We start from the raw sequence: 452,906 nt of genomic DNA, 5'->3' as shown, positions 1-452,906 counted from the left end.
GGTGAAGTCAGCACAACTGGACTAAACCAAAAGCAAAGAAGCTTCCTGAATAAACTGAATGCTTTGAAGGCCAGCATAGCAGGGGCAGGGGTTTGGGGACCATGGTTTCAGGGGACATCTAAGTCAATTGGCATAATAAAATCTATTAAGAAAACATTCTGCATCCCATTTTGGAGAGTGGCATCTGGGGTCTTAAATGCTAGCAAGCCTCCATCTAAGATGCATCAATTGATTTCAACTCACCTGGAGCAAAGGAGAATGAAGAACACCAGAGACACAACATAATTATGAGCCCTAGAGACAGAAAGGGCCACATAAACCAGAGACTACATTAGCCTAAGAGCAGAAGAACTAGATGGTGCCCATCTACAACCGGTGACTGCCCTGACAGGGAACACACAGAGAATCCCTAAAGGATCAGGAGAGCAGTGGGATGCAGACCTCGAATTCTTGTAAAAAGACCAGACTTAATGGTCTGACTGAGACTAGAAGGACCCCGGAGGTCTTGGTCCCCCGACCTTTTGTTAGCCCAAGACAGTAACAATTCCCAAAGCCAACTCTTCAGACAGGGATTGGACTAGACTATGATAGAAAATGATATTGGTGAGGAGTGAGCTCCTCGGATCAAGTAGACATGTGAGACTATGTGGGCAGCTTCTGTCTAGAGGGGAAGCGAGAAGGCAGAGGGGGACAAAAGCTGTCTGAATGGACACGGAAATACAGAGTGGAGAGAAGGAGTGTGCTGTCTCGCTAGGGGGAGAGCAACTAGGAGTATATACCAAAAAACCAAACCTGCAGCTGTCGAGTTGATTCTGACTCACAGGGACCCTACAGGACAGAGTAGAACTGCCCGATACAGTTTCCAAGGAGCGCCTGGCAGATTTGAACAGCAGACCTCTTGGTTAGCAGCCGTAGCACTTAACCACTACGCTACCAGGGTTTCCAGGAGTATATAGCTAGGTGTATATAAATTTTTTATGAGGGACCGACTTGATTTATAAGCTTTCACTTAAAGCACAATAAAAATTAAAAAAAATTAAAAATACAGTGGTAATATTAAAACGTAATTGTTATTTTTTACCCTAGGGAGCTCAGGAATGTTGATTTCTTTGACATATCATTTAAAGTGCTTTTCATACAAAAAAAAAAAAAGAGTGATGATGAAACAAAACGAGGGCATAATCCTGCACTGTGTCAGAATCATGACCGTGAAGGGGCAGAACTGGACAAATACAGATCAAGAAAGAAGAACCAATGAAACTAGTTGCCATCAAGTTGATTCCAGCTCATGGCAGCCCCATGTGTTACAGGGTAGAACTATGTTTCAGGGAGTTTTCTGTGGCTGATTTTTTTGGAAGCAGATCATCAGGCCTTTCTTCCATGGTGCCTCAGTGTAGACTTGAACCTCCAACTTCTCAGATATTCACTGAGCTCTTTAAACGGTTGATACTACTCAGAGACTCCAAGGAAGAATTACAATCACAAAAAGCACCTGTTGGTAAATGCTATTTGGCTGTAAACCTCATTAGTTTGAGCATTTTCTGTACTTTTTATTTTAACTAATTTTTTATTGTATGTTAGATGAAGGTTTACAGAACAAACTAGCTTCTCATTAAACAGTACACACATTGTTCTATGACATTGGTTAACAACCCCACCACATGTCAACACTCTCCCTTCTCAACCTTGGGTTCCCTATCACCAGCTTTCCTGTCCCCTCCTGTGTTCTAGTCCCTGCACTTGGGCTGGTGTGCCCCTTTAGTCTCCTTTTGTTTTATGTGTCTGTCCAAACCTTGACTGAAGGGTGAACCTCAAGAGTGACTTCATAACTTAGCTGAAAGCGTGTCTGGGGACTATACCCTCAGGGTTTCTCCAGTCTCTGTTAGGCCAGCAAGTCTGGTCTTTCTTTTTGAGTTAGAATTTTGTTCTATATTTTTCTCCAGCTCTTTCAAGGACTCTCTGTTGTGATCCTTATAAGAGCCGTCAGTGGTGGTAACCATCTAGTTGTACTGTACTCAGTCTGGTGGAGGCCCTGGTAGGTGTGGTCCATTAGTACTTTGGATGAATCTTTCTCTTCTATCTTTAGTTTTCTCTATTCTTACTTGTTTCCGAAGGGGTGAGACCAGTGGAGTATCCCAGATGGCCACTCAGGCTTTTAAGACCCCATATGCTAGTCACCAAGTAGAATGTAGGACATTTTCTTTATAAACTATGTTACACCAATTGAGCTAGATGTTCCCTGAGACCATGATCCCCACAGCCCTGAGCCCAGCTGAGTGGGATTGCAGGATCATACGGTATTTCTTTTTCTAACTTTCTAAGGTAGCGCCGTATCGTTTTCCAAAATGGTTGTATCATTTTGCGTTCCCTCCAGCAGTGCTTAAGAGTTGCCCTCTCCCCACAGCCTCTCCAACATTTACTATTTGTTGTTCTTTGATTTGTGCCAGTGATGCTGGGGTGAGATGGTATGTCATTGTGGCTTTGATTTGCATTTCTCTAATGGATAGTGATTGTGACCATTTCCTCATGTGTCTGTTGGCCACTTGGATGTCTTTAGTGATGTGCCTGTTCATTTCCTTTGCCCAGTTTTTAATTGGATTATTTGTCTTTTTGTTGTAGAGGTATTGGATTTTCTTGTAGATTTTAGAGATTAGACCTTTGATTTGTGAAAGCCAAAAATTTTTTCCCAGTCTGTAGGCTCTCTTTTTATTCTTTTGGTGAAGTCTTTTGATGAGCATAAGTGTTTAATTTTTAGAAGATCCCAGTTATCTAGCTTATCTTCTGGAGTTTGTGTGTTGTTGGTTGTGGTTTGTATCCTGTTAATGCCATGTATTAGGGCCTCTAGTGTTGATCCTTTTCTTCTATGAACTTCATAGTTTTTGGCTTTATCTTTAGGTCTTTGATCCATTTTGATTAGCTTTTGTATATGGCATGACATATGGGTCCTGTTTAATTTTTTTGCAATTTGACATCCAATTTTGCCAGCATCGTTTGTTAAAAAGACTCTCTTTTCCCCATTTGATAGCCTTTGGGCCCTTGTCAAAGATCAGGTGACCACAGGTGGATGGATTTACATCTGGGTTCTCAGTTCTGTTCCATTGGTCAATGTATCTGTTGTTGTACCAGTACCAGGCTGTTTTGACTACTGTAGCTGTATAGTAGGCTCTGAGGTCAGGTAGTATGAGTGCCCTACTTTATTCTTCTTCTTCAGTAGTCCTTTATTTATCCAGGGCTTCTTCCCTTTCCATATAAAGTTAACGGTAAGTTTTTCCATCTCTTTAAAGAATGTTGTTGGTATTTGGATCAGGATTACATTGTATTTGTAAATAGCTTTGGGTAGAATTGTCACTTTCACAATGTTGAGTCTACCTATCCATGAGCATAGTACGTTTTTCCATTTATGCAGATCTCTTTTGGTTTCTTACAGTAGTGTTTCTTAGTTTTCTTTGTATAGGTCCTTTACATCCCAGGTTAGATTTATTCCTAAGTTTTTTTTTTTTTTTTTAAGGGTCTATTATAGATGGTATTGTTTTCGTCATTTCCTTTTCATCGTTCTCTTTATTGGTGTATAGGAATCCAATTGATTTTTGTATGTTTATCTTGTATCCTGCCATGCTGCTGACCCTATTAGTTCCAGTAGTTTTCTTGTGGAGTCTTTTGAGTTCTCTATGTATACTATCATATCATCTGCAAGTAGGGACAGCTTAACTTCTTCATTACCAATTTGAAGCCCTTTACTTCTTTTTCTTGCCTTATTGTTCTAGCTAGAATTTCCAGCACAATGTTGAATAGGAGTGGTGATAAAGGGCATCATTGTCTTGTTCCTGTTCTCACGGGGAATGTTTTCGGTCCCTCTCCTTTAAGAATGATGTTAGCCATTGGTTTTACACAGATGCCCTTTATTATGTTGAGAAATTTCCGCTCTATACCTATTTTATTGAGAGTTTTTATCAGGAATGGATGTTGAACTTTGTCAGATGCATTTTCCACATCGATTGAGATGATCATGTGATTCTTTTCTTTCCTTTTATTTATGTGGTAGATTACGTTGATTGATTTCTAATGTTGAACCATCCTTGCATACCTGGTATGAATCCTACTTGGTTGTGGTGTACTATTTTTTTGATATGATGCTGAATTCTATTGGCTAGAATTTTGTTGATAACTTTTGCATCTATATTCATGAGAGATATTGCTTTGTAATTTTTTTTTTTTTTTGGTGTTTTTTCCTGGTTTTGGTATCAGGTTTATGCTGGCTTCATAGAATGAATTCAGAAGTATCTCTTCCTTTTCTATGTTCTGAAGTAGTTTGAGTAGTACTGGCATAAGCTCTTCTCTGTTTGGTAGAATTCTCCAGTGAAGCCATCTGGGCCAGGGCTTTTTTTTTGGCGGTCGGGGGGAAGTTTTTTTAATACCTTTTCAATCACTTCTCTTGTTATGGGTCTGTTCAAATTTTCAACATCATTTTGTGTTAGTTTGGGTAGGGAGTGTGTCTCTAGAAATTTGTCTATTTCCTCTAGGTTTTCAAATTTGTTGGAGTGTAGTTTTTCATAATACTCTCTTATGATCCTTTTTATTTCATTTGGGTTGCATTTTCCAATTTTAATTAGTAGCTGGTATTTTCTAACATAAAGACATTTTAGAAAGATTTTACCACCGTGAGTTTTCCTTCTAGAGTTGTTTTTAACTTTATAATGAATTCCCCATATGAGGTGAAATGGTGTTGTTAGTTTTATAAACTAGGCTGGGCTTTCTCTGGCCTCCTTTCTGCTTTGCTAGCTGGGCTCTGCATGGCCAGGATGCCTGCAGTGGAGAGCGGAGCCCTGCTTCTCCAGCACAGGGTGCTTGCAAGGGAGAGTCTGGTCTAAGTGGGTCAGATGTCAGTGTTGATTGCTCTCTAGATCAAATCAAGATGACAGTTCTAGGGAGAGAGTTCTCCAAGGTAGGAGATGTACGGTGGTTTGAGATGAAACGATCCAGGAAGATGGTCTCTTGATGCCAGGTTTCAAAATCCTGACCAATTAAAAACGTTGTAAGGAACAAGCATTTGCCACAGAGGATAGTGACTGTCTCATCTCCACCTTTCCTGCCGTGTCTCGGGAGCTGTATGTACTGCCCTTCCCTATTTCAACCTCTTTTTCTCTTGGGGCAGGTTGAGATTAAGGATCTGGGGCTGAAAGTAAAGCCATAGATAGATCAAGTAGCAGGGACCTCGGACAGTCGATACTGCCAGGGCACTTTAGGGAGGGGGCTTTTTCATTATCACAGTGTGAAAGAGAAGCTGTCACTTAGGATTGTAAATAGGAGGTTCCAACAGAGGGACATGGAAAGTGTCAGTGCAGAGTGCTCCCCTGGGAAGAAAATAGCTACTACCACGTGGGAGACGTAGATTAAGTGGAAAACAATAGAGGGGGATATGAAGAAGAATGAAAGATGGCTCCAGCTCATGAAAAACTCAAGTTGCAAGAGGCAGCTTAGACTTGAAAAGGCTCTTGATCCAGGAGACAGAGCTGGGAAGTGGAAGGTGGGGAATAAAGAAGACTGTTCACAGTAGGGAAGTGTGTCCAGCCTGCACTGAGAAACTGGGCTGTGCTGATCAGAGGAGGCTGTGTCCTCACCTGGACCTTGGCAGCACAGCTGATCTGAGCACACTCTAGTGAGGACCTCATGAGCGAATGGACTCACAGACGGGAACCATGCACGCTTACTCAGGGTTCTCCAGAGAAACAGAGCCAGGAAGATGGATGGGTGGGTGGGTGGCTGGAGGGATGGATGGATGGATGGGTTTATTTTAAGGAATTGCCTCACAAAATTGTGGGGACCTGGCAAGTCCAAAATCCATAGGTCAGGTGACAGGCTAGAGATTCCTGTAATCTTGTGTCCCAAAATGATGTGAAAAGTGAAGAAGTTCTGGCAAGATGTCTGTTTATATTCTAGAAGCAGAATACACCCTAGGGAAACCCTTTTTGTTCTTAAGGCCACGTTATGCTTTACTTAAGGCCAACTGACTTACTTCATGTAACTGCTTCATAACAGCATATGGGCCAATGATTGACTCAACAGCTGGATACCATAGCCTGGCCATGTTGACACATAAAATTAACTGACACACACACCAAGTGTTTGCTTTCTTTTATGTTTGCCGTAAATGGGTGGTAAGGTCTCCGGGCAGTCTTCGATGACTGGTAAAGTTGCTTTTAGCAGCCCCAGAGCATGAAGGTGATTTTGTTTGGAATTTTTAAAGAAACCCATTCTCAGCATCAATCGCAACTTAGTACATATTTCTTGGGGACATTTTCCTGTGACAAATGAATACCTCTCTACATGTTCTTATCCATGGTTAGGAAAAATGATTTTCTGCCCACATCTTGTTAATAAGTGGAATCTTTTCTTCAGAACCTTGAGTGAAACATTTAAAATATAGTTTCTTTAGAAATAAAAATACAGAGCACTTTCAGTTACATTCTTGAGGCTTTCAGAATAAAATGGAAAAAACTTGTGTTTTCTTATAGGCTATGGAATCATGGCTATCAAACATCAAAAATAGGTTGTGGAGATAATACCTCGTTTTCTGTTTCATGTTATTAACCTGCCTCTCATTCTACCTTTTATTCTTTTGAACTGGAAAATTGTGAGCTTCTAGTCACTGCACAAATCTTAAGAGCCAACCACCAGAAGAATATCCCCTCCCATCTCAAGCTTGTCGCTTGCTTTACATTGTTAAGGATGTCTTGCCACCCTAGTTGTATTCATATATACAACTGACAACTGTCATCATTGCTAAAGTGCATTCTGGTTTCCAACTACCTGCCTCTCCCACTAATCTGCCTCGACAGACTCTCTCCTGGCTCTCTGAAATCACTCTAGCTCTGTCTCTGCAATAAGATACTAGCTTTTTTTTCTGGAGGCTGCCATATGGAACACCTTTAAAATGTTGCTCATTAACCCTGCATCTGCGGAAGTATTCATACTGCACAGTCTCTGTGCTTTTAGCATCTGCCTTCCCTGTGATCAGATTGCATAGTTCAGTTACAGAAACTTCAAATGTCTGTATCTATATGACAGCTAAGGTCTGTTTAAGAAAAATCTGAATGTAATTTTGACCTGGCCTGCAAAACGAGCTGACAAGAGCACCATCACGGTCCCAGAGCTGAGCAAGCACTCAGCACAGGGGGCACACACAGACGCCACGTGCGCTGCCCATCTTCTCGGTTGTAACTACGGATGGCTGCACTTCAGCTTTTGAGCCACCTGTGCAAACCTGCACAATGTCTACCCTGCTTTCCATAGAATATTCCTTTCCAGAACTATGAATTATGTCTTGGCTTTCATCAAATGGTTATAAGAAAAGACATACATGAAGCATCACTATTCTGCTGCTGCTCCTGCCAGTGCTACTGCTGCTGCTGCTGCCGTTGCTGTTGTTTTGCAAGCCACTCTTGGGAGGTTTGGGGGTGATAATTGTTACGTTTCTCTCCACAGCAAACCCAGAGCCAGTTAAGAAATGAGACATAGGCATGAGACAGATGAAAATCAAAATGTCAGTTTAAGGTTATGAAGTGGAATTGGAGAACGTGGCATGGGTCTGCAGCCACCATCAGGTGCTCCAACACCAGGTGTTCACCCACACGCAGTCGGGGTCCTGGGCAGCCCCCTGCAGGGAAGAAGGGGCCTCATCTATCTTGGGGGGAGGGTGCACTTACCTGAAACCCAGCCCCACAGCCACTGGCCCCATCGTGGGACAATGAGAGAAGGACCTCCAAGCCTGTCATAAGATGACCAGCCCAGGGCTTGTGCCCTTAGCACATCAAATTGGCTTTGCAGAAAGCCCCAGTCCTGTGGGGGAAGAAGGGATGGAGTTTCCATGCTCTATGTCTTCTCAGAAATTCCCCAATCCGATGTCACTCTTCCTCTTTCATGGAAGAGGGAGTAAGGGGGCAGAAAGGCAGCTCCCAAACCTTCCTTTCAGCAAACCTTGAAGCATCTCTGTATGCCATATTTCTTATGTAGCACAATGACTTTCTTAGTTACTAATGAGATACCACTGCTCAAATGTGCTGTCCTGGGACCTGGAAGCCTGTCACACACCAGTTCTTAAATTCCCCTTCAGCACTTGAGTCATCTATCCCCCTGAAACTGATGAAATCAGTGACTGCTCTTTGTTGTTCAGTCCATGAGCAGCTCTGAGACCCAGTCTGGTCCCCATGTCTGGAACAGTTCTATGGGAAAGAATGACACTTGCTTCATGTGGCCTCCTGGTGAGATTCCACATCTGTGAGAGACTGAGCACCCATATTTTGTTCAAATCAATCTGGCCGGTTTTTTGTTTTTTTTGAAGTATCTGTTAGTCATGACCACTAATTATAATTAGCTACATAACCAATGGTTTAAAGTGAAATGGGAAAACACACACAGTTGCCTTCAAGTCTATTCTAACTCCCGGTGACTCCATGTATGTGTCAGAGTAGAACTGTGCTTCATTGGATTGTCAGTGGCTGAAGTTTAAGAAGTAGATCACCAGGCCTTTTTTCCGAGGTGTTTCTGAGTAGACTCAAACCTCCAACTTTTTATTTGGCAGCCGAGTGCTTTAACCGTTCGCACCATTCAGGAAGTCCTAGTGAAATGGAGTCTTACCAAAACAAGAAAGTTGTGTTTAACAGAAAACTGTTTCACGCTACTTCAGTTTTTATGTTTTAATTTACATTAAACAAAATTTAAAATTCAGTTCCTCAGTCTTAGTGGCCACGTTTCAAGTGCTCAGTAGCCACATGTGGCCACCGGTGGCAGTATTGGACAGTACAGCCCTAGAAAAGATCTGTGAGGTAAGGTTTGGTTTGGCTTGCTCTTCTGTTCTTTACTGAAGGGCTTTTATTATCCTTCCTTTGTAAAACTGCCTACTGGGACCCGTCTCTTGTAAGAAAAGGATGTGAGTCTGTAGAAGGTTGGGAAGTAGCAGCTGAAGCAAACACCTCTGCAGGCAATCACTCTAACCTTTCTGGAGATTACCCCTCAAATGTGTGAATGGCTGGTTCTATCTTCCAGACATAAGATTCCAGAGCAGAAGTCAGTTGGTACTTGTCTTCCATTCTGGAAGCAGGAATGCATTCACACTTAACCCAGCAAGGAGCCTGCTGCTTCTGATAAAAATACTGCTGCTGGCAGCAGCCTCAGCTTCCTTCTACAGCCCTCAAGAAGTTCTGCTCTGATTTTGGGGATCCTGCTGGGAACATCCCTGTGTGGAATGCCAGCTGGTTCAGGAAGGTTGTTTTTATCAGAGCTGAGGGAGCAAGACAAAGAGACCTTTGGCATTTTTTTAGTTAGTTGGGTTTTTTTGTTTGTTTGATTTTTAAGGCAATTAGCATAAGATATAAGATGCTAAACCTCAGGAAAATGCAGTTAAAGCTATAATATGATACTACTTCACACCCATCAAATAGGCAAAAATGTATCTCTGTCAGTACCAAAGGCTGGCAAGGATGTGGAGTAAGAGGAACTCTCACCCAGAACTGGTGGGAGTATGAATTAGTTCAGGCACTTTGGAAAACAATTTGACGTTATCAAAGCTGAAGGCACTATTGAAGAAGAAGAATAAAGTGGGAAGACTTGCACTGCCTGGCCTCAGAACCTGCTATACAGCTATGGTAGTCAAAACACCCTGGTACTGGTACAAGGGCAGATACATTGACCAGTGGAACAAAATTGAGAACCCAGATGTAAACCCATTGACCTGTGGTCACCTGATCTTTGACAAGGGCCCAAAGTTCCATCAAATGGGAAAAAGACAGCCTTTAACAAATGGTGCTGGCAAAACTGGATGTCCATCTGCAAAAAAATGAAACAGGACCCATACCTCACACCATACACAAAAACTAATTCAAGATGAATCAAAGACCTAAATATAAAGCCAAAAACTATAAAGTTCATAGAGGAGAAAATAGGATCAAAACTAGAGACCTTAATACACAGCATTAACAGGATACAAACTATAACCAATAACACACAAACTCCAGATAATAAACTAGATAACTGGGATCTTCTAAAAATTAAACACATGCTCATCAAAAGACTTCACCAAAAGAGTAAAAAGAGAACCTACAGACTGGGAAAAAAATTTGGCTGCTACAAATCAGACAAAGGTCTGATCTCTAAAATCTACAGGAAAATCCAGCAGCTCTACAACAAAAAGACAAACCAGTTAAAAAATGGGCAAAAGAAATGAACAGACCCTTCACCAAAGAAGACATTCCAGCAGCTAACAGACACATGAGGAAATGCTCGCCATCACTAGCCATTCCAAAACCAAAAAAACCAAACCCAGTGCCGTCAAGTCGATTCCGACTCATAGCGACCCTATATTTAGAGAAATGCAAATCAAAACCACAATGAGCTACCATCTCACCCTGGCATTACTGGCACAAATAAAAAAAACAGGAAATAAAAAATGTTGGCAAGGCTTCCAGGAGATCTGGACTCTTATGCACTGCTGGTAGGAGTGCAAAATGGTACAACCATTTTGGAAAACGATATGGTGCTTCTTCAGAAAGCTAGAAATAAAATTACCATATGATCCAGCAATCCCACTCCTCAGAATATATTCTAGAGTAATAAGACTCATCACATGAATAGACATATGCACACCCATGTTCATTGCAGCATTGTTTACAATAGCAAAAAATAGAAACAACCTAGGTGCGCATCAACAGATGAATGGATAAACAAACTGTGGTACATACACACAATGGAGTACTACACAACCGTGAAGAACAATGATGAATCTTGAAAGCATCTCACAACATGGATGAATTTGGAGGGCATCATGCTGAGTGAAATAAGTCAATCACAAAGTGACAAATACTGTATGAGACCATTACTGTAAAAACTCATGAGAAGGCTTACACACAAAAAGAAAATCTTTGATGGTTATGAGGGAGGGGAGGGGTGAAGATGGAAAACCACTAAATAGACAAGTGGTGACTTTGGTGAAGAGTGAGACAGTACACAATTCTGGGGAAGCCAGCACAACTTGTACAAGTCAAGGTCATGGAAACTCCATAGACACATCCAAACTTCCTGAGGGACTGAATTTGCTGGACTGAGGGCTGTGCGGACCATGGGCTTGGGGAATATCTAGCTCAATTGGCATAACATAGTTTGTAAAGAAAATGTTCTATATTCTACTTTGGTGAGTAGCATCTGGAGTCTTAAAAGCCTGTGAGTGGCCATCTAAGATACTCCACTGGACTCACCCCTTCGGGAGCAAGAGAGAATGAAGAAAACTGAAGACACAAGACAAAGATTAGTCCAAAAGGCTAATGGACCACAACTACCACAGTGTCCACCAGACTGAGTCCAGTACAATGAGATGGTGCCCAGCTCCTACCACTGACTGTTCTGACAGGGATCACAATAGAGGGTCCCAGACAGAGCTGGAGAAAAATGTAGAACAAAACTCTAACTGACACACACACAGACAGACTTACAGACCTGACAAAGACTAGAGAAACCCTGAGAGTAAGGCCCCTGGACACCCTTTTAGCTTAGTGATAAAGTCACTCCCGAGGTTCACCCTTCAGCTAAAGATTAGATGCTTATAAAACAAAACGAGACTAAAGGGCACACCACCCAGGGACAAGGACTAGAAGGTAGGAGGGGACAGGAAAGCTGGTAATAGGGAACCCAAGGTCGAGAAGGGAGAGTTGACATGTTGTGGGGTTGTTAACCTATGTCATAAAACAATATATGTACTATTTAATAAGAAACTAGTTTGTTCTGCAAACCTTCATCTAATGTACAATTTTTTAAAAAGTTTAAAAAAATATATTGATAATAAAAGGCAATAATAATGAAAGCCAAAAAAAAAGTTTTCAGCTTACGTCAGAACTCACTAAGGAGTAGTTGTCTCAACGGAACCCCACCATAGGTCAGGGACTACCTGTACTGAAATAGTTAACACATTTAACATCCTTTTTTATGTGATAAGGAAGCACAAAAAAAAAGCTGAAGGTGCACATAGTAGTAATATAAACCTGAGATGAAGAGCAGTCACCGTAGGAATCTCCACAGGGCGTTGTCTGTAACAGCAAAGTATCTGGACAGCCCACATGTCTTCAGTACAAAATACAAGCAGGCCAGGAGTATACACACAATATGATTTTATTTATACAAAGGTCAAAAACAGGCAAAATTTAATGTGTCGTTTAAGAATACATTCGTATGAGGTACAACTATAAAGAAAAGCAAGGGTTAACTGAAGCTGAGAGTGGTTGTGTTTTGGGGAGTGGAAGAAGAGGTGAATGATGAAGGAGGGACCCCAGAGTTCTTTAAAGGTACAGCAGTGTTCTGTCTGAGGCCAGTGGTGGTTCAGTGGTAGAATTCTCACCTTCCACGTAGGAAACCCCACGTTCAGTTCCAGCCAGTGCACCCCATGTGCAGCTACCACCTGTCTGTCAGTGGAGGCTTGACTGCCACAGTGATGCTGGACAGGTTTCGGTGGAGCTTCCAGACTAAGACAGACTAGGAAGAAAGGCCTGTGGATTTGCTTCCACAAATCAGCCAGTGAAAACACTCTGGATCACAACAGTCAGACCCCATCATGCACGGAGCCGACCTGACAGCAGCTAACAACAACGTTGTTCTCTTTCTATAGCCAGGTTTTCAATCTCTGGCCATCGCTGGCATTCTTTATACCTTCCAACATACATAGTTGGAAATCTGAAATATTGAATGATAAAAATGGCACCTGGCTTAGATAAAAGAAATAATAGTAAATATAATTGTTCAATTAATTAGGCATCTAGAGTGCAAGGATTTGATGGATTAAAGAAAGATGTACGTTGTAAACAAAACACGGTCACTTGCCCTTCAAGATTTTGTAATCTAGTAGATTCAGAGAGCTTGCGCATCTGTTACACGATGTATTCTGACAACCACAGCTGGCCCCCACTCCGCCAACATGAAGTGTATTAGCTGAGCTGGCACAAAGGCGGTGAAGGATTAGCTAAGTGTTTTGGTGAGTGATTGGCAAGTGGTGTGGTGTGGGAGCGGGCCAGACCAATGGTAAATTGAAGACTAGAGGGAAGGCTGGGATTCCTAAATGGTAGGATTTCAAGTACTTACATGCTTCACCCAACATGCAGTTTCGCTGAAAATCAGCCCAAATCTTAGTTCTATAGCAAGTAAAAGGCAGACATCCTGTCCCCCTTTTGCCACTGGGAAAATTGAGACATTTTCATGCTTGGCCTGTTGAGAAATACTTTAAAAAAAAAAAAAAAAGGCATAGAAATATCCCAGAGGACTATCACTGAGTTTGCACTTCATTGTTGCTCTCTCCATGTGTACTGGTGTTTAACGAGCAGAGCCCGCGAAACCTCAGGACACACAGGGCTCCCTGGGTGCAGGGCATCCAGACTTGTGGGGTTTCATTTGGAGCTGACCCCATTATGTTGTTGGTAGTTTTTTCATCCAGCATTTGACTCCTCCAGCCTCTCCCTGATTCTGGCAGTAGTGGAGCTCTGATACATCTCTACAGATGTACTACTGCAAAGTCTCAAGGGCACAGCGATCTTGAAAAGGAAGTTAATCAGAGTAATCGAAGAATAAAACACCAATTCCCATGCTCAGCAAATGCAGTTTATAAAATTCCTACTAAGGTATCTGCTGTATGTACTGTTTATCAGTCTCAGTGGAACAACCAAAAGTCATCAGTTAATTGACATGATTTCTGTCCTCACTTGTTATTCTGTTGTTATTGTCACACAATATCATATTCATTAGAAAGGAGCTTTTGTGTCTAGTAATTTAAAGTGGATGCTGAATATCATCTTAACAACTCAACATGTTCTCCCAAACAGTCTTCAATTGTTCCTCTGAAAAATGTGGGAGCATTTGATTCCTAGCCCGTCCTCTCCGTTCCCGCAATAAGCCACAAGAACTATAACCCTGGTGCTGTTGAGTCGATTCCAACTCATAGCAACCCGATTGGACAGAGTAGAACTGCCCTATAGCGTTTCCAAGGAGTACCTGGTAGATTCCAAACACTGATATTTTGGTTAGCAGCCGTAGCACTTAACCACTGCACCACTAGGGTTTCCACAAGAACATTCCGACTCATAGTGACCCTACAGGACAGAGTAGAACTGCCCTATAGAGTTTCCAAGGAGTTCCTGGTGGATATGAACTGCTGACCTTCTGGTTAGCAGCTGTTGTGCTTAACTACTATGCCACCAGGGTTTCCACAAGAACCATAGGCAGGTATCAATGTTTCAGCTGATTCAATGGTGCCTTGCCAAAAGGAGATTTGTCCTGAGTATAATTTCTTGTGTGCTTTTCTAAAGGAGAATGGTCTTTCTTCAGGGCCACCCACAGGACCCCAATGACATTTTCTGTTCTTTTGGAGGAGAGTAACAGAGGAGCTATCTTTCTGCTGAAATCAAGAAATTGAGGTCCAGAGAGCCCTAAGCTGTCCATAACACGTGGCTGAGACAGCTGATGGCACCTGGTTAGCGTCTGGCATTTTCGCATCAGCCTGCTTAAAACAAGCCCACCAGACAGGATGATCCTGAGGTATAATCTGACCATCAGAATCAGTTCCACCAACGTAAGGGGTGTGTTCCCATCCTCTCTCCGAGTCAGCTCTCAGAGCTAGATTTTAGGGTAACAGACGGATTCCTCCTCCTTTCCTGGAGGTTCCTGTTTGGTAGGAGCTGGTGCTGTGGCCCAGAAAGCCCCCTGGCCCTGAAAGGTCAGAGGACACAGGGCTGTGGTCTCCAGTCCCTTTTGTTGTCTTGGTGCCCTGCTTCCCATCCTAATCCCGAACCTACCTCTGTGCTTTTGAAACATTTCCTTCTCATCAGACATGAGCTGTCTGTGAAAGAATGTCTGGCTGAGGTTCTCCTTCCCCAGGAGAAGCCTCTGCTGGCCGGCCCGCCTGCACACCCTGCCTGTCCTCATAGACACCGAGCATTGCTGGCAGCACAGATGGTAAGGTCTCTGACTAACCTCCTGACGTTGAAAACGGCTGCTGGAGGAGGCATTTTTGCTGAGAGAACGCGTTCAGTCATTCTCAGGGTGGTCAGCCCCAGTCCTTGCATAAATACTTCCCTTGGATGTGGTCACTGAAGGATAGACATATCCTGAAAGGAGGGCTACCTTTCCTTAGCTCCAGAAGACTTCTAACCTTTCGATGTTCTCTGTGCAGCCTTACCACCACCCATCTGTCAGTTTATCATACCGTGGTGGCTTGTGTGTTACTGTGATGCTGGAATTGTGCCGCCAGTATTTCAAATATCAACAGGGACATGTTTCAGCAGAGCTTCCAGACTAAGGCAGACTAGGAACAAAGGCCTGGTGGTCTGCTCTGAAAACGAACCAGTGGAAACCCTGTGGATCGCAGCAGGGTATCGTTCAGTATCGTGCAGGAAGAGGAACCCCCCAGGTTGGAAGGCAGTACACAGTAGCCACAACAGTGGACTCGAACAGACCAACAACCCCGAAGATGGCACAGGACCAGGCAGCATTTTGTGCTATTAAATATAAGGTCTGCATGAGTCATACCCAGCTCAACGGCAGCTAACAACAACAAATGCAGCTTAACCATAATGAAACAGCAAGCAATCTAATATTCCCCATCAGCAACAGGTAAAGAGCACTATAATTTGTTGAAGCATTTACCACCTTTGACTCTCAGAGACCACGTCTGTGTACCTGGACAGCAGTGGGGCCAGATAATATCATCCCAAGAGCCATCCCTCCACCCTTGCCTTCCTCTCACCCTTCCACACAGCACTCAGAGTTACCCTCATAAAGCATCACCTTGACCACTTGTTTTACATTACTAACTAGGGTGCTCAGTGCTAGCTGCTACATCAGAAAGAAAAAAAAATTCCCAATGGCTCAACAAAATAAAGCCTTCTTTCTTACTTGAGCAAAGCCCTGTGCGGGTCAGGCAGTTCTCATCCATCTTCTAACTGCACCATCTGGGCTGGGATCCTCCAGGGTCGTCGCACAGGGAGAGAGGGATGGACGAGGCCGCTGTCGTCCAGCTGACCATGTGCACTTAGCCTGTTGGCAAGATGCAGAGAGCCGTAACCTCTTCCAGGCTTAGGGAATGCTTTGCAAACTTTTCTCCCAGGTACAGTACCTTTAACTGCAGAGAAAAGTGAACAATTTACTCCCAGGAAGCCTGAGGGAGTAGCCCAAAGGGGCTGCCTGACAAGTGCGCACTTTCTTTAAAGTGTTAACAGTTCATACAGATGGTACATTCTGTGCCATGTGACATCCATGTTCCCTTTAATAGGAAAATCCCTACTGAGAAAAATACCACATGATCCATTGGATCAAGGGAAGATTCTGTGACATCGGTTATCAATTTCAGTAAATGGAGCTGGATTGTAGAAAGTGTTGACGGTCTACACAACCCAGCAGGTCCCTTATCCAGGCCATTTCCTTTCTCTGCTTGGAGTCATGGTATATTTTGAGACCCAAACTCAAATAGGTGGTTACAAATAGTAGGCTTTCTGTTAAATGATCTATTCCAAATTCATTGCTGAGAGAAACTGTATTCACTGAAGAGGTAGCAGTGTTACTTTTTTAGGCTTCTCCCAGAAGGCATCTCTGTAGGTGGATCTTATTGCTGAGACTGTCAGTCTCCTCTGTCACACGACTGAATGATTTAGTTTCTCATTATTTTAGGGAAATATTTGTTAAAATATATTTTTTGATAAAAAAGACTTTCCTAGATGCCTCATTCCTTGTAAATGAACTAAGCGTCTTAAGAAAACTCTTTATAGCCATTGGCATCCTTTCTTTATTGTGCAGTACATACAGTAAAAGGTGTATAGAAGACATATAAGGAGTCCCTGGGTGTGTGAATAGTTAACACCCTTGGCTGCCACTGGAAAGGCTGGAAGTTCAAGTCCGGCCAGAATTGCCTCAGAAGAAAGGCTGGGCAGTATACTTCCCAAACATCATCGAAAACCCCGTGGAGCATGATTCTACTCTGACATACATGGGCTCGCCATGAGTCAGAGTCAACTCAATAGCAACTGGTTTTTTTAAGACATATAAAGTAAAACCCCACAATAATGCACTGAATTATTACAAAAAATTCGGATACAACATAATTGCAATTGCCTTCCATCCTCCATCTAGGCTTTGTGGGAGAAAAGGAGACAGAGGGGAAGGCGAGGCCAGGTGGCAAAATGGCAGGCAACCCTGACTCAAGAAGCAGAGGCAGAAGGTGGGTCTCTGCCACCCGTGTTCTCCCTACCTGGTCCTTTCGAAGTTCCCCGTTGATACATAAGCCAGCATGAAGAACCTCCACGAGCTGGTGTCAGACTGCCGCTTGGCCCAGACGTGTGTGGGTCTCACACCCAGACTGCAGAACTTGAGGCCGGCAAGCCCAGCAGGCTGGCTGCAGTCACTTCACTTACCTCTCAGTCATGCTGCCCTACGTCTTATGCGATTGAAATTTTTAGTCCCCATTTACTGCATTTTAGTGGGATTGTGCTAGTAAATCTAACGTTTTTAGAAATAGTAAAATGAACAGTAATATGCCACCTTCCAGCGTGAAAAACCAACTCTCGCTAGTACCTTTTAAGCCCGTATGCTGCTCCCCAATTACATCCTCTCCCCTTCCCCACAGATGGAGCCACTGTCCCTTTCTTTTCTTCATAGGATCACTAAATATGTGCATATTCCTAAACAACTTGTTATTTAGAGTTGCCTAGTTTTGACCTCATACTGATTTTAGTATAAATAAAATCATACTGTTTATATGTCTCTGTGATATGTATCTTCCACTTAAGTTTACATCTATAATAACCATCTCTGCTAATATGTGTAATTGTAGTTCATTTATTTTCACTACTCTGTGGTATTCCATTGTGCAGATATACCACAGTGTGATTCTACTTTCCAATGTGAAGACATCAGGGTTTCCATGAAGGAATCTTATAAAGAATACTCCTGTGAATATTCTTGTTGATGTCTCCCGGTACACACGTGTGTCAAAGTTCCCCTAAAGCAGTGGTTCTCGAACTGGAATGTGCACCCAAATCCTTTGGAGGGCTTGTAAAAAACATGGACTGCTGGGCCCAGCCCAGAGTTTCTGATTCAGCAGGTCCGGGCAGCTGGAGAATTTACATTTCTAACAAGTTCCCAGGTGATACTGATGCTGCTGGCCTGGGGACCCCACTTTGAGAACCACTGCCCTAAAAAAGCACACATCCAGGAGCAGAGTTGCTGTATTGTGGGGTATATACTTGTTCAAACTTTACTAGCTAATATTGTTTTGCAAAGTTCTACCAATTTACACTCTTGCCAGCAGTAGATCAAAGTACCTGTTGCTCCGAATTTTTGTCAACACGAGTATCGTCTAACCCTAAAATGTTTGTCCATCTGGTATGTGTGGTGTCTCATTATGATTTTGATTTGCATTTTTCAAATTACTGATGAAGTTGAACATCTCATATGCTTTTTGCTCACTTCTATATTTCCTCCTCTATGATAGACCTGTTCATGTCATTCTTGCCTGTTTTGCTATTAGGTTTTTAGTCTCTTCTTACTAATTTGCGGGAGGGATCTTTTTTAATCTGTTCTGGACATTGATCATTGTTGGTTGTATATGTGCAAATTTCTTTTTCCAGTCTGTAGCTTCTCTCTTCACATTCTTCATGGCGTTTGTTGAACAAAAGTATAAGTGCAACGTAGTCAAATTTATCAGTCTTTTCCTTTATGGTTTTATTTAAGAAGTCCTCTCTACCTTGGGTTTTTGGGTTTTTCTCTACCTTGAAGGAAACTCTGGTGGCGTAGTGGTTAAGTGCTACAGCTGCTAACCAAAAGGTCAGCAGTTCGAATCCGCCAGGCGCTCCTTGGAAACTCTATGGGGCAGTTCTACTCTGTCCTATAGGGTCGCTATGAGTCAGAATCGACTCGATGGCACTGGATTTTGGTTTGCTCTACCGTGAAATTGTGAAGCTATTCTGCTACATGATATTCTAAACATTTTATGTCCCCCCCCCCGCCACCTTTTATATCAGTCGTTACTCTGTCAGGAGTTTATTTTTAAGTAGGGAGTAAGGTAGAATCCAATTTCATTTATTCCTCCATGTGGATAACCTCTTGTCCAAGGACTGTTTACTGAATATACCATCATTTCTCCACTCATCCACCTTGATGTCTCTGTTCAAAATCTTATGTGTATGGGTCTGTTTCTGAGCTCTCTGTCTGTTGTATGGGATGACTTTGAGCTGATACAATACTGTTTTAATGCTTATAGCATTAATAGTCTTCATGTGTCAGAAAAGGACCTTATTGTTGTTCTTTTTTCATGAATAGCTTTGAGTTGGTGACCTTCTCCTCCTAAATGCTACATTATATTCAGACGAGATCAGGCATGCTCAGAGTGGTATGGCCATAGACACTACATTATATTCAATGTATATCACTACATCACTAACCAACCCAACACATCAGATTCAACTATTCTGACTCCACTAACCAACCAACAAACCCTGTTGGGATTTTATTTGGAATTGCATAGGTCACATCTGATAGTCATAGACGTCCTCCACACAGAGGGCTAGGAGAACACCTGCACCCATGGACCACCTTACATGCAGGAGAACCTGGGAGTGGATGTAGACGGTTCCAGCTGTGTCTTAACAATGTTTCACAGAATTGTAAGGAGGAAATGAGCTAGTGTACTCTTTCCACCTGGGTTCCACAGATCTCTCCCCTGCTCAGGGGTCTGAGGATGGAGTCTTATGGGTCTTTGAGTTCTCTGATCCCTTTAAAGTTGTTTTTTCATTTCAGTGATAATCTGTAAAAAAATGAATATCAATTCTGGTTCACCTGAAGGACCACCTTAACGGCAGAGAGCTGCAGAGAGATTTCAGTACCCACATGTACAAAAGTGACCCAAACTCAAGAGTCTGCAAGAAGTTGTTCCTTTAAGACTCACCATGCATTATTCATGTTTGAGAAATTCTGAATGAACGTATTTAATTGTGGGAAAATTATATGCTCGAAGATCAGATATAATTTGGATGTTTGCCTAGGCCTCAGATGGTCGTTCCAGTGATATGTCTTGTTTCTCTCACAGGATTTGTTGGATTAAATTATTCCCATCATGACCTAGGAAGGTCCTTCCTAGACTCCACCCAGCAGCTTCTACAGGCCTAGAGGTTGGTCACACACCAATGTCCTTCAGAAGCAGTTTTTACTAGGATGCTCCTGGGGACTCGATAAACAATGTAGATGAAAAACCTAGTTCTCCAGCCAGATAGCAGGTCCTGAATACATGAGCCTTTTTGGACAGATCCGAGATACACATCCTTTTAGGACTGCACTGACTCAGCTCACTCCCATTTTGGAGAAGTTGGCCTTCTTACACCGTATCCAATTACAATACACAAGCCTCCTGATGGCAAGGAAGAGCTCTTCAACCTTATTGAAAGCAATTTTATTCCCTTGGTTTTGACCTCTCTACAGGGAAATCAGAGTCCCTGGGTGGCGCAAATGGATAAGTGTTCAACTACTAGCTGAAAGTTGGCAGTTTGAACCTACCCAGAGGCGCCTTGGAAGACAGGCTTGGAGATCTGCTTTCAAAAGGTCACAGCCTTGAAAACCCTATGAAGTAGTTCTAGGCACACATGGGGCCACCATGAGTCAGAATCGACTCAACAGCACCTAACAGCAACACGGGGAATTCAGGGGGGCAGTGGTGGTCCCATTGTAGACTTCTCGCCTTCCATTCGGAAGACCTGAGTTTGATTCCCAGCCAATACACTTCATGTGCAGTCACTATCCATTCCTCAGGGGAGGCTTCCATGCTGCTGTGATGCTGAACACGCTTCAGCAGAGCTTCCAGACTAAGACAGACTAGGAAGAGACTTGATCTACTTCTAAAAATCAGCCCATGAAAACCCTCTGGATCACAAGCTTCCAGTCAACACCTGATCATGGAAATGGCACAGGACCAGGCGGCATTTTGGTCTGTCATGCATGGGGTCACCATGAGTTGGGAACTGACTGCAGAGCAGCTAACAACACAGGGAATTCAGCCTGTCCCTTGAGAGCTTCAGAAGAGAAATTTCTTGCTTGGAGCTGTTTTTCCCAATGTATTGAACATCCTGAAACAAAAGGAGTAAGGAAAAGCAGTTAAGAGTATTTTCCTAGGCTAAAGAGTCAGCTGCTGAAAATGTAAACCCTCTGCAGAGAGGAGTCGCCTGCCATTTTGCTGGGCAGGATGGGGCAGACAGCAATGGGCCCAGCCCAGCTCCAGAGGGGGAATTGGGGGAGCCCATTGGATCAGGGTTCAGCTCAGCCAAAGAGGAGGAGGTCGGGTCCCTCTCCCCTCTATCACCTTCCCCCCATGACATTACCATTTCCGTCCCAGAATTGTTAAGAACGTTTGGGAAATTCACACTCTAAAAATACTTCCTTTTTCATGTAGGCACGATAACATGGGAGAGTGACAGTGGGTTACTAAGAATGCATCTCCCTTGTTATATAACTTGGACAAAAATAAAGAGTGCTCTGAGCCAGAAATAGGGCTGAAAAGGAAGAATGTGAATAAATAGCACTGACAAGTCATTATTTACTCAAACTATCAAATGGCTGAAGAACTTAAGAAAAGTTTTGATCCACGTCCCATAATGCATTACCCAGGTCTCGCTGGCCTCTGGAGGGAGCGGATGGTTGTCACTCCCCTGACAAATGTTTGCCATGAGCATGTAGGTTTGTAGAGGAAGCTGTCGAAGGAAAGGTAAACAGGGGCCACATTTGCTCTCCTTCCTGCTGTGGCCCCCTCTTCATTAGCACAGAAGGCTCCTGGATGCAGTATGTAATGGGTGTTTGCTACACAATATCATCCCACCGTGTGCCTGAGTCACTAGGACTGTAGACGTCAGAGCAGCCCTTGCTGGGGACCGTATGTGGGCAGGTGGCAATGCCAGGGCGGCTGGCCCCACAGGGTTCACACCTGGGCATTCCTGGCTCATCCTCATCCTCCCTGCTCCATCCTCCACCACATCCTGTCGCTGTTACTTCCTTCATCTCTCTCCCCATTGCCGCTGCACAGGCCAAGGCCACTGCCATTTCTCGCTGAGATCACTGAGGAGCCTTGCTTCTCCCTCTGAGAACCGTCCACAGCTTCTCCGCTTTCACCAGATAAGGCCCAGATTCGCGGGAGAGACTCTTTGTGAGCAGCCCCCACTGCCACTGCAGCCTTTTCTCTCTCTCCTCTGGCCTCCTCACTCCCGCCACACACAACAGGCGTCTCTCACAAATGAGACACTCGGTATGGAATGCTCCACTCGCCACAGCTTCCCACCCCCAGCCTCTGCTTCACCAAATCTTCAGAGAGTCCGGTTCAACTGAAAAGCAGCAGGGAGGAGTGTCTCAAGATGGCACCAGATCTCAGCTAAGGGCTGCGCGTGGCCCACATTGTTCATGCTGGCGTTGTGGAGTGGGACTGGGGTGTGCTCTGGCCTCCCCGGGTACATGCCCAAGCAGTGGTCTTCTTGCTCAGCAGCCTTCCTTGGCTGATAAGCTAACCCTGCAGGAAGTGAGACTGCTCATTTTGGGGGGATTTATCTATGACCACCTGTCAGACGATCACAACTGCCAGGGGGAAAACTGCTGGCAAGGAAGTTGTGCTAATATGACCTAGATTTTGCATTTCAAGAATTGGCCAAGTCCACTTTTCCCAGGCTGGTGCCAAGTCCAGCTTCTCAGAGCTCAAGAAAACTGTGGCAGCAGTCTTTCGGCTTTCAGGAGCAAATACTCTGAAATGTCCTGGTTTCCTGGTGCCCAGTGACCAAAAATTAAACAGGCTAGAAGATTCAGAAACAATAGTGGGGCCTCTTTTGCAGTAGTGAGACATTCATTCATTCATTTGACATCTGTTGAGTGTCCAGTCTTGTCCATTACCTTGGGTGCCCAGAAGATGGGGCTGGCAGGAAGACTAGAAGCAATAGAATGGCTACCTGGTGGTTTTAAGCAGATGGTGGCTCCATGTTTACTCCCTGCCTTAGTTGTCTAGTGCTGCTATAACAGAAATGCCACAAGTGGATGGCTTTAATAAAGAGAAATTTATTCTCAGTCTAGGAGGCTAGAAGACCAAATTCAGGGTGCCAGCTCCAGGGGAAGGCTTTCTGTCTCTGTCAGCTCTGGGGTGAGGTCCTTGTCATCAATCTTCCCTTGGTCTAGGAGCTTCTCAGCACAGGAACTCCGTTCCAAAAGGACAAGCTCTGCTCCCAGCACTGCTTTCTTGGTGGTATGAGGTCCCCATGTCTCTATTCTCACTTATCTCTTTTGTATCTCAAAAGAGATGGATTTAAGACACAACCTAGTCTTGTAGATTGAGTCCTGCCTCATTAACATAACTGCTGCTAATCCCACCTCATTAACATCACAAAGTAGGATTTACAGCACAGAGGAAAGTCACAGAAGATGACAAAATGGTGGACAATCACACAGTACTAGGAATCATGGCCTAGCCAAGTTGATGTGTATTTTGGGGGAATACAACTCAATCCATAACACTCCCTCTTCCATATCCTACCCTTCAGCTGCCCTCTCCCCCCACCCCCCACAACCTTTAGTGCTCCCCCTCAGGTTCCTGGCAAAGAATAGGGGCAGACATCTTAAGTGCACCCATCAGAGCTATTAAAGATCTATAGGTGATATAATCTTTGTCGTAGGCAGCCTCTTTATTCTTCTCCAGTAAGAATTTGAGTTTTTAGTGGATGAATGAATTTGTTAGTCTGCATACAGAAGTATGCAACAGTCCATTCTTGGTCCTCATCTTACTTGATGAGGCATTTAACGTAGTTGATCAACTCTGACCTTGCATACTTTTTCTCTCAGCTTCTAGAACATCACACTCCTGGTTTTCCTTCTACCCCCCACTCCTGGTTTTCCTTCTACCCCAGTAGCCACTCCCTAGTTTTCTCTGCTGGTCCTCCTCCTTTTCCTGGTCTCTTGCTCAATCCCCAGACTGCCTCTCTATGCTATGTACTCACTCCGTAGGTGATCTCATCCTGTCCCACAGCTTTAAGTAAATTCCTGAAGCCCCGACCTCTTCCTTAAACTCCAAATTTATATAACCACTTGAGTATGCACTAGTTATCTGTTGTTGCATAACATATTATCCCAAAACTTAGCATCTTAAAACATTTTCTCACACAGTTTCTGAGGGTGTGGCAGTGTCTGGGAATGTCTTAGCTGGGTAATTCTGTTCACAGTCCCTCATGAGGCAGCAGCCATCCAAAGGCTGGGGATGGTCCACTTCCAAGTTCGCTCACATGGCTGTTGACAGGAGCCCCCAATTCTCACCATGGGAGCCTTTCCTAGGGTTGCTCATGACAGGGCTGCAGCTTCCCCTAGTGAGTGACCCAAGAGAGAGAAGAGAAGGGACCAAAACAGAAGCTGCAATGTTTTTGTAACCTAATCTTAGAAGAGACGTGCCAGCACTTCTGCGGACCAACCCTGGTACAATGTGGAGGGAACTACACAGGGTGTAAATACCAGGAGGAAGGGATCATTGGAGGCTGGCTACACTAGGTAGCTAATAGATCTCAAAATTAACATGCCCTAAATCAACATCTTTATTCACACAACCCCCTAAAACTTGCTCTTCCCTTAGTCTTCCTTATCCAAGTAAACGGCAGCATCATTCAGTTACACAGACGCCAAACCAAAGTCATCCTTGATTCTGCTCTTTTCTCATACCCTTATTGAATCCATCAACAAATTCTGTGCATTCTGCCTTCAAATTATATACCAACTCTGATCACCTTTTACCCTCAGCACTGCTACTACCCCCACGACCCTAATCCAAACCACCATCACCTCTCGTAATGAGTTTTCCTGTTTCTACCCTTGCCTCTGTGGTATATTCTCCACATAGTAGCCAGAGAGACTTTAAAAGTGTCACTCCCCTGTTGAAAACTCTCCATTGGTTTCCCCTTTTTTTTTTTTTATTAACTTTTATTAAGCTTCAAGTGAACGTTTACAAATCCAATCAGTCTGTCACATATAAGTTTACATACATCTCACTCCCTACTCCCACTTACTCTCCCCGTCTTGAGTCAGCCCTTTCAGTCTCTCCTTTCGTGACAATTTTGCCAGCTTCTCTCTCTCCCTATCCTCCCATCCCCCCTCCAGACAAGAGTTGCCAACACAATCTCAAGTGTCCACCTGATATAATTAGCTCACTCTTCATCAGCGTCTCTCTCCCACCCGCTGACCAGTCCCTTTCATGTCTGATGAGTTGTCTTCAGGGATGGTTCCTGTCCTGTGCCAACAGAAGGTCTGGGGACCATGGCCGCCGGGATTCCTCTAGTCTCAGTCAGACCATTAAGTTTGGTCTTTTTATGAGAATTTGGGGTCAGTATCCCACTGATCTCCTGCTCCCTCAGGGGTCCCCTGCTGTGCTCCCTGTCAGGGCAGTCATCGATTGTGGCCGGGCACCAACTAGTTCTTCTGGTCTCAGGATGATGTAGGTCTCTGGTTCATGTGGCCCTTTCTGTCTCTTGGGCTCTTAGTTGTCGTGTGGCCTTGGTGTTCTTCATTTTCCTTTGCTCCAGGTGGGTTGAGACCAATTGATGCATCTTAGATGCCCGCTTGTTAGCATTTAAGACCCCAGATGCCACATTTCAAAGTGGGATGCAGGATGTTTTCATAATAGAATTATTTTGCCAATTGACTTAGAAGTCCCCGCAAACCATGTTCCCCAGACCCCCGCCCTTGCTCCGCTGACCTTTGAAGCATTCATTTTATCCCGGAAACTTCTTTGCTTTTGGTCCAGTCCAATTGACCTTCCATGTATTGAGTGTTGTCTTTCCCTTCACCTAAAGCATTTCTTATCTACTGATTAATCAATAAAAAACCCTCTCCCACCCTCCCTCCCTCCCTCGTAACCACAAAAGTATGTGTTCTTCTCAGGTTTACTATTACTCAAGATCTTATAATAGTGGTCTTATACAATATTTGTCCTTTTGCCTCTGACTAATTTCGCTCAGCATAATGCCTTCCAGGTTCCTCCATGTTATGAAATGTTTCACAGATTCGTCACTGTTCTTTATCGATGCGTAGTACTCCATTGTGTGAATATACCACAATTTATTTACCCATTCATCCATTGATGGACAGCTTGGTTGCTTGGTTTCCCTTTTGATTAAGAAAATAAATTCTAGCCCTTACCCATTTGTCCAACTTTGTTATTTCCTACCTCTCTTCCCTTCTTTTACTCTACTTTTGTTCCTCCAACATACCAAGTTTACTTCCCCATCAAGGCTTTACATTTGTTTGCTATTCTGTGTCTGGAGTCATCTTCCAGACATTCCCAGGGTTTGCACCCTCATTTTACTCAGGTCTCTGCTCAAATGTGACACCCACACAGCCTTTTCTGATCACTGATCTAAAAAGCACTCTCCCCAGGATTCTGGGAAGATGGCACCATAAACAGGCCATCACTCGAACCCTCCCCCACAAATACAACAAGGAAACTGCTTGGCTTTGAGGGACTCTGAATTGGGGAGCAGTGAAAAGCATCGGGAAACTGCAGACAGGCAGGAAATCAACAAGTTGCATCCAATAAGAAAATCATCCTGCCCCTCCCCCACCACACAGGCTGTTGGCTGCTGTGAACTGGGGAAGCGGCCCTAGTAGAAGAGTCAGCTTCCCTAACCACCACACTCCCTGCCTGTACAAAGAGGTAAGACCCCAAGCTTCTGCTCTAAAATCAACAAGGAAGACCTCCCCCCAGGGGTCCATTTGGAGTGTGCCAGCACCTCCTCCATATGGATACTGTCAACTACACACCTACTGTGAATTGCTACAGAAGGCCCTAGCAGCGGAGTCCACTCTCACCGACAACATGCTACCTGCCTCCCTGCGCAACCCATAGCTCAGGCCTTTGAAACCAACAGGACAGAACCCCCCAGGGAGTTCATTCTGGGCTGTATGCTCCCCCTTTTGGTCAGCGATGCAGACTGCTGACTGGAGCTGCCGTATGCCATTTGCCGAAGTAGGCATCTTGAGTGGAGGCTACACCCACAGCCAACATACTATAGGGGAGGCTCTGATAGCAACATGGCAGACCTCCCTGGGGGTCTGCTCAGAGCATGACAACCATTCCCCCACCAAGGCACTGTCAACTGCAAGCTGGCTGTGATTTGCTTCAGAAGATCCCTGAAGTGGAGTCTTCCATAGTCAGCACTCTACCTGTTTACCTGCCTCTGAAACCAACAAGAAAAATCTCCCTTGGTGTCAATTTAGGTTAGTCTGCCCCTACTTCCAGTTGGCACTCAGGATTGCTAACAGATGCTGCTATGTGCTAGGTAGCAAGTGTCTTGAGTGAAAGCTGCAATCACAGCCAACAATCTACAAGGGGGGCTCTGACAGCAACAAGGCAGACCTCCATGGGGATCTGACCAGAGTGTGACACTCCCCCACCTTGTAACTGTTGATTGCCAGGCTGTTGCAAACTGCTACAGAAGGCCCCTGCAGTGTAGTCTGCCTCCGTAGTCAACACTACCTGCCTCCCTGTGTGTCCCATAGCTCAGGCCTCTGAAACCAACAGCGACTCCCTGGGAGTCACTTTGGGTCTGTTTGCTCCCTGTTCTGGTCAGTGCAGAAGACTGCCGACTACTGCTGCTGTGTGCTGGGAAGCAGGCATCTTGAGTGGAAGCTATACGCACAGTCAGCATACTCAAGGACAGGCTCTGATAGCAACAAGACAGACCTCCCTGGGGGTCTGTTTGGACTGTAACAACCCCTCCCCCACCCAGGAACTGTCAGATGCTGGACTGACACAAAATCGTACAGAAGGTTCCCTGCACTGGAGCCAGGAGGAAGGTCACTAAGTGGTGACTGCTCCCCCCACCAACACAGGGCCATTGGGGCTCTAAAACAAGACAGATCTTTCAGAGGCCCTTCTGGGGAGTCCTAGCCCCTCCTCCTCCTGATACAGAGGAAATACTGCCTCTGCTTCCCCTAAATGACAGTTCAGATATAAGCAGGCCCAAGAGAGCAGAGAAGGAAGTCTCAGGAAAACATAAGGGCAACACCCTGCCCGGAAGGGGGCTTGCTGGGAGTGGGTTTTCTGACTGAACATATAGGTGCAGAAATAGAGAAGGGAGGGGATTAATAATCAGAGAGGATTGTGCCTCTGGATGGACAGATCGATTAGGGCATGATATCTTGCTTGAGTGGCAGTGTCCACTGGTGGACAGATTGACCACAGCATGTTCTTTGGTGTGTACGGGAGACATTGAAAGTTGAAAATCAAGATCTGGAACTTTCAAATCATAACTAAACCAAGAAGAAGGCGCTATCACAGAGAGAGGAAACAGTAAGCAAAAGTCAAAGGCTCTGCCTAACTAAAGGTTTTTTGCAAAGTAGTTCAGGCAAAAACACCAAATACTGGGGAGAACTGAGAAAATTAACACCCTTGAAAATTCCAATGACCCAACAAAAAAATCACAAGACACACAAAGAACATAGAAACAACAGTCCATCCAAATAAACATGACAAAGGGAGTGAAAGCACATCTAGGGATGAACAAATAATGAAAAAAAATGGACTATAATATTATAAAAAAAAATAAAAAAATAACAACATTAAACATAAAGAGTTAAAACATAGACAAAGATCTCCAAGAAATAAGGGAAGGAATGCTAGAACAAAATAAAAAAAAGAGATATTGCAACTGAAAATGACAATAAATGAAATCAGAAACACAACAGAAGGACTTACCAACAGATTTAGTGGGGAAGAAGAAAGAATCAGCAAATTAAAGGATAAGATAGTTAAAATTACTGAGGTTGAAGAGCAACAAGAATGGAGGCTCAAGAAAGCTGAGCACAGTTTAATGGAATTATGGGACAACAAGAGACCTAATACATGCATGGTGGGAATTCCAGAAGGAGATCAGAGAGAAAAAGGGTCAGAAAGAATATTTGAAAAAAAATAATGACAGAAAATTTCCCCAATCTAACCAAGGGTATGAATCTACAAATCCAAGAAGTACAAAAAATTCCATGCAGGATAAACCCAAAGACATCTACACCAAGACACATCATAGTTAGGCTCTCAAAAAGTAAAGAAAAAGAGAGAATCATGAAAGCAGTGAGAGAGAAGCATACAGTCACATTAAAAGGATCCCCAACAGAATTAAGTGCCAGTTTTTCCTCAGAAACATTGGTGGCCAGAAGGTGATGGAATGAAATATTTGAAGTGCTGGAATTAAAAAACTGTCAATCAATAATACTATATCTAGTGAAACTGTCCTTCCTAGACAAACAGATGCTGAGAGAGTTCATATCTGCCAGACCAGCCCTACAAAAAATACAAACGGGAGTTCTATAGATGGAAGAGAAAAGACATTAGAAAGTAATTCAAAGACATACAGAGAAAAGAGAAAGATCCCTAACAAACGGAATTGTATAGACAAGTATAAGGACCAGTAATAAGGTATTTGGAGCCCTGGTGGTGTATGGTTAAGAGCTCAGCTGCTAACAAAAAGTCAACAGCTTGAATTCACCAGTCGCTCTTTGGAAACCCTATGGGGCAGTTCTACTCTGTCCTATAGGGTCGCTATGAGTTGGAATCAACTCTATGGCAACGAGTTTTTTTTTTTTTAATAAAGTATTCATGCTTGATAATTCTAATTGTTTTGTCCTTCATGCTTTTTAATGACAAATGTATTAAAAAACAGGGATAAAATTATGTTATAGGGCACATGAAACATAAAGATGTAATTAGTGATAACAACAAAAGGCGGGAGGGGGCAAGAGGAATGATATAGGTAAACAATTTCTTATATGTTACTGAAGTTAAGTTGGTACCAGCTTACCCTAGGATATTATAAATACAACTGTTAAATGTAATATTCATGGTAACCACTAATATCTAAAAAACATACAAAAAAGGAAAGAAGGAAACCAAAATGGCTCACTACAATAAACCAACAAAACACAAAAGAAAGCAGTAGTTAAGGACAAAGACAAAAAAAGCTTAAGACACACAAAAAACAACAAAATGGCAGAAGTCTTCTTATCAGTAATTACAGTGACTGTAAATGGACTAACAATTCCAATCAAAAGGCTGAGAGTGGCAGAATGGATAAAAAACATTATTCAACTATATGCTGTTTCTAGGAGACACAGCTTAGACCCAATGGCACAAATAGGTAGAAAGCAAAAGGATAGAAAAAAACATTCCATGCAAATAATAACCAAAAGAGAGCTGGAGTGGCAATCTTAATATCAGACAAAGTAGACTTTAAGACCAAATATGTCCAAAGAGATAAAGATGGTCATTATACAGTAATAAAAGTATCAACTAATCAAGAAGATTTAACAATCATAAATCTACATGCACCCAACATCAGACCACCTAGATACATACATAAAGCAAACACTGATAGATTGAAGGAAGAAACAGACAGCACTACAATAATAGCTGGAGACATCAACATGCCACTTTCAATATTAGAACATCTAGAAAGCAGATCAACAAGAAAACAGAGGACTAGAATAACACTATAAATCAACTAGACTTAACAGACACATATAGAACATTCCACCCAACAAAAGCACAATATACATTCTACTCCAGTGCACACAGATCACTCTCCAGGATAGACCACAGGTTAGGTCACAAAGCAAATCTTGATAAAGATTGAAATCATACAAAGTATCTTCTCTGACCACAACAAAGTGAAGCTAGAAATCATAACAGGGAAAAAACTAGAAAATATACAAACATACGTAAATGAAACTATTAAGCTACAATTAAGCTACCAACGGGTCAAGGAAGAAATCACAAATTAGCTCAAGTCAAATGAAAATGAAAACACAACATACCAAAACTTATGGGATGCAGTGAAGGCAGTACTCAGAGGGAAACTTAAAGCAATAAATGCCTACATGAAAAAAGAAAGATCTCAAATCAACAGCCTAACTTGACAATTCTAGAAACTAGAATGAGCAAACTAAGCCTAAACCTACCAGAAGAAAGAAAATAACAAAGATCAGAGGAGAAATAAATAAAATTAAAAATAGAAAAACAGGAGAGAATCAATAAAACCAGAAGTTGGTCTTTTGAAAAGATCAATAAAATTGACAAACCTTTAGCTAGACTGACAAAGATGCAAATAACTAAAAAAATGAGAGGGGACATCACAACTGACCAGACAAAAATAAAGAGAATTATGACAGAATATTATGAACTGTATAGCAACCAACTAGATGAAATGGACCAATTCTTAGAAGCAACTTAGATGATATGGACAAATTCTCAGAAGCACATAACCACTCAAACTAACTCAAGAGAAAATAGAAAGTCCCAACAGACCCATAACAAGTGAAGAGATCCATGATCAAAAACCTCCAAACAGAGAAAAGTCCCAGATTACACTGCTTCATTGGGGAACTCTACCAAACATTTAGAGAAGAATTGACACCAATACTGTCTAAATTGTTCCAGATGATAGAGGAGTAAGGATTACTCCCTAATTCATTCCATGAAGCCTGATATCAAAACCAAAGACACCACAAGAAAACTACAGGCCAATATTTCTTATGAATATAAATGCAGAAATCCTCAACAAAATACTAGCAAACAGAATCCAACAGCATATCTAAAGAATGATACAACATGATCAAGTGGAATTTATCCCAGGAATGGAGGGATGGTTCAACATTAGAAAATCAATGTAACACACCACATCAATAGAACAAAGGAGAAGAACCATATGATCATCTCTATGGATGCGGTAAAAGCATTTGATAAAATCCAACACCCTTTCTTCATGAAAACCTAAAGAAGATTGGAATAGAAGGGAAATTCCTCCATATGATTCAGGACATACATGAAAAGCCAACAGCCAACATTATATTTGATAGAGAGCTTTCCACTTGAAATCGGGAACAAGACAAGGGTGCCCACTCTCACCACTTCTATTCAATATTGTATTAGTCCTAGCCAGAGCAATAAGAAAAAGAAATAGAAGGTATACAGATTGGAAAAGAAGTAAAATTATCTCTATTCACGCATGGTATGAGCCTACATATAGAAAATTCCAAATAGTTTGCAAGAAAACTTCTAGAGCTAGTAGAGGAATTGAGCAAAGTTTCAGGGTACAAGATCAACAAACAAGAATCAGTTGAATTTCTATACACCAAAAATGAGAAATCTGTAAGAAATTAGGATAACAATTCCATTTACAATAGTACTTAAGAGAATAAACTAGGAATAAACCTAACCAGGGACGTGAAGGACTTCTACAACGAAAATTATAAAACGCTGCTGAAAGAAATTAAAGAAGACTTAAACAAATTCAAAATGGATTAAGGACCTAAATGTGCAAACTAAAACCATAAAATTCTGAGAAGAAAATGCAGGGACAATGCTGTTGGGCCTAGCCTTTCACAATGGATTATCCAATACAGAAACAAAAGCACAAACAGCAAAGACAAAATAAATAAATGGAAACTCATAAATATTAAAAATTTTGTTCATCAAAAGATTTTACCAAAAACGTGAAAAGATAAGCTACCAATTGGGAGAATATCTTTAGAAACCATATATCTGATAAGAATCTAGTAACTGAAATATATAATATAAACTTTGACAACAACAAAAAGACAATCCAATCATAAAATGGGCAAAGGACTTGACATTTCACCAAAGAGGACATTCAGATGGCCACCAAACATGGAAATATGCTCAACACCATTAGCCATCAGAGAGATGCAAATCAAAACCACAATGAGATATTATTTCACTCTCGCTAGGATGGCAAAGATAAAAAAATAAAACAGAAAATAATAAATGCTGGTGAGGATGTGGAGAAAATGGAACCCTTATCCATTGCTGGTGGGAATGCAAAGTGGTACAGCCGTTGTGGAAAACAGTGTGGCGGTTCCTCAAAAAAACTAAAAATAGAACTACCATATGACCCAGCAATTCCACTCCTAGGTATATATCCAAAAGCCTTGAAAGTAGAGGATCAGAGACTTGGACACCAATTCTCACTGCATCACTATCCACAATAGCCAAAGGTGGAAGCAACCTAAATGCCCATTACCAGATGAAGGGATAAACAAAATGTGGTACATACGTGTCACGGGATACTCCTCAGCCAGTAGAAGAAACGCAATCTCCATACATGCTACAATACGAATGGAGCTTGAGGGCATTGTGCTGAGTAAAAAAACCACAAAAAGACAAATATTATATGACCCCATTTATATAAAAAGACAAGGAAAGGTAAAAGTGGAGACCAAACTTTATTAGTGGTTACCAGGGGTGGAAGGGAGACGGATTAACCGTGAAGGCAAAAATCGCATTGATTAAAGGTAGGGTTGCACAGCCGATTATTGTAATTGCTGTCAATAAGTTGTACACCTGTAAAAAGTTGAACACGTTGTGTGATAGATTTACAGCAACAACAATAAAAGAGTAGCTGCTGAGGCTGCTTATCTACAACCAAAAACCTCATGGGATCTGGTTTCTTAGTTTGGAGGTTTAGGGTCATGGTTTCATTGGACATCCCAGTTAACTGGCCTAAAGACGTGTTAGGGCTTCTATCTCCTAGTTAGATGCTTAGTGCCTGGGGTCTTAAAAGCTTGCAAGCAGCCATCCAAGGTACAGCAATTGGTCTCTATTCACCTAGAGCAACAGAGGAAGGAGAGACAGGAACAGGAGGATGTGGAATGTGTGGCTAATTGCCTCCATGAACAACTGTCTCCTTCGCTGTGAGATCAGAAGAACTGCCTGGTCCCTGGCTACCATTACTGAACATTTTGATCACAGATTTCATAGAAGAATCCTCATCAAAAGAGGGAAAAAGCAGAACAGAAATTCAAATACACAAGGACTCCAGACTTTCTGGGGCCATGGTGGCTGGATGAATCCCTGAAACTATTGCCCTGAGACAATCTTTAATATTTAAACCAAAAATATCCCCTGAAGTCTTCTTAAAACCAAACAATAGTTCAACTAGTGAAGAATGTCTGCCTTGAGCTCAAGTAGATACATGAGACTAAAGGGGCAGCTTCTGTCTGGAGGCGAGATGAGAAGGCTGAAAGGGACAGGAGCTGGTTGAACGGACACGGGAAATACAGGCGGAGAGGAGTATGCTGTCGCATTACAGGGAGAGCGATTAGGGTCACATAACAATGTGTGTATAAATTTTTGTATGAGAAACTAACTTGAACTGTAAACTTTCACTTAAATCACAATAAAAAATAATAAAGAAAAAAATGTCTGCCTCGAGCACTATACTCTTTTAACAACTATCAATACAGGATGAAACTGACAACAGCAACTCAAAAGATCAGACAGGAATCTTAGAGGCAGTGAGTTTATGTTAATGGGGGAGGAACAACTTAGAAAAGGAGGGTGAGAATGGTTGCACAACTTGAAGAATGTCATCAATGTCACTGAATCGTACATGTAGAAATGGTTGAATTGGCATAGGTTTTGCTGTATATATGCTCAACAAAATAAAATTTAAATAAAAATTTTAAAAAAGGGAAAGAAAAAGAAAAGCTCCTTCCAGCATGACCTTTGAGACACTCTCAGATCTTACGGCCTAAGGCTCTAAAACAGTCCCCTTTCCCCATCTTGCAATCCTTTTGTATAAGGTTTTTCCTATTAAAAACAAATAAATAAAATTAATAAAAAGTACTCTCCCTTCCCTTACATATGGGTTTACACTTGGTGTCCCTTAGTGCAATCTCCGTAAGGGCAAGGTCTTTTGTCTGTTCTGTTCATGGCTGTATCTCCAGTGCCCAGAACACAGTAAATCCTCAATAAATATTTGCTGGACTAATGAACGAGATACAAAAATAAATGCTTACGGTTTAAAAAATGCCAACCTGAAGAACAATCTGAATTATAATGGTAGGTAAGAATGGATAGGTGTGGGAAGAGCCCCAGAGGGAGGGCATTTTCATGCTGGTACCACAAACTTTTGTCACGCTCTTTGGATCACAGGGCAGAACACACAGGATGATAAAAAAAAACACTGAGGATATAATTGCTAGCTTCCAAGCTTACAATTTAGTACAGTATGAAGGACATGTATATACTTTCTTAGCCTCTCCAATCCATTTGCCCTACTCTAACATGCCCTTTCTACATCCCACCGTGTTACTCCCCTACTTAAAACCCTTTAAGAACTCACCACTGCCCTGAATATAGAGCCTGAAGCTCTTGCTATGGCTTACACAGAACTTCTTGATCTGCCTGAGTTTATTTCATCATTTCCTGCAGGTACCATATTCTAGCCAATTTGAAACACTGGGTATTCCCCAAATACATATATCTTTTCTTATTTCTGGGTTTTTGCTCATTGTTTCCTCTACCCATAATATTTTTCCTATCTTCTCCTGCATTAGTTAGCTTTTACTGTGTAACAAACCATCCAGCTCTCTCATCCTTCAGCAAGCTTCTTCACAGGCTAGTTTCAGGGTTCCCAGAAGGAAGAGACACCACACCCCAACGTACTTTTCAAATCTCTGCTCTTGTCACATTTGCTGATGTCCCACTGACCACAGACAGCCATGTCTAAGTCCAGATTCGAGGAGTGGAGAAATAAACTCTACTTCCTGATGGCAGCAGCTGCAGCCACAATGAATGGGACAAACAGGAATGGGAAGAATTTCTGGGGTTCTTCTTTACAAACAACCTACCCTACTTCTTCACCCCTTTGGCAGCTCCTACTCGTCTTCTGCTTTCGGTCTAAAAATTACCTCCTTTGGATGATTTTCCTGATCCCCAAAGCCTGAGTGAAAAACTTCTCCCATTAATACCTTACACCACCTATTACTACATTTATTATTCCCTCTTGTCAAGGAATGAATGAATGAGTTTATGTGATAAATGCTGGACCTCCAGTGCAGAGTACTGAGTTGGCTGTACTCCATTTTATGGCAAAGTCGTATCAGTCTTCCCTACTTGGCAGGGAGGTCAGTGAAAGGACGGTACGTATTTTAGTTTGTTTTATCTTCACGGCCTAGTGTAGTACCTGATACAAAGCAGACATTTAAAAACGTCCTTAAAAAAAACACGTAACTATAAGGAAAGTAAAAAAGGGTAACTGCCATTAAAAAGGCACAAACAGTATGTTCTTGAGACCTCAGCTTTGCAAGACTCAGCAAGCTGCAAACACTCAGGAAGAGCTGAGATAGCATACAATTAAGTGAAATAAGGCTGAAATGCGCATCAGAGGGGAGAAGAGAAAATTAGCCACAGAAAGCAATACTCTCCTTTTTATTAGATTTATGAAGCCATTTTAAAGTCCAATCTCTCCTTTGTATATTTTGTCTTTGTTATTAACTTTCTCATTAGAAAGCAGAGAAACTCTGTCCTTGAAAGATACGTCTTCTACTTGCTCTTCAATTTCTTTCAGCATTTGGTACAGCACTCAATTCTCAGGCCTGCGCCCATATATAGTTGACCAGTTGTAATAAAGGCCAGCATCTCAGAGAACAGCACTGTGAAGGCCAGGAGGTAATCAACCAGGGCCTCCCCGACTTCACACACACATACATATGTATATACATTTTTAATTTTACAAAAAATAATATAGTACAGATTTTACACAGCTCTATTAATTCTTTTAAGTTACACAGGCAAGATTTATGCTTCAGTATGACCACTTTTAAGTTTGGATTAAAGTGGGAATTTTACACCAAAAAAATCGATTTAAGATTACCGAACAGAGGCCATATAGCAACGTAGACTCAATAATAAATCTTGGTTCTCACATAACTAGAAATGTTACGGTTATCTTTATATTGGGTGCTACACGTCCCTCTGGATTTTAACTAAAATACAAAAGCAAAATAACCCTTCACTCACTACGCTAGCACACGTACCAAATGACAATAACGGCCTGATAATCTCTGTTGTACCAGGGCTGTGTTTTAGCATGTGCTCATCTCTGCTTCCTTAAATACAGGCATCCAGCCAGTAACAAGGAAGGAATGCATACTCTACAGCAAGAGAGGAACAGTTTGCAACTTGGTATCTTACACAGCAAGACAAAACAAATTAAGAGAAAATAAATCTTACAACATATATATAAAACTAATTTACAGTCACTTTTAATATACAGTTCTATCAGAGGAATACATTTAGGTCACAATTATGTGGAAAAACACAAACTATATGAAATTCTACACTTTCCCCTAGAATATTCAAAATGCTCATCAAAAGTTAATTAGTACAATAAAGATGACCACCAGGTGACTGAATAAACAGAATGTCACTTAGTATTTTAAAAACGAATTCTGAGAATAGAAGCTACCACCAAAATATCCAGAAATCTGAATTAACAGATACTCTACTTTGCATACTTGATAATAATAAATATAACCATTAAGTGTTTACACAGACTACAAATCCAAGGCAATAACCTAGAGGATAGTCAGGAAAAATAACGAACACTATGCCACCAGACTGCATAAAGAGACCTACTGTGGTTTTTTCCCCACCACATACAAGGGGCAGACATCTTTTGATAGCACAACCCACTCCCTCTGCCCTCATCAAAATATAACAGAGCCCAAGCTTGGCACTGGAAAGTCTCTCCGATGCTGGTATGATTCCCGCTCGTTGACTGGAAGGGGCCCTCTCCGTGACTCTCAGGTTCTGAGTGGCACACCCTCCCTCCCACAGAAGGGGGCGGCGCTGTCTCTGAAGCCACAAATGAGGGAACACTAAAAGCATTAGAAGAAGGAGGTATCTGATGAAAAGGCACCTGCCAGTCTAAAGTCCTCCTTGGTGAGAACACTGTACATCCGCTGGGGCAGAGCTTTGGAGTAAGGAGCAGGGCGGGGCACGGTGGTGCGCAAAATGAGTTCCCGGCCAGCAGGGGGTGGGAAGTCTGACGAGGAGTTCTGCCTTCTTTCTTCTGCGGAGTCCATTTTCTTCAATTCCACCTCTGGCGGAGCCACAATTGGGGCCTTGAAGAGAAAAAATGCTAAATTCAAAAGGGGGTCAAGTGAGAAACAGCTATTTTTGAAAGACAGATGAATAAACATGATGATATACATCACAAAATGTTCTACATTACTCAGTAATGCAGTCAGCTATGTTATGATTACTCAAAAGCACAACACAGAAAATGCAAGAAGCCTGAAACACTGCATGAACAGCCAGCGATTATAAATAAATAAATTGGTGGTAGAGACAAAAGGAATAAGGCCTGTCAGGCAATCTGCTTTGAAAAGCATATTCAGATAAACTGATGAAAAGGGGCAATATAATGGAACTCTGCTGGTTTCCATACTTTTTTCTAGCAATGATCCCAGCCCAAGTCTGATGCCTGCAGTCCAGTAAAGAGCTGTTTCTCTCCACAGTCTGGAAAGATGATTTTTACCTTGACTTTTAAAGATTCATTTGCCAGATTAAAACTGGGAAATTTGGTTTTGTTTGCTGGGCCACTAATGGGATCCAGAAGTGGTAAAAGTCCACATAGCAATGCTCACAAAACAGAGTTCATAACAGTAAACATACCTATTTCTTTAAAATTTCATAAAGTACATATTTAGTAAGACCCTTCATTTTAAACTCTGATCACCATATGTCTTTAAAAGAACGTCATCATCCATTTGGAAAAAAAAAAATGACCAACCAATCATTTTGGTAACAGAAACATGGAATCATGTTACACTAAACACCAGCAAGAAAGGTGTGCCAAATCCAGACTGTTAGAGGTGGTTAGTCTTAATGGCCTTATGAAGTTAGAGGGATGGGAAAGAACAAGGAACTATGAGGGACAAAGGCTACTGTTACCTCATCAGAAGATTCAGTCAGCTTGAGGAAGAGTGAGAAAAGAAAGAGTGATGAAAGGGAAACAAGCAAGATGGTTTAAAAAGGGCTAGACAAGAGATTTCAAGATTATTTCAGAGACAACATGCACTGCATTAAGGAACATGATCCTATCAAAAGAATATCAAGTCGCACAAAGTTCACTCACACACGGTACATCCAGCTGTCAGATACAGCAGACACACCCCACTAGTCATGCATCTGATGGGCCAACAGGTGAGGTACAAAGTGCCATTCGATGGGAAAACAGTACAACAAAAGCCTAGCTCTTCTAGTGAAAAATTAAGATGCTGAAAAACGTGCTCATGGCTTGAAAAACAGATAATCCAATGAATTTAAGAACAGGTGTCTAAGGCTGAAGTAAAATCCAGTAAGTCATTTCTTTGCTCAATGCCATTTAAATATCTACGGATTACAGAACCATACATATGATCAAGTTTATTAAGAATTTATACTTTTAAGAAAAAAATTTAAGTACATAAAATGACTATGCTATAAAAAATACTCAGCAAAATATCATAACTTTAAAAAAAGTTAAAACCTTGATTTATTAGCAAAATGCAAAGTATCAGTTAATTATGAAAAAAAAATTTCTTATAACTTTAGCAGTCTACTTTAGCCACACATTTAAGAGCCGAGTTTAAAAATGTACCAACCAGACTGCCTCTTACATGGGTTACATAGTCTAAAATTCCCTAAAAACTTCACACTACAAGGTGTGAAGTTTGGAATCTCTTGAAATTATAAAATTGTGTGATGCACGTACAATTTAAGTATCCATTAACAGGGAATTAGTTACTTATACAATGAAATGCAATGAGGAGATTAAAAAAGATGATATACTACTACATTTATTGACGTAGAAAGAACACAGTAAATTATATAATCCTATTTTTATAAAATATACATGTATTTATATATTAAATGTTGACAGTGATCATCAGTGGATAGTGTGATTATTTGATTAGTTTTTCCTTTAAAATTTTCTGTATTACCTAAATTTTTATAACAAACCGTTATTTATAGTCTGGTGGGCAAGGGGAAGCTATTTCCATTTTGGGGAAAATAATTTTGCTTACCCATCCAAACAAGTAACATTTTCAGTATTAAAAATATAAATACTTTAGATTTTAAATCCTTATATGATTTTTTAAAAATGATCAAACAGGCAGGTGTTTTTGCAATTTGAGGAAAAGTCACACTGGTGGTAACAAGGAAACATGCTTATAAGCTTCTGCCTAGTGAGTTGGCAAAGATATAACAGGATGTGAAAACAAACTGGGTTCTTGGTTTCATGCCAGAGACAAAAACGAAATAAATCAAAGTAAGCATCTACTGTTTGTTAGGACTCTAGCTTATAAGGAAATAAAATACTTGGTTTTTAACTTGAAATTCTTAAATTTAGGGAGTTTCCCCCAAAATAATCTCAATTTTTAGCTTTTGGTAAAAATTCATATCAGTATTTGTTGTTCTGAATATATTAAGCAGATGTATTCCAGATGGACTCCAAAGGGATTATTGTGTGTACACCTATGAAGATTATTTTTCTTATTTGATTCTGAGAATTATTCCCTCAAAGCTGCGTCAGTCTAGTGTCATCACGGTGCCAAGCAAGGGGCAATGAGGAGATGCTGCACGTCTTGCTGCTTTGATCAGAACCTCTGATATGAAGGAGCACCTAACCAAGAAATACGATCTTTGTAAACCATTAAGAGAGTATCAGTACAAAGTAGACCTACCTAATGTCACCTTCATAAAAATTCAAATCTTAATAGTTTTAGAATGTCAGAAGGGACTACATAAATTTTAAACTTTAACTAGTAGAGGTAAAGATGAATTAATTTTCCAAATTGAGCTTTCTTTCTGTGCTGAAGCTTCAGTTTCTGTAGTCCTAAAAATCTGAAATATTCCTCTTTCTTCCTAGGAGACCTCTAATGTTAGATCTCGTCACTATTACAAGAACAGTTATATTTACAATTCAAGCTAAGTTGTGAATCCACCTGCAGTACAGGCAGTCCCCAGGTTACGAATGTCCGACTTAAAGACAACTCGTACTTGAAAATGCACTGTAAAAGGCCTATTGTATTAAACATTTGAGTTAAATACATACAACTGTTCGTAATAATGCACACACACACTACTTGGTGATGCTTAAGAAAACACTGTGTGGTTTGGAACTGTTTCCTAAGTTTTATATATGCATAAAACCCACTGCCGTCGAGTCGATTCCGACTCATAGCGACCCTATAGGACAGAGCAGAACTGCCCCATAGAGTTTCCAAGGAGTGCCTGGCGGGTTCGAACTGCCAACCTCTTGGTTAGCAGCTGTAGCGCTTAACCACTACGCCATGGGGTTTCCTATATATGCACAGAAAGGTAAAACATATACTATATACTAAGATAAACACTTGGTTAACTGATGCTAAGTAAGAACCGTATGTACCTGTTGGACTTACCTACAAATCGGACTTAAAGACAGACTTAGGGGCAGATCTCGTCCGTAACCTGAGGACCGCCTGTACATGGGGTTTAAACACGGTAACAACTGAACTCTATTCTAATTTGAAAGTTGTGAACATTTTTTCCACAACACAGCACTGGCCAGTGCTGAGTACTTACCAACTTCTCTAATGATGAATTTGAGACCCTTCTAATTCCTGAAATTTAGGTCCTAAAATATACTTACCATTTTACTCAAACCAATGTAGAAAAGCAAATGAATTTCAAAGACTTAGAAGTCACAATAAGAGTCACTGCTCCTTTAGTGCTCAAATCCAATGCCAGATTTACAGTCAGCAGCTGTAAAATCAGCCACGTATAGAAGTCAAAGCTGCATCTTCCTGAGTAGCAGCAGTCTGGGGAGGTGATGACGCAGTAAATAAGGAATCTCACATACCCTCTGAGCATTCACAAACAGCTTGCGAATGATCCGGCCAGCATGTCCTCGTCCTGCACCTACGACTGACACTTCAGGCTGCTCCAAAAGGCAACTCACAAACCTAGGAGAGAAGTAATGGAAGGATGGAAAGCAAGCTGCTCAGTTCACATTTGTGTCAACCCTCCCAGATTAACTTTGTTGACAAACGGTCAAAATGATACTGGCTAAATCTACCAACACGGCAGTGAAAATTTTAGAACAGGATATACTGACATTTAGAATCACCATAAATTCTCTCTTCAATTGTTTTCAGAAAAAATTTGGAAACCCTATTTCTGTCAAAGTATATGGAAACAGTCAATCTTTTTGAGACTAGAAGCTTAAGAAATGCTACACTAAATACAAGATCAATTTTGGGGGGGACAATAGAAACCAAGCTTTATGTATCCAGCAAAGCAATAACCCATATTTCTAGTTCATGTTCTTTTAAGTGGGGTATGTGCGTGTATGTTTGTATATGCTTAAAATACATGTTTTGCTGGGCAAAGTCTCAATTGTAAACAGTGCCATTATGTGCTGGAACACTGTAATTCCAAGTATATCACAGATAACGTGTGGCGGAGCTAACAGAGTTGGAGGCTCAGAGCCACCATGCACGCACCACCTGCTCACTAATTCATACTGCTACTTTAGAAACGATTTCTTTTAAAAGGAAGAAATTTTCAGGAGCAAAGCAGGCTGGCAGAAAATTTCGCTCAACAAAAGACAAAATAAATTTCAAACAAGAACTTATTCAAAGCTATAGCAAATGCCTTGTCATGTAATACTAATTCCACACTTGTGGAATTTTAGGGCTGAAGACAAATTTTTAAAAAATGACGAATTTCAGCTGCTGAACATGCTAATTTGGAAACACATTCTTTGTTCTTTGAAGTACTATGGAGAAACAAGTAAGGACTCACATTGATAGGGCGCCACTGGCAATGGTGCCAAGTTTCATGAAGAGAAAAAGACTGACCCAATTATTTGTTTCATCTTGGAGGGGCCATCTGGTCACTCTTTCAAACCATATTGGGAAGATACACAGGATGTGCACCTTTGCTATCACAAATCTTTCTAAAAATAAACAACTAGGACTAATCAGCAGAAATACAGTTACAGAACCTCTCACACTGTGGCCAGGGGACAGTCAGAGCAGAAAGCAAAGTTCTGGCGCACTGAAAGTAACAGTTAGTAGCTCCTCCACAGGAAACTGCAGGCAGCACACTCTTCAAGAGCAAACAAGGAAATCCCGAGAAAAAGGGACTCTAGTAGTAGACTTTTCTAAAAGAAGAACACCTGGCAAATACTCAGAAATATAATAAAGGTCAAATCTTATGATAATTATATTTCTCCGTCTCTAAATCAAAACCAAACCCACTGCCTTTGAGTTGGTTCTGGCTCAAAGCAAGCCTTTAAGACAGAGTGGAACTGCCCCACAGGGTTTCCAAGGAACAGCTGGTGGATTCGAACTGCCGACCTTTTGGTTAGCAGCCAAGCTCTTAACCCCTGTGCCACCACAACTCCTAGTCAGTGCTTATTTCAAATAATATATGAGTACCAAAGTAGAATTTCAATATTCTATTAAAATTTCCCTGAAGAGAGTGGTAGTTTTTCCTTCTGTAGGGAATACTCTTAGCCGAGCAGCAATACCTTTCTAAATCTTCCTTTTCCTCCTCTTTTTCGCATTTCTCAGTTCCAAACTTGGCTTTCAGTGACCGGGCTCTAGCAATTGTAGCTTCCACATTAGTAATTTGAAGGATGATTTCCTAACAATGAAAAGGAGACACATATATTGGAAGATAACAAAAAGCAAAGCATTAAAAATATATTATATATATATATGTATGTATGTCTTTAATTATTTATTTTATTTAATTATTGCCAAGTGGGGAGAACACTTGGCAAGGTTCTGACACTACACTGAACTTACTTCCAACTTCTTGTCTTCTGGATTGGGGAAGTGCAGAACTTTACTGGAATGGGATATTATCTGCTTTATAATCTTCTTAACTGAGGAGATGTTTTCCAGACTTTCTATTTTTGAAAAGATCAGCCATCATTAAATAAGTTCAGCAAAATATAGCTTTATTTTGAAAATGAACTAATGACTAATCAAATAAGATATTTACCTTCTTCTTTTACCTTGAGAACAGCTGCATGAATCACACAAGGTAACAGGTGCCGAGCAAGGTCTGCAGGTTTCTGGATTGCCAGGTAGTGTAGCACCTGAAGGAGGTACAGTTACATAAAAGATCAGTGCAGTTGTCGAAGGATGAAGCAGCCATTTACCTGAGTACAAGATCCTCTGGACCAATGAACTTACATCCCTAACAAGTGAGCAGAAGAGCTCTCTTTTCTACTTAGCACCTACTGCTACTCATCCAAGTAAGTTGCTACTATTCTCAAAGGTAAGAATAATGTTACCGAAAGCAACGAAGAACTTCAATCACTAAAAAGGATGAATACCCACTGCCGTGGAGTCGATTCCGAATCATAGTGACCCTACATATAAAGGATGAATATTCTAATGTATTTCCTGCGTACATATGTAATGCATGTAAATTAGGAAAATATAAGAAAATAAAAGCCATCTGTAAATGACACCACCTAGTGATAATAATTGTTAACAGGGGTGCATTTTCATTCCAGGATTTTTCTAAGATATAGAATACACTTAATATGTTAAGTGTATGAATATCAAGTATGTAAAATGATGTTTTATAACCTGTTTTTCTCACTTAATATTTCTAAACATTGCTAATAACCTTCCATTAATTTTTTTGGTTTCTTTCAGTTACTGTTTATTGTTCTTTTTCCAAAATGGAACTTGTTTTATTATTTTTCTGAATATAAAAATATACAGAAGTATAATGCAAAAATTCTCCTGAAATCTTATTTTCCAAGGAATAATACTTTTTGAGTTTATCCTCTCAGACTTGCTTCTGTGCTCATTTAAACATGGAAATATAGACATATACGTAATTTCCTAACAAAAATTCACTATACATACTGTTTTATAACTTGCTTTGCTCACTTAGTGACTGTTCGTGGATTTTTATTTTTTGGCTTTGGAGGGTTTTGTGTGATTTAAAACTTTTAAAATTAGGAATTACACATAACACAGAATTTATAAATAATCTAAAGAAAACATGGATTACACACACCACAATATTTATAAGTAGTCTAACACATGAACACCCACCACCCAACTTCATCAACAGTACTTTTCAAGCCCCCGTGCTCTACAGGATCCAAGTCTCCCTCCCTCGCCCCCAAAGTAACGACTCATCATTCTTTTTTTCTTTATGGTTTTCTCACATAGGTATTAATTAGTTTTGCGTGGTTTTGACCCTTATAGAAATGTAATATTCCTGTTCATAGCCCTCAGTGACTTCTTTTCTCAATCCAGCACTATGTTTCTGACATTTACATATATTGACACATGCTATACATTATTTATTTTTACTGTTGTATTAAAATGCTCCTCCACTGTTGATGGACTTTTGTGCTTTTCTCTAGTTTTTGCTTATTACAAATAGTGCTCCTATTAACATTATTTGTGCATGTTTCTAAGGAGCCCTGGTTGCTCAGTGGTTAAGCACTCAGCTGCTAACCAAGAAGTCACCAGTTTAAACCCACCAGCTGCTCCTTGGAAGAAAGATGTGGCAGTCAGCTTCCGTAAAGATTTACAGCTTTGCAAACTCTCTGGAGCAGTCTACTCTATCCTATGGGTTACCATGAGTCAGAATTGACTCAATGTTAGTGGTTTTTTTCGGGGGGGGGGGGGCGCCACTGGGTGTATGTTTCCTGGCGCACATGTAGAAAATTTTCTCTAGGATATACCTAAAATGGAATTAGGAAATGTACATGTTAATGCTAAATTATTTTACAAAGTGTTTCAATGAATTTATTGTTCCAAAATTTTTTTTTAATTTATTTGGAAATAATTTCAAACTTACAGGAACAAGTTTGAAAGAATCATGCAAAATATCTGCACATCCTTTACCCAGATTCACTTATCTGCATATGTATACACACACACACATTTTTTTCTGCATAAGTTGAGTAAGCTGCGTATTCTGTGCTCCTTTATCCCCATATATCTGTGTGTACTGTCTAAAAGAAAGAATATGTTCTTACACTTTCTTAAAGTAAATTTAACACTGATAAAATAGTTTTAATCAAATCTGTCATTCTTATTACAATTTTGCATACTGACCTAATAAAAATGTCTTTTATTACCTTTTCCCCACACCAGAACAGGAGCCACAGGATCCAGTCAAGATTATGTGTATTCCCTTCAACTATCGTACTTCTATCATCTAAATTAACCTGGAATAGTTCCTCAGTCTGTCTTTTATATCCCTTCCCCAGCCCCCACCCACATTTTTTAAATTAAGTCCATACTCAGATTTCCTTAGTTTTTTAAAACTGAGATATAATTCACATACTCTAAAATTCACCGTTTGCAAGTACATTTCAGTGGTTTCTGGCCAATTTACCATCATCACTATGAAATTCCAGAGCATTTTCATCACCTCAAAAAGAAACTCATTAGCACTCATTACCCATCTCCCCTGGCTTCTCCAGTCCTAGGCTCCTCTGTTTATTTTTCCATACGAACTTTACTGTCAGCTTGTCGGGCTCCATAGTAAAGCGTGCTGTATTTTTATCAGGATTGCACTAGATCTGTAAGTCACGATGTTGAGCGTCCTAACCAAGAACAAGGGATAGTTTTCCATTTGTTCAACTGTTTTTGTGTTTTTCAGGAGTGCTTTGCTTTCTTCACTTAGATTTGAAACATTTCTTGGTAAGTTTATTCCTAAGCATTTCACCCCCACCCCTTTTTTTAACCCTTATAATGAAGAGAAAATGTCATTTACATTTTCTGACTCATTAGTGTATATGAATGCTACTGATTACTGTCTATTAATTTTATATCCTGCTACCTTGCTGAATTTTTTAGTTTGAGTTAGTTCCATCACTGATTCTTTAGGTTCTTCCAGGTATACTGTAACATCATCTGCAAACAGTTGTATTTCTTCTTTTCAATTCTGTTTTCTCTCGGCTAATTAATTATCGGTTAATACTTCCAGAATAACTTTAAAAGGCATTGGAGATAGCACGCATCCTAATTTTGCCTTTAAATAAGGTTGGCTTTAGGACTGAGGTCTGCATATTTGTTATCATGCTACAGAAGTGGCCACTCATTCCTATTTTCTCAAGAGTTTTTTTTTTAATTAGGAATGAGTGTTAAATTTTAACAAAGACTTTTTCACCATATATGGAGACAATTAGACTCATTAATTAGTGAATTACATCAACAGATTTCCAAATAATCATCCCTGAACTTGGTCATGGTGTATTATTTTCCTAAAGTGGTAGCAGGGTATTGCTGGTCTGTAATTTTGAAGGGTATACTATCTTTACCGGATTTAGGTACTAATGTTATACTTGCTTCAAAAAAAAAGAATTTGGAAATTTTCCTACAATTTCTATGCTTTGCAACAATTTTTGTAGCATTAGGACTATCTGGTCTTTTGACATTTAGTAGAGCTCTCCTGTGAAACCATCTAGGCCTGGTGTTTTATGGGGCATTTCCTTGATAACTTTCTCTATTTCTTCTATGAAAATTGGTCTGTTTACACTTTCTCTTTACTGGGATCAGTTTTCTTTTTTTTTTCTTTAACTCCTCATCTCCCTCTCCTCCCAGTCCACGGTAACCACTAATCTTTTGTCCTGGTGAATTTGTCTATTCTAGATATTTCATATAAGTAGGATCATACAGTATTTGTTCTTTTGTGTCTGACTTATTTCACACAGCGTAACAATTTTAAGGTTCATCCATGTGGTAGCACGTATAAGAGCTTCATTTCTCGTTACGACAGAATAATATTCCATTATGTGCATATACTGTTGTTGTTAGGTGCCACTGAGTTGGTTCTGACTCATAGAGACCCTGTGTACAACAGAACAAAACACTGCCCTATCCTCCGCCATCCTCATAATTGTTGCTAAGTTTGAGCCCATTGTTGCAGCCACTGTGTCAATCCATCTAGTTGAGGGTCTTCCTCTTTTTCACTGACCCTCTACTACTTTACCAAGCATGATACCCCTCTGCAGGGACTAGTCCCTCTTGATAACATGTCCAAAGTATGTGAGACAAAGTCTTACCATCTTCGCTTCTAAGGAGTATTCTGGCTGTACTTCTTTCAAGACAGATTTGTTCATTCTTCAGGCATATACTACATTTTGTTTATCCATTCAGCCACTGATGGGTAGGTGGTTTCCCTCTACCTTTTGTGAATAATGTTGCAGTGAACACTGGGGTACACCTATCTAAGGGAGTCACTGTTTTCAATTACTTTGGGTATATACCTAAGAGGGGAATCGGTGGGGGTCACCATAAGTCAGGGACTGTCTCAAAGGGAGCTAACAACAACAATGGTAATTTTATGTTTAACTTTCTGAGGAAATGCCAAACAGTTTTCCACAATGACTGCACCGTTTTATATTCTCAGCGGCAGTGTATGAGTGTTCTAATTTCCCCATAATCCTACCAACTGGGGTCAGTTTTGGTACACTGTATTTTCCTGAAAAACTATCCATTTCATCTTGGTTTTCAAATTTATTTGCATGGAAATGTAAAAAGTAGTTTAACATCTCCCTCGTAGCAATACTTACTTGCCTCTCATCATTTACTGTGTATATGCGTGCTTTTCCCTTTTTATTCTTGGTTAAAGGTCTAATGATTTATCTATTTTGTTGGGTTTAAAAAAAAAAAAAACAAATTTAATTGGCTATTTTAATCTATTTTTCTGTTCTGTACCTCATTTTCTACTTTTATTGTTATTATTTCCTTCCTTTTGATTCCCATTTTCTATCTAGGCTTATGAGTTGAGAATTTACTTCACTTATTTTCATTCTTTTGTTTTTACTGATACATGTGCTTAGGCTATAAATTTTCCTTTGATCACTTCTCTAAAAATGTCCTATAGGTTCTGTCATGTAGTGTCTGCATTATTACTGTTTTTCACCAGTTCCATCATTTCCTATTTCCCCTCTCACTCAAGAGTTAACAGAAGGTTTTTTTTTTTTCAATTTGCAAGCCTCTTTTGGTTTGTTTTGGTTTTTAGCTTCTAGTTTACTGCATATAGAGTACTGGTTGTAATACTTCAATTATGAAACCTACTTAAGCTTTCTTTGTGCCCCAATATATCAATTTCTGTGAATATTCCATATACATTTAAAAAGAAGGTACATTCTCTATTATCCAGGTGTACTTTTTTTTTAATGTTTGATATGTATCTAAAAGATTGACCTTAATAGTTATCTTGTTTATATCTTTCCTATTTTTTGCCCCTTTACTGTCCTTGTACTTAGAATAATGTATTAAGCGACCTGTTGTTAGCGTTTTGATCTATTTCTCCTTGCATCTGCCTCATATAGGTGGTTACTGCATGACCTAGTACACAGACATTCCTAACTCTTGTATTTTCATTGTGAACTACGAATTTTAGATTTTAAAGCATCTTTTTTCTCTCATTTAATGCCTTTTTGCTTTAATCCTACTTTGGTATTGGGAGTGCAAGCCCTGCTTTCTTATATTCCCATTTGCCTGGTAAATCTTTGTCCATCCTTTAATTTGTAGCCTTTCTGAATTACTGAATTTTACGTGTGTCTCTTGTTTATAGCAGAGACACTACTATTCCACTATTCTTCACACTATCAGATTTTTTTTTTTAATAGTTACGTAGAAGCCCACTGAATGGACGTACCATAATTTATTGAGCAAAGCCCCTATTTTTGTAAACTTTGGTTGTCTCTATTTTTTCACTACAGAACTTTGTTAAACATTCTTGTACATAGGTCTCTGCATACTTCTCATGATTTCCTTAATAAAATTTTGGTAGCAGAACTGCTAGGTCAAAGGACAATCCCATTTTTGAAGGCTTTTAACATATACTCTGAAAGAGTCCAGTGATGTAAGTATTCTAAATAAAATATGCATGTCAAATTCTTTGGTCTCTTTGCAACTACTCTTAAAGTATTAAACGTGAAAGGTAGATATATAAAAGGCTCACTGGATTTCGATGCTCTGCTTCTGCTTTTCAAGTATGTCCAAAGCTCTCACATCTATGACAGTGAGTTTTTAAAATGTCAAAATATTAACTATCATTCTAGTATTAGAGATCCAAACCCTGATTACCTTTTCTGCTTCCCGCGTATCATCAAAAAGTCTCCTCTGCCTTCTAGCAGGAATTGGCTTAGCTGTTTCCCAGGCCTCTACCCACATATTGCTTGGGATCTTCATCCGGGCACTCAGTTCTCCTTTCAGAACCATATTGCCCTTTTCATCCATCACCTCCTCTTCAATATAATCCCGGGGTGAGTACCACCTCACAAAATCTTCGAGGAAACAACCTGGGTTAGCTGCCTAGAAGGTAACCAAAAAAAAAAAAAAAAATCAGCAGAATCAAATAAAAATCAATGGTTACTGATAAACATATATTTGCAAAATCATGCTTTCACAGGTATGATTTCGTAAGTATCTAGTCTTTACAATCTAACATGTAAAATAAGTTTGGATGTCTCCTTTAAAACAAGTCAGACGCTGAAGTACCAAAAACATTTTATTTTTGCTATCTCAGTTACATAAGGAAAAAACAAAATCATTTTCGTGTGATGAATTTGGAAATAAAAACTCGATGTAAAGTGAAAATAAATTTTTAAACAGATTATGAAGTTACATAACTTAGTTTTAAAATTATACTGTAATAACTGCTCAACACTTAGAAAAGTGTCACATAAGCTCAAGTCAAGTAAATTAAATAATATACAGATCAGAATAACAACACGATGGAAACGTTCTGCTCTTTTTTTCCTCAATAAATCAATACTGGTACTGGAGTAAATATGGGCTAACTTCAAAAACGTTCTATTTAGCCATTCAATTCTCATGCTTTATGCAACAAATTTACCATCATATAAAGTTGTGTTTTGTGCTGTTAAGGAATTGGAACTCAAACTATTGTTTTCCAGAATTCTGAAAACCCAAGCAATTAGATAAAAGTTTTATTCAGTGATTAATTTTATATAATTAACAACGACGCAGTCCAAAAACTTTGTAATTTCAAGCCTGGAAAAATGAAGAGGCTTCACAGCATTAGTGCTAAGGCATGGAGGTCTTTTTTGCAAAAGTGTCTGATAATGTATTAAAACTGAATTGACTTGATTAACAACTACCAACAATGCATTAATTAATTAAAGGACACACACACACACACAAAATCATCCCCTTGAATACAAAGAATGATATGTGTACATATGTTAAATATATACACTTTTGATTATATTCTCTATCATGCAATCATATCATATTCTTCTTGCTTATGAGTATTATATTTAATTGCCTGTAACCGTAAGTGATATAAGCAATAACAAAACTGGACAAAATTGCCAATTTCTTCTCACTGGGCTCACTGGCTTAACTACCCCCACCAGCTTAGAAATCCTGGTGAGGGGATGAGGAACTCTCCTTAGACCTCTAATACCCAGTCATTCCTATACAAAAGGAAACGGCAACCATATCTGTTTTAGAGTGACTACATATTTCCTTAAATATATTATCTGATTCCCATATGGGGCAGATGGGGACATTGGCTATTTGAAATATAATCTATTTTCTTGTTGGCCACTGTCACTCCATTCCTTGAGTTCCCATGCTTTAAAACATTGGCAGCTTCTGGAAACTTCCCTCAAGGGAAAGAATACACTGACCATAGGCACAGATATTCTCCTTGGTGGTTATATTTCTCATGTCAAATTTAAGAAATAGGGTTATACACATCAGCCTCATTTGGTTGGTTCATGTTAAGTATACTCTTAGGGGCAAACTGTATTTTCCAAAGATGGTCACAACAATGTCCCTCATCCTATATGCTCTTTTACAATACGATCTTGTTGCTCTGGCAAGATTTAAGTGACAGTAAAAGGGAGGCTTTTTATTTCCTGCTTATTATTGTCCTCATCTCTATTAAAAGGAAAAGTCTTTAGAAAACCCCTTAAGGGCTACATATTTTCCCTAGAGACTAAAAAGATACAGAAAATCTGTGAATTCTTTTCTGTAGTAATTCTTTTCTGGGTGGGCTCATGAGTGCTATGACCAACAGATTACAGTAGACAGGCCACAATGTGACTTCTGAGGATAGCTCATAGAAGGCGGCACAGCCTAGACTCTACTTAAGAACTTTAATGACCCCCTAGGCCGCCATGTTGTGAAGAAGTCAAGGCATATGAAGAGGTCATGTCTAGGTGCTCAGTTGGCAGTCCTGGTCTTCCAGCCATCCACACCTAGGCCTCAGAATAAGCCTTCAGATTATTTCAGTCCCCGGTATTCAAGTTTTTCAGCGGAGGCCCCAGATATCATGGAACATAGACAACCCATCCCCACTGTGCCCTGTCTGAATCTAGGAGCTTAATAAGATGGCTGTTTTAACTTGCTTAAGCAAAAAACAGAAATATGATCTATTTTCTGATGAAACATTTGTGCCTAGATTAGTCTGAAAGAGCCTACTGAACCACAGTTTTGCTTAAGCAGTGTTAAAGGAATTCTACAGAACCTTACAATGAGGGCCAAATGTGTTTCTATGGGAAAATTTTGACGGTTCCAATTTGGAACTTCCTCCTGCGCACGCCTCTGCAAGGACACTGTGGCAGGACAGAAAGGGATGACTAGGAAAGCAGCTAGAGGTCAGGAGAAGAGCAGCTGCTGTGGAGGCTAGTACTTCCTGCTGTGCGCACATGCCCTAAGCCAATTCCCTCCTCTACCTTTTTGGTAGACAAAACATGCCCTAAGAGCCAACAGGCTTTTCTTTATTCACTGTCACCAACGATGTTTTTTTTTAAATAACACATTTCTCTCTTGTCTTACTGCAGAAGAGAATTCACTGAATTCATGTTTTCTACGAAAAACATGCAGCTCTTAAGAGGTTTTCTAAAGATTTTTCCTTTTAATAAAGATGTGGGAAATAAACATGGAATAAAAAGGCTCCCTTTTATTGTCACTTAAATTTTACTAGAAGGGAAGGATGCAAGTGCCACAGGTGTTCATGGGGCGCTTATGTTTAAAAAAAAAAAAAAAAGCACAAGTATTTCAGAGGAAAATCAAATTCAGGCTTGGCCAAAGAGCACAGAAGCAGAGCCGGGAGGGCTACAGACTGGGCAGACGGAGGCTGTCACAAGGCAGCAGCAGGATGAGAGAGACAGTCTAGGCCAGGGAGCAGTTTGGGGTATCAGCAATGGCAAAGGGAAGTCCTGTGGCCCACTGGGCTACCCACTTTTTTTTTTTTTTTTTTAATATACACAAGGTTTGACTCTGCTTTCAAGAATAAATAATTCAATCACAAAAGTCCTTTCTTCTTCCTTCATTTCTGGAATGAAGCCAAATGTCACCACCCCTTGAATCCTCGATACTTTTAGATACAGGTCTATATTTAAGCCTAGAATATTCTTCAGGTAGCAAATGCCTACTCATCCTAAATGACTCTTCTGATGAAACCTTTCATGATCTCCTCCCCACAACCTCACAAGCTGTAATTGAGGATAAACATTATTTCTTCCTCATCTAATCACAGTGCAAGGCACACAGTAGGCAGTCAAACATTTGTTGTACAAAGCCACCTACATTAAATCCTAAAAGTTTCCTAAAAGCCTTGCATTAAATTGGCTGATTATACAACGCACATATAGAAATGATTCAATTCCCAACTTTCAACTACTATTCAAAGATTGATTTTTTTTCTTTTTTTAAACTTAAGAAACAAGTTTGACTATGCCCTTTGGGAGGTGAGGGCAGAGTGTTGTAACTACTAATGAAATCAAAACACTTCACAAAAAAGACATTCAGGCCTTCATATCACTTTGTAGAGTGACTTTCACAGTTCCATCCCAGAATAGCTCAAAATAGAGCACAGAGCTCTGAAAGTGTGACCCACCTTAAAAGACTCCATATCTGAGAGCAAACAGGCACTCTGCATGCGCGCTCGGAGGTGAGCCCCTTCTGCCGATGTGCCTAATTTAGCTAAAACCTCAGACTGCTCTTCTAGCAGGTCTTCTGTCATAGGAGCTGGTTCCTGTGAAGCACAAAAGGACAAAGCTCACGAACAGACTTTTTTTAGACAAAGCAGAACTACAAAAATAGATGGAGACAACAATTATTTCAGCTCCAGAAGTCACAAGACGTGTGTTTAAAAGAATTCTGAGAAATGGAAGTTCTCCAGAACCTACATTAAAAGGTAACAAATTAAGAAGAAAGAATAAACATGACTTTCAGTTGCTCAGATGTGATTTCTATTTCCCTCTATGAGGACTGATAACTAAAAGACAGAGATTTGGGTCAGCTGAGCAACATTGTCTTGTCTGCTAATATTAAAGAAATGAAGTCTTAATATTATTATGTATGTCATCTAGGTGCAACTAGATTTTTATTATAAATAACAAGAAAATTAAAAAACATATATAAACACAAATGAATTGAACCCCAACTAAAAACCCCCAAATAAATGAGTTTTATGTCAGAGGATTTGTTTTGAGTTTAGGTTCCTAAGATGTTCTAATGATTCATTTCCCTAAGAAGCTGTTGGTTTTCTGTCTTTAGGCTCAGAGATATTATATATTTTAGTGGTTAACTCCAAATAAAAAGCAGATAAGGCAAACTTAAAGGAAGATTCATCTGTAGAATCATTAAGAGATGATTTCAGAACTGCTGAAAGGGGCTTAGGAAAGTTCTCTAAGAATTGATTTCATCAGATTTTAGATATGAAATATGAAAAACTCAAAAATCTAGAGGCCACCCAAAACAAAGCTTACCTGCTTGTTGCCAAAGCCGGAAAAACGTGAGCATTTCTATCCTTAGATAAGAATAAGGTTAAGAACTAGCTGAAGAAATAGGTTAAGTATCTAGAGCACCTTGTCAATAATTAGATTCCTTCTAGATTTCACGGGCTTACTCTAAAGCAGGGTTTTTTTTTTCTTGTGACTATACACAGCAGGACATACACCATCTCAACAATTTCTACATACACAATTCAAAGACATGGATTCTATCCTTCAAACTGTGTATCTGTTCTCATCCTCCTTTGCTAATATGTTCCTCCCTCATTAACATGAACTCACTGCCCCCTCAGGTTCCTAATTTTTCAGAGTCACTGTTGTCAATCTGACCCCATATAGATAGTTCTTAAAAGAGCACAATGCTCCTACTGTTTGGTTTTAAGAAGACATCAAGGTTTAAGTTTTAGAGACTTTGGTTTAAGGTTTAAAGATTACCTATCTCAGGATAATAGTTTGGGGGTTAAAGCAGGGTTTCTTAGCTAACACTTAGGCTGGATGGTCCTTTGCTGGGGTGGCTGTCCTGTGTTGTGCAGAATGTTTGCCAGTATCCCTGGTCTCTACCTGCTACTGCCTGTAGCAGCACTCCCACCTCACAGCAACCAAAAACGTTTCCAGACATTGTCCAGTATCCCCTGTAGGACAAACTCACTCCCAAGGTGAGAACCACTGCCATAAAGATAAGTAATTTTTCAAAAAAACCTGTCAGAAATAAAGTAGAAGCATGGTAAAGCTATGGCATTCAAAACATATAGCAACAAACAAAAGGAAGGAACTTTTCTCTTGTGTCATCCTCATGTTTGAGACAGACAAACCTAAAATAGGGCACTTTCAAAAACTGCAGAAGGGAATGAATATAAAGTAAGTGTATTAAGCCTTACTGGACAACAATCTGGCAATTAATATATGTCAAGCATTTATGATCACGCCCTCTAACCCAATGATTCCACTTCTAAAAATACCACCACAGCATTAGTTTTAACAGCATGTCAACTAGAAAGAATCCAAATTTTGACAGTACGGAAATGGTGCAATACAGAAAAAAATGCGATGGAACTGCTCTAACAGTGACTATCTCTGGGTTATGAAATTAGGTTTTTGTTTTCTTTTTCTCTAAAATGAACATGCATTACTTTTTTAAAAAAATTTTATTGTGCTTTAAGTGATAGTTTACAAATCAAGTCAGTCTCCCATACAAAAATTTATATACATCTTGCTATATACTCCTAATTGCTCTCCCCCTAATGAGGCAGCACACCCCTTCCCTCCACTCTCTTTTCGTGTCCATTCTGCCAGCTTCTGACCCCCTCTGCCCTCTCCTCTCCCCTCCAGATAGAAGATGCCAACATAGTCTCATGTGTCTACTTAATTCAAGAAACTCGTTCTTCACCAGCATCTTTTTCTATCCCATTGTCCAGTCCAATTCCTGTTTGAAGAGTTGGCTTTGGGAATGGTTCCTGTCTTGGGCTAACAGAAGGTATGGGGACCATGACCACCAGGGTCCTTCTAGTCTCAGACCGTTAAGTCTGGTCTTTTAGGAGAATTTGGGGTCTGCTTTCCACTGCTCTCCTGCTCCCTCCGGGGTTTTCTGTTGTGTTCCCTGTCAGAGCAGTCATCGGTTGTAGCCGGGCACTGTCTAGTTCTTCTGGTTTCATGATGATGTAGTGTCTGGTTTATGTGGACCTTTCTGTCTCTTGGGCTTATAATTACCTTGTGTCTTTGGTGTTCTTCATTCTCCTTTGCTCCAGGTGGGCTGAGACCAATTGATGCATCTTAGATGGCCACTTGCTAGCATTTAAGACCCCAGATACCACTCTCCAAAGTGGGATGCAGAATGTTTTCTTAATAGGTTTTATTATGCCAATTGACTTACATGTCCCCTGAACATGTATTACTTTTAAATACTCAACAAATACCAAGCAAAAATCTCACACTGAAAACTTAAGACTGGATCTTTGCTGACACTCAGGACTGAATAATAATCAGTAAGGCAGTATAACATCTTAATTAAGAGCTTGGGCTCCAAAGACAATTATGCCTGCATTTGAATCCCAGCTCTGTGACTTGGGGAATCCATCCCCGAACCTGTCGGTGACTGATTCCTCAAATGTAAACTGGGCATAAGAATGTAGGCTATGTACCTCATAGGGTTGTAAAAAATAAATCTAGCACATCCTCGAAAAACTTTACAATTAAAGACAAATTACTTAGGTTGTATCATAAGCTTCATATTCTGCTTTCTCTGTGTCTAAGAGAACGTGGTCTTATCTAAGTATCTCTGTCAAGTTCACAAATTATATGAAGCTCTGATGAAGCAGTACACTCAAGGGCAAAGGCCATCATTTTATTCAGAAGGAGCTACTTTTCATTGTCTTATAGCCCTGAAATCACAGGATGGAAGGGAAAAAAGGAGATGACGACAGGACTCTTGGCCAACTGTAAGTGAAGACAGACATGGCAATGAGGAGGAGAATAAGCAGCAAGTAGCATGAAGACCATACATTTTCATATATACCACTTCTGAACATGCCCAAAGCTTTCTCATATACATCGTCTCGTATGACCACTGAGAGGTGGCCTGGGCATTTTACAAGAGATGAAACTGAGGTACAGAAAGATAAAGTGCCTTTCCCAAGATCATGAAGTGGCAAAATCACCCAGTGGCAAACTGAATAGAGAATCCAGGACATCTATCTAATGCTAAATTGAGAACTACTAGTTTGGTCCTAATCCACTGGCTAAGGACTTCTCTAACAGATTCTCCACAGATCTCTCTTCTAGCCCTGGCTGTAGAATGTTGGGCGAAGTCTTTAAGCTTTATCTAGCCATAAAATTTAGGTAACCAAAGGTGACCTAAGTCTCTATGAAAGGGATACAGGAATATGTTTACATTCTTAGAAAGCAAGAACCTATATAAAGTCTTATTACTTTTTTTGATGAAGTAAGCAACTGATGTTAGCATTTTATGCTAACATCAAAGTTTGAAATTATATTGGTTTCAGTTAGGGTCCTTCTGAATTCTAACCATTTTAGATAAGCACATATATAATGGTTTAATTCAAATAAAATTAATTTTAAAGTAAGGCAGTGAAATGGATAAAAAAAAAAATTGTCCAGAATTACCTAATGGTCAGGTATAAAAATTAATTTCTAAACATACACAATGAAAGCTGAAAAGAAAGTAAATTTAAATTATTCCAGATTTGTGGTATAAATCTGAATGTGAAAATTTAAGCATCTGAAATAAATGAGGGAACATATCCTTTTGAAGAAAAATAAAGCATTCAATTAAAAAGTGTTATTTTTATTTCAAGAAAAAAAGTTTAAGTTTTCAGAAAAACGTTCTCAGACTCTTTAACAGCCCAGTTAAACTAGTACAACAAATATGCAAGTAGCTAACTAAAAACAAGAACTACTATTAATTAAAACGTGAAAAGAGACAGGATACAAAAAAAAAAAAAAAATCTTTTTTGAGAACTTACATGCCAAGTGCTTTTAAGGTGATTTAATCCTTTACAACCTAGAGTAGTACAAACTATTATTTTTTTTTTTAGTACTTATTATTTGTTTATTAGACAAATAAATAAGTAGAGTTTTAAAACTGGAACTAAGTTAGAAGACAGAAACAAATATTCTAATTTCTTTTCCTTGCCAAGCACTGATCAGAAGGCAAATTAACTTCTTTAACAGCTTTTTGGTGTATAACTGATAAAGAATAAAGAGTACAATTTGTTAAGTTCTGACATATATATACAAATGAAAACATCACCACAATCAAAATAATGAATAAATCCATCAACTGCAAAACTTTCCTCATGTCCACTTCTGGACTGTCCGTCAACAGGTGAATGGATAAACTGTGGTACAGCCATATGATGGAAAACTACTAAGCAATAAAAATGAATGAGCTATTGATATACACAACAATATGCATGAATCTCAAAATAATCATGCTGAAAGAACTCAGACAAAAAATCCCTGTAGGGTTTTTCTATGGAAACTAACAAGCTGATTCTCAACTATATATGAAGGGACCTAGAATAGCCAAAACAATCTTGAAAAACAACTACAAAGTTGAAAGATGTACACTACCAACTATAAAGACTTATTATAAAGCTACAATAAAGACACCACAGTATTGTCAAAAAAGTAGACAAAGACACTAAAGAAACAAAGAGTTCAGAAACAGACCCACACACATACAGCCACTTGATTTACAACAAACACATCGGAGATAAAACATATTTTTTCAAAAACGGTGTTGGAACAACTGGATATCCTTACAGAATTAATTTGAGGTCGATCACAAACATAACTGCAATAGGTAAAACAATAAAGCTTCTAGAAGAAAACATAAGAGATTACCTACAGTTGGTGAGTAGTATCTGGGGTCTTAAAAGCTTGTGAACAGCTATCTGAGGTATAACTATTGGTCTCTATTTGTTTGGAGCAAAAAAGAAGGGAAGAAACCAAAGGCTCAGAGAAGAAACTAGCCTACAGAACAGTCTATATGAACCAGGCCTCACCTACCCTGAGACCAGAAGAACTAGACGGTGCCTGACTACTACTACCTTCTGTGCTAATCAGGGCTTCAATAGATAGACCCTGATAAAATGAGACAAAAATGTGGAACAGAATCTCAAATTCCTTAAACAAAACAAAACAAAAAAGCAGACCTACTGGACTGGTTGAGAGTGGAGGACTCCCCGAGTACTGCCCTGAGATGCTGTTTTTTAAATTTTATTGTGCTTTGCTGAGTTAGGTGAAAAGTCTACGGCTCAAGGTAGTTTCTCATTCAAAAATTTATACACATACTGTTTTGTGACATTGGTTGCAATCCCCACGATGTTGACAGCGCTCTCCCCCTTTCCACCCTCGGTTCTCCATGTCCATCCATCTAGTCTTCCTGTCTCTTCCTGCCATTTTGTCTTGTTTTGGGGCAGGCGTTGTTCATCTGGTCTTGTATATTTGATTGAACTAAGAAGAACATTCCTCACATGTGTTACTGTTTGTTTTACAGGCCTGTCTAATCTTGTCTGAAAAGTGAGCTGTGTGAATGGCTTCAGCTCTGAGTTAACAGAGTGTCTGGGGGCCATTGTCTCAGAGGATCTTCTAGTCTCTACAAGACCAGTAAGTTTGGTCTTTTTCATGAACTTGAATTTTGTTCTACATTTTTCTCCCGCTTTGTCCAAGACTCTTTGTTTTGATCCCTATTAGAGTGATCCCTGGTGGTAGCCAGGCACCATTTCGTTTTTCTGGTTTCGGGCAGGTGAAGGCTTGGGTTTATGTGGTCCTTTAGTCCTCTGGGCTAATATTTTCTCTGTGTCTTTGATTTTCTTCATTCTCCTTTGTTCCAGATGGGATGGAACCAACAGATGTATCTTAGATGGCTGCTTGCAACCTTTTAAGACCCCAAACACTACTCACAAACTATTGAGATAGTCTTCAAATCTTGAACTGAAACTAACCCCTGAGGTCACCTTGTAGCTAAATAACAAATGGGCTCAAAAAAATAATGAATATCACCCATGAGTACTGTGTTCCTTAAAAAAAAAAAAGTTTCAGGGGACAACCAGGTCAAACAGCATAACAAAGTTTACTGAGAAAATGTTCTGCATCCCACTTTGTTGAGTGGTGTCTGGGGTCTTAAAAGCTTTTGAGTGGCCATCTAAGATGGATAAATTGGTCCCTTCCCACTTGAAGCAAAGGAGAATGAAGAACACCAAAGACACAAGGGAAATATTAGCCCAAAAGTCAAAAGAGCCACATAAGACTCCATCATCCTGAGACCAGAAGAACTAGACGGTACCTGGCTACCAACAATGACCACCCTGACAGGGAAAACAACAGAGAATCCTTGGCGGAGCAGGAGAAAAGCATGAAGCAGAACTCAAATTCACATAAAAAGACCAGACTTAATGGTCTGAGACGGGAGGAACCCCAAAGCCGTGGTCCCTGGAGGCTCTGTTAACCACTCTTCAGACAAAGATTAGACTGCACTATAAAACATATACTCATGAAGAGTGTGCTTCTTAGTTCAAGAAGATACACAAGACCAAATGGGTGGCTCCCATTCGGAAGCAGAATGAGAAGGCAGGAAGGGATAGGAACTGGTTAAATGGACGTAAGAAACCTGGGGTAGAAAGGGGTAGTGTGCTGTCACATTACAGGGATTGCAGCTAGGGTCACATAACCATATGTGTATAAATTTCTGTATGAGAAATTAACTTGAGCTGTACATTTTCACCTAAAGTACACATATACACACACACACACATACAAAAGCCACCTATATGAGACCTGGGGCTGTGGTGGTGCGGTGGTTAAGTGTTTGGCTGCTAACTGAAAGGTCGGCAGTTCAAATCCACCAGCTGCATCTGGAAACCCTATGAGGCAGTCCTACTCTGTCCTATAGGGTCGCTATAAAATCAGAATCAACTTGACAGCAACGAGTTTGGTTGATTTTGGTTTTATATGAGATCAAATGGTCACCAAATACTTTGAAACAAAGATGAGAATGTAAGGGGACAGGGAAACTAGATTAATAAAAACAGAACAACCAGAATGGAAATAAAGAGAATGTTCACCCACTGTGAAGAATGTAACCAATGTCACTAAACAACTTGTGTAGAAATTGTTGAATGGGAACCTAAACTGCTGTGTAAACCTTCACCAAAACTACAAAAAAAAAAAAAAAAAAAAAGATTACTTACAGGCAAAGATTTCTTAAATATGACACAAAAAGGACTATCCATATAAGAAAAACATTGGTAAATTGGTCTTTACTTAAATTAAGAACTCCTGCCTATCAAAAGACATCATAAAGACAGTGAATAGGCAAGCCACAGTCCAGGAGAAAATATCTGCAATACGTGTATTTGAAAAGGACTGATATTCACAATAAATTAAGAATTCCTACAAAACAGTAAGAAAAAAGACAACTAATATTAAAAAAAAAATAGGCAAAGGCCTTCTACAGGCACTTCAACAAAGATATTGAAATGGGCAATACGTGCTCAATATCATTATTCATCGGGGAAATGTAACTTAAAAACACAAGATACTACTATGTACCCACCAGAAAGGCAAAAATTAAAATGACTGACAATAGCAAGTGTGCAGAAAAGAGTTAATATAGCAAGCCTGAGACTGCTCTATCCTTAAGAAAGGCCTGCTTGCGAGGTTGACCCATGGCTGGCATCTAAAAACTTGATAAAAATGGCTCTCTGTACCTAAACTATGAGTCAGAATTGACTCAATTGCAATGGGTTTGGTTTGGTTTTGGGGTACCTAAACTGTGTGCAAACAATATGGTTTATACTGAATACCTGCTTTCCTTCTGGGAGTCTAAAGTTTTGGTATGTGCCTGACAGAAGGTCCACCACCTGTCTTTCAGTTTGTCATATTATGGTGGCTTCTGCGTTGCTATGATGCTGGAAGCTACACTATCGGTATTTCAAATACCAGTAGGGTCACCTGTGGTGTGCACGTTTCAGCAGAGTCTCCAGACTAAGAAAGGCTAGGAACAAAGACCTGACAATCTATTTCTGAAAATTAGCCAAGGGATAATCTCATGGATATAGAGAATACAGAACATTATTATCTTCAGAGAAAGTTCTATTGATGAACACTGTTCTAGGATGGTGCGAAATTTCTATACCTCGATCTGGGTTGTGGTTACATGGGTGTACACATATGAAAAAATTCACCAATTTGTATACTATTTGCACACATTACTGTATTCATTTATATCTTAAATACATACAAATAAATTTTTAAGTGACTAGGAAAACATATACAATAAATATAACATAGGATTCATTTCTAAAATATGAAGAACTCATATAAATTATTAAGAAAAGGATAGGAACAACGGCAAAAAAACAAAAAAAAAAAAGGTAGGCAATCCACAGGGAACGATGGACAATAAACACATTAAAAGATGCTTAGGTTAATTAAAAATCAGGGATACACTGTAAAACGCTGAGATAGTACTTTTTGTCCATCATACTAGCAAAAAAAGATACGATCGGTAATGTCAATTGCTGATAAGAAATTAAGTAGAATGTAAGTACCTCCTGTGCAGGAGCCTTTCTATCTACCTTGCTACTAAATTTCCAAGGCATAGAACAGTGCTCTGTATATATCAGGCACACAATATCTGTAGAAGGAAAGAAGGGACGAAGTAAAGTTCGAAGGGAATGGGTATTCCCTTACACACCATGGATGGGAGTGTGAAACAGGCGAAGCCTATTTGAAGGGCAATTTGGCAACTTGTATATTGGTATACCTAGCAATTCCATGTCCTGTTATTTGTGTTAGAGAAACACTCATGTGAACACACAACACACAGAAATAGTATCGTAGCACTGTCTGTAACAGCAAAAACTTGCAAATAACATGCATTGTGCATCAAGAGGAGAATGATTAAATAAATTACGGCTCTCCCATACCATGGGATATTATGCAGCAATTAAAAGGGAAATGAAGTTGTTTGATCTGTAAGTAATGACACAGAAAGATCCTGAAGGCATATTAAGTTAAAAATAAGTTGTGCATCAATGCACATTTTAAAAAAAGACATAAATCTACGTATCAATATGCATGTGTGTATGTATATAGATATACATACACACAAATACATTGATGTATAGGAACAGGTATAAGAAAATTAACTGCAAATTGATAAAAGTAGTTACTTCTACAGATGCAAGTTGGAGATGTAGGTGGTAGCTTTAAGTTTTTCTAGACTGAATTTTTCACAATAAAAATGTATTCAGATATTACTTATGCAAAAACAAACCACCAGCCTCTGGTGTTGAGTTGTTGCTATTCTACTTTTTTTTTATTATGCTTTAAGTGAAAAGTTTACAATTCAAGTCAGTTTCTCATACAAAATCTTATATACACATTGTTATGTGACCCTAGTTGCTCTCCCTACCATATACCAGCACACTCCTCTCCACCCTGTATTTCCCGTGTCCATTCAATCAGCTCCTGTCCCTCTCTGCCTTCTCATCTTGCCTCCAGACAGGAGCTGCCCACACAGCTTCATGTGTCTACTTGAGCACACTCCTTACCAATGTCATTTTATGTCTTATAGTCCAGTCTAATCCCTGCCTGAAAAGTTGGCTTTAGGAATGAGTTTTGAGCTAACGGAGAGTCCGGGGACCATAACCTCTGACGTCCCTCCAGGCTCAATCAGACCATTATAAGTCTGGTCTTTTTACTAGAATTTGAGGTCTGCATCCCACTTTTCTCCTGCTCCATCAGGGATTCTCTGTTGTGTTCCCTGTCAGGAGAGTCACTGGCAGTAGCCGGGCACCATCTAGTTCTTCCAGTCTCAGAGTGATGGAGTCTCTGGCTTTTGTGGCCCTTTTTGTCTCCTGGGCTCATATTTTCCTTGTGTCTTTGATGTTCTTCATTCTCCTTTGCTCCAGGTGGGTTGAGACCAACTGATGCATCTTAGATGGCTGCTTGCTAGCTTTTAAGTCCCCAGACGCCACTCACCAAAGTGGGATGCAGAAGCTATTCTACTTAATGGTAGAATTAATTTATCTGGGACAGATAAATTGTGTTTTTGAATAGATAAAAACTTAACCACATAATTAAAGGGTTTTTACTTTTGTTCATTCCCCTCCACATTTTTGGATTTTGTTTTATAACATCTGAGTACTCACCACTCAGTTTATAAAGTAGTAGATCACCTTTTACATGATGTGCTATCTACTTAAACTTCAAAACATTTCTCAGCTTCAGAAATAGCATGTACATCTAAAAGCCCCAATGTTTATTTAGATTTCAAATCTTAAATCTTTGGACACAGACTTTCTAAGGAATTGCCCCCTACCCAAAGCAATCATCTCCTACTAGAATGAAGTTATATAAACAAAATAAAAACTTAAATTTAGAAAGTCATGTCATGGCCTACCTGGGTCACTGGAATGTAGAGAGGCTCTCCGTTATGAAGCAGTGTGAGCTTCCCGTGCTGAAGGAGACGTCCTTCTGGCTTTAAATTTGCCATCTCCTTAGGTCCTCCTTTTTTGCCACTCTCTTGTCCATTTCCCTTAAGTTCTTCAGTATCACTTAGGCATTCAAAAAATTCTTCTTCACTGTCACTCCAGGAATCCCAAGATTTTCCCACCTCTCCCTTTTCCTTATCTGTATCTTTCAGATTATCTGACCCCAACTGGTCTCCCGTTCTTCCAGCATTCCCTGGATATGTGTTAGTCATGTTATCTGAGTTACTGGTCTTCTTCCCCTCATCACGTGCCTTCTTTCTTTGAATACAGCAATTTAACATCTTAAGAAAATAGAAATAACATTTATATCTCAATCAGTTACCATAAAAAAAAAAAAAAAAACTACCCATTCTTTGAAAATTTAATTCTTATTCTCCACCCCTTCTCAGGATTTTGTGAATAACAGTGACTATCGTAACCTATAGCAGCACAATGAGAACAGAGTTTGAGCTATTATATCTAGTATTTAAAATACTCTGATTAAATAAAGATCACATTTATACTGGCATTAAGTAATCTTTACCTGTAGTTTCTGATGCAGTAAACAGCATCTCAGATCTGGGGGTCCACTTGCTAATCTATCAAATAAAGCAGTAGGAAAAGAAATCTTAGTTTTAGTAAAATTGCTTCAGATACGCTTATTTTTCATACTGCCGTAAGTTTCAGCCATACTGATGAGATATTAAAACTAGATTTCTGTAAGTAAGGTAACAAAGTTTCAGAAACCAAAACCCAAACCCATTGCTGTTGAGTTGATTCTGACTCATAGCAACCCTACAGGACAGGGTGGAACTGCCCCACAGGGTTTCCAAGGAGTGGCTGGTGGATTCAAACTGTAGACCTTTTGCTTAGCAGCCGAAGCTCTTAACCACTGCACCACGAGGTCTCCTAAGTTTCAGAAAGGAAGAAACTATAAGACTAAAAGATAGAGTTATATATTCACTTCTGTTTTGTCCTCCTGGTCCAGAAATCACCAACAGCAAGGATAATACATACTTCAAGACATAATGGCAAACTAGTGATAGCTCTCACCTAGAAAAAACCACTGTTAAGAACTGGCTGCATTTCTTGCTAATCTTTTTTCTATACATATATTAGCATAATTTAAAGTACTCTGTATATGTGACACTATACTACAAACATTATGCACATTTTCTATGCTATTGCATGTTTTTGGAAAAAAGTTTCTAATAGCTCCATAATATTCCAGTATAGAAATATATAATTTAACTTTTTTTTTTTCTTATTGTTTCCATCTTTTTTATTCCTAGTATAAATCTGCTGCAGTGAACACCTCTGTACACAAATCATCTCCAAGCTTCTTACCACTATTTTAGGACAGATATTCTAGAAGGGGAGAATTAATGGCTCAAAGGTCATGCATCTGCTAAACAAACAAAAACGCTATTTAAAGAACTGGAAATTGAAATTATTACCCTGGAATCAGAAAGTTGTTTTCCCATCTGAAACGCATTTCAAGAACAAATTCCTGCCAGAGGTGTGCCACTCCTTTCAACCCTCCATGGTAGAAATTGATCATACAAAGACACAAAGCCAATTTGTATGTTAAACTGTCAGATGGTGCAGATTTGAACTGATTGTAGAGATTCTAAATTGAACAAAAAAGAAACAATAAAAAACTTGTTGATAGCCTATTGACATGTACAATCAATAAGTTGTATAGGGAGAGAGTTGACTACTAAAATTAACTTATCCTATCCAAGCTAGCTTTTATGAAATATATACTACACTGCTATCTAAATTGTTCCTAGGCAGTGCCATGTTTTCAAGATTCCTACTAGGGTTAAAAAATTGTACTTTAGTAGTTAAGTGAAGCTAAAGTTATAGCTTTCAATTTTGTCCTGTGAAATCTTTAAGATGTATTCCAAATTTCACATGTTGTTTTAAAAATCTCTTTTAATTACAAAAGGAATACAAGCTTGCTGTAAAACAAACAACCCCCCTCCCTAAACCAAAACAAAATCAGACCTTTACAAACTAAAAATATAAAAGCCTTTGCTTTTCCCCTCACTCAGTGAAACCTACTACCAACAATAACTACTGTAAATAGCTTGGGGTATCTCTACATGTTAAACTCTCATATCTCCATTTATATAAAATCTGGATAAGAGAACACGACAACTTCACATTTTAATTCATTATAGGGTTTTCCACTCACTTTCTAGTTTTGACATATAAAGAGGAATCACTGTCGCAAAACATCAATTTGATAATTTCACAAAACTCTAAAATGAGGGAAATCCTACAATTCTGTTTCCAAAAAAATTCTTGCTAACCAAAATAGCTATGCCAGTGTTATATAATAGGTCATTACTTGCGTAGAGGCCATGAAATCCACTCAGCTTTCTTAAGATACTCATGCTACCAAGTCAGAACTATTACAAGCTCCTAGAAATTCAATGCATTTTATGTAATTTAATACTGAAACTAAATCAACTTACATATTCTTCACTCTCTGATGGAGGATTATTGGTGTCTGTAGAAGTGGCTGCATCTAGTGGTTTCTCAGATGCAGCATCAGGAAATAAGAACTTAGGGGTAGAAAAAAAATTCATGTTTTAGACCAAATTTCCTATTTTGTTGATGTTTACAAGTCATATAGACATTATCTGACTTTTTACTGGTTTCACTGTTAAAAACAATGGAAACGTTCCTATTGTATTGGGTAGCTGGTTCTATACGATCTCAAATGTTTTCCATTTTCCTTCAGAAAATACACAGGGCTTCAATAACTAACCAATTTTAAATATCAGATTTTTCTTAAAAGAAAAGTAACCACCTGATACTGTGGTTGAACAGAATGCAAAATGAAACCTCTCTTCATGTTCACCCAAGGCCAGGAAAATTTCTTTAAAGTATTAATAGTATTAAAAAGCCAAAAAAATTTTTTCAATACCTATATACTCATGAGGCTCTGTGGAATTATAACATATGTGAAAGGCACAATATTCAAGACCCATAACTATATTTTATCAGATACTCCTTGAAAGTAGGAAGCAGTCTAAACCTATATGACCAGTGTACCTTTTCTATATGGATTCTGTATATACATGTTAATATATGTGTGTGTTGGGGTGGGGGTGGGGGGGTAGAGGGTTCTAATGACTTCTTGTCACTCTGCTCCCTTATTGTATACTTTGTATAATTTTTCAGTCATTCTAAGTAACTCAAAGTTTTAAATTGGTGCTATTATAGAAGCTTATGATGGCCATGGACCTGGGGAAAAATTCAGTATACATGATAACTGAATTATATAATTTGAATAAAATCTCTACGGATGCATTTTTACGAAAGAATCTTCTCTAATTTATTTTCAGTCCTTTTATCGCTCTTTCTCATAACTGTTTTCCAGTACTGCTAGCTAATAATTCCTTTTATTATGTATACTTTGCCACACATTATAAAACTTGCTCAAGAGATTTTTAAAACTTGAGAGGAACTACTGTATGTCAAGCCCCGGTACTAGGCACACTTATAAACATCTTATTCTCATACCACTGTGTGAGCTAACGTGTACGCACACACACCTTAGACATGTAGAAACTGAAAATACGGCTAGGAATCTTGTTCAGATAAATGGCAGGAATAAGATTAATATCAAGTTTCCAAGTCCAGCATTCTTTTCATCACAATACTTTTTAGTGTTTTCTCCAGGATTGTCTTAATGCACAAATTGCCAGATGTGTATGATCTTAACTACAATTATATTAAGAATAGTTATCGTTTACCAAAGGCCTGTTATATGCCAGGCTGTAACAGGAGTTCCTTTAACCCTCACAAAAATCTCATAACGTTTTATTAGATTTGCTCGTTTTACAGACGAGCAAAATGAAGTTAAATGACTCATTCAAAGTCATGCAGTAAGTCAAGATTAAACCCCAGTGTGTGTGGCTCCAAGGCTGGGCCCATTCCACCATGCTATACCCAGCTGCCACCCTAGACCTGTACCTCTATCCTCACTACAAAGCTTTCTCTATACTGTTGTCAAAGGAAGCTTTCAAAAAATACAATTCTAATCATGTCAACCTTCTGTTTAAAATATTAAACTGCATGATAAAATCCAGTGCTTACCTCTCCAGCCTCATCTCTGGACACTCCCTGGGAAGCACCCTACAACATACCAAACTGCTCAACATGCCCTCTCAGGCCTCTGCTATCCTTCTGCTTCTAACGCCTTCTTCTCTTCATGATTCGGCTCAAGTGTGCTCTTTATGAAGCCTCGCTGCCCAGACAGAGAGAGCTGCATCTCACAGCCCCTCTGCCAGACGTCTCACAGGCAACATCGTATTGTACTGGTTTACTTTCCTTCTTCCCACTACATTGGGAACTGAGTGTGGAGACTCTTATTTGCTCATTTTGTATTCCCAATTCAGTGCCTACCACATAAAAGGGATTTAATATGTAATGAATAAACGATTATACATACAGACATTAAAAAACACTACATTTACTTACCAAGAGAATGGTATTCAGGACATCATTATTCAGTGGTGACTCTTCTCCGCCTCTGTGTTTTTGTATTTTCTTTTTCGCAGTATGCACCATATTTGAAACTGATAATTTATGAATTGGAACAGGTGCTGGCTCTGTCAACTTTGACAAAGCATGAGTTATATCAGTAATCTCTATAAAAAGAATAGAAATGAATATGAATTATATCAGCTACATTAGCAGGTTAAAGTCATGAGTAAATTGATGATTATATAGAATATTTTAGTCACTCTAGTGTTACAAGGTCTCAGAATTATAAAATTTTAATACATGTATTCAGCTTTATATGCAAGTATGACTGACCAATGTTTCATACAAATTATTTCTCCCTAGGGGACTTCAAAGATATACCTCTAAACTCTGCTTTTTAAAACACTCTACAGTCTTAGTGGAAAGAATTTACTAAATATACTAATGTCTTAACAAGCTCAGGGTGTACCCTGGAGAGAAATGGTAGTTGTTTAGTCCATCAAAACTTGCTTCTCCAACTTAATTTAAAACGAGAAAATAGATGAAAAGTTGCTGGAAAATGTGCCAAAGAAAAAGGATGAGACATTTGAAAATGACTTAAAAAAAAAGGTAGGTCACCTCTCCCTTCTTCCTCAAATGTGGATCGTCCAAGAATCTCATCAGTTGACTCCTTTCGACGGCAAATTTTAAAAAATTCACTGACAAAATCACCTACATAGGAAAAAAGTTACATATTTTTCACACCTAACTTCAAAGAAATCAATCCTATAAATTACACATCTTTTCAAAAACACTATTAATTAAGATATGGTAGAAAAAGAAACCATGTAGTTTTTCCACCTGAGAAGCCAGAAATTAATCCTATTTTAAAGGCAGCCTTGTTCTGTCTTCCTTTTTCTCCATGTCCCAAGATATTAAAAACAACAACAGCAAAAACCCTTATAATTCCTTCCAGAATGTACCTAGTATATTAAGCACTCACTGTATGCCTCAATGAGACAAGTACTATCTATTGTCATGAAGATCCATAAGTAACAAGAACATTACTGTATGTATATAGTATGCTTCTTTCTCCAAGCACCACCATACTGTAACTCTGAATCCATTACAAAATAAAAATAAAAAGGAAGCATTAAGGTATGTTTCTACAGGACTCAGAAATCATACAGGCTGAAGGTATTTCAGCTTCAGTGGCCTATTAATGATACGCTCTGTGTCACTATTATAAGGGGAAAAGGATTCAGTATCTTCTAACAAGCTGCAATAAGGTCTGTTTACACAAAAAATTTTTGCTTAATAAGAATCACTGGTACTAAAATTATTATACAATACAAATTACTAAGTACATTTAAGTTTCAGAATTCACCAACTAGTTCAGAATAAACCTAGAGCATTTTTCTAGAAAAGTAGGAAAGTCCTATATTCTAGTCAAAGAGCCAAGGTGAGATCATAAAACAGTAACTTAAAATGAGAATACTTTTAATCCTAAAACACTTTGCAATTATCACAGAAATCAGTGGATGAGGAACAATAAGGATTTAGGAAAAGAAATTTAGTAAGTAATTTAATGACTGAATGGCTAAAACAACAGAAATAATTTACTGAGATAGGACACTGTGTAAAGTGTGATACACACATACATACATACAGGTACATAATCTCATTTGATCTGCCAAACAACCCTATGAAGTATCTACTATTATTATTTCTATTTTACTGGTGAAGACACTGAGGCTTGAAAAGATCAACTGCCCAAACCAGTGGATTTAGGCTTTGAACTGAGATCTGTCCAACTTTAAAGCTCTTGATACTGACCCTATCCTATCTCCCATAAACTCCAGACAAAGTCACCAAGGGTAGGAAGTTTACTTTATCCATCACTGTGTTCACTATTGTAATACACTTAAGCACAAATGGCAAGTGCTAATTAGCATGTGATGAATAGCATATGATGAATGGTAAAGAGCCCCCCAAAAATGATGCTTTAGAAAAATACATTGTTACTATCATCAATATTTAGTAATGCCATCCACTGAATGGTGATGTATGTGACATGGAGACAAGGTGATACAGATAAACACAGGAAATGGAGAAAATGTTTTCATGTGTACTAAATATGAGGGAGAAAAAGAAAGGCACACTGAGATAAATTTAGTAGATTTCATGAAAGAAATACACCAATAAAAATGGGAAGGGAAAGACAATTCCAGACATGGGGAAGAATAATACGCTCTGACTTGATCAGCATAACAGTTCATAAAGAAAATGTTCTACATCCTACTTTGGTGAGTAGCGTCTGGAGTCTTAACAGCTTGAGCATGGCCATCTAAGGTACTCCACTGGTCTCACTCCATCTGGAGCAAGACAGAATGAAGAAAACCAAAGACACATGGGAAAGACTAGTCCAAAGGACTAATGGACCATGACTACCACAGCCTCCACCAGACTGAGTCCAGCACAATTAGATGGTGCCCAGCTACCACCAAAACTGCTCTGACAAGGATCACAATATAGGGTCCAGGACAGAGCTGAAGAAAAATGTAAAACAAAATTCTAACTCACAAAAAAAAAAAAAAAAGACCAGACCTACTGGTCTGAAGGAGACTGGAGAAACCCTGAGAGTCTGGCCCTTGGCTCTCTTTTAACTCAGTAATGAAGTCACTCCTGAGGTTCGCCCTTCAGCCAAATATTAGACAGGCCCATTAAACAAAACGAGAATAACTGGGCACACCAGTCCAGGAGCAAGGACAAGTAGGCAGGAGGGGACAGGAAAGCTGGTAATGGGGAGAGAACCCAAGGTCGAGAAGGGGAGACTGTTGACATGTTGTGGGATTGGCAACCAATGTCACGAAACAATATGAGTATTAATTTTTTAATGAGAAACTAATTTGCTCTGTAAACTTCATCTAAAATACAATTAAAAAAAAATACTACTACTATCTGAATAGCAACTGATGTTTTTCAAAGTCTTTCCATTTATGTTATTTCACTTCATTCTTCAAATAATCCCGTGAGGTGTACAAGATTATTTATACTCCTTTCCCCTACATCAGTAAACAGGCCTGCAGAAACAATACAACTCTACAGAGAAGCTAATCCAGACTGGCAAAATCAGTGTTCTTCCCATCGTGTTCCACAGGGCCAGAGGAACAAGAAAAGGCAAAGAAGGTTCCACTAGCTGGAATGGACAGTGCAGACTATGCCACAGGAAGAAGGAAAGGGAACAACATAAAAATATCAGACAAATAAAACTCAGTGAGAAAATATTAAGAGAATTCTAAGGTGTAGATTGGTTAAAACTAAAAGAGAGTTTGAAGTTGAAATCCTGCTAGTGCTGTTCAAGAGTAACTAGAAGAACAATTCACTGCTGTTGGCAATGACTTAAAAAACAACAACAATTTTCACCAAGGAGGACACCAGTGTAAAAAACAATTTTGGATATGGGCAACAGAGCATAAAGCACACATTCAGTATTCCTTATTTGGAAGATGAGCAGATAAGCGAAATTTCAGGAAAGGAATATATCTTACCCAGCAAACACTGAGGATTATCAGCTTTTCGAACTCTAACAGACCAATGGGGAGCTTGAATAGGATCCAAATCACTAAAATGTAAAATGATAAAAATTCTAATCATGACGATTTGCAAATCTGTGGACTTACCAAACTAGAGTCTAATGAAAAAATTTCATAAAAGGACAAGAGGACCATTTTGCCTCTCTTAAACTTACTGTTTTCCAGGTATTTAAGGCCATTTTGATAAGTTTTAAAAAAAACTTTAAGAAATTGTATTTCTTACATGAAAAAAGCATAAAAGTAAAAACAAAATGATCAAAAAGTACACGCAAGAAGAAGTAATGTACACTGATAACCTAATGAGAGAATTAAGGAGCCCTGGTGGCTCGATGGTTAAGCACTCAGCTGGCTAACTGAAAGGTTGGTGGTTTGAACCCACCAGCCACTTCACAGGAGAAAAGACCTGGCAATCCGCTATTGTAAAGACTGTCGTTGTTCTTAGGTGCCATCAAGTCGATTCCTGACCCTACAGAACAGGGTAGAACTGCCCCATAGAGTTTCTAAGGACCAGTTGGTGGATTTGAACTGCCAACCTTTTGGTTAGTAGCCGAGCTCTTAACCAATAAACCACCAGGGCTCCTTTTAAAGTTTACAGCCTAGGAAACCCTATGAGGCAGTTCTACTCTGTCAATAGCATCACTATGAGTCGGAATCAACACCATAGCACGCAACAACGAGAGAATTATATTTTAAGAAAAAGAAATGAGAAATAGCAATTATGTTTAATTATCTTAAACAACTTATTTTTTATATATCACTATCAATAAAAAAAAAGGCTGCAAAATTTTACACAAGATCAAAATGCCCTATTTTACCAGTTAAATAGATTATGATGTATACACTTAACCTAACTATGTGCAGCCATTTTAAAAATGACAACAGAGACCTAAATTTATGGGCACAAAAGATGTAAAATGATATATTAACTGGCTATTTTTTATAGGCAGTCTTTGCTTTCTTCTACATACCTGTACGAATTCTCTAATTAAGCACACTCACGTTACTTTATTATCAATACCACAAATTTATTCTAACTATGAAATAAAGTGTGCTCTATTTCTCATTGTTCTGCATCAAACATCAGAAGTAATAACGTAAATTGCCTTCCTCTTTCCCCATATTCTTCCTACACAATTCTTGCTATAATTTCCAAGTTGTTTGCACCGCACAGGAGTATATGACGTGGATGTTTTATTATTTGCAACATTAAATGACCAAGTATCACTCTAGTACATTTTGATGACCATCATCTCTTCACGAACACTTCATGAAATGCTTCTGACCAGCTAAGAGGAGCTCAACGGAATTATGCACTGAACTCCAAACTGCTTAGAGGTACCTTCTTTCCTAAAGCCAACTAAGACTCGGATTGTTCATATCTCTGACTAATGATTCACCCCCAAAGTAAGCATCCTAAAATACATCTCTAATACATATTAATCTGTCTAGAAAGTGACCTTTAAAAATAAAAAAATCAATCTTTTCAGAAACTGATGTAAAAAAAGAAACTCCTAACAACTCGGCAGTTTACTTAACCAACTTTTTGGATCTTAATATATTACGCTTAACGTACTTACGAATAAACATCGTTATCCACAATTATCCCTTCAGTCAGGTGAGGCCACGTCGTTGCTAAATGAAGTTCACTAAGACACACAAAACATAAAACACATCCAAAAGCTTTAAAACTGCATATATCTTCTGACCAATAGTCACTTCTATAAGGAACAACCGATAAATGGTAATATCCACTTTTTATGTATTATTTTAAAACCTCTTATTTCTTAAATTACGGAGAAAAACACAGATGAACAGATTATTAGGTATAGGTCTCTACTTCCAGTACTATATTCATTCCAGCAGCCTATAAAGTATGACAAAGTATAGTAAAGACAATTATGAATGCAAATTTAAAGTAAAATGATCTCATAATTGAAGTAACAGAATGAAATTCTCACCTAATAGGATCTTCACAGGCACCAAATGGTAACTTGCCAAATTCCAGGCCTCCAACTTCTCCTCCTACAAGAGCATCTATATCTAAACAAAAGAAATATTTTTCCATTATTTGGCAGAAAATAGAGAAGTAAGAATCTAATCTATTAAGGTTAAGCCCTTTGGGAGATAACAGCTTTAAAAATGCCTAAAATAAGGGCACACATCAGGTCCTAAAGACCTCCTCTGAGAATAAAAGGGACACACTTTTCCCCTATTTGGCCAGTGTTTCATTCAAACTATGCATTCTATATTTTAACCGTCTGGAATACTCCTTAAGCATTACTCAAGACAGAATATTATTCCTGTAACTTTTATTTGCATTTAAAAAAAATGTGATTAATACCATCTAAATTAAGATTACTCAAGTATTAAAAATTTAATCTCCAACCTATGTATGTCAGTTTTGCTGTCAACAATTTATAAACAGCAAATTAGCAAATTTCTCATCATTAAAAAAATTATATTTTTGGTTGAGATACATGGAAATATTTAAAGTTCAGACAAGAATCTCCTCCATTATGAATGGTGTCTGAGATGAAACGAGCATTTAGAGGGTAATTCACCTCAGTTATGTCCCTCCTGAAGAAGTAATAAACACTTCAAAAAGACATCAAGAGGGTTTATTTCTCTTTGAAATAATACAGATGGTTGCTTGTAATTATTCATACTACACTGGAAATTCCTAATATTAAGTCTATTGCTGAGTTATAAACACTCCCCAGATCTGATATCATTTTTGACAATTATTTACACCCTAACTAAATTATTAAAGTCAGTCATTTAATACGGCTCAATTATTTGATTCAGTAAATTTTCTCAAGCCAATTAATTCCATTTTGCAAGTACAGAATGCTTACAATAATAAAGATCACAATGACTAGCTTTATTACTAGATGTGAATTTTTTAAGAGCTCCTAAATTTATAATAAGCACATTTTAGTACATTAGAAAGCAGTAATTCTAACCAGAATATAACTAAAGGAAGGTTTTAACTGAATTAAAAGCTGAGAAGCAACTTTATAGAATGAAAAGAACAATAGGATTTGTAGTCTGACTGACTGGTGTCTGAGTTCCAACTTTATATCACTTGGTTGCCATGTTACTTTGGGCCAATTACTTACGTTCTCTATAAAAGAAAGATAACATCTGTCACATAAGTACATGAGAATGAAGTGAAATAGTACATAAAAATGTCCAGCACAGTGTCTGGCCCATATTACATGTTCAGGGCCTTCCCCTTAATAAGAGTTTATATGGCCCTGAATCTACTAGGCGAGAAGGTTAATATTTTTATCCCTATTTTTAAAAAACTGGCAATAGAACATTAACAAAGACTTTACTGGCAATCAGAATTACAACGGTGATTCTGGCTCTTAGGCTTCTTAGGTCAACAGACCATAACACCTTGAGAAATCTTTAAAATTGCTCAGTAATAAATTAGCTTTGAAAAAAAGTAAAAAAAAAAAAAATTGAAACTTCTAACTTGAAGAGGACTACAAATTGTCTAAACAGTGCAGTTGTGTAGGAATTAAAACTACCAAAGCAGATATTGAAGCCTTTCTTCTAATATAAATCTCAGCTTAGCTTTGTTTCCCTCTGCTGTAGTTTATATGCAGTCCTTTTACTGTCCATTAGAGTTTCAATTATTCAGTGGGACATAAAATGAAACAACAGTACTGTAAACTGCTAAAAGCTAAGGATGTACTACATTAATTTTACCATTATCCCAAGCCTAATGATTTATTATTTTCAATCTTATAAATAACCAACTACTTGAAAGAAAAATAAACAATAAAGTTTATGTGTCTTTGGGGAAGTTAAGACTAAAAAATGTTTACAGGTTAGTAAAATCGTTCTAATTATTTACAAGTTTGCATTGTATTTTTTTAACAGATACGCTTGAATATGATTATAATTATATGTGAGAGAAATACCCAAGAACCAAAACCTCACTTAACCTAGAAAAACCTAGTGCCGTCGAGTCGATTCCGATTCATAGCAACCCTATAGGACAAAGTAGAACTGTCCCATACAGTTTCCAAGGAGCGCCTGGCGGATTTGAACTGCCGACCCTTTGGTTCGCGGCCGTAGCACTTAACCACTACCCCACCAGGGTTTCCAAACCTCACTTAGTTAGGCTAGATATATATATCTATATATAGATATAATTTTTTATATATATATATCTGTAAGACTGAGCTTCTCTAGAACTTAGGTAATGTTTGTATCTCTAGAACAACCTGGCTAACTACAGGCTAACAATTAATGATTGCTGAATGAATCAAGGTATCACTGACTAGCCAGGCAAACTGATTTTGATTACATTTTTATACAATGCAAATTAAAGTAAAATATTCTACAGCCCTACCCACAATGGGTGCATATTCTATATCCACATGCTTTTTTTTTCCTTTTCTGCTTATTTACCCCTCTTCTTCAAACTGTATTCTCTATTAAGCTCTCTGTATGTTTGCTCTCACTTATGAGGGTGGCTTCTCTTATTATGTCCTAATATCAGACAATTTAATCATTCACTACAGACTAATTTAAAGCACATGATGTTCCACAGCAGGGGGTGCGTTATACATAATATTAGCTTTCAAAGACACACTGCCAAATACAGAGTACTACCGTCTCTAGAACAAGCTACATAGCTTTTTATTAAGAGAAAAAAGAAATGATAAAGGTAATGAAATCATCAATATTATATCTAAAATGAATTATAAATATTTCTAACTTAAAACACTTGATACAAGCTGTTAAGCAATTTTAGTTTCTGAATATATTTTCTTTTCTATTTATACTCAATAAACTAAATAAAGCTCTAAATTATCTCACCCGGAGGTTGCTGAGGCCAAAAATACTGCTGCCAATCCTGAAGTACATAGGTCAATCGGATAGCAATACTAACTGGCGGCAACGGAGTCAAAGGGCATCCCTAGGAAATAAACATAAAGATAATACCATATAAATGCCGGTACTCTTGTTCTATGTAAATTCAACAGCAAAATTTCAAACTTACAGAATGGATAAAATACTACCTTTATGAAACCTGGGTTTTCATATTATGGTGTTAGACAATACCAGGCACTGGTAAGTGTGATATTCTAGCCACTAAAAAGGAAAAACAAGCCACTGAGGTCAGTAAAGTTAAACGTGCAGGATTTCAGGAATCATTTTTATGGGAGAAATTCTTACAGCCCCAAAGCTCAAGAGGTGAATCATGGAAGAGAGAAGATCCTACGAAAAGAGTAGTACCAGCAAGTATTAGACCTGAAGGAATCACTGTATATTTGTACATGCATGTATGTGTATAGGGGGTTCCCACAAGTTTTGTATACTGGGTCCACAAATGCTTTCGTTTGATGAAAAGTTTGCATCAATAAAAAGTTTCTTAAAACAATGCCAGAGAACTTTTACTTTATTTTAAAATGAAAGTTGCTAACACTAAAGGGATATTAAATTCTTATTAAACAAAATGGTCTTTCAAAATATGTCATGCAACTTTAATTAAACAAATACAATTTCTCAACAGTCACTTCAAATATACTTAACATGAAAAATGTGATTTACTTTTCAAATAAGGTAAAACTACTATAAAGTCTAAGACCAGGTTTGAGGAGATGATGTATTTTCTTTCTTTCAAGGGAAAATAAACACAAAGCAAGAATTCAACCAGAATTTTATATTACGACAAATAAATGATTACTCATGCAAAACAGATTATATTAATTAGTGGGTGAACAACAGAAAACTTAGATTTGTCTTTAAATTCATTAAACATCACAAAAATTAATACTATCATCCAAGCATCCTATAATCTCAGCTTCCCTTCAGATTGCTTCATCTCCACTAATAATGGACTAGGACTGGAATATATAGGAATCACCTAGGGATCTTGGGGAAATGCACATTGAGAAGTATTCTGCATATGAACAAGTTTCAATTTGTTGCTGATGATGCTGGTCAGCAGACCATACTTTGAGTAGCAAAGGAATAAAAGCCATTTAGCTTATTAGCAGCAGCATCTGCAAAAGTCACTACTAGCTTTACTGAAAATAAATTCAATCTGAAGTCACAATATAAAGCGACTGCCAAAAAAGGCTAATTCTTCAATTCTGGGCTGCTATATAAAGGACAAGCAAGGTGGTCAGGATATATGTATCAACTTTTTAGTCAGGTTTAGATATCAAATGAGAGTTCACCAATAATAAGATGCAAATGGTCTAGAAACCATAACAAGGTCACTTTGACATATAACCTCTGCTCCAATCACATAGTAATATAGATAAATACAGAAAGAGGTAACCAAAAAAGAAATAAGTGAGATCAAATATGACAGACACATCTTTGTTGACCCTAGAAAAGGTACAGAAAACTCAAAGTGATGAGTGGGACAAATACCTGCAGGGCTTTAGGTGTGGAAGAAGGAACTGAAGCCTAAAAGTACAGACTTTGTATTAGATGGAACCAAAAGTATTCTACCCAGAGTAAGGGCACTGCAAGGCTCTCTGTGTAACCAGACACTGGGGCAAGGCACCCTGCTTGGTACAAAGGCTTCACTGGAAGCTATGCGGCAGAGGAGTTACTGAATGGGGAGACAAAAACCCACTCATCTGCAAGCAATCCAATGATTCTAAGACCAGATGTGTAATACCCTCAACATCACCACAGTGCAAGAGGCTCAAACGCTATTTTAAGGCCTAGTTTTGAAGTATTCTAGTAGATGGGGAACAACCACAAAACTGCAAAATCACTACAGAGAATGGGAGAAGAAGCTTAAAGTTTAAAATAGAGAACCCTCATTCAAAATTAGCTTGCAAACAAAAATTCCTCAAAACATAAAGAAATGCAGTTCTAAAAGAGACAATCACCCACATCAACCATCAGAATATAAAGCCATGAATTATAAAGAACATCTGAAAGAACTAAGAATGCTTAACTGGAAAAGAAAAGAAAGACCGGGATATGAGAGAATTTTCAAATACTTAAAGGATTCTGGCAGAAGATTTAAATTTAAATTTTATGTGGTTCCAAAGGGTCCTTTTCTAATACTTAGATCTGTGTGAAAATGAAATAAACTGCCAGGGAAGACCGGGTGCCCCGGAGCTCTTCAAACAGATGTTAAAAAGTCATTTTTCTGAAGATAGATTAATAAAGCTGGTAAAGGAGACTCACATACTGCATAATTTTAACTACATGAAACCTCTAAAGTTACCCAAATCAGGTCTCAATAAGTTCAATTCCCACCAAATCAATTTTGACAGATGTTTCATATCTAGGAGAGTGGGTTTTGTGAATGTTATAAAAGATGACTTGATAAACCAACTAAGAATATAGTTTTTTAAACTATAACTAGCAAAAGGTCAAAATATAACTCTGAACCCACAGATCAGTTTCAGAAAAAAGAAGCTGAGCTACATACAGGAGTGACACAAAAAAATCCATGAAAATACATGGGACAACTCGGAAAACTGGCATAATATAATTCATTAAGTTTATGTTCTGCATCCTAGTTTAGTGAGTAGTATCTGGGGTCTTAAAAGCCTACTGGTGGCCATCTAAAATACAACTATTGGTCTCTACTCATCTGCAGTAAAAGAGAAAGAAAGAAACCAAAGACACAGAGAAGAAATTAGTCTACAGGACTAACAATCTACAGGAACCACAACCTCACCTACCCTGAGACCAGAAGAACTAGATGGTGCCCAGCTACCACTCTCGATTGTTCTAATCAGGTACACAATAGATGGATCCTGCTAAAATGGGAGAAAAATGTGGAACAAAACTCAAATTATTAAAAAGTTCAGGCTTACTGGACCAGTTGACACTGGAAGTCTCCCCAAGAGAATTGTTGTGAGGTACTCTTTAAACTTTGAACTGAGACTATTCCCTGAGGTCACCTTTTAGCTAAATAACAAATTGACTCATAAAATAAGTACCACCTGTAAGTACCATGTCCCTTTAAAATACTTTCGTAACTAATAGTACATAGAAGTACCATGTACATTTTGTGTCTCTGGAGGCTTATTGGCAGGCATTAGTACCACTTTAATATGTGCTGGTGTAGGGGCTGGGGCTTTTGTAACTATCTGAAAAATCAGGAGATCGACTAGTGCACATTTAAGTGTTGAGACATCTGTATGAGGTATGCATCCTGGAAGGGTGATTTTGTGAAACTTCTGTTCATTCTGGGCTTCTGTACCACAAGATAAGTTTTGTAAGTACACTCACTATTTCCCACGTGTTAGCAGGAAGGTATGGTTTCCATGATTTGGTACTCAAAACAGTATAAGTGCACATTCTAGATGTACTTCATTCCTAAAGGTACACACAAGTGCCATTTTCATTTTTTGCCTCTCAGCATTCTAAACAGAAAGATAAGGCTTGCAAGTTTACTTATTTTCTGTGCGCTGTTGGAAAGGTGCAGTTTCCAGGATGAGGCAATATTCAAGTGAGTAAGTTATTTTACGGCTCAAAGCGGTATAAGAGTGCATTCTTGACGTACTTCGTTCCCACAGTACAGATAAGTGCCATTTTTATTTTTCATCTCTCAGCATTGTAAACAGAAGGATAAGGTTTGTAAGTTTATTAATTATTTCTTGTGTATCGTTGGGAAGGTGTAGCTTCCAGGACGACTCAAGTGAAATAATTCACTATTCAAGTGGATTAGTCATTTTACGGCTCAAAGCAGTGTACGGGGGTAGGTGTCGCCAACTTCAGCACCACTCTCATTAGACAGTTTAGTGTGGCCCAGGAAACCAAAAGCAAAGGAAGACCCTCATATCTTGTCAGGAACAAGCAAAGGAGCAGTGAGGTGCCAGATAACGTCCAGCTTGTACAGGCTGGAAAGATTTACCTGCCAGGTCAACCAGAAGGTGGTGCGGAGAATGCAGCACTAAGAAGCAGCAGACTGGAACAACAGTCAGGCGCAGCCTTTATGTGTTACCCCATGTTTTCAGATTTTTCATTCAAAATATAAGTGATAAGAAAAAAACATTTTTTCCCTGCCTCATTTCAAAAAATCTACCACTAGAGTCCACAGGGACATACATGTTCCACATGATATTCATAAAAACCCTTAACACATAACAAAAAATTACCAATGCTCAATGATTCAGCATGCATTCAATTAGTGAAAAAGCATGACATCATCAAAAAATCACAAACATAAAATAATTCGGTGGTAAATGGTAAACATTTCCTCTAAAACAAAGATGAAAAGGCAAAGGGGCAGATTACTAGAAATGAAATAACCAGACAGAAATAAAGAGAATGTTGACAGACTAAAAAATGTAACCAATGACACTGAACAATTTGTTAAATGGTAATTTGCTGTATAAACTTCCACTGAAACCACACAAAATATTTTTTTAAATCCACAAAAATAATCTTTATTAACTTTTTTTAATAAGTAGTAGAGTATTTGCATCTGACCAAAAATTTGATGTAAGGTATTTAAATATTATTTAAGACTTCTGATTAGAGGAAAGGAAAATGAATACAGTAGAAATTAACACCTAATTGCCTTTCTCAAAAATTTCCCAAAACACCAAAGTAGAATTCTGCAGTATTTAAGTTATTTCAGAGTCTAGGAAGTTTTTTTTGTTTGTTTGTTTTAAATGTTACATATATACATGAAACGCTCTAAAATATATGTTTCTATGATTTTTTTTTTAACAATAGCTATTCTGAGGAAATAGACTGAAAGACAAAGGGAAGCTTTTATTTTACTTAAATCACCTATCCTGGTACATGCGTCACTTTTTTCTCTCTCTTTTTTAAATGTCAACCGCATTTATAATCCTGTCACTACACTATTTTAGGGCCTCAAAACTGAAAACACATTTTTATGAAATTAAGTTCCTCAAGAAGCTCATAGCCAAAGCCTCAAACAAGCAGTTACCTGAAGTCCTGGGGGCTGGGGAGGCTGGCAATACTTAGAGAACAAGGAGTAGAAAGACATACCATAGTAGATAAATACTAACAGAATGAACAAACAAAAATCAGTTTAATTATCTGTTTCTTTAACACTGTGCACTAAAAATCTAATTGGATATTTTGTTTCTTTAAACATACACTGTAGTTCATACAGTAAATTACATCTTATAAATTATTACATTATTGATATTACAGAGAAACATCTATATATAAGACTGAAAATACCAATGCAAACTTACAATCTTTGACTTGAAGATATCCAGCAGACCTGATAAGTGAGTGTACTGATTTGGCACTTTTCGAAGATGAACCATTTCAAAATCAGTTCGGACACCAGGGCCCTGACATTCTCCCACATACATTCTTCGCCATTTGTGATGTATTTGCACGAAGAGTGGCACCTGACTGCAGGACATGATAAAGTAAGAATATGCTTCAGGTTCATTCATTAAATAGTGAACAATTCCCAATTCTCAAAATTTCCCAGTGTTACACTATTTTATTGATAAATTTTTGAATCTCAAATATTTAAAAGTAGTAAACAAGAAATTATTCAAAAAAAACCAGATTTATATTTATAACATAGCTGCTCCTGGTTACTTTTCTCCTCACACTAATAAACTAAAGAAACTATCATCTAGTGACTTTGATTAGTCAGAAAAATCACCTGTTTAAAAATGGTTAAAAGTGATAAAACAGCAGAATTAAAAGTTTTCTTAAATAAAAGTGATCATATTTCATTAGTCTTTTCAAAATTTATAATAAAACCTGATTCACAGGATTAAATAATTCAAATAATACTTTTATTTTATAAATATACAATACTTTCCCCAAGCTAATAATGCTATATTAGTAACATTCTAAATCATTCCTTAAAGTAGAGCCCACATTATTCACTTGATAGACTATAAAGCACAAATTACACAAAATTTGTACAAAATTTATACAAAAACTGAAGTTATTATTTCCTCAGTAAGTTTACATGTAGTATCTCTCACTCTATTTTATATGCAAATGAAATATAAATCAAAATAGAATACTGATTAAACAAATTACATTTTCTTAAACAGTTCCCTTTTAGAATAGGAACTATCACACTAAATATCTGAAAATAGATTTTTAAACAGATTTATTGCAAATCATATCTGAAAGTGCGAAAATTTTAAAATTATATTTTACAACAAAATGTAGATAAACTATGCTTTCAAAAACAAAGCACAATAAGTGATACAATTTATTCTTCATCTCAAATATATACTGAACATTTTAATAAATTTTCCTTTAGAAATGCCTTCTGTAAAGGTCTTATCACTTTTATCCTTACATACAAAATTCCAATATAATAAAATATACACGTATATGTATTACAGTCCTAATAGTACTTTTTAAAAACTAACATTTATTAACTGTTTTTCATAAATTATTATTAAATATTTAACCTTATTGTTTATATTTTTCAAAATGTCTACCCACCAGCCAGTGTTTCCCAAAGCAATAGAAACAGAACTCAGAAGAAGATTGCACTTAGATTCGCTGAGAACAGCATCACTGTTTGCAGCAGGAGCAATCACCACAAATTCACGTAGTCCATACCTCAAAAAAAAAAAAAAAAAGAATTACCCCCATTAAACAGGGAAACACTTCAGAATACAAAACTTCATTATTTGAAAATCATGAAAAAATTTCCCCATAGGATATTTAAGAGGTCAGGTCTGAACTACAAAGTGTGTCTTTTTTTAGTGACAACTAAGCGAATACCAATGTTGAATTTCCTATTTAGAGAAACCACTTCTATCATTCACCTATCATCTCACCTCTATTCTTTACATATTAGACATAATTAGCTGAAATGATGAAAGAGAGAACATCAAATAATTTGCCTTAAAATTTAAGTTTCCAACAGATAAAAGTTGGACTTCATCAAAATTAAAATCTTTTGTACACCAAGGGACATTATCAAGAAAGTGAAATGACAACCTACAGAACGGGAGAAAATATTTGCGAACCATTTATCTGATATGGGTTTAATATCCAGAATATATAAAGAAATCCTACAACTCAACAACAAAAAGACCATCAACACAATTACAGAATCGGCAAAGGACGTGAATAGAAATTTCTCTAAAGAAAATATGCAAAATGGCCAATAAGCACATGAAAAGAAGTACAACATCATTAGTCACCGGGGAAATGTAAATCAAAACCACAATCAGAAACCACTTCACTCCCAGTGGAACAGCTATCATTATTAAAAAAAATAATAACAATAACAAGTGTTGCAGAGGGTATGAAGAAATTGGAACTCTTACTCATTGCTGGTAAAATAGTACAACTGCTATAGAAAACAGTTTGGCAGATCCTCAAAAAATTAAACATAGAATCACCATATATCTCAGCAATTTCACTCCTAGGTATATATACTCAAAAGAATTGGAAGCAGAGACTCAAACACAGACTTGTATGCCAATGTTCACAGCAGTATTACTCACAAAGAAAACCCAAAAACCAAACCCACTGCCGTCGAGTCGATTCCGACTCATAGCGACCCTATAGGACAGAGTAGAACTGCCCCAGAGAGTTTCCAAGGAGCACCTGGCGGATTTGAACTGCTGACCTCTTGGTTAGCAGCCTAGCACTTAACCACCATGCCACCAGGGTTTCCTACTCACAAAGAGATAAACAAAATGTGGTATATCCATACAATGGAATATTACTCTAATACATGCTGTCTGAGAAAAGTCAAATACTATATGATTCCACTTACATGAAATATCTAAAATAGGTAAGTATACACATAAAAACGGTTAAAATAGCAAATTTTGTTACATATATTTTACCACAATACTTTTTTTTTAAGTTAAATTTCCAAAATAAAAGAAAGGAAGCACTGAAATCTTGCTTTAATTAAACGACCGTGTTAAGTCAGCCATGTGGGAAGATAAATTCTACGATAGATTCCCCACATTACAGAAAAATATGAGCTAGGATGTTCTTATGCTGCGTAATAATGAGAACACTGTTTATTAGGTATCCTAACTAAGAAATTCTTATATTCTTCTACTCAATAACACATACTAGATAAAAGTCATAAAATTATCAGGAAAGAGCTTACTACTGATATAACTATCTTACAATAATGAAAACTTATTTCTCAAGGACTTTAAAGTCTCATATATGCACCAAATTTTACAAACATGTAAAGTTTGGCAACCCTGCCTACTGAAAATCCCTCTGCTATCTACTCCTCGATGTATTTTTATTTAATAATTTAAAAGATAATAAAATAACTTATGAAAGGTGTTACTTGTTTGCCTAATTTATTTTAATCTCTGGGTATGTAAATAGTTACAAATGCTTATTTTTATTCTCAAGAAATCTCCCAAATAGCAATAAATAAAGATTTTTAAAAAGTCTAATCAATGTTTATTGCTTAGATGGCAATTACTTCTCATTTCATCTCCTCCACCCTCCTATCCCTGAAATAAAAAGTGTTTATGTACAGGCAGCATTAAATACTGGAAAGAACCAAGAGCTGTAAATTTTAAGCTCTAAAGGTTTTTAAAAATAGTTTTTTTTTGGAATGTCCAAGGAAGAAACAACAAAAAACTGGTGAATGTACCCCCTGGCCATCCCCCACACGAGAATAAAACCACTGCCAACAGTTTCTTTGGTATTCTTCCAGAAATTTTCTATCTTTCCTTGTATCCACTATACCCCAAAATAAGATAACTATACTATATACCCAGATACCAAGGTTCTTCTCATTGTTTGCCATTCTCAACTCTTCTGCTATACTCCAGGCTTGAAAAATCACAGGCAGTTTTCAAGTTCATTTGGGAATCCTCATCTCTACTAATGCCATTCCTTACGCCTTGAACATCTTTTTACCTGACTTCGTCTAGCTTATATTCACTTGTCTTTCAGAATTCAGGTGAGGTATCACCTCTTTTGAAAACATTTTCCTGACCTAATTTGTTTTTTTGGTTAATTGGTCTACAGGAGGCCTGGATGCACAGTGGTTAAGCACTCGGCTGCTAACCGAAAGGTAAGCTGTTCAAACCTACCAGCTGCTGAATGGGAGAAATCTGTGGCAGTCTGCTTCCAAAAAGACTGCAGTATTGGAAACCCTATCCCCAAACCCCCACCCCAGTGCCTAGGGTAGTTCTATTCTGTCCTATAGGGTCGCTATAAGTCGCAATCGACTCAACAGCAATGGGTTAATCTGTTGACATCAGTTTACATCAAACCCTGTGCTGCCCTCTATAAGAACATTTATCCCATGGTGCGGAAACTGTCTGTAAAAGGCAGAAGTAAGAATCCAAATTGGCACTGAAGAAACCCAGGGAATTATCAGCTCTGGAGACAGGCCCTAACGGGTAAGGACTGGGGGCTGGGATTTTACAGGATAAGCCTTTTTAGCTGCTAAAAACCTGTTAGTGTGACTCATAGAGATGTCTGCAAAACTGACCCTTCTTCTAGTTCAGCATTATTAAGTTTAGGAATATACTTAGACCATGTCGTGACAAACTGGGGAGGCTAAGAATGATGGAAGAAAAGAAAAGGCTGTTTATGTCTGAGAATACCACATATTTTAGCATAGCAGTTATAATATGAATTATATCACTCTGAGAATGATGAGGTATACCTGGCCCAGGAGAGGTGGTCTCTGGCATGTATCCTGGCTAGTCTATGTTCGAGAATTCCAGAGTCTCATAAATATAAATATAGCGACACCTGGAAACTGCTTACAGAAGCATAATATCAGTCAAACACTATCATCTACAACTGTATACCTGCTTATGAAGCACTGGGCCTGGGAAGCTGTACGTCTTCTGGATAGTGTCACCAATCACTCTGCTACGTATCCTAAGTGAACCAGCTTCCTTCTGTATCCTTTAGATTTATTCAAGTATTATCTGTACATGAGTTTTGCATCAATCCAAATCAGTACAGAGGTTGTAATATTTTGAACGGCCACTCAGGGTTACAGGTGTGCATGAGGCAAGGAACTGGAACTGAGACTTCTGCTTAAAGCCTGGACCCTATAAAGGATTGCCACCCCAATAAAGAGAGAACAGAAGGCCCAGAGAGTTTCAATGGCAAATTCTAGCAAACATTTAATGAACACCAATGTTACACAATCTCTCCCAGAAAACAGGAGAAAACACAACCCAACTCACTTTATAAGACAAGTATTAGTCTGATACCAAAATCGAGAAGTATAAGAAAACTACAGGCCAATATCCCTAATGAACACAAATGCTAAAGTTCTCAACAAAGTATCACCATATGAAATCCAGCCGTGTGTGTGTATAAATTACATCATAAACAAGTAGGGACTGTCTTGGTTAAATATCCAAAAATCAGTCAATATAATCCACCATATTAAAACTCTAAAGAAAAAATACCAAACTATCTTATCAACTGAAGCAGAAAGGGCATTTGACGAAATTCAACAACCATTCATGATAAAAACTCTCAACAGAATTTAAAATGACAAAAATAGGTAAATGATTCCACTATAAAGTACACAAGAAAAAAAAAAAAAAAAAAACCTGCTGGTAATTGCTATGACATATCATATATAATTTTGAACCAACGGCAAAACAACCAAAAAGTACATGTGTGGGTGTCTTAGTTACGTAGTGCTGAAATAACAGAAATACCACGAGTGGATGGCTTTAGCAAACAGAAGTTTATTCTCTCACAGTTTAGGAGGCTAGAAGTCCAAGTTCAGGGTGCCAGCTCCAGAGCAAGGCTTTCTCTCTCTGCCAGCTCTGGGGGAAGGTCCTTATCATCAATCTTTCCCTAGGTCTAGGAGCTTATGCTCAGCACAGGGACCTCGAGTCTAGAGGATGTGCTCCACTCCTGGCTCTTCCTGCTTAGTGGTAATGAGGTCCCTTCCCTCTCTGCTCACTTCTCTCTTTTATATCTCAAAAGAGGTTGACGTAAGATACAACATAATCCTGTGGATTGTGTCCTGCGTTATTAACATAACTGCCCTCTAATTCTGCCTCATTAATATCAGAGAGGTTAGGATTTATAACACCTTAGGATTATCAGATCACAAAATGGAGGACAGCCACACAATACTGAGAATCATGGCTTAGCCAAGTACACACACATATTTGGAGGACACAATTCGATCCATGACAGTGGGTATATACATATGTATGAGGGCATATATGTGTATAGGTATGTATATGTGTGTACGTATAGGTGTATGTATATGTATATGCATCTATGTGACTGTACGCATATATTCATATATGTAATAAAGCACACAGGTGGCACAGTTACAGATACTTTTTAGACATAACCAAACACCTAATGGGATTGAATTTCTGGGTCTAAAGGACTAAAACCACAGTCTCATGGGACATCTTGGTCAGTTGGCATAATGTAGTTCATAAAGTTATATACCACATCCTAGTTTGGTAAGCAGTGTCTTAAAAGCTTGCAAGTGGTCATCTAAAATACAACTATTGGTCTCTACTCGTTTGGAGCAAAAGAGAAAGAAGGAAACCAAAGGCTCAAAGAAGAAACTAGTCTACAGGACAAACCGTCTATACAATCTACAGCCTCATCTACCTTGTGACCAGGACAAGATGGTGACTGGCTCCAATACTAACTGTTCTATAATCAGGGCCACAACAGACGGACCCTGACAGAAGGGGAGAAAAAAGTAGAACAAAACCTCAAATTCCTTTAAAAACAAACAAATTAACAAACAAATCTACTGGATTGGTTGAAACTGGAGGACTCTCTGAGACTACTGCCCTGAGATACTCTTCAAACCTTGAACTGAAACTAACCCCTGAGGTCGCCTTGTAGCTAAATAACAAATTTGTTCAAAAAATAACAAATATCACCCATAAGTATTGTACTCCTTTTAAAAAATCACCTATATGAGACCAAACAGTCAATAATTACTTTAAAACAAAGATGAGAATGCAAGGGGGTAGGAAAACTATAGATTAATGGAAACGGAATAACCAGAACAGAAATGAGAATGTTCACACATAATGAAAACTGTAACTGATGTTACTGAACAACCTGTAGAAATTATTGAATGGGAACCTAAACTGCTGTGTAAACCTTCCCTGAAAACACAAAATATTATTTTTTGAAAATGACAAAAATCAAAAAAAGATGAGAACTTTTTAATTTACTGTGCTTTAAGTGGAAGTTTACAAACGAAGCCAGTCTCTCTATACAAAAACTTATACACACCTTGCTATGTACTCCTAGCTGCTCTCTTCCTAATGGGACAGCACACTTCTCCTCTCCACCCTGTATTCCCCGTGTCCACTCAACCAGCTACTGTCCTCCTCTGGCTTCTGATGAGAGCTTTCTTAATCTACTAAGGGGCATCTAAAAAAACCGATAGCTAACGTCATACGTAATGGTAAGAGAGTAAATACTTTCTCTCTGAGATTGGGAACAAGGCAGACATCCACTCTCACCACCACTATTCAATATTTTATTGGAAGCCCTAGCCAGTGCAAAAGCATAAGGGGGGTGGGGAAAGGCAGAGATTGGAAAGGAAGAAATAAAATTCTATTTGTGGACAACATGATGGTTTACATAGAAAATCCCAAAGAAGCTACAAAAAACCTCATAGAACTAAAAATTCAATGTAGCGAACTCACAGGATACAAGCTCAATGTGCAAAAATCAATCATATTCTTACATACCAGCAACAATGTGAAATCAAAATTTAAAAAATAATACCATCATAATAGCTCCTCAAACAGAAAAGGAAGAAAGAAAAAGAAATACTTAGGTATAAATTTAATAAAACATATACAGGATCTGTGTGCTGAGAATTACAAAATGCTGATGAAAGAAATCAAAGACCTGAATAATTAGAGACACTGACCATGTTCATAAAAGGAAGACTCAGCATGGTAAAGATGTCAATTCTCCCCAAATTGATCTATAGACTTAAGGCAATTCTAAACAAAATCTCAGCAGGACTTTTTTGATGGGCAAAACAATCCTAAAAAGTGAACGGAATAGCAAAGGAACTAGAACAGTAAAAAAAAAAATTTGAAAAACAAAGCTGAAGGAATCATATCAACTTTGACTTATTTTAAGTATATACAAATTAAGACATTATGGTACCAAAGAAGGGAAGTGCACAGATCAAAACACAGGATGGAGTGCCTAGACAGGTGCTATCGAGTTGGCTCCTACTCACAGAGACCCCATGAACAACAGAACGAACGGCTGCCCAATCCTGGGCCATCCTCACAGTCATCGCTGTGTTTGAGGCTGTTGTTGCAGTCACTGTGCCAACCCTCTACCAAACATGATGTCCTTCTTCAGGGACTCGTCCCTCCTCATAACATGTCTAAAGTAACGTGAGACAAAGTCTTGCCATCCTTGCTTCTAAGGAGCATTCTGACTACAGTTCTTCCAAGACACATTTGTTCCTTCTTCTGGAGTCCACGGTATATTCAGTATCCTTTGCCAACACCATAATGCAAATGCATCAATTCGTTGGTTTTCCTTAATCACTGTCCAGCTTTCACATGCATAAGAGGCAAGTGAAAATACCATGGCTTGCGTTAGGCACACCTTAGTCCGCAAAGTGACATCTTTGCTTTTTAACACTTGTAAGAGGTCTTTTGCAGCAGATTTGCCCAATGAAATACTTTGTTTGATTTCTTGACTGCTACTTCCATGGGCATTAATTGTGGTTCCAAGTAAAATGAAATCCCTGACAGCTTCAATCTTTTCTCTGTTTATCGTGATGTTGCTTACTGGTGCAGTTGTGAGGATTTTTGTTTTCTTTATATTGAGGTGTAATCCAATATTGAAAGCTGTAGTCTTTGAACTTCATTAGTAAATGCTTCAAGTCCTATCCACTTTCAGCAGGAAAGGTTGTGTCATGTGCATATTGCAAGTTGTTAATGAGTGTTCCTCCAATCCTGATGCTGCATTCTTCTTCATATAGTCCATCTTCTCTGATTATTCGCTCAGCATACAGACTGAATTCATATGTGGGTCTACACACAGACCCACACATATATGGCTACAGTAGAAAGGCAGTTCAAAAGAGATAGGATACTCTTTTCAACAGTGTTGGAATAACTTGATATCCATATATTAAAAAAACAGTCTTGACTTAAGCCTCATACCTTAGACAAAAATTAACTTGAAATGGATAATATAAATGTAAAATCTAAGCATAAAACTTTTAGAATAAAGCACAGCAGAATTGCCTAGGTGATCAAGGTTAACAGTCCCACCCACTGCAGTCCTGTCAATTCTAACTTACAGTTACCCTACAGGACAGAGCAGAACTTTCCCATAGGGTTTTGAAGGCTGTAATCTTTATGGAAACCGACTGCCACATCTTTCTCCCACAGAGCAGCTGGTGCGTTTGAACAGTGATTGTTCAGTTAGCAGCTGAGTACTTAACCACTGCACCACCAGGGCACCTTATGGTTAACATCACCTGTGATAAATCATGTTAACAGCATGTACCCTCCGATATAATGTGACGAAAACAGCAATTCACCTCTGTGGTACTCTTCCCTGAAACTCCTAACCCCAGTCTAATCATGATAAAACACTTCTAACAAAAAGACTGAGGGACACTGTACAAAATACCTAACTAGTGCTCCTCAGAACTGTCAAGGTCATGAAAAACAAGGGAAGACAAAAATTTTCAGAGACCCGAGAAGACTAAGGAGACATGATGACAAAATGCAATATGGTATCCTGGCTGGGATTCTGGAATAGAAAATAGACATTACTGGAAAAAAACTTGTTCAGTCAAGTTTAGCTAATAACAACATACCAACGTTGGTTTCTCAGTTTTGACAAATGTATCATGGTAATATAAAATGTTAAAAATAGAGAAAATTAAGTGAGGCATATACTGAAACAGTCTGTACTATCTTTGCAACTTTTCTGCAAACCTAAAATTATTCCAAAATAAAAAGTTTGTTTAAAATAAGTAAGAGAAGGTTTTATAACCTGAAGGACATGACACCAAAACCACAATGCATAAAGTAAAAAATTGATAAACTGAACTTTATCAAATTTAAAAACTTTTGTTCTGGAAAAGACAATGCTAAGAGAGTGAAAAGATAAGCTACGGTCTGGAAGAAAACACTTGCAAATCACACATTTGAAAAAGGATTTGTATCCAGAATATATAAAGAATTTTCAAAACTCAACAATAACAAATGACTCAATCGAAAAATGGGCAAAAGACTTGAAAAGACACTTCACCATAAAGTATGTGCAAATAAGCACATACAAAGATGTTCATAATTAAAATTAAACTGAGATGCTGCTACACACCTATTAGAATGGCCAAAATAAAAAATAATCCCAATACCCAGTGCTGATGAGGAGGCAGAGCAACTGGGACTCTCATACACTGGTGGGAGCGCCACTCTGGAAATCAGTTTTGTAGTTTATAAACATATACTTACCATATGACTTAGCAATCCCACTCTAGGTATTTCCCAAGTGAATTGAAAACCTATTTTCACACAAGTCTGTACACGAACAATCCTAATATCTTTCAGAAGGTGAACGAATGAATAAATTGGTACAGCCTTACAATGAAATATTATTCAGTAAGCAATACTGCTATAACCACTTCAAAAGGATCTCAAATGTACTATGTAAGTGAAAGACGCCAATCTCAAATGGTTATATACTGTGTAAGTCCATTTATATAGGATTCTTAAAAATACAAGGCTATAGTGACAAAGAACACAGTGATTGCCAGAGGTTATAAGGATATGAGGAGGACGCTACTATAAATGGACTACATGACAGAGATTGTTTTTGTCATGGAGCTGTTCTATATCCTGTTTGAGGTAGTAGTTACAAAAATCTATATAATTCACAGAATTGTTCACAATAAAAGTCAATTCTACTGTATGTTAAAGAAAAATTATAAAAAGTGGGAAGGTTAAAAAAACTACAGACAAGTGATTTACATTAAAACATAGAAAGGTTTTATTTATTCATTCAACGAATTTTTTTAACCATGGACTATGTGCCAGACAGTACTGGAAAATACATATAAAAAACTGAACAGAAATTATATAACAGCATTCAGATTTTGATAAACCAACTCCGAACCATTACGTTATTTAATGCTTACAACTACCTTAAAAACATGTATATAATTTATTTTCTTGAATTTACCAATGTAGACGCAAACTGAGAGAAATTAAGTAACTTGCCCAGGTTGCAGAGATAGTACCTGAACTAGGAACTGAACGTATTGTTCTTCTATCTCAGTGCCTGGCCCAAGAGTAAGGTATTCGATTAATGTTGACTAAATAAGTGCATGCAAAGTTCCATGCTCTATGATACCACGCTGCCTTCCTGTACATTTAACCACGTTAAATGCATGTATTCTCATCTTAAAAGATCAGAAGAGAATCTAGAAGGATTTAAATAATTGATAATTTAATGTACTCAGTAAATTTTTTTTTAGTTTTTTACATTGTTAAAATTCATAGCTTTTAAAAGATCACACTAAAATAACAGGAATATTTATGAAACACCCAGTTTCTTTGTACTCACAAATAATTTTCCTCTTTTTTTTTTTTTAATGTGCCACGTAGTCTACTTGTTAAAGTAATCCCAGTGAAATCAAGAAAAAAAAAAACACAGATATTGGCATTTTCTCCTCCCTTACAGATTTTTCTTTAATAAACAATTCAAAAGCACCAACCCACACCAATCGAGTAATTTAAAACCAGTATGTAAACTGTCTTTAACGAGGTCTCCTTTCTGGACCAAATACTCACACTAGGGTCATTTTGGTGGTGGTGTTTTAATGCCTCTCCCTGCCCCTCCTCCCAACTAAAAAAGCTCAAACACACTTCGAATAATTGAAAAAGATGGAAGAGACCTTTTAAATATGATGCATCTCTTACGTTAATGTATCACCTTTACAGTTTGGACATGAGTGAGCTTTAATTTTATCATATAACCAGTTGCCATGGAGCCGATTCCAACATATGGTGACCCCACCTGCATCAGAGTAGAACTGTGCTCTATACGGTTTTCAGTGGCTCATTTTTCAGAACCAGATCACCAGGTCTTTCTTCCAAGGTAGCTCTGGGTAGACCGAAACTTCCAACTTTTCAGTCAGCAGCTGAGCATTTTAATCATTTGTACTACCCAGAGACTCCTATATGGTGTTCATTTTACTTCAATTTAGTTTTCAACAATAAGTATTAAGTGCTCTGTACCAGGCATTAGATTTATAGCTAGGCACCACCCTAGATTATGAAACACACTATGCAGAAAAGAGTTAACAGCAGAACACTACCCTGCTACTGCTACTCTTAGAAAGGCCTGCTTTCTAGGTTGATTGTTGGCTGGTGTCTGGGAATGTGGATTTCAGGAGGATTCCCACCGTTCACACCAATGATTTCTCATTCTGATAGAGTGCCTTAACTGTGCATAAAAAAATGATTTATGCTGAATATCTGCTTTCCTTCTGGGAGTCAGAAATTTTGGTGGTGCAAGTCAGAGTGTGCCCACATGACTCGCCTCCAATAATAACCCTGGAATAAAAGCCCTGATCCTCTAATAAGCTCCCCTGGCAGACATTTCACATGTATTGCCACAACTTGTTACTAGGGGAGTTAAGTGTGTCCCATGCAAGTCCACTGGGAAAGAACTCTTGGAAGCCTGCACTGGGTTCCTCTGGACTTCACACCATGCACCTTTTCCCTTTTGTTATTTTTGCTTTGTATCCTTTCACTGGAATAAATCTTAGCCATATAATGAGTCCTGTGAGGCCTCCTAGCAAAGCACTGAACCTGGGGTAGGGGAGGATGTGATCCTGGCCCGTGGCTGAAACACATACTAAAAAGATACCTGAGTAAAATGTATACATACCATCTTACCAGGCAATGCGCTCTTGGTGGAAAGTCATTATTCATGCATAGCAAATCTTGCATAGATTGTGGAATAACATCTATAAAAAACATTTGATAATGAAAGAGTTAGTATATTCGTTCTAAGGCAGAATTTTAAAATAAGCTTTGAGGAAACATATGTCTTGCTAGCTCATGTAGTTTTGCAATTGTTTAAAGATTTATATCTAGGGCTAACTTGAGATTTAAGGCAAGGGGGTCTCTCTCTCTCTTTTTCTTTAAAGAAAGCCAGTCTATGAAATAGACATACTATTACTTGTTGTTGTTAAGTGCCCTCGAATCGATTTCAACTCATAGCAATCTCATATGACAGAAGAGAACTGCGTCATAGGGTTTTCTAGGTTGTAACCTTTAGGCGAGCAGATCACCAGGTCTTTCTCCTGCAGACTGGCTGGGTAAGTTTGAACTGCCAAGCTTTTGGTTAGCAGCTAAGTGCTTAACCATTCTGCCACCAGAGCCTACATTTATAATATTTTTCTTTCTTCTTAATCATGACTCATACAATTCCTCATCCTTACTAGAAATTTTTTTTTTCTTTTTTAAATGTATTATTCTACTTAGAAGTCTGATAACTCATCTCCTGCCATGAGTAGCCTTTTCTGCCCCACTGAGTTCCCTAAATGTTCTTGTAAAACTTCTGCCCTGCTTCCCACTTCTAACCCACATAACTGACAGCATTTGAATTCACGTCCACCACAAGATCCTAACACCAGTGATTATTACGTATATTTAAAATGCATAATAAATTCAAACCATACTGGAACAGCAGTTCATAAAAATAGTTCCTTTTGCTCTATAGCTGTAACTGCTTAGGAAATTTATATTCTGTTAATTTGTTGAAAGAGTAAATGGGAGAACACTAATGACTTGACTCTCCACTTGACTAAAAACAATAAGCAACTTCAACTAAATAAAAGATCAGTGTGCAAACCTTCTGACCTCTGATGACGTTTTAACAAAACATGTACCCCCAAATTAACTCAGTTGATGATTTGCCTGTAACTTCCACCATTAGCTACAGCTTCAATCACAACAAAACTAAAACAAACAAAAAAATCCTTCACAGTACAAACACCCGTTCAACGATAATTCCTTACCTATCTTAAACTCACTGATCTTCTCTTATACCTCAGTCCCTTTCATCTGCTCATCTCAGAAATACACTGATTCTAAGCAGTATTCCCACTCTTATTTTAAAATCTTCTGACGAAAGAGCTTATTACTACAACAGCTTTTCCTTGATGCATGATCTTTCCTCAAATTAACAGCGCTGAAAATTTCTCTCTTGAACAGTTTCCTTCATTAACAAACAGAATGTCGAACCTGGAAATCTCAGGACTGTATCACATTTCCTATCAGTTGCATACATTTCCCTTTCCCCTTACTCCTAAGATACACATACTCACATTCTGGTTTAGTTATTTTATCTTTCTATATAATTATTTTAAACATATGTACACATGGTCAATGTTATCTATCCTAGTTTATGAATCTCCATGCACATGCTATCTAATTGTTTTGTTTGTGAGAATATATATACTAGAAAAGGTAATACAATTTTATTTCTATATAAGACACAAATATTTTTGTGTCTATGCTTATAAATTATAATGTTTTGACCAGAAAAAAATTAACACAGAATCTACATATTTATTTTCTGAGTGAACCAAGAAAGGTTTTGAGTGATAGGTCCAAAATATATTCAATACCGTACTCACTCACTGTTATACACTAGTATATCAAAAGACCAGACAATCTGACCTATTAACAACTATAAATACCTTTGAGTACCTACCACGGGCCATGTACTAGGATGGGGCATATGTACAATATCTCATTAAATCTTCACATTAGCCCTCCAAGTATTATTACTTCATTTTACAAATGAGAAAATTCAGGCTTAGGAAGGTCAAGTAGCTATCAAGTAGAAAAATCAGAATTTTAATCTTAGTTTGCCGCCAAAATCTGGGGTATATATAAAACACAACACGTGTTGCCTGATCAAGAGACAAATTATATATACATATTTTTTTATTCCTTCAAGGTCCAGCTCAGGTGCCTCACTCTCCACAACACCTCTGGACCTCCCAAAATTAAAAGTAACCTTTTCTCCTCTGAGCACCAACAGAGCTTTATCTCTACTTTGGGATACACTTATCACTTTCTACCTCCTATTTATGGAAACCCTGGTGGCGTAGTGGTTAAGTGCTACAGCTGCAAACCAAAGCCTTGGCAGTTCAAATCCACCAGGCGCTCCCTGGAAGCTCTATGGGGCAGTTCTACTCTGTCTTATAAGGTCGCTATGAGTCAAAATCGACTCAATAGCACTGGGTTCTGTTGGGTTATTACTGTTATTTAACTTATAGATCCTGTCTCCCCTACTAGAAGGTAAGTTTCTTAAATTATTTACTTAGAGGTTCAACAGGGCTTAGAAGAGTACTCAGCACATGCTTAAAAAAAACACAAAAACCCTGCTGTAGAGCCAATTCTAACTCACGGTGACCCCGTGTGTCAGAGTAGAACTGCGCTCCATGGTTTTCAATGCCTGTAATCTTACGGAAATAGATCACCAGGCCTTTCTTCCACAGTGCCACTGGGTGGATTTGAACTGCCAATCTTTCAATTAGTAGCTGAGAGCAAACTGTCTGCACCACCCAGGAACCTTTAGCTTGTGTTATGTACTCAATAAATATGTGCTGAGTTAATTAATCTTAAAGTGAGTATACTGTAACTCTTTGAAAAGATATACTCTACTTGAGATGTGGTGAAACAAGTCTGCACGTGTAAAACACTTCCAGAGGCTACTGCTGAATTAAGAGAATTAAATTCATGATTCCAAATTACAAACACCGTTAAAGAGTTAAAATTCACACAGTAAAAACTTACCTTCTAATAATTCATCCTTTCCTTCTTTATCGCTGGATTCTTGTACAAGATAATGATGAGTGACTGAAAACATGAAGTCAGCAAAGGCAATTTCATCTGATTTCTCTTCCCATGTGCCAGAAGTAAATATACCCTGAATTTAAAAATAAAATGCAAGAGCATCAACCTTAAAGTATTCAACAGTTACCATTACGTTTACTAACCACAGGAATTTTTCCCTTTTTCTGTCAATTAATCTGAAAGTTTTATCCTATAGCAGCTATCCTCCACATAATAAAGAAAAAATATATACATGTGAATAAAACCAAGAGGAATCTATTTAAAAAGTATGTATCACAGTATTCCTTTAAATAGGAAATTTCCCTAAAAAGGTAGCCATTAAGTGACTTACAAAATTATAGTTTCCAAATAATTTTTCTGTGAGATGAGTCTGTCCATAAAATCATGAAAACAAAATTAATTTCATGCCTCTCCACATGCAAATAAAACCTCTCTACCGACAGCAGAATCTCTGTTAGTTACTTTAACTGAAAATTACATTTAAACATAATATTTCATAATTACTCATTAAATTTTAAACATTTGAAAAAATACATTTTCATTATAAAAGTTTCAAATCTGATAACATCACTATATATTACAGCACACAGCACTGCTGATCAGTAACTGTTTCATAAGGAAGCAGTCTGTACAACCAATTTAAATGTAGTGATTATCTGTAGTACTTATTTAACAGGTTTCCTCAAGCTCTTATCAAGCTTTGGCATTCAAATCTTTTCATTTAAACAGAACTTCTTAAATAGAAAACATTTTAATTAAGACTTCCAAAGAACCCCTTACTTATATAAATAACTGTAAAGGAGGATTTTTTTCCCCAGGCCTCAAATCTCCCATAGTTACTCTTTCCAGTGGGAAGGTAAACACTCATGACAGCACAGTGCCACATGAAGTAGGAATACCAACCATACCACTTGCCAAGCACAGAGATAGTTCCAAACTAGGTAGAAAATATGTAAGCAATGATTCCATAAATTACTGAATTTTTAAAAAATATTTTCATGGATGTATATAATGCATAGCACTCAAATGTTTTATATGTGTTCCTGACAATTTATTTATAATTCTGAATTAAGTTAAATCATATTTTAAATGTTCTAAGGGCCCTGGTGGTGCAGTGGTTAAGAGCTCAGCTGCTAACCAAAAGGTGAGCAGTTCGAATCCACCAACCGCTCCTTGGAAACCCTATGGGACAGTACTACTCTGTTCTATAGGGTCTCTATGAGTGGGAATTGACTCGATAGCAACAGCAAGAGCCCTACGTGGCACAAACAATTTGCACTCGATTGTTAACATAAAGATTGGCAATTAAAATCCACCAACAGTACCACAGAAGAAAAGGCCTGGTAATCTGCTTCCATTAGGATTATAGCCAAGAAAACTCTATGGAGCGCTCCTACTCAGTAACACGAGGTCGCCATGTGTCGGAATCGACATGACGGCAACTAACAACACCAGGCATCTTATTATGTAACTACATCAAACATCAATTGTACTATTAGAAGAAAAGATGATATATCTTATGTTAAGATATATATCATAAACCATGATTCTTGTATGTGGGTTTTCCTTAAAGTGAGGTTAATGTGTTAAATTAAGGTATATGTGGCCCACATCCTACGTCTTAAGCGGCCCTAAGTAATTTATGGTATACATAAGAGCTTGATTTGCTAAGAGGAAAACACAATATAAAGCAAATATGGCTAAAATATGGAAAGGGGATGTCATGGATTGAATTATGCCCCCCCCCCAAAATGTATATATTAATTTGATTAGGCCATGATTCCCAGTATTCTGTGGTTTTCTCCATCTTGTGACTGTAATTTTATGTTAAAGAGGACTAGGGTGGGATTGTAACACCACCCTTACCCAGGTCACATCCCTGAGAGTTGGGGACCTTATACCAGCAAGAAAGCAGCACCAGGAGCAGAGTGTATCCTTTGGACACGGGGGCCATATGCCTGGAGGCTCTTCGACCAGGAGAAGATTGAGGACAAGGACCTTCCACCAGAGCCAACAGAGACAGAAAGCCTTCCCCTGGAGCTAATGCCCTGAATTTGGACATGTAACCTACTAGGCTGTGAGAAAATAAATTTCTCTCTGTTAAAGCCATCCACTTGTGGTATTTCTTTTATGGCACACTAGATGACTAAGACAGGAGAAAAGTCCAGAGAAGGAGACATAAGTCCCCTTCTCGAGCTTGCGGTACAGCTGAAATATTACTTTAATGATATACAGAGACACCGACTGACCCTAATCCTAGATTCTGGGTACTACTGTCAACCTTACCAACAGGTCTATCTCAAGGATTTGGTTGTCTTCAATAAAGAGAAAACATCCTGATTCTGTCTCCAAAACAGGCTTTTCAAGGTAATTTAGCTCAAATGAAAAACAACAGTCTAACCTCCCTCCTTCAGTTGTATTATGATATTGTCATCTACCATATAAACTAAATAAATACCAAATCTCAGTACAGTATACATTTACTATTAGAACCTGAAGTGAGAACTCTAGTTCATCAAAATTAAATCTAGTAATTATTTAAAAATAATCTCTAAGGGTCCCGGTCTGTGCAGTAATTAAAAAAAAAAACAGGCATACAGATTGGAAAAGAATTAAAACTCTCTGTAGTTGCAGTTGACCTGATTATGTATATAGAATACCCAAATGAATTTATGAACTACTAAAACTAACTGGTGAGGTTGTGGAATTGAAGGTCAATACATTAAAAACCATCTATATTTTTACAAATTAACAGCAAACAACTACAAAGTAAAATTTGCAAATTACTTAACATTAAAAAAATCAAATATCGGAGGCGGGGCCAAGATGGCAGAGTAGCCAGATGCTTCTGCTGATCCCTCTTACAACAATGACACGAAAAAACAAGTGAAACGATTATATTTATGACAACCTGGGAGCCCTGAAAATCAAAGAAAAGTTAGAAAACAGACTGAGCGGCAGGGAGGAGAGACAGTTCAGAAGCGGAAAGGAGTTGCCGGACCAGAATCTCTGGGATCTCCCAGGCACCATTCCTGGGAGTGCTTGGCCGCAGTTGCCTCAGGGTGAAACAGCCAGCCGCACAGCCTATTCACACCTGTGGAACCAGAGAAGGATGGCGCTCTTGGCAAAAGCTAAGTACTTGCATATATTTGACCACACTCCCGCCCCCGAGCCTAGTTGTTGGCTGTTGGCTTTGTATAAATGCCCTTTATTATTCTGAGAAATTTTCCTTCTATTCCTATTTTGCTGAGAGTTTTTATCATGAATGAGTGTTGAACTTTGTCAAATGCCTTTTCTGAGTCAATTGATAAAACCATGTGGTTCCTGTCCTTTGTTTTTATTTATATGATGGATTACATTGGTTTTCTAATGTTGAATCATCCCTCCATACCTGGAATGAATCCCACTTGGTCGTGGTGAATTATTTTTGTGATACGTTTTTGAATTCTATTGGCTAGAATTTTGTTGAGAATTTTTACATCTAAGTTCATGAGGATATAGCTTGTAATTTTCTTTTTTTGTGATGTCTTTACCTGGTTTTAGTATCAGAGATATGCTGGCTTCATAATGAGTTTGGGAGTATTCCATCCTTTTCTATGGTCTGAAATACCTTTAGCAGTAGTGGCGTTAACTCTTCTATGAAAGTTTGGTAGAACTCTGCAGTGAAGCCGTCTGGACCAGGACTTTTATTCTTGGGAATTTTCTGATCACCTTTTCAATCTCTTCTTTTGTTATAGATCTATTTAGTTGATCTACCTGTTTGTATTACTTTAGTAGTGTGTTTCTAGGAAATCATCCATTTCTTCTAGGTTTTCAAATTTGTTGGAGTACAATTTTTTATAGTAATCTGATATGATTCTTTTAATTTCAGTTGGGTCTGTTGTAATGTCGCCCATCTCATTTCTTATTTGGGTTATTTGCTTCCTCTCCTGTTTTTCTTTTGTCATTTTGGCCAATGGTTTATCAATTTTGTTAATTTTTTCAAAGAACCAGCTTTTGGTCTTGTTAACTCTTCCAATTGTTTTTCTGTTACCTATTTTATTTAATTCTGCTCTAATTTTTATTATTTGCTTTCTTATCGTGCCTCAGGGCTTCTTTTGTTGCTCTCTATTTGTTCAAGTTGTAGGGATAATTCTTTGATTTTTGGCCTTTTCTTCTTTTTGTATGTGTGCATTTATTAATATAAATTGGCCTCTGAGCACTGCTTTTGCTGTGTCCTAAAGGTTCTGATAGGAAGCACTTTCATTCATTCTTTTTGGATTCTATGAATTTCTTTATTCCATCCTTAATGTCTTCTATGATCCAGTCTTCGTTGAGCAGGGTATTGTTCAGTTTCCAAGTGTTTGATTTCTTTTCCCTGCTTTTTCTGTTATTGATTTCTACTTTTATGGCCTTATGGTCAGAGAAGATGCTTTGTAATATTTCAGTGCTTTGGATTCTGCAAAGGCTTGCTTTATGACCTAATATGTGGTCTATTCTACAGAATGTTCCATGTGAACTAGAAAAGAACACATGGCTGCTGTTCGGTGGAGTGTTCTGCATATGTCTATGAGGTCAAGTTGGTTGACTGTGGCATTTAGCTCTTCTGTGTCTTTATTGAGCTTCTTTCTGGATGTCCTGTCCTTCACCGAAAGTGGTTTGTTGAAGTCTCCTACTATAATTGTGGCACTATCTCGGTTTCAATGCTGTTAGAGTTTGTTTTATGTATCTTGAAGCCCTGTCATTGGGTGCATATATACTTAATATGGTTATATCCTCCTGGTACATTGTCCCTCTAACAATTATATAGTGTCCTTCCTCATCCTTTGTGGTGGATTTAACTTTAAAGTCTATTTTGTCAGAAATTAATACTGCCACTCCTGCTCTTTTTGGATACTTGTTTGCTTGATATATTTTTTTCCATCCTTTGAGTTTTAGTTTGTTTGTGTCTCTAAGTCTAAGGTGTGTCTCTTGTAGGCAGCATATAGATGGATCGTGTTTTTTTTATCCATTATGCCACTCTCTCTTTATTGGTACATTTAGTTCATTTATATTCAGCATAATTATAGATAGGTATTAAGTGTAGTGCTGTCATTTTGACGTCTTTTTTTGTGTTGTTGACAGTCTCTTTTTCCCACTTAATTTTTTGTGCTGAGTAGTTTATCTTTATATATTGTCTTTTCCTCTTATTCATTGTTGCTGATTTTGTTTCTGCTGAGTATTTTTTTCTTGTATTTTATTTTGATAAGTAGGATAGTCTCCTCTGTGGTTACCTTAATATTTACCCTTATTTTTCTAAGTTTAAACCTAACTTGTATTTCTTTATATCACCTTGTGTTCCTCTCCATATCAAAGATCTATGACTACATTTCTTACTCCTTCTTTATTGTTTTAATGTTGTCTTCTTTTACATAATAATGTCACTGTTTCCCTGTTTTGAGGGTTTTTTAATCTTGATTTATTTTTGTGATTTCCCTTTCTGGGTTGCCATCTGGTTGCTCTGTCCAGTGTTCTAGTCTTGGGTTGATACCCAATATTATTGATCTTCTAACCAAAGAACTCCCTTTAGCATTTCTTGTAGTTTTGGTTTGGTCTTCACGAATTCCCTAAACTTCTGTTTATCTGGAAATGTCCTAATTTCACCTTCATATCTGAGAGAGAGTTTTGCTGGATATATGATTCTTGCCTGGCACTTTTTTTCCTTCAGTGCTTTATGTAAATCATCCCATTGTCTTCTTGCCTGCATGGTTTCTACCAAGTAGTCCAAGCTTATTCTTATTGACTCTCCTTTGAAGGTGACTTTTCGTTTATCCCTAGCTGCTCTTAAAATTCTCTCTTTATCTTTGGTTTTGGCAAGTTTGATTATAATATGTCTTAGTGACTTTCTTTTAAAATCTACCTTATGTGGAGTTCGATGAACATCTTGGATAGATATCTTCTCATCTCTCACAGTATCAGGGAAGTTCTCTGCCAACAAATCTTCAACAATTCTCTCTGTATTTTCTATTATCCCTCCCTGTTCTGATACTCCAATCACTTGTAGGTTATTTCTCTTGATAGAGTCCCACATGATTCTTAAGGTTTCTTCATTTGTCTTAATTCTTTTATCTGATTTTTCTTCAAATATACTGGTGCCAAGTGCTTTACCTTGAAGTTCACCAATTCTGCCATCCACTTGCTCAATTTTGGTCCTCTGACTTTCTCCTGAGTTGTCTAATTCTGTAATTTTATTGTTAATCTTCTGAATTCCTGATTGGTGTCTCTCTATGGATTCTTGTAGCTTGTTAAATTTTTCATTATGTTCTTGAATAAACTTCTTAATTTCTTCAAGTACTTTATCTGTGTGTTCTTTGTCTTGTTCTGCGTATTGCCTGATTTCCTTCCTAATCTCATTCCTGATGTCTTGAAGAGTTCTGTATATTAATCTTTTGAATTCTGTATCCAGTAATTCCAGGAATTCACCTTCATCCAGAAATCCCTTGATTCTTTGTTTTGAGAACTTGTTGAGGCCATCATGGTCTGTTTCTTTATGTGACTTGATATTGACTGTTATCTCCGAGCCATCTTTAAGTTATTGTATTAGTTTATTCTATGTTTGCTTATTGCATCCTAGCTTCTTGCTTTGTTTTGTTTTGATATGCCCAAATGGGTTGCTTGAGTAAGCTAGCTTGGTTATGTTCACCTTTGAAGCTCCGACATCCTGTCACTAGATGGCTAGAGCTGTTATCAGGTATATCAGTCTAGGAGTCCATTCAGTCTTCTTGTATGAATTCAGCTCAGGTGTCCAGGTAGCTGATCATCAAATATGTGGTACAGGCTCTGCTCTACAGTCTGAGAGAGGCAGGGGTGATTGGTGTAGGTACCACTATCTGGTTGCAGCAGGGGTCACACTCTGAACAAGGCAGGGGCCTGACAACCATCCCCCGATTGTCTATGAGGAAAGCGTGTCCCAGTTCCCTACAGCATACGGGTGGGTGGGTTCTGCAGATGGGCCATGGGCACCCAATGCTTTTGGTTCTAAGGACTGGGAGGTACCAGTTATCCTTGGATGCATCACAGGTGGCTGGATGACCTGAGTGGAGCTACCAGTCCTTTGGCCCCTGATGTGGGTAGGTGAGGACCCTGTTTAATAGGCAAAGCGGTGTCAAATATCAAACACCCACCTCTTCACCACACGGCAGAAACTGTTGTAGTCTGCCATCAAGGGCCTATTCTCCTGAAATAGGCCCACGCAGGTCCAGGGCAGGGGGGAAACGTATTCAAAGTCCACGGACCATTTATGCCTGGACAGGAGCCGCTTCTGTCCTGAGCTCCACCAGTTAGTGGAACTAGCAAATTATCTCTTACCCCAGTTGTAAATTTATTCCTTCTCCAAGGCCGGGAGGAAGGCTGTGGGTGCTCAACAGGGCCTATCTCAGGCCCAGGGAAATCAACAGCCACTGGAGCTGGTTTGGGGGTGCAGTGAAATATACGCGAGTACTTAGCTTTTGCCGAGAGCGCTGTTCTTCTCTGGTTCCACGTGTAAGTAGGCTGCAAGGCTGGCACTTCTCCCTGGGGAAACTGCGGCCAAACGCTACTACCAGCCCGCCACCATCGCTCCTGGGAATGGTGCCTGAGGGATCCCAGTGATTGAGGTCTGGTGACTTCTCTCCGCTTCTGAACCGTCTCTCCCTTCCCCTGCTGCACAGTCCGTCTTCTAATTTTGCTTTTGATGTTCAGGGCTCCTACCTTGTCATAAGTATAATCATTTCATTGTTTTTTCAGGTCTTTGTTGTAAGAAGGATTGCAGGAAGCATCTGGCTCTTCTGCCATCTTGGCCCCACTTCCTCTGACATTTTTTAATGAGATGGACAAACAAATAACCAACTTCATATGGAAGGGAAAGAGGCCCCAAATAAGTAAAGCAATACTGAAGAAGAAGAACAAAGTGGGAGGCCTCACACTACCTGATTTTAGAACCTATTATACCGCCACAGTAGTCAAAACAGCCTGGTACTGGCACAACAACAGATACATAGACCAATGGAACAGAATTGAGAATCCAGACACAAATCTATCCATATACGAGCAGCTGGTATTTGAAAAAGGCTCAAAGTCAGTTAAATGGGAAAAAGACAGTCTCTTTAACAAACTGTGCTGGCATAACTTGGTATCCATCTGCAAAAAAATGAAACAAGACCCACACCTCATACCATGCACAAAAAGCAACTCAAAATGAATCAAAGACCTAAATATAAAATCTTAATAAAGATCATGGAAGGAAAAATAGGGACAATGCTAGGAGCCCTAATACATGGCATAAACATTATACAAAACATTACTAACAATGCTGAAAAGAAACTAGACAACTAGGAGCTCCTAAAAATTAAACATCTATGCTCATCCAAAGACTTCACCAACAGAGTAAAAAGATTACCTAAAGACTCAGAAAATGTTTTTAGCTATAACATTTCTGATCAACGTCTGATGTCTAAAATCTCCATGATGCTCCAAAAACTCAACTACAAAAAGACAAATAACCCAATTACAAAATGGGCAAAGGATATGAACAGACACTTTACTAAAGAAGACATTCAGGTAGCTAACAGATACGTGAGGAAATGCTCATGATCATTAGGCATTAGAGAAATGCAAATCAAAACAAAATGAGATTCCATCTCACTCCAACAAGGCTGGCATTAATCCAAAAAACACAAAATAATAAATGTTGGAGAGGTTGTGGAGAGACTAGAACATTTATACACAGCTGGTGGGAATGTAAAATGGTATAACCACTTTGGAAATAGATTTGGCGCGTCCTTAAACAATAAGAAGTACAACTACCATATGATCCAGCAATCCCACTCCTTGGAATATATCCTAGAGAAATAAGAGCCTTTACACAAACAGATATATGCACACCCACGTTCACTGCAGCACTGTTTACAACAGCAAAAAGATGGAAGCAACCAAGGTGCCCATCATTGGATGAATGGATAAAAAAATTATGGTATATTCATACAATGGAATACTATGCATCAATAAAGAACAATGACGAATCTGTGAAACATTTCATAACATGGAGGAATCTGGAAGGATTGTGCTGAGTGAAATTAGTCAGTTGCAGCAAAAGCACAAATATTGTAAAAGACTACTATTATAAGCACTTGAAAAATAATTTAAATAGAGAAGAAAATATTCTTTGATGGTTACGAGAGTGGGGAGAGAGGGAGGGAGGGAAGGAAACTGGTTTTCACTAATTAGACAGTAGATAAGAGCTATTTTAGGTGAACGGAAAGACAACACACAGTACAGGAGAGGTCAGCACAACTGGACTAAACCAAAAGCAAAGAAGTTCCCCGAATAAACTGAATGCTTTGAAGGCCAGCATAGCAGGGGCAGGGTTTGGGGACCATGGTTTCAGGGGACATCTAAGTCACCTGGCATAATTAAATCTACTAAGAAAACATTCTGCATCACACTTCGTAGAGTGGTGTCTGGGGTCTTAAATACTAGCATGTGACCATCTAAGATGCATCCATGGGTCTCAACCCACCTGGAGCAAAGGAGAATGAAGAACACCAAAGACACAAGGTAATTATGAGGCCAAGAGACAGGAAGGGCCACATAAACCAGAGACTACATTAACCTGAGACCAGAAGAGCTAGATAGTGCCTGGCTACAACTGATGACTGCTCTGACAGGGAACCAACAGAGAACCCCTAAGAGAGCAGGAGAGCAGTGAGATGCAGACCTCAAATTCTCATAAAAAACCACTTAATGGTCTGACTGAGACTAGAGGGATCCCAGAGGTCATGGTCCCCAGACCTTCTATTAGCCCAAGACAGGAACCATTCCCAAAATCAACTCTTCAAACATGGCTCGGACTGGACTATGGAATAGAAAACGATACTGGTCAAGAGTGAGCTTCTTGGATCAAGTAGACACGAGACTATGTGGGCAGCTTCTGTCTGGAGGAGAGATGAGAGGGCAGAGGGGTTCAGAAGCTTGCCGAATGGACACAAAAATAGAGAGTAGAAGGAAGGAGTGTGCTATCTCATTAGGGGGAGAGCAACTAGGAGTACATAGTTAAGATATACATAAATTTTTATATGACTGGCTTGATTTGTAAACTTTCACTTAAAGCACAATAAAAATTTTTTAAAAAATCAAATACCTAGGAATAAACTTAATGATAGATGAGTGAGAACTCTACCAAAGCAAACTTCAAAACTTCATTGCTGAAAGAAATAAAAGACATAACAGATACATCAGGTTCATGGATTGGAAGACATAAGACTATTAAGATGTCAATTTTCCCCAAACCGAAGTATAAATTCAATACAATCCCAATCAAAATCCCAGAAGTCATAGAAATTGACAAACTGATTCTAAAATTAATACGGTAATCCAAAGTCCTAAAATAGCTAAAAGAATTTTGATAAATAAATACCCTACCTGGTTTCAAGACTTACTATAAATCTGTAGTAATAAAGGCAGTGTAGGATTTGCATAACGAAAAATAGGTCAACGAAAAATAATAGAGAGTACAGAAATAGACTCACACTTGTGTGGTGACTTGATTTTACAGTAGAGGTACCAAAGCATTTCAGTGAAAGAAAGGATGTTCTTTTGAACAAATGGTCCTAGAACAATTAGAAAGTCACATGGAAGAAAACAAAAAGATTGTCTTTACAACCTTCAATAGGCTAAGATCTCTTAGACATGACACAAAAGAGAGTAACCATAAAATACTTAGGAATAAATCTAACCAAGGATGTAAAAGACCTATACAAAGAAATCTACAAAACACTACTGCAAGAAACCAAAAGAGATCTACATAAAGAGAAAAGCAAACATGCTCAGGAATAGGAAGATTCAACACTGTGAAAATGTCAATTCTACCCAAAGCAATCTAGAAATACAATGCAATCCTGATCCAAATACCAAAAATATTCTTTAATGAGATGGAAAAACTAATCATTAACTTCATATAGAAAGGAAAGAGGCCCTGGATAAGTAAAGCACTACTGAAGAAGAAGAATAAAGTAGGAGGACTCGCACTACCTGACCTCAGAACCTACTATACAGCCAAGGTAGTCAAAACAGCCTGGTACTGGTACTATGACAGACACACTAACCAATGGAATAGAATCAAGAACCCAGATGTAAATCTAAGCACCTATGGTCATGTGATCTTCGACAAAGGCCTAAAAGTGATCTTCGACAAAGGCCTAGAGTCCATTAAATGGGAAAAAGGCAGTCTTTTTAACAAATGGCTCTGGCAAAACTTAATGTCCATCTGTAAAAAAATGAAACAGGACCCATACCTCACACTATACACAAAAACTAATTCAAAATGGATCGAAGACCTAAATACAAAACAAAGAACAATAAAGATCATAGAAGAAAAAATAGGGTCAGCCCTAGAGGCCCTGATACATGCCATAAATAGAACACAAACTATAACAATACAGAAACACTACAAGATAAACTAGATAACTGAGATCTTTTAAAAATTAAACACATATGCTCATCAAAAGACTTCATCAAAGAGTAAAAAGACAGCCTACAGACTGGGGAAAAAAATTTGGCTATGACAAATTATATGTCAATCTAGGAGCCCTGAACATCAAAGCAAAGTTGAGGAATTGGACTGAGAGGCAGGGGGAGGGAGAGACAGTTCAGATGCAACAAGGAGTTGCTAGACCTGACCTGGTGGGAACCAGCACCCTCCAGGCTGGATTGGCTGGCACGTGCGGTGAGGCAAGCAGTAGCACTTGGGATGCGTTTTCCACATTGGGAGAGAACGAGGGGCAGAGAGTCTATTCAAGCCTCCAGAACCAGAAAGAAGTGGCATTTGATTGGCAAAAGATAAGTACATGTATTAACCTACGGCGCGGATCGAAAAATATCTCCTTTGGGAAGAACCTCTCTCCCATTTACCTACCACCTCCCCACTATGCACCAGGTCCCAGGCCAGCTTCAGCAACTGCTGCATCCCCTGGGCCGGAAGTAGGACCCATTGCGTGCCCTGAGCCATTCTTCCACCTTTGGAGAGGGAAATAATCAAACAGGAAAAAATAATCTGCCAGTTCCCCTAAACTGGGAACGCAGAGCAGGCACAGCCCCTTTGCCTAAGCACAGGCATAATGGGTCCATGGATTCTGAATGCCTTTCACCTTTGCACAGACCTGTGTGGGCCCATTTCAATAGCATAGGCCCTCAGTAGCACAGTACATCAGGATATATACCTGAAGCCTATTTTCAACTGGGATTAGCTATAAGGTGGAATGGCAAACTTCTGACATTTGACACAACCAGCCTATCTGGGCATATCAAAAACAAGAAGCTAGGACACAGTAAGCACACATAAATAAATACAATAACTTATTGATGGCTCAGAGACAACAGTCTATATCAAATCACATGAAGAGGCAGACCATGATGGCTTCAGCAAGCTCCTAAAACAAAAAATCAAGAAACCTCCTGGAGGAAGATAATTTCTTGGAATTACCGGAGGCAGAATTCAAAAGATTAATATACAGAGCTCCTCAAGAGATCAGGAAGGAGATCAGGCAAAACACAGAACAAGCCAAGGAATACAAAGACAAAGCAAGAGGAACTTAAAAAGGTTATACAAGAGCGTAATGACAAGTTTAACAGGCTGCAAGAATCCATAGAGAGACAGCAAGCAGAAATCCGAAAGATTAACAATGAAATTTCAGAATTAGATAACTCAGTAGAAAGTCATAGGGGCAGAATGGAGGCAACAGAAGTCAGAATTAGTGAAATTCAATACAAAGCACTTAGAATTAATTTATTTGAGGAAAAACCAGATAAAAGAATTTAAAAAGATGAAGAAACCCTAAGAATTATGTGGGAGTCTATCAAGAGGCATAACCTACAAGTGACTGGAGTACCAGAACGGGCAGATAACAAAAAATGCAGAGAATTGTTGAATATTTGTTAGCAGAAAACTTCCCTTAATATTGTGAAAGATGAGAAGAAATCTATCCAAGAAGCACATCAGGCCCCACACAAGGTAGATCCCAAAAGAAAACTCACCAAGACATATTATAAACAAACGTGCCAACACCAAAGATAAAGAGAGAATTTTAAGAGCAGCTAGGGGAAAATGAAAAGTCATCTACAAAGAAGAGTCAATACAACTAAGCCCAGCCTACTCAGCAGAAACCATGCAGGCAAGAAGGCAAAGGGGTCACATACATAAAGCCTTGAAGTAAAAAAAATTGCCAGCCAAGAATTATATATCCAGCAAACTTGTCTCTCAAATATGATGGCAAAATTAGGGCATTTCTAGATAAACAGAAGTCTAGGGAATTTGTAAAAACCAAACCAAAATTACAAGAAATACTAAAGAGAGTCATCCAGTTAGAAAATCCATTAACATCAGATAACAACCCAAGACTAGACCACAGGACAGAACAACCAGATATCAACCCAGATAGGGAAGTCACAAAATAAATTAAAGCTAAAACACTGAAAATAGGGAAACAGAGATGTCAATATGTAAAATATGACATTAAAACAAAAAAAGAGGGAATAAATAATGTAGTCATAGATCTTTCCTATGGAGAGAAAGTCAAGGTGATAAAAAGAAATTAAAGATTGGCTTTAACTCAGAAAAACAGAAGTAAATATTAAGGTAACCAAAACACCTGGCAAATACGAAATCAACAACAATGAAAAGAAAATACATAAAGAAAAACGACTCAGCACATAAAATTAAGTGGAAGAAATTGTCAACACACACAAAAAATACATAAAAATGACAGCACTGTACTCATAAAAAAAAAAAACCTATCAATAATTACACCAAATGTAAACAGACTAAATGCACCAATAAAGAGACAGAGAGAGTGGCAGAATGGATAAAAAGCTAGAAACAGGAATACCATATGACCCAATAATCTCACTACTAGGAACATATCCTGGAGAAATAAGAGCCAGCACATGACTAGACCTATGCACACCCATGTTCACTGCAGCATTATTCACAATAGCAAAAAGATAGAAACAACTAAGTGCCCATCATTAGATGAATGGATAAACAAACTATGGTACATACACACAATGGAATGCTAAGCAACAATAAGAACAATGATGAATCTGCAATGCATCTCACAACATGGAGGAATCTGGTGGGCATTATGCTGAACAAAATAAGTCAATCACAAAGGGCAAATACTGTATGAGAATACTATTTAAAAAACTCATGAAAAGGTTTACAAACAGAAAGAAACAATCTTTGATGGTTACTAAACCCATTGCCGTCAAGTCGATTCCAACTCACAGTGACCCTATAGGTCAGAGTAGAACTGCCCCATAGAGTTTCCAAGGAGCACCTGGTGGATTTGAACTGCCGACCTTTTGGTTAGCAGCTGTAGCACTTAACCACTGCGCCACCAGGGCGTTACTGGGGGTGGGGGGAGTGGGAAGGCAAAAACACTAACTAGACAATAGATAAGTAGTAACTGGTGAAAGGTAAGATAGTAGACAATACTGGGGAAGTCAACACACCTCAACCAAAGCAAGGTGCTGGAAGCTTCAGAGACACATTGAGATTCCCTGAGGGACCAAACTGCTGGGCTGCGGGCTGGAGATCATGGTCTCTGTGGACATCTAACTCAACTGGCACAAAACCATTTATAACAAAAATGTTCTACATCCTACTTTGGTGGGTAGCGTCTGGGGTCTTAAAAGCTACTATGCAGCCATCTAAGATATTCCACTGCTCCTACCCCATCTGAAGCAAGGGAGAATGAAGAAACCCAATGACACAAGGGAAAGATTAGTCCAGAGGACTAATGGACCACAACCACCACAGCCTCTACCAGACTGAGTCCAGCACAACTAGATGGTACCTGGCTACCACTACTGACTGCTCTGACAGGGATCACAATAGAGGGTCCCAGATAGAGCTGAAGAAAAACATAGAACAAAATTCTAACTCACAAAAAAAGACCAGACTTACTGGTCTGACAGACTGGAGAAACCCCAAGAGTACAGCCCCCGGACACCCTTTTAACTCAGTACTGAAGTTACTCCTGAGGTTCACCCTTCAGCCAAAGATTAGACAGGCCCATAAAACAAAACAAGGCTAAACAGGCATACCAGCTCAGGGGCAAGGATGGCAAGGCAGGAGGGGACAGGAAAGCTGGTAATGGGGAACCCAAGGTCAAGAAAGGGAGAGTGTTGACATGTCATCGGGTTGGCAACCAATATCATAAAACAATATGTGCATTAATTTTTTAATAAGGAACTAATTTGCTCTGTAAACCTTCATCTAAAGTACGTTAAAAAAAAAAAACTTCTGCATTTTGATTTGGATAGTAATAACATGGTACATAGATTTGTCAAATCAAACTGTACACTTTGAGTTCTGCACATTTTACTTCATGTAAATTATAACTCAATAAAGAAAAAAATCAGTAAAATAGCATTAAGGGGTGGGGGGGGATAAGGAAATAGGACCAAAAAATCAGAGAAAAATGAGGGGATGGCAAGAGAAAGTTATTCTTTTTCCAAAAGAAAAGCAAATAATGACAATTTCACAAGACCAATATTGTATTGAACATGATCATACTTTGGATGTAACAATTCTTTCTACTTTTCTCTCAACCTACTCAATAAACTTTAAGTATCTAATATATATACTGAACTAGAACACTGGAGGTTTCAAGGCCTCAGCAAGATGAAGATCACTGCCTTAGTGAAGCCCTTCACGGTATCTTTCCAGTGGTCTCCTTATCACTTATCTTCCTAAAATGCCTAACAGGTATCATTTTCTCCCTTCTTTAAAACCCTTCAGCAGCTTCCCTTAATCCATAACAGTGGTCCCTAGATGATTTTCGCCATGTATTCTATCAGTAAAAATTTGAGGTTACACCTCTATATATGTATATTTTCGTTCATAAAGTATGTATTACTGTCCTTGATATATTATGTATATTATGTTGTTGTCAGGTGCTGTCGAGTCGGTTCCGACTCATAGCAACCCTATGCACAACAGAACGAAACACTGCCCGGTCCTGCGCCATCCTGACAATCGTTGTTATGCTTGAGCTCATTGTTGCAGCCACCGTGTCAATCCACCTCATTGAGGGTCTTCATCTTTTCCGCTGACCCTGTACTCTGCCAAGCATGATGTTCTTCTCCAGGGACTCATCCCTCCTGACAAGATTTCCAAAGTATGTAAGACGCAGTCTCACCATCCTTGCCTCTAAGGAGCATTCTGGCCGTACTTCTTCCAAGACAGATTTGTTTGTTCTTTTGGCAGTCCATGGTATATTCAATATTCTTCTCCAACACCACAATTCAAAGGCATCAACTCTTTTTCGGTCTTCCTTATTCATTACCCAGCTTTCACATGCATATGATGCAACTGAAAATACCATGGCTTGGGTCAGACGCACCTTAGTCCTCAGGGTGACATCTTTGCTCTTCAACACTTTGAAGAGGTCCTTTGCAGCAGATTTGCCCAATGAAATGCGTCTTTTGATTTCTTGACTGCTGCTTCCATGGCTGTTGATTATGGATCCAAGTGAAATGAAATCCTTGATAACTTCAATCTTTTCTCCATTTATCATGATGTTGCTCACTGGTCCAATTGTGAGGATTTTTGTTTTCTTTCTGTTGAGGTGTAATCCATACTGAAGGCTGTGGTCTTTGATCTTCATTAGTAAGTGCTTCAAGTCCTCTTCACTTTCAGCAAGCAAGGTTCTGTCATCTGCATAACGCAGGGTGTTAATGAGTCTTCCTCCAATCCTGATGCCCCGTTCTTCTTCATATAGTCCAGCTTCTCAGATTATTTGTTCAGCATACAGATTAAATAGGTATGGTGAAAGAATACAACCCTGACGCACACCTTTCCTAACTTTAAACCAATCAGTATCCCCTTGTTCTGTCCGAATAACTCCCTCTTGATCCATGTAAAGGTTCCTCATGAGCACAATTAAGTGTTCTGGAATTCCCATTCTTCACAGTGTTACCCATAGTTTGTTATGATCCACACAGTCAAATGCCTTTGCAGAGTCAATAAAACACAGGTAAACATCCTTCTGGTATTCTCTGCTTTCAGCCAGGATCCATCTGACATCAGCAATGATATCCCTGGTTCCACGTCCTCTTCTGAAACCGGCCTGAATTTCTGGCAGTTCCCTGTCAATATACTGCTGCATCTGTTTTTGAATGATCTTCAGCAAAATTTTGCTTGCCTGTGATATTAATGATATTGTTGTATAATTTCCACATTTGGTTGGATCACCTTTCTTGGGAATAGGCATAAATATGGATCTCTTCCAGTCAGTTGGCCAGGAAGCTGTCTTCCATATTTCTTGGCATAGACAAGTGAGCACCTCCAGCGCTGCATCTGTTTGTTGAAACATCTCAATTGATATTCCATCAATTCCTGAAGCCTTGTTTTTCGCCAATGCCTTCAGAGCAGCTTGGACTTCTTCCTTCAGTATCATCGGTTCCTGATCATATGGCACCTCTTGAAATGGTTGAATATCGACTAATTCTTTTTGGTATAATGACTCTGTGTATTCCTTCCATCTTTTTTTGATGCTTTCTGCATCGTTTAATATTTTCACCATGGACTCCTTCACTATTGCAACTCGAGGCTTGAATTTTTTCTTCAGTTCTTTCAGCTTGAGAAACGCTGAGCATGTTCTTCCCTTTTGGTTTTCCATCTCCAGCTCTTTGCACATGTCATTGTAATACTTTATTTTGTCTTCTCGAGAGGCCCTTTGAAATCTTCTGTTCAGTTCTTTTACTTCATCAATTCTTCCTTTTGCTTTAGCTGCTTGGCGCTCAAGAGCAAGTTTCAGAGCCTCCTCTAAGATCCACCTTGGTCTTTTCTTTCTTTCCTGTCTTTTCAGTGATCTCTTGCTTTCTTCATGGATGATGTCCTTGATGTCATTCCACAACTCGTCTGGTCTTCGGTCACCAGTGTTCAATGTGCCAAATCTATTCTTGAGATAGTCTCTAAATTCAGGTGGGATATACTCAAGGTCATATTTTGGCTCTTGTGGACTTGCTCTGATTTTCTTCAGTTTCAGCTTGAACTTGCATATGAGCAATTGACTCGGCCCCTGGCCTTGTTCTGACTGATGATATTGAGCTTTTCCATCGTCTCTCTCCACAGATGTAGTCAATTTGATCTCTGTGTGTTCCATCTGGCAAGGTCCATGTGTATAGTCGCCGTTTATGTTGGTGAAAGAAGGTATTTGCAATGAACAAGTCGTTGGTCTTGCAAAATTCTATCATTCAATCTCCGGCATTGTTTCTATCACCAAGGCCATATTTTCCAACTACTGATCCTTCTTCTTTGTTTACAGCTTTTGCATTCCAATTGCCAGTAATTATCAATTATCCTAGGAAGAAGGACCCAGCAGTCTACTTCTGAAAAGCATAGGCCAGTGAAAACCTTATGAATAGCAGCAGAACGTACATTATACTTAAACAAAATTAAATTTTTAAAATGGATGTAAATGTAATATAATTAGAAGTTATAATACACAAAAGACTCATCACCAGCACCTCCAAGAGTGCCATGTACCCACTTTAGTAGAAATACAAAGCCCACAGATTTGGCCCCAATCCTTTCCAGCTTTACCACCCACAGCTATCTGTATTCCAATTATGCCTAACAACTTGTATTCTCCTAGATGTGTGCTTTCTCTTTCACACTTGTACAGAGGCTATTCATCCTGTTTTCCACTTTATTCTTTTAGCATACTTCTATTCATTCTTTAAGACTCAATCTAAATGTTAAAGCTATAGAAAATCTGTTTTGATTATCTCCAGGCAGTTAGCAATTCCTTCTTAGTATCTTATTCACATCACTACAATGGCATCTTATTTTATTAATTTACATGTTTCTTCCTTTATTAGATTGCGAAGTACAAAGGCTACGCTCTACTCATGTCTTTAGCTCAGTATTTAACAGTGCTTTTTTACATGCTTAATAAATATCTAAGGAATTGCCTTTTTCAGTATTCATAAGCCCCATATAGCCCAGAAGTGATGAAAAACAACCAGTATAGCATATTATCATATAACTGGATAACACCGTGATTTAGTCTAACAACCTGAAATAGTACACCACCCTATCCCAAAGATATTCCCTATGAGCTCTGTGTATACATCTGTCTCTACACTGAGTTCTTGGTGAAATGTATTTCCTCATTGCACAGGTAAGGTCAAATTGATAGATCCCAGTAAGCTCTTTGTCTTACTGGACAAAGATGTTTTCTGTAACATTCAAACACAACCATTTTTAGGATTTACTAGCTACAAATTTCACATCTTAGCATATACCATGTAAAAATATAATCTTCCATTTTTAAAAAGTTACTGTTTTATTCCAATTACAAAATGAACACATTATTGAAAAGGAGGAAACTATGGAAAAGCATACATAATAGTGGAACTTTTTTTCTTTTGAGCAGTTCTCTTTGAGTGGTAGTACAAAGCAGTAGTTCTCAACCTAACCACACGTTATCATCATCTAGGAGGCTTAAAAAATACTGATACGAGGTAACAACAAAGATCAGCTAAATGAGAATCTGCACGTGATTCTAATGTGCAGGCAGGGTATTGAACCACTGGTGTAAACCTAAATGAAAGTTTCCTTTTCCAATTCCATCTATTGCTAGAAGAAATCCTTTTGACTGTTTGCCTTATTGAAATATAAACGTGTATGAAAAAATACTCAATGTGTCATTAAAGGAGTTAAATAAAATAAATAACTTGCTGATTCTGACAGCAACCCTATAGGGCAGAGTAGAACTTCCCAATACTGTTTCCAAGGAGTACCTGGTGAATTTCTGAGCTCTTAACCACTGAAATGCCATTACACATCTATTAGAATGGCTAAAATCCAAAACACTCACAACATCAAATGCTGCCAAGGACGTGGATAACAAAAAATCTAGCTCACTGTTGGTGGGAATGCAAAATGTACAGTCACCTTGAAAGGCATTCTGACATTTTCTTAGAAAGCTAAACATAAGCATATCATGTGACCTAGCAATTACGCTGCTAAGTATTTACACAAATGAGTTAAAAATGTATGTCCCCACAAAAACTTTCACAGGACTGTTTACTGCAGCTTTAATCAGAACTGTCAAAAATTGTAAGCAACCAAGATGTTTGTCCTTCAATAGGTGAATGGATATAAACAAACTGTGATACATCCATACAACAGAGTATTTTTCAGCAGTAAAAAGAAATGAGCTATTAAGCTATAAACAGACATGGAGGAATCTTAGATGCATATTGCTAAGTGAAGGAAGCCAGTCTGAAAGAGCTACATACTATATGACATTCTGGAAAAGGCAAAACTATATAGAAAATAAAAAGATCAGTGGTTGAAAGGGGTGGGAGGGAATGAATATTTGGAACATGGGGAATTTTTAGAGCAGTGAAATTATTCTGTGATACAGAAATGGTGAACACACGACATTATGTGTATGTCAAAACCCACAGGACTGCACAATACAATGAATGAACCCTAATGTAAACTACAGACCAGTTAATAATAGTGTATCAACATTGACTCATCACATATAACAAATGTACCACATGAATGCAAGACGTCAATAACAGAAGTAACACTGTGCAGGTGGAAAAGGGTTATATGGAAACTCTCTGTACTTTCTGCAGAATTTTTCTACAAACCTAAAACTGCAAAGAGACACAGCCAACTGTAAGTGAGCTACACCAAATATAACAGGCTAATACTCAGGGAAGAGACCTAGCTAGGTAGATTCAAGAAGACATAAAATACATTGATTAAACAAATAATAAAAAAAAAAACCCAAACTCGCTGCCATCGAGTCGATTCTAACTCATGGTGACCCCATTACGGAGTAGAACTGCTCCATAGGGTTTTTGTGGCTGTAGTCTTTACAAAAGTAGACCACCAGGCCTTTTCTCTGCAGCACTGCTGGATGGGTTCACAATGCTGTTAGGTTAGTAGCAGAGCACAATTTGCACCACCCGTAAGTCTTCTTTAGAGGAAGAAGTAACCTTAGTGTCATGTAGGGCACTTAGCTCTAACTGGTACTTGTGCTTGCGTCATCAGTCAAAGCCTACATTCCTTTCTGAGCCAGCCTGGCTTACTATTTAAGTCCTAGTGTTTTATCTCTGATCTGACTTCTTCATCTGTATATATGTATATATGAATTTCTCATCTGGTTGGATACATATCACATTTATGTACATCTGCCAAGGATTTTTAACTAATTCATTTGCACACACCTGAAGTTCATTATAAACACTTTTAAAATGTAAAAGCAGACTGTACAGATTCACTCCTTGCCTTTTAGAATAGAAACTAACATTGACTGAGTGCCTACTAAGCCAAATAATTAATGCATAAGTATGTACATACGCATGGGAATATACACAATCTCATAAAACTGTGATATAATACCGTCCCTATTTTAGAGATGAGAAAAACGTTCAGAGATTAAAAAACTTGTCCAAGAAGAAAATATTCTTTGACAGTTACAAGAGTGGGGAGGGAGGGAGGGAGAGGGGTTTTCACTAAGTAGATGGTAGGTAAGAACTATTTTAGGTGAAGGGGAAGACAATACACAATACAGGAGAGGTCAGCACAACTGGACTAAACCAAAAGCAAAGAAGTTTCCTGAATAAACTGAATGCTTCGAAGGCCAGCGTAGCAGGGATGGGGGTTTGGGCACCATGGTCTCAGTGGACACCTAATTGGCATAATAAAATCTATGAAGAAAACTTTCTGCATCACACTTTGTAGAGTAGCATCTAAGGTCTTAAATGCTAGCAAGCAGCCATCTAAGACGCATCAACTGGTCTCAACCCACCTGGAACAAAGAAGAATGAAGAACACCAAAGACACAAGGTAATTATGAGCCCAAGAGACTGAAAGGGCCACATAAACCAGAGACTACATCAGCCTGAGACCAGAAGAACTAGACGGTGCCCAGCTACAACCAATGACTGCCCTGACAGGGAACACAACAGAGAACCCCGGAAGGAGCAGGAGAGCAGTGGGATGCAGACCTCAAATTCTTGTAAAAAGACCAGACTTAATGGTCTGACCGAGTCTAGATGGACCCCAGTGGTCATGGTCCCCAGACCTTCTGTTAGCCTAAGACAGGAACCATTCCCAAAGCCAACTCTTCAAACAGGGGTTGTACTGGACTATGGGACAGAATATGATACTGGTCAAGAGTGAGCTTCTTGGATCAAGTAGACCCATGAGACTATGTAGGCAGCTCTTGTCTGGAGGGGAGATGAGAGGGCAGAAGGGGTCAAAAGCTGGCCAAACGGACATGAAAACAGAGTAGAGGGAAATAGTGTGCTGTCTCATTAGGGGGAGAACAGCAGGAGTATATAGCAAGGTGTACATAAATTTTTGTATAAGAGACTGACTTGATTAGTAAATTTTCACTTAAAGCACAATAAAAATTAGGGAAAAAAAAAAAAACTTGTCCAAGGTTACCATATCAGTAAGCGGTAAAGCTAGAATTTGATCCAGTATGGCCCTTTTCTTTCCACTAGAGGCTAAGGGGGAAAAAATATATATATATATATATATATATATATACACTTTTTATTTCTCTCCATATATATATATTCCCCACCCCCTTAACCTCTAGTGGAAAGAATACAAGCAGTGAGAACAATCAATGAGTCAGAACTTCAGAAGATGGTTGGATAAGTGCCAGTTAAGTGAGTCAGAAATAGATTCATGCAGAATATTGGATCCCAGTTAGCTTTTAAAGGATACAGCAAGGAAGAACAAACAAGGCTCTGAGGCAGGAAACTGGATGGCATATTTAGGGAACAAATAGCCCAATTCAGTTGAAGTTTCCCGTAGACAGTGAAGAAAAATAAGAGATCTGACAACAGAGGCCTAGGAATATGACCCCTAAGAGTTTAGACTTCACTCTAGAGGCAACAGGGAGCCACTGAAGGCTTCTGTGCTGGCTGATGACATAATGGCAACATTTGCTTAGCAAGATTTCTCTGAATACACTGGAAAGGAGAGAGAGAGGAAATGGGAAGGAGAAGGTAGAGAGGGCAGCAGTAGGAGAAGGTGAGCAAAAAAGGCAGTCAGGAAGGACAGTACCCCAGTGATTATACAGGGAAGCCTCTAAAGGCAGATTTCTTGAGTGCACAGAAGCTCTGGTTTCTTCTTGCTACCACACAGACTTGTAGTCTCCATGATATACCATCCTGAAAGCTCGTGTTCAAGCAAGCTTCTGGGTATGTATTCCACCAAAACCAAACATATTAACTTTAGAAATAATAAATAAATGTATACAAAATAAAATGTAAAACAATAGCTTTTATTTAACTTTTCTTGGGTCAAGGGCTCCTTTGGGTATCTGATGAAAGCTATGCCTGAACTAAGAATTTGGGACTTGTCAGCCCCCACAATTTCGTGAGCCATTTCCTTGAAGTAAATACCTCTCCATCCATCCACCCTACCCACCCCCTCCACCCCACCCACCCCTCCCTCCCTCCCTCCCACTGGTTCTGTTTTTTAATGAACCTTAAAACTCTAATTCTAATAACATGCTAAAAACCTAACTTTCATTATAATTTTCTTATACAACTGAGTTCAGAAACCTGGCTGGGAATTAGCTTCCTGAACAGCTCCAAGTCACTGGTTACGCCTTTCATGGAGGGAGGAATAGAGAGAACACTGACAGCTGAGGGTTGAATAAAATGACTGTAGAGCAAAGGGGTAAAAGATTTAACAACTTGGAGGTGAGGGAAGGTAGGGGGGAAAGGTTGCTTTGGAAGTAGGGGAACAACTCCTGATACATATGGTAGGCACTCTACGAATGAATGAATGAATAAAACAAATGAACAAAAGGAAGTGGCTGAAAAAGACATAGCCCAGAAGTAGGGAGAAAAACTTAATAAAGCTTTTGTGTGCTACTCTGGAAACATAAATATTTTCCCCCTATGGAAAAATCCAATTGAAATTCTCTACCATTTTTACAAATGCATTTTTAAAAACATCATTCATAAAGCTTGCTGATTATAGTATATATAAAATTCAGTAAAACAATTATTAAATTGAAGGTGGAAAAAGAAAATACTTACTTTAAAATGTACCAGACAATCTGGAAAAAACTTTCTACCTTTAGTAAAATTATTTAAAGTTGCACCAATCACTTTTAACAAAAACCCCAGGCAATTAAATATGAGCTTGTACACAGTACAGTAAAACCTGCAAAAGCCAGGACCTGCATATGGTAGAAACCTGTGAGAGAAGGAAAACTCAAATATTTTCCACTAATGGAGAGCAACAGAAAAGTGGTAAGCCTGCACCCTGTCAGAGGTAGAAAGCTTGCGATACCCACAAAAACAAGGCAGGCCCATCAAGTTCAGGCTCTCACTGTATTTTATTTATGGAAAGATGGTAAACACAACAAATTCAAAGGGTTTATTCACACATTCTGGGAGTTAACCGATCAGCAAACATTTACTAAGCACATACAATGTATCAGGCAATGTGTTATGTGTATGTAATAAATGAATTAGCAAATGAACTACTACTAATGGTATTGGGCCATAACCTCTGTTTGTATTCTAGAAGGAAAAAAAGGTTAAAAGTCATAGTAATAGAGATTTAATTGGCAAAAATCCTCCTTAAATGACTATGGCTTTGTTAATTTATTTTTTGCTAAAAATATTTTTGTCACATTTGTTATAATAAAATATGATTTACAGCAAATTTAGTGTTAAGATATAAGTGAATGAAATGGAGTATTAATTTATAAATAGCTCACATAGCATATTTGTGGTATTCTTTAGAGTTACGTTGTAGAGAATTATATTGCATGAAATAGTGCCTAAAACAAGTGAATCAAGTCCTTGGGTGGCACAAATCGTTAAGGACTCAACTACTAGCTAAAAGGTTGGTGGTTCAAACTCACTCAGACGCACCTTGGAAGAAAGACCTGACAGTCTACCTCCAAAAGAACGCAGCCTTGAAAACCCTATGGAGGAATTCTACTCTGTGCATGTGGACTTACCATGAATTGGAAAAGACTCAACGGCAATTAAGAACAAGAATAAGTGAGTAAATGGCTTTGGCTAGCGCTTTTTGTTTGTTTAGAAATATTTTAATTCTACTTGCTTTAATGCTACGTGTCCTATAATAACTAAAGTTCAAAGTCAAATTTGTAATGACTACTGAAAATGTTACCTAGCACACTGAAAGAGTATTGTGTTGCAAGCAAAAAACTCTCTTAAAATATACAAAAGGAAGTAAGAACTAGGAGATGACAGAACTAAAAACATTTACAAATATCTCTCATGGATTCCAGATTAAACCTGAGCTAAAAAAGCCAGAACGCATTACATGAAGCTTTTTTTCCCTAACAGCCAGGTGCTCTCCAGAAACAATGAATTGTTTTCATCACAAAAATGTGTTAAGTAATTTTATTTAACATTCCACTCCACTTAAGCAAATATAATTTTGTGAATGATTTTATTAGAAAGAGGTAATTATAATTAAAATAATAACAAAAATGGCTAAAACTAGCTGAGACAGCCCAATGCCACAAAGCAAGTGAGCAGTAGAATTAGAATTCTAACACAAGCAATGGGACACTCCCGTTGCTGTTGAGTCGATTCCGACTCATAGCGATCCTATAGGACAGTGTAGAAAACTGCCCCATAGAGTTTCCAAGGACTGCCTGGCAAGTAGGACATTAGGACCCATATTTTTCACCACAAAAGAAGCCCTGGTGGCACAGTGGTTAAGCACACAGCTGCTAACTGAAAGGGCTGGCAGTTCAAACCCACCAGCTGCTCTACAGGAATAGATATGGCAGTCTGCTTCTGTAAACATCACAGTCTTGGAAACCCTATGGAGCAGTTCTACTCTGTCCTACAGGGTCGCTATGAGTCGGAAGTGACTTGCAGGCAACAGGTTGGTTCTACTCTTCACCACTATGCTATGCTACCTCTCAGTGATATCGCCTGTCATTTTACCTCACGATAATAAAAACTGTAACAACAAAAACTTCCAATTTGAAAGAATAGGGAATATAAGAATAGAGTCCTAGTCTTAAAAAAAAGATGTAGGCAGCTCATTGTTGCTTTTATTCAGTTCAGAAACACTGCATTTTCACCAATCTGTAGTATCTAAAAACTTCAACTTTAAAAAATCTCTACTTCCTCACCATAAGCCCACTGCCATACAGTTGATTCCAACTCTTAGTGACCCCACAGGACAGAACAGAACTGCCCCATAGGGTTTTCAAGGCTGTAATCTTTATGAAAGCAGACTGCCAAATCTTTCCCCAGCAGCATGGCTGGGGGTCCCTACTGCTGACTTTTTGGTTCACAGCCAAGCACTTAACCACTGCACCACCAGGGCTCTTCTCCTCACTGTAATATCCAGAAAACACTTCAATGGTCCATGAGAACATAAATAAAGTGACCTACATTGCTTATAATGCTAGTATCAACCCCAAGTTTTTCTTGTTATAATAACTTAGTTTAGGAATTGTTTCAAACTAATAAAAACCTATAATTCAAAGTTATTTTAAATTTGCCATATGAGCTTCAAGTAATAAAGTACCAGCAAATGTCATTCCAGTCTACTGAGTGGGTATGAAAAATCTGAACTCATTTCACTACTACTGTAGTTATTGTTTTTCTATTTGCATACTGAAGTTAACGATTCTTCATCTATAATTTTTCAGTGGGATAAGAGTCAGTAACACTGACCAAATAGTCTATTGCAAGATCATGACATATCTAAACTTAACATCTCATACAGTATTTATAATTCTTGCTAGTTACCAGAATCACATACAAGGTTAAAAGGAATTTAAAAGGTTAATTCCCCTGCCTTCAAGCACGATCATACCCATACTACCCTAGACTTTTATCTATTTTATTAAGCCCCGAGACAGTAAAATTCCAAAACATGCCTTAGCAATCTATTCTAATACTCTGAGTAAAACAGAAGTAACATGGGTTTTGAAGGCAAGCAAGATCTAGGTTTAATTCTGCTTACTCCACCTACTAGTAGAACAGTACTGGACAAATGACTAAAATTACCCAAAGCCTCATTTCTTGTCTACAAAACACAGGTAATATCTCATCACTGAAATCTGCCCAAAGATTAAATAGGTTAACAGACAGAGTCCCTATTACAGTGCATGGTACCACAGCTGATGCTCAGCAATTACCACTTCTTCCCCTCTTAAAATCATTTCCCAGCACTTCGAGTTTCTGGTAATGGTGAAGTAGCTTGGTCAGATTAATCCTCCCTCAAATAAAATGTATAAAATCCAGATGAAAACACAATTTTTCAAGGCTCTGGAAAGTGACCAAATGCAGAGAGAAACTAGAAAGGATGCCCATGAAAGAGAGGAAGTGTATCTGACGAGAATTACATTTGTAGCTTTTTGTCTAAGGCAAGAGTAATTAAGCTTTTTGGTCTCAGAACCCTTTTATACTCTTAAAAATTACTAAGGACTCCATATAAGAAATTAAAAAGGAATTCACTAAAATGATAATAAACTTGTCACATATTAAAATAAAGTTCTAATGATATTTTCTAAAACAAGGAAATTAGTAAGAGTAGAATTTTGTACATTCTTGCAACTCTCATGTTTGGTTAAAAGAAATACAACTAGATTACCATGTCTGCTTCTGCATTCAATCTTCTGATACACTGTTTTGATTGAAGTATATGAAGAAAATATGGCCTCACACAAATGTAGTTAGAATAGGGAGAGCCTTGATAACCCTTCTAAGGGCCTCAGGGACCCACCAAACCCATTAAACCAAACCTGTTGCCACTGAAGCAATTCTGACTCATACCGACCCTACATGACAGGGTAGAACTGCCCCACAGAGTTTCCAAGGAACACCTGGTGGATTCCAACTGCTGATCTTTTGGCCAGGGATCCACAGGGGCCCTCAAACCATATACTGAGAAATGGTGATGCAAGGGCAATCTCTAAGCTGTGCACAGCTCAGGGCAGCAAGAAGATGCAGCTTCAAGTGTCAGAGGACAGAGTTCAAGGCTGGCAAGACAGTTCTAAGGTTAAGGTGTAAATTCTAGAAGGGAAGAATACTACAGGGGGTAAGCCCCAAACTTTGCATATGAACTCTGCCCCAAACTTGGTTACCTACTGAATCATATATGTGCTGGCCATTCTCCTGGGTACCACTACAAAGCAGGGTCTGAAAGTAAAGACTTCAGGTGCTGCCCACCAATGAGAAGTAAGAGAATGGAGTTTTAATCCAGCCAAGTTAATTGCTTGCTAGAACAAAAATCAATACCCTTCAGAGGAACACAACAGAATCCTGTCTCTACATTTCATTCACAATGTAAACATAAAATTAAAAATCACTGGATACACACAGACATGCACACAAGCAAACAAACAAAAAAACCAGGAAAGGTATGTGACCTATACTCAAGAAAGAACACAGTCAACAGAAACCAACCCAAAAAAAGACTTAAGTGTTTCAATCTAAAGGCAAGACCTTTAGGCCAGCTATAATATGTTCAAGAGCAAAAAGAAAATATTCTCAAAACAAATTTAGGGATGAGGAATCTCAGAGAATAGGAAATTATAAAAAAGAGCCAAAAAAAAATTCTAGACCTAAAAATTATAACTGAACTGAAAAAATACACCAGGTACTTAACAGCAAATTGGAAACTGAAGAAAGAGTATCAGAGATGAATCAATAGAAATTATCCAACCTGAAGAACGAGAGAGAAAAAAAAGAGTAAGGAGAAAAGAACTTCAGAGATCTGTGAGACAGCATTAAGAGGTCTAAAGGTATAACTGAAGTCACAAAAAAAGGAGTGGAAAAAGTATTTAATAATGGCCCAAAATGCTCCCACCTTGGTGGAAAAAACAATAAACTATATATGTAAGATTAACAAACCCCAACCCCAAACCAAACCCATTGCTGTCGAGTCAATTCCGACTCATAGTGACCCTACAGGACAGAGCAGAACTGCCCCGTAGAGTTTCCAAGGAGCACCTGGTGGATCTGAACTGCTGACCTCTTGGTTAGCAGCCGTAGCACTTGACCACTATACCACCAGGGTTTCCTAACAAACCCCAAGCAGAAAAAATACAAAGAAAACACACCTACCTACATATCATAGTCAGATAACTTACATACAGAAAGAAAAAATCTTGAAAGTAGCTAGAGAGAATAAAGCAAAGTGGAGGAAAAAAAAAAAAAAAACATGAATGACATCTGACTTCTCCTTAGAAATTATAAAGAACAGACGACAATGGGACATCTTAAAAGAGTGGAAAGAAAAATAACTGTCAAGTCAGAGTTCTGCAGCAAAACTATCCCTCAAATACAAAGATAAAAATATTTTCAAGTACACAAATATGGACAATTTACAGCCAGCCAACCTGCACTACAAGAATTACTAAGGGAATTCCAGTTAAAAAGAAATGGCAACTCAGATCTACTGAAACAAATGAAGAGCACCAAGAATGATAAATACGTGGGTAAACAAATAAGACTATACACACATCTTTTCTTCTAGTCTCTTTATTTCTAAGAAATACATACAACCGTTTAAATAAAAAATTACAACTGTACTGTTGGGTTTAAGGATACAGAGTAAAAAAAAAGATAATGGCACCAAAGACAGGTAAGGCAGGATAATAAATGAAATACACTGTTGCAAAATTGATATATTTTACCTGAAGGAATTCAATGTTAAATCTAAGTTAAAGGTGTATATTGTAACTTGTAAGGTAATCATCAAAAATAAAGACTAAAAAATTTTTTTTAATATTTTAGCTAGAAAGGTAAGAGAGGAATTAAAACATAATGCTAACAATGTATTAAATTAGCACAAAAAAGGCAGGAAATAAAGCATAGAGAAACATGGAGACAAAAACAGATAAATAGAAAACAAATAGCAAAATGATACATCTTAATACTATCACATCAATAATTAAATTAAAAATCAATGTACTTAAAAACCAAACAAAATATCTCATGGGATGTGGTTTATTGGTTTGGAGGTTTAGGGTCATGGTCTCATGGGACATCCCAGTTAATTGGCTGTTTAGTGTTTCTGTTCTACCTCCTAGTTCACCACGTAGTGCCTGGGGTCTTAAAAGCTTGCAAGTGGCCACCCAAAGTACAACAATTGGTCTCTACTCATCTGGAACAACAGAGGAAAGAGTCAGGAATAGGAGAAGGAAATGGAATATGGGGATGACTGCCTCCATGAACAACTGCCTTCTTTATCATGAGACCAGAAGAAACTGATAGTGCCCAGATATCACTACTGAACGTTTTGATCAAAGACTTTGTAGAAGGCTCCGGCCCTCAGCCCAGGAAGTCAGTGCCATCTACAGCGCACAGGAACAGCTAATTTCGAGGCTTTCTGGAGAGATGCAAAGTCCCCTTCCTTTAGACAAATGAGCATCCCAAAAGGTATGGGCTACCTGACCATTATGGCACCAAGAAACCTCTTGTATATGAGAAGTAACTTTCTCCTTGGTTCAAGATTTTGGATGATCCAATTTTCAACAGAAATCTTCTTCAAATCAGTTTCATTTAGGCTTTTTGGCGTGAAGTGTAATAATGCAGACGGTGAGTCTTTAGAGAAGGATGAGCTCCTGAACAACTTACTTACTATGGGAGTAGATATTGACATGGTGAAGAAACAACAGCCTGGAGTTTTTAATAGGATGGTTATTAATGAGCAGTACCTGAAGATGTTCCTTTTGTCCAAAGGAGCTAGCAAAGAAGTGATTCCTAGCATCATATCAAGATATCCACGAGCCATAACTTGGACATCTGAAAGCCTTTCAAAATGATGGGATCTGTGGAGGAAGATTATGGCATCAGATCTTGAAATTGTAAATATTTTGGAGCGTTCTCCAGAATCCTTTTTTCAGTCCAATAACAATCTAAACTTAGAGAATAATATAAAGTTCCTCTACTCAGTTGGACTGACCCGTAAATGCCTTTGTCGATTGTTGACTAATGCTCCACGTACCTTCTCCAATAGTCTTGATTTGAATAACCAGATGGTTGAATTTTTACAAGCAGTCCGTTTGTCCTTGGGCCACAAAGATCCTGCAGATTTTGTCAGAAAGGTAATTTTAAAAAATCCTTTTATCTTAATTCAGAGCACCAAACGAGTGAAAACTAACATTGAGTTTTTACCATCACCTTCCAACTTGAACAATGAGAAGCTGTGGCTCTGATATGTGGCCCAGGAGCTGAAATTCTAGACCTTTCCAATGACTATGCCAAAAGAAACTACACAAATATCAAAGAGAAGCTGTGTTCTCATGGGTGTACCGAAGAAGAGGTGCAGAAGTTTGTCTTAAGCTATCCAGATATGATCTTCTTGGCCAAAGAAAAGTTTAATGACAAAATAGACTGCCTCATACAAGAAAAAATTAACATTTCACAAATAACTGAAAGTCCTCGGGTTCTGGATTCAAGCCTAAGTAGTTTAAAAACTAGAATCAAAGAATTGATAAATGCTGGCTATAACTTGAATACATTCAGTATCACTGCTCCGTCTTGGAGTCTAAAAAGATATAAAGCTAAATTGAAATAGTTAAATGGATAGAACAACGGGAATTAAAAAAAATCTTTTAGTGTAGTCATATCATTTCATGTTGAATTTGGGCCTTTCATCAAGGATAGATACATGGTCTGTGGCTAACGATCTAAGAATATGGCTTTCATGTGAAAAACCTGACTATAGGCTCCTTCCCTGTTAGACTGTAATGCCCCATACCTCACACCCAGAAGTATGGCCTAGTGGAGATCTAGGGGAAAATCTGTTGGTGGTAGAACCCTAGCCATAAACTTTGGTAATAGATGTTACACAGCCTGGAAAAGCCTGGCACAAGCAAGGTAGGACAGCTGGATTGCATTATTAGATTTTGAGGAGAGATCATAGCAGAAATCCAGTTGCCCAACATTAGAGAGGGACAGGATGAGCTGTGACTCTTCATTGGCCTCTAGGGATCATCTCTGGAGGGACTGGTTCCTGGGTCTGAACAGCCATCGAGTGACTTTTGAGACTGGCGTTCTTAACTGGCCAAGATTCCCTGGGCTTAGGCGTTCATTCATTCCTTAGTTTATTCCCCATTAACTCGGAAACTGGTGCAGGACTGAGCTATGGCATCAGTTCTGAGAACCTGAAGAAGACATTCACGGTGAATGTCATAATCAGGCCATCTCTATCTTAACTATTTTCCTTATTTTGGTACTCCCCAAAATGATGTTATTGCCTCTTCACTTTCTTCTGCTCTTTCCAAGATAACTGTTCTCCACCCCTTTGCTTTCACACCCCCGCCCAATTCACAGAGGTTGTTAGTGGAATAAAATAAATAAAACTAAAACGCAAAAAAAAAAAAAAGACTTTATAGAAGAATCCTGATCAAAAGGGAGGAAACATGAAACAGAATGTCAATTGTCATGGAGTCCAGACTTTTTGGAGCTAGTGAGGCTGGATGAACCCTGAGACTACTGCCCTGAGGTAATCTTTAACCTTGAAACCATGAACCAAAAATATCCCTCTCAAAGCCTTTTTTAAACCCAACAGGCGTATAGCTTAACTTGCAAAGAATTTCCACCATGAGCACTGTGCTCTTCTAAAAAACTAACTATATGGAATCAAATTGTTAACAGCAACTCAAAAGTCAGATAGGAAGCTTAGGGGGAAACAAGTTTATGTCAATAGGGAAGGAACATATTGGAAAGGGGGGGTGAGATTATGTAGTTAATGTCACTCACTGTATTGCACATGGAGAAACTGCTGAGTTGGTGTATGTTTTGCTGTGTATATTTTCAACAATAATTAAAACAAAAAAAATCAATGTACTTTTACAAAAAAGCACAGGAGTAAAAGCTCCATGACCTTGATTTGGTAATGGTTTCTTAGATATGACACCAAAAGCACAAGCAACAAAAAAAACTGGATAAACTAGACTTCATCAAAATTAAAAACCTTTGTGCTTCAAAGGGTGCCATCAAGAAAGTGAAAAAACAATTCACCGAATGTGAGAAAATATTTGCAAATCATGTATCTGACATGGAACCTGTACCTAGAATATATAAAGAACTCTTACAGTTCAATAATAAAAGGAAAATAACCCAATTAAAAGATTGACAAAGGATCCAAACAGACATTTCTTTAAACATATACAAACAGCTATTAAGCGCATAAAAAGATGTTCAATATCATTAGTCATCAGGAAAACGCAAATAAAAACCACAATGAGATACTATTTCATACCAACTAGAATGGCTACAATAAAAAAGACAGGTAGTAACAAGTTTTGATGTGGATATGGAGAAATTAAAACACTCATAAACTGCTGATGGAAATGTAAAATGGTGTAGCCATTTTGGGAAACAGTGTTAGTTCCTCAAAAGGTTAAACATACAGTTAAAATTTGGCCCAGCAATTCCACTCCTATACCCAAGAGAAATGAAACCATATGTCCACATAAAAAGTAGTACACATTCATAGCAGAATTATTCATAACAGCCAAAGAACAGAAACAACCTAAATATCCACCACCTGATAAATATATAAATAAAATGTGATATATCCATTCAACAGAGTATTACTTGGCAATAAAAAGGAATGATGTGCTGATACATACTACATGGATGGCCTTTGAAAACATTATGCTAAGTGAAAGAAGTCAGTTACAAAAGGTCACATATTATACAATTCCATTTAAACAAAATGTCCAGAATAGGTAAAACTACAGAGATAGAAAGTAGACTAGTGGTTGCCATGGGAAGGAGAGCAGAAAGGATAAGGGAGAGAGTCATTAAGGGGTTGGGTGAGTGCTAGCTAAAGGGTACGGGGTTTCTCTGTTTGGAGTGATGAGAATGCTCAAAAATAGGTTGTGATGATGGCGTTACAGCCCTGTCAATACACTAAAAACCACTGAATTGTACTCTTTAAATCAGTGAATGTTATGGTATATGAATTATATCTCAGTGAAGCTGGTACCTAAATAAATAAATTATACTTAACACTCCAAACAAAAGAGACTGTCAGACTAGATATAAAAGCAAGAACCATGCTATCTGTAAGACATGCACTATAAACACAAAAATACAAATAGGTTGGAAGTAAAAGGATGAATACAGATATGTTACCAATAGTAACCAAAAGAAACTGCAGTAGCTATATATACTACCAGACAATTAGACTTTGTCTTAGTTATCTAGTGCTGGTACAACAACCATACCACAAGTGGACAGCTTTATCAAATAGAAGTTTATTTTCTCACTGCCTAGAAGGCGAGAAGTCTGAATTCAGGGCACCACCTCCAGGGGAAGACTTTCTCTCTCTTTTGGTTCTGGAGGAAAGTCCTTGTCATCAATCTTCCTCTGGTCTAGGAGCTTCTCAGTGCAGGGATCCCGGGTACAAAGGGCACACTCTGCTCCCAGTGCTGCTTTCTTGGTGGTATGAGGTCTCCTGTCTCTGTTTGCTTCTCTCTTTTGAATTTCAAAAGAGGCTGACTTAAGATACAATCTAACCTTGTAGATTGAGTCCTGCCTCATTAACATAACTGCTGCTAATCCCATCTCATTAACATCATAGATACATGATTTACAACACATGGGAAAATTACATTAGGTGACAAAATGGTGGATAGTTACACAATACTGGGAATCATGGACTAGCCAAGCTGACAAATATTTTGGGGGGACACAATTCATCCATGACAGACTTCAAGACCAGAAATACTACAAAAGACAGAAAATGATACATCTATAATGATAAAAGAGTGAACACATCAGGAATACATAAAAATCATAAATGTATATGCACTTAACAGAGCCCCAAAATAGGAGATGTAAAAATTGACAGAACTGAATGAGAAATAAATAAATTCACAATTGGAGATTTTAACACACCTTCCTCAACTGATACAACTAGATAAAAAATCATAAAGATATAAAAAAATATAAATGACACAATCACCCTCTTTAGCCTCATCTACATTTATAAAACTCTACACCGAACATTAAGAGTGCATAGTTTTTTCAAGTGCAAACAGAATGTTCACCAAGATAAACCGTACCCTAGGGCATACAACAAGTTCCAATAAATTTCAAAAGATGAAAAATTTTTAGAGTATGTTCTCTAAACACAGCAAAATTAAATTATAATCAGTAATAGATTATCTGAAAAAGTTCCAAATACCTGGAAATTAAATAACATACTTCTACCCATGGGTCAATGAAGAAATCACAGAAGAAATGCTCAACATTCATGTAACGGAACAAAAGCAGGTCTCAGACATATTTATATATAGCTTTAAACGCTCACATTAGAAAATAATGGCTTAAAAAATGGGGACCTAACTTTCCACTAAAAAAAAATGAGCAAATTATCCCAGAGATATAGGGAAAGGAAAATTATAAACAACAGAAATCAATAAAAACAGATTTCAAAAGCCAAAAGTTTGTTTTTGAACAGATTAACGAAACTGATAAACTGCTAGCAAGATGGAAGAAGAAAAAAAAAAAGGCAAACACAAAGTACCAACATAATTATAGAATGAAAGAGGAATATCTCCTACACACTCAAGTAGACATCAAAAGAATAAGAAAATACATAAACAACTTTATGAAAATAAATGGCATTTAAATGAAATGGACAAATTCCTTGAAAAACAAAACAGAACTGATAAAGCAAAATACAAAATTGATAGTACTACAATCTACTGAAGAAATGGAATTTGTTATCAGAAACCTACCCACAAAGCAAATTCCAAGCCCAGGTGGCTTCACTATTGAATTCCAACATGCATTTGAGGAAAGATCCCAATTTTACATAATCTTTCAGAAAATGGGGGAGAAAGAAACACTGCCAAACTTATTTTGAGGCCACTGTAACCCTGACACCAAAACCTAACAAAGACATCACAAGAAAACTAGAGAACAATCTCTTTCATGAACAGGAGCGAAAATCTTTAACAAAATATTAGCAAATAGAATCCAGCCACGTATAAAAATCACAACACATCATTACCAAGTAGAATTTATCCCTGGAATACAAGGTTGGTTTAACATTTAAAAACCAACCAACATAACTCATCATATTCACAGAATAAAAATGAAAAAACATGATTTTCTCAATAGATGTAAAATAAGATTTGACAATTAAACACCCATTTACAATTAAAGAAAAAAAAAGCTTTCAGCAAACGAAGAATAGGAAAGAATTTCCTCAGTCTGATAAAGGGCATCTATAGAACACTGACAATTAATTCAATATTGAAATATTGAACATGTACCTCTCCCCACCGGCACCCCAAGACTGGAAAGCAAAGGCGTTTACTCTCAGCATGTCTATTCAAGAACCTGGTTAGTACAAGAATAAGAAATGAAAGAAAAATGGAAAAGAAAGTAAAACTGTTCCTATTTATAGATGTGATTATTAACATAGAAAATGCAAAAGTATCAACAAAAAAAGGCTATGAATAATGAGTAAATTTAGTAAGCTCTTAGGAGACAAATAAACAAAATTTTATTATATTTCTACACGCTAGCAGAGAACAATTAGAAATAAAATTTTAAAATAATTCCATTTACAATTATATCATACAATATAAAATACCTACTAGTAAATGTACAAAAGTTATACAAGACTTCTATACTAACAACTATAAAACATTGCTGAGAGAAATTAAAGATGACCTAAAGAAATGGAGAGGTGTACCATGTTCATGGTAGAAGTTTCAAGATTGTTAAAATGTCACTTCTCCCCAAAGTAATCTATAAATTCAGTACAATCGCAATTATAATCCCAGCATGATCATAATCTTTTTTATAGAAATTGATAGATTTATTCTAAAATTCATATGGAAACAAAGGACCTAGAGGAGGCAAAACAATCTTGGGCAAACAACAAAATCTACAGGATTTATACTCACTGACTTCAGGATTACTATAAAACTATATGGTGGCTCTCAATTTGGGGCAATTTTGTCTCCCAGGGAACATGTGCCAATGTCTGGAGACATTTTTTTGCTTATCACAACTAACTAAGAGGCTGCTGCTGGCATCTAGTAGGTAGAGAATAGAGATACTGCTAAATGTTTTACAATGTACAGGACAGCCACCTCTACAATAAATCCAGCCCAAATATCAATAGTTTCACAGTCAAGAAACCCTAAGCTAACCTTGTAATCAAGACAACGTGGTACTGACACAAGGATAGGCAAACAGATTAAAGAACAGGATACTGAATCCAGAAGTAGACTCCCTAGAGCAAATGTTTGACAAAGGCACCATAGCAATTCAATGGGGAAAGAATTGTTCTCAAGAAACAGTGCTACAACAAAATATCCCTATGCAAATAATGGAACCATGCACAAATTTTAGTTCAAGATGAATCACAGACCTAAATAAAAGGAAAATAAAGAAAACATAAAAAGGGCTTAAAAGAGAATAAAAAAACAAAACTACAACTCAATAAAAAGACAACCAAACTTTTAAAATGGGCAAAGAACCTGAACAGACGTTTCACAAAGGCAGACATACAAATGGCTAATAAGGATATAAAAAGTGTTCAAAATCAATATTCATTAGAAACATAAATTACAACCACAATGAGAAATACAAACTAAAACTACAAACTACATATTTATTAAAATTTACAAGACCAATAACAACCAATTGTTGATGAGAACGTAGAGCAACTCAAACCTCATATACTGCTGGTTGGTGCATAAAATGGTACAAATAGCTTCACACTTAATATAAAACCCAGTAATTCCACTCCTAAGTACTTATCTGAAAAAAATAAAAATATATGTCCACAAAAGCCTCACGGAATAATGTTCAGTATTACTCATAATAGACAATAACTGAATACATCCCTAATGTCTGCCGACAACTAAAACTGTGACAAATTCATACAACAGAATGTTACTCAGCAATAAAAAGAAATGAAACACTGATACAACAACCTAGAAGAATCTCAAGAACAGAAGGTGAGTAAAAGCCAGGCACAAAGAGTACATAATGTATGATTCCATATGTATGAAATCCTAGAGCAGGCAAAAGTCATCTATGCTTTGGAAAAAGAAAAAAAGGAACAGCAGGGTGCTGGGGGGAACTGGGGTAAGGAACACGAGGGATAACTAGAAAGGGTCACTAGGGACCTTTCCGGTGATGGAAATATCCTATATCTTGATAGGAGTGTGTTACATGGATATAGCCATTTCTCAAAATTAAGCTGTTTAGTTTTGTGCTCACAATGTATGTAAATTTTATTTTAAAAAACTGTAAAACAAAAATCTAGTGGGGGTAGGGAGTGGGGAGAGGTATCAATGAAACAAGAATCGTGTTGCCAGCGAGTTGATTCTGACTCATAGTGACCCTACTGGACAAAGGAGAACTGCCCCACAGGGAATGAGTGGGTTGGTGGATTTGAACTGCCGACCTTTTGGTTTGCACCCAAACTCTTAACCACTGTGCCACATGGGATAGCAAAATATTGTTTAAACCAGCTTATTGGTACATAGAAGTTTATTATTCTAATTTGTTCACTTTGTATATATTTGAAATTCTATTATTAAAGATTCTTTAAAGAAATCATTTCTCTTCATTTCCCCTCAGTGGAGGAGAGCAATTGATAATCACTGTCTTTCAAATGGAGTCCCTGGTGGTGTAAATGGTTAACACATTTGGCCGCTAACCAAACAGGTGGAAGTTCAAGTCCATTTGGAGGCACATGGGAAGAAAGAGCTGGCAAACTACTTCCCAAAAAACCCACCATTGAAAACCCTGTGGAGGACAGTTCTACTCTGACAGACATGAGTCAGAATCAACTCTATAGAAATGGGTTCAGGCCCTTAACGTAAGTTAAAATCTCTTAAGGCCTTCTCTAGACTTTGTTTTGTATGCTGAATAATCCCTGTCCTTTAAACTTTAATATTTTCATCATAGTCACGGCTAACCTTGAAATCTGTTGTTTTCCATATCTCTTCTATTCACCTTGGGTGGCACAAACAGTGAAGTGTTCCACTACTAGCTGAAAGGCCGGCATTCTGAACTCACCCAGATGTGTCTCAGAAGATAGGCCTGGCAATCTGCCTTCCAAAAGGGTGCATGCTTGAAAACCCTATGGAACAATTCTACTCTGCACACATGTGGAGGCCATGAGTAAGAAATGACTCAAGAGCAACTAATAACCAAAAACCAAAACCAAACCTGTGGCCGTCGAGTCAATTCCCACTCAGTGGCTGTATGGGACAGAGCAGAACTGCCCCATTGGGCTTCCAAGGCTGTAATCTTTACAGAAGCAGACTGCCACATCTTTCTCCTGAGGAGCAGCTAGCTAGTGAGTTTGAACTGCAGACCTTTTAGTTAGTAGCCAAGCACTTAACTACTGTGCCACCAAGGCTTCCTAACAACAGCAGTAGGGAGAAAAAAGTTAAAGGAAGCTAACACTTCTTTAGCCCCTACTACATGGGCAAGGGTTAAGCACTCGCCTGCTAACCAAAAGGTTGATAGTTGGAACCCAGGCCTGGCGATCTGCTCCTGTAAAGATCTCAGCCAAGAAAACCCTATGCAGCACAGTACTACTCTGTCACATCGACTCCATGACAACCAACACCACCACATGCCTGGCAGTATGCTACCTATTTTAAATACATTTTTGCTGTTGGCTGCTATTAAGTTGGCCCCCAACCCATGGCGACCCCATGTGTTACATTAAAAACTTAAATCCCAAAGTAGAATTTAGCATCTAAAATTTTAATCTCATTTGTTTACTTCTTTATTACTTCTCTCCTTCACTAGAATTTATATTCTATGGCAACAGGGATCTTATTTTGTTTGCCATTTCCTCACACGTGGCACACAGCAGATGGTACTTGGTACTTAGTAAATACTTTTAATAAAGGAATAGACTATCAGAGCTCACAAGTACCCTGTATCGCTCTCTTTTTGGTAGTGCAAATCAATTCCCACTCTAACTATATCCAGCTTATTTTGCTGGCATCCAAAGCAATTATTGCTATGGAATTGTCTCAAGAAGTGGAACAGAAGAATGTTTGAGAACTTTGCATTTTCTCTTTATTCAAAAATGTAAATATAAAAATATTTAAAAATGGTAAATCAATTTGCCTGTATATTTTAATAAATCTTTAAATCATGTGTGATTTCTATACATAGTGTTACTTTTTCTGATCATATTCTAATGCATAAAAAAGAAAAACCTAAAGCCTTTTGGATAGTCTCAAATTCTGTTAGCATCACCATAAAGCTGAAAAACCCTAAGAAGCAAATATTGAGAATGGAGAGTTCCTTACAGAGGGGTAAACTGCAGAACTAATAACAGACTCATAAAAAAAACAATGATCAATTTTACTTCAAAGAAATGTATCTAACAAACTAAGCATCTACATAAATTTAAGACCAAAATGTTATTTAGTTTTCTTCAGTGAAACACAGAAAGCCTAGGTTTGTTCTCAGAGAACATTCTTCATTAAACACTTGGGGTATAGTTTATGAATAAAACCATCAATATCATGGATTAGAACTAGAGTTCTACCTCAATTCTGAAGAACAAATTTTCCATTTTCAAATATTCTCAAATTCATTTAAGGATAAAAAAGGGGAACGGGACAAATATTACGTGTTATCATAAAATACAAAAACAGAGTAAAATAGCTGCTAACTACAGCAGGTCAATTTCTAAGACCAAGATATTTCCTTATTCCATTAAACCTATTCCTATTGAGTCAATTTGGAGTCATAGCAACCCTATGGGACCAAGTAGAACTGCACCATAGTTTCCAAGGAGCTCCTGGTTGATTTGAACTGCCGAACTTTTGGTTAGCAGCCGTAGCTGTTAACCACTACACCACCAGCGCTTCCTCATTACGTAAGCAAAATACCCAGCCCAAGAAGTTGGTAACTGCAATATTTTTCTGACAACTAAAAAACTGAAAAAAGATTTTCTAAGATTCTAAGGGAGAAGGCCAGAAAGAAGTGAACATTCAGAGAAGCAGGGAAATAAAATCACTCACAAAGAACGGTATTATATAAATTTTATTATTTAAAAAACATTTCACAAAAGTCTTACATATATTGTTTGCCACAGATTCAGGTCCAAGTACTTCCAGATACTACTGGGTAATATTTACAGATTATACATAACTTAAAAAACATTTAATTCAAATGTCCCAAATGCAGTAAAGGGCTTAAAAAGAGAGGTTTCAAAGTCAAAATTCATTTAGACACATCGGCAAATAGATCTGACCTTTTCAAGTGGCTTTCCCAAAGAGTTTCCAATCAGTTTCCAGTCATTCAAGACTTCTTCAACTTTTGAAATAAACCTAGGAAGGAGGAAAAAACTTTCTAATTATGTAACATAGCACATCTTTTCCTATTACTATACAATTTCTTATAAAAGGAATTTTTTTATTTAAACATTTTGATCAGAGAAGGTTTATTAAGTTTAGTATTGTTAGTCTAATTTACAGATGTGCAATAAAAGCAGAAAATAATCTTCTTTAGCCCAAGAATTCTTAGATTTTGACTTAAGTCTATCGCTTATCCAACATTCTGCCTTCTCTAAATATAAATTGAGAATAAATAAAATCTGTCTAAATGAGATTAAAATTAATATAACAAATTTGGCACAGAAGTAAAAACTGACAGTTTAAAAGGATACTATTAAAGATAACTACGAAACCGAAAAAACCTCCCACCTCAAAGTAACTGACTTACTCAAAGCAACTTTTATATTAAATGTATTTAGGAATTCCCTGATTTGCTCCCCCTGCCAAAAAAATAAATAAATAAAATTATTTGGGAACACTGCTCATTAAAATAAAACAAGCTTTAAGGGACAGCTGACAAATAGATCTGTCAACTATAAGGAACAATTAACAAACATTTAAGAACTATTCACTATCTAATCCCTAAATCTAACAATCAAGCTGACCTATTAAAAAAATAATTGAATTTTGACTAGTAACATGCTCAACATCAATAAAAGAGAACTGCCAAAATCTCAGTGGTAGTGGTCAATACATATTATAAAACGCTTTGAGAAGACTTGTTATTACTCTAAGAAGCTGACTTCTTCTAAGTTAACAAGTATGATGCAATCTAATAACAACATTCCTTTCCTAAAACACCTAGGCAGTATTGCCAGAATATTAGAAAATTATATTCAAAGGCATTAGATTTTTCCTTCAGTGACATAAATATTTACATTTCTGCTGTAAAATAGTAATGATGGTAATGATAAATTCGAGTTTATGATTCAACTGAACTTGCTAATTAATTCCTCATTAAAATTAAAGACAGTACTAATATACCAATTCACTTTTTGGGGGGTTCAATCAAATGACAATCATTAATGTTGAAAATGGGTGCTCAGGATTTGTACCAGGTATGCAAGGCTGGTTTAATATCAGAAAAGCCATTAATGTAATCCACCATATAAATAAAACAAAAGACAAAAACCACATGATCTTATCAATTGATGCAGAAAAGGCATCTGACAAAGTCCAACACCGATTCATGATAAAAACTCTCACCAAAATAGGAATTGAAGGAAAATTCCTCAACATAATAAAGGGCATCTTTTTATACAAAGCCAACAGCCAACATCACCCTAAATGGAGAAAGCCTGAAAGCATTTCCCTTGAGAACCGGAACCAGACAAGGATGCCCTTTATCACCGCTCTTATTCAACACTGTGCTAGAGGCCCTAGCTCTTATTCAACATTGTGCTAGAGGCCCTAGCCAGAACAATTCGGCTAGACAAAGAAATAAAGGGCATCCAGATTGGCAAGGAGGAAGTAAAATTATCTCTATTTGCAGATGACATGATCTTATACACAGAAAACCCTAAGGAATCCTCCAGAAAACTACTGAAACTAATGGAAGAGTTTGGCAGAGTCTCAGGTTATAAGATAAACATACAAAAATCACTTGGATTCCTCTACATCAACGAAAAGAACATGAAAGAGGAAATCACCAAATCAATACCATTCACAGTAGCCCCCAAGAAGATAAAATACTTAGGAATAAATCTTACCAGAGATGTAAAAGACCTACACAAAGAAAATTACAAAGTACTAGTGCAAGAAACTAAAAAGGACCTACATAAGTGGAAAAACATACCTTGCTCATGGATAGGAAGACTTAACATAGTAAAAATGTCTATTCTACCAAAAGCCATCTATATATACAATGCACTTCCGATCCAAATGCCAATGACATTTCTTAATGTAATGGAGAAACAAATCACCAACTTCATATGAAACAGAAAGAAGCCCCGGATAAGTAAAGCATTACTAAAAAAGAAGAAGAAAGTGGGAGGCCTCACTCTAACTAATTTTAGAACATATTATACAGCCACAGTAGTCAAAACAGCCTGGTACTGGTACAACAACAGGCACATAGACCAATGGAACAGAATTGAGAACCCAGATATAAATCCATCCACATATGAGCAGCTGATATTTGACAAAGGCCCAGTGTCAGTTAATTGGGGAAAAGATAGCCTTTTTAACAAATGGTGCTGGCATAACTGGATATCCATTTGCAAAAAAATGAAACAGGACCCATACCTCACACCATGCACAAAAACTAACTCCAAGTGGATCAAAGACCTAAACATAAAGACTAAAACGATAAAGATCGTGGAAGAAAAAATAGGGACAACGTTAGGAGCCCTAATAAAAGGCATAAACAGAATACAAAACATTACCAAAAATGACGAAGAGAAACCCGATAACTGGGAGCTCCTAAAAATCAAACACCTATGCTCATCTAAAGACTTCACCAAAAGAGTAAAAAGACCACCTACAGATTGGGAAAGAATTTTCAGCTATGACATCTCGGACCAGTGCCTGATCTCTAAAATCCGTATGATTCTGTTAAAATTCAACCACAAGAAGACAAACAACCCAATCAAAAAGTGGGCAAAGGATATGAACGTGCACTTCACTAAAGAAGATATTCGGGCAGCTAACAGATACATGAGAAAATGCTCTCGATCATTAGCCATTAGAGAAATGCAAATTAAAACTATGATGAGATCCCATCTCACTCCAACAAGGCTGGCATTAATCTAAAAAACACAAAATAATAAATGCTGGAGAGGCTGCGGAGAGATTGGAACTCTTATACACTGCTGGTGGGAATGTCAAATGGTACAACCACTTTGGAAATCTGGCGTTTTCTTAAAACGTTAGAAATACAACTACCATACAACCCAGAAATCCCACTCCTTGGAATATACCCTAGAGAGATAAGAGCCTTTACACGAACAGATATATGCACACCCATGTTTACTGCAGCTCTGTTTACAATAGCAAAAAGCTGGAAGCAAACAAGGTGTCCATCAACGGATGAATGGTTAAATAAATTATGGTATATTCACACAGTGGAATACTACACATTGATAAAGAACAGTGACGAATCTGTGAAACATTTCATAACATGGAGGAACCTGGAAGGCATTATGCTGAGTGAAATGAGTCAGAGGCAAAAGGGCAAATATTGTATAAGATCTTGAGAAATACTATAAACTGAGAAGGACACATACTTTTGTGGTTACAAGGGGGGGAGGGAGGGAGGGTGGGAGAGGGTTATTTACTGATTAATTAGTAGATAAGAACTACTTTAGGTGAAGGGAAGGACAATACTCAATACACAGGTCAGCTCAACTGGACTGGACCAAAAGCAAAGAAGTTTCCGGGATAAACTGAATGCTTCGAAGGTCAGTGGAGCAAGGGCCGGGGTTTGGGGACTATGGCTTAAGGGGACTTCTAAGTCAATTGGCAAAATAATTCTATTATGAAAACACTCTGCATCCCACTTTGAAGTGTGGCGTCTGGGGTCTTAAATGCTAACAAGCGGCCATCTAAGATGCATCAATTGGTCTCAACCCACCTGGAGCAAAGGAGAATGAAGATCACCAAGGTCACACGATAACTACGAGCCCAAGAGACAGAAAGGGCCACATGAACCAGAGACTTACATCATCCTCAGACCAGAAGAACTAGATGGTGCCCGGCCACAACCGATGACTGCCCTCACAAGGAACACAACAGAGAACCCCTGAGTGAGCAGGAGAACAGTGGGATGCAGACCCCAGATTCTCATAAAAAGACCAAACTTAATGGTCTGACTAAGACTAGAAGAATCCTGGCGGTCATGGTCCCCAAACCTTCTGTTGGCCCAGGACAGGAACCATTCCTGAAGACAACTCATCAGACATGGAAGGGACTGGACAATGGGTTGGAGAGAGATGCTGATGAAGAGTGAGCTACTTGTATCAGGTGGACACGAGACTGTGATGGCATCTCCTGTCTGGAGGGGAGATAGGAGGGTAGAGAGGGTTAGAAACTGGCAAAACCGTCACGAAAGGAGAGACTGGAAGGAGGGAGCGGGCTGACTCAGGGGGAGAGTAAGTGGGAGTATGGAGAAAGGTGTATATAAGCTTATATGTGACAGACTGACTTGAATTGTAAACTTCCACTTAAAGCACAATAAAAATTATTTAAAAAAAAAAAGAAAATGGGTGCTCTAGAAACAAGTCAACATGTTTACAAAAGAAAAATAAAAATTTAAAATATATCCATATGTGAGCAAAAATTTACCTGTGAAATGTACACTGCATTTATAGAGGTTAAAAAACTAGGAGCTACCTTAATTTTAGAACTGCAGCAAACAGTTGTAAATTAATGGTATATTCATTCAATGGATTAATATACACCCATTACAAACTGTATTTTGAACACTATTCTACCATGAGATACTACCACCGTAATAAAAATAACACAGCGTTCACATTAAAAGAATATCTTCAAGTATTTATTGTAGGAAATCTAACAGTACTACCTAAAAGAAAAAATTTGAACTCTATTCTGTACGTATTGAGATTTGATGAAAAATTTAGTAACTTTTCCCCTAAAAGCTCTCCAGATCTTAGCTGAACAGTCATTTTCTCTAACTCCTTATTCTGTATTAGATTCCTTTGTTATATGCTATTATAAGAAAAACCCAGTTTCTTTCCCTTCCAAGCTCTTATTTCAACTTGTAATTAGACTCATTTGTATCATTATTTCGTTCATGTCTGTCTCTTCCACTGGACTGTACTCATATGAGCAAGAACCATCTCTGTTTTCAGTAATCACTACATCTCTAGTGTCCTGATTGTGCCTGACACACAGGCATTCAATAAATTTTTCAGTGTGTAAATGATAAAGAGTTATGGACCTTAAACCAAAAATACCCCCTAAAGTCTTCTTTAAACCAAACAATAGTTCAGCTTAATTAGTAAAGAATGATTGCCTTGAGCAGTGGGCTCTTTTAAAGAACTATCTACATGGGATCAAACCAACAATAGCAACTCAAAAGTTTAGATAGGAACTTACAGGGCAGTGAGTGAGTTTACATTAATGGAGGAACAACAATCCAGAGAAAAGAGGGTAGTCAATATCACTGAATTGTACGGGTAGAAACTGTTGGACTGGTGTATGTTCTGCTGCGTATATTTTCAACAAAAAATAATATTATTTTTCAAATGTACCTTCTGGCTTTTATTAGTGAACCACCAGGCCTCAAGCAGGGCAGTCAGGCTAACTGACAGCCATGTCTTGCCAGGGGAACAGCCAAGATCATCATGAGCAGAAATGATAGAAATTAAGAATTCAGAAAATAGGGGGCAACAGTGTTTGGCCCAAAACACTGGCCCAACAAAAGATTTGAAAAGAGAAAATAGCTTTGAATTTGTTTGTGTAAGAGCTTCCCTAAATGTAAAAACTTTATTAAAGTACGTTGCACAACATGAAAAAAAAAAAGCTGTAGACTTCTACTTAGTTCTCTTAGTAGACTGTCATATGGCTCATGACATATTAACGAGAACTTTCATTCAAACATGAAGTTCAAGGTAAGAGACTCCAAAGTCTTAACATTTTTTCTCAAGAACTGTAAAACACTAGTTTTACTCTAGAAGAATATAAAAGCCAAAAAGCAGATTTCTGACTTTGAGACAATTCTGGTAACTGTGTAAACAAGAATTTCTGTACAAGGAACTAAAGGATTTAACATTCCACTTCAGGACAATCTAAATATTTAGCTAAGGGAAAGTAGCCATTTTCCATTAAATACCTTGATATTTCCTCCATTACCAACCTCCAAAACTCCGGTTACCTTTTTCTGACTACCTTCAAGACACTGAAATATTGTTTCAAACCTGACAGGTCTAAAACAAACTCTATTTGCCACTTACTTACCTTCATTCTTTCAGGCAAGAAACTGCAGCTCCATGTTTGAGTCTTCCCACTCTTCCATCCAGCTTATCTATCTAAATTTTCTTTGAAATGTCTTATAATCCTTTTACCCTCCCTTTCTCTCCAATCCCCAAATCACCATCCTAAATATGTGACAAGGTAAGTTACTTCCCTTCATGTTACATTATCTCCTGAAACAACTCTCATGATACTGCACTTAAAAAAGAAAAAAAAAAAACCAAACTATTGCAAACAGTAGATTCTGACTCATAGCGACTCTACCTACAGCAAAGGGTAGAACTGCCCCACAGGGTTTCCAAGGACCAGCTGGTGGATTCAAACTGTGGAACTTTTGGTTCCACACTATCACTTAGCCACTCTAAAATCTATCATGGGGCTCTCGATACATAGTAAAAGACTTCTATTTCTTCATGAAATCCCAAAGGTTCATTTTCATCTATGGGCTCTCTGCTTATGACAGTCCCTTCTCACATCTAACCAACCACTTGCCATTTTCAAGGCCTAGTTCATTTCCTATTTTTTCTATGCAAATATCTCTGACAACTGTAATTTATACAATCTCATCCTTATCTAAACTTCTACTATTTTTATAGTTAGTATCACTTGGCTTACAACTTATTTGCTGGTGGGTTTTTTCACTTTTAAACATATGGATCGAGTTGTGTTTTTCCCCCCTTAAAGTAGTTCTGGACACACAGTATGTGCTCAATAAAGCCTTGCCAGTGTGGTTATGTCTTATTGAGTTTTCTTTTTTGGTGCAAGTGGGGTACTAAGATCTTTTATATTTTCCTATGCGATCTAATGACATTAAGTCCAAAAATTTCCTCTCCCATATCAGGAAGATTATAAAATGTTTCCACAAGCTAATATAAACTTTCACACCCAGAAAACCAAAGGGTTTCCGTGACACCAAATAGGAAAGCTTCTCCATCTAAGCCTTCACTCCCCCACAAACCTGGCTTGCAACTAATTTCAGTGATACAAGTTTCACACAGACAGTTGTTTAATGGAGTTTGATAGGCACAAGAAGCCTGGGCACTTACCCAGTGAAATATAACAACTTGAAATAAAGCGTTCCAAAGCCATATGCAGCCTTTTTTTTTCTTTAATTAAAAATGTTATTTTAAAAGACAGGATGGAGATGGTGGGAGTGTGGCAGACGGACAATTATCAACACTCTGAAGAAAGAGCTTCTCCTAAAACGGTTATGCCAGTGTAAAGGGGGATAAAAAGCATCTGCGAAGTTCACTGCTTACGCTAAAGCTAACCGAGTAAATTTAAAAGGAAATGGAACAGGAAACTAGGAATAGCCTCGGAAATTGTTTTTGCGGGTGGACAACAAGGAGTCTCAAAAGTCTAGGAAATGGAGAAAACAGTCTGAGAATAGAGGAAATAAAACTTTTTCTGAGAGCCCGAGTCTCCGGGGTTTGTCAGACGGAGGCGGGCCGGGGCTTGTCAGACGCGAAGCGCGGAAGAGGCTTGAAGCTGGCTAGAGAAGGGAAGAAGCGGAGAACCAGGGGCTATAAGCGTCTTACTTTCCTCGCAGAAGTGGCACTGCATGGGGTGTATCTAGACTGGGGAAGAGGCTGGGGGACGCTGGGGCCCGGAGTGCTCGTGCCAGTGATGTGACTCACTCACCTTTCCCACTCCGAAGCAGTGGTGAAGTCCGTCATCTCAAATACCTCGCACTCGGGCTGCAGGAAGGGGAAAGAGAGAAAGAAAGAGATTGAACCCGGGGCGCTGATTCGGAGGAGACGAACATGGATAGAGGCAGAAGTAGCGAAAAGCAGGAAGCAAACACCTCACCTCACTGTCGGCCGCCATCTTGAGGAGCGCCGGGCGCACGCTAGGGCTGCCGGGAAGGAGAGCCGCAGGGAGAGGGGAGGAGGAGGGCGGGGAAAAGCTGGCTCGGAGGCGGGGCCTCCGCGGAGACCCGCCCGTTATTAAGTCGTGGTTGCGAAAGTTGTCTCAGGGGGAAGATACAAGGTTAAAAAAAAATGAGAATGCTCTTCGTTTTCCTAGGCAAGAAGAACTTCAGTCGGCCCTCAACTCTCTCTCCTCTAGCTGGTTTAATAACATTTGAAATTTTCCTGTAGAGAAATGAATTGGGACCGGGAATAGGTAGGACAAGACCCTAAACTCTTGTTGGCCAAGATTGTATTAAAAAACCCAAAGAGCTGTGGTTTGTTTCCATTCAACCCCTACTTATTGGTTGCAAGACAATGAACTAGGTGCCCTAATATCACTCCATCCACACTCATGCACAAAGAACTTACGCAGTTTGTTCTTGAAATAGAATGATAATACTTCCGTTTTTTTTTTAGTTACTGGGAAGAGCAAACACACGTCAATGAACGCTTCACTTTTTAAGCCCTTAATTATTTAAGCCAGGGGGTGGGTACATGGCTATTTATTATACGGAGCCCTGGTGATACAGTGGTTAAACGTTCAAATGTTAACCAAAAGATCGGCAGTTCGAAGCCACCAGCCCCTCCTTGGAAACTGTGTGGGGGTAGTTCCACTCTGTCCCATAGGGTCGCTGTGAATCAGAAAGGACCCCAAAGCAAGGGTTTGTTTGTTTGTTTGTTTTGTTTTGTTTTGTTAATTCTGCTTTTATTTGGGTTTAAAAATTTTCATAATTAAAAGTTTAAAATCAAATCTCATTTAATGAATTTTGCAACTCCGAGAGGGAATTTGGAGGTGGAGGACTAAGAAATGCAGTTTCGGCAATAAAAATACTTGATTTTAAAATAAGGGTAGAGATGTAAGAAATTTGTGATGTAGATAGAGCAGATGGGGAAACGAAAGATTAGACAGAAAATTTTGACCACAGATAGTTACCGTCAGTGTCAAGCATTCAATCCTTGGTCCTTGACGCCCCTTCCACTTTCAACCCACTACATTAGTGAGATACTGTGGGTTATTACTGCAGCAACCTTTCCTAAGAGAACTCAACTTGTACCTTCATTCATTCGTAAGCATTTATTAAACATCTATTATAAACCAGTTGGGTCCCTGGATGGTGCAACTTTCTAACCAAAAGTTTGGGAGAGACACCTCAGAAAAAAGGCCTGGTGATCTACTTCCAAAAAATCCCCCCCAAAAAACCCACTGCAGTCCAGTGGATTCCGACTCATAGCGACCCTAGAGGAGAGAGTAGAACTGCCCGATAGAGTTGCCAAGGAGCACCTGGCGGATTCGCACTGCCGACCTCTTGGTTAGCAGCCATAGCACTCAACCAGCACACCACCAGGGTTTCCTCCAAAAAAATCACCGATTGAAAATCCTATTGAATACAATTCTACTCGGACACGCAGAAGGTCATCAAGAGTCAGAATTGACTTGATGGCAACCGGTTAAGTCAATCACTATGGTAGGCTCTAGGGATTTGAATGTATATTGCAGAAACTGCCCCCGATGTCAAAGAACTTACATTCTAGTGAACAAACTGAAAATTTTCTACACTAACAGAAAGGAGGAAACCCTGGTGGCTAGTGGTTAAGAGCTACGACTGCTAACCAAAGGGTCGGCAGTTCGAATCCAACTGGCTCTCCTTGGAAACTCTACGGGGCAGTTCTACTCTGTCTCATAGGGTCGCTATGAGTCGGAATCAAGTCGATGGCAACAGGTTTGTTTTTTTGTTTTGTTTTAACACAAAGGAGAGGAGCTACATGTGTCAGTATCATTGTTATAATATCTTATGTTGACTTTAAATAAGAAACAAATGCAAAAGGATTATAATGCTGAGCCTTAATCTGAGAAAAACTCCGTTTATTCATTCATTCTACAAATACTTATCAACTGCCTTCTATGTGGCAGGCACTCCAAAAGGCAAGGGTTGTACAGAAAAGGACCTTCCCACCTTCAAGCTTACTGTAAGCCAATAAACAAGAAATCAAACAAGCAGGTAATTATAGGATGGGGATCGTCATGAAGCACAAGAACAGGTCAATGGTTGCAATAGAGAATAAAAAGGAGAGGGGGCCCTCTCTAAAGCAGGTGGACAGGGAAAAATTCTCTAAGAAGGAGAAATTTAGGCTAAGATTCAGTCACCCATTCAGCATACATTTTGTATTATTGATTAATTGGATCTATGGAGTTCCTACAACGTTCCACACACTAGTCTTAAAGAACAAACAAACAAAACTGCTGCCATTGAGTGAATTCCAACTCATAGTGATGCAATAGCACAGAGTAGAGCTGCCCAACAGGGTTTCTAAGGCTGTAAATCTTCTCCCACGGAGTGGCTGGTAGATTGAAACTACCAATCTTTCGGTTAGCAGCCAAGCTGCTTAACCCCTGTACCACCAGGGCTCCTTACACACTAGACTAGCACTAGGAATACCACAGTGAAAAAACAAAGTCACTGCCCTCACGGAGCTTACATTCTACTGATGTCTTAGGCTGGGTTCTCTAGAGAAGCAAAACCAGTACTGTTGTTGTGTTGTTAGGTGCCTTCGAGTCGGTTCCAACTCATAGCAACCCTATATACCACAGAACGAAACACTGCCTGGTCCTGTGCCACCCTCATGATTGTTGTTATGCTTGAACTCATTGTGGCAGCCACTGTGTCAATCCATCTCTTTGAGGGTCTTCACCTTTTTTCACTGACCCTGTACTTTAGCAAGCATGATGTGTCCTTCTCCAGGGACTGGTCCCTCCTGATAACATGTCCAAAGTAAGTGAGACGAAGTCTCACCATCTTCACTTCTAAGGAGCATTCTGGCTGTACTTCTTCCAAGACAGATTTGTTTGTACTTCTGGCAGTCCACCGTATATTCAGTATTCTTCACCAATACCGTAATTCAAAGGCATCAGTTCTTCTTCAGTCTTCCTTATTCGTCATTCAGCTTTGGCATGCATATGAGGCAATTGAAAACACCGTGGGTTGAGTCAGGCACATCTTAGTCCTCAAAGGGACATCTTTGCTTTTTTGCACTTTAAAGAGGTCTTTTGCAGCAGATTTGCCCAATGCAATGCATCATTTGATTTCCCGACTGATTTATATCAAGGAAATGGCTTGCACAGTTGTAGAGGCTGGAACTTCCCAAGTCCATGGATCAGGCTGGAGGCTTCCTCTGATTCATGTACCCACAGGGGCTGGCAAATCCAAGATCAGCAGGTCAGACAGTAGGACTTTTGCTCACAGGATGTGAAGATTGACAAATCCCAAGATTGGCAGGCAAGACAGCAGGTAAGCTGCTAGCTCAAGTCCCAAGAACTGGAGGTCAGATGAACAGGAACCAGATGCAGGAGCCAGAGCTAGCAAAAGTCCACAAGATTTGCCTGAGAGTCCACCTATATTTGACGCAGGCCACATCTCCAATAAACTCCCTTTCAACTGATTGGCTACTCCACAACAGATCCCATCATGGAGGTGATCACATTGTATCAAATTTCATCAGGGAAGTGATCACATCACATGGCGGCCAAACTACATCACAAGTAAACCTTTCACAATATCAGTTAATCTATTTTCCATCACAAGCTTTCTGGGAACAAACTGTGTACATAAACATCTTTTCTGGGAGCATTATTGTTATTCTCTTCCTGGAATATTCTTATCATTTGCTTAACCATAAACTACAACTTTATCATACATCAGTTATAAGTGTTCTTGCTGAGAAAAAACATTTTTATCATAGTAAGTATGATGTTATGGATTGAATTATGTCCCCCAAAAATGTGTGTCAACTTGGCTAGGCCATGATTCCCAGTATTGTGTGACCATCTATCATTTTGTCATTTGATGTGAATTTTATATGTTTTGTAAATCCTACCTCTATGATGTTAATGAGGCAGGATTACAGGCAGGTATGTTAATGACGTAGGACTCAATCTACAAGATTAGGTTGTGTTTTATGTCAATCTCTTCTGAGACATAAAAGAGAGAAGCGAGCAGACAGACAGGGGGACCTCGTACCACCAAGAAACAACAGCCAGGATAATAGCATGTCCTTCGGATTCCAAGTCCCTGCACTGAGATGCTCCTTGAGTGTGGAAGATTGATGACAAGGACCTTCTCCCAGAGCCGACAGAGAGAAAGCCTTCCCCTAGAGCTGGCACCCTGAATTTGAATTTATAGCCTCCTACTCGAGGGCACTGGGTTTTGGGTTTAGACTATGAGAGAGTAAACTTCTCTTTGTTAAAGCCATCTGCTTGTGGTATTTCTGTTATAGCAGCACTAGATAGCTATGACATACGACTACATACTTGTTAACTTAAGAGGGTATGTGCATATTCTGAAAGCAGAAGAAAAAAGAGAATATAGGGTAAAGGAAAGTTTGAAATCAAACCTGTGTCAGTTGCTTAGTCATGCCAGGGCTTCAGTTTTAAGGTGTTCTTTCACATCTCAAAGCTAGGAAGCTATCAAAACCAAACCAAACCCGTTGCCATCGAGTTGATTCTAACTCATTACAGCCCCATGTGGCAGAGTAGAATTGCTCCATAGTGTTTCCTTTGCTGTAATCTTTATGGAAGCAGGTCATCAGACCTTTTCTCAGTGGCACCTCTAGGTGAGCTCAAACCACCAACCTTTAAGTTAGTCAGACCCATTGCCGCTGAGTCAATTCCAACTCTTAGCAGGTTAGTAGTCAAGTGCAAAACTGCCACCCAGTACCTTTACAGTACTTTTAAATTGAGGGGTGATCTAATGTGACTTAATTTTTAAAAGGATTACCCTAGATGCTAAATTCAGAACAGATGGTAGGGGATAAGGCCAGAAGCAGTCAGGAATCTGCTACTATGCTCCAGTCTACAGATGACAGTGACTCATACCAGAGTGAATACAGCAGGAGTAATGAAAAGTAACCAGATATGGACATATTTTTTCTTTTTTTCATTTCTTTCTTTTTTATTTTGAAGCAATAATAAATCTAGAGAAAATCTGGAAGTACTATATGAAGAACACTTTTTTCCTGAAACAATTGAGAATAAATTATTGATCTAAAGCCCCATCACTCTGAATACATTAAAGAAATTTCCTAAAAGCAAGGGTGTTCCCTTTAATAATCATAATATAATCAACAAAATCAGGAAATTAACATCAGTACATTATGCTGCCATCTAATCCTCAGATTCCATTCAATTTTCTCCATGTCTTTTATAGCAAAAGGATCCAATTCAGAATCATGCATTGCGTTTACTTTACTGTGTCTCTTCAGTCTACTTAAGGCTTGAATAGTTCCTTAGCCTTTCCTTGACTCTGATGACCTTGTACTTTTGAAAATTATAGAAGGGTTGTTTTGTAGAAGAGCCCTGGTGGCGCAGTGGTTAAGAGCTCGGCAATTTGAATCCACCAGCCACTCCTTGGAAACCCTATGGGGCAGTTCTACTCTGTCCTGTAGGGTTGCTATGAGTTGAAATTGACTCAGTGGCAACAGCTTTGGGTGTTTTATAGAATGTCTCTCAATTTGTTTTTGATGCTTCTTCACGATTAGAGTAAGGTCACCATGAGTTGGAATCAACTCCCTGGCAACGGGTTTGGTTGTTTGTGCTTTTTTAAAATGCATACTTGGCAGCAATGTTACAGGACTGAGGCTGTGTTCTTCTCCTTGAATTCTGTTTGGAGATGCATGATATCAATTTGTTCCATTACTGATGCTATTCATTTTATCACTTGATTAAGGATACACACTTCTCCTCTGTAAATTTATTCTTTTCTGCTTTGTATTTAGTAGAGGAGAGTTATGTAAATATCTAGTTCCTTCTAAAGCTTTCAATTTATTATTTCTATCTGTATGAACTCATGGTTTCCTATTTTAGTAAATAATTATGACCCTTTACTATCATTATTTATTTAATGTTCAAATTATTCCTGATTTGGCCAGTGAGAGTCTCTTCAAGTTGTCTTCTGAGTCTTTTCATGTGTTCTCAAGATTCTGTGTATTCTGAAGGTAGAGCCAACAAAGTTTATTGATGTATTGGATTCAGGTTGACTCCAAGGTATTTTAGCCAGAGTAAATACTGGGATGGTGAAGAGGAAGGAGGAGTGACTTGTGGGAGGTTACAGAGGTTGGGGAATATCTGAGATTAATTTTTGGACATGGACCTTGAGTTGCCTAGTAGATACCCTGTTGGAAGCCTTTGCATTATAACTTTGGGGTATAAGGGAGAGGTCTAGACAGAGAAATAAATTTGGAAGATGTCACCCATAAAACCAGAAAAGGTCACTTGGAGAGTAAATGTAAACAGAGAAAGATTAGGGGAACCAACGTAGGAGACTTAAAGGAATGGCCCATGAGGTAGGAGGAAATCTATAGTGATGTTATAGAAGCAAGGTAAAGAAAATATTTCAAGGAGAAGGGAGAAATCACTTGTATTAAATACTGCTGAGAGCAGAAGATTGACTGTTGGGTTTAGCAATGTGGAGCTCAATGGTAGCCTTAACAAGAAGAATCTTGTCAAGAGAGCTGAAGGATATGATGAAAGCAGCAAGGTGGAGACTGGGAAAGAATTCTAAGCAAAGGTAACAGCATGTCCCAAGGCTCTAAGTTAGGAAAGCCTAGTCTTTTAATGAGCTGAAAGATGGTCTTGCACCTAAAGCATAGTGTTTGCAATGACGTTGAAGATGTTGGCATGGGCCAAACCACCTAGACCCTCGTAGGTGAGGGTTGGTCTTTATTTGAAGGGCAATGGAAGTCGCTAAAAAGTTTTAAGCAGGAGAGTGATGTGATTCAATTTATATTTTTCAGAAGATCACTCTGGATACTATAAAAAAAAAAAGAAAATTTTTTTATGAAGGGTAAATTGGAGGGGCAAAAGAAGTAGTGACAACTAAGAGACTATTAAAGCATCCAATGAAAGATGGTATGGAGGCTTTGACTAAGGTGGTAGCAGAAGAAGTAAATTGATATTTTAAATGTAATTTGGAGATAAGATATACAGAATTTACTGACAGATTGGGTAACGGGATAAAGGAAAGGAAGGAATCTGGCCTAAACAATTGTGTGAGGTTAGTGCCATTTCCTGAGATGGAGAAGACGGAAAGGAGCAGATCTGAAGACAGAAGAAATCAAGTTTAAGTTTGACAGGCTTGTGAGATACTGAAGGAGAGTTGTCAAAGAGAAAAGTAGATGCATGAATAGGGCTCAGAGGCAAGACCTGGAGTGAAGACATAAATTTAGGAATTGAGATGGTATTTAAAATTACAATAATAGATGAAATGATTTAAGAAGAGAATATAGAAAGAGAAGGAAAGGAATCTTATATAATGGCCTGAAGAAATTTTACATTTATAGATTGGATACAGGAAAAGTATCCAACAAAAGAGGCAGAAAAGTGACTACAGAAATAGGAGGGAAACAGAAAAAGTGATGGCACAAAACCTAAGGGAGGAGAGTATTTCAAGATGGTAAATATTGACCACTGCTGAAAAAGGAAGTAAGCTTTAGGTTAAAAAAAAAAAAGTCCATTTGATCTGGCAACAGGGAAGTCACTGGTGATCTTGACAAGAACAGTTTCAGAGAGTGGATCCAGATTAGAATAGCCTGAAGAGTGACAGACAGGTGAGCCATTGCAGACACTGCCCCCTAAATGGGGTGATCTCAGGAGGTGAATATAGAGGCAAGGGTGATTGGTTATTCTTTCTTGGGTTTTTTGTCTCTGGGGTAGAGGATAGTAGACATGTTTGTATGCTGATGGCAATAATCAGGAGATAGAGAGAGAGATGATGTAGGAAAGAGGGGAGAACTGAAAGATAGTCGTTGATAAGGTGAGAGAGGAGGAAATCCAATGATGTGATGGTCATGCAACTCAAGGGGGCAGCATTCACATTGTGTTTTGAAATAGTCCAACCACAGAAAATACCATGTGAGTGGTGCCCCCTGAAGTTGTGCAGTAAAGTGGTACCAGGAATCCAGAGCTCATGTAGCAGAAGGAAATGAAGCAGATGAAGTGAGGTCAGACTTTTTAAGAAGGGAAGGGAGGAAAGAAGATGGATACAGACACAGGGAGATTTGTAGAAATGGGAAATGAAGAAGATTAGATAGTACATACAAAAGAAAAATAATTATTTATTAACTTACCTTTTAAGATTCTCACCAAGTGAAATAAGTCAAAGGGTTTTAGAATCAGACAGAGCCAGGTTTAAAATTTTAGTTCAGCCATTTACCAACTAAATGATTTTGGGCAAATTAACTCCTCTAAACCTCAGTTTCCTCATTGGTAAAATGAGACTTAGGATACCCTACTAGTGCATATGATTATTGCTGTTAGGTGTTGTCGAGTTGGTTCCAATTCATAGTGACCCTATGTACAACAGAGCGAAACACTGCCTGGTCCTGCCCCAATCTCACAATCGTTGCTATGTTTGAGCCCTTTGTTGCAGCCACTGTATCAACCTGTCTTGTTGAGGGTCTTCCTTTTCCACTGACCCTCTACTTCACCAAGTACGATGTCCTTCTCCACAGACTGGTCCCTCCTGATAACATGTCAAAGTATACAAGACGAAGCCTTGCCAGCTTTGCTTCTAAGCAGCATTCTGGCTGTCCTTCTTCCAAGACAGATTTATTTGTTCTTCTGGCAGTCCGTGGTATATTCAATATTTTTTACCAACAAAGAAGGCATCAATTCTTCTTCCACCTTCCTTATTCATTGTCCAGCTTTCACATGCATCTGAGCTACTGAAAATACCATGACGTGGGCCAGGTATACCTTAGTCCCCAAAGTGAACTTGCTGCTTTTTAACACACTTTAAAGAGGTCTTTTGCAGCAGATTTGCCCAATGCAACATGTCTTTTGATTTCCTGGCTGCTGCTTCCATGGGTGTTGATTGTGGATCCAAGTAAAATGAAATCCTTGACAACTTCAGTTTTTTCTCCATTTATTATGATGTTGCTTATTGGTGCAGTTGTGAGGATTTTTGTTTTCTTTATATTGAGGTGTAATCCATACTGAAGGCTGTAGTCTTCGATCTTCATTAGTAAGTGCTTCAAGTCCTCTTCACTTTCAGCAAGCAAGTTTGTGTCATCTGCATGTTGAAGGTTGTTGATGAGTCTTCCTCCAATCCTGATGCCATGTTTTTCTTCATATAGTCCAGCTTCTTGGATTATTTGCTCAGCATACAGATTGAACAAGTACGGTGAAATGATACAATCCTGGCGCACACTTTTCCTGACTTTATACTACACAGTATTCCCTTGTTCTGTTTGAGCGACTACTTCTTGGTCTTTGTGCATGTTCCTCATGAGCACAATTAAGTGCTCTGGAATTCCCGTTCTTTGAAATGTTATTCATAATTTGTTATGATTCACACATCAAATGCCTTTGCATAGTCGATAAAACACAGGCAAACATCTTTTTGGTATTCTCTGCTTTCAGCCAGGATCCACCTGACATCAACCATGATGTCTTCTGAATCTGGTCTGAGCTTCTGGAAGTTTCCTGTCGAGGCACTGCTGCAGTTGCTTTTGCATGATCTTCAGCAAAACTTTCTTGTGTGTGATATGAATGATATTGTTCAATAATTTCCATATTCTGTTGGATCACCTTTCTTTGGAATTGGCACAAATAAGGATCTCTTCCAGTACGTTGGCCAGGAAACTCTCTTCCAAATTTCTTGACATAGAGGAGTGAACATCTCCATTTCTGCATCTGTTTGTTGAGACATCTCAACTGGTATTTTTTCAGTTCCTGGAGCCTTGTTTTTTGGCATTCCCTTCAGTTCTTGATCATATGCTACCTCCTCTAATGGCTGAATATCGACCAATTCTTTTTGGTACAGTGACTCTGTATATTCCTTCCATCTTCTTTTGATGCTTCCCTCATCATTCAAAATTTTCTCTGTAGAATCCTTCAGTACTGCAATTCAATGCTTGAATTTTTTCTTCAGTTCTTTCAGCTTGAGAAACGCTGAGCATGTTCTACCCGTTTGGTTTTCTAACTCCAGGTCTTTGCACATTTCATTATAATACTTTACTTAGTCTTCTCTAGCCGCCCTTTGAAATCTTCTGTTCAGATCTTTTACTTCATCATTTCTTCCATTTGCTTTAGCTACTCTACATACAAGAGCAAGTTTTCAGAGTCTCCCCTGACATCTATTTTGGTCTATTCTTTCTTTCCTATCTCTTTAGTGACTGTTTGCTTTTTCATGTATGATATGCTTGATGTCATGCTGCAACTCATCTGGTCTTCAGTCATTAGTGTTCAATGCATCGGATCTGTTCTTGAGATGGTCTCTAAATTTAGGTGGGATATACTCAAGGTCATACTTTGGCTCTCGTGGACTTGGTCTAATTTTCTTCAGCTTCAGCTTGAACTTGCACATGAACAATTGATGGTCTGTTCCACAGTTGGCCCCTGGCCTTGTTCTGACTGATGATACGGAGTTTCTCCATCGTCTCTTTCCACAGATGTAGTTTATTTGACTCCTGTGTATCCCATCCAGTGATGTTCATGTGTATAGTTAAGGTTTATGCTGTTGAAAAAAGGTATTTGCAATGAAGAAGTCATTGGTCTTGCCGCCTTCACTGGCTGCCCCTTTGTCTTGTCTCTTTCTGAAGCCAGTCCCACAGGGGGTTCTGGCCTCCACCCATGCCTCATCCAGGGCTGGGCTTCCTTCCCTCTCCAGCTGACCTTGGGTGCATACTTTGTGCCACTAACTTGAGTAACAACTTTGTTTGTCACTCAAGGGATTCAGTTTATCAATTTTCTTGTATGGAATATTAATGCAGTATTCCTGAAATTACTTTCTTGTTTCCTTTTACAACAGGTCAAAAGGACAATAAGAAAATAAAGCTGCTGAATTGCCAAAAAAAAAAAAAAAAGTCGTTGGTCTTGCAACTCTCTATCATGTGATCTCCAGCACCATTTCCATCACCAAGGCCACATTTTCCAACTACTGATCCTTCTTCTTTGTTTCCAACTTTCAAATTCCAATCACTAGTAATTATCAATGCATCTTGATTGCATGTTTGATTAACTTCAAACTGTAGAAGTTGATAAAACTCTTCAGTTTCTTCATCTTTGGCCTTAGTGGTTGGTGTATAAATTTGAATAATAGTCATATTAACTGGTCTTCCTTGAAAGTGAATGGATATTATCCTATCACTGACAGTGCTGTCTTTCAGGATATATCTTGGAGTGTTCTTTTTGACGATGAATGTGACATCATTCCTCTTCCATGTGTCTGTCAGTTTGTTGTACTGTGGTGGCTTGCATGTTGCTGTGATGCTAGAAGCTATGCCACTAGTATTTCAAATACCAGCAAAGTAGCCCATGTTGGACAGGTTTCAGTGGCGCTTACAGACTAAGACAGAGTAAGAAGAAGGACCTGGCTGTCTACTTAGGGGAAAAAAAAATTGGCTAGCAAAAACCTTAGGAATAGCAGCGGAACAGCGGTATAGTGCCAGAAGATGAGCCCCTCGGGTCGGAAGGCACTCAACATACGACTGGGGAAGAGCTGCCTCCTCAAAGTAGAGTCAATTTTAATGTCTTGGATGGAGTAAAACTTTCAGAACCTTCATTTGCTGGGGTGGCATGACTCAAAATGTGAAGAAACAGCTACAAACCTCCATTCATGTTCAGAACTTGGGAGGTACAAAGGATGAATGTAGGAAAATTGGAAGTTGTAAAAAATGAAATGGACTGCGTACAATTGTGACAAAGACTAAATTCTATATATACATGTAAAACACATAGCACAACGTCCTGGTATACGGTAGGTGATCAATTATGGTAACATTCAAAATGAATATGCTATGAAAACCGTGAAGTGCTACTCACATGGAAGGCTTTGCTCTTGTTTTCCCCTTGCTTGGCCATAAAGAAGTTTTAATATATGCCCAAATCAGAAAAAAGAGAAAAAATCACAAAGATTTTGCCACATGAGTTTAAAATGTATGAAACAGCCTTATAGGTTGTTAGGTAAAGTTTTCTTCCAAGATATTTTTGTCTCCATGTCTTCTCCCTGGAGAAATTTTTAAAATAAGTTATTTGTTAAAGCAATGTGTGAAGCCGGGATGCTAATGATGTGAAGTACCCAGGGGAGACACACTTTTATTAGATTTTCACTGGTTGGTGAAACAGAAAAGATTTTGTTTCTTCAGTATCAAGAGCTATTTTGCTACACAACAAAAGGCAAGGGTTTTTCCATGCAAGCGTGTTTCCTCTCTGGCATAATTCTCAGTTATTTCAAGGTGTTATCAATACAGCCATGGAGAGAATTTTGATACATAGAAAATTTAAGAGATTAGGAGCCTGAAAGATCCCCCTTGGTTTAGTCCTCAGAGGAATGTGGTGGCACAACAGTTTAATTAGGTCTTAGTGACAGAGCAAACATTGTTTGTGAAAGGAGCAGCAACAGTGGGACTACCCCATCCTCATCTACCTTGCTGGCTTTGAGCAAAGAGAAACTAAGAATTCTCTATGATGATGCCATGAGGACAATTACAATAGGAGGTACAACTGGAAGAGAAAGACATGCTAGGAGAACAAGAAACACTTCAGAGAAAAATCCTCTAAATCAGAATTATTGGGCAGTATTGATTCATTCGTGCAGTAATGTTTAATAAGCATCTCTTGTCATGACAGGAGTCCTTGGTTGCCACAAATGGTTAGGTGCTTGGCTACTAGCTGAAAGGTTGGCAGTTCGAGCCTACCCAGAGGAGCCTCGGAAGACAGGGCTGGCTGCCGTACCCCATTGGACCAGTGGCAGGAGTGGGTCTGAGAGGTACAGGTCAGATTCCAAAAAAAGAGGTGGAAAAAGCCGGATTGATCAGATCTTGCTTTTATTAGGGAACTTGCAGACAGAGGTCAGCTCCAAGATTCCCGCGGTGGAGAGTGATGTGCGGAACCACCTGGGTAGAGGTCAGTGCACAAAGTGTAGAGGTGGCTGTTTATATACCTAAGGCTTATATGCAAGGATACATACGTGCAGGGGAGCCAGGAGAAACACGTCTGCTTTGTGATGGATGGAAGTGTTGGTACTATTTAATGGATTCCAACTGATGTTGCCATAAAGTCAGGTGTTTTGGTGTGTTTCTTCCTGGCCCAGATCATTGCTCAGTAAGGTACTCTGGCTTTTTCCCAGAGCCTTTGAGGGGAAGATCCACCTTGTATTGTTCAGAGCCCTTTCACTGGCGATCTGCTTCTGGAAGGTCTTGGCCTTGAAGACCCTAGGAAGGCAGTTCTACTCTGCACACGTGGGGGTCTCCCTGAGTAGGAATCGACTTAATGGCAACTAATAACGACAACGTTGTCATGACACTGTGGTCCATCCTATGGAAGGATTCATAGAAGAATAACCCCTGAACCCTGCCTTTGAGGTTCTCGTGGTCTGAAATAAGACATTTGTTATTATCTGAGATCTAGTCAGCCCCCAACTCATGGTGACTCCATACACAATGGGATTGGACTCATAATCTATAAGGTTTTTGTTGGCTGATCTTCAGAAGTAGATCGTCAGGCCTTTCTTCCTAGTCTGTCTTAGTCTGAAGGCTCTATTGAAACCTGTTCAGCATCACGGCAACCAATCTTTCCTTGTTAGGGATAGTGAACTATTCTAGTTATGGGTGATTAATAAATGCAAAATCTTAGATCTAATCCTGACTTTTTTGTGTCATACTGTCCTAAGCAGCAAAATGGCTAAGAGCTTGGCTGCCAACCAAAAGGTGGGCAGCTCGAATCTACCATCCTGTCCTTGAAAATCTCATGTGGCAGTTCTGCTCTGCCTTATAGGGTCGCTAGGAGACAGAATTGACTTGAAGGCAACGCATTTTTTTTTTCGGTCCTAAGTTCCACTAACTAGTTCACAGTAACAGCATCTCCGAATGCTTGCTAACCTGCTCCTCAGATGCCGTTCAACATTCACGTCAATCTAGCTGCTAGTGTTTAAGGATTTCCATGTTAATTGCTTCTCCTATTTTACTGCAGTTAATCTTGTATCTTCTATTTATCTCTGCTGTTTGCATATGCCCGTTTATACATTGTGATACATAGCCAGGTAAACCAAAACCAAACCCATTGCCATGGAGTCAATTCAAACTCATAGCTGCCCTGTAAGACAGCGTAGAACCGCTTCATAGGGTTTCCAAGGCTGTAAATTTTTTACAGCAGCAGACTGTCTCATCTCTCTCTGCAGAATGGGCTAGTGGGTTCTAACTGCCAATCTTTCTATTACTAGCCAAGTGGTTAACCACTGTGCCACCGGAGCTCCTTATACTGCCAGGTAAAAAAAAAAAAACAAACTCATTGCCATCGAGTCGATTCTGACTCACAGTGACCCCATAGGACAGAGTAGAGCTGCCACATAGGGTTTTCAAGGAGCACCTGCTGGATTCAAACTGCCTACCTTTTTTTTGGTTAGCAACAGTAGCTCTTAACCACTACACCACCAGGGTTGCCAAGTAGGAGATACTAAATCACTATTTATCACCAAAAGTGAAGCCTGGGAATCTGTATTTTAACTTAAATTGTTTTAAATATTCCATAAGGCAGAGGAATGTCTTCTCATTGTAAAAGATTCACAGGATATGCATATGTCAAATGTCCTCCTTGACTGTCTTTTCAATCCCTCCCATACCCTCCAAGATCTAGTCACTGATACTAGTAAAGTATGAATCCTTTTAGACCCTTTCCTATGCCTTTACAAACATAATTGTACATACAGAAATATTTTACCTTCTTTTAAATCCATGTCTTTGCACAAATAATAATGCTCACATTTAGTATGTGCCAGGCATTCTTTTAAGTGCTTTAGTCGTATTAACTGATTTAATTTTACAATAATCTTATGATGTAGGTACTATGAATATTATAATCCCTAGTTTACAGATGAGGAAACTGAGGCAGAAAGAGCTTAAGTAACTTGTGCAAGTCAAACAGTAACCGAGAGGACTGTCATAAAAAGCAAGTGGTCTGGGTCCTAAGAGTGTGCTGTGAACCTCCTTACCATACCAGTATCGTATTACATGCATTATTCAGCAACGTGCTTTTTTCACCTGTTCTTGGGTGGCACAAATGGGTAAGCGCTCAGCTGCTAGCAGAAAGACTGTCAGTTCAAACCCACCCAAAAGCACCTTGGAAGACAGGCCAGGTGATCTGAAAGATCACAGCCTTGAAAACCCTGTGGAGCAGTTCTACTCCGCACACATGGGGTTGCCTTGAGTTGGAATCGAATTGACAGCAACCAACAACAACAATACGTCTTGGAGCATGTTTATGACACTTTTTAAAGCTCTTTACTCCTTTTTTAAACTGCTGCACAGCATTCTGAAAGTCAAAATATGGATATACCACATTTTATTTAGCAGTCCTGATGGCTTGACATGTATGTAGACCACTTACAATTTTTTGCTGTTAGTAACAGTGTTACATAGATGATGAGTACATGGGGGGTTATTATACTTACTATGTTTACTTTGTATATGTTTTAAATTTTCTATAATGAAAGTTTTTTTTTTAAATCCTAGAGTAAAAATTCATTATATCTGCATCTTTGTGGTTGTGTGTGAGATTGTGTGTGAGAATTACTTAGTATAAATACTAAGAAATGGAATTGCTGGGTTAGAGAGTACGTGCATTTTAAAAACGTAATAGGCACTACCGGACTGTAATATCCAAAATGAGCTTTACTAATTTATGTACCCACTAATAGTACATGTGGAGCACCGTATCCTCACAATACTTAATATTACCAATCTTTTAAATTTCCGTTAATGTTGAACAAAAAATTGTTTCGATATGCACTTCCCTAATCCTTGGTGAGGTTAAACAATTTTACATATGTCTGTTGGCCATTTGTATTCCTCACCCGTGAAGAGTGGTTTCAAATTCTTCACTTGTTTCTCTATGGGAAATCTGTGTTTCTATACAATCTCTCAGAGGAAGCTTATATTCAATTACTCTTGGGAGCCAGTGCTTTAAGGAATGTCATATTTGGCTCCATGTCATAGAGGCGAGGACTTCCCTGCTAATATTGTCCTTCTGAGTACCAAAACACCTTAGTTAATGAAACCAAACCAAAAGTAAACCCGTTGCTGTTTGGTTGATTCCAACGCACAGCTACCCTAGGCCGGAGTAGAACTGCCCCGCAGGGTTCCCAAGGCTGTAAATCTTCACAGAAGCAGGCTGCCACATCTTTCTCCCACAGAGTGGCTGGTGGGTTCAAAATGCTGACCTTTCAGTTAGCAGTTGAGCACTTTAACCATTGTACCACCATTGCTCCTGTGAATGAAACCAGCAGACCCGTTTAGTATCATGGAAAATCCAACTCTCTCTCAAATTTCTCTCAGCTGCTCTGACTCTTGGGTATCAGTGATGTCCTTTATCTCTCTTCTCGGCCAACTGAGATGCCCTGTTCCTCTTCCACTTTTCTTCCACCCCTACTCCCTCCACCATCTCATATGCTTCTAAGGGGAAAAGAAGAGAATTGGGTCAAAGTGTTGCTAGCAAGATTACGTTCTTTAAAAGCAACACCCGCCTTTATGATCTTTCTGAAAATGATTCCACCTTTTTCCACAAGCCTGCTTGCAAGGGACAAATCGGCATGCTTAACATGCTGAAGATACAGCTCACATTGAAACCACTGCTGACTCAGCAGAAAAGCTCTTTTCAGAGCTTTAATATTCTTTAATCCATTCTAGTCAACACACTGGAGTTGCCCAGGTGTCGCAAAATTATTTTTCTCTTCTGGTTAATGTTGGATTCAAAACTGTAACTGTCATCTCTTCCAGGTCCCTCCTTTCAAGCTTCTCATTTGGCACTATCATTTTCTGAAATTATTTCTCCTCCTCTTCATTTAGCCAGAAGTAATAAAAATAAAACTCAATTACCCAGATACCAATCCAGATTAAAAAAAAATTCCAAAAGCAAAATAAAGCTACAAAATTGAAAACAGGGAGCCAGAGATGTCAATTTGTAAATGACAACAAATCTAAAAACAAAAAAGGAATAAATGGTGTCTATCTTAAGCTGGGTTCTCTAGAGAAGCGAAATCATTGAAACGTATACACACACACACACATATATAGACAGAGAGAGAGATTTCTCTCAAGGAAATGACTCACGTGGTTGTAGAGACTGGCAAGTCCCAGGTCCATGGGTCAGGTGTCAGTCAGAGGCTTCTCCTGACTCACGTAGCTTCAGGGGCTGATGAACTCAAGATTGGCAGGTCAGATGGCAGGCTGCTGGCTCACAGGCTGTGGAGGCTGACAAATCCCAAGACTGGCAGGTAAGCTGCTAGCTCAAGTTCCAAGAACCAGAGGTCAGATGGTGAAAAGCTGCCTGCAGGATCCATAGCGAGAACTTTGCTGGGACATCCATTTGTATACTACAGGCAGGCCACACCCCCAAAAAAACTCTCTTTCAGCTGATTGGCTGCTCATAGCAGATCTTATCGATTACATCATTACATAACGGCCAAACCACTGAGAATCATGATCCAGCCAAGCTGACACACAACCTTAACCATCACAATGTAGTTATAGAACTTCCGTATGGAGAGGAAGTCAAGGCAATATCAAGAAATAACAGACTGTTTTAAACTTAGATAAAGGTAAATTTCAGAGTAACTACGAAGAAAATTAACAAACTTACTCACCAAAATAAAAACGAAGAAAATTATAAAGACACACCACTACACACTCATTGCCATTGAGTCAATTCTGACCCATGGCAACCCTAAAGGACAGAGTAGAACTGCCCCATAAGGTTTCCATGGAACAGCTGGTGAATTTGAACTGCCCACTTTTTGGTTAGCAGCCTGAGCTCTTAACCACTGTGTCACAATTAGAGGGGAGTACATTGGGTTGGGGGTGGCAATGGCAGTTAAGTGGTAGAATTTTTCCCTTCCATGCCTTTTATTCCCTGCTGATACACCCCATGTACAGCCACTACCCATCAGTCAGTGGAGGTTTGCATGTTGCTATGATGCTAAACAGGTTTCAACAGAGCTTCCAGACTAAGACAGACTAGGAAGAAAGGCCTGGGGATCTACTGCTGAAAATCAGCAATGAAAACCCAATTGGATCACAACTATCTAATCTGCAATGAATCATGGAGATGGCGCAGGACCGGGCAGTGTTTCCTTCTGTTGTGCATAGGGTCGCCATGAGTTGGGTGACCTGATGGCAGCAAAAAACACCATATTGGATCAGAGCGGCTACAGGAGGTTGAAAGGTACAAAAGTTCTCAGTACAGCTGGATGAGGGTAGGCTTTTGAACATTCTGGCCACCAGAGGGAGAACTTGACCATTGTCTTATTTCTCATTTTCTTCGTTTTTCAGGTATAAAGAAATTGTTTTTTTGTACTGTTTTGGAATCCTAGGTTTTTACAACGAGAGGGGATTTTTGAAATCCTCTTATACAACATTTTCATCTTGTAAATGGAAAAACTAAGACCAGGTGACACAGCTAGGATGAAAGCTCAGTAATCCTAACTCCTATTCTAGGACTCCTTCACCAAAAAACAAAACAACAACAAAACATAGTCTTCATTGTCTCTATTATTTTAACTTCTTTGCTGAAATATCAGTATCTGGTATCACCTTTTAGGAGGTAACTCAAAAGCATGTTTCAAAGACAATTGCACTCGTTAGACAAATGTGTATGTGTGTGCACACAAGCCTGTGTTAACACAAAAGGTCACGTTGTCAAATCAGATTCACACAAATCAAAGATCTTACCTAGTATCAAGCTTTACTAATAATTTTAAGAATACGATTGACCCAGGGGGAAAAAAAAAAAAAAAGAGGCACAGGCAAATTAGGGAGAGGTCTGAGACATTGACACCTGCTCCCCAGGTCCTTTCTTCCCACATAAGTTTGTCATATTAACTATATAAGGAAACGTCTCCATTTTACAGTCATATAACACATCTGCTAGGTCTTTGGAAACCTTGGTGGCATAGTGGTTAAGAGCTCAGCTGCTAACCAAAAGTTCAGCAGTTTAAATCCACTAGGCGCTCCTTGGAAACCCTATGGGGCAGTTCTACTCTGTCTATAGGGTAGCTATGAGTCGGAATGGAATTGACTCAACGGCAACGGGTTTTGTTTGCTAGGTCTTTTGCTGTTGTCACTCAGACTGCTAATCCCACCCCCCCGCCCCCGCAATTGTGGGGTTTATTAGGGAAGTAACAGTTACAATTCAGCCACAAGAACACTCAGGGTAGAGTCCTTCCATTAGGGTAGCCTCTCCCCAACTGTGCTCTCAGGCACACTTCTCCCTGGCTCTCAGTCTCTGCCCAAAGACACTCAGCTTTCTTCTCTCTATGTGGGCCGGGAAGCCCATCGCTCTGTCTCCTGCTGCCGGGTCTCTCTTGCTGCCGGGTCTCTCCTTAGGATGTTAATATTTTTTGTCATTTTTATCTTTAATCTTCAAATAGGATCATTTCTATCTTCAAATTCTCTGACACTTTTGCTGTCATCTCCAATCTGCTGTTAAACCTATCCAGGAAATTTTAAATTTTGTATAGTGAATTTTCAGTTCTAGAATTTCCGTTTGGTTGTTATATATATATCTATACCTGAGTTATCATATTTGTCCCTGTATTATCAGCATCTTTTTCTGTCATTTAGAATAGTTATTACAGTTGTTTTAAAATTTTTCTCTCCTAATTTCAGCATCTAGCTCACCTTGGGATCTGTCTCCACCGATTGTCTTCTTTCTTTACATTTTCCTGTTTCTTCATTTTGGCCTGTATCCTGACATCGTAGAGACACTGGATGCTGTTATGTTTCTCTGAAGTGCATTGATTTTTGTGCTAGCAGGCTGTCAACTTTGCTATATTCAAGTGCCAGACTGTCTCAGTTACGATTGGTGGCAGCCGCAATCCTTGTTCAGTCTTTCTGTGTTACCTGAAGTCTTCCTCACGTGTATGTATCTCAGGAGTCAGACAGAGATTTAGGTAGAGTTTTTATGCAGAATTTGCTGCTTCCACTCTGTGGTTCTCTCCAAGATTCCCCTTCCTCCTCACTGTCCTGTCACCGTTGTTGCTTCAACTCTGTTCTCTTATTCCACAACCGGTAAGACAGCAGGTTTCTACTTAAATTTTAATAACCCCATGCAAAACAAACTAGGCCTTCCTTCAGGCTAAATGCTATTAAAAATGGTAAACTCACCCAGTTCTGTTTCCTCCTACCTAGTGGTGGCTTCTCTGCAGTTTCTGCTTCATTTTGGTTACTCTCCAATACATTCAAGTAATTGTTTAAAAATTTTTTCCCAGAAGGATTTGTCTAACTGGAGCTACTTGGCCGTTACTGAAAGTGGAACCATCCTTCAGTTCATTTTCCATACAGCAACCAGGACGATATTTTAAATAAAGGAAATAAGGCCATGCCAATTTACTGGTTAAAACCTATCAATGGCTTCACATTACCCTTGAAATAAAATTCAAACTTCTCACTGTTGCCTGAATAATCTAGCTTTTTTCTTCTGTACAAACCTCATTAAAAACCAAAAAACCAAACCCATCGCCTTTGAGTTGATCCTGACTCATAGCGACCCCCTAGGACAGAGTAGAACTGCTCTATAGGGTTTCCAAGGTGCCGCTGGTGGATTTGAAATGCCGACCTTTTGGTTAGCAGCCAAACGCTTAACTGCTGTGCCACGAGGACTCCACAAGCCTCATTAGCTACCACTTTCTCCCTCAATCAATGTGCTTAAACCATATTCTTTGCTTTTATTCTTTGAATAAAGCTCTAAGTTCTTCCCTTTCCAAGGGACTTTGCACTGATGATACTGTCTGTCAGGAATACTCTTCCAAGCTCTCCGTAAGATCTGCTCATTTTCATCCGCCAGGTCTCAGCTCATGCATCTCCTCTGCAACAGTAAAAAAACTAAAGAAAGTGAGTTTTTTCCTATTCCAGAAAAAAAAACATGGAAATACCATCCAGGTAAAGAAATAGTAAAAGGCCTGCATTTATGTGCCCCCTCCCCAGTTATTGTCCCTTCTTCACCACAGAGATAAACATGATCCTGACTATTGTGGTAATCATTTCCTTGCTATTTTGTATAGTTTTACCATCTATAATAAAATTCTGTCTATAAACAATATAGCTTAGTGTTGCTCGCCTTAAGTGGTATCATTGTATAATTTTTTTGGTGTGATTTCTTTTATTCAGCATTGCTTTTATGAGATTCATCCTTGTTACTGTGTGCAGTAGCAATTTATTTATTTTATTGCTTTATGGTATTCCATCAGATGAGTAGATCACAATTTATTTATGTATTCAATTACTGATGGGTATTTGGATTGTTTTCAGTTTTGGGTTATTATGAATAATGCTGCTGTAAATATTCCTATACTTGTGTCCTTTGTAAGAGATACCTGCAAGTGGATTTACCATATCATTGGATATGAGTATCATAAATCTTACTGGATAGAGCTAGTTTTCCAAAGTGGATTACCAGTTATCCTCCCACCTACAGTTTATGAGAGTCCCTGCTGCTCTATATCTGAACTAGCACTGGAATTGTCAGATTTAACAAATGTTTGCCATTCCAGTGGGTGTATGGAGTTTCTCACCGTGATTTTAATTTGCATTTCCCTGGTTGCTAAAGAGGTAAAGCACTTTTTCATTTATTCATTGACCATTTGTATATCTTCTTTTCGAAGCTTATGAGCAGCCAACTAAGATAGCCCGCTGGTCTCACCCCATCGGGAGCAAGGGAGAATGAAAAAAACCAAAAACACAAGGGAAAGATTAGTCCAAAGGACTAAACCACAGCTACCACAGCCTCCACCAGACTAAGCCCAGCACAGCTAGATGGTGACCAGCTACCACCACCAACTGCTCTGACAGGGATCACAGTAGAGGGCCCCAGACAGAGCAGGAGAAAAAGTTGAACAAAATTCTAACTCACAGAAAAAAGACCAGACTTACTGGCCTGACAGAGGCTACAGAGCCCTGAAAGTATGGCCCCCAGACACCCTTTTAGCTCAGTAATGAAGTCATTCCTGAGGTTTACCCTTTGGTCAAAGATTAGATAGGCCCACAAAACAGAATGAAGCTAAAGGGGCACACCAGCCCAGATACAAGGACTAGAATGCAGGAGGGGACAGAAAAGCTGGTGGGTGATTGGGAACCCAAGGTCGAGAAGGGAGAGGGTTGACGTGTCATGGGTTTGGCAATCAATTAATACACAAAACAATGTGTGTATTAATTGTTTAATAAGAAGCTAGTTTGTTCTGTAAACCTTCATTTAAAGTACAATTAAAAAAAAAAGCCAAAAAAATCTTACTTTTGAGAAGTAAGTTTTAAACTTATTTATTATTACATTTATTATTTTAATGTAGTTTTAAAAATTATTTTTCTATAAGGCTGTATGTCTTCATTTTATTGATATATAAGTTATTCATATAGTCTGCATATTAGCCTTATATTGTTTATAAACATATCAAATATCTTCTCCTACTCCGTGGCTTGTGTTTTTACTTTCTATTGCAGTTGGTGTGCTGAAAAGCAGACACTGAGTTGGAGTTAGAAGTGTAAATAGATTATTGAGGCGAACACATGTGAAAGGAAAAGGGAGGAAGCAGGGTTGGGCAGGGATTGTGAGCAGAACACAATTCCGACGTGACAAAGTCTCTGCCTACCCAATGGGGATCTCCAGGATAAAAATTACCCACTAAAAGGGTCCTCCATTGGGCTAGTCCCTTGTACCAGTGCCTTGCACAGTTGGTCACTGGCTGGGACCTCTCGGAGAAGAGAGTAAACTTGACTGTAACTGTTTGCTCAGTGTTTGATTTTGGGACCACCCAAATAATAGCATGACTTTAGCACCACAACTGAGGTGAAGTGAACCTGATGAAGTTGACATTTGAAGGCTGTCATCTAACCACTCTCCTCGCAGCGGAGCAGCGAGTCCTTTCTTGAAAGGGTTTCTGAGTAGCACATCTCTGTGTCTGCCATATTCCCTTAATGGTATCTTTTTATGAACAAAAGTTCTTAATTTTAATGTAGGCAAAATTTCAGTCTCTGACTTTATCGTAGTATGTTTTGTGTCTTTTTTAAGAAATCTTCCCCTAGGCTTAGCTCATGAATATATTCTCTTATATTTGCCCCTGAACGTTTTATCATTTTGCCTTCCACATTTAGGTCTCGAAGCCGTGGAATTAATTTTTGTTCCCCATTAGGATACCCAACTGGCCTTACATTACCGAAAAGACCACCCTTCCTCTACTAACTTGCAATGCCAAGTGTCCATGTATTTTAGGGGCTGTCTCTGCTGTTCATTCTATCTAGCAGGAAAAGTCCTCTCATCTTATTCTTCTTTATGAGTACCTTGGCTCTTTTCGGCCCTTTAAATTTTCATACAAATTTTAAAATCAGTTTGTCAATGCCACCAAAAGAAAAAAAAACTTATGATTTTGATTGAGACAATTTGGAAGAATTTACAGCATGTTCTAATCCATGAACATGCTATATCTACTCTTTCACATAGGGTCGCTATGAGTTGGAATCAACTCTATGGCAACAGGTTTGGGTTAATCTTTAACTTGTTTCTTTTTACCTTAATATGCTGGCTAAAATCTCCAGCACGATGTTGAAAAGAAGTGGTGGTAGCAGACATCCTTGGAATCTCTAGTTTTGACTTAGATTTTGGCCTGGTTTTTTTTTTTTTTTTTTACTATCTTGTTAGTTCTTTACTATTTTTAAGAAAATTTAAAAATATTTCATCCTGGGTATTTAGCTGTTCTCAGTAGAAGGACTGATCCAAATAACCTAAGTGACCACATTTCTGGAAAACCTGAAATGTGTTTTATTTAATCTTGATCCCTGCTGTCGTTCACTTAGGCTGGGTCACCTTCATTTTTTCCTAAACCACTGTAATAATTGTCTAACATTTCTACCTGCCTCTCTCCTCCAGTTAATTTTCAATCCTGCTGCCAGGATGATCTTCCTAAAATACAGATTTAACCATGTCTCTCTGAGTGAAACACTTTAGTTTCTCTCTCAATTAGTTGGAAACAACCTCCCTTTCCCCCTTTTTCCCTATGTATTCTATATTCCAATCACACTGAGAATATTCCTTGTTCAGTTTGTGACAGGCTACTAGCCTAAAGGTTGGTGTGGAAGAGAGACCTGGTGGTCTGTTTTTGTAAAGATTACAGCCAAGAGGACCGGCTGAGATTAGAGGACTCCCTGGGACTATCGCCCTGAGATACTCTTTAAGCCTTAAACCAAAATTATCCCTCACAGTCACATTTTAGCTAAATGACAGATCGGCTCATAAAATAAAGAGTATCACCTGTGAGTAATGAGCTCCTTTAAAAAATCATCTACATGAGACCAAATGGTCAAAAGTTCCTCTAAAAAAAAAAAAGAGAACGGCAAGAGGGCAGGGAAACTAGAGTACTGCATGGAAACAGTACAACTAGAATGGAATAAATGAGAATGATCACACATTGTAAAATAACATAACCAATATCACTGAATAATTTGTGCAGAAATTGCTAAATGGAAACCTAATTTGTTGCGGAAAGTTTCACCTTAAACACATTGAAATATTATTTAAAAAACAAAACAAACGAAACCCTGTGGAGCAGTTCTGTTCTGTAACATATGAGATCTTCATGAGTTGGAATTGACCCAACAGCAACAGGTTTGGTTTTTTTTTCCTCTGGATATACTGTTGGTCTTTCTACCTGAAATACCCTTTGGCCTATAGTTTGCCTGGTGAACTATTTGTCCTTCGTGTCTCAACTCAAATATTCCCCAAGTCTACCCGTCGCCAACCCAGAGATTCAGGCACTCGCCTCCTGCACGTCCTTAGAGTGTGTAGTAGTAGTAGTAGTCTTGTCTCTGTAGTAGTCTTGTCACCTAACACTGTCCTGCTTTGTGTGCCTGTCTATCCATTAAACTGTGAGTTTCTTTAAAAACACGTGATGTGAATGAATGAATATTTCTCAAAGAGAGATACAGAAGGAGGATTACCTTTTGTGAAGCCAATTGAAAGATTCAGGGATTGCAGACTAGCCTGAATCCAAGGGTTGTTGTTGTGTTGTTGTTAGATGTCATTGAGTAGATTTCAACTCATAGTGACCCCATATAATAGAGTGGAATTGCCCCATGGGGTTTTCTTGGCTAAAATCTTTTCAAAAGCAGAACACCAGGTCTTTCTCCCATGGAATGGCTGGCTGAGTTTGAACTGCCAACCTTTTGGTTAGCAGCCAATTGTGCCACCAGGGCTCATTGAAACCACGGGTAACCCTGCAGAAATCCCCAAACTGAAAAAAGTACAGTACTTATAACTTCTTCTTGACATAAAAGCTAAGAAAGAATACAATTTCTGCTGGGAGTAGAAACAAGATAGGGTGTAGGAAGTAGAACGGAAAATAACAGCTTGTATGTGTCTGAATTAGCATCAGGCTGCTTCAGAGTACATTGGGTGATGAAAGAGTGTGCATAAACCTAGCAATCTTTGACCGGTTTTTACCCTGAAACTTTCATTCACTGGAGTTACATGTGTGTTCATGTACTTGGGAAACCCTGGTGGTGTAGTGGTTAAGTGCTACCGCTGCTAACCAAAGGGTCAGCAGTACGAATCCGCCAGGTGGTCCTTGGAAACTCTATGGGGCAGTTCTACTCTGTCCTATGGGGTCGCTATGAGTTAGAATCGACTCAATGGCACTGGGTTTGGTCTTTGGTTTTTTGGTCATGTACATGCGTGTGTGTGCATGTGTGCACATATGTGTATGTTAGTAGCATGGTAAAAAAAAAAATAGTTGCCTTCTCACTCATGGCATCATGGATTGAGTTATGTCCCCCCAAAGATGTGTGTATCAATTGGGCTGGGCCATGATTGCCAGTATTGTGTGATTTTCCTATGTGTTGTAAATCCTGCCTCTATGATGTTAATGAGGGAGGATGGGCTGCAGTTGCGTTAGTGAGGCAGGACTCAAACTACAAGATTGGATTGTGTCTTGAGAGAATCTCTTGAGATATAAGAGAGAAGTGAGCAGAGAGTTAGGGGAACCTTATACCACCAAGAAAGCAGTGCCGGGAGCAGAACATGTCCTTTGTACCTGGGGTCCCTGAGGAGAGAAGCTCCTAGTCTGGGGGAAGATTGATGAGAAGGCTGACAGAGAGAGAAAACCTTCCCCTGGAGCTGACACCCTGAATTTGGACTTTTAGCCTACCTTACCACGTGAAAATAAACTTCTCTTTGTTAAAGCCACCGACTTGTGGTATTCCTGTTATAGCAGCACTAGATGACTAAGATACACGGGAACGCCTTGTGCGTCAGAGTAGAACTGTGCTCTGTAGGGTTTTCAATGGTTGATTTTACAGAAGTAGATCACCAGGCCTTTCTTTTGTGGTGCCTGTGGGTGGACTCCAACCTCCAACTTTTTAGTTTGCAGCTAAGGGCATTAATCGTACTACTCAGGAACTCCAGCATGGTAATGCCCCATTGCCATTGAATCGATTCCAACTCATTGCGACCCTGTAGGACAGAGTAAAATTTCCCTATAGGGTTTCCAAGGAGCAGCTGGTGGATTTGAATTGTTGACCTGCTGGTTAGCAGCCGAGTTCATAGGACAAGCTCTTTATCGTTGCACCACCAGGGCTCCAGCATGGTAGTAGTGGTGAGTGTTTCAGCATAGTGATCAGGCTGCTTAGGTTCACTCCCTGGCTCCACCATTTGTTAGTTTAACTTTTAAGCCTCAGTGTCTTCATCTGTAACATAGGAATAATTATACTACTTACTCCATATAGGTTTTATGAGGATTAAATGACATCACTCATGTAAAAGACTGTCGTAGTAAGTATTCCATAAATGTTAGCTGTTGGTATTATGATAAAATACCTGTACTCTATTCAGGTGAGGATATATAATGTTAAGTACATCTTTAGAACAGAAATTCCTGTGTGCTTCAGTCAAAACTTTTTTTTTTTTTTTCAGTAAGTGGCCAAAAAAAATCTAGCAACATAAGAATACCAGGTGACCTTGTGTTTTGGAGTGCCCTAGGTCTACTTCCTCATGAGCATGTTCTTATAGTCCACAGTTTGAAGTCTCTTTCAGTGGAGCTTATTGCCATTTATGACTCAGATAAAAATGCAGTCCACTTGCTGAAGATTTGCTTTGGGATACCACAAACCTGTCTAGACAAGAAATATGTTCTAATGTAAGAATTTGCATTCCCTGATGATTTCTCTTTTTTGGATTTTCACTGTATTTGTGACCTGTACTTAGATTTGGAAAGGAGCCCTTCTGACTACAAAGATACGGCTTTCCTGGAGAAAATCTCAGAGGTAAGGCGATAGTGGTGATCATGCCAATCGCAGAAGTGCAACAGGGTCCAACTCTTCGAAGCACTTAAACAGTAGGTTTGAAGGGTGTGCACTTGTTTTCCTTCCTGGACGAGGCTATTCCTGCTTTCAATTCTCCAAGCTAGATGCACAGTGGATGGTTGCCAGGGTGACAGGCGTAAACTAAGCAGTCTCTTTGCAGCTAACTGAAGTACTTTGGGCTGTACAACATTGGAAAATAATCAAAGAAAAAAGTCTAAATCGATGGTGCTTTTAAATGGACCCCTTGTTGAAGTGTGGCTTGATAACGATCCCAGAAATCAATGCATCAATAAATTAGGATGATGTTGATTGCTCTTTGGCTTGGTGTTTCTTCTACTGTGTACCAACTCCTTCAGCAAAACATACCGTAGGTAAGCCAAATCCCTACTTTTCATCTAGTTTTAAAGAATACTGTATGTTGCAACTTTTTTTTTTCCTCCCCGAAGGATCTCCCAGAGGGGAAACATCAGGTAATGTGATAGAGGAAAGTGTGCCTTAGTCTCAAATAATTATATCCTTAGAGTTGTTGTAATAAGCTCATTTTGACTTTTCAAATATTTTGACAATCTCTTCTAATACTTTACGGAAACACCTCCAGGTCATAGGCTAACCTAGTAATGACAAAAAAGTTATAATAAAAACACTTGCTTCTGTTGAATGATATCAAGGGACATTCTTTGATTTTAGTTTATTTACCAAAATGTGTGTTAACTCTACCTGTCATAAGCCTTCTTATACCCTCTTCGGTATTGTATACATGTGTTCTTAGCTATGTTTTCTCAGCATAACAGGGATTCCAGTTGCTTCGAGCTTTAATTACATAAGATTCCAAATTAAGTGTTGAGCATGATAAAAAGATTTTGTTTTACAAGTAAATAAATGATGCATAAAATCATGAAATTTTAAACTGGGCTTCAATAGATGCTAAAACAGATTTTCCTGTGGAATGATACATTATTGCTTAAAATCATTGAGCAAAACAATGCTAAATGAAAACTGAGAAATGTTTTCTTATCAAAAAACAAAATGGAAAGGTGCAGATGGAAGGTCAGACCTGGAGCTCATTAATAATAAAGCAATGAGGGTCTGTCCATGTTGATTCAAGAGTGGCCTGTAGACAGGGGTACTGCTATATGTCGGTTCAATCTTCATTGTCCTACTCCAGCCGCTGCTGAGAGTGTGAGACAATGGATGACCAAATAATGACCACATCGCCCAGGTCTGATTTTGGGATTGCAGCTTGGCTTAAATCTTAATTTTTATTTTAGATTGTAGCTACCATTTTTTTAAAAAGTTGAAATTGAGTTGATTCCAACTCACCCCAATGTATATCAGAGTAGGACTGGGCTCCATAGGGTTTCCAACGGCTGATTTTTCAGAAGCAGGTCACCAGACCTTTCTTCCAAGGCACCTCTGGGTGAATTCCAACCTCCAACCTTTCCATTAGCAGTTGAGTGTATTAATTGCATACGTGACCCAGGGAGTCCACAGATACCATACTTCTTGTGAAATGCTACAGTATACATTAAAGAGGTAAATTAAAAAAATCCATTACTTACATAAGTTGTTTCATTGCTAGGTAATAATTTTCTTGGAATAAATCCCTCTGAGGTTTTATTTCTGCTTTATGAATACGCTCGTGATATAAAAATGTGTTTCTTGCCTGGTTGTTATTTGAATAGCTGATTTTCAGCTTTATTGAAGGATAGGTTTTAATGACCCCTTGTTTCTGAAGCATTTCTTTTACCTGAAATGATATTGCAAATGCTATTGCATTAAAAAAAAAAAAAAAACCCGTGTACATAAATCCAAACTGCAAAGCAATTTGCTGGGACAGACATGTGCACAGGTTTTTAAATTTTCTGTGGCCTGATCTCAAGTGTATCATCTGCTCCTGCAGCCCTCAGTAAAGTTCCAAGCACACTGCTTAATAAATGTTAATGGGTGGGATAATGATGATTAAGTAACAGCAATCAACCAAATGTCTGCCTCTCTTAGAAGAGCTTAAAGAAAACAGTCATGCACTGCTGGTGGGGGTGCAAATTGGTATGGCTGTTCTGGAGAACAATCAGCAGTATTTAGTGAAATTAAATACACTCAGCCCCATTTGCCCAGAGAAACTCTTGCACAGCGTATAACAAGGCCATAGTGTTATTTGTGGAAAAGGAATTCGGAGGCAACTAAGGGAGTTATAAGTTCGCACTGAGTCAACTCCAACCCATAGTGCCCCATGTGTGTCAGAGTAGAACTGTGCTCCACGGATTTTTCAGTAGCTGCTTTTTTTGAAAGTAGATCACCAGGCCTTTCTTCCAAGGTACCTCTGGAGGCACCCTAACTTCCAACTTTTCGGTTATTAGCCGAATGTGTTAACCGTCTGCGCCAAACAGTAACTCCAACCAAGGGAAGGGATAATAAAATATAGTGGGTACATACTATTCAGCTATTAGAAGCAAAAAAGTCAGAGGTACAGAAGTAAACGGATCTGCATAAATTTAGAATGCATACATAACAACATCATAGACCTTATAAAGATATATTCATATCAGAGGAAAACTCTCAGACACATTAGACTGAGTTCCTGTGAGATAGAGGGGATCTAAGCTGAAGGAGAAAAAAATAAACAATAGGGAATCCCGACATGGCCCAGTGCCGCCAGTGTGCTGTGAATAAGGAGAATTATTCACCCAATCCCCTCCACCTAACGTTCAAAAGAGGGAAGATACAAACTGGCCTGTTTTCTACACAGCTTTTTGGGTACCAACACTCACACCTCTGCAATGTGAGACCCAATGTTGCCCATGTGAGATGGGCCTCTCCACCACTTACTAGCTGTGTGATGCTGGGCAAATTATTTAACCTGTCTCTGCCTCATTTTCCTCACCTGTAAAATGGAGATAATACTACTACAGTTCTGGTGGTGTTGATTGTAATTAAGTAGATATAATATGCGTAAAGCATTTAGAACAGTGTATGGCACATCATAAGCATTTAATAAATATTGGCTATTGTTATTTTGTAACCCCGGTGATGCAGTAGTTAAGATCTTGGCTGCTAACCAAAGGTCGGCCGTTTGAATCCACCAGGCGCTCCTTGGAAACCCTATGGGGCAGTTCTACTCTGTCCTATAGGGTCGCTATGAGTCACAATTTTATTGTTGCTGTTATCTAGATATTACATCACTTTAAACAAAGATAGGGAAAGACTTGAGGAATTTATTTTCTATTTCAATTTATCTCTATTAGAAATTCGAAGGGAAAACTAGTACCTATCCTAGAAGTTTAAATCAAAAGGAATGGCAAGTGGTAAATGCAAAGACCACAGCCTTCAGCTTGGATTACAGCTCAACATAAAGAAAACAAAAATCCTCACAACCAGATCAATAAGTAACATCTTAAAAAACAGAGAAAAGATTGAAGTTGTCAAGGATTTCATTTTACTTGGATCCACAATCAAAGCCCATGGAAGCTGCAGTCAAGAAATAAAATGATGTATTTTGTTGTGCAAATCTGCTGCAAAAGACCTCTTTGAAGTGTTAAAAAGCAAAGATTTCACTTTGAGGGTTAAGGTGCACCTGACCCAAGCCATGGTATTTTCAATCATCTCATATGCATGTAAAACCTGGACAATGAATAAGGAAGCCTGAAGAAGAATTGATGTCTTTGAATTATGGTGTTGGTGAAGAATATTGATATAGCGTGGACTGCTAGAAGAATGAACAAATCTGTCTTGGAAGAAGTACAGTCAGAATGTTCCTTAGAAGGGAGGGTAGTGAGACTTCATCTCACGTATTTTGGATGTGTTGTCAGGAGGGACCAGTCCCCGGAGAAGGACATCACGTTTGGTAGAGGATCAGTGAAAAAGAATAAGAGCCTCAGCAGGGTGGATTGACACAGTGGCTTCAACAATGGGCTAAAGCATAACAGTGATTGTGAGGATGGCGCAGGACTGTGCGGTGTTTTGTTCTGTTGTACATGAGTTGGAATTGACTCAACAGTCACTATGAGTTGGAATTGACTCAACAGTACCCAACAACAACAGCAATGATAAATGTCAATTCGGGAATAAAGTGGATTAAAAGAAAAGCCATGGATTGAATTCAAATCACTAAATCAGTGTTTCCAGAAGTTGCTTGATGACAGGAATCACCTGAGTGTGCTTGATTTAAAAAAGAGAGAGCCACCCCCCCCCCGCCACCGTCTCGTCCAAGACCTACTACATCAGAAGGAACGTAGAATCTTCATTTAAACCAGTTGATTTTTATGCTCAAGCAAGATGAAGAAATTGCTCTAAACTAAGGCCTCCATTTCTCTGAAAGCCAAGGAGACAACATGATCTGTTTGCATGCTGGCTTTGTTGCTGACCTCCCCTACTATCATTCTGTAAATGGAAATGCCTGTCTCCTTGGAGCTGAGTTCTCCCCAGCTCCCTGCCCCCATCCTCTTGGAGCAGCCTTTTATTTTGTATGGTCAGTTAGTCACAAATCCTGTTGACCTTTCCTTGAAATTTTTGTTTCTGCCTTTCTATTCTCCATCATAATAATCTTTCCAAAACACTCATGTTTAAAAGGCGTTGCGCAAACCTCTACATGGGCTTAACATCTGTTCAGGAATAAGGCTCATTTCTGATCTGGTTCCACTCTCCTTCTTGGCCCTGGGTGTAGGCCTTTGTTCACGCCCTTCCGCAGTCTGAACTGCACTTTCTTCTTCCCTCTTACTCTCCAAATTCTATGGGTCCCTCTGTCTTCCAAGAAGTGTTCCAGCCCACATTGCCATCACATGCTTCTGGCATTTATAAGACTCATTCTGTTTTTTGCTTTGACGCTTAATCGTGTATTTTCCCTCTTGTGCGTTGTGTTAACTGCTTTATGCTAAATGGTTCCGAAGTATCTTCAGGATACTTATCCTATAGTATCTTTCTAAAGGAATGGATGAATTTATCAAATTGTACTACTTCTGGGGTGAAATAAATATTCTCTTTTGGAAAGAGGGCTCTTTAGAGTCTGGCCCATGAAGACTGAAAGCGTTTATGTGTTTAGAACATTGAAGACCAATTCTAGACTTTTGCTTGGTGATTTTCCTGTGAAGTTGTACTATAAAATGAGACTTTTGTCTTTTGCTTTCAACCAAATGGCAGACCATTGCATGTAAATTGTCCGTTCAATGAAATGGCATCTGCCTGCCTACAGTGACTATGGTTTCAGAAGCAGGAGTTGGACTGTGTAGTCTGACAAAGGATTTTGTGCTGTTTCCAAAAACAAGAGGCTCCCTGGGGGAGGTTGGTGGCCCCAAAATTTCTATTTAAGATATATTTAAATGATTTGGGAAAATGGGACAGGATATTTAAAATTAGGCAATCTATCATCCGTGCCTACCGTATTCTTAAATACACTGTGCTAGAATTATGGAAAATACAAAACTATAAGGCATGGAATGTCCCTACTATTGAGGATTTTACACTATGGGAAAATAGGACTTCCATAAAGGAAATCATTATAAGGAGGCAAGTAACACTAAAGAAAATTAAATCCTACAAGAATTCTCTCCTATAGAATATGCCAACACTTTATGTATGACATTTCAGATCCTCACCAACCTTTTGAAGAAGGCACAATCATTTCCATTTTTGAAATGAGAGAATGAAGCTCAGAGAAGCTGAGGAACATGCCCGAGGGCGCACAGCTGGTAAGCTGTGGAGAAGGGATTTGAACCCAGTTTCTGTCAGGCTCTAAAGCCTGTGTTCTTTCCATTCCGCTGTTGACTCATCCTTTCTTCTCCTACACCAGAGCAGATCTTCCAACACGATGTAAAATTATTATTGTTCCTAATTTAAATATGTTTTTAGTGGGATGCAAAGACAAAGACTAACGGAATGAGGAGATTCCCCCCCTTCCCCACAATTGTCTTTAAAATTGTTATCATGTTTTTGTACATCAAAGGAAACAGCTGATAGTAAAGGCAGAAAACGTTACATTTGAATCACTCACTGCTTTTTGGCTCTCATGTAATTAAATTCTTTGTTATTTCCCTTGAAGGCAATTATATGGAACTAGAAAGATGAATAAAAATAAACTGATTCATGATTTCCTGGAGGTAGTTTCAAGAGGTGATGTGGGACTCATCTGTGATCATATTACAAAAGTCCATTCCATCCTTGGCAACCTTGACTTTCAGCACCCGAAGACTGGAAATACGCCTCTCATTACTGCAGCAGAAGAAAATCTAACAGAGGTAATGTGTGGTACCTGGGACGTGAAAATAAAAAGTCTTCTAGGCTAAGGATTCTGAGAATGAGATGTTTGGGAATAGCGTAATCACCCACTGCCAGGCAAGAAAGTTAAAAGGCACAAAGCAGGGAGGAGGGTGACAACTGGAAGACTCTAAATAATCTAGATGGGTTCCGTTTTTTTTTTTTTTAATCTTTTTTTTTTTTTATTGTGCTGTAAGTGAAAGTTTACAATTCATGTCAGTTTCTCCTACAAAAATTTATACACACATTGTTATGTGACCCTAGTTGCTCTCTCTATAATGTGACAGCACTCTCCTCCTCTCCACCCTGTATTTCCCATGTCCATTCAGCCAGCTCCTGTCCCCCTCTACCTTCTCATCTCACCTCCAGACAGGAGCTGCCAACGTAGTCTCCTGTGTTTACTTGAGCTAAGAAGCACACTCCTCACCAGTATCATTTTATGTTTTATAATCCAGTCTAATGTTTGTCTGAAGAGTTGGCTTCTGGAATGGTTTTAGTTTTGGGCTAATAGAGAGTCCGGGGACCACGTCCTTTGGGGTCCCTCCAGTCTCAGTCAGACCATTAAGTCTGGTCTTTTTAATGGGGCTCATTTTTATTAATTCCATTGCTCAGTTAACAAATATTCTTGCTATACCTATGGTAGCATAATAGACTTCATGGCGGATACAGAAGTGAATCACGTACAGACACCTTCCTTGAGGAACTTATGGCCTGATGAAGGTCTTCCTTCCAGATTTCTCCTCCCACATCAGCACCTGGAAATTTATCCTCTGCTTTAACAAACGCACATAACACTGGAAGTAGGGAAATAGGAGTAAAAAGAAGTAAATAAATGAATAATAAGACCTAAAATGGCAGCGGACTTTGTCGTCTTCTTTTTTTTTTTTTAACAGTACTAACATATATCGAGTACTTACCATGTTCCAAGGTCTTTGGGTGGTGCAAACAATTTGTGCCCAACTACTAATCTAAAGGTTGGCAGTTCAAAGCCACCCATCATTGCCATGGAAGAAAGTCCTGGCAATTTGCTTTCATAAAGATTATAGCGCCCCAAACCTAGAGTATTTCTATTCTGTAACTCATAGGGTTGCCATGAGTTGGAATCAAGTCAACAGCAATGGGTTTGGTTTTTTTGGTGCCATGTTCCAGGAAGTATTCTAAGTCTTTTGCATAAATTAACTCATTTATTCTATGATGTTAGTACTATTAGCACCCTGGGTGGTACAAATGGTTTGCACTTGACTATCAACCTAAAGGTCTGAGGTTCAAACCCACCCAACAGCACTGTGGAAGAAAGACCTGGTGATCTGCTTCCATAAAAATTATAGCCTAAAAAAATCCAATGGAGCAGTTCTACTCTGTAACACATGGGGTTTCCCTGAATTGGAATCAACCCAATGGCGATGAGTTTGGTGTTTGGTTTTGGTACTCTTATTATACCATCTTATAGATGAAGAAATTGAGACAAACAAAAATTAAGAAGCTTTCCCAAGGTCGCCCAGGTAGTAAGTAGAAGAGCCATGGTACAGGTTGTCTGGCCCCAGAGCCACCACTCTTAAACCTCATGCTAACTGTTCTTCATTTTTCTTTGATTGGTCTAAATATCTACTTTGATTCCCATTCCATCAGGTGGGAGAAACTTGATCTAAACAATTCAGGATTTCTTTCCTGTCCCCCACAACTACCTCTAGCCCTTCTTTCCCTAAACCAAAAAAAAAACAAAAAACCTGTTGCTGTCAAGTTGATTCCAACTCATAGTGACACTGTAGGACAGAGTGGAACTTCCCCATAGGGTTTCCAAGGAGCACCTGGTAGATTTGACCTGTCTGACCTTTTGGTTAGCAGCCATAGCTCTTAACCAGTAAGCCACCAGAGTTTCCTCTTTCCCTAAAGTTATAGCTAAGTTCCAGGAAATTTAACAAGTACAAGGTCTGGTGGGGTAAGGGGTACTTTGTCCTCTTTGTTCTAGCTGTACCCCCAGCTATAAGCAGAGTGCCTGACAAGTCTAGTTATTTAGAAAATACCTATTAAATGGATAAACAAATGAATAAATAACCCATTTGGGTCTTATTGGTTATTTATGCTATAATATGGAACTTATACTTTTTTTACTAATGTATTTTTTATCATGGTGAGTATATATATAATTTCCCATTTCAACATTTTTTACGTGTATAATTTGGTGACATCAATTACTTTCATCATGCTGTGTGACCATCACCACTATCCATTTCCAAATTTTTCCATCACCCTTAACAGAAGCTTGGTGCCCTTTAAAGCAATGGCTCCTTGTTTCTCCCTCCTTTCCATGCCTGGTAACCACTGGTAACCTTTGGTTTCTATACATTTACCTATGATAGTTATTTCATATAAGTGGGATTATACAACATTTGTCCCTTAGTGACTGATTTATTTCACTCAGCATAATGTTTTCAAGGTTCACCCAAGTAGTATATATATTAGAACTTCATTTTCCTTACAGCATAGTAATACTTCATGGTATGTATTGTACCACATCTGGTTCATCCATTCACGCAAGACCCTTTTAAAGAACGCAGGTGAAAGGGGTAACAACATGAGCACTTGGATTAGGAAAGGGCAGCAAAAAGAAAAAAGGGACTGAGAAAGGAAAAACTAGGGTGAAAAAGACAAATTTCACTTAACTGCACTGGTTGGAAGGAGCCCTGGTGGCACAATGGTTAAAAGTGTCCGGCTGCTAACCAAAGGGTAGGCAGTTCAAACCTACCCAGTGGCTCCACGGGAGAAAGATGTGGCAGTCTGCTTCCGTAAAGATTTACAGCCTTGGAAACCCTATGGGGAAGGTCAACTCTGTCCTATAGGGTTGCTGTGAGTTGGAATTGACTCAACGGCAATGGATTTGGTTGGTTTTGGTAGTACAGGTTGGTGCATCCACAAGTGCTTAGGACTTTAAATGCAAGGGGCCCCTCCACCCTGCCTGCCACCTTTGCTGCCTCAGTTAGCCTCTGTCTTGGCTATATTCCTAGCTCTTTTTCTCTTCTGACTCCTTTCCACTAACTTTTTAAAATTGTGCTTTAGGTGAAAGTTTACAGCTCAGGTTAATTTCTCATACAAAATTTTAGACACATATTGTTATGTGAGACTAGTTGGAATCCCTATAATGTGACAGCACACTTCCCCTTTCAGTCCCAGGTTTCCTGTGTCCATCCAACCAGCTCCTGTTTCTTTCTGCCTTCTCATCTCACCTCTGGACAGGAGCCACCCATTTAGTCTCGTGTATTTGCTTGAACCAAGAAGCATGCTCTTCACGAGTATTATTTTATGATTTATAGTCCAGTCTAACCTTCATCTGAAGAGTTGGCTTCAGGAATGGTTTTAGTTCTGGGTTAACAGACAGTCCAGTGGCCAGGTCTTCGAGGATTCCTCTAGTCTCAGTCAGACCATTAAGTCTGGTCTTTTTACGTGAAGTTGAGCTCTGCGCCCCACTCTTCTCCTCTGTTGTGTTCCCTGTCAGGGTGATCATTGGTGGCAGGCAGGCACCATCTGGTTCTGGTCTCAGGCTGATGGAGTTTCTGGTTTATGTGGCCCTTTTTGTTTCTTGGGCTAATGTTTTCCTTCTGTCTTGGTGTTCTTCATTCTGCTTTGTGCCAGGTGGGTTGGGACCAATTGATGCATCTTAGATGGCTGCTCACAAGCTTCTAAGACCCCAGACACCAAGTTGGATACAGAACATTTTCTTAATCAACTGTTACGCCAAATGACTTAGATGTTCCCCAAAACCATGATCCCCAGACCCCACCCCTTGTTACTCTGTCCTTCAAAGTGTTTGATGTGCTGAATTCCCTGGTATCATGTGTTGCCCTTCTCTTCTCCTGAGATAATTCTTGTCTACATTTTATCTAGCTAGTGAATTCCCCTCTCCCTCCCTCCCTGCTCTTGTAACCATCAAAGAATGTTCTCTTCTGTGTTTAAGCCTTTTCTTGAGTTCTTGTAACACGGATCTCATACGATATTTGTCCTTTTGAAACTGACTAATTTCACTCAGCCTTTCAGATTCATCCATGTTGTGAGATGTTTTGTGGATTCATTATTGTCCTTTATCATTGTGTGTATGTACCATAATTTATTTGCTCATCTGTTGATGGGTACCTAAGTTGTTTCCATCTTTTTGCTATTGTGAGTAGTGAGTGCTACAATGAACATGGGTATGCATATTCATGTGAGGGCTCTTATTTCTCTAGGATATATTCCAAGGAGTGGGATTGCTGGATCATATGGTACATCTATTCCTAGCTTTTTAAGTAAGTACCAAATCGATTTCCAAGTGGTTGTACCATTTTACATTCCCACCAGCAGTGTTTAAGTGTTCCAATCTCTCCACAACCTCTCCAACATTTATTAACTTGTGTTTTTTGGATTAGTGCTAGCCTTGTTGGGGTGAGATTGTATCTTGCTGTAGTTTTGATTTGCATTTCTCTAATGGCTAATGATCGTGAGCATTTCCTCATGTATCTGTTAGCTGCCTGAATGTCTTCTTTGGTGAAGTGCCTGTTCATATTCTTTGCCCATCTTTTAATTGGGCTATTTGTTTTTTTGTTGTTGAGGTTTTGCAGTATCTTGTAGATTTTAGACATTAAACCCTGATTGGATATGTCATAGCCAAACATTTTTTCACATTCTGTAGGTTGTCTTTTTACTCTTTTGATGAAGTCTTTGGATGAGCATAAGTGTTTGATTTTTAGGAGCTTCCAGTTATCTGTTTCTCTTTTCTGTTTGTGCTTTATCAGTTATGGTTTGTATTCTGTTTAAGCCATGTATTACGGCTCCTAGCATTGTCCCTATTTTTTCTTCCATGATCTTTATCATTTTAGGTTTATATTAGGTCTTCGATGTATTTTGAGTTAGTTTGTACACATGGTGTGAGGTATGGGTCTTGTTTCATTTTTTTTTTTTGCTAATAGATATTCAGTTATACCAGCACCATTTGTTAAAAAGACTGTCTTTTCCCCATTTAACAGACTTTGGGCCTTTGTCAAATATCAGCTGCTCATATGCTGTAGATGGATTTATGTCTGGACTCTCAAATCTGTTCCATTTGTCTGTGTATCTGCTGTTGAACCAGTACCAAGCTATTTTGACTACTGCGGTGGTATAATAGATTCTAAAATCAGGCAGTGTGGGGCCTCCCACTTTGTTCTTCTTCTTCAGTAATGCTTTACTTATCTGGGGCCTCTTCTCTTTCCATGTGAAGTTGGTGATTTGTTTCTGCATCTAGTTAAAAAATGTCATTGGGATTTGGATCAGGATTACATTGTATCTGTAGATCACTTTGGGTAGAATTGACATTTTTACAATGTTGAGTCTTCCTATCCATGAGCAAGGTGTATTTTTCCACTTACGTAGGTCTCTTTTGGTTTCTTGCAGTTTTTTTGTGTGTGTGTTTGCGTGTAAATCTTTTACATTTCTGGCTAGATTTATTCCTAAGTATCTTATCTTCTTGGGGGCTGTCGTAAATGGTTTTGATTTGGTGATTTCCTCGTCAAAGTTCTCATTGTTGGTATAGAGGAATCCAACTGATTTTTGTATGTTTATCTTGTATCCTGATACTTTGCTGAAATCTTCTATTAGTTCCAATAGTTTTCTTGTGAATTCTTTGGTATTTTCAGGGTATAAGATCATATCATCTGCAAATAGGGGTACATTTACTTCTTCCTTAACGATTTGGACACCCTTTATTTCTTTTTCTTGCCTTATTGCTCTGGCTAGGACCTCCAGCGCAATGTTGAATGAGAGTGGTGATAAAGGTCATCCTTGTCTGGTTCCTGTTCTCAAGGGGAATGCTTTCAGACTCTCTCCATTTTGGATGATTTTGGCTGTTGGCTTTGTATAAGTGCCCTTTATTATGTTGAGGGATTTCCCTTCTATTCCTATTTTGCTGAGAGTTTTTATCATGAATGGGTGTTGGACTTTGTCAAATGCCTTTTCTGCATCAATTAGTAAGATCATGTTGTTCTTGTCTTTTGTTTTATTTATGTGATGGATTACATCGTTTTTCTAATGTTGAACCATCCGTGCATAGCTGGTATGAATCCCACTTGGTGGTGATGAATTATTTTTTTGATATGTTGTTGCATTCTATTGGCTAGAATTTTGCTGAGAATTTTTGCATCTTCCACTAACACTTTTTAAAATGATAAAATACAGTACAAACCCACGGCCGTTGAGTCAATTCCAACTCACCGTGGCCCTACAGGACAGAGTAGGACTGCCCCATAGGGTTTTCAAGGATAGGCTGGTGGATTTCAACTGTTGGCCTTTTGGTTAGCAGCCAAATACATAACCACTGCACCACTAGGGCCCCCCAAGATATAGTATATATGCTAAAAAATAATTTATGAAAACATGTGTATATAACTTAAAGAAAAATGATGAAATAAACACCTCTGTACCCACCACTGGAAACCCTGGTGGCATAGTGGTTAAGTGCTATGGCTACTAACCAAGGGGTTGACAGTTCAAATCCGCCAGGCGCTCCTTGGAAACTCTATGGGGCAGTTCTACTCTGACCTATAGGGTCGCTATGAGTCGGAATCGACTCGATGGCACTGGGTTTGGGTTTTTGGTTTTGTTTGTACCCACCATTTGAGCCAAAATGTAGAAGATGCCTCAAAAAACATCTTTGTGGCACAAGATGAGGTAACTTGGAGAAATAGTTAGCGATCAAATCATGCAGGGCCATCAAGGCATGCAAAGGCATTTGGAAATGGAGATACCCATTCGAAGCTGTTGCAGTAATTCTGGCAGGAGATCATGGTGGCCTGGTCTGCAGTGGCAGCAGAGAAGATAGAGAAAGTGGGTTGATGTCAGAAATCTGGAAGTTACCCTTGATTTCTGGCTCACCATCAGCCCCCATAGCTAATAATGACCAATCTATGTCAATTTTTGATTACCCACTCAGTCATTCTATTTCCACTGCCACTTCCCTTGTTCAGTCACCACCATCTCTCCATGAGGCTACTGCAGCAGTCCCTTACCTGTCTCCCCATTTGTGCTCTACCCAAAAGCAATCTATTTCAGCAACCACAATGATTTTCTAAAATGCTGATCTGATCACATTGTTTCCCTGTTTAAAACCTTTTAATGCCCTCTTCCCTCCCCACTTTCCCTAAAGATAGAGCCCTAACTCTTCATAGGGATTTGTGGGAACTTCTCTAGGTGAATTTCCTCCCATCCTGAGCTCCAGCCATACCTAACTCCTCCTAGAGCTTTAAATGTTACTTGCCCTCCTGAACCCAATAATTTGTTCGTACTCTATCCTTTGCGTGGGACAATTCTTTCCCCAGTTTTTGCCTAGTTAACTGGGCCTGGTCCCCCCTTAGGCATCAACTTGGACATCACTTTCCCCAAGGAACCTTCCCTGACCCTCCAAGACAGGTTAATAAGTTTCTTTCTTTTTTTTTTTTTAGAGGTGTGAGTGTGTGTGTGTATGCTTTAGGTGAAAGTTTACAGAGCAAATTAGTTTCTCATTAAAAAATTAGTACACGTATTGTTTTGTGAAATTGGTTGCCAACACAACAACGTGTCAACACTCTTCCCTTCTTGACCTTGGGTTTCGCATTTCCATTCCTCCAGCTTTCCTGTTCCCTCCTGCCTTCTTATCCTTACCCCTGGGCTAGTGTGCCCAGTTAGTCTCGTATACATGGCTGAACTATGTGTGTTATTGTTTGTTTTATAGGCCTGTCTAATTTTTTGGCTGAAGGGAGAACCTCAGGAATGACTTCAGTAGTGAGTTAAAGGGTGTCCAGGGGCCATACTCCTGGAGTTTCTTCAGTTTCTGTAAGACCAGTAAGCCTGGTCTTTTGTGTGTGTGTGTGATTTTGAATTTTGTTCTACATCTTTCTCTCGATCTCTCTGGGACCCCCTATTGTGATACCTGTTAGAGCAGCTGGTGGTGGTAGCCAGGCACCATCTAGTTGTGCTGGACTCTGTCTGGTGGAGGCTGTGATAGTTGTGGTCCATTAGTCCTTTGGACTAATCTTTCCCTTTTGTCTTTGGTTTTTTCCATTCTCCCTTGCTCTGGACAGGGTGCTCACAAGCTTTTAAGACCCCAGATGCTGCTCACCAAAGCAGGATGTAGAACATTTTCTTTATAAACTGTGCTATGCCAATTGAGCTAGATGTCCCTAAAAGTTTTCTTCTAAGTGTCCTTTGGCCTCCTGTGTTCAGTTCTAACATTGTGTTTATCACACTCTGTTGCAATTGCCTTTTTTATCTCTCTGTGCATCTCACTAGACTGTAAACTGCTTGAAGGCTGATCCCCTGTCTTGTTTATCGTTTGAATCCCAGCACCAAAGACAATTTCTGCTGCATTCCAAGCACCCAACCCATATATGTTGAATAAGTTATGCCTTTACTATTTTGGGAGTCCTTGTGTGGTACAAATGGTTAATGTGATTGGCTACTAACCAAAAGATTGGAGGTTTGAGTTCACCCAGAGGCTCCTTGGAAGAAAGGCCTGGTGAGTTACTTCTGAAAAAGCCTATGGGGCACAGTTCTGACACATGTAGAGTTACCATAGGTCAGAATCAGCTCAACAGCGACTGGTTAACTTCTTCGGAATTTCGAATACTTGCAGTATTCAGGAGCCTATATGCCTGGAATCTTTGGGTTTTTACACTTTATAATCTAAATCCTAATAGGACTTCAATGTCTTATGTGGGTTTAACATAAACGTTTCAGATATTAAAAAAATAGCTACTGAAAATTATCTATGTCTTGTTAAATTGTTTTTACCAAATTTAAAAAGGCAGATAGCAGTAACCGGCATCCAGACCAATTCTTCATTGTTATTCACATCTCATTCTCCTTTCCTATACCACAGATCAAAGCCACATCTAAGTTAGTTTTATACCCAGCTCTGAAGACACTCTTGGACCTCAAATAAGCTAAATAAAAATGTTATGGTGTTGCAGGTTGTTGGATTTCTTCTGGAAAAGGGAGCAGATATCACCCTTTGCAATTACAGCAATCAAACTGCAGTCCATGTAGCAAATTGCAATGTCCAAAGACAGCTTCTCTTGGCCACCCATGGAACTCAGGCTCCTCAAATGCAACTTCTACAAAACGCGTGGCAAGGTGATCTCGAACGACTTGAACACTTGCTGGTTAGTTAAATTGTTGTTTGCTTCTGCTTTTGGATGGGTGATAAGAAGTTCATAAATTTTATATGATGCCTTTAAAAGAATAAGTTCTTCGTAAGTGCAGCTTCAGAAAGTTTCAGACAGAGAATATGAGAAAGAAATAGGATCAAAAGGGACACTGGGGTGGAAAACAAGATAAAGAAGGCAGCAGCAGCCTATTTCCACTTTCCTTCATCTGAATGCTAGAAGAAGTCACGCGGCACCACTGGGAAATGATGTGATCCCAGGAAGTCCTCAGAGGACAGCTGTCAACTTGCTCAAAGGGGTTCCCTTGACGTTATTGCCATTTGTACAGTTGCTGTTTAGCTCCCTTTGGGCCAATTGCAGTTATTATCTTTATCCTGAAAATGGAATCAGAGAGCCTATGTGCCTTGCACAATATTTAGCTGTGACTAAAACAGTCAAGAGGAAATGTTTTTAAAGTGCTGTCTTCTTAGGGTATTGGTCTTCTTGTTTAGATTTTCTGCCTGTAGGTACTTTTTCCCAAAGCAATTTACAAAACCGTATGCATGAACAAGGGCATTAATTATTGGTGATCGGTAAATGCATACTCTTGGTATTTACCTGCAAAGATACTGTCAGACCACATGACCTTACAATGGGGAAAAAAAATCAATTGTTGCTAGGAAACAGTTTCTTCCATTCCCTTATGGTAAAGACACAAACAGATTTAAAAAAGTGAAAGATATTCTAATCACCCTATAGTTCAAGGTGGCGGGGACGGGGGTGGGAAACAAAGCAAAACCAGTTGCCATCAAGCTTATTCCGGCTCATTGCAACCCCATGAGTTGCAGAGTAGAACTGTGCTTCAATGGCTGCGATCTTTCAGAAGTAGATCACCAGGTCGTTCTTCCAAGGTGCCTCCAGGTGGATTCGAACCACTAATTTTTCAGTTAGTAGCCAAGGGCTTAACCATTTACACCACCCAGGGATTCCATGGGTAGATGCAACAAAATCTAAGGGACTCTTTAAATGCTTTTGTTGTACTAAATGATAGTCTAAAATTGTGAAACATCATGATCTGAGGCTTAGAATTTTTTTTTTAAACATTGCACATTTAATGGTATTTGTGACAGCTGTGATTGCATTGTAACCCAGTGTCTGCTTTCATAACCACGTTTTTTAAACCTAAGGATTACTAGCTGTGTTTTAAGAAACTCGTCCCATAACTGGATCCAGAGCTTAGTCAACAGATGCTGAATTGACGTGCTCTGGCAAGACTATTCTCAGCTTAAAACCTTCATGTTGGGTCCAACTAATAACAAACATTGATAGAAGAGGTGACTTCTTTCCAGGGACTGAAAAAAAAAAAATTAACTAATTAATTCCCACAGCTCCCCTCTGAGGTAATATTATTATCTTTGTTTTGTCCCTGGAGAAATTGAGGTGGAAACACTTTGACTATACTGAAATGACAGAAAGAGAAAAAGAAATGGAAATTAGTGAGTTACTTTGGTTTATAAGATAAATAGTTTGGATAATCTAGCCTTAAAGTGGCTTTTTTTGTTCTGAATTATCCAAATTAAATTTCACCTTCAATGAAACAAACGACTTGTAGGCATCTACCTCAGTTTGCCTGTATAAAGATAGTTAAGTGAGCTGCTTTATTATTGTGAACCATTCATTCATTCTACAAATACTTACTGAGCACCTATGATGTATCAGATACTCTACTAAATGCTTTTCATAGTTTACCTTTAACCATTAAAACAGGGGCCCCTGAGTGGTGCAAACAATTAAACACTCAACTACTAGCCAAAAGTTTGGTGGTTCAAACTCACCCAGAGGAACCTTAGATGACAGGCCTGGTGATCGGCTTCTGAAAGGTCACAGGCTTGAAAACCCTCTGAATCGGTTCTACTCTGCACACATGGGGTTGCCATGAATTGGAATTGACTTGACAGCAACTAACAACAACAACAACCATTAAAACAACCCAGCAAGGAAGACACTATTAATTCTCCTTTGCAGTTGAGGGCTCTGAACATCAGTGAACAGGGTTGCTGGATTCAGTTAAAAAAAAAAAAAAAAAAAGACACCAATTGAATTTGGATTTTAGATAAACAAATAATTTTTTTAGTGTTAGTATGTTCCAATGAGAATCACTCATCGTTTAACTGGGTGTCCCTTATTTTGCCCGGCAACCCTATCAGGGAGGTTAAACAACCAGGTTAAGGAGGCAAGATTCAGACTCAAGCCTGTGTTCTTCAACCTCATCAGCTTCCTCTCAGGATGGATAATCGAGAGTGAATATATTGAAGATACAATGAGAAATTGGTCGAGCAATGAAAATGCAAAGATTCGTATAAATAACAAAACAATAAAAACATAACAGAAATAAACTTTCATGTTTTTAAAGGCATCTGAGAAGTTCCTGGATATAAATTTCCCAAACCAACATGGCTTGACGGCTCTGATGCTGACTGTGAGAGATGTGGATCTGTTTGAGAGTCTTGACATGCTAACAGTCTACAGACCTGCGGAAGTTCTGTCCGAGCTCCTCAGACATCACGCGTGAGTATGCGTGGTCAGTCCACATGAGCTGTAGGGCAACTATGCCATTGTTATTTGGGGAAATAATCTGTAAACTTAGACATACAGATTGTTTTTGTTGTACATGTAAAATGCATATGCATGTTCACAAAGGGACTTCACAATTGCAAAGTGGTGTACAGATGTTACATATTAGTACATTACTATTTATTATTCTTATGATATCCACCTCTTTGTTTTACTTGTTCAAATAATTACTGCTTCAGTAGTTAATGGGAATGTCAAATAATTCTTAAGGGTGTATCTCTCTCCCCTCCAGGATGTTACTAATTTTTTCAGAAAGCATTGTGTCACTCTATCAAAGCCCATTTATAATAGGGATTTCCATTTATCTAAAAATTACCATATGTCAACATGCCATTTTAGAAGAAGGGAGGTAAACGACTTTAAAAAAAAAAAATACGGGGTTTATAAACAGCCTGTCTTGTTAGAATTGCATTTTCTTAAGCTGGTATCAGGATATTTTGCCATCAAACAAGAACACATGCCCTTTCTCACCATTTCATATGAATTTTGTTCTGGGGAAAAAAGGAGAAGGAAACATCAAGAACAAAAGTGTAGTCAAGACCACAAGATCTTGTAGAAAACAAAAACCAAACCAGTTGCCGTTGAGTCAATTCCAACTCATGGCAAACCCATGTGTTTTCAGAATAGAGCTGTGTGGCATAAGGTTTTCAATGGCTGAAGTTTTGCAAGCTGACCTACAGGACTTTCTTTGCAGGCACCTCTGGGTGAATTTGAACTGACAACCTTTTGGCTAATAGCTGAGCGCTTAACGCTTTGTACCACCCAGGGACTCCTGATCTTATAAAAGGCTCAGTTAATGAATATGAAATTCTGAAGGTAGTTTAGACTTTAGCGTTAAGAAACATCTGAGGATATTGTTGGAAATGAAGATTCCTGGATACTACCCTAGAGATGGTGTCCAGTAGGTCTGGAGTGGGATCCAGAATACAGGAGATCAAAGGACGCCACTGAGAAAAACACTAATCTGGGCAGATGAGCAAACTGAGGGCCCAGTGAGTTAAACAACTTGCTTAAGGCCACGCAATAGTCAGTCCTCAATTCCTAGTCTGGGCTGTTTCCTTTGGACCATGACATTTGGTAGAGAAAAGGCTGTAAGAGAATATTGTTGTGGATCACAACATATTACTGTTTGGTTTTAGGTTGGAGACCATGATCCTTGCTCCTTGTACCAGCGTGTGACAAGTGAATCAAGTTTTATCATTGTTTCACTCACCATAATCTGTGAATAGGATTTTCATCATTTACTTTAGATCTCTCTGAGCCAGTGACTAATCCTAGGGTTCAGTACAGTACAGAGAAGATAACAGGTTATTTGTGCTGTTGCAAAGAGCCCTAAAATCAGCCAGTTGGGCAGAAGTACCATAGGGCAAGGCAAAGGAGAAATGGAAAGTTCAGGTCAAGAGGAAAACTCTGGATTTTATGACAAGATCCCTCTACTCAGCCAAGAGCCTGTGAAATAAGCATATTAGTTTAAGTTTAAAGACGGAGTTTATGCTATTCTGCATGTTTGATGGTAAAGGGAGCTATCAAGAAAGCAAGCAGTTTAGCTAAATCATTAGAAAGAAAATAAGGGCCACATGAACCAGAGACTCCATCAGCCTGAGACCAGAAGAACTAGATGGTGCCTGGCTGCCACAAATGACTGCCCTGACAGGGAATACAACAGAGAATCCCTGAGGGAGCAGAGAAAACTCTGGTGCAGAGCTCAAATTCCTGTAAAAAGACCAGACTTAAGGGTCTGACTGAGACTGGAGAAACCCCCGAAGTCATGGCCCCTAGACACTCTATTAACCCAGAACTGTAGCCATTCCCAAAGCCCACTCTTCAGACAAAGATTAGACTAGACTATAAAACATAAAATAATCCTTGTGAAGAGTGTGCTTCTTAGTTCAAGCAGATGCATGAGACCACATGAGCAGCTCCTGTCCAGAGGCAGGATGAGAAGGCAGGAAGGGACAGGAGCTGGTTGGATGGACACGGGAAACTTGGGGTGGAAAGGGGGAGTGCATTGTCACATTATAGGGACTGCAACTAGTGTCACGTATCAATATGTGTATAATTTTTTATATAAGAAATTAACTTGAGCTATAAACTTTTACCTAAAGCACAATAAAAAAAGAAAGAAAATGAAACAATCAAAAAAGCTATTTTGGACAATAAGACAATAATTCCTCAAGACATTTTCATTTTTACTTGATTTAAACATCCTTAAAAAGTTATGAAAATTTTTGCCCAAAGTTGGAAAATTTCTGCAAATATTAGAATTTTTTTAGAATAGGGTGGGAATAAGATATAAAGCATAATATTATCATTTAAATCTTGAAAAATATCATCCTGTATCACACACATTTTGAAATCCTTGTTATTATATCCAAACTTCATAAAATTGCCTTTGCTTACGTGATGTCAATGTTTTCTTTCTCTTAAGATGCTGATTTTATTTTTCAACAGATTTAACTAAATAATCTTTGTTGATTATCTTCTTTATAGAGATCCTAAACTCTGTGACTTTAGTGGGAAATCAGCAATACATTATGTGTCACAAATAAAGAGTTTGAGGAAACAACATTTACTGGACATTCTAATGAATTCTATGCCAAAACCAGGCAAGTATTTCTACTGCATGTACACAATTCCTTGTCTATAAAATCCCTAGTAGAAAGATTTCTTTCTCTCTATAGAAGAATCCTGATCAAAAGAGGGAAAATGCAGAACAGGATTTCAAATTCTTATAGAATCCAGACTTTCTGGATCCATGGAGGCTGGACGAACCCCTAAAGCTATTGCTCTGAGATAATCTTTAAACTTTAACCAAAAATATCCCCTGAAATCTTCTTAAAACCAAACAATAGTTTAGCTTAACTAGTAAAGAATGTTTGCCTTGAGCATTGTGCTCTTTTAAGATTTATTTGTATGAGATCAAATTGACAACAGCAACTGGAAAGATTAGATAGAAACTTAGGGGGCAGTGAGTTTATGTTAATAGAGGAGGAACAACTCAGAAAGAAGGGTGAGAATGGTTGCATCACTGGAAGAAAGGAATCAGTGCCACTGAACTGTAAAAGTAGAAATTGTCGAACTGGTATACGTTGCACTGTGTATATTCTCAAAAACGACAACAATCAATTATAAACTATAAAATTAAAAAAGAAAGCTTTCTTTCTCTACATCTATTTGATGAATCCATTTTAAGAAATCAAACCAGCAAGTATTTATTGAGCAGTTGACTCTGTACAAGAGCCATGACTAGGTGCTCTAGGGATGCAAAGAAATCTAAGAAGCGGTCCAGACTTTCCCAAGTGTACAGTGTGGTTGGAGACACAACAGCTAATTCAGGAGAAAGGGGTTGCTGTAGACTTGGAAGGGGAAGAGGGACGTACAGTGGTTCTTGAAGGCTGGAATGATATAGAAGGAAGTGAAAAAGAAGAGGGCATTTGATATAAACGGGGAAAACAGTCTAACTTGAAGGCTTACTACTCCTTTCCACTGGGCTGCTAAACCCCAAACGAGAATGAAAGCATGAGTTTTATCAACGGGCCAGGCAAGTAAGTGACCAGGAAACAGTGGCATGCTGGTAAATGTTTAACAGCAGTCGCTTACAGAGGACTGGGAGTCACGCTTTGCAGCATCTGCTCATTCTATGGTGTAAATACCCCCACCAGAGCCAATTACAAGCTACCAACTTGATGTCTCTAAATGCAGCATTGGGAGGATGTACGCAGAGCACAGCGTGATACGGTGTTCCCGCCATGCAGGATGTAGAACTTAGCGGATAGCAAAGTGTTGTAAACAATTTAGAAGTGATGGGTTTTGAGTATATATTAGCTTTTTCTTTACTATAGTTTGCTTAATTGTAAGCTTACATACTTTATTTTTATTATTATGTGTGAATCTGCATGCACTGAACACTCACAAATTCAGCAATTCTACTCTCCGTATTGTACAACCATTATTACTATCCTTTTCTGAACTATTCCACCAATCTTAACATAAACTCAATGTCCCCTCAGCAAAAGTTCCCTCTTTCCCCTTTCCTCCCACTCCTAGTAACCACGATGTATTTATTTTCTATATATTTGGGTACCTCATATAAATTTTTAGGTATTTTTCATATAAGTGTGATCATGCAGTGTTTGCCTTTTTAACTTATTTCACTCAATGGAATGTTGTCAGTAATTTAGTTTTTAATAAAGAACCCTTGGTGGTGCAGTGGTTAAGTGCTCGGCTGCTAACTGAAAGGTCAGTGGTTCAAAGCCACCAGCCACTCCATGGGAGAAAGATGTGGCAATCTGCTTCCATAAAGATTCACAGCCTTGGAAACCCTATAGGGCAGATCTACCGTGTCCTGTAGGGTCACTATGAGTTGAAATCCACTTGACAGCAACGGGTTTTTCAGTTTTTATTAATAGCTGTGTTTAACAACTAGCTTGCAAAATTCGCCAAAATTTAACAATTGGTTCTCATGAACTGACTACCTCCAGAACTTCACTGATAGATCCACTTGCTGTGTTGGGTTCTGTGATCGTGGTATGAGTGTGGGGTGTGCTGGAGTCTCCCAGCTCCCACCCTAAATTGATCAGAGCTGAGAAGTGTCCTACCCTCCCCCTCTTCTCCTCCCCACAGCATGGTGAGGGCCTGCCCACAGGCGTTCACTGCGTGGACACCAGAAATGCAAGGAAAGCCCTGTGCCGGGAAACCAGGGGTCCAAGGCAGCAAGATGTGGTGCCTTAGCACAGTGACCCCACCATGGGTAGTGTAGGTGAGGGTCTCATTGATCCACCAATTAAGTTAGTCATTTCTCCCATGGGGAGGAGCGTGTACCAGACTAAGGGAGGGACAGAACATGTACTCTGCTATTTGGAGAATTTAGCACTATTCTCATGCTTCATGAAAATACTGGGTGGGGAGAATAAGGTCATACATGTGTCAGAAAGTAAGGGACCGCTGGGCTGCACATGAATATAAACTGGCAAGTGGAAAACAGAAGAAACTAAGAAAGTAATTCTTTCCATCTCTGTCTAGGGCCACCTGATCTTTGGCTTCTGCTTCACTTCTGTTCTCCTTTCTCACAGACCAGCTTCCTCTGCTTACGTAGCTTCCACATAGCCCCCCAAATGCCTGCCTTAGCCCTGGGGCCACATCCTGAGCTCTCAGTAGCAGTAACTCAGTTTTCCAATTCTATATTCCCAAAGAGGAGTCTGATTGATAGAGCCTGTGTTTTGGGGCTGAGACACAATCACAAGTCCCTAGCAAAGCTGTAAATTGGCTGCTTTGGGTAAGGTGACTCCAACTTCAATCCACTGTGACCAAAATGTGTCATGTGGTTTGCTGAGAGTCTAGTGACGAGGATTTTTCCTGGGAGAAGTATGGTTGTGTCAGGTAATGATTGACCAGTAACCAGTTGCCGCCAAGTCGATTCTGACTCATGGTGACCTTATGTGTGTCAGAGTAGAACTGTACTCCACAGGATTTTCAATGCCTGATAACCCCATCCTGCTGAAGTAAATTGCCAGGCTTTTCTTCTGAGGTGCCTCTGGATGGACTGGACCCTCCAACCTTTTAGTTAGTAGCTGAACATGTTAACTGTTTGCACTGCCCAGGGACTGACTAGCCTTTCTACCATGGGAAGATTTCATGGAAGAGATGAGACTCAATCTGATCCTTGAAAACAGTGTGAGATTTGATTGTGTGAAGCAGAGGCACCATGCGATAAGCATGGCTTATTCAGGGGAAAAGAGGAGACTGGAAAAGAAAGTTCATGTTAGAGAAAAGGAAAACATATGACCAGGTACCAAAGAAACTGGGTCCATTTAGGGGAGAGCCTTAAACGTCAGGCTGATGGACTTATTTTTTTTTTTTAATAAAACAGACTCATTAAGGAATATTAAGCAAGGGACTCAGGAAACAGACTTATGGTAGAGAGCTCTACTAAGAAACTATGCTGTTGTTGTTCGGTGCCTTTGAGTGGGTTCTGACTCATAGTGGTCCTGTGTACAACAGAACTAAACACTGCCCAGTCCTGCACCTATGCTTGAGCCCATGGTTGCAGCCACTCTGTCAATCCATCTAGTTGAGGGTCTTCCTCTCTTTCTCTGACCCTGTACTTTACCAAGAATGATGTCCTTCTCCAGGGACTGGTTCCTTCTGATAACATGAGGTACATGAGATGAAGTCTCCTATTCTCACTTTTAAGGAAGCATTCTGGCTGTACTTCTTCTAGGACAAATTTGTTTGTTCTTCTGGCAGGCCATAGTATATTCATTGTTCTTCACCAGCACCATAATTCAAATGCAGAAGTTCTTCTCAGGTCTTCTTTATTCATTGTACAGCTTTTGCATGCATGTGAGGCAATTGGAAATACCATGGCTTGGGTCAGGCACGCCTTAGTCATCAAAGCAACATCTTTACTTTTTAACATTTGAAAGAGGTCTTTTGTAGCAGATTTGCCCAGTGCAATGAGTCATTTGATTTCTTGACTGCTGCTTCCATGACTGTTGATTGAGGATCCAAGTAAAATGAAATCCTGGAGAATTTCAATATTTTCTCCACTTATCATGATGTTGCTTATTGGTCCAGTTGTGAAAATATTTGTTTTCTTTATGTTGAGGAGTAATCCATACTGAAGTCTGTCAGCTACCACTCTTCCGTCAGTTTGTTGTACTGTGGTGGTTTGCCTGTTGCTGTGATGCTAGAAGCTACGCTACTGGTATTTCAAATGCCAGCAGGGTCACTCATGGTGGACAGGTTTCAGCGGAGCTTCCAAGCCAAGACAGGCTGGGAAGAAGTTGCAGGCCATCTACCTCTGAAAAAATTGGCCAGTGAAAACCTTATGGATAGCAGTAGAACATAAGAAACTATAGAAGTGCCCATGTATGCGGTGATAAGATCCAGGAAAAGAATCCTTGGGTGGGGTGGTAGTGGGCCTGAGAGGTGTTGGGTATGGTGAGTCTGAGAGATGTTGTGGAAGAAAAAGTTTCAGAACTTAATGATGTAAAGTGGATAGAGGGGACAGAGAGACAAATTTGAGACTTGAGTCAAAGATTATTCAAAGTTTCAGGCCTAGGACAAGAGGAGATAGGAAGACAACCAATAAAATGGGGAATATTCTGATTTGGTGAGAATACTGGGCAGGAGGGACCTTATGAGTCAGAATCAACTCAACGGCAACAGGGTCAGGGTAATGAGTTTAAAAATACTGAATTTGATGGAACCTTGGATCTCTCAAGTAGCAATTTTCTGTAGGACTAGACTTGTGGGAGAGATGGGCTGATATGTTTGATTGGGAGTTATCTACAGAAAGAATATTGTGAGGACCTGTGAGTGGATGAGATTGTTAAAGGATTGATGATGGTGGGAAAAGTGTAGGGGATGGAGTCAAGGGATGCACCCACAGTTAGATAGTGGTGGGTACATAGGGAGTAGGGAGTGATAATGGTAGGAGGGGAATCAGGAAAGAGTTACCAGAAGGAAGGTGTGGAACAATATCACATTGGAAAAGAAAGTAGAAAACAGATGTGTTAAGGAAGTGAGACATTTCAGTGACAGGAAGGAGACAAAGGATAGATTGTAGAGGTTAAAGGAAAATATAGTGAAAAAATGGAAGTTCTGAGTTATATCGCCTGTTCAGTTTTGTTTCAGTTACAAGATAAACGGAAGAGCCATTGAAAGAGGAGAAAGTTTTCATTGAAGAGTCCATACTTATATGAAGTAGTCAGGATGACAAGAGGGTGATACACATGAGAGCAATGTCCCCCAGGAACTAAATGAGAGTCACTGTTTAGTGTTCAGAATTCTGTCCATTGCATTGACTTCCAAGTACGACACAGGAAAAACCAGTGTGCTTAGAGTAGCTGAGCACCTTTTTCTTTGGAAGCTATAGAGCAGATGCAACTTCCAGCTCATTATTGGAGGTTTCATGTAGGAAATTTGCCTGAAGCGAATCAGTTAATCCTAAACTTTTGAAGTGATCACAGTTGACCACTATTTTATTTCATGATATCTTTTATTCTGTTCACTAAGGAAAAAAAGTAATCTAAAATTTTTTTTTTAATTAGTGGGTGGTCTGTTGGACTCTGATTTCAGTTGTTAGCTGCATTGTGTTGAGATCAGTCCTACTCCCCTTGAAATGACTGTAGATGCTCCAGAGTAGCATGGAGGTTCAGAGAAGGAAGATCCAGTGGCAACCCATCCAGCACCGGCCTTCTCTACCCTGGACTGCATGGAAGCACTAGGGCTTAGTTGGAAGCGTTCTAGAGCTTTTTTCTCCAACCCTCTACCAGTGGAAGTCCATGATGAGGGTCGTCTTCCAGAAACATTAGGGACAGATGTCCTTTCTTTATGTATGGACCTTTGATGAGGAGGACTTCCCTAATCTGCATTAGCTGTTGACAGTTTTAATAATTAAAACATTATTGCTCACGTCCCAGCACCCAGGAGAAGGTGTTCCAAGAAGAAAGTAGACATTAAGTATGAGGTGATTGGACTGATGTCAAACCAAATCTGACTCTTGGTAACTTCTGTTTCTCATAGAGCCTACGATATGTTAGATACTCAGATGTCAATTTCATCCTAGCTCTCTTAAAAATGTTTCCTGTGCTCAAAATTCCAAGCTACTTGTTTATTTTTCTCCTTCAATAATAGCGGTTACCACCAAAGCCTGTTGTTGTTGTTGTTTTTCCTCAATCATTCTGTCTCCCTGTGAAAATCGTCACCAGAGCTGCCTCAGCATCCCAGACCACTATTTCAGGCAAGTTTTTGACAAAATGGAGCTGATTTTAAAACCTAGAGGCATTCTTCTAGATCTTCCTGTGAAATTGCTGGAGTTAAAGCTTATCAAAACACATTATGATGTTTCTTTTGGCAGAAAGACATGCTGAATCATTGCTTGACATTTGTCATGATACAAACTCTTCTCCAACTGATACGATAACAGTTACCAAAAATCAAAACATAACCTTGCAAAGCCTCAGCAGCAGTGAGGTAAGATACTTCCTTTAAAGAAAAAGAAAAAACCAAACTACTTAACAAAAGATCAATAACCTTCTCCATATACTTCATTTGTGTTGCTTGAATATTTTATAACAACTATATGTTATTATGGAACCCTGGTGGCGCAGTGGTTAAGAGCTATGGCTGCTAACCTAAAGATTGGCAGTTCGAATCCACCAGCGCTCCCTGGAAACCCTATGGGGCAGTTCTACTCTGTCCTGTAGGGTCACTATGAGTCAGAATTGACTCAAAGGCAACGAGTTTGGGTGTTTTCTTATTTTTTGGGGGGGGGGCTTACATATTATTATTATATTTTTTAAAAGCGTAATAAAAAAATCTAAAGCACAATTGGTAAGACAGCGTTCTAAGAGTTTAATCTCAGAGCAGGGATTAGCTAGGCAACTCTGAGTCTCATGCATGGTGTGTGTGTGTTTATATAATAACATGGAAGATTATGGAAGCTGAGTCCGTATTAAATAATAAAATGTAGTTTGTCTCTATGTATGTTGGTACTGAAAAGGGAAAGATCATTCATCTGACCGTGTCAAATCCGTTACAAGTTTCCACAGAGGTGATGCCTTCTCCTGGCTGCTTACTAGCCCTGCCTGTGAGCCCCCTACTGTACGGTGACAGTACAAATAATAAAAATCGTGACCCATAGAAACCTGTGGAATGATACCTAAGATGCACAGCAAACTGTTAACAGTGGTTGCCTACGGGGAAGAAACTGATGATTTATTTTGCTCTGTGTACTTGTTTGTACCTTTTGAATTTTATATAAGAAATAAACATAGCCCAAAGAGTTAAAAAAATTCTTTCTACTCTATATTTTATTGTTAACAAAAATATGGTCACAGAGTGGTTTATTTTTTTAAAAAGTTAATGAGGTATGGACTATATTATCTAAGAATGAAAGTAAAGTGGTTTTTAAGACAGTGGAATAAAGACCTTTTGCTTCTTTTTTTCTTCCAAAATTCATCCCAAAACAACAAAGAAAAAACTAATTTTTAAAACTTTTTATTTTGAAATATAGACTCAAGAACTTGCAAAAATAGTACAGAGAAGTCCCATGTACCTTTCATTCAGTTTCCCCCAATAGAGACTATTACCATAATTATAGTACTGTACATTATAGGGAGCCCTGGTGGCTCAGTGATTAAGAGCTACGGCTGCTAACCAAAAGATCAGCAGTTCGAATCCATCAGCTGCTCCTTGGAAATCCTATAGGGCAGTTCTACTGTGTCCTATAGGGCTGCTGTGAGTTGGAATTGACTCGACGGCAATGGATTTTTTTTTTTTGTTTTGGTTTTGGTTTTGGTACATAATAAAAACAGGGACATTGACACTTTATTTTGTTTGTGTGTTTGTCTCTCTCTCTCTCTCTCTCTGTGTAGTTCTATGACATTATAGTCCCCGAATCACCACAATCAAGATATGGAAACGGTCTGTCACCACAAAGGAATTCCCTCATGCTATCCTTTTATAGTCACACCCGGTGCCCTTCCCTAAACTCTGGTAACTACTGATCTGTTCTCTATCTCTATGATTTTGTCATTTCCAGAATGTCATCCAAGTGGAATTATACATGCCATCTTTTGAGATTAGCTTTTCCTGCTCAGCATACTGCTCTTTGTTGCATGTATCAGTAGTTTGTTCCTTTCTATTGCTGAGTAGTATTCCACCGTATGGATGTGTTTCACCATCTGTGTAGCCATTCACTTGTTGAAGGATGTTTCGGTTGTTTCAGTTGTTTCCAGTTTGTGGCTCTTACAAATAAAGCTGCTATGCACATTCATGCACAGATTTTTTGTGTGAACATAAATTTTCATTTCTCTCGGACACATGTCCAGAAGTCCAAATGTTGGGTCATATGGTAAGTTTATGCTTAACTTTCAAAGAAACTGCCAAACTCTTCCAGAGTGGCTGTACTATTTTACATCTCCACTAGCAACGGAAGAGAGATCCAATTTCTCCATACCCTCACCAGTATCTGGTACTACCAATGTGTTTCATTTTAACTATTCTAACTTGTATTTAGTGGCATCTCATTCTGGTCTTAATTTGCACTTGCCTAATGGCTGATGTTGAACATTTTTTCATTTGTTTATTTGCCATTCATACATCTTCTTTGGTAAATTATCTGTTCAAGTCTTTTGCCCATTTTCTAATTGTATTATTTATTTCTTACTGTTGTGTTTAGAGAATTCTTTATATATTCTACATATGTGATTTGCAAATATTTTCTTTCAGTCAGTGAGAAAATTTTGGCTGTTTTTTCATCATTTTAACAGATGTTTTGCTGAATGGATTGTTTTAATTTTGACGAAGACCAATTTATCTAGTTTTTCTTTTATGAATCATGTTTTTGGTGTTTGTCTACGAAAGCTTCACTCAACCCTAGATCACAATTTTATCCTATGTTCTCTTCTAAAAGATTTATAGTTTTACGATTTACATTTAGGTCTGTGATCCATCTTGAGTTAATTTTTTATAAAATGTCAAGTTTAGGTTCAGTTTTTGCCTTTTGATGTCCAGTTATTCCAGTATCATTTGTTGAAAAGACTATCCTTCCTCCACTGAATTACTTTCACACTTTTGTAAACAGTCAATTTGTCTTTCTTCTTCCGTCTAGCTGCTATCAATTCTAAGATGCGTATTTTGTGTTTTAACAGCTTTGAAATCAGATGGCTTACAAATGTCATAGTTGAATTATCAGTGCTTTATTTTTTAAAATAAAATAATGATGTATCATACAATCAGTGGGATGTGGTGGGATACCTCTCTAACAACACAACAAAATAAAATAAATTGTATTAAAAAATGCTAGCCCCAAAAGAATATTTGATTAAATGGACTATACTAAAATTAAGTACTTCTGTTCATCCAAAGACACCATTAAGATAATAAAAAAGCAACTCACAAAGTGAAAGAATATATTTATACTATATAATTTGACAAAGGACTTGTATCCAGAAAAAATCAAAAAAAAAAAAAAACACCCACAAATCAATGATAGATAGCCTACTGGAAAAGTAGGCAAAAGCCTTGATTAGGCACTTTTCAAAAGAGGATACCCAAATGGCCAATAAAATATATGAAAAATGCTCGGCTTATTAGTCATTAAACCGAATGTAAATTAGAACCACAGTCTAATAACACTGCAGAGCCACCAGAATGGCTAAAATTTAAATTGAAAAACTTCCAAAGATTGGCAAGGTATAGCACAATCATGTATTTATGAATTGTTATAATTTTGGAAAGCTGTTTGGCTGTATCTATTAAAGCTGAATATATAGAAAGACAAAGGACCAGTTGCCATCAAGTTGATTCTGCCACATGGTGACCCCATGTGTGTCACACAGTAGAGCTGTGTTTCATAGGGTTTTCAGTGTTCTACTTTTTTGGAAGTAGATTCCCAGGCCTTTCTTCCAAGGTACCTCTGGGTGGATTCAAACCACCAACCTTTTGGTTAGCAGTAAGTGTGGTAACAATTCCACTCCTAGGTATATGCCCAACAGAAATGCATACACATGTTTATGAAAAGACATGTAGTAGCAGAAATAGTCGTAATATCCCCAAATGGCCTATAAACGATAGAAAGGATAGACAAATAAATTGTAGTATGTCCACATAGTGGAAAAGTATACATAAATGAGAATGAAAATGAATGATCTACAACTACACACAATAATAGAGACAAATCTCACAAAGATAATGCTGAGCATAAGAAGCCAGAAACAACAGAGTAAATACTGTATGATTCACTTAAATGAAGTTCAGAAGGAAGCATAACAAACCTACAGTGTTAGAATGCAGGGTGCTGGCTGCACAAGCGTGTCTTTTGGGGGTACTGGTGATATATTATTTTACTTGATCTGAGTCTTGGTTACCTGAATGTGTTATGTTTATAAAAATTCACATATGATATGTAAACTTTTCTGAATGTATACTATACTTAAAAGCAATAGAAAAGCGGGACAGATACCTTCGAATATCTGAGAAAAACAATACTTTTCAACCTAGGATTCTATAACCAGACAAACTGTCTACCAACTATTAGAGCTTCAGACACACAAAAGCTCAAACATTTTATTTCTCATACATCTGTTTTAGGAAGCTGCTATGTGCTCTATTAAATTAAGGAAGTAAATGACGATAGAGGAAACAATAGGATCTATGATTCAGGGGATTTGGGATCTAACACATCAGAGGGAGGAAATCCCTGGTATAATGGAGAAGGCAAGTCCCAGGACTTCAGGCCTGTAGCAGGCATAGAGAACAAAGAACTCATTGGAGCAAGAAAATGGAGTTTTCCAGGGAGGAAATGGAAATGATATATTGTCTGATGTATTTACCGAAGTGGAGAGTTGTATTAGGAGGCCACTGGAGGTTGGGAAGACTTACGCATTAAAAAAAAAAAGAAGAAGAAGAAAATAAATAAAACAATTAGAAAAGAAACTGGAGTTTTATTCAGGAAAAAAATGTATATGAGAAGGAAAGCATCATTATATGACACTACCATTGACACAGGGCTGCAACAATGGGCTCAAACACAGCATTGGTTGTGAAGACGGCCCAGGACTGGGCAGTGTTTTGCTTTGTTTTATGTAGGGTCTGTATGAGTCCTGACAACAACCATCGTACTAAGTCCCCGGTTGGCTCAAGTGGTTTGTGATCGACTACCAACCAAAAGGTTGGTGGTTTGAACCCACTTAGTGGCACCACAGAAGAAAGACCTGGTGATCCGCTTCCTCAAGGACTGCAGCCAAGAAGATCCTATCGAGTTCAGTTCTACTCTGTAATTTACGGGGCCGCCAGAGTCAGAATTGATTTGATTTTTTTGGTTTACCATTGTACTAATACATACTGCAATACCCACATAATCATAATTTGAATTTTGAATATTATTTTAACAAACCCAAAAAAGAGACAGTGGGTGAATTTTCGGGGAGGATGGGAGAGAAAGGTAGAAGAAAATTAAATTGCCATCTACCAAAATAAGAAGTCAGTAGATAATGTCTAAGTTCAATGACTCAAGAGATAGCAGGATAAATATATTATCTCTCTTAGCATTATGGAGAAGAAAGTACTAAAATGTTGGAAGTGGTTGCTTTTAAGGGAAAAGGTGGGGAAGGAGACATAACTTTTTAATGTCTTTTCCCATTATTTGGTTTTAAGAAAATGTACGTGCTGGATTTTAATAAAAATTTAAATTAATTAAATATTTAAAATACAAAAATGGTTAAATCAGGACTCTTCTGGGTCATGGGGTGGGGTGAGGTACGATGGAAATCTTTTATATATTTTTATATATTTAAATATTTGTGCATTTATAACTTTTTTAAATAGGTCAGTCTGTGAAGGATAGAATAGTAGCAATTATTAATAGGCTTTTCCAAAGATGCTTACTATGGTAGTTCTCAACAGGAGGCAATTTTGCCCCCAGGGGGTTTTTGGCAACTGTGGATACATTTTTGGTTGTCACAATGAAGGAGGAGGTGCTACTGTCATCTAGTGGACAGAGGCCAAGAATGCTGCCAAGCAACCTGCAATGCATAGGACAGGCCCCATGACAAAGAATTAGCCAGCCCCAAATGGCAGTAGTGCTAAGGCTGAGAAACCCTGCTATCCAGTAGATTTGTCACAATATTGCAGATTGTGTTGTTTTTGGTTACTAATGTTACATAGTAATATAAACAAAATATCTAGGGGCCAATATTTAAAGTTACTGTCTGGTGTTAGAAATTGATAAAAAACAAACACATTTACTTTTCATTTTTATGATATATTTAAGCAATTTTACTTTTCAAAGGATTAAAAACCTCTTCATCTTAGAACATTTTTTTTCGTGTATTTATCGTGCTTTAGGGGAAAGTTTACAAATCAAGTCAGTCTCTCATACAAAAAGCCATATACCGCCCCCTACCCCCTGTGCACTCCCAGCTGCTCTCCCTGTAATAAGACAGCACATTTTTCCTCTCCACCCTGCAGCCCCCATAACTGGAAAACTGTTTTTGAACTTCTACTATATTTTTTTCTTATTCTGGTTGAAATAATCTTAGAACTTATTTTTGAGGGAAAAATTAATTTTTTTACTATTTCCTTTGTTTTTTCTTCTCTAGTGTTTAAACTGAAAAACCCAAGGCCATTCTCCACTTCTTTCGTTTGAATGAAAGCTCACTTTTCTTTATGGCTGTCTGCAATAGATTTTTATAGTTTACAAATACAAGCAGCTGTCTTGCTTATAGGGCTGCTCCTCAGAGGCTCTTTATGGATTCTCCCAAACTTTTTTTCATCTGAGGAACATTTTTCCAAATTTACTTACATATGATTTCTCTGCAGTTTTTCTCTTCTGCGTGTTTGGTACCTCACTGTTTGCAGGTTAGAACGCTATAATCCATTTCTTTGTCATCTCTTGCGTTACTGTCAGTCTGTGTTTGGGATTTGCTATTCTGGTGTTTTCTCTCCTTCATTCACTATGGCTGATGTTTGTTGCTCTTGAGTTGACTCATGGCGACCTCACATAAAACAGAATAAAATGTTGCCCGGTCCTGTACCATCTTCACAATTGTTGATATGCTTGAGTCCATTGTTGTTGCTATCACGTATTTTGAGTGCCTCCCAACCTAGGAGGCTAATCTGTCAGCATGATATCAGACAACACTCCATTGTGATCCATAGGGTCTTCACTAGGTAATTTTCAGAAATAAAACACCAGGCCTCTCTTCCTTGTCTGTCTTAGTGTGGAAGCTCTACTGAAATCTGTCCACCATGAAACCTGTGACCCTTCTGGTATTTGAAATACTGGCGGCATAGTTTCTAGCATCATAGCAGCAACACACAAGCCACCACAGTATATGACAAACTGACCAAACCCAAAACCAAACCCAGTGCCTTCAAGTCGATTCCGACCCATAGCGACCCCATAGGACAGAATAGAACTGTCCCACAGAGTTTCCAAGGAGCACCTGGTGGATTCGAACTGCGGACCCTTGGGTTAGCAGCCGTAGCATTTAATCACTACGCCACCAGGGCTTCCGACAAACTGACAGACAGATGCGATTACTGGGTTCCATTATTTCAATTCTCCTCTTTGTGGCACCGAAGCACATCATAAACCTTTCATATTTGGCGTTCTAAAAAGAAAATTCTGAGCTGTTTCTGTTATAGAATCTTCATTTCCATTATCACCTTCAAAGTAAGATATTACTTCCTATTCTTTTTATTTGTGATGTTATTGTTTTCCAGTGTATTCCATGGGAGAAATTTTTGTCAGGCACTTCACCTGTAGGTATCACACACTTTTTTTTTTTCTGTGTAAAACATGTAAGGTAGGTTTGAGTATCTTTTCTCTTCATTTTGCTCATTGTGTTTGATTCTTTTCTTTCTGGTTCTTGCTAGAATTCTTTGTTTCAAACTTTTCATGGTGACGATATGGCAGAGTGGTTAAGAGCTCTGGAGCCAAACCTTAGAACCTGGGTGTGAATTCTGGCTCTCCCGCTGGCTAGTTACGTGACCTTGAGTAAGTTACTTAAAATCTCTGGGTCTCTTGTATAAAAGGGGGGAGATAGTTCCTATCTTTAGAGTTGTCATGAGGATTACATGAGTTAATATATATAAGGTGCATAGGACAGTGCCTGACACTATGGATAAAAATGCTAGTCATCGTTATAGGTAGGCGTGCCCACACTCTGCTGTCTTCAAACTTTTCCTAAAGAATCAACTGATAAATAAATTGAGCAGTTGAGACTGACCACAGTCCATTAATCAAAGTAGAAGTTTAGCAGGGAAAGCAGTACAATTGTGAATTTAACACTTCTAAATGCAGACTACTGTTTTCTAACATTCAGCATAAAAATTCCATTGAATCACTGTAACTATACAAAATGGTAACGATATGGTTTGAAGTCTTATAGAGTGCTCTAGATTAAGGGTCTGAACAAAAACAGTACGTACTAAAAGGAAAAAATTCAAATGGTCCACAGGCATCTGAAACTATTTCCAATTTTTCTATTAATCAAAAAATGGCAATTCAAACCACAATAAGATGACCAGTTGCAGCTATTTATATGAATAAAAATGAAAAGTGATTGGAACTGCCAAAGGAGAAGAAGGAGTCAGCATAGCTGGACTAAACCAAAAGCAAAGAAATGTCCTGAATACAGCCAAATACTTCCAGGGACAGAGTAGCAGGGGCGGGGGGTCTGGGGATCGTGGTTTCAGGGGACATCTAGGTCAATTGGCATAACAAAGTTTTTAAAGAAAGTGTTCTGCATCCCACTTTGGTGAATGGAGCCTGGCGTCTTAAAAGCTTGCAAGCAGCCATCTAAGATGCATCAATTGGTCACAAACTTCCTAGAGCAAAGGAGAATGAAGAACACCAAAGACACAAGGAAAATATTAGCCCAAGAGAAAAAAGGGCCTCATAAACCACAGACTTTATATCAACCTGAGACCAGAAGAACTAGACGGTACTCAGCTGCTACCAGTGATCGCCCTGACAGGCGACACAACAGAGTCCCTGACGGAGCAGGAGAAAAGTGTGGTGCAGAACTCAAAATCACATAAAAGACTAGACAATAGTCTGACTGAGACTAGAGGAACCCCAGAAGACATGGTCCCCAGACTCTCTGTTAACCCAGGACTGAGACCATTTCTGAAGCCGACACTTCAGACAAAGATTAGACTGGACTAGAAAACATAAAATAATACCCATGAGAAGTGTGCTTCTTAGTTCAAGTAGATACACAAGACTAAATGGGCAGCTCCTTTCCAGCAGCATGATGGCAGAAAGGGATAGAATCTGGTCGAATGGGTACGGAAAACCCAGGTGGAAAGGGGGAGCATGCTGTCACATTGTGGGGATTGCAACTAGGGTCACGTAACAATATGGGTATAAATTCTTGTATGAGAAATTAACTTTAGCTGTGAACTTACATCTAACGCGCGCGCACACACACACACACACACAAAAGATCATCTGTTCGAATCCACCAGCCACTCCTTGGAAACCCTATAGGACAGTTCTACTCTGTCCTATAGGGTCCCTATGAGTCAGAATAGACTTGATGGCAATGGGTTCTGGGTTTTTTATTGTAAGAATCATGAAATCTATTAAATAAATAATGGCATGGCCCTCTGATAGATATTTGTTAAGGGAAAGGCGTTTTAAATGCTATTAAAATGATGTTTACTTAGTAAATTGCTTAACTCGCTGCTATGGAATTGATTCCTACTCATAGCACCCTATAGGACAGAGTAGAACTGCCCCACAGGGTTTCCAAGTAGCAGCTGGTGGATTCGAACTGCCAACATTTTGGTTAGCAGCTGAGCTCTAATTGCTTATGCAATTTATATTTATCAAACTGAAAAAGCCAGATAAATTTTTTTTAAAAACTTGGAGAAAAGGTAAAGGAAGTATGATTTGTATATTAGCCAAAAAAAAAAAAAAAAAAACCCGTTGCTATCAAGTCGATTCCAACTCATAGGGACCCTATAAAACAGAGTAGAACTGTCCCATCGGGTTTCCATTGGAAACCCTGGTGGCCTTAGTGGTTAAGTGCTACCGCTGCTAACCAAAAGGTTGGCAGTTGGAATCCACCAGGTGCTCCTTAGAAACCCTATGGGGCAGTTCTACTCTGCCCTATAGTGTCACTATAAGTTGGAATCGACTCGAAGACAACGGGTTTTTTTGTTTTTGTATAGGGTTTCCAAGGAATGACAGGCAGATTTGAACTGCCAACCTTTTGGTTATCAGCCGTAGCTCTTAACCACTGTACTTATTAACAATGTTTGCTTTTTAGTTGGTAGATTATGGGTAATTTTTTTTCTCCCGCTTTTTCAAATAATACTTTTCTCTATTTTTATATATTCTAGAAACAGTAAACCCTACTTGTAACTGGTTGGGAGGGAGAAGGAATTTGCTAGACAGAGGTGTTGTTGGGTGCTATCGAGTCAGTTCTGGCTCATAGTGACCTGCGTACAACAGAACAAAACACTGCCTGGTCCTGCACCACCATCACGGTTGATGTTATGCTTGAGCCCATTGTTGCAGCCACTGTGTCAATCCATCTCGCTGGTGGTGGAACTTTTGAAATGCAGAGAAGAGTAAGCAGTGAAATTAACAGTCTAGGAGAAGGGTGAACCAGTCCAGTTCTCCCATCTGCCACTGCTCGCCAGGGTGGCCTAAGTTAGGCACCTAACCTTTGCCAGAAGGTAGACAGTGCTTTAAAAGTATGAAGTGCTACATAAAAGTGATGTATGACAACTAAGTTTTATGATTGAGTACCTAACATATCTTTACGGCAGTATTTTATTATTTTCTGTGACAACTTAAGTGAACAGAGCAAATGAAGAAAAGATTTTTGAGCTCTTTGGGGAATTAGTGAATGAAACATCAGAGCCTTTGTGACTAAGACTGGCCGTTTGTCTGAACTGTCAGATGACAGGCACCTGCATTTAAGGCAAAGACTGCAAAATTCCTCTCAAATACACGGTTCACCCAGACCATAGAAGTCAGAGAGCTAATTGCATTATCTGGATTGTGATGGTGTTGCTTTAACTACCTGAATCTACCACGGTTTCAGAAATTTTACAAAGTGCAGAATCAGTAGTAACAGCTCCTAATGAAGGAACCGAAGAACAACAACAGATTCTCATAAGAAAACATTCTCTCTTTGGAGAGCTCAAAGTACTTTTTATAAACCAGGTTGGATTTCCACCTTGTGTTTTAGCATAATGATTATTTTCTAGAGCGGAAAGAGGAGTTTTGAGAGGCTAAGCACCACAATTCAGTCAGAAAGCCGTCATAGTGAAAACTTTAATCAGCTTTGCTAACTCCTTTTAGTCTAGGGTTATATCTGTAGCTTCCACAAGGCGCAGGGATTTTCATCGTCATCATTTATAAATGGTGTCCCTGGAAGGCAATATGGAAAATATCATGTCCCTTTGGGGTTGCTCACCGTGACTGTGGCAAAAGGATTGTTTCCAGTTACCTACCCTGATGGAATTTGTGCAAGATTAGTAGCCTGGATGCTGACATGATAAACTATAAAATATTGAATTTTTACATGTCTAAGTGATTTTAGCTTTGATCTTTGTTTTTGATTATGCAATTAATCACATCCACGTTTGTCTGAGCCTGGTGCTCTAGGGGCAGATATTTTCCCATTATTTTAGTCCTAAATACTTTATCCAATTTAAAAGGAATTCACACTGTGAAACTTTAGCCTAGAAAAATCACCATTCACTTTGCCAACAGAGTAGCGCATTGAATAATTGAGTTTCTGTCTTATGATATTTTAGGAGTTTGACCAAGATGACGACTGTAGTCATTCCATATTGGTTCGTGAAGGAGATTCAAGTGGTGATACACAAGGCTGGCCACCCAGGACAGAAGGTACTGGACTTCTATTGTTGATATGTTAACAAAAAAAACATTGATTTTGGGGGATCCCCCCAACTCCAACTTCAAAAGTGCTCAGTATAGAACCTTGAAAACAGAGAAGAACACAAAGAAAAATAAAAACCACTCACAGTCCTACTCCTTGGCCGATATCAGTGAGTCAGTGAGTCTTGGCAACTTTTTCTGTCCTTGCTCCTTCCCAAACGGGCACCCCTCTTCTGGCTTTTTATTCCACCTCACTCCAGCTCAGCCAGCCATTCTTTGTCCCTTTCCCTCTTGTATGACAAACCCCCCACCCGCCCCCATCTTTCGTCTCAGAATCAGCTCCAGGCATCTCTTCCCTTCCACGGCCAAAGATTTCTCCATCAGCTATTGTCTCTCACCTCCTCCCTTGAAGGGGACCTGAGGTTTAGGGGTAGTGAACTAGAATCTCAAGTCTCAGTCTTTTATTTTAAGGGCCATAAGTCCAGAATTTTCTGGAACAACACTCATTTAAAATTTGTTATCCTGTAATACCCATAAATGCCCTTGTTTTTAACAGATCACAAGATATTTACAGTTCTGCTTCAGAAAATAGTCATCACAGCTATCACATTTGTCTATCACCTGTTTGCTTGTAAACTTTTAAAATTAAATGTCTATTGGAAGTGCTCCAATTTTTCTCTGGCAGTCTTCTGACTTCCATTTCTAACACTCCAGGAAGCTGCTCTCTTAGATGCCTTTGTTTTTCTCATTGCGTTGAACCTTGGGTGCTGCAGCCATTTCCTGTCTTCAGCCCTTTGCGCGATGCTGCCCCCTCCTGGGCAGCCTCTTGCCTCTCTCAAACTCACTCGGAAGGAATCTCCCTCCCCCCAGGCTGAGGGCAGAGAATAGTTGGATAACATTTAAGTTTATTAACAGTATTAACCCTGAAAGGAGCTAATTAAAAGAGACAAATCCTGGTCTTTGTGGTCTGCCTTTGACTTTCACGTCTTCAAACCTGGCTTCTCAGAAGTCTCTTTGTTCCTTGTGGCTGAAGCACCTCCTGAGAGGTTAAGTGTTTATTCAGCTCCACTTGGAGGTGATTTTTGTTTGAATTACTTAAAAGGTAATTCTTTTTTTTTTTTTTTTTTTTAACTGTTCTTTAGGTGAAGGTTTACGGAACAAACTAGTTTCTCATTAAACAGTACACATATTGTTTTCTAACATTGGTTAACAACCTCACGACATGTCAACACTCTCCCTTCTCAATCTTGGGTTCCCTATTACCAGGTTTCGTGTTCCCTCCTGCCTTCTAGTCTTGTCCCTGGGCTGGTGTGCACCTTTAGTCTTGCTATGGGTCTGTTCAATCTTTGGCTGAAAGGTGAACCTCAGGAGTGACTTCATTACTGACCTGAAAATGTGTCCAGGGGCCATACCAGGGTTTCTCCAGTCTCTGTCAGGCCAGCAAGTCTGGTCTTCCTTTTTGAGTTAGAATTTTGTTTTACATTTTTTTTCAGTTCTGTCCAAGACCCTCTATTGTGATCCCTGTCAGAGCAGTCAGTGGTGGTAGCTGGGCACCATCTGTACTGGACTCAGTCTGGTGGAGGCTGTGGTAGTTGTGGTCCATTAGTCCTTTGGACTGATCTTTCCCTTGTGTCTTTAGTTTTCTTCATTCTTCCTTGCTCCCAAAGGGGTGAGACCAGTGGAATATCCTAGATGGCCTCTCACAGGCTTTCAAGACCCCAGACGCTACTCACCAAAGTAGAATGTGGAACATTTTCTTTATAAACTATGTTATGAAAAGGTAATTCTTTTTAAGATGATTCATAACATTTTGGGTTTTCATATAGGAACCATAACAATCATACAGCATTTCTACTAAGTTCTTTGCAGTATTGAGCCTTGAAAGCTTGGGTTACAAATTTGTAAGGAACAATTATCTTTCCGATGAATTTTCTTCTCACAGTTGACAGAGACTTCAACTGAGCTAATGTTGCTTTCAGTCATGAAGTCTGAAATAAGAATGTTTTGGGCATCATTGTGCATTGTATTGATCTTAGATATCAACCCAAAAACCAAAACCAAACCCAGTGCCATCGAGTTGATTCCGACTCATAGTCGACCCTACAGGACAGAGTAGAACTGCTCCATAGAGTTTCCAAGGAGCGCCTGGCAGATTTGAACTGCCGACCCTTTGGTTGGCAGTCGTAGCACTTAACCACTACACCACCAGGGTTTCCTAGATATGAATAACTCTCCTTAAATCCCATTGACATCTTGTTTCTAACGTACCCTAAGTTATTAGTGTTTGAAGTACTTACAACACCTTATGGTGTAGACAGCATGTTCTGTGTTGTAGCATACACATTTAATCTTTAATTTGTATCTATTTGTCCCTCATATAATTCTATTAAAAAGGAGCATCACTAAGTAAAAATACATAAACTCCACAGTGTTTGGACCCCCCACAGGCCCTGAGATTCTTTATGGAGAACCTAAGTATTCCTGCAGCATGCGTTTCCTTTGTTATGGGCTTTGCAAATAAAAATGGGTAAAATACAATTTGTAGACCCCAAAAAACTCCTTATTCTTTTTCTTAGTGCAAAAAATCTTGCATTCCTCAATCAGCTATTTTCCCAGAACATAACAGAAGCAAACCTCACAGGCTGGGAATAGGGCATGCAAAATTACTCTTTTCAGGGGTAAATGAGAACGTATTTCCTGAAATGATTGGGCTCTAAATTGTTTTTTTAGTAACAGTATATAAGCGTTGGGGTTCTTAGTAGCAGATAACAGAATTTACTCTATCTGGGTTAAAAAGCAAGCCATTTTAAAAGCGCTATTAAAGTTTATAGGCTGATGAAAAACCACAGGGGAGGAAGAGACTCTAGGCTGGATTTTCAGGGAGAATTCCCATAACTACATTTCAAAGCTGATTGCGCTGACCCCCAGCTCATGCTCCTTCTGCCACACAGGGAGCTGCCCTCACGATTAACCTTAGAACACCTCCCTCGTCCGACACCCACTCCCGCAAAAAGGATACCCGCACTCTGTTTTCACCTGCGCTCTACCTGTTTTCACCTGCACTCTGTCTGTTTTCATGTTATTCACACAAATCAGTCTCTCAGGGTAGCTATCTGTACTGTAATGGAGGTTGGAAAACGTCATTTAAAAAAATTCTACATCAGGAAGGTGACATTTGCAAATTAGGAAACTATCAAAATGTGGAGCACATATCAAAGTATTGAGAACCTCGACGCCAAAACCTAGGGAAATATACCCATCGGTTTAAACAGAACAAGGAGAAAATGGGAGAAAGCAAGACTCTTCTGAAGAAAATAGTTTTTCTTCATTGAATGTGAGGATAAAAAAAAGCCGCATTTAAATTTTTCATTTTAATGATGGCTTTAACATTAACCGCAAACTAATGATCATTTTCCAACTTTTTGTGAATGTCATTTTTACCTCTGCTGTGAAGAAAATATGTTTCTGACTATGTTTAAATGTTGCCTTTTATTTCCATTTTCTGGAAGGATTACATCCGTACTTTCTTATGTGGAAAAAGGCATTCAGACAGGAGCAAGTGTTTAACTTTTACAGGAGATAATACGTCATCTTTCCTTGCCTTGGCCCTGGGTAGCTCAGATGCCTCACTCACCGCTTCACTGCCACTCACAGTATTCACGGGACAGAACGAAGCGAACATTTGTATGTTCCCAACTGATTTCATAATCAGTATATCCTGTACTCTTCTTTTGCCATTTAGGACCAACAGTTAGGATGGCAGCCGTTAACGATTACCAATTTCTAAAAAACATATACATATTTTTAATATTTGCTCATTGCATCTTTGTTCCTTGGTTTTGAAAACTACTAAATTAACAGACCTTTGAAAACATAAAGTTCACTTGCAAACATTCTGGGTTTATTAATTCTCAATAATTGTAAAAGTGTGGTCATTCATAAGAATGTGCTTATATGAATATACCTTACTCAGAGTCTTAGGGTTCTCCAGAGAAATAGAACCAGTGACATATTTACACATACACAGAGAAAGACAGAGACAGAGAGAGAGAAGCAGAGATTTACTTCAAAGAATTGGCTCACATGATTGTAGGGGGCTGACAAGTCCCAAATCTGTAGGTGAGACGACAGGTTTGGAGACTCCTGCAGGCTTGCGTCCCAAAATCTGTAGGTCAGGTGATGGGAAGAGTGAAGACTGAGGGAGTTCTGGGAAAACGTCTATATTTTAGAGGCAGAACACACCCTAGGGACACTCCCTTTTCACTCTTAAGGCTTTCACCTGACTGGTTGAAGCCTAGCCACATGAGGAAGGCAATCTGCTGATTTAATCATATGTTAATTATAACAGCAACTAGACTAGTGTTTTCCCAAACAACTTAGCACCACAGCCTTGCCAACTTAACACATAAAATGAACCATCACACTCAGTTTCTAACTTCCTAGTCTTTGTACTAAAGCATTCTTTTCCCTGACAGATCAGTTGTCAGGGATGTGTGTTACATGTTTTCCTTACTCAAACATGTCAGCTAGGCATTTACGCTCAAGGATGACTAAAAAAAGTTATGAAAGGACATCCGTTTCCCTTTTAAACACAAGAATGACCTTGAGCTTGTCACACAAACTCACAGGTATCACTGTCTTCATCTCTATAGTGAAGAGCTTGGATCAGATGACCTCTAAGTTCCTTTCAGCTCTTTAATTCCAAACCTCTCATTTTGTGCTATTTTTTTTTTTTTTTAGTGTAGTGACAGGATCCTTGAAAAGTAAAAAAAAAAAAAAAATGACCATTTCAAGGGAACTTCAATTTTTTTTTAGATAAGCTTTCCTTGCTATTGTGTAATATTAAAAAGCATGCATTCAAGTTGTCTTATTTGAAAAACATCAAGCGAACCAGAACTAGACACATTTTCACAGTACCACAAAATAGAATATTGGATGACCAAGACAGTAAATGCTATTATTATTTACCTTATTGTAAACAAAGAGTTTTCCTTTTGCAAATGCTCATTTTTTTTTTTAATGTACTACTCTCATAAATGACACAGGTATGACAAGTGAATAATAAAAATGTTTTCACTATGGTGGTTCCTATATATTTGACAAAATATCCAAAGCCCTTTAAAAATAATAAAAACCTAGTCATTGAGATAGTGATGAGAGCTGCTATTAAGCAACTTTTCTAGGCTTACCCAGGAAGTGGCAGAGGAGGGATTTAGACCCAAATCTGTCTGGCTCATGACCCTACCCTTGTCCTCTCTGCTCTGCTTTCTTAACATTCAATCAGTGGAGCTTATTAAAACCATTGCTCCTTCTGGTATGTGTGGACTGAATAAATGGCTCTGACAAATACGTGGGTTGGAACAAAAACCAGGACAAGCATGGTGTCCTCCTGGAAGGAGACTTCTCTGTGTTCCCACAACACCATTTGCACACTTGTCACAATGGTCAACTCGCTGGACTGTTTGTTTTCTTATTTATCTTCTCTACTTAGGCCCACAGGGGGCAGTGCTGGTTCAGTGATAGAATTCTCACCTTCCATGCAGGAGACCTGGATTGGATTTCTGGCCAATGCACCTCAAGCTCAGCCACCACCCCTCTGTCACTGGAGGCTTGCATGTTGCTATGATGCTGAACAGGTTTCAGCGGAGTGTCCAGACTAAGACAGAATAGGAAGAAAGGCCTGGCAACCTACTTCCAAAAATCAGCCAATGAAAACTCTGTGGATCACAGAGGTCCAACCCATAACCAATCATAAGGATGGTGCAATACCGAGATGTGTTTTGTTCCATTGTGCATGGGGTCACCATGAGTCAGGGGCTGACTTGATGGCAGCTAAAAACATTAGGGCCACAGCTGCATCTTGTTTATTTCTTCTTCAGCACAAAGCACTGGGATTGGGAGATGCTTAATAAAAATTTGTTGAACGGGAAAAAAAATGAATGGGTGAACAAACCGTAAAGGACAGGCAATTTTAGGATGGTTCATAGTGTTTTATATAAATTTGTTTCAATGTGTTATGTGATACACAGAAGCAAACATCAATTCCGTAAGTTGGAACTTTCTGTATTAAGGGTTATATTGGGAATCGTTCTAAAGAATCAGACAGGAGATGACCAAAATGACAAGTACGAGCAAGTTCCCATGGACTACACAAATTGTCTCATTTCATCTTCAAATAGTCCCGGGAGGTGGGTGTCATCTGTACCTCCTTACAGAACTAAACCTTGTTTTCTCCATCAGGAGACAACACTGCTAATCCTAGGACTTTATCTTAAATCTGCCAAGATTTATTATACAGATTATTTGCTCTTTAAACAACCATTTATTTATTAACATATATGCTGGATAGGAAAGATACAAAGATTTCTAAATCTCAGTCCCTGGTTAATGTCTCTTCCTTAACAGTTAAGAACAGATTAGCCAAACAGTTGAAAACAAAGAGCTTTTCCTTATTATCATTGAACTCATTACTTGCTTCTTCCTTCTGCTATTGTTGTGTGCTTCTATAGGTGTTGAGATTATTGTTACTTTTCCAAGAGATGCCGTTCATTCCCAAGAAAAGAGCCAAGAAGAGTCAAAAGAAAACAAGTAAGGAATATTCTTTGAAATGTTAGGTAGAAATGTAAGTATCAATGATGATACTTGTACGGCAACCTACATTTTTAGCAATTCAGCCCCAAATAATCCCCAAGGGTAGGGGTGACAATAAATCTTATTGTGGCAGGAGCCAGATAGTAAGTATTTTAGGCTTTGTGGGCTGGATGATCTCTGTTGCAATGATTCCACTCTGCCATGGTAGCACAAACATGGCCATGAATGTTATCCAAACAAATGAGTGGAACTGTGTTCCAATAAAACTTTATCTTCAAAAACAGGCCGCAGCCCAGATTTGGCCAAGGGGTGATAGTTTGCCAATCTGTGTTCTAGAGCAGTCCTACCCAAAATTTGGTTTCGTGGTCCTTCTGGGACCAGTCCCTAATGAGATCTGTTCAGAACTTGAGGGTAATCATTTTGAAAAATTGACGTATTTGACCATTTGACAAAGTAGTTTTATGTTCATTGATCTGATAATAAAAAATTGGGGCTTATTTTTTATACATTCCCATTTCTTGTTTCATTTTTGTAGTATTTGTGTTTACTATATTTTACAAAAGTAGCCATCCACAATGGATTGGGAAATTTAAAAACTGGTTTTTCATTGAGATAGTTTGAGAAGCACTTTGGAGAAGTAAAGGGTGCCTCCCTGTGCTTTCTCTTTGCACCTCTGTTTTCTCTGCTCAAGGAAGTAGACCTAGGCCTCATCCATTCAGGCAACTGTACTGAGAGTAGTGGAGGGCAGCCAAGGGTGGGGAGCAACTAAGGAGGGTGAAGAGGTCTTGTTGCCTAAGAAATCCAGACATTCCGTTCAGCAGTGCCATTTGGAAGTAATTCTCTGAACTTTTTAGTGCCATCAGGCTCTACTGAGAACTGGAGACCCAGAAAGCCTGGGGAGTGAATTTTAAATCAAACTGTTCCCCCTCCCCACTTCTTTTAGTCAGACAACCTCAGCAAATCAAAAATGGACAAGAGCACAGTCTGCTTCTCTCCCAAATGAAATCGAGATGGCGGACCTGAGGACACAGACGCTGGCCATGCAGCCTTTCCTCCGGGAAAAAGAGGAAAGTTCCAAGGAGGTCTGCGATGTGAACTTGGACTTTTTGTTGCCAAGAGCTTGCTTAGAACCAAGCAGCTCCAAGTCTGTAACCAGAGAAGATGTTCTTCACTTTCTAAAAGGGCAGCAAAGAAAATCTGAAGGTAAGCTGAACAGTGATTCTTTGATTCTTTCAGTCTATAAATAATTTTTATTGAATGCTTACTATGCTCCAGACACTTTTCTAAATGCTGAAGATACAGAAGCGAGCAAGGCAAAAACTGTTTGGAGTTTTTTCCATAACAGGTTAGTTTTGCCTGTTTTAGAATTTCAAATAAATGAAATGGTACAGCGTATAAGGAAGCCCTGGTGGCGTAGTGGTTTTGTGCTACAGCTGCTAACCAAAGGGTCGGCAGTTGGCATCCACCATGTGCTCCTTGGAAACTCTATGGGGCAGCTCTACTCTGTCCTATAGGGTTGCTATGAGTCGGAATCGACTGGAGGGCACTGGGTTTGGTTTGGTTTACAGCATATAATGTATCTTTACACAAATAACGCACTTGTTATACATTTTTTTGGCCAACCGTGCAATCCCCCTGTTATTTTTGTAAGCACACTAAGCCAATTTTTTTTTTTTTTTTTTACTTGCTGCAAGCATTCAACTAAGATGACTTATGATCATTGGTCAAAGACATTGACACTAAGAAGACATAATCAAACTACGAAATAAGCAGACTTAACGTCGTAGCCTAATGGTTTTACTCAAGACTGTGTGATAAGGTTTTCCAATTCAGCTGTTGAGCTAATGCGCTATAATTATCAACTTAGTAGAAATAAATACACAGTTTTGATTGTTTGTTTACTGGGTGTCTTAGTTATCTAGTGCTGCTGTGATAGAAATACCACAAGTGGGTGGCTTTAACAAACAGAAATTAATTTTTTTACAGTTTAGGAGGCTACAAGTCTGCATTCAGTGCGTTGGGTCTAGGGGAAGGCTTTCTCTCTCTGTCGCTCTGGAGGAAGGCTCTGTCTCTTCTGAGCTTCTCCTCCTGGGTGATCTTCATGTGGCTTGGCATCTCTCTCTCCCCATCTCTGCTTGCTAGCTTGGGTTTAATCTCTTGTATATCAAAAGAGATTGACTCAAGATACACCCTACACTAATCCTGCCTCATAGACATAACAAAGATAACACATTCCCAATGGGATTATAACCACAGGCATAGAGGTTAGGATTTACAACACATATTTGGGGGGGGGGGCACAATTCAATCCATAACACTAGGGGACTACCAAACTCAATCCATGACTTCTTGACCATGGCTTTTGCCTTTACTATACAATTATGATCAAAAGTAATATATTGGACTCTTGTACACATAAGCAGGAGATTAAAGAGAATGGACAGAACGATATGATTTACCAGTAATATAGAAGGACGGGTGAATGAGGCTGAAATTCACTTCTAGAAATGTCATAAAACATGCGTGGTATATGTCAGCACTTAATCTCATCATTTCCTTGCGTTATATGTGTGGACGAGTTATTTGCAAAAAATATGGTACTGCTTTGTATAAGGCTTTTTCACTTAGTATGTTTTTCAGATTTATCAATATTGTTATGTATATCAATAGTTCATTCCTTTTTTTATAACTGGATAATATTTCATTGTATGAGTATTCCATACTTCATTCAGTCTTCTATTGATGATCATCTGAGCTGTTTCCAGTTTTTTACTACTATAAGCAAAGCAGCTGTGATTATTCTTGTACATTCCTAAGATAAGAATTACTGGATCATAGGGTAGGTGCATGCTTAGTTTTTGGGAAACGATCAGAGATTTTCCCAAAGGGATTGTACCATCTTACATTTCTATCGGCAATGTATAAGCTCTGTTGCTTCACAGTCTCATAAACATTTGGTATTGTTGGTCTTTCTAATTCTAGCCATTCTGGTGAGTAGGGAGTGTATCTCATTATAGTAGTAGTTGTATATGGTTGTGATCCATCCTTTTTTTTTTTTAATTTAGTTTTTATTTCAGCAATTATATTTTATTTCTACAAGTTTTATTTGTTCTTCAGATACGCTTTGTTCATTATTGAGAATGTCTTCTGTTTTGATTTTTTTAAATTTCTTTAAGCATTTAATACATTGCGGTCTTATATTCTAATACATGAAATCTCTGGGGGTCCAAATATGTAGATTCTTGTTTCTGCTTACTTGCACTGATGGTGGCTCTTTTTCTTGAGTGTTTGAAGATCTTTTATTGTGAGCTCATGTTTGGTCGATGTTAATTTGTGGGAATCGTGGCGGCCTAATCTTCTCACATATATATTGCTCTTTGGTTGTCTATTTGTATTTAAGTGGAAGCTGCTCCAAGGTGCTGCGTGCTTGAGTGAGCCTCAAAAGAGCTGAATGGGCAGAGATCTGGATGGTTGGTTGAGGAATTCCCTAACTGTTGGCTCTTCTCTTGGCCAGTTTTCCCTAGAGAGGAATGAGCCAAGCAGCTGCCTGTAGGTATAGCTGGAAGCCAATGGTCTTGGCATCGAGGAGCTTCACATTTCAGTGTGCAGACGTTCACTTAAAAAAACAGTTGCCATTAAGTGTATTCCAACTCATGGGGGCCCCATGTATGTCAGACTAGAACTGCTCTCCACAGGGTTTTCAATGGCTGGTTTTTCAGAGTAGATCATCAGGCCTTCCTTCTAAGGTGCCTCTGGGTGGATTCAATCTCCAGCCTTTGAAAGGTTAGCAGCTGAGTACATTAACCTTTTGCACCACCCAGGGACCCCAACTTTCACTTAATCCTCTTATTTTCAGTCCAACACCCCATTTCTGCTCTGAGCTGTACCTAGCTCCTTAGCATTTTTGTTTCAAGCTCTTGAGAGAATAAACTGCCAGTCATCTACCAGGAATGGAGAAGAGCAACTCTGGAATCTACTTCATGTACAGATTTCAAAGCAGCCCTCCAGTTTAAGCCTTGTCTACATCCCCACCTTCAGAGGCACCTGGTATCTTCAATTCCTGCGCCTTTCTGGGGTTCTTTTTTCTTCTTGAGATCTCTTCCTGCAGGCTCTGAGCAGAATAGAGAAAACTGACAAGAAGAAAATAAGTTATTACCCACTGTCATGGATTGAATTGTGTCCCCCAAAAATATGTGTCAACTTGCTTAGGCCATGATGCCCAGTATTGCATATTTGTCTACCATTTTGTCATTTGATGAGATTTTCCTACATGTTGTAAATCCTGGTGCTATGATGTTAATAAGATGTATTAGCAGCAGTTATACTGATGAGCTGTACAGGATTAGATAGTGTCTTAAGCTAATCTCTTTTGAGATATAAAAGAGAGAAGCAAGCAGAGAGATGTGGGGACCTCCTATCACCAAAAAAGCAGTGCCCCGAGCAGAGTGCATCTTTGGACCCAGGACTCCTGCACAGAGAAGCTCCTAGTCCAGGGGAAGATTGATGAGAAGGGTCTTCCTCCAGAGCCAACAGGAAGAGAAAGCCTTCGCCTGGAGCTTATGCCCTGAATTGGGACTTTTAGCCTACTAAAGAAAAAAAAAAAAAAAAAAACAAACCCACTGCCATCGTTTAGCCTACTAGACTGTGAGAAAATAAATTTCTCTTTGTTAAAGCCATCCACTTGTGGTATTTCTGTTACAGCGGCACTAGATGACTAAGACACCCACCTATACAGTTTTCACTGTCCAAAATTTTGTTGACATCACTCATCTGCTGTTTTATGCTCTGATTTTCTTTGTCTTTATTTACACTTTTTAATTTTTTATGATCATTTTTGTGAGGTCGTAGAGAGAGTGGAGAAAAAGATAGACATTCAATCTGCCATGTTTAACTGGAATTCTACACACATGTTACAAGTCTTTTGACATGAGTCACCGAATTACCCATCAGAAAGATTTTACCTCTTTACATTCTTACCAGAAATTTTTAAGAGTGCCTTTCCATCCTAACTCACACTGGATAATATCTGTCCAAATATTTATAAAAATATCTGAAAGTTGTTTTTCTTTTTTTTTAAGCTCAGGTTGTTAGATATATGTATCCAACTATAAATTATATTCAGTTGTATTTCTGGTATTAACTTCTAATATTGCTTCAACAGAAAATCTCCTGCTCTAGACTGTACCTCTATGAGGGCAAGGATTTTCGTCTTTCTTGTTTATGACGATATTGCCGTCTTCTGGGACAGTGGCCATTCTTTAGACACTCGATAAATATTTGTGCATGTAGGGTGGGGGGAGGATCTTGGCCAGCTTGGCCAGCCTGTACTGCTTCTATTGGGAACCTCTTCTTAGGTGGCCATTTTTCACCTGAGGATGGCTTCTTGAGTTGCATTACCTCTCAGAGAATTCTGTTTCTCTCTGAAGTGAGGTTTCAAATAGCAGCCTACAACTGAAATTGACCCACAGATGTAATTTGTTTGATCTCCACAGCATTTAAAGGAAAAAAAAAAAGAGGGGGGATTTCACATAAAATCACCAGCTCTCTGGCTTCTTTTGACAATTGAAAGATCTGCCAGTGCTGGGCCATCCATCTAGAATGGACACCATGAGTTAGAGTAAGATAATGGATGTCTTGTTAGTTGGGGCAAATGATCTCAGTTCACTTCTGTCCCCACCTGTCCCGCTTTATCCATTTATGCGACTCGCTTTGACTCCAATGAAGACATTAGAGCTTTGGGCCTCAACTCTAAGCTGTGGTGGATGGGTGGGGCTTTGGAGGGCCATTCTGACTTTTTAGTAAGAAGGGAGCAGTCCCTGGGTGGTGCAAATGGTTAACACACTTGGCTGCTAACGACAAGGTAGGAGGCCTGAGTCCACCCAAAGGCGCCTCTGAAGAATGGCCTGGTGATTCACTTCTGGAAAACTAGCCACTGAAAACCGTATGGAGTACAGTTCTACTCTAACACACATGGGGTCACCATGAGTCAAAATCCACAACTGGTTAAAAAAGAAATGAACATCTTCTAGGTTTTATAAAAAAAAAAAAAAAAAATTTATACTACCTAGTAAATCCCATCTCTCCCTTCCTCTTCCCACTCCTTGGGTGTGCTGTACAGAATCTATGATCTATGCCGTGTATGATTTCAAACAACAGTTGGGACACAATTGTCCATGGATATTTTTACATGTCTGCACAGTCCAGGCTTTCTGAACAAAAAGTACCAGGAAACTAAGTTTAAGGATGATCGAAAGGCAAACCTGCCTTGGAAGTTAGAGATAGTATATTGCTCCAAAGAGATTTAGAGACTTCTGTCCCCAGGAGATGTTTGCTTACAACCTAGGATAATAAAACCTAGAAACACATTTCCCCTTTCATCTGGAGACATTTGCTTACATTTCATAGTAAAGGTCTCTTTTTCTCTGGAGGGTAAAATGGACGGAAGGACAAGCCACCCTGTATATAAGCTCCAAGTCTCATAATTTCAGGCTTCCCTTTTGTGATGCAACCTCACTATATGTGTGGGTAAAAGTCTGGCTTTCATCGTCTAGCCCTGTGAGGGATTGGGGTGTAGGAAACTGGTGTTAAGAAGCCCTGTGAGTAATAGATGGTTTGTTCTCTGATCCAGAGATCTCATGTTTCCTGTCAGAACGTAAGTATTTAGGCGTGTGTGTATGTCTGAGAGAGACAGAGAACAATCCTCCCTCCCAGTGGCAGTAGCCTGCAGTTTTGTGTACTCATTCCATATCCACCTCCACATAGATTACACAGGGGAAAAAATTCTTAATTTTTCAAATTTCTGTAACTTTTCCTCAGACCTTACCATCAAGATCACTGCACCCCCAAACTCTGACCTAAGTCTGACTGCGTTCACTCTACTACTAAGAATACCCAATTATTATTGTTTTTTCTTGTTATAGAGATTTCTACCTCTGTTATGCAGCACAGTAGCAGAAGAATAGAGGTAAGATTACTCTATTTTAGTGTTTCTGACTAGAGGATTAAAATCGAAGAACTTTTTATTATTAGAGATAAACTCTATCAAAGAACTCAAATCAAAATCTTCAGCAATCACATCTTGGAAAAATAATAACTCATATAGTTTACAGAGTAGCAAATAATTTCTGGGAAAATTATGCCATGTTATTATGTTCATTTCTTTTTGGGGGGTCTTTCCCATTATTTCTGCATAAGGATATATAAAGAAGTAGCCTGTCTTAGACATATTTTAATTTGTCTTATTTTAACACATCTAGAAATTACATAAGGTGACCTGGTGGCTCGGTGGTTAAAGGGCTCAGCTGCTAACCGGAAAGGTTGGTGGTTTGAATCCACCAGCTGCCCCATGGGAGAAAGATGTGGCAGTCTGCTTCCATAAAGATTACAGCCTTGGAAACAGTAAGGGGCAGTTCTACTCTGTCCTTCCTGTGAGTAGGAATTTGACTCACAGGAATTTGACTCTACAACAGTGGTTTTTTGTTTTGTTTTGTTTTAATTATAAGTGAGGAGTCCCTGGGTGGTGCAAACAGTTAACGTGGCCAACTGCTAACTAAAAGATTGGCAGTTTAAGTCTACCCAGAGGCACCTTGGAAGAAAGGCCTGGAGATCTATTTCTAAAAAAAGCAGTTGTTGAAAACCCTATGGAGCACAGTTCTACTCTGACACATATAGGGTTGCCATCGGTCGGAATTGACTCAACGACAACTTTATTTATTTATTTTTAACAAGTAAATCATTTTTGAAAAAATTCGAGTAAAGCATTTGGACAGACCTTTGCAATTCTTTAGCGCTCTCAACTATGTTTGTCTTCTGTATCCTATAAGCCTCTGAGAACATACTTATGCGTAGCTGTTGTTTGTTGTTGTTGGTTGCCATTGAAGTGATTCTGGCTCATGGTGACCCCATGTGTTACAGAGTAGGACGGCTTCATAGGGTTTTCTTGGCTGTTGTCTTAGGGAAGCAGATCCCTGGGCCTTTTATTCCACAGTACCACCGGGTGGGTTCGAACCACCAACCTTTTAAGTGAACAGTTGAGTGCAAAATGTTTGTACCACCTAGGGACCTTGGCCACTGCTTAGTGTTATAAAAAGAAGTTTAATGACCTAAAAAGGTTTAATGAATGCTACTAGGGAGATGACTAAGCACGGGGAGAATTTGCCTTTATTTCTTAAATTACTTTTGAGAATCGTAAGAAAATTATATTACCAGTAAAGCTGGAGGATTGCATAGCATCTCACTGTTTCTAACACCTAAGTTCCCAGCATCGGTTTCCTTTTCCTTCCTTCTTACACATGGGTGTCAAGAGAATGTAGTTGAATATAAAGCTTTCAATTACGACTCATGATCCATGTTTATTAAAATGCCAATATAATTAGTATTGAACCTGCATACATAGGGAAAGGCCACAGTGAAGTGTAAAGTTAAATACGAAATACTTAGAAAGTGAGTTTATCACTTAATGACCACAAAGCTGAATGTTATGCTTTGGGTTACACTGACCTCTAGAGGTTGATAAATAAAAACTGGCTGAGTTTGAAAATGGAGGGCAAAGGAGAAATTAAAAGCCATCCAGGATTGCTAACTTTCAAGTGTAAAGCATGGCACATTTATATGCTACTTTCAGTAAAACAGTCCAGCAAAACAATTCAGAACAGTTATGTCCTGCATAAAAATTCTGAGTTAGTAACTTAATGATCATTGTTAAAGTGCATGTGAACAATGATTTTAAACTGTTCTAAGAGGGAATTTCAAAATTAAGTGGGGATTTCAAAAATGTTAGATCAATCTTATGGAAAATAAATAAAAAGACAAGACAAATAAAATGTCTCTTACCTTCAAATCATAGGGCCTTCATTTTTAAATATATAACCATCAATCTTTACATTTATTATAATCTTGGCTTTTATAAGTATCATTTTGTCTTGGTTTAAAAAAAAAAAAAACTGGGAATGAGATTTTAGTTTTAAAAACTATGATCTCCAGAATAGCTTTGTCCGTTAAAGGCCTTCCTAAAGAGAATCTTAAAATCTCTTCAGGTTACCTTAAACCAGTTTACAACTACTTATGCATGCATCAGCATTCATTAGTTTTTTCTCTCTTTCCTTTTAGTTCCCTCTGCCACCATTGTCACTCTTGCCCAGGAGACCTGGTCTCCTTACTATCCCACAAGATCACAAGGCTCATAAAGAGAGAAAAAAACACATTCCAAGCCTCCTATCCTTTGTACCTAAGATCTTAGAGCCCACTAGTCAATCTGATGAGTTTAGACCATCAAACAAGCAACAGGAAGCCCTGTGTAAGGTGTTTTCGGATCAGACTCTCAGATCGTCTGATAGCTCCATTTGGTCCAGAAACATGTGCTCTTTTCAGAAAGCTCACCTTCACAGAGAAAACCTAGAAGTGGAGAAGAATTGGAAACTCAAGGAAACAGAAAGATGTAACAAAGTTGAAAGCTCTCGCTTTGAAAAAGGGCAGTCTTTGGTGTGCTTTGAGAATTATGAGGAAGACAGTATTCTCATTGATATGAAAGAGGATACTGGCTACCATGGAAGTGAAGTGAGAAAAGTAGGAGAAGACTCTCAATATCTTTCATCAAGAAATAAAAAGTGTTTAATACTCAGAAACTATGAACAAGAACCAGAAATTGCCTGTACCATCCCAAGCAAGCTCCAAGAAACCCAGTATTTAGAGGTAACTCAGGGCCAGGATGAAGAGGCTAGAAATGGTAAAATCGACTCAAAACATGCTTCAGTGCATAAAAGTGAAGCAACTGAGCAAAATCATGAAGAATTAGATGAGTATCCTGTGCTTAAAAGCTTTTCCAATATAGTCTCCGGTGACCCCACTGAAAAGCTCCCAGGAGGTCATAGCGGCATGGAGACAAACATAAAAATATCAGTAGCAGAAGCAACCAAACCAGAAATGAATGAAATGGTGCCTCTTATCTGCATTACTTTCCCTGGAGATGGAGACCCCAAGGAACCAGCAATAGCCAAACCAAGCCTCCAAAAAAGAAAGGGTACTCTTCATACCAACAACAATAGCTTCAATATACTTGCACACCAAGAAAATGACAAACATAAGATGAAACCCTATAGAAATAAGTTGGATTCAAAGACCAAGATAAGTAACAGGATACCTCAGAGTTTCATGAGCTCCACTGAAGGGTCCGTTAAGCCTACCATGCATAAAACCAGCATAAAAACCCAAGTTTTCCCTGCTTTAGGGCTTATTGACCCCAGGCCTCAGCAATCACCCAAGTTTCAAAGGAGAATACCACAGATAGAAAAGAAGCAATCAACTTACAGCGCTCTAAAGCCAAAACGGCCATCGTTCCCTTGCATCTGTAAAAATCCGGTAATAAAAAAATCTTCGGTTCCTTTTTCTGTTCAGCCAACAGAACCGAACCTAAATTACCTAGATCTTAAGTATAGTGACATGTTCAAAGAAATCAATTCGACTGGCAATGGACCTGGAATCTATGAAATGTTTGGGACCCCTATTTATTGTCATGTAAGAGAGGCTGGACGACATGAAAACAAATATTACCATGAGATATCCTCAGCTCCATCTGGCAGATGTATCACCAACAAGTGTCGATCCTCACACGGTGAGAGAAGCAGCAATGGCAGAACCAGACATTTTCAGAAAAGACCACATAGTAAACCCCCAAAGACTTCTCTTGGCATTAAACAAAAGCACAAAAGTTTACATTCTAAAGAAAAGAGTTGCAAGCCAGTAGCTAGGAATCTAGAAGGCAGTGAAAATGATGATGGTATTGCAGAACCAGACTGGCAGGGAAAGTCTTCCGGAAATGACTTTCTATCTTTCAAAAATGACGTTTCGCCCATGAAATTGGCTCAGTATCCTGAGCAGTTGATTGAACAGAAGGAATTCCTTCCTGTTTCAGATTTGTCCATTGTAGAAGAGGTCTCTCTGGAACAGTCTACCAATGAAGGAGGTGATTCTAACAATCAACTGCTTGCCACCAGCCTCAGAGATCTGCATGAACTTGAAGAGCTACATCACCAGATTCCATCAGAAAACAGCCGGGCAATGCCCAGTGAGAAGAATTCCAACAAACATGTATTGCAAGAAAAGCAGAATGAAGCATCTCTCAGCAATTTAAAGGCCAACCAAATTCTAACGGACGATCTAGAATTTGGTGGTGTTTCAGATAAGCCTAAAACACTCACAAGCGTCTCTTTCCATGAGAAACAAGAAAGTGCAACTTCCCAAAGGTATAAAAATTGGGCATATTCTTTGGATGATGATAGTTTATCAGATACATCAATTACATGTCAAATGCTTGGGAAAGCTTTAAATGATGAAAATTCAATTTCCCAGGAAATTCTGAACTCTGTAAAGAATGAAGAATTGACAGATGAACTCTTATGTTGTCTAGCTGCGGAACTATTAGCTCTTGATGAAAAAGACAACTCTTGCCAAATAATGGCAGACGAAACAGATCCTGAAAGTCTAAATCTTGACTTTAGTAGGAGAGTAAGTACGACACAAGAATTGGGCAGAGAGGCAACGAATGTCAAAACACAGGTTGGTATAGTTAGAATCAGAGATTCATTTGGTGTTGGAAGGGGCCTTAGGGACAATTTGGTTCAGACCCTTTATTTTCAAATCATAAACCCTAAAGAATTAAATCATTTCTTCAAGGCCACAGTGTTCATACCAGAGCCAGGTTGGAATCCCACTGGTGTTCATCAGCTAACTGAAAGGTCAGCTGTTGGAACCCACCAACCATTCTGCTGGAGAAAGATGTGGCAGTCTGCTTCCATAAAGATTTACAGCCTTGGAAACCCTATGGGGGCAGTTCTAATCTATTGTATACGGTTGCTATGAGTCTGAGTCAACTCGATGGCAGCAGGTTTGGGTTTGACCCCAGGCTAAGATGTTTTTTATTATGTTGCCTTACTTCTGGAATTTAACTAGCCTGACACTGCAATGGAATCATTTAGATAAATTAATAGAGTAAAATTATTTAAGTAGGGCAATGTTTTCTTCAGTGATGACCTTTTCAATCAAATATCAGCAGAGAAATAATTATGGGTAAAGCTTTGCCCCAGGTGGTCTGTGAGATAGGAAGAAGTGAACAGCGCCCCTGAAGTGGTTCATCATCTTCTTCCAAAATCATGTGAATATGTGAAATGTATATTTCGCAAAGATCCCCCCGCAGCTGAGCGTCTGCTCTCAGATGGTTGACTACTTCGGAAAACAATGAAAATATTATTGACATCTACTGTGTTTCTGGCACAGGGCTAAAATCCAGGGACAGGGTAGTACACAAGACTCAGCCCTTGGCCTCAAGGATGCATAGGCAGACCATCCTGGAATGTTTATTTTTTGGCATGAGAGTAGGGGTGTGGGAGAAGAATAGCCACAGAGAGTTGGGTTTTGTTCATGAGGTACACGAACCTCAGAGTGTACAGTAATTCTAAAGACAGAAGTAGTATGTTAGGCTGAAATATTACTTATTGAACACTAACTCAGGTAGTATCACACTGTACCAGGCTCGAGAATAATTATTTTACATAGATGATTAGAAGAATACACAGGTAAGTAATTATACTATTAAAAAAAAAACAAACCTCTTGCCATCAAGTTGATTCTCACACAGTGACCCTATATACAAAAAAAAAACAAAAACCAAACCCCTTACCGTCCAGTCACTTAGGACTCATAGCGACCCTATAGGACAGAATAGAACTGCCCCATAGATTTTCCAAGGAGCACCTGGTGGATTCAAACTGCTGACCTTTTGGTTAGGAGCTGTAGCTCTTAACCACTATGCACCAAGGTTTCCAGCTAGATTTATTGAGATTTTTAAGAAGCCCTGGTGGCACTATGAGTCGGAATCGACTGGATGGCAACGGGTTTGGTTTTCTGTTTTGGTGGCACAGTGGTTGAGCACTGATAGGCAGTTCTACTCTGTCCTATAGGCTAGCTATGAATTGGAATCGATTCGATGGCAACGTGTATTGGGAATTTACATGAATGGGTGAGATGCATCAAGTTCATTATATCATTTATATTTCATAATAGGTCTATGAGATAGGTACTAGAGGTTCTAACATGTTCCCATTTTGCAGATGAGCAACTTGAGGCTTTGAAGTCATGGTGCTATTGAGTGGTGGGGCCAGGCATTCTGATTCCAGCGCCACCTTTAATCACTACACAGTGAGAATGCTCCTTGTCCTAAAAGGCCAGCTCTGCCCTCATGGGAACTTGGTCTCTGCTGGGAGGTGGCAGTGATTCAGAGATGCCTGTAGGCTGGGTTGGGAGGTGGGTTGCACGCCTGCATGTTTATGAGATGAGCCCACAGCTCTGCAATTTCAAATTGAAGGAGAGCTAGCATGCCAGTAAATACAATCACCCTAAAGCCCCACTCTGCAATCAAGGAGTAAAAATGGACCTTTTGTAACCTTTTCCCTTCCAAGTAGTCCTTAAATTTCAGTTTGGATAGAAACATGAGTGGATGGTGAGGAAGAACCCAGATGGCCCTGAGAGGCGCGTGGACCTTCAGGAGAAAGGAAACCATGCGGGATTTGCTGGGAAGCTACAAAGTGCCACCACCATGCCTTTGCTGCATCATTGCTGCTATTTGTCCTTAAGATTACTAGAACGGGAGATCAAAAAGAAGCACGTTTGGTCCTGACCAACCAATTGGAAAACATGGACTAAGTTCTACAAAGATGTATATATTTCCTGACTTCTAGGGAAGTGACTCTCAAAGTTTACTGTGACTGAGAAGCTCTTGGGGATCATGTTAAGATGCAGATGTTGAGTCGGTATGTCTGGGGCCTGAGACTCTGCATGTCTAATGAGCTCCCAGATGATGCTGATGCAGCTGGTCGGCAGATTATCTTTTGAGTAGCAAGGGTTTAGGGGACTATCACTCTTCAGTCTATTAATGCTGGTCTTGACCACCAAAATTCCTTTTACTACCGTGTGCGTGTGCATGTGTGTGTGTATGTACCTGGATGGGTGTTTGTGTGTGCTTGTGTATGTATGTATGTATGTATATAAGTGTATATGTTTATGTATGTATGTGTTTTAGTGTATGTGCATAGATGCATATGTGTCTGTGTGATGCATATTTATGCATGTGTATTTATGAATTGTATATTTTGTATTTGTGTGTATGCACATTTGTGCAAATGCATATATAAATATGTGTGTGTGAGTATATGCATCTTTGTGTGAATTTGTGTATGACTACGTGTATGTTTCTCTGTCCCAACTTGACTGCGTTTTATGGGCAAGTTGACCAGAATAATGGAAATTCTGAAGACAGACTTGAGGGGGTGGGTTGCTGAGGAGTGTACATATGTTAGCATGCACTAACACGTATGTCCGTTCTGATTATCGGAACTTTGAGAGCACTCACTCTCAAGAGACAGTGGTAAGTAGCCTGCAGGTCCATGTAGGTCCAAAGTCAAGCAGGCCCAAGACCTACCTCTATAAAATATACAGGCAAAATGTGACTTAGAAATGTTTATCGAGGATGAGGTACAAAATGAAGATATCCTGTTTGGCCATGTTTTGGGAACTCTACGTATCCAGATGTTACCATGAACAATAAGAATGGCCCAAGACAAGTGCATTTGAAAGGAAGGCTCTACTGCACACCCACTCCTTACCCCACCCCCACGTCTCAAAGTTTAATGGTGACCTTTCTATTTGTCTCATTGTTCTAGAAGTACAGTAATGGGTTCAGGATTTATGACAGGGAGGAGAAATTTCTCAACTCAAATGAAAAGAAGACATTTTCTGAAAATAGTTTAAAGTATGGAGAGCCTATCCTGTGGACCAAGGGTGAGATCCTTGGGAAGGGAGCCTACGGCACAGTAAGTCAAACTGGAAACACAATAAAACTAGAAATCCTCAGCCCTCCTTGACCTATCCCTCTTCTCTAGCTCCAACACACACTCTCTCACTTAGAAGACTTTCAGTTGGTAGTAACAGAAAACCCAACCTAAAGTGGCTTGAGGAAAACGATGTGTATTGCTTTATTGTAACTGAACATTCTGGAGCAAGTTTGGCTTCAGGCAATCCTGCCTTCAGGGGTCAAACAATGTCATCAGGATCTGGTCTGTGTATCTGTCAGTATGACTCTCATTCACAAGCTCCATGTGGTGACACAATGGCCATAGCAGCAGCAGACTCTCACTCTCCCAGGTCCAAGGCCCTCAACAGCTCAGGATACATTACCAGCAGTTGGAAGAATCATCGCAGGTGGCAAAAACAGAAGATGCACCTTAAGGTTTCGAATTGCATAAAGACCATCCAAAGCCTTAGCATTTTAGGTAGCATTTACATATATGAGTAAAGAAAAGACTGGTCCCCAGATAGGACCTGTTTCAGCTCTAGTTGGGGGCATTTCTGGAATCAGTGAGAAGGTAGAAAGACATAAAGCCGCTGAAATCACAGAGATTTAGAGCTTTTCACAGTCCTTCCTATTCGGGGACTTGCCTGGGTCACAACACCATTACATGGCAGGGCTGGATGTAAATCCCAACACTCCAGAGGTTAGAACCAAATCCATGGTTTACATAGATGGGGACTTTTGTGGTGCTTTTCAAATGTTTCTCACATGGGAGTTTTCTTCAATAACATTCTTGAAACTTAAGAATTTCTTGTTTTCTTGTTTTAGACATCAGATGGAAGTTGGATACATGAGATTTTTCTACTTAAATCTCAAAGAAAAACATTTTTTAAATTAACATTCATTGGGTGAGGCATTTTCCCAAACCACCATCTCATGTAGTCAACCTAGAAATCTGAGGCAAATGTTGTTACTTCAGTTCTACAGATGAGAAGAACTGAAGGTCAGAAGTCTGTAGACTTTCCCAAAATTCCACAGCTGGAAATGGTGAAGTCAGGATTCTAACCAATTCCATTCATATTGCTGTTCATTTCCATCTTAGCTCCATTGAAATATTGAATCTGTTTATTTTAAATACTTTGCATTTAGGTGAGGATGTATCAATTTAGAGAAAGGGCAAGGGTTTGGGGGAAGAAGGTAAAGGCAAATGTCACATGAGGCATTCTGTGGACAAGTTATGTCAATTGTATTTAATAAGGTATTGGTTTGTTTCTAGGTATACTGCGGTCTTACTAGCCAGGGCCAGCTAATAGCTGTAAAACAGGTGGCTTTGGATACCTCTGATAAATTAGCTACTGAAAAAGAATACCGAAAACTGCAGGAAGAAGTAGATTTGCTCAAAGTACTGAAACATGTCAACATTGTGGCCTATTTGGGGACATGTTTAGAAGAGAACATAGTAAGCATTTTCATGGAGTTTGTTCCCGGCGGTTCAATCTCTAGTATTATAAATCGTTTTGGGCCATTGCCTGAGATGGTGTTCTGTAAATATACAAAACAAATCCTGCAGGGGGTTGCTTATCTCCATGAGAACTGTGTGGTGCATCGAGATATCAAAGGAAATAATGTCATGCTCATGCCAACTGGAATAATAAAGCTGATTGACTTTGGCTGTGCCAAGCGTTTGGCCTGGGCCGGCTTAAATGGCACTCACAGTGACATGCTCAAGTCCATGCATGGGACTCCATATTGGATGGCCCCGGAAGTCATCAGCGAGTCTGGCTATGGAAGGAAGTCAGACATCTGGAGCATTGGCTGCACCGTGTTTGAGATGGCCACAGGGAAGCCTCCGCTGGCCTCCATGGACAGGATGGCGGCCATGTTTTACATCGGAGCGCACCGAGGGCTAATGCCGCCTCTGCCAGACCACTTCTCAGAGCACGCTGCAGACTTCGTGCGTGTGTGCCTCACCAGGTAAGAAACGGAAATCTCCGGATTCCAAAGCTGCCAGAAATAACAAGCAGCTGTCATTTCTCCTGAAACTTATGGCCCCTTAAAAGCTCTGCTTCTCTTATGAAAGCAAGTAGGGAGTGATTTTTGTGCTGGAAGTAGTCGTGATTAACCATATTGGGTGATTATGTTCATTTCTGTATCAGAGTATGTGGGGCAATGCTTCAAGTAGAAAGTCCCTCAGTGAAATGCTTTATCAGGTCCCCATAATACTTCCCCAAACCAATGGGTTTGCAAAAATTGCTAAATATCTACTTACTTACCAATGTGACATCTCCCAGGGATGTCCATGGTGAAAATGGCATCACCCTTTCCTAACCTCCCTTCCATCTCAGGGAGCCAGTGTTCTGGTTTCCTTCCTACCAAAACCAGCTCTCAGCAAAGTGTGTGAGAAACTCATTCATATTAGGTGGTTGATGAAAGGCTAGGTTAGTGTATTGGTTTCCTCAGAAATACTTGCATTTAAAGTGAGAAGAAACATTTTGAGCCAGAGGAACAAATCTCTAATTGGAGCAGTTCAAGCATTAAATGGAGAATATTTGGGGAAGCAGAAAAGCCCCGGAAAGTTGCCTATTTCCCACGTGTTCTGATCCCTTTTCCTACCTATCAAATAAAATTCTAGGTAAAATATTACAGCTGTAAGGGATTTAAAGATTACTGGTCTTATGGTTTTCAAACTTTTCATAGACAGGAGCCCTTTGCTTATATGGAATCTTAATCCAAAGAATAACACATATAAAAGTAGAGAGATGGCTTTTGTTAAAATGTGTGTGGGGGGGGGGGGAGGGAGAGGTAGTTAGAGAGTAGGGGTGGGGGTGCTGGAGCTCACCGCTGCCCTCCAGGATGATACAGAGCAGCCTAATCTACCCAGCCTAGTGAGGGCTAAAATGCCCTCCAGGATGATACAGAGCAGCCTAATCTACCCAGCCTAGTGAGGGTTAAAATCTAGTTGCATGTGCAGGATGAGGAATCTTGAGACTCAAAGATTTCCTGTCTTTCAATGAAGTGTTCTTTCCTTCACCCTTATGTCTTTGCTTTCTTATTCCTAGATGAAAAACTCAAGTGCTCCAGCTTTCAGCAAGTACATATGGCAGCCCCCAACTCCCAGGGGTTCATTTTGCATTTCTTAATGAAGCCCAGAGCCCACAGGTCTCTCTGTCTGCCTGCTATACCTCTCTCTTTCACTCTGTTTCCCTTCCCCAACACATGTGTGCATCGGCCTGTCCTGGATAATTTGAGGGGAATCACTTGGGTGAGGGCAGGAACACATACTCCAGGGGTGTAGTTCTGTGCGTCCCTAGATGCAAAGACACCATGAGTGTCCCTGTCCCCACATGGATATGCTGGACAGAGCCCCAGGCACAGTGCCACTGCCCCTGTCCCCCTGCCACCTCCCCCCAAAAAAACAACATGCAAAAGAGCCAAAAAGGTGTTGGGTATATCATATGGACCAGTACTAGTTTTGGAGACTATTAAAACAAGTACTAGTTGCTTTATTCCAAATTTAACAATTGTTTATTATTGGCTCATAGCTAAAAAATACTTGCTATATTCTCTATTTTCTTTTGCCATTATTCGTACACACACAAAAAGATCTTTAAAGAGAAAGGGTAGAATCTTCCATTTTATGGAAGTCAGGGCAGTTTCTACCCAACACTTCAACTCTTCTTCAAAGGAGTATGAGGGAACCAACTGAGAATATGCTTTACAGTGATGCCCTTAATGCTTACCACCTGAAGATTCCATTTCATGAGTTTTGGCTTTACTCCCTGGCTTCTGCTTGGGCTCAGTTCCTTTGGAGAAGACTATAGGGTGATCTTGCTAAATAGAACTGGGATCCTTTAAACATACATATGTCAAATCTCTTCCACTCTCTGTTGAAAACAATTCCATCTCACTCAGAATAAAATCCACAGTCCCTGCCCTGACTTTATTAGGCCCTTCCTGACCAGTACTGCGGTGCCTCTCCAAGCTTATTTTCTACCACTTTTTTCCCTGATTGCTCTGCTTCAGGCATACTGGTCTCCTTCCTGGGTCTCCCACTTGCCAAACCTACTCTTGTCTCAGGGCTGCTTAGGCTGTCCTCACTACCTGGGACGGCATACCCTCAGACGGCCTCATGTCTGGCTCCCTTCTTTCATTCAGGTCTCTGCTCAAAAGTCTCCTTCTCAGAGGACCTTCCTTCCTGACTGGCTAAAATAGTGCCCCATGTCCCTCTTGCCCCCTTACCCTGCCCCACTTTTCATTGCACTTGTCACCATCTGACCTGTAATATCTTTGTTGCCTGTCTCTTCCCACTAAAACATAAGCTTCACGGGAGCAGGGACTTGGTGTGTTTTGTTCACTGTTCAGCCACCAGTACCTGGAAGAGCAGTTTCTAGACGCTCAAATATTTACTGAATAAATTATTGAATGAATACCAAGAGTCTAAAATAGTAGAGAGTTATGGAGTAAATTCACGATTTAAAAAAATGCTAACTCTCCTAAAGAACAAGCTTCAAGTGATTGTCTTAATACAGTGACAAAAACTAAAAACAATCCTGCGGCTTTTCAAATGTGAACCCACTCTAAGCAAAGCCTTTTTCATTTGGAAATTGTAAGGCTCTACTTTGCAACCATTTGTTCATCAACAAAACAATTCACACCCCAATCATAAATTAATAGGTTTCTTGTGAAGGATAAATGAAATGGCGTGTGTAAATTGCTTAGCAGAGTATGGGATACATAATTAGGTCTCCATAGCTAATAACCATTAGGGAGAATACTAATATACCTTACCCAATTAGTGTCATATAGAAGGTAGCATATAATTATCTTCTGAAATTCTATGGCAAGGACCCTAAGGACCCAGAATGTGGACAAATATTCCTTGGAGGCAGGTGTGGATAGAAAGATTCAGAAGTAGAGGTGATCAGGCATAGATTGGGAATAAGGCCTGAAGAGAACAGAGATGAATTTTGGGGAGCAAGGAGAAGTAAGTGTGGGTGGGGATTCAGCTATGAGAAGGCTGAAGCTCTGGGAAGTCAGGCTGAGGAGTTTAGCTTTGTTGCAGCAGGCAGTGAGAGCTGTGGCTCTGAAGAAGGATGGTTTAGGGTAGAGAAAATATTATGAATTAAATGTCTTTGGGAAGGCAGGTCAAGTGGCTGCCTACATACTGAAGGGCCTTGAATGCAGGCTGCTTGAGACTAGAAAGCCATGCAGAAATTCAGACCTTGATGGTGGCGGAAGGAGTGGGAATGTAAAGAGAAAAATTACAGAACATTTCAGAGGAAGATGACTGATTAGATAAAAGGACTGACAGAGAAATATGATAGATTTCATGGTCTGGGGTCTAGATAATGAAAGCAATTATGATAGGGAGTTGTGAGAGAGGAAAGGGGAGGAAGTTGACGAGGACTCCCCCATCATCCAACGAGGCATTTCAAAATATGGAACTGAAGCTCAGGGAAGTGATAAGGCTGGAGGTACGTATTTGAAAGTTGTTGTAAGGGTGATAATTATCAAAACGAAACCCATTGCTGTTGAGTCAATTCAGACTCATAGCGACCATATAGGACATAACTGCCCCATTGGGTTTCCAAAGAGTGGCTCCTGGATTTGAACTGCCAACTTTTTGGTTAGCAGCTGAACTCTTAACCACTGTGCCACGAGGGCTCCACTGATAGTTATAGTCATGAAAAAAAAAAAAAAAAAATTAGAGGGCTGAGGAAAATGTTTTTGAAAATGCTCGTGGAAGGGGGGAAATTACAGAATATGCGTAGTATCAAGTCTAGCACATAACTGGAAGGGAGGGAGGAAGAGAGGGAAGGAAAAAAGGCAGTTGCCCCAAGGTGGCAGAAGAACTTAGAGAACAGTTTTCCATAAATATAAGTAGAAATAGTTTTAGGAAGGAGTGGGTAGTGAATATTTCAAATGCTACAGAGATGACAAGGAGGATGAGCTCGTTAAAATTTGGTAATGAGGTCATGGTTAATTTCAAGAGGGCAATTTCTATGGAGTAGTGGGCCAAATGGTTGGGGTTTCAGGAGATAATGAGTACTGGGGGGAAAAAACACTGGGCTTGGCCATTTTAGAGAAATTTGGCAAGAATAGAAATGTTAACTGGAAGTGGTAACCAGACCAAGGAAAGGATTTTTGAGGAGAGGAGAGATTTCAGCATATTTTGAAGGCAGGAGAGAGCGCCTCCAGTATGTGAGAAGTTATAATTTTGAAATGAAAGTATGGTCACTTTCTTTTAAAAGTACTTTATTTCCATTTTCAACTTGGCCATTTCTGGGGGGTCATTTTGGTTTCAAAATTATAAAAGAATAACACATTTAATGAAAAGAATGTTGCTGTAATAGGCCGTTGCAGCTAACTGTTGACTGGTTCATTAGTTCATTGAGTGATTGATACATTTCCAAAACCTTTACTTGAGGGGGGCAAAAAAAAATCCACAACAGTACTAACTGAGCATCTCTCTCCCTTTATGCTCACTTGAGTGCCCAAAATGAAATTTCAGTTAATTACCAAAGCATATTTAAATGTCTACTTTTAAAAGTCTTTTCAATTCTGGACTCTAGTACCTCTAAATTTTAAAAGTAAAAATTTAATAATTAAAAGTGCAATAGACTGTATGCCTTGAAATGTGGATTTTACTTTGTGTAAACCATACCCCAAATTGAACAAAAAGTACAATGGAAAAGTGGGGCCTACTTTTTAATAATTCCTTTTGACCATATTTTTAATTCTTACTGCGTGCCACACACTGTTTAAAAGTTCATTATTTCACTTAATTCTCCCAACAAGTTAGTTATCCCCATTTACAGATGAGGTAAGAATTTGAGTCATTTGTCCAAGATCACACAGCTGAAAACTGGAGTCCAGACTTAGGTCTGTTTGACTGCCGGAGGTTGTACTTCCGTCTTTGAAATCTGCATTTTGAGTCAAGTAGATCTCAGTTGGCAGCATATCATTTTGGGTGTTTTTCCCTTCTTAGGGACCAGCGTGAGCGGCCTTCTGCTCTCCAGCTCCTGAAGCACTCCTTCTTGAAGAGAAGTCACTGAACAAGCATCAATACTTTCTTCCCTGTTCCGCTATAGGTACTCCGTTACTGTTTAATTGTGGGGAATGATGGTTAAGGGACCTGTTTTCCTACTGGAAATTCAGTCTAACCTTATTTAGCCTGATCCTCTAAATGTCACTAACAGAAAGTTTTGATTACATATTAGTCTCCTCAAACTTCAGCAAGATTACCTATGTATGTGAGAATTTTCTTTAAAAAAAAATTATTAGTGTTTACAATTTTGACTGTCCAGAAAACACAATCTCTTGCTTTATGATAATTTCCTTTTATTTTTGGCCTGTCAACTTTAAAGTCATTCGTTTAAATAAAATGTAAAAACAACTTGTATTTCGATTTGTAAGCAAAGATTCAATTCTTGCAAAGGAGACTAGAGAAAGGAAGAGGATAAGTTAAAAGGGGTAGAGAGAAGACAGTTTACTTTTGTAGCAATCTTAAGTTCATAGATTCTAGGAGCCTCAAGATCTAATAGGAGCAACTAAGGGTTATGACATTTCATAATCAGAGGATTCCTGAATGCCTCAGATGCCTCCACCTACAAGTCAAGCTATTCAAGGTGGTTCCATAAACCTCAAGGTGCTCTCCCTGTAATTTACTTGCAGTGATTTAAGGTTTTCACCTATTTGCTGAGTGAAATTAGATCATTACCACATTCAGAATTAAAAAAAAATTTTTTTTTTTTTTTATATGGGAGACTCAGGTTTGATTCATGGGGATGCCTCAGGAATGGGCAGTTTTTCATTCCACTGTGCATGGAGTCACCACGAATTGGGGCTGACTAGACAGCAGCTAACCACAACAAAACCAGCTGGTGGGACAAAGGCTAGATCTGTTAAGAGGAACTCTAATGAGGATACAAGCTTTTTACAGAGAACTTTGCTCATTTCACTTGAATGGATATCCCAGCTGAAGTCACTCTTCACTTTATTTCCAGAGCATTGGTAAACACCGTAATAGTGAAAATGGGTAGTTAAGAATTATTACAAGCTGTTTTAAGTTGATGGATTAAGCAGTTCTGATAAGGTTTCTATTGCTGTAGACCTCATTCATCTACTCAATTTCACTGACACCCAATGGTTTAAGCTACAACCAGGTTTTTTTTAAATTGGTCACCATTGTTTTAAAAGGGCACAACAAACAATGAATTATAAGGTGCGTTCTAACAGTAGTGTCAGGCTTTGTCAAAATCTATCTGCTTCTTTTAAGTTTTTGAGAAATAAGTGTGAAATGCAGCCCAGATTTGATAAACAGATTTTACTTTGGCCATCATGTTACTTTAGACAGGTTGGTGTGGGTGTATCTTACTTCCTTCTCTCAAATTTATTCTCATATTTGAAAATAATAAAAGGGATGAACACATCCTTCATGTATCAACATGACCTGAAACACGTCATTTTGTAAAGGTAGACCTTATTATTTTCCATTTTAGGAGAGATCTTCAGCATTCTTACAAATCTGAATGGTTGTACCTGATTTTGAAGCAATTTATACACTCAAGCCTGTTAAACCATATAGGAAAAGGGCAGGGAGTAAGACACATTTCCACCAGGTATAGAGACATCACAGTAATAGATATATGCAGTTAACACATTGACCCATCTATTGATAAATAATAAAATACTGAATACAGTATTAAACAGAACCTTCAAAATTCTTAAGTTTTGTATAGGCAAGCCTTGACCCTAAGGGCTTTCTGTTGTTTTTGCCACTCAGTTTTTGATACCCAATTGTTTGGAATTATGGTCTTTATTATCATCACCCGTATGTGTTCCCTCATTATATCTTCATTTAGGAGGAAGAGGGTCTGAAAGGAGGCTGGGAGATAGCTGGGGGCTGTTAGGGCTAGTATTCATTGAGCTCTCACAGGAAAATAGGACTTTGTACCAGTTTGAACTGGTTCAGTCATGGTCAATGACGCAGAACTGGAACAGATCTGAGTTTTTACAATTTGGGTGATCTGAGTGGCTACGGGAATGGGTTGAACCCCTGGGAGACTCACAAGAGGCAGGGTTTGAACCCCTGGGAGACTCACAAGAGGCAGGCGTCGTGAACCCTTTCAGGAGCCTGATTTGCATGAGATTGGATTATTGCCAGGACTGTAGAGAGCAACACATCCCAAGCAGTGTGGTCAGCTGCCATCTTTGAGACATGAAATCTGATGACAAGAGATTTGGTTGCTATGCAACACCCCCGCTGCCCTTGTTTTAATGGAGATTAAGTTTCTAGCAGGGCTTCTACCTGTAATTTGTCCCCTTCTGGTTTATCCAACTTCTAAAAACTCAGGTCTGATTCAATGTCACTTCCTCAGCCATGACTGAACTAAGAACTGGTTTGAAGCTGTTAGAAAGAGGCATATTATCATTTAATTCTGGCTGCTGTTTGAGTTGGTAATATCATCTTCATTTTAATCAATGAAGAATAAGGCTCAGGGCTAAGAAACTTTCTGGTAGGTGGGAGTTGGGACTGCCACCCGGATTTGATCTGACTTTAAAAAGCCCTTTCCCTGCTGCCTCCTACAGAACCAGCTTATGATCAGTTACATCCTGAAGTTTCACTCTTAAAAAACCTCCACTGAGATGCTGATAAACAAATTCACTAGTTCAGTTAGTCCTTTGGATTATTTAAATGGTGTGAAAAGCTTTTCATTTTCACTTATCAACAATACTGCCTTCCCCCCCATGAGGACTTCTTTTTTCACCAAGTGCAACATCTCCTAGTTTTCAAATGACATTCAAAAATGTTTCATTAACCAAAAAACCTAGTGCCGTCGATTCCGACTCATAGCGACCCTAGAGGACAGAGTAGAACTGCCCCATAGAGTTTCCAAGGAGCACCTGGTGGATTCGAACTGCCGACCATTTGGTTAGCAGCCGTAGCACTTAAACAATACGCCACCAGGGTTTCCAAATGTTTCATTATGTATTGAATTTTCCTTATGCTCTGGGTCCAAGCTCAACCAAAGGAATTTAAACTCCCAAGTTCTAAAAGTAGTCAACTCTATACAATCTCCCTAACTTCGACCTACTTTAATCCCACATGCCGGACTTTGAGAGTTGCCGTGATGTGAACAGCGAACTCTGGAGTACGTGCTTAGGGGGATTCATGTCTGCTTTATCCAGTCCCTTCTGCATGAACGCTACAGCACTCCTGGCCTTCCAGAGTGTGATGAGTACATCCAAGGTAACAGCCCACTTAATCCACCCATTTAGCAGCAAGAAACGCCATCACCTACCAGTACCAGTCTTTACTTGCTGCACTTACAAGTATTCGTTTAAAGCAGCGATTTAAATACAGAAACTTGCATTAAAAGCTTTCCAGGTGATTCTGCCAACTTTAAAGTACCACATGTAATGTAGTCTCTATCATCACTGGTAATCCGCAATTAAAGTTAACAAGGAAAAGAGACAGCATTATTTGTGTATGTCCCAGTAAAGCCGAAATAGCGAACAGTCCTGGAGAAATAGTGCTTTTTTCTATTGCTGTGGGTGCTCGAACCTGTGGAAAAACCATGGCTGAATTCATCCCTAGAGCAGTTGTTTCTACGGATTATGACTTCAAAGACTAAGGAAAACTGATTTTGGGCATATACCTAAATATCTGTAGACTCTAAATAAGCCTCTTAATTCCATGGCAATCTGATCAAACCCCTCGTTAGTGATGCCCTACTTTCTTCTGGATGATGTTGGGAAGAGAGAAAAGGCAGATCATACACTAGAGCTAAAACAAAAACATACACCATTTTTTTCATCGTATTGAAAACAACACTGGAAAAAAGAAAGGGAAAGAACGATGGCCTTGGGTGTATTTGGTTAAGTGCAATTACTGACTTTGTAAAGCTCTTAAATAAGAGCCATCTAACTTATTACACGCTGGTAAAGGAGTAAACTCTTACTGGTCTTATCAACATAAGATGAGGAATATGATTTAAGGATAATTCTGGACATAGTAGTCACTAAGTGTTTAACACACTCAAGTTTTGAAGCACCGGGATTGGCCTTCACCATTGCCCTAATATCCAAATTCTACTCTTGAATTAAGATTCTCTTTAATGCCATCTTTTCTATTTACCCTTCCCTTACCACATACGCCTGAAATCACATAGCATTATGAATAGGTACTATCTTTGACATGTCGTAGGTAAGGACATTAAGGCACAAAAAAGTCAAGTGATTCACCCAAGGTCAGCTACTTAGTGGCAGGGCTGAGATTGGAAGGTTGACAGTCTGATCCCAGAGTCCACGCTTTCTGATATCCAAAGTTACTTGGACCGAAAGAGTCAATTTTATTACAGACCTTAATTCCCACCAACTGTTATTTCTGATTCGCACTGATATGTTAGAGCCTTGGATTTATGTTGTCAACAAACAAATTTTATTAATTCCTTGTATGGATACCGAGAAGCTGAAATATACATAGACATATACTCCAATTTTAGATTTTCTTTCAGCAAACATCTTATTTAATTGTCCTTGGGGCTTCTGAGTACATTCAGAAAACCAAATCACAATCACTAGTGACAACAAATGAGTACATGTTAAGTTTTTCAAACCAAGTGAAGCTGCTTGAAAAACAAATGTACCTTAAAATATAAAAATGTACTCATTTAACAAAGAAAATAGGCAAATTTAACCAACTTAAGTGCCAATACTCAGGTTTTAAGTGAGGATTCCTTCCAACACTTGGAAATAAATAAAACTAGATAACTTTCGGAATTTACTTTTGAGATTAATGAATCACAATGAACAGGTTAAGTCACCTTTATGAGAATTACTTCTAGCCATATAAACCTTCAATTTATCTTGTCAACTCATCACCTGAAGAACCTGTCAGGCAGAAAAACCAAACCCAGTGCTACTGAGTCGATTCTGACTCATTGCGATCCCATAAGGTTTCCAAGGCAGTAAATCTTTACCGAAGCAGGTTGCCACATCTTTCTCCCGTGGTGCAGCTGGTGGGTTTGAACCCCTGTCCTTTTGGTTAGCAGCCCAGTACTTTAACCACTGCACCCTCAAGGTTCCTTGTCAAGCAGAATAGATACTGGTAAATAATAGAATAGAAAAAGGGGAGTCACAGAGGCAAAAGCTGGCTGGGCCCAAATCAACACCGTGGAGAAGAGTTGGACGCATAGTATCAGACCCAAAACACGAAGCGCTCTAGTCCCACTGGCAAGATCATCCCTACTGTAAAGACGTGTGTTTCAAACTTTTCTCACAAAACAAGCAAACTTCTGATCACTTGGCTTACACACAGGCGGGCATACGACAATCAAACTGCTCACTGATTTCAGATATTAATGTAGCTCTGAATTCTCCAATTAACACATCAGTATAACCCGGCGTCCCAGGAGAGGGCATAACGTGCTGCTTTTCCAATGCGAGAATTCCTGTTTAAACTAGCCTACGATAAACAAGTGGGCACATGACATCAGCACATTTCATCTTGTGAGCTCAGTTAACCTCGAGAGTGGGATTTGTTGATCTTTCAGCAGGGTAAATGCAGTAAAATATTCCCTCCCAAGTAAGCCTCTGGGGGTAGACGCCGCCAGCTTTCCTGATTTCCAGAAATACCCAATGAGTCTTCATAACAAGAGCTCTCAAATTTTTCTCCAACAAGATACTAAAAATCACCAAGCAATTTAAGCACTGTAGTAGGCAAGAAACATTGCTTTTCATTTAGATATTTCCGAAAGGTAAGATATCTTGAGAATAAAGCTGTCTTCTTTTATAGATCTCACCTCTTTCCATATTAAACACAAAACCCGGAAACATCTAATCAACTCAGGGTACGTACAGAGTACACGATATTCATGCATATATAAGCAGTGGTTTATTTCAAAGGTTGGTTAAGAAATAAAAATCATCAATTTAAATTCTCAAATACAAAAAAAATGTACTTGAAATGCTTTTAAAGCAAGGAATCTGGTAACTAAGAAAAACATTCTAAATTTGGTTTTCTGAAGTAGACCTTTGCTAGTCATTTCTTTAGTTCAAAGAGGAGAAAAAACCAAAACCAAACCTGTTGCCATTGAGTAAATTCCGACTCATAGCAACCCTACAGAACAGAGTAGAACTGCACCATAGAATTTCCATGGAGCACCCCGGTGGACTTGAACTGCCAACCTTTTGGTTAGCAGCCGTAGCTCTTAACCACTACACCACCAGGGTTTCCTCAAAGAGGATAAGAAAGGTCAAAAAATGTACCAGTTCCCTATGCAATTACAACCCATTGGGACAAAGTAATGCAGTAAGTCCCTCATGACATTCCACATGAAAACCATGTATCATGGCCGAAACTTTCTTTAAATGACTCTGAATACAAAAAATTTAACCAGAATGAATCTGCATACATACAGAAGATCAAGATGAACATGCAACTGCTTTCAAAGACAAACCTAGGGATAATCACATGACTTTTCAGGATTTAAACACTTCCAACAAGAAATGGATCTCAGGTTAAACAAGAAAAAGGAACCAGGAAAGTATGCAAAGTCTTACCACTGAAGGATACCACCACCAGTTTTGTAAAATTAGGCTTTTGAGAATGTTTCTGTGAATAAACACCTTTTATTTGGTTCTAGAGAACTTGATATTTTAAAGTATGCTTGGTAAAGCAAGAGGGTCAGCAAACACTGAGGGGGACCCTCAAGATGGACTGACAGTGGAGGCCAACAATGGGCTCAAACACAGGACGACTGTGAGGATGGCGCAGGAGCGGGCAGTGTTTTGATCTATTGTACACAGGGCTGCTATGAGTCGGAACCGACTTGATGACACCCAACAACAACAACAAGGCAAGTAATTAGGGACACAGCTCACTGTTGGCGAATAAGGTGAAAGAGGCAGAAGTAAAGCCTTTCTCTGCAATATGCTTCTGCATAAAGATAACAAGCCTGTGATCTGGGGAAAACGCAACTTAAAAATGAATCACTCTCTTATAGAATGTTTAAAGATAATGCTTTTTAATATTTCAAATATTTTTGCAAATCTCATCAAAATGTATCACCTTAACAGTACTTAGCACATGTGGAATTTCATACCTAAATTTGATGATACTATTTTGGTTTATTTATGGCTACTTACAAGAAGACTCAGTAATAACGTCCATTCACCGGAGTCTTTTCTTTGGTTGAGCCTATTGGGACCAGGCTGATGACTATTTTATGCAAATGAGATGGTTAAATCAAATTCATGGTAATATGAATTATAAGTTTTCATGTAATGGAAATGAACCTTAAAAGGATTTTCCATATTTATCCCCACTGTAGTTCTGAAAGCTTAATACCCTGTTCAGAGGTTAATGAGTCTGAATAGCTCACACAATCCTGTAAAAATTACAACTGGCTGCCCTTTAATAAATAAAGTTATTGTAAAGAATTACATTTACAGAGTGAAAAGTGAATACATAGCATTTCAGATTCAATTTTGGAAGTACTAATAGTAAGTACTGACCCATAACAATATACACTAGCTACCTTTTTTAACTGTCCATCATTAGCACCAATATAGATTCAACAAAATTACCTTTATTCCCACATTGCAAAACAATTCTGCAAATTCTTAGTGAAGTTTTAGTCACAGACCTTAAATATTCACATTGTTTTCTATGTCATACTGAAAATAAGTTCACTACTTTTCAAATAGCTTTACAAAATCTTATTAAAATTCCTGGTATTATCATTCCCAATTATACAGTAGAACAATAACCCTATCTCGATTCACATGATAGCTTCTTAGAGGTTTCACATCTAAAGTTTTAACCAAGAACAAAACCCTTCCCTCCCTCATCTTGAACTCAGCTTTATTCTACACTAGTCCTTGGATTATGTACCACTGTAAAAGTATAACTGTTATCAAAATTATGTTTATGGATACAATATTATGCCATACAAAGCAACAAAGTTACATGTAATGACAAAGATTAGTAAAGTTATGCAAGACAAGAAAACAAATGTTAGGACATGCTAGCTAGGCAAAGTCCCTAGAAATAGGCTCCTATTCTCCTAAATTGAAATAAAATTGACGAAAGAAGGAACAATTACCTTAAAAAAATTATATAACTACTGGTAAATTACATAACTGCTAAATAAAACACGGGATTAAACTCTAGTATTTACAACTGGAACACGCTTGAGTAAAATTACAATTGTGCACATATCAGTGGCTTTGTAACAAAAATAATTCATATACATAGAGGAAAAACGAAGATAGGTTTCAGTTCAGTAGAAGTTGAATTCAGCCCAGCTCAAAGACACTCAACAGCTTGAAGATGTACCACAGAATAAATTCAAGATTAGCTGACAAACCAGAGCCATATACTGGCATCTAACAGAAACTTTAAACAAGTTAGTCTGTCATTTGTTCAGAAGTCAGATGACTGTGCAAACCTCAACAGGAGTATATTGAGATGTACAAATGTAAAACCTCCACTAGTGGTTAAGTTGGAGGCTGAGTTTCCTGATAACAACCAGAAGTTACAAATACAGGTATAATGCACAGTGATCTTTTTATTTATTCTCAGAATATATAAAAGAATTGAGAGAGCAATAGGTTTTATTTCATTTTTATAAGGAAGACTGCATTCGCCTGAAAAAGAAATACGGCATCACACACAAACACACTTCAGGGAAGGAGTATGTTTAAGAATATGGTGTCGTTCTGAATGCTAAAGAAAAGCAATCCATTTACTGTTACAACATGTAGTGTTAAAGTTCCTTGTTTAAGAAAAAAAGAAGTACTAATGCTTCACTGTGTAAGTTTTCGTGAATTCAGTTTCCAAATCATAATAACCTACATAACCATTATTAACAGCTCTGTTTATAGCACTGCAACAAGCCAACAAACATTTAAATGCACTTCACATCAAGAGAATGTAAACTTTATTTTCTCCTCTTCAAGCCTTCAGAAAACTAGGGGCTATTTCAGCAGCCAATCTGGTCAGAACCTCTGAGGGCAAAAGTTCAGTGCCTCAGTATGAACGACCGTCCGTGGCACTGCATACCCATCCGGTACTGAAGTGACCCCCTTCAGTGGCTTCCAGTAAGGCCTAGAGTTTAAGGTTAACATGAAAAAGTGCCACCTTGCTTTAGATTAGTGATGGACTCCAACACAAGATAAAATAAAGTTATTCTGTATATTGTTATACTTACAAGCAGCTCCAATCCTGAGTATTTACGGTAATATCTAAACATACAAAAATGTATGTACATTTTTCTCCACTTTCTTGTAAACAGTTGTCAGTATACTGTTTTATCCCTTTATCATCGAAACATGCAAGTCATACATACAAGTATAAATACACAAAAGAAAACAATTTACACTCATTCAAAAGCCAAGCAACAAAAAACTTGCTACAGTATTCAAATTATAAATAACGAATGCTTGAGGCATCTCATATTCCTAGAAGCAGCCAGCCATTCATCCTAATGTTCTTAGCTGCAATTGTGGAAATACTGAGTTTTGCACCTTCCATGCTTGTACAGTATTTATAACACTATCATATGTGGAGATAAAGATTTGTTTACTACAATCTCTCTTCTTTTCAGAATGAAGAATAAAGCAGCACTTACAAACACTGAAGCAGTGGCCGCAACGGCAGCTGTTGCCACTGCTAGGTCAGGAGGAAGTTCTCCATTCTAATAACTTTTAAATTAAAAAAGTAAAGGAAAAATTGACCTAAACAAATGATTACATGTTCATTCCTTGGGCACTTAACAGCGAGTCCAGCATGTCGAATGTGTCTTTGTAGTCCATATGCTGGCTGTTTGTACTGTACTCGTGATTGGCATCAGGACCGTTGGTCTCCACTGGCTTCTTGTCCAGTTTCACGAGGGTGCTGAGATGTCCGTAGCCCACCTGGTATGTGACAGGGGGAGGAGGGGGTAAGGGATGGTTAAAAACAGAGTTGTGAGAGGATATATACTGCTTAACAGAGGAGGAAGAACTAGATGAACTACCTGAACTTTTGGAACTTTTGCTCATTTTGGAGTGGTGGTTGTGAGGTGCGTCATTGACATGCAGCTTCTTCCTTGAAGAGCTGGAACTAGAGGAAATGCCATCACTGCTCAGGCCCATCGGACTCCTCAGGATAGTGGGTGGTATTCCGTCAGCACTGTGCTTACTGCCACCACTGCTGCTGCCACTGTGTGAGTGGGCGTGCTTGTGACTACTGGTGTGGTGGCGGTTGGAGGGGTGCTCCTTGTGCTTGTCCTTGTGGTCTCTGGTAATATGTGGGCTTGAATGCTTACTCTTCCCACTGCCTTCATCAGAAGAGCTGTGTCTTTCTGAGGACGAAACTTTTATCTTCATTTTCAGTTCTTCTTTACTGGCATTTTTATCAGTGGGTGGTATTGGGATCCGTAATTTCAGTGAGCCGCTCTTTTCCTTTTTATCGGCCATGTATTTTTCAGGCTTTTCAGGGTTTGTGATGGGAATTTTCATTTTAATGGGAGAAGTTACGGAGCTGCTGCTGGCTGCCTGTGGCTGCACGTGTTTGTGCTGCTGTTCTACCTGGGCAGCTATATAGTGATCCCTTACGTCCAGGTCAAGAGTTTCTAGTTTACGTTTTTCTCTGTATTTATCTAAAGACATTTTCTGAGGAATTATTCCAGGTGCAGCAGAAATTGGCCCGTGGTGTTTACTGCTCCCTGCTTTATGAGTATATTCTTGCTTAATAGAAGAATGATCAGAAATTTTTTCAGATCTGTGATGTAATCCTGAATGCAGTGATATAGAAGGTCCCTGCTGGAAGTTGATGTTGTACTGGCTACCAGACAAAGATGTCTCCTGTTTCTGGGAATATATCTGTTCTGTCCTTGCTGACTCTTGATCTTGAGGCCATCCTTGGTGTGATGACAGACTGTATGAAGTGCCCGGCATTCCTGTTGCTAGCAATGACAAATTATCAGATGTATGGCTGTCCTGAACAGAAATATTTCCTGAATTTAGAGGTACTGGTGCAGGGAATGCTGACGTAGATGGTTTCTGAAAGCCTGGGTTTGTAGGCACACCAGTGACACTATCTACTAAAATGGAATTCTGGACCAACGATGAGCCAAGAAGCGGTGTCTCTGATACTTGTCCATCTACTTTTGGCTTCTTAGCTGCCTGATTAGCCTATTTGAATAAAACACAAAAGAAGCAATGACAGCAAAGGAATTTAATACAGATTTCTTTGCTTATAAAAACTCGATATTAAATATATGGAAATAAACACTTGGGGTTCAAGGTTTTATGTTGTCAGTAAAAAAGTGTCTTATTAGAGGCACAATAGAAAGCTATAAAAAGTTGAAAGCACTCGTTTTAGAATCAGATTCAGGTTAAATCTTACTTCAGCATTCGAGAAAATAATTTAACTTCTCCATGCATTAGTTTCCCCATTTGTAAAATGAAGATAATACTTCCATCATAATTTATCAGAATTAAATAGGAAAATGTATAAAATACAAAGTCCACCTGACAGGGTTACTATTAAGATGAATAAACTAAGTGTATAAAACTTATGAGTCTAATATACTATAGTTATTTAGGAACACTGGGAAAGAAGAATATTTAACTCAAAATTTCAAAATTTGGTTAGCAATATAACTGTTAGATCAGTGACAAACTGGTATTCTGTTAAACCCTACCAATTCTCTTACCCTCCAGTTTCGAATCCTCTTCAACCTACTAGGCGTTTTCTCCAATATTTGTAGAAACTCATGTGTTAGCTCTAAAAATAAAATTTAAATTTAAAACTTAGAAGGTGTCTTATGTATTTCTTGCCAGTGGGCAATATTAAAAAAGAATTTCATGATTTCATCTACTTCATTGTTACCTCCTATTCAGAAGTAGACACAGCTCTGAACTGGTTGTTTTCAAAGCTGAAATCCTTTAAAAAAAAAATTACCCCCCTACCCCCCGATATTATGTTAATTTATAGTCTCTAGAAAACTTATGAGCATTAAAAATAAAATCCTCCCCAAATAGAAAATCTCCATTAGGCTATCAACACAGTACTAACTGCTGTAGACAACAGCCATCAGCGGATTCTTTAAAATTAGTGGGCAAACGTTTGAAGAAAAACAGGGAATTTGTATAATTTCAACATCATCTCTCCCAAGATATTTATTAGTTATAATGAGAAAAAATAGCAATTTTACAGTGGAGAAATCCGGCAAACACACTGGGGAAATCTGAGTAAAATCTGTAGTTTAATTAATGGTATTGAAATAATGTTAATTTCTTAGTTTTGATAATGATATTGTTATGTAACATTAGCAGAAGTTGGATTAAGAAACTCTGAACTGTTTTGCATTTTAATTTTAAAATTCATAATTAAATGTTAAAAAAATGAAAAAAAAATCCTAGCAATAAACACTATCAACGTATTAATATTCTACCCCGGTCATATTTTTACATCAATCTCTTCTTAAAGTTAGGACTACAATGAGATGACCCACCTTTCCAAAGTGGTATATAGTTCTACACCCCAAAATAGTATTAATAAAGTTATCGGCTACTCTCAAGACAAATGTTAATATTAGTTAAATGATCTGAATATCACTTAGTATTAACCAAATGCCAATTTGACCCCAATACTGGGCGGTGGGGAGGTGCAGGGTGGATCTTCAGCAGAGACTATACACATTCATTTATTGTTTTTTCAGTAGAGACAACGGTAATAAGCTTGTTAATACTGGTCAGGAAAAATACCCAAAGAAAACTACCCTAGGCAAATGTGAAGACTGACAATTAATACAGTATAGAATTTCTCTCAAAAAAGCAGTGACCATACATAATTTGACACCGTTTTAAGTTCACAAGCTGTGATAACTCTCCAAAAACTAACCTGTGAAAAGGCGTGCTAATACTTACTCCATGAACAGAAACCTAGCCACTGATTTCTCAAGATGCAATTTCTATGACAATTTCACAGATGTTCTCTACTAAAGTCTTATGAGCTTTTTGATCTAGTTTGGAAGAAAACCTAATGCTTGGACTTCCGGTTCTTCATCTGAAAAAAAGACCATGTTTCTACTCTGACCCTAGTAAATCTAGCAGATTCATGATACTTTTGGGTCCAAAATGTAATTATTTTGACTCAATTTCTTTAACAGATGAGTTGTCAAAAAATGCACGTAAAGTTCCTGGGCCACAACTTGGTACACAGCCAGCACAAATGTAAGCTTTGTTTTTCTTAAGTTTCCTACTCTATTAAAACTTATAGCAGAGGAGAAAAAGGATCTGTCAAATAATCACTGTTAACATAAGTAATTAGCTACATGCACAAAAATCAAGAAGGTGGTGCTTAAAACAAGAGGTCCCTCTCACCCAGAATTAATATACAGAAAAATCCAAAACACAAAGAAATATATAAGGGGTTTATTATTAATCATTATAACAATAGCACTAGCAGCAACAACAACAAAACCTTACAGCTAGGTCAAGTTTCCTAAGCCAGTCTCATTTTTGGAACACTTAGTAAGTTATTTCAGTAAACACTGATGCTTCAGACCCAAAAAACCAAAACCCGGTGCCATCGAGTTGATTCCGACTCATAGCAACCCTATAGGACAGAGAACTGCCCCACAGAGCTTCCAAGGAGCGCCTGGTGGATTCCAACTGCCAATCCTTTGGTTAGCAGCCGTAGCACTTAACCACTACATCGCCAGGGTTTCCATGCTTCAGACACCAGACTAAAATTCTGATACATCTTAACTCATTGCTGTGGAGTCAATTCTGACTCAGAGTGACCCTACAGGACAGAGTACAGCTGCCCCACAGGGTTTCCAAGGAGCAACTGGTGGATTGGAACTGCTGACCTTCTGGTTAGCAGCCAAGCTCTTAACCACTGTGCCACCAGGGCTCCGAAACATTTTAATATCTTAAATTTTAAGTTATTTTTTCAGTGCTCAAAGCAGAAAAGGCGACTACATGACATAATATGGTAAAATTCTCAATGTGTTAAGTTTCCAAGATTCCTATTTAATTGCTCCCCAAATGAATAATGGACCTAGCCACCTGTTTTTGTGTACCCCATACCCATTCATTTAGAAATTATCTATAGCAGCTCTTCAGCTACAATGGCAGAGCTGTCCAGTTGCAATGGACCAATTGCAACTGAGACTTATGGCTCATAAAACCCTTAAATAGTATCTGCCCCTTCACAGAAAAAGTTTGCTGACCCCTATTTTAAAAAAACATCAAAGATTTTATTGGAAGATCACATTTCAAAGCTACAGGAGTCTCTCACTTTATGTAACAGAGACGTCCTCAGAAGCAACAGATGTAAATTGTTTTCCCATTAACTTCGTTTTGTAAAAGAAATTGGGAAAAGCCCCCTCTCCCAAAAAGCTAAAAACCTGACATACCAGTTTAGGTCAGTTAGATAGCTTATTTCTTTCCAAAATCTACAGTATTGGTTAAAATGTTCTAATACCCCCCAAAATCTCCCATCTCTGGCCAGCTTCTCTTATTTCTCAGCTAGAGAAATTACTTTCTTATCAGGACACCCCCAAATTCCATGTTCATAATTTACAGAACTTGTATCCCCAATTTTTCCTTGTCTCTTCATATTTAACGCAAGGCAACAATATACATTTTGTCGTCAGTGGCACTACCAAGCAAAGAATTATGGCACCCTGAAAATCCCTTTAGCTCACTGCTTCACATTTTATATTAATATGAAGAGTTAACACCCAACTTTGACTCTACACATTTTAAACTCAACAAAATTAGTACATTTTAAAGTAGGTATACTTGCACTACCAACCTACAGCATTATTGACCATATTTCTGTGAAAAGTACTGAAAGGGCTTTGGATACTCAGTGGCAGTTAATATACCTTCAACTTTTTTTTTTCTTTAGGCTAAGGAATTCTTATCTTCACTCTATTCATTTGTTTATATAATTATAGTTATGCTTTAAAGAGTCTTTTGAAATACAAGCTGAAATATTAACAGATGAAACGACATCTGGGATTTAGCATCAAATTAGGGGCAGGGCTGAACTGGGCAGAATCAACGGGACAATGGGTGCAAAGGGATTTACTATTTTTCAAACCTATACAGAAGTAGAGAATTTTTCCATAATAAAAAGCTTAAGAAATATTTTTAATGTAAAAAAATTGTTTCTCTAAAAGCCTTGATTCTACTTAAAAAACCAAACCTGCTGCCGTTGAGTCAATTTTGACTCATGGCGACCCTATAGGACAGAGTAGAACAGCCCCATAGGGTTTCCAAGGAGCGCCTGGTGGATTCGAACTGCCGACCTCTTGGTTAGCAGCCTTAGCTCTTAACCACTATGCCACCAGGGTTTCCTGATTCTACTTACCATCTAGTAATTCTAGAGTAACTGTAGGATCCACATATTCCCACCAATGCTTTCCATCAGTTGACACAGGAATCTCCCAATTGGACCATTTGCAAGCCAAATGAATGCATACACATGCTATCACTGTTGGTTTGTACTGAAGACAGAAGGTTGTAAGATGTAGACTGTTGTAGAGCAGGTTTGCAAATGAACAGCCATAGAAATTCATACATGTAAAACAAAGAAAAATATTTACCAGTAAGATCAGAGCAAAAACAAAATGGTAAGTTTTCTTCTTTAAGTCGAGTACAAAGCCTTATTTTATTAAATTAAAAGCTAACACTGTAAGTTATATAAAAATTCTGTACTGAAATACCTATACAGATTATGAAGTACCCCAGCCCTTACTCTCCAGGTTATTATTACTATATATAATATTTTATCAATACTACTAGTACATCAATATTCCTAAAAATTTGTTTTTGGACCAAAATTCAAAGTATTTGTCTTTATTTATAAAAATCAGGCAAGTTAGTGTATATTTTCAATAATCACAATTTAGTAACATATATAAGCACAACACTTTTTGAATTCTTCTGTAGTATTTTTGTTTCTTTTGTAATTTCATGGCGAAATGTAAAGAAAAAGAAACAGAAGACTATATAAAACTGACAAAGTAATTTTAATGTCACATCATGATCAGGGGTTATACCATCTGGTGTGGCTTAACCAGCATTCTTATGACCAACAAAATTCTCAAGTAAGTCAAAGAGAATTTAACACCTATCTATGTAAACCCCGTTTTCTTTTCGGCAAACCACAAAGAAAACTTACCTTTTGCTGAACAGCTTCCAGGCCCAATGTTGCTAAATATTAAAAAAATACTACTTTTCTCTCTACTATATGCCAAAAATGACACGTCACAGCTGGCCTTTTCTAACCAAATTTTTAATTTGTCTTTTTTTTTTGTTCAGAATTACAAAGAATAGAGGTTAAATCTCAAAAGCATGTATCTAAGAAAACAGATTCGTATTTGCCAATCTAAAATTTTTAATAAAACTTCTTAATGTCAAAAGAAATTAGGGACGATACAAAGCTGGTTTGGTTCCCTCTTCCCCGAAGACCCATTTAAAAAACAAACTTAAATCATTAATATAATCAATCTAGAACAGAATAATATATATTAAAGCCTCTTTAAAACTAATTTTCAAGTTCAGTTTCAGAATTGATGAATATGTTTAATGGTCAACCACAAAGCCATCACACTTTGCTTTATGTAAACTGAAAAGGAAGTTTTTGAAAGTAAAATTGTACTTCTGCAAGTCCATGTAATGATAGGACTTGACTACTTCTAGTTTACTACTAGTGGATATTTAACAGGGAAAAAAAAACAAAAAACAAAAAACCCCAAGTTATGTAAATTTTATTTAAAAAAACTTAAATGACTATTTTAAGGTTAGGGTTGGATCAAGGTGAAATTTTTAAAAACTGTCATTTAACTATAATTGTAAACTAGAAATAGCTTTATACTTACCAAGTGGCTCGAATTTCTACGTTAAGTTTAGCTCTTTGTAATCTTTAGCTGCTATTCAGGCTACCAATTTTAGACTTATGCACTCACAAATCGAGAATATGTCATCAGAAAGCACCACTACACTTCACATTGTGCATTTAACCCCTCTGTGCCAAAAGTCCCTTGTACAATACACCGCAAAGCAAACAGGAAGGTACCACCACAGTAGATGGTCCAGTCTCCTGTTGCAACAAGGGTAAGAGACACATTGAGGGGGCCCTGCATTAAAGGAAGCTATAGTGTGCTACAACAGTGCAACAAAGAGGGTCAGGATAACAACCTGTTGGTAGCCATGAAATAGGATGTCTGTGCCAAATCCTTGCTTGCTGTAAGAAAAGAGAAAAAAAAAAACGAAAACGATACTATCAGCTTTAACATGCTACCATCAAAAAAGCTCTCAACACAACAAAAACTTCAAAGATTTGTACACAAAAAAATAAATTTTACTTACTACTTACAAATATCACAAGAGCGCCATCATTTTCTATACTACTGAAAATCTTCAACAACATTCACTCAAATGTTTCTTGCTATCCCCCAAAGATCTGAGAAACAAGCCGATTTGCTTTTAGCTAGCCAGTTACAAGGGCTAAACTTGTTACTAAGTTAAGCACCTAGTCAGCTAAAAGGTGCAATAAAGCATTCTCCTGGATTTAAAAAAAAAAAAAAAAAAAGAAGAAGAAGAAGAGAAGATTTTGAAGTCTAATACAAAATACAAAGAGTTGCCTGCCAGACTTAATCCTCAGTCATCATATTTAAGTTGGCTTAAGTACTTCCATCAAAGAAAACAAAATAAAACAAACCCCCACCCCCCAAAACTCAGAACTGCTGTTTTTCACCATGCTACTAAACATCAACAGAAAATAAACAACCTAGAAACATCTTAAAAGTGTAGATACATGAAGCTCCACTGTATTATTTAAAAACAATAATTATTTGCAGAATCCAATTAAAGACAATGTTTATAAAAGATACTTTAGGGGGGAATAAGGATGCTTTAACAGTGGTCCCCAGCAGAAAAGCAGTTTTTAACAACTAGCTTCTTTAGACACTGAAAACGGTTTTGTTCCCCACCCCCCTTCTGCTGTCTCTTATTGTTCTTCCCAAGAGGGATGATACCCTTGCTTTAATACCCCTTTTGTTCAATTACATTCATAATCACTGACATACCTTTCCCCTCTGCTCACCTAGGATCAGTTCACCTCACCTCCACCCTTTTTCTAATAGGCCTCAAATTCCTTTCCAACTCCTATTTTTTATCCTTGGCACCTGTAATCCCTGCTACCCCTGTGGATCACCAAAACAAAGGTTTTACAAAAGGGATTTGGGCTTAGCAGAGTTGTGCTAAGGAAGAGGGTCAAAGTATCAGATGTCTTGTAGGCAGTGACTTAAGTATGGCATTCTTTCCTGGTGGGGAGGGAAGGAGAAATCACAGAAGTGAAAGGTCCCTGTAAAATGACATCAGCCAATTCTACAGTGAAGTAGCATAATACCAATCTTTTCATCTCCGAAGGAGGGAAAAAGGACTTTACAGAAACCAAATTTATGTTCTCCACACCCAAACACTAAAATTTGTAGAGAAGGAAGGAAAAATAATTTTAAATTGCTGTAGGAGTTTTCACCTAGGAGTGTATCTAAATTCAAAGACCTCTGAACAGTCACTGTACAACAGAGGAATAACGCAGAGGAAAACGTTCTTTGTTAGCTGGAAGTTGTAATAAAGGAAAAAAAAAGAGACACCAAACATGAAAGAATGCTTTTTAAATGGAGTGAGATGTAAAACAGTTTTCTGAAATGTTAGTGAGACAAAATGAAGTTCAACATATATATGGTTTACACTCTTAAGAATTGGTCACATTTTAAACATTAACAACAACAAAAAAAAAACAGATTTAAATATTTTGTTTTGGTTGATGAAATGACCTCATGCCTCTAGATTCATTAGATATAGGAGAACATTTACAGGAAGTATTAAACTTTTATAAAGAATTTCAAAGAAGGGGACTCAAATTTCACAATTAAAAAAAAAAAAAAAACAACCCAAAAAACAACCTATTGCTGTCCAGTCAATTCTGACTCACAGCAACCCTCTAGGACAGAGGTTTCAAGGCTACAGTCTTTACGGAAGCAGACTGCCACCTCTTTCTCCCTTGGAGCGGATGGTGGGTTCAAACCGTTAATCTTTTGATTTGCAGCTGAGTGCTTTAACCACTGTGCCACCAGGGCTCTTTCAAGCAAGAATACTAAGCTGAAAACCCAGTTTCATTTCCTAAGTTAAAAATATATAAATAATATACATATTAACCAATATCAATAGCTTCCTTCAACAGGCGCTCAATTTGAAGCAAATCATATGGCTGTTACTCTGACCAAGCTTAACTACGCTAAGCTTTTTTCCTTAACTCAACATTTACACTTAGCTATCTATATAATTCTATACTATACTGTGATACTGGGGATAAAAATGTGCTATGAAATACATTTATATAACCATAAGGGCTGGAAACCATAATTAAATGTTACACCTTACAAATCACAGCATGTGCTTTTAAGATAAAAAAAAAAAAGACACCAAATACGTAAGTGGAATTTTAGAGGTCCAGTTCTTAACAGCTTTTTTTTGTTTTTGAATGCAGTCATTAATATAATAAAATCCTACCTGGGCATAAAATGAATTCAGTTTAGAATGAATAAAATGTGAGAATATTTAGGTAAAGACAAAAAACAAAACAAAAAGATCTTCAAATGTCTTACCCATTTTAATTAGGATAAACCTAAAGAAGTCTGGTGGTAAAAGAATGAAACTGCAAAATTTCATCTTCAAAAAGAAAGTAACAGAAAAAGGCACGCTACAGGTCCCAAGTGGTTGCTATTAGTGCATACACTTCAAACAGGAAACAGGAAAGCAGAAGTAAGAAGCATAACAACATGCGACTGTGTAGGAAGTATTTGTAGGGATGCGACAACAGATACACAGGATTCATTAACAGGAGGGACAGATGTTCCACAGGCTTTACAAGCAGTCAACTACTGCAAAAACTTCTACTGTTTATAAAAGGTCTAACAGGCACACCACAAACTATGTATCATGCTGTATTTATTTTCTCACTATATATAAAAAGGAAACCATTTTTTAGTAATGCTAAAGAATGTTAAAAATGTATTAATTCTGTTCAAATGAATATGGGCAAAACATTTCCAAAAATGACTAATCTAACAAGCACAATTTTCATCTGAAACATTTATAGTTGTCCTCAAAATTCTTAAAACTGGTATTCTTCAAGAAGTCAATGAAAATTCAGCATAAACCAGAAATTAATATTATTTTTTGCACCTATGTATTACTGGCCCACAATTTAAAAGTTAACTGAAATAGGACTAGCACAGCCCGGTGGGGGTTGGGAGGAGTCCTAAGATTTGGAAACCCTCAATTTTTTAACGAAATGAGACTCTCATCTAAGATTAAAGAAGGCTAACTCACCAGGCAGAAGAACCACAACAGAACTAGAGGAATAGGCAGATGCAGAAAAGTAAACAATTATACTTTAAAATAACACTTCCCCTCATTTTAATAAAGCTTAACAAAACTCTATAAGCACAAAAGAGCATATAAATCAATTACAGGTAACTTAAAAGCACTAACACATCTTAAAAGCTTCAGGGACTACTTACCTCTTACTAACTGGGTACATTTCACCACATCTGTGTGTGGGTGTTCAATGGTGATCTCAAAACCTGAAACGAAAAGCACTTTTTTTCCCCAATTGCTTATCACTGCAATACTTGCCTGAGAAATGCCATCCATCACACAACCACAGATGATTACTATATTCTTCATTATTAAAAAACCAAAGACAAAGTTAAAGCTTTTCATTAGTTCCATACACTCATTATACCTCCAATGACAAGAAATTATCTCCTCTCAAAAACACTGTCCCAATTATGAAAATAGGTATCAAAGTTAGCTGAAGAACAAGGGTAATATTTATTTAAAATTAAGTTGTAATGAAAGTGGGACTGTCCTCAAGTTAAAAACAAACTAAAATCATGGCAAATATTAAGCTTGACCCACCATTTTAATTTCCCTCAGAGAATTCAACCACGTTTCCCAACCTTTTTTTTTTAGAAGATGTGAAAGGAAAAATTTTCATAAAAATAACCTTTGGACTCCAGTGGTAGAAATGGCGCTTTTAAAATGACATAGTCTTCTAAATTTTCTTACTATGATGAACTTAAAAGTGCCAGTGATCGTGAGGATGTCATAAAACCTGGTTACATTTTGTTCTATTGTACACGGGTCACCATGAGTTGTAACTGACTCAACAGGAGCTATCTATTTATTATGCCTTAGATCAAAGAGTCTCAACCAGATTGCTTACAACTACATTTCATTAATAATTAAAATCATTAAAGCAAGTGAACCATTTAGGTCTCAAGATTCATTAAATCACTGTTGCTAAAACCAAAGATGAAATGTTGAAAAGCTTTCAGTATCCAATAAACCCTTGAGGGGGACTGACTTTCTCTCTCTCATTTTAAAGTAAAGACCAATCTAGAACCTTCACTTTAGTAAATGAATAAAATCCTAACAAATAAGCATTCTGGGTTTATCATGTTATTGTGTGGTCTGTTTCTACTGTAATTAAACCTGCAAAATAATAATTTAAAAGGCGGCCATACAGGTATATCCTCTAAATTCTAATGTATCCCTTAAAATAATAGTATTCATTCTCCCTGCTTAAGAATCTTTCATAAATAATATAGATGTAATATAAAGATTTTACATAATGAAATAACTTTATAATAGCAGTTTATAATTATTTTTAATTTCATCACTCAAATGTCTAACTTTCCCATTATACACATAAATTTATATATTTTATATAATAAAACAATAACTTAATGTGAAATCATTAGACTTGGAGGGAATTAAGTGGAAGATTCTCGCTTTTATTTTTTATATCCTTTATATTATAAAAACTTCAAACAAGCTACTTTTGTAATGAAAAGACTGTCATGATGAAAAGCTGTGCTGACGATCACACTTCCATTCAACACTTGGGTATTGAATAATAAATAAAAGTAACTACCATAATTAATAATGACTGCTTATGACACACCTGGAGCCCCGATGGTGCAGTGGTTAAGTGCTTGGCTGCTAACCAAAAGGTCAGCAGTTCAAATCCACCAGCTGCTCCTTGGAAACCTTATGGGGCAGTTCTACTCTGTCCTATAGGTCACTATGAGTCAGAATCAGCGATGGAAACAGGTTTGTTTTTTTTTTTTTAATGACACATCTACTATGTGGCAAACTTTTTTATACATTGTCTTTCATTTTCAAATTCAACCAGGGAAGGCAGTATTACTATTTCACCTCACATAAACAGAACAGAGGTAAAACAGGTAAAGAAACTGCCTAAGCTTACAAAGGAAGTCACAGACCCACAAATTTAAACCCAGATCTTCCCAAAGCCCATTATTCTTCCCACCATAACCTGCTCAATTTTCCAGAAGTAAACATGGGAGGAGTGCCCAGTTTTTTATAAGAATATCTGAACATGGTAACTCTGCCACTATTTAACTACATCACTTTAGACAAGTCATAACCTTCTTAGGCTTCAATTTTCTCATCAGTAAAGTGATGTGCTCTTGTTGTTAGGTACCATCAACTCATAGTGACCCCATGCACAACAGAATGAAACACTGCCCGTTCCTGCGCCATCCTCACATTGCTATGCTTGAGCCCACACTGCAGCCACTGTGTTAATCCATCTCGTTAAGGGTCTTCCCCTTTTTCACTGACCCTCTACTTTATCAAGGATGATGTCCTTCTCCAGAAATCATCTTTAGAGATCACTTAAGTTGCAAGAACCTTGCATATGAAGATGTAACTTTTAGAAAAGGATGGTCAACATTTAAATAATTATTGTCACATTGAAGACTGTGTGCCATATTCATTAAATACTAACTGTAAGCTCTAGGAGAGTAAGCAGTGCTGTGTATGTTTATACATATTACAATCATAAGCAACAGTTCTAAAGAACCATTTTATTCTCCAGTGCACATCAGAGCCAACCAGTACCTGGGCTGAGTGAATCCAAAAATGTAGTTATGGTGGGTGACCCAACTATCTAGAAACCTAAGTAATCACAGGGAAGGCTATGTTTACCCTTCAATTCTGAACTTTAATTCTAAACTTTAGAATTGAACTTAAACTTTAGAAAAATGATTTCCTAATAACCAGACAATACTATTCTAACCCCAAAACTTGTTTTAAAACAACTTTCTTCAATAATGAAATCATTCCAGAAATATTCATTTATTTGGAGTACTGCACCAAACAACACATGCAAAAAAAAAAATATTAGTACTTACCTAGGGTTTGTAGCATTATGGTTTCAAGTATAACCAGTTCTTGAGTCTGCTGAAGGTAAGCCTGTCATGTAAAAATAATAATATTAAAATGCTTCAGATAAACACAGCACTATTACTAATCTATGGGACTGCTAAATCCCACAAGAATTACAGATTTATTACAAGGAACCACAATAGTTTGAAAATATGAGGGAAATACACTGAGACTGATAGAGAAAACCTATTTTCTGTAACAGGTTCAAACTGAATTACTTTCTAATACATAGGAAATATAAACAAAGCAAAAACAAAAACCTAAAGACAATATGAAAGGTGGTAGGTTAATTTTTAGAAAAGCACAGCAGCTAGTTGGTTTGAATTGCCACTTTTCAGTTAGCAGCTGGGCACTTTTTAACTACTTTGTCATCAGGGCTCCAATACAAATGCCAAAATAAGGTATCACACACCCATGGGAACGTAAACAGCAGAGGACCTTTCCCCTCAGTTTCAAACTTAAATTGTTCCCCTACTGCAATCACTCTGGGAAGAAAGGGCATGAAAAACTTCAGCCATCCCATTTTTAGATCAGGGCAATTAACTAAGGTGGTGAGAAAATTATATATCATACACAAATGTTCATTTATATAAGGACACAGTGCTAAACCAGAGACTGAAAGCATGTTTCGATTTACTGACGCTCCCCTTTGGAAAGGTAACTGAGCTGTTATTTAAAACATATTTTTATTATTTTCACAATACCCTAAAGTATTCACTAGAAATAATTCTGAATTTGTAACATTAACAGGAACTATGAGAACCACCTTTGAATAATCGCAAATTCCATATTTATTCAATGGTTACACTAATATTTTACTCTGTTAAAGCCAACATCTAGGATAAAACATGCCAGTAATAAAATCAGACATACTTCTGCCAAAGTGTAAATTAATCTGAACCTTAAATTTGTCCCAAATCAAACTGAATGAATATAATCTGGTAGTTAGACTTAGTCCTAAGTAACCCACTTATAATAATTATGCCAAAAAATTATTTTAAAGGCACAGAATTCCAGCCTAGATTTTAAGAAAATATAAGAAAATTTTTAAATGGTGCTTTCAAATATAGCCTGCTGATAACAAATTGTTTGGAAACTAACATTACCCTTTAGGAAAATTAAAATACTAATGAAATGCTGTTCATTCATGTATGGTAAAATGCATCTTCATTTATCAGAAACAGCGTGTATGTATTAATAAAGGAACGACTCTTTAAAAAGACTTATTACTGGTCTAGAGGTAAATTCAGAGGTTTTCTATTCCTATATCGGCCGGCAATTTAATCTGAAATGATTATTTACCCTCTGGTCTCATATACACCTGAACAATGTAGGTGATATGACTTACCTTCTAAATATATCACAGGCTTGCTGTGAAGATCAATGGGAAAATGAGAAACACTTAAAAGTACCTTTGAATCAAAGTACCTCGAATCAAAGCCCTATATGATTCAGAATGGCATTCAAGTTCATGAACATACATAAAACATGATTCCGCCAGATTGCTTCCTGGTATTACGTTTCTAAAGTGGTAATAAAAATAAGCAGCATTTGGATGGTTAACATTAACTGCTTTACATTTTTATTTGGCCCAAATTATGAAATAGTTTCAAATTTCAGAGAAAAACAAAAAAAAAACATGACTTTACATACATCACATTTGGTATCCAGCAGTGGCTCTAGGGGATGAAGACACGCATGTGCTACTTTGATAACATGTTCAAGTTTTCGAGCCTGTTCTTCCACTTTTGCAGCCAAAAATAATGCAGTGGGTGATATTATCTGCAGAAAAGATAAAATTTGGTCACTTAAACAAATTTTGGAAAAACCCTCTACTTTCTAAGGGAGGGGTGTGCAAGGAAAGGAATGTAATATTAATAATATGAACTGCAAGTTGGGCTATGACAAGATTCATAAAAGAATTTTAATTAAGCTATTCATTAAACAGAACTAATAACCCCACGCTATAAAATCTATTTTGCTTGTTTTACAAGCAAAATACCAAAGGGGAAAAGGGAAAAGATGCTAGTTAAATAAGTTTAAATATTAATTTGCACATTGAGAAGGAAAGAGAAAAAGAACTCAAGCAAACTAATGAAGCCACAGCTTAAAAACAAGATGAAAAGTAGGTAAAGCAGCCTCACTCTGCTCCCTTTCTGGGCATGGAGTCGCCACTTTCCAGGGCTCTTTTAAATTGAGCCAAGATTCATTTTGTGGCTAAGAGCTAGGCAATCTTGGTTTCAGGGACAGAAAAAGGGATCTACAGAGCAAAATAAGAGGATTCTGACCATGAAAATGTTATCTAATATTTCTATTACTTCACTACAGCAGGTAAAAAAATGGGAGTAAAAACCTGTAAGACAAATCACCAGAGTAAAAACTTTGGCAAGTGGAGATCAAGATTATGTTCTTAGGACAAAAGTACAAGAATATAGCACTAAAAAGATACTGACTAAAAGAAACATCAATTTAGAGTAAATATTTACCCCAACAGTCAGTAATAAAACAAATAATTGCTGACATGGTAAAGGTATACTTTAAACTCAAGTAACATTCTAAGATTACATATAATAAATGTCTCATGAAATGGTATTTCTAAATATCAAGATTCAGGGATATAATTTTTAAGAGATGAATTATCAGCATCTCACTGTATCTTGGGGGTTCATCAGTCACTATACAGAAATAATGCCGAAAAAGAGAGAAACAGAGAAACAAAGATGGGGCGGCTGGGAGGAGGCAAGCATAAATGATGCCAAAACATAATCTGGGTAGGTAATATAAGGAGAAAATTTCTGGTATAGGGAAGATGGATCCTTTCCTCTGAGAGTTTTTAAAACAATCACCTTGTAGGAATCATTGCAGAATTTAATCACTGGCTTTTGTATCTAAACGGGGCCTTCTCTGATCCAACTGCACTTGCAGATGATTAAATGGAGTAAAAATCACTTTGAGTCTCTACCTGCTATATAAATATTTAAAACATCTAAAATCATGTGTGTTTGTCTCCCAACAACCAGAACTAATGTACTCTGAAAGAGCTGGATAATTTCAATGTAGGCTTTTAACTTATTTCCACCTTTTAAAATTAAAAATTACAAGGGAAAGACTGAAAAAAAAATTGAGAATGTGCAATAAAAGCAACTTAGTTTTCACAGATTTAGAATAAACCACTATTATTCCTTACAAGAGATTTAATCAGGCAACATCAATATTACTTAGTATCCTTGAAATACCAGTTAAATAGCTGTCTCTAGGGTGGGAGACAGACTGAGAAGTAGAAAATAGAAGTTAACTGAGAGCAGACAATTATTCCCTATCTCAGTTATTTTTTCACATACTTAAAACTCCCTATCATTACCATTTACTCTCTCTGTTTGATTAATTCCTTTTCTATTTAAAGGCTTAACTCAAAGATTACCTCTTCCCAAGGGAAAGTTCCTGAGTCCTTTACTCAAAAGGAACTTATATATGCCTCTATCATTGGCCTTTACACTGTATTCTAACTGCTGGTTTATTAATTTTATCTGCCCTTCCAATCTAGAAGTGGCTTGAACACAGAGAATGAGTTATTCATTTGTGTTCTCATTACTCAGCATTGTGTAGTTGTCCCTCGATGTTCACTGAAAGAATGAGATGTGGATAATCCATATGTAAACATAAAAAGGCACCAATATTAATTTCAAATTATTCCAAATGCCACAATAAAAATCTAAGAGCCAACATCAATGTAAGAAATGTGAGGAACACATTCAATGAAATGAAGATATTCTCAGTTTCCCACAATCTCTCATTTATTATCTCATTCAAGAGGCAGATGGCTAAACCTTGACCTTTTCTCCCAGCCTTTGAATGCTAGAACAATATATCAAAAAGAGAATTAATACTCAAGTCAAAAGCTAAATCAGACCAAATTTGATAGTTAAATTTCCTCAACTGCCAGATGGTCCAAAAGTTTTCTTACTTGCCTAAAAGGCACTTATGAAAGTCTCCAATGAGCTTTTTTCTGGGTCAAACCTTACAGAATTCCCAAAGCTCTATTCTCTTCAAACTTTTAGGAGTAGTGGTGGTGGTAAATGTAAGCCTCAATATCAAGAAATACTTTCAAACTACACAATTTTTCCATTTCTCGATGGAAACAAAGTATGTGTACTATTGAATGATTCTAAAATTCTACAAATAATTTAAAAATCAAGTATTCAGGGAGCCAAGCAGTGATCTTCAGAGTAGATTCCTGGTTTATTTACCCACACTCCTCACAGAAGTCTTTCTGTTCCCTCTAAACAGGGCTCAATTCTCATCCTCCTCCAGTGCAACACTAATACCCAACACTCTTCCAAAGTTCCTGGTGAAATCCACTAACTCCATTCACATTTCCTCCTCTACAGCCTGCAAACATTTTACTCCATCAGGGCTGTAAAAACAAAACAAAACAAAACACCTTTTTAGATAAATACTTTGTGAATATCCACATGAGGTTTTAACTTTAAGGAAGGTCATCAAACTAGGTATTACTGCTTTTTGAATGGAAAGCTGATTTGGCTGTGTGGCTTATTAAAAGAAAAGAATTTCACAAGTTTTGGGTAATGGCAATATCACTAGTTGGTCTATGGCTTTTAGAGGTGAGCATCATCTTTTGAAGGCAACAAACATCCACTGGCACGTGTATGAACTTGGTTCAAAGCCAAAGAATTCACACCAGTATTGTTGGCGAAGGAGTAGAGACACTCGGTTCAGTTTGAGTGAACAAACAATTACATAGTGAGATTCAGTTCACTGGGGGCAGTCACCATGCATTACCTATCTTTGTGTGCTGGTACCCAGAGTTTAATAAACTTTGTAAAGTAATAATAACTAAAGGGACGTTAACTTTTAAATAGTGTCCACAGTTTGTCACTCTAGCAGTTGTACAACCATTTCAAGGGGATTTTTACATTCTCAAAACAAGACAAATTTCTACAGAAATACACCATACGTACATTGGAGTATAGTCAGACTGCCTCACTGAAACCCTGGCTCTGATATCTGACTAGTCTAGGCAAATGATTCTCTTTTTGCCTTGGTTTTTGCACCTGTGAAATAAGAGTAACAGTAACTGCTTATAAAGCTGTGATGAGTATTAAATGAATTAGCATATGTAAAGCACTTCAAACAGTGCCCAGTAATATTTGAGCAATATGACTCAAATATTACTATTAGTATGTTGAAAAAGTAAACATCAATTTTGTATTGTCAGTGTTGGTCTTAACTAAAAAGTGATTTAACAAACTTATTTTTTTTCTAATTCCCTTCTTTCCTGTTCACATTCTTCTGTCCATGGTTAAATGCAACTCTTTAAAGGTTGTGTTGGAGTTCTAGCTCAGCAGATTCAAACACTGGAATCATGATACTTGACATTACTTCAATGGTTTACATCTGTATTACTCTTGCTCCTTCTTGCTCCAGTTGTTTTTACCCCCTTCTCCTTTTTTATTCCTCTGTTTCCATTCCTACCTGTTGGTCTGACTCCCTTTCTTTTCCTGCCCATTCCTGGGTGCTGTCTCCCTTCTCTGCTCATGATGCCCCCACTGCTGACATTCTACACTCTCCTCTCCATTGCTGGCTTCAACTTTGATAACTGGAGACAAGGTCAGTTTGAATTAACAGGTTGGGTATTTTCTAAGTCACTGAAGATGGCTGTTTATCAGTCAGTTCCAGTTACTCTGTATACTATGTCCTTTTGCTGGGGCCCTCATTATTTTAATAATTAATTTTGTGCATACACTTTGTGTGTACATTTGTATTTAAGAACTAGTCATAGCTGTATTATTACTCTCCAACTTTACTCATTCAGAAAAGCCCTAATGGAAGCAAAAAAAAAGGCTTTCAAGTCTACTTTCTATTTGCTAATACATCGATTGCCAAGGAGCCCATTCTTATCTGTTGTTGTGTTTCACCTTTAGGTCCTATAGGCTGGTGAAGCCATTTCTCCCCTGCTCCTTAACTACCCCCAAAACACACGGCTGCCCAGCTAAGACTAGGGTAACTACTTCCTGTGCTTTCAACGGGCTTCATTAATAAATATCCATCTAGTTGGAGGTATCACAACTCAAAATTTAGAAATCACCTGCATAAGACTATAGAGTCTTATAAACTTTCAGGCTATAGTTTAGGAGAAGTAGTAGTAGACGGCACTGGGTTTTCTGGGTGGTAGTAGTATAACCTTAGCAAAGGCTCACAAAAAGAAGGTCCTAGGCTCACAGAAATAGTAGAAACTCACATATAATGAAAGACAAGGGAATCATGGCTCTCCTCCAAAGAAGAAAGTGAAATAGGTCAAAATGCCCATTTATTGATAGGAAAGATCACCAAGCTTGAGTCCATAGACCCAAAATTCCAGTACTACCTGAAAAAGTAGCTTAAATCCTCAATTTTGCTGCACTGAAAACATCAGCATTACAGAAAATATATGCTACACCTGACATTTTATTATTTTCTTACCTATCCAAATATGTGTGAATATAATATTGTCACATAAGAAAATTTATGTTGAGAATTTCAGAAACCTTTTACAGGCCTGATATTACTTGGGCCATCTAATCACATTTAAAAGGAAGCTGGCTTAATAAAGGCTCAAAAATACTAGTATTCAGTATTGCTGAAAAGCAGTACTGCTTCAGAGAACAAGTCTTGACTTCCAGAGTAGTTAAACAATACATACTGAACATGCTTAATTCAACATGGCAGTTTTGAATTTATTTTTGGGGGAGTATTTCCACATTACAAGTATGCTTCTAAAAAAAAAAAAAACCCGCTTATAAAGTACACTTAGAATTTCACAGGTAGGCCTCTATTCTCCCTTATGCAGACTCAGCTCCTACCAGCCCACAATAAAAATTCCACCAAATATAATACCCTCATATAGTATTGAGAAGGACAGTTAACACTGCATAGGTCATTCAAATACTCTACATAAATCTTACAAAAGGACATTTTCTTTCAGACCACTGAACAAATAAGAACTAGCATTACACATAAGACTTAATATTGTAAAGATGGCAGTATTCCTCAAACTGATCTACAGATTTCAATGCAATTCCCATCAAAATCCCATCTTCTTAATATTCACACAGAAATCCAAGGGACCAGAATAGCCAAAACAATCTTGAAACGAAGAACAAAGTTGGAGGATTTATACTTTCCAATTTCAAAACTTACATTCAAAGCTGTAATCAAGACCGTGGTACCAGTATAAGGGAGGACATGTAGATCATGGAACAGAGTTGAGGAATAAAACCTTAAATTCACTATGTTCAACTAATTTTCAACAAGAGCACTAAGACAATTCAAGAAAGAACAGTCTTTCCCACAAATGGTGCTGAGACAACTGATACTCAGACAAAAAAAAATAAAGCTGTAGGCTGTTTGTAGATCTATATACAAAAATTAAAAACAGGAATAAACCCTCATGACTTTGGATTAGGTGATGGTTTCTTAGATATGATATCAAAACCACAAATGATGAAAATTTTTAATAAACTGGACATATGTATTTCGAAGGACACTATCAAGAAAGTGAAATGACAACCTACAGAATGGGAAAACATATTTGCAAATTGTGTATTTGATAAGTTACGGGCATCCAGAATATTAAAAGTAACTCTAACAACTCAATAATAAAAGACAAAGTAGCAATTAAAAAATGAGAACAATATCTGCATTTCTCCGAAGAAGATATATAAATGGCCAATGGTGGCGGTGGTGTTAGGTGCTGTCGAGTCGCTTCCAACTCACTGCGACCCTACATACAACAGAATAAAACACTGCCTGGTCCTGTGCCACCCTTATCACCATTGTGCTTAAGCCCACTGTCACAGTCACTGTGTCAATCCATCTCATGGAGGGTCTTCCTCTTTTTCGCTGACCCTCTTCTTTACCAATCATGATGTCTTTCTTTCTCGAGGGACTGATCTCTCCTAATAACACAGCCAAAGTACGTGAGACTTGGTCACACCACCCTTGCTTCTAAGGAGCATTCGGGCTGTATTTCTGCCAAGACAGATTTGTTTGTTCTTTTGGCAGGCCATGGTATATTCAATATTCTTTGCCAACAGCATAATTCAAAGGTATCAATTCTTCTTCCGTCTTTCCTTATTCGCTGTCCAGCTTTCACATGCATATGAGGCAACTGAAAACACCATGGCTTGGGTGAGGCGCACCTTAGTCTTCAAAGTGACATCTCTGCTTTTTAACACTTTAAACAGGTCTTTTGCAGCAGATTTGTCCAATGCAATGCACTCTTTGATTTCTTGACTGTTGCCTCCATAGGCATTGATTGTGGATCCAAGCAAAACGAAATCCTTGACAGATTCAACCTTTTCTTCTTTCATCACGAAGTTGCTCGTTGGTCCAGTTGTGAGGATTTTTGTTTTATTTCCGTTGAGGTGCAATCCATACTGAAGGCTGTAGTCTTTGATCCTCATCAGTAAGTGTTTCAAGTCCTCTTCACTTTGAGCAAGCAAGGTTGTGTTATCTGCATAATGCAGGTTGTTAATGAGTCTTCTTCCAATCCTGATGCCCCGTTCTTCATCATATAGTCCAGCCTCTGATTTGCTCATCATACAGACTGAATCCTGTTGTTGTAAAGTCAATTCTGACTCATAGTGACCCTATAGGACAGAAAAGAACTGCCCCATGGGATTTCCAAGGATCAGCTGGTGGATTCAAACTGCTTACCTTTTGGTTAGCAGCTGAACTCTTAACCACTGTGCCACCAGGGCTCCTTATGGACTGAGTAAGTACGGTGAAAGGATACAAGCCTGACATACACCTTTCCTGAATTTAAACCACACAGTTATCTCCTGGTTCTGTTCCAACAATTCCCTCTTGGTCTATGTACAGGTTCTTCATGAGCACCATTAAGTGTTCTGGGATTCCCATTCTTCATATATTATCCACAATTTGTTATGCTCCAAACAGTCGAATGCTTTTGCATAGTCAATAACACAGGGAAACATCTTTCTGGTATTCTCTGCTTTCAGCCAGCATTCCCCTGACATCAGCAATGATATTTCTGGCAGTTCCCTGCTGATGTATTGCTGCAACTGCTTTTGAAGGATCGTCAGCAAAGTTTTACTCGTATGTGATATTGTTCGATAATTTTCACATTTGGTAGGATTTCCTTTCTTTGGAATGAGCACAAATATGGATATCTTCCAGTCAGTTGGCCAGGTTGCTATCTTCCAGATTTTTTGGCATACACAAGTGAGCACCTCCAGCACTGCATCCATTTGTTGAAACATCTCAATTGGTATTCCATCAATTCCTGAAGCCTTGTTTTTTGCCAATGCCTTCCGTGCAGCTTGGACCTCTTCCTTCAGTACCTGATCATATGCTACCTCCTGAAATGGCTGAACACTGACCAATTTTTTTTGGTATAGTGACTCTGTGTATTCCTTCCATCTTATTTTGATGATTCCTGTGTTGTTTAATATTTTCCCTGTAGAATCCTCCAATATTGCAACTCAAGCCTTGAGTCTTTTTCTTCAGTTCTTTTAGCCTGAGAAATGCTGGGCGTGTTCTTCCCTCTTGGTTTTCTAACTTCAGGTCTTTGCACATGTCAGTGACTTTCCGAGCCGCCCTTTGAAATCTTCAACTCTTTTACTTCATCATTTCTTTCGTATGCTTTAGCTACTTGATGTTCAAGAGCAAGTTTCAGAGTCTCTTCCGACATCCATTTTGGTCTTCTCCTTCTTCCCTGTCTTTTAAACGACCTCTTGCTTTCTTCATGTTTGATGTCCTTCCACAACTTGTCTGGTCTTTGGTCATTAGTGTTCAACGTGTCAAATCTGTTCTTGAGATGGTCTCTAAATTCACGTGGGATATACTCAAGGTTATACTTTGGCTCTCGTGGAGCTGTTCTAACTTTCTTCAGTTTCACCTTGAACGTGCACATAAGCAACTGATGGTCTATTTCACAGTCGGCCCCTGGCCTTGTTCTGACTGATGATATTGAACTTTTTCATCGTCTCTTTCCACATATGTAGTTGATTTGATTCCTGCATATGCCCTCTGGTAAGGTCCACTTGTACAGATGCCAGTTATGGCCAATAAATATATGAAAAGATGCTCAATGTCATTAGGCAAATGCAAATCAAAATCACAAGGAGATGCCACTTCACACCCACTAGGATGGCTACAATATAAAAAGATACAGCAACATGTGTTGGGGAAGATGTGGAGAAACTGGAATCTGCAAACATTCTGGTAGGGAAGTAAAATGACACGATTACTTTGGAAAACAGCTTGACAATTTTTAAAAAGCTATCCAAGATTGGTGTCTAGTTACCATAAAATTTGTTGCTGTTGAGTCGGCCAATCATAGTGACCCTATATGACAGAGCAGAACTACCCCATAGGGTTTCCAAGGCTGTAATCTTTACGGAAGCAGATTGCCACATCTTTCTTTGCTGGAGCAGGTGGTGGGTTTGAACCGCCAACCTTCTGGTTTGCAGCTGAGTGCTTACCCTCTGCGCCACGAGGGCTCCTTAGAGTTACCATATGACCCAGCAACTCCACTTTCACACACCAACAAAAGAAAATGCTAGTCATACAGAAATTGACCATATAATTTTAGCTACTAAGCTATATGGTTCAGAAACTGTCTACCGTAAGCCTAATCACAGCTCAGTGAATACTGATGATTAACATGTATCTTAACCATGTATAACTTTATTGCACATTTGTTAATTTAAAAGTAGAATTAGATTTCATTTTCAGAAGGTATAAATCTATTTCTTCTATAGTGATTACCTCTGACATCAAAACTATGAAGTTATTTCGGAAAACCATTAGTTGTTTTGCTAACAAAAACAATTTGAACAGATGTCTAAGTCTACATGAAATGAACCACACCATGAATGCAAATAGCTACTCATGTTAGGCATTCAAAACCCCAATCACTGAGCTAGAGTAATACAAAATACCTACTAGGAATACAGAGGAATCCCTGGATGGCGCTAAGTGAAAGGTTGGAGGTTTGAGTCTACCCAGAAGCACCTTGGAAGAAAGGCCTAGTGTAATCTAATGGCATCACACCTTGCCTAACTTCAGGGGGAGGGATGAGAATCACCGTCCCCCACAAAGCTGATTCCTATGAGGTGGAGGTCAGATATACCTCCACTCTCCAACTTTTCCACCAATTTTTGTATCAACTGTCCTCCCCATGGCACTTCACTTCTGTGCTGTGTTCAGTAATTCATTACCATGGCCACGCAGACCCACAGACCATACCCATGATGATGATGTGATTTATTAGGGAAGTAACAGACTACAACTCAGGGTGAGGATCAACTTGGTAACAGGATACAGAATACGGTTTGCCAATCAGGACAGCTTCCAACCAAGACAGCTCTCAGCTCCTTCTTGGCTGTGCTCATAGGCAGGCTGCGCTTCTTGGCTGACTAGCTTCCTCTTGGCCTCTGCCCGGCTCAGGCAAGTGTTACAGCTCTTTAGCTCTACAAACATGTGCCCAGAAGCACTCCACTCTACCAGCAAGCCTCCTGCCTGAGGGTGCTCAGCTCTTTCTCACTCCACGGGTGGTCTAGTGCTGCCTCTCGCTGTCTTCGGTGGTATAGCTCTCCTTCTCCTGGGTCTAGGAGGCTCTCAGCGCAGGGGCCCCAGGTCCAAAGGATGCGCTCCACTCCCGGTTCTTCTTAATGGTAGTGAGGTCCCCCTCAACCTGTGGGATTAGCCCTTATATGCTTAGCAGAATGACAAAACTGGCCAATCCTCTTAGCAGGCCACGGTCACCTAGTTTGCACAGTAACTGACCAATCCCTGCAAGGATTTTATGTACCATATTTGATTGTAAACTGTCCAATCCCTGCAGGATTATGGTCTAGTAAATCATCTTAGCAAAACTACAAACCCAGGGCCAGAGAAGCCACATATGAAGAGAAATCCACTGCATGGCACCTAGCAATCTACTTCTTAAACATCAGCCACTGAAACCCTATGGAACACAGTTCTACTCTGACGCACATAGGGTCACTGGGACTTGGAATCAACTCAGTGACAAATGGTTAGGAATGTGGAGTACTTGGAAAAATCTGGTATCCTCTCTGAATTACTGCCGCCTATTTTTATTTAAAGACTGTCCCCAGTCCTCAGAACTTCCACTTCCTCCACTTTCATCTATTTTCCCCCCAAGCATGGAACTATATTAGTTTAATCTTCAAATTTGATTGTGGTGATGAATGCACAACTCTGGGAATAAACTAAAAGCCACTTGAATCGAACTTGAAATGTACACTTTAAATGGTAAAACGTATGGTATGTGAATTTTACCTCAATAAAGCTGTTAAATTCAGGACAAGAATCAAGTATTTATCCTGATTTTCCTATATGAACTGTACCACTGGATATTCAAAAAATGGATGAAGCAAATATTTCATTATAAAAATATTCCAAATAATAAATGAAAAAGAAATGATAGAATCAGAGTCTCACCATTTTGTAATTCCCCTATAAATTAAAGGATTTAGGCATTGCATTTCAATAGCTGCCAACACCACAAAAAGAGGGCCAACCAGACATTAGGTGCCTCATGATGGAAGACCACTACCTATAGTGATTAAATTTGTGTCTGATTAAATTTCTGGATCCAACTGTAAATTTACAGGAAGTACAAAACCAGAGCAACAGGATACCTGCACCATGAAGTATGCAACTAGCAAAATTCAGACAGCTGGAAACTGTTCTATGTCCTTCAACAGATAAAATTCATGTGAAAAAAAGAGATGGCAGAAAAATCTGCATATTGAGACTTGAAAGGCATATCAAATTCTTTAATAATAGACCAGACTGAACTACGGCAAATGGCAAAACTATTAAAAAAACAAACAAAAAAAAACCTAGAGTAATGACTACAAGGATATGGTTACTCTGTGGAAGAAGGAGAGGGGCTGAGATTGGGACAGGGCACATGGAAGAGCTTCTGGGGTAGTTGGCAAAGTTCTGTTTCTTGACTTGTGTAGCGGTTACAAGGGTGTTTGCCTAAAACTAATTCACCAAGATATACATTAGTACTATGACATTAAAGAACATCAAGGACATGAACTACAACAGGATGTGAAGAGGACCCAAAGGAAAAGATCAGAGATAGAAAATTTAAAGTGGAAGGGTGGAGTTGTCTGAGGGAGGCTTTACAGAGTTGAAACTTTAGCTGAGTCTTAAAAAGCGACAGACTGTGGTCAGGTGGAAAGTGAGGAAAAGGTACCATAAGGAAAAGCAGGGATGCACAATGCATAAAGGTTAAGTATATAAGATTGATATATTACTAACAGAGCAATTTAGGGCCTATAAATGCAGGTCTCATTGGATTTAGTCCAACAGAGCAGGTATTTTTGAGTAAGTGAATCAACACAATCTGAGAATAGTTTCATTCTTTACTTGCCCACTCACCCATTTCCTTCTTAGAAATCACTAGAATCAACACCTAGTGTGCACAATTTCTAAAACATATTAAACCAAAAATCCAAACACACACCCTCCCAAATCTGTTGCCATCAAGTTGATTCTGACTCATAGCGGCCCTAGAGGACAGAGAGGAACTGCCCCATACAGTTTCCAAGGAGTGGCTGGTGGATTCGAACTGTCGACCTTTTGGTCAGCAGCAATAGCTCTTAACCACTGGGCCACCAGAGCTCTAGGAAAAAAAAAGTGAGAATTATGGCATGGGATTAGGTAAGGGACCTAGGTTCACATGATAATCACATAAAAGGCTGCTATGATTTTAGACAAGTCGCTTTATCTGAGTCTGTTTCTTCAACTGGAAAATGCCTTAGCTGTGAAGAATAAGACTCATATACTTTATAATGTGCATAAATTTGCATTCATGCAATTTAAAGTTGAAAAGGAATTTTGAAATTATCTAGTTTAATAAACTCAAATTTATAATCCAGGAAACGTGTGTTTAGTATCGAAGATACTGGACCGCACAGATACAGAACACTTTCATTACTGCGAAAAAGCTCTACTGGATAGCACTGCATATTTCCAGGTAGTATTAATGGATTTTGAGCATAAGATTATTCTTGGATTAATTTCTTAATTAAAGTGCAAAAGTAGAAGTGTGCTATGCTATAAGCATCTACTCAGGTTTCACAAGATACTTTTGAAGGTAAATAAAGGAACAAAACACATGTTCCTATAAAATTCGACTTGACTCCCATAAAACATGACCGCATCAACTGGCATAACACAGTACATAAGGACAATATTATACATCCTACTCCGGTGAGTAACATCTGGGATCTTAAAAGGTTGCAACTGGCCATCTAAGATACAACTAGTGGTCTCTTCCTGTCCGGGGTAAAGGAGAATGAAGAAAACCAAAGACTCAAGAGGGGAATTAGTCCGAAGACTTAATGGACCACATGCACCACAGCCTATACAACCCCAAGACCAGAAGAACTAGATGGTGCCCGGCTACCACTACTGACTGCTCTGACTAGGATCACAATGGAGGGTCCTGGACAGAGAGGAAGAAAAATGTAGAACAAAAAATCAAATCCATAAGAAAAGACCATTTACTGGCCTGATAGAGACTGGAGGAACCCCTGAGACTATGGCCCTGAGATGCGCCTCTAACTCACAACTATAGCTATACCCAGAAACCACCTTCCGGTCAAGCAAAAGACAGGCCTGTAAGATAAACGGTAACACCCAAAAAGAATGTGCTCCATAGAATAAACAATTTTATGAAACCAAAAGCAAAGATGAAAAGGCAAGAAGATGCAGGAAAACCAGACGAAAGGAAACAGTGTTAACATACCGTGGTGACTGCACAACTAATGTCATGGAAAACACATGACCACAACATGACAATGGATTATCAGATACATAAAGGAAAAATATTTAAACCAAAGGTCTTCAACTGTAGCAGGCATTAGAATTACTTGAGAGGCTTGCTAAAGGAGAGGATCCCAAGCCCCACCACATATATCCTGATTATATAGGTCCAAGCACTCCTCAGTAAAAAGTATTTTTAACATCCTGATAATTCTAATGCAAGTAGTTGGTGAACTACACTTAACACATCACAAACCTTTACACATATTGCTCTCAGTGAGAAACTTCAGGGCTATGAAGAGATTCCTACTAACACATACTCATGGAAATAGACATAGCGATGACTACATGGGGCTACAATGTCCAGATTTGGGTGTGAATTCTTGTCACCCTGTAGCTGTGTGACTTCAGACTCGGTATTTAACCCTTACATGATTCTTATCTTTTTTTACTTCCATTAAAAAAAAAAAAGGATATTATCTCAAATAAATATTTATGAACTATTTCAAAATAAACCCTAGAATTTAACAAGACAAACAACCAGAAAAAACCCTTATCCAAGGATGTGGGGGAAACTGGATCCTTTTTCCATTGCTGATGGGAATGCAAAAGCCTATAAGCTGTAACGTGGGTCAAGGACTGTAACACTAAAGACAGTACAGGCTGGGGAGGGACTCAGTGACAGGATTCCAAGGGGCACTGCTGAAGAGTTGGTGGTGACAGATGGTAGGGCCAAGAGGAGCCTGTCCTGAGGAGGCAGGGAGGAGGCCTGCATGGTCGACAGGAGCTGAGAAAGCTGTCCTGCACTGATGAAGGGAGACTTTGCCTATATGCTTCCCGATCCTTCTTGATCCTGATCCTGAGTTGTACCCTATTCCTTCATAAACCACTTAACTGTAAGTACTGTCTGTGAGTTCTTTGTGGCCACTGCAATGCATTATTGAACCCAGATGAGAAGTACAGCATGCTGCCGCAGAAGGGGTGCAGGAAGCCAGTGTCAAAATTGGGAAAAAGGTTGGCGAGTGGAGGTAAGTCTGGCGTCCATCTCATAGGGATCAGCCTTAGGCTGATCTTGATTCATATTATAATTTCTGAAGTTAGTGAAGTTCTGACCAGGCTACTACTAGCACCCCTACCGTTTTATAAAACCCAAAAGACTTGAAAGCAAAGAGTCAAACAGAGACTCTACACCAATGTTCACTGCACCACTACTCACAATAACCAAAAGGTGGAAACAACCTAAATGCCCATCAACAGATGGATAAACAAAGAATGGAGATCTGTCTGACCTTCACCTCACAGGGATCCGCCTCTGGCGGATCCTGATTTGCGTTATCCTCCTAAAGTTAGAGAGGTTCTGACCACGTAGCTACGACTACTTGGAAGCAAAGACTCAAGTAGAGACTGTACGCTAATGTTCATTGCAGCACTATTCGTAATAGCCAAAAGGTGGAAATAACCTAAATGCCCACCAACAGATGAATGGATAAACAAAATGTGGTATATACATACAATGGAACAGTACCGCAGCCAGTAGGAGAAATGAAGTCTTGATACATGCTACAATATGGAGTTTGAAGATATTATGCTGAATGAAATAAGTCAATCACAAAGGGACAAATATTGTATGATCTCACTTACGGAAAATGACAAGAAAAGGCAGATGTAGAGAGATCAAAGTTTATTAGTGGTTATCAGGGGCAGGAGGGAGGGGGACGGGGAAGTTACTGCTTATGGAGTACTGAATTTCAGTTTACAGTGATGGAAAATCTCACTGACTTGAGGGTAGGGCTGCATAGCTGATTATTTTAAGTTTTGTCAGTAAGTTCTATACCTGTAAAAAGTTGAACTGGTAAAAGCTGTCTGATAGACATATTCACAACAATAACAACAAAAAAAGCAGCTGCTGAAGTTGCTTATGTACAGCCAAACACTTCATGGGATTTGGTTCCTTGGTTTGGAGGTTAGGGCCACGGTTTTATAGGACATCCCAGTTAATTGGCCTAACAATACGTTTAGTGCTTCTGTTCTATCTCCTAGTTTGTTGTGCAGTGATTAGGGTCTTAAAAGCTTGCAAGCAGCCATCCAAGACAAAACAATCGATCTCTATTTACATGGAGCACTGAGGGTCAGGAATAAGAGGAGGAAATGGAATGTGTGGCTTATTGCCTCCATGAATAATTGCCTCCTTTGCCATGAGACCAGAAGAACTGGATGGTGCCTAGCTACCAGTATTGAACATTTTGATCAAAGATTCTACAAAAGAATCCTGATCAAAAGGGGGGGGCGAATGTTGAACAGAAATTTTAAATTCTAATGGAATCCAGATTTTTCTGGAGCCACCAAGGTGGGATGAACCCCTCAAACTATTACCCTGAGGTAATATTTAAACCTTAAGCCGAAAATATCCCCTGAAGTCTTCTTAAAAGCAAGCAATAGTAAAGAATGTCTACCTTGAACATGATGCTCTTTTAAGAACTATCTATACGGGACTGAACTGACAACAGTAATTCAAAAAAAATCAGATAGGAGCTTTAGGGGATAGTGAGCTTATGTTAATGGGGAGCAACAACTCAGAAAAGGAGGGTGAGAATGGTTGTACAACTTGCATATGATCAGTGTAACTGAACTGTATGTGAAGAAACTGTTTAACTAGTGTATGTTTTGCTATGTATATTCTCAACAACAAAATAAGTATATACCGTATTTTCACGGAACTAACATGTGCCTTCTATGTTTGTTTGCTAACTGTGCCCTCCTCCCACGAGGTATTTTCATAAGCACTACTATGCCAATTTTTTTTACGTGTTGCTGTTAAAAAAAAAAAAAGGGTGTATCGCACTTATGAAAATGCCTCACGGGGGAGGGTGCGACTGGCAAACAAATGTACAAGGTATGCATTATTTCCATAAAAATACAGCATATATACAAAAACAACTCCTTCCCATGATATCATTAAATAAAGCTAAAAAAAATATACACACACAATACACTTACACACTTCCAGATAAGCATAAATATAATGAAATAAAGCAAAATTAAAGGCTGGCGGATTTGAGTAACAAAAAAACTTTTATGTCAAAAAGCTCCATAAAATTAAAAAGACAAACTAGAAAATATTTACTACCAATATACGAGAAATTCATAACAAACTCAAACAAGAGGCTAAGAAACATATTAGTACCTCTCAGAAAGGCAGCATTTATTAATGAACTAAGTTTAAACTTTTAAGACTATCAAAAAGTTGCCCTAAAGCCCTCAATTAGAAAAAAAGATCACAAATGTGAGGAATTACAAACAGGCGATTTCTTACTGTTGTTAGGTGCTGTTGAGTCGCCTCTGACCCCCATGTACGAATCTACTGCAAAAGACCCCTTCAAAGTGTTGAAAAGAGCCATGATGTTTTCAGTCCCCTCATACACACGTGAAAGCTGGACAACAAATAAGGAAGATGGAAGAAAAACTGACGCCTCTGAACTACGGTGTTAGCAAAGAATACTGAATATGGACAGTTAAAAGCTTCTTCATGTACAGTTCAGTTACACTGGTTATATTCAAATTGTACAACTATTCTCACCCTCCTTTTCTGAGTTGTTTCTCCCCACTAACATAAACTCACCACCCTCTAAAGTTCCTATCTGATTTTTTTGAATTACTGTTGTCAGCTCAATCCCATAGAGACAGTTCTTAAAAGAGCATGATGTTCAAGGCAGACAGTCTTTACGATTGCTTGGTTTTAATAAGACTTCAGCGGATATTTTCGGCTTAAGGTTTAAATATTACCTCAGGGCAATAGTTTGAGGGGTTCATAGCAACCCCTATGTACAAAAGAATGAAGCTGTGCCCCGGTCCTGCACCATCCTCACAATTGCTATTATGCTTGAGCCCAATTGTTGGAAGCACTATGTCAGTCCATCTCCTTGCGGGTTTTCCTCTTTTTCACTGACACTCTACCAAGCATGATGTCCTCCTCCAGAGGCTGGTCCCTCCTGATGATATGTCCAAAGTATATGAGACGATGTTTTGCCATCCTTCTAAGGAGCATTCTGGCTGTCCATATTCAATATTCTTTGCTAACACTGCAATTCAAAGGCGTCAATTTTTCTTCCGTCTTCCTTATTTGTTGTCCAGCTTTCGTTGTATATGAGAGGACTGAAAACATCGTGGCTTTTTTCAACACTTTAAAGGGGTCTTTTACAGTAAGTCTGCCCAATGCAATACACTGTTTGATTTCCTGGACCCTGCTTCCATGGGCATGGATCATAAGTCCAAGTAAAATGCAACCCTTGACAATTTCAATCTTTTCTTCCTTTATCATGATGTTGCTTACTGGTCCAGTTGTGAGGATTTTTGTTTTCTTTATGTTGAAGTGCAATCCATACTGAATGCTGCAGTCTTTGACCTTCATCACTAACTGCTTCAAGTCCTCGTCACCTTCTGCAAGCAAGGTTGTGTCATCTACATAATGCAGGTTGTTCATGAGTCTTCCTCCAATGCTGATGCTGCTTTCTTCCTCGTATAGTCCAGCTTCTCTGACTATCTGCTCAGCATACAGACTGAATGTCTGCATGGTGGAAGGCTAAAATTCTGACACACACCTTCCCTGACTTTAAACCACACCATACCCCCTTGTTCTGTTCAAACAACTGCCTCCTGGTCCACATACAGGTTCCTTTTGAGTACAATTAAGTGATCTGGAATTCCCACTCTTCGCAACGTTATCCATAATTTGTCATGATCTACACAGTTGAATGTCTTTGCATAGTCAATAATGGACAGATAAACATCTTTCTGATATTCTCTGCTTTCAGCCAAGATCCATTTGACATTAGCAATGATATTCCTGGTTCCATGTCCTCTCGTGAATCCAACTTGAACTTCTGGCAGTTCCCTGGTGGTGTACTGCTGCAAATGCTTTTGAATGATCTTTAGCAAAATTTTACTTGTGTGTGATACTGATGATACTGTTCAATCATTTCCGCATTCTGTTGGATCACCTTTCTTTGGAATGGGCACAAATATGGATCTCTTCCAGTCGGTTGGCCAGGAAGCTGTCTTCCAAATTTGACATAGACGAGTGAGTGCCTCCAGTGCCGCATCTCTCTGTTGAACTACCTCAATTGGTAATCTATCAATTCCTGAAGCCTTGTTTTTCACCATTCCCTTCAGTGCAGTTTGGACTTCTTCTTTCAGTACCATTGGTTCTTGATCACACACTACCTCCTGGAACAGCTGAAAGTCGACCAATTCTTTTTGGTACAGTGACTACTAGTAAGTTTTGATTTCTTACTAACAGATATAAAATTTATCAGTCAAAATTAATCTACTGGAAATAAGAACAGCTTTAGTATTCCCTTGGCCTTCACCTTCACCCATACCACTCTTTAGGTTAACCTAAGGTTTCTCAACCTCAGCACTGTTAACATTTTGGTTTGGATAATTATTGTGTGTGGGGGAGGGGATGTCCTATCCATTATAGTATGTTTAGCAGCATCCCCAGATTCTACTCACTAGATGTCAGTAGCACTTCCGCCCCAAGTTGTCACAACCTAAAATGTTTCTAGATATTGTCAACGTCCCCTGAGGGGCAAAATCGCCCCGGTAGCGAACCATTCAATCTATACCATTCCTTCTGGTGCCATCTTAAAAATTACTTTCCCAGAATAGCCACGTCTAACACAAACTAGGAGGAGCCCAATTCTGTATGTTCCATATTGCTGCTGTGTGCCAGATTCAATAACTGTGAGAGAAAAGCCATTTCTTATGCTGAAAAAGATATATACAGGCAGTCCCTGGATTACGAATGAGTTCCATTCCCAAGTCTGTCTTTAAGTCGAACTTGTATGTAAGCTGAAACAATTAAGTACGGCTGGTTTGTATCCAAATTCAATCAATGTTTGTCTTAGTATATAGTGTACCTTTCTATGCATAAAAGCATTAAAGAAATGCTTTCGAACACACTAAAACATCTTATAATACCATCATAATAATGTCTTGATGCATGTCACAAAGCAGCATCCATTTGTTATTACGAATCACTTTACATACCTTGAATTTTTAATATAATAGGCTATACAGGAGTTGGTTTGTAACCACGGGTTGTGAAAGTCAGACGTTCGTAACCCGGGGACTACCTGTACATACACGCTTATACATGCAAATAGTATTTCTGAAAGGATACACAAAAACTGTTAACAGCAGATGCTGAAAGGTATGAGTAGGGTGGCTCTTGAATAGGAAGGTTTATTATATCCTCTTTTCTACTGTTTTTATTCACCATGTGCCCATATTAGGAGCCCTGGTGGTGCAGTGGTTAAGTGCTCAGCTGCTAACTGAAAGGTCTGCAGTTCAAACCCATAAGTCACTCCCAGAGGCAAGTGGCAATCTGCTTCCATCAATATTTACAGCCTTGGAAACTCTATGGGGGCAGTTCTACTCTGTCCTACAGGGTCACTAGGAGTTGGAATTGAGTAAATGGCAATTGAGTTTGGTTGTTGTTATTGTTGTTTTTTTTTTGGTTTAGTGGCACAGTAGTTAAATACTTGGCTGCTAACCAAAAGGTTCGTACTTCGAACCCACAAGCCGCCTCATGGGAGAAAAATGTAGCAGTCTGGTTTCATAAAATTACAGCCTTGAAGACCCTATCTGACAGTTCTACTCCTTCCTATAGGGCTGCTGTGAGTTGGCATCCACTCATGGGCAATGGGTTTTATGGGTGTTTATATTAAGCCTTCAATTATAAAAAAAAAAAAAATGTATACATAAGCTTTCCATCATAAACGATGTACATAGAAAAAAATGGAGGATTCACTTATTAGACCTGTGAGTAACAAGATTTGATTGATTCTATTTGCTTACCATCTTCTCTACATTATGCACTCTTCTAGACACTGGCAATAACAATTGTGAGTAAAGTCAAAGAAAGAGATAAACCCTGGTGCTTACTTTCTAGTTTCCGTGGCAGGGGAAGGAGACGTTTTACATTCACTTTACTTACGCTCCTGTTTGACAGAAATGTAGGGCCTTCACAATTAAACTTAAAACAAATGAACCCCCAAATCTATTGTCCTGAGATAATCTTTAAACCTAAAACCAAAACTATTCCCTGAAGTCTTCCTTAAATCAAAGAACAGTTAACTAGTAAAGAATGTTTGCCTTGAGCACTGAGCTCTTTTAAGAACTATCTACAGTATACGGGATCAAACTGACAACAGCAACTTGAAATATTAGACAGGAAACTTAGGGGTCAGTGAGTTTATGTTAATGGGGGAGGAACGATTCGTAAAAGGAGGGTGACGATGGTTGCACAACTTGAAGAATGTCATCAATGGTACTGAATTGTACATGTAGAAACTGTTAAATTATACTATTAACAGTAACAAAAAATTAAAACAAAATCCTCTATCTGACCAATCCCCCCAAAATGTAGGTCTTCTTCCACGAGATGCAATCGTGTGACAAGTTTTTGAGCTCTGAGCATTAATAACCATATAGATAGCGTGAATTGGATAAAATCTTTTTTAAAAATGCCTTGAATAAATTTCTACTGCCAAGGACTATTTTAAAAAACTATAACGGGAAGTGCTATATTCTTAGTCAAAGAACAGGGATTGTGAACACTTCTCTAGGTACATATAGCCCTCCTCTAAATCTTTTAAAAGTCTTTACAAGTGAAGAAAGGAATGCAAAAAGAACATCTTCAAATTTTTAAATGACATCTACTCATCAACAGTCAATCAACTGGGGGAGATTACAAAGATGATGAGAAAGCAAAAGCATGGTCATCAAGTTTTAACACAAATATGTGTTTGTATGTGGCTGACCAAACTAACAGGTACAAAATGAAGCTCAGATATGACATAGAAAAGTATTCTTAGATGTCATTATAAAACCAAACCAAGCCAGATGCCCTCCAGTGGATTCCCATTCATTGCAACCCAAGGGGTCCTTAACTCATTGTGTACTCTTGAAATGTAAACAGAACAATACATTTTAATCCAGCATATAATATGCAGCTTTGATTGCTGTACGTTAATTAAAGAGACAACAGAACTAAAGAAAGTAAAGAGAAAATCAAAATGACCACATGGATAAGAAAGACCAGCATCAACAAAAATACTTAGGAAAGGGTGTGCACTTTACAACCTGACCTTAATTTACTAGATGTGGAAGTGGTATAAGAAAGCAATGCATCACAAACCAAACAAATAGAGCTCCTAAGGGAAGCTGGGTCAGTATCCACTCTAAGGCTGACACTGCAGATGATGCGCTCCCTCAGTATATGCCTTAAAGGCATTGTTGGCCCCAGGGCTTTTATTCTTTACTAGACTGATCATGGGGTCCTGATGACACAGTGGTTAAGAGCTATGGCTGCTAACCAAAAGGTCGGCAGTTCAGATCCACCAGCCCTTCCCTGGAAACCCTATGGGGCAGTTCTACTCTGTCCTGTAGGGTTGCCATGAGCTGGAATCAACTGGTGGCAGCAGGTGTGTGTTTTTTTTTTTTTAAAGACTGATCATGAGTTTGATCCACTAAGAAAATTCTTTGATTACAAATCCCAATGACATAAAACCTCACCGCACGCAGTGAGTAAAAGGTTGTTGTTTTTACTTGCCTCCAAGTTGGCTGCAACTCATGGCAACCTCATGTATGTTGTTGTTGGGTCACAGTGACCCCATGTGACACAGCAGAATTGTACCATAGGATTTTCTAGGCTATAATCTTTACAGGAGCAGACTGCCACTGTGTGGGTTTGAACTGCCAACCTTCTGGTCAACAGCTGAGTGCTTATTCATTGCATCACCAGGGCTCCTTTCACATTTTGTGTAACAGAACAAAATGCTGCCCAGACCTGTGCCATCTCCAGGATCTTTGATATGTCTGAGCCCATTGTGGGCGCAGGCTATTGTGATCCAACCCTCCAAGAGAAACTGGCAATAATTCAATGATAAGAGACAGCTTCTGGGTCACCAACACACATGTTGACATGGAATTTATTCTGAAAACCACAGCACTTTTTCAAGGGGAATTTTTACTTTTATATTTGTTAACTCTAAAATTAGATATAATTTGTCACTAGCACAGTAACATTTAAGCTTGTTATTCCATAGGATTTAAATACCAAATGGTGTTCAATTTACTTGGTGGTAAAGACTCATGCTTTTTGTAAGTTTTCTTTAACATTCCATTATAAGCCTATTAAGAAAAATTTTCCTAATCATGTGGGGAGCATGAATTTAAAAGTGACTCACATTCAATTTGAGACTACCACATTCACCCTAAAAGAATGGGGGAAGACAAAGATAAAACAGTGAGCCTGCGCAGCTGATTTAAGTGCACCAACAGGTATTAAAACCATTTGGTATTATAATAGCAAAGATAAAAAACAGAACAGTTAGATATGAAAGGTGCAATGTTACTTTTCAAATGAGGAATTAAAATCAAATTTCAATTATCCTGCTAATAATGAATCAACTTGAAATGCTGAAGTTTGCCTTCATATATACTTAAGACAATAAGCAGGGTAATAAAAATAGTCTGGCTTTTTTTTTTTTTTTACTAAACAATGGTATTTAAGTAAAATGGTGAAAGAATGCAAGTGACCTAGGCTTCAGTCAATTTAAAGTTAAAGCAATGAATTTTGGCTTTAAGCAAGCTATTTGTTTAAAGGCACACCAACCAGGCCATAGGAACAAATTATGAAAGAGAGAGTTTGAAAAAGAAGCGAAGTCTTGTGGTGAGATCATTTACTGGAAGTAGAAAAGTCAGCCTGATTCAGCAAATCGGACATGTGTAGCCACATAAGAATTTCCAGAACTATTTAGGCTTGTGATTTCTACCAGCATTTTTCCAGGGCTGGTAGGAAAGCCACATTTATATTAATATTCACTAGATCATTACTGACTTTGGAGAACTTAAATAAAAATTTAACGCTTTCAATCTAAATGATACTACTAAATGGCTTCCTTTCTCTTCCATCACACTGCCATTGACCTAAGTGCTGTGCACAAGAAATAACTTGGAAAACAAAACAACAGAACGAGAATCACACAGAATTAAAAGAGTAAATGTAGAAGCAAGGGGGACCGAAAGAGAGCAAAATATATATAAAAACACATACTGTTCAAGATAAACCTCTACGCCAATCTGATAAACCAAATCAGATTAATGATAATAAGAGATTAAAAAAGAAAGCCAATCTAAACTATGCATAAAGCTTTTCCTTCCATTTCAAAAATATTCTAAGGACCTTTCACAGGCTTGTTTTCATAGCAAATACGGTCCTAATGAGTATACACAAATGTCATGAAGTCTTCTATGGTTCATTTTCCTACGTATATCTCTCAAAATAACATTCTAAAAACAGCTGCAGTAAAGTGTGAAAAAAAAGAAAGATGGCAAGAATTAAGGCAGGGTTAAATATTTCTAAACATCTGTTAAGATACATCACAGTACGCATGTTACTCTGAAATAAACAAACACCAAAACTCATGTTTTTTTGTAACTTAAAATACAAACTTCAACTAAATATCATTACTCTAGAGCCCTGATGGCATAGTGGTTAAGAGCTCAGCTGCTAACCAAAAGGTAGGCAGAGTGAATTCACAGCTGCTTCTTCGGAAACCCTATGGGGCAGTTCTACTCTCCTCCTGTAGGGTCGCTATGAGTCTGAACCAACTGGGCGGCACCTAACAACACCATTACTCTATTTGTCAAGAGATAAAGATTATGTTGGAGATCAGTACCCAGTATATGAGTGTACATTTTATTTCAAAACTAATTACATAAACATATCTGACTTAGTATGTCTGAAGATTTGATGTGTTAATCACCAAAAATGAGACAACTAAAGCTAATGCGTGATAAACAGGAAAGTTTGACATCTTAAAAAATTACTGCATTAGCAAATGAAATATTTCTGCCAAACATTTAACTGTTTCAAAGAGTCATTCCAAAACAAAGTCACAACAAATTAAGCCCAATTTGAAATATTTGAAACGAGTCCAACACAATTAAGATGTATCATAGAAACGACTAATAAGCCTGCCCAAATTACATTTTGTACGTTAGCATTTGAAATCATTTAACTGTTAAGTATAAAATTTAAAAGAAGAATACTGATACAATACTTTGATTAAAAAAATGTTTTAAATCCATCGTTTGACTCAAGGGACCTGGCAAAACCTAACAGTGCGTGGCAGTTTAATTGATCACAAATTTAAAAAAACAAAAACCACCACCCCGCATTTGAAGTAAAACGTTTATCACGTGATCTACCTTTACTGTTAATTTAGAACACTAACTCCAACAGTAAAATCCATGACCAACTAACTTTTTTTCTGATTATGAATTTACCTTAAAAATTGATAGTAAAAAAAAATACTTACATTTCTGTTGAACTTGGTGAAAGAATGGTGCATATAAAACCTGTGCATATAAACAATCGCAGTGTTTATCGTAAGCTGAGAACTGGAACGTAACATTTAGGAAATATTTCAGAAAAACAAGATCCCATTTCCAAAACAACTGGTGGAAAATTCCTGATCTACGGTTCTTTCCTAACGCCTCCCATTCTCTCAAAACTACAAAACTGTAATAAATAAATAAAAACCTGCCGGTGGGAGATGGAGAAAGAATAGACTCGAGCCTAAAAAAAATAGTAATAACAACTGCTGTCTATTTCACTTTAATACAGCAATTATGAGAGTCCAGGAAGTATTTTTCAATGGCTACGACTTAGTCTAAACTCAGCATCAAACACCTTGAAACGCACGGGCACACATCCATACAAAACCATCCCAAGAACATAAAGACTTCCACGGCGCTTCCAAGGTACGAGAGAACCGCCATCAAACCGGCGAGGAGCGCGGGGAAAGGCCGCGGAGAACACTAGAGCCCTTCAGCACCTCTAACCCTCCTACCTCTCAACCTCTTCTCGGATCGGGAAAAACCGAAGCAGCCGCCCCTTTTCTGCGATTATTCCTAATATTCTTCTCTCGCCTGGGCGGCACTCCCATCCCCCGCCGCCGCCCCGCGCGGCACTAAACAGATTACACAACGCCGCCGCCCGGCCCGCATTCCCGGGCCCCTCTCTCCTCTTCCCCTCCTCCGCTGGCCCCTCGCGGCCTACCGAGCCCGAGCCCTCCCTCCCTTACTGCGCGCCCAGGCCCAGCCAAGGCGCCATGTTCGTGGAGCACCAGGCCGGACCACCGGGACAGTACGAGACACAGGGCGTGAGCGGCGGAGGGCCTAGAACAAGAAAGGATACACATTGAGACGCTGCCCCATGTCCTGGATGAGGTTGGCCGCCTGCTGCCGGTACGAGAGCTCTTTATCGGCCTCCACTCCGCAGCGGCGGCTCGGCGTGTTCTCTAGCTGTTCCCGAGTAAAGAACCAGCGAGAAGAAGCTCCACGGCCCGACGCCATGACACTTCCTCCTCCGCCCGCTCCCTCACCCACCCCCCGCCCCTCCCGGCTCGCGGACGCCCCGCCAAGGCCGCGCGACCCCGCCCCACTCCGCTCGCCGTAGGCCGCGCACCGCCCCTTTTCACCCCCCGCCACCGCCCTTGCGCGTGCGCGTGCGCGGCCCTACCGGCTCTGATCCTTTGCTTTTTTTTTTTTTTTTTTTTTTTTTAAATTTCTCCCGGCCTCGGTCTCGCCCGTGAGACCACAATGCTCCGCGCTGCTTGTCATTTGGAAGCGCCCAAGGTGGGGCTGGAAAGCCTGGTGACGTAGTGGTTAAAGAGCTACGGCTGCTAACCAAAAAGCTGGCAGCGCGAACCCACTAGGCGCTCCTTGGAGACGCCTTGGGGTTTTGGTTTTGTTTAAGGTGGGGTCCCGCTCGGACGGGAAATGTTGGCGTGGTGCATTCTGGGTCTAGGATTGGTGGGCCGAGGGGGCGGGGAGGAGAGGAGGGAAAAGGTTGGGTTCTGACGGGGAGGAGGAGTAGTCCGGCGGCTGCGAGGTTGGGTCTGCCCCGGGCGTGTAGTCTGAAGTGGAGGAGGGTGCTTGGAATGAGAATGTGGCCGAGCTTTGGCAAGAGATGAGCTGCTCTGCTCGCGGCCTCGCTGGAACCCCAAGTTCTCCGTTTGGATTCGTCCCCGCAATCTCGTAGGCTTTCGACTCTCAGGTTCATTGAAAACAGCCTCCGCCTTGCAGGCGGCTCTGAGAGGAATCCAGCCTGGGAACATGTGTAGGAAATAACTCCCCAAGTTTGTGCCCAAAAAACCCCAAACCAAATCCTTTGCCGTCAAGTCGATTCCGACTTATAGCGACTCTATAGGACAGAGTGGAACTGCCCCGTAGGGTTACGTTTGTGCCACTGAGTGCTTTTTTTCTCTGTATTATTTGAATCCCACAACCACGCAGGTGGTGGCTTTATTTTACTTGCCAAAGGTTATTCAGTTAGTAAGCGGAGGAGTCGAGACTGTAAACTAGGTCTTATTCCAGACTGGGGATGCTCAAACCTAGCAACATTGAGAATAGCGCGGGCCAGGGCAGTGTTTAGTTCTGTAATATACAGGGTCGCTATGAGTCGGAACCGACTTCGCGGCACCTAACAACAGTAATAGTTTGTGTTAGAGAAGGCTAGAGAGAGGCAGACAGTGCAGGGAGAACTGAGTGAAAATTTTGTCGTTAGCATTTGATACAGTAACGCCCCACATAGCCTACTGATTAATCCCTTCACCTCTTCCTGGAAGAAAATGCCACAGAGCTCCATTCTGGGACTCCCAGGGCCTACTGTGTGTGAATAAAGTTTAAAATTTTAACTATTTGCCAAAGGTAACAGTACAAGCAGACATACCTCTAAAAGGCAAGTAACGTTACTTGTAAGTTCGTGAGTAAAGCTCCAGGATTTTGTAATTTCTGTTTTGGGGTTCCTGTGCTCAGCATACTGTTCTATCTTGGCGCTGCCTCCCCTAATTGCACTACAGGATCTATTGATTTGGTCGTAGTGGACAGTCATCATGAACAACTGTTCAAGTAATTTCTTACCTGCCTTGCTTGCCTCACTTCTTAAGCTGCTTAGAAGTTCCAGGGTCGATTGACTTAAAGCAAGGTTTAAAAGTGTCACTTTCTAACACCCCCTCGTGATAAAAACTCCCAGCAAACTAGGAATGGGGGAAACTTCCTTAACTTTGTAAAGAACATGTACAAAAATCTACGGTTAATATCATACTCAGTGATGAGGAACTAGGTTTTTCCTTAAGATCCAGAACAAGGCAAGGATGTTCCCCTCTCACGACTCCTTTCTACATTGTACTAACAGTCCTAGCTGTTGGAATAAGAATAAATAAAGAAATAAAATAAAGACTGGGAAGGAAAAAAAAGTATAACTTTGTTTGCAGATGGCATAACTGGGTAGAAAAATCTCAAAATACTAGCAAAAAAGCTGTGGAACTGATAAGTGATTATAGCAACGTCATTGAATACAAGGTTAATATACAAAAGCTTTACTATATACCAGCAATGACTAATTGGAGTTTGCAAGTAAAAACACCATACCATTTAAAATAGTTCTAAAAAAAATGGAATACTTAGGTGTGAATCTAATATATGTACAGGGTGTATATATGGAAAACTGTAAAACTCTGATGAGAGAAATCAAATCATCGAAACAAATGAAGCTATATTCTGGGATTATGAATTAGAAGACTCACTATTCTTCCTAACTTGATCTATAGACTGAACACAATCCCACTCAGAATTCCAGCAAGCTATTTTATGGGTATGCACAAATTGATCCTAAAGTTTATATGAGAAGGTAAAAGACCTAGAGTAGCCAACACAACACGGAAGAAGAAAGTTGGGCTGACATTACCTCACTTCAGAGCTACAGTAAGACGGTATAGTGTTGGCCAAAGAATAGACTCAGGGATTCATGGAACTAAGTAGAGAGCCCAGAAATAGACCCACACAATTTTTTTTTTTTTTTTTTAATTATAGTCAACTGTACTTGCCAAACGGGCAAAGGCAGTTAAATGGAGAAAGAATAGTCTTGCTAGAGCAACTGGACATCCACATGCAATAACAACAAAAAAAATGAATGTATACCTTTCACAAAAATTAACTCAAAATGTAAAACACAAAACTGAATCCTTAAAGGATAACATAGGAGAAAATTTAGGTGACCTTGGGTTTGGTAACGAGTTTTTAGCTAAAAGACCAAAAGCATGACCTGTGAAGGAAAAAATTGATAACTTGGACTTTATTAAAATTAAAAACTTATGGTCTAGGAAAGATGCTCTTAGGAGAATGAAAAGGCAAGGTATAGACTGGGAGAAAATACTTGCAAACACATAGCTGATAAAGGACTTGTATCCAAAAATACACAAGGAACTCTTAAACTTTAAAGAAGAAGACAAAATGTGGACAAAAGATTTGATCAGATGCCTCACCAAAGATTATACAGGTGACAACCATCTGTACAACTATGAAAAGAGCTCAACATCATATGTCGTAAGGGTGTTCTCGGCAGTATTTTATAATTGTGAAAGACTGGAAACGTGAATGTCCGTGAATTCAGGGTTGAATAATTATGGTACATCTATGCAATAGTCAGTGATTAGAAAGGAGGCAGTTGATAAGTGGAATTACCACCAAAGTATTTAGTAGGGGGGGAAAAAACAGTAAGATGCTACTGTTTGAGTAAAATGAAAAAAAATACAGTAAACATGTAAGTAGTTTTAAAATCATATGTTATCTTTGCAAGAATATACAAAAAACAAAATTGGTTCCTTCTGGAGGTGGAGACTGGGAGACTGAATGATTTGAACTTGATCTGTTTCCTTTTTTTTTAATGTGTATGTGTTGACTTTTTCAAAAACACTTAAAATTTTTTAAGTTGTGAGTAGTTTTTTATACTTAAAAATGGAAATTAAAATTCACTTTTGTTCAATTTTTTAAGTTAAAATACTGTGTTTTCTGTGAAAGTTCACATGGCAAGTTAGGTTCCCATTTAACAACCTCTGTACAATTTGTTCTGTGACATTGTTTACATTTTTCAGTGTGTCAAATTTCTCATTACTTTGTTCTGGTTGTTCCAGAATGTAGTTTCCCTGCCCCTTACTTGGCTTTTCGGTAAATGTTGACCATTTGGTCTGATATAGATTTTTTAAAGGAGCACAGTACTCATGGATGGTATCATTTATTTTATGAGCCGATCTGTTATTTAGCTAAAAGATTACCTCATGGAGTAGTTTTGGTTCAAGGTTTAGAGAGCACCTCAGGGCAATAGTCTTGAGGAGTCTTCCAGTCTGAACCAGTCCAGTAAGTCTGGACTTTAAGAATTTGAGTTCTCTTTCACATTTTGCTTCCATTCTGTCAGAATCCATCAATTGTGTTCCTGATTAGAACAGTCAGTAATGGTAGCCAGGCACCACCTAGTTCTTCTGGTCTCAGGGTAGATGAGGTTCATGTAGACTATTAGTCCTATGGACTAGTTTCTTTTCTAAGTCTTTGATTTCCTTCTTTCTTTTTTACTCTAGATGTATAGAGACCAATAGCTGAATCTTAGATGGACACTCGAAAGCTTTTAAGACTCCAGATGCTACTCACCAAACTAGGATGTAGCACGTAAACTTTATGTACTATTTTATGCTAATTGACTGAGTTGTCCCACGAGCATATGGTCTTAAGCCTTCAGTCCCCATAAACCAATCTTCGAGGTGTTCAGTTAAGTCTAAAGAGTATCTGTGTTTGTGCTCCCTATGTGATTTATTGTGTATTTGTATATATATGGCTGCATACACTTACATATATATAACAAACAGCAAAAGTCAAGTTAGATAACTGGGACCTCATAAAAATTAAATACTTCTTTACATCTAAAGACTTTATCAAAATAGTAAAAAGACAACCTCAAGACTAGGAAAAAAAATCTGCATATAGATGCATATATGCCCACGTGTCCATACTTACAGAAGTACACAACTAACCACACCCCTATTTTTAGTTTTTGATGCACAGTTGTGTATTTCATAGCATTGACAAAAATGTCATTTTTTCTTGTGTACTTTTTAGTGACATCATTTACCTTAGTCAAGCTGTGCACACTTCACCCACATTTGGTGTTGTATTTCCCATCACCAAAAATAATGTGTCTACTATCTAGAGATTGATCCTCACTCCTGCCGCAAACCTATCCCTGGTAACCACCAGTGTATTGTTGGTTTCAGTGTATATACCTATTCTTGTCTTTTTATAATAGTGAGATCATACAGTATTTGTTCTTTTGTGATTGACTTATTTCACGCAGCACAGTGTCCTCCAGGTTCATATATATTTTTTTTTTTTTTGAAAAGTTAAAAATTCCTTAATTTTTTATTCCTGGTACCACTACCACAATTTACAGGGCAATATACCTGATGTAATGAAAAGAAAAAGAAAAAGACAAAGCTACAACAGATAGAAGACCTCAGGAATGTACATCTAATTGACACTACATTGCATTAATCAATAGCTGCACTTTTGCAAACTGTGGCTATGACAGTCCTGAACAAGAAGGGTTTCCTGTTTAAGCTGCAGTAACTTTTCTGACTATGGATCATCGTTCCTTCTGTGGCAGATTTTTACAGTTCCTCTAATGCATTTGGGACGACTGTCTCAAAGTAACCTGCAGCTTTCCTGACAACTCCTCGCTCTCTCTCCTGCTAAGAACTGTAGCCCTTTTCTGTTGAATTTTTAGAACCTCCTGCTACCATATCCACCACTTCCACCACCAGATCCATAACCACCTCCATAAGGACTGCCCGAGCTTCTTCCACCAAAACTGCCCCCCTTCATGGGTCCATAATTTGATTGTTGTTGTCCACTATAATTTCCAAAATCATTATAGTTTCCACCACCATAGTTACCACCGCCAAAATTTCCTCCTTCATTGTAACCATCATATCCTCCACCACCGCCACCATATCCACCACCTTGGTTTCCATATCCTGGTCCACCACCATAGCCCCCTCTACTACTATAACCAGGACCACCGCCATAGTTGCCACCATCACCTCCAAATCCATTATATCCCCCATCGCCTCCTCCATAACTACCTCTGCTGCCACCACCTCCACCACCATAGCCTCCTCTTCCACCGAAGTTTCCACCACGGCCAAAGTTCCCTCCACCACCTCCAAAGTTTCCTCCACGACCCATAAAGTTGCCAGATCCACCTCCACGACCTCGTTGTGATCCAGCAGACTGCATCTCTTGTTTAGAAAGGGCCTTTTTCACTTCACAATTGTGCCCATTAATAGTGTGGTATTTCTGAACAACAATTTTATCAACTGTATCATGATCATCAAAAGTTACAAAAGCAAATCCTCTCTTTTTTCCACTCTGCCTGTCTTCCATTACTTCTATGGTTTCAATCTTGCCATACTTTTGAAAGTAGTCTCTCAAATTATATTCTTCTGTATCTTCTTTAATGCCACCAACAAAAATCTTCTTCACTGTTAGATGGGCACCAGGCTTTACAGAATCCTCTCTAGAAACAGCTCTCTTTGGTTCCACTACACGACCATCAACCTTGTGTGGTCGCGCACACATTGCTGCATCCACCTCTTCAACACAAGAGTAAGTCACAAAACCAAAGCCTCTGGAACGTTTTGTTTGGGGGTCTCTCATCACCACACAATCTGTGAGTGTGCCCCATTTCTCAAAATGTTCTCTTAAACTATCATCTGTAGTTTCAAAGCTCAGGCCACCAATAAACAGTTTTCGCAACTGCTCTGGTTCCTTTGGATCATGGCCCTCCTCCCCCCGGCGGCGACGGCGACGGCCGGAGTCGGGCTGGGGGCGACCGGGCGGCGGTTTTACCTCCATTTTGAGACCGGACTCGCCTCTTCCAACTCGGGTTCAGTATGAGACCCCAGGTTCATATATTTTGAGAAATCATCATTATTCTTTATGGCTGCATAGTATTCCATTGTATGTAGGTACCACATTTTGTTTATGCATTTATCCATTGATGAGCACTTAGGTTGTTTCCATCTTTTTGCTATTGTAAATAGTGCTGCAATGAACATAGGTGTGTGTATGTCTGATTGTGTCTTCAGTATTAGATTTCTAGTGTATATACTTAGCAGTGGGATTGCTGGATCCCAAGGTAGTTCTACTTCTAGTTTTTTAGGCAAGTGCCATACTGTTTTCCACAGTGGTTGTACCATTTTACAATTCCACCCGCAGTGGATAAGGGTTCCAATCTCCCCATATCCTCACCAGCATTTGTCGTTTACTGTTTTTTTAAATCAGTGCCATTTTAGCAGGGTTGAGGTGGTATCTCATCATTGTTTTCATTTGCATCTCTCTAATGGCTAATGTCACTAGTGTTCAGTGCATCAAATCTATTCTTGAGATGGTCTCTAAATTTGGGTGGGATGTACTCAAGGTCATATTTTGGCTCTTGTGGACTTGTTCTGATTTTCTTCAGTTTCAGCTTGAACTTGCATATGAGCAATTGATGGTTTGTTCCACAGTCAGCCCCTGGCCTTGTTCTGACTGATGATATTGAGCTTTCCCATCATCTCTTTCCACAGATGTAGTCAATTTGATTCCTGTGTGTTCCATCTGGTGAGGTCCATGTGTATAGTCACTGTTTATGCTGGTGGAAGAAGGTATTTCCAATGAAGAAGTCGTTGGTCTTGCAAAATTCTATCATTTGATCTCCGGCATTATTTCTATCACCGAGGCCATATTTTCCAACTACTGATCTTTCTTCTTTGTTTCCAACTTTCACATTCCAATCGCCAGTAATTATCAATGCATCTTGATTGCATGTTTGATCAATTTCAGACTGTAGCAACTGATAAAAATCTTCTATTTCTTCATCTTTGGCCCTAGTGGTTGGTGTGTAAATTTGAATAATAGTTGTATTAACTGGTCTTCCTTATAAAAAATCCTATCACTGACAGCGTTGTACTTCAGGATAGATCTTGAAATGTTCTTTTTGATGATGAATGCAACACCATTCCTCTTCAAGTTGTCATTCCCAGCATAGTAGACTATATGATTGTCAGATTCTAAATGGCCAATACCAGTCCATTTCAGCTCACTAACGCCTAGGATATCGATGTTTATGTGTTCCATTTAATTTTTGATGATTTTCAATTTTCCTAGATTCATACTTTCATACATTCCAGGCTCTGATTATTAATGGATGTTTGCGGCTGTTTCTTCTCATTTTGAGTCGTGCCACATCAGCAAATGAAGGTCCCGAAAGCTTTACTCCATCCACATCATTAAGGTTGACTCTACTTTGAAGAGGCAGCTCTTCCCCAGTCATCTTTTGAGTGTCTTCCAACCTGGGGGCCTCATCTTCCAGCACTATGTCAGGCAGTGTTCCGCTGCTATTCGTAAGGTTTTCACTGGCCAATGCTTTTCAGAAGTAGACTGCCAGGTCCTTCTTCCTCGTCTGTCTTAGTCTGGAAGCTCATCTGAAACCTCTCGTCCATAGGTGACCCTGCTGGTATCTGAATACCGGTGGCATAGCTTCCAGCATCACAGCAACAGGCAAACTCCCACCGTATGACAAACTGACAGACACATGGGGGGCTCAAGTAGAAACATGAGACTAAATGAGCAGCTCCTGTCTGGAGGCCAGATGAGAAGGCAAAAAGGGACAGGACCTGATTGAATGGACAGTGGAAATCCGGGGTGGGAAGGAAGAGTGTGCTGTCACATTTTAGGGAGAGCAGCTGGGGTCACATAACAATGTGTGTATAAATTTTTGCATGAGAAACTAGCTTGAACTGTAAACTTTCACTTAAAGCACAATAAAAAAAATAAAAATAGATAAGTGGTAACTTTGGTGAAGGGTAAGACACTACACAATACACAACTTGCTCATGGCAAGGTGATGGAAGCTCCATAGACACTTCCAATCTTCCTGAGGGACCAAATTACTGGGCTGAGGGCTGTGGGGACCAACGGTCTCAGGGAACAGCTAGTTCAACATACTTTATAAAGAAAATGTTCTACTTTCTATTTTGGTGAGTAAGTGCCTGGGGTCTTAAAAGCTTCTGAGTGGCCATCTAAGATACTCCACTGCCCTTACTCCGTGTGGATCAAGGGAAAATGAAGAAAACCAAAGACACAAGGGGAAGATTAGTCCAAATGACTGATGGACCACAAGTAGCACAACCTCCACCAGACTGAGTCTAGCACAGCTGGATGCTGCCCAGCTACCACCACCAATTGCTCTGACAGGGATCACAATAAAGGGTCCAAGACACAGCTGGAAAAAAATGTAGAACAAAATTCGAATGCACAGAGACACACACAAAAAAGACAGAGACTGGAGAAACCCTGGGAGTATGGCCCTGGATACACTTTTAGCTCAGTAATGAAGTCACTTCTGAGGTTCACACTTCAGCCAAAGGTTAGACAGGCACATAAAACCAAAGGAGACTAAAAGGACACACCAACCCAGGGGTAAAGACTAGAAGGCAGGAGGGGACAGAAAAGCTGGTAATAGGGAATCCAAAGTCAAGAAGGGGAGAGTTAACATGTTTGGTAACCAATGTCACAAAACGATATATATACTAAGTGTTTAGCGAGAAGCTAGTTTGTCCTGTAAACCATCTAAAGTACAATAATAAAAAAAAAAGAAAAAAAAATTTTGTCCTGTATTTCACTGATTCTTCTTTTCGTTGTTTCAATTCTACCTCTATGTCTTTCCATTGGGTTGTTTCTGTTATTATAGTGTTAAGCTTCTGAATTTCTAATTTCTGTTTTCTTAGGTATTTCTCTATTTAATTTGGCATTTTGTTCTTGTATTATTTTCCTGAATTCTTTTAGTCTTTTTCCTGGATCTTTGTACAGTCTTAATAGTAGCATTTTGAATTCTCTGTCTGGCAGATCTATTACGTGTTCTTCTTCATCGACCGTTTCTGTCACATTATTGTGTTTGTTTAGCCATTTTTGCCTGCAATTTGTAATTGACTGTTGTCTTTGAGGCATTAAGGATTTTATTCTGTTTATTTATGTATATATATTTTTAGATCATGTGTTTGGTTTTTTGTTTGTTTTGCTTTTATTTTGATGTATCAGGGGCTTAGCCTCTTTCTTTTTCTTTGGGTTGCTTCCTTTTATATGTATTGTTTTAATTGTTGTTTTGTGTTATTGGCCTGTGTATGACTTTGGTGCTGATGGTTGTCTTGTTGTCTTCACTGACAAGCGTGGTGTGCCACACACACCTGGGGATCCAATGGCATTAGGTGTGTATGACTTCCTTTAGAGGGTTGTGTGGAGGTGCAAGAGCAGGTCCCTTCCTGATGTGAACCACCAGATGTCAGGTGATCAGGATCCCTTCACAACTTTTAGGGAGAGTGCAGTCCCTGCGCTTTGGCACAAATGTCTACTTCAGCCCCTGTGGAGCAGGACAGGCCATGGGCCAGGCGGAGTTGGGGTGGGCTGTGCACCAGGTACACAAGGGCAGGCCAGGCAGGGCCAGGTGGACATCAGGCCAGGGAGGGGGAATGGAGCACTGAGCATGGCTGGTGAGCTGGGGCAGGTGGAGGTTGGGCTGGGTGCATGGGAGGAATGCTGGGGCTGCATGGGTGGAGTGGGTAGGTGCAGGTGGAGTTTGGGCTGGGGCAGAGGAGTGGAGTGCTGGGATGTGTGTGAGTAGGTTATGAAGGGGAAGGCAGAGGTCAGAGGTCAGGCCAAGATGAAGTGCTGGGGCTTGTGTGAACGGGCTAGGCAGGGGTGGTTGGAGTTGGGCTGGGGTGAGGGAATGGAGTGCTGTCATGCATGTGAGTGAGCTGGGCTGGGGTGGGTAGAGGTCGGGCACATGTGGGAGAGGGAGTGAAGTACTGGGGTATACAAGAGTGGGCTAGGGAGGGGTAGGTTGAAATTGGGCCAGGCAGGGTAGGAGGGACAGAGTGCCTTTGTTCAATTTTGATTTGGAAAAATTCTTCAGAACGGTCTATTTAAACAGATGTAAAACTGTCTTGGAGGAAGTACAGCCAGAATGCTCCTTATGAGGATGGTGAGACTTTGTTTGGCTTACTTTGGACATATTTTCAGGAGGGACTAATCCTTGGAGAAGGACATCATGCTTAGTACAGGGTCAGCAAAAAAGAGGAAGACCCTCAACAAGGTGGATTGACACAGTGACTGCAACAGTGAGCTCAAACACACCTAATATCGTGAGAATGGTGCAGGACAGGCAATGTTTTGTTCTGTCACACAAAGGGGTGATATGAGTTGGACATGACTCACGGCACCTAACAGCAGTGAAGCTGATACTTATCTTGATGAGGTTACTTTTCAGTGATTACTTTGAACACAGGTTTTTCAGGTTGAATAATATAAATTGAGTTGAGTGAGAGCTGGCCCCCTTTTCAGGGGAGATGGAGGGAAGGTACTATCAAAGGGAAAGATAGAAGTACTTGGATGGCTATGAACTGGTGTTTGTTTCTTTGGAATCTGGTTGTGGTGAGATTCCCCCCACCCACAAGGGGTATATTTTGGAGAAGTACTTGTATTAGATAAAGAGAAAGCCGAAAAGGTGATTTTCCTGAGAGCCTTTGTGACACTATGGTGGTGAGCAGTGTTGTTCCAGGGCCAGGTGGTCATATATGGTACTAAGGCTATTCTCTTAACCTTTGCCCAGAACCTTGTACAGCTGCTAATGGCATCAAGAGAGTGTCACCTATCACCAGATAGTTACCTTGTCATGGACACTGTTAGATTGGTTTGTGAGCAAATATTAGATATTCCTTTGGGGAAGTCCAGAAATAATAGCGGAGGAGGCATTGTGCAGAGGGGTTACCACCAGGATAGTAAGAACTCAAGCCATTGTGAATAGTTACAAGTTTGTGAGGCCTAGCAATTTGGGTTTCACTTAGAATTACATGAATTCCCCACACACCCAGTTAGGACTGGCTTCTAGCTCCTTTCTTTGCTCGTTTTAGGAAGCTCTGTTTTTATGTAAGGAATTTAGTATTTATCTGTTCAACAGATATTTATGGAGATGTTACTACATGCTAGGGAATTAAAATTGTATAGGTCTGCATACGTGACCTTCCCTTTTGTATGTCTCAAAGGTATTAAAATTCAGTATGTCCAAAACTTAACTCATGATCCTACCCAACAAACCTGGCCTTCTTTCTGTGCCTCTTGGATAAATGGCACCACTATTAGTTCAGTTTCACAGGTCAGAAACTGAAAGTCGTCTTTGTTATCTCTCTAAACCTCACCTCCCATTATTTAAACCATCACCAAGGCCTCTCAGTTGACCCTCCTTATTATCTCTGGAGTCTACATTTTTCTTCACCACCAGCACCACCACCACCAGCAGCACTTTGATCCAAGCTATTCCTCTTAAATTCCTCTTCAAGCTGTTGCCACCTTTCAGTTCAAAACAGTCAGTGTGCTCAACTACAGTTATGTCATCCTCTACTTAAAATCCTTCTCATTGCTTTTCAGATAGACAAAATTATTCAACTGATTTATGGCACCGTATGATTTGCCACTTTATACCATGAAAATCTTGTTTTCTCATGTCTAGGCCCAGTGGTCTTCTTTCTTGCAGTGTCTCTCCTGCCAGAAGGGTTTCTTTCATTTATGCCATTCCCTCTGACTAGAATACTCTTCTTTGCCTCTGGACCTTTTTGCTCTTGTTTGCTCTTCAGATCTCAGCCACACTTCTTCTGAAAAGTCTTTCCCCAACTTTCTGACGAAGCCTCATAAGCTCTCTATATACCGTGTGCCTCTCCTTTGTAGCTCTTGTCATAGCAGCAATTTTATATTCATTTGCTTGCTTATTTGATGCCTGGATACCTGTCTCCTTAACTAGATTATAAACACCACTGATGGCAGGAAACATGTTTGTTTTTTTTTTGCTCTATCCCAGCACCTAGCATAGTTCTTGGCACATAATAGGTCCCTAATAAATACCGTTGAATTAGTGAGTGATTGAAAACATATGTCCTGCTCTCAGGGAAGTCCCAGGCCAGTGGAAAAAGCAATTGCAATTCAAAATGATAGAGGTGCTGTGTTAGAGGTATTTACGGATGGCAGTGATGACAGAAAGAATTCACTACTCTGGTATGTGTCAGAACATCTTCGTTGAGAGGGTATATTTTGGTTTAATTTTAAAGGACAAATGAGGAAAACTAAGTAAGGCAGGATGTGAAACACTACATATCACTTTGGGGAGATCAGATCATGAAAGGCTTGCAGATTGTGCTGAGGAGTTTGGGCTTCATCTTAGGCTAGAGGTTATGAAGATAGAAGACGAAGATATAATTAAGATCACAGCAGAAGGAGAAATGGAAGGATAATTGAGTTGCATAAAAAGTTAAATTTATTCAATTAAATGGACAATCCTTTATCCTGAGATTATGATGTAACTGCATTTTTTATAATAAAATGTCCTTAATGTAAAATGTCTTTCTATTGATTGTGACAGTTGATTTTTAAAAAATGTCCTTGTTTGTCAAAATCAGAAGTTAGCAATCTTTGTCAGTACCTGCCCCTTTTAAAAATGTCACTGATCAGTGAACTCCCAAAGCCTAGAAGCCATAACTTTAGGTCCTGAGGAATTTTAAGAGAGAAAGAGAGCAATGTAATTAGATAAATACTTTGGAAATTTTTCTTTGGCAGCAGGGTGAAGGATGGATTGTACCAGAATAAGCCCAGAGGCAGGGGTACAAATAAGATTATTATAGTGATGATGGGAGAGGAGAATATGAATTTATTTAGAAGTTATAAGGGAGAAAGAATAGACAAAAAATGAAAGATAAGAAAGTGTAGAATCTATTGAATTTAATGACAAATTTGCTATCGATGAAGGAGAGGATTAAGGTAAGGGGCGATGCCATTAATGAGCAATGAGAGCGTAGAAAGTGGAGCTGAATTTTGGGATAAAAGGATTGATTTACAGTTGGGGCCTTTATACACCATAATATGGTAGTTTTGGTTTTATGTATAAAGCTGTTAGGACTTCTTGAAACATTGTCTTCTTTTGACTTCTGGATACAAGTTTTCCTGATTTTCCTCCTACCTCACTACTTAATGTCCAACTCTGTCTTTGCCTTTTGACCTCTCAGTGCTGGGGAGTCCGAGGAATCAATCCTGGGTCCATCTGGTTCTCTGCTGCTGCTTTTCTCCAGGTGATTTCATCTAATCGCATTTTTTAAAATACCTTCTGTACATTGATGAGCTGTTCCCAACCTTTCTCCTGAGCTCTCCAGACTAGTATACCCGGCTGCCTACTGGACATTCCTGCTTAAATGCCTGTTAAATGTCTGAAATACAAGTCCAACAACAAAACTGTTGATTCGGTCCCCTCCCAAGCCTGTTCCCTTCATAGTCTTCTTCATAATGGTAAATGGTAATAAATCTACCCAGCTGCTCAAGTAAAAAGTTGGGAATGAGGCGTCTATGTGTAATGTGGAGCCCTGGTGACACAGTGGTTAAGTGCTTGGCTGCTAACCAGAAGGTCGGTGGTTTGAACCCACAGCTGCTCCATGGGGGAAAGTTGTAGTAGTCTGCTTCTATAAAGATTTATAGTCTTGGAACCCTATGGGGGCATTTCGACTCTGTCCTATAGGGTCGCTGTGAGTCAGAATTGACTCGTTGGCAACGGGTTTATGTTTAATATGTGAATGAGTTTACTACCAATAAATACATATGAAAGTCTAAATGTCCCCAGGATTATGTGCCTAGAAAGCTGTTCACTACACCCAGATTAAAGAGAAATTTACTTGTGTTTCCTTCTAGTACCTACATGATTGTATTTTTCACAGTTCAATCTCAAATCCGTTTGGAGTTGGAGTTTGTCCTTATGTATGATGTGGGAAATGAATCTAATTTTATTGCAGCATTATTTGTAATTGCAAAATATGGGGAATTATTTGCATATCCAAGTGTAGGAAATTGGTTGAATAAACTGCAATATGCACGTGGGCACACACACACGTACATATACCAAGGAGTCAGCTTTACTATATCTCCTGTCTCCCTCACATTCATCAAGTGCTGTTGACTCCACCTACCACCACATCTCACCGTCCCAATTCTACTACTTTTGCTCAAGTCATTATTATTACTTGCCTAGCTAATTTCCCTACTTCCATTTTTGACCATCTTGTAATAATTCTTTATATAGCTACTAACATCATTAAAAAAAAAAGTCAGAGCATGTCACAGATCAGTTTAAAATCCTCCATGGCTTCCTATGAGACAAAATATAAAAATCTAAACTCTTGACAATGAGCTACTGATCTGACCAAGCTTTCTGGTTTTGTCTCCTACCTCTGTCTCCCTTGCTTACTAGCTCTTTCCTGCCTCAGAGCCTTTGCATTTTGCCTGGAAGGCTCTTTCCCATGGCCATCATTCATGTCTTAGTTCAAAACCTTGTTTATTTATTAAAAAAAAATTGTTTTCAATGTCCTCTTTAAAAAGGCTTTCTCTGCCTCCACAATTTACTATTTTACTTCTCATGCTTCCCCCAGGCACTATCACAGTTTCTTGTTTTAATTTCTTCATAATATTTATCAGTATAAGAAAAATGTCCTCCCTTCCTTCATTTCTTCTTCTCTTTCTTCTTTCTTCATTTATGTTCCCCTCTCCCCATTGAAGAAAGAATCTTTGTATGCTCATTGAAGTAAAGGTCATTCAACTTTGTAAAGTTCATTGTTGAAGGAATCTTTTCCTTTTTGTTTACTTCTGGAACAGCCCTGGCATAGAGAAAACACTCTGTGAATATGAATGCACACACACAATATGTATGTATGTATGTGTGTATATAATATTGAACGGAGTGATCAGGTTACTTTCTATAATAAAAAACAGTCATTAAGCACTATGTTAAAAGTACTTAAATACAGAATATTTGAAAAAATAGACATTTCCCTCAATTAACGGGGAAGGAAAAAATAACAACATATATGAAGCCGTATTAATAGCTGATTTGTTCAACTTTGTTTTTCTCTTTAGGCTCATTGGCATAATAAACAGAGTGGTAGGTGGGTGTAATGGTTACTGTTATGTGTCACCTTGCCTAGGCTGTGATCGTCAGTCGTTTGGCAGACACTTTGTGATCACCTTCCATTTTGGGATCAGATGTGAGCAGCCAGTCAGTTGAAAGGGAAGTTTCCTTGGAGATGTGGCCTGCCCCCAGTATAAAATGGATGTTATGGCAAATCTCGTTCTTTTTCTCAACTCTGCATTCATCTAGTCGCCTGACCTCTGGTTCTTGGGACTTAAGCCTACTGCCTGACCTGTAGATTTTGGATTCACCAACCCCTACAATCCTGTGAGACAGCAGAGGCCTTCAGCCTGACACCTGACCTGTGGATTTAGGACTTGCCAGCCTCCACAACTGTGTGAGTCATTTCCTTGAGGTAAATTCTCTCTCTGTATATCTCTATATGCTTCATTAGTTTTGCTCCTCTAGAGATCCCAGGCTAAGACAGTGGGTAAAGTCCTAGAAAGCAACAGGAGAGACAAGAAAAAGATGGAGCAATGAGCTCAATAGAGTGAAAGTAATGGGATAGGCATAGTTTAGCAAAAATTAGATCTCTTTACTCTGGAAAATACTAAATGATGCAGGAAGCATCAAAAGAAGATGGAAGGAATACACAGAGTCATTACACCAAAAAGAATTAGTTCATATTCAACCATTTCAAGAGGTGCCATATGATCAGGAACCGAAGGTACTGAAGGAAGAAGTCCAAGCTGCTCGGAAGGCATTGGCAAAAAACAAGGCTCCAGGAATTGATGGAATATCAATTGAGATGTTTCAACAAACAGATGCAGTGCTGGAGGTGCTCACTCGTCTATGCCAAGAAAATATGGTAGACAGCTTCCTGGCCAACTGACTAGGAGAGATCCATATTTATGCCTATTCCCAAGAAAGGTGATCCAATCAAATGTGGAAATTATAGAACAATATCATTAATATCACACACAAGCAAAATTTTGCCGAAGATCATTCAAAAACAGCTGCAGCAGTATATTGACAGGGAACTGCCAGAAATTCAGGCCGGTTTCAGAAGAGGATGTGGAACCAGGGATGTCATTGCCGATGTCAAATGGATCCTGGCTGAAAGCAGAGAGTACCAGAATGACGTTTACCTGTGTTTTATTAACTATGCAAAGGCATTCGACTGTGTGGATCATTACAAACTATGGATAACACTGCGAAGAATGGGAATTCCAGAACACTTAATTGTGCTCATGAGGAACCTTTACATAGATCAAGAGGCAGTTGTTCGGACAGAACAAGGGGATCCTGATTGGTTTAAAGTCAGGAATGGTGTGCGTCAGGGTTGTATTCTTTCACCATACCTATTTAATCTGTATGCTGAACAAATAATCCGAAAAGCTGGACTATATGAAGAAGAACAGGGCATCAGGATTGGAGGAAGACTCATTAACAACCTGCTTTATGCAGATGACACAACCTTCCTTGCTGAAAGTGAAGAGGACTTGAAGTACTTACTAATGAAGATCAAAGTCCACAGCCTTCAGTATGGATTGCACCTCAACATAGAGAAAACAAAAACCCTCACAACTGGACCAAAGAGCAACATCACGATAAATGGAGAAAAGATTGAAGTTGTCAAGGATTTCATTTTACTTGGATGCACAATCAACAGCCATGGAAGCAGCAGTCAAGAAATCAAAAGACGCATTTCATTGGGCAAATCTGCTGCAAAGGACCTCTTCAAAGTGTTGAAGAGCAAAGATGTCACCCTGAAGACTAAGGTGAGCCTGACCCGAGCCATGGTATTTTCAATCACATCATATGCATGTGAAAGCTGGACAATGAATAAGGAAGACCAAAGAAGAGTTGACGCCTTTGAATTGTGGTGTTGGCGAAGAACATTGAATATACCATGTACTGCCAAAAGGATGAACAAAGCTGTCTTGGACGGCGAGACTCCATCTTACATACTTTGGACATGTTGTCAGGAGGGATAAGTCCCTGGAGAAGGACATCATGCTTGGCAGAGTACAGGGTCAGCGAAAAAGAGGAAGACCCTCAACAAGGTGGATTGACACAGTGGCTGCAACAATGAACTCAAGATAACGATTGTAAGGATGGCGCAGGACCGGGCAGGGTTTCGTTCTGTTGTGCATAGGGTCGCTATGAGTCGGAACCGACTCGATGGCATCTAACAACAACAACAACTCTGGAGAAGGTCTAGCACAAATCGCATGTCAATACTCAACTCGGGGAAAAGAAATGTGAATGAATACAAAGTAAGAGAGTAATTTTGAAAAATTATATTTGATTTTGGTTTTCAGCAAACTTACATGGACCACAGATGCTCATCATCCCTCGAAGGACCACGCTCATTTTCAGCAGCCCACTGGGGCCATCAGTGAAGTGAGGAGAACCTGGCTGCCTTGGTACTGCCCTCCCAATTCCCGCAGCTACCTTTACAAATTCTGCTTAGTATTTTACACTAAAAGGGCTTCTGGTAAATGTAAATTTATAGACTTGAACTTTTCTCCAGAGTAGATGTCATTTAGTCTGCAGCACGTGATAGTATAATTTTGCCTTCCTGTTTCCCATTCTCCAACCCTAAAGAAAACTTATCCGTCCTTCTGTACTCTGTCCACGTTCCACCTTCGGTGAAAATCTGCCCAACAGTTTGAGCCTAAACTGAATTCTTCTTTTTTGACCCTCACACGGTATGTGTTGGTAATCATACCATGAGTATGTGTCTTCTTACCTCCTTAACTGTGTTAACTGGACTGTTAGCTCCTTGAGGTTATAGAATATGTATGTCATTTATTTTGTGGAATCTAAGCTCTCCCTGGTCAGTTCTGGGCTAATGGAAAGTGTTAAAAATGATTTGAAACAGGTTATTTTGGGTGCAGCTCACATGTATTTGTGCAACGTAGATAACCTACCCGAGCCCTCTAGGACGAATCTGGTTTTGGTCTTTCTCCATATGTATCACTAATGACATTTTGTTTTTCATTTCTGCCACACTAATTAAAAAGCTTCTGGAAACATCATTCTTTTTATTCACATGATGAAATAATGTACTGCTTTTCAGAATGAAAACACTTGTGAATCATTTTAGTTATGAATAATTTTGGATATTTGGGGATATTCTATTTCTGGGTGAACTATTTCAAAATAGGCTTTCAGTAATGCATGCAACACACACTTTAAAACAAAAATAGAATATCTTCTTGAAAGTTTATAGTAAATTCAGTCATTCAAATTGTTTTCTCTCAAGACCCAAAAATGCTAGGGCATTTCCAGCTTTCAGTTTATCCTGGAAAAGAAAAGGAAAGGTTTTATTTTAAATCATTATGGGCTGTTTTTAAGTACTTTATCGTGTAGTATTTACTGGGTTTTGAAAAAAATCAACTCCCTAAGATGAAAGAAAAACATTAGCAGGTTAAACAATGAAGCTGTTACCAGAATCCTCTTGACCTGTGTTTTGCCCCACTATTTGAAATCTAAATCTGAAACTTGATAGTAAAGGGTGGGGAAGAGACTTATAAATGAGAGAGCCCTCTTAGGAAAATGGCTTTCTTTGGAAACCTCTAGAGGACCCTCCAATATGTCTTAAGGACTATTTAGAGACAATACAGAGAAGTGGTAGTTTGGGCCTGTGGAACAAAGAGCTGGAAACAGTGCCCAGAAGTCACCTGGCCATCCCCCCCGCTTCTAGGCATATGTGTTGTCCTTTTGAATGGACCTGAATAAAAGCCCTTTTGGAACGAGAGGTGATATGGCTGAAGGGTCTCAGAATATTGTATAAATCTATACATCTCATATAATGTACACATGAAAAAAGGACTCCTAAATTTTTCTCTGCCTTCGCCTCAGCTAAAGACTAGATCAACTCCACAGAGAAAGCACCAGTGAGTTGAGGGGTAACTTTCTGATAGCCTCTGGAACAGTTCTGCTCTGTGACACATGGGGCTGCTGCGAGTCAGAATGGCCTCCACGACAGCTGCCAACGGCGAGCACCTACTCACGCTTAGGTTTGTCATTGTTGCTAGTTGCTGTCGAGTGGATTCCGACTCATGGCGACCCCATGTGTGCAGAGTAGAACAACTGCACAGGGTTTTCAAGGCCGTGACCTTGTGGTAGCAGATCACCAGGCCTTACTTGCAAGGTGCCTCTGGGGTGGATTTGAACCACCATACTTTCGGTTAATAGTCCAGGGCTTAACCATTTGTGCTACCCAGGTATATCGACAGTATTTTAAAACATGGTTAATATACTGTACACAAAGCAAATTATACTATGTACATTGTTTTACAGTTTGTTTTTTTAGCTTAATAATATATTTTGAAAATTTAATTCTAATTCTTTTTTTATGGTTGAATAGATTCCATTGCATGGGTAAATTGTTACTTATTTAACTATTCTCCTGTAGATTGTTTTCAGTCTTTTGTTATTACAAACAATGGTTACAATGAGTAACCTTGTACAGAATGTCATTTTGAATTCGTGATCGCATAAATAATTTTTATGCAGTCTTTATTGAAAACTTGGAAGTGATATACAAATACAAATAAATAATAAACCCGTTGCCGTCGAGCTGATTCCAACTCAAAGCGACTCTATAGGACAGAGTAGAGCTGCCCCATAGAGTTTCCAAGGAGCACCTGGTGGATTTGAACTGCTGGCTTCTGGTTAGCAATAATAATAATAATAAAAGGCATAGAATAATAAAAATTATTATTCCATTAAAGTCTTAATTGGGATATTTAGAGTAATCTGATTTCAGTTTAATTTTGGTTAACTGTATAGAAAGTTTTTCATTTTCAACCTTTGTTGTGAGAAAAAGCTAAGAAAAATCTTAATGCAGCTTCCTACTTAGTTCAATAAACATTCCAGAATTTAAGATTTTTAGTGCCTTAAGATGGTTATGTGCCAAAGGGGACACTTTCTACATAAAAAAGTCTGAGATTTCCCAGTTAATAATTTGAAACTAGTACATTTCTGATGGCTCAGTGGTTAAGCATTTGGCTGCCTCTCCTTGGAAACCCCATGGGGCAGTTCTACTCTGTTCTCTAGGGTCTCTATGAGTCACGATTGACTTTACGGCAACACATTTGGTTTTGGTTTTGTTTTTTTTAGTACACATCAGAATGGACTCTACTTGGCATCTATTGACGTGGTTCAAGCCTATTGAGAAAAAAAATTGGTGAGCAGTGTCCCTGGTGGCGCAGTGGTTAAGGATTTGGCTGCTAACCAAAAGGTCGGCAGTTCAAATCCATCAGCTGCTTCTTGGAAACCGTATGGGGCAGTTCTGTTCTGTTCTGTAGGGGTAGTTGACTCAATGGCAATTTTTTTTTTTTTTAATCTTCAAGGATTGAAGCAGAGAGTTAGAGTCCAGGGAAAATTTTAGATTCTAGTTCAGAAGAAAGCCAAAAATTATGCAAAAGGATTATGAATAAGACTTTCCTAACATTTATTAAGTGTTTATACATCACCATGTTTTCTTTTTTGGCCACCCCTGATTCCTGGTAATGATCGGTGGCGAAACCCTTAGGAAGAACCTGGACTTTTTGGTGGGGCTGGGGGTGTGGAAGTAGCAAGGGAAGGGAATCTGAGAAGACTGCGTCTAACCAAGGGGTAGAACAGTAATGGCAGCATTGTAGCACATCTCAGTATCATTTACCCACTGTTAAAGTCAAATGCAAACAAAACAAAACTAACCACTTACTTGAGGGTTTTGATTCCTTGGGTCACTGATGATCCAGATTTTAGTTTTAATATCCAAATAACCAGAAACATTTGAGAGTGGTAGATTTGTAACAATAATATTAAAGGAAAAACTTAGATATTATTATTCTTATGAGTCATCTAAGATACAAATATTTATAGTAAATATGTCTTATGAGTCATCTAAGATACAAATATTTATAGTAAATATGATTGTTACTATTTTTTTTCCTTGACTCAAAGGACTCAATTTCATTAACCATCGGCTTTTTAATTTTCCTTTGCCCTGTAATAGTTCAGCTATTTCTGGAGATAGAATAACATTTCAAAGAACAATAAATGTAATGGTTCCCGTGTTCTTTGTGATCGCCTATCAAAGCACTCTGAAACCAAACCCAATTAAAGCAGGAAACTCAGGAAGAAGACCGTGAAGTAAAAGGCATAATATACCTTTGTTTCTTCATCAAATGCTTCCATAGACTCTATCAATTTCCCAGGTTCCAGCTCACCTAGTGGAAAGGGATAATCAGTTCCCAAAATAACTTTGTCCTAAAAAGAGAAAATATATTTTCATCTGTAATTTTATAGAACATGAAAGAACCTTCAACTTAATTATATTTACTTATTACAAGCACTCCTATGGTAAAATAACAAATTTCTTCCTGATTAATAGAAACATAGAACCGATCTAAAATTTAAAGGATTCAAAACTTATTGTGATGTTTTCCCCAGCAGGTGTCGCTATTAGGTCTCTTAATGTTGAAAATCAACCCCGTCCTCCTTCCTTACTTATTTATGTAACTAAAATACAGACTACTGAAATATTAGAAAGCATTTAGTTAATAAAACATACTGATGTCTTAAGATGAAATTAAGGATTCTATCCCTTTTAGAATATTACTATTGCAATTGGTCCCACCAATTCTGAAAGGCTACTAGTTGAAACTGAAAAATAAAAAAACTGGATGAAAAGTCAAAAAACAAGCACAAAACCAATTCCTGGCTCTATCAGCCGAATCATTGTTTTTTGAATGATGTAGCTTTGCATTTCTATTTGACACTTTATGCAACAGAGCACACAGCCTTATCGGTGTCTACAGATATATGAAGCAGCAGGTCAGTCAATATGCCAAAATCTAGATGTACCCTGGTCTACAAAACAGACATAGTCCCTGTCATCAGGAAACTCATAATCTAATGAAAACGAGCGACATTAAATCAATATTGGCAGTCTATCAAAATAAAATAAGAAAAACAAACTTTGCACCAGAAATTTTACTTCTGGAGATATTCCCCATTCACATATGTGTACTGGAAACATATGCGAGGAAATTAATTACGGCCTTATCTGTAACATCAAAAGACTGGCCAACTAAACTATGCATATCTTAAAGTGAGAATGAGAAGTATCTATCTATATATGCCCAAAAACCCAGTGCCATTGAGTCGATTCCGACTCATAGCGACCCTATAGGACAGAGGTGAACTGCCCCATGGAAATATCTATATATCACACACCCCAAAATCGTATTGTAAAGAGTGGGAAAAAAAGGTTTTAAGAGGGGACCCAAAGGCACAAAAATTTATGTTTGTGTATCTATAGTATATCTCAGGAATGATACCTAAAAAGCAAGTAATACTAGTTGCTTCCCAGGAGAAGGGCTGTAAGTTGGGGTGGGGAGAACTCTCCCCACCGAACCCCTTTTTTTTTCTCTTTGAGATAACATGCACATACCATAATATTCACCCTTTTAAAGTACACAATTCAGTAGTTTCTAGTGTATTTACAAAGTTGTGTAACCTTCACCACTATCTAATTCTAGAACACTTTTATCACCCCAAAATAAAACCCCATGCCCATTAGCAGTCACTCCCCATTCCCTTCTTTCTTCAGCACCTGGAAGACACTAATCTGCGTTCTGTGCCTATAGAATGGCTGATTCTGAACATTTCATATGAGTGGAATTATACAATATGTGGCTGTCATGGATTGAATTGTGTCCTCCAAAAATGTCTGTCAACTTGGTTAGGCCATGATTCCCAGTATTGTATGACTGTCCCCCATTTTGTCATCTGATGTGATTTCCCGATGTGTTATAAATCCTATTGCTATCATATAATGAGATGGATTAGCAGCAGTTATACTGATGAGACCTGTAAGATTAGATAGTGGCTTGGGCCAACCTCTTTTGAGATATAAAAGAGAGAAGTGAGCAGAAAGACGGGGGGACCTCATACCACTGAGAAAGCAGCTAAGGTTCCTGGGCTGAGAGCCTCCTAGACCAAGGGAAGGACAAGGACCTTCCTTCAGAGCCAACAGACAGAGAAAGCCTTCCCCTGGAGCTGGCACCCTGGATTTGGACTTCTAGCCTACTGGACTGTAAGACAAAAACCTTCTCTTTGTTAAAGGTATCCACTTGTGGTATCTCTGTTACAGCAGCACTAGATGACTAAGACAGTGGCCTTCTCTCATTTAGCATGTTTCCAAGTTTCATCCATGTTGTAGCATGAATAAGTACTACACTTTTTTTATGGCTGAATAATATTCCACTGTATGGAGGGATATATCGCATTTGTTTACCCACTCATCAGATGATGGACATTTAGGTTGTTCCTGTTTTTGGTTATTGTACTTCCATGAACGTTTGTGTACAAGTTTTTACATGAATGTATATTTTTATTTCTCTGGGGTATATACATCGGAGTAGAATTGCTGGGTCATATGTTAACTTCCTGTTTAACATTTTGAGAAACTGCCAAAATGTTTTCTACAGCCATCACATTATTCTACATTACCACCAGCAATGTCTAAGAGTCCCAACTTCTTTACATTCTCGGTAACACTTATTATTGTCCATGTCTTGGATTATAGCCATTCTAGTGGGTGTGAAGTGGTGTTTCTCTGTGGTTTTTATTTGCATTTCTCTAATGACTAAATAGGAAACCCTGGTTTTTATTTGCATTTCTCTAATGACTAAATAGGAAACCCTGGTGGCGTAGTGGTTAAGACTACAGCTGATACCGAAAGGGTTGGCAGTTCGGATCCGCCAGGCGCTCCTTGGAAACTCTAGGGGGCAGTTCTACTCTGTCCTATAGGGTCGCTATGAGTCGGAATCGACTCAACGGCACTGGGTAGTGGTGGGTTAATGACTAATTATGTTGAGCATCTTTTCATGTATTTATTGGCTGTTTTGTATCTTTTTTGGAGAAGTGTCTGTTCAGATCCTTTGCAGATTTTTAAAAATGGATTGTCTTGGTATTGCGAGTTGCCAGAGCTCTTTACGTGTTTTGGAGACTAGGGCCTCATCACATATACGGTTTGTAAATATTTTTGCATTCTGTAGGTTGTCTTTTCACTTTCTTGATAATGTTTTTTGAAGCAGAAAAGTTTTTAATTTTGATGAAGTTCAATTTATATGGTTGCCTGTGCTAAGAAACCATTGCATAATCCAATTTCACAAGGATTTACACCTATGTTTTCTTCTAAACATTTATAGTTTTAGCTCTTACATTTATGTCTTTGATCCACTTTGAGTTAATTCTTATATATGGTATAAAGAAGGGGTCTGACTTTATTCTTTTGCATGTGGATATCCAGTTTCTGAATACCATTTGTTGAAAAGGCTATTCTATCCCTATTGAGTTGTCTTGGCACCCTTGTTGTACATCGATTTATCTTTATGTCTGTCCTTATGCCAGTGCAGCACAGTCTTGATTACCATAGCTGTGTAGTAAGTTTTCAAATCACGAGTGTGAGCCCTCCAACCTTGTTCTTCTTTTACAAAATTGTGTTGGCTATTCAGGGTCCCTTGGATTTCCATATAAATTTTAAGATCAGAAATTTTTGTCAATTTCTGCAAAAAAGGCAGTTGGAAGTTTGCCAGGAATTGTGTTGAATCTGGAGATCAGTTTAGGGAGTATTGCCATCTTAACAGTTTTAAGTTTTCCAATCAATGAACATAGGATATATTTCATCTTATTTAGGTCTTCTTTAATTCCTTTTGAAAAAGTTTTGCAATTTTCAGAATACAAGTGTAATCTAACCATATACTTCTAAGGTTACATTTATTCCTAAGTATTTTGTTTTTTTTATGCTGTTGTAAGTGGATTTGTTTCCTTAATTTTATTTTGGGGTTCTTCATTGCTAGTGTATAGAAGTAGAATCAACTTTCTTATTTTAATCTTGCATCCTGCAATCTTGCTGAATTCATTTGTGGGCTCTAATGGTTTATTTGTGGATACCTTAGGATTTTCTATATACGAGGCCATGTCATCTGCAAATACAGATGGTTTTACTTCTTCCTTTCCAATCTGGATACTTTTTATTCATTTTTCTTGCCTAATTGCCCCAGCTAAAACCTCCAGTGGAACGTTGAATACAAGTGACAAGAATGGAACCTCTCAGACTTTCATTAGTGTGTTAGTTATGGGTTTTTCACAGATGCCCTTTATCAGGCTGAGACTGTTCTCTTCTACTTTGTTGAGTGTGTTAATTGTGAAAAGGTGTAAAGGTATTAGATTTTGTCAAATGCTTTTTCTACATCTATTGACTGATTTCCATGTGGAAACAATCTTACATTTCTGGGATAAATCCCAATTGGTCATGGTGTGTAATTATACATATACATAAATTTTTTTTGCTGGGTTCATTTTAATAGTTTTGTTAAGGGAATTTATGTCTATATTCAAAAGGAATATTGGTTTGCAGTTCTCCTTTCTTGTGGTTTATTTGTCTGGTTTTGGTATACGGGTAACATCAGCCTCATGGAATGAGCTAATTCTTTTCTATTTTTTGAAAGATTTTGTGAAGATGCTAAGTCTTCTTAAAAGTTTGGTAGACAGTCTTACCCTTCACCAAAGTTACCACTTACCTATTGTCTGGTTAGTGTTTTTCCTTCCCCACCTTTCCCCTCCCTTGTAACCATCAAAGATTGTTTCTTTCTGTGTATAAACCTTTTCATGAGTTTTTATAATAGTGGTCTCAGACAGTACACAATACTGGGGAAGTCAGCACAACTTGACCAAGGCAAAGCCGTAGACATATCCAAACTCCCTGAGGGACTGAATTACTGGGCTGAGGGCTGGAGACCATGGTCTTGGGAGATAACCAACTTAATTGGCATAACATAGTTTATAAAGAAAATGTTCTACATCCTACTTTGTTGAGTAGTGTCTGGGGTCTTAAAAGTTTGTGAGTGACCATCTAAGATACTCCACTGGTCCCATTCCATCTGGAGCAAGGGAGTATGAAGAAAACTAAAGACACAAGGAAAAGATTAGTCCAGAGAACTAATAGACCACAAATACCACAGCCTCCACCAGACTGAGTGCAGCACAACTAGATGGTGCCTGGCTACCACCACCAACTGCTCTGACAGGGATCACAATAGTGGGTCCAGGACAAAGTTGGAGAAAAATGTAGAACAAAATTCAAACTCACACACAAAAAAAAGAAGACCAGGCTTACTGGTCTGACAGAGGCTGGAGAAACCCCGAGAATATGGTCCCTGGGCACCCTTTCGACTCACTACTGAAGTCACTTCTGAGGTTCACCTTTCAGCCAAAGATTAGACAGGCCTATAAGACAAACAGTAATACACATAGTCTAACCATGTATATGATACTAAATGGGCACACCAGCCCAGAGGCAAGGATGAGAAGGCAGGAGGGTACAGGAAAGCTGGACAAATGAAAATGGGGAATCCAAGGTCAAGAAGGGGAGAGTGCTGACACATGGTGGGGTTGACAACCAGTGTCACAAAACAATTTGTGTATTAATTGTTTAATGAGAAACTAATTTGTTCTGTAAACCTTCACCTAAAGCACGCGCGTGCGCACACACACACACATTTTTGGTAGAATTCACCAGTGAAGCCATCTGATCCTGGGCTTTTCTTGAGGGAAGTTTTTAAAAAATCACTATTACTGATTAAATCCCTTTACTTGTTTTAGGCCTATTCAGATTTTCTATTTCTTCTTGAGTCAGATTTTGATAATTTGTGTCTTTCTGGGAATTTATCCATGTCATTTATCTAATTTGTTGGCATACAGATTTTCATAGTCTTCCCTTATAATCCTTTTTATTTCTGTAAGGTTGGTAGTAGGGAGCCCTGGTAGCACAATAGTTAAGCATTTGTCTGCTAACTGAAAGGTTGTCAGTTCAAACATACCCAGAGGCTCTGCAGAGAAAAGACCTGGTGATCTGCTCCCATAAAGAACCCTAGAAAATCCTATGGGGTAATTCTACCCTGTCACATGGGGTTTCCATGAGTTGAAATCAACTCGATGGCATCTGACAATAACAACAACAAAGGTCGCTAGTAATCTCTCTTTCATCTCTGATTTTTTTTTAGTAATTATTGTTTGTTCAGTCACTTTTCTGAATGAATTTTGTAAAGTCTGTATTCCTTGTCATGTATGGCCACTGAAGTCGGCTCTGTTAGCTTAATGATCAGTATTAATTAGGTAGAGATTTCCTTATATGCTGGGAGTCAGTAAATCTCCTACTCTTTGCTGAGTGCCTACGTGTGCATGTTGGGGAATATTTTCAACATTCAATTAAGCAGTTTACACCTCTGCCTTAGTCTGATGGAGCTACAACCCTGTACTGCCCCGTCCAGTGGCCTGTGGGCTGTTGGTTTTCAAGGCTATCTTGGAGCTAGTGGGATAGATGGATATAGTGTAAGTAAAACACCACAAGACTTGATATTCTTATCAAAATTTGCCTGTTTTTTCCTGAATAAAGCTCCCCTGACTAACTTCCAGAGTTCTGAAAAGTTGATTCTGACAATTTTGACAATGATGGAGAGAATATTTGGAGATCCTTACACTAGCATTTTTGCTGTTATCACTTGTATTACATTTTGAATAGGAGTTGGAATGTAATTGCACCCCCATTTCGTAATTCAGGTGGACAACTCTCAGGCACATTCTACATAGCTCCCTGGAAGGTTCCAGAGGGATTGAATCCCAGTTGCTTAAGTGATGGCAAGTTGATAACACACCCTTGTATTGACTTTGCTTCTTAAACTGTGCAACTCTTCCATGTCCTCCATTCTCATCCTCTGGAATTCCTTTCCAAAATAAAACCCTTCTTTTAGGTTTTGCTTGCAGAGGAAAACTCAAGCTAAGAGAAGAGTAGCCTACATTTAAGTCTCCATTTTTCACCACCCATTTACTTTTTCATCCAGTGCATCTGACTTTCTCCCTGTCACTACACTGCCAAAGGTAATGGACATTCTTCTATCCTTATCTTTCTTACCCTTTTCTTAAACTTTACATATTTATTAAGCACTTTATTTCATTTATCTCATTGCACTTTTTTTTTCTCCTTCTGGTTTTTCTTCCGCCTCACTGGCTCTCCCTGTGAGAGCCAGTGTCTCTTTTGTGGGCATCCTCCGTCTGTTCTCCATTTCTGAAACCACTCCACCCCCCGTGTTGATGTTCCCTATGGCTCTATCGTAGCCCTCTTGTCTTTCATTGTCACTCTTTCTTGCTGCTGGGCAGTCTCATCCATAACCAATGACTTACCTCCTAAGCCTAAAGTCCTGGTTATGTGGCTTCCTGGTAGACACTTCCACTAGGCAATTAAAACTTAATATGTTATCCAATATCGAGGACATCATCTAAATATTTGTTCAGCATCATGCTCATTCTCATCATCTCCCTGTTTCTCTCACTTTCATTCTCTTCCACCCTCTTGCTCTGTCCCTTGACCATCATTGTCTTGTATTCTAGATATCTTTTGTTTGCTCCTCTAGATCCAGTCGATCCTTCTTCACCCCTGTCTGGCTTCCTGGAGGCTGACCCCTATGAACTACACAACAGGGTTCCTTTGCCCTCAGGCTTCCAGGGGAGTTAGCTAATGAACAATGTAGACAGGAGATGGGAAAATGAGGGGAAAGTGTTTATCTCCCAGTTCCCACCCTGTGGATTCGTGGCAGGCTGGCTCCAACTAAAGGCCTCCTGTCAGCTGACCCTCTTCACAAAGCCCTCTCTGTCTTCAAGTTTTGGCCATTCTAGTGGGTGTTTGTAAACCCTGGTGGTGTAGTAGTTAACAGCTACGTCTGCTAACCAAAAGGTAGGCAGTTCGAATCCACCAGGTGCTCCTTGGAAACTCTACAGGGCAGTTCTACTCTGTCCTGTAGGGTCGCTGGGAGTTGAAATTGACTCAAGGGTGATGGGTTTACATATGTTTATTGGCTAGTTGCAGATCTTCTTTTAGAAAGTGGCTATTCAGGCCTTTTGCTCATTTTCACATTGGATTGTTTGTCTTTTTATTATTGAGTTGTAGTAGTTGTTTCTATATTTTGGATATAAGTCCTTCATCAAATATAAGTTTTGTGACTATTTGCTATCATTCTATGGTTTGCCTATTCATTTTATTAATGTTGTCTTATGATATGGTATTTAGTTTGATGAAGTCTAATTTTTCAAAAAAATTTTATGCTTATTTCTTTCTATAGGAGCCCTGGTGGCACAATGCTTAAAGCTCTCAGCTGCTAACCAAAAGGTGGGCAGTTTCAACCCAGCAGCTGCTCCGTGGAAGAAAGATGTGGCAGTCTGCTTTTGTAAAGATTTATAGACTTGGAAACCCTATGGGGCAGTTCTACTCTGTCCTATAAGGTTGCTATAAGTTGGAATTGACTCGACGGCAGTGGTTTGCTTTCTATGCTCTGTCCAAGAAACTTTTGCCAACTTCTGGGTTGAGAAGATATTCTCCTATATTTTCTTTTTGAAATTTATAGTTTTAGCATTTATGTTTAGGTATATGACCATTCTCAAATTAAATTTTGTATATGTTATGAGGTAGGATCAAGGTTCATTTTTTTTTAATATGGGTATCTACTTGTTGAATTAAACTGAGTCACTACTATAGTTTTCTACCTGATATCCCTGATTCCAGTCTCATCCATTTCCATCAATACTAAATTTAAAAATAGAAATCTAATTAAAGTCCTAAATACAAAACCTAAAACTATGAAGATCATAAAAGAAAAAATAGGATCAATGCTAGAGGCCCTAATATACTGCATAAACAGGACACAAATTGTAACTAACAATGCACAAATACCAGAAGATAACCTAGGTAACTGAGATCTTCTAAAATTAAACACTTATGGTCATCAAAAGACTTCACCAAAAGAGCACAAAAGAAGCATACAGACTGGGAAAAAATTCTAGTCTCTAACATCTACAGGAAAATCCAGCACCTCCACAACAAAAGGACAAATAATCCAATTGAAAAATGGGAAAAGGGAATGAACAGACACTTCACTAAAGAAGACATTCAGGAGGCTAACAAACATAAAGAAATGCTTGAGATCACTAGCCATTAACCAAAAAAACCCATTGCCGTCAAGTTGATTCCAACTCATAGCGACCCTATAAGACAGAGTAGAACTGCCCCATAGAGTTTCCAAGGAGCACCTGGTGGATTCGAACTGCCGACAGCCATAGCACTTAGCCACTATGCCACCAGGGTTTCCCACTAGCCATTAGAGAAATACAAATCAAACCACAATGAGATACTCTTTCACCCCAACATTACTGGCACAAATAATAATAATAATAAAAAAAACAGAAAGTGACAAATGTTGGGGAGACTACGGGGAGATTGAAATGCTTATGCACTGCTGGTGGGAATGCCAAATGATACAACTATTTTGGATAATGAAATGGGAAATTTTTTTTTTTTTTTTTGCTTCCTTAAAAAGCTAGAAATAGAAAAACCATATGATCCAGCAATCCCAGTCCTAGGAGTATAACCTAGAGAAATAAGAGCCATCACACAAATAGATATATGCATGCCCATGTTCATTGCAGTGTTGTTCACAATAACAAAAAGATGAAACCAACCTGGGTGCCTGTCAACAGATGAATGGATAAACACACTATGGTACATGCACACAATGGAGTATTACACAGTGATAAAGAACAATGATGAGTCTCCGAAACATCTCACAACATGGATGAATCTGGAGGGCATTATGCTGAGTGAAATAAGTCATACACAAAAAGACATATATTGTATGAGACCACTATTGTGAAAACTCATGAAAAGTTTACACACAAAAAGAAACAATCTTTGATTGGTTATGAGAGAGGGGAGGGGTGGCGAGGGAAAAACACTAAATAGACAATAGGTAAGTCGTAGCTTTGGTGAAGGGTAAGACAGTACACAACGCTGGGGAAGCCAGCACAACTTGACCAAGGCTTCATAGACACATCTAAACTCCCTGAGGGACCGAATTACTGGGCTGAGGGCTGGAGACCAGGGTCTTGGAAAGCATCTAGCTCAATTGGCATAACATAGTTTATAAAGAAAATGTTCTACATCCTACTTTGGTGAGTAGCATCTGGGGTCTTAAAACTGTGTGAGCGGCCATCTAAGATACACCACTGGTCTCACACTGTCTGGAGCAAGGGAGAATGAAGAAAACCAAAGACACAAGGGAAAGATTAGTCCAAAGGACTAATAGATCACAAGTACCACAGCCTCCACCAGAATGAGTCCAGCACACCTAGATGGTTCCCAGCTACCACCATCGACTGCTCTGACAGGGATCACAATAGACGGTCCCAGACAGTGCTGGAGAAAAATGTATAGCAAAATTCTAACACACAAAAAGGGGCCAGACTTACTGGTCTGACAGAGATTGGAGAAAACCCTAGAGTACGACCCTTGGGTACCCTTTTAACTCAGGACTGAAGTCACTCCTGAAGTTCACCCTTTGGCCAAAGATTAGACAGGCCCATAAAACAAAACGGGACTAAATAGACATGCTAGCCCAGGGGCAAGGACGAGAAGGCAGGAGGGGGCAGGAAAGCTGGTAACAGGGAACCCAAGGTTGAGAAGAGGAGAGCGTTGATATGTTGTGGGGTTGGCAACCAATGTCACAAAACCATATGTGTATTAATTGTTTATTGAGAAAGTAGTTTGCTCTGTAAACTTTCATTTAAAATACAATAAAAAAAAATACAAAGCTGATCATGGCAGAATGCTGCTTAAAATCCTTCAATAATTTTCTATTGCCCAAAAGATAAACCCCAAATTCCTTAGCGTGGTATAAGTGGCCTCCAAGGAATGTGAGAAGGAAAGTTGTTCCAAATCTGAGCTGAAGCAGAACTTTGTGGTCTGATGTGACTAGCTGCTCTTTCTGGGGGACAATTAGAATTCTTGATAAAACACTTGAGCAATTTTCTGATGGACTTTAAAGAGCTTAAGAAATTCTCCTGGGAAACCCACTCAACTGACTCATAGCCTTCGACCTAACCTAACACATTTAACCAGTCTTGCAAAGACGTTGTCTTTAACTAGATTTTCTTTTTCTTTTAAATCCAGTCTAACAATAATTATCTAACCACTTTTCTCCCCATACAATATTTCCGCCAAGATTCAGTCTTAGAATTGTACTTCTCATAAAGCTTCTTCTCTTGAGGCAAGTTTGAAATAAAACGTGCTTATAATCCATTTGAGAGTTACTTTCACAAGTGTGTGCTGAAGTACTGAATACTTGAATGTATGGAAGATCGAATTTGACTTTAACTAGGCATGAAATACTTTAGAATATTCTAAAATACTCTAAATTAAGCTGTTGTGAGGATAAATTGTACTTTAATTTTTACAAAGATAAAAGATTTTCTTAAGCTTTATGAATACATTTACTTGAAATAATAAGGGAAAGTTCTATAATAAAGTTTAGAGGAAGCCCACAGTAGATAGACTAACAAGTCCAATTCTAGATTTCTATATTCATTACTGTATGGAACCAAGCAAATACACGTGCTGATAGAAGCTCTGAAGACCCGCGGCTATGTCTACCCACATCTGTGCCAACGGCTGATCTCCTTCTTAACTGCCTGCTTGGGATTCACTGGAGGTTCTTTTGTCTTTATTTCTAACCTCTGTTTACAATTCCAAAACAGAACATGATTTTTAAAAGCTCCATGCTTGTATTACATTTGTCAATTACTTTAAAATGAAATTGAAATTTACAAATTATTTTTGCTTCCTAGTCAAGAATTCTTCCGTTCCCAGTGTTACGGCCTCCTCACGTATACATACATTTTTAAGGAGAATGTCTGTTCTATTTCACTGGGGAGAAAGCAAATGATTTAAAAGAGAAACTGAAGACCACTCCTCTGCAATTCATGCTTCCTGCTTTCCTTCCCAGTCTGATCTTTGATACTTTCCTGATTTTGGATGCTCATTGCAGAACACTAAGCTACACATGGTTTGGCAAATTTCAATTATTACTAAGTAGATATTGTTCAGGACTCCTCTCTACAGGAGGTTAACTCTCCACTTGTGGTTATTTGGTTTGTGAATTTTTCATAACTGTTATCTGTCTGTATATGTTTTATTGATACCTTCTGGCCAACTTTTTTTTTTTTTTTTTTTTTCCATAAGCTACCTTCATTTGGTTTTTATTTGCAAGGAAAGTTCCTTACCATTTTGGATATCCTGCCCACGAGACCCGAGTGTACTCAGGATACCCTACCCGACTTGTGCACTTTTATTTTTGAAATATTTTGTTGTGTTTTAGGTGAAAGATTACGTAGCAAGTTAGATTCCCATTTAACAATTTCTACACAACTTGTTCCATGGCATTGATTACATTTTTCATAATGTGTCAACATTCTTGTTGTTTCCATTCTTTTTGTTCTGTTTCCATTAATCTAGCTTCCTTGCCCCTCCTTAGCTTCTCATCCTTGTTTTAGGGTAAATGTTGACCATTTGGTCTCATATGGTTGATTATTTAAGGGAGTGTGGTATTCACAGGTAGTAGTATTTATTTTGTAATCCAATGTATTATTTGGATGAAAGGTGACCACTGGGAGTGGCTTCTGTTCCAAGTTCAGGGGGTCCAGGGGGCAATAGTTTCAAGGGTTCCCCTAGTCTCTATCCATCCAGTAAGTCTGGCATTCTTTTAGGAATTTGAGTTTTGTTCTACATTTTTCTCTATGTCTGGGACCTTCTATTGTGTTCCTGGTCAGAACGGTTGGTAGTGGTAGCCAGGCACCATCTAAGTTCTGGTCTCAGACTAGATTAGGCTGTGGTTCATGTGGGCTATTAGTCCCATGGACTAGTTTCTCCTTTGAGTCTTTGGTTTCCTTCATTCTCTTTTGCTCCAGATGAGTAGAGACCAATAATTGTACCTTAGATGGCTGCTCACGCAAGCTTTTAAGACCCTAAATGCTACTCACCAAACTAGGATGTAGAACATTGTCTTTACGAACTATATTACGCCAATTTACTGAGTTATCCCACAAGACTACGGCCTCAAGCCTTCAAACCCAGTAAACCTATCCTGCGAGGTGTTTGGTTGTGTCTAGGAAGTGTCCATAACTGTGCCCCCATGTGGTTTATTACGTATGTGCATATATATGTGGCACAGATAAACATGTATATACATATGCCTACAGATAGACTTGAACATGCACACCCATAGATTCACATGTGCCTTCCTATACATGTATATGCATACATGTCTACCTATGTAGCCACACACATTTTTTTGTATTATTATTATTGTTGTCATAAAATTGTATATTATAGCATTTATCTGGTTAACTTTTGACCATTTCTAGTTTGGAAGTAATTTCATAAGGGAGGGGGAAGTAGGCATAAAAGAATGGGAAATGGAGGTTTTATTAATTGAGTTTCTTGTTCAGAGGGAGAAGAGGTAGTAGCAGAGAAAAAGGTTGGGAGAAGAGTAGGAAGATTCTGCAGGATGAAGGTCTCACACTCTGTTACCTAATACCAGTCTTCTACTTGATAGATACTTCAAAATAGTTCTTCAGTTAAAAATATTTTGTTATTGTCATTTCTAGCACCTGTTATAACTACAAACTGATTGTTTTAAATTGATTACATGCAGAATCTTGGGTTAAGGAGGCATATAATGTGACCTTGGGTGACTGTTGCCTTATTTCCCACTAACCCAACCTTCCTGGATACCCAAGGCCCTCGTGACATCTCAGGTACCCAAGTATATACCTGATCCTGGCCTCCTAAAACCTGGAATTTTCTTCTGCCTTCTTGTCTGTGATCCAGGATTCTGTTCCCTTGGAGACCACCATGATCAAAAACCATGATCATGAACCAGTTTTTAAGGATATCTGTGTTAATTTGTTAATATAACATTTGAGAACAACTACATCTTATAGGACCTTCCCAAAGACTCTATTAAACCCAAAGGAATAATTCTGATGGTGGGCATTTCAGGTACCATATCTGTCTCTTGTGTGATCCTGAAATTACATCTTCTAGACAGATGCTGGCTTTCCTTTTTAGGTGGTAAATAGATTTGTGATTGATTTCTCAGTACCAACACTTTGCTCCAACATATATCCCCCTCTCCAAAACCAGAAGTAAATATCTCCCTATTAAGTCAAAGAACTGAGATGATAATAATAGTGATTAATATTCCTGCCAGGAAAAGGGCATAAACTTCTCACCTGCTGGGAAACACTCACATTTTTCCATATACTACAAACATTCTAGTATAAAAGGGATTCTGAGACATAGCTTCCTAGAAAAAAGAAAAAAAAAAAAAAAAGAGAGCCTGGTTTAATTCCATCAATGCAAAGTAAGATGAGCTTTATATTACAAATATCATTACACAACTCATCTAAGCAAACATTAACTTAGCACCTACTATTTGTAAAGCGCTGAATGTTGTTGTGTTGTTGTTAGGTACCATTGAGTCAGTTCTGCCTCATAGCGACCCTATGTACAGCAGAGTGAAACATTGCCCTGTCCTGTGCCATCTTCGCAATGGTTGTTATGCTTGAGCCCAACACTGTAGCCACTGTGTCAGTCCATCTCACTGAGGGTCTTCCTCTTTTTCAACGACATTCTACCTTACCAAGCATGATGTCCTTCTCTAGAGACTAGTCCATCCTGATAACACATTCAAAGTAGGTGAGATGAAGTCTTGCCATCCTGGCTTCCAAAGATCATTCCAGCTGTACTTCTTCTAAGGCAGATTTGTCCAGTTTTCAGTCAGTCCCTTGTATATTCAATATTCTTCGCTAACACCATAATTCAAAGGCATCAGTTCTTTGGTCTTCCTTATTCATTGTCCACCTTTCACATGCCATGAGGCTATTGAAAATACCATGGCATGGGTCAGGTGCACCTTAGTTTGCAAAGTGACATCTTTGCTTTCTAACAATGCAATACGTTGTTTGATTTCTTGACTGTTGCTCCCATGGGTGTTGATTGTGGATCCAAGTAAAATGAAGTCCTTGATCATTGCAGTATTTTCTCTGTTTATCATGATGTCTGTTGTTTATTGGTCCAGTTGTGAGGATTTTTGTTTTCTTTATGTTGAGGTGCAATCCATACTGAAGGCTGTAGCCTCTGATCTTCATCGGTGAGTGCTTCAAGTCCTCTTCACTTTCTGCAAACAAGGTTGTGTCATCTGCATATCATAGGTTGTTAATGAATCTTCCTCCAAACCTGATGCCACATTCTTCTTCATATGGCCCAGCTTCTTGGATCATTTGCTCAGCATACAGATTAAATAATTATGGTGAAAGGATACAACACTGACACACACCTTTCCTGACTTTAAACCATGCAGTATCCTCTTGTTCTGTTCCAATGACTGCCTCTTGGTCTATGGACACATTCCTCATGAGCACAATTAAGTGTTCTGGGATTTTCATTCTTCACAATGTTATCCGTAATTTGTTATGATCCACATAGTTGAATGCCTTTGCGTCATCAGTAAAAAACAGGTAAACATCTTTCTGGTATTCTCTACTTTCAACCATGATCTGTCTGACATCAGCAATGATTCCTTCATTCTACATCCTCTTCTGAATTCAGCTTGAATTTCTGGAAGTTCACTGTTGATGTACTGCTGCAACTGCTTTTGAATGATTTTCAGCATAATTTTACTTGTGTGTGATACTAATGATACTGTTTGATAATTTCCATATTCTGTAGACTCACCTTTCTTTGGAATGGGCACAAATATGGATCTCTTCCTGTCAGTTGGCCAGGTAGCTGTTCTCCAAATTTCTTGGTATAGATGAGTGAGTACCTCCAGTGTTGCATCTGTTTGTTGAAACATCTCTGTTGGTATTCCATCACTTCCTGGATCCTTGTTTATCACCAACACCTTCATTGCAGCTTGGACTTCTTCCTTCAGTACCATCAGTTCTTGATCATATGCTACCTCCTGAAATAGTTGAAAGTCAACCAGTTTTTTAGTACAGTGACTCTGTATTCCTTCCATCTTCTTTTGATGCTTCCTGTGTCATTCAACATTTTCTCTGTAGAATTCTTCAGTATTGCAACTTGTCTTAGTTGCTATAACAGAAATACCACAAGTGGATGGCTTCAGGAAAGAGCAATTTACTCTCTCACAGCCCTATAGGCTACAAGTCCAAATTCAGGGTGTCAGCTCCTGGCTCTGGAGGAAGGTTCTTATTATCAATCTTCCTTTGGTCAAGGAACTTCTCCATGCAGGAACCTCAGATCCAATGGATGCACTCTGCTCCCGGCACTGCTTTCTTGATGGTGTGAGGTCCCCTGTCTCTCCGCTCATCTCTTTCTTTTATATCCCAAAAGAGATTATCTTAAGACACAATCCAATCTTATAGATCTCATCAACATTAATTGCCACCAATCCACTATGATGTTAGTAAGATGGATTAGTGGCAATTATGTTGATGAGCTCTATAAGCAGATAAAGTAAATGGATGAAATAGTATACTATTATGCTGATAGGATTTATAACACACAGGAAAATCACAAAATGCTGGACAATCACACAATACTGGGAATCATGGTCTAGCCAAATTGACAGACATTTTTGGGGGACACAATTCAATCCATGACATGACTTAAGCCTTGAATTTTTTCTTCAGTTCTTTCAGCTTGAGAAATGTCAAGCATGTTCTAACCGTTTGGTGTTCTAACTCTAGGTACTTGCACGTTTCATTATAATACTTTAATTTGTCTTCTCGAGCTGCCCTTTGAAATCTTCTGTTCAGCTCTTTTACTTCATCATTTCTTCCTTTTGCTTTAGGTACTCGACGTTCAAGAGCAAGTTTCAGAGTCTCTTCTGACATCCGTTTTGGTCTTTTCTTTCTCTGCTGTCTTTTTAATGACCTTTTGCTTTCTTCATTTATGATGTCTTTGATGTCATTCCACAACTCATCTGGTCCTCGGTCATTAATGTTTAATGTGTCAAATCTATTCTTGAAATGGTCTCTAAATTCAGGTGGGATATATTCCAGGTTGTATTTTGGCTCTCACGGACTTATGTAATTTTCCTCGGCCTCACCTTGATGGTCTGTTTGGCAGTCTACCCTGGCCTTGTTCTGGCTGATGATATTGAGCTTATCTATCATCTCTTTCCACAGATATAGTCGATTTGATTCTTGTGTATTCCGTCTGGTGAGGTCCACATGTGTAGTCACCATTTATGTTGTTGAAAAAAGGTATTTGCAATGAAGATGTCATTGGTCTTACAAAATTCTATCATGTGATCTCCAGCCTTGTTTCTATCACCAAGGCCATATTTTCCAACTTCTGATGCTTCTTCTTTGTTTCTAGCTTTTGCATTACAATCAGCAGTAATTACCAATGCATCTTGATTGAATGTCTGATCAATTTCAGACTTCAGAAGCTGATAAAAATCTTCAATTTCTTCATCTTTAGCCTCAGTGGTTGCTGCATAAATTTGAATTATAGTCGTATTAACTGGTCTTCCTTGTGGGCATATGGATATTATCCTATTACTGACAGTGTTATACTTCTGAATCGATCTTGGAATGTTCTTTTTGACAATGAATGAGATGCCATCCCTCTTCAATTTGTCATTTCCAGCATAGTAGACCATGTGATTGTCTGATTCACAATGGCCAATACGAGTCCATTTCAGCTCATTAATGCCTAGGATATTGGTCTTTATGTGTTCTATTTCATTTTTGATGACTTCCAATTTTTCTAGATTCATACTTTGTATATTCCACGTTTAGATTATTAATGGATGTTTGCAGCTGTTTCTTCTCACTTTGAGTCATGGCACATCAGCAAATGAAGGTCCTGAATGCTTGACTCCAATTGACGTCATTAAGGTGAACTCCACATTGAGGAGGCAGCTCTTCCCCAGTCATCTTTTGAGTGCCTTCCAACCTGTGGGGCTCATCTTCCAGCACTATATCAGACAATGTTCTGCTGCTATTCATAAGGTTTTCACTGGCTAATTTTTTCAGAAGTAGACTGTCAGGTCCTTCTTCCCAGTTTGTCTTAGTGTGGAATCTCCACTGAAACCTGTCCACCAAGGGTGACTGTCTTGGTATTTGAAATACCAGTGGCAAAGCTTCCAGTATCACAGCAAAACAAAAGCCACCACGATACAACAAACTGACAGATGCATGGTGGAAAGAACTGAATAAGTGATATAAATCCCTGACATTTGTATAGTCCTTTGGTGTATTATTACATTAAATCTTCACACCAAGTGTCTGTTTATCATCCCCACTTTACAGTTGAGGAAACTGAGACTGAGAGAAGATTAGTGATTTGATATTAAAGGTCATTCAGCCAACAAGTTGTAGAGTGAGGACTTGAATTCTGTCACCAGAACTTTTTGAGAAGATGAGTGACTTATACTCTTGTTCTCAGGAAGCTTATAGGCATCATAAAAGGCTTTCACTCTATTGAGGTTACAATGCACAGGAAAACATCATTTAACCAGAATACATGGAGACTTATGTATTAAAATTAAATTTCAGGTGAGATGGAAATCATGCAGAAAACCTGTTTTATTTTAACCCTTGTTGGAAATCTTTCTAATACATATAGTATACTCTACTGCCTAGAGTAGCCCTAGAAATAATAAAATATTTCTTTGTAGGTAAAGAACCTTTTCAATGCTTCCAGAGCATTCTAATAACTTAGAACCCCTTGAACAGAGCAGCTCTGAATGATAAGGTGGTAGAAAGGCACAGAAAAGGGATGATATTAGTGTAGCCACCACAGCTCTCTTTTAGTTACTATCTGCGTGGAATACTTTTTTCCATCTTTTCACCTATATTTGTGTCTTTGAACCTAAAGTGCATCTTGTGTAGATAGCATGTAGTTGGATTGTGTTTTTAATCCATTATGCCAATCTCTGCCTTTTGATTGAAGTGTTTAATATATTTACACTTAAATTACTGCCATTTTCTGTTTGTTTTCTTTTTTTAATCTTTTTTCCTTTTTCCTCTGTTACTGCCTTCTTTTGTGTTTAATTGATTTTTTTTTTTGTAGTGTGTTGTTCTCATTTCCTTTTATGTATAATTTTAGTTATTATCTGAGTGATTACCCTGGAGATTACAATTAGCATCTTAAACTTATAATGATCTAGCTTTAATTAATACCAACTTAGCTTTGAACTTAGCTTTGATAGTATACAAAAACTCTGCTCTTCTGCAGCTCTACCCCACCAGTTTATGTGTTATTGTCACAAATTACAATTTTATACAGCATGCCTATTAATTTAGATTTATGGTTATCGTACATGCACTTGTCTTTTAAATCATATAGAAAAAACAGGAATTACAAAAAAATATATAACAACACTGGCTATTATATTGTCTATGTAGTTACCTTTACTATCATTCTTAATTGTTCATATGCTTCAAGTAACAGTTTAGTGTCCTTTCATTTTAGCTGGAAGGACTCCCTGTAGCATACCTTGTGGGGCGGGTTTGCTTGTGACTCACAGCTTTTGTTTATCTGGGAATGCCTTAATTTCTCCTTAATTTTTTGAAGGTTAGTTTTACTGAATAAAGAAGTCTTGACTTTTTTTTTGTCTTTCAGCACTTTAAATATTATTATCCCACTGCCTTCTGGCTTCCATAGTTTCTGATGAGAAATCATGTGTTAATCTTATTGAGGATCCTTGTACACGATGAGTTGCTTCTTTCTTGCTGCTTTCAAAATCCTCCCTTTTCTCTACATTTTCACAGTTTGGTACTGCTTGGGGTTTGTTGAGCTTCTCATGTATATTAATGTATTTTTATTAGATCTGGGGAATTTTCAGCCATTATTTTAGAAAATATTCTTTCTGCCCCTTTTCTATCTCCTCTTCCTCTGGGATTCCCATTATTTATCTGTATTTTGGTACAACTGATAGTGTCCTTCATATGTCTGTGGCTCTTTGTTTTTGTTCATTCTTTTTTCTTTCTGCTCAATTGACTTATTTTCAAGTTCACTGATTATTTATTCTGCCTGCTCAAATCTATTTTGGAACACTTTACTGAAGTTTTCATTAAAGTTATTGTACTTTCTAGATCCAGAGTTTCTGTTTGGTTGCTTCATATTATTTCTCTTTATACCAAACCAAAAAATCAAACCCAGTGCCGTTGAGTCAATTCCGACTCATAGCAACCCTATTAGACAGAGTAGAACTGCCCCGTAGAGTTTCCAAGGAGCGCTTGGCGGATTTGAACTGCTGACCCTTTGGTTAGCAGCCATAGCACTTAACCACTACACTACCAGGGTTTCCATTTATAGATACTCTTTATTTTTGATACATTGTTTTCCTGGTTTCTTTGTCAGTGGTTTTCTTTAGCTCTTTGAGCATATTTAAGACATACGTTTTAAAGTTTTTGTTTAGTAAGTCCAATGTCTTTGATTCCTTAGGGGCAGTTTCTGTCAATTTTTTTTTTTTTTCCTGTGAATGGGCCATACTTTCTTTTTTATCATGCCCCTTAATTTTGTGTTGAAAACTGGATTCTGTATATTACAATGTGGTAACTTTGGAAATCAGATTCTTCCCCCTTGCTATGAATTGAATTGTGTCCCCCAAAATATGTGTCAACTTGGCTAGGCCATGATTTCTGGTATTGTGCGGTTGTCCTCCATTTTGTGATTTGATGTGACTATTCTCCATTTTGTGATGTTTTGTAAATCCTTACCTCTACCTGTGGTTGTAGTCCCATTTGTGAATGGGTTATGTTTGTTATATTAATGAGGCAGGATTAGGTTATGTTAATGAGGATTAGTTTATGCTTGTTAATGGGTCAAGATTAGGGCATATCTGAGTCAATCTCTTTTGAGATATAAAAAAGATTAAACAAACAAGCTAAGTAGTAGAGATGGGGAAAGACAGATGACAAGCCACGCGAAGATCACCCAAGAGCAGAAGTTCAGAAGAGACAAGGACCTTCATTCAAAACCAACAGAGAGAAAAAACACCCCAACTTCAGACTTCTAGCCTCCTAAACTGTGCAAAAATAAATTTCTGTTCGTTAAAGCCACCCACTTGTGATATTTCTGTTATAGCAGCACTAAATAACTAAGACAGAATTTGGTACTGGAACAGTGGGCTGCTGCTCTAACAGATATCTAAAATATGGAAGTGGTTTTGGAATTAGGTGATAGGTAGAGGCTGGAAGAGTTTTAAGGTGCCAAACAGTAAAAGCCTAGATTGCCTTGAAGAGACTGTTGGTAGAATTATGGACATCAAATGCAATTTTGATGAGGGCTCAGAAGGGAGTGAGGAGAGCTATGGAGAAAATCTCTATCATCTTAGATAATACATATGATGCCAGCAATAGAATGCTAGAAATGTGGGTGTTAAATATGCTTCTGGTGAGGCTTTAAAAGAAAATGATAAACATGTGATTCAACAGTGCAAGAAGGGCAGTGCTTTTTATACACTGGTAGAGAGCTTGTCTGAATTATGTTCAAATGTTTGGTGGAAGGTAGAACTGGTAAGTGACAAACTTGACTATCTGGCCTAGGAGATTTCTAAGCAAGATCTTAAAGGTGCCATGTGGTCTCTCCTTGCCACTTATAGTAAAATGTGAGAGGAAAGAGACGTATTTAAAAATGAACTGTGCAAAATGAAAACAGAACTTAAAGATTTGGAAAATTCTGTTGTACAAATTAAGAACACGTACCCTAGAATTTCCACCAAGGACGTGGCTACACCAACTGCTCTTCTGTTAAAGAGACTAAGGCTGTGACTTATGGATGTAACCAACTACCGCAGCAGAAAACCAAAGAGCTTAGACTAAACGGGGCAGAGACGGAATGAAAGGAAAGGATGTTGTCTGTCTCTTAGAATTTTACAGGCAAAAAACAGGCCAAAGGAGGTATATCTATTGTCCCACAAGAAAAGGAAATGACTATCCCTGAAGCAGCTCAGAGAACAGCAGAACTGTTGGAAGGAGCACAGGAAGCAGAGTTGCCTTGGTCTCAAAGAGTGGGGCCACAGCCTCTTAGGTTTCAAAGAGTCAGATCTTGTCAATTTGGTTCTGGAGTGTGGGGCTGCTGTTAAGGTGTGCCAGCAGGATGGGACCGCAGCTCAAAACTGAGTGGGTGAGGCTGCCATGCCCAATTGGCAGAGGAACGGGAGCTGCTGGGGCCGAGGGTGTAGGTCAGCACTCAGATGGACTAGGAGAATGGGGCCAGCCAAAGCCAAGGGAGCAGATTTGCAGTCCCAGTGGGCCTGGAAGGTGGGGCTTAAGGCCAGAGACTCCACCCAGAACTCAGAAGCATGGCCAATGCCCAGAGTCTGGAGGGCGGGGCCGTTGCCAAAATGGTTCCAAAGAAGAGAGGATTATTTTCAAAGCTAATGTGCATTGTTCTGCTGGGTTTTGGACTTGGTTGGAGCCTGTTATCCCTTCTTTCCCTCCAATTCCTACCATTTGTAATGGAAATGTCTGCTATGTGTCTATTCCATCATTGTGCTTTGGAAACAGATAACTTGTAATCTAGATTTCACAGGTTCACAAATAAAGAAGAATTTTGCCCTGGGATGTAATGTGCCTAAAGTCACACCCATATTTGATTTAGATGATTCAGAAGATGAGATTTTGAATTTGGAGTTCATTTAAGCCTTTTGGGATGATGTGATGGGGTGAACGTGTTTTACCGGTGGCAAGGACATGAATTTTGGGGGGCCAAAGGGTGGAATGTTATGGATTGAATTGTGTCACCCCAAAATAGTGTCAACTTGGCTTGGCCATGATTTCTGGTATTGTGTGATTGTCCTCCATTTTGTGATCTGATGTAATTATCCTCCATTTTGTGATGTGTTATAAATCCTAACCTCTGCCTGGGGTTATAATCCCATTTGTGAATGCGTTATATTTGTTATATTAATGAGGCAGGATTAGGTTTTTCTAATGAGGATTAGGGTATGTTTGTCATGTTACTGAGGCAGGATTAGTGTAGGGTGTATCTTGAGTCAATCTCTTTTGAGATATAAAAGAGATTAAACAAATAAGCTAACTAGTAGAGATGGGGAAAGAGAGATGCCAAAAACACATGAAGACTACCTAGGAGCAGAAGCTCAGATGAGACAAGGGCCTTCTTCCAGAGCTGCCAGAGAGAGAAAGCCTTCCCCTAGAGTCCGTACCCTGAAATCGGACTTCTAGCCTTCTGAACTGTGAGAGGATAAATTTCCATTTGTCAAAGGCAGCTACTTGTGGTATTTCTGTATAGCAGCACTAGATAACTAAGATGCCCCTCTTAAATGTTTTGTTGTTGTGTTGTTGCTTGCTGTGGTTTGTAGTTGTTTGTTTAATGACTTTTCTAAAGTATTTTTTAAAAAATTATTCTTTTTAATGTGTGGTTTCTGAAGTCTCTAATCCTTCAGATGTGGTCAGCTAGTGTCTTGACAAAAATTTTCTTGAACACCTAGGACCAAAAAAAAAAGAAAGAAAGAAAAAAGGAAAAGGAATTAATCTTCCCCTGATCTTTATCGATTGGCTTTGTGGTGGAGCACTCCTTCAATGCTTAGCCAGGCTATCTACGACTCTGCCTTAGTTTTCAGTTGCTGATTGCACTTGAGCCTAAAGATCAGCTGGGAATGAAAGCTTAGGGTCTTCTCCAGTCTTGTCTTAGTATGCATGGCTTTCTAGATTCCACAACATATGCAAGAACTTTTTAAAGCCTTTATTCCCCAAAACAACTCTCTCCAGCTTTTCCTTCTAGGCTTCTGGCATACTTATTGTTTGCCCCAACTGTAATGTTTTGACCCAGGTGGCAGTTTCTTGTCCCTTTGTCTTTCAATGTTTTTGAGGAATGCCTTCTGAAAGAATTCCAAGTTAGACTAAACAAAGGCAAACACCTTGCATCAGTCGTTCAGGGACCCCCCCCCCCCAGACAGGTCAAAACAGACAAACACAATTCCTTGGGAACAACGCCTGCTCTACTATCTCAAGAACCAGGTACCCACACTAGGAACATGTGCTGTTGTCTTCAAGACCATCTCTGTACCGAGGATGGAGGTGGGACAGACTAAGTTAAAATAGCACAAAGTTCTCTTACCGTGTTTAAATCACCTTTTTCTTGATTCAGCGTTCACTTGATTCCTGTAAACCTTTGACTGTTTTTCAGAGTTTTAACAGAGTTGATTCAGACACTTCTCATTTTTTTCCAGTTTTTTCTTTTTTGGAAAGACAGGTGATTACAGTCTCCTACTCTACCATTTTTGCTGATTTCTGTCTCTCTTCACTTTTGAGTATATCTTCACAGAGGATCTAACTCTTATTTTACATCATTGCTCAGAGAGAGACATATTTTGCTTATTGCAGTGTTCAATTTAGATAGCAGGTTTTTTTTCCTTTAACTCAGTTCTTTAATGATTTTGCAGCTAGGGGTGCTAATGTTTCAAGTCGGTTAAAAAGCCTTGCAGATTAATTGGTGCTGTCACGATTTTTCTCACTATAGTTTATTATTAAAATGTCTGTAGGCATCTTTGTCAAATGCTTTTGTTGAGCACTTGATAGAGGCCTGGTATTGTGCTATGTGCTTTTTGTGGTTATCTTCTTTAAGATTCTCAATAATCCCAGGAGTTAGGGACTATTATGATTCCAATTTTACAGATAAAAAAACTGAAGCCCAGAGAAATCAAGTGATTTACTCATGATCATTGCTATGACTAGGTACTGGTGCTGTGAGCTCTTAAGCACTATTTACTACTTGTTTCAGAGGAATGGAATTTTCAGAATCTCTCCCCCTGCCCCACATACTCCATCTTCTTTCCCATTTTTCTTTCTTTTCTTAACTTTATTATCGTTTTCAACCACGATTCTTAGGAATGCAGAAATAAACCAACAAACTAACAGAAACCACTGAAAAGAATAAACTACAACAAAAGATTAAGAATAGTAGTGAATTCAGCTTGGAACAGAATGCTATGTGTTCATCAGGTAAGAGTGAGCCCTATAGTTCCTCCATTTCCTGAAGAAAATTCTAATGATAATTGGTTGAAGATTAACATTAATATTTAGAAGCCTGGGAAACAGACACTCTCATTAAAAGTCTGTTTATGGCAGTGCCCCCCTCTTTAAAACTATTTTAATGCCAAAAATGGTGCTTGTAAGTGATGACCAGGCACTATATTAGAGATATATGTTTGAATAAAATTGTTTAATGAAGTGTAAGTATGGAAAAGTAATATTTATAAATTAGCAAGTTATATCATCTTAAATATTCCATTTGAATTGGTAGATTAAATGTTAGAAGTAGAAAAAAAATCTTAAGAATATAAATTTGCTCATCATTCTATTCCTCCCACCATCAACCAAGCCAGAGAGAGTACTAGAAAATTTTTTTAGCTTCGAGAAATCCAACCAAACTCCTTTATTGCCATAATTTCTGCTGAACTATAATTGCCAAAACCATGAAAATGACTTCAGGAAACTACAAGCTGGGCCATAGGGGAATGCAATCTAGGTAAGATAATTTTTTTCAGAAAAAGAGAAGAAAAGTCCAGACCAGTATTAGTAGAATTACCCAATTTGAACTCTTACTGGTCCATGATGTGATAAGGAGCTTGCCCCAGGATATAAATCAACACACAGCTTCTTTATTATTTGCTTTCTCCTGGTGGCTGTGAGTTTTTTAGCTGTTCTTTTCCTATTTGTTTGAGTTGTGTAGCTAATATTTTGATTTTGTCCCTTTTATCTTTTTTATTGTATGTGCCTATTGCTGTAAATTGACCTCTGAGCACTGCCTTTGCTGTGTCCCAAAGATTTTGGTATGATGTTGTCTTGGTCATCTAGTGCTGCTATAACAGAAATACCACAAGTGGATGGATGGCTTTAACAAAGAGAAATTTATTTTCTCACAGTCTAGTAGGCTAGAAGTTCAAATTCAGGGTGTCAGCTCCAGGGAAAGCCTTTCTCTCTCTCTCAGTTCTGGAGGAAACACTGTCATCAATGTTCCCCTGGACTAGGAGCTTCTCCTCACAGCAACCCTGGGTTCAAAGGATGCACTCTGCTCCCAGCAATGCTTTCTCAGTGGTATGAAGGCCCCATGTCTCTCTGCTCGCTTCTCTCTTTTATGTCTCAAAAGAGATTGGCTTAAGGCACTATCTAATCTTGTAGATCTCATCGATATAACTGCTGCTATTACATCTCATTGCATCATAGTGATAGAATTTACAACACATAGGGAAATCACATAAGATGTCAAAATGGTAGACAATCATACAATAATGGGAATCATGACGTAACCTAGTTGACAGATATTTTGGGGGGACACAATGCAATCCATGACAGATGTGTTTTCATTCTTGTTTGAGTCTAGGAATTTTTTGATTCCATTCCTGATTTCTTCTATTATTCAGTGGTTTTTAAGCAAGGTGTTATTCAGTTTCTATGTAATTGAGTTTTTTTCCTAGCTCTTCCTCTTGTTAATTTCTACTTTGATGGCATAGTGGTCAGAGAAGATACTTTGTATCATCTTGCTGCCTTGGATTTTTCTGAGGATTGCTCTGTGGCCTAAGATATGGTCTATTCTGGAGAACATTCTGTCTATGTTGGAAAAGAATGTGTATTTTGCACCTGTTGGGTGGAGTGTTCTATACATGTCTACGAGGTCAAATTGGCTGATTGTGTCCTTTAGATCTTCTGTATCTTTGTGGAGTTTCTTTCTAGGCGTTCTGTCTTTTACCAAGAGACCACACAGCTTCTTTTACCAAAAAAGTCTCGCCATGAAAGCAAAATTCAGGTAAACTAAACAGTGTGCTTAGTAACTGGGTTGATCTACATTCTGGGGCAAGCTCCTTCTCTCAGCACAGGCTGGTAACAAACTATTTGTGGAATGGTATTGTTCTGAAGATCACAATTTGAAACTCCGCTAAAAAAGTGGTAAGGAGATTTTTAAAGAGCATACACCCACAAGGACAAAGAACAAGAGAACAACAAGAAGAAAATTTCAGAAATTGGAAAGTCCCACTTTTTCCCACCTCTTATTCTACAAGGCACTTACTTTTATCTTTTTAACTTGTATCTTCTGATAATTACCTTCATATTCTCAGATAATAAGCTTATACTGTTGTTTCTTGATTTGTTAGCTTTACAGAATATTTTTTGACTTCTTAGTGTGGTTGTTGAGAATTTTTTTCTTACCCTCACTTCTCTCCTCCGTCATCTCAGTAAAATCATACTTTTCAATGAAACCAATACGTAGTATAATTTACACCATGTGACTATAAATATTGTTCACTGCTGTACAATGATTATCTGCCCTCATGCAGATTTTTATTTTCTTGGTGTTAATTATTTCATTTACTTTCATTTGTTTAATTTTTTATGTATGTACTGCTTGTTTGCTCCTGATGCCTCACCATATCTGTCAAATGCCTGGCAAGAATAGTTTTAAGCTCTCAAGCACTTCCTAGACTTCCCTCTTCAGCATTCTGTCCTCTTGCTCTAGTTTGTTAAACTGCTCTCTAGCCCAGTTGCTATGCTAGGACTTTCTTTGGCCATTCTGGTTTTGGGATTGTTTTTGAAAGAGAACTTGCTAATGTGAATATAATTAGAATGAGGAAGCATTAATATTGAAAAGACAATCCTAAATTATTAATACATACTGCTTATATGTCCTGGATTTGCCAGCCTGTGAAGTCACATAAAATGAGGTCACGTTTGCTTTTGATGTGAAAATTATAATAGTTCAAATCTTCATACTGTGAATACAAGATCTCAGTATCACTAACTTTGCCAAGTACCCTCTGAGTTTTTCTGGGGGTCCCCAGAAAGGGTGCACTCATATCTATCTGCTGGTTATCATTATACATTCGCCATGTTCTTCCTTTTCTGCTCTGGTCCCCTGGTCAGTGTGTATTGCCCTGGATGCTGTTTGAAGGTCATTGCTGATGGTATCCCTCATGAGATGGATGTTGTATTTGCTGAGGGTGTTGTCTTCTGATGTTGCAACTTCCAAGAATATCTGAGGAGTACTAGGCTTGACAGGGCAGAGGGGAGTAATGAGAATGACCCATTCCCAAAGTCCATGTCACTTTTCCCCATAAGTCCAAAGTCTCACAAAGTCTCTCAATAAGAGATACTTTTCCAGCTTCTCCCTTTTGTAATTTCCTGCTTTTATCTCCCTGTTGCCCCTGTCTCCAAAACAATAACAATCAACAGTCACAACCAACTGGTAAACATCCATGTCAACACACAACACACAAGTTAGAAGTCTCAGACACATAGCTCAACCACATAATTTATGACTAAACCAGAATGCTTAACATTTGTCTTCTAGTGATGTTCTCAAACCAGAGAAACATCTTTAAAGTGAGATGATGTCTCCATTCTGGAGACTGAAAACCACCTGCAGCTTTTAAATGACAGATCTCTTTTTTGGCTAAAGAAGATTTCAAAAACCTCAGAGTCTAATCTGAATGCAAGCACCTTGTTGTAAATCTTTAAATATGTTCATATTCTTTAAGAAGGATTATCCTTGGGACAACTTGGAAACGTCTAGATATCTGGAAGTAATAAAATGGAACAGAAATATTAAATATTTCAGACTTTTCGCTAATTTGACTGGTCTTTGGTCTAAAGTTTGTCTAACTTGCTGAGTTAGAATTTTCAAAGAATACTTAAAGGTGAAGGTGCCATCAACTAGGAGATATGCTAGCAGGCCACAATAGAGGAAAGACTTTTTCATATGGATTTTAAAGTACCACTGTGATGATCTTTCTGATCAAATGAGGCCATAATATCGCAGGAAGAAATTTCAGGGCATGGTACCCAAGACCGTTCGTCATCTTCCCCTGCCTACCTGTCCAGTGCCATTTTCAGGCACTGCATTTCTCTCCCTCTTTAATGTTCCAGTGATCTCCGTTTAGTGGATGAGGATGATCGGATTCATAATTTGCCCCATTAGTCAGAGGTAGTGCAGTGGTTAAAAGCTACAGCTGCTAACTAGAAGATCCACAGTTCGAATCCACCAGCTGTTCCTTGGAAACCTTATGGGGCAGTTTTACTCTGTCATAGGGTTGCTATTAATCAGAATTGACTCTATGGCAATGGGTTTGGTTTTTTGGTTTTAGTCAGAGGTGGGGCCAGGATTTTAACCCAGAACAATTTGACTTCAAAACTGGTGGCTCTTTCCTACTTACCACCTGTCATCTTAGATAGGTACAGAGATGCCTGAGGGTCCTTCCTTTGCAAAGAAGAGGGGGTGCTCTGGGGAAATACCCAGCCATGTGGATTATCTGAGCTTTCTGTGTCATGTATAATGGTTCCCTGATGATACACACTTTATGTTGAAGGAGGTTCAGGAGAGGATCCCCTGTGCATGCAAACCTAATCCCAAATTTCACTGTTCCTCTCCTTTCTTCTAGTGCCTTTTCTTCCATCCCTTTTTGGGAAAGAAACAAAGTAACTGGTTATTGATCCAGCACTCAGCTTCCCGTAAGCTATCTAAAGGACAGACCCGGCTTACCTTTCCTATGACATCTGTTAACAGTTTGAGGGCCAGAGGATCATGAACCAAGGAGTCTGTGTAAAAGGAACCAAGGTATTTCTTTGGGTTGGTTGGATTGTCTTGGGCACACAGATCTGGGCGCATGCTGAATCCATGGGAGATTCTTCCCAATGTGAAGGGGAAGGCACCACCTGCAAGGAAACCCATTTCTGAGGGGCTGGTATTGATTGGAAGGAGCCCTGGTGGTGCAGTGACTAAGAGCTATGGCTGCTAACCAAAAGGTCAGCGGTTCAAATCCACCAACCACTCCTTGGAAACCCTATGGGACAGTTCTAGTCTGTCCTATAGGATTGCTTTGAGTCAGAATCAACTCGATAGCAAGTGGTTTGGTTTTATGGTTTGTTATTGATTGAAAAGAATTCCTTTTAGTCCTGATGTTGGATTCAAGGAGAAGTTACTGTAGCCCATAGGATTAAAAATATTTACAAAGGACCTAGTGGGTTCCAAATGCTGGGAGAAGACCCAGAAAAAATGAAATAAACTTGTCTAGGAATTCAACCATGAGGAATTTATCCTAAAGTGAGAAGACAGGTATGTAAAGATGTATGGTCAAGGTTTTCAAGTGTAGTATGATTATTAACAGTGAAATACAGACAGCTTATTAGTATGGAAATATCTAAACAGTGATGAAATATCCATAAAATGTCATGCGTGAAGCCATCAATAATATGTTTATTGACATAGAAAGGTGTCTTTTAAATGCTGGCTAGAGAACAACATGTATAATTTGATTGTGTGTGTGTGTGTCCAAGAGTCACAAACTTAGTTCCCTAGAAGGACCTGGCAGGCAATAAAAATCAACGAAATAGTCCTATCTGTAAACAATAGGGAGCAGTAGGGACTACGGCAAGCTGGAAGGCCTATGGAGGGATTAAAATAAAAACAAAGCAAAAACTTTGTCAACCGAACAAGCTTAGCCTGCCAAATGGAATTTGGTCCTTGAACCATCATATCCTTTATGACCAGAATGATGACCAAAACGACAGGATCTTACCTCCATGTGCAAAACACACTTTCAGTTTAGGAAACTTTGTAAACACTCCACCCATGATCATGGAGCAAATGGCCATTGTGGTCTCTGCTGGCATTCCTGAAAGAGAAAACAGTCACAAGGTACAGGGCTTGCCACCTGGAGCAACAACAAGCTCAGTGGCACTGTTGATTGGGGAATGAAAGCTGTCCATAATTGTTAGCACTAACAGACATGGAACTCAGTGCTCCCTGTGCCTCAGCATGGTTTGTTTGTATACACGCCACTATTTTGGCCAAGAACCACATGAATATCCTATTTTGCACTTGCAGATAGAATTATCTAATGGCTAGAATACAGTCAAGAAACCAGAGTACCTAGCTTTAGTCCTGATTCCTCCAACTTCAGTTTTGGATGCGGTGGAGCAAGTGGAGTACAGGGAGTCTAGGTTGAACCATAGATGCTCCAATTTTTTGCCTCCTGGACTTTGAAAATTTACTTAATGCCTCTGGGCATTATCTACAAATTGGGAAATATTGCCCATCTTGCAAAGCTATCTTGGAGATTTGTAAGATGATGATATCGGTAAAGTTCCTGGCCAGAACTTTATATTAGAGACACTACCTCTCTGTGCCTCATTTTCCTTATCTGTAAAATGGGGGTAATAATGGTTAATTCCTGCCAGTGGGTTGTTTTGAGGATTCAGTGTACAGCACCTGATACTTAGTAAGTGTTCAATAAATATAAACTATTATTATTCTTCCTGCCAAATCTTTACTCTTGGAGTGAGGTCAGAAATAACTGGATTAAAATGAGTTATTGAAGTACTTTGGGATCCTAGAAGGAGCAGCTGGTCCATACCTGATGTCTTCACCCCCATGGAACTAGTCCCATTTCCAGACCCCTACATTTCTGCTTCTCACACTGTAACTCAGAAACCTCAGGCTGCCCTGGAGAGGTCTTTCTTCTGAGGTACTGCTGGGTGGATTTGAACCACCAGCATATAGGTCAGTAGCTGAGTGCAAACCATTTGCACTATCCAGGGACCTTAAGAAGGAGCCAGCCATGTGTAAAATCTAAAGAAGAAATTTCAGAGCAGAGAAAATAGCTAGAACAAAGGATCCAAGGAAGGATGACCTCTGTTATTCTAGGAATAGAAACAAAGTTGTTCATGGCAGCATTGTTTGGAATAACAACAAAGCCCATCAATAAGGGGCAGATTAAATAAATAAAGGTGCATTCACATAGTGGAATATTATGCAGCCATTAAAAAGAACGAGGCAGGTGTTTGAAACAATCTCCAAGTAAAGAACAGTGTGTACAGTGTGATACCAATTGTGTAAAAAGAAAAAACAATATGTATACACAAAATGTTTATGTATTTATAGAACATATTCTGAATTATAAACAAAATACAAAGAGTGGTTGATTCTGGGAGGCGAAATGGGGGATTTGAGGTTAGAGGTGGGAGGGAGTGTTTTTACTCTGTAACTTTTTGCACAATTTGAATTTTTACCATAGGCTTGTAAAAAGCTTTTTAAAAAGTTAATCAAATAACTTTTTTTTTTTTTTAAGAGACTTGGAATAGTTTAGGCAACTTCTAATTGATGGTAACTTGGACGTGGGTAGTAGTGATGGAAATGGTGGTAGGTGGGCGTATGTGGCATGTAGTTTGGAGACAGAGTCCAGCACCAGCTCATGGACTGAACAGCAGGAAGAATAGAATCAAGGGTAGCTCTGAGGTTTCAGGTCTCAGCCACAGATACATAGTGGTGCCACTTTCTGAGCTGGGGATGCTGAGGGAGGATTGGGGAAAGAAATCTAGGGTTTTGTTTGGCTGTATGAAGTTTGACATGCCTGTGAGACACCGCTGTGGAAACGTCAGTTGACTACACAAGTCTAAAATTTAGGGGAGAGATTGGGGCTGTAGATGAAGTAAAAGAGCTGTACAGAAGATTTTAAAGGGCAGCTCAAGAAGACAGAGTCAAATATTATGAAATATGCAAAAACCAGGAGTTAGAAAAACAAAAGGGAAGAACATGCTCAAGCTGAAAGAATGGAAGAAAGAATTGAAGCCTTGAATTGCAATATTGAAGGAATTTATGGGCAAAATACTGGATGACGCAGGAAGCATCAAAAGCAGATTGAAGGAATACACAGAATTATAGAATACACAGAGTCATTGTACCAAAAGGAATTCGTTGACGTACAACCATTTTGGGAGGTAGCATATGATCAGGAACCAATGGTACTGAAGGAAGCAGTCCAAGCTGCACTGAAGGCATTAGCAAAAAACAGGGTTCCAGGAATTAGAATACCAATTGAGATGTTTTAACAAACAGATGCAGTGCTGGAGGTGCTCACTCATCTATGCCAAGAAATCTGAAAGACAGCTACCTGGCCAACTGACTGGAAGATATCCATATTTGTGCCCATTGCAAAGAAAAGTCATCCAACCAAAAAAAAAAAAACAACAGAATGTAGAAATTATTGAACAATAGCATTAATATCACATGCAAGTAATATTTTGCTGAAGAACGTTAAAAAGAGGTTGCAGCAGTATAGCGACAGGGAACTGCCAGAAGTTCAAGCCAAATTCAGAAGAGGGCGTAGAACAAGGGATATCATTGCTGATGTCAGATGGATCTTGGCTGAAAGCAGAGAATACCAGAAAGATGTTTACCTGTTTTTTTATTGTTTATACTTTTTTTTATATAAAAAGGCATTTGACTGTGTGGATCATAATGAATTATGGATAACATTGTGAAGATGGGAATTCCGGAACACTTAATTGTGCTCATGGGGAACCTGTACATAGACCAAGAGGCAGATGTTTGAACAGAACAAGTGGATACTGCATGGTTTAAAATCAAGAAAGGTGTGTGTCAGGGTTGTATCCTTTCACCATACTTATTCAATCTGTATGCTGAGCAAATAATCTGAGAAGCTGGACTATATGAAGAAGAATGTGGCATCAAGATTGGTGGAAAACTCATTAACAACCTGCAATATGCAGTTGACTCAATCTTGTTTGCTGAAAGTGAAGAGGACTTGAAGCACTTACTGATGAAGATCAAAGACTACAGCCTTCAGTATGAATTATACTTCATAAAGGAAACAAAAATCCCCACAACTGGACCAATAAGCAACATCATGATAAACTGAGAAAAGATTGACATTGCCAAGGATTTCATTTTACTTGGATCCACAATCAATGCCCATGGAAGCAGCAGTCAGGAAATCAAACAACGTATTGCATTGGGCAAATCTGCTGCAAAAGACCTCTTTAAAGTGTTAAAAAGCAAAAATGTCACTTTGAGGACTAAGGCATGCCTGACCTAAGCCATGGTATTTTCAGTCACCTCATATGTATGCAAAAGTTGGACAACGAATAAAGAAGACAAAAGAAGAATTGATGCCTTTGAATTATGATGTTGGTGAAGAGTATTGACCATACCATGGACTGCCAGAAGAATGAACAAGTCTGTCATGGAAGAAGTACAGGGAGAATACTCCTTGGAAGCGAGGATGGTGAGGCTTTATCTCATGTACTTTGGACATGTTATCAGGAGCAACCAGTTCCTGGAGAAGGACATCATGCTTGGTAAAGTACAGGGTCAGCAAAAAAGAAGAAGACCCTCAACAAGGTAGATTGACATGGTGGCTACAACAGTGGGCTCAAACATAGCAATGATTATGAGGATGGAGTAGGACCGGGCAGTGTTTTCTTCTGTGGTACATAGGGTTGCTATGAGTTGAAATCGACTTGACAGCACCTAACAACAACAATAATGCAAACTGGAAAAAAAAAAAAAAAGAGGTATTTAACTTGTGTCAGAAGTGACTTATGAGGGAGTCGTCAGAGCAGAACCCTGTTGTAAGTCAGGGACTACCTGTACTGCTTCCTCACAGAGGCCTTTTCTGGCTTCTCTCTAAAGCACCTGCTTGCCGACTACGCTTCAGCCCCTACCACAGTTTCTTCCCTGCCTTCCCCGTCTGCTTGTTTATTTACCTGTGTTACTTGTTTATCAAGAGCTCAGCTGCTAACCAGAAGGTCGGCAGTTCAAATCCACTAGCTACTCCTCGGAAACCCTATGGGGCAGTTTTACTCTGTCCTTAGGGTCACTGTGAGTCGGAATCGACTCGAAGGCAATGGATTTTTTTGATATTACTTGTTTGTCACCTCTTTCCTCCAACCAGAATGTACATTCCCTGAGGGCAGAAGTTTTGTTCATGTCCATATCCTCAGTGCCTAGAACAGGACCTGGCATGCTGGAGGGGACCAATATATACCTGTTGAATAAATGAAACATGAAATGACTTTATATGCAAATGCTATCCTCTGTTTTTCACACAAAATACTGTACTCTAAATAAGTTTGTGGGACTTCTCAAAGTTGCATCAACAAGGCTGAGACTTTCTTTGGAGCTGGACAGCATCGGAGTCCTCTTAAATTACCTCTTCCTTCCTACTAGTTGTTACTCAAGAATTTGATGGCGGATGGGTAGGAAGCTGCCTTATTAATGACATTACTCTCCATCAGCAAATCATAGGAACATAAAATGTCAGAGGATAAAGAAGTCTGTGAAGGAATCCAGACCAACTCTCTCATTTTACAAATGAGGAGGAAGTGGCCCCAAGGCTGTAAAATGACATGTCAGATTATACAGTGAAACAGAGACTAGCTAAAACCGAAATTGGTTTTTTTTTTTTACTTCCAATATTTGCCTCTTTTAATTCTTCATGGTGTTGCTATTTAGTTACTTCATAATTATTTGCACTAATTCAGCTGGGGAGAGTATGGATAATTTCCCCCTAAAGAAAACCCAACACTTTCCATTTGGGGACCTAGTCATAGATGACCTGTAGTTTTCACTTGTGGTTCCAGAAGTATCTGTGGATTTTGCATCTGTTCTCTTTTTTTTCTTATCCGGACTAGTAACAAAAGATGAGGCAGGCCACATAGAGGTTTCTCCTCTTTTTCCTTGCCCTCTTGTAGAACCACGAACGAAAAGTGTAGGAGGTGAAGGGCAAAATGGAGAAATAAATAATGTGAAAGTTGAAAACCTGGGTCATCTACAATCTGGGGCCTCAGATCCTTGGTAGAAGTTGACCTTGTAACTCCAGGGTTCTCATTTGTAAGAACAGATGCTATTATCAGTTTCTAAAAGAAATCTACTAGACAGGATGGTTGTATTTGTTTTGTTTTTGAGCCTCTTGGGAGGCTGAATGGTGAGATGGTCAGCAGGATGGACTCTGGAGTCAGACAGATCTGTGTTTAAATTCCATTTCCACTTATTAACTGTATGACTTGGGCAACTTACCTAATCAGTGAGTTGCAGGTTCCCCATTGGTGGTCATTATGATGCCTACCTCATAGAGTTTTATGTGAATGCAATTAAAAGTAAATGCGTCATATAAACGGCACTTATCTGAGTAAGAGCTCGATAAATAATAGTGGTTATTACTCAAAATCCTGTTAATTATTCATGCTTTCTCTCTTTGGCATAATAGGATTCCATCGACAATTGGAAAAACCCAAGAGTTGGTTCTCTGTTCCTGAAGCCCAAATGGACACACACCTACAAGCCAAGGGAGCCAGTATTTGGCCATCCGTCCATCCATCTGCATGTCCCAGGGATGCACCAACAAAGAGCAGTTGAGTCTTTCAGCTGCCTTCAAAGAAGCAATGAGAAAGAGTGTTATTTGGATGACCTAGCGCCTACAAGGTATTCTTTTAGGGAAACTGCTTTTCTCTAGTTCTATATTGATCTGGTGGCATAAGGGTTGAGAACTCAGCTGCTTAACCAAAAGGTCAGTAATTCAAATCCACCAGCCACTCCTCGGAAGCCCTATGGGGCAGTTCTACTCTGTCCTATAGGGTCGCTATGAGTCAGAATTGACTCTATGGCAGTGGGTTTGGTTTTGGTTTAGGTTTTATATCGGTCTCAATAAATAAACTAAAAAAAAATTTGAAGTGATTTCTTAGTGCATATAAAACAGGCATTGATAAACTCTGCTGCTGAGAAAAGAAAAAAAGACCCTTAGAATTAATAAAGAAGATTGAAGGATTTACCATTAAAGTAAGGATTTAATATGTTGACTGGCAAAACAATTCATACGAAACAAATGTTTTGGCTGACAGCAAAATGCTCAGGGGCTAATCCTGCACCTCAAACGTAGAAGAAATTTTCCCTGCTGACTCTGACTTGGCCCACTCCCTCAAAAGGACTGCTCAAACTGTATCCTGGGAGTCAGGATCTGAGTGTTGCCTCCTTTTCCCCACTTGGAAACCTGAGGATGTGGAGATTGAAAAAATGATGGGCTGGGAGACCAGCTCAGGTCTGGGCCGGGGCAGGGTGGCCTGACCCAAACCAGCTAGCCATTCAGAGACAGTGGGTGAGGATTCCTGGGGTCCAGAGGCACTCACAAGTACCTCAGCCAGGCAGGTACTGAGCTGAATGTCATGGGCAAACCTGCTTTGGGGCCTGCTGGGAAATGGAAATACCATCTGGATGGAATGACTTTTATTCAACAAAAATTTTTAATTAAAAAAAGCCCCTTGGCAGGCATTGAATATTAGTACATATCCAGGTTTAAAACAGATTTTTCTTAGAGTGGTTCCTTTCAAAGTGTATCGGAGTGCTGGAGTGACTCATCTTACCCTTATATACCTCAGCAAGGGGGATAGTTGGGCTAACCAGGCTGCTGCAATGTGGCTTGGGTACTTAAGTGTTTAAAATGGAGAAATTTCTGGGGCAACTGGATTCTGAAAGTGGCAGGCAAAGGGTATATGGAAGAAAAGAATTCAGTGGATTTTGGGAAGCAGAAGAGATACAAACCTTTTGAAGGGGGAGGAGCTAATTGGGATCTGATAATAGATACAGACTGAAAAACCATCCCATTTTTTAGAGTGGTTTGGGCCTGGCAAAGGCACTTGATGGTGGTACCTCAATGGGATTTGACCCCTCATTAGGATAAAACTTTATTCTATGTGCTTATTTATATTCAACTCAAATCAACTAATATATATTTATATATATGTTTTATTGTGCCTTGGGTGAAGTTTACAGAGCAAATTGGATTCCCATTCCTAGTTGGTACATAAAGTTTTTCATGGCCTTGGTGCACTCTGCTCAAGTGCACCTGGGTTCCCCATTTCCTTTTCTCCTGATTTTCTACCCCTTCCTGCCTTCTCATCGTTGCTTTTGGGCAAATATTGCCCCTCCCATCTCGTATAATTGATTATTCTAAGGAGCATGTTCCTTTTGGGTGTTATTGTTTATTTTATGGTCTTATCTATCATTTGGCTAGAAGGTGGTCTCTGGGAATGGCTTCAGTTCTGGGTCAGAAGTGTGTCCTAGGGCCATATTCTCAGGGGTTCCTCCACTTTCTGTCAGACCAGTAAGTCTGGTCTTTTTTGTGAATTTGATTATTTTTTTTGTTCTACATTTTTCTCCCATTCTACCCAGAGCTGTCTGTTGTGATCCAGTCAGAGCTTTGGTAGTGGTAGCCAGGCACCAACTAGTCCTTCTGGTCTTGGGGTCGTGTAGGCTGTGATTCATGTGGTCCATTAGTGCTTTGGACTAATTGCTCCCTTGAATCTTTAGTTTTGTTCACTCTCCTTTACTCCAGACTGGAAGAGACCAATAGTTGTATCTTAGATAGTTGCTTGCAAGCTTTTAAGACCCCAGACACTACTCACCAAAGTAAGTTGTAGAACATTGTCTTTATGAACATGTTGTGCCAATTGATGTAGATGTCCCCCAAGTCTATGATCCTTTGCCTTCGAGCTTAAGAACTTCATCCCGAGAGGTGTTTGGTTATATCTAAAAGGTTTCCCTGACTGTGACACTTTTGTGCTCTGTTGTATATATTAATATTGAGGAGCACCTACAGTCATGTATTTAGAAATATCCACCAGTGTCTTAGGCTGGATTCTCTAGAGAATCAAAACCAGGACAGTGTATAAATACATATACATGGAGAGAGAGATTTATATAAAGGAAAAGGCTCATGCAGTTGTACAGGCTGGAAAATCCCAAGTCTGTGGGTCAGACTAGAGGCTACTCTTGACTCACTTAGTGGCAGGTGCTGGAGAATCCAAGATCTGAAGATCAGATAGGAGGCCTCTGCGTCACAGTCTGTGGAGGCTGATGAATCCCAAGATTGGCAGGTAAGACAGTAGGTAAGCCACCAGCTTAAGGCCCAAGAACAAGAGGTCTGGTGAACAGGAGCCAGCTGCGGGATCCAGCGTGAGCAAAAGCCAGCGAGAGACTTGCCAGAAAGTCCACCTATATTGGATATAGGCCACGCTCCCAAAGAAACCCCCTTTCAACTGATTGGCTACTCACAACAGATCTCATTATGGAGGTGATCACATTGTATCAGATCTCTTACGGAGGTGATTACATCATTAAAAAGTGTCATGGATTGAATTGTGTTGCCCAAAAATATGTGTTAACATGGTTAGGCCATGAATCCCAGTATTGTGTGATTGTCCTCCATTTTGTGATTTCCCTATGTGTTATAAATCATAATCTCTGCCTGTGGTTAAAGAAGGTTAGGGCAGGATGTAACACCCTTGCTCAGGTCACATCCCTGATCCCTGGGGTGTGGCCTGTGTCACCTTTTATCTTACAAGAGGTAAAAGGAAAGGGAAGCAAGGAGAGAGTTGGGGACCTCATACCATCAAGAAAGTAGTGCCAGGAGCAAAGTGCGTCCTTTGGACCTGGAGTTTCTGTGCAGAGAAGTCCAGGGAAGGATTGATGATGCAGACCTTCCTCCAGAGCCGACACAGAGAGAAAGCCTTCCCCTGGAGTTGACACCCTGAATTTGGATTTCTAGCCTACTAGACTGTGAGAAAATAAACTTCTCTTTGTTAAAGCCATCCACTTGTGATATTTCTATTATAGGAGCACTAGATGACTAAGACAGAAAGGGAAAGTACATCGTAACTGGCCAAACCACCAAGGATCATGGCCCAGCCAAGCTGACATGCAACTTTAACCATCACAACCCACCACTTGTCAACTTGGCACCTGTACACTTCTCCTTAAACCATACGTAATCTCTGAATAAAGACAATTATAAAGTCATACTTGCACCTAATATGATGCAAGTAATGCTCTTACAACCAAAACGCACTAGCCCTGTTTACATCTTATATTTTATAAGTGAAGAAAACCAAAATATTTGATGTGCACATATAAGGAAGAGATACTCATAATAACAATTACAGTCCTCATTTCTGCAACTGGTCATGTGGTCATAACTGGTATTTAGAACTACCTTCTTCCATTACCCATTCCGCGTTTCCTTTGTCCTCAGCAAGCACCTCAGCTGGTCATGGTTCTTTGCCTGGTGGGGTGACCTAAACCACCATTCCTAAAAGGTCTGGGCCATCAGTAGTCATGTTGGAATTGGGTTGCTGTAGTTTTCCATTGACTTTAATCACAGGGCATGGTAGTACTAACAGATGCCCTAGGGTATCTCCTGCGTTCCAGACATACTCTTCTTTACCTCCATTATATAATAACAATCCAATTTCCTCTGGGTAATCAGGATCAACCATACCAGCCAGTATGGTATCTCCCTTCTTCACCTGCTGATCCAGAGGCATAAGGAGCCCAAAGTGGCCAGGTGGCATTCTTAAGTTTCAGTTCAGTGGAATCAGTGATGTCTCCAAGTGGGAGCCTTCTTCCCTTTGGAAGTAAGACCTCTGGACTCACAGAGCGTAGGGTCGTGGGGACGGGAAGCCAAAATTTTGTGAGTGGGTAACTAGAGGTAACAGTGAGTGGTGCCAACCCCATTTCCACTCCTTGTTTCCTGGACTCATGAATCCTGGCTATGGGAGAAATAGCACCATATATCAGACGCCGGTTTAGAGCATATACAGCCTCTTGGAGAACATTGCCCCAACCCTGCAAGGTATTGCCACTTAGCTGACACCATAATTGTGTCTTTGGAAGGCATTTCCATTGTTCTGTCAAGCCAGCTGCTTCAGGATGATAGGGAATATGGTAAGACCAGTGAATTCCATGAGCATGGGCCTATTGCTGCACTTTATTTGCTGTGAAGTGAGTCCCTTAATCCAAGGTGATGTTGTGTGGGATACTGTCTTAGGCTAGGTTTTCTAGGGAAGCACAACCAGTGTAGCATTTAAGTATATATATAGATTTATATAAAGGAAGTGGCTCACATGGTTGTAGAGGCTGGAAAGTCCCAAGTTCGTAGGTTAGGATGAGGCTTCTCCTGACTCATAGCTGCAGGTGCTGGCAAATCCAAGATTGAAAGGTCAGATAGCAGGCCTCTGCCTCACAGGCAGTGGAGGCTCACGAATCCCAAGATTGGCAGGCAGGTAAGCAGCTAGCTCAAGTCCCAAGAACCAGAGATCAGATGAACAGGAGCCAGCTGCTGGATTCGGAGCAAGCAAAAGCCAGGGAGCCTTTCCATAAAGTCCACCTATGTTCGAGGCAGGCCACACCCCCAAGGAAACTCCCTTTCAACTGATTAGCTGCTCACACCAAATCTCATCATGGAGGTGAATTATTATGTCATTAAAAACCTACCAGACTGCATCATAACTTCCAAACCACTGAGGATAATGGCCCAGCCAAGTTGATACACAGCCTTAACCATCACAGATACCATGACGATGGATAAGGCAATCTGTAAGTCCACAGACAATGATTTGAGAAGAAGCATTGTGTGCGGGGAAGGCAAATCCATATCCAGAAAAAAAAAAAAAAAGTTTTTTTTTTTTTTCATATCCAGAGTAAGTGTCTATTCCAGTAAGAACAAAACGCTGTCATTTCTATGATGGAAGCTGTCCAATGTAATCAACCTGCCACCAGGTTGCTGGCTGATCACCTTTAAGAATGGTGCCATATCAGGGACTCAGTGTTGGTCTCTGCTGCTGGCAGATTTGGCACTCAGCAACAGCTGTAGCCAAGTCAGTCTCGGTGAGTGGAAGTCTATGTTGCTGAGCCCATGCATAACTTCCATCCCTGCCACCATGGCCACTTTGTTCATGAGCCCATTGGGCAATGACAGGAGTGGCTGGGAAAAGATTACTGGTTTCCACAGAATGTGTCATCCTGTCCACTTGATGGTTAAAATCCTCCTCTGCTGAAGTCAGTTTTGGTGAGCATTCACATGAGACACAAATATCTTCACTTCTTTGGGCCATTCAGAGAGGTCTATCCACATACCTATTCCCCATAAATCCTTGTCTCCAATTTTCCAATCATGTTGCTTCCAAGTCCCTGACCATCCAGCCAAACCACTGGACACAACCCAAGAATCAGTATACAATTGCACATCTGGCCATTTCTCCTTCCAAGCAAAGTGAACAACTGGGTGCACTGCTTGAAGTTCTGCCCATTGGGAGGATTTACCTTCACCACTGTCCTTCAGGGAGGTACCAGAAAGGGACTGTAGTGCTACTGCTGTCTACTTTCAAGTGGTGCCTGCATATTGCTCAGAACCATCTGTAAACCAGACACACATTTTCTCTTCCTCAGTCAACTGATCACAAGGAACTCCTCATGAGGCCATAGGCGCAGACTGGGAGACGGAAGGTAATGTGACAGGAGTGGAGGCCATGGGTATTTGAACCATTTCCTCATGCAGCGTACTTGTGCCTTCAGGTCCTATTCAGGCCAGATCTCATATATGCTGCTTCCATTTAATTTTGTAGTGCTGCTGTGCATGTCCAACTTTATGGCTCTGTGTATCAGGTGACAACCAGTTCATGATGGTCAGATTAGGCTGCCTGGTGACTTGGTGTCCCATGGTTAAGCATTCAGTCTCTACTAAGGCCCAGTAACAAGCCAAAAGCTGTTTCTCAAAAGGAAGTAGTTATGTGCAGAGTCTGGCAGGGCTTTGCTCAAAAATCCTAAGGGTCGTGGACACTTGAGACAATGTTGGCATCTCCTGCCTGGAGGGGAGATGAGAGGGTAGAGGGGGTTAGAAGCTGGTGAAAAGGACACAAAAACGGAGAGTGGAGGGAGAGAGCAGGCTGTCTCATTAGGGGGAGAGTAATTGGGAGTGAGTGGCAAGGTGTATATGGGTTTTTGTGTGAGAGACTGACTTGATTTGTAAACTTTCACTTGAAGCACAATAAAAATTATTAAAAAAAAAATCCTAAGGGTCTGTGCTGTGATTCACTCATAGGAGCCTGCCAAAGACTCCAGATAGCATCTCTATCTGCCACTGACACTTCAAGCACTAGTAGATCAGCTGCATCATATGTCCCAAGTGGCAGAACTGCTCATATGACAGACTGAACCTGTTCCAGAACCTTTTCTTGGTCTAGGCCCCCCTCAAAACTAGCAACTTTTTGAGTTACTTGATAAATAGGCCAGAGTAGCACACCCAGATGAGGGATATGTTGCCTCCAAAACCCAAAGAAGCCCACCAGGCATTGTGCCACCTTTTTAGTTGTGGGAAGGGCCAGATGCAGGCAATAACTTATCGTTCACTTTAGAAGGAATATCTCAACATGCCCCACACCACTGGGCCCCTAGAAATTTCACTGTGGTAGAGGGCACTTGAGTTTTTGTGGGATTAATTTTCCACCCTCTAGCACACATATGTTTTACCCATAAGTCCAGAGTCATTGACACTTCTTCCTTACTAGGTCCAAACAGCATAATGTCATCAATGTAATGGACCAGTCTTGTGGAAGGGAAAGGCAATCAAGGACCCTTTGGACTAAATTATGATATAGGGCTGAAGAGTTGATATACCCCTGAGGTAGGACAGTGAAGGTGTATGTTGGCCTTGCCAGCTGAGGGCAAAATGCTTCTGGTGGTCCTTTGACACAGGTATGGAAAAAAAGGCATCGGCCAGATCAATAACTGCATACCAGGTATCAGGATCAAAAAAACCCATTGCCATTGAGTCAATTCCATCTCATAGTGACCCTATAGGGCAGAGTAGAACATGGTTTCCAAGGAGGGGCTGGTGGATTTGGATTGCCGACCTTTTGGTTAGCAGCTAAATTCTTATCCACTGTGCCACCAAATCTCCCTAGGTACCATGAGATGTATTAATTTGCTCAAGCAATGAAAATACATCTGGGACAGCAGCTGTAATTGGAATCGCTACCTGGTTAAGTTTTCCATAATCTACTATCATTCTCCAAAGTCTGTTTTTTGCACAGATGAGTTGAATGGCAATGTGGTGGGAATCACCACTCCTGCATCCTTCAAATCCTTGATGGTGGCAGTATCTCTGAAACCCCTCCAAGAATGTGGGATTGCTTTGGTTTACCATTTTCCTAGGTAGGGGCAGTTCTAAGGGCTTCCACTTGGCATTTCCTACCATAATAGCCCTTACTCCACTTGTCAGACATTCAATGCGGGGGTTCCGCCAGTTACTGAGTACATCTGTTCCAATTATGCATTCTGGAACTGGGGAAATCACTACAAGATGGGTTTGGGGACCCACTGGACCTACGTTGAGACAGACTCCATTAATAACCTGACCTCTGACTGGTGGGCCACAGTGATGTTTTGGGTCTCCCGGAATTAGTGTCAGTTCAGAGCCAATATCCAGTAATCCCTGAAAAGTCTGATAATTTCCTTTTCCCCTATGAACAGTATTCTCATAAAAAGTCATAGATCTTTTTGGAGAAGGCTGGGAGAAAGATTAACAGTATAAATTATTGGCAATGCAGGGGATCCTTCCTCAAGGGGACCCGGCTTCCTCTTCATTCAAGGGGTTGTGGGTCTGTAAACTGGCCTAAGCCTGGGATTTGACTGAGGGGCCGAGACTCTCAATTCTGGTAATTCAAGTTAAACTGCTGTTCATTCGACCTAGAATTCTTCCACTTGTACAGATCAAGTAAATATTTAGTAGGTTTTCAATCTTTTTCACTCCTAGCAACGCCATGACTAAGTAGCCAACACCATAAGAATATAGGACTCAGACTCTTTTGATTGCTGCTTTCACTCCACTGTCCATTATGGTAGCCATGCCCACCTTGTCTTTGTTGATTGAGTACCACCACTTGACCCCTACCACCAAGGGCTCCAATCAGCCCCATTGTAGTTAAACCCATTGCCACTGAGTCGATTCTGACTCATAGCAACCATTGTAGTTAGGTGTCTTAGCTCAGGGAAGTTCCCGCTGTGAAATCTGACTTACATAAAATAGCAATCACAGCAGTCTTCAAGGATGCTGGGGCTCCCTTCACAAATTTGTTCTTCACAATTGTGGTAAATTGTGTGTCCTCTGGGCACTCCATGTATGGGTCTGTGGGTCTAACCTGATATATTTGCTCTAACATGCCGATTTCCCTAAGCCTTTGGATACCTTCTACAGTATACCACATTAGGTCTGGTACTTCAACTTGATTTAGTATAGGCCACTGCGTAATCCATGCTTCAGCAAACCAGCATAATAAACTATTAGATCCTTTTCTAACCTCTTGAGCTGAAACACTGAATGAAGACTCTGTGCTTAGTGGGCCCATATCAATAAACTCAGGCTGATCCATCTTTATATTCCTTGTACCATTATCCCACACCCTTAGTAGCCATTTCCACACATACTCCTCAGGTGTCTGTACATATTAGAAAATTCAAGGAATTCTTTTGGAGCATAGTGTACCTCCTCCTGGCTCACATTTTGTTCTTCACCTTTTGTGCCTTGCTGCGACTTAAGTCTAGTTATAGGTCTAGAAGCCAAAACAGGTGGTGGGGGATGTGTTTTGAGAACATTCAACATTATCTTGTAGGGCATCTGCCTCAGGCAATGCCCCAGGCAATGATTCAGACAAAGACTGTTCAGACACAGCTGGGTTAATCTCATCAGATGGGGGTGGAGGGACTAATGGTTTCCCAAAAGAGGGTGGTTTAGCAGACAAAGGTGGAGTAATCTCTTCAAATGGTAGTGAGAGGGTGGTTCTCTTGGTAGGAGTGATTCAACAGAATTTAGGGGCTCGGTGTCCCCAGATTCTTGATTATCTGCCTATATATCCCCATCCCAAGTTTCAGGATCTCATTTCTTCCCAATCAATGCCCTCACTTTAACTTCAGACACCACTCGAGGTTGGGAATTGAGTTGGCATTGCAATTTAGCCACTCATATGCTAAGATTCTGGGATTGGTTTTCAGCAATATCAGCTCTGTTACCTCAAAAAATAAGGCTTTATTTCAAGGCACAAGTGGGAACTTTGAGGTCGATTATGCAGCGATTGAGCTTCGACTCTGAAGCCCTGAGCTCATCCCTTTCTTTCCCCATTTTGTCTAGCAAGTGTAGGACCAATGAACGAGCTTTCTTATTCTTCTCATTATGACAAAATTGTAGAAAGGTATCAAACATGCGATCACTAGAGCCTTGCCTCTCACCAATACTTGATCTATTGGTGGTGATATTTTGTGCATATCTATTGCCACCTCATGCCATGGATTAGCAGTTCCTCTGTACTACTGGAAATAGCATCACGGACATCTTTAAGACCAACTGGACTTAAGAACCAATTTAGAAAACTCATCCTTCAAATTTTGCTTCTCTAGAACCACTCCCGATACCAAATGTCTTGGTCTGGGTTCTCTAGAGAAGCAAAAGTAGTGCAACATATAAGTATATAGAGAGAATTTTATATAAAGGAAATGGCTCACGCGTTTGTAGAGGCTGGAAAGTCCCAAGTCCGTGGGTTAGGCTGGAGGCTTCTCCTGACTTGTGTAGCTGCAGATGCTGGTGAATTCAAGGTTGGAAGGTCAGATAGCAGGGCTTTAGCTCATAGGCTGTGAAGGCCAATGAATCCCAAGATTGGCAGATAAGAGGGCAAGTAAGCTGCTAGCTCAAGTCCCAAGAACTGGAGGTCAGATGAACAGGAACCGGCTGTTGGATTCAGAGTGAGCAAAAACCAGCTAACCTTGCCAGGAAGTCCACCTATATTGGATGCAGGCCATACCTGCCAGGAAACTCCCTTTCAATTGATTGGCTGCTGACAACAGATCTCATCATGGAAGTAATCACATTACATTAGGTATCACTATGGAGGTGATTACATCATTAAAAAGCCAAACCACATTATAAGTGCCAAACCACTGAGTATCACGGCTCATCCAAGTTGACACACAACCATAAAAATCACAACCACCAAACCTGTATCTGCCAGTGAGTGTGCTCTCTTATACCCTTCCACATCTCTTGGCATATCTGTCTATGTATCCTTTCATAAATTATTGTTTGTTATTATTATTGTTGCTGGATTGTCTGTGCTGTAGTAGTTACTGTCCCCAAAACACCCAAACCCATTGCCATTGGGTCGGTTCCGACTCATAGCGACCCTATGGGTCAAAGTAGAACTGCCCCATAGAGTTTCCAAGGAGCACCTGGTGGATTTGAATTGCCAACCTTTTGGTTAGTAGCCGTAGCACTTAACTTCTACGCCTCTCTTGCCCTGGTCATATTGTGCCGACTTCTCCCATATTATGTATTGTCTTTCCTTTCCCAAGTATTAACATGCGTTTATCATCTGCTTGGTAATTTTCCTTCCCACCCCCTGTTAACCATCGAATATTTTTTTTTCCTGTGTGTGAATCTTTTGTTGTTACTTTATAATAACAATCTCATACAAAAGGACAAATATTGACTTCTTTCACTCAGCATAATGTCCTCCAAATTTATCCATGTTGTGAGATGTTTCATGGATTCTTCATTGTTCTTTATCGTTGTGTAGTATTCCATTGTTTGTTAATTCATTCATCTGTAGATGGGCACTTAGGTTGTTTCCATCCTTTTGCTGTTGTGAATAATGCTGCAATGAACATGGGTGTGCATATGTCTGTTCATGTCACAGCTCTTATTTCTTTAGGGTATATATCTAGAAGTGGGGTTGCTGAATCATATGGTTATTTCTATTTCTAGCTTTTTGAGGAAGTGCCATACCATTTTCCACAGTGGTTGTATGATTTTACATTCTCACTAGCAGCGTATAAGAGTACCAATCTTCCCACAACCTGACTAACATTTGTTATTTTCTGTTTTTTTTTTTTTTTTTATCAGTGCCATTAATGTCGGGGTGAGATGGTATCTCACTGCAGTTTTGATTTGCATCTCTCTAATTGCTAATGATTGCGAGCATTTCTTAGGCTTGATATTTTGATTTTTGCCCTTTCTTTTTTCTTGTGTGTGTTTATTGCTATAAATTGACCTCTGAGCCCTGTTTTTGCTATGTCCCAACGGTTTTGGTAAGTTGTGTTTTCATTCTTGTTTGATTGTAGGAATTTTTTAATCCCAATCTTTGATTTCTTCTACTTCCCAGTAGTTTTTAAGCAGGGTGTTATTTAGTTTCCCTGTATTAGATTTTTTCTCTTGCTCTTCCTGTTATTGTATTCCTACTTTTATAGTGTTGTGATCAGAGAAGATGCTTTGTATTATTTAGATGCTCTTGAATTTGTTAAGGCTTGTTTTGTGTCCTAAAATATATGGCCTCTTCTGGAGAATGATCCATGAGTATTGGAGAAGAATGTTTGGGTAAAGTGTTCTGTACACGTCTATGAAGTCTAGTTGGTTGATTGTGGTATTTAGGTCTTCTGTGTCTTTGTTGAGTTTCTTTCTAGTTGTTCTGCCCACCAAGAGTGGTGTGTTAAAGCCTCCTAGTATTATTGTGGAAGTGTCTCCTTCTCTTTTCAGTGCTGTTAGAGTTTGTTTTATGTATTTTGAAGCTCTGTCATTCGGTGTGTATACAGTTGTTGTGGTTACATCCTCTTGGTGGATTGACCCTTTAATCATTATATAATGTCCTTCCTTGTCTTTTATGGAGCCCTGGTGGCACAGTGGTTAAGAGCTAGGCTGCTAACCAAATAGTTTTACCAGCTGCTCCTTAGAAACCCCGTGGGGGCAGTTCCACTTTCTCCTATAGGGCCACTATGAGTCAGAATTGACTCAACATAAATGGGTTGTCTTTTATGGTGGATTATGCCTTAAAGTCTATTTTATCAGAGATTAATATTGTCATTCCTGCTCTTTTTTGGTTATTATTTGCTTGATATATCTTTTTCCATCCTTTAAGTTTTAGTTTATTTATATCTTTGTATGTAAGGTGTGTCTCTTACAGACAGCATATCAACGGGTTTTTTTTTTTTTTTTTTAAATTCGTTCTGCCGCTCTCCATCTCTTTCCTGGTGCAATTAGGTAATTTACATTCAGTGTGATTATCGATTAAAAAAAAAAAAGAAGCAAAGAAAAAAACCTGTTGCTGTTGAGAGAATGCTGACTCATAGTGACCCTGTAGGACAGAGTAGAACTGCCCCATAGGGTTTCCAAGGAGCGCCTGGTGGATTTCAACTGCCGATCTTTTGGTTAGCAGCCATAGCTCTTAACCACTCTACCAACAGGGTTTCCTGTGATTATTGATAGGGATGAGTTTATTGCTGTCATTTTGTTATGCTTTTTTTTTTGTGGTGTTGATGGTTCTTTCAGTCTGCTTAGTTTTCAGTTCTGAGTTTTTTTTTTTTTTTAATTGGGCTTGTCTTTTCATTTCCTTCATTGTTGTTGGGTTTGTGTGTGCTGAGTCTTTATGATTTTCTTCTTTTATACTTGATGAGTAGGTTTACTAACTTTCTTTGTAGTCATCCTGAAATTTACCTTTATCTTCTTAAGTTTAAAGCAGCATTTTATTTCTTGATATCATCTTGACTTCCTCCCCATTTGTAAGTTCTAAACCTATACCCTTTATCCTCCCATTATGTTCTGAAGTAGTTACAGGTTACAGGTTGATGTTTTTGGTTCCCTGTTTTCCATCTTTTAGCTTTATTTTAGTTTCGAGAGCTGTTTATTTGGGTTAATGCTTGGCCGATGTCATGCGTTTTAATCTCAAGTTGTTGTCTGGTGTTGTCTTCTGTTTGAAGGGCTCTCTCTAACATTTCTTGTAAAGTTGGTCTGGTTTTTAAAAACCCCCTTAATGTCTGCTTATCTGGAAATAACCTGATTTTACCGTTGTATTTGAGGGATAATTTTGCTGGATATATAATTCTTGGTTGGCAGTATTTTTTCTTTCAAGGTTTTATATATGTCATCCCACTGCGTTCTTGCCTGCACAGTTTCTGCTGAGTAATCAGAACTTAGTCGTATCAATGCCCCATTGTAGGTAATCTTTCATTTTTTCCTTAGCTGCTTTTAGGGTTCTTTTTTTGTCTTTGGTTTTGGAAATTTCAGTTATGATATGTCTTGGTGTGCTTCTTCTGGGATCTATCGTGTGTGGGGTTTATTGTGCTCCTTGGATGGTTATCTTCCTGTCTTTCATTATATTAGGGAAGTTTTCTGTCAGCAAATCTTCAAAATTTTCTCCGTGCTTTTTTTTTTTGACTCCTCCCCATCTGGGATTCTGATCACACGTAAGTCATTCCTCTTGATGGTGTCCCACATAACTCTTAGGCTTTCTTCATTCCTTTTTTTGATTGTTCCTTGAACAGATTAGTGTCAAGGAATTTGTCTTCTAGTCTGTTGATACTGTCTTCCATTGTTTCAATTCTACTCCTATGACTTCCCATTGAGTTGTCTGTTTCTTCTAGTTGTTGTTTTTGTATGGTTTCCACTTGTCTATTTATTTTGTCATTTTGTTCTTGTATTGTTTTCCTGAATTCTTCTAGTGTTTTGTCTGTGCTTTCCTTGTTTTTGTCTGTGTTTCCCATAGTTTTGTCTTTGTTTTCCTTGATTTCTTTGAGGATCATATGTCTTTTGAATTCCTTATCAGGAAACTCCATTACATATTCTTCCTTAGGGAGGATTTCTGGTTCTTTATTTTGGTCACTTGCTGGGGCCATCTTGCCCTGCTTCTTTAGGTGGTTTGCTATTGTTTGTTATCTCAGGTCATTAAAGGGTTATTGTATTTATTTTTTGATTGCATAATTGTTTGCTGGGTCCTGTTTTTTTGTTTTGTTTTGATGATTCCTAGCAAGCGTGGCTGGCTTGGTTCTCTGGTTGCTGGACTGGTCGTACTGAGTGTTTCTCTGTCCCTTTTGGGAAAGTTGTGAAGTAGCCTTGCTGTTTTCTTCCCCCAGGGTCACTGCTGCTTCTCTTTTAAGGTGGCTGTGTCAAGCCAGGACAGCTGGCTGAGCTCCTCCGTTCTGCGTTACTCCTCTTTCTTTACTTTCACTCAATTTTTCCTTCCAGTCAGTGTTGGATTCAGTTCTAAGAACTTCTTTTTTTCCCCCATTAAATGGTTTAATCTTCAGAATAAACTTCACAAATGAATGTATTCATGCTTTCCATTTTACCTATCATGACGTACCCAGGGAAATTAGTTAAGTAGCTTGTCAAATTTTATAATCACAAAGCAACAGAGAAAGGATTCAAGTTTATGACTTTTCTACTGAGTTACATTTCCTTTCTTTTTTGACTTTTTTTTTTTTAATTTTTATTCTGCTTTAAGTGAAAGTTTACAAATCAAGTCAGTCTCTCACACAAAAACTTATATACACCTTGCTACATACACCCAGTTGCTCTCCTCCTAATGAGACAGACCATTCCCTCCCTCCACTCTCTTTTCGTGTCCATTTTGCCAGCTTCTAGCCCCCTCTACCCTCTCATCTCCCCTCCAGGCAGAAGATACCAACATAGTCTCAAGTGTCCACTTGATCCAAGAAACTCGCTCCTTACCAGCATCCCTCTCCAACCCGTTGTCCAGTCCAATCCATGTCTGAACAGTTGTCTTTGGAAATGGTTCCTATCCTGGGCCAAGAGAAGGGCTGGGGGCCATGAACACCACGGTCTTTCTAGTCTCAGTCAGACCATTAAGTGTGGTCTTTTTATGAGAATTTGGGGTGTGCATCCCACTGCTCTCCTGCTCCCTCAGGGGCTCTCTGTTGTGTTACCTGTCAGGGCAGTCATGGGTTGCTGCCAGGCACTATCTAGCTCTTCTGATCTCAGGCTGATATAGTCTCTGGTTTGTGTGGCCCTTTCTGTCTCTTGGGCTCGTAATTACCTTGTGTCCTTGGTGTTCTTCATTCCCCTTTGATCCAGGTGGGTTGAGACCAATTGATGCATCTTAGATGGATGCTCACCAGTGTTTAAGACCCCAGATGCCACTCTCCAAAGTGGAATGCAGGATGTTTCCTTAATAGATTTCATTATGCCAATTGACTTAGATATCCCCTGAAACCATGGTCCCCAAACCACCACCCCTGCTACGCTGGCTTTCAAAGCTTTCAGTTTATTCAGGAAACTGCTTTTGGTTTACTCCAGTTGTGCTGACCTTGCCTGTATTGTGTGTAGTCTTTCCCTTCACCTAAAGTAGTTCTTATCTACTGTCTAATTAGTGAGTACTCCTCTCCCACCCTCCCTCCCTCCCCCCACTCGTAACCATCAAAGAATGTTTTCTTCTCTATTTAAACTATTTCTTGAGTTCTTATAATAGCGGTCTTATATAATATTCGTCCTTTTGCAACTGACTGATTTCACTCAGCATAATGCCTTCCAGATTCCTCCATGTTATGAAATGTTTCACAGATTCCTCACTGTTCTTTATCGATGTGTAGTATTCCATTGTGTGAATATACCATAATTTATCTATTCATCCATTGGTGGGCACCTTGGTTGCTTCCATCTTTTTGCTATTGTAAACAGTGCTGCAATGAACATGGGTGTGCATATATCTGTTCATGTAAAGACTCATTTCTCTAGGATATATTCCAAGGAGTGGGATTGCTGGATCATAAGGTAGTTCTATTTCCAGCTTCTTAAGGAAGTGCCAAATCAACTTCCAAAGTGGTTGTACCATTTTACATTCCCACCAGCAGTGTATAAGTGTTCCAATCTCTCCACAACCTCTCCAGCATTTATTATTTTGTGTTTTTTGGATTAATGCCAGCCTTGTTGGAGTGAGACGAAATCTCATAATAGTTTTAGTTTTGATTTGCATTTCTCTAATGGCTACTGATCGTGAACATTTCCTCATGTATCTGTTAGCTACCTGAATGTCTTCTTTAGTGAAGTGTGTGTTCATATCTTTTGCCCATTTTTTAATTGGGTTATTTGTCTTTTTGCAGTTGAGTTTTTGCAGTATCATGTAGATTTTAGAGATCAGGTGCTGATCAGAAATGTCATAGCTAAAAACTTTTTCCCAGTCTGTAGGTAATCTTTTTACCCTTTTGGTGAAGTCTTTGGATGAGCCTAGGTGTTTGATTTTTAGGAGCTCCCAGTTATCTAGTTTTTCTTCTGCATTGTTAGTAATGTTTTATATACTGTTCATGCAATGTATTAGGGCTCCTAACATTGTCCCTATTTTTTCTTCCATGATCTTTATTGTTTTAGATTTTATATTTAGGTCTTTGATCCATTTTGAGCTTGTTTTTGTGCATGGTGTGAGGCATGGGTCTTGTTTCATTTTTTTGCAGATAGATATGCAGTTATGCTAGTACCATTTGTTAAAAAGGCTGTCTTTTCCCCATTTAACTTTTTTGGGGCCTTTGTCAAATATTAACTGCTCATATGTGGATGGATTTATGTTTGGATTCTCAGTTCGTTTCCATTGGTCCATGTATCTGTTGTTGTACAAGTACCAGGCTGTTTTGACTACTCTGGCGGTATAATAGGTTCTAAAATCAGGTAAAGTAAGGCCTCCCACTTTGTTCTTCTTTTTCAGTAATGCCTTACTTATCCGGGGCCTCTTTCCCTTCCGTATGAAATTGGTGATTTGTTTCTCCATCTCATTAAATGATGTTGTTGGGATTTGGATCCAAATTGCATTAAATGTATAGATTGCTTTTGGTAGAATAGACATTTTTATGATGTTAAGTCTTCCTATCCATGAGCAAGGTATGTTTTTCCACTTATGTAAGTCTCTTTTGGTTTCTTGCAGAAGTATATTGTAGTTTTCTTTGTATAAGTCTTTTACATCTCTGATAAGATTTATTCCTAAGTATTTTATCTTCTTGGGGGCTACTGTAAATGGCATTGGTTTGGTGATTTCCTCTTCGATGTTCTTTTTCTTGGTGTAGAGGAATCCAACTGATTTTTGTATGTTTATCTTGTATCCTGATACTCTGCTGAACTCTTCTATTAGTTTCAGTAGTTTTCTGGAGGATTCCTTAGGGTTTTCTGTATATAAGATCATGTCATCTGCAAATAGGGATAATTGTACTTCTTCCTTGCCAATCTGGATACCCTTTATTTCTTTATCTAGCCTAACTGCTCTGACTAGGACCCCCAACACAATGTTGAATAAGAGTGGTGATAAAGGGCATCCTTGCCTGGTTCCCGATCTCAGTGGGTATGTTTTCAGGCTCTCTCCATTTAGGGTGATGTTGGCTGTTGGCTTTGTATAAATGCCCTTTATTATGTTGAGGAATTTTCCTTCTATTCCTATTTTGCTGAGAGTTTTTATCATGAATGAGTGTTGAACTTCGTCAAATGCCTTTTCTGCATTAATTGATAAAATTATGTGATTCTTGTCTTTTGTTTTATTTACGTGGTAGATTACATTAATTGTTTTTCTAATGTTGAACCATCCCTGCATACCTGGTGTGAATCCCACTTGGTCATGGTGAATTATTTTTTTGATATTGTTTTGAATTCTATTGGCTAGTATTTTGTTGAGGATTTTTGCGTCTACGTTCATGAGGGATATGGGTCTATAATTTTCTTTTTTTGTGTGATGTCTTTATCTGGTTTTGGTATCAGGGATATGGTGGCTTCACAGAATGAGTTTGGTAGTATTCCATCCTTTTCTATGCTCTGAGATACCTTTAGTAGTAGTGGTGTTAACTCTTCTCTGAAAGTTTGGTAGAACTCTGGAGTGAATCCATCTGGACCAGGGCTTTTTTTTTGTTGGGAGTTTTTTGGTTACCTTTTCAATCTCTTCTTTTGTTATGGGTGTATTTAGTTATTCTACCTCTGTTTGTGTTCGTTTAGGTAGGTAGTTTGTTTCTAGGAATTCATCTATTTCTTCTAGGTTTTGAAATTTGTTAGAGTACAATTTTTCATAGTAATCTGGTATGATTCTTTTAATTTCAGTTGTGTCTGTTTTAATGGCGCCCATCTCATTTCTTATTTGGGTTATTTGCTTCCTCTCCTGTATTTCTTTTGTCAGTTTGGCCAGTGGTTTATCAATTTTGTTGATTTTTTCAAAGGACCAGCTGTTGGTCTTGTCAATCCTTTCAATTGTTTTTTATTTCATTTAGTTCAGCTCTAATTTCGATTATTTGTTTTCTTCTAGTGCCTGTGGATTTCTTTTGTTGCTCTCTTTCTATTTCTTCAAGTTGTAGGGATAATGCTTTGATTTTGGTTCTTTCTTCTTTTTGTATGTGTGCATTTACTGATATAAATTGGCCTCTGAGAGCTGCTTTTGCTGTGTCCCAAATGTTCTGATAGGAAGTGTTTCCGTTCTCATTGGATTCTCTGAATTTCTTTATTCCATCTTTAATGTCTTCTATAATCCAGTCTTTTTTGAGCAGGGTGTTGTTCAGTTTCCAAGTGTTTGATTTCTTTTCCCTGCTTTTCCTATTATTGATTTCCACTTTTATGGCCTTATGGTCAGAGAAGATGCTTTGTAATATTTCAATGTTTTGGATTCTGCTAAGGCTTGCTTTATGACCTAATACGTGGTCTATTCTAGAGAATGTCCCATATGCACTAGAAAAGAAAGTATACTTGGCTGCTGTTGGGTGGAGTGTTCTGTATATGCCTATGAGGTCAAGTTGGTTGATTGTGGCATTTAGGTCTTCCGTGTCTTTATTGAGCTTCCTTCTGGATGTCCTGTCCTTCACCAAAAGCGGCATGTTGAAGTCTCCTACTATTATTGTGGAGCTATCTATCTCACTTTTCAATGCCAATAGAGTTTGTTTTATGTATCTTGCAGCCCTGTCATTGGATGCATAAATATTTAATATGGTTATATCTTCCTGGTGTATTGTCCCTTTAATCGTTATATGGTGTCCTTCCTTATCCTTTCTGATGGATTTAACTTTAAAGTCTATTTTATCAGAAAGTAATATTGCCACTCCTGCTCTTTTTTGATTATTGTTTGCTTGATATATTTTTTCCCATCCTTTGAGTTTTAGTTTGTTTGTGTCTCTAAGTCTAAGGTGTGTCTCTTGTAGGCAGCATATAGATCTTGTTTTTTAATCCATTCTGCCACTTTCTGTGTCTTCATTGATACATTTAGTCCATTTACATTCAGGGTAATTATGGATGGGTATGAATTTAGTGCTATCATTTTGATGTCTTTTTTTGTGTGCTGTTGACAGTTTCTTTTTCCCACTTAATTTTATGTGCTGAGAAGATTTTCTTTATATATTATCCTTTCATCATATTTGTTGTTGTTGATTTTGTTTCTGCTGAGTCTCTTTTTTTTCTTGTACTTTATTTTGATGAGTAGGATAGTTTGTCTACTTTGTGGTTACCTTATTATTTACCCCTATTTTTCTAAATTTAGACTTATCTTTTATTTCTTTGTATCGCTATATCTTCCTCTCCATGTGGAAGGTCTATGATTACATTTCTTAGTCCGCCTTTGTTATTTTAATGTTGTCTTCTTTTATATAATAACGTCGCTGTTACCCTGTTTTGAGCTTTTTTTTTTATATATATAATATTGCTTTGTTTCTTTGGATTTCCCTGTCTGGGTTGACTTCTCGTTGCTCTGCCCAGTGTTCTAGTCTGGGGTTGATACCTGATATTATTGATTTTCTAACCAAAGAACTCCCTTTAGTATTTCTTGTAGTTTTGGTTTGGTTTTTATATATTTCCTAAACTTGTGTTTATCTGGAAATGTCTTAATTTCACCTTTATATTTAAGAGACAGTTTTGTTGGATATATGATTCTTGGAAGGCAATTTTTTTCCTTCAATTTTTTAAAATATGTCATCCCATTGCCCTCTTACCTGCATGGTTTCTGCTGCGTAGTCCGAGCTTATTCTTATTGGCTCTCCCTTGTAGGTGACTTTTTGTTCATCGCTTGCTGCTTTTATAATTCCCTCTCTACCTTTGGTTTTGGCAAGTTTGATTATAATATGCCTTGGTGACTTTCTTTTAAGATCTACCTTAAGTGGAGTTCGTTGAGCATCTTGAATAAATATCTCCTCATCTTTCACAATATCAGGGAAGTATTCTGCCGACAAATCTTCAACAATTCTCTCTGTATTTTCTGTTATCCCTCCCTGTTCTGGTACTTCAATCACTCGTAGGTTCTTTCTCTTGATATAGTCACACCTGATTCTTAAGGTTTCTTCATTTTTTAAAATTCTTTTACCTGATTTTTCTTCAAATGTATTAGTGCCAAGTGATTTATGTTCCAGTTTAGAAATTCTAGCTTCTACTTGCTCAGTTGTGCTCCTCTGACTTTCTATTGAGTTATCTAATTCTGTAATTTTATTGTTAATCTTCTGAATTTCTGATTGCTGTCTGTCTGCGGATTTTTCCAGCTTGTTAAACTTTTCATTATGTTTCTGAATAATCTTTCTAATTTCTTCAATTGCTTTATCTGTGTGTTCCTTGGCTTGTTCTGCATATTTCCTCATTTCCTTCCTGATGTCTTGAAGGGTTCTGTATATTAAACTTTTGTATTCTGGCTCTGGTAATTCCAGGAATGCACTTTCATCTAGAAGATCCCTGGATTCTTTGTTTTGAGAGCCTGTTGAGGTGATCATGGCCTATTTCTTTATGTGACTTGATATTGACTGTTGTCTCTGAGCCATCTATAAGTTATTGTGTTAGTTTATGCTTGCTTACTGTGTCGTAGCTTCTTGCTTTGTTTTGTTTTGATATGCCCAAATGGGTTGCTTGAGTGAGCTAGCTTGATTATTTTTGCCTTTGGAGCTCTGATGTCCTGTCCCCAGCTGGCTAGAGCTGTTATCAGGTATATCAGTCTAGGAGTCCATTCAGTTTTCTTGTATGAATTCAGCTCAGGTTTCCAGTGTGTGGTACAGTCTCTGTCCTACAGTCTTAGAGGGGCAGGGGTGATTGGTGTATATACCAGTATCTGATTGCATCAGGAGGTTTCAGGCTGTGAACAAGGCACAGGCCTGAGAACCAACCCCCGAGTGTCTCTGAGGAAAGCATGTCCCCCTTCCCTAGAGTGTGCGGGTGAGTAGGTTCTGCAGACAGACCATGGGCACCTAAAGTTTTTGGTTGTAACGACTGGGAGGTACCAGTTATGCTTTGACCCCTGTTGCAGGTGGCTGGGTGACCTGAGTAAAGCTACCAGTCCTTAGGTCCCTGATGTGGGTAGGTGAGGACCTTGTTTAATACGCAAAGCAATGTCAAACATCAAACACCCACCTCTCCACCGCACTGCTGAAATGGTTGGAGTCCCATACAGGTCCATGCAGAGGGGAAGGTGCTCAAAGTACACAGACCATTTATGCCTGGGCAGGAGCCGCTTCTGTCCTGAGCTCCCCCGGTTAGTGGAGCTGGCAAATTATTTTTTCCCCAAAATGCAAATTTTTTCCTTCCCCAAGGCTGGGAGGATGGCTTTAGGTGCTCAGCAGGGCCTATCTCAGGCCCAGGGAATTCAGCCGCTGAAGCCAGCTTGGGGGTGGGAGGGTGTGGTAAAATATAAGCAAGTACTTAGCTTTTGCCGAGAGTGCCGTTCTTCTCTGGTTCCAGAGGTGTGAGTAGTCTGTGTGGCTGGCTGCTTCTCCCTGAGGAAACTGCGGCCTAACCCTAGTACCAGCCCACCACTGCCACTCCGGGAATGGTGCCTGAGAGCTCCCCGTGATTCAGGTCCGGTAGCTCCTCTCTGCTTCTGAATGGTCTCTTCCTCCCCCTGCCCCTCAGTTAATTTTTTAAGCTTGCCTTTGAAGCTCAGGGCCCCAGCTTGTCACAAATATACTCGTTTCACTTGTTTTTTCAGTTTTTTTTGTTGTATAGAGGGCTCGCCGGAAGTGTCTGTCTATTCCGCCATCTTGGCTCTGCCTCCAAGACCTTCTTTTTTGGTGTTCAGGGTTCCCAGATTGTTATCTGCTTCTGTTTTGCTTGTTTTTTTTTGGCTTTTGGTGCGAGAGGAGATAATGGCATGTATAACTAAGCCATGATCTTGGCCTCAACTAATATTTTTGAGTACTTTCTATATGTGAGGCATTGTAAAGACCAAAAAAGAAGTCATTTATAATCTCAAAATTTGATAACTAACATTAACTGAGAACGTACCACGTACCAAAGCTGTTGTAAGAGTTTTACATTTATTGGCTAGTGTAATCCTTTATTAGATGTGCACTATTATTACCCCCATTTTACAGAGGAGGAAAATAAGGAAGATAGAGACTAAGTAACTTCCTCAGGACTTGTGGCTGACAAATGCTAGAGCCAGACCATCTGACACTACCACTCTGCCTCATGCTGAAAACTGAGCTGAGCATGTATTATTGAGTTTACTCACTAAGAAGGAAGGTCTAGAAGATAAGGGGGACAGTGAGACACTCTGAAGCTTCATGGTTACCTTGCAGTGAAGAGTCAATTAGGCTCAGGGTAATTCGTTAGTTTTAGCATGTGTTATTGATGCAAGCTAGAGCATAGTGAGGCAGGCCAGCCTGCTAAGCAAACAAATACTCTGTCAACCCTAGGACATCACAAGTCAACTGAGGCCAAGATGCTTTCTTTGCATCCCCTCAGATACTGGCAGCCCCCCAAAAAGCCTAGTTAGAATGATTGATGGGTCAAGTTAGTCATACAAAGGTGAAAATAAGTATTTGGACTGCAACCAGCTACCATTGCTTCCTAAACCCTTTACTAATTCATAAACCCAATTCCAGGGAATAATAAAATGACTTTCAGCTCATTCACACTGTGCTGAAACAACTTGGATGCACAAATAAATAAATCTTCTTTTAAACTATATCAGAGTTTCTAGGAAACATTCTCTGCATCAGCTAAGCCATTACAGACAGTAAGTTTCAAGAAGTTCAATATTTAGAGGAATGTTAAATCTTTCAGGTCACTAGGAGACAATCTGGCAGGCAATCCCCTAGCTTATGGGCCATTTCCACAGATGCAAACATAGGAAAAAATTTCCATGTAGCAAGAGTTCAATAAATATTGAATGAATGAATGATCAGTGATTAGAATGCCTGGTTAGACCATTAACATCTATTTAATTCATAATTGAAGATTTTACATTTGCAATGAAAATCGTAGAAAACAGTACTATTAAAATGTTTAAAGAAGTAAGAAATTTAAAAATGCAATTAAGAACTTATGCACTGTTTTATCCTGGTACTAAGGAAAGCAGGTTAGTTACAGAAAGAACAAGAAAGGTGGAAGACTGGTGTAGCTGACTGTGAGACTATGAATATTTCAAGCTGGATATTTCAGAAATCGATGGCACTGATTTTTTTGAAAATATATCTTATTATGAAATTATTTCAGATATAGAAAGTTGTAAACATTAGTGTAATAAATATTCATATACTCACCATTATAGTTTCATCAGATTTTAACATTTTGATGGCATTATTTTTCATTATGTATTTTTATCATACATTTTGAAAACATGGTTTAGAAAGTATCTCAACAGAGGACTGGTGATATTATAACATATCCATATATTGAAACGTTGTTGTTAGTTGCCGTTGAGTTGATTTTGAATCATGGCAACCCCATGTGTTAGAGTGGAACTGCCCCACAGGGTGTCCTGGCTGTAATCTTAATGGAAGCAGATAGCCAGGCCTTTTCTTCAGCCAGTACTGCTGGGTGAGTTCCAACTGCCAGCCTAACTTTAGCCGTCGAAGGCAAATCATTTTTTTAGGGGCCTTTCATTTATTGGAATAGATTACAGTTATTTAAAAATCATGCATTCAGAGAATTTTCATTCAGGTTAGAAATTTTCAATTAGGATACAAAATCATATGCATAAAAGTATTCCAATTGTGTGAAAATATCAGTATATGCAAATAAAAGAACAGATAAAATGTACTATAACAGTGGTTATCTATCTTCGGGTGGTGGGATTATGCATGATTTTTGTTTTCTTCTTTATACTTTTCTGCATTTTCCACAATATCTTCAAAATTATTTCATATTTTCAAAAAGCAATAATTTGGTTTTTTCCAAAGAAAAAAATACATTTCTTTTTCTTTACACGTCATTCACGTGGTTCTTATGCACAGTGGCTATGATGAAGGTAATAATTTGGCATCTAAATGAAAGATTAAAAGGAGAGAAAAGGGGATAGAAAGAAGAGAGATTCCACTGAGTTTCAATGAAGGATTTGCCCCATCCATCTTCCGTGGAAAGGCCCGCTCCCTATTGGGAGCTCTTTCCACACCACCCACCTACTTTGGGAACCCCTGGTGGCGTAGTGGTTAAGTGCTGTGGTTGCTAACCAAAGCGTAGGCAGTTCGAATCTGCCAGGCCCTCCTTGGAAACTCCATGGGGCAGTTCTACTTTGTCCTAAAGGGTCGCTATGAATCAGAATGGACTCCACGGGCAATGGTTTTTTTTTTTCACCTACGTCTAACATGTCTTCATGCATATTTCTCTACCTCTACTCTTCTCTCAAGGGGCACATTCATCTGCCCACCCGAGCTCAGCGCAGCGCCTGGCCCGGGCTAGGCGTTCAGCAGGTGCGCACTGGTGAGCGAGCACCTGGTACTCACTGCGTAGACGGGGAAGAGTTCCTGAGCATTCAGGTCCCACTCGTTGACGTGGGAGCCGATTTGAACCCCCGGAAAGCCCAGCTCCTTCACACAGCGCTCCATCTCCTTGACGGCCAGCTCCGGGGCCTGCATGGGCAATGTCCCCAGTCCCACAAACCTCCGGGGGTGGCATGCAACAGTGGCTGCTAAGTCATTGTTTAAAAGCTGACACAGGTCTAAAGTGTCCAGCGGTTTGGCCTGGTCAAAACAGGAAAGGAAAAACCATGTCGGTCAAAACCCACTTCTTTAGAGATTTGCTCTGAACAACACATCCCCTGAGTTAAATTATTCCTCACTCTCAGTGGCTTGGGTGTCTCTGGGTGGTGCAAACATTGACATACTCAGCTGCTGACTGGAAGGTTGGAGGCTCAAGTCCATGCAGAGATGCCTCAGCAGAAAGGCCTGGTGATTGACTTGGAAAAATCAGCCTCTGAAAACTCTATGGAGCACAGCTCTACCCTGACACATATGGGTCACCATGAGTTGGTGTCAACTTGTTTGGGTTTTTTGTGTCAGTGGCTTTGTCCCCCCAGAAAACCGAGGCACACATTGAGATAGGCATTGGTTACAGAGGACCCAGATGCCAATCTTTGTAAAGGAAACTGCTACTATCTGGCAACTAATTAGAAAAATCAAGGCCATAATCAGAAGACATGGTTGTGGGGCCAGGTATCCTAACACTGGAGATGGAATTAGAACTGACCGCTGGCCAGCTGTAGGCAGGATCCCACATGGTGGGGCACTCAGGCACCCCAGCCCCACACAGGAGCCTGTACCTGGTCAAGCACCTGGCAGCACCATCAGTGCACCTCATCATGGGATGCTAGGCTGGCTCACAGACCTCTTCTCTCTGCCTGTCATTCTCTCTGTCCTCCTGGTTGGCAGTGACGCTCCCGGCTGGCCTTGGCCGAATTCTGAGGCAGACAAAGTTTGCTTTTGGTTTGCCTAACCCTCCTTTCTTCTCTGTTTTCCTTCCTTTCAACATCCCTCCACTGACCCACCCCACTGCCAGGAATTTGGTTCTCTCCTGCAATCCTAGTTGTTCAGTTGGAACAGTACCCAATCTGATACATCCAAACATACTGAGGTCTTAGGGGCGTTTTTATTTAAATAGTGAATCCAATCACAGATAAGGACTGAATTGCTAATACTGGAAATACGAGCATAGGTGGAGGGAACTATGTGTGAGTAGATGGTATTCTATCATTCCTTAAAGCACAACAGGAAGTGGACATCTACTTGTTGGAGCAGGTAGAAAAAAAAAAAGAAACCTGTTGACATTGAGTCAATTCCGACTCATAGTAACCATATAAGACAGAGTAGAACTGCCCCATAGAGAACCCTTTAAATTTGAGCAGGTCCTTAGTGCTAAATTTAAAGGGTGCCATGAAACTATAATGCCTACCCTACCCCTGGCTATGTGCAGAAACATTCGTCTACAAGCTTGCAAATAACGCCTGAAACTTTTAGTCATATCAGGACCACTTGCCATTGAGTTGACTTTGACTCATGGTGACCCCATGTGTGTCAGAAAGAACTGTGCTCGATAAGGTTTCCAATGGTTGATTTATTCATTTTTTTAATGTACTTTAGATGAAGTCTTACAGAACAAACTAGTTTCTTATTAAACAGTTAGTACACATATTGTTTTATAACATTGGTTAACAACCCCACGACATGTCAGCGCTCTCCTGTCTCAACCTTGTATTCTCTATTGCCAGCTTTCCTGTTCCCTCTTGCCTTCTAGTCCTTGCCCCTGGACTGGTATGCCCCTTTAGTCTCATTTTGTTTTATGGGCCTGTCTAATCTTCGGCTGAAGGGTGAACCTCAGGAGTGACTTCATTACTGAGCTGAAAGGGTGTCTGGGGGTTACTCTCAGGGTTTCTCCAGTCTTTGTCAGGCCAGCAAGGCTGGTCTTTCCTCTGAGTTAGAATTTTGTTCTACATTCTTCTCCAGCTCTGTCTGGGACCCTCTATTGTGATCCTTGTCAGAGCAGTCAGTGGTGCTAGCTGGGCACTATCTAGTTGTACTGGACTCAGTCTGGTGGAGGCTGTGGTAGACATGGTCCTTTTTAGTCCTGGCTGATTTTTTGGAAGTAGATCATCAGGACTTTCTTCCAAAGCATCTCTGGGTGGACTTGAACCTCCAACCTTTTAGTTAGTAGCGAAGCGTGTTAACTGTTTTTACCAATGAAACTTTTAGCACTCAAGATTTATTCTCGTGGGGAAAGGCATCCAACCCCAGGAATCCCCTTTTTTTAAAAATGTGCTTCAGGTGAAAGTTTACAGCTCAAGTTAATTTCTCATACAAAAATTTATACATATATTGTTTTGTGACATTAGTTGCAGGGAATCCCATTTTGAATTGTAACTCTGGGAGGTAACATGTTAGGGTATTATCATTCATACCTCAGAATTAATTGGTTTGTCAGCTACCCAGGAGGGCATTGCAAGAATGAGCCACCAGACAGGTAAATTCTAATGGAGATTGAGACTGGTCTAGAACTGTACAGTCCAATGGAAACATAATGTAATTTTAACCTTACAGCCCTTCTCATTTTGGACTAGCCACGTTCAAGTGCTTGATAGCATAATGTGGCCAGTGACTACTATACTGGACAGTGCATTGGCTGCTATACTGGGCAGTGCAGGTTTAGAGCAAGGACATGGCTAGGAAGACAGGTCTGGGAGGAGAGACTGCAGTGCGAGAGGCTGCGGGACCTCACTTATCTCTAAAGGGGAGGAAAGTGGGGGAGGCTCAGTGGGCCCAATGTTAAGGTTGAGACTTCTGTCTACTTACTATGGAGCTGGACATGTACCTTCCCCCACCAAGGAGTTGGTTTGAGATTTCACACTCACCCAGTAGCTAAACATAACGGGAACTGTGGAAAGGGCTTGCACAGTCACTCCTAAACATGGACACAAAGACAAAGCTGGTGAGAATAGCCCAGCACTTCTTCCTTACCGGAGGCCCAAGGAGCTCAGCAAGTCTCCACTCACTTCCTCCCACTTCTTTCCATCCCCTCACTGTTTCCCCTACCCAGCCACCCCCCTGCCCCAGCCCTCCATCCCAGGCCTCCCTCATCCCTCAGCCTCAGGTCCTGGAGAGAGGGGAAAATGAGAACATTCAGGGGGAAAAAAAAAATTGACCTAGCTTTCAAGGGTTAATTCTACCTTCCCTGTGGAATTTTGTTTAATGCAAAATATTTTTCCACCAAAATTTCTGGGATTTTCCATCTTAGGTCATGCATAACAGAATGCATCTCTCAACCCCGTTCTCCACGCCTTTAATTCAGCTTCCTAGTGAGCCTCCACCACATATCTGACAGTTTGTTGTACTGTGGTAGCTTGCATGTTGTTGCGATATTGGAAGCTTTGCCACCAGAATTTCAAATACCGGCATGGTTACCCTTGGTGGACAAGTGTCAGCAGAACTTTCAGGCAAAAGCAGACTAGGAAGAAGGGCCTAGCAGTCTACCTGTGAAAAACTGGCCATGAAAATCTTACGAATAGCAGCGGAACACTGTCTGATAAAGTGTAGAAAGATGAGGCCCTCAGGTTGGAAGGCACTCAAAATACTGTTGGGGAAGAGCTGCCTCCTCAAAGTTGAGTTGACCTTAGTGATGTGGATGGAGTCAAGCTTTTGGAGCCTTCATTTGCTGATGTGGTATGACTCAAAAGGAAAAGAAACAGCTGCAGACATCAATGAATAATCAGAATGTGGAACGTATAAGGTATGAATCTAGGAAAATTGGAAGCCATCAAAAATGAAATGGAATGCATAAAAATCAATATCCTAGGCATTGATAAGCTGAAATGGACCATTTTGAATTAGATAATCATGTGGTCTATGCTGGAAATGACAAATAGAAGATGAATGGTGTCATGTTCATTGTCAAAAAGAGCATTTTAAGATCTATCCTGAAGTACAATACTGTCAGTGATAGGATAATATTCATACAGCTACAAGGAAGATCAGTTAATGCAACCATTATTCAAATTTACATACCACTAATGCCAAAGATGAAGGAATTGAAGATTTTTACCAACTTCTGAAGTCTGAAATTGATCAAACATGCAATCAAGATGCATTGATAATTACTGGAGATTGGAATGTGAAAGTTGGGAACAAAGAAGGAACGGTAGTTGGAAAATATGACCTTGGTGATAGAAACAATGCTGGAGATTGCATTATAGGATTTGCAAGGCCAACGACCTCTTCATTGCAAATACCTTTTTTCACCAACATAAACAATGACTATACACGTGGACCTCATCAAATGGAATACACAGGAATCAAATTGACTACACCTGTGGAAGAGACGATGGAAAAGCTCAACATCATCAGTCAGAACAAGGCCAGGGGCTGGCTACCTAACAAACTGTCAATTGCTCATATGCAAGTTCAAGTCGAAGCTGAAGAAAATTAGAACAAGTCCACTAGAGCCAAAGTACTATCTTGAGTATATCCCACCTGAATTTAGAGATCATCTTAAGAATAGATTTCATGCGTTGAACACTGATGACCGAAGACCAGGCAAGTTGTGGAATGACATCAAGGACATCATACATGAAGAAAACAAGAAGTCATCAGAAAGACAGGAGAGAAATGAAAGACCAAAATGGATGTCAGAAGAGGCTCTGAAACTTGCTCTTGAACGTAGAGTAGCTAAAGCAAAAGGAAGAATGATGAAGTAAAAATGCTGAACAGAAAATTTCAAAGGATGGCTCAAGAAGACAAAGTAAAGTATTATAATGAAAGATGCAAAGACCTGGAGATAGAAAACCAAAAGGGAAGAACACACTCAGCATTTCTCAAGCTGAAAGAACTGAAGAAAAAATTCAATCCTGGAGTTGGCAATACTTAAGCATTTACCTGGAAAATATTAAAGGACCCAGGAAGCATCAAAAGAAGAGCCAAAAATAATTGGTCGGCTTTCAGCCATTTCAGGAGGTAGCATGTGATCAAGAACTGATGGTGCTGAAGGAAGAGGCACCAACTGCACTGAAGGTGTTGGCAAAAAACAAAGCTCCGGGAATTGATGGAATACCAACTGAGATGTTTCAGCAAACGGATGCGGCACTGGAGGTACTCATTTGTCTATGCCAAGAAATTTGGAGAACAGCTACCTGGCCAACTGGAAGAGATGCATACTGATACCCATTCCAAAGAAAGGTGATCCAACAGAATGTGGCAATTATCAAGCAATATCATTAATATCACACACAAGTAAAATTTTGCTGAAGATCATTCAGAATGGTTGCTGCTGCAACCATTAACAGGGAATTGCCAGAAATTGAAGCTAAATTCAGCAGAGGAATTGGAACAAGAGATATCATTGCTGATGTCAGATGGATCATGGCTTAAAGCAGAGAATACCAGAAAGATGCTTGCCTGTGTTTTATTGACTATGCAAAGGCAATTGACTGTGTTGATTATAACAAATTATGGATTGCATCACAAAGAATGGGCATTCCAGAACACTTAACTGTGTTCATGAGGAAGCTGTACTTAGAACAAGAGGTAATCCTTTGAACAGAACAAGGGCATACTGCGTGGTTTAAAGTCAAGAAGGGTGTGAGACAGGGTTGTACCCTTTCACCATACTTATTCCATCTGTATACTGAGCAAATGATCTGAAAAGCTGGACTATGGGAAGAAGAACATGCATCAGGATTGGAGGAAAACTCATTTACAACCTGTGATATGCACATGACACAACCCTACTTACTGAAAATAAAGAGGACTTGAATCATTTTTTGATGAATATCAAAGACTATAGCCTTCAGTATAGATTATACCTTACCATATAGAAAACAAAAATCCTCACAACTGGACTAATAAGCAACATCATGATAAACGGAGAAATGATTGAACTTGTCAAGAACTTCATTTTACTTGGATCCACAGTCAATGCCCATGGAAGCAGCAGTCAAGAAATCAAAGGACGCATTGCATTGGGCAATTTGATGCAAAGGACCACTTTAAAACATTAAAAAGCAAAGATGTCACTTTAAGGATTAAAGTGCACTTGACTCAAGCCATGGCATATGTGAAAGCTGGACAATGAATAAGGAAGGCCGAAAAAGAATTGAAGTCTTTGAATTATGGCGTTGGCAAAGAATATTGAATATGCCATGGACTGCCAGAAGAATGAACAAATCTGTTTTGGAAGAAGTGCAGCCTGAATGCTTATTAGAAGCAAGGATGGTGAGACTTTGTCTCACATGCTTTGGACTTGTTATCAGGAGGACATTATGCTTAGTAAAGCAGAGGGTCAGCAGAAAAGAGGAAGACCCTCAATGAGATGAATTGACGCAGTGGCTGCAACAATAGGCTCAAGTATAACAAGGATTGTGGGGGTGATGCAGAACCAGGTAGCGTTTCATTCTGTTGTACACAGTGTCACTATGAGTCAGAACTGACTCGACGGTCCCTAGCAACAACAAATGAACCTGGATGGAGTCTCATGGCCTGGAATGCCCAGGAGAAACCCTGGGGTTTTCTCCAGAATCCAGCATCCAGGATGCCTAGACTGTCTCATCTTCAACTCCTGGAGCTGGGATGTTAGGGAGAGATGCTGCCAGACTGGTAGCTCTTGTTTCCCTCATACTCATACCCAGCCCACCAGCAAGTCCTTTTGGCTCTATCCCCATTCCTTTCATCAGCCCACAACTCCCCACATCTCTTGACTCCACCAAGTCCAGGCCACCAACATTTCACACATGGACCACTCACTGCAGAAGCCTCCGGGGGGTCCGTCACCCTACAGTTTGTTCTCCACTCGGCAGTCAGAATGAGATGTTAAAATTTAGAGCAAGTCACTCCCTTGCTCAAAGCCTCCAAGGACTTTCCATCACACTTAGAGTAAATTCCAGACTTGAACATGGTTTAGAAGGCCCCATGCAGTCCCTTCCCATGGACCATATCACGCTTCCTTGGCCTCCTGCGTGTTCTTCGAAGCTGTTCCCTGCCCTGGGGCCTTTTCACTGCTGTTCCACCTGCCTGGAAAGCTTTTCTTTTGGTTCATCACAGGGTTGGCACCTTCTCACCCTCAGATCTTGGTTCAAATGTCACCTCCTTAGGCCTTTTCTGACCCCTGTCACTCTCACCATGTCATCCTGTCCCTTTTCTCCTCTAATCCTTACTACGATCTGTCATTATTGTGTTTATTTTTTTACTCCTCCAACTTGAACACAGGCACTGGTGAGCTGTCTTGTCTGTGCTGTGTCTGCAGCGTTCAGAGCAGTGTCCAACACGCTGAGGTATCCAATAAATGAAAGAATAAATCATTGTTTAATAAGAACTAGAAACTACAGCTTTTGCTTAGAGAGCATTGGTAAACACTGTCGTAAGATTTACTTACATTAACTGATTAATATAAAATACATGAGTACCTTCTACTTTTGGAAACCTTGGTGGTGTACTGGTTAAGTGCTACGGCTGCTAACCAAAGGGTCAGCAGTTGGAATCCATCAGGTGCTCCTTGGAAACCCTATAGGGCAGGCAGTTCTATTCTGTCCTATAGGGTCGCTATGGGTCGGAATCGACTTGACGGCAACAGGTTTGGTTTTTTTTTTTTCGCTTCTACTTTTACTTACTTTATGTCATTTCTCCACCCTATAGATTAATTTAGGAGCCCTGGCAGCATAGTGGTTAAGTGCTTGGATGCTAACAAAAAGGTCAGTGGTTCAAACTCATGAGCTGCTCCTTGGGGGAAAAGACCTGGCAATTTGCCCTTGTAAAGATAAGCCAAACTTGTTGCCATCAAGTCAATTCTGACTCATAGCAAACTCTATATGACAGAGTAGAACTGCCCCATAGGATATCCAAGGCTATAGTCCTTATGGAAGCAGACAGTCATATCTTTCTCCTGTGGAGTGACTGGTAGGTTTGAACCACCAACATTTTGGTAAACAGCTGAATGCTTAACCACTGTGCCATCAGCCTGGGAGTAAAACCTGCAAAAGCTGAAACCTGTGTAAGGTGGAAACCTTTCAAAGAAGGAAAACTCAAATATTTTCCACTAATAGAGAGTGATAGAAAGGCGGTAAGACCACACCCTGCCAGAGGTGGAAAACTTGTGAGACCTGGAAAAATGGGACAGTCCCACCTAGTGCCAGCTCTCACAGGTTTCACTGTATTAACCTAAGTGACTTGCATTATTAGTGTGTTGGTTGGTTTGGATACAGATTCTCTGGTCTCTGGGAACTGAGAGAGAAAAAACAAGCCCTATCCAATTAGAGGTTGTATCTTTAAAAGGGAGTTGAGGGCTGTATGTGACAAGTATGGGCTAGCATAGTGCTCCCCAAACTTGTCTGTCAATTAAAATGGGAAGGGGGAGACATTACAAAACAGATGCTCAGGTGCTCCTTTGGAGATTTCGCTTCAGTGGGTGGGACTGAAAACATTTTTTAACTAGCACCTCCCATGGTTCTTTACATGAGGAAGGTTTGGAAGGAGATTTTGTGGTGGAACAGGAGAAGCAGCCTTAGGTACAACCCCAGCTCTGCCATTTACTGTGATTCTGAGCAAATTACTGAACCTCCTTGGACCACTTACGTAACAATAGGTACAACAGCCCATAGAAATGTTGAGAGAGAAGGAAAAATGAGCAGGTGTGTAAAACACCATCCACCTCTGGGGCCTCTTAGCCCTCTTCACGAAGCATGGAAGAGAGAGGGCTGAGCTCCCACCCCAGCCCTCAGCAGGGCCTGAAGATCAACCGTTCCAACACTCCCTGGGCCTGTACTAGGAACCAGCTCCAACAGTAACTCAACCTGGTTGAGACCTTAGGAGACACCTACACGTATTATCTCTTTGTTGTCTTTGTGTTGGAGCGCGTGATGAAGTGACCCAGGGGCTGCCAATTACATTTCCCTCCCTGCGAAAGTAGCATGGGTTGCTGGATCTTCCATTCTTGGCCTCCATCGTTTTATTTCCTTGCCTCCACAGAGATAGTAGGATGTAGTGGTTAAGCCCCTGGGGCCAGACTGCCTGAGTTCAAGTCCTAGTACTGCTCCTTATAAGCTGTGCGATCTTGGGTAAACTGCTTAACCTGTATTCCTCGGTTTCTTCATCTGTAAAATGTGCATAGTAATAGATCCTACCTCATAGAGCTGTTGTAGGGATTAAATGAATTAATGCATTAATTGCATTTAGGTGCTGGAACAGCGCCTGGCAGAAAGTAAATGTTCAACAAGTGCTAGTCACGACGGTTCTTTGAAGCACAGCCACAGATTGAAACACAAGAACAAAACCAAAAAGACACATGCACTTCACCTAAACTGCAGCCATAAGCCATATTTCTGACACCAGTAATCTGAACCTTATTCCCACCGGTTTTCTTCTTGAAAGGAGCCCCAGCATCATATTTAGAGCAAAGCCTTGCTTTTTGCTTAGGTCTGAGGAGTTTGTCCTTCTCCAGCCCCCCCTCACACCCCAATATACTTCTAGAACAGGGGTTTAGACATGAGATTCTGTGGAAAGTTGTAAGGAGATGCTTCAGGTTTTCTGCAAAGTTTAATTTGAATGCTGTATTTTTAAATATTTAAAAAAAAACCCATAAAACAATTCACATGGCCCAGTGTATCCCGCACCACCTTCTCACGTGCCAGAGACCACTTGCTCACTTTGGGTAGGTTAACTCCTTTTGTATGGAACTCAGAATAAAATGTCTCCTGCCATCTCTGTGTGTATACTGGAATTTATGACACATTTGTCTTGGATTAGGAAGGGACTAGTTCTAACCTGGTCTTTTATTTATTTGTGTGTATGAATTGTTTGTTTTCTGGTGTAAACCCAGACCACTGATGTCAAAATCTGGGCTTGACAATGCCAGTGGTGGCCAGTGTGCCATCACAGCCTCATGCCTGGCCTGCTTGCGTGACCCATACGCGCCAGGGAAGGCTCCTCCGGCAACACAGTTGACTGCTAAAAAAAAAAAAAAAAATTGCTAGGCAGTAACAAATGAAAACATAACATGCCCATCGTATCATAGTTCAGACAGTCTTCAAAATTAGTTTAAATTATGGGGACTTGTTTGATTTTTAAATATGAGATAAGAAATGCAAGCAGTTGTTAGAAATGATTACTAATTCAGTTCTGAAACAAATTTTCTGATTCTCCTCTTTCCAACTCTGGTTTCACTATAGAGATTCTGAAAGTACGTGTATTAACTTTTTTTTTTTTTTTAATGGCTACCGTTTCCACATGCCACATATAGTTTCCACTGGTTTCACAAACCACTGACACATTTCTTACGTGTCAGTGGGAATTTGCCATATACTGTGCACCAAAGCAAGCTATAGAAATAAATTTGGATCCTAAGCCTGCCTAGGAGCCCTGGTGGCACAGTGGTTAAGAGCTACAGCTGCTTACCAAAAGTTTGGTAGTTTGAATCCACCAACTGCTCCATGGAAACCCTATGGGACAGTCTTACTTTGCCCTTATAGGGCCGCTGTAAGAATTGTTTTTTTTTTTTTTTTTTTTTTGGTTTAAGTCTGCCTAAGCAGGCAATTGGCATCCATAATATGTAATTTATAGTTTTAACTGACTTATTGATTGACTTCATAATAAGTAAATACTACACATTTGACCAGCACCTATCTGTCAGTTTGCCGTACTGTGGGTTGCTTGTGTGTTGCTATGATGCTGGAAGTTATACCACTGATATTTCAAATACCAGCAGGGTCACCCATGGTGGACACGTTTCAGTGGAGCTTTCAGACCAAGACAGACTAGGAAGAAAGGCCTGGTGATATACTTCCAAAAATTAGCCATTGAAAACCTTACTGATTATAACAGAACACTGACTCGCTTGGGCATGCCATCGGGAGGGTATCACGTTTGGTGAAGTAGAGGATCAGCAAGGGCATGGGAGACCCTCGGTGAGATGGAGTGGCACAGTAGCTGGGACAATGGACTTAATCATGCTGGTGATCATAAGGATGACACAGGCCCAGGCAATGTTTCATTCTGTTGTACATGAGGTTGCTGTGAGTTAGAGTCCACTCAATGGCAGCTAACAACAACATCATACCATTTGAACTTAAAAATTTTTAAATAATAAAATGCCACTTTTATCTTTCGATGATATAAGATTCTGTTTTAAAATAGGGTATACCTGATAAAAAATTTTAAATTTACACACTAAAAACCATTGTAATGCAAGGTCCCACCCCTTCCCCAGCACAGCCAGTGCAGCCTGGCCTGGCAGAGAAAGGGCTCAGAAGCTGCCATCTTGTAAAGTGACACTTTAAGAGCAGGCACTGTTTTTACATCAGATGCAGACATGGGTAGCATTTTTCATCATAAGTACCTGTTTGGTCCATTTCTCTAATACGAACATCTGGATCCCAGCAGTTCTCCTGGACCACTCTGAAGACCTTCCCATCTTTCAGCATCTTTGCTTCTCCCTAGGGCAGAAAATTCACATCAACAAAAGGTGGTCTCAACCCACTCGGACTGATCCTTCCTTTTATGCTTGTGTATATGTTCCTTCTCTACGTTTTCAAGGATTTTTACTTAGTTCTCTCTGAAGTTTAACTGACTTCCTCTCTTCTTCCCCATGCCTTTCTGTTGACCTGGAGTTGAAAGAATGCTCTCTGAGGGTGTCAGTGACTGGAAACAGAGTGAGCAAGGGTAATGTCACGGACTTTCTGGGCTGAATGATTGAGGATGACTGGTTACCTTGCTGATCTGAGCATCTGGCTACTGGACCCAAGAGGATGGCCCAGTGGCTGGGAAGCTCTAGATCCATAACATTTTAAAACCGGGAAAGACCTTTGTGATAGACTATCTAGTCCAACTCTCTTGTTTTATAGGGAAGAGACATCTCTGCATATATATTTTAACTTCTTGTAAATTTAAGAGTAAGTAAGCAAGAGTAAGTAATTTGCCTAACAGCGCACGGCCCACTGATGTCAGTGCCTACAGGAAGAGGTGGGTAATGAAGTGAACCAGTCAACAAGCATGTATAAAATTTGTCATTGAGCTGGTCGGTTCCACCCAACATCATGCCTGGCTGCCAGTGGACACTGCCTTTTAATACTGAGTGCAGGAGGCTAAACTAAATGGTCATGTGGAACATGGTAGCATCCTCTAAATTGAGCCTCCAGTTTGGGATTCCTGAGTGATCTTTAACTAGGTCCCTGAAATCAGACTGCCCAGGTTCACATCTCCATTTCACCACTTACTTACTTTGAGCAAATTAAATAACATTGCTGAGGCTCAGTTTGCTTTTCTTTAAAATAGGAGTAATAATATGACTCACCCCAAAGAGATGTTGAGAGCATGAAATGGGATACTCTGTATAAACCGTTTAGTATAGTATCTGGCATGTGTTAAGTGATAGCTATTATTATTACTAGTTATTAATGATGCGAGGCTAATTAGGGACTTGGCTGTCTCCTAGTACTCCCCTGCTTTGAGGACACATCACCACTAGTGGTGCTTCGGGGCCTCAAGATTGCCCTTAGACACTATGGAATAACCAAGTGGGCATGCAGTAATCAAAGGCCTTGAGCTCCATTTGCTAGAGTTAGGTGCCCTCTTCCTTTTCCTCTTGGCTTGATCACAAGTTGCGTCCAGGCCTCACCACAGCTTCCTTTTCACCCAGGAGGATCAAGAGGGGCAGCACACGCATCTTTGTTGGATAACCCACCAGCTATGATTTGGGCATTGCTCATATTAGCACAACGTCTGAGCTTGATCTCTGGACATTCCAGGAAGTCTGTGAGCTGGTTTTCTATTTAGCTAGAATGGGTTCAGTTGCTTGCAACTGAAAACACTGACTGATACAGAAGATTCACTAATAGAATGTCTGTAAAGAACTTAGTACTGCACCAGGTCAGAGAGCATGCTCAGTAAATGGTGGCCAGATTTTACCATATATTATCAACTGCAAGGAGGAAATTGAGTCTATTAGTAAGTTTTGGCTTCAGACAAAGCAGAGCATGTTAAAGCTGAAAAGGATCATCAGTTTAACTCTTGCATTTTACCAGTGAGTCAGTGAGGTGCAGTGACTTGTTCAAGGCCATATGCTTAAGTGACAGAGCTGGGACAAGAGCCCAAGTTTATAATGCCATTTTCCACCCACCAGGATGTTATTTGGTAATTGGTATCAATCTAGTAGGCAAAAGTTTATTACTACAATTTCCTAAAGAGCCCCCCCAACCTTTTTTTTTTTCCCCTGGAGCCTGCTGTCATTACACGGCAGGAGAATCAGAGTCACTAAATTCTCTTCATATCTTTCATGCTGGGATCCATGGTAAGAAAAATGAATGACATCAGCAACTGTCAGTGGAAATCCTTCCAAATGAAAATTGCCACGGAGTGGCTGTGTCCCTATAATAGGTCCCCAATTCTCATTGGTTCTTCAGCTAGAATTTTGGGACCTGACAGTCTTTGCAAAGAATCAATTCCTAATTCCTTTTGCTTTACATCCGGGAATCAGATATCCCTTCAGGGCTATCGATGTACCTCAGAGGTCAGCACTTGCTGCTGGAGGGAGGGGGGCTGGTGTCTCTTAGAGTCTGTTTTTGTCTTTGACTTTCAGTATCAGCCAATATCTTAAACTAAACTAAGAATCAAGTAATTGGAGCAAGTTACTCTAATTTATTCAACTCAGAACTCAACCTTATTTTTTTCTAAACTCTCAAAGAAAACCAAAAAAAAAGTTTTTAAAGAATTCCCTCAACCAACTATGAGCATGCAGACAACACATTTCAAATAAAACTCTGATTTTTTTTTTAAGCTAGAACAACACAGGGTCCTGAAAAGCATGATACAGTGTGTGCCAGGAGACCTGGGTACTATTGCGAACCACTAGCCCCCTCGGTTCCTAAGGTTCGATAGCTATATAATACGGGCTTAGAGTAAGTGATGTCTAAGGTCCTTTCCAGGGTGGATGGTGTGATGTACTAACCAGAGTCTCCTTCAGGAATAAAGGATTTACTCTTCCACCTGCTGGGGGTATTGCCCTCAGCTGTCAGCACCTATGGAGATTGCTTTGGCTGAAAAGAGTCACCTCCCTCAATATCACATTTCCTTTCCTGGGCAGCCCACTTCTAATAACTGACTGGAATGGGGATGTAAAGATTCCCCCAACTTGGGAAAACTCTGAAAGTTAGCTTTAGAATCCTTGCAGGTCAGCTGAGGCCTCCATTGAGACTGCATTGCAGCCCAACTTCTCCCTCAGTTCCATCCTACTTCCTTCTCTTCCCTTTCATTGGTGTCAGTTCCAAGAGCACTTCCTGAGAAACTTCCTGAATGCCAGCCTTCATCTCAGGGCCTGATTCCCAGGGTACCTAGCCTGTGACATTCCTGGTTCTTAAGTTCTAGTTCTAATACAGTTGCAAAGTAAGTCCAAATATGACTGGTATTTCAAGTATCTGGTACTGTATGTGCCATCAAAAATGTATGTTCAAACTCAGTATTTCATCATCAGATTTCCATTCTCGTTCCTCACCCCTAGTGCCCATTCATGCTACCCTTCTAGACCAGGCATGCTGCTATGCTGCTTCAGCCTCCTAACTAACCTCTGCCTGCTTCTACTTTTGCTCGCCTCCAGCCCAGTCTCCACAAAGCAGCAAGAGTAAACTTTTAAAACGCTAAAGGAGATCTCATCCCTGCCCCCCACAAAAAACCTATTGAATGGGTCCCCACTGCACTGAAGATAAAATCCAAACTCCTTAACCTGGCCTATAAGACCTGCACAATCTAACCGCTGCCTACCTCTATAACTTCATCGCATGCCTATGCCTTTATAAATAGAATCTTCATTAATTATTTTAAAATTGTTCTAAAATTTGAGAGTGCCATCTGTTTTCTGTTAGGAACCTGTCTAATCTAGCTTTTGAAATGTACATAAATAATACTAGATAGTTTCTATGGGTACATGTATATGTAAGTAAAATCATAGAAAAAGATCTAGAAAGATACCCACCAAAATTTTGATAGGAATTATTTTTGAGGATGGGGAGTGGTAGTTCAAGGGAACTATAACTTTATCTCCAGTGGCTTAAATTTTAAAAGGAAAATTTATTCAAATATTACTTATGTAATGAAAAACTGATCTTAAAAATCGAAACATGGAATAAGAGCATCGGGCTAAATATAAATGGCTTTCAAACAATTCTGATTATGACCCCACATTAAGAAATATATTTTCCAACACAAGACCAAGATGGCAGAGTAGTCAGAGTCTTCCTATGGTCCCTCTCATAGCAAAGACCCCCCAAAACAAGTGAATTGATTGTATATGACGGTCTAGGAGCCCCGAACATAAAAGATAAGTTGAGGAGTTGGACTGAGCAGCACAGGGAGGGAGAGACAGTTCAGAAGCAGTGAGGATTTGCCAGACCTGACCTGGCTGGCACCCTGCAGGCTGAATAGGCTGGCACATAGGCTGAGGCAAGCAGTAGCCCTTGAGACATATTTTCCACACTGGGAAAAACCAATCGACAGAGAGTCTGCACAAACCTCTGGAACCAGGGAGAAACAGCGCTGAATCTGTGGAAGTTACGTGCAAGCGTCAAACCTACTACTCATGATAAAAAAAATCCTTCCCCCTCTGGGAAGTAACTCTCTCCCATTTACCTGCCTCCTCCCCACTCTATTCTGGTCCCAGTCCAGCAACTGCCACGCCCCCTGGGCTGGAAGTGGGTCCCCTTGCACGCTCTGAGCCATTCTCCCGGCTTTGGAGAGGGAATAAATTAACAAACAGGAAAAAATAATCTGCCAGCTCCCTAAGCTGGGAACTCAGGGCAGGCACAGCCCCTTTGCCTAGGCACACGCATAAGGGGTCCATGGACTTTGAATGCCTTTCACCCCTGCCTAGGCCTGTGTGGGCTCGATTCAACAGCATAGGACCTCAGAGTATATACCTGAAGCCAATTTTCAACAGCAATAGCTAAGGATTAATGGCAGATTAGTGACATTTGACACCACCATACCCATTAAGCAGGGTCCTCACCTACCCATATCAGAAGCCTGAGGACTGGTGGCTCCACCCACTCCACCTAGCCATTCGCAACAGGGGTCCAAGAATAAGTGGTGCCTCCCAGTCCTTCCTTACGGCCAACAGCATTGAGTGGCCAAAGTCCTGCTGCAAAACTCATCACCTACGCACTCTAGGGAACAGGGTCATGCCTCCACCCAGGCACTTGGGCAGCTGTCACCCCCCTACCTTGCTCAGCACATAACCACCTACTGCAGCCAGATACCTGTGCCTACTCCAGTCACCCTTAGGTAATACTGCCCATCTAGGACTACAGGTGAGAGCCTGCACCACACATTTGGTGACTGATGACCTGGACACCTGAACTGAATCCACACAAGAAAAGTAAACAGACTTCTGGGCTTACACATCTAGTAACAGCTCTAACCACCTTGTGATGGGACGCGAGATCTTCAAAGATGCCAGTAATCAAAGTAGCTCACATGACCAGCCTATTTAGGCATATCAAAACAGAACAAAACAAGAAGCTAGGACACAGTGAGCTAACATAAAATAAATAAATAAAATAACTTATTGATGGCTCAGAGACAACAGTCAGTATCAAATCACATAAAGAGGCAGAAAATGATGGCTTCACAAAGCAATCAAAGCAAAGAACCAAGAAACCTCCTGGAGGAAGATAAGGTCTTGGAATTATTGGAGGTAGAATTCAAGAGATTAATATACAGAGCTCTTCAAGAGATCAGGCAAAATGCAGAACAAGCCAAGGAACACACAAAGCAACAGAGAAACTTAAGAAGGTTATACAAGAGCATAATGACAAATCTAACAGGTTGCAAGAATCCACAGAGACAGCATATAGAAATCCAAAAGATTAACAATAAAATTTCAGAATTAGACAACTCAATAGAAAATCATATGAACAGAATTGGGCAATTGAAGTCAGAATTATTGAGATTGAATATAAAGCACTTGACACCAATTTATTTGAGGAAAAATCAGATAAAAGAATTAAAAAAAAAATGAATAAACCCTAAGAATTATGTGGGACTAAACCTACAAGTGATTGGAATACCAGAACAGGGGAAGTGATTGGAATACCAGAGAATACAGAGAGAATTGTTAAAGATTTGTTGGCAGAATACTTCCCTGATATCATGAAAGATGATAAGATATCTATCCAAGAAACTCATCAAACCCCACATAGGGTGGATCCCAAAAGGAAGTCACCAAGACATTATAATCAAACTTGCCAAAACCAAAGATAAAATTTTAAGAGTGGCTAGGGTTAAACAAAAAGTCATCTACAAAGGAAAGTCACTAAGACTAAACTCTGACTACTCAGCAGAAACCATGCAGGCAAGAAGGCAATGGGATGACATATATATAAAGCCTTGAAGGAAAAAAATTGTCAGCCAAGAATTATATATCCAGCAAAGCTGTCTCTCAAATGTGATGACAAAATTTGGGCATTTCCAGATAAAGAGAAGTTAAGGAAATTTGTAAAACAAAACCAATACTACAAGAAATACTAAAGGGATCCTTTTGGTTACAAAATCAATAACATCAGGTAATAACCCAAGACTAGAACACAGGACAGAACAACCAGATATCACCCACATAGGGAAGTCACAAAAATAAGTAAAAGCTAAAACATTGAAAATAGGGAAACAGAGACATCAGTATGTAAAAGATGACATCATTAAAACAAAAAAAGAAGGACTAAATAATGTAGTCAAATAGCTTTCATATGAAGAAGAAGTCAAGGGAATATCAAGAAATAAAAGATTTGTTTAAACTTAGAAAAATAGGGGTAAATATTAAGGTAACCACAAAGGAAGCTAACAATCCTACACATCAAAACAAACAAAAAACACAAACACTCAGCAAGTACAAAAGCAACAACAATGAAAAAGATGTAAAGAAAATACATAAAGAAGAATGACTCAGCACAGAAAATTAAGTGGAACAAAGAAACTGTCAACCACACACACACAAAAATACATCAAAATGACAGTGCTGAGCTCATACCTATCAATAATTACACTGAATGTAAATGGACTAAATGCACCAATAAAGAGACAGAGAGTGGCAGAGTGGATAAAAAAAAATCATCTGTCTATATGCTGTCTATAAGATATGCACCTTAGACTCAAAGACACAAACAAACTAAAATTCAAAGGATGGAAAAAAATATATCAAGCAAACAACAATCAAAAAAGAGCAAGAGTGGCAATATTAATCTCTGACAAAGTAGATTTTAAAGCAAAATCCACCACAAACAATAAGGAAGAACACTACATAATGATTAAAGGGTCAATATTTTATACCAGGAGGATATAACCATAATAAATATTTACACACCCAACAACAGGGCTCCAAAATCCATAAAACAAACTCTAACAGCATTGAAAAGAGAAATAGACGGCTCCACAATAATAGTAGGAGACTTCAACACACCACTTTTGGTGAAGGAGAGAACACCCAGAAAGAAGCTCAATAAAGACACAGAAGATCTAAATGCTAGTATCAACCAACTTCATCTCATAGACGTATACAGAACTCTCCACCCAACAGGAGCCAAGTATACTTTCTTTTCCAGCACACATGGAACATTCTCCAGAATAGACCACATATTAGGCCACAAAACAACCCTTAACAGAACTCAAAACATCAAAATATTACAGAGCATCTTTTCTGACCATAAAGCCATAAAAGTAGAAATCAATAACAGAAAAAGCAAGGAAAAAAAATTGAATACATGGAAACTGAACAACTCCTTGCTCAAAAACTACTGTGTTGTAGAAGAAATAAAGGATGGAATAAAGAAATTCACAAATCAGATGAGAAAGAAAACACATCCTACCAGAACCTTTGGGACACAGAAAAAGCAGTGCTCAGAGGTCAATTTATAGCAATAAATGCACACATTCAAAAAGAAGAAATGGCCAAAATCAAAACATTAGCTCTACAACTTGAACAAATAGAAAGGGAGCAGCAAAAGAATAAATGAAATAGAGAATAGGAAACCAATTGAAAGAGTTAACGAGACCAAAAGCTAGCTCTTTGAAAAGATCAACAAAATCGATAAACCATTGGTCAAACTGATGAAAGAAAAACAGGAGAGGAAACAAATAATCTGAATAAGAAATGAGATTGGCGATATTACAACAGACCCAACTGAAATTAAAAGAATCATAACAGAATACTATGAAAAATTATACTCCAACAAATTTGAAAACCTAGGAAATGGACAAATTTCTAGAAACACACTACTTACATAAACTAACACGAACTGAGGTAGAACAGCTAAATGAACCTATAACAAAAGAAAAGATTGAAGACATAATTAAAAAACTCCCAACAGCAACAAAAAGCCCTGGTCCTGAGGGCTTCACTGGAGAATTCTACCAAACTTTCAGAGAAGAGTTAACACCACTACTACTAAAGGTATTTCAGAGCTTAGAAAAGAATGAAATACTCCTGAACTCATTCTATAAAGCCAGCATAACCCTGATACTTAAACCAGGTAAAGACACCATAAAAAAAGAAAATTACAGACCAATATCCCTCATGAACATAGACACAAAACTCCTCAACAAAATTCTAGCCAATAGAACTCAACAACATATCAAAAAAAATAATTCACCATAACTAAATGGATTCATACTGGGTATACAACGATGGTTCAACATTAGAAAATCAGTTTAATCCATCATGTAATTAAAACAAAAGAAACACATAATCTTATCAATTGATGCAGAAAAGGCATTTGACAATGTCCAACCCTCATTCATGATAAAAACTCTCAGCAAAATAGAAATAGAAGGAAAATTTCTCAACATAGTAAAGGGCATTTATACAAAACCAACAGCCAACATCATCCTAAATGGAGAGGGTCCTCTTGAGAATGGGAACCAGACAAGGATGCCCTTTAACACCACTCTTATGTAACATTGTGCTGGAGGTCCTAGCCAGAGCAATAAGGCAAGAAAAAGAAATAAAGGGCAGCCAAATTGGTAAGGAGGAAGTAAAAGTAACCCTATTTGCAGATGATATGATCTTATATACAGAACACCCCCAAGAATCCACAAGAAAACTACTGGAACTAATAGAAGTTATCAGCAAAGTATCAGGATACAAGATAAATGTATAAAAATCAGTTGGATTTCTCTACACCAACAAAGGGAACTTCGAAAAGGAAATCACCAAATTAATACAGTTTATAATAGCCCCCAAGAAGATAAAATACTTAGGAATAAATCTAACCAGAGATGTAAAAGACCTATGCAAAGAAAGCTACTACAAGACACTACTGTAGGAGACCAAAAGAGACCTGTATAAGTGGAAAAACATACCTTGCTCATGGACAGGGAGACTCAACGTTGTCAAAATGTCGATTCTACCTAAAACGATCTACAGGTACAATGCAATCTTAATCCAAATTCCAACAACATTTTTTAACAAGGTGGAGAAAGAAATCACCAACTTCATATGGAAAGGAAAGAGGCCCTGGATAAGCAAAACATTACTGAAAAAGAAGAACAAAGTGGAAAGCCTCATACTACCTGATTTTGGAAACTATTATACTGTCACTGTAGTCAAAACAGGCTGGTGCTGGTACAACAACAGATACATAGGCCAATGGAACAAAGTCGAGAATCCAGGCATAAATCCATCCACCTGTGAGCAGCTGATATTTGACAAAGGCCCAAAGTCTGTTAAACGGGGAAGAGACAGACTCTTTAACAAATGGTGCTGGTATAACTGAATATCCATTGGCAAAAAAAATGAAACAAGACCCATACCTCACACCATGTACAAAAACTAACTCAAAATGGATCAAAGTCCTAAATATAAAATCTATAACGATAAAGATCATGGAAGAAAAAATTGGGACAACACTAAGAGCCTTAACACATGGCATAAACAAAATTCAAAATATAACTAACAATGCACAAACTCTAGAAGAGAAACTAGATAACTGGGAGCTCCTAAAAATAAAACACCTATGCTCATACAAAGACTTCACCAAAAGAGTAAAAAGACAACCTACAGACTGGGAAAAAATGTTTGGCTATGACATATCCAATTGGTCTAATCTCTAAAATCTTCAAGATACTGCAAAACCTCAACAACAAAAAGCCTACCCAATAAAAAATGGACAAAGGATATGAACAGGCACTTCACCAAAGAAGACATTCAGGTGGCTAACAGATACATGAGGAAATGTTCATGATCATTAGCCATTAGAGAAATGCAAATCAAAACTACAACAGGATACCATCTCACCTGAACAAGGCTAACATGAACCCAAAAAAACACGAAATAATAAATACTGGAGAGACTGGAACACTTGTACACTGCTGGTGGGAATGTAAAATGGTACAGCCACTTTGGAAATCAATTTGGCACTTCCTTAAAGAGCTAGAAATAAAAGTAACATATGATCCAGCAATCGCACTCCTTGGAATATATCCTAGAGAAATAAGAGCCCTCACACGAATAGATATTTGCACACCCATGTTCATTGCAGCACTGTTCACAATAGCAAAAAGATGGAAGCAACTTAGGTGCCCATCAACAGACGAATGGATGAACAAATTAAGGTATATTCACACAATGGAATACTACGCAACGATAAAGAAGAATGATGAATCCGTGAAACATCTCATAACATGAATGAATCTGGAAGACATTATGGTGAGTGAAATTACAAAAACCAAAAACTTGTTGCCTTCGAGTCGATTCCAACACATAGCGACCCATATGGCAGATAGAACTGCCCCCACAGAGTTTCCAAGGAGCACCTGGTGGATTTGAACTGCCGACCCCTTGGCTAGCAGCTGTAGCACTTAACCACTACACCACCAGGGTTTCCTGAGTGAAATTAGTTAGTTGCAAAAGGACAAATATTGTATGAGACCACTATTATAAGAACTCAAGAAAAGGTTTAAACAGAAGAAAATTAAACCAAAAGCTAAGAAGTTTCCTAAACACGACCAAACATTTCAAGGAACAGAGTAGCAGGGGCAGGGGTCTGGGGACCATGGCTTCAGGGGACATCTAGGTCAACTGGCATAACAATGTTTATTAAGAAAATGTTCTGCATCCCACTTTGGTGAGTGGCGTCTTGAGTTTTTAAAGCTTGTGAGCAGCCATCTAAGGTGCATCAATTGGTCCCAACCTACCTGGAGCAAAGAAGAATGGAGAACACCAAAGACACGAGGAAGATATTAGCCCAAGAGACAAAAGGGCCACATAAACCAGAGACTACATCAGTCTGAGACCAGAAGAACTAGATGGTGCTGGGCTGCCACCAATGACTGCCCTGACAAGGAACAAAACAAAGAGTCCCTGAAGGAGCAGGAGAATAGTGTGGTATAGAACTCAAATTCACAGAAAAGGCCAGACTTAATGGTCTGACTGAGACTAGAGGAACCCCAGAAGACTTGGGCCTTGGACTCTCTGTTAACCCAGAACTAAAACCATTCCTGAAACCAGCTCTTCAGACAAAGATTATACTGGAGTATAACACATAAAATAATACTTATGAAGAGTGTGTTTCTTAGTTCAAGTAGATACTTGAGACCAAATGGGCAGGTCCTGTCTGGAGACGGGATGAGATGTCAGAAAGGGATAGGAGCTGGTTGAATGGACACGGGAAACCCAGGGTGATAAGGGGGAGTGTGCTGTCACATTACAGGGATTGCAACTAGGGTCACATAACAATATGTGTATAAATTTTTATATGAGAAACTAACTTGAGCTGTAAACTTCCACCTAAAGCACAATAAAAAAAAAAAATGTGTTTTCCATCGTGACCCAGAATATCCGTACATATCTATTTATACAGATGACAAACAACAGTTTAATGAAACAGTATTTACCCTTACTGTGAGCAGTGCATTCTCCTCTTTTGTGATCTGTTTTATTTTTTAAGCAGTCCTGGCCCACCAAATTGATGTTATGACTCACTAGTGGGTTATAACACATATTTTCAAACACTAGACTAAATGATCACTAGCCCTAAAATTCCATGGATTCTTTATCTTCATGAAATTGCCCCCACTTGGGCTCTTCACCTCCTCTCAACTCCGTTACTGTTTTTTGGCTCTTTAGTTCATTTAGCACAAAATTATTGCTATCTGGCTGTGCTTCATTCATTTGGGTGTCTGTCTGCCTCCCCAGCAAGGGGAAAATTATCTTGAGAGTAGGTACCAGGTAAGTGTGGATCACCCAGAATTATGTGTGGAAATTACGTGCAGAAAGTGTGTGGAAATGTTAAATGTGATGTAAGTGGTGTGTGTGTGTGTATATATTCCTAAGGGCCTAGGAAACACTCAGTGGATGTTTCTAGTTTTGCTGACTCACAGATTTGAAATGGGCCCTATCTCTACCCTCCTGGATTGTAGCCTTTGAAGTGTTCCAGGGTGTTCTCATCATCAGGGGCCAATTCCACTCCCAATTCATGCAATTCCTGAGAGGTTGCAAAACAAGGACTGGCTTGCTATTTATACTTTCATAAATATTCAACCAAAGGATAAGTAATGGTTTTCAATGACGAGCAAGGCTTTACTGGGGCAAACAAATATATCCCTCTCTCTGTTCCAGGAAACATTGAAGAACCAGAAGCACCAAGGTCAAGAAGAGAAGCAATAGGGCAACCCAGAGACAGGTTTTGAAAGACCTTTCAGAGAACGGGAATCTCTGAGGTAAATTAGTCAGGTAAATCAGAGGAGGTAGGTTCGTTCCCTGAAGGAATATATGAGAATTAAAAAAAAACAAAAAACTTTCAAACTCCAATACTGGTTTTTCTATTGCTCTTAGCCTAGCTTGTGTATTTTTACACATTTTCGTGTTGTTTTCTAAGGACGCCAATTCTTGACCTCTGTAATTATGAAAATACAGATTGGGTTCTGTTTTGTTTTTGTGAGAAAGGGGAGGAGAGTGTTGCTGTTTTATTCTGTTAGACTACCATTGTATCCAATTTTGTTGGAAATAAGGAGGTCAGTAGATGTGACTGGAAAACATTTCCCCCTTGTTTTCTTTTGGAGATCTGCTGCTAAGTTTATGAAGTCTCTTGATATTAAAATAAAATGAAGTAACCCATTAAAAACCCATTGCTGTCAAGTCGATTCCAACTCATAGCCCCCCTATAGGACAGAGTAGAACTGCCCCATAGTGCCTGGTGGATTCGAACTGCCAAGCTTTTGGTTAGCAGCCATAGCTCTTAACCACTATGCCACCAGGGTTTCCAAAAATGAAGTGAAGGCCACTCAAATTCAGTATTGAGGGACAAACTAATAGTCTGGGACACAGAGGTTTAAAAAAAAAAAAAATCACAGGTTGCCTGTCCTTGAAATTGGGGCTTTCTAGTAGCCTTCCGATCAGTTCTATTCGTATTGCGCTTTCCCTTTGGGAGGCTTGAGGCCAGCTTAGATCACCAGCTCTTGAGGCTGGGTACTAACAGGTTTAATGGAGAAAAGTACAGCACGTGTCTAAATCAGCATTTAGTTGACCCTCTTTGATGAAGGTGAGAATTAGCTTCCCCAGAGATTCTGATGTTTAAAACTCTAATGGTTTCCCCTGCCTTCACGATCAAGTCCAAAGGCCTCAACGAGGCTTCCAAAGCCTGGTCTGATAAATATTCTGCCCATCTCTCCAGCTTCTTCTGTACCAATTTGCTCCCCAAACTCTTGCCTGCCTCTATCCATTCTCCACAGAGCAGTCAGAGTGGTCTTTTTAAGCCATTAAAACCCTTCAAAGGATTTGGTTTGTATTAAGAATAAGATGTATGAGGCCACTATTATAAGAATTCAAGAAAAGGTTTACACAAAGAAAAAAGCATTCTTTGATGGCTACCTGGTGGGGAGGGAAGGGGAGGAGATACCACTAACTAGATAGTAGACAAGTGTCAACTTCAGTGAAGGGAAGGACAACACACAATACAAGGGAAATCAGCACAACTGGACCTAGGTAAAAGCCTGGACGTTTCCTAGATACATCCAAACACTTTGACGGACTGAGTAGCTGAGGGTGCATACTGGGGACCATTATCTTGGGGGACATCTAGGTTAACTGGCATAACATAGTTCATAAAGAAAATGTTCTACATCCCACTTTGGTGAGTAGAATCTGGGGTCTTAAAAGCTTGCAAGTGGCCATCTAAGATACATCTATTGGTCCCATTCCACCCAGAGCAAAGAAGAATGAAGAAAACCAAAGACACAAGGAAAACACTAGCCGAAAGGACTAAAGGACCAAATGAACCAGAGACTCCATCAGCCTGTGACCAAAAGAACTGGATGGTGCCTGGCTACCACCAATGACCGCCCTGACAGAGCAGAGAGTCCCAAACAGAGCTGGAGAAAAACACAGAACAGAATTCAAATTCATGTAAAAAGACCAGACAAGGATCTGACAGAGACTGGTAGAACCCCCGAAATTATGGCCCCTGGACCCTCTATTAACCCAGAATTGAAACTGTTCCAGAAGTCTACTTTTCAGACAAAGACTAGACAGGACTATAAAACAAAAAATAATACACCTGAGGAATGTGCTTCTTAGTTCAATCAAATATACGAGACCAAATGGGCAGCTCCTGTCCAAAAGCAGGATGAGAAGGCAGGAAGGGACAGGAACTGGATGAATGGACATGAGGAACCCAGGGTGGAAAGGGGGAGCATGCTGTCACATTATGGGAATTGCAACCAATGTCACAAAACAAAAAACTTTCACCTAAAGTGCACGCACACACATGCACAAAAATCCATTTTGAACCTCAAAAAAAAAAAAAAAAAAAATCCAGACCCCTGACACCTGGGGTCACCATGAGTTAGCATTGACTCAACAGCAACTGATTTGGTTTTTTTTTAACCTTGTCTTACAAATCCCTCTGTGACCTGGCGCTGCCTACCTCCCCAGCCCCATTCCCTACCAGCTCCCTTCTGCATTACATTTCAGCCACATTGCCCTTCTTTCTTTTCCTTGAACACATCCACTCTTTCCCACTTTGTGGCCTACTATTGTTCTCTTACCAGGAATGCTATTCCAGGCTTTCTCTTCCTGTCCTCCAAGTTCCAGCCAGATCCCTGACCAACCAGCCCAAACGAATATTCGTTATTCACTAGTTGTTCTTCATTCTCCAAAATGATCATGTCATAGTCCCCTTAGAATTTGAGTACCATATGTCTTGTTCACCACCACGTTCCCTGTGTCGGATTGGTGGGCCTGGCACGAAATAGATTTCCATAAAAATTAGTGAGTGAATAAATGACTGTACCAGGCCAGGCAGTGGCTGTCAAACTTTAGCATGTGTATTAGTGCTCTCCAGACAAACAGAGCCAACAAGATATATATGTATATGAGTGTGTGTGTACATATATATACAGATTGAGAGAGTGATTTAAGGAATCTGCTCATGTAATTGTGGGGGCTGGCAAGTCCAAAATCCTTAGGCCAGGCAGTGGACTAGAAACTCTGGCAGAATGTCTATATTACAGTTTTGAGACAGAATTCTTCTTTCTTTGGGAGACCTCAGTTTTTTGCTTTTAAGGCCTTTGACCAACTGGATGAGGCCCACCTACGTTATGGAGAATAATCTAGTTTACTTAAAGTCAACAAATTTTAAGTGTTAATCATGTCTAAATAATTTCATTGGATTGACATAGTGGCTGCAACAATGGGCTTAAATGTAACAATGATTGTGAAGATGGTACAGGATCAGTAATGTTTCATTCTGTTATACGTAAGATGGCTATGAGTCGGAGCCATCTCGATGGCACCTAACAACAACCACAACAAATACTTGCACAGCAACATCTAGACTAGTGCTTGATCAAACAACTGGGCATCACAGCAGAGCCAAGTTGCTACGTCACAGTGTGCATCAGAATCACCTGGAGAGTTTGTTAACACACACGTTATTGGGCCTCACTCCTAGAGTTTCTAATTTGGTAGGTCTGGGCTGGGGTCTGAGAATTTGCGCATCTCACAAGTTTCTAGGTGTTGCTGATGCTGCTGGTCTGGAGATCACTTTTTTTTTTTTTAATAATACTTTATTGAGTTTTGGTGAAAGTTTACACAAGTTAGGTTCCCATTTGACACTTTCAGCACAAATTAGAAATAGGCAGCCTCAGAGCCCAACCCTTTTAAGAGACACCTCCACAAAAAAACCGACTGCCGTCGAGTCGGAATGACACCTACTCGGACTTATTTTCCCACACTGAGCAAAATAAACTGCCCTTTCTTCTGAAATTGTCCTTGACAAGATAACCACCATAGATGGTGTGAATCCACCTCTGGGTGGAGACTTAACATCCTAATGAAGAAAAATTCATCCTTTCCTCCATCCTGGGGGATTATACCCTTGTCTAAAAAAATGCGTAGTCATCCCCGAGCTCTGAGAGCCTATGTGAAGGTCAATTCTGAATATTCATGATGAATTTACATTTCCTTGTCTGCTCTCTGTAAAAGCCCACCTCCCCAAGCTGCCTGTGAGCAGTCTTAGAGGCAGCAACCCGGACTGCTCCTTTCCTTGTACAACGAAATAAAGGCATCTTTCTGATCTCCCACCTCAGACTCTTGTTTATTGGCTGTAACAAGTCACGCCAAGCAAAACCTGGGGTTTTTACCAGGCAACACATTAGCTACATTTATCATAATGTGTCAACATTCTCTTTAATTGTGTTCTGTTTGTTCCCTTTCCAGTACTCTAGTTTCCCTGCCTCCTTATCTTCTCATCTTTGCTTTCGAGTAATTGTTGATCTTTTGGTCTCATACAGATGATTTATAGATAGAGCACTGATCTTATGGGTGAGATCCTTTATTTTGTGTGCCACTCTGCTATTTTGCTAAAGGGTAACCTCAGGGGATAGGCTCGGTTCTAGGTTTAAAGAGTGTCTCAGGGCAGTAGGCTCTGGGGTTCTCTGTTCTCTACTGCCCTAGAGTGTCTGGCTTTTTTTGTTCCTTAAGAATTTGAGTTCTGCTTCACATTTTTCTCCCGTTTTATCTGGGACCATCTTGTGTGACCCCGGCCAGAACAGTCAGTGGTGGTGGTGGTAGCTGGGCACCATCTAGTTCTTCTGGTCTCAGGACAGATGAGGTTGTGGCTCATGTAGACTTTTTCTTCTCTGAGCTTCTTACTGTTTTGCTCCTAGTGAGTAGAACCCATAGTTGTGACTTAGATGGCTCATAACCTTTAAACACCCCAGGTGTTTCTCACTTCACTAGGATGCAGATCATGATTTTTGTGAACTGTATTATACCAATTGACTGAGTTGTCTCATAATACTATGGTCCAAAGCTTTCAAACTCAGAAAACTAATCTTTGAAGCTGTTTGGTTATGTCTGAGGAATATCCGTGTTTGTGTCTTCAATGAATGTATGTGCCTGAACTCACATATTTGTATTTACACTTTTTTTATAGATACTTCTATCTGTTCTCACCTATGTACACACTTGTACCTACCCATATACCAATATGCCTATACCCATCCATATGTGCTCAAACACTCATTTTTACTTTGGTTATACTATGCTCACTATATCCACATTCAATGCCACTTTTCCTACCACCAAAATAACAAGTCTCTACGATCTAAAACATATTTTCCCCTACCCCGTCCTATCCCTGGTAGCCATTAATGAACACTGGTCTCTATAAATACATTTATTTTTCTTATAAAAGAGGGATCATACAATATTTGTCCTTTTTTGCTTGACTTATTTCACTTAGTGTGATGCCCTGCAGGTACATCCAAACATGAAGTAACATGTTTCACATACTCATCATTGTTCTTTATGGTTTTGTAGTATTCCATTGTATGTGTCTTAGTCATCTTGTGCTGCTAGAACAGAAATACCACAAATGGATGGCTTTAATAAAGAGAAATTTATTTTCTCACAGTCTAGAAGTCAAAATTCAAGGTGTCAACTCCAGGGAAAGACTTTCTCTCTCCGTTGGCTGTGGAGGAAGGTCCTTCTCATCAATCTTCCCCTGGACTAGGAATTTCTTTGCTGCTTTCTTGGTGGTATGAGGTTCCCCCGTCTCACTGCTCGCTCCTCTCTTTTATATCCCAAAGGAAACCGGCTCAAGACACAATGCAATCCCATAGATTGAGTCCTGCCTCATAAACACAACTGCAGCCCATCTCCCTTCATTAACATCATAGAGGCAGAATTTACAACCCATAGGAAAATCCTAACAGATGACAAAATGGTGGACAATCACACAATACCATGAATCATGGCCCAGCCAAATTGATACACACATTTTTGGGGGACACAATTCAATCCATGACAGTATATATGTACCACAATTTGCTTATCTGTTCGTCCGTTGATGGGCACTTTGGTTATTTCCATTTATTTGCTATTGTGAATAAAGCCTCAGTGAACATAGGTGTGCATATGTCTATTCGTGTCATTATTTTTAAATCTGTAGGGTATACACCTAGGAGTAGGATTGCTGGTGCCACACCGTTTTCCATAGTGGTTATACCATATTACAGTCCCAGCAGTAATGGATAAGGTTCCAGCCTCCCCACATTCTTGTAACAAAATTTTTTTTTTGTCAGTGCCATTTTAGCTGTAGTAAGATGGTATCTCATTGTCATTTTGATTTGCATCTCTCTAATGGAAATGGCTAATGGGAGTCCTGGTGGCACAGTTAATGGAAATGGCTAATGGGAGTCCTGGTGGCACAGTTAATCACTCTTAATCAGAGCTCTGCTGCTAACCAAAAGGTTGGCAGTTTGAGCCACCAGCCACTCCTTGGAAGCCCTTTGGGACAGTTCTAATCTGTCCTATATGGTAGCTATGAGTCAGGATTGACTTGACAGCGACGGGTTTCGTTTTTTTTTTTTTTTGTAATGGCAAATGATCATGAACATCTTTTCACCTTTGTTGGCTTCTTGGATGTCCTTTTTGGTGAAGGTTCTGTTCATGTCTTTTGCCCATTTTGTGATTAGGTTATCTTTTTGTTGTTGAGTTGCTGCAGTTTTCTACAGATTTTAGAGATTAGATCCTTAAAGGATAAGTCATTTCTGAAGATTTTTTCCCCCAGTTTGTAGGTTATCTATTTACTCTTTTAATAAAGTCTTTCGATAAGCATAAGTTTTTTGATTTTTATGAGGCCCCATTTATCTATTTTGTCTTCTTCTGCTTGTGCATTTATTGTTATTTTTGATATCCTATTTTTACAAAATATTAGGTCCCATAGTTTTCTCCCTATGTTTTCTTCCAGGAATTTTATGGTTTTAGGTTTAACATTTAGGTCTTTGATCCATTTTTGTGTATGGAGTGAGGTATGGGTCCTGTTTCATTTTCCTGCAGATGAATATCCAGCTTTGCCAGCACCATTTACTAGGGACTGTTTCTGCTCCACCGAATGAAATTTGACCGCTTGTCGAAAATCAGTTGTCCATAGATGGCTGGATGTTGTACCCTGCAATGTTGCTGAATTCCTTTATTAGTTCCAGCAGTTTTCTGGTAGAATCTTTAGGGTCTTCTATGTATAGGATCATGTCATCTGCATATAACATAGTTTTGTTTCTTCCTTCCGGATTTGGATCCTTTTATTTCTCTTTCTTGTCTTATTGTTCTGCCTAGGACTTCCAGTGCAATGTTGAATAAGAGTGGTGATAATGGTTATCTTTGTCTCGTTCCTGTTCTCAAAGGGAAGGCTCTCAGCCTTCCTCCATTGAGTATAACTTTGGCTGTTGGTTTTGTATATATGCCCTTAATTGTGTTGAGAAATTTCCCTTCAATTCCTATTTTGCTAAGAGTTTTTATCAAGGAAGAGCATTGAATTTTATCAAATGCCTTTTCTGTGTCAGTTGATATGATCATATGTGTCTTTTCCTTTATTTTATTTATGTGGTGGATTACATTGATTGATTTTCTAATCCTAGTATAAATCCCACTTGACCGTGGTGTATGATTCTTTTGATATGTTGCTGAAGCCTGTTGGCTAGAATTTTGTTCAAATTTTTGCATCTACGTTTATAAGGGATATTGGTCTGTAATTTTCTTTTTTGTGGTATCTTTGCCTGGTTTAGGTATCAGGTTTATGGTGCCTTCATAAAAAGAGTTTGGTAGTGTTCCTTCCTCTTCTTTGTTTTTGAAGAGATGAATTAGGATTAGTGTCATCTCTTCACTGAATGTTTGGTAGAATTCACCAGTGTAGCCATCTGGTCCTGGGCTTCTTTTTTTTGGTGGCAGGTTTTTGGTGACATCTTCAATCTCTTCTTTTGTATTGGATCTGTTTAAATTTTCTACCTCTGTGTTAGTTTGAGTAACTTGTGTGTTTCTAGGAATTTGTCCATTTCATCTAGGTTCTCAAATTTGTTGGAATACAGTTTTTCATAGTAATCAGGTATGACCTTCTTTATCTCTGTTGGATCAGTTGTAATCTCACCAATTTCATTTTTTAATTTGGTTATTTGCCTCTTCAGAGTTTTGTTTTTATTTTTCTTTTCTTAGTCTAGCCAGTGATTTGCCTATTTTATTGATCCTTTCAAAGAACTGACCTCTAGTTTTTTTTTTTTTAATTTTCTATTTCATTTATTCCAGCCCTAGTCTTTATTATTTACTTTTTTTCCCAGCAGTTTTGGCTTCTTTTGCTCTTCCTTTTCTATTTGTTCAAGTTGTTGGTTTAAATTAATGATTTTGGATCTTTCTTCTTTTTTAATGTAGATATTTATTACTATAAATTTCCCTCTGAGTACTGTTTTTGCTGTGTCCCAAAGGTTTGATATGTTGTGTTTTCATTTTTGTCTCAGCCTAGGAATTTTTAAATTTTACTTTTGATTTTTTTCTGTGACGTGGTAGTGTATTGTTTAGTTTCCATGTATTTTTTTTCCCTTATTTTTCTTAATGTTGATTTCCAACTTCGTACGGTTCCTTCCAGTAATAGAAGCTGCTTTGTATGATTTCAATATTTTTATATTTGTTGAGACTTGTTTTATATCCTAGTATATGGTCTATTCTGGGTAACAATCCTCGTGTGCTAGAGAAGAGTGTGTATTGTTCTGATGCTGGGTGGAGTAGTCATATATGTCTGTTAGGTCCAATTGGGTTATGGTTTTATTTAAGTTCTCGATGTTCTTAGTGATATTCTTTTTAGATATTCTGTCTATAATTGAAGGTGGTGTGTTGAAGTCCCCTACTATTTTTGTGGAGTTGTCTATTTCTTCTTTTATATTAGTATTTGTTGCATGTATTTTGGAGCATTGCTGTTAAGTGCATATATGTTTATAATTGTTATGTCTTCTTGCTGGATTGTCCCATTTATTATTACAAAACATCCTTCTTTATCTCTTGTAATAGATTTTGATTTAAAGTCTATTTTATCTGATATTAGTATGGCCACCCCCTTCTTTTTTGTCATTGTTGCTTATTGGTTGTATGGAATATTTTTCTCCATCCTTTTATTTTCAGTCTGTTTGTATTCTTTTGTCTAAGGTAAGTTTTTCGTAGACAGCAAAAGGATAGATCATGTTTTTATATCCATTCTGCCACTCTCTGCCTTTTGCATATGGTGTTTAGACCATTTACATTTAAGATTAATACTGAAATCAAAGCATCTACCTCACCCATTTTGCTATTTGTTTTTTGAGTGTTTTGTATTTTCCTTAATTCGTACTTTTCCATTTTAGTTTGCATTTGGCCGCTTTCTCGTAAGGAGGCTTTTTTCTTTCTTCCTTAATTTCATTTGAATTTTTTTTTCTCAGCGATTTCTTAGTGGTTATCTCATATACTACAATGCGCAACTTACAATTGCAACAACGTTTTCTATATGAACAACAGTTAACATACAACCTTAACATAATAAATCTATTCCTGATATACTTCTCCTTCCCCTATTTCTGTTGGTGTGTCTCCATTAACATCAAAATACAACCTATATTTGATAAATCTACTTTGTATTTATTTCTTACAAACTTGATGTCATATTGTTTGTGGGATTTAATTATTGAGTTTATTCCCTGAAAATTACTTGGTCCTCCAAAAAATTTGAAAACTTGGGGGAAATGGACAAATTTCTAGGAACACTCTACCTACCTAAAGTAACCCAAAATGAGGTGGAAAAGCTAAATAGACCCATAACAAAAGAAGCGCTTAAAGAGGTAATAAAAAATCTTCCAACAACAACAAAAAAACCGTGGCCCATATGGCTTCACTGGAGAATTCTACAAAAAAATTTTCAGAAAAGAACTGATACCGATACTACTTAAGATACTTCAGAGCATAGAAAAGGAAGGAATACTCCTGAACTCATTCCATGAAGTCAGCATAACCCTGATACCAGAGCCAGGCAAAGACACTAGAAAAAAAGATAACTACAGACCAATATCCCTCATGAACATAGATGCAAAAATCCTCAACAAAATTCTAGCCAATAGAATTGAACAGCATATCAAAAAAATAACACATCATGATCAAGCGAGTTTCATACCAGGTATGCAAGGATGGTTCAACATTAGAAAATCAATCAATGTAATATACCCCAAAAATAAAGCAAAAGAAAAGAACCACATGATCTTATCAGTTGATGCAGAAAAACCATTTAACAAAGTCCAACATGATTCCTGATAAAGACTTTCAGTAAAATAGGAATAGAAGGGAAATTCCTCAACATAATAAAGGGCATTTATACAAAGCCAACAGCCAACATCATTCTAAATGGAGAGAATCTGAAAGCATTCTCCCTGAGAACGGAAACCAGACGAGGATGCTGTTTATCACCACTATTATTTGACACTGTGCTGTAAGTCCTAGCTACAGCAGTAAGGCAAGAAAAGGAAATAAAGGGCATCCAAATTGGTAAGGAAGAGGTAAATTCCTATTTGCAGATGATATGATCTTATACACAGGAATCCACAAGAAAGCTACTGGAACTAATAACAGATTTCAGCATGGTAGCAGGATACAAGATTAACATACAAAAATCAGTTGGATTCCTCTGTACCAACAAAGAGAACTTCGAAAAGGAAATAATCAAATTAATACCATTTACAATAGCTGCCAAGAAGACAAAGTACTTATGAATAAATCTAATCAGGGATATAAAAGACCTATACAAGGAAAGCTACAAAACACTGCTGCAAGAAACCAAAAGAGCTACATAAGTGGAAAAACATACCATGCTCAGGTACAGGAATATTCAACTTTGTGAAAATGTCAGCTCTACCCAAAGTGATATAGAGATACAATATAATCCCGATCCAAATTCCAACAGCATTCTTTAACAAGATGGAGAAACAAATCACCAGCTTTATATAGAAAGGGAAGGAGCCGCAAATAAGTAGAGCATTACTGAAGAAGAAGAGCAAAGCAGGAGGCCACACAGTACCTAATTTTAGAACCTATTATACAGCCATGGTAGTCAAAACAGTCTGGTATTGGTACAACAGCAGACACAGAGGCCAGTGGGACAGAATTGAGAATCCAGACATAAATCAGTCCATCTATGAGCAGCTGATATTTGAAAAGGGCCAAAGTCCATTAAATGAGGAAAGGATAGTCTCTTTAACAAATGGTGTTGGCATAACTGGATGTCCATTTGTAAAAAAAAAATGAAACAAGATCCATACCTGTCTTAGTCTGGGTTCTTTAGAGAAACAAAACCAGTAAAGCATATAAATAAATATATAGAGAGATTTATATCAAGGAAATGACTCACGCGGTTGTAGAGTCTGGAATGTCCCAAGTCCATGGGTCAGGCTGGAGACTTCTCCTGATTCACTTAGCCACAGGAGCTAGCAAACCAAAGATTGGCAGCTCAGACACCAGGGCTCTGGCTCACAGGCTGCGAAGACCAACGAATCCCAAGATCGGCTGGCAAGACTGCAGGTAAACTGCTAGCTCAAGGCCCAAGAACCAGAGGTCAGATGAACAGGAGCCAGCTGCAGGATCCAGAGTGAGCAAAAGTCCTTGAGCCTTGACAGAAAGTCTACTTATATTGGATGTAGGCCACACCCCCAAGGAAACTCCATTTCAACTGATCAGGTACTCACAGCTGATCCCATCATGGAGGTGATCACATTATATCAAACCTCATCATGGAAGTGATTACATCATCATATGACTGCCAAACTACATTATAACTGCCAAACCACTGAGAATCATGGCTCAAGCAAGTTGACACACAACCTTAATGATTACAACACCTCACATCATACACAAAACTAACTCAAAAGTGGATCAAAGACCTAAGTAAAATCTAAAATGATAAAGATCATGGAATAAAAAATAGGACCAATGCTAAAAAAAAAAAAAAGGGGGCCCTAATATATGGCATAAATAGGATACAAACTATAACTAACAATGCACAAACACCAGAAGAGAAAGTAGATAACTGGGAGCTCTTAAAAATCAAACATTTATGCTCATCAAAAGACTTCACCAAAAGAATAAAAAGAGAACCTACAGACTGGGAAAAAATTTTTGGCTATGACTTATTCAACAAGGCTCCAATTTCTAAAATCTATCAGATACTGCAACACCTCAACAACAAAAAGACAGATGATCCAATTAAAAAAATGGGCAAAGGACACGAACAAACACTTCACCAAAGAAGACATTCAGGCGGCTAACAGACACATGAGGAAATGCTCACAATTACTAACCATTAAAAAAAAATATGCAAATCAAAACCACAATGAGATACCATCTCACCCCAACAATACTGGCACTAATCCAAAAAACACGAAATAACAAGTGTTGGGGAGGTTGTGGGGAGATTGGAACTCTTACGTACTGCTGGTGGGAATGTAAAATGGTACAACCACAATGGAAAACAATATGGTGCTTCCTTAAAAAGCTAGAAATAGAGATACTGTAAGATTCAGCAATCTCACTCCTAGGAATATATCCTAGAGAAATAAGAACTGTCACATGAATAGACATATGCATGTTCATTGCAGCACTATTCACAATAACAAAAAGATGGAAACAACTTAAGTGCCCATCAACAGATGAATGGATAAGCAAACTATGGTACATACACACAATGGAACACTCTGCAAGGATAGAGAACAATGATGAATCCTCGAAACATCTCACAAGATGGATGAGTGTGGAGGGCATTATGCTCAGTGAAATAAGTCAGCCAGAAAAGGACAAATATTGTATGAAACCACTGTAATAAGAACTCAAGAAAAGGTTTACACAAAGGAAAAAGCATTCTTTGATGGTTACGAGGGTGGTGAGGGTGGTGAGGAAAAATCACTAATTAGATAGTAGACAAGTGTCAACTTCAGTGAAGGGAAAAACAACACACAACATAGGGGAGGTGAGCACAACTGAACAAAAGCAAAAGCATAGAAGTTTCATAGACATATCCAACACTTTGAGGGACAGAGTGGGGGGGTTGGGGGCTGGGGACCATAATCTCAGGGGACATCTAAGTCAACTGGCATAACATAAGTCATAAAGAAGATGTTCTACATCCCACTTTGGTGAACAGCATAGCATCTGGGGTTTCAAAACTTGCAAGTGGCCATCTAAGATACATCTATTGGTCCTATTCCATCCAGAACAAAGGATAATGAATAAAATCAAAGACACAAAGAAAATATTAGCCCCAAGGAGGACTAAAGGATTACATGAACCAGAGACTCCACCAGCCTGAGACCAGAAGATCTAGATGGTGCTGGACTACCACCAATGACTGCTCTGACAGGGATCACAACAGAGAGTTCAGGACAGAGCTGGAGAAAAACGTAGAACAAAATTCAAATTCACAAAAAAAGACCAGACTTACTAGTCTGACAGAGGCTGGAGGAACACCCGAAACTATGCTCACTTCCTCAGACACTCTGCTAACCCAGAATTGAAAGCATTCCTAAAGCCCACTTATCAGACAAAGATTAGATGGGCGTATGAAAAGAAAAAAATAACACGTGAGGAACGTGCTTCTTAGCTCAATCAAATGTACGAGACCAAATGGGAACTCTTGCCCAAAATCAAGACAAGAAGGTAGGAAAGGTCAGCAACTGGATGAATGGTCACAGAGAGCCTGGGGTGAAAAGGGAGAGTGTATTCTCACATTACGGGGATTGCAACCAATGTCACAAAGCTGTGTGTGTGTGTGTGTGTGTGTGTGTGTGTGTAAACTTTTGAATGAGAAATTAAGTTGAGCTGTAAACTTTCACCTAAAGCACAACAAAAAGAAAATTACTTGGTCCTTATGATTGCCCATTTCGTTGAATTTTTGGGAGATCTCTGTCTCTCTCTCATTTACTTATTTATTTGTTTTTTTATATAGATATGAGTATTTATTTAATGCTCTTGTCTCTCCATTTGGAGTACTCCTACTCCCCTTAGTAATACTTGCAAAGCTGGCCTGGTAGTGGCAAATTCCCAGAGCTTCTGATTGTTTGGGAATGTCTTAATTTTCCACTTGTTTTTGAATGACAACTTTGCTGGATAAGAAATTCTTGGTTGCCAATTGTTTTAATTTCAGTATTTTGTATATGTCACTCCACTGTCTTCAGGACTCTAGAGCTTCTGGGAGGAAATCTGCACTGATTTTTGATAGACCCTTATTATGTTATATTGTGTTTTTCTCTTGCTGCTTTCAGAATCCTCTCCTTGTCTTTGGTTTTCAGAGATTTTATTAGGATATGGTGGGGAATTGATCTTTTTGTGTTTCTTCTAATTGGGGTTCATATAGACAAGTTGGACTATATGGAGAAGAATGGGGCATCAGGATTGGAAGAAGACTCATTAACAACCTGCATTATGCAGATGACACAATCTTGCTTGCTGAGAGTGAAGAGGACTTGAAGCACTTACTGATGAAGATCAAAGGCCACAGCTTTCAGTATGGATAACACCTCAACATAAAGAAAACAAAAATTCTCATAACTGGACCAATAAACAACATCACGATAAACGGAGAAAAGATTGAGGTTGTCAAGGATTTCATTTTACTTGGATTCACTATCAACACCCATGGAAGCAGAAGTCAGGAAATCAAACAATGCATTGCATTGGGCAAATTGGCTGTAAGAGATCTCTTTAAAGTGTTCAGAAGCAAAGACGTCACCTTAAGGACTAAGGTGCGCCTGACCCAAGCCATGGTGTTTTCAATCGCCTCATATACACGTGAAAGCTGGACAATGAACAAGGAAGACTGAAGAATTGACACCTTCGAATTGTGGTGTCGGCAAAGAATATTGAATATACTATGGACCACCAAAAGAATGAATAAATCTGTCTTGGAAGAAGTACAACCAGAATGCTCCTTGAAAGCAAGGGTGGCAAGACTACATCTCACATACTTTGGGCATGTTATCGGGAGGGATCAGTCCCTGGAAAAGGACATCATGCTTTGTAAAATACAGGGTCAGCGAAAAAGAGGAAAACCTTCAATGAGATGGATTGATATTGTGGCTGCAACAGTGGGCTCAAGCATAGCAACAATTGTGAGGGTGGCACAGGACTGGGCAATGTTTCCTTCTGCTGTGCATAGGGTCACTATGAGTTGGAACTGACTCAGTGGCACCTAACAACAGCAATAGTTGCCTGTATTTTCACTTTTATTTCTGTCTCTCTTGAGGCTTGATAAGTTCAGTAATTTTTTCTTGTATGTCTTGTATTCTGTCTTCTATGTACTTGATTTTATTGTTGAAAGTTTGCTTTTTCTAATTCAGTTGCTTTATTCTTCAGTTTCAGTAGTTCTCTTTGTTCTCCCCCCCGCCGTGTTTTCAATTTCCTTGTTGAGTCTCTTGTTTCCTGATTACCGCTAGTTTGTTTTCTGTGTCAGTTTTGCTTTCTTCGAACATGTTTAGCACCATAGTCTGAAAATTACCAATTCTTTCCATTAGTCTGGCCTCCATAGAAGAAATTTCTTCTTCTTCATGTTTGCTTTCAATTGGTCCTTCTTCTCTTGTGATTTTGTGTGCTTTACTATTTTTCATTGAGCTTGAGCCACTTGTTACCTTTTTTTTTTTACTTTGAATTTTAAATTCTAGTTTTTTGTGGAAAAATGTTCTGATTGGGTGCCCTGGTGGTGCAGAAGCCAAGCACCTGACTGCCAACCAGAAGGCTGTGGCCTGCACCCATCAGCCACTCCATGGGAGAAACATGTGGCCGCTTGCCTTTGCAAAGACTCACAGCCCTGAGAACCCCATGGGACAGCTCCACTCCACCCCACAGGGTCACTATGAGTCAGAATCAACCCAGCAGCAGTGGGCTTGGTATCTTCTCCTGAGAGCCACTAGAGGCCATTCTTATCCTTTGGATTTTTCCAATGCTGATTCTGGAGTTCTGGATGCTTGATCTCTGAAATTCTATATGCATGTGCAGAGGGGGGTTTAGTTGGTCACGGATGCTGATGTAAGCAGTAGGACTTGACTTTTCTGTGGCGAAAGTGGGGAACTGTCTATGTATTTCCTTCATGGGGACCCCTACACAGGTTCTACCACTGTGTCCCACTGTGGGCAGGGAGCCAGCCATTTCCTTCTGTGTTGCCCATCTTTTTGAAGTATTCCCCTCACACTGCTGCCCTTGCAGTTCCTCCTGGCCCTAGTGCCTGGCCGTCTCAAGCCTCAGTGAGATTCAACATCACTTTCTCACAGCACCATGGTCTCCCTTCATCCCCTTCCAATTGTGCAGTCCACAAAATCCCATCGCCAATCTGTGCCACCTTAAAAAATCAGGCTACAACTTCCTCAGATTAGCTCCCTTTCTGTGTTCCTTGTTTGGAGTGTTTCCCAGCTCCATCCTAAAATAGCTGTAATGACCGAGTGCTTCAGATGTTAGCAGGTAAGTTATCCCAGCTTCTGTGCCATCCCTACTCCCCCTCTCCCCACTTCTTGACTCACTCCAACTCTCCAACACCTCAGCTGTTGTCAAAAATTCTGAGATCTCAGTCTGTGCTTGTTTTTATTCCTTGTTCAATGGACTAGTTACTGGGAAAGTAAATGAGAGTGTTCACTCACTTCACCATCATGCTCCGTCCTCTGGAGTTCACACTTTGAGAAATGCTGGCACCAGCCATAGTGACTGCTTGAGCTCTGGGCTCACATGTGTTAATATATTCAGGATTTTTCTCCTGTCGTCTGTTTCTGAGACATTGGTTTCATTTTTCCTTGGATAAACCTCCACTCCTGCTTTATGACTCAGGATGGGCATTGCTTCTTCTAGGAGGCCTTCTCTGATTCTCGGTGTTCAGCCCTTTGCACTGGGTGCATTGGATGTCCTAACCTTAGCACTGAGTGAAAAGGGTGCCCTAACTTGCATTTACCCTGCATGTTAACTGTGTCTTCCCAGACTGTGAGTCTCCAGAGCCTGACTTATTGTGCCTGTGTTTCAGCTGGGAGCTCATGAATGTTCCCCCTGAACTCTATGAGGGCACATTATGCCTCTGAAAATAAAGTCAGACCTGACCTCTGTGCAGACCTGGACTTTCAGCTCACTCCCAGGCCTCATTATTTCCAGAGTGCTTTGCCTCAAGCCTCCTTCCTCTCACATTTTCTTCTTATCAGACTCAGCTCTTAATAACAGTGGCTTCTCCTCTTGGCCTCCAATCTTTAATTTCTGTAGCTTGTGCTCAAATCTAAACTGTTCCATTTATTTGGAGGGTCTTAATATGCTGTAATCACCTGTGGAGAGGGCCAGGTCACTTCCTGGAGGCAAAGCAATATGGTTTCAAGGAAAAAATAAATGGGGGGGGGGTTATTAATGGTTTCTCAAATGACAACTTCGTCTTCTAAATGCTAGTCTTTTATACTGTCCCCCATTTTTCCTAATAATTTTGAGAAATCTTAGTTCTGTTCCCTTGCCTATTACAAACTTATTAAGAGGATAGAAGAGCTGAGCTTCCTGGAGGCCCATCCTGCAGCAAGTATCACAAGCTCAGGGTGTCTGTGGGTCACAGAGTTTACACTTTGGGAGAAACTCACCTTGTTATGGTGTTGAAGCTGCACCCAGCCTCCATAGCCAAATCTCTGCAGAGGGAAGAGCACAGTTAGACTTGAAGAGATGACATCAATAAAAGGGAAGTCCTCAGGGCAGGGAGTCCTGATCTCCATCCTTTCCAGTCTCCTCTTCCCATTTTTCCCATACTCAGGTACCACCTATTTATATTTAAATCAGTTTACTTTTTTTTTTATCTTAAATAAATTTATTTGGAAAGAATATTTATACCATAGAAGTGCTAGTTTTATCTTTTCTCCTAATGCAAATTGCACTTTTAAAATGAAGATGAATATAAAAAATATTTGTCCACATGTTATGTAAAATCATCTCATGGACCACTATGGGTACACGGACCTGGAGGATCACTCTTTAGGAATACAGTCTTAGAACATTGCAATCCAGAATAGATCATGAAATCAGTTTAGTGGATAGTGACTCAGCCATTTTTAAAAGCATGGAATAGTATGTGTAGCAGATGCCATCAGTGCTCCACCTGTATAACCTCTTCTTCACACTTCTGTGCAGCTCCCTCCTTCACCTGCCAGCATCTGCCTTTGTTGGAATGAGGGCTTCACTTTTGCCACTGGCACCTTCTTTGATCAGGTCCTTCTAGCAAGCCAAAAGTGCCAACAAATTAATGTCCCCCACCCAGCAGCCCTCAACCAATGACCGAAGGGAGCTGGCATATAAATACCCCACTTCTCCCACTCCTCAGGCTGGAGAACTCTGAGGTGACTGGCTCCCAGAACACCAATGATTGTGCAGCAGTAACTGGCTCAACAGCAAACCCTTCACTGGCTGCCTTGCTTTCCCTGCCTCATTTTCCCACTCTTCTACTGGTGCTTCCTAGACTCACTTTCAGAATAAACTGCCTGCATTTAAATCCTTGTCTATGAATCTCCTTCTTGGAAAATCCAGAATAAGATAGTAAGAAATGGATTGGAATATATTAAAAATGCCTCTCATGTAGTAAGAGTAAATACTGTTTTATGAAACTTATATGAATGTTTGTACTGAGTCACAATATAAAATATATTTCTTCCTGTGTGTGGATAAAAAATTTTGAAAGCCTCTGCTTAAGTGCATAGGTTAGGGCCACAATAGAAGGATCCTGATAGGATGGGGAAGAAAACGAGGAACAGAACATAAATTCCTAAAAAACAAAAACAAACAAAAAAAGTCTACTTATTGGACCAGCTGAGACTGGAAGACTCCTTGAGACTTTGAACAAAAATTTGAATGAAAATAGCCCCCAAGGTCACCTTTTACCTAAACAACAAATTGGCTCACAAAATAAAGAGTATCACTTGTGAGTGCTGTGCTCATTTAAAAAATCATCTGTATGAGATCAAGCAGTCAATGATTACTTTAAAACAAAGATGAGAATGCAAGGGGGCAGGAAAACTACATTAATAGAAATAGAACAACCAGAACAGAAATGTTGAGTAAGTTCATGCATTGTAAAGAATGTAACCAATGCCACTGAACAATTTGTGTAGAAATTGTTGAATGGGAACCTAAAAGCAACTGTGTAACCTTCACCGAATATACAGTAAAATATTATTATTTTTAAAAAAGGAACACAACAGGAGGCAGAGTCAACACGGCGCTATAGACAGAAGCACCACTCCGTCCCTCCATAGCAAAGACCCAAAAAACTAAATAAAACAGAGACAAACATCAATCCTAGAACCCTAAGCTCAAATGAAGAAATAGAGAACTCAACCAAGCACTAAGCGGAATAAGAAACTGACGGAGAACAGAAAGCAAGGGGAGATATGAGCAGAGGTCCCCTATCAGCTAATGCAGCACAGATTTCCCATCTTGGACTCCTGTTAGAGATCGGCGGGCATGAAGTGCTGGAAAGCAGAATCACAGAGCTCCCAGCAGGAGACAGAGCACCCAGCAACCAGCAATATACGCTTTCCCACTCCCAACCAGCGCAATGATTAAGAGCTTGGCTGCTAACCAAAAGGTCAGCAGTTCAAATCCACCAACTACTCCTTAGAAACCACATGGGACAGTTTTACTCTGTCCTATAGAGTCGATATGAGTTGGAATTGGCTAGACGGATTTGGTTTGTTTGGAAACCCTGGTGGTGTAGTGGTTAAGTGTTATGGCTGCTAACCAAAAGGTCAGCAGTTCGAATCCACCAGGTGCTCTTTGGAAACCCTATGGGGCAGTTCTACTCTGTCCTATAGGGTTGCTATGAGTTGGAATTGACTCAATGGCAATGGGCTTTTTTACACCCATCCGTTCTTCCCACTGCTTGGCTGCTTGGCTTCCACTTCTTCCCAGCAGGCCGAGCAACTGTGGCCCAGGATGCACCGGCTCCATGCCACTTGAATTCAACCCTCCCACATCAGCTGGCTCTTTCAATGCCATTTTGTTGCTGGTGTTGCTTTTTTCGTTTTTTTTGGCTTCTTCCCTCACTTCCTCCCCCAACTTTCTCTCAAATGCCTGGTTCAATGTGCCATCTTTGCTTCTTCTGGACAGGCTGTGAAGTGCCGCTCCCCTGGGAAACTGCTTCCCTGGTCCATGCTGCCACGCTGGTGGGATCCCTGGGGCCCCTTTTTTTTTGTCTGTTTTCTCAGTTTGGGACTGCCTTCTAGCCGGGCTGTACCTTGGGGCTTGGGAGCCACCTCTCCAGTCTGTGCAGCTGTGCTGGTGGGAAGCCTGGGGGCATTTTTTTTTCTTTTTCTTTTTTTCCTTTTTGTCTTTCTTCATTTCTTGGTTTCTCATCTCTCTCTACTTATCTTATTTTCCTGTCTCCTGAATACCTGGCTCTGTGTGCCATCTCTGCCCCTTCTAACTGGGCTGTCCCGTGTGGCTTGGGAGCCACTTCCCTTGTCTGTGAAGCCACACTGGTGGGATCCCTACAGACTTTTCTTTCTTTTTATTTATCATTATTTCTTTTCTCCTTTTTGTCTTTCTTCATTTCTCAGTTTCTCATCTCTCTCTACTTAACCTTCTTTTCTTGTCTCCTGAATACATGACACTGTGTGCCATCTCTGCCCCTTCTAACCAGGCTGTACTGTGGGGCTTGGGAGCCACATCCCCACTCTGCTCAGCTGCACCTATGGGATCCCTGGGGACCTTTCTTTCTTTTTATGTACTTATTTTTTCCTTTTTGTTTTTCTTCATTTTCAGTTTCTCATCTCGCTCTGATTTTCTTCTTTTTCTGCCCCCTGAATACCTGGTGCTGTGTGCCATCTCTGCCCCTTCTAGATGGGCTGTGCCCTGAGACCTGGGAGCCACTTCCTTGGTTGCTGGTGGGATCCCTGGGGGTTTTTCTTTTTTTTAATTTTTATTTATTTATTTTTTCTCTTTTCCTCTTTGTTTTTATTCATTTCCCATTTTCTTGTCTCTCCACTGCAATGGCAACATCCTTCAGCACTTTGTTGGTTTGTTTTGGCTCCTATTTCTCTCTCATCTCTCTCTTCTTTCCCACAGTCATCTAAGAACCACACATCATAACCTTCCCCTTCCCTCCTGCCTACCTGCACCATGCACTAAATATCACACCCCCAAGCAGCACAGGCATGGCCTATCAGAACCTGCCCTGCACTGACCCCCAGCCAGCCCTGTCAGCCCCAGTACATGTCACAAACAACCTACCCCTGCCCCACCCTTCAGCTGGACCTGCCCTGCTGCACCATACCTGAGTGACTGGCCTTGCCCATTGGACAAAGAGGTGAAAAGTATCATGCCCACAGACTAGCAAACAACAAAGAACTCACAACCCGCCTGTTCAGACATAACAAAATAAAAGAAAAAATCGGGACTAAACAAACAAATCAACAATCAGTAAATGAAGAAAATAATTACGGAACATCCTGAAGACAGCAGATGATATCAAAACATATTAAAAAACAGGACAGGATGGTTCCAGTAGGCATCCAAAATAAAACACCAGATGACTTTCCAGTAATAGAAAGGCACTAGAACTACCTGATGGGGAATTCAAATCTCCAATATTCAGAACTATCCAAGAGTTGATACAAAAAGTAGACATAAATGAGGAAAAAATAGACAAATTCATGGAAAAGGCAGACAATTTAATGGAAAATACAGATCAAACAGTGGAAGAATTCAGAAAAACAATACAGGAACAAAATGTCAAAATAAATTCACAACTAGAAATCATACCAAAGCAGCAATTAGAAATCCAAAAAGTAACAAGATTTCAGCAATGGATGGTGTCATAGAAGATCTGAGGAACAGGTTTTAAACAATGGAAGACAAGATCAGTGAAACTGAAGACAAATACTTGGATACAATTTTGTTGGAGGAAAAATCAGAAAAATGAAGAAACCCTGAGAATTATATGGGATACAACCAAAAGCAGAAATTTTTGAGTGATTGGAGTTCCAGAACAGGTGGAGAAAACAGAAAATGTAGAGGATCATCAAGGATTGCTGACAGAAAACTTCCCTAATATCATGAAAGATGAAAAGCCAGCCACCCAAGAAGCTCAATGAACCTCATATAGGATTGACCCCAAAAGGAAATCACCAAGGTATATCATAATTACATTCACTAAAACCAAAGACAAAGAAAGAATCCTGAGAGCAGCTCGAGAAAAATGAAAAGGCACGTACAGAAGGGAAACAATAAGACTAAGCTCTGATTACTCAGCAGAAACCATGCAGTCAAGAAGGCAATGGCATGACATATATAAAACCTCAAAAGAAAAAAATTGTCAGCCAAGAAAAATATACCCTGCAAAACTCTTGTTCAAATATGATGGTGAAATTAGGACATTTCCAGATAAACAGAAGTTAAGGGAATATGTAAAAACCAAACCAAATTTACAAGAATTATTAAAGGGAGTACTTCAGTTTGAGAACAAACAACATCAGACCACAGCCTGAATCTAGGATGCAAGATTTTACCAGCCAGATACCAACCTAGGAAATGAACTCTTAAGTGCTATTCAAAAGGAAAAGATTTACAACAGGGAACCAGAGAGGTTAATCTGCAAATGACAACAATGTCAGGACAATAAAAGAGGGAATAAACAGTGTAGGTATAGAACTTTCTAACAGAGAGGAAGGCAAGGCAATACCAAGTGATAATAGACTGGTTCAAACCTAGGAAGATAAGGATAAATTCAAGGTAACCACAAAGAAAGTTAAGAAACGTACTAATCAAAATAAAGAATAAAAACATTAAGTCTCAGTAAAAACAAAATATACAAAAAAAGAAAGAAAAAAATCCACAAACAAAAGGAATTCAGCACAGGAGACTAAGAGGAACAAACAAAACGCACCACACACACACACAAAAAGGCACTACAAAATGACAGCAATAACCTCATACCTATCAATAATTACATGAACATAAATGGTGTAATTGCACCCATAAAGAGACAGAGAGTGACAGAATGGATTAAAAAAACAAGATTCATCAACATGCTGTCTACAAGAGACTCATCTTAGAAACAAAGACATAAATTTATTAAAAATCAAAAGATGGAAAAAATATATCAAGCAAACAGTACCAAAAAAAAGCAGAAGTGGCAATACCAATCTCAGATAAAATAGACTTAAAACAAAATCCACCATAAAAGGCAAAAAAGAGCACTATATAGTGACTAAAGGGACAATCAATCATGAAGACTTAATCATAATAAATATCTATGCACCCAATGACGGAGCTTCAAAATACTTAAAACAAACTCTAATAGCACTGAAAAGAGAAATTTACAGTTCCACGATAATAGTAGGAAACTTCAACACACCACTCTCAGTAAAGGACAGAACATCTAGAAAGAAACTCAGCAAAGATACAGAAGATCTAAAGGACACAATCAGCCAACTCGACCTCATAGACATATATAGGACATTCCACCCAACAGGTCCAAAGTACACATTCTTTTCCAACGCACATGAAATGTTCTCCAGAATAGACCACATCTTAGGCCACAGAGCAACTCTCAACAAAATCCAAAACATTGAGATAATACAAAGTATCTTCTCTGGACACAATGCCATAAAAGTAGAAATTAAAAACAGGAAGAGCAAGGAAACAAAAATTAATTACATGGAAACTAAATAACACCCTGCTTAAAAACCAATGGTAATAGAAGAAATCAAAGATGGAATAAAAAAAATCCTAGAATCATATGAGAATGAAAACACATCATACCAAAACCTTTGGGACACAGCAAAGGCAGTCCTCAGAGGTCAATTTACAGTAATAAATACACACATCAAAAAAGAAGAAAGGCATAAAATCAAAATATTAGCTATACAACTTGAACAAATAGAAAGAGAACAGCAAAAGTAGCCTACAACCACCAGAAGAAAAGAAATAATAATGATCAGAGCAGAAATAAATGAAATAGAGAATAGAAAAACAATAGAAAGAATCAACAAACCCAAAAGTTGGTTCTTTGAAAGGATCAACAAAATTGACAAACCACTGGCCAGAATGACTAAAGAAAAACAGGAGAGGATGCGAATGACCAAAATAAGAAATGAAATGGGGGATATTACAACAGATCCAACTGAAATAAAAAGAGTCATAAAAGAATATTATGAAAAACTATACTCCCACAAAACCTAGAGGAAATGAACGAATGTCTAGAGACACACTATCTACTAAACTAACACAAAATGATGTTGAAAATCTGAAGAGAACCATAAAAAGAGAAGAGATTGAAAAGACAATTAAAAAAACTCCCAACAACAAAAACCCCTGGCCCAGATGGCTTCACTGGAGAATTCTACTAAACATTCAGAGAAGAGCTTACACCAGAACTACTCAAACTTCTTCAGAACTTAGAAAAGGAAGGGATGCTTCCGAACTCATTCTAGGAAGCCAGCATAACCCTGATACCAAAACCAGGCAAAGATAACCCCCCAAAAGTAAATTAAAGACCAATATCTCTCATGAAGATAGATGCAAAAATTATCAAGAAAATTCTAGCCAATAGAATTCAGCATCATATCAAAAAAAAATACACCATGACCAAGTAGGATTCACACCAGGTATGCAAGGATGGTTCAACATTAGAAAATCAATCAACATAATCCACCACATAAAAAGAAAGAAAAGAATCACATGATCATCTCCATTGACACAGAAAAGGCATTTGACAAGTCCAACACCCATTCCTGATAAAAACTCTCAATAAAGTAGGTACCAAAACCAAACCAAACCCAGTGCCGTCGAGTCGATTCTGACTCATAGCGACCCTATAGGACAGAGTTGAACTGCCCCATAGAACTTCCAAGGAGTGCCCAGCAGATTCGAACTGCCAGCCCTTTGGTTAGCAGCCGTAGCACTTAACCACTACGCCACCAGGGTTTCCATAGAGCAGGTATAGAAGGGAAATTTCTCTACATGATAAAGGGCATCTACGAACAGCCAACATAATTTTTAATGGAGAGGTGCTGAAAACTTTCCCCTTGAGAGCAGGAACAAGACAAGGATGCCCTTTATCACCATTCCTATTTAACTTTGTGCTGGAAGTCCATCAACAGCTCCTGGTCTGTCAGCAATGATGGGTAGACAGTTAAGACCAGGTCACAGTGCTTGGTTCTTAGGGCATGTTACAGGAAGTTGTCTCAGTGGAGTCAGGTCATGGCAGATCCCTCGTCCTGGATCTCTTCTCACCTACAGACTTGGAGGATGGGGAGAGGTCTGGGCCTGGAATATAGTGCAGGATGGATGGGGTGTCTGTGTGTATCTCTAACTGGGGTCTTCTCCAACAGACCTCTTAAGATTTGGGCCAATTCTATTCCAGACTTATTGTATCTGGTCTGGATATCTGCCTGGCATCTCTCAAGTGACAGCATGCAAGGGAAACTGTCAACGAAGGGCCCCAGCCTCTTCCTGAACCCAATTTCTCTCATCTGTGCCCCCTACTTTCCTCTCTTCGTGCATTCAATACCCTCATGCTTTTCTTCCCCTCTTTTTCCTGGAAAAATCTACAGAGAGATGTATGTTGGAGGAGGAGTTGGAATCTGACCTTGATTTACGCTTTACAGTAAAGTCAAGACAATGTGCTCTGGAAATTTGCCATTGAAATATTGCCTTTAACAGAGAAGAAAAGGTTTTATTTCCTTAATTCCTTTCCTCCTCCCTTCTTCCACCCCTTTCTCTCTCTTTCTTAATTTCCTAAGGAACTTTAGCCCGTAAGTTACCTAAAGGTAATACTTAGAGGAGTATTACATTAGGGGAAGAACAGAGAGGCAGAGGGAGGCAGAGCAAAGGTATCTTACCATACCTAGCAAATGGCTTAGAAGAGACTTGATTTTGTTGAAGTAACTTAACACCTCTAAGTCACTTTATTATTATTGTTTTTAATGTGTAAAAATACGCTAACAGGAGTAGTCCTGACATAGATTTTACGGGAATTAACTGAGATAGTGTCTACAAAGTTACTGCACTCGGCCTGGTTTCTACAAAGGGCTTCATAAATGTGAACAATGATGATGATGGTGTTGATGGTGGCAATGGTGGTGACAGTGGTGGCAGTGACAGTAGTGGTAGCCGCGATGGTGAGGTAATGGTGGTGGTGTGATGAGTTGGCAGTGGTGGTGGTAAGGTGGTAGTGGTGGTGAAGATGGTGGTAGTGGTGGTAGTAATGGTGGTGGTGATGGTGGTAGTGTGGCAATGGTGTCAGTGACAGCAGTGGAGATGATAGGTGGTGATGGTGGTGGCGGTGGCAGTGGTGATGGCAGTTGTGGCAGTGACAGCAGTGATGGTGGTGGTGGTGATGGTGGTGGTGGTGGCAGTGGTGATGGCAGTGCTGTCAAGGACAGCAGTGGTGATGATAGGTGGTGATGGTGGTAGTGGTGGCAGTGGTGATGGCAATGGTGGCAGTAGCAGCGGTGGTGGCAAATGGTGATGGCAGTGGGGGTGGTGACGATGGTGGTGGTTGTGGCAGTGTATTTCTCCTCTAGGTGGAGTAAAGAATAAGGTTATGGCTTGGGTGCAGGCATTAAGGAAAGCTATGAAGAAAGGCACTGGTGGTGGGCATGAAGACAGGAGCCCTTGTTACTCTGTGCTCATCCCTCCACTTTACTGGGAAGCCTGATGTGCTTATTTGGGGAAACTTTATTCTGCTATGAACCTGGGCTCAACATAGCTCCCTAGTTCTCTTCCTAGGCTGGGGTCTGAAATTTATGACGCCGGGTGTAATTTTGGCTAGTACATTAGCCAGGAGGCCTTTACAGTCTGAAAGCGTTTGACTGACAATGCCCAATATCTTGTAGGCATTTATGGGCATAAGAAATAAAAATTTTCAAGGAAATTCAGCCCTTTGTACAAGAGATGTGTTTCTGAAATAGGCATTTATACACCAGAGGTTGATAAAATGAATTTCACTTTCAATGCCTTGGGAAGTTCACACATTCACGAGGTGAATAATGACCCTTCTACGAGATAAAACCAAATATGCATCCTCAAAAAGGTTGTTTAAAAGTCATGTTATGTCTGGGATATTGTCTCCTAAAAACTTACAGTGGTCAAGTGCAATTAAACAATTGCCGCAAGACAGATGTAAATATATAAATTTTGTTGCTGTCGCTGCTGCTGCCGAGTGGGTTCCAACTCATAGCGACCCTACGTACAACAGAACGAAACACTGCCTGGTTCTGCGCTATCCTCACATCCTCACAATCATTGTTATGCTTCAGCCCATTGTTGCAGCCACTGTGTCAGTCCATCTCCTTGAGGGTCTTCCTCTTTTTTGCTGCCCCTCTACTTTACAAAGCATGATGTCCTTCTTCAGGGACTGAGTCCTCCTGATGACATGTCCAAAGTATGTAAGAAGTAGTCTCACCATCCTTGCTTCCGGCTGTACTGCATAAATTTTATTAAAGGCCAAATTTTTTACCCCATCTAAAATTAGAAGAATCTATGCAAGCCCTGCTACTGAGCATATAGTAAGTGGCCAATTCAGCTTTGCTGAAGGAAAGAGCCCGAGAAGCCTTATCTTCATTATTGTTGTTATAAATAATCTCATGTGACTCAACCAGAAATAACTTTTGCCATGGTTCCTTGAGCGACGATCCTCCTATTTGTGACAACAGAAAGAGTGGGCCCTGATGCATCAGAAACCGTTTAATCAAGTACCCCCTGAATTCTCTCTCTTTCCACATTAGATTTTTCTTTTTCAAAGATCCTAACTTCAGCTCTGAGTAAAATCGTGATCAGCAAGATAAAAAGAGAAGAGACTTCTGTTTCTCAAACGCCAGTGCTTTGCCATCATCTGTTAATCATCAACCCAGGTGTGTTGACTGTGTTTTCTATTTCTTCATGTCACAAGGAGGTCAAGGTAATGGAGGTGTGTATTAATATTTCACAAGGGAAGGAAAGTCTTAGATTTACAACCTGTTGGGGTCATCACTCAGGGGAGGGGAGTAGACACTAAAATCATCTTCTAAAATAGAAATAAAAATAGACACTAAAATCATCTTCTAAAAAAGAAATAGAAGTAGTACTGGTTTATTCTTCTTAATTCTTTCGTTGGGAGATCTGAAATAATGGTGAGGAAAGACTGATGTTTAAAATAATATTTTCTCCACTAAGTAACAATTTGAAAACAAAGGGCAATCTGCTGTAGTTCATGTTGTTTCAATATGCCCTTTAGTCCTACTATATAGGCTGGAAATAGGAGAGGGGGGAGAGGGACCCCAGCATCATTTAGATGTATCTTCAATTGCATCATTCATTCCAGCTTGAAAATATACTACTGTTTTCTGCTAGTTGTTTAATCACTGGGTTGCCTGAACTGCATAGCACAGATCCAATTGCTTGGCCTATGGAATGGAAGCCAGGTTCCAAGACCCTCTGATGGAGCCGTTTGTGGGTTTACATGGTGCAAGGACTTGGAGGAGCCCGCCGGTGTCAAGGGAGGTGCTGGGGAATAGAGGGAAGTATGGCTGTCCCAGAGGTAGGGTCTCATGGTCCTGGGTTTAGCGGCAAGGTAGCCATCCTTCCCAAGGAGTCTGTAGAGTGCATTCCCCAGAAACAAGGTATTTCTCTTGGACATTGGCTTAAGTCAGTTTGGAGGTTTCTGAAGCCGTCGGGCACTCCTGGCCTAAGTCTGAATCCCACCCTGGTAATCCAACAAGAATGAATAGAAAGACCATGTTTTCTTTGCATAATACTCCTTACACGTGCCTATGGAAGGAACTGGAAAGTCTCCTCTAATGATAAAAGAACATCTTGGCTACGACTTGTTTCCATCTTCTTCTCTGAGCCTTAGAATCCTCATCTGAACAATCAGGTGGATGCAGTGCAGATTGGGGACCCTTGCTGCTGCGACATTCTCCTGGAGGGTGGGCCATTTTGGGCAGCACTTTCTGGGCTAGGGGAGAGTACAGTGGGCAGTGTCCTATAGAGGACACCATAGTAGCTCTCACAGCATTTCATGAGGATTTTTGAGCCTCAAATAAAAAGGAAAGCTGTAATGTTGGAATTAATGCTATTTGCTGGGGATATTTTGACCTACTGTAACATACCACATCCTTAAATCTAGATTTTTCTAAAACTCTCAGTTAGGGAGTATAATCTGTCCCTTCCCTTACCTGCATTATAAATTGATTCATTCACTCTAGCAGTCATCAGGTGAATAGCTGTAAATGATGAGCAGAAAATGAAGAGCACCATAAGAAATAAGAAAGAACAGGCGGCTTCCAAGTGAGCCAAACGCACTCCCATGATATAACATGAGTTAATGGTTTCTGACACATTCCATTCATGACATCATTAACTTCTTTTTTACAGTTTAAGAAAATCATTTACACTTTAATAAAATACAACCAGGACAATGGCCTGTGCCACACAGGGCTATATATACATATGTGTGTGTGTGTGTATATATATGTATATGTGGTGGTGGCACAGTGGTTGAGAGCTTGCCTGCTAACCAAATGTCGGCAGTTTGAATCCACCAGTCACTTCTTGGGAACCCTGTAGGGCGGTTCTACTCTGTCCTACAGGGTCACTATGAGTCAGAATCGACCTGACGGCAATGGGTTCATATATATATATATATATATATATATATATATATATAAAACGAAACACTCATTAAAATTAGTAATGAATATTACGAAAAAACATGAGAAAGTGTTATATTAAGTGAAAAATCAAGATACAAAGTGTATGACTGGGTATGGTTACGGCTTTAAATACCACTTCAAGCAGAAAATAAAAAGAAGACAAAGTAAATCAAATTGTTAACTGTGGTTGTAGCAGGATGGCAGGCCAGTAAATGGATGACTGTCTTTTCGTAATATTTCAGTTGTCCTTTGCCCTATTTGTATTACTTTTACAATAAACAAAATGTTTTACATTTAAAAAAAGGAATTTTTGAATGAATATGAAAAGAGGAAGGTGGGGAACATCAAAGAAAATTAACAATGGCTTGAGGTTTATTCAGTCTAAGTAAGGTGAGGTTTTACTTAGTCTTCAGCACCACTGTTAGTGTTTCATCTTTTTCTATCCCAAGTGAGGAAAACGAACCCAAACTCTAAGATGTGGTTCATTGTGCTAGTAGATGAAGAAATTTTCTTCTCATAGGTGCTTCCTGGAATAGTGTTAGTCTTAAGTGTTTCTTTGTCCATCGGTATCTTAGGTAAGATGAGTGGTAGACACTCTAGATTGAAAAATACAAAAGGTCCAGAACCACACTTGAGAAGCTTTGCTGTTATAGCTAACGGTACAAGCTAAATCAATCAAACTAACCACTGCAAAAGGAAACTAAATGCCCAGATGGGAACTTGCTGTTCTGAACACCACTGTCCTGGTTGTATTTTGTTAAAGTGACTGATAGAGTGAATGAATGAATGAATGAATTTATAATGCAGGTAAGGGAAGGGAGAGATTATACTCCCTAATCTGAGAGTTTTAGAAAAATCTAGATTTTAGGATGTGGCATGTTATAGCAGGTCAATATACATATGTATTCCTATATTCCCATATATACTCTGCTATGAGTCAGAATCAACTCGATGGCAATGGGTTTGGTTCTATATATGTGTGTGTGTTTATTGACTATTTCATTAGACCAGGGATTGGTAAATGGACCAAATTTGGTACAGGATCTCTTTTGTATAGTCCATGAGCAAAGAATAGTTTTTACATTTTTAAGGGTTGTAAAGAAACAAAAATATATGAGAGTCTGTATAAGGCTCGCAAAACTTAAAATACTACCTAACCCTATAAAAAAAAGTGGCTGGATTTGTCCTTAGACCAAGGGTTGGCAAATTATGGCCATGCATTTATAAATAAAGTTTTATTGGAACAAACACATGCCCATTTCTTTATATATTGTCTATGGCTGCCTTCATGCTGCCTTCACAAACAACAGAGTTGAGAAGTTGTGACTGATACTGTATGGCCTGCAAAGCCTAAAATATTTATCACCTGGACATTTACAGAAAAAGTTTTCTGATTCCAGCCCTAAATTTTGAAGTGGTTTATACTTGGGCTATTATAAGTCATGCTACTGGGAACATCTTTGTACATATAATTTTTCATACTTTGGACAACTTAATTGGGAGAGATTAACAAAAGTGGAATGATGACCTGGTTAATAAAGATATTTTTAAGGCTGATACTGTCCCACACTATCTCTTGTAATTTTCTAGGTATTATATAATAAAAAAGGTGGTGGTTATAAGAGTGGAAAGGAAGACTCAGTACTTCTCTGGTCCCTATTAATCTAGACATGTAAGTTTATACTCTGGATGAACATATTTTTAGTTTTGACTTAAAGTCAATGAACGAGAGAAATAAGAGTAATTGCGATATGAAAACCAATTGAAAGAAATCTTTTACTTTCTACTGTGGGATGACTAAGTAGACAGAAGTAAACTCTTCAGGTGTCAAAGTGTATATGAAACGCCACTGCAGGCTAGTTGTAGTGGCCAAAAGGCTTTGGGAGAGTTGAGTAAAGGAAAGAGGCGGCAGACTCAACAATGAGCCAGCAGTGACATCAATGCACAAAGAGGCAGCTATGAGTGTGGAATGACAGAAGAAACGTGTTCCACCTTTCTGAATTCGTCTTTGACATAAACCCATTTACAACTGTAATTAAACTGTCTCTAGATAAGAAAGTTCTAGAGCAACTATCCTATATTGTTTAACAAAAAACATTCTTCTGTCTTGAAACGTTTATTCTTCAGAAAGAAATCTTATGGAATGGACCAGCTAAATCAACCCTGGCTGTCTCTGAGATGAAAGATAAAGCAAGTTGATGGGTCTCAAATCCAATCTTATGTGAACCAAGTAAGCATCAGGAAGTATAGCTGTCATCTTCTAAGTGAAATATTCTGAGAGTCTGGCAGCATGACTCCATCAGTGAGCTTGTAATAGACTATTGTGGAACCAGACTCCACTATGGCCAAAGTAAATGACTTCAGCAAATATAGGTCACCTTGCAATTTTTGAGATGTGTTTAAGATCTCCCTTATCTCAATAAAGTCTGGGTTCAATGATTCAGTGAAATGTAACCTCCAGAGGAGCTTTCTGTCATGCCCAAGGGATGCGCCAAAGGCAGTAGGCCCTATAGTCTGTAATCTTTCTCCTGTCTCACCACCAACCAGGCAGAGGTGCTGCAGTTCTGGTAACCCCATACAGTTTACCTTATGCCAATTTTTCATCTCTGTGAGATCCAGGTAAACCAAGAATGCTGTATAAACTTGGAGAGTGTCTCCGATATCTAATTGCATTATCTCTAAGTGCTTAGGGTGGTGCCCATCCAGGCATCCTTGGAGAACCACAGATCACAGCTGCCACCTCCGCTGCCTACGCCACCCTGGACCAGGCCGCTGCTGCTAGGGTGGGATCAGAACCCCCATGCTCCTCCATGCCCCTCATTCAAAAAATTCTTAATGACAGAATGAAATGTCTATCTCTAGAGAAATACGGAATACTCTTTGGAGACACTTATTGTGCAAAGGCTCTGTGTCATTTCTTCCAGAGGTTTTTTTTTTTTTTTTTTTTTTGATGTACCTACTCCATGGTTTTTTCATAACAAGGATTTGCAGCTTAAAGAACACCAGAAAGGAAAGGTTTCAGACAGGGTCCTAAAATAGACTAAAAAAATCTCACAATGCTATCTTTTGGTGCTTCTAAAACTTATTTTAAACATTTTGGAAAGGAGCCATGTCTTAGAAGTCGTAGAGGCCTATCACTTTGCATTCTGTAATAGTCTCTTCCTTGAAACTCTAACTTTACATTCTGTACGTTCTGTAGTTGGCACATATCTTCCCAGCAGCTGAATATATGATTTACATGGAAGAGAAACCGCCTGCTGAAATTATCCAGAAATTTTAATGACTATTTTTTTTTTTATTTCATTGGAGGAGAAAATGGGATTTTGAGAACACATTTCTTTGATCCAATGTTCTCTCAAAATAAATACAAACGTCACTTTTTAAAAGCTGGGAAAATTAGAGTTACAAAATAATTTTAAATTGCCCTCAAAGTAGAGAAATGTAACACCTAATTACCAAAAGAAGAGAAAGGCCTATAATAGAGGAATTTAAAAAACCCTGGAGAAGTTCTGAAAATAATTCAGCAAATAAATCACTGTTACCTTATTTAGATCTGGCCATTCTTTTGGTAGAATATGACTGTGGATGTCAATTTTCATCTCCACAGGATCAGAGAATGAGAAGCATGTAAGGAAAGAAGCTTTGATGTCAAGGGATCCCCATGAAAACCACAGAGTTAACGGAATTACTCAGCCCTTTTGCGGCTTCCTTCAGGCACTGGCCTCGGTCTCTAGGAACTGCTTCATTAATGTTCAAACTTCTGTTTATTGGTCAACCTTGCTCTAGGTAAACAAGTCTTTGGTACTCAGGGTTCTGGGCACAAAATTAAATTGAAAAAGAAGACTGTATGCAATCCTATGAAGCCAAAAACACTGCAGGCTGCTTTGAGTTATGTCAAGTCCAAAACTGACTAATTTTTGTTTTTAAATATTTTAATTCTTAATTAAAAAAGGGCTTTTTAAAGAAAAATAATAGACCTCTGATGCATCTCTTCTTACTCTTGATTTCACTTCCCAGAAGCAACCAAATTTAATACTTTTAGCTTTTTGTTCAATTACATCTCTGCCTTAGTAATATTTAGAAATTGACTTGCTCATAAAAATTCAGCATGTTGAAAAAGTTGCGGGGGAAGTTTTGTCTTTAATATCACAGGAAGAGTTCACTGTTCATATATGTTGTTTCCTCTATTGTCTTTGCCTTTCATTCATTCATACATTTAACAAACATTTATTGACAATTGTTATGTGGTGAGGATTTAAGGTTGTATGAGAGACAAAAGGGTACATGTACTGTAATAGATAGCTGTGTACTGCCTAAACATAGGGAAAAGAAGAGCATAGCCATTTCCACCAACGGTTTTCAGTAGAATCTAGGGAAGACTTCTACTAGGGCATAGAGCAGGGCCCACGGCCTTAGGGGTCAGGGCTCCTGGAGGAGGTAGGAAGAAAAAGTGGTTGAATGTTGTACCTGCACAGTGATGCTTTAGATGGGTCAGTACAGTGCCTGAGACTCAGGATGGTATGAGAGCTATAAAGTGACCCCAAAAGGAGGATGGAAGTAGCTGAAAGTAAGCCAGTCATGAAAGGACCTTGAGGGGAGGGGTGAGTGATGAGTCAGCCGGGACCTACATGTGTTGATGATGGGAGGAAGATGTCCCAGAAGATGCTGACATTGAGAGTGACCCAAATCAGATACTACCTCCAGCTGCTAAAACCTTGGGCTACAAAAGAGAGTTAGAGGAGGTCTAGGGTAATGGTTTAGAGTGTGGAATTTAGCATCAGACTTACGAACCTTGTTTCCTTGGGCAAATTACTTAATTCTCTGTATACCCATTTCCCGGTATGTAAAAACTGAGATAATAATAGAACCTTGGGCCACTTTCAGAATTAAATGAATTAATGCATGGAAGGCATATAGATCAATGCTTAGCATAGAGTAAGTAGCGTATAAGTGTTAGTCATTATTTTTTGTATTATTATTGTCACTTTTATGACCAGTTGCCATAGAGTCAGTTCTGATCATGTGACCCCATGTGTGCAGAGTAGAGCCGTGCTCCACAGGGTTTTCCAGTTTGTCTTTCAGAAGCAGCTGGCCAGACCTTTTTTCCAAGGTGCCTGTGAGTGAGCTTGAACTGCCAACCCTTTGGTCAGCAGTCAAGTGCTTAACTACTTGTGCCATCCAGGGACTCCTTACTGTAACATAAGCTCACCAGAATTAAAACAAAACCTCAAGAAAATGTATGGGTAAGAGAAGCCTTGAAATAACTGAGATAAATTTTCTGCCATCTAATGGCATGGGTTATTTGTATTAACAAATGAGAGATATTATAGAAAAGTAGGGAGAGTTACATTTCACACACATCCATGCAGTGGCACACCTGGAATTTGTATTTAACTAGGAATTCCAGGTGTCAGTACATGGGTAGGGAGATTTTTGGGGAAGAGTCGGATTGGAAATCCCACCACGTATAGGCCATATTACCAATGGATGTGAGCTCCCTGAGGAGGCATGGAGCAATGAAGACTAGCATTTAGTGGAGGGTTAGCTCTGGGGTATGGGGTGATGGGGTCTAGAGTACAGGTGGAGGGTTAGCTGAGGGGGACATGCAATGACGGAGACTAGACTACGGGTGGAGGGTTAACTCTGGGGTATGGAGAAATGGAGACTAGACTACAGGTGGAGGGTTAGCTCTGGGGCATGGAGAGATGGAGGCTAGAGTACAAGTAGAAGGTTAGTTAGTTCTAGGGTCATGGAGTGATGGAGACTAGAGTACAGATGGAGGGTTAACTTTGGGGTATGGAGAAATGGAGACTAGAGTAGAGGTGGAGGGTTAGCTGAGGGGGCATGGAGTGATGGAGACTAGAGTATAGGTGGAAGACCAGCTCGAGGTGACATGGCATGTTGGTGACCAGAGTACAGGTGGAGGGTCATATCAGGTTTAGGGGGTGGCGTGTGCATGAAAGCAATGAGGACCAGAAGAAAAGTAGAGGGTTAGCTTGGTGGTGGGGGAAGTATGGGGCATCGGGGACCAGGCTACAGGTGGAGGGTTAGCTTTGAGTAGAAGGGGATCCCCTCTCCATATGAGGGGAAAGAGAAAGAGGAAAAGACGGGAAGGAGCCACTACGTGTCGAACTGAAGGCAATGAGCTAGTAGCTATCATTCTTCTGAGGAATGAAGTGAGGTCATCCACTGAGAGCCAGACCTGGAGATTTTAAAAGAAAGCAACGAGAAGTTTAAAAATGACATTTGAGTTGTTTGCTGGGTGATGAATATCAGCATCAGAGCTGCAGTGTATCTGAACTTTAAGGGTGTTTAATGGATAACCACTTAAGAACACATTAAAGAATTTTTTCAAGTTTAGAAGAAAAAGCATCCAAATGAAAACTATGGTTCTATTAGAGGAGTGACTTTTTATCTCTGTGTTTTCCAAATATTTTGTGATGAATTTATAATACTCTGATTATTTGGAAGGTTTATAAAAATATATTTAAAAAAGAATTTGTGTTGTGTCACATTGTCAGTGTTCTTAAAAGTCAGTAAGGAAATTGCTGGCTTACAGTTATATTTTCCTTCAGCCATCTACAGACAGTGTTCACCATCTCTAATGTCATCCTTGACCGTGAAAACCAAGGAGTTGTCTTCTCTTGGCAGTTTTAAAAACCAGTTGCCATTGAGCCAACTTCAATTCATGACAGCTCCGACGCATGGCGACCCCATGTGTGTCAGAGTAGAACTGTGCTCCATAAAGTTTTCAATGGCTGATTTTTGGAAGTAGATTGCCAGGCCTTTCTTCCAAGACACCTCTGGGTAGACTTGAATCTCCAACCATTTGTACCACCCAGGCCAATTTTAGTCATAGGTTAATCCAACATTCTCCTCCCCTTCTAATAACCTAGGCATGATATAGCTTACCTGTTTGACTCAATTATGGTACAGTAACTCCACAACTACTCTAGCTGCCTCACGAAATCTTTTTTATATCACCTGCAGGAACCAAGAGTTGAGACTTCCTCTCACCGTATTAGCTCTTCGTCAGATCAGAGTAACCTAATAAGGCTCTTTTTGGAATTAGATTGCCAGGCCTTTCGTCTGAGGCACTTCTTGGTAGACTTGAACCTCCACCCTTTTTGTTTGCAGCTGAGTGCATTAACGTTTGCACCATCTAGGGACTCCTGGACACAGAGTAGACCCTCCATATTTAAAAAAAAAAAAATTTAATGCATGAAGGGATGAAATTTCTAGAAAAAGTATAAATCATTCGGCAAAAAAGCCATTATTATTATTTTTTAAAAGGCTACCTACACCCCAGTTGGAAAGAAAACCTGTCTCATCCAGTCCCAGGCATTAGAATAGAATGGTGGTTAAGACAACTGTGAACTCTTCAGCCGTTATTTAGTCAGCTTTTGCAAATCAGTGATACAACCTGTTCTTTAAAACATCTGTTTTACATCTTCTCAGAGAAAATGCATCTGTACGTATCCCCCAAAAGAAAGACTTTCAATTTTTTTTCAGAAGTTCAATTTGTTTTATTGTGCTTTAGGTAAAAGTTTGCAGCGTAAATTAGAGTCTTATTAAAAAACGTATACAGAAATTGTTTTGTGGCATTGATTGCAATCCCTGCAATGTGTCAGCACGCTCCCCCCTTCCCTTTACACCCCGGGTTCCCCGTGTCCATTCATCCAGTTTTTCTGTTCCTTCCTGCCATCTCGTCTTTGCTTTTGGGCAGGTGTTGCCCATTTGATCTCTTGATTGAATTAAGAAGCATGTTCCTCACTGTTGTTGTTTGTTTTATAGGCCTGTCCCATCCTTGGCTGAAAGGTGGACTTCGGGAGTGGCTTCAGCTCTGAGTTAGCAGGGTGTCTGGGGGCCATAGTCTCTGGGGCTCTCCTAGTCTCTGTCAGACCAGTAAGTCTGGTCTTTTTGTGTGAATTTGAATTTTGTTCTATATTTTTCTCCCGCTCTGTCTGGGACCATCTATTGTGATCCCTGTCAGAGCTGTCAGTGAAGACTCTCAGTTTTTCAGTTCCAAATTAACCTGTATATAGCCTGTCCCACTTTCCCTCAGGTTCATGTCACAAGGCTATGCTTCAAGTCACACATCTATGGACCAAAGAGCAGACTGGAAAAAAGCTAAGAATGTACAAACAGGAAAGAGAAGTCTAGTTTAGCCCACCTTCTGTGCACTGAATGGAAGCGACTGTTGTAGGAGAAATTGAAGGTGACAGAGCTTCTAGGAAAAGCACCATGTGTGTCCCCTTCTTCTCTGTCTACCTAGGTCTTTGCCATGGTGTTTTCTTCTTTTTCAGCACCTCACAAACACAAACTCTCTTTCGTTCCAAAGGCAAAGCTGAACAAGCCTGACGTCCAAATGCCCCAGCTTTGTTGGGGATAGAAAATTATTGCATTAAAGAAAACAAAACAAAACAAAACAAAACTCATGGTTGTCGAGTTGACTCCTACTTCTCCTAGTGACCCTATAGGACAGAGTAGAACTGCCCCATAGGGTTTCCAAGGAGCAGCTGGTGGATTTGAACTACTAACCTTTTGGTTAGAAGCCAAGCTCTTTAACCATTGTGCCACCAGGCCCCCCCACTACATTAGCAGTTATTATATTTTCACTATCACACACAGTTAACGAAAAACGACAGTTTCACTAAGAATGCCCTGATGAAGTTGTAAGAATCTCAGGAATACATCTTTTTAATATTCTGTGTGGCGAAATGAGGTGTATACTTAAAGAACTTCTGCTGCATACTGAAGAACGGTGTTTAATTTACCTCAAGGAACAGCAGTTGTGTGATTATTTGAGTTATGAGCTGAACTAGCTGCTATATCATGAAATACCATTTTTATTTGGAAGGATGACTGGCAGACAAACAATAGCTATTCAGACTCGGTTATTTGGGAGATAATTTCTCACAAGTTTACAAGGCGAGCCTGTTAGTTTAAGGAAACGGTAATATTTCTTGCCAATGATAAAATTCGAGCTTTAGAGCAAAAATTAGAATTTCGGGTAGTTTGCATCCATCTCCATGAGCTCAACAGCTTACCAATACTTAAAGGTATTTCTGATGAGGTTGGTCATGATATTAATGAATTTGGTTTTTTTAAATATTGTATAATGAAATGTGCCAACACTGGGAAGGTGAGTATAACTCAAAGAACCAATATTTTCCAGGTGACCAATGCACGATGTTACAAAATCATTCAAGATGCAGGAAAGACCAATGGGTTTTAATGTAACAGAGCATGGAAAGTTCATCAATATGGTTTCAGATACCACACTGCAACTAACCTTTAAGAAACTACCACGTGTCAAGTTTTGGTGTAGTATCAAAGAAAAGGTGTGCATCAGGGTTGTACCCTTTCACCATACTTATTCAGTCTGTATGCTCAGCAAATAATCCAAGAAGCTGGACTATATGAAGAAGAATGGGGCATCAGGATTGGAGGAAGACTCATTAACAACCTGCGTTATGCACATGACACAACCTTGCTTGCTAAAAGTGAAAAGGACTTGAAGCACTTATTGATGAAGATCAAAGACCACAGTGTATGCGTTACACTTCAAAATAAAGAAAACAAAAATCTTCACAACTGGACCAATAAGCAACATTATGACAAACGGAGAAAAGATTGAGGTTGTCAGTGATTTCGTTTTACTTGGATCCACAATCAACAGCCATGGAAGCAGCAGCCAAGAAATCAAAAGACCCATTGCATTGGCCAAATTGGCTGCAAGAGATCTCTTTAAAGCGTTAAAAAGCAAAGATGTCACCTTGAGGACTAAGATGCGACTGACCCAAGCCATGGTGCTTTCAGTTGCCTCCCATGCATGTGAAAGCTGGATAATGAATAAGGAAGACTGAAGAAGAATTGACGCCTTTGAATTGTGGTGTCGGCAAAGAATATTGAATATATATATATATATTTTTTTTTTATGGACCACCAGAAGAATGAACAAATCTGTCTTGCAAAAAGTACAACCGGAATGCTCCTTGGAAGCAAGGATGGTGAGGCTGTGTCTCACATACTTTGGACATGTTGTCAGGAGGGATCAGTCCCTGGAGAAGGAAATCATGCTTGGTAAAGTAGAGGATCAGGGGAAAAGAGGAAGACCCTCAATGAGATGGATTGATACAGTGGCTGCAACAGTGGGCTCAAGCATAGCAACAATTGTGAGGATGGCACAGGACTGGATAGTGTTTCATTCTGTTGTGTATAGGGTTGCTCAACAGCACCTACCAACAACAACATTAAAGAAAAACAATGATTTTCTGAAACCTTTTCCTATTATGTATTTGTGTGAGCCCTTATAATCTTCATATTCTTCAACTAAAGCAACATATCACAACAGATTGAGTGCAGAAGCTGATGTGAGAATCCAGTTGACTTCTATTAAGGTAGACATTAAGGAGCTCTGCAAAATTGTAAAACATAGCCACACTTCTCACTAATTTTTTTTGTTTGTTTGGGAAACGTGGTTTTTTTTTTAATAGAAATGTTACTTATGTTAACATGCAATGTGGTTATTGTTATTTTTAAGTGAATAAGTAAATATTTTAAAATATCTCCATTTTAATTTCTAATCTGGTAAATATTTATAGATCTAACCCACTTAAAGGAGCCCTGGTTGCACAATGGTTAAAGCACTCTCCTGCTAACCAAAAGGTCAGTGGTTCAAAACCACCAGCGAGCCCAAGGGAGAAAGATGTGGCAGTCAGCTTCCATAAAGATGTACAGCCTTGGCAACCCTATGGGGTCTCTATGAGTTGGAATGAACTCGAGTGTAATGAAGTGCCGACAAGTCCCTGGGTGGCACAAATAGTTTGTGCTTGACTACTAACCTAAAAGTGGTGGTTTGAACCCACCAAGCAGTGCCTTGAGAGAAAGGTCTGGCGATCTGTTTCTGTAAAGATTACAGTCAAGAAAACCCTATGGGGTGGCTCTACTCTATAACAGATGGGGTAGCCACGAATTGGAATCATCTAGACTGGTTTCAGGTTTAATGAGGCTGAGACAAAGAAGTTTGAGAACCACAGATAGAATGCAAGATAGATAATATTACCCTTACCCACAGAATCAGAGCAGAGTTAGAGCAGGGACGACCCCAACAATACTTTATTCTTCCCACAGTTTTAGCAAAGGTCTTTTTTATCACTGGCAGGGAACATTTCACAGATGAAGACATTTAAATAACGTGTAGTTGACTGCATTGGTAACTGAGTGGACAAACAATTTAACCAGAAGCCAGCAGGCAAGTAATTGGCTAAATATTCTTGTTCTTACCATGCTTCGATTTTATCACACTCTTGGGAAAAACGAAATTGGAAATACAATAAGGCCAAATCTTCTGCTATCTATATCCAGAGGTTTCTGCAGTGGAATTAAGCCTTCGACTCCAACTCAGACAGCCAGAATTTCATACCAGGCCTCAGGGTCTGAGTGGGCTGTGTTCTAATTAAAGTAGAACTGTTTACTTTGACAGAAAAGGAAGCAGTGAGATGATGGATCTTTAACTGCAGTAGCAAACTGAATTCAGTTGTTCCTGAGGTCCAAACTGGGAATTAACGTCTTTGCATACTTTTGACAGACTGAAACCCCAAAATCTGCCCGTCATTCGTATCGGTGTGCAGCTGCCCACTGCAAATTTATTCCTTCTCAGCTTTGAGCTGACACAATTAGTGGTCATCTGGTCAATGCGGCAGTCCTCAAAACCAAAGACGGTGATCCAAAGATGGCAAGCCCGTTGCCACTGAGTCGGTTCGAACTCAAAGCAACCCTAAAGGACAGAGTAGAACTGCCCCACAGGGTTTCCTAACTTGTAAATCTTTATGCAAGCAGACTACCACATCTTTATCCTGTAGAGCGCCTGGTGGGTTCAAACCACCAACCTTTAGGTTAGCAGTCGAGTGCTTAACCACCGTGCCACCAGGGCGCCTCCCCCAAGGATGGCTGGCCCTCAAAAATCAAAGTCAATATCAAGTCAAGGTTTATGTGCTCCTGTTTCCAAGCAGTCTTTATTTTAACACTTTCCTCCTGCATTTGTTGAGAACCTGGTATCAAATGTCGTTTTCAAGCACTGGCAAATCTAGTCTTTAATTTCTATCCCAGAGTGTTTGTTATCAGTGCCTCTGAGTTTCATGCCTTTTCTATTTGATCCCTAAGGTCTCTTTAACTTTCCTGCATGACTTTGTTTTCATATCCAGTTTTTCCAACCCCGAATCAAATATCTCTGGTGGTTTTGCTAAGGTCAGCCTGTGACAGAGAAATGAGCCCTGGCCTCGCTAAAGACTGCCCATAAGCCACCTTGATGGGACCCCAGGAGGGAGGGATTTGGTGACTGCCTAAGGAGAATGGCTACTGTCAATGCCAATTCACTAGCTGCTTCTGCTGGAGAACAAAGTAAAGAGTTGTTTACATTCGTTCTGGTGGTAGATTTTGCTTTATTTTTCTCTGGGATTTGGAGATTTTTAGTATCTGTTGAGTATAGCCAGAGTCCCTGTGTGGTGCAAACTTTTAACGTGCTCTGCTAACTGAAAGGTTGGAGGTTTGAGTCTACCTGGAAGCACTTCAGAAGAGTGGCCTGGTGATCTACTTCTAAAAGTCAGCCATTGAAAACCCTGTGGAGCACAGTTCTACTCTGGCAACTGGTCAACTGGTATGTGCAAGGCACTGTTTTAAGAGATTCACTCACATTTAATCCTTACAGAAGTATATTGTTATTTTATAGAGGGAGGAATGAGACACTTAGTGAGCCCCATTTCCATCCACCCTGTGTTTAACACACTTACCGCTCCTATGGCAGGCAAATATGCCGGAGTAATTTTGGAATTTTCCTGTTTTTATTTGCTATGTTGGAAGCCACCATTGCAGTGAGCTATTGCACTTTTTTAGGACCTAAAGTACTTTTTTAAGGCTCTGTTGTATTTTTTTTTTTATTGCTGCTTCCAGAAGTGTCTGGCTGGAGCCTTGAGAGAATAAGAATGGTGGCAGCCACAGCCTACGGATGTGGAAGCTAAAACAAACATGGAGTTCCTTATGCCATGTCAGGAGAGCAAGACATTACCTGGTTTCACAGAGCAAAAGTTTAAGATGATAAATTACCTAACTTTTAGGAATAGTAATTAGCTTGTTCCTATAGATTTATGTATAATCCAGGTCTTTGAACTAATTTTTCCAAGTTCAGTCATGGCCAAGGAAGCGAAACCAGAACAGACCTGAATTTTTAAAAATTTGGGTGAATGAGAATGGTGATCAGAATAGGAAAAATTAAAGGTGGAAGCCCTACTGGAAACTTAATCTCCCTCTTAGAGATTAAGCAACCAAATCTCTTGCCCATCGGATTTTGAGCTGAGTCAGAAACAGCGGAGCCACGCTCAAAGATGGTGGCCAATCATACTTCTTTGAATGTGTATTGCACTCCACAAAACCAAAAAAAAACCATTGCTGTCGAGTAGAATTCTGACTCAAAGCAACCCTGTAAGACAGGATAGAACTGTCCGGTAGGGGGTTCCAAGGCTGTAAATCTTTACAGAAGCAGACTGCTGCATCCTTCTCCCATGGTGTGGCTGGTGGGTTCCAACCACCGACCTTTCAGTTAGCAGCCAAGTGCTTAACAACTGTGCCACCAGAGTTCCCGGTTGTTCTCCACAGTCCTGCCAGTAATCCAGTCTCATGCATCAGGCTCCTAAAAGGACTCACTACGCCTCTTCCAAGTCTTCCATTCCCGGACTTCAACCCATAATTTTTCCTGTTCTGGTTATCATGTCAGAACACTCAAATTATAACAATTCGGGTCTGTTCTTGTTTTGCTTCATCAGCCATGACTGGAGTGGTTCGAACTGGCTTGAAGCCCTGGCATAACCAACAGTTTCTGCTCTTTAACTCCTGCATCCCAAACAGGCAGATACCTGGTTATCTGACTCTGCTCAGCAGGCATGGGCCCCTCCTCACCTCCAAAAAACTACCCTTGTCTTCTTAAGCAAACTAACATTTTAGAGAAGAAAGGATTTCAAAGGACATTTTAATGAACCTCTGAAAAACTGGCTAAAACCACTCAGATTTCTTGAACTCTCTTTGTTCCCTTCTGACTATATTAACCCTGATGCTGCCACATTTCTCTGGAATATGTGGTTTAGGCTGTGTGTTCCCTGATCTGTGAATCCTTGATTAAATAATAAATCTCTAGTATTGTTTGTGTGCGTGTGTGTGTGTGCGCGCGCGCATGCCTTCTCATCTTTGCTCTTGGGCAGGCGTTGCCCATTTGGTCTTATATACTTGATTGATCTGAGAAGCACATTCCTGAAGTGTGTTTTTGTTTGTTTTATAGGCCCGTCTAATCCTTGGGTGAAAGGTGAACTTTGGGAGTAGCTTCAATTTTGTGTTAGAAGGGCGTCCAGGGGCTATAGTCTCAGAGTTTCCTCCAGTCTTTGTCAGACCAGTGAGTCTGGTCTTTTTTGTGAATTTGAATTTTGTTCTAAATTTTTCTCCTGCTCTGTCTGAGACTCTCTATTGCAATCCCTGTCAGAGTGGTCAGAGGTGGTAGCCAGACACCATCTTGTTCTTCTGGGTTCAGCCTGGTAGATGCTATGCTTCATGTGGTCCACTAGTACTTTGGACTAATCTTTTCCTTGTGTCTTTGGTTTTCTTCATCCTCCTTTCCTCTGTATAGGCTGGGACCAATAGATGTACTTTAGATGGCTGCTCAAGTTTTTAAGACACCAGACACTACTCACCAAAGTAAGACGTAGAACATTTTCTTTATGAACTATGTTATGCCAATTGGCCTAGATGTCCCCCGAGACCATGATCCCCAGCCCTCAGCTCCAGTAACTCAATCCCTCAAGGCCTTTGGATGTGTCTAGGAAGCTTTAATGACTGTGCCCCCTTCGTGCTTTATTACATATAAATATACATGGCTGTAATACAAACATGTATATGAAAATATCCACAACCTAACCGGGGTATGTATGGGAATATACTCCTATATACCTTCCTACCCCTATTCGGCATACGTTATCTGCCTCTGTATCTGCTTGTAAGTTGTTATTTATCTTTAGTGTCATTGTAAGGGTTGTATATGCTATATTATTTGCTGTGGTTGCCTCTTTCTTTTTCTTTTTGTGTTCCTCTAAGTGTCTTCTTTTGACTTGATCAAGTTGTGTTGACTTCCTCTATATTGTGTATTGTCTTTCCCTTCACTGAAGTTAACACTTGTCTGTGTAGTTAGTGATGTCCCTTCCCCACCCCTCCTCTCCATCATAACCATCAAAGATTGTTTCTTCCTGTGTGTAAACCTTTTCTTGAGTTTTTATAATAGTGGTTTCATACAATATTTGTCCTTTTATGATTGACTTATTTCACTGAGCATAATGCCCTCCAGATTCATCCGTGTTGTAAGATGCTTTGCAGATTCATCATTGTTCTTTATCATTGTCTAGCATTCCATAGTGTGTATATGTACCATAATTTTTTATCCATTCATCTGTTGATGGGCACTTAGGTTGTTTCCATCTTTTTGCTATTGTGAATAATGCTGCAATGAACATGGGTGTGCATATATCTGTTTGTGTGAAGGCTCTTGTATCTCTAGGGTATATTCCCAGGAGTGGGATTTCTGGGTTGTATGGTAGTTCTATTTCTAAATGTTGAAGATAACGCCAGATAGATTTCCAAAGTGGTTGTACCATTTTACATTCCCACTAGCAGTGTATAAGAGTTCCAATCTCTCCACAGCCTCTCCAACATTTATTATTTTGTGTTTTTTGGATTAATGCCAGCCTTGTTGGAGTGAAATGGAATCTCATCATAGTTTTAATTTGCATTTCTCTAACGGCTAATGATCGAGAGCATTTTCTCATGTATCTGTTAGCTGCCTGAATATCTTCTTTAGTGAAGTGTGTGTTCATATCCTTTGCCCACTTCTTGATTGGGTTGTTTGTCTTTTTGTGGTTGAGTTTTGACAGAATCATATAGATTTTAGGGATCAGGCGCTGGTCGGAGATGTCATAGCTGAAAATTCTTTCCCAGTCTGTAGGTGGTCTTTTTACTCTTTTGGTGAAGTCTTTAGATGAGCATAGGTGTTTGATTTTTAGGAGCTCCCAGTTACCTGGTTTCTCTTCGTCATTTTTGGTAATGTTTTGTATTCTGTTTATGCCTTGTTTAGGGCTCCTAGGGTTGTCCCTATTTTTTCTTCCATGATCTTTATCGTTTTAGTCTTTATGTTTAGGTCTTTGATCCACTTGGAGTTAGTTTTTGTGCATGGAGTGAGGTATGGGTCCTGTTTCATTTTTTTGCAAATGGATATCCAGTTATGCCAGCACCATTTGTTAAAAAGGCTATCTTTTCCCCAATTAACTGACACTGGGCCTTTTCAAATATCAGCTGCTCATATGTGGATGGATTTATATCTGGGTTCTCAATTCTGTTCCACTGGTCTATGTGTCTGTTGTTGTACCAGTACCAGGCTGTTTTGACTACTGTGGCTGTATAATAGGTTCTGAAATCAGGTAGAGTGAGACCTCCCACTTTCTTCTTCTATTTCAGTAATGCTTTGCTTATCCAAGGCTTCTTTCCCTTCCATATGAAGTTGGTGATTTGTTTCTCTATCACATTAAAAAATGACATTGGAATTTGGATCGGAAGTGCATTGTATGTATAGATGGCTTTTGGTAGAATAGACATTTTTACTATGTTAAGTCTTCCTATCCATGAGCAAGGTATGTTTTTCCACTTAAGTAGGTCCTTTTTAATTTCTTGTAGTAGAGCTTTGTAGTTTTCTTTGTATAGGTCTTTTACATCCTTGGTAAGATTTATTCCTAAGTATTTTATCTTCTTGGGGGCTACTGTGAATGGTATTGATTTGGTTATTTCCTCTTCAATGTTCTTTTTGTTGATGTAGAGGAATCCAAGTGATTTTTGTATGTTTCAGAAATCTTATTTTTATAAAAGAGTTGATAAGCCACTAAGATACTTCCAGGTACTATCTTCAGCGATGCTTCTTATCTTTATCTGGGGCTCCAGTAAATACTCAGCTCATATTTGAGAGACAATTTTGCTGGGTATATGATTCTTGGTGAGAAATTATTTTCTTTCAGGGTCTTATATATGTCATCCCATTGTCTTCTTGCCTTCATGGCCTCTGCTGAGAAATCAGAGCTTAATCTTATTGGAGTCTCTTTGTAGGTGATACTTCATTTTTCCCAAGTTGCTTTCAGAATTCTTTCTTTATCTTTATACTTGGAAAGTTTGATTATGATATGTCTTGATGACTTTCTTTTGGGACCTATCCTGGGTGGGGTTTGCTGAGCTTCTTGGATGGAAATCTTCTTGTCTTTCATAATATTGGGGAAGTTTTCTTCCAGCAAATCTTCAGAAATTCTCACTCTGCTTTTTTGTGTGTGTGTGTGTGTCCTCCTGTGCTGGGATTCCAATCACGTGTAAATTATTCCTCTTCATAATGTCTCACATAACTCTTACGTTTTCTTCATTCTTTTTTCTGATTGTTCCTCCAACAAATTGGTATCCAGGGAGTTTGTCCCCTATTATACTAATTCTTTCTCCCATTGTTTCAGTTGTGCTTCTATGTTTCCATTGAGTTATCTATTTCTGATTTTTTTTTGTCAGTCTTCTGGATTTCTAGTAGCTGTTTCTGTATGATTTCTAATTGTGTATTTAATTTGTCATTTTGTACTTGTATTGTTTTCCTGAATTTTTCTAGGGTTTTGTCTGTGTTTTCCTTGATCTCTTTGAAGACCCAATATGTAAGCCTTTTTAGTTCCTTATCAGGCAGTTCCATTACCATCTGTTCCTCAGGAAGGTTTTCTGCCCCTTTATTTTGGTCATTTGGTTGAGCCATCTTGTCTTGTTTCTTTATATGATTTGCTATTGTGTGCTGTCTCTGAGGCATTGAGGTATAGTTTTATTTATTTATGATTTTTCTGTTTTGTTTTGATTTACCAGTGCAGGTGAGTCAGGTGTGTTTTGGTGATCACTTGTCTGCACAAGGGTGTTCTCTTTCTGCCCCCAGTTGGACAGGACAACGGCAGGCAGGGTAAGCCCTTGTCATTGTTCACTTTACTTGTGAGACAGGTGAGGGCACACTAGGCAGGTGCTATCTGGCAGTACAGAAATGCTCACTGTCACTCACCAGGTGGGCAGGTGATGGGTAAGAAGCAAAGGGGACATTCAGGGAGTGCTGAGGTGCTCCCTCCATTGGGAGAATGGGGCAGTCAGCCAGGGATGCTCTCCCTGGTCAGTGAGGGGTGGGGCAGTTGGCTGGGGGTCGCACAGGTGCTCTTTCCAGTGGGAGGGGGCAGGATGGGTGGCAAAAGAGAGAAAAAAGGAAAGAAAAAGAAAAAAAGGGAGACTTGTCTATTGCTCTGTGCTCGCCACCAACCCTACCAGTCAGGTACTGTCACTGGAGAGTCACCCTATCTCTGGGTCTTGTCTCCCTCCCTACTCTTTGTACACCAGATCCCTGAAGCTCTCATTGTTCTTCGTGTACTTTCCCTCTTACCTCCAGTTCATGCCCTGATCACCTTGCTTCACTCCAGGTATTTTGACACCGTTTCTCTGTCTCCTATTGGGCATTTCATGATGAGGCTTCCTTTGCTTCTCACTCAGGATCACTGCTGGCTTTGTCTCAAAATGGCACCACTGTGCCAGGGTGTTGGGCAGGGCACCTCTCTCCACATCTCTCCCCATTTGCTGCCGTTGTTCCGTTTCTTTTTCCAACCTGTGTTTGATCCAATTCTATATTCTTTCATCTGGTGCTCTGGGTTCCAGAGCATCATTTGTCATTCATATCTGTTTCACTTTGTCTCTCAGGTCTTTGCTGTAGAGGGATGGTGTGGTGCGTCTGACAAGGTTGCCATCTTGAATCTTGACTAGTATTGTTTTTAACTTTTTTTTCCATTCTCAGAAATTCTTTTACAAGCCCAAGATCACAAAAGTCAAGCTGATGGTGAGCTGGTATCGCCTAAGCAGGTCTCTTTGTGCAGAAGGTAGGTTAAAGGGTTCTTTTCTCTCTGGAAGATTAATTAAATAGTCAAGGGTAGCACACTACTTTCAGAAATTTAGACTTCTGTAGAAAGATGAATTAGGAAGTAATCTCCTGTTGCCTGACAAAAGAGACGGGGAGTTGCCTGCTGTGGTATCTCCTGGCAACCATTTGACAAAGAGCCGCACTTAACTTTGAATTACAAGTGAGGAACCTGCCACTCAGGGATTGTTTGCATGGGAACTTTAATCAAGCTTACGTTGGTGCCTCAAGAGAAGCCCAGATTTATTAATAGAATATAAGTGCAATTTCAGGTGCCTTCAACAAATACCTCAGTGGACTATTTCCTCAGTCTGCTGAGCCATGAAAGCAAGGAAGTCTTTTCTCCTAAAAGAACCTTCCACTTTAATGTTCTGAAAGCAGTACATCCCAGACCTAGGAAGGATCAGTCCTTGTTTGCAATGCCTCCCCACCGGGGCCAAACAAGGGTGGCCGAAGGAATCTGGGACAGATTCTGCTGGGGAGGGAGTGCCTAGTGTTGCCAAAAATCATCCCCTTGTCCAATAAAAGGAACAAAACCTCCATTTAGAAAGAGGGGCACTGTAAGTGGTGATAAGGACAATCAACTGGTCCCCCATTCCTCGGGACATTCCCTAATTTAGCACTGAAAGTCCATGTCCTGGGAAACCCGCCAGTCACAGGTAAACTGAGATGGTTTGTCCAACTGTGGGGCCTTGAACACCAACATTTTAAAAAAGCCTCCCCTGGTGACTCCAACATGCAGCCAAGGTTAAGAACCACTGGCCTAAAGGATCTTTGAGGGTGAGATGGACTTGAGAAAGTGATTATAAAAGCTTCTCTTTTTCAGAGTAAAACTCAAACCATTTAGAAATCACAGGTAAATAAGAAAAGTTGTTCTTTTTTTGAACAGAGAGAGGCTTTTTAAAATCTACCTATGGAATTCTAAATTGTTTGAAGTTTTTACAAAGGCAATTTGTATATAAGCTATGTAATTAAAAATGAGTATAGGCTAAAAAACAAGAAAACCAATAAGATTTTTTATTCAAGAACTGCTAGCAGCTATAAGTTTTAATCTTTCCTATTGCTATTATATTTGTATATGGGTGTGTAAGTACAGATTTCTTAAACATAAATGTTATTAGGCTTTTTATATTGTTATGCAATTTTCTTTTTCTCCTTACCCATTGAATCTTCTAGCTATTTCCAAGTCACCACATGTATGTCTGCTTCATTCCTTTTCATTGCTGTCTGCTGTTTTGTAAGAAGGACACTCCATTGTTTATTTCACCTTGCCCTTATTAGAGGGCACTTAGGCCGTTTCCAGCATTTTGCTATAACAGACACTACTGTCCTGAACATCAGGTTAACATTCTTTGTGCCAGGTACAAATGGTTTCTCTTTTTAGAATGGAAACCTAGATATTGCTGGGTTACAGAGAATGCCTGTCTTGGATTGAATTGTGTTCCCAAAAAGTATCTGTCACCTGGGCAAGGCCGTGATTCCCAGTATTGTGTGATTGTTCACCATTTTTGTCATCTGGTGTGATTTTCCCATGTGTTGTAAATCCTACCTCTATGAAGTTAATGAGGTGCGCTTAGCTGTAGTTATGTTAATGAGGCAGGACTCATCGCAAGATCTGACTGTGTCTTAAGCCTATCTCTTTTGAGATATAAAAGAGAGAAATGAGCAGAGAGACATGGGGACCATATAACACTAACAAATAAGAGCCAGGGGAATAGCAGCTCCTTTGGACCCGGGGTCCCTGCTCTGAGAAGCTCCTGAGCCGGGGAAGATTGAGGACAAGGACCTTCATCCAGAGCCAACAGAGAGAGAGCCTTCACCGGGAGCTGGCACCTTGAATTCAGACTTCTAGCCTCCTAGACTGTGAAAGAATAAATTTCTCTTTCTTAAAGCTACTCGCTTGTGGTATTTCTGTTACAGCAGCACTAGATGACTAAGACAGTACCCACTTAAAAAATTTATAGCAACTGCCGCCAAATTGCTTCTCAAAAGACTGTGATTTTACATTCTTACCAACATCTGGAAGTGCTCTGCCCTGCTCCCTCCCCTCAGAGGGCCTCCACACATGCTCTTCCCTCTAACTGGGAAGCTTGGCCCACTACTCAGCTCAAGCTTTACTTTCTTGGGGAGCCTCCCAATCCAGGTCATGCTTCTGTGTCCTGAGCTGTCAGGGCATCAAGCTCGTCTTCAGAGCACTTTGTTGTTATTACCTGCCATCGAGGCGATGCCTGTTCGCACCACCCAGGGACTCCAAGGCAGTGCAAGGATGGACAAATACAAGTGATACTGGGGGGATGGGGGGATATAACTTGGTGACAGCTTTGTTATGGAAGTGAGGGGAAAGGGCATGCCTGTCATGTGTCCCTGATTTCTGGCCTGGGTGACTGAGTGGAGCCTTTCCCAGAGGTAGGAAGGACACTTGTTTTCTGTGAGGAGTTGACTTGTGGCAGGAGGCTGATGTGTGGTAGAATTTCAACATTAGTTCCATGCAGAAAAATTGCTTCTGGCTTCATTCTGCTGATTTGAAACTGCTAGAAAATTTTCTTTCCTGGAAATAGCACCTAATTAAAAGGTCTAGCCACCACCTGTCTGTCAGTTTATCATCCTGTGGTAGCTTGTGTGTTGCTGTGACACCATGGGTATTTCAAATACCAGTAGGGTCACCCGTGGTAGACAGGTTTCAGTGGAGCTTCCAGACTAAGACTAGGAAGAAAGGCCTGGCAACCTACACCTGAAAATTAACTGGTGAAAACCCTACAGATCACAGCAGAATACTGTCTGATATAGTGCTGGAAGATGAGCCGCTCAGGTTGGAAGGCACTCAAAATGCACAGTGGCTGCAAAGATGGACTCGGGCATACCAACAATCGGGAAGATGATGCGATACCCAGTAATGATTCATTCTGTTGTGCATGCTGTTGCCATAAGTCAGAGCCGACTGGACAACAATTAACAATAAAAGTTCTAGAAACTGCTTCAGACAGTTCAGGCACTGAGATTGTTTTCCAGTTGTCTTGCCTCTGGGGACGTCTGTCACCCCTATAATCTCCTATCTGTAGAGTTCGCCTTTCTACCCAGCTCTTCCACCTCTGAGGGATAAACCTAGTTCTGGGATACGGCTTACAAAGTGCATACAGTGACACCCCATCTCAGCACCACCTCAACAACTGGATCATAAAGTCAGTGAACACTGAAGGAAAGAGGGCTACAGAGCCCATGCTGACTGGGAGCTGTGGGGGCAAAGTTGTCAGTCCAGCTTTGAGTAAATCCACTCAAAGGCAACGAGTTTTTTTCTTTTTAAATCATTTTACGTGTCAGTGAAGCAAAACATTTATTAATCCCCTTCCCCCCGATGACTAAAAAATACCAAACCATACCTGCTGCGTCTGGTCAATTCTGACTCATAGCAACCCTATAGGACAGAGTAGAACTGCCCCATAGGGTTTCCAAGGCTGTAAATCTTTACACAAGCAGACTGCCACATCTTTCTCCCACTGAGTGGCTGGTGGGTTCTAACTGCTGGCCTTTTGGTTAGCAGCTGAGTGCTTAACCACTGCGCCACCAGGGCTCCTTCCCCCATGACTAGACATTTCAGACACCTCATCTACTCTGAATAAATTATAGGATCTCGACTGACTCACTACCCTCCTCCCTAGTCCTGATGGCCCAGCAAGAGAGCACGCAACTGAAGCTGCAGGAAATTGTCCTTAGGGCAGAGCAAGTGGGTCACCTGGTCCAGGCCCCACCTAAGTGGCCTGTGTGGATGTGCTGGATTCTGGGAAGGAGCAGTTCCTCCCACAGGACCTTGTGGGCCTGGGCTCCTTGAGAGACTTGAGGTGGCGGGGAGCCAAATCCACACTCACAAACAGCTGATGGAGCATCTCTGCCCATTCCTCCCTCAAGCTAGGCCATTTTACTGTGATTTCCTTCCCCATCCAAGTCGGCTCTTGATGCCCGTTTAACACATTCACCTGGATAAATATAACACAGTCGATGGTTTCTCAGACCTGCCCTCTGACAGAAGAGCCACACCAGAAATCCTGATTCAAACGATCCCACCGGCGTGACAAAAAACCAGCTGCAGTCAAGTCAACTCCGACTCATAGAGGCTCCATGTGTGTCAGACTAGAACTGTGCTCCGCAGGATTTTCTTTTTTTATAATTATTTTACTATTTTATTGTTGTTGAAAATAGACACAGTAAAAACATACACCAATTCAAGTTTCTACACGTGCATTTGTTCCATAGGGTTTTCAACGGCCGAGTTTTCAGAAACTGATCACTAAGCTTTCTTCCGAGAGACACCCATGGGTGGACTTGAGCCTCCAAACTTTCAGTTAGCAGCCAAGCACAGTAATCGTTTGCCCCACCCAGGAACTCCACAACTCAGTAAAAAGGCCTTTAAAAAATAAAACATTGACCCTTAGTTGCTTTGTATTCAGCTTTTAATAACCCAAAGCAACATAAAAACACATTTTTCTTTTTATCTATATTTTGTAATTTTTCAGCAACGTCATACTACTTGAGTAAATTCAAAAGTTCTACAATAAAAACAAAAGTAAGTTGCAATAACCCCCTGATTTTTGGAGTCTGGTATTTCCCTTCTCTGACTCATTTGCCTTCTGTGTAGCAGTAGCCAAAGAGATAACAGTAGAAAGGAATCCTGCTTGCAATCCTAGCCTGTCTAGCAAACATTCATGTATGTTCTTGCACCTTGTATGCATTTTTGTGATGCCGTAGAATTGCAAAGTAACAGTAAAGCTAGAAACCATCTCTCCTTTGGTTAACCTTTGGCCAGTGCCAGTAACAGCTGAAGGACACACAGCCTGTTATTAATGGACATTGCCCCCTAGTGGGGGTCGCTATGAGTTGGAATCCACCACAATGGGTTAACGGGATGAAATGATCACAGCACCAGATAAAAACAACGTCTGCATTGAACAGCTGACCAACCTTTTCTAAGCCTGAATTTAGCTCTGCTTCTGAGCCTAAATGTCATTCCTATTAGCTTTGCATTTTATATGTTTGTTAATTCGGGAAATTCTCACAGGTACGCACCTTGTGATTTCTATGCCTTTAATAATGGAAGTTGAAGTGGCAACAATGGATTCTTAAATTTTTTAATTCTGTGAGATTTTGATGTAAGTTGCACCTTTGGTGTTTTCAACACTTTTGTTTACCTGTAAATTTTTCTAGCCAGCCTTCAAAAAAAGATTCAGATTTCCCAGCTAACATCTGGGAACGGCGAATGAACAAGTAATAGGATTTTAAAAATAAAGGGAAGGACGTGAAAGAGTGAAACACTCTCTATTTTTTGACAGGTGTCAGATTCAGACTAATTTTCTGGATTCAGGTCTCAGAGAAATTCTCTCTCGTGTGTTAAATGCTGCCATTTTGATGACATATGTTATAAAAATCAGCCAACAAATATATTAACCACATACTACATGCCTCTCAGCTCTGACTTTTATCGGAGATTTAAATGAAACATTGAAACAGTTCATGAAACATGTATTTTTGATTGGTATTCTTTTCTTCTTTTTAGAACACTAGAAGAAAGGCAATAATGATATAACAGTTAAGTATTAAAAATTGTGAAAAGTGGAGGTGGAGCGAAGATGGCGGAATAGACAGATGCTTCCATCGAGCCCTCTTTACAGCAAAGACCCGAAAAAACAAGTGAAACGAGTATATTTGTGACAAGCTGGGAGCCCTGAGCATCAAAGGCAAGCTTAGACAATGAACTGAGGGGCAGGGGAAGGAAGAGACCATTCAGAAGAGGAGAGGAGTTGCTGGACCTGAATCGTGGGGAGCCCTCAGGCAACATTCCCGGAGCAGCTGCGGTGGCAGCAGCGGGCTGGTCCTAGCGTTTGGCTGCAGTTTTCTCAGGAAG

General features: G+C 39.3%; 5 protein-coding genes and 2 pseudogenes across 16 annotated transcripts; 2 read left to right on the top strand and 5 right to left on the bottom strand.

Annotated features, from left to right (window-relative positions):
* Positions 1–36,971: 36,971 nt before the first annotated feature.
* RAB3GAP1 (RAB3 GTPase activating protein catalytic subunit 1) lies at positions 36,972–147,711 on the bottom strand. Its single transcript, XM_049889229.1, has 24 exons — positions 147,674–147,711; positions 147,506–147,561; positions 139,849–139,924; positions 98,505–98,637; positions 95,581–95,659; positions 84,160–84,279; positions 82,926–83,091; positions 77,584–77,683; positions 74,706–74,787; positions 74,325–74,393; positions 72,703–72,776; positions 69,791–69,883; positions 69,167–69,336; positions 67,153–67,242; positions 66,127–66,299; positions 65,214–65,268; positions 64,600–64,971; positions 53,774–53,911; positions 49,987–50,214; positions 43,907–44,003; positions 43,708–43,811; positions 43,428–43,543; positions 41,754–41,856; positions 36,972–37,989 (listed from the first exon to the last, which is right to left on the bottom strand). The coding sequence occupies exons 1-24, from the start codon at positions 147,689–147,691 to the stop codon at positions 37,753–37,755; spliced, it is 2,949 nt and encodes a 982-aa protein (XP_049745186.1). The 5' UTR covers positions 147,692–147,711; the 3' UTR covers positions 36,972–37,752.
* LOC126077880 (transcription termination factor 1, mitochondrial-like) lies at positions 129,002–130,161 on the top strand (annotated as a pseudogene).
* A 27,532-nt stretch (positions 147,712–175,243) lies between the features above and the next one.
* MAP3K19 (mitogen-activated protein kinase kinase kinase 19) lies at positions 175,244–242,259 on the top strand. 6 transcript variants are annotated; one of them, XM_049889219.1, is made up of 15 exons: positions 175,244–175,469; positions 180,679–180,779; positions 181,130–181,325; positions 190,296–190,487; positions 192,883–193,037; positions 195,594–195,709; positions 201,967–202,082; positions 213,396–213,489; positions 219,990–220,068; positions 221,015–221,274; positions 226,992–227,035; positions 229,180–231,624; positions 234,783–234,932; positions 236,187–236,884; positions 241,899–242,259. In XM_049889219.1, the coding sequence occupies exons 3-15, from the start codon at positions 181,152–181,154 to the stop codon at positions 241,963–241,965; spliced, it is 4,590 nt and encodes a 1,529-aa protein (XP_049745176.1). In that variant the 5' UTR covers positions 175,244–175,469; positions 180,679–180,779; positions 181,130–181,151; the 3' UTR covers positions 241,966–242,259. The 6 variants fall into 6 exon arrangements, with proteins under 6 accessions (XP_049745176.1, XP_049745177.1, XP_049745181.1 ...); XM_049889220.1 differs by lacking the exon at positions 180,679–180,779; XM_049889224.1 differs by lacking the exon at positions 229,180–231,624.
* Positions 242,260–246,822: 4,563 nt separating this feature from the next.
* On the bottom strand, positions 246,823–292,533 carry CCNT2 (cyclin T2). Of its 5 annotated transcripts, XM_049889226.1 has the most exons (10): positions 292,353–292,533; positions 291,472–291,553; positions 266,906–267,034; positions 265,219–265,279; positions 262,516–262,578; positions 259,124–259,169; positions 257,292–257,455; positions 253,618–253,688; positions 251,935–253,093; positions 251,669–251,833 (listed from the first exon to the last, which is right to left on the bottom strand). In XM_049889226.1, the coding sequence occupies exons 1-10, from the start codon at positions 292,508–292,510 to the stop codon at positions 251,766–251,768; spliced, it is 2,001 nt and encodes a 666-aa protein (XP_049745183.1). In that variant the 5' UTR covers positions 292,511–292,533; the 3' UTR covers positions 251,669–251,765. The 5 variants fall into 5 exon arrangements, 4 of the variants coding, with proteins under 4 accessions (XP_049745182.1, XP_049745184.1, XP_049745185.1 ...); XM_049889225.1 differs by having other exon boundaries at positions 246,823–253,093; XM_049889227.1 differs by lacking the exon at positions 292,353–292,533 and adding an exon at positions 269,500–269,666 and having other exon boundaries at positions 246,823–253,093.
* A 5,118-nt stretch (positions 292,534–297,651) lies between these two features.
* Positions 297,652–298,943, bottom strand: LOC126078574 (heterogeneous nuclear ribonucleoprotein A3-like). 2 transcript variants are annotated; one of them, XM_049889218.1, is made up of 2 exons: positions 298,895–298,943; positions 297,652–298,828 (listed from the first exon to the last, which is right to left on the bottom strand). In XM_049889218.1, the coding sequence occupies exons 1-2, from the start codon at positions 298,898–298,900 to the stop codon at positions 297,767–297,769; spliced, it is 1,068 nt and encodes a 355-aa protein (XP_049745175.1). In that variant the 5' UTR covers positions 298,901–298,943; the 3' UTR covers positions 297,652–297,766. The 2 variants fall into 2 exon arrangements, with proteins under 2 accessions (XP_049745175.1, XP_049745174.1); XM_049889217.1 differs by having other exon boundaries at positions 297,652–298,940.
* A 12,319-nt stretch (positions 298,944–311,262) lies between these two features.
* ACMSD (aminocarboxymuconate semialdehyde decarboxylase) lies at positions 311,263–431,567 on the bottom strand. 2 transcript variants are annotated; one of them, XM_049888961.1, is made up of 10 exons: positions 431,511–431,567; positions 415,930–415,974; positions 386,372–386,468; positions 377,910–377,959; positions 375,013–375,249; positions 350,041–350,134; positions 344,483–344,578; positions 343,447–343,619; positions 314,187–314,285; positions 311,263–311,325 (listed from the first exon to the last, which is right to left on the bottom strand). In XM_049888961.1, the coding sequence occupies exons 1-10, from the start codon at positions 431,565–431,567 to the stop codon at positions 311,263–311,265; spliced, it is 1,011 nt and encodes a 336-aa protein (XP_049744918.1). The 2 variants fall into 2 exon arrangements, with proteins under 2 accessions (XP_049744918.1, XP_049744919.1); XM_049888962.1 differs by lacking the exons at positions 377,910–377,959; positions 415,930–415,974; positions 431,511–431,567 and having other exon boundaries at positions 386,372–386,446.
* LOC126078426 (tRNA-splicing endonuclease subunit Sen15-like) lies at positions 430,222–430,780 on the bottom strand (annotated as a pseudogene).
* Positions 431,568–452,906: the final 21,339 nt, after the last annotated feature.

The sequence above is a fragment of the Elephas maximus genome, chromosome 6 (genome assembly GCF_024166365.1).
Source record: "Elephas maximus indicus isolate mEleMax1 chromosome 6, mEleMax1 primary haplotype, whole genome shotgun sequence".
Classification (NCBI taxonomy): Eukaryota; Metazoa; Chordata; class Mammalia; order Proboscidea; family Elephantidae; genus Elephas; species Elephas maximus.
The sequence above is the reverse complement of the archived record's forward strand: the minus strand, read 5'-3'. Positions and strand labels throughout refer to the sequence as shown.

What these genes read in the sequence shown, in the direction of transcription:
- MAP3K19 (XM_049889220.1), top strand. Translation starts at nt 181,152, where the DNA reads ATGAATAAAAATAAACTGATTCATGATTTCCTGGAGGTAGTTTCAAGA. An exon ending in AACGACTTGAACACTTGCTG is followed by an intron (nt 190,488 to 192,882) that starts GTTAGTTAAATT and finishes ATGTTTTTAAAG; the next exon opens with GCATCTGAGAAGTTCCTGGA. An exon ending in GAATTCTATGCCAAAACCAG is followed by an intron (nt 195,710 to 201,966) that starts GCAAGTATTTCT and finishes TTCTTTTGGCAG; the next exon opens with AAAGACATGCTGAATCATTG.
- ACMSD (XM_049888961.1), bottom strand. Translation starts at nt 431,567, where the DNA reads ATGAAAATTGACATCCACAGTCATATTCTACCAAAAGAATGGCCAGAT. An exon ending in CTGGCTCCCTTGGCTTGTAG is followed by an intron (nt 344,579 to 350,040) that starts GTGTGTGTCCAT and finishes TTTCTCTTTCAG; the next exon opens with GAATGCCAGCAGAGACCACA. An exon ending in TAACAGATGTCATAGGAAAG is followed by an intron (nt 314,286 to 343,446) that starts GTAAGCCGGGTC and finishes TTCTCTTTTTAG; the next exon opens with GACAAAGTTATTTTGGGAAC.
- RAB3GAP1 (XM_049889229.1), bottom strand. An exon ending in TAATCCTCAGTGTTTGCTGG is followed by an intron (nt 69,884 to 72,702) that starts GTAAGATATATT and finishes TTTCCTATGTAG; the next exon opens with GTGATTTTGTCAGTGAATTT. An exon ending in TCTCAAGGTAAAAGAAGAAG is followed by an intron (nt 43,812 to 43,906) that starts GTAAATATCTTA and finishes TTTCAAAAATAG; the next exon opens with AAAGTCTGGAAAACATCTCC.
- LOC126078574 (XM_049889217.1), bottom strand. Translation starts at nt 298,900, where the DNA reads ATGGAGGTAAAACCGCCGCCCGGTCGCCCCCAGCCCGACTCCGGCCGT.
- CCNT2 (XM_049889225.1), bottom strand. Translation starts at nt 292,510, where the DNA reads ATGGCGTCGGGCCGTGGAGCTTCTTCTCGCTGGTTCTTTACTCGGGAA. An exon ending in TATTTCATGGCTACCAACAG is followed by an intron (nt 257,456 to 259,123) that starts GTTGTTATCCTG and finishes GCTCTACAACAG; the next exon opens with TCTACATCTTACAACCTTCT. An exon ending in TACTCTAGAATTACTAGATG is followed by an intron (nt 253,689 to 257,291) that starts GTAAGTAGAATC and finishes TTTTATTTTTAG; the next exon opens with AGCTAACACATGAGTTTCTA.